This window comes from Schistocerca piceifrons, chromosome 3 (assembly GCF_021461385.2).
Source record: "Schistocerca piceifrons isolate TAMUIC-IGC-003096 chromosome 3, iqSchPice1.1, whole genome shotgun sequence".
NCBI classification, from domain to species: domain Eukaryota; kingdom Metazoa; phylum Arthropoda; class Insecta; order Orthoptera; family Acrididae; genus Schistocerca; species Schistocerca piceifrons.
Genome location: NC_060140.1, coordinates 70218467 through 70762838, shown reverse-complemented (window position 1 = coordinate 70762838; position 544372 = coordinate 70218467). Strand labels below are relative to the sequence as shown.

At 41.2% G+C, this 544372-nt stretch overlaps 4 protein-coding genes, 1 long non-coding RNA gene and 4 other non-coding genes across 12 annotated transcripts; 5 read left to right on the top strand and 4 right to left on the bottom strand.

Annotated features, from left to right (window-relative positions):
- Window positions 1-109772: 109772 nt before the first annotated feature.
- LOC124789463 (probable tyrosyl-DNA phosphodiesterase) lies at window positions 109773-210443 on the top strand. The gene is made up of 11 exons (XM_047256830.1): window positions 109773-110178; window positions 116872-116982; window positions 126587-126721; window positions 138060-138645; window positions 161049-161171; window positions 176130-176225; window positions 190944-191114; window positions 195161-195413; window positions 199857-199972; window positions 208592-208811; window positions 210143-210443. Exons 1-11 carry the CDS (start codon window positions 110136-110138, stop codon window positions 210284-210286), a joined length of 1998 nt encoding a protein of 665 aa, XP_047112786.1. The 5' UTR covers window positions 109773-110135; the 3' UTR covers window positions 210287-210443.
- A 13871-nt stretch (window positions 210444-224314) lies between these two features.
- On the bottom strand, window positions 224315-231683 carry LOC124789554 (glucose-fructose oxidoreductase domain-containing protein 1). Of its 2 annotated transcripts, none has more exons than XR_007016133.1 (2): window positions 230280-231683; window positions 224315-225012 (listed from the first exon to the last, which is right to left on the bottom strand). XR_007016133.1 is itself a non-coding variant. In XM_047256953.1 (2 exons), the coding sequence occupies exons 1-2, from the start codon at window positions 231512-231514 to the stop codon at window positions 224989-224991; spliced, it is 1125 nt and encodes a 374-aa protein (XP_047112909.1). In that variant the 5' UTR covers window positions 231515-231683; the 3' UTR covers window positions 224316-224988. The 2 variants fall into 2 exon arrangements, 1 of the variants encoding a protein (XP_047112909.1); XM_047256953.1 differs by having other exon boundaries at window positions 224316-225012; window positions 230414-231683.
- Window positions 231684-246762: 15079 nt separating this feature from the next.
- On the top strand, window positions 246763-247764 carry LOC124790094. Its single transcript, XR_007016220.1, has 2 exons — window positions 246763-246958; window positions 247225-247764. It is a non-coding gene; the product is annotated as an uncharacterized LOC124790094 (long non-coding RNA).
- A 13189-nt stretch (window positions 247765-260953) lies between these two features.
- On the bottom strand, window positions 260954-431517 carry LOC124788279. The gene is made up of 4 exons (XM_047255507.1): window positions 430812-431517; window positions 272092-272224; window positions 263920-264049; window positions 260954-263567 (listed from the first exon to the last, which is right to left on the bottom strand). Exons 1-4 carry the CDS (start codon window positions 431468-431470, stop codon window positions 263482-263484), a joined length of 1008 nt encoding a protein of 335 aa, XP_047111463.1. The 5' UTR covers window positions 431471-431517; the 3' UTR covers window positions 260954-263481.
- Window positions 401567-401641, top strand: Trnas-cga. Its single transcript has one exon. It is a non-coding gene; the product is annotated as a tRNA-Ser (tRNA).
- Window positions 427329-427399, bottom strand: Trnaa-agc. Its single transcript has one exon. It is a non-coding gene; the product is annotated as a tRNA-Ala (tRNA).
- A 1163-nt stretch (window positions 431518-432680) lies between the features above and the next one.
- Window positions 432681-532091, top strand: LOC124789446 (PRKCA-binding protein). 3 transcript variants are annotated; one of them, XM_047256806.1, is made up of 12 exons: window positions 432681-433088; window positions 433425-433541; window positions 439620-439700; window positions 444144-444242; window positions 450270-450356; window positions 455098-455209; window positions 458772-458900; window positions 479523-479796; window positions 509301-509434; window positions 509545-509738; window positions 521021-521273; window positions 531428-532091. In XM_047256806.1, the coding sequence occupies exons 2-12, from the start codon at window positions 433444-433446 to the stop codon at window positions 531515-531517; spliced, it is 1551 nt and encodes a 516-aa protein (XP_047112762.1). In that variant the 5' UTR covers window positions 432681-433088; window positions 433425-433443; the 3' UTR covers window positions 531518-532091. The 3 variants fall into 3 exon arrangements, with proteins under 3 accessions (XP_047112762.1, XP_047112763.1, XP_047112764.1); XM_047256807.1 differs by lacking the exons at window positions 439620-439700; window positions 444144-444242; window positions 450270-450356 and having other exon boundaries at window positions 432700-433088; XM_047256808.1 differs by lacking the exons at window positions 433425-433541; window positions 439620-439700; window positions 444144-444242; window positions 450270-450356 and having other exon boundaries at window positions 432700-433088.
- On the bottom strand, window positions 440363-440437 carry Trnat-ugu. Its single transcript has one exon. It is a non-coding gene; the product is annotated as a tRNA-Thr (tRNA).
- Window positions 440604-440678, top strand: Trnat-ugu. The gene has a single exon. It is a non-coding gene; the product is annotated as a tRNA-Thr (tRNA).
- Window positions 532092-544372: the final 12281 nt, after the last annotated feature.

Genomic DNA, 544372 nt, shown 5'->3' with positions numbered 1-544372 from the left:
TATTGGAGAGAGTATCTGAGTTGTATTAAGAAAGTAGACTTCTGAAATAAAAAATTGTATAAACTGAGAAAATTTAGTCACATGCTGGAACAATTAACAAGCCTTGTGTGTTATATTGGAGCTGTATGCCTGCCCTCTATGTCTGATTCCGCAATTATATTTTGTGAGTGATTTTGAATTGCTTAAAGACAATGTTTGCACTTTAAACACAGATTTCAGTGAACAGGAGTCAAATTTTTATATATTAAATCTATTTTCTTACAATTACTAAGCCAAAAAGTTGATACTTGTACTACATTTTTTTCATATATTAAACAATATAGTTCTTTACATCTATGGTCCTTGCCTGTGCTACCTGTAAGAATTTGTTGTTCAAATATGGAAGACTTTAATAAAGCCAGGTTTGTGAGTAAACTGCTGTAATGTTTGGAGTGTACTGAAACATTTATTTGCTTTGCTATTCTTATTGTTAATTTTAGTTAAGACTTAATCTACACTGATGGAGAAAACGACAACACCAGGAAGTTGTGCGACATAATCGAAAGTTGGTAGGCATGTTTCTATATCCGAACTGTGATGCCTATTCACACTCCACGCCAGTCCCATAAGAGTGGAGATAGTAGCGCCACTGTGAGGAAGAAAATTAGGTTTACTTTAAATGCATCTGTAAGGTCGTGAGCGTCAGTTACCTATGAGACAGGACTTGGTGAGTTGGAGGTAGTCAAGACTGCTTTTAAGGCTACGAAGGCGCCATTATCAACACCTCGCTGAGTTTGTACGAGGTCGTGTAATAGGGCTACGAGAAGCTGGATGTTCCTTCTGCGATCCTGCAGAAAGACTTGGCAGGACTGTAGTCACTGTAGATGATTGCTGGCAGCGGTCGGCTCGAAAATGTACAGTCGCAAGAATACCGGCCGCCGGATGGCCACGTGGCACTATAGAGACGGAAGACCATCGTGTTCGACGTATGTCTCTGACGCATCGCACTGCGTCTGCAGAAGCAATCTGAGCAGCAGTTGACACCACGGTGACACAACCAACTGTTACATATCGGTTAGTTCAAAGACAGTTCCGAGTCAGACGCCCTGTACTGTGCATTCCACTGACCCCAAACCACCGCCATTTGCGACTTCAGTAGATCCAAGCGAGATGTCGTTGGTGGGCAGGGTGGAGGTCTGTTGTGCTGGCTGACGAAAGCTGGTTCTGTCCCCGAGCCACTGGCGGCCGTTTGTCAGCTAGAAGCAGCCCAGTTGAAGGCCTGCAACCAGTCTGCGTTTTACGTGCACTGCACCTACACCTGGAGTTATAATCTGGGATGCGATTTCGTATGACAGCAGGAGCACTATCGTGGCTATCCTACGCACTCTGACTAAGAATTTTTATATCAATCTGGCGATTCGATCCGTTGTGCTGCCATTCATAAAGGTTGTTTTCCAACAGCATAACGCTCTCCCACATACCGCTGTTGTAACCCAACGCGCTCTACAGAGTGTCGACTTGTTGCCGCTGAGTGCTCGATCAACAGAACCGTCTCCAAATGAGCACATATGGGACATCATCGAAAAACTCCAGCGTCATTAACCGTCCTTGTACTGGCCGACCAAGTGCCAGGGGCATGGAACTCCATCCCAGAAACTGACAACCAGCACCTGTACAACAAAAGGCATGCATGTTTGCTGCCTGTAGTAAACATTTTGACGGTTACACAAGTTGTTAATATGCCGTCACTTCACATTTACGAGGGTCACTCCAAAAGAAATGCTCACTATTTTTATAAAAATACAGTTTTCATTCCGCATGTGTGAAAGTTTTACAATGTGTAGATACATCCTTCCCGCTTGTTTTCAAACTTAGTTCAACCTGTTCCCGTGAGTGGCGCCGTCACAGCATGTCTTCAAGATGGCTGCTACACTTGATGTTCGTCAGAAGCAACGTGCTGTCATAGAATTCCTGTGCTGTGAAAACGAGACAGTGGGAAACATCCACAAGAGGTTCAAAAAGGTTTATGGAGATGCTGCTATCGATCGCAGTACAGTTAGTCGGTGGGCAAGTAGGTTACGTGATGAAAACGGACACGGCAATATTGAGGATTGTCCTCGCAGCGGCAGGCCTCGTACTGCACACATTCCAGACAATGTGCAGAGAGTTAACGAATTGGTGACTGCTAACAGACGGATCACAGTGAACGAATTGTCACGCTACATTGCGATAGGGGAAGGAAGTGTTTGCAGATTACTGAAAGTATTGGCGTTAAAAAAGGTTTGTGCCCAGGATGTTGACAGTGGCTCACAAAGAAACAAGAAAATCGGTATGCAGAGAACTTTTGGAATAGTACGAAAATGGTGGAATTGAATTTCTTGGAAGAACTGTGACAGGTGACGAAACATGGCTCCCTCATATTTCACTAGAGACAGAGACGCAATCAATGGAGTGTCATCATGCAAATTCAACCGAGAAAAAAAAAATTCAAAACCACCGCTTCTGCTGGAAAAGTTATGGCTACGGTGTTTTTCGATTCCGAAAGACTCTTGCTTGTGGACATCATGCCAAGTGGAACCACCATAAATTCTGATGCATTGACGACACAGAAGAAACTTCAAGCTCGACTGAGTTGCGTTACACCACATTGGCAATAGCAGGATGTTTTGCTGTTGCACGACAATTCACGGCCACATGTCAGTCAAAAAGCTATGGAAGCGATCACAAAACTCGGATGGACAACACTGAAACACGCGCCTTACAGTCCTGACCTGGCTCCATGTGATTATCATCTCTTTGGGAAACTGAAAGACTCTCTTCGTGGAACAAGGTTTGAAGATGATGACTCCCATGTGCACGCTGCCAAACAGTGGCTCCAACAGGTTGGTCCAGAATTTTACTGTGCGGGTATACAGGCGCTGGTTCCAAGATGGCGTAAGGCAGTTGAATGAGATGGAAATTGTGTGGAGAAATGAAAATATTATTCCTAAAGGATGTATCTACACACTGTAAAACTTTCAAACATGCAGAATAAAAGATGAATTTAAAAAAAAAATAGTGTTCATTTACTTTGGAGTGACCCTCGTATAATGGTTTACCTCACGCTTACATTAACCTTTGATCTTGCAAGGTTTATCATTTAAATAGGTCACCTAGAAAACTGCATTCCCGAAATTTCATTATTCTACATTAATTATTTTTTGGTGTTGTAATTTTTTTCCGTCAGCTTATGTCATATTATGGAGGGAATTTGTATGTACGTGGGTATGTGGAGGACTTTCATTACTTCATGAAGTTAAACAGCACTGATAAATGAGTATTAAGAGAGAAACATTTTTGAACAAAGAGCCACTTGACATTTGTTGTTAGAATTTTTGTGTGGTTTTTGTGATTAACTTTCTTTCTCTGTGGTACTGCAAATGTTTAGGGCATGCTTTCTAATCAGACGAGATCAATATTAGCTTATTGTACAGTGGAATGTTCTTTTTCTTTGGTTTTTCACTTGTGTAAGAGAGAAGTGATTTTACTGCTTGGAAGTGTACTGAATTTTCTATACCTGTATTCTCCATGCGCGTTATAACGCGCCAAATGCCTTCAGCTCGAAAAAGCGCATCACTTGTTCGTATCGCTACAACTTATTATCGACTTCAGTGTTGTGTGTTAAGACTGTTAAATAAAATCTTAATAATTTACACAATTTTCATAATTTTTATAAGTACATTTATTCATGAAAAGTGAATCTACAGTTTAAATTTTTTGTGATATGTGCAGATCTGGTGGAGTGCTAAACCGGGACTGTTGATATTTGAAACATTTCATGCTTGTGTAATCATTGCCTATTTCTTATAATTAAGCTTAATATGTTATGAACTGATTAACTCATTTTATGTATATCTGCAGATAACTTGGAACAGTTTTTTCTTTTTGATTGTGGTCTTGATTCATTCTTGGGTTTTGAATGTAGTGTCAGTTATTGAGGAGGAATGTTAACGATGCTATTTTACATTGTTTATCTTGTGGTGCTATATTGAATATTTAGTAGCACTGTGGGACATAACCCTTCATTATTAGCTGTTTGATTTGTGATCATTGAACATGTGCTGGTTAGAGTAAAATTCTGAGGAAGGTTAATTATTATCATAGGTCTTTTAACATTCATTTCAAAATGGAGAAAATTGTAGCGAACCAAATAGAAATAAGAAGCAACTGACTGTGAATAAGCTTAGATAGAGGTGAGGAGTGTAGGTTGATGGTGAGTCTGGTTCTAGCTGAGGCTATGTTTTCTATTGCTACTCAGGGTAACGAACACATGCTGGTAATTCAAGTGGGATGTGGGAGTGTCACCTAGAGAGTGTTGAGGTTAGTTATGCTGGTTTTGTGACATAGGAGGTTAGCGATGTTTATGTGAATGGAGGTGCAGCTGATTCTTAGGTGCTATTGCCACTTAAGACCACCAGTAGTTGTGATGTTTTATCAACTTATTGTGCTGTTCCTTGTTTCTCCCATGTTCAAGTTGAACAGCAAAATGTTAGCTCGGTTTCGAAAAATACTTTGATCAGAATTTTATAAATGTGTCAGCAGCTATAGCGGAAAAAAATTGAAGCTAGAGCATTAAAAACTCAGATCCAAATTTGTAACAAAAATTTGAGTCCACTGACGAGGATATTTCAGGTTGGTTTAATGCACTCACAAATTACTTGTAGCATATGGTGGGATGATTTCTGCTATGGAGGACTGAGTTGATGCTATAAACTGACAAATTAAATTGAAAGAGGTTACAGCTGAGCACCTCCCATTACAGGGAGAATTACGTGTTTTAAGAGAGAATAGTGTGTGGGGTAAGGCAAATTTGTCAAGAGAGGCTGGATGCTCTTTCAAGTCAGGAGTTAGTGACTCGAATATGGAATCAGTAGTCAAATTATACTGAAGTGTCAAAAGGTCTCGATCAAGGGGTTGAAGATAAAAGGTTTGTTCAGGAAAAGAAGAGAAGGTGCAAAAGTCTGTTCAGAAGGTTAATGAACTCTCTACTACTGTATCCCAGTTATCTGCTAATGCTGAGCAAAGTTCAAATAGCATAGTGTAATTAAGTGTTGCTAATTTGAAAGAAGTGAGGTAACTGCTAAGATTTAATGGAGGTCAAATGAAAATTAACAGGAAAAGGACAGAGCTGGTTCAGGAATTACGAGAAAGAGTGTCTAAAATTGAAGGAAAATTTGCTGAAGGTATATCTATGAGTCACTACTATTATAGAAGTCATGTGCCTCATGAAGAAGTTGATTTCGGTCATGAAAATAAGCCTCTTCCTGAACGTCATTATGAGAGGAGACATATTCAGTGGAGCAGAAGTCAGTATTATCTTGAAGCTGGAAACTGTGCAATGGTGCCTGGGTTTGATTACAATAATTTCCTGTCAATTTGTAAATTTCAACTGCTTAGAAACTAGTCAAATAGTATTCATCCTCTTGATTGGTTAGAACAGTTTGATTTTTCACTTCCTCCCACTTGGCCTGCTATTAGCAAAATCAAGTTTGTGAGTGGTTACTTGCAAGGTGCATCTACTATGAACATGTGTAAATTAGCTGGTAGCTGTGACTAGTACAAAGAGTTTCGTCGTTTGTCCTTGTGTGGAAACTGGTCGGAAGCAGCTCTAGTTCAAGTAAAAAATGAGATACTATACTGGAAAAAAATTTTAATCAATCACATTTAACAAATCCTGCACATTTCTTTGAAGGTGTGTGGGTGAAAAATGGTTCTTTTAATATTTGTACATACCTGTTGAGTAGATTCAAGTCTTCATAATGAAACTTGATTCTCATTTATGATAGATTATTCTTGCTGGGCATTGTAAAGATGAGCTGGTATGCTTAGAGAATCTACTTCAAAAGTTAGAGTATGACAGTGCAAAAGAGAATAATCATGTATATCCTGATGCCAGTCCACAGAGAAACAGAAATTATTATCGTGGGTGACATGATTTGTGATGGTATATATACATCACTGACAGATGGAAGCAAAGGGAGGATTTCTCAGATTTCAAAGAAAGTAGTAATTTCAGGAAAGGAAGAAGTAACTGGAATAGTAGGAAGTTTGGTCACAGTCACAGTGGTAGAGGTAACGGTGACAATAGTAGATGGGAAAGTAGATACTAAATAATTGGGGTGTGATTAGCTGATCCATGGAACAATGTGCATGGAGAACCCGCTACCAAGGAAATGACAATTGCTTTCAGAAGCTAACGAAGGTGCTGCAGAAAGGGTAGATGAGAGTATTGAGCACTGAATGTGCTGGAGTTTGAACATGTGAAGGCATTGCTATTGAATGAGAAATAAGGAAGTGTAAAGTTGTTGGTGAGTCTAGTACTGAGAAGAGATGTGAATGGAGTTGCTTTGTTGTGTGTGCCAAATACAGGAAATCAGGTGTACTGAGTTTCTATGTCAGGATTAAAAGTTTTTTGATTATGTTAAACTTGGTCATTGATGCAATTTTGTGAGTAGATTTTTTTGCCGATGCACCAAGCAGTGGCGGACTTTGGTTGTGGTGAAGTAAGTTTGAGAAAAAATGAGCTTATTAAAGTTGATATTTGATGAATGTCCAGTTAAAGGAAAGAGTTCGAGCCATTTATATGCGAATATGCGCTATTCTGGGGTATACTGTAGGAAGAAAGCTCTCACTTTTCTAGCCAGGTGGCAGTGTTAACATACCACGATGTTTAGATAGGTGTCATCTTATGGCAAAATGTCGGGATATGTAGATGCTGCGATATTGACTCTAGTGGAGTGCCCCCTCCACCTGGCTATGGGTGCCCATGTACTGTCCAGCCAACAAGTAGAGACTGGGGCTGCAGGGACTGGGATTGCAGTGGTGGGGGTGTTCAGCACTTTGTTTGCATCTCTTTGTGGTTATTTCGGCTGCATCTTGTAGGTTGGACAGTTTGGTCTTGCTGTCGTCATATTACCACTAACACCAGATTCCATGCCGCACTTAATTGATATCCTCCATATCTCTTGACAAGAATGTCATGAATCCATATTTCAGTGGATTCCTTTATGACACTGTCCCAATAGCTAGTTGCTTTGCAAAGCACATTGGTGTTCTGGATAAAGGTGTGGTCTTCCTCGAAGCTATACTCTGCTATCGCTGACTTTTCTGTGCTGTATTTATAACAATTTAATTTCACTGTTCTTACAATTCTGGTTATGATAATGTGACTGCTGATGGTCTTTCAAGATCTCCTCTGAGGTTTCGTTTCCAGATTTGACGTACTCACTTGAGTTATGCCCTTTCGGACCAAAATATGTTATAATAAGCTTTGTGACATATGTTAATTCATTCACAAAGAGAAAATAATCTGTTAAGTGTTAGCTTGATGCAAACCTTGCTAGAAAGCGAAACCACTAGTGTCTTATTGTTCTCCACTGTTATCAATCATTCCTTCAAAGTTAAGGGAACATGCTGCAGTAGATTTATTCGGTCCATTGCCAAGAACCATTTGTAGATGTAGAATTGAAGATAAAGTATGTGTCACTCACGCCATAAAAGAAAGCCGCCAGTAGGTCTGTCATTTATACTTTTCGTAAACATTTTATTACCACAGTTGATCACATTGAGAAAGTCGTTTCAAATAATGAGAACAATTTACATTTTGTAATATCATTTCCCTTCAGACCCATCAGGGCGGGCTATGAAAGAGCTTGGAAGGTTGTGTCGACTTTACTGTACATCATGTCATCGATCTTGGGACTCATAGGTTCAAAAGTTTAAAAAAATCGTAAGTGATCTATCAAATGTTTCTATGTCATTACTGCTAGTTTTTGTGCTGTATAATCACTTTGCACCAGACAAAGTTAGAGAGATCGTCCCACTTCCAGCCTTAACAAAACTGCAGCACTGTTATGTGGTAAAACTGCCTTTGACTAAAATTAGGAAGGCTGCTGATAAGTATCAGAGGTATGATATGTGTAAGAGGGCAGTGAGATTATTCAACATGGGTCAAAATGTTTCTGGTGAAGTCCTACAAGCTACCCAGCGAAAGACATTCAGTAATTCACAAGTTCTTCCTGTAAGATGAGTGGTGCATCAGAATGCTACAGAAGTGGTTACACTTAGGACCTAGAGGTCTTGAGTACCACATCACGTATTCAGTGTTGGGGCATTTCTTAAGTTAAAATGACATAGATAATTTGAGATGTGGTAGTTTAAATATGAATGCTTATGCCATTATGTTTTCACTATATAGTATGATTACAGATCAATTATCGCCTTGGGTGCATTAACTGAGTACATCTATTTTCTGTGTGTGTCGTATTGATTGCTGAATGCAGCAGGGAACCTTCAACGAGTAAACGCTACCAGAAAGCGCTGAAGAAACGTTTTATCAAGAGAACTTAGTGGAAAGTTTGGAATGGTTCTATACAAACAGGAAAACGTATCAAAGGTGTCAATTCATGGTAAGGTACCAACCTTCAATGCAATTTGAGACAAAGGGTAACTAAAATACTATCCTGTACATAATAGAATTAAAGATATCTGTGTATGTATATATATCTATTGGTTTTTCCTTGATGTGAATGTTGTATTCAATTAAATGCATTTTACAAGAGCAATGATCATTTCTTTTGTAAAGGAAATACCAAAGAAGTAATGGTTGGAGGAGTTGTACATACAACAGTGTTCTTCATCCTTTTTCAGATAAGGCACAGGACTTTTTGGCGTGACAGAGGTTATGATGTTATGCAGTGTTTGGCACTTATAAAATTTCACTTCTAGGGGAAGCTGTTCCAATCCAGATGTTTTTGCAGTGGATGTATATGAATATTTACATCTGTTTTTGTTTCGTCTCATTAAGTGAACACTTACTTGATTTAACTGCTCGGAAGTCTGTCTGTAGTATATTGAGTGCAATGTGGAGAGGGTGTAGTATGTAAATTTTTTAACTGGGAATACTGTGAAGGACAGCTTTGTAGGGTGTTGAAGGAAAAGAGAGCTTGTGAAGAAGAGATGAAACTAGTTCCATGGAACGATGATGATCACAAACAAGAATCCTGTGGTTTATCAGATTAAGTGAACTTATTTAAATTCAGAATGTTGTATGAACGGTTTGAACCCATTTTTCTCTTCCCTATAAGTATTATGTAAATATGTCATGGTTGGCCACTTGAAGCGGATAGAAAATTTTGTATCTCTGTGAAATACTCTGTAGGAATAACGTTTATGTTCTTTGAATGGTGATCAAGAGTCAATATTACACGTAAGTAAATCTTTGTCTTTCACAAATGTTATGATCCTCCATTACCCCCGAGTGATCATTTTGTTGTACCCATTACCAGTTGGGTTGGAAGCAGAGCTCTTAATTTGCATCATCGTACACAGAGTCGATTGCGAATCTTTGGTTTGCTCCATGATAACGTCCCATTACACACAGTAAAATGGGTCAGGGAAACGATCGAGGCGTTCAGTTGGGAAATACTAAGGCATTCTCCAGGCTTGGCTCAGCCCGATACTCATCTATTTGCATTACTGGGACACGCTCTCGCTGGACAACGCTTCAATTCGTATGAAAATGTACGAAAATAGCTCGCTCACTGGTTCACTTCGAATTATGAACATTTTTTTTGGTGGCATTAACAGCCGGCCGGAGATGAAGGAGAAATGTACAAATAGCAAATGGAGATTATTTTGAATAAAATATTGTTTATCAGTTTCAAACAACAGTCGTGTAATTGTTGCAACCAAATTCCGGTTTCATACTGCTACACCTGGTATTCTTGCTTGTCACGAATACTGGGATGTTTATTTCCTAATATGTTGCAGTTTCTGAGGGTTAGGCGGGAACCTAACAGAACAGCCTAAATTGTTGCGAGTGAAACGAGCAGAAATGACATATACATTCTTGCTTTTCACAAACGTTTAACTTTTTTCTGCCAATAAGTTGCGATTTCCGAAGATACTCTCACCCAAGTGAGAAACTGGTGTCTGCGACATGCTTGGTTTACTCGAAACTTGGTGGTCGATACGTACACGTCATTATGACGTCACTTGCGAGTAAGCCAAGCGTATCACGAATGCGACCCCAGCAAGTGAATACATTCCTGCCCGATATCTAGGAGTTCGTCCCGCCCCAGGTATAATTGCAATCCTGCAAAACCAAGACACGCTAGACCTTATCACAGAGGTAATCATGGAGTCAGTGACAGTAGCACTCATGGAAAAAGTCTGGGAGGAGACGGTCAGACACCGAAACCCATTCCTAACTCTAGGTGATCAAAAAGTCAGTATAAATTTGAAAACTTATTAAACCACGGAATAATGTAGATAGAGAGGTAAAAATTGACTCGCATGCTTGGCATGACATGGGGTTTTATTAGAACAAAAAAAAAATCACAAAATGTCCGACAGATGGCGCTGGACAGCAAAACGTCAGTGACTGTGCGTGACAATCGTGTATAAAAGGAGCTGTAATGAGAGAGAGAATGCTGTATTTTTTTGGTTCTAATAAAACCCCATGTCATTCCAAGCATGTGTATCAATTTGTACCTCTCTGTCTACATTATTCCGTGATTTATTCAGTTTTCAAATTTATACTGACTTTTTGATCACCCGACATAGTTACAACCAATATTTTCTACGTTCGTCTGTGAAAATAGGCCTCGATAAGCAACCTGAGCTATCAGTAAACGGAATCTCACCGTCAGAACACTATGTGCGTGTTGTATGAGTGTCAGTTTCACCGTCGTTTAAGCCCTCAACAGATCGTTACATGAAAAACTTAAAATAATATTTGGATAAGCTATCTGACTGTATTTAAATGTAAAAAACTACAGTAACAAATGGACCTTTAACAATGAATACCTAAGCTATCTGACTGCGTTTTTGAATAAGAATTCACAAGTCATACAGAATCTGGCTTATGCAACGGAATTGACTGGACTAGAGAACATTATATGTTCTGGTGTGTCAGTGCCTCTGTTTTGGCTCTAAGTTTTGCACTCAATTCTTTAGATGACTGGCTTTTCCCATGTGGTTAGCAGCAATTTGCAGCAGCATGCATCAACAGCGCCTAAAGCTTATTGCTACTAAGAATGAATTTAATAAAAGAAGTTTGCTTGGGTCCTGTTAACTACTAAATAACTTGTGAGAAGGGATTTCATAAATTAAGTCTATTTAAAACTTCAGAATCATCATAACCCATAACCAATAATAGACAATGACAATAATAATGACATAGGTATCAATAAAGGCTGAGTCCCAGATTAACAAGTTATTTCAAATTCAAGGTTACATTAACATTTAATAATCACAGCATATTTATTAATTAGATGTGGAGAATAATTATTATTATTTGGAGGATAAGGAGGCTTCTATAACTGACAAGCAAAACATGGGATTATTCCAAACTCGAACTAACAATCACGAACCTAACCTTGCAATTGCTTTTGCGCTGTGCTTGCGAATTTTACCGTGAATTCCATCTTCAAGTGTAGTTAAGCCATCTAAATCTCTCCTGGCTATATAAATGAAATCAGGCCTTGACTGTGAAAAGATCTGCCATCACCAACGTGAGGGCAGAATGACACGTCATCTGTCTCCGAGCTCTCGAGCGACACTACTACTTCCACTCTCGCAGACAGACCTCGTCTCTCAACAATGCTTAGAATCGCGCTCCCATGTTTCGCCATCAGATTGTTACTATCGATTTCTGAGTGCTTACATAATGCAGAGTTGGCTATATTGTTATCAGTGTAGTAGAGAGTTCTGACACACTCCTTACAACGGTTACTGACGAACTAGAGAGATACGAAAGAACGGACAGTTTTCGCTTGTTACTGGTGGTGGAAAGAGATAGGAGAACACCGAAGCTTTCACCATCACTGTCGCACATGAGGAGCTCGGCGTCCAAGTAAACTCGACAGGAGTCATCGTGTGGGCTACAGCCACCAGATTCCATGAGAGTCAGGCCCACCATAGCTGAATTTGTGTCACGCAGAGAAAGACTGGAAGGTTTGAGCCACAAGGGGAAACTCGCTCGAACTGAAATTACAGTCAGGAAAATCTTGCTCGCAACAGACAAATTCTTAAATGTAGCCATCTCAGAATTCGGTGGACTCAGGAAGACATGATCGTTGTAAGAATTGCTAAACGAAAAAAAAAACCGTTTTCGAACTGAAAGACATTAAATCAAATCCTCTTAGGCAAAAAGGCTCGCACTTCAGATCTGTTGAGAGTCTATTTATCACTTTATGCGTCTCCAAATCATTAAACGTTTCTACTCGCAAGCACGTTGTTCGTGACGCACCGAAATCGACAAATGCAAAGGTAATTTCAGGAGTACCCCAAAGCAGGGTTACGGGGTCGTTATTATTTGCAGTATTCGTCAACGATCTAGTGCGTGACCTTGGAAGCTTCATGAGGTGCTTCACGGAAGACGCTGTTATCTATAGGAAGGCTCCAAGTCAGAAGACCTCCAAAATGCAGGAAGGAGGATCGGTACTATCAGCTGACGTCGAACGTAATTAAAGGTAACTATTGTGCCTAAGTAGGTGAAGGTGTCCGTTAGTGCTCGATTACGTTGTTCGCAATACTTCAGTAGAAACATTGACAGCTGTAAAATACTGTCCGAAGTGGTCTCCAGCAAAATGACCGCAGATAACAGGCTGCTATTCATCACAAGAATCTTGAGGAAATACTGTACAATCCATCCACGAAAAAAGTGGCATAAAAATACTTTGCAAGGCCGATTCTTGAGTTCTGGTCAGTAGCTTGCGACTCGTAATGGGTTAGTTTGACAGAAGAGAGAGAGAAGACCCAACGGAGGGAAGCTTCGGTCGTTTAGTAAGATCGAAAGCGTTTAGGGGGACGCTCTCCAAACTCCAGCAGCAGAAGGTAACAGAGAGTCATTCTGGATCACAGACAGCTTAACTGTTGACATTCCGGGAGCTCACGCCCCGACGAGGAAGCCAGAGAATTTACGTTACTTAACGAGGTTTATCGATGGTCAGTCTTTATTCTAACGCAGTATTCACGAGCGTAACAGAGAAGGGAGCAAAGACATGTACCGCACGCTGTGAGGTGGCTTGCAGAGGTAAATACATAGATGTACGAGGGTCGCTCCAAAAGAAATGCACACTATTTTTGTAAAAATACACTTTTCATCCTGCATGTGTGAAAGATTTACAGTGTGTAGATACATCCTTCCCGCTTGTTTTCAAACTTAGTTCAACCTGTTCCCGTGAGTGGCGCCGTCACAGCATGTCTTCAAGATGGCTGCTACACTTGACGTTCGTTAGTGTCATAGAATTCCTGTGCTGTGAAAAAGAGACAGTGGGAAACATCCACAAGAGGTTGAAAAAGGTGTATGGAGATGCTGCTGTCGATCGCAGTACAGTTAGTCGGTGGGCAAGCAGGTTACGTGATGAAAGCGGGCACGGCAAAATTGAGGATTGTCCTCGCAGCGGCAGGCCTCGTACTACACACACTCCAGACAATGTGCAGAGAGTTAACGAATTGGTGACTGCTGACAGACGCATCACAGTGAACGAATTGTCACGCTACGTTGGGATAGGGGGAAGAAGTGTTTGCAGAATACTGAAAGTGTTGGCGTTAAAAAAGGTTTGTGCCAGGTGGGTTCCCAGGATGTTGACAGTGGCTCACAAAGAAACAAGAAAAACGGTATGCAGCGAACTTTTGGAACAGTACGAGAATGGTGGAGATGAATTTCTTGGAAGAATTGTGACAGGTGATGAAACATGGCTCCATCATTTGTCACCATATATGAAGAGGCAATCAATGGAGTGTCATCATGCAAATTCACCCAAGAAAAAAAAATTCAAAACCACACCTTCTGCTGGAAAAGTTATGGCTACGGTGTTTTTCGATTCTGAAGGACTCTTGTTTGTGGACATCATGCCAAGTGGAACCACCATAAATTTTGATGCATATGTGGCGACATTGAAGAAACTTCAAGCTCGACTGAGTCGTGTTCGACCACATCGGCGAAAGCAGGATTTTTTGCTGTTACACGAAAATGCACGGCCACATGTCAGTCAATAAACCATGGAAGCGATCACAAAACTCGGATGGACAACACTGAAACACCTGCCTTACAGTCCTGACCTGGCTCCATATGACTATCATCTCTTTGGGAAACTGAAAGACTCTCTTCGTGGAACAAGGTTTGAAGATGATGACTCCCTTCTGCACTCTGCCAAACAGTGCCTCCAACAGGTTGGTCCAGAATATTACTGTGCGGGTATACAGGCGCGGGTTCCAAGATGGCGTAAGGCAGTTGAGAGGGATGGAAATTATGTGGCGAAATGAAAATGTTGTTCCTAAAGGATGTATCACACACTGTAAAACTTTCAAACATGTAAAATAAAAGATGGATTTAAAAAAAGTAGTGTGCATTTCTTTTGGAGTGACCCTCGTAGCTTTCAAATAGTCTGCTGGCGAAACAAGAGAACAATGGGCAGGGGATCAGGTACTGCGCACCATATACATACAACAATTCTCTGCTGTACCCAATATTCGCACCCTTCTTCACAAATGATCTGAGGAAAACACTTTAAAAAACTGTAAACTTCTAGGCATCTAACTGATTATTTTCTGGATAAAGTACCAGATAATAGATTTACTTCGCGTACTTACGATTACTGACGTCATATAGAATAATATACTGGTGAAATTCTGCACCTAGGCACGAAGTTTCAGTGCATCGGAAACTCGATACAAGGAGAATCACGTACATCCCAGAACTTCGTGTAATCAGCAACTGCTTGCGAAACTGTAAAACATTCTCACACTAAAGTTACTTTCCTAAGAAGTTTACTGTTCAGAACCGCTCACGATTTTGAAATTTACATTTACATCTATACACACGACCCACAAGCCACCACACGGTGCATGACGGAGGGTACCTAGTACAACTGCTAGTCATTCCCTTTCCTGTTCCACTATCAATTGGAGAGAGGGAGAAAACGACTGTTTACATGGTTCTGTACTTTCCCTGATTTCTCATATCTCTTAGTGGTACTTACGAAAGATGTTCACTACGTGATCAAAACTACTCGTACCTGGACACCTATTAGTGGACGTTAATATGGGGTGTGACCAACGTTCGTCTTTATAGCCGCTTGAACTCTGCTGGGGACACTTTCAAGGAGGTGTCTGAATGTCCGTGGACAAGTAGCAGCCTATTTTTGCTCAAGAGCCGAAAGCAGAGAAGGTAGTGATGTTGGGCGTTTGGATCTGGAGCGATGTCGATATTCTAACTCACCCAAAGGTATTCCATTGGCTTCAGCTCGGGACTCTGAGCAGGCTCATTTCAAGACTGTTGTTGTCCACAAACTACGCCTCACAGAAGCTGCTTTCACACAGGGTGCATTGTCATGCTGATATACATAATCATCGTCTCCTAACAGTTCCTCCACTGCATGCAGACAATGTTGTAAACCGTGTTCACGTCCTTCCGCATTTAGCGCGTTCTTGAGCACAATAAGGAGACCATACCCTAATCATAAAAAACATCTCCACATCGCAACACCGTCTCTTCCGTATTTCACTGTTGCCACTGCACATAATGGCAGGTAATGTCCTCCAAGCACTCGCCAAACTCAAACCCTTGCATCGGATTGCCACAGTGTACAGCGCGATTCATCACTAGAAATCACTTGTTTCCAGTGATCCTCTGTCCAGTGGTTTCTCACTTTCCGCCTCTTCATGGCTCACTAAGCACTGACCACAGAATGTTTGGCTCATGAGGAGTCGCTCCACCAGTGTTCCCCCATTCACTTTAACTCCCTACGCACAGTCATTGTGTAGCTTGACTGTTGGTAGCACTTTGAATCTCAAGAATGACTCCTTCCGCTGATCTCATATGTTCCCCCCCCCCCCCCCAATCAACTTCCACACTGCTCAATGGGTCCTCTCTGTCAGTATATGACGTGTGCCTGCTCATGTTTCAGCTGTGATTGTTCCTTCGCGTTTCTATTTCGCAGTCAAAGAAATGGTTCAAATCGCTCCAAGCACTACTGGACTCAACATCTGAGGTCATCAGTCCCCTAGACTTAGAACTAGTTAAATCTAACTAACCTAAGGACATCACACACATCCATGCCAGAGGCAGGATTCGAACCTGCGACCGTAGCAGCAGTGCAGTTCTGGACTGAAGATTTCGCAGTCACATCACCGACATTCGACTTGGGACTCTTTAAAACAGTTAAAACAACCCTGATGGGTTTGTTGTTCAGGTGACATCCAATGACTATACTGTGTTCATGATAAGAATAAAACTGATGTAAGCATTACAATATGTATTCTCCCGCGTTTGCTTGAATCGCGTTGGATTTCGTTTCGCACGCAGCGGAAATCAAGCTATATCCAGTGCACTCAAGTACGACCATAAGGATACGTTTCATGCTCTCTTACACGCACATAGACCGAGCCATAATGCGTGACAACAGCTTTACCGGTGCATTTAACTTGGACACCACCGGCCAGCAGCTGGTCCAAGTAACCTGCAATAATGTGAGCAGTTCAGACATAAGACAAGAGGAACAGTGAAACAGTATAACTTCGAATGTCATTTAATTTTTAAAGAGAATGAAATGATATTCGGCAAAACTCCAGCACTACCGCACGTTTCTTAGGTGACCAGACGGAAAGCATAAAATACTTGCCTTGTAATTACAAACAAGAGTGATGAAAATTGCTAACTTAAACACAGGGTAATTTTTCTGAACGACCTATGTCTGACGTAAAAGCGTACTACAGAGATTTCACCGTATTGTTGAATGCTGAAGCCATTGAAAGCATTAATTACAGTCAGTCGTCTAGTAATCTCTTAGCTCCTTCCTTATCCGAATGCGAGAAACACATTTCAGTTCTGGAACTGTCATCTGCTGCTTATAACGAGTCGATCAACAACAGAATCCACGAACCCACCCAGGAGCCGCATTTTCTCCTCTTATTTTGTGACGTGCCCACCAGCGTTCGGCATTGAAATGTGGAAAAGCTGCGTGAGTTAGTTCCAGTACGTTTGGCAGCTTAGCACGGTAGTTATTTCTCGCGACAAATCCCTTAACTTGGCTCCAGATCAGTTCTGTTGGGTTAATGTTGTATTGGTACAGTGGCAAATGTAAAAATGCAGCATTTGCATGGTGTTCTCGATACTGTGAAAATGACTGTTTCTCATGTTTTTACTCTGGTTCGTGTAAGACTACATCTGTGGAATAAAATAATGTACAATAGTCCAAATAACGAGTACTTGGTTTTTCATTTTTGTCCTAAAATCATACTTATGTTTTCTTAATTCAAGCAACCTTTATTAACAGTCATTTATATTTGAAATGACAACAGGAATTTCGCGTGCCGGCCATTGTGGCCGAGCGGTTCTAGGTGCTTCAGTCTGGAACCGCGCGACCGCTACGATCGCAGGTTCGAATCCTGCCACGGGCATGGATGTGTGTGGTGTCCTTAGGTTAGTTAGGTTTAAGTAGTTCTAAGTTCTAGGGGACTGATGACCTCAGATGTTAAGTCCTATAGTGCTCAGAGCGATTTGAACCATTTTTTTTTTAATTTCGCGTGCAATGTGTAATTAGAAACAAGAAGGCGTGCATTATTCATAAAAAATGATGATGACTTTTACAATTACGAGATGTAGGTATTTCTAAGAGAAAGAAAAAAGGACGAACTAGGTGAGCCTTGAACCAGCAATCCATCAACTGCACCCAGTTATCAGTCTACCGCACTGCGGATTCTGTTATACATTCAGTGTCTATTTGTATCTGAACTCTATCAAATATGGTCCCTCGGAAAACTTCTAAGCCGATTTTTTTCTGTAAATTTATGAAAAACATCAAGATCAATCTAGCTTTCGGCACTTTTTAATCGTGTTCCCCACGCGTGTTTCACTATGGAACGGGAACCGGCTTCAGCCATTTTCATACTACGTATTAACAGCGCGAAAATGAGAGCACAACAGTACAGAGACTGGCTATACACGATTTTTGAAATAAGAACTACAAAGGTAAAGCGTGATTAAGAAAAATGTTGATGGTTGTTAATGCATTAGACTATCTTAAAGTTTCATTTAACATAACTTTGTAATAAGATATCTAATACATAAGAAGGACCTACTTCCAAGAGCGTAACGATACTAGTGTACGTGTCCTACGGCTTCTGACCAACCATCGGGTTTGTTGACGACACAATACTCCGCGCCTCCTTTCATGTTGGTGGGTCCGCCTCTCGTGACATCTAGCAGTCAGCTCCGCATTCCGTCGGGGAGTCCCGATACTTTGACGGGGTAGTGTGTGTTCTTGAGAGTAGGATAGTGGTGCAGTCTGTCGCTAGTGACAGTTCTCTAAACGTTGTCACTATTACTTCGCTAAAGAATCGTCATATTCCCTCAACCGATTCTCATTTGAGTTCACGGAGTATTGCCGTAATGCTCGCCTGTTGATTGAACCTACCGGTAACAAGTCTAGTTGCACGGCTTTGAATTACTTCGATATCTGCCTTTAACCCGAACTGATGGATAGCCGAAGCAGTTACACAGGACTCAAGAATGGGCGACACAAGTGTTCTGCACGCGGTCTCCGTTACTGATCAGCTGCACACTCCTAAAATTCTCCTTCCCTAAAACCGACCTTACGTGCTCGTTCCATATTATGTCGCTATGCAACGTTAGGACTAGATATTTCCTCGACATTACTGTGTCAAGCAATACACGTCTTAATACTGTATTCGAACATTACAGGAATGCTTTTCCTTCTCATCTGCTCATCTGCATAAACAACAAAAGCGGTTATAAATATAAGACTAAGGAGAAAATAATTTGATGAAGAAGTATTCAGCAAAGAAAATGTATAAGATGGTGAGTGTTCTCTTGCTTCCTATGGTTACAGAATTAGACGAATTGAAACTCAGAGCGATGAAAGGGAACAAACTCTTGTACACGAGATTTCATTGCTAAACAAACATACAACTATCTTTTAGATGAGCAACCAAATTTAACAGTTGTTTACTTCGTGTTCTATATGATTTCATACACGCCATGTACATAACTCTGCTTTCCTTATGTTGTAGCAACGTGGCCGATCAGCGCGACCTGCTTTCGTAATTTGTAAAGCCACGCGGTCTCCTGTAGGAGGCCGACTTCGATTGATGCGCTGAATCAGAGGCTTTACTACACAGAAGCAGATTACGATTCTTTTATTACTTTTAATAACTGAACTTTTTATTGTGTTTGTTAAGCTTACAAATGGTAAAGTAACACTAAGTTTTAGTCAATCATTTTTAAAAATCCTTGACTGCTTTCGTAACTGTGAATAGTTTAGTTGAAAACTGCATATTTAAACTGTCGTAAATTTTCTCTGAAGAGTGTTTTAACCGTTATAAATGTAACTGATTCTTGGTTGCAATTTTTTAACCCGTATTAAGGCTCACTTGATGGTTGTCTTTTTAAATTGTGACAAAATTAACTTTGTGGACACCTCTGGTAAATAAAACTAAATTTCTTCTGTAAGAAGTTTACTTTCTGAAGCCCAGTACCTTACCACTCCCTGCTCCACGTATAGCTACATCTTCTCATAAGGATTCTGTTTGCTGCGTTTATGACATTTATAAGAGTGGTGTCATGCTCGACACAGAACTACCGACGAGACAGCAAACTTGAAGTTCCATCTAAATGATGTTAGAACAGTTACGTTCAATAGAGACTCACAAGAAAAATGGATTCACTCTTTTACCGAGTTGTAGCAATAACAAATGTGGCTTGGTGTGCCAGTGTCAGACTACAGATCCAGATGTCTGCGGTTCGCTCCTCCACTCAGCACCAAGAATTTTTATTTTGTCACCTACCACCTTCTTTCACCTCAGGCAGGGTTTGTAGGTGTGAAAAATTCCGAGTTGCACCGTGGTTCGCAGTCCGCATTAAACTGTAGATCCTCTTGTAAATGGCTGGGTGAGTCAGCTCATAGGTCAGCAGAAGGCAACAGCATACCGCCTCCAACAGGACCATGCCTAGTAAGGCACTGTGCTGTTCAAACCAGCCATCGGGTCGATGACAGCTTTTTTTAGCATAAACAACTACCCCGAAAGCAACAGCGGGAGCAGCGACTCATGCAGCGGAATCACCAGCAGCTGATGTCACTGCTGCCAAATCAATGGGAACAGCTTCAGCTCTTAATACCATAAGTTACTAATGCAGCGTCGTTTCCGTCGCTATTAACGTGGTGCGCGTTTCCTCCACTCACTGTGCAGTCATGATAGTAAGGCGTTTACCAGCGCCTGCTTCGCATACAATGCCAAGTACATCGTATTTCTGAAGCTAAAGGTTCAAAATGGTTCAAATGGCTCTGAGCACTATGGGACTTAACATCTATGGTCATCAGTCCCCTAGAACTTAGAACTACTTAAACCTAACTAACCTAAGGACATCACACAACACCCAGCCATCACGAGGCAGAGAAAATCCCTGACCCCGCCGGGAATCGAACCCGGGAACCCGGGCGTGGGAAGCGAGAACGCTACCGCACGACCACGAGATGCGGGCGAAGCTAAAGGTCAAAGTGATTTCGTGTTGCTATTAAGCCGCCATGTTATCAGACCATGAATATGTCAACGTATCAATAAAACGAGGCTAGGCGAAATAGAGCCCAGTTTAATGCACATTCCTAAAAATGCCCCATAAAGAAAGTTGACCAGTGCTGGGGAGAATGGAAAATCTATGAACATTTTGTCGGTTATTTCATACAGTTTACCACTGTACAAGAAATAGTCGGTCGTCTAAGCATGACGAAACATCTTTATAATTTCAGAGGGTAACTGGTCTGCCAAAAGGAAAAGACCACATCCAGGCTAACTAAAATATCGTTTTGACCTATTCAGGTTTGCGTGATTATTAGCAGCCCGATTTGCTGTAGAAATTAGAATGTGGGAGAAAAGCTGCAACTGGGACAGCAGATATAATCTTAGTGGTGCACAGAAGTAAACTCTCGACATTGAGTACACACAGAGAAATGCCCTGGATTTTTTACGTTTCTACGAGAGCGGTGGTGCCAGCACTACTGACGTGGGCATAGTCTCTAGCATTATGACGCAATGATGACTCACGCCGACCTATCACAAATCGTCACCACAAAAGCAGGCACGGCAGTCAGATGTTCGTGACGGAGTCGATGATGGGTTTCGCCAATCTCTCGAGATTTCACCCACATTTCATGCAGTGAGCAAACCGAGAACGTTTCATACAATGTCTCTATTATTGGGGACTCTTGGAAACAAATTTCGTGAGTGAATAAATGTACTGCAACACTGTCTTTAACAGTCCCAATTGTTTAAACAGATGACAGCAAGTGATTATTAGTCCGCTTTACTGCAGATAATGTTCTGAAGGCTCAAGCATTCAAACTGTAGCCATCGCAAAAGGCTATAAAATCTCACAAAATACTCAAAAGTTAAAGAGGCAATACATCACTGTAAAGAAAAGTACACGGGGTGTAACTAGTCTAAGTGCAGCTATTTCTACTGGCGAGTGACGGCAGTGTACTGAACAATATTTCATCAGTATTTACGTCAGTTGCAGACTAATAATTATAGCTATTTAAGTTGTATGTTTTTAGGTTGGTTAGTACCTCCAAGTACATGTGGCAAGAGCAAGCTGTTGATGCTTATTTTCCCGTGGACGGCATGTGCTCTGTTGAAGTGTGGACACATGAATGCAAAATGGGTAGTCTATACTGATAAGTGTAGTCCGTTTAGTGACACAGCTACAATCATGCAGAAAACATCAGGCCATAAAGTTTGTGACATGTGTGGGAAGACTGTCAGAGTAAGAGAAAAACAACCAACACATTGACATGTGTATACAGGGTGATTCAAAAAGAATACCACAACTTTAGGAATTTAAAACTCTGCAACGACAAAAGGCAGAGCTAAGCACTATCTGTCGGCGAATTAAGGGAGCTATAAAGTTTCATTTAGTTGTACATTTGTTCGCTTGAGGCGCTGTTGACTAGGCGTCAGCGTCAGTTGATGCTAAGATGGCGACCGCTCAACAGAAAGCTTTTTGTGTTATTGAGTACGGCAGAAGTGAATCGACGACAGTTGTTCAGCGTGCATTTCGAACGAAGTATGGTGTTAAACCTCCTGATAGGTGGTGTATTAAACGTTGGTATAAACAGTTTACAGAGAATGGGTGTTTGTGCAAAGGGAAAAGTTCTGGACGGCCGAGAACGAGTGATGAAAATGTAGCACGCATCCAGCAAGCATTTGTTCGCAGCCCAGGAAAATCGACTCGCAAAGCTAGCAGAGAGCTGCAAATTCCACAATCAACTGTATGGAGAGTCCTACGAAAAAGGTTAGTTATGAAACCTTATCGTCTGAAATTGGTTCAAGCACTGTCTGCAGCTGATAAGATTAAAAGAATCGATTTCTGTGATTTTATCCTTGCTCAAATGGAAACAGATGAATCTCTCGTTTCAAAGATTGTGTTTAGTGATGAAGCAACTTTCCACACTAACGGGAAAGTCAACCGTCACAATGTCTGTATATGGGGCACTGAGAATCCGCGGGAAACAACTCAGTATGAACGTGACTCGCCTAAGGTGAACGTTTTCTGTGCCATTTCAGCCAATAACGTTTTTGGTCCCTTTTTCTTCGAAGGTGCTATTGTAACTGGACTACAGTATCTGGAGATGTTAGAGAATTGGCTGTTCCCTCAGCTCGAACAAGAAGCACAACAATTCATATTTCAGCAGGATGGAGCGCCACCACATTGGCACTTATCTGTCTGTAACTACCTGAACGTCAACTACCCGAGGCGATGGATCGGCCGCCAGGCAGCCCGTGACAGAGCACTTCATCACTGGCCTCCAAGAAGCCCTGATCTTACCCCCTGCGATTTTTTCTTATGGGGGTATGTTAAGGATATGGTGTTTTGGCCACCTCTCCCAGCCACCATTGACGATTTGAAACGAGAAATAACAGCAGCTATCCAAACTGTTACGCCTGATATGCTACAGAGAGTGTGGAACGAGTTGGAGTATCGGGTTGATATTGCTCAAGTGTCTGGAGGGGGCCATATTGAACATCTCTGAACTTGTTTTTGAGTGAAAAAAAACCTTTTTAAATACTCTTTGTAACGATGTATAACAGAAGGTTATACTATGTTTCTTTCATTAAATACACATTTTTAAAGTTGTGGTATTCTTTTTGAATCACCCTGTATATTAAGGAACCACACATAAAAATACTCCTACTACTGCAATCCTACCGATTACATCCTGTATAATAAATGGACATCATCCCAACTCAGCATCTCCACAATTTGATAGAAAGTGAATACAGCAGCAGAACATCAGCATCGTCCCTTCAGTTTGTCCAGCTCCGTAGCTGAGTGGTCAGTGCAGCTGCCTGCCATACACAGAATTTGGGCTCGATTCCAGGTACTGCCAGGAATTTTTCCTTGGTGGGAGGACTGGTACGAGAGGCATTCAACCTCACAAGGCGAACTGAGGAGCTCCTCGACCATTAGCAGCGGTTCCAAGGTCAAGAAACACGAGAACGAACAAGAGTGCAAAATGCTGACCAAGTGCACCTCTATATCTCATCCGACGACGCCACTGCCAGAAGATGACATGGCGGTCGGTCGGCCCCTACTGGACCGTCTAGGGCCAGCACTTACCTTACTTTTACTCTCAGTTTCGCTACACACTATTGCTACTTTTCATCACCATCAGTATGGTCAAATTTTGACAAGTATAAACTCATAGGCAGGATGGTCCAGTACGTTCGGCGTGTCCAGGCTATTTTAGTGCACATTAACATCAGCTTTCTAGATGTGGGTCCTTTGTGAGTGAGTAGTTACAAAGGAATGGCCTACTAAACTGAAAGGAAGGATCGAGGAACGACTTCTAATGAACATACATACATTTGGTTTGATTGTTTAGTACTGTTCTTTTTTTGGTAGTCACTCATTCCTCATTGCTGTTCAACCATTCCTCATTTAGTACTGTTCACTGTACTCAGGCATTCTCGTTCAGTTTCCAAATGTTCTCCAACTCCCGTATTGTTAGGGTTCGCTATTCACTGTTTACGACCAGTAATTTATAAGTTTGTTATAATTATGTGATGTATATAAAACTACTTTCTTTGTAATATTTAAATTTCTCCTGTAACGAGCGAGTGACTCAGTAGCAAAGAAAAAACTATTTACCTTCTCATCACTATATTTACCGTAAGACAAGTTTTTTTTTACTGGTAGGTATTGTTCAGTTTTATCCGCTTCATATCATTACTTTTTAAGACAACAGTTAACGGTATTTTATTTCTTGTTTGTTTTTATGTGTGGCACTTTTTAATACAATTGTCCCACTAATAAAAATTAGCGGCTTTAGTACTGTGGATAAATGCTCTTATTCGGAACTTAATAGTTCAACTGTATTGTTGACAGTAGTATGCCTCTATTTGGCTTCAGTTAGTATAGAATAAGAATAATTATGTTTACCAGAGTTCCAGGTCAAAACTAACTGTAACAATTCATCATATTGGGCTGACTGATTAATATCAATAGTTTATAATGCAGTCCAAATGTTATAGTTAACTGCAGCCCTTTATTCTGCTCATTGAAGAGCTCCTTGATTTCATAAATGATAAAATCCTCTTAAAAAACTAAGATGAAAAATATTGTTGATATTGTTCAGCTTGTGGTGTATGATGTTTTTATAATAGCTGCAACTGGTAAAATTAACCCAATTTCTGCATAATTAGGAAAACTACACCAATTTAGAATAATCAAAGGGAGAACAGTATTCAAAATGAGATTTTCGAATCAGATCCAAATTTGAATTGTGATCTTTTTCTTGATCATTCATTATTTTTCATAGAATAGTTGCAAGTACTATAACAATTATTTATACATAATATCCAATGAATATCCAATGAAAATTCCTTTGGATAAGCTAAAATTTTTCCTTGAATAGTAATCAAGCTTTTTATTGTAAGCCAGATGTACTGTTTACACGATAAAGACATATATGTACCTCACCAGTAAATTGAAATGTATAGGAGTAATCATACCCTCACTCATGAAGTGTCAGTGTCATACAGCAGCTTCAAATCACAAGTAGCATCTTAGTAAGAATTGGTTTATTGAATGTCAAAGTAAACATATTGATTAGAAGATTGTTTCAGTAGTAACAAGTAGTCCATGGAATACTATGACAATCAAATATGTTGATATGTATACTGTAGCAGCTATAGTGGAAGATGCTTCACAGTATTTATATGCTTGTAGTGTAATGAAACATAATCCAAGTAATACAGTGAAAAATAGGCCTTGTAATGCTGTGTTTGGTTAGATTCTATAGTGCTTGCATTAGGATTAACTAAATATGAATAATATATTTAGTTAATCCTAATGCAAGAATGATGGCTATATTAAGTAATGGATTATGTAAAGAGCTGAAAGGGTGAATCCCTATTGGTGGTTATACTATTCCTAATTCAATAGTTGATGCTAGTTTTCTTCTGGACAAAACTGAAAGAGTTTATTTTTCCTGCACACTGCTAGAGAGTGGAATGTAGAGAAATTGTCTGAAGCTGGATTGATGAACCTTTTACCAGGCACTTACATATGGATTGCAGAATAGTCTTGTAGATATAGACGTATATGAAAAGAACTATACAAAGAAAAGAGCTTCAGCTGTAATAAATGAGATTATTTCTCATTGTAATCCAATTGAAACAAATACTGTGTGTAATCCTCGATATGTACCTTCTCCCACTACATCTTGACAATATTAAATTATTGTAAATTAAGTAATTATGAATCCAATTATAAATAGGTTACTACTAAATACCAGTAAACAAAATCATTTAATTAGTGCAGATACTAAAACTATTTGTCAAATTTCTCCTATTAATTGTCAATATCTCTAATCTACTAGGTGAAATGGTGATTTAAGTGAGTTGTTTTCATGAATAGAAAATGCATAAGTTTGAATTATTGTAGATGCTGATCCCATAAGCAGTAACAACAACTGTCCAATAACAATTAATGAAATTAAGTTTATTGCTATTGATGATCCTCATTCCCAGTAGTGTCAATAAAAATTCCTTGCAATTATATTTGTGGCTACCCTAACTGCTAATGTTCCTGGATGAACGACATTTCTAATTGTTTCAGTGATATTAATGCAGGGGATGTACCTTGTAGCACCAGATGCACAAAATACATGATTGACGTGAGTCACCCGTAAAAACTACATAAATCTTAATCATAATGGTAAATATTGGAAGTATGGGAATACCCCTATTAAATAGTTAAATAATATTGTAATGAAAATAGAAATAAAAATTAATATTATACCACTAAGTGATTTTGGTTCTAGTATAATATTATATAAAGTTAAGTTCAGTTTATTTCATATAATATTTATTTCAAGTTTGTTTGTGTGGCCATCCTCCACAGCAAGTATATAAATAATTGATTTGTAAATAAAATTGCCTTTTCCTGCTGCTAGTTACTTTATTTATCCCATATGCGTTTTGCCTTCTCCTGTTCTAAAGCATCATCCATGGGATCTACAACGATACAGTTTTGTTAGTTTTAGATTATTAAACAGTTCACTTCGTGATTTCTTTTAAAGTAATTACTTACGATTTGCTAATCTGCATTTCCTCACATCTGGTCCGGAGATCGCACTACCACCTTTACCACTGCAATATAATCACATCTTTGTGTTCTCGCCTCCCACACATTGTTCACCATGCTTGTCACTCTTTTTTGTGGTGGGCAATTGTTCTTTTGTCATTCGATACAACTATTTCGCTGTACACTATTTTTCACAACGTAAATATTGCGACTCCATTAGGTGTTTCATCTTCTTTGGTATGTTTACCTATTTGTTGTCAACCTAACGAAGTATATGTTTGAGACTAACTTCTGTTTATGATGTTTATGAGTGAGAGAGAGAGGAGGATAGAGCCGACGAATATTTTTTTGGGGGAAGGGGGGTGTACTAGCTGTTAGCAAGTGATTGAAAACTTTGGTGACAGCTGGTTTGACTTTTCGTTTCAGTATTCTGTGGAGGGGTTCATGAATGAGTGAGTGTAAAGATGTTGGGTTCTATTATTATTATATTGGACAGTATTATTATATTAATACTTTTGTGAATGTTATTCTATTATTTTATCTCTTACTGTAAACAATGAATTCCTTGGCATGTACTTGGTCATTCAACAGGATTTTCCGCTCTGCTTTGGTTTTCTGTATGTGGTAATTTTCTTGCATTGGTTAGGAGGTGTTTTTTATTGTAGATTCTAATTATTTTCGTTTCATCCTCTGTAGTGGTTGGTTTGTGGACATTTCCTCTTAGGTATTCTGCAAATGTGGAGTGGTTTGTACCATATTTCCAGGCTCTCATGTGTTCTTTGTATCTGACATCAAATGTTCTACCTGTTTGTCCTATGTATGTGCCTTCATAAGTGTTACACTGTATCTGATATATACCTGCTTTCTGGTATATGTCCCTGTTTTTGTAAGTTTTGGGGTGTATTTTTGTATAGAATTGTCTGTTGTATGTGCTATGTTTATTCCCTGTCTTTCGAAAATGGGTGAGTTTGTGTATGTATGTCATTGCATAGCATCTTGTGTTTTCTTTCATCTTTTTCTGATTATCCTGTGTAGTTGTTATGGGACTACGTGTTTGTATTTAGTTCTGTTGTGTTGTTGTCTGTGGTCTGGAGCATTCTGCTTTTATTTTACTTTTAATTTTGTTGTTTAGCTTTGTATTATTATTGTAACCATTATTTTGTGCTATCTGCATTATTATGTCTAGTTCTTTTTGGTAGCTTTCTTTGGTGAGTATTACTGTATTGAGTCTATAGAGCATGTGTCAAAGTGCTGCTTTCTTTTGTGCGTGTGGGTAGTTTGAGGATTGAGGAATGATAATATCTGTTGCTGTGGGTTTACAGTAAGTTTAAAATATATGCTTATTGTTTTTTTTATTGTTATATCCAGAAAGTTAATTTGGTTATTCTGTTCCCTTTCCATTGTGAATTTTATATTTTTATGTATGTTGTTGATGTCAGTAAGTAGTTTTTCCATTTTTGTTTGCGGTTCATCTATTAAGCAAAGGATGTCATCCATATACCTGAACCAATATAATATGTTGTATTTTTTGCTACTATTTTTGTGAAAATGATATGTTCAATGTGGTTTACAAAAATATTTGCTAAGGCTCCCGAAACTGGGGACTCCATTGGTAATCCATCTTCTTATAAATAAAATTCATTATTGAATTCGAAGTAATTTTATTCTGTTATGAACTTTATTAGTGTGCATATTTCCTTTATCTGTTCATCAGGGAGTTGAGTATAAGTTTTCAGGTTCTTATCTATAATTTCTATTGTTTCTGGTACTGGTATGTTGGAATATATGTTTACTATATCAATGTCTTTTTACAAAAAAAATCGTGAAGTGAACTGTTTAATAATCTAAAACTAACAAACCTGTAGCATCATAGACCCCACTGATGATGCCGTTAGAACAGGAGAAGGCGAAATGCATACGGGATAAGTAAAGTAACTAGCCAAAGGAACAGGCAATTTTATTTACAAAACAACTATTAATATTTATTTCATACAATATAATTTATGAAATTGTTAATCAAAGAAAGGATTAAAAATAACCATAAGAACAGAACCCAGTGTATTTTCCTCGATGGCAAGTCTTCATCAGAGACTAGGATATCGCTAAAGATGCCCCCTGGAAGCGTGATAGGACTGTTGTTACTTTCTGTATGCATAAATAATCGGGCAGGCAGGGTGGGTTGCAGCCTGCGGTTGTTTGCTGATGATGTGGTGTACAGGAAGTTGTCGAAGTTGAGTGACTACAGAATACAAAATTACTTAGACAAAATTTCTAGTTGGTGTAATGAATGGCAGCGAGCACTAAATGTAGAGAAATGTAGGTTAATGTGGGTGGGTAGGAAAAACATACCTGAAATATTCGGTTACAGCATTAGTAGTGTCCTGACAGACACAGTCACGTCGTTTAAATGCTGCAAAGCGATATGAAATGGGATGAGAAGGTAAGGAGTGTACTGGCTAACGTGAATGGTCAACTTCCGCTTATTGTGAGAGTGTGGTTCATCTGCAAAGTAGATTGCATTAGGTCATTTGTGCGACCTTTCTTGAGTATACTCGAGTGCTTGGGATCTGCGTGACATTGGATTAAAGCAAGACACTGAAGCAATTCAGGGGCAGCCATTCGAACAGCATGTACATGTTATGGAGATGCTTTGGGAACTCAAATGGAAATCGCTGGAGGAAAGCCAACGTTCTTTTCGGGGAACACCATTGGGAACGTTGGAGAACCAGCATTTGAAGCTGACTGCAGAACGATTTTACTGCTGCCAAGATAAGTTTTGAATAAGGACCATGGAGACAAGGTATGAGAAATTAGGCCCCATGCGGAGGCATACAGACATCGTTTTTCCCTCACTCTGTTTGCATGTGGGACTGGAAAGGAAATGGCTAGTAGTGGTACAAGGTGCCCTCCGCCATAAGACATACAATGGCATGCAGAGTATATATGCAGAAGTAGATGTAGAATGTTTCAATTCAATTTAGTGATGAACTGAAGATGTTAGCTGATAGATCAAATGCTGAATACAGATTTTTTATAATTTTCAGATTCAATTCTTTCTTTCAGTTACTCCTTTTTCTGTTCTTTCAATAAGATTTGGTTTGAATGAGAAAAAGTTTGTCTAACAGAAGAAAATTAACACAATACAAAATATAATAAATAAATAATACTATTTGAGTGGTGATATTTGAGGGATTTAGGTTGTAGATCTCTATCAGGAGCAGGTGGTAATTTACTATTCTTTTGGTTAAGAGACCCTTATTTACTTTCAGACATCTGACTTCAAGGTGTACTAATTTTTTAGTTATTTGAGATTCACACACTAATGTTATATCTTCACTAAATCCTTAAAAAACCTTAATCACTTAATGAATAAAAGTAGTGAAGTTTTGAATTACAATTGGTATGTATAAGTGAGTTGCTCCAAAAATTTTCTTACCATTGACCACAGATTAATTTGTGGCAGTTTATGTGTTACTGTGAAAGATGTAGAGCAGTCAGTAACATCAGTGCCTGACTTTGAAAGAACAGATTAACATATTATTGCAACAAAATGCAATACACACAGTTTCTAACATGGAACTCTTGTAAAAGCGGTATTTTACTGTTCAAAGGTGGTCAAAAAATCAGTAACCACAGCATCTTTAAATTATTATGACCGTGGGTAGATGAAAAGCTTTCTTGTAAGTATCACATTCATGATCTTGTGCAGAAACTTGTTGCTCCAATCTTAACTATGATAATAACATCCACTGTGGCACTGAAACAAGAAGGTTCGCTTACTTTACTTGCTTTCAACCTGCAGAGAAGCTCTTTGCACTCACCAAGAATAGTCCAGAAAATCACAGACTGATATGTGGTGTCAGTTCATATTGTAGAGGCTGTTGTCCAGGTGTCTTGAAATTCTAACTCTGCCATTGCTATAAATACCATATATTCCATCATAAGATTTGTTGTTGACAATATTGACTGATTCAGAAGAAAATGCAGCTTTCATTCAACGGCCACTAGACGGAGAAACGTCATGCATCCAGTCAGTCTTCGCACTGAAGTTCACAACACAATTTTTTTCACGCCCCATTAACATTTTAGTTTCTTTTTCACATACATTCTATAATTAATATTCTGCAAACTATGTATTGTTTTGTTCTATGGCCCAGTAGCTGTAGCTCACATAGTTCCAAAGAACCTGATAAACAAATCAGAATAAACAAACTAGAAAAAGAAGAGAAAAATAAATACCCCTTCTGGGGTTGTTCAGCTACCCGTTGTGAGTCCTTCTATTAAACGTAACTTCCGTGACTTGCACATCTTTGTGATGACATCGTAATGGAATGATCAGGATAGCATAAACGCCCAGCCCCTGAGCGAAGAAAATCTCCAAGCTAGCTTAGAATCGAATCTGGGATCCCTACTCTAGAGGCAGCAGCTCTAACCACTATTCCACATGCTAAGGACTGAAAAAGTGGTAGGTGTATACAGACCAGGGGAAAAGAACGAAAGAGGAAAGCATCCAGTAGAATTTTATGCAGCATACCATTTAATCAGCACAGACGCCTTGTAACCCGTAAATTTTTCATAGTGAGACACAACACATAGTGAAGCCATCTGAGCCGTGTGCGGCTCGCGTTGGCTGCTGGTAGGTTGGCATCGTGTAATAGGGATAGTGGTGTCTCATTTTCTTCTTCTGTTTACTGGCGCCACTACATTTGCTAGCGTTGTCTGTCCGCGAGTGGCAGCAGCAGCGTTTATCGATATCTAGTACCCATACTATCTCCAGAAGGACGCAAAGTGTTTTCCGGGTCGGGTGTGTCGGTAGTTCGGTTGGGACGGACCAGCAGAGAGGTCCGGCAGCGCCAGGACATGCCAGGACGGGTGGCGGCATACAGGCATTGCTGGATCAAGGGGCTGTAGTTGCGAGGGCCACAACCTCGTTATCCACTGGAGCCAGAACGTTGAGTGAACATTAATCCAGTAGTGAAACCTCCCCTATTTTGTGATCCCACCGTTTGTTCGTGCATTGCTGCTCGCAGGGTCGCCGTGAGATGGACAGCAACATGTGGAGCGTGTCGAGTTGGCGGAATCTATTAGCCATCTTCTACTGCCTGTTATTAGTTTTGAATTTTGTGTTATTATTGGTGAAGTGCAACCAGCGGTATTTTACTGCTTAGTGGCTGCTAACGCCCCAGTTACCAGCCCTGCAGGTTAGTGTATTTCTGTGGCAGTATTCTTTTCCTCGTCTTGCCGATGCTGTCCGGCATGACCTGTATTTCGACAGCCTCCTTAATTGCTGTGTGGATTGTGGTTTCTTTTGTCTACCTTCGTTGTAGTGGTTCCTTCTGCCTTTTGATGTTTTAAGCACCGAATTCTGAAGAAGCAGTGCTGTCTGTCACTTCGTCCTCGCTTGAATTATTCAGTTGTTGTACTGCTTATCACACGTTAGGTGGATTTGGTAAGAGCATTGATGGGCGTTTAAACTGTCCCTAGTTTGAGTTGCCATCCTGTTAGGTGAGCATAACTCTTGGCTGGCTGTGTCACGACTTACGCAGCTGTAGGGGCTTTTCTCAGGTCGATCCTTGAATCACTGTCTATGGATGACTCCCTTCTTTATTAGGTCTGATTGTGTCAATCGTTTAAAAATAATATTTTGTTTAAATTATTCCTATTGCTTGTGGCCTTCAGCTGACAAATAATTTGAATTCTTCTTAATAAGGCCTCCAGCCATCAGTGTAGCTTGTGTTAGTCAATTTTTTTCATGATTGTTTAAAAATTCTTTTGGTATTTTTTAATGTGTAATTGTCTTCCTAATTTGAAATTCAGGTCTTCAGCCATTAATTGTTCTGAAGTATTGCTCATGGCCTTCAGCTGACAAATAATTTGAATTCTTTCTTAATAAGGCCTACAGCTGTCAGTGTAGCTTGTGTTACAGCCCCTCGATCCGGCAATGCTTGCGTGCTGCCAACCGTCCCGGCATGTCCTCATACTGCCGGACCTCTCTGCTGGTCCGTCCCAACCGAACTACCGACACACTCAACCCAGAAAACACTTTATGTCCTTCCAAAGATAGTATGGATACCAGATATCGATAAACGCTGCTGCTGCCACTCGCGGGACAGACAACACTAGCAAACGAAGTGGCGCCCGTAAACAGAAGAAGAAAACAAGATGCCATTATCTGTATTACACAATGCCAACCTACCAACGGCACCAACGCGAGCCGCACATGGCTCACCACCTAGCTGGCTTTTGCAGACCCAGGAAACAAAGAGACAGAGTGAAATAAAATCAATTCAGAAAATCTCATTACAGCTTCATGATGCTGGAGAGATGACGAGTTTATTGGTATCAAGCATGGACTTGTCAATTGCGTTATTAAAAGCTCACTAGTACAATCAATCAATCCGAGCATCAAAACTAGTTTTTGAAAGGTGGCTACACTGAATCACAGCGCCAGAGATTGCGCCAAAGATTATTATTCCGCCGCCTCCACTGGTGCAGTAGTAGTTCAGAGGATCTCGAGGGCAGTTGTTGTTCTGTTGGGCGAGAGAGTAGATGCTGTTCGGTTGGTGTAGTGTATAGATGGAAGAAGTTGATATAGTCAGAGTGTATTTGAGGAAGAAGATGGGCTTTGATTTATGATGCCAGTGTAATGGAAAATTTACGTCAATATATAATGAGGTAAAAAGGTATTACAGTTTTCTTTAATGTCAATGCCACTTGCTCACAGGTACAGTCAACAAAGCATCTGGCTCGTGTTCATTTATTAGACTTGTAATTCTGGTTTCTATGTGCAATTATAGTATTTATGGTTTTTCAATTAATTCATTGTAAATGGTGTTTAAAATATTTTGTCCTATTGAGAAAGAACCGAGCCAGATACATGTATGTTGAGTCACACTACCACACACAGAACAATTACACTTGTGCTTTGTTGTTTCGTAGCTTTTATAGTTGCAGGGGACTTAATTAATCAATTGTGTTAATGAAAATTCCTTGTCAATCTTCATTTTTATTTTATGCAGTCAGATTGCATGCTAATACTAGTCAGGGCCAACCGGTTACGAGACTTCATAACCGCTCACACAGCTACTAAAATTATTGCATTTATTCCCTTTTAATTAAGCCCCCATGCGCGTGGTGACCCTGCCAGGATTGTCCCTTGGAATTCTTTTGATAGTAAAAATAGTAGACAGTAATATTGTTGTAGTGATTTATAGTTTAGTGATTGTAGTCTATATTGCACATGTAGATTTTGTAAGTGAACATTTGTAGTTGCCTTGTTATTCTTCTGATGGTATTTTTGTGGAATTTAATTTTTGATGTGTCATATAGGGGTTTGACAATTTTGTACAATTGTGAAGGTTTCAATCGTTCGTTAATCGTGTTTGTCGGGAAGCATTTCATGTGAATGATATTGTTGGTGATAAAGTGTTATGTTGTGTGTAATTTTCGTATAGTGACGAGTTTTGTATATTTTGTAAATGATTACGCGATCAATGAAAAAGGCAAGAATGATGGATAGTCAGAATAACGAAATAATTAACATGGCGAACTCGCCAACACAGGAGAACAGTTTGGTGGATAATGAAGTAGAAAACAATTTAATAAGCCGGGAAAATAGTCCACAACCAGTTCAAAATTTTTCACAATTGAAAAATTTTCAGAATACGAGGTTAACAGTAGAAGATTCTGGAATAGTATTGAACACAGATAGCTTTACAGCTATGATGAAGGAAGTTAGTTTCACGGAAAATGTTAGGGGCGAAAAGAATTTCGTACCAGTTAATATGGAGAAGTTGATGAGTGCAGTATTAAATTTGGAATCACAAATGGGAACGATGGAAACACAGTTAGACTCACAAATAGGGATATGTTTTGAAAACATGAAAGATGAATTAAAGAAATAAATTAGAGAAGAAGTACAACCGATTTTGAATGGTCACAATAATAGATTAACTTAATAGAAATTAGACAAAAGAAACAGGATAGAGAAGGGGAAGAAGATATCGTGTGATAGTACAAAAATTTTCAGAGTTAAATTTGCAACGTGCACACGATAAGGAAGAAATATTTGAAAGAGTCGAGGAATCCGTACCAAATGACAGAATAAATCACCTAACACAACAATATGAACACTTAAGTACTAAATGTGTCAATACTGAAACCCGAGTCGCGACACTTACAGAAGACGTAAATAAACAGAAAGAACAAATAGGTGACTTATCGGAAACAATTGAGGAGATTTCAGATAAATTGACAAGTCTTAGTTTAAATGGGGACAGAGATTCAGATGCTACAGCTCTATTGCCATTTGCAGAAAAAGAAGAGTACCAGAATATATATATAAACATGTTGAAAATCAGGGAAAATTTAATGAACGCGTTAAAAGGGAGTTTGAGGCTTTACGAAAGCAAGTTAAACAAATTGAAAGCGAAATCGTAGGAAGAGACAGTAAAAGAAATTTAGAATCACCGATAGCAGCGGGTTTTGAAGAAAATAATTTATTTCATTTACGAGTTGCTACAAGAGAGCGCCAGGCGCGCGAACTTGACAATAATCGACATTCGGACTGGGACAGATGCGGTAGGTCTTTGTCGCCACGAGGCGAAAACTTTGACTATAAACACTTTTTAACTGTTCGGAAACTTAAGATCTTTCGCAATTCTAATAATAACATACATGCATGTTCATGGTTAGATCAATTTATGTACGCACTTCCGCCAAATTGGCCATTAAGTCACAAACCGGGATTTATGTGTGGATATTTAGAAAACGAACCGTCCACGCGCATGCGCGCACTTATTAGAGATTGTAATAATTTAAGTGATTTTTATCGTGCATTTCTATCGGCATATTGGTCCGAAAACACGCAAGACAGAGTCAAACATAGTCTTATTATGCAGCGTAATTTTAAACAGTGTGAGTTCCGCACGCCGGCAGAATACTTTGAAGACATGATTCAAAAGAATCAATTCCTTTCCAACCCTTATAGCCCGACCAAGGAACATAGAATAAAAAAGGAATGCCAGATTGCCTTAGTGCGCTCTCATTGGTCAGCGCCCCGCTACGTCACCCGGCAGCCAGACGGCAGCAGTCTCCGCTTGTAGAATATGATAGATTACAAAATAATTGTTTTCACGTCTCTTCTCTTCTCATACAACTTAAAGCTTCGCGCTCACAGGGTTGAACACACTTCATGTTAATATTATACACTCCTAGAAATTGAAATAAGAACACCGTGAATTCATTGTCCCAGGAAGGGGAAACTTTATTGACACATTCCTCGGGTCAGATACATCACATGATCACACTGACAGAACCACAGGCACATAGACACAGGCAACAGAGCATGCACAATGTCGGCACTAGTACAGTGTATATCCACCTTTCGCAGCAATGCAGGCTGCTATTCTCCCATGGAGACGATCGTAGAGATGCTGGATGTAGTCCTGTGGAACGGCTTGCCATGCCATTTCCACCTGGCGCCTCAGTTGGACCAGCGTTCGTGCTGGACGTGCAGACCGCGTGAGACGATGCTTCATCCAGTCCCAAACATGCTCAATGGGGGACAAATCCGGAGATCTTGCTGGCCAGGGTAGTTGACTTACACCTTCTAGAGCACGTTGGGTGGCACGGGATACATGCGGACGTGCATTGTCCTGTTGGAACAGCAAGTTCCCTTGCCGGTCTAGGAATGGTAGAACGATGGGTTCGATGACGGTTTGGATGTACCGTGCACTATTCAGTGTCCCCTCGACGATCACCAGTGGTGTACGGCCAGTGTAGGAGATCGCTCCCCACACCATGATGCCGGGTGTTGGCCCTGTGTGCCTCGGTCATATGCAGTCCTGATTGTGGCGCTCACCTGCACGGCGCCAAACACGCATACGACCATCATTGGCACCAAGGCAGAAGCGACTCTCATCGCTGAAGACGACACGTCTCCATTCGTCCCTCCATTCACGCCTGTCGCGACACCACTGGAGGCGGGCTGCACGATGTTGGGGCGTGAGCGGAAGACGGCCTAACGGTGTGCGGGACCGTAGCCCAGCTTCATGGAGACGGTTGCGAATGGTCCTCGCCGATACCCCAGGAGCAACAGTGTCCCTAATTTGCTGGGAAGTGGCGGTACGGTCCCCTACGGCACTGCGTAGGATCCGACGGTCTTGGCGTGCATCCGTGCGTCGCTGCGGTCCGGTCCCAGGTCGACGGGCACGTGCACCTTCCGCCGACCACTGGCGACAACATCGATGTACTGTGGAGACCTCACGCCCCACGTGTTGAGCAATTCGGCGGTACGTCCACCCGGCCTCCCGCATGCCTACTATACGCCCTCGCTCAAAGTCCGTCAACTGCACATACGGTTCACGTCCACGCTGTCGCGGCATGCTACCAGTGTTAAAGACTGCGATGGAGCTCCGTATGCCACGGCAAACTGGCTGACACTGACGGCGGCGGTGCACAAATGCTGCGCAGCTAGCGCCATTCGACGGCCAACACCGCGGTTCCTGGTGTGTCCGCTGTGCCGTGCGTGTGATCATTGCTTGTACAGCCCTCTCGCAGTGTCCGGAGCAAGTATGGTGGGTCTGACACACCGGTGTCAATGTGTTCTTTTTTCCATTTCCAGGAGTGTATACAAGGTTTCCGAAAGAAATGCGTTAAATATTAGTAGCAAAACTAGTGGCCGATGTTCGCATCCGCATTCATGCTCGTGTTTGAGCCATCTCACTACGGTAAATGTTTTACAATTGGGTACTGCCTATTTTACACATATTTTTGTAAATAAAAAGATAGTAATCTTCAAACGTACCTTACAAAGCTGATGCAGAAGCTATGTCGAAGATGCTGAAGGCGACGCTGACCAGAGCCGATTTTTCCTTGCCGAATTCCGTTTCATTGCATCAATTTTGGCACTTTTGTTTAAATGTCTAATCCATACAAAATTTCTTGTTCTGACATATAATTGAACTACACTCCTGGAAATGGAAAAAAGAACACATTGACACCGGTGTGTCAGACCCACCATACTTGCTCCGGACACTGCGAGAGGGCTGTACAAGCAATGATCACACGCACGGCACAGCGGACACACCAGGAACCGCGGTGTTGGCCGTCGAATGGCGCTAGCTGCGCAGCATTTGTGCACCGCCGCCGTCAGTGTCAGCCAGTTTGCCGTGGCATACGGAGCTCCATCGCAGTCTTTAACACTGGTAGCATGCCGCGACAGCGTGGACGTGAACCGTATGTGCAGTTGACGGACTTTGAGCGAGGGCGTATAGTGGGCATGCGGGAGGCCGGGTGGACGTACCGCCGAATTGCTCAACACGTGGGGCGTGAGGTCTCCACAGTACATCGATGTTGTCGCCAGTGGTCGGCGGAAGGTGCACGTGCCCGTCGACCTGGGACCGGACCGCAGCGACGCACGGATGCACGCCAAGACCGTAGGATCCTACGCAGTGCCGTAGGGGACCGCACCGCCACTTCCCAGCAAATTAGGGACACTGTTGCACCTGGGGTATCGGCGAGGACCATTCGCAACCGTCTCCATGAAGCTGGGCTACGGTCCCGCACACCGTTAGGCCGTCTTCCGCTCACGCCCCAACATCGTGCAGCCTGCCTCCAGTGGTGTTGCGACAGGCGTGAATGGAGGGACGAATGGAGACGTGTCGTCTTCAGCGATGAGAGTCGCTTCTGCCTTGGTGCCAATGATGGTCGTATGTGTGTTTGGCGCCGTGCAGGTGAGCGCCACAATCAGGACTGCATACGACCGAGGCACACAGGGCCAACACCCGGCATCATGGTGTGGGGAGCGATCTCCTACACTGGCCGTACACCACTGGTGATCGTCGAGGGGACACTGAATAGTGCACGGTACATCCAAACCGTCATCGAACCCATCGTTCTACCATTCCTAGACCGGCAAGGGAACTTGCTGTTCCAACAGGACAATGCACGTCCGCATGTATCCCGTGCCACCCAACGTGCTCTAGAAGGTGTAAGTCAGCTACCCTGGCCAGCAAGATCTCCGGATCTGTCCCCCATTGAGCATGTTTGGGACTGGATGAAGCGTCGTCTCACGCGGTCTGCACGTCCAGCACGAACGCTGGTCCAACTGAGGCGCCAGGTGGAAATGGCATGGCAAGCCGTTCCACAGGACTACATCCAGCATCTCTACGATCGTCTCCATGGGAGAATAGCAGCCTGCATTGCTGCGAAAGGTGGATATACACTGTACTAGTGCCGACATTGTGCATGCTCTGTTGCCTGTGTCTATGTGCCTGTGGTTCTGTCAGTGTGATCATGTGATGTATCTGACCCCAGGAATGTGTCATTAAAGTTTCCCCTTCCTGGGACAATGAATTCACGGTGTTCTTATTTCAATTTCCAGGAGTGTATTTTGCTATTAAGTTCAGGAAATTTCGCACTTATATGATCTGCAAAGGTTGGCATCACTCTACTACAATGAGAAATATTTGATCCATGAAAAGCAGCAAATATAATTTCTAACTCAAGTATTTTAGCAAACCAGTCAGTAGAGGGAGAAATGAGGCCCCCTTTTGAAATAACAGTAATCCAGTCTTGCTTCAGACTTAATTCTGTATCAACAACACACTGCTCTGCTGTATTTCCCAAAGAACTGTCAACGTTTTTGCACTTGAATGCTATACATCCTGCTAGATATTTTAAAGCATCATCATTCACGTTTTCACTAGTACACACTGAATCACTGAGCTCGAAATCTAAGAGCAAGTTTTCGTCATCTGTAGCGACGTCAAATGATCTCTCAGTTACTCTGATACATAAATCACTCGAGAGAAAACGTGCAAAATCTTCCTCAGTTTCATCAGCTGGTGTCGGGTAGTTTTCAGAAGCAGAATTCTCAGTTCTGTCCTCTGAAGTCGAAGCACCAGAGGACAAAGGTATTTCACTTACACTTCCAATCAGAATCAGTAAACTAATTCTGTTTTTCACCTCGAAAGGTGTGGGATTGTTGTAGAAAACACCAAAGGCCACTGATTCTGGAAAAGAAATTTTCCAGACAATCTTGATTAAGTCTGGCTGTCAATATATAAGTAGCTTCGGAATTTTTCATATCATTGTAAAGTCCAAAAAGTGAATTTATTGATATAATGAATCCCTTCTGAAACGGGAGAAGACTGTTTCTTTTTCCTACTCGCATATTAAGACATTTGAAGAAATCTTTTTAGAGAGTTTTCCTGACTTCTGATATTAAACCCGTAACCACTTCTAAGGGGAGCTTTCTCATCTTGAGGGTATCTCGAATTCAGCACATCGAAAACATCGTTCACGAGCTCAATGAAGCTTCCTTCGCGATCTTTATGCAGAACATGTCTCACAGTTTGGGCAGTGCGACGTGAAAATTTCTGTGCAGCCCTTCGGCCATTCTGACGATCACGTCCACTAACGTTAAGATGAACCTCCGATATGTGGTGATTGATCGAAAGATCGCCTTTCTGATGTCTAAGAAGATCTTCTGTAACCATTTTTGTAATCACAGTACCATCAGGCAAAGTGATTCCGTCATCAAGAAAATGATTTCTTAATTTAAGCAAATGTGGAACATCAAAAATAACCCAGACGCTTCTGCGATGACCAACAGGGTTTGAAAAGAATGTCTTGAATGCAGACACACCAAGTTGCTTCCACACATTCATATTTTTTGGTCGCATGTCACACGTAACAGCTACGATATGGATTCCTGCTGTTTCAACTTCTTTTATGACATTCTGCAACAAATCACTAGACATAGCAACATCAAAGTCATAATACACTGGCTGCTTCCACTTTGAAAACAAGCTGCGAACCATGACGACTTGGACATTGTTGTGTGGTCCGAGTACTACATCGTCGGACGAATCGTAAGTCACACGACCGTCAATGCTCATCTCGTCGAAGCTTAGGACACCAATCGCCTCTAATGATGTGAACATTTCTGACCTACCTTTAATTAACTCCAAAACTGGTTTCAAAATACCTGGTCGGCACTTGAACTGTTTCATCCATGTCTGGAGTGTTGACCTGCAGGGAAAAGGATAATTCTTCCTCCTCAGATAGGTATCTGCTTTAGGAGGCAAAGCTCTCAATGTGAGAGCATTTGCAATGTCCTCTGAGCACCACTTTACTTGCTTCCTCTTCTTTAACAGACAACGAATTTGTCCTGGTGTGAAACACTGAGAAAGCGCACTTCTCACATTCGAGCATACACATATGTGCTTCTTGGTGTGGGATACATTACGTTTTATAGATGTAGCTTGCTTTATAATTTCTTTTATGGAGTTAATTCTTTGTTCCAGTCGAACATTTTTAATCTTCAAACTAACCAATTCTTTCTTCAGTGCTTGAATTTCCTGATCTTTAAGTGAAATTAGCGGATCAGTGAAAACGTCTGTGTTGCTGGATTTGTCCCGCTTACTTTTCTTCGGAGATAAAGTTTTCAACGTAGAGAGCTCTTTTTTTTTTTTTTTTTTTTTACTGTTCTAGTGTCACAGCGACGTTCTCTCTCTGTTAGAGCGCTACCGGTAACATTCGCGGTGCTGGGATCTGGAGCTTCGAATATATTTCCGTGCCAGTTTGGTATTTTTAGAGACGGAAAAGCATTATCCTGTAGCAGTTTCCGTGTAGGTAGACCTAACAATTCATTCTGCAAGTCTCGTTTGTAATCACTTTCACAAAAATGTTCAGAATAAACTCTTGCATTATTATCATTAATTTTGTCCTCTCGTTTACAACGAGAAATCCATTTACGCTGTAGTTCAACGTTTTTTGGAAACAATGATGAATTACGCCTTCAGTCTTACGTCCACTATAACTATATTCAGCAACTGCACAATACGACATATTTGTAGACATAATTCCAAGAACGAAGCTACAAGATTCACGGAACAATTCCTTCCCAACTGAACACTCGGCAGGACAAGAAATACACACAAACTTACGTGTAACACGAACTCACATGCACGACACCGTTGTAAACAAACAGCAGTAGCTGCCAGGTGACGTCACAGCTCGAGATTCATCATGGCGGAGAAAAGAGTGGGAGGCCGCATTTGCACTCCCGTGAGCCCGACTAAATTAATTCGTATTTGTTTAACTGAGCTGCCACAATCGATAAGACACATTGCTTTAGCCGGAAGATGTAAAGACGACATTGAAACTTTTGAGACTTTGCTACAAGAACTTGAGAATGACAACGACGACGGAACTTCTTGTAATTTTTTCAGTAACGGTAATCACAATAGATTTTCAGAGAAAAGGGATAATGAGCGGAACGGACGTTATAGCGGTAATTTTGAAAATGATAGACGAAACAGACAGGACAATAGATACCAGCCTTATGACAGTAACAGACGTTCTGACAGAAAGTGCACAGACAATATTATAATAACAGAAATTCTTACCGGAATGATCAATCATACGGAAACAGTAATCGGTATCATCAAGACAGAAATTATTCATACAATAATAGAAATTCTTACTACAGAAATAACCAGGGTAGTAGACCTAACAATAATTTCAGAAGTGACAGTCGAAATTACACAAGAAGTAGTCATGCAGATAGCCAGGAAAATAGAAATTTTAATAACAGACGCAACCAACAATTTATATCTAACAGACAGGAGGGACCTAATTGGCATCCTCCACGTGACAGAAATTCAGAGAGACAACTGCAAATCGTAGAAATTGACCCGAGAAATGACGCGAATAATCAAAGACGTGACGCAAACAATCGACAATGACTTGTAGCTTCGGCTTCTGGCAGCAGTATAGACAGTTCAGAAAGTAATGACACTACGACTTTACACTACGTACGCTTGGAAGACATGAGAGACATTTTGCTAGACGAAAAGGAAAATAATGTAGACGCATTTTTACATCCTGTTATTGAAGTATGTGTTAGTAATAACAGGTTCAGTGCGTTTTTAGATTATGGGAGCTCATTGAATGTTATTAGTGAATCAGTTTTTCGTATATGTGTAAGATCTATTGCTTGTCCTGTGTTACCTGTTTCTAAAACTACAATTCGAGGAGCTATTTCTGGAAAAAGTGTAGAAGTCACACAACAGACCAACTTAAATTTCATTTGTCAAGGATATGAATTTTCTGCTAATTTTATTATTGTCCCATTACTCAGTACACGAATTATATTAGATATGGAGTTTCCTAACACACATAAGGCAATTTTAAACTTTAAGGAAGGAAGTGTGAACTTGACTGTTGCCGGAATGTCGAGATGTTTGAAATTTTTCGAATATGTAACGAAATCTGAATCAGACACAAATTTTTTAAGGTTTCTTACTTCTGATGTTTTCGCTGAGTGTTATGACGACAATGTGTTCATTCATGACAACGACAATAGATATAGAGACGCGATGGATGATATGATTAAAAGTGAAGAATTAATTAATGTAAAGGTTAACAAAGCTGAAGGGACAGATGACGTTGCAAGAGAAGAATTGCACCAAATTTTGACTTCACATGCTACAGTATTTAGTCATCACACAGGAACTATACAAGGGTTACAATATTTATTTAAAGTAAATGAACACACACCATTTTGGGGAAAAACGTACGCTATTCCTTTGGGTTATAGAGACAAGGTTAAGAGTGAGCTTCAATACATAATAGAGCAAGGTATTATTGAGCCAGCAGTCAGTCCTTATACCAGCACATTACATGTTGTTCTTAAAAAGGATGGGTCAATTCGTTTGGTTCTGGTTCCAGACATATAAATAATATCATCATTCCTGAAACTGACCGTCCACAAAATTTTGATGAACTTCTTCAACATTTCCATGGAATTAAAGTTTTATCCACAGTTGATATGCGCGCAAGCTTTTGGCAAATTGAACTCCACCCTGATTGTAGAAAATACACTGCCTTTTTAGCCTTTGGTAACTGTTATCAATTTCGGAAATTACCGTTTGGACTTACTGTATCTTCAGCAGCATTCATTCGTGGTTTAAATGAAATTTTACCTGTTTATCTTCGTAACAATATTACTTCATATGTTGACGATATTCTTGTTGCTAAACGTTCTTGGAGTGAACATAACAGAATTTTGGAATTCATTATTACGTATTTTTGCAAGAGTTGGCATTACAGTGAACTTGGAAAAATCAGAATTTGGTCGTTCTCAGGTGAAAATTTTTTGGGCATATTATTTCTACAGAAGGTAACCTTCCTGATCCAGAGAAAATAGACGCTATTCGTAATTATGCTGTTCCTACTGCTAAACGTGATGTTCGTAGTTTCTTAGACACTTTGTTAGATTGGACAATTTGGCCACACCTCATTTATGTGAACTTTCTGGAAAGAATTCTAATTGGTGTTGGGATGAGGAATCTCAATTAGAATTTGAACCACTTCATGATGCTTTAGTTGCTGTTCCACTTCTTTCACATCCGGATTTATCTAAAGATTTTTGTTTGGCGACGGACTCATCATACAAAGGCCTAGGTGCACACTTATTTCGAGAGATAGAAGAAAAAGGCGTTGTAGTACAGAAAACTATTGCATTTGGAAGTCATGTTCTCTCTAAATCAGAAAAGAATTATTCGATTACGGAACTTGAAGCTTTGGCTGTTGTTTGGGTTTTGAGAAAATTTCGCATCTTTTTGTATGGCAGACATACTAAGGTTTACACTGATCATCGAGCTCTGGAATTTATTATGTCAACAAAATTAACACATGGAAGATTATCACGATGGGCACTGTATCTACAGGAATTTGATTTTAGTGTTGTTTGCATCCAGGTTTCTTCTAATAATATTGCTGATGCTTTGTCACGTGCACCTATGGGTTTGAATCAAAGTGCTGAGGAGGAATGCAAAGAAAACAATTATTGTTTGATGTATATTCAAGGTGTTGAATTTTATTTCGTCTTTGCTCCAGGCAGCGCCGGCTTTAGGGTGGGGCGACTCGGGCGGTCGCCCAGGGCGCCGGGGCCCAAGGGGCGCCACGTACTAAACGCATGTAAAAAAAAATTACAATTTACAATCACCCATTTCGCGAAACTAAAATATTATTCAGTCTCATTCAACATACGTCGCTAATCTCACGAATGCGCGATGAATTCGGGGTAGCAAAAGAGAAATCATGCTGAATGCAATCTTCGTATTGTCTGCAACCATCCATGTTTGACGCGGGCTAGCACGGGCTCTACCAAAGCGCCGCTCTTATTTGTTTCAAGAACTGCAACAAGGAAGAGCCCATGCAGCCGCACCATCTCTCGTTCACAATAGAAACTAACGGTCGCTCCAAATAAAAGAAAATACAGACTGTGAAATATACATTACATTATGATTTAATTAATACGAATGTATTTATATCGAATATTTGTGACTTAATGACTCATGTACATTAATTAATAGATCATGCAATGCGTGCACTGCATTCATAGAGAATTCTCCCCTAACTTACTGAAATAATACAGCGCCACACAATGTTTGTTAGACTGCATATGTTGGCAGCGCTACGATTTGCACCCGCATGTCAGCAATTGTCAGTAAGAGTCGGAGGCAGCGGTCGTGTTTTCGTGGCTGAATAATTGTGAGTGAAACGAGTGTCGTGACTGTGTCAACATTTTAATTTTCTGGTAGGTGCGAAAAACATTTTTATCTTTCAGTTCAGGTGTTTTTCTAGTTACGACTACTGATAGGTGGATTTCTTTATTTGTTATAGATCGAATATTGTGGTCGCGAAATAGAGCAGTGTCCAAGCAATAATTTGTCAAGTCATTAAATCATGCCAGAAGAGAAGGACATGATTAAAAAAAATCTTTCTGGTTCGGAAAATCGGAAAAGAAAAGCTGAAAAAGAAAAAGTTCTTGAAGAAACTAAAAAGCACATGAATATTTATAAGTACCTTAAAGGAAATTCAAAGGCAAATACTTCAGATATTGAATCAAAAGCCCATGTATCAGCAAATATTTCTTCAGACTGTGAACAATTATACACAAAAAATTTACAATCACCTATTGAAGGTGATCAAATTGACCAGCGCAGTACATCTTTGCATGAATCCTCTGATATTTCTCCAAGTCAAAATCAACACATGACATCTGTGGTCGATCAAAGTATCAACGTTCTTGCAATAAAAGAATACAATGTTTCTGATGTAGGTATGTGGCCAAAAGTACTTAATGCTAGAGATATAGATCGCATTATAATATGTTGACCCTCACAAGTATGTCTAAATAACTTTCCAAAAGATGAAAATGGGCGTCATTTCTCTTCAACTCATTACACAAGAAAACTATCAAACGAAGAAACTATCAGACGACGGTGGCTAGTTTATTCTGTATCAAACGTCAGTGTCTTTTGCTTTTGTTGTCGACTGTTTGATTTAAAGTCAACTACTAATTTGACTACCACTGTGGGTTTCAGAAATTGGAAACATTTAAGTGAAGCTCTGAAACTGCATGAAAATAGTCCTAAGATTGATGCACATTACTTTGTATTTGGCTGAAAATAATATGGCATTCAGAGGGTTATCAGATAAATTATTTACCCCAAATAATGGAAAATTCTTAGGTCTTGTACAGTTATTGGCAAAGTTTGATCCAATCATGGAAGAGCACGTCAGACTGGCATTGAGTGGTGATTTGGCTGACCATTATTGCGGCAAAAATATACAAAATGAATTAATAGAACTCATGGCATCACACGTTATGTCTACAATCGTATCCCGCATAAAGGGTTCAAAGTATTATGCAATCATAGCTGACTGTACTCCAGATATAAGCCACATAGAACAACTTTCGATAACTTTAAGATGCGCCGACATAACAGAGGATGGCGTAAGTGTAAAAGAACATTTCATCTCATTTCTGCAAATAGATGATACAACCGGTGAAGGCCTCACAGAAAGCATTTTAAAAACATTGAGTGATCTTGACCTTAACATTAATGACTGCAGAGGACAGAGCTACGATAACGGCGCGAACATGAAGGGGAAAAATAAAGGCGTCCAGAACAGAATTAAGAAGTTAAATCCACTAGCTTTTTTTGTGCCATGTGGATGCCATAGTTATAATTTGGTATTGTGTGATGCGGCAAAATCATCAGTAAAATCCGTGACACTGTTCGGAATGTTACAAAAAATGTTTAATCTATTTGCTGGATCGGTAAATAGATGGAAAATTTTGACCGACCATTTGAAGATATACACCCAGAAAAATGTAAGTGACACACGCTGGGAAGCTCGAATTGATAGCGTCAAAGCGGTTCGTTATCAATTATGCGAAATGCATGACGCTTTGGTTTCCTTGGCCGATGCTACTGAACAAAGCGATGCTGCGGTGTCACACGAAGCGACAACACTAGGAGGACAATTAAAAGACTTCAGCTTCATTGTTTCTCTCGTGACATGGTATGATGTTCTGTTTCAAATTAACGTTGTGAGTAAAGCAAGTCAGTCACCCACAATCAACGTTGTCGAGTTTATGGGAATCCTTGACAAATGTTGCTCTTATTTGGAAACATATAGACAAACAGGTTTCGAACAAGCTATTGTAACAGCAACTGAACTGGCTTCGGATCTTGATACGCAGCCATTATTCAAACCACAAATGCGATTAAGACGTATTAAACGCAGGCCGGGTGAAGAGGCTGTTGATGATCAAATAAATGACCCAAAAAAAAAGTTTAAAGTAGAGTTATTCAATGCACTGTTGGACACCGTGCACATATCCATGAAAGAAAGATTTGAACAGATGCAAGAATTTTCTGCGACGTGGAGTTTCTTGTTTGACATTTAAAAAAATCAAAATAAAGAAGAACTAATCCAATGCTGTTCTAAATTACAAGAAAAGTTAACTGTCAACATGAAGTCAGATATTGATGGAAATTTGCTGTGCGACGGAATTTTAGGCCTGCAACACTATCTCGAAGACAGCCAGGCAACGCCTATTGAAGCCTTAAACTTCATAAAAAAGCATAATCTTCAAGAGTTATATCCCAACATCTGGATAACGTTACGTATTTTGCTAACAATACCAGTGACTGTCGCAAGCGGCGAACGCAGTTTTTCCAAACTGAAGTTGATAAAAACGTACTTGCAGTCTACAATGTCTCAAACAAGACTAACCAGTTTGGCCTCACTGTCCATTGAAAATGAAGTTGCAGAAAACCTGGACTTTGCTAATCTGATCAGAGACTTTGCCGACAGAAAAGCGAGAAAAGTAAAATTTTAGTCGTTTATAATTGTTTTTCATTAGGCGTAATATGTTTTGTGTTCAGATGACTGACAGAAAATATAGGTTTATGGCTTACAGTTATATTAAATTCAATAAAAATATGGTACCCAATTCAAAATTAGTGTTTTTTCGTTATACATATTACCTCCTATATATAAAAATCAATTGTTGTGTGTTAGTCTCACCAAAACAAAGAAATGGCTTGACCAATTTGAATAATTTTTGTTTTGTTTTGTTCGCTTTAGTACAGGGGTGCTTTAGAAAAGAAAAGAAATATTTGGGATATACGAGCCTGTTTCAACCACATTTTACGCATCTTTTCTTTGTTTGGAACACGCAAAAACAATTTTCTGGAGTTGTTGCAGATGTACAGTGCAGTACTACGCAATATTTTCAGACAATTTCCCAAAACGTGAATGCCCAAACAATATATCACTGCTGTACTGACTTGTTACGGCAGCGACAGCAGCATGCTGGACTGACGTCACATCCTACACAAGACTCACATGGAGCGTCTTAGCGGGCTTTCAGATTATTTGGATTTCATTTCCATCTAAAAAAATAGAATACTCAAATTTACGATGGAAAAAACCATGTTATGATCATAAGATGACGCCATTAACCACTTAAGACGATTTCTAGAAAACAGTCAAATACCATGTTGCAAAGCACTGCCAGGTTCGCTATTTATACAATAAAGGGCGCCAACTGGACGACTCGCCCGGGGCACCTGGATGGCTAAGGCCGGCCCTGGCTCCAGGACATCGCTAAGGAGCAAAACAAGGATCCAATCTGGAAGGACATTAAGGAGAAGTGGAGGAGAAAGGAAAGCGTACCGATTAGACAGTATTATTTAGTTCGCAATTATATTCTTTTTAAATGAAAATCGGTTGACAACTCTGTTTGGTTAGTTTGCATTCCTGATGAGTCGGTTAACAAACTGATTTAGTGTACACATTTCAGCTATGCACACTTTGGTCCCAGAAAATGCTTTCATAAATTACGAGAAAATTGCTACTTCAGTGAAATGGAAAAACGTATTCGATTTGTTCTTGCTAAATGCAAATTATGTCAAAAGCCTAAGCCGCCAACTATTTCTCACAGAGCACCGTAGTTTCCTATCAGTCCAGCGAGATTAAAGGAGATGGCAACAATTTGTTCGGTCCAGTGGTTCGTTCTACTAATGGTTTTGCGTACATTATGGTAGTAGTGGAATTGACATCAAAATATGTGTGTTTTACACCTTTACGCAAAGCAACAGCTCGTTCAGTATCTAATGCTTCCATCAAATATTTTCTTAAAGAAGTGAGTCATGTTGATAAAATTATATCAGATAATGGATCACAGTTTCCCTCTAAAATCTGGTTTCGTACTCTACGGCGTCGTAAGATTAAACCAATTTTCATTTCACTTTTTCACCCTCAATCTAACGCGTCAGAGAGATGGATGAAGGAAATCAATAAATTGTGTCGTCTTTATTGTCATCAGAATCACAGAACTTGGGATCAGTATCTTCATATTTTTCAAAACATTCTGAATGAACTCCATAGTGATTCAACTTCTTTACCGCCTATATTGATATTAAAAAATAAAGCACCGACAAACCGCATTTCTGAAATCGTTCCTTTTCCGCCTACACTGAAACTGCGGTATTCTGAAGTTGTCAACCTGGCTCTACAAAATACTGTAACTGCGGCTACTAGAAGAGAGAAATCAGCTAAACGTCCTGGTCGTTTAAAAACTTAGTCAGTTGGTCAACAGGTGTTAATGAAGTCCCATCGTTTGTCTCACAAAGGTAAAGGCTTGTGTCGCAAATTTTTCCTGCTTTGTAACGGTCCATATAGAGTTCGCAAAATTATTCATGGTAACACTGTTGAAGTAGAAACTCCTAAATCACGGCGCTCTAAGGGAGTACATCACATATCGAACGTTAAAATTTTTGTGGAATGACGTACTTTTGAAAAATTAACAGTTACACGTAAACACGCAGAGAATACAGGGATACCGCGCCGTATTCTAGCGGCAGCACATACACAAAGCGGCAGTCAGTCCGCTCGCCGCCCAAGGTAGCAGTTGACCGCAAACAATTACTTCCTACGTCACGCTTCCCTACAGCTGATCGAGCGCTCAGTGCCAATGCACTGACAGCCGTAGACAAATACACAGTCTAATTTCTCCGATTAAATTCAGTATAAAGCTATAGTAACTTGACTTATGTTATTAACGTTCAGTTTTTCCAGGATACAGTTGTACAAAATATTTAAGAAATTCAAGTAAATTCTCTGCGTGTCCGACATTAAGAAGACTTGCTATCCAGAAAATTTCAGGAAGAATGTAATCTCGAGGAAGAAAGTAATAAACGAAAAGGTAACTATTAATTGAGTTTATTTTTCAGGTAACATATTTCTACTTAGGTCTGTACTTCATACGTAATTTGCTGCTCGTGATTACGTGATTTATACTTTGTGTTAACTTTTATGCTCTATGAATTTACTTGTGAAGCGACATGCTTGCGTACATTTGCTGATTTTGACAATGTTTTATTAATCAACAGGGTTGTTACTTATGTATATTATGCATTGCTTGGCCGCTATGCTTTTTCACTAATGTCATATTTTCTATTATGTGCCTGCTGTGCCTACTTATTTAAATTATATTTGTCACCAGATTAGTTGTGCTGATATGGCTATGTATGAAAGTTATACTTTGTGATTTATCTGCTTGCGCCTTCATGTTTACTTATTGAGATTCCATATGAACATTTATTTGCTTATGCTGATATGATGCTATTGTTGTTCTTATTGTTGTCTTCAGTCCTGAGACTGGTTTGATGCAGCTCTCCATGCTACTCTATCCTGTGCAAGCTTCTTCATCTCCCAGTACTTACTGCAACCTACATCCTTCTGAATCTGCTTAGTGTATTCATCTCTTGGTCTCCCTCTACGATTTTTACCCTCCACACTGCCCTCCAATGCTAAATTTGTGATCCCTTGATGCCTCAAAACATGTCCTACCAACCGATCCCTTCTTCTTGTCAAGTTGTGCCACAAACTCCTCTTCTCCCCAATTCTATTCAATACCTCCTCATTAGTTATGTGGTCTACCCATCTAATCTTCAGCATTCTACTGTAGCACCACATTTCGAAAGCTTCTATTCTCTTCTTGTCCAAACTATTTATCGTCCACGTTTTTCTTCCATACATGGCTACACTCCATACAAATACTTTCAGAAACGACTTCCTGACACTTAAATCTATACTCGACGTTAACAAATTTCTCTTCTTCGGAAACGCTTTCCTTGCCATTTCCAGTCTACATTTTGTATCCTCTCTACTTCGACCATCATCAGTTATTTTGCTCCCCAAATAGCAAAACTCCTTTACTACTTTAAGTGTCTCATTTCCTAATCTAATTCCCTCAGCATCACCCGACTTAATTCGACTACATTCCGTTATCCTTGTTTTGCTTTTGTTGATGTTCGTCTTATATCCTCCTTTCAAGACACTGTCCATTCCGTTCAACTGCTCTTCCAAGTCCTTGGCTGTTTCTGACAGAATTACAATGTCGTCGGCGAACCTCAACGTTTTTATTTCTTCTCCATGGACGTTAATACCTACTCCGAATTTTTCTTTTGTTTCCTTTACTACTTGCTCAATATACAGATTGAATAACATCGGGGAGAGGTTACAACCCTGTCTCACTCCCTTCTCAGCCGCTGCTTCCCTTTCATGCCCCTCGACTTTTATAACTGCCATCTGGTTTCTGTACAAATTGTAAATAGCCTTTCGCTCCCTGTATTTTACCCCTGCCTCCTTTAGAATTTGAAAGAGTGTGTTCCAGTCAACAATGTCAAAAGCTTTCTCTAAGTCTACAAATGCTAGAAACGTAGGTTTGTCTTTCCTTAAGCTATTTTCTAAGATAAGTCGTAGGGTCAGTATTGCCTCACGTATTCCAATATTTCTGCGGAATCCAAACTGATCTTCGCCGAGGTCGGCTTCTACCAGTTTTTCCATTCGTGTGTAAAGAATTCGCGTTAGTATTTTGCAGCTGTGACTTATTAAACCGGTAGTTCGGTAATTTTCACATCTGTCAACACCTGCTTTCTTTGGGATTGGAATTATTATATTCTTCTTGAAGTCTGAGGGTATTTTGCCTGTCTCATACATCTTGCTCACCAGATGGTACAGTTTCGTCAGGACTGGCTCTCCCAAGGCCGTCAGTAGTTCTAATGGAATGTTGTCTACTCCCGGGGCCTTGTTTCGACTCAGGTCTTTCAGTGCTCTGTCAAACTCTTCACGCAGTATCGTATCTCCTATTTCATCTTCATCTACATCCTCTTCCATTTCCATAATATTGTCCTCAAGTACATTGCCCTTGTATAGACCCTCTATATACTCCTTCCACCTTTCTGCTTTCCCTTCTTTGCTTAGAACTGGGTTTCCATCAAAGTTCTTGATATTCATGCAAGTGGCTCTCCTTTTTCCAAAAATCTCTTTAATTTTCCTGTAGGCAGTATCTATCTTACCCCTAGTGTGATAAGCCTCTAGATCCTTACATTTGTCCTGTAGCCATCCCTGCTTAGCCATTTTGCACTTCCTGTCGATCTCATTTTTGAGACGTTTGTATTCCTTTTTGCCTGCTTCATTTACTACGTTTTTATGTTTTCTCCTTTCATCAATTAAATTTAATATTTCTTCTGTTACCCAAGGATTTCTACTAGCCCTCGTCTTTTTACCTGCTTGATCCTCTGCTCCCTTCACTACTTCATCCCTCAGAGCTACCCATTCTTCTTCTACTGCATTTCCTTCCCCCATTCCTGTCAATTGTTCTGTTATGCTCTCCCTGAAACTCTGTACAACCTCTGGTTTAGTCAGTTTATCCAGGTCCCATCTCCTTAAATTCCCACCTTTTTGCAGTTTCTTCAGTTTTAATCTACAGTTCATAACCAATAGATTGTGGTCAGAGTCCACATCTGCCCCTGGAAATGTCTTACAATTTAAAATCTGGTACCTAAATCTCTGTCTTACCATTATATACCTGCTAGTATCTCCAGGATTCTTCCATGTATACGACCTTCTTTTATAATTCTTGAACCAAGTGTTAGTTAGCTATGATTAAGTTATGCTCTGTGCAAAATTCTACCGGACAGCTTCCTCTTTCATTTCTCTCCCCCAATCCATATTCACCCTCTATGTTTCCTTCTCTCCCTTTTCCTACTCTTCAATTCCAGTCACCCATGACTATGACTATGACTATGACATGACATATGATGCTAATGACCTATTTATTATGTAAGATATATACTTGCTGCTTTGCGAGTGGATTGCATACTTACACATTTCTGTTTTGTTGTCATAACTACTCTTTAATTTAGTATATAGAAATACCTATATACTGTGTACGAACATAGAGTTTAGGTTACATTATGGTATTAATTATAGATTGTTCGCTTGGCAGAGCCTCGTTGTAGGGATTGTGCTGCATCCACTTGTTGACATTCTGTTCTCTACTCGTATAATTACTCGCTATTGCATGTTTTGCTTACGCTCTGTGCTTTACATTTTAAGACAAGAAACTTCATTGAAGTCACATGAACTGGAGGTTTTATGGAAGCTGTATAAATTCATTATAATAGAAAGGAAGCTGACGACATAAAATACCAACATTAGCTTAGACCATTGACAGTTATTACACTGCATTCTTCTTGAGCAATTGAAATAGTAAGTGACACTTGACACAAAGAAATACTCCACATGTTTGCTTCTGTTTTGCCATGATTCTTGAAGTGGTGTACACACTGTGAAATATTACGATTTATTCATTCAAATTCTTATGTGATCATTAACACTAGGTACTCGAACTACTTAGTGAAAGTTATTCAAACTGAAGGCTGTTAGAGGTCATGTATGCATTTCTTTTATTTTAGGATGGACAAGGTAACCAAAATGTATTTTATAATTCATAATGAGTAGAAGATTTGGCTCAGGTTGATTACACAGAGGTTGTGTGTGGTCATTGTGTCTTCGGATTGTATGGGATGATGAACTGAAGTTTGCACTAGGATTTTATCTGTACTTGTTCGAGGAGACTGACTAGAGGAAAGAGCTGTTGTGGAAGTGAAATGATATTAGTGATAAGGTTTATATGCATCGACGTATTGAAGCGGTATTATTGAAGTACTGAGATTATCTGATGATGATGATTATTGGAATTTTGGTGGATAAGAGGTAAAATAAGTGAGGAGCATATTTTTGTTTGTTTGTTTATATGGAACAAGAAGGATGAAGATGGCAGACTAGAACACTCCAGTGGAAGGAAGATTGTCTACAAACACACATTATTAAATCAGTGAGCAGTATATACGTTTTTGGGGGAGGGGGGGGTGAAGGAAGTATTTGCGTATCTTGGCAAACTGACAGGTGTTCAGCAACTGTACATTTTGATGTGGCTCGGCAAACATTGGTCTGACATGATGACTATGACGAGACTAACTATTATTGACTATTATACACTGCTACCACTACTAATTGATACACATGTTGAACATCAAATTTTGAGAGAGTTGCATTTACACAGTTAACATTATTCAATTACACAGTAGTACTTAGTATGTGGATGAAAGATGAGTGAGTGTGTTTTGTGTGTTTTACTTTCCTAATCCCAAATGATTGGTACTGACCTACCTCCTAAATATTATTTTACTTATTTGTTGTGGTTTGCACTGACACCCATAAATATTATAGATTTACTGATATTTGTGTATTTGTAATGGTTAATATGATAATTATCTGATATCATTTGTGTGTTTATTATAATTTGTATGTTTAGTGTAAGAGCATTGATAATAATTTTGTAAAAGCAATTGTGTGTGCATTCAAACTTTTGTTCATGCTTACACCCATTATTATTGGTGGGTGCCATCTGGAAATGTTTAATTTCTGCTGATGAAATATGATGAACTGTTTAATTATTGCTGGTGAATATTATGGACTGTTACCTGCACTTGTTCAACATTACTGGGTGCCACTGTTGGAACTGCTACTATTGATGTGATGTCACTCATTACTGTCTGCACCTGTTCAACATTGCTAGGTGCCACTGTTGGAACTGCTACTATTGATGTGATGTCACTTATTCCTGCCTACACCTGCTCGCCATTGCTGGGTGCCACTGTCGGAACTGCTACTATTGATGTGATGACACTCATTCCTGCCTGCACCTGTTCGCCATTACTGGGTGCCACTGTTGGAACTGCTGCTACTGAGATGATGTAACTGTTGCTGTCTGCACCTGTTCAACATTGATAGGTGCCACTGTTGGAACTGCTGCTACTGAAATGATGTCACTTGTTGGTGTCTGCACCTGCTCTCCATTGCTAGGTGTCACTGTTGGAACTGCTACTATTGATGTGATGTCACTCATTCCTGCCTGCACCTGTTCAACATTGCTGGGTGCCACTGTTGGATCTGCTCAACCACTGTTGAGATGTCACATGTTGCTATCTGCACCTGCTCGCCATTGCTGGGTGCCACTCTTGGAACTGCTACTATTGATGTGATGACACTCATTCCTGCCTGCACCTGCTCGCCATTATTGGGTGCCACCGTTGGAACTGCTGCTACTGAAATTATGTCACTTGTTGCTGTCTGCACCTGTTCAACATTGCTGGGTGCCACTGCTGGAACTGCTCAACCATTGATGTGATGACACTCATTCCTGCCTGCACCTGCTCGCCATTACTGGTGCCACTGTTGGAGCTACTGCTACTGAAATGATCTCACTTGTTGCTGTCTGCACCTGCTCAACATTGCTGGGTGCCACTATTGGAACTGCTCAACCACTGATGAGATGTCACTTGTTTCTGTCTGCACCTGCTCTTCATTGTTGGGTACCACTGTTAGAGCTGTTCAAATACTGCTGATGAAATGTTATGGGACTGCTATTTGCATCTGTTGACCATTTCTGGGTGCTACTGCGGAACTGTCAACTACTCTGAGGAGTGCTACTTGTTTATTGAACAACTGAAAAGATTTTACGTGAATATTTGTGTAAACTAATTTATTGTGTATTTACTGTTTATGAAGTGTTACGAGACTCTTATCTGCACCTATTCGTCATTGCTGGTGCCATTGATTGAACTGTTTAACTACTCTGAGAAATGATACTTGCGTAAACTATTATGTAAAATCACATGTATGCAAGCATTTCTATTTCGAACTGTATTTTTATATATTAGGTTATTGAAGGGTCAGTGCAAAACCAAAATTTATTTAGTTATTTGATATTTACTTATTGATATCATCTTTTATTTTTGTCTGTGTTTTTTGACGAATTTGGTGGTATTTTCACCACCAATGCTGGCAAAAATACCACCAAATTCTAGCCCGGGGAGGAGGGGCATATGAAAGGTGGCTACACTGAGTCACAGCGCCAGAGATGCCGCCAAAGATTATTATTCCGCCGCCTCCACTGGTGCAGTAGTAGTTCAGAGGATCTCGAGGGCAGTTGTTGTTCTGTTGGGCGAGAGAGTAGATGCTGTTCGGTTGGTGTAATGTATAGATGGAAGACGTTGCAATAGTCAGAGTGTATTTGAGGAAGAAGATGGGCTTTGATTTATGATTCCAGTGTAATGGAAAATTTTCGTCAATATATAATGAGGTAAAAAGGTATTACAGTTTTCTTTAATGTCAATGCCACTTGCTCGCAGGTACAGTCAACAAAGCATCTGGCTCGTGTTCATTTATTAGACTTGTAATTCTGGTTTCTACGTGCAATTTTAGTACTTTTGGTTTTTCAATTAGTTCATTGTAAATTGTGTTTAAAATATTTTGTCGTATTGAGAAAGAACCGAGCCAGATACATGTACGTTGAGTCACACTACCACACACGGAACAATTACACTTGTGCTCTGTTGTTTCGTAGCTTTTATAGTTGCAGGGGACTTAACTAATCAATTGTGTTAATGGAAATTCCTTGTCATTCTTTATTTTTATTTTATGCAGTCAGATTGATTGCTAATACTAGTCAGGGTCAACCGGTTACGAGACTTCGTAACCGCTCACACAGCTACTAAAATTATTGCATTTACTCCCTTTTAATTAAGCTCCCATGCATTTCCTCCAGCGAGGAAATACCACTGATCTCACGCCTGCGTGTTGGACTATCGGTTGAAGGGAGCTAAACGCTGTTTCAGTTCACCACTGAGTTAATATTAAAGTCAAGATGTTGAATTTTCTCAAAGTTGGAACCTTTACTTTCAGACCGAACAGATGCAGAAAATGTTCACGGCATTCAAAGAATTCGCGCCCATACAGGCCAGGTAACCTAAACATCAAAGGCCGAGCCGCTCCGCCGGTCTGGGTCCACAGGCACCATTAGTGATTCCCTCCGCAGTTACGCTGGCTTCGGGCACCTCTTCACCTCTCGCAGAGGAGTACTTTGGAGTAGCGGCCAAAATAATAATGGCTCGAGACCAACTCTCCGGGCGTCAGTCATATGCGGTCGCCTGAAGCCATAGCACGTATCTCTCCTTGAGTAGCCTCAACGTGGAAGTTACAATCATCTTTATACACGATTGAGTCTCTATCACCTTGGAAGCAGCCATGTGTATACAGCAGCTAGCAGTTGGGTAACATGAAGATAGTCAGTCGGGAGAATGCAGCAGGTACAGTAGCTGCTCGTGTTCGGTACCAAGAGACCATCTGCCATAATGCAGTAGACTTCAATGTGCTACCCTATGTCAATTCCCGTGGCTTGCATTTCTCATTCTCGAGTTTCAGCTCTCAACAGTGTTTCTCGTTCTCTCTCTCTCTCTCCCCCCCCCCCCCCTCTCTCTCTCTCTCTCTGTCTGTATGTCTGTCTGGATATTGGTTTTCCATGTCATTGCTTAATTGAACTTTTGATGTATTTGTCATGTGCAGTACCTGGCCTACAGCAGAAAGGAATCTCGGCAAATCGTTCTTAAATGCTAGGAGTCAGTTATAATTGTGCAACACGATCACCTCTATTTGAGTTTCCTTAGGTTACAATATACTTCCACATTTAACTTGGCATACTGCACCTTTCCCCTGTCCTTATTTTATTAATTATATCATCGACTAGACAACCATCTCCTGCAAGTAGTTCGTGAGAGAAGCCTACGCGTTCATGGACAGCAGATCAGCATGGCTTTCTTATGTCAGTCGTCAATGATGTGACGACATCCGCAATCACCGTAACATTTCGTCACTATCAAGTGATAAAAGTCCAGTCGTTACAACTTCGTGAGAGAATCGTCTACATCTATACTCTGCAAACCACAGTGAAGTGCACGGTAGAGCGTATGTCTCACTTTACCTGTCATAAACAATGGAAAATCCAGGATGGAATATAATAAGACTGCAGTCGTGTGTGTGTGTGTGTGTGTGAGTTGCGTTTGCGTGAGTTTGTGTGTGTGTGTGTGTGTGTGTGTGTGTGTGTGTGTCTTTTGTTCACGAAGGACTTAATGGCCGAAAGCTATAATTGTGAGAGTCTTTTTGTTGTGCCTATCTGCGACTTTACCTGTTACTAGGGCTTTTCCTCGTTCCATTCAAGTATAGAGCGTGGAAAAAATGATTGCTTAAATTCCCTTGTGCGTGCTGTAAGTAATCTTGTGCTCATGATTCCTATGGCAGCTAGATGTAGGGAGTTATAGTATATTCCTAAAGTCATCGTTGAAAGCTGGTTCTTGAAACTTCGTTATTAGACTTCCTCATGGTAGTTTCCGTCTGTTATGAAGAGTCTGCCAGTTCAGATCTTTCAACATCTCAGTGCCCTTACGTTCAATACTCCCGGCTAGTCCTATTTGGTACAGGTCGTACATACTAGAGCAAAATTCTAGGATGGGTCGAACGAGTGATCTGTAAGTAATCTCCTTTGTAGATTAATTGCATTTCTCTAGCAATCTACCAATAATGTCTGCTGCAATAATGTAAATGTCAAAGCTTCCTGTAGACAGAGGATGGTTTTAGACAAGTTACAAGCTAACAGTTATAAAACAGAAATTTCTGTACCAATTTTTAAAACATACATCATTCCCAGGCTCAGACGTGCACTGTAGAAATAATTTATTGGTTATTAACTGCAGATAAAAACTGAAGAAGTTGGAGACGGTTAGGAAAGAAAATAAATGGATCTAGTTTTACTGAAAGAACCAGATGCTGTTGACAGATTGGAAGAGACCATTTGGAAACTGTTGGCTGAATCAGAGGAAAGGAGGGCAACACAAGATGATTAGGTAGCTTTGTGAGATAAAGTAGTGACGGCAACTGAGGATCAAACAAGCAAAAAGGAAACATCCAGTACACACCATTGCATAACACTCAAAATAATGAATTCAACTGATAAAATTAGAAAACATAAAAATGCAACAAATGAAGTAGTAAAAAAGGGAATGCAGAGCCCAAAAACAATGAGATTTTTCGAAAGTGCAAAATGGCAAAGCACGAAAGGCTAGATGAGAAAATTTAAGAAGCATTTGGAGAAAAGAGAAACAAATGCGTTAGATCGAGAACTAAGATGAAAATTGAGTGCTAAGTAAAGAAGATACATGGAAGGAATAGCAGATAGACCACACAAGTGAAACGTCTAGAATTGTTTATTATAGAAAGGGAAGAGGAAGTATATGAAGATGAGATGAGGGCTGTGAGAAGAATTTGACAGAGCACTGAAAGACCTAAGTCGAAACAAGTCCCCGAAAGTATATTCTCGAAGCTATTGAGGGACTTGGAAAAACCAATCACGACACAACCATTACGCCTCCTATAAAAGATATATGTGACAAGCGACATACCCCTCGGACTTCAATGCAGTAATTCCAGTTACACAGAATGCATTTGCAGACAAATGTGAATATTACAGAACCATCAGTTCAATACGTCATTGTTGCAAAACACTGACATGAATTATTTACAGAAGAATTGAAAAAGTGGAAGAGAGCACACCTGACAGCAGTATTTGCCTTAGAAGATAGACAGAAAACGTAAGCCTAAACGTGTAACATTGGAATATGTAGAGAAAGCTATCGCTAATATTACCTATAATACACTTTTGAAAATCTGAAAGTGGCGAGGGCAAAATACAGGGATTGAAAGTTTCTCTGCATCATGATAGCTCTTCAAAAAATAGCCAGTCTTAATGTCTTTATGAAAATGTAAAATGAAAGTTATGTTACAAAATCAATAGTCAACGGCACCTCAGATGACTAATTATGCTTGATGTTTTCAGCAGAAAAGTATGTAGAATTACACCCTCAATTTTCTAACAAAGGGGCAAGGGATTTACTCACAGTCGTGATCCATCATTATGTAGAGGAGATATCCTTGCAGTAACAAAGTCTGAATAATTAGTAAAAGATGTAGGAAGGTACATAAAGAAATAATTGAAAATGGACAAGTGAAATTCCACCTACTGCGTTTATGCATCATAACATTTAAAACACAGCAACTTCCCCAATATGTACAGTGTAAGACATAATACCCACCCATTGGCAGGCTGCAGCAGAGGCTAAGTCAGAGTCATTCACTTACGGCAGCCAATAAAAGCGGCCACTTGCATTATGTGGCAACACTATAGGATGCGGAAGTGTGTAGAGGAAGTGTTGTCCTCTTCTCGAGCTTGTGGTCTGGTGGTAAATGTCGTACAACGTAGACGTAAATCTCGAGATGGAGTCCATTCGTTCCTCTACTTTTTAAACTGAATTTCGGCTGACTGCTAAAGTTATTAGTCCATTAGAACCCCAAAGATAATTCGCTTGCCTTTCTAGCCCACCAGCTACAGGAAAATCGTCCGGAGAGCCATCCACAAAACAGCTCATGGGTGCGTGAAGATCAGAACAGTTCACGCTCGAGAGTTCCCTTGCTATACAGCGGCCACTGGCTACCAGCAACCCGCCGTCTCACGTCCGACGCTGTCCACCCAAGTGATCGCGGTGGGCTCTATGGGTGTATTTAGTAGTAGTAGTAGTAGAAGTAGTAGCTTTATTCATCCGATAATCTCTTTTTACAAGGATATAGGACATGTCAAAGTATTTACAGGTTTAGACCAATTTAAAATAAGGTAAGTTGTATATACATATATTTACAAACTTCTAGTTAGAGACAATCATTAGATTTACTACCGCTATACAATACTTTTTTTACGAGTAACATATTAAATAATGTAATGCCACACTGTTCACTCATATCTCACTATCAGTCACTGCGCACACCATACACTCTGTGTTTCATAACACTTCACTCACTACACAGACACAGACACACAGACACACACACACACACACACACACACACACACACTGGTGATCTCTGGGCCATTTTCTGCACTGCAACTTCCCATTTGCTATCCTGAAATACTGAGTCAGCATCCCTCCATAATAAATGATATGTTGAGCTCAGAAAGAGGAAGAGGTGTTAGTATTGTCCTATGCATAGTGTGGGCATAAGTATTTCTACAAAGGAAAAAGAAGGGGAAAAAACATAATGTGACGGTGTTTCGTGGAATGTTTTGTTTGTTTATTTGTATAATATTTTTCTTATCAAACCCCTACTCTGTTTTATCTAAGTAATCCTTCAATGTGTAAATTGTATTGCACAATAGGTACTTTTTAGCTTCCTTTTTAAATAAGTGTATTTGTGCAGTTTCTTTAATCTCTTTTAGTAATTTATTGTGCAGTTTATTCCTTGTTAGAAAATGCTGTTTTGAGTTTTATGTTTATTTTTTTGGTAAATGTAAGTTGAGTCTAGCTCTTGTTGCATAGTCATGGAGAGAGCTGTTTGTGCAGTAATTACCAATGTTATTTTTGATGGAGCAGTTAAAATCCCCAGTGTTTTGAACAGATCTTTACAATGAGCTCCACTAATATTTTTGGTTATTATTCTTATGGCTCTTTTCTGGAGTTTGACAATTGTGTTCATGTTTTGTGTGTTTGTTCCCCAAGAAATAATGCTGTAGCTAAGAACTGAGTGTACATATGAATAATATGTAACTAAATGACACTGCATGCTACACTCTGATGATAGGATTCTAAATGTGTAACATGCTGATGACATTCTGTTTACAAGTACCTTTGTGTGTCCCACCACTTCAGCTGAGAATCAATATTCATTCCAAGAAATTTGACATGTATTACACAGTCTATAGAGGTGCCATCTACATTCAATTTAACATTGTCATTTTTCCTCTTCAAACTGAAATTGATGGCATTAGTTTTCTTTATGTTCATTTTCACTTTACTGCTTATTGACCAATCATAAACTTCCTTGAGAGTTCCATTTGCTTTCTCTGCAAGGAGTTGTCTTGTTTTCTCAGTGATTATAATATTGCTGTCATCAGTGAAGAGAATTTCGCGAGATGTATGTGGGAGGGAGTAATAGGCCTGTGTTGTCGAAGTCTTCCCAGAAACTACTCTCCCGAAAATTCAGTAGTAAAGTTCTCCATGACACACAACGCGTCTCTTGTAGCGTCTGCCTCTGGACATTGTTGAGGATCTCCGCAACGCTCTCGAACCGACTGAACTGTCCCGTGACGAAACGCGCCGCTCTTCGTTGGATCTTCTCTACCTCTTCTATCAGTCCTAACTCGTAAGGGGTCCCAGATTGATGAACAGTACTCAAAAATCGGTCAGACAAGCACTTTGTAAGCCTCTTCTTTCGTGGATGAGTCACATTTCCTTAAGTTTCTTCCAATGAATCTCAGTGTGGCACCTGCTTTTCCTATTACTTGTTTTATGGGCCATACCATTTCTGGTCAATCTGACTAGTTACTTCTAAATATTATGCGGTAGATACGGTTAACTCTTGATCGTATGCCCTCACATACAGCAGCAATAAGAGAGTTCCAAAAGTGTTTAGCTCACCAGAGCTCACTTCTATACAATCAGCTACAGAATACACCTTCCAACAGACTCAAATCTCGAAATCCACCCTGGCCAACGCAAGATTTGCCTCTTGTATATGTTGTTTCTCTATAATGGAAAGAGGTCTCGTAGAAATTTCCTCCGACTAATTCTCATCTTATAACTGACCCTAAGAAATGTGTGAATCGATTTGGTCTTCCCAGGAAACTATGAACAATCCTGAATCGATTCCATACAGGGCATGAAAGATGTGCTGTTCGTATGAGTGGGGGTTCAAAGATGCCCCAGTGTGTGACTGTGGTGATCCTGTACAAACTATGAAGCACCTGATTGAAGCGTGTATACCAAGAAAATTTCCTGGTGGACCCAGCGAGCTGCATTTGGTGACACAAAGAGCTGTAGAGTAGCTGAGAGAGCTAGGATATCCAGCTGTAACATTTTCTCTTAATTGTTTGCTTGTTTACATTACACATATTTTTGAGTATATTTAGCCTTTTATATATGAAGTCTTCAAATAAGACTGTAGAATGGCCATGTAAGCCATGTCAATAAAAAAAATACGTCACTTTCCTGCTCCTTACTGAAAAACATCAAGAAAATTGCCCTCCGGCCGAAAGCTCACTTCAAACCCAGTTTAATGATGCTGTTAATCCAAAACCAGTTTCTTCTGCAGGTGTGGAATTGGTAAACTAATTTCTCTTTGTTGTTTACTGGTATGCTCCAAAAATAGATGGAGCAACGCTATTAAAATATTCCCTGTACCAATATAAATAAAACTTACTGGAATACCCTTATGACAAAAGTCTATTTTAATGAAACTACAGTATTTATAACACGTGAGTGCCTACATCGGCTCAAAATAACTAAGATATTACTCACTTTGGGCTTTGAAATACTCTGTATTTATTTGCTGTGCTGATGCATACTCAAATAGTTCGGAAATGTGTCAGTTCATAAATAAAACTGCATATTCACAAAAATCAAACATTAGGTGGGCAAAAGTGAAAAGAGGCATTATCAATTTTGCAGTGGCATTCGTTTTTCCCTCTTACCCTATGAGATACTGCAGTAGTAAAATGACTTTTGATGGAGAAGTTTTGTGAAGATCTCTTTATTGATATTCGATATGGCCGCTTGCAGCTCTGTAAAAGAGCGGCTAATAATGTGGTCTTCAGCGAGACTGGAACGTGAGCCAAAGCAGCTTTTACTTCACAGGAGACCACATATCCTTAGAGTTAGCGGGCAGCTGCTGTATGTGTCTCTCGCTTACTGTCCCAGTTGAAATGACAAGAAAATCAGGTGAATTTAGCAAGATAATTCTGTACCTTCCACGAAGTATCCTGTCGCTCACAGAATTGCCAAGCTTATTCTACGTTGCTGCCAAGATTCAGTTATGCCACTGACAGTAAGGATAACAGCCATTGCGTTCCTTGAGTGGACTCAGAAGAGACTACAGCTATCGTTCGAAAGACCAAAAGTGTATGTCACTGTGTTTGATTCCCATTTCCGTAACTAGATCTAGGGACTGGAGCGTAGTTATTAATATATACTCAGATGAATTGACTGCAAATTAAATATAATAAATCAATAATTGAAATAAATATCATTGTTTTCTATCTCAATTGTACTTACAACTGTAAAGCTCATTCACATTTTGGAGTGATCAGTGGTTTTATTATTCTTATGAGTAGGCAACACATCTTTTGATTATTATAGATTTTGAAAAAAAATTGCTTAAGAAAGGTGTCACTGGCATTATTAACAAAATAGAGGATCACAAATGAAAAAATGACATACCACGGATTGTAAACCGTGAGCGTCTACAGAGATATTTTGTAAGTTCCGTGAGCTACATTAATTTCCAAATCAAGAAAATGTACTGTGCACAGAAACCATACGCCATGACCGAAGAAGTGGCTCAAAAAGGAGTGGAAAAAATCAAAACAACTAATAGGAAGAGATATGTCGTTGTCACCAGATCGTGGAACAAAGTCACAACGCTAACAATAACGTGAAGAATAAGTCATCCATAACCAAACCACTCATTCAGTCCATAAATACTGAAAGAACGACGAAAACCATCTACTTGTAATAATTACAGTGTTACCACTTCTGACGCTTTGTCAGCAAAAGTGAATATCGTGTATGTTGAGCTATTCAACTTGCTGTACACTTAAGACAGAGAAAACCAACCGGAGCATCGTGCTGGTGTTCTATGCAGCGTCTTACAGTCGGTGCAGGGTGTTATTAATTTAATCCCTGATGGTTTCATACGAGACGCATCTAGGCTATCACAGTATTCATATGAGAATTATCGAAGGATAATGCGATGGCTGTTGCAATAGGGAATTCCCTGTCACGATCTCTGTGGAAACAGGATCGTTTCAAGGAGTGATCACCCCACACTGTACAAACACGTGCTTCCTCACTTCCATATCCTGAGAGGAATATGCCCTAACCCTTATCTATCCAAATCTCTATTAACTCATGCACACTCCTCCACCCATAATGGACCAACAAGGGAAGATGCATTTCATACATTCCGTAAACAAAAAATGTCGAACTTTAGAATAAGAACAACTCAAGCCAGTAGAGCTGGAGGATCGGAATCTCGCACTGAAACGCCAGTCTGCCCCGCAGATTCTGGAGATGGAGAAGGGGTTTGCGGCGGGGCGGAGTCGGTCGGTTGTTCTTTCGTCTCCTTACTCTCTCTCAGTCACTTTCATCGAACAGTTCACCTTCCTCTATATTTCTCCCTTCCGACGCCCCATCACTCTGCAGTAGTAGATACGTGCTAGGCAGTGTAAAGCAGCGTTGCTGAAACCACTACCTAATACCTACCACACAGAGGCCGCGTAACTCAAGTTGCAAATCAGTTCCTGTAAGTTCATTTTCATAAATTTTGGGTGATTGTAGATTGCAGTTTAATTGCAGTAAGCTTTAGAAAATTCTATTAACGTATTTTTATTCATAAGGAAGCACATGACATGGCTGTCAAGTCCGTATTTAATAAGACAAATGCTCTATCATTCCAAGTTCACCGTCTATACAACATATTTCACACGAAAAAGAGCAGCCAGAACTTCTGCATGTCCGACGCGATTAATTTTCCGATCTAACAGTCACTGACCCACCACTATTAGCAAGTTGAACATTCGGTCGTTTCAGTGATCTTCTATGTTAGAAGTGCTCGCCAAAGTATTCCATCAAGAACACAGAATGTGCCACGCGGAATGGTCTCTACGACCAAAAGATCACACGCTTATAAAACTTAAACTAAGTTATTAAGAAACATCAAACTTTCCTCAAAATGTTCGTAACTTAAGCCGCCTTAGTAACGACACGTTTTAAACGCAATGAACTCACTAATTATTCATTTCACATATTATTTTCACGGAGACGAGTAACATGGTGTTACTTGGAAGCAGGTTAGCGAGCGACTATCTCGATGCTCCTCTCCTCTCAGCCTATCTACCTTCACGCGGGAACCGCTTAATGCTGATTGGCTATTGATCTGAATGCCCAATCAGAATGATCCTTCCAGATCATTCTTGCTGCAAAACTTGCCTTAGCCAACCACTATCAGACAGTCATTTACGTCATTACATTTTCAATTTCTAATATGTTGTTTAATAAAATAGAACGAAATATTCTTTAAATTAACACAGAAACTTTTTCCGCTTCATACTTTTATTCTGGCTGCTCTCTTACAAAAGCAAGCACACATCGACATACGCCATCACCATCGCGGTTGCAACACAATTTTCCCACAGTTCAGTTTTATAATGTTTTACACAAAATGACATTAAGTTTTAACGTATGTCCCGCATACACTCTCTCATTCATTCCCATGTATTCACACCAAAAATAATAAGCCAATAATATTTTTGAATGATTTTTTATACTACATAACGTAGAGCAATTAAAGTTTTGAAAAGAAAATTCCAATAAAGTGATTTTATATGACTTCAGATGATAATAAAAGACATTTGGTTACTATTCCTGAGTTTTGAAACATAAGTGTCGATTTTAGAATATTTAAGTAATTTTTTCAATCTCCATAACTATAATACACTACTGGCCATTAAAATTGCTACACCAAGAAGAAACGCAGATGATAAACGGGTATTCATTGGACAAATATATTATACTAGAACTGACATGAGATTACGTTTTCAGGCAATCTGAGTGCGTAGATCCTGAGAAATCAGTACCCAAGACAACTACCGGGCCATAATAACGGCCTTGATACGCCTGGGCATTGAGTCAAACAGAGCTTGGATGGCGTGTACAGGTACCGCTGCCCATGCAGCTTCAACACGATACCACAGTTCATCAAGAGTAGTGACTGGCATATTGTGACGAGCCAGTTGCTCGGCCACCATTGGTAAGACGTTTTCAATTGGTGAGAGATCTGGAGAATGTGCTGGCCAGGCCAGCAGTCGAACATTTTCTGTATCCAGAAAGGCCCGTACAGGACCTGCAACATGCGGTCGTGCATTATCCTGCTGAAAGATAGGGTTTCGCAGTGATCGAATGAAGCGTAGAGACACTGGTCGTAACTCATCTCAAATGTAACGTCCACTGTTCAAAGTACCGTCAATGCGAACGATAGGTGACCGAGACGTGTAACAATGGCACCACATACCATCACGCCGGGTGATACGCCAATATGGCGATGACGAATACGCGCTTCCAATGTGCGTTCACCGCGATGGCGCCAAACACGGATACGACCATCATGATGCTGTAAACAGAACCTGGATTGATCCGAAAAAATGACGTTTTGCCATTCGTGCACCCAGGTTCGTCGTTGATTACACCATCGCAGGCACTCCTGTCAGTGATGCACCGTCAAGGGTAACCGCAGCCATGGTCTCCGAGCTGATAGTCCATGCTGCTGCAAACGTCGTCGAACTGTTGGTGTAGATGGTTGTTGTCTTGTAAATGTCCCCATCTGTTGACTCAGGGATCGAGACGTGGCTGCACGATCCGTTACAGCCATGCGGATAAGATGCCTGTCATCTCGACTGCTAGTGATACGAGGCCGTTGGGATCCTGCACGGCGTTCGGTATTACTCTCCTGAACCCACCGATTCTATATTCTGCCAACAGTCATCGGATCTCGACCAACGCGAGCAACAATGTCGCGATACGATAAACCGCAATCGCCATAGGCTACAATCCGACCTTTATCAAAGTCGGAAACGTGATGGTACGCATTTCTCCTCCTTACACGAGGTATCACAACAACGTTTCACCAGGCAACGGCGGTCAACTGCTGTTTGTGTATGAGAAATCTGTTGGAAATTTCCTCATGTCAGCACGTTGTAGGTGTCGCCACCGGCGCCAACCTTGTGTGAGTGCTCTGAGAAGCTAATCATTTGCATATCACAGCATCTTATTCCTGTCGGTTAAATTTCGCGTATATAGCACGTCATCTTCGTAGTGTAGCAATTTTAATGGTCAGTAGTGTAGATAAAAATCTGAAATTTTGACAGGATCCCTTCCTTATTAAGGAAAGATTGTGTACCAAGTTTGAACAAAATTGGATGATAATTATTATGGTTTATTCAGATTCGTAGGGGGTATGAATTTACGTACCAACTGAATATTACTTGAGACCGTTCTCACGGTTGGTAGCGTCAGCTGCGCTATGAGTCGGAGCGAAAAAAAACATAGCCATCCTAAAACCACCGTGCTACACGGCTGCGTGGCTTACTGCATCGAATGTTAATTCGTAATAACTTACTACGTTACAGGTTGCCAGAAAATCGACTAATCAAATTAAACAACAAACATACGCAAAGAAAATAGTAAAAACTCGAACAAAGCATTCCATGCTGCAGTATGTTAAATTCGCAAGATGAGTTGAAGTTAGCCTTAGATCATCTGTGCCAACGCACCTACACCCAACTCAACTAGTGAAAAATGATAACAATTCTATGAAGATCTAACAATAGTTAATTTTTCAGGAACGTGATTTTTCACCTCAATACTTGTGGATTTTAATACCAAGATAGCAGTGAAATTTTGGACTTTCAACGCGATACCAGAGAGGGAAGAACATTTATACTGCATGAACAAATTGTACAAGAACAGTGAGAAAAGGAAGTGGACCTTCAAAAGCGCAGAGGGCAGAGTTAAGAATGAAATAGATTACATCCTCACACCGAACAACCGAACGTGCTCAAGATATGTCAGTCGTAAATCACTTCAACACAGGTGCCGACCACAGTCTAACAACAACAAATGATCTGAGGGAGAAAAGAAGTCAGTTCAGCGAATCCACAGACAAGAACCTACCAACAGAAAAATTAAGAGGAATATATCTGAACGAACTCTGGGCAGAAACTACCAACAGTATTCAGACAACAAAAAGAAACTAACTGTACTACAAAAACAGAAAAATCTGACATTCATCCTCGATGCAGAGCAACTTATACAAGAAAGATGAAACACAGAAAAGCGCCCAAATACAGAAATCTCATCAATAGTGTATATAAAGTTGTCAGAAGAGATCAATGGACCCAAAACACCATCAAAATCAATGTGAACCTGAGAATCCTTTGTTCCAATCAATCAGAAGGGCATTATCATTCACAACATTCAGAATGGCTGGCAGACGTTGTTACTAAAAGAGACAAAATTATATAAACTGTCGAGGACTGTCATTGGAAGCTCTACAATCTATCGGTGACAAGCCAAAGCCTGCATGATAAATCACAAATATTTGGTATGAATGTGATAGCGGAAAAACTGGAAGCTGTGGTATCATGTATCAATACCACCCCACAGGCGACGCAAAACTGGCAACGGAATGGCAAGTTTCGGTCTGACGCCGATTCGTTCGCACGGGATCTGCTGGCCCCAATGGTGCGCACCCACTGATCCACGCCTTCGTGCCACGGGTGCTGCCCTCTGCCGCCGTGACGTAGGACGGCCGGAGGTAGCCTCTCAGCCCAGTTGCACGTACGGCCTCTTCGCTACGGCACCATCGTTCGTGCTTATTACAGGGAGCCTCATCCTTGTTGATACTGTTACAGCTGGACCCTGTTTCTTGCTGCATTATTGTAGTAAGTCATATTTGTAATATGCTTGGAAAAATACAAGTTACATAAATCTTCTATTTGATGTGTTAGCTAATCATTTCTGCTCCTGCCCATCTATCCTACGATGACAGTTGGCGCACCACTCCGTAGCCCAGTTCTCCTTACCTTCCCACACAATAGAACCTATCGATAAAAATGAAAGCAGCTTAGGAACAGCTCAAGAACTGTAAGGCGTCAGGAGAAGAACAGATCACGATTGGAAGAGAGACGTAGAAGCACTCCTCATTCTACTGAATAAATGCTTCAAGGAAGAGTAAATACGCTGACAGAGAAATGTATAGAGTATAGTGTTCCATGTCACATGGCCATCATAGACTACCAGAAGGCGTTCGATGTGATCTGAACCTGAGTAATATTGATGGCGATGAAAAGAGCCTCCATTGACTACAGATATACAAAATTAATGTGCTACATTTACGAGAATGCCACTCTATATGTGAAAATAATCGAAGGCTGGACCGCTGGAAAGGTTCCCGGGCAAGAAACGTCAAATAATGAAACACAATCTCACCTAAGTTATTCATCGTTGCTCTGAAGAACTTGTTAAAATTTATATCCCGGGGCCATGAAGATATCAACACGGAAAATGTCACGATCATCTTTTCTATGCAGATGATGTCATCCTGTTTAGCAGTGACGCAAATGAATTGTGAACGCTGATCTGAGAACTCAAGGATGCTTCCCAAGCTGTAGGTCTGAAAACAACCAAAATCACGAGCCCTATCAATATTACGATCTCAATCGAAAACCACTCTCTGGAAGTAATGAATGAATACACTTATCTGAAGCATAAAATTCAACTTGGATAAGATAACCAGACAGCAAATATCATCCGACGAATGGACCTTGTCTTGATGGCACTGGGGCAACTTGGTTATATTCTCCGCAAATCAACTATTCCTACAAATTTAAAAAGGTAGGTTTATGAAAGATGCATCCCGCCAGTAACAACATATGGACCGAAACTATGACACCCAAAACAAGCAGCGCAAATCGATGCCGGGTCTCACAAACAGCAATAGGGAGAGTAATGCTTGGAGTAAGTCTGTGAGAAGGATCAAGAGCGAAGAGATAAGGAGAAGAAAGGAGTCTACGACGTTGTCGAGTGGTTACGGAGACTGAAATGGAATTAGGCAGGACATGTGGCCAGGAACGAATTCAAATCGACCAAAACATTTATGCAGACACGTCATAGGGAGTGAAAGAAAAGTTTGCAAAACTTCAGCAATTACTACGGCAATATTATTTTATTTATTAGGTCAAAGGCACTTGTTTCCACTGTTGTATGAATGGTGGAGGTGGAAGACTGGAAATATCTGCTGTATGTATCACAGAAGGTTGGCATTTAGATATTAGGAGTCCTTCTTCAACTATCCTCCAATTTTAAGCATCTTGCTTGTGGTCTGTTAGAGTAGAAGCAGAGCACCGTTAGAAAACCGGACAATGGGAAGCTGATGAGTAGTACAAATCTGCATCGAGTGTCATAATTTCAGACATCCACTGTGGATGTTTGGGTGGTAGGTGTGAGTGGGCATTTACGATGGTACAGTAGACTGTACCACCTGTTTATCGCCTTCACAACGAGGTAGCAGTCTGCTTCGAAAAGAAATCAAGTCATGCCAGAAAGATGCAAGCATAGGGTATTTTGCTTCGGTTATCCGGTATATAATAGGTCTGTGATGTGGGCAGGATCCTGGTGTGTTGATGCTATTCATACACTGTTGAGTGATTCTTTCATAGCCACAAAATACGTCTAGGTTATAATCTGGTTAACAATGACATTGTTAAAATAAAGCAGTGGTATTTTGACATCATGAATCAGCACCATACAGATAGTCTCTTCAAATTCTAGAACCTCCTGCCCATTTGCGCCGTTGCATTCTTCTTCTTCTTCATCTTCTTCAGCTACTATATGGCCACTCCTGGACATCCCTTCCGAAGATTTCCATGACCATCTTTTCTGGCTTTCATATTTCTCCTGATTATCGTCAGATGACATCCGACACTCTTCTTTGACTCCCTGTGACATCACTGCATCAGTGTTGTGGTCTGTTTGAATTTGTTCCTGTCCAGGTGCCCTTCCCAACGCCGCTTTGACCTTGCTATCTTCATGTCGTTATTGATCCCCCTTCTTCTCCTTATCTCTTCGTTCTTGACCCTTACCGTCAGACTCACACCAAGCAGTGCTCTCTCTATTACCCTTTGATAGATCCATCGAATGTTGCACTGTGTCATAGTTTCGAGCTCATATGTTGTTACTGGCTGAATGCATGTTTCGCGAACCTTCTTTTTTAAATTTGTAGGGGTAGTTGGTTTACTGAGAATGTAACCAAGTTCCCAAGTGTCATCGAGATCAGCCCAATTCGACAGATATCTGCTCTCTTGATATCTAACTTAGATTTTGATGCCCCAGATAAAGGTATTATTACTTCCAGCAGGTGGTTTTCGGTGCTGACCATAATATTGACAGGGCTCATGGCTTTGGTCTTTTGAAGGTTAATTTTCAGAGCTATAGCTTGGTAAGTGCCTTTGAGGTCTCAGATCACTCTGCACTGTTCGTTTGTGTCACTGCTAAACAGGATGGCATCATCTGCGAAGAAAAAGATGATTGAGACGTTTTCCGTGTTGATACCTTCCCGTCCCCAGGTATATGCTTTAGCGCGTCCTTCAGAGCAAAGATGAATAACTTAGGGGAGATTGTGTCTCATATTTTGACATCTGTTGGCCAGGAAGCTCTCCAGTGATCCAGTCTTCGTTTATTTTCGCATGTAGAGTGGTATTGTCGTAAATGTAGCAGATTAATTTTGTGTATGTGTAGTTAGTGGGGGCTCTTTTCATCGACCTCAGTACTGCTCAGGTTTGTCAATCTATGAAGGTCATGTGACGTGGAACGCTATACTCCATACATTTCTCTGTCAGCGCAGGTGTACCGGTATGAAATGAGCGTTTTTTTGTGAAAATGAAACACTAATTTTGAATTGAGCAGTAAAAACTTTTTATTCAAAGTACTGACCATTGCTTTCTATACATTTTGACCACCTTTCTGGCAATTTGTGGACACCACGCCAATGGAAATGTTCGTCTTTTGAAGCAAACCAATCAGACACCCAATTTTCGACTTCTTCGTAGGAATCGAAGTGTTCCTCAGCCAATGCGTGTCCCATGATTTTTCCCGTTTAGGATTCTCGAAATAAATCCATTTTTCATCGCCAGTAACAATTCGATGCAAAATTGATTTTCTTTCATGTCTTTGAAGCATAATTTGACAAATGGTTTTTCGGTTTTCCATCTGTCTTTCATTCAATTCATGTGGCACCCATTTTCCACACTTTTGGATATTTCCCATAGCTTTCAGACGGTCAGAAATTGTTTGTTGTGCAACATTTAGCATTGCTGCCACTCACTTCTGACTCAAAGTATCATCTTCATTCAATATTGCTTGCAATTCGGCGTCTTCGAACTTTTCTGGTTGTCTTCCACGTTCTTCATTTCTTACATCAAAATCATTATTTCTGAACCGTTGAAACCATCTTTTGCATGTTGCTTCTGATAGAGCATGATCACCATATGCCTCGACAAGCATTCGATGCGACTCTGCAGCACTTTTTTTCAAATGAAAACAAAAAATTAATGCTTTCCGCAAATCATCACTTTCTGGTACAAAATTCGACATTTTTAACACGATGTAAAAATATGATGTTGTTTGTTCCATGACTTGATGTATACTAAATATCTTTGACTGATGTCATACCAACCAAACAAAAAAAAATTAAGGATCGTTCACAACAGATGTTCCCTATCGACACATTTGTATCTTATCGCTCATTTCATACGGGTACACCTGATATTTCTCTTTCTCTGTACGTTTATTTAACAGAACTGGGAATGCTTCTTCGTCTGTCATCCAATTTTAAACATCTCGCTCGTGATCTGATCTTCTCCTGTTGCCTTATAGTTGTTTGCAGTTGTTGAATTGTTTCAGAGCTGCTTCCATTTCATTTTTACCGGTAGGTTCTGTTGTGTACGACTCCATACACAACGGTAAGGACAGGTGGGCTACAAGTGGTGCGGCAACTGTCATGGTGGGAAAGATGGGCAGGAGCAGAAATGATTAGCTGACACAACAAACAGAAAATTTACTTAATTTGTATTTCTCCAAGCATACGAAGACTCATTACAAAAAATGCAGCAAGAAACAGGGTCCAGCTGTAACAGTGTCAACAAGGATGGCGCTCTCTGTAGTAATCACGAACGTTGGTGCCATAGCGAAGGGCCGTACGAGCAAGTGGGCTGAGCGGCTGCCACCGGCCGTCCTACATCACGGCGGCGTGGTACAGAGCCGCTGAAGGCGTGGATGAGTGGATGCGCACCATTGGGTCCACCAGATCCCGTGCGACCGAATAAGCGTCAGACGGACATTTGCGACGCCTGTGGGGTGGTACTGACACGTAATACAGCAACTACCAGTTGTCCCGATGTCGCATTCATAAGAAATCACCGTGATTCATCGTGCAGGCTTTGCCTTGTCAACGACTGACTGGAGAGTTTCCAATAAGAGTCCTCGACAGTTCATATAAATTTGTCGCTTTCAGTGACAACTGCTGTCAGCATCCCGGCTGTTGTGGATAATAACCTGCCCTTTTGATTGACTATAACAAAGGACGCTCATGTTCTCACTGATTTTGATGGTATCCTCAATCAGTCTTGTGTTTTGGATTCACTGATCTCTTTCAATTGCTTTCTATACGATACTACTGTGGTCTCAGTCAGTGTTTCACTAATTTTTCTGTAAGTTGTTCTGCTTCCAGGCTGAAATTCGTTTTTTTTTTTCCTGCTTTGGAGTGCGCAGAATTTCTTCACTGCTAGTAATTTCTCGAATCGACTGATGATATCGCTCCTGGCTATAACTAGCCTATGGTCATATCAATTGAAAACATAAAGCCTGTATATGAGTCCGCGATCATTTTATTTTTAGCACTTTTATTTTCACAAGTCCGTCTTGATCACATAGATTTCTTTACACTTTATGGCCGGTTTCGGCTTATCGCCATCTTCAGATCGTTAAAATATTTTGCATGTTAACTTGACGATGATTTATATCAGAATATTTTGATATAATTCTGATATAAATCATCGTCAAGTTAACATGTTTAACTTGACGATGATTTATATCAGAATATTTTAACTATCTGAAGATGGCGATAAGCCGAAACCGGTCATAAAGTGTAAAGAAATCTATATGATCAAGACGGACTTGTGAAAATAAAAGTGCTAGCCTATGGTCGCCGCCAGCATTGAAGCGATTTATGATTCACACATCTGGGCACATACGGTTGTTCGGCGTAATGATATAATCTATTTCATTCTTAACCACGCCATCAAGGCGTCTCCAGGTCCATTCCCTTTTCGGATTGTTCTTATAAACTTTTTTCATGCAATATTTGTTACGAAAACTCGTCAATTTTTGTCCACTCTGGTTTCGTGTTGAAAGTCCACGTTTTCCAATGAAGCGATGATCTTCTGTGGACTTCCCTCCTGTGCGAGTATTAAAATAACGAAGTACGCTTATTGGGGAAAATAGGGTGGCTTATGAACGTTTTGCTGTTGTTAGATTTCCTCTAGTTCTTCATCCGTTTAGGTGTCCGCCCCCGGTAACTGAGTGTCAATCCTAAAGGCCCAGGTTCGATTGCCGGCTGGGTCGGAGATTTTCTCCGCTCAGGGACTGGATGTTGTGTTGTCCTAATCATCATCATTTCATCTCCATCGACGCGCAAGTGGCCGAAGTGGCGTAAAATCGAAAGACTTGCACCCGGCGAACGGTCTACCCGACGGGAGGCTCTAGTCGCATGACATTTACATCCGTTTAGGCGGGAATAGGTATGTGTGGATGAATGATTTGAAGGTCAATCTTAACGTCCTGTTCCTGCTCCAATAAGGATGGTGAAAAGAAACAATAAACTGCCATAGCTATCGCATTACCCTTCGATAATTCTCATATGAATACTGCGGTAGCCTAAAAGGCGTTGTTCGAATGAAACCATCAGGCACTAAATTAATAACACTGTGCGTCGACTGTGGACCATCCTCAGCTTAGTACTCTCTGTCTCACGCGTACTGCAGGTCAAAAAAGCTCTTCGACATACACACTTTTCGCTTTCATTAACAAAACTGTAAATTTGTGGTAAGGTCTTATGGGACCAAAGTGCTGAGGTCATCGGTCCCTAAGCCTACACACTACTTAATCTAACTTAAACTAAGTTAAACTATGGACAACACACACACCCATGCCCGAGGGAGGACTCGAACCTCCGACGGAGGGAGCCGCACGAACCGTGACAAGGCGCCTAAGACCGCGAGGCTCCCTCGCGCGGCTTTCAGTAACAAACTACTAGAAGTGGTAATGTTGTAATCATTCCGAGCAGATGATTTTTGTCGTTCTTTCGGTATTTATGGAATCAGTGACAGTTTTGGCTGACGATTACCTATTCTCCACACTACTGTAGGCCTAAGCGTTCTGTTCCATTTTCTGCTGGCAACAACTTCTCCTTTCATATTAGCTGGTTTGATTGTCTCCAATTCCTTTTGCGCCCACGTCTTTGGTCATGGAGTATGGTTTTCATGCACAGTAAATTTTCTTGATTCAGAACGTCATGTTGCTTATTAAGCTTATGAAGTCTCTCTGTGGATGTTCACATTTTGGAATCAGTGCTATGTTGTTACATTTTCATTTGTGATTCTCTGTTTTGGGTATAGTGTCAATAACAGCTTTCTTAAGGAAAGTATTTTAAAAGTCTACAATGATCAAAAGACATGTTGCCTGCTCATAATGTTTGCGTTATTACTGCTGGAACGCTCCAACTCGTGGATCTCGTCTGGTGAATCATCTTTTCAGTTTTCACTACGCTTAAGACAGATAAACAAAGATAATTGTTATAGTTATAGATTTATTGTATTAATTTTCTTGTTGGTGCATCTGATTACTAAATATCCTCCAGTCTCCGAACCTAGTTACTGAAATAAGAATAAACTCTAGTGCCATATACTTTTGATATACCCACACTCGTCTTGCACGTTTCATTTTGTCTGTCCTGCCACAACTGGGGCAATAAGTGAGAGACAAATATTGCTGTTCTTCGCTAGCTCTGAGAGAACGTGAAGCCTGCTTTGAGACACGGTTCCAGTCTTGTCGAAAGCCAGAGCTTAAGTCGTTCTTTTACAGAGCTAGAAGCAACCCCATTGAAAATCGATAAGGAAATCTTAAATGTCGTTTTGCTGCTTCCAGTATCTCATGTTGTAAAGCCGAAAAACTTATGATACTGCACAACTGGTGACGCCCCTTTCCACTTCCGCTGACATAATGTTTGGTTTCTCTGAATATGTGATTTTATTTATGAACTGCCACATTTCAATACCAGCTGGACATGCCACAGGACAGCAGATAAACACAGACCGTTTCGAAGTCCAAAGTGAGTAATATCTTGGTACTTCTTGCCGATGTAGTCACATTCTTGTTACAGATAATGTATGTTTTATTTAATTAGACCTCCAACTTGAGGTTATCTTGCTAAGTTGTGTTTCATTTGTATTAATACAGTGTATATTTCAACAGCGTTTTTTATTTATTTATTTAACACAGCAGTGAACAAAAAACGGAAATTATTCATAAACAATATATTCTCTCTGGTTATCTAAAACAGCCTGACAATGCGGAAGTAGTTTACCAATTCTACAACTATAGAAATTACTGGTTCCGAGCTAAAATCGTCGTCAAATCAGGTTTGAAGTACGTTTTTGTCCGGAAGGCGATTTTCTTGACAGTTGTTCGGTAAGGAGCAGAAGAAAGAAATATTTGAGGTCACAATATCAGAAGAAAAAGTGTATAAGGGATAACATTTCAAACAAACTCCTGGACAGTGTTGTTTGTGAAATCAACAGTACTTTCTCGAGTAATAGCAACACTCGATGCGGTTTTAACTGTCGTTTTTCTTACACTGCGGCCGAAAGGTGTTTCAGTTGCTGGCAACAAGTACCAGCTGCGATGGACACATCCCTGCGGGGAGTTCATCGTGCAGAACTTCATTTTTGAGCCACCAGACGGAAAATGCTAACATAAGGCATCATAACTCGCCAACACTAGCAATACTGCATAGGGAAGCCAACGAGGCAACTCATGACGTTCAAGCAAAATTGCAGTGATAGTGGCTTCCTTGATTTTCGTTTCTGTGAATTAGAGTAAACAGTATTCCTACACCCTACTTCTGAATCTTGACTATTGAATGAAAAATGACGCACACAGTTAAATGGAAGAAATTCACCACCTATCTCAGTTATCGAGTATTCCTGAAGGTGGAAAATCATTCATTCCAGAGCAATCTTTCTTAAGCGAGGAAATGCTCTTCCGTTTTGGAAAAATCGAATTATCTTTGAGGTCCCGTTAGAGTGATAACATTAGCAGGCAGTTTTCAAAAATAGAGGAATTGGTGGATTCGAAGTCGCGACGTTCATCACTAGACCGCAAGCTGATACAGCACTACAACTGCTCGAGAGAACAGCACTTCCTCCAGACACTTCCGTATTCTATAGTCTTGCCACTTCTTACGTATTGCAGGACTTAGAACTCTGAGGGGCAGCCAGTTTTATTGTTCGCCTGAAGTGAACGACTCGGGAGCAGTCCCTGTGGCCCAGGATGGAGGCCACATTTTATGTCTAAGATGGCTCAAATGGCTCTAAGCACTATGGAACTTAACGTCTGAGGTCATCAGTCCCCTAGACTTAGAACTACTTATACCTAACTAACCTAAGGACATCACACACATACACGCCCGAGGCAGGATTCGAACATAGCAGCAGCGCGGTTCCGGACTGAAGCACCTAGAACCGCTCGGCCACAACGGCCGGCTTTATGTCTAACACTGTTGATTTGTATGGTATGCGCTGCTCCATACGTCCATTCAGTTCTGCCATATAGTGATTGTCTTAAGTATTACCATTAACTAAACAATGTCGTAGCAGTGCCAGTTCAAATGGTTCAAATGGCTCTGAGCACTATGGGACTTAACATCTATGGTCATCAGTCCCCTAGAACTTAGAACTACTTAAACCTAACTAACCTAAGGACAGCACACACAACACCCAGCCATCACGAGGCAGAGAAAATCCCTGACCCCGCCGGGAATTGAACCCGGGAAGCAGTGCCAGTTGCGCCAAGTATGCAGGAGAACACGAGGCTTCACAATGCTCTCGCGGCAGAGAGCTCAGGTGTCTTCATTCGAAGCGGAACCATGCCGCTACCGATCTCAGTTGCCCAATTTATCCGCAGCATGTGGCTGCCAACTGCAGCGAAACCTGCAGCAATTCTTATGCCTATAAATCCCAATTACTTCGGACGTCTTTTGCAGGGGTTGCTGCCGATGTTCCCGGAACATAACTGCTCTCTACTTGTTCTACTTGTGACTGGCCTAAAGTATACAAGAAAACAGTCGGTAGGAATACGGCAGTAAAACAGCTGTAGCGGGGATCTAAGGATGCAATTTTATCGGCTACAGCTCCCAGACGGTACTAAAATGAAACATTCAGTCGAAGTCCGAACAAGCACAGTTATTCAGAGTTGTTATATGAATTTCAAGGTCCAAAGAGTTCCACATAAAACAATTCATATCCGTCCACTTCACTAGCCACGCGTCATCCTGACTGAGAAGCTGGTATTAGAAGCTTTAGTGCATTAATTGCGCAGACGTTTCTTTCTTTGAAAAATCAAACAGATATACATTCAATACAGATTCTTACACAGAACGGTGTCAAATATTTCTACAAATATGACAATGGTCTTCAAAATCGTCCAGTGGAAAGGCCTGATAAGCAGTCTCAAATAAGGAAAGTCTTTGTGTAGAGCTTAACAGTAACCACAAATCAGTAGCTTGTATCTGTGAAAATTGGTTTAAGCCTTCTAATCGAATACAGTTCAAACGAGCAAACTATATGCAACAATTACAAACAACAGAGCTGATGGAAAAGGAGGGGGATCCACTTTGATTGAAGATGCAATTCAATTTAAAAAATATTACAACATTCTTAGGACAACAGACTGCCAAGCAGTGGCTGCTGTAATTTACTCTCCTAAAGGTGCAGTTACCATCGTCATCACTTACAAGCCTCCCAGCAGTGGATCAAACTACTGTCCAGTTTTAAGTGCCATTTCTTATATGTGCTGGCTTCAATGGGCTCCGAAACAGATGGCAAATATGGAAGAGATTTGACGGAAACTACAGAAAATTTCAATTTAATAATTCTAAATGATGGCTCTCTTATCGTGTGAAACCTAACCCATACAGAAGACAATTTGCCATATATCTCACTTAGAGCACTACTTATTTCCGCTTTGTGACGGTTTGAACAAGCAAATGTGACTCACGTGACTCAGACCATCTCCCCGTGAGATCACAACAAATTCAGCTATCAATCCAGTTAAAATGATCTATACAAGCAGCAGGGAGAAATCAAGGAAGCTGACAGACTGAAAAACATAACTAGTAACCAAGAGATGTTTAAATCTTTCCAACACTTTTGTTGTGGCGTAAAATAATGTACTTGGATAGGATGCCTTCTCTAGTAACGCAAGAAGCCATGAAAAAGAAAGGCATTGAGCAATGCCCTAGTATAGGTCACTGAACCGTCTAGCTCCAATGCAGTAAAACGACGTCGCAAGGACAAATGTGTCATCATTGTGGTGACCATGCACTATGAAGTAAGAAAACTTTTTTGGAGGTCAAGGACGCTCATTCAGGGAGCCGACAAACCGGAAGAAGCTAACCAGCGCCTCTGAAGAGTGAAGTTAGGCAATATTACTGATACGCCCGCTAAACCCGCTGGGCAGAACAGGTAATTAGGATTGTGGAAAGGGCCAAATAAGGTTGGGGGCAGTCACCTTCTAATTGTAATTTATTGTAATATAATAACACATTTACAACCAAAGCGGCACATAGCCGAACCTTTACCAAATGCAACTCTTTCGCCGCTGAAGGCCTCCAAACAAGTAATCTTAAAAGCAAGATAAAAATCCAATTCAAATAGCAATAAAATAATCAAAAAATATCTATCACAGCTAGGTGGAATGCCTCAAGGCAAAGCAGATAGAACAATCATATGCAAGGTACAATACCAATGGCTGAAAGCCACAATTAAGTTTCAAAATTTTAAAATATACTACCATAATCTTTTAAAGGCAGAAGGACCCAGTGTTTAAGCTTGAAAGATAATTTTAAGAATAAGGTTATAAGACTGAAAGCCCATAATTAATTTAGCAAATTTTTTAAGGAAAAAAAGAAAAAATAACCATAAGCCTTAAATTTTTAGTAGCTGAATCACATTGGGTTATGATACACCGTAAGGATTAGTGTAGTTTCTTCTTGTATCCATGTCTCTGTGATGTGGTTAAACCCACATTTCTATTGTGTATTAGGTATCGGTTGCAAAAATGCTAGAAGCACCATAAATGAGAGTCAGGAATCGGTTAAAGTCTTCACAAGGCAGTTTGACCAGATAAAGGAGTAAAATGAAGCGTTACAAAGAGAGGCCGCGAATGAGCACGAACAAGCGGAGGTGGTCGAAGCAAAAACTTTGTTTAGTGCACCTATCCCTCCTGTGGACCATATTGCAGCTACTCTAGTGACTCCTTTTTCTGGTAGGTCAAGTGAGGATGTGTCAGTGTTTATTGATGACAACTGGTCAGATGAGACATACTTGGACATGACGAAGGTACGGTTGGTATCATGTATCGTCTGGGGCTGAATAAACCTTAGGCATTTGAGACACTTTGTAAGGGGCTTTATCAAATATTACCACAGGCAGAAAAGTGCAAGGTTCTCTAGAGAATAGCTTAGTGGGGTGTCGCAGAAACTAAGCGAGTTGGTAAAGACATTCGTGGACAGAATTAACAAAATCACTGCTCACACCTACAAGTTTATGCAGAACATAGAAGCAGATACAATTATTCCGCAAGAAGAAGAGGACTGTAGATGTATTTTTCGGGGGTTGCCAGCAAACGTGTCAAGGAGAGTATGAATGAAAAACCCAAAAGATTTATCCCCACTATTATGGTTGGCTTACAACTGTAAGAGCTCGACTTTATGACGCAAGGACAAGATAAGCATACAGTTTTATCCTCAGAAGGGAAATGATGTAGGTATGGATGTGTACGCCACATTAGGAATTGAATCTAAGTGTTATGAATGTGGGGTGTAGAGCATCAGGTGTAAGACTGCTAGAACAAGGGGCAAAGTAGGCAGCATCGCAATAAACATTCGTTTAACAGCAGTGGTAATTCCTCAACTGCTGGACGGTATTCCTGATAAAACACAGTCGTACAAAATTGTGCAGAGACAGACTCGTGCTTGGTGGGCATAGTGAACGGAACAGAAAATAGGTTTCTGGTGAACACTAGAGCTCATGTATCAGCATTTAGTCTGTACCTGAGTGGGAAGAGTCTCCTCGACACAAGTTACATGGATTAGGAGACAATGATTTGGTGTCACTGGGGTCAACATCGCTCAGTTTCAGCGATGGAGCAAGGAATTTCTGGGAATGCGTAGAAGTACTGCCAGTGTTGGTGAAGGGTGCTGCGTGGTCCTGAGACTAGATTTCCTGAGTAAGAATCACACAGAAATTGATCTTTCACAGTATACTCGTATGATCGAAATCAGTGGTACATTATTCCAGCTGGGAACGACCAGTGTTAAGTGTTACATCATAGCATGGTTCACCAATCATGAAGGTGATACCAGATAAACTGCAGACAATGTGCATTAAATCTCAGTCCACATGATAAGGAACTGAGAGGGACACGAAAGATAGTCTGGGTAAGTGTGGGTATCATGCTTCCAAGTGACATGTTGTGTGACGTAGAACCACTGAAACGCAATGACGAGATGGATACATCATATTGTTTCATGCACTGAAGTGTGGAGCATGTGAAGGAAATAGATGTGGATTGTACAGTTCCAGTAAGTGCAGACAACTTTGGCTATGATGAGATGAGTCTGCCAAAGGGTTTATTCATTGCTAACTTGGACCTTCTGGAGGAGAATTAACTGGATAGATCGAGAGTGGACCTTTGCCTCTAGCAGATCACCAATGCATCTGTATCACACAAGACAGTAAAGAATTTTAGGGGTAGAGACAATTCGGCTATGGAAGCTTTGTTAAAATGATTCACTGATATGTTCAATCCTGTTGAATCATTACCTGCAGCACCGATAACTCAGCAAAGGATACCAATGGATAATAACATGTTTGTGCACAAGAAGCCACAGACAATCTCTAGGGACCTACAGTGTATAATGGAATAATTTATCGCTCAACCGTTGGCTTAGTGCATTATCGAAGTAAGTGATAGTCCACTGGGACCTCCTGATGTAATTGTCCCAAAACAAACATCATATGGAACGAAGCAGCATAGATTTTGTTCTGACTACAGTCATCTAACTGCAAGAACTATTGCAGACAGATGCTCGTATCCTATACCAAATGTAATGAAGACAATTTAGGTCACTGTGAATATTTCTCCACAGTGAATCTGAAGAGTGGTTATCACCAGTTGAAAATGGTTCCAGAATACCAGCTGAAGACCGTGTTTACTGCCCGTTGTCAGATGCCTTTTTGGTACTAAGAATGCATCAAGGCTATCGCATGGAGTACTCAGTGTATTAAAACCGAGACAGTGTATAGTCTATCTTTGTGACATAATCATATTTTCTAAGAACCTGGAAGGGCATGTGCAATCAGTGGAGGAAGTTTTAAGAGGCTACATTCAGCACTGTCAACGCTCAGTAGTGAGAAGTGTCGCTTTGCAGTAACAGAAGTAATTAGTCAGGAAGGTGTGAAAACTGATCCACATTTGATTTCTGCAGTGTGTGATTTCTTACCAATACAAATAAAAAAGCATGTTACATCATTTACAGGATTCTGTAATTATTATACAAAATTCGGTAAAGGGTTTGCCAATGTTGCATTTGTTGGAAAAAGGTGTGTCATTGACTCACTATAGACAGTATTTGGAAAGTTAAAGGAAGCATTGACAGTGAGTCCACTACTGACATTCCTAACAACGAGAGGGAACTTATTCTGTCGTATGACACTGCCAGTCAGGTGATTGGATGCATACTCAGTCAGGATATAGATGGCAACACCTGGTGGCGTATGCACAGAGACAGTTGAATAAAGCAGAACAGTTCAGCAGCAGAGAAGGAAATGTTGGCTGTTACAAATTTCCGTTGTTACTTGTATGGGATAAAGTTTAAATTTGTGAAACACCATGCAGCATTGAAATGCGTGCTGAGAAAGATCCATCAAGTAGTTTAACGCCTTGGGCTTTGAAACTTAGTGAATTTGGCTACAGAGTCATAGACAAACCAGGAAAGAAACACAGTAATGATAGCTTGAGTAGGAAGATTGGGCTCGTACAAGTGCTGGGAAGGAACCTTGCTAGGTGGCAAGAAGCACAGGATGCTGATGTTGACTGCCAAGTATTTAGGGTATAGCTGCTGTTTATGATATACGAGGGCCTGGTGCGTAGGGAGACAAAGTACAGATGACATGTGATAGTACCTGTGACTTTTAAGGATGAAGTGTAATACAAGTGCATGACCGTATATGAGTGAGTCACAGGAGGTTAAGGACAACTGATCGTGTAGCTGAGAAATTTCCGTGGAATAAAAGTAGATAAGGATGTTAAGCAGTATATCAGAAATTGTGCACTACGAGCACAGTGATTTCCCGAAATCGCTCAAGGCAAACGCTGGAATGGTCCCTTTGAAAGGGCGCGGCTGATTTTGTTTCCCCATCCTTGACACAATCCGAGTTTGTGCTCTGTATCTAATGAGATTGATGTCGACGGAACGTTAAACCCAATCTTCCTTCCCTCCATTGTTGTGACTACATGATTCACAATGCTCAAGAACGTGAATGGAAGTGTCGAGTGTCACCGTCCTTCGGATATAAAACCCAGTAGCTCGAGTACGAAATGAGATATCCTTTGGCTCTCAGTTTTAAATAAAATTTCTATATCTTATCTATACTTCATTCACTGTAATGTATGAGCTAAAATAACCATACGCAATATTCACACAATGTGGTTTTATCTCTGCGAACTCTTTAAATTTCGTCCAATGTTTTACTTCATTTGATGCAGCACAGTAAGTATTATGGATAACGAAAGGAAATTCATTGCTTTGTCAAGTGAAGATATCAGACTGTACGATGCGCAAAAATCAAATTTTTTTTCACCCAGTCGTTTTCGAAAAATCGGATAATAAGTACACTGGTGTCCAAAATTAACGCAACAAACTGCTATTTCCCCGTCTAGTGTCTAATTCGCGATATAATCATACAACTGTCAACAGATGTCCGTACGATCGTGTTCTGCATGGAAGACGGCATTCCGGTCAACGAACAATCACGCCAACCATGACGTCATGGCACTTATCAAACGGGGTAGTGTTTGCCAGGTAGACCCACATCCACAATCGCTGTGTATACGGTCACAGGCGGTGCAGTATGGCACAGAGAATACCAGACTCTCTGCGGTGGAGGGCCATAGGAAGAATGGAAGCAGGGCAGTCGTAAACTCTTGTGGCCCGATGGCTTAATGTGAATCGTTCTGTGGCGACAGTTTGTAGAGACCGAAACTGTATTCCGAAGACGAGGGTAGGACCAACCATGTGTCACAGCAGACACAGAGGGCCGTTATTTGGCTGTATGGAGACGATGGTACCGCGTTAGCACTGCACAGCAACTGGCATCTGACCTCACAGCATCCATTGGACGTGTTGTATCGAGGCAAACGGCGTGCCGAAGGCTTCGGCAGAGTGGCCTTTATTATCGGAAACCTGCTGTATGTTTAGCTCTGACGCGTCTTCACAGAAGGGAACGTCTAGAGTGGAGTCATCAACATGCCACTTGGACTATCGAACAGTGGGCCAATGTTCTTCTCATAGATGAGTACCGATTTGGTCTGGAAAGTGACTCTCGGTGGATTCGCATTTGGAGTGAACGAGGAACACGATTTTGGGACCCAAACATTGTAGAATGAGACCGACTTCGAGGAGGATCCCTAACGGTGTGGACAGGGATTATACTGACCATCTCTTTATGGAATAGTACAGATGAATCGGCAAGTTTTAAATGCTGTCAGATATCATCTTGGGACCTCAAGTGCGCTTGTTGTGGGGTGCAATGGGCTCAGACAACGTACTGATGGACAATGAACGTCGAACTCATAGAGCATGGGTGGTTGATGTTTTATTGGAAACGGCAGATATTGCACGCATGGCGTGGCCTGCTCACTCTCCCGATTTGAAGCCCATAGAGGATATCTGGGATGCCCTAGCGAAACGGGCTGCATCACGTAAGTATTCATCAACCACCCCTCTAGGCTTCCGAGCAGCTCTGCAGGAAGAATGGACATTGTTGCCTCAACACGAGATTTATGACGTTATTCAAAGCATGACCCATCGTTGTCAGGCCTGTGTTGCTGCCAGAGGTGGTCACACCCCATTCTGGGCGCATTAACGAGTTGTTGGAATCTGTGTGCAATTCCCTCAACTCGGAAAAAATGAACATTTTGTCTACCGTTATGAATGTTGCAGTTGTTTGCATTCTGTGTTCTTTACATTGTTTCTACTTCACTATCATCTTTTTATATTGTTTCGAGCAAAAAAAATGCAACTTTGCAAAATTTCCGCTTGTTGCTTTAATTTTGGACACCAATGTATTTCATATTGGCCGGAATGCCATCTCAGCACAAGCACTAACATTTGGCGAGCAGTACAGCCACAACAAAATCTGCCTCAGCACAGAATGCAAAGAACCATCTGAGGCAGCAAAAGGGTTAATTTACTTTCGATTGGAGAACTACAGAGTGGCGCACATAAAACCTGGCTCTGCGCTGAAAGGAATATGAATGAAGAAAATCAACGTACATCATCGCTTTCTTACATTTTTACTGTACAGTTTCATTATTAACTATGTAATTAACAGTTTAAGTAACAGATTTACTTTCATTAGTTTAATAAGCATATTTTAGAAAGGAATTTAAAGTCTGTGTTCATAATGTTCTCCGCCAAAATCCAAGCAAAGTTGTGCACGTCGGAGCATGTTAAGGAAAACACTTTTCAATACTCTTTGAGGAATTTTCGAAATTTCTTCACACATGTTGTTTTTTAATTTGTGAAGTGTTCTGGGATTGTTACGGTAGACCCTAGCCTTTGGAAATCTCCAGAGGTAAAAGTCACGTGGTGACAAGTCGGGAGAGCGGGGTGGCCATAAGCCATTACTAACGGTAAAATCAGTATGTATACGAGCTGAAGCCGGCCGCTGTGGGGGAGCGGTTGTAGGCGCTTCAGTCCGGAACCGCGCTGCTGCTACGGTCGCAGGTTCGAAACCTGCCTCAGGCATGGATGTGTGTGTTGTCCTTAGGTTAGTTAGGTTTAAGTAGTTCTAAGTCTAGGGGACTGATGACCTCAGATGTTAAGTCCCATAGTGCTTAGAGCCATTTGAACAATACGAGCTAAGGACAAATCCGACGTATGAGAAGTTGCCCCATCTTGCTGGAAATATGCACAACATTTTTCGTTTGGAGTTAACAAAGCCAAAATTCATTGTTGAGTTGCAAGTAAACATGTGTGTTGACAGTTTCGTTGAAGAACAATGGCCCAATAATTCTGTTACCAGATACAGCACACCATACACCAATTTTTAAATTGTGTAACGGCAGTATGCCATGAGGATTCTCTGTAGCCCAGTGTCTTGTGTTTTGTGAGTTAACGTAACCCGACAGATGAAACCAAGCTTCATCCGTGGAAAAAAGGAGGAACGGATCAAGATGTCCCCCAGCGACATTTTCCAGCAACTAATTACAGTAATGTGTACGCTTACCCTTGTCCGCTTCTTTTATTTGCTGAACAACACTCACACGGTAAGGTTATATTTTTAAGCCATGAAGGATGCATTGACATGACCTGCGAGATATTCCACATTGCTGTGATAATCGTCGCGGTTACTTGTAGGGACTTCTTTCAGTGTGTGCCGTCACGTTTGCCACAACTTCAGGGGTACGTACAGTCGGTGTCCTATTTCTCTTTGAATTAACAACACTGCCCGTCGCACGTCACTTTCTCACTAGATCCTGAATCGTTGATTTTGCGGAAATATTACTTTCAGGAAACTTTTCATGAAAAGTGTCACGAACAACTTTATTGGATTCAGACCATACACATTCTTCAACAATGAACACACGTTCTTCAATGGTGTACGGCATGACAATGAAGTACACTGCTGGCCACCGTAAATGCAACACCCTGAAGGAAGCATCCGAATCAAGTGAAATTTACACCATGGGTTTGCAGCGATGAGATATGCAACCGATTAGAATTTCAGCGCAGACGCACATCACGCGCGCCTGTGGCGCCACCTCACAGCGCCATTTAAGGCTTGGCGACTTCGACGAGTGTACGTTCGGCACTTGTGTTTACCTTGTGGTTGTTTCACAAGACGATCAGTTATGCCTCGTAGACAACAGCGAACATCTTTTGATCAAGTATCCGAGTTCGACAGAGGAAGGATAGTGGCTTACCGAGATTGTGGATTATCATACAGAGAAATCGCTAGTCGTGTTGGACGAAAAACAACTGTAATGCAGATATGTGACCGTTGGATGCAGGAGGGTACGACGGACCGAAGTGGTCGATCGCATTCACCTCGGTGCACCACTGCACGTGCTGATAGGCAAATTGTGCGCATGGCAGTGACGGATCGCTCAGTGACATCCCGAACCATAGCACAGCACATTGCGTCTGTAACGCATCATGCAGTGTCTGCGCGTACCATTCGACGCCGTTTACAGCAGAGTGGTCTGTCCGCAAGACGTCCATTGCTTCGTCTACCATTGACGCAGAACCACAGACGTCTCCGTCGCCAATGGTGTGATGACAGACGGATGTGGACGGCAGAATGGAATGACGTTGTCTTTACTGACGAGGCACACTTCTGTCTGCAGCACCACGATGGTCGGATTCGAGTGTGGAGACACCGTGGAGAGAGGATGCTGGACAGCTGCATTATGCACCGCCACACTGGTCTTGCACCGGGTATTATGGTATGGGGCGGTATTGGATATTACTCTCGCACGCCTCTAGTACGCATTGCCGGTACTTTAAATAGCCGGCGCTACATATCCGAGGTGCTGGAGCCAGTTGTCCTTCCTTACCTTCAGGGCTCGGCCACAGCCATATTTCAACAGGATAATGCGCGACCACACGTGGCACGCATTGTCCACAGCTTCTTCGTCAATAACCAGATTGAATTGCTTCCCTGGCCGGCTCGCTCTCCGGATCTTTCGCCGATAGAAAACATGTGGTCCATGGTTGCTCAACGAGTTACCCAGATTACATCCCCAGCTGCCACACCAGATGATCTTTGGCAACGTGTGGAAGCTGCTTGGGCTGCTGTACCCCAGCAACACATCCAACGTCTCTTTGACTCAATGCCGAGACGTGTGGCAGCGGTGATCTCCAACAATGGCGGCTACTCTGGCTACTGATTCTGGCAGGAACCACATGTCACAGACGTCTGTAAACGTAATCATTTGATACTTGGTCAACATGTTATCTACAAAATAAATCTTGTTGTGCTACCTCTTGTCTTTCTTGGTGTTGCATTTACGGTGGCCAGCAGTGTACATGGTTTATAACGACTACTTTTCGTATGAACTACTCACTCGCTACTGCTGCTGGAAGGTGGCAAAGAAACTGTCAAGCTAGTAATGCTACTCACGCGCGTTCGCAGTCCGGTTCGGGCCGGTTTTATGTGCGCCACTATGTAGATCAAAATGCGGAACCTGCGCCGTCAGACCTCGACACTGAGAACTGCTGCAGAGCCACCTGAGCTGACGCATTGGGGACTTAGAAGCATTTCTTGCTAATATGGACTTAGCCACTGGCGAGGGTTGTTGGCTCCGCCACTGACCAGTTCTACAGACACTTCAGCCACCACCTACAATATTATGGTGAGATAATGCCGAAACCGCGAGACGAGGTGTAAGGAAATTAGCACCTTTATTTGTAATCCGATTGCTTCAAGCTTCACTCTGAAAAGCTGCATTTTTACACTAATGAACAAGTTGCTTTCAACTTTGCCCACAGGTGTGAGACGTTTCAAGTGTACTGCTATATACTTCCACTGACCTTATGGAAATCACTAAGTATTCCATGATTATAAGTAATTTTCTTGTATGATTATTTTCTCCCTGATCCCTTGTGTTAGGTACGCAAGAATTTAATGTTTCCACAGGTTGCCACTTGTTTAATGATCGCTTTTATTGTAATAAACGGAAGTCATCATAACATCTGTTTCTTTTGATAGTTTTCTCAGTCACAATTGTGGAGGATTCATCCGCATATGTTTATTAACATCTGCCGTAATACGTCTGCATTTTCAACCCTGCCCCCAGCACATTTTTCCTGATGCCTACTAGGACTCATCTCACTAATCAGGACCGTCCCCACCCACAACATCCCCGAAATCACAGCCTCATTTTCAGATGTTCTCAAATGTTCTCAGTCTGTTGACGCCCAACTATGAGGAGGGACCTATCCCGTTATTCGTCTAGCAGTCTGCAAGCATCTGTGGATCTGCAAGTCTCACCCTGTCAGCAGCCTATTTCTTTGGAATTGGAATTATTATATTTTTCTTGACGTCGGAGGCTATTGCACCTGCCTCATACATCTTGCACACCAGACGGAAGAGTTTTGTCGTGGCTGTCTTTCCCAAGCCAGTCAGCAGTTCCAACAAAATGTCGTCTACAACCTGGTCCTTTTTTCGAGTTAGGTCTTTCAGTGCTCTGCCAAATTCTTCTCGCAGTGTCGTATCTCCCATCTCATCTTCATCTACATCCTCGCTCATTTCTATAACATCGCTTTTATTTCACCTCCCTTCTATAAATGCTATATATATACTCTTTCCATCTTTCATCTTTTCCTTCTTTACTTAGAACTGGTTTTCCATCTGAACTCTTGATATTCAAGCAACTGCTTCTATTTCTCTAAAGGCCCCTTTTAACTTTCCTGTAAGCGGTATCTACCGTTCCCAGAGTGAAATTTGCTTCTAAAACCTCACATTTGCCATCTAGCCATTCCTTCTTAGCCATTTTGCCATTCCTGTCACTCTCATTCTTTAGACATTTGTGTTCCCTTTCACCTGCTTCATTTACTGCATTTTTACATTTTCTCCTTTCATCAGTTAAATTCAATATATTTTGTGTTATTCAAGGATTTCTACTACGCTTTGTCTTTTTACCTATTTAATCCTCTGCTACCTTCACTACTTCATTTCTCAGAGCTACCCCTCAGGAAAAATTGCAGCTGTTGTTTCCCTTTGCTTTCAGCCGTTCGCTGTACCGTCACAGCAAGGCCAGCAGTCATCCAGACTGTTGCCTCAACGACTATTGAAAAGGCTGCTGCCCCTTTTCAGGTACCACTCGTTTGTCTGGCCCTGACAGATAGCCGTCCACTGTGGTTACACCTGCAGTACGGCCATCTGTATCGCTGAGGCACGCAGGTCCCCCCACTAATGGTAAGGTCGACGCTTCATGGAGGGTGGGTGGGAACGTTACACTCAAATACAAATGGTTTAGAAACCAATAAGAAAAATCACACTGGATGTCCTTTCTTCTGTCCACAAAAGCTATCAGGTGGTGCTTCCACTATCCTAGCTGTAACATTCCCTCTTACGCAGGCAATATCCTTCGAAATCCATAAAGCAGTAATACTTATCAACTCATAAAGCAATCTGAAATCAATCAAGTGGAACAAAAGTGCTAGTACATATATCCTAGACCTGGAAGATGTCTCTTGTCAAGCAAAGAAAACTGATCAGTTATAGAATTCATGAGGATCAAATCTCATTCCGGAATTAAATACAATGAAACAGCAAATCGACTATGAAGTATGAGATTAGAACATGGAGATAAAACATCAGTACACAGGCTACCTACTGAAAAATAAAACAACAAATCTCTTTCGTGGCGGGGAAGAATGTAACGAAAGTCAAAAACAGGAGTAAAAGCTATGCAAGTTTACTGTCGTTCATACCGAGACAGCCTTGGTTTGCAAAGTCCCGAAAATGAAGGAAAATAATAGCGGCCATTCAAGCGCGCCGGCGTCCAGTGTCAAAGGGAGGGGGAGGGAGAGGAGGGGTGCCTGCGAACCTCTCCTAGCTCTCAGGAAAGTAAAAGATATAGTGTAGTCAAATTTTTTCCTTTCAAGAAAATGGTGTAAAAGTCAAAATCGCGTAGAAGTGGCTCAACACTACTTTTTACATACCATTTTTTCCATGTACTGGGTGATCAAAAAGTCGGTATAAATTTGAAAACTGAATAAATCACGGAGTAATGTAGATAGAGAGTTACAAATTGACACACGTGCTTGGAATGACATGGGGTTTTATTAGAACCAAAAAAATACAAAACTTCAAAAATTTTCTGACAGATGGCGCTTCATCTGATCAGAATAGCAATAATTAGCATAACAAAGTAAGACAAAGCAAAGATGATGTTCTTTACGGGAAATACTCAATATGTCCACCATCATTCCTCAACAATAGCTGTAGTCGAGGAATAATGTTATGAACAACACTGTAAAGCATGACCGGAGTTATGGTGAGGCATTGGCGTCGGATGTTGTCTTTCAGCATCCCTAGAGATGTCGGTCGATCATCGCACGGACTGAGGTCTGGGAACCAGGAAGGCCAAGCATGACGAAAGTGGCGGCTGAGCACACGATAATCACCAAACGACGCGCGCGAGAGATCTTTCACGCGTCTAGCAATATGGGGTGGAGCGCCATCCTGCATTAACATCGTACGTTCTAGCAGGTGCTTATCAGCCAGGCTGGGGATACTGCGATTCTGTAACATATCGGCGTACCTCTCACCCGTCATGGTAGCAGTTACCTGCTGTCCAGCGCCATCTGTCGGACATTTTGTGAACTTTTTTTTTCTAATAAAACCCCATGTCATTCCAAGCATGTGTGTCAATTTTTACCTCTCTATCTACATTATTCCGTGGTTTATTAAGTTTTCAAATTTATACTGACTATTTGATCACCCGGTATACTTCATTGTTTTGCTTGGGTTCTAGCGCTCTCAACATTCGATGTACAGCGAGAAAGACCGCGGAGGTGCAGCATCCTTCATGAGTCATCTGCCCTCCACATCCCCACCAAAGCCCAGGCGATAAAACAATAAACAATGTATATGTCCACTGTTAACATGTCAAAAGAGATTTTTTTCAAAATGAGACTACAGTTTCATAGAGCTGGTCTGGACTTAGTTTAGTGCATTCAGTCAGTGTAAATTACTTTTAAGTAAGTGTAAGTAAATCTGTGAAGAGAGTAAATATCAAAAGTGTTCCTTATTTTTCATCTTTTGTCGCTCCAGCTCAGAATATAAGAGTTTTTTAGGTGAGAATAAACCTTTATAAATAATGTGTATCACTGTTTCTAATAAAAAGGACACCAAATTCTTAAGCTTGCTTACAATGGCAGATTAAGATCCTCTAAGGCGATTACTCTTAAATATTCAGAAAATAAGTTTCCTTGCATTTATTTCAAATATGGATATCAGGTAGTTCTATGGACAAAAAGGTGTTTGCACTACACAGAAAAGTAACCTCCACGATTCATCAAAAGTTCCAGGTCCTATATCTTCGAAAGCGTATCTCAAAATAACTTTGTTTATTCTCAACACAAGCTTCTAACTCCGTTTTATCTGCCGAGCAGAATAGTTACAACTGCCAGTCATCAGAAGAGCCATTGCCACAACGTTCTTCCACCATTAATACTGAAACTGCGGATATCTTTAGTCTTGACACTAATGTGTAGCCATTCAGCGTAAGACGAAGTCAAGTATCAGTTACTAACAAACATACGCCCTCTATATTGGTTTCACGATTACAAAAAGGACATTGATGAGAAAAAAACTATAAAAAGCTTTTTCAAAAAGTTGGCTGGAAGTCACGGCAAGTATATTCATCCAAGTTGAAGGGAGGGCTTTGTAAGTTTTGTAGTCTTTTCAAAGCAGTTTCAAAAACAGGAATATTTTATGTGATAAAGACTCGCCAAGATTACAAATACTTCCATGAAGATACTCAAAGCAATGAAGAGTGTAGTTGTAACCTCGATTCTAAAAGGAAGGCCAACTTTTTTTGTGACTCCTTCGAAATTGGAAAGAAAAATGTGATAAGCAGTAGACAATGCGATTACAGAGCTTGAAAATCCCAATACAATAAAAACTTAAGTCATTTCTTACTACTTTAATATTTTGTGGCACTCATGACATCCATTAGACGAAAGGATTTGAGTGAAAGAAATTTTCAATATTTACTTTTCCTTAGAGCTAAGTGTGGGCGACAACGGATGTCGTTACAGAACCATAGTGAAAATGCAAAATGTACATCACACAAAGTTGGAAACAATTTAATAACGACATGTGATTTCGTGTAACAACACGAGATCTTTGATGTGGTAAACAAATCTCCAGCATTCTCATTAGTGGCTGATAAAATGGCTGATTTAGTAAGAAGTAATAGCTGTCAGTTGAAGTATGATTTGTTGACAAGAAATTTAACTTTACAGTAAACGAAGAATTTTTAGGATTTGAAGACCTAATTGTTTTCTTGATGTTTTTTAAAATTTATCGAAAATTTTGACCTTGATATGAATAAGTCGATTGGACCCTCAGCGCATTGTTGATCCTGTCAGGTTACCAGTATCTCACCGAGTTGATGATGTGGAAGGATCGTGGAATATACAGCCAGGTAAGTGGTTGTATGTTTTCAAACAGCCAAGTTTTTCGTCGAATTTGCACACAGTATGAGGGAGGTACAGTCAGGTAGGATCTTTATAGGTCACCTAAATTTCTTCTTCGTCGGCTAAGAGAAGTGTATTTGTATCTAGTCTTCAGTTCTTTGTGTTTCTTCTTTTACTATATTTGTGTTCATACTCTTCTGTTCCTCATGTCACTTCTTTCTCTTGATATAAATATTGTATTTTGGACAAGGATATCGGTAATTGTGGACAGACATGGAACTTGAGTCGTTGTGTGTGACTCAGATTCTGCAAAAGTCAGTGCCAAGAGACTGACTGCTACAGATTATGATGTTTATCAGCCTCTTTCTGGCAGAGAACAGTCGAAGGAAGAGCATATTGTTGACAGTTCCGTACAGCTATTAACAGTTGCGCTGGAGGGTTAACTGACTGTATTATGTGTGCAATTGGTTTATCTCATCTCCATCGTGTAGTACAACATTGGAGAGAAGTCATTAGTGGCCGTTTAAACACCCATCTTGCCCTGACCCAGCAGGGATGCTGCAGCTGCCACTTGTTACCTGCTCCACCATTGTCTGCCGCCTGAGGACTTCTGGTAGCCATATGAATAGGCCAGCTGTTTGCCCATGTGTGACATGGTCGAGGGCGTCCCATGCTTCCTGTCCGTTCCATCTGCACATCATGTTGTTGCTTCCAGTATGTCTCGCAAAGTTTTTTGTGCATCCTGTGCCCACCGTTATTCACATTTAGTTTCCGATTTACACAAGTACTATACAACACATAAAACAAAATCATTGACATCACTCTGTTATGAAATATAAAATTTTAAGATGCATTTACTAGTGAGGTCATTTATCTTTACACATTTATTACTGTTCTGTTTGTAGATGCTACTTATTTATTATTATTATTTTGATCAAAATTATACGTACAAAGTTAATGTTAATTAATTATTAAATATCTGTCGGCACCTGTATACTTATGAAAAATACATGTTCATTAGTTGTCCATACAAAAACAGCATTATAATCCTCACCAAATCCCTATGTCAATAGTTGCAAATACTACTTGTTAAATTATTTGTTAAGCTACTGTTAAACTACTGGGCAGTAGGATGTTTATACTAGTCTAACTACAACCTTATTCCAAGTACTACTGTCATTGGGTATCACAAGATTGTCCAATCTCATGACTCTTTGTTTCATCGTGGATGTCATTGTGAATATCTGTGAACAATAAAGTGCACGTCTGCACACACAAACATACACAAATTAATGATTAGGTGGGCCTCTTCTTCATTTCATGCTTCGGCTTACTTCCTGTGAACATAGCAACTACATAGCATTACTGATTCTGTCTTTAATCATACTTCACGTACCTTTTCTCGTGGTTTCACTCAATAATACCTTCTCTGTCACTGTCCCCTTTCTCCGGAGCTGCTGCTATTACCTTTATCTGGTGTTCTCTTCTTCTCATGTTAATAAAGTTACATTTTACTTTTACTAGTGGTACCTGGAAAAGTAAAGATTTTAGTACATTATACAAAATCACTGCTCATCAACATGACTACCATGCCCTTATGTATTACCCACTAAGTCGTGCTTTGAATGTACAGCATTCTTATTTTCCTTTATTAAATTTTAATATTATTTACTTCCATTTCACGTCTCTATAACCCTCAAACAATATTTCGGTGCGCTCATACGGTATTCTGCAGAACTGGCCGCCATGTACACAATTATTTTGTCTCTCTAACAAGCATAAATACAAAATTTCAATATACAAATAACAGCACGCTCTCGCCTAGCCACGTGGAGCAGGCCACTTATTGAACTCTCGCTTCTCTGAATGAAGACCAATCATACTTGGACGACAAACCTGCATGTCACCGCAAACCACTATTAGCAAGTCAATCATTTGAGATCCCATTGCTAAACATGTAAAATAGACACTCATTTCATGAAGTAGTTCAAAAATTTCTTTTTCAAAATGCTGACGGTCTCTGCTAATACGTTCCACCTAAGTTGGGTAACAAACTTACCTATTCACACATCTTTACAACATTTTGCAGTACCACACGTTTCTCATTTTTGTTTTATTTCTTCATGGACAGGTAGCACATCTTAAACTGTAAACACCTTCTAAAATTGTACGCTCAGCTTGCTGTACACATAGTCTACACAAAGAAACATACCGTAATTTTCTCACCCTCGACATCCTGCCCTTTTATGTACTGTAGTACCTCTTTTAATAGCACAGAAAATATTGATAAATCTACATATCCCTTCAGTATAATAACTTAATTGCCAACTATATACATTATACTTTACTTTCCCCATACAAGCTCACTTTAATTCTTCCGATTTATTCCATAAATGGCTTTAGATGGCTCACATGATGGAGTCTCAAAGATTTTCCTGATTTCACAGAGTCAATTTCAACCACATTTGGGTGCGTTAGTGTTCTTATACGTAAAGGGCTGCTGTATCTCTTGAAGAACTTTTCACATAGCTTCATTTGTTTATTGGACAACTTATAAGACTTCACTAAGACTTTTTGTCCAACTACAAATTCCCTTACGTGCACCTTTTGGTCTGCACACACCTTGCGTTTCTCTGCAGTGATCCGAATATTGCACAAAGGCTCCTCCACTATGACTTTGTTGTCGGCGCGTCCTTTGTGGAAAATCGATCAGTCCTCGAATTTTATCTGGAAGGTCCCTATTCTTCAGAACCATCATAAGTGGCATCAGTGTAGTACTGTGAGGGAGCACGTATATCACATCCTGAAAATCTTTAAGAAATACATCCCAGCTAGCATGATTCTTTCCACAGTATAGTCTACATAAATTACCCAAATCTTTCATCGTTTTCTCCACGGGGTTCGAACTAATCTACTAATAAATATGGGCTTTACTTTATACTTTCTTAGTGTTCTTGTCCATACCTCAGATTTATATTGAGGTCCATTATCTGAGATAATACGATCTACAGTTCCCACTTGGTTTATAAAGTCTCTGAACAAGGCTCTACTCTCAGTTGCACCAGTCGCCCTTTTTAGCAGTGTCAACGTCACAAATTTGGATGTCAGCTCCAGTACTACCAGAATATATTGATGGCCCCTCGATGTGTTGGGTAATGGTCCCATTAAATCCGTCGCTGCCATATGCCTTAGTTTCGCAGGAATAATTGGGTGTAAAGGAACCTAGGTCCCTACAATTGTAGACTTCGCCTTTTGGCAGTTTTTACAGATGGCTAGTACTTTCCTTATGCGTTTCTCCATGTTGTTAAAATAGCAGACACTCCTCATTCTCATAAAACATTTTCGTGGACCGAAATGTGCGTAACTTAGGTGTATATACCATATAAGCTTATTTATTAACTCATTTGGTATGCACACCACCCACAACGAATCATTAACGTTTGCCCTATAAAACAGAATCCCTTTTCTCCAGAGGTTGTGCTGTCTTATGCAGGCATGCGTCCAATCCTTCCATTTTTCTTTTATTTTGACTGAATCTGGGTCCTTGTCCTGCTCATTCTGGATATTCCACATCGTTACAGTAACGAAGTTTTCAAATGCCGCGCCTTTGAGGTAGAACAACGAAAAGTGCTCTTGATCTAATGCTGCAGCCGTCTCTTCTGTTATGCCAACAGGTGAGCGGGACAAGGTGTCAGCAATGACGTTTGTTGGACCAGCACATAGATCGTTGAAAACTGGTATTCCTAAAGCACAGCTACCTATCTCGCTAGTTTTCCATGTGGAAGTTTGGCGGTTAGGAGAAATTCTAGGGCCCTATGGTCCGTGTAGACTTTTGTTTTTCTATCGAACAGAAAGTATCTGAACTTTTTAAATCCCCATACTATTTCAAGGGCTTCGAGTTCGGTAACAGAGTCATTCCTTTCACTTTTAGATAGTGCCCTGCTACCAAAGGCGATTGTTCTGTGTACTAATTTGGCGTCTTGTTCAAACTCCTGAAACAGCATAACTCCCAGACCGGTCTTCGCGCTGTCAGTGGCCATACAAAAATCCTGTGAGTAAGTCAGGATGTGATAAAATATGCCGCCTTCAAATTATTGAATTCTCGGTCTGCACAGTCATCCCACACCCAGGGTGTTCCTTTTCCTCTCAATTGGCAGAGTCGGGGACATGCTAAAGTTTCCACATAGATAAACGTTTTATAAAAATTTATGATTTCTAGAAACCCTCTCAGTCGTTTTCTGGTTGTATGAGTGGTAAACTTAGCAACTGCTGCCATCCTCTCTGGGTCGCGGCTAAGCCCTTCTCCTGTTATCACATGTCCCAGAAAGTCAACACTACTGCTCCCAAAACAAGATTTATCATTGTTTGCGGTCACCCAATACCTTTTCAAACTGCTTAACAATTCCTCTGAGAGTTTATTGTCTCTACCACGTATTTTCTTCTATCAATATGTCGTCTACGTAGCACGTGAGCTTCTCTTTTCACTCAATATTTTGCTAAAATCCCTGATAAGTGCAGCTGAAGATATATTCAATCCAAAATGGAGCCTTCTGAATTGAAAACACCTTCCGAAGGCAATAAAGGCCGTGTATTTTCTGCATTCAGAATCGAGCTCCAACAGGTCGATCGCAAATCAAGTGAGGAAAACACCGAAACCCTGTGAAATCTTTGAAGGAGCTCCTCAAGCCTTCCAGGACTATCCGTCTCTGGCACAATGATGATTTGGCGTGAGTCTAACACCACCCGAATACCGCCGACCTTTTTGTCTACTATGCGAAATGGACTTTTATACTGAGATCTCGCGGCCTCAATTACACCTTCGTCCTCCATTCCTCGTAGTTCACCTAGAACCCTTTCCCAATATGACCATGGGATGGCATAAGGAGGCACCCGAAATGGTCTATATTTCTTTACTTCAAATTTATATTGATACTCTTTAATGCAACCGGTTTTAGGTAAGAAGATCTCTGTGTTATTTTTGAGAGCAAGCTCCAACCCTTTCCTGTCCTTATCTATGTTTTCTAGATTCTCGAGTTTCGAATGAATCTTACTGTTAATTTCATTAATCTGCTCACATTCTTACTTGAACTCTGCTCTATTCTCATTTTTTCTACACTCTTCCCTCTGAACTGCATTTGGTCCATGAATTGTAGTTTTAAACAGCTCGCCGGAATTTGAGCTTTTATTGCCTTCTCATCAAGTCTGATTTTTATTTTATTCTCTTTTCCAAACGTTAACTTCCCTCTTCCTTGATCAGTGACAGCTTTCCGCGCTGAAAGAAAATCTACACCGATTATTATATCAGCTGTTAGTTTCAGTATTATGAACAGATTTGCAGTCATCTGGTGTCCTTGGCATTCAAAATCTAGACGTGTTTGTTGCGATATTTCCATACCCTTCCCAACTAATTCACCTCGTATCTTTGTTTTTTGCACTGTGAGCACCGGTGGATTAACTGAATCCTTGCATTTAGCGGACAGCCTATCTGAAATAGCTGAAAGTTCGATTCCACTATCTATTACAGCAGTACCCATAATTCCTCCAATTTGTACTTTTACCACCGGATAGATTTCCTGTTTGGGTAATGTTTCCTTTTCATCAAGTAATGTCTCCAACATGTCCTCATCTTCTATAATATTTACACTATTATTTCCGAGACGGTTTACGGGCGCATTTTCTCTAGTGCCCATCGTCTGGCCTAGTCATTGTTCATTTTCCACGTTGTTTTGGCGTACTCTCCTATGGTTAGGTGGTCTTATTTCAATTGATGGTTCCCAATTCCTGTTGTTATTCATTCCACCCCATCCTTGGTTAGACCGTTGACGAGTTCCTCTAATGTCGCCCAACGATGCGCCATTATTTTGTGGCTCCCATCTGCGTTCATTTTGTTGCCTATATTCTCCGCCATAGTTCCTCCACTGTACATTGTTCCCACTACGATATCATTGTTCCATGTTTTGGTGAGACGGCCGATTTACATTGTTTTTCCAATTATGGCCTCTATTATTAACTCCGTTGTTCTCCCTTCTTTCACTTTGCATGTCTTTCTGATTACGTTTTTCTCACGCCTGCTGCTCGTTGAAAGCGAAATCCAACTCTGTTAGGATACCCTTGAATCCTTCCACATCACTTCCACATTGGCCGACGAGCATTTACTGGTAGGAAATTGGCAAATTCATGTAACACAATCTTATGATCCTCAACCGATGTGCATGGGTCGTCCAAATACTGATTTTTCTTGGTCAAATTTTCGAAATACTTCACCGGACTACGGAACCCTGAACTCTCCAAATCTCTGCTCATTATTTCCTGTTTGAACCTGTCCTGTGTCTCCTTCTACATGGATACTCTGCAAATCACATTTAAGTGCCTGGCCTTGGACCAGATTCTGTTTAAAAATGCGTCACGAAACTCTTCACATGACGCTCACGTTTTTGCGGTGTTCCGCATGCATTCGCCGATGTTCCCTCGATATGTGAACAGACGAAGTCCAGTTTGTACATCAGAGGCCAGTGATGAGGTAATGATAAATCAAACTGTGCAATAAAAGTTTTCGGGTGTAAAACATTACCCTCGTCTTAGTAACGCTGGAATTTTCGCACAGAGATAAAATGTTTAAAATCGAAAATTTCATTAGAATTTCTTCCCGCTCGGCCTACCACATTTTCACTTGCCGCTAACGTTTCCTGTCTACCGTTACCTTAGGAGTCCTCTCTTCTACTCCCGGTCACGTTTTCATCACTGGAAAACTGTCCCATGGTGCACATTGTCGGGTAACAGTTATGCGTATGACATATCTCATTGCTGTTCTCCGTATTCGCAATTTGCGACTCAGTCGTGCCCTGTATAGACGTGGGGCCATATCTCTAGCGACATTTCGTTGCTCTGTCTGTAGCTGACGAGCAACTCTTGCATTCGAGCACATTCTAGTATCGTCTGGGCTTGGACATGATAATGAAGAGTTTGAACTGGCTCTTTCGGTTTCTGTTGTTTCCAAATCGCCTACTAATTCTTTTCTGAGAGGTGATTTTTGCCTTGGTTGCGACCTGACTTCCTGAGATAACTGCTTAATTTTGCTTTCTATGTTCTGTTTAAATTGGGAGAGCTCCGTGGCCAATGCTTTATTTGGTGCAATTTCTGTCTTTTGCAACTGCGTTTATTTCTACTTGTTTCACGCGCATCTGCAACTTCGTTAGTGCACCCCTACCTATCTTTGTCGTGTTTTCTGTCTTCTCTAACGTTTCAAGAGCAATCCGCTTTGCGCCCCTCGCTAGTAATGGCGCCTCGTTCGCGGTTCTTCTGACCTTCGCAATCTTTCGTTCTAGTTTCGTTCGGAGCGTCACTACCTCATTTTTCACTTCCCTCGTTTCATGATTTATCGACTGATTTCGGCACTAACGTTTTGAATTTTACTTCCCATTTCAGAGCGTACTGCATCATTCCCATTTTTTATTTGATCTCCCAATTCAGCGCGTACTTCATCATTCCCCCGTTTTATCTGGCTTCCCAATTCAGAGCTGACCTTTTGAACTTTATTTCCCATTTCTGAGCTGACCTTCTGCATTTCAGCACTAACGTTTTGAATTTTCCTTCACCTGTATTATCTAAATCTTCTCTCCTATTGTGACTTTCTCCCCCTCTACTCTTAGGTGATCTTCTCCCCGTTTTCCTTTCCATTTCTTGGTATTCAAGAAAGTCATCACCACACGCTCCTGATATGCTGCCTCGTGACGATGCCACAGACGGCGATCTACCACAATTCTTAGTTGTTCTGCGTGCACTTGGACTCCCTACATTATAGCCCCATATCTTTACGACTGCCTCAGTGTTTCTGTCTCTGTTCCTCATCTTCGCAATCCGATTGGCCACCACGGGATTGACTATCATCCTCACAAAATTCCCTTGGATCGGTATTCTCCTCACCAGTGCCTTGTGCTGCTGACATAGCTAACTCTTTCTCATCCCATAGGCTTTCTTGACTATCCCGTGTATTTGCCATTTCTATATTGTTACAACTAGTGCTCTGTTGTGCTACTAAGCGCGCTTTCGCCCTAGTTAGCATGGACTGATTCCGATTAACAGTTCTCTCTTATAGGTACACAATCTAGGCTACCCACATTCATTATGTAACGGGCATGAAACATAAAATATCTACAACAAACAAGCTAAACTAATGGCAACATCGTGAACGAGCAGTGTCGTTACAATACAAACAAAATGACATACGAAATAACCTAAATGTCAATGAATTGCAGTCAGCCGGCTGAAGCGTAAAGCCTCTGAAAAGACATACATTCAAATACTCAAGTATTATTTTTAATGTTATCACGTGGCTTTACCACTGCAAACTATACGCACAAGGTAGTGATCACTATCAATAACACCTAAACATTATAAATGGGGAAAAATTTTTTTTTTTTGAAAATTTCCAAGGTGTCAAACCACTTTATGACTATAATCAGAAGACTCTAAGTAGGATCCTGGCAGGGTAACCCATATCCAAGATGCTACACCAGGCGGGTGCAAAATGCATGTCCTCAATGGAAAAATATTGAACGCTAAAATGATGATTTGACCTTGTCCGACTACCCCCTGAAGGAGATCTTAGGATTTCTTGAGGCTCTTTAACATATAAATTACAACCTTAACTTAATTAATCTTTAAGGCAACTACTAAATGATAAGTGTTGTTTCTTATTACACTTTTATTGTAAATTAAAAAAGCACCCTTTCTTACAAATGTCTATATTTCCTAACTAAAATTTCTGATCAATTGCCCAACTCTGCCCCTTTTTATGGCCACGCAATCTAACACAAATAAAACGCGAGGTGACTGACATCATCTACATACCAAACACTAGAAGACACTACTTTCAAAGATGATCTACAGTGGTGTGGAACCTCGGTAGAAATAAACTAGCGTGATCACAGTTGTTTAGCTTTATAGCCCTAATAAGCCGAAGCAATTATCACTATATGTACTGCATCCGGTTCGTCGGAGTGATGGTTCTCGTACATGTCTTGCGACGATGGAAGAACTCCAGTCACAAAATAAAACTCTTTCAAACACTAGGACGGCAGAAGGTGGTCCTCTGACTAATATATTCTAATACTGTCTTCTCCTCTCTATGTTTTACAGACGCGAAACGCAAACTCCCAGCCACAAGGACGGAGTTCAAATAACGTCTCAACGTAAGTACAATCAGAAGAAGTGCTCTCAATCACTGAACGCTGCGTACTAAACGACGACTTCCAACATGGAGGCGAAGTCCAGAATCGTATATGTTCGCAACAGTACAGTGCCTAACCGACGTACAGGGCTATTACAAATGATTGAAGCGATTTCATAAATTCACTGTAGCTGCATTCATTGACATATGGTCACGACACACTGCAGACACGTAGAAAAACTCATAAAGTGTTGTTCGGCTGAAACCGCACTTCAGGTTTCTGCCGCCAGAGCGCTCGAGAGCGCAGTGAGACAAAATGGCTTGAAATGCACTCACATCAGTCAGTCATAACAGTGCAACGACACTTCAGGACGAAGTTCAACAAAGGTCCACCAACTGCTAACTCCATTCGGCGATGGTATGCGCAGTTTAAAGCTTCTGGATGCCTCTGTAAGGGGAAATCAACGGGTCGGCCTGCAGTGAGCGAAGAAACGGTTGAACGCGTGCGGGCAAGTTTCACGCGTAACCCGCGGAAGTCGACGAATAAAGCAAGCAGGGAGCTAAACGTACCACAGCCGACGGTTTGGAAAATCTTACGGAAAAGGCTAAAGCAGAAGCCTTGCCGTTTACAATTGCTACAAGCCCTGACACCCGATGACAAAGTCAAACGCTTTGAATTTTCGGCGCGGTTGCAACAGCTCGTAGAAGAGGATGTGTTCAGTGCGAAACTTGTTTTCAGTGATGAAGCAACATTTTTTCTTAATGGTGAAGTGAACAGACACAATGTGCGAATCTGGGCGGTAGAGAATCCTCACGCATTCGTGCAGCAAATTCGCAATTCACCAAAAGTTAACGTGTTTTGTGCAATCTCACGGTTTAAGGTTTACGGCCCCTTTTTCTTCTGCGAAAAAAACGTTACAGGACACGTGTATCTGGACATGCTGGAAAATTGGCTCATGCCACAACTGGAGACCGACAGCGCCGACTTCATCTTTCAACAGGATGGTGCTCCACTGCACTTCCATCATGATGTTCGGCATTTCTTAAACAGGAGATTAGAAAACCGATGGATCGGTCGTGGTGGATATCATGATCAGCAATTCATGTCATGGCCTCCACGCTCTCCCGACTTAACCCCATGCGATTTATTTCTGTGGGGTTATGTGATAGATTCAGTGTTTAAACCTCCTCTACCAAGAAACGTGCCAGAACTGCGAGCTCGCATCAACGATGCTTTCGAACTCATTGATGGGGACATGCTGCGCCGAGTGTGGGAGGAACTTGATTATCGGCTTGATGTCTGCCGAATCACTAAAGGGGCACATATCAAACATTTGTGAATGCCTAAAAAAACTTTTTGAGTTTTTGTTTGTGTGTGCAAAGCATTGTGAAAATATCTCAAATAATAAAGTTATTGTAGAGCTGTGAAATCGCTTCAATCATTTGTAATAACCCTGTACTATAAACTCCCCTGAGAGCCAAGACAGCAAGTTCGCCTGTACCAACAAAGCTGATACTGAGCGACCGTCACACACGGGCGCTCAAAAATGGAAGACCTCTTCTCTACACTGCTGGCCTCCTAGCACAGATCGGCTCCCCCTCCCTTGTAACTCAGAAAACGAATCATCTTCTCGAAACCACGGAATATTCTCCCTCTCTACAGAATCTTCCAAAAGATAACCAACCATATTTTAGTCTTTTGTCGTCCAGCGCAGAAAGTTTCCTAGGAAATACCTATACTCATACAATGGTATGCTTCTGAGTAAAAATCCGCGGCAATAACCAGCCTGAGGGATTTACGACGTGACGCTTCCTTGTTCCTCTTAGTTGCGTCCAAGATTTTCGTAGTTTCCGAAGTATAATCCTTCAGGCCTAGCTACAATACCGTCTGGCCGCCGCTGTATTGTGTTTACATGGCCAGGCTGTCCGTCTTGGTACTTCCTGTGTCAAGCAGGACCAGCACACCTGTGCGGGCTTTTTTTTTCACCCAGGGCTTGAGTTCTGCTTGCCATTTCATCTCCACTGGCGTTCCAACCTCTACTAGTATAGGCAATCATTCATTATGCCATTTTTATAATAAAGAGTCCCCGTCACCTTTCATGCAAAAGCATTAACAATTATTTACAAGGTGTATGTGACAATGTCAGCCTTCTTTAAATATTCATATATGTGACGTACAACCTATCAAATGATACCTAATTGTGGTTGTAGATCACGACAAAGTATGTAGATGAATGCTTGTAAGGTGCGAAATTATAGCCACCTTACAATGGAATTAACGTTAGGAATCGAACTGGGTCTTGAACTGAACCACATTCCCAAGAATTTGGCTAATGATTTAACTTGGAATGAATAGTTCCTTGAGTGAATATCATCAAAATATAAATATCGTCTTGAAAATATAATAACTGAAGACTTCAAAAAAGAAATATCAAGGCCATTAGCACATAACCAATCCTCCACTCCTGCTATTGCCTCCATCAGCTTACCGATTGCAGAATCCTCTATATAACCAGGTGAATATAAGCATATATTGTCAGTGTACTGCAGTATGTGAACATTTCAAGCAATAATTTCTTCAGGATCACTAGAATAATTATGTATAATAAGGGCCTTAGGATGGCTTCTTGAGATTAAGCCTTGGGATAGAACCAGAGGACCTATAAATTGTTTCTGATATTTGATGTAAATCGTTCTCTTTGTGAGAAAATTACTAATGCTATACACCCAACTGATCAGAAGACCAATTTGCTTCAACTTTCCTAATAGGATGGAGACCTGGAAATTATCATGAGCTAATGTCACATCTGAAAACAGTGATGTTAAGAACTTCTTTTCTTGGAGAGCTGAGAGAATGTCGTTGCACGAAATTGTTATGTTTTCCAATGTACCTCTATCTCTAATAAACCCAGATTGTGATTGATACAGTAGTTCAATAGTTTCCAGCCATATCTCAAGAAGATTTTTGGTAAGTCTTTTAAGAGTTTTCTTTGTGCAAGAGGACAATGCAACTAGTTCTATATCCATGGTTTCAGTGTAGGCATGATAATTTGTGTAGTCCATTCCTCCATAAGTTCCCCTCTTCCCCATATTTCATTGAATATCCAAAAAAACCAGTTCCAAAGCTTCTGGTGGAATAATTTTTATCATATCACAGTGGACATAAGAATTCCTGGAGAGGTATACAATCTGTTTCCTTTGAAATAGCCATGATGATTTCAGAGCACATTTGACACAAATTCCTCTGACTGCACAGGATCCACCATTGAAGAAGAGACAGCATTAGGATGTTTTAGGGATGGGATTGTCCTCCAGACCTCTGAAATGTTAAGAGACCTTATTCAGTATATTACAGTAGTTTACCCAAGCCTTCTTTTTCTTTTCTTCAGGAATCTCTTAATATTCGCATATATTCTTCTGTATTCTACAAGTCGCTGCAATGTCTATTCACTATGGTATTTAGATAAGACTAACTTCGTTTAGTCACAGCTGTGGAACATTCAGAGTCCCATCAGAAAGCACATTGTTTTGCAGAGTAAATATGTTTTCCGCTGAGCTACTGAGATGCTACCTGCTAGATCTATGGCTGACAGAAGTGCGGCATAAGCTTCCCTTTCGCCTATGTCGGATTTCGCTTCCTGAGGACTCCTGCGTAGTTTTTTTTTATATTTTTCCCAGAAAGGGTCATTTGTTTTCCATGGGCTGTTTGAATAGTATCTCCTTCTTATACTTATTTCTAATGGGGAAATAGTCTGTTCCCATAGAATACCTTAAGATCTAAATTGTGTAGAAATCAGATGACACAAGACTTAGGGGAAGGTAACACTATAGGAGAGCTTTCCTTCAGAATGACCAAATCAAGATCTTCTATTGCATTAAAGAAACATCTGGGTCATTGTCAGCATTCCCCAGGCACTGTGATGAGAGTCGGAATCCCCATAGATAAGGAAGAGAGGATGGAGTTGAGTAAACGATTGATGCCAGGAACTGCTACTAGCTACAGACGGTGGTGATTTATAAATGGACATAATACAGAAGTTGCTATTTGTTGTTTCTATTTCTGCAGCTGCCACTTGAAATACCAGGTTGCTAAAGTTTAAGTGGATTTAGTTTATCTGATGATGTCCTTAATTAATAGTACCACTCTTCCTTTACCATTTGGTCTTTTGACCTTTCTAAATTGAATTCTTTGAAACGAATTTGCGTTTCATGGAGAGCCACAGTGACAATACAGTTATTCACCTCCTTTTCCAGGATTTCTCTGTTCGAGTTATCTGACCTTGCATTCCATTGTGATATATTAAGGACCATCTTGAAATGAGAAAATGCTGCTGTCTGGTTCTGGTCCATATTCTATTTCCTGTATAAAATTGAGAAAACCATACTGCAGATGCCTGCATGCTCTACACTGTCGTTATTAGAAGAAGTTAATTGAGTTATCAAATTTAATGTTATAGACACTAGCCTTTCTATCAGTGCTATGTTCTTGTCCTCCCCTTCAGGAACTTGGCCACATGTGTCTGATTATTGGAGATGGTAAGGGCTATGAAGGTTTTGGTCTATTAGGATGAACAATTGTCATGAATCTGTTACGAGAGGTTTGTGGGCGAGGATATTTCTTCTCCCTGTCCAGTTTGCTCTTACTGAGATTTCCTGCAACTGTAGCATATGGTCTGGGATTTACATATTCCTCAGCTTACTTGAAAGAATTATTGAGGATAGCTGAAGTCTTTTTAACCTCCTGCTGTTTCAGTTACATTGGACAGTAGTGTAGCTTGTACACAGAGTTGCCTCATTGTTACCTCCACATGTATTACAATGGACTTCTGATCGACACCGAAAGTTTAAGTGACCAAATCGTAGACTACAGAAACATTGTTTGATGAGTAGAAGGAACGAGGCGTAGAATGAAAGGCTTAACTGCACATCGCATACTGTATATTGAAAAATGATTGGTTAGGAACTGTGATGCAAACGTGAGAATGCATGTTTGTCGAGGGACACTGCTTAGTGTGCCCAAGTGAATCATATGATTGAACATCCTACGAATATGTGTAACAGGTATCATAGATTGAATTGCATCATTTAGCTCCTGCTTTAAGAGACTAATATCTACATTTCCTATAACTCCCTGGTGATGGATTCTGTGGCCTAGTATATATGCAACAACCTCTTTGTGGCCCACTCGGTTGTCTTCCATAAATTTATTGTCAGCTTCCCTTATAAGCATATCAATTCGAATTATATTCTTCCTAACGACCTAGAGACGTGTGAGTGAATCTTTATAAACCGAGTGTGAGATGAACAACAATTCCCCAGAGCCAGGCGATGGTACTTATTTCTTTGACAAAAACGTAAAAAGAGTGAACTCCATCAGTCTGATACCTTTTGATCATAGACAATATTTACAATTGGACGAGTGAGAATGCATGCCTCTGTGCGAACTGTGCTTCTGGTAAACGCTTTTCTCTAGCTCAGTTAATACCTGACGACTGCACTAACGTCTCCGTGCGGGAAAGGGGGCATAGATCTATAAATAAACGATAAATGCCACTCATATCTGCCTTTGAACGACGTCTAGTTTGTTACCTCTCTAGTTTCTTGTTGTCATGTTGAGCGGTGATCGCTAGTTTACTCTCTGTTAGATCTTCGTTCCATTCTAACGTACGCTTTGCTCCAGATCTTGTCGACTGATCTTCCATACTCAAGCACGCAAGAGATTCTTCACCCTGCAACTCGCGAATGTGCAACTGTACATCGGGAGAGGCACCACCTCGCTCCTCCCTCCCCCCGCCCCAAAAGACCCAGTGTTCATGTCTAGAGTACCACTAACTAATGAGGTTATGTATACGTTGTCTTTTGACACAATAATCACACTCACACCAGTTGTAAGTGCCTCAATATTCTGTATTTAATACTAAATATCTTCGGAAATTAACTCCAGCGAAATTCCTTATTTAGTTGCTAACCAAAGATGCGTTGCTGTCCAAAGCTGTAAAGTTTGTCAACACTGTTTGACGCGTGTTGAATGATAGGCGCCAGGTTTTAATGGTTTGGGACGTAGGGTTACGTAGATCAAATGGAACAGCATACAATGTAATAGATGTGTTTCTCTCAAGTAAAGCATCAAACAATACGGATCTTTGTGCACTCATCCGGTTGGAGCTGTAAGATGTGTCGTGGGAAGTAAGAGAAACGACTTCAAAAAATTATGTTTACAATAAACATTGCTCAGATGGTCGTCAGAACATTTTGTGGTTCCAGCAAGTAATCACGTTATTGGACATGTCTTCATCAAGTCCTGCACAAAAACGTCCTTACGACAGTGGTAAGACGAAATATTTGTGTATACTTTTTGGTATGAAGGGCAGCTGCTGCCAGATGATGTACTGAATTGTCATATAGCAGTTCAGTTCGTGATGACCTATTGCTATAACATTGTGTCTGCGCATACGCACCTTGCAAAATGCGACCACTAGCTCTGCATAGAATTTAAGAACCGATCAGGTTTCTGACAGTTGTCGTTCAGCTTAATGTTGCTGATTATTTTTAACAGCCTGATATTTACTGATAGTAAATTCTGTTAGATATCATGTACAATTATGTATTTATTTGTTTCTTAAGTAACCACATGTCAAAGAAATAGTTGTATCGTGCAGCAGTCTATAGAACATGTAACCCTCTCAATAGCTGCATTCACAAAAGTTCTGTTAACTGAATACATTGCTTCTTATATAAATGAAACTGCAAAGGCCTTTCAGTTTAAGTAAGTGTTTTCTCTTGGCTGGAGAATATAAAACTGCATATTTGTTTTTTGGGCACTCATCGAGTTTAGTGGGACAAAATTTCGAAAATATTTTTTCTCACTTTTTGATTAGTTAGACTGTTGATCTCGAAGATGATGTTTATTTTCATCCCCAAGAAAAACTTTTTAATATATCGAGAGAAAAATTTTTTTTATGAAAATTTTTTTTTCTCATTTTTTGACCGGACCACGAATATGTTATTTGCAAACATCATTCAAGCTAAATCGTAGCACATTAAAGCACTCGGATAAAATCGCCTCATTCAGTTTGCACTAAAGTCAAATAACAGTGAAGTTAAGTGTTTGTTCGGTGTTTGTTCTGTACGTTTGTTCTACTAACTCGTAATGACTAGAATTTTCCCTGATTTGACCGAATTTGTTATGGTAAATTTGTTCGATATTTGCCGTGATAGTAATTCAGCTATTGAATGGGCTTTCGGTCATGGTTTGCTGAAAAATGTCATATTCGTGATCAGCATGGTCAAATTGACGATAATCAGTAAAAAAATCAAAGATTTTATGGGTGTCCCCCTAAACTCGATAAGTACCATTTTTTTATCCTAGTAATACTTTCAAAACATTTCTCAGGAACTGCAGCGTGTCCTAGCAATATGTAGTCTATCACCACAGCTTCAGTTAATACTGACTGTAGTAGCAGAGTTAACAGGCACCAATTGTGAGCTTTGAATGACAAATATTAGCATGAGGAAAGGTTACCTAACAGAGGAAGTTGGACAATTTCTCCACAAACCATCAGCTATTCCCATGCCTTTTGCGTACGCTTAGGATTAACACCGTCCTGTGTTTTGTGACTATTAATGAAATGTCAGTATTTTGTTTATTCCACTATAGTCATATACTCGATGGTAAGCTCCCCCTTGCTTTCTCAATATCCTTGTCTGTAGAGTGGTATTTCATGATTATCAAAATTTAAAGTGTTTATTAAAAACGGGCTATCCACCATTCAACTTGTTATCATGCTTTATCATTTGGTGTGTCAATTGAAGAACAAATTCAGAAAAAATGAGTCTAGGTGCATTGTTACACAGTGACTAATACTAGGCCTACTATGATTATAATAGCTTCACACTAGGGCCTATATACAGGTGACGTTGGGTTGCAGGTAGTCACAACAAAGACAGCTATAAATTTGAGCTTTTGGCTGAAAGGCCTTCTTCTAAACTAGAAATACACACACGATTACTGTATGGGTACGTAGGTGTGTGTGAGCTGTGACTTTTGTGTGCGTGCGTGCGCACGCTTGTGCCTGTGCGTGAGTGTATATGTTTTCTACTTTAGAAGAAGGCGTTTTAGCCGAAAGCTGGAATGTATAAGCCTAGCTGTCTTTTTGTTGTGCCTGTCAGCATCTCAAAGTGTTCTCTATATGATGAGTTGCAGTGTATCCTCTTCATAATACTGCCATTATTCAACCCTGGATTTTCCATTCTATGATTATAATAGTTAACAATACAAGTAACAGCAATATTGAGCTATTATTTACTACTACTTTGTGTAACTAGAGGTCTTTTTTCAATGGTTTAATCTGGGTAGAAAATTTATCCATGGTTATGCACTAAATTATGTTTTATTGATGTATGATGTGTAAAGCTCTGTAAGGGTATATCCCTATTTCATTTCATAAGTGTTAGGCTAAGTCTTTTTACTTTGATGCTACAGAAGTTTTCACCATAACTAGGAGTTTTTTCACAAATTTAAACTTGCCTTTAAGTTTTGTGTGGATATGAACACAATCCTCGTGTGTTAATCCTAGTTGCATTTAACCATAGGTAAAATGGGCCAATGATGCAACTAATTTGTAAATGAAATTACATGTTCCTCAACATAACTAAATATTGGGAATCCAATGCATGGTATGCACAAATAAGTAACTTAAAAAAAATGCTCATCAATAGGAACTCAGTAAAAGCGTATGAAGAAAAGTACTGGAACTTAAGAAGAAATTTAAAAAAATAACAGAATAACAGAAGTAACTCGACGAATAGAGAAAAGACTTTGAAAAAATAAAAAAAAAACAGTTGTACATGCTGGAAAAAAAATAGCAAGGATCGAAAAGAGAAAGAAATGTGTGGTGGAATGATAACTGCTAACAGGCATTGAAGGTTCATGTAACTGCTGGAGGAAAATGCTATACATACAAGAAAGAAGAAAACCGGGACACAAAAAGCGAAGCATATATGCAGAAGCAGAAGTACATAAAGAAATTATTGAACAACATCATGCAAAATTAGTGCTTCAAACATTATAGAAATTTTAATCAAGGAATCTTCCAAAGGAAAGATGGAACTATTGCAGTGCCATACAATGAAGACTGTGAAATCCTTGCCAGATACGTTAAGAAAGCTCTTATTTATGAAAAACTAATTAATCCAGTCAGAAAATAAGCAAAGAGATCTAATCGGACTGTCTCTTCCCCCAAACTGTAGTGAGGTCAAACGCAATATCCACGTAGTAGAAACAAGAAAACTATTTGAGAAGACCATAACAGCAGATCTACAGACTGCATAAGAACAGATTCACTACAGTGGTGAATACATGTCATGGCAACTCGTTACTCCCAGTAACATAAATAGATAATAATTCACGTGACGCCTCCCTAAAAGACAGTCACCACTGCTACCAATCTGACTATGTAGGAGTTGACCAGATGTGATTTGCATTCGGAGAAATATTATCGACGGCAGTCGAAAGTATATACTGAAGAAATTAATAAGTCGTAGTACTGATTCCCCCTGGTGCACACAACAGTCAGAACACTGTTGTAGAAGCAATGAAAAAAGCATGCTAAATTTAAAAGAATGCTTAATCCTCAATATTGGCAAAGTTTTACAGACGCTCGAAATTTAGAAATCTGGCAGAGAAGCCAAAGTTTCTGCTCGTATGTTAAGTACACTAGCAACAAGATGCGTGATAGCGATGGTGATGTCACTGATGACATTGACGCTGGAGCAGGTTTACTAAACGTGGTTTTCTGAAATTCCTTCAACAAACAAGTTCCAGAATTCAAATCGAGAACAACTGCCAGCACGAGTAACGTAGAAGTAGATATCCTCGGTGTAGCAAAGCAGCTGAAATCACTTAATAAAGCCAGACCTCTGTTCCAAATAGTATTCCAGTTAGGTTCCTTTTAGAGTGTGCTGAAACAGTAGTTGCATACTTAGCAATCCTAAACAACCACTCGTTCAATGAAAGATCTGTACCTAAAGACTGGAATTCACGAAAGGAAATGGAGGTAATCCATTGTGTTACAGACCTATATGTCTAACATCGATTTGCATTGGGATTCTAGAATGTGTAATGTGTTCAAACATTATGAAGTACTTCAAAGAAAATGATTGATTGACAAATAATCAACATGGGTTAAAATATTGTTATTGTCAAATGCGAAAAGCTCTTTACTCCCACAAAGTAATGAGTGCCATCGACAGGTCGTATCAGATTGATCGCATATTTATAGATTTTCAGAAGGCTTTTGATACCATTCCTTACAAGTGACTTCTAATCAAATTGTGTGCCACAGAGTACCATCTCAGTTGTGCGATTGGATTCTTGATTTCCAGTCCGAAAGGTCACAGTTTGTAGTAATTGATGGAAAATTGTCGAGTAAAACAGAAGTAATATCTGCCATTCTCCAAGGAAATGTTATTTGCCGTTGGCTGTTCGTTATTATTTAGGAGACAATCTGAGCAGCTGTTTTAGTTTTCTTGCAGTTGATTCTATCATTTACCTACTAGTAATTCATTGGGTGGTCATAACTAATTGCAAGCTATTTTAGACAAGATATCTGTCTGGTGCAGAAAGTCTATGAGTACTAAAAGGAATCTGCTACATTTCAATTACACGATAAATCCCACAGATCTGAAGGCAGTGAATTCAACTAAATAACTAATGATTTCAGTAACGAAAAACTTAATTTAGAACAATCACATAGACAATGTGGTGGGGAAACCAAACCAGAGTCAGTGATTTATTGGCAGAATGCTTAGAAAATGCAACACGGATACTAAAGAGATGATCTACACCACGCTTTTTCATCGTCTTCTGAAGTATTGCTGCATGACGTGAGATCCATATCAAATATGATTGATGGAGGACATGGAAAAATTTCAAAAGAAGGGCAGCCCATTTTGTAATATTGCAAAATAGGGATGAGAGAGCAACAGATATGATATGTGAATTGAGGTGGCAGACATTAAAACAAAGGCACTTTTCATTGTGGCAGGATCTTATCATGAATTTTCAATCACCAATACTCTCCTCCAAATGCAAAAATATTTTGTTGGAGTCCAGCTACATAGGGAGGAATAATCATTGTCATAAAACAGAGGTACTAGAGCTCACACAGGAAGAATTAAGTGTTCATTTTTCCCATGCACTGTTAGAAAGTGGAATGATTGGGAAATAGCTTGAAGGTGGTTCAATAAACCCTCTGCCAGGCATATAAATTTACGAACACAATTTTAAAACACACAGTTCAGTTTTTTTATCACCCCGGAGAAACAGTGAATGATTCCAGATAGATTAAATAAAAAGCCATACAAAATTAAGATACCTCCCAAAAAGTTGTAGTTATGTTTGGGACCCTCCAAGAGGGGGAATGAACAGGTAATCAGATGAACACCATGATGGACACAGTTTGTTCATGGAAAACAGGTACCTTAAGTAAAGAAGAAAAACAGAGCAAACTGTCATAATGATAGAAGCATTTCATGCTCTTCACATGGCGAACTAATGAAATAGGCTACTAAATAATAAAATAAAAAAGTATGAGAATTGGACTGTTGTATGGTACAGCTCAGCGTAGACTAGATATCAGGCCATAACAGTTTAAAATACAAAGACAATGGAATAAAATTATATAGATAAGTTCACTGTCTGTCAAGTAGCCACTTATTGTTTGCAGCAAGCAAGTTAGATTCAGAATTTCTTGCTACAAAAAAATATATAGAGTCCCTGATTAAGTATCAAGCTCATTTTATCCATTAATGATTGCATAAATATTAAATAAATTGATTATGTCGTGTCATTAAAGAATGTTTTCATTTGCACAATTTTTGTAGGAAATTTTCTACCATAACTACTGCCAAACAACAAATGATGACAATTTTTATACAGTTTCTGCTCTGTATCCTTCAAAAATCAATTTGGAAACCACCATAAATTGTTATTTGGCTTCTCTCACATGCTCAGCGACACAGCAACATTTCAGTTTTTTTCTGGGAATGTCCTACACATTTTTCAGTTAGGTTCCATTCACAGGAACAGTTATAAATATTCTAGTGTAACAATATTTAATATGCGCACATTGATGCACACCAGTCTATACAAAACTTGCTTGTGTTTTTTGGTTTTGAACTTGATAACAGCTTCTAATTTTTGGATAGCTCTATCTTCATGCGTTTCAACTAAAACTTACTTATACTTTATATTGGCTTTGTCCTGTGATATAATGGTGATGTGTTGAGCGACATCACGTGCACAAAGAGGAAGAGGACAGAACCCTGGCAACATCTTTTTGCATTTGTATGATTTTATGGAATGTAGGCTGTAGTAACAGACTAATCTGTAATGTACAGGTTAGCTTGTAAGGTTTGAAGTTGGTGAAGCAAACGAATGAGTACTGATGAGGACATATCACACAGCTTGGTTCATGAATGTCAGCGAAACATTAGGTAAGGTATTACCGTTGCTTTCCTGGACACTACCTGTGGATTTCTGTGAAGTTAAGAGAGCTTCTGATTTCTGTGAAGTTAAGAGAGCTTCTGACATAGTATGTTATCAGTATGAATACTTGAAACATAAATAAGGCATTGCATTCACTGGAAAGCAACAAAATAGACCTTCCTTATGAACCCGTTCTGACATTTTTTTTAGATTTAGGTAAATGTATTTGTGAATTTCTTCGGATAAAACGAAAAAGTTATGTAATTCAGAGCCTGATGCAAGCCTTTACACTTATTGTTGTGATAGCTAACATTAGTTTAAAAGAAACTTTGTTCATGGCATCAGTACCTAAAAATCTCTTTTCTGAAAACTTTCAGTCCACTTCTTTCCATTAAAATACAATTGCTGAGTCACACAATAAATTATTTACTTTACAAAAGGAATTTATGTTGTAATAGATTTCAATTGTGCTTGTGTGATTGTCAGCTGCAGCACACAGCAGTTTAATCTATTGAGTTTTTTGTGTGTTCATAGGGAGTGCCAGTTCAAGCCCAGTGCCACAAAAGAAGTCACGGACATGTACTTTTGGTGAAAGTTGCTACAGAAGAAATCCAAATCATTTCTCAGAGTATGAGCATCCTCACTGTAAGTATTTGTTTACTGTGTTGCTGCATCATGTAACTGTAATTCATTGTCATTTACTGGAATGCAGTAATTTCCTGGATTTCGGGAGGTACTGTTGAGTTTTAGAGAAATTTATGAAAGTCTGTGGTGAATCAGTACTTGTGAGAATACTCGTAACCACATGAAAAATTGCAGTAAGTTTGGTAAAGTTATTTGGAAATATGGAATGTAACTGAATGTAAATAGCAATATGAATTTGCAGAAATTAAAGATGCATGCTAAGACTGATTGATCCATCTGGGAATTTGATGAGAGACTGCACACAAATCGCAGGTTTCTTATTGGCACTGAAATTATATAAGTGTCCTGAGTATAATCAGATAAATTCATTGTTGTGTGTTTCTTAGATAATTGTTGAGATTGTCTAAAGTTAGTATTGTGTGTTGCCTCATAAAAATGGATAAAATAGAATTTCATCTTCTCATAGCTCTTTTTGTCTGGAAGTAATAGAAAAAAAATGGAAGAAGAGCTGAGAATATATTGTGGGGACTCTGCTTTGTTACACGACATGCTTCCCAAGTGTGAATTTCAGTGTGGTCATTCAACAATGAGAGATGCTGAGCATGCAGAATGCCCAGTTGAGTTCACAAAAGAAGAAAAGGTGAACAAAGTTCGCAATAATATGATGCAAGACCACTAATAAAAATCTGACAAATGGGTGGTGCAAAACCTTACAGTTGATAAAAACAGAATTGTATGATGGTTTCTCAGGAATATGGGAATGTAATAAAGTACAATCCAGATGACTGTTTGCTGAATTATACTATGGTTGATGAAACATAAATTGTATACTTTCTACCTGAAACTAGACATTTCAAGCAGTGACTTTTCTCTGATGACATGTTCCGAAGAAAACAGAGACCATTTCGTCAGCAGGAAAGTCATGGCAGCTGTCCTGTGAGATTCCCAAGGTGTTATTGATTTACTTATTTGTTCATTCATCCAGGGATTTTCTGATAATGACATTGTCATCATAAAACAATAAAAATAAAAAGTTCAAATATACCGACACCTAGAATTATGAAGATTTTTTACGAGGATAGGACAGGCGGTCAGCTGTGGCCTTGCTGAAGGAATCATCCCAGCGTTTGCCTGAAATAATTTAGGAAAACCACAGAAAACCTAAAGGCTGGACAGAGAACAGTATGTCCTCCTTAGTATGAGGTCAGTGTCTTAGCAATTGCAGCACACTGCCTCAGTGGTTGGTCCCTATTGCACAATATTCTGTTGCTCAGACACAATATGCACAAGAAAATTTATCTTGTTAAAAATAGTTTTGGAATATCTCTTTGCACCTGTCCAGGTTATCCCAGCACTGTGAAATTTATAAATTAACTAACAGGGGTAAAATGATCACAGTTCATATTATGCTGCATTACTGGATCGATTTCACAAGAAGTTCTAACAGAAATGACACCTGCTTGGTGAAAAAAAGGTTCTCCTTCATGAGGCCAGTGCATACCCCCACGTATATCATTGACATGGAAAAATTTGTGAAATTATACTACGAACAGCAGACTCACCCATCCTATTCTCCAGATTTGAATCAACGACTTCTTTCTCTTCACAAACATGAAAAATTGGCTCTGTGGGAAGACATTCACATCTGATGAAGATATCATGGCAGGAACAAAATCAGTATTTTGCTGTGCCTAGGAAATCATTTTTTTTAAAACAATTTAAACAAGTTGGGCAAGTGTATTGCACTGAAAGGAATATATGTTGGTAACTAAACGTTTTTTTTAATTATTTTATTTTATTTAAAAGTCACAGACTTCTTAATCCTTCCTCAAGTGTCCCGTAGATATAGCTTATAAGATATCTATGAAGATGTTCTGTAAAAAAGTAAAAGTAATGATATCAAGCACTTTATCTCAGTAGTAGAATGATTTTAGGAAGAAAGGTTATTATGCTGACATCATGTTTGTGATAAACAACTCATAGAAGAAAAGAAGACAGTATGATTATGTGAATCTTCAGGTTTTGGCAGCACAAAGACTGTTCCATTAAGTTTCAGTTGTGCAGCCACAAGAATTTTCCTTCTTCTTCTAATACTTCGACCATATAACGTTTAGCCGTCTTCAGAGTGAGCTGCAAGACTGCTGCTCCAGTGCTCGCTGCACCCCTTTATACTCGTATACTGTGCAACTGCGCATGCGGCCACAGATGCAAATGCGCCAGAGACATTGATCGGCGGCAGAGATGTGCACAATGCGCGAGTATATCTATGACTCCACAGTTGATCCATGTTGGCATGTCGATATATCATTGTGAGCTGCACTGTGATGGCATCTTGTGAGTTTATTACAGCAAGTGCCGGTTTCCATGATTTATCAAGTTTGAAACCACTATCTCTATTAATTAAATTTGATGTCGAGCAAATTTCAATTGCCTCCTTGACTATTGAGTCCCAAAAAGATGATGTAGTTGCCAAAATTTGGACGTTGTCATACAACATACTGTGACCAGTGTCAATACAGTGTTCTGCCACTGCCGACTTGTTAGGTTGTAAAAGTCATGTGCACCTCTGGTGTTCTGTACATCTTTCTTGGACAATGTGAGTTGTTTGTCCAATGTAAGAAAGGCCACATTCACAGGGAATTTTGTAAACTCCAGATTTTTGGAACAGCAAATCATCTTTGACGGAGTCCACGAGTGCAGCTGTCTTGGGTGTAGAACGAAAAATCGCTTTTACTTTGTGTCTGCTGAGAATCCGTCCTATTTTGATGAGAGGCTACCCACAATGGCAGGAAGGCCATCGATTTAAAGGTTTCTTTGTCTTCTCCTGCTTTCTTTGTGGTCTCTTTCAGTTTAATTTTCAGTGCTTTCTGTATTTGCTGTGGGGAGTTGTCTTCAAACACTCTTTGTAAGTGGGGAAGTTCTTCTTGCAGACACAAACAACTCGTACTGTCCGAGAAAGATGTACAGAACACCAGAGGTACACACGACTTTTACAACCTAACAAGTCGGCAGTGGCAGAACACTGTATTGACACTGGTCACAGTATGTTGTATGACAACGTCAAAATTTTGGCAACCACACCATCTTTGTGGGACTCGATAGTCAAGGAGGCAATCGAAATTCGCTTGACGTCGAATTTATTTAATAGAGATAGTGGTTTCAACCTTGATAACTCATAGAATCTGGCACTTGCTGTAATAAACTCACAAAGACGCCGTCACAGTGCAGCTCACAAGGATATATCGACATTCCAACACAAATCGACTATGCATTGTGCACGTCTCTGGTGCATTTGCATCTGTGGCTGCACGCGCAGTTGCGCGGTACACGAGTATAAAGGGACGCAGCGAGCACTGGAACGGCAGTCTTGCGGCTCACTCTAAAGATGGCTGAACGTTATGCGGCCGAAATATTAGAAGAAGAACGAGAATTCTTGTGGCTGCACACCCAAAACTTATTGGAACAGTATTATTATGGTACCAGTATAACATTTATAAGCTATGTGGAGGTGTTTCCTCAAATAGGCAGACAATGTCTCTGTAGCATAACATAAGAGACGGTATAAGCCAGGCATGTCACACTTCTATTGAATAATAAGAGCCACCATACTGGCCAGAGAGAGACCAATCAGACCCAACAAACTGTCACGTCAACCCTCAGCCAATGGTGTCATGTGGAAGCAGTTTATAGTGTTGGAAGCAGCACACAGCCATCCCATGCTCCTGGCAAGTTAGCAGACATGGTACGGCTACTACTCAGTCAGGTGCTCCTCAGTTGGCATCTTGAGACTGAATGCACCTCGTTCCAGTAGATCTGCCAAGGAAAAATCCCTGGCAGTACCAGGAATCGAATCCAGGTCCTCCACGCGGCGGTCAGCCAGGAAGGCAGACACTTGTCTTGAAAGATGTATATACAAATACAACAATAAATAATAAAACTGACACAGAAATATCTGTCAAAAACAAAGTAAACCAGAGGGTTAGAAGAGAGTGTAGTCTGTTACCTGCTCTTCTTTAATATTCATATTGATGACCCTTTGAGAAAATGGGAATTTTTGTTTCACTTTGGGTTGAAATACTATTTAAACACGTGCAAACATTTGTTTATTTTCTGATGACCAGTTAATTATGTAGGATGATGAAGATGAACTGCAAACTGCTGTCCACAAACTGAGCTTACTATGCCAATAATATAATATGAAAATCTGACTGATAAGGCAGAAGTAATAACGTTTAAGGAATTCAAACATAAAAGATGAAAAATTATTTATGACAAGATAATAGAACAAATAATAACTTTTATCTACATTGGCAATCAAATAAGTCATGTAGAAGGTCAAAATTTAGTCTAAAAACTTGTAAGCTTCCTTTATATTTGAGGATTTTAAAAAATAAGATGAGTAAAGAAACTAAAATTGGATTTATTCTCTACTGTAGTGAGACACCAAATGATTTAGAAATAAGATTTTAACATCTGGAATGAGATACCTAAGACATACTAAAGTGTGTACAAAATTAGATAAAAGAAAAAAATTAAGAAGTTAGAAAAGAGTTAAAAGTTTAATCAATAATAGATGCATACAGAGATAAATGGAAGGACCAAGTGAAAAAAGTGTCAAAGTGGCAATTACTGCTGCAAGCCATGAAATGCGCACTGAGTCAAAAAGAAGTCATGGAAGACCCAAGAAGAATAAAGAAATAAATAAAACTGACCCTTGAAGGTGGAACAGACATCAGTCCTAATCCCTGAAAGTGAAAATGAAGATGATTAATTTTTGTATAAAACACTATCATGAACCATTAGTTTTCTGCCATTGTATTTAGTAACAACAGAAACTTACATAACCCATCATATCATTAAAGCAGGCTGTACTCGAACCAAGCGAGGTGGCACAGTGGTTAATACAGTGGATTTACATTCAAGAGGACAACTGTTCAACTCCATGCTTGACCATGCTTCTTTAGATTTTCAATAATTTTCCTAAATCGCACCAGGCAAATGCCAGTATGGTTCCTTTGAAAGTACATGGCCAGTTTGCTTCCCCATCCTTGAAACGCTCCAAGATTGTACTCTATCTCTAGTGACCTCGATGTCGATGAGGCATTAAATCCTAATCTTCCTTCTTTCCTTGCTTTCTTTCTTTCTTTCTTTCTTATACTCTGCAGATGTTTGTGTGTATCAGCTACAGTCAGAAACGGGGCAGTTTCCCACTATGGCACATAGATTGGCAATACATCTGTTTCTCAAAGTTATTAGAAGCAAAGTTTCAGTTAGTGACAGAGAGAAAAAGCAACATTTTTGTACCATTTGATATTAATTTCAACACATTCGTGACCACACTGGACTGTGGTAAGTTGCCTCAAATAGCCTCCACCTCAGTTTTCATATATTTTTTTCTACTGGAGATTGTAGTAACATGCTGATCTGTAACATACAGTCTAGGTTTATTGAGAGGCAATAGTTTGGTTGTGAGTTGGCAAAGCCAAGAAATGCCATGAGGAAGAGTTCAACTACAGTTACCAAATAATTCAGGTCATGATTATAGGTGTATGAATTTGCCACAGATTTTTTTTCCAGGTATGATTTTAGCTTTTGGATTAGAGTCAGTGCTGTTAAGAATGCATTGTGCATTCGACCATTACATTCTTGTCAGGGTTTGGCTGGATGGCTTCAACTCATTGCTACAAAGTACACTTCTCTTGTATTGGATGCTTACTGCCAGCAGTTGTCACACACCCTCACATTCTCACAACACCTCCCAGCGAGTGCTGCCAACAGTGCATATAAATAATGGGTTAGTCTCTTCTCTAGACTCTTAGTGCAGTATTCACTTTTTCTATGTTGACAATAGAGCAATACTCTCACTTAGCCAGTTTCCAATTTTTTTTTAGTCATCAGTCTTCTGACTGGTTTGATTCAGCCCACCAGGAATTCCTCTCCTGTGTCAACCTCTTCATCTTAGAATAACACTTGCAACCTACGTCCCCAATTATTTGCTGGATGTCTTATCATCCTTTCCCTTCTCCTTGCCAGTGTTTTCCACATATTCATTTCCTCTCTGATTCTGCGTGGAACCACTTTATTCCTTACCTTATCAGTCCACCTAATTTTTAACATTTGTTTGTCGCACCACATCTCAAATGCTTTGATTCTCTTCTGTTCTGGTTTTCTAAGTCCATGTTTCACTACCATGCAAAGCTGTGCACTGGATGTACATTCTCAGAAATTTCTTCCTCAAATTAGGGCCTGTGTTTGATACTCTTGGCAAGGAACGCCCTTTTTTCCAGTGCTAGTCTGCTTGTGATGCCCTCCTCACTCTGTCTGTCATTGGTTATTTTGCTGACTAGGTAGTGGAATTCCTTAACTTCATCTAATTCATGACCATTAATCCTGATATTAAGTTTCTCACTGTTCTCATTTCTACTACTTCTCATTACTTTAGTATTTCTTCAATTTACTCCCAGTCACTTTGAATGATGCTCTTCTGATCGGGCACAGTTGGACAGACTTTTAAAAGGTATTAAGGACTAAAACTTTTTAGGAACACATGCCTTTAGAAACAGACAATGGTCTGAACACGTCTGTAGCCCTTAGCTCCTAGGCTGCTGCCTCTGTATTGACCACATTAGCCGCCGTATTATCACATGTTGCTATTACTCCTTGAACCAATAACAAATGATGACTCAGAATGCGTTTTCACTCTGCAGGAGTGTGCACAGATCTGAAACTTCCTGGCTGATTAAAACTGCATGCCAGACCAAGACTCGGAGCCTTTGCCCTTCATGAGCAAGTGCCCTATTGAATTCAAGTCTCAATCTGGCACCAAGTTTTACTCTGCCAGGAAGTTTCTTATCAGCTCACACTCTGCTGCAGAGTGAAAACTCATTTTGGAAACACACCCCAGGCTGTGGCTAAGCCATGTCTCCCCTTCCTTCCAGGAGTGCTAGTCTTGCTAGGTTCACAGGAAAGCTTCTGTGAAATTTGAAAGATGGGAGGTGAGGTACAGGGGAAGTAAAGCTGTGAGGACAGTCATGATTGTGTAGCTCAGTCAGAAGAGCACTTTCCTGCAAAAGGCAAAGATCCTGAGTTTGACTCTTGGTCCAGCACACAGTTTTAATGTGACAGGAAGTTTCAGATGGCGACTCAGTTCCTCATTTGTCTCTGGAATTTTCTCAAAGGAAGGCTTATGGCACTACATATAGATCAAATCACAGTTAATTGCAAATTCTGTCTGTACATCGCCATGAATTTTAGGAGGCTCACTGTTTCAGATTTGCATCACTGCTAGAGCAATGTTTTATCAGATTTTAATTAACCTCCATTAACCTATGGCAATATGCACTGAATTATGTACTGAGACCTCATTTACCCATTCTGACATATACCGTAATTGTGCCCACAATGTTCTGGTGCAGTACACCGCTAAGACAATTTCTCCCTGCCACTGTTACACAGCTATGGCCCACAGTCAGGTAACAGGATAGGAGAACAAAGGTTCTTCAACAATCCAACAATTTAGTGACAGTCACACAAATGAGTTAAAAAAGGTTTACTTGTCAAATAATGAAGTGTTCAACACTGCATGTAGTATAACACAAAAAAGGCACTCAGTGACTAAATGCAAATAATCATAGGTTAACTTCACAGTACATAGCAAATGCAATTTACAACTACTGTCTGTTCACTTCTAAGAGTTCACTAAATGACATCCCCTGTCTAAGTCAGCCCTTGACGATGATCGATAACCAAATGGGCAAGAGCTGCTCTTCTGTCTTCAGAGTAGGCTTCTGTCCGTTGTCGTCCCGTCATTGGGGATTGTACTAGGCTGGCGATTGGCCAAGGCGAAGTCGATATCTTCATCCTCAGTACCACTCGTGGCGCTGGTGGAACTCGCACAAGTGGCGAGTCTGTATAGCACTGGCACCAGCTTACATCTTTGTGCCTGTGGTGCTTTCACCTGGGCTGTGTCTTTTTCGGACAACATAGCAGATATCATCTTGCTTGGTACTACGACTCGTGGAAATTCAAGGGAAGGTATCAGCTGATTCAGCTGCAATTGATACATGTTGGAGGCTATACTGTGACACAAAATGTGGTTACACAGCATACCATTAACATCAGTGGAGGAAGAGTTTTTGTAAATAAGGGACAGTAAGCTGTGGATGCATAGTTTGTAGATTGTAAACATGGTTATCTATAAATATTTTAGTAATGATACAGATACCTGCATTTTAGTTTACTCGAACCCTCAAATAATGTTAGTTCTGACATGCCGTAAGTTACATTAAACTGTGATGCATTTATTCTTTCTGTTCGAACATTGATATTCATTTTTCAGGACAGTCTATCTATAATATACATTATATTTCATGATTTGTGATACAGCATATTACCTCTTGTATTTGCTGCTTATATATAAACTCAGTCTTGAATCTACAGACTTCCTCCCAAAATGTTTTGTCTTTTGTGACAATATTATATTGAAATAGTTCTAATATGTGATAAGTCAGAAAATTATGACCAGCCCTCCACCATTACTATGAGCTTGCCCAATTCATGTGGAGAGCACTAAACTTTCAACAAAGTGTTACAGCTGATGGGAATATGTGTAAATTGTTTAGCCAGCTCCATATGCAGTGTGTGGAAAGAGCTATTCATTCAAATGGCTATGGCAAATGCCATCTAGGAGGAGATATCACTGAAAAAGTAAGAGTCTTCAGATACTCGTGTGTTCCCATCATTAATACAGTTGAAATTGGCTGAATATTGCAGAGATCACTAAAAGATGATGAGGTTACTCATTCAAGAATGTTGATATTGGTGGTTTGCTCATGCTCTAAAACAAAACAAAAAATCGTAATCTGTGGAGTAATGGACAATAGAGTAAAATCAGATTCTGCAGCAAACCATACTCTTGTGAGTATGGAATTATCATTTACAGTTCCAGTGTACAAGAGGAAATTGTAACTGGACCTTGACATGATGCAAGCTAGCTATCTGGTAAACTGAATTGTACTTCACATTATTTTATACTGATGCTCGTGCAAACGTACACCGTCTTCCTCAATGTCTGTCCGGCACAAGTATCAGTGAATACACAGAGAACAATTAAGGCAGAATTATGTTCGTGGAAAGCTTTGGTCTTTGTAGAGGGCATAAGGAGAATTGTGAAGTATGTCAACATTGTTGCCAACCACCCCCATCATTTTATGGCTGATAGCTTCCTCTTCAAACATAGTGTCTTCTAACAGCAATTGTTCGAGGTACAAGGCCACAAAACTGGTACAGCTTGAGGAGCATGATGACGAATTCCATTTGAAATCCTGCCCCTAGATTCATGAGATATTAATTTTATTGGTCACTGCAGTAGGAGAACAACACCTTCTAATCTGCATTAATTGTGTGACCTATGCATTGACATCTCTTGTTATCTATGTTTGTATTCTAAAGACTTAGAGAATGCGTGGCCTGATAAACTGCAAGAGGCTTGCATTCTGAAGAAGTACTAATATGCTGTTAGATGGCTGGTCAAAATCTTCTGGCTGTAAATATATATTGATTGCTTTGCTGCTGATACCTTACTATCTCATGGTAATCTCAACAGTGGATAAGCTACTAGAGCAACAAGAAGATGCAGAACCTAAACTGCCTCCAGATTATAAGCCAAAGACTACACCATCCATTGTTTTGGCACAGTTGATGATACTACAGGACCTTAATGCCAAAAATGGAATAAAAGGTAAGTCTATAGTTTTTCCTCTCTGTCCATATGCCATAAAATTCGTAGTAGAAGGAGCTTCTAATTGCACCAGCATTTTTGTGTATTCTAACATATTCTGTTAAACTGCAGTATTCATTAATAAGTCAGTCAGTTTCAGAACCATCCAAAAATTACAGATTTTAAACAATAAATAACTGCAGGAGATAGGGCTCAAACCAGTGACCTCAACATCACCAGTTGTTAGCTGGTGACGTGTGGATTGCCAGTTCGAGTCCTTCCCCCTACAGTTATTTATCGTTAAAGATCTGTAAGTTGTGGAAGTTTGCAGTACTTATTTATGGAATTTTTAAAATTTGCTTGTACAGTCGATATATACCTAAAACGAACACTCGCTACAGAGACAGGCAGTTTAGCTCCACATGCACTTTCTTTATACTCAATGAATGTGCTTCCAGTGTGAAGCATTGGTTCTCACTGACTGCAGTGCTCTTGTAATTAGTATTTTACTATGAATTCTATGTCCCATTGTTTGGTGGAGACACCAGGTATGCAAATCGAGCATTTTTTTCAAGAAATGCTGACCAAGGTTTGACTAAATGATTAAATGTACTTGACCCTATTGCTAAATACTACAGGTGAGATGTCATGATGTGTCTTTCCAAATCTAAGTTTTCATAGGTGGAGTGGATTGCAGCAATTAAAATCTTCTGCGATAACACAGATGCTCCTCCCTCCTTATACTTGGACGGTCCCAATGTGTTCGAATTGTCAGTGCTATCAGCTTTCATTTCATCTATAACGAAGAAACATCAGTCAAATGCAAGAAAGAATAAGCTATGCTCAAATATGTTCTTCTAGTGAGTTTTCTCCCACACAGCAAGTGCACTAGCACTGGCTCCTAGGTGGAGTGATGGAGCGTAACACATGTCATTGGCAGGCATTAAGGCTCAGCTCAGGTGCCCCCAGAAACTCTGAAAGTACTAAGCCATTCTGCTCCCTCGTTCCGTAAGTCAGCAAGTAAATAGGTTGGCTGTAAATCAACCCCAAGTGCAAATTTGTGTTATTGATGACTTTTATGTGCTCAGAAACTTGGATGTACTGCAACCCAAAAAAAGCGTGTTGAGGGATAAACAACTTGCTCCCTCAGAACTGATGCCTATGCCACCTCTGCATTGAGTTGCTGTTGGTCATGTTCAACATTGTTGTTGTCTGCATTGGAAGCTGAGTGGCAGATCTAATATTGTCACACTAATCCAATTAGTATATTTTTGGGGATCAGATCTGAAGACTGTGGTCCTGTAATTTTACAGATTCTGCTTGATTATCTAATGACCCCATAAATAATGGTTTACTCTTCCTTAAGTAAACCTCCACAAAAAGTATCATAATTTTTTTCTATCTGTCATCTTATTTGTGTAAGAAAATAATCAGTACTGGAAAACTTCTACGTTAATCAGAATTCAAAACTTGTTGTTGTTGTTGTTTTTGTTGCTGCTGCTGCTGCTGCTGCTGCTGCTGCTGTTGTGGTCTTCAGTCCTGAGACTGGTTTGATGCAGCTCTCCATGCTACTCTATCCTGTGCAAGCTGCTTCATCTTCCAGTACGTACTGCAGCCTACATCCTTCTAAATCTGCTTAGTGTATTCATCTCTTGGTCTCCCTCTACGATTTTTACCCTCCACGCTTCCCTCCAATACTAAATTGGTGATCCCTTGATGCCTCAGAGCATGTCCTACCAACCAATCCCTTCTTCTAGTCCAGTTGTGGCACAAACTACTCTTCTCCACAATTCTATTCAATACCTCCTCATTAGTTATGTGATCTACCCATCTAATCTTCAGCATTCTTCTGTAGCACCACATTTCGAAAGCTTCTATTCTCTTCTTGTCCAGACTATTTATTGTCCATGTTTCACTTCCATGCATGGCTACACTCCATACAAATACTTTCAGAAATGACTTCCTGACACTTAAATGTATACTCGATGTTAACAAATTTCTCTTCTTCAGAAACGCTTTCCTTGCCATTGCCAGTCTACATTTGATATCCTCTCTACTTCGACCATCATCAGTTATTTTGCTCCCCAAACAGCAAAACTCCTTTACTACTTTAAGTGTCTCATTTCCTAATCTAATTCCCTCAGCATCACCCGACTTAATTCGACTACATTCCGTTATCCTGGTTTTGCTTTTGTTGATGTTCATCTTATATCCTCCTTTCAAGACACTGTCCATTTCGTTCAACTGCTCTTCAAAGTCCTTTGCTGTCTCTGACAGAATTACAATGCCATCAGCAAACCTTAAAGTTTTTATTTCTTCTCCATGGATTTTAATACCTACTCCGAATTTTTCTTTTGTTTTGTTTACTGCTTGCTCAGTATGCAGATTGAATAACATTGGGGATAGATTACAACCCTGTCTCACTCCCTTCCCAACCACTGCTTCCCTTTCATGTCCCTGGACTCTTATAACTGCCATCTGGTTTCTGGACAAATTATATATAGCCTTTCGCTCCCTGTATTTTATCCCTGCCACCTTCAGAATTTGAAGGTGGGAGTGAAAGGCTATTTACAATTTGTACGGAAACCAGATGGCAGTTATAATAGTCGAGGGACATGAAAGAGAAGCAGTGGTTGGGAAGAGAGTGAGACAGGGTTTGTAGCCTCTCCCCGATGTTATTCAAAACTTAACATTGTAATAAATGATAGTATCAAAAGTTTATAATCATCATCATCATCATCATCATCATCATCATCATCATCATCATCATCATCATCTCTAACCCATTATACAGTTGCTGATAATCAACAATATGAGTCAATAACATATGTAATTCAGTGTCGTTTTCACTTATCTCATGGAGTGTCTTCAGTTCTAGTTGCTTAGTATCTGTTCCATGCCCATTTCATTTTCACAGTGACTTACAAATTCTGCCATTCTATGAATTAGGCTTCTGTATGTGGTACCTTAATTTTAAATGTATTTAGCAAAATTGAAAAATAAGTTTTCTCCCAAGCAGTCCTCAGTTATCACTGCAATATGTTAATTTGCAATTCAGAGATTTCATGTTCCATCTTAAGCATCAAACATAAAGTTCTGCTCTAAAAATTGCCACTTGCTTAGGTGAAAACTTTTAGTGCATTTGCCCCTTATGTTTCATTTGCCATACAGTGTGCTTTCAGGTATGCAGCGAGTTATTAACTTCATTTTTGTGCACAGTATTCCAATGACCTACCGAACAGTGGCAGCTTGTGCAAAATTATACCATTGTGCTGCAATGGTGTGGTACTTTGGCCTTTTGACTTAAAATAGAAGTGATACTATCTAAATTGAATTTATTAATTGTGTATGTGTAGACTCAATTGCTTAAGTATATTTAATAAAACAACGGAAAATCCATGACGAAATGTACAGTATTATGAGAAGGAAAGTTGCTACTCATCCTATAGCGGAGATGCTGAGTTGCAGATAGACACAACAAAAAGATTTTCACACCTAAAGCTTTCGGCCAATGGCCTTTGTCAACAATAGACACATACTCACACACACTGGTGCAAACGCAACACACACACACACACACACACACACACACACACAACTGCAGTCTCGGGCAACTGTAACCACACTGGTTTCAGTTGTGTGAGACTGCAGTCGTGTGTGTGCTTGCGTATGTGTGTGTATTGTTGACAAAGGCCATTGGCCGAAAGCTTTAAGTGTAAAAATCTTTTTGTTGTGCCTATCTGTGACTCGGTATCTCCACTATATGTTAAGTATATTTAAATTTCATAATTATTAGTTTATCATTTTGAGGAATAAAATAAAATGGAAAAAAATGTTGGTATTGGCAGAAATTGAAAAAGTCTACAGATTACAAGTCTGTGCTTTAGACAACTCACCCACGGTAGTGTCATGAGAATAACAGTTTAAAATGTCTCATACTCTACACTTGCACAATATGCTACACACAGTTTCAAAGAAAAATACTGACCTTTTGAATTCAGTAATTTGTGGCAAATGATGAGTTCACATTAAATATTTTTTCAGAACATGATCTGCCATTTCTAAAACCACTTTGATATTCATGTAAATACTCTCTTGTGTTTGTACTCTTGGCAACTATGTTAATATGCAACTGGTTGCAAGGAAATTCCTTTGTTGTTGTTAACGTCTTGTTTATTGCTTTTCTTATGTAATGGGTGTATCAGGGCTGCCTTCCACACTCATGGAAATTTTCATGTTTTCCAGGTTTTCTCAAAGATTAATTTTAGCTCTTTTTTAATTTTTAGTAGAGACCATTTCAAAAGTTCTGTTGAAGTTGAATCTTCTCCATTGTCTTTATAAAGCTTTAATAACATCTTCCATTTCTTTCATAGCTGGGGGTTAATGTTTCAGGTTTTCATGAGTGTTTGGGTTAGGACTTCAGTGTAAGGAAAAGATAGATTACTACTTACTGTAAAGATGACACATTAAGTTGCAGACAGGCACAGTTAAGAGACACTTACACATTAGCTTTCATACCTGGCCTTTGTCATAAAAAGAAACAAACACCATTCACTCACACAAGCAAGCACACCTCATGCACACATGACCACCATTTGTGGCAGCTTGGATCAGAATTCTGTCAGAGTTGGCAGTCATTTATGTATGAGATGTGCTTGCTGGTGTGAGTAAATGATGTATGTTTCTCTTTTTTTCTGATGAAGGCTGTGGCTGAAAGCTAATGGCCGAAAGCTAATGTGTAAGTGTCTCTTAATTGTTTGTGTCTGCAACTTAACATGTCACCTTTACAGTAAGTAGCAATCTATCTTTTCATTGTATTGTTATTGTTCCAACCTGGAGCTTCCATTGTTTGAGTATTAGAACTTATAGATTATGTTCTGGACAATTAAGAAGACAGTCAAAATGTTTTACAGGTATTTCGAAATTTCAGTTTTATGTGTGCCAAATCGATGAGCCTCATCCAAACCCCTCTGTTGTTAGATTTACATTTGAAGTGCATCTGCCTAACTCTTTAAATCTCACTTTCTCCTCAAACGATCTACTGGGCCTCTTTAGCAGATCATCTGCAGAAATCACTTTCATACTAAATTTTAGCCACCACTTAGCATACAGCCTTTTGACTTGTAAGAGTAGTGATCATAACTAACTCTAATATATTAGTTTTACCTATATAAACTCAACTGTTGTTTTTATATTTTGTATCAGTGGGAATCGAACCCAGATCTGCAAATTACCAGTCTGTACTGTTGACCACTCACCCACAGTGCTGTCACAACAATGATGCCTAAAAGCATTCTCATATGCTACTCTTCCACAGTTCACTACACACAATTTCAAAGAAAAATACTAGGTGGAAGGGATGACTTCACAAAGCATGCACAGTAGAAAACACAGTTGTGTCACTTCTCTAAGTTGACTGCAGTGTAGCTGACCATAATTTCAGCTCTCAACAATGATTTCTAGTTATCGCAGAGAGAATGCTACAAAATATATTTGGATCTGTTTTATTTACATACCTGCATGCATTAAAAGAGAAATGGCATCATTTTATTGTAATTTCTGGCTCGCATTCGAAGAGAAATGGCATAATTTCTTGCAATTTCCGGCTCGCATTCAAAGTGAAATGGCAGTGTGCTGTAGCACATTAGCACGTGATAACTGGCTGTCACTGTGACCTAGTCATCATCTTCTAGTACTGTGACCTGCGTTGTTTTACATACTCACTGCCTGCACTCCAGGCAGTCTGGTCTTCAGAGTATCATGAAAGAATAATGGGATCAACAGTGGACATGTCTGAGAAAGGTGAGGAGCATCTCACGCAAAGTGGTCACAAATCGTATTCTGAACAAGAACACCATGGTGAGTCACTCTCCACTTGTGATATTTTTGTTGGGAGGAGTAAAAGATGTAAGCTGAATAAAATACATGCTAATGTGACCACAAAAACATAAAGAAAGAATATTGTAAAAATATTTCCTGGGTCTAAACGAGTTGCCAGAGGGGCCATAAGTAAAACAAAAGCTTTATGGACAATACTTAGCCGGGAAATGATTGACAAAATAGTAAGATACACGAACATATAGATTCAGTCTAAGAAAAAAAGTGTACAGTATTCCAGAGGGAGGGATGCTAAAGAAACTACAAGGTGTGAATTAACAGCATTGTTGGCATTGCTGTATCTTGTTGTGACTAATCATTCTTTAATTAAACTAAAATCAAACTGTGATTTAGCTCATACATGTTTACCTCAGTAACATAAAGACAGCTATTCTTTACATGTGTACAAAGTATACCACATGCTCCCATAATCCTCCTGGCCTCAACCTTCGTTAGTCTTTGTCCTTACTGTCTAGCCCCCTCATTGTTCCCATTTCAGCACTACACAGTATCTCTCCTTTCCGCTACCCCCCCCCCCCCCCCCCCCACCGCCCATCCTCCATCTAACCTCCCGACTGCACCTAGTTGCCCTACCCCCTCTCCACCTCGCCCCTCTGTGCTTTCGCAAGCAACACTTTAACGTCCCCCACCCCCACCCTCACCCCCACCCCTACCCCTACCCTGCTCGTGCGCTATATAGTGAGTAGCAGCCATCCTTTTAATAATATTGTTACACACCCACTCATGTTATATAAAATGATGTGCCTTCTTGAGGGTTAATAAATGGGAATTCTTGCAATGTGTTACTGTTTAGCTTGCAGTTGTGTTTACCTATGATTAACGCAGGTAATATTAAGGTAAAGCTTATCAAAGTCAGTGCTGCAAGCACTGGAAATACTAAAACTTCTATAGAACAGCGAATTTAGAACATGTGCTGTTGTTTACAAGATCACAATATTCTCAAGTTACTGAAAGACTCAATATATCATATCAAACTTGACAACCAATACAGTTTAGTTTTTTTATTTGAATGATGTGTAATGCCGATATTCTGAAACTTTAGGCGAATAAAGCATTGTATCAGGATAGGTGATTAGTTTAAAAAGAAATATCTCCCAAGAACCTTAGTTACTGTGAGGAAATGTCATCTATTCCAAGGGTCTTGTTTAAACCTTTAGCTATTCAGTGCCCTGTTAAATTCTTTTCACAGTATCTCCTGTGCCATGTCATCTTAAACTTACTCCTCCCTTTCTCTAAATTCTCTTCAAGTTCATTTCCCTCGTATAGCACCTCTCATATTCCTTTCACCTTCAACTTTTCCTTCTTTGCTTTGTGCTGGCTTGCTAAGTGAAGTCTTAATTTCATACAGTTGCTTCTCTCTTCTCCAAAGGTCTCTTTAATTTTCCTACAAGCAGCATACATCTTTTCCCTAATCATGAATGCCTCTTGCTTGCTGTATCTGTTGCATTTTTACAGTTCCTCCATTCATCAGTTCCACCATTCATCAATTGAATTGTCTCGTTTGTTATCCAAGGCTTTCTGCGGACTTTGTCTTTTTGCTCATCTGATTCTCTGCTGCATTCATTACTTCATTCCTTAGAGCTACACATTTGTCTTCTATTGTATTTCGTTCTCATTTTGTTGCCTAATGCTTCCTTTGAAACGCTCGACAACCTGTGGCTCTTTAAATTTATCCAAGTCCCATCTCCTCAATTTTTATAGTTTAGTAAGTTTTAATCTGCTGTTTACAACCAATAAATTATATTCAGAGTCCACAGCTGCACCTGGAAATGTTTTGCTGTTTAAATCTGGTTTCAAAATCTCTGTCTTACCAATACATAATCAATCTGAAACCTTTCAGTGTCTCAAAGGTCTCTTCCATATATACAGCCTTCTTCCATAATTATTGAACTAAGTATTTGCAATGAAAAAATTGTGCTCTGTGCAAAATTCTACAAGGTTGCTTCCCCTTTCAGTCTTTTTCTCCCAATTCGTGTATTCATATTGCTTTTGTGACAACCACAAATACCTCTCTTGTGCCATTCTCTTGATTTCAGAGTACAACTTGTACCAAATGTCCTCATTTATTTGCTGGATATATTCCAATCTCTGTCTTACTCTTCAGTTTTTATCCTCTGCAGCTGCCTTGAGTAACATGGAGGTTATTTCCTGATGTCTTAATATATGTCATTCTTGTTAATGTTTTCCCAGTGTTCCTCTCATCTCCAATTCTGGGGACAATCTCCTCACTCCTTATCCTAATTGTACCAGTCCAACTATTTTTTGATATCTTTCTATACCACTGCATTTCAAACTCTTCTATTCCCTGCTTTTCTGATTTTCACACAGCCTATTATTCACTTCCTTACAATGCTGTGTTCCAAACATACGTTCTCAGAAATTGAGTATGCTGTCTGAAACCTAGGAATACTCTCTTTGCCTAGCTAGTCCGCTCTTTATGTTCTCCTTGCTTCATCTGTCTTGTGTTACTTTGTATTTAAGGTGGGAGAATTCCTTCACTTCGTCTACTTCATGACCTCCAATTTTCATATTAATTTTATTGCTAGTCTCATTTCCACTACCCATCTTCACTTTTGTCATTCTTCGATTCACTCTGTCTGTAATGTGTGCTCATTAGGGTATTTTTCATTCATTAGATCTTGCAATGCTCCCTCACTTTCACTGAGGATGGCAGTGTCATCAGCAAATCTTATTACAAATATCTTTTCACTCTGATTTTCAATTCAACTCCTGAACCTTTTCTTCCCACCCCCAGCCCCCAATCTTGGCGCCATCAATGTGTAGATTGAACAGTATGGCTAAAGGCGGCATGCTTGTCTCACACCCGTTATAATCTGGTCACTTCATTGTTTGTCATTGATGCTTATTTTTCCCACTTAGTTCTTGTATGTTTTGTGTATTAACTCTCTCATCATACATTGTTTCAATCTCTTAATCACCTGCAGAGCTAGTCAACATATAAACATGTACCATTATGGTTGGTGTTTGCTTACTCTTCACCTAGGCTGTGATAATACATTCACTATGTTGTTTGTAGTAACAGCCTTTGCCACAGTGGATACATCAGCTCCCATCAGATCACCGAAGTTAAGCACTGTTGGGCGTGGCGGCACTTGGATGGGTGACCATCCAGGCTGCCGTGCACTGTTGCCATTTTTCGTGGTGCACTCAGCCTCGTGATGCCAATTGAGGGACTACTTGACCAAATAGTAGCGGCTCCATTCAAAGAAAACCATCATGACCGGGAGAGCGGTGTGTTGACCACACTCCCCCCATATCCGCGTCCTTGGCTGAGGATGACATGACTGTCGGATGGTCCTGATGGGCCACTTGTGGACTGAAGACGGAGTGCTTTATGTTGTTTGTAATAGCTTACCCGAATTTCACTTTTCTTATTCATCATTTGATCTACTCCAGCATTACACCTATATGATTTTATCCTTTCAACCATGTACTTACCTGACCAGACATCCTGTTCTTCCTGCTACAAGTAACTAATTCCCGTTATGTTTAAGTTCAACCTGCCCATTTCCTTTTTAAATTCTCTAATCAGGAAGTCCTTTCTGAAGGTATTTGTATGGAATGTAGCCATGTATGGGAGTGAAACATGGGCGATAAATAGTTTAGACAAGAAGAGAAAAGAAGCTTTCCAAATGTGGTGCTAGAGAAGAATGCTGAAGATTAGCTGGATAGATCGCGTAACTAATGAGGAGGGAGGTACTTAATAGAGTTAGGAAGCAGAGGAATTTGTGGCTTAACTTGACTAGAAGAAGTGTTTGGTTGGTTCTGAGCCATCTAGGGATCACCAATTTAGTACTGGAGGGAAGAATGGAGGGTAAAAATCATAGCGAGAGACCAAGATATGAATACACTAAGCAAGTTCAGAAGGATGTAGGTTGCTGTAGTTATTTGGAGATGATGAAGCTTGCACAGGATAGGGTAGCATGGAGAGCTGCATCAAACCAGTCTCTGGACTGAAGGCCACAACAGCAACAACAATCTACTACCGGTTTAAGGGAATTAAATTCCACAGTTTTGTTTTTTATGAGGACATCCTTCTGACAAGTTGCACCTGGAGATCCGAATGGGGGACAGAATGTTTTATCCAAGAGGATGTCATACAGTAGAGCTGCGTGCCCTCAGAAAAAAATTATGGCTGTGGTTTCTTCATGCTTGCAGCCATTTGCAATACTAGTGTAGCAAACCCTTATTGGCCAAATGTTACAAGGCCTGTTCAGTGAAACATCCAGACTGTTGCCCAGCCAACAACTGAAAAGGCTGCTGCCCATCTTCGGGAACCACAAGATTGTCTGGTCTCCATAGATGCCCTCCATTGCACCAAGGGTACGGCAATCAGTACTGTTTAGGTACCCAAGTGACCCTGCTGCATCAAGGTCCAGGGCCCAGAGGAGGATGAGGAGGGGGAGAGGGGGTTACCCAAGATACCAGACTGCAGATGTCAATTGCATGCAGTTCCCTTCCCAATGTTTGCCCAAAAACTATTTGAAATGGATCTACATTCATTCACAGCAGCTGTTCCTGTCAGATTTGAAACCAACTATCACTGATAAGCACGACACCCATCTCTGGTCTCTTGTCATTTAGAATCTCCTAACAATTTCAGTTCTTAAGACATGTTACATTTGTGCAAGTGGTGCGCCATTCCTTATAGACATGTTGCACAGTTAGCTTGATACACCAACTATTCAGATAACTTCATTTACAGCGTGGCCATGGGAACATCCAAACACGGTAGCTCTCATCTCCCATTCTGCCACGCCTGCATGTCAACCCATCTTACTGCGCTGATTCCATAAAATGAATGCAATATAAACATCACTTCATTGCCATGTTTTATGATAGTGGTAGAAGGTCAGAGTATCTTTTGGCATCAGTTTGATATCATCTGCACTGCTCCAAAGTGACAAGTGTACACCCTTAAGTGATTAGTACTATATCTGGAGAGCTTTCTTGTATTCTATTCATTCCACATCAAAGTGAGGCAGTCATACTAAGGATCCATCGAATATGTGTAAAATAAAAATAAAGTAGTACATTTGAGGAAAGTTGGTTAAAAAGCTCTGAAAGGTCTGCTCATATTTCTGTACTTTTTCCTATCCGTAATTCTAAAAAGTCACTAATTTTTCCGTCTTCCATTGGTTTTGGTCCATAAATACCAAAATTTAATCTTCCTAATGAAGAGTAATAGTTTGAAACTCCCTCGTTTTCATTATATGCAGTATGTGTTGTCACTTAATTTTTTTGTCTACTAGGCTGATTTTCCCTTAAGAAAATTCTCCGTACATCATATGTGGACAATGAAATAAATAGAAGGGAAACATACTACATACATTCTGTAAAATTTTTGCTTATTGAATCTGATGATTATTTGCTTTTGTTTCATATTTGAATTTTTTATCTTCATATTGATGTTACTTACATCAGTTTTTCTACTTTTCAGGAAAAGGGAATGTGCCTAAAAATAAACCTGCAGTGCAGGAAGCTGCTAGTTCCAGCACATTTATGAGGGATGTCTACAAGCAATCTCAAGCTCCTAAGAAACAAGCTCATACAACAGTAAATAGCCCAAGTACATCTGTTGGATCTAGAAGTTCCAGTTCAGATTCCAGAGAATCTAAGAGGAATGTCCAACAGAAGACATCCACAGAAAAGTTGAAAGAACGTTTTTCGGAAGCATCCTCTTCAAGTAATTATTCAAATAACGAAGCAACACATGATAAAGGTGCTGAGAGACTGAGTAAGGAATCCCGCTTGGAGATGAAAAGGAAGATCAGGGAACAGTGGGACAACATCTCGTCAGTGGTACCTGTCAGTGACAATGTACTGGAGAAGCTAGCAGCTGGTGCGCCGTACAATTTTTTCCTTACAACAGTGCTCGATTCTAGGCCAACTCATTCAGAGATGACATCGATTACATTTGCTGATTTACTACATCCTTCGCTTGGTGAATTGAAAGCATCATTGCAAGTGAATTTTATGGTTGAACTGGAATGGCTGTTGGAGCAGTACGACTCCCATGGCTACAAGTTAGTTTCACACATGTTTATACGCATTAATCAAATTCTACATATATGGTAGTAAGACCTCATCAAAACATGTATTTGCAAATAAGGATAATTCATCTGAAATACTCATACATGTGGTGGAGAAGCAGTAGTCAGGAAAGAAAAGTTTAAGATTCAGGACTGCAGGCTATAAATGAGAAATAGAGAAAAATTGTTGTAATGACAAGGAGGGAAGGGCAGGTTGCAGAAGTTAAGTTGATGTTAGATTTGTGGAAGTTCCTTTACGTGAAGTTCTGAGTTATCAATGTTTAGTAAAAGCACCCAAATTACTCAGTGACACAGGCAGAATGTTGATAGTTGTTTTATTGAAGAGAATACCTTGTGACAAGTTACTGTGTTTTACCTGTACATTTAATCCCCACTGGCAGCCTTGTATACATCATGTCAACATGTGAAGCTTAGCAGCAGTTGCATGCCAGCTAATGTATGATGTGCATTGCTTACCAGTGGCTCACCCTTTAAATTCAGTAGGGCTTATCAGTGAAGTGCTTGTCAGTGTGTAGAGACAATTCAGGACCTTTAATGTAATAGCCACACTCAGTTTCCAGGAGAAAGATGAATTTAATCAAAGTGTGCTAAGAATATCACTGTTAAGAAAACAGAGAAAGTTAGATAACTAATTTACATCAGGTGGAGCCTGATGATGAGACCTGCAGTTGATTCTGTGAATACAAATGGAAAGAAGGTATCAAAATTCCATGTGAATCCTGCATGCAAATTGACAGATGAAAGATATGAGTTCAGGATGTGAAGGAGGGACAGAAAGAGTGTTATACTTTCAAATGCAGGAGACATTGGTAGAGAGTAAGATGCACCCAGAAATAGATATTTTTCAAGTTTAGTTGCATGGAATGGTCTCATGTGACAAGTAGGTGCAGCAGAAAAAGATATAGCATTGAATTCTTTAAAGTGCAGAAGCATGCTTGCTACATCAAACTAGGTGTAATATCTTGTGGTGAGCTTATCATGGGTGTGAGAGAAGGGAACGCTGTACAGCTGTCAATCTGAAGTCCCGTTAGGGCAAGGTTATCTAAAGCGAGCAACTGTGCTAAGCTCTTCACAGACCAACACACAACAGCCTGAAGCCAAATTATAGACTCATCATTTAAAGCTGGTTGTTGAAACTTTGTGAGTATTCTCTGCCGGGTTAGTTTGTGTCTATCAAGTGTCTGCCAGTTCAGTTTCTTCAGCATATCTGTGACACTCTCCAATGGATCAAACAAATCTGTGACCATCCGTGATGCTCTCCCCCTCTGTATGCATTCAATACCCCCAGTTATTCCTATCTGATGTGGATCCCACACACATCAGCGGTATTGTAAAAGGAGTTGGGCGAGTGGTTTCTAAGCAGTCTCCTTCTCCTTCACATTTCCGTAGTATTCTACCAATATATGGAAGTTTGCCACCTGCTTTACTTAGGACTGAACTTATGTGATTGTTCCATTTCACATTCCTTCAAAGTGTTATACCCAGATATTTGTATGAGTTGATTGATTCTGCGGTGACTCATTGCTACTGTAGTCATAGGATACTACAATTTTTTTTCATTTTGTGAAGCATACAAATTTGTATTGCTGAACGGTTGAAGCAAATTACAATCTTTGCAACACTTTGAAACCTTGTCGAGATTGGCTGAATATTTGTGCAACTTTTTGAGACACATTATAGATAACTGCATCATCTGTTAGAAGTCTGATGTTACTATTAACATTGTCTGCAAGGTCATTAATACACAGCATGGAGAGCAGGGGTCCCACCACACTTCTCTGGGGCACACCCAAGGTTACTTCTACATCTGTCAATGACTCTTCATCCAAGATAACATGCTCCATCCTCCCTACCAAGAAATCATCATTCCAGCCTCAAATTTCACTCAATACCCCATACAATCAAACTGTTGATATTAAGCATAAGTGTGGTACTGAGTCACATGTTTTCAGAAATGGAGAAATACTGCGTCTACCTGACTATCTTGATCTGTGGCTCTGAGAATGTCATTTGAGGAAAGTGCAACTTGGATTTCACACAGTCGATGTTTTCAGAATCGGCACTGCTTGGCGTGGAAAAGGTCATTCAGTTCACGATACCTCATTACGTTTGAGATCAGAATATGTTAGATTGTACAACAATTGCATGTCAAGGATATTTGAGAGTAGTTTTGTGGGTGACTTTTGTTTCCCCTCTTGTAGACTGGTTGACCTGTGCATTCTTCCAACTACGGGGTATATTTTTTGTTTGCGGGATCTGTGGTAGATTGGGATTTAAAGAGGGCCTAACCCAGCTGTAACTTTGGTGTAGAATCTGAGCTTTATTCAGTTTTAACAATTTCAGCTGTTCCTAAACACCACTGACGTTAATATCCATATCACTCATCTTTGCAGAGGTGTGAAAATTAAATTAGGGCAATACCACTGGATTTTCATTTGTAAAGAAACATTTGAAAACTGAATAAGGTGTTTCCTCTTTGTATTTACTACCCTCAATTTCGGTCTCTGCTTCATCCATAAGTGGCAGGACACTATCTTTTTTACTACTAACAACCTTTATATATGACCAGAATTTTAGTTTTGTGAGAGATCCTGTGATAAAATTCCATTACAATAGTCTTTGAAGGACTCGTGCATTTCCTTCTTGACAGCCAAATGCATTTCATTCATGATGCCTGTATGTATATAAACCCTGTGCTTTGTTTTACACCTGTTATCCAGTAGAAATTTCTGTACAGTGACTGTATGCCATCGAGTCTCCTCACTATCAATAACTGTTCTACTAAATACGTATCTACCAAGTACAGTATCAACTATTCCTCTAAACCTGAGTCTCATTTCTTATGCTCCTCTCCAGAGCTAATGTTTTGTGTTCCTTATTGAGATACAATACTACTAAATCACCTATGGCACTGTTGTGATCTAGCATGACAGGTACCATCTGAGCACCTTAGCCATTACACAGTTTATGCTGACGTTATCAGAATTACTGCCCAGCAGGAATTCGAATTATTTCATTTCCACATTGCTATCTGGAAAGGGTACCAAATTCCTAATACCTTCAGTTAGCACCAAATATGCTGAAAAGTGCACATAAGCCTCTCCTTACTTATTGTCTGCCTTAAGTGTTTGAGGTCCACGGTCAGCCCAGAGAAATGGTATTTATCCAGCTTGCGCTAAAAGTCACTGACTGCTTCAATAACATTTTTAAATTACACAAACTGTGGTTCCGCATGGTGCCCGTTTCAATATAACCGAGGTAGTTGACATATTGCGGGATATCTTGATTTAATTGCCCCAGATGCCTTTTAAATATGGTCAAAATGCATGTGACCACAAAATGCAAACAATTGAATGTAGAAATAATACTTATTTTGTTTCCTCGTCAATTGTAAATATGTGTCCACCAAACCGACCCACCAGCTGGAAGAGATCAGCAGTATAAACTGCATGTTTTGTAGCTTGCCTAACTTCGCCTTAATTGCTGTACACATGATACTGGTTCCACACTGCAAAAATGTGCTCGCACTGACAGCTTCAGAGGGTTGCAGGTCACAAAATATTTAGCACCAAGAATGTGCTTATAGGTTACACAAGAAAGTCTCTAAACTGTCAAATGGATGTTATATCACATTACATTAATGCAATCCGTATCTGGAAAACAAGCATTAAAGAGGTGGCCTATGCTGTAAACCTTTGTTGGTACTGGCAAAGCTACAACAAGAAATGATAGTGCTCTACAGCACAGCTGAATTGCCATAGGACATCACTCACTGCTATGTTCTCTGGAGCAGTGGAGGACCAATGATGTATAGGACAGCATTAATTAATGATGCAATGGCGTGTCAACTTATAACTCTAAGCCCTCTCCATTAGCATGGAGGGTGAGTATCAGCCTTGTCATGGTTTTGCCTGTTGACTCAAATACTGGCATTATGCTGTGTGCCGATTGAAATCAGTGCCTATGAAACAAGGTAAACAGTTACCATGTGCTTGGCTTTGTTGCAGGTGAAATACATTCCATCACAGTGTTGGTATCACTTATGGCTTTAAAGGTGGTAAGTCTGGCCAAAATTACTGTAATTCATTGCATACTGTGTACTTCAATGAATGCCTGTTACCAGCTTAGTCGAGGGGCACCACCTTAAGTGTTTTGCCACACTAATAGTGTGTGACCATTAGTGATCTACATTCCTAATGTCATTTTGTCATTGGCGACTACCATTCTAGGGAAGCTAATCTGCTGACGACTACTTTTCTAAATACTGTCATCTAATGTTACCTGGTATGAGTGATTCCAAATAGACCAATCATGAGCCCAGCATTTAAAAATTCATTGTCAGGTGAGGCCTTGTAAATCAGCTACCCAGACCATATGGGATTAGACTGCTTTTTGTGCCATTAACTGAGCTGGAATTGAGTGGCTGCAACATAAGTTTGGTGTGTAAACCGGATAGTCTACAAATATCAGTGAATGACAAGGTTTTGGTGGCTTTAATTTTGCATTAACTTGTACAAAACACTACTGGGAGACAACAACAATGCCCTCTGCCAATAGGGTCTTCAATGCCTGTTTCTTGACAATACACAAAAGAACTTTCCAACTCTTCCTCAGCTTGTCGAAACTTGCAGACTGGGGGAGATGGATCTTATGCTGCCACCAGTTGCTACTTCCAGGAGTATAATGGACTCTGCTAACAGTTGCTGCAGTTGACACTTTTCCTGCAGTTTTTCCTGTTCTTTTAGTTAAAATTTCTGCTGCACAGTTACTTCCTCTTAATATTAGTTTTGACACCATGTTATTTGCTGCTGGTGTTGTTGATTCTGCTGTTTGTGTTCCAGAAATTTAAGTAACACTTCCTCCATAATGAAATAGTTAGAACGCGTATGTGATTGAGTATTCATTGCCAGTGTAGTATCCCACAGGATATCTCGGTTATCAGTTCATTATGCGAAGCACTGAAGAAAGCAGTATTGGCTGTATTTAGTCAGAAGTACTTTGGTGAAACGTGCTGCGCTGTCATTGTCACTGTCACATTGTAGACTGCACGAGGAAAGTCCCTGTTGCCATCTTGTTGTGCTCTGTTTCCTTTGGTACACTATCCTGAGGAACTTTCCTAATTAATTCCTGTGTTCCTTTCCTCTTTTGCCAGATGAATGAACCTCTGCTCCCAAAAGTTTGTGACTTTGGACTAGCTGTGTATACCTGTATGTGCAAATGTTGGTAAGTAGAATTTTCTCTCTCAGCCTTATTGTAGTTTTATTTTGTTGTGCATCTCCCTATATTTATTTATTCAGGCATGTATAACAACAGAAGTATTAGTTGGCCTTTTCAGATTCACTTGCTAGATAGTAGTCACACGAAATCCAAGAGAATAATCCCACAAGAAAAATAAAGTTTTATTTATTATTCTTTCCTCAGTAGCAAAATCTCACATATACAAAACCATATCAGTAACAAATGTAATAACAAAAAGTCTTACATTCTAGTCAGTTGAACTGGCATTTCATAGAGTCTACCAACAGCAACAGCACTTGCTGCTGATCATATAGTTGTGACAATCTAGGCAATTGCAACATCCAGCAAACCTTGTAACCCTTCCATGGGCTGGTGGTGGTAGCCTTTATGCACAGGAATGATGAGAATGATACTTGATATAATGGTGTTGACCATCAAAACAATTAGCAAAAATGAAGTTTAACTATTCCACATTTGGTACAAATCTTCTTTAAATCCATTCTTAATAAAACAGAGAACATAAGAAAGAAAAAAATTACTTTGTGCTTTCTAATTTAACTGCTTCAGTTTTAGTGCTGCAAAATATGTAACTTTTATTACTACAAAATATTTTGCATTAGACTTGTACAGTCCTCAAAACCCTCAGACTGCAAGACTTTATAACTGGCATAACATCCAGCAGTTTCACCATTGTATTCCAACATTGACAGCAACATATACGGCTAGACCTGGGAGCCCCATCCATCCACTACGAGATGATTGTAGTGATGGGGAATCTTTGGTTGAGTATAAATTATAGAAGGAGTAAAGGTAGCAACTCACCCAGTAGGTGAAGCTGAGTGTCACTGATAAACATAGAAACAAGACTGCGAATGTTGCTAACTTGCCGATGAATGTTTGTTCAGAGCTTACAGTCCACATTCACATACACTTGTGTGGTTAATTGCATTGTACCAGCCCAGTGAAGCTGCAGTCAGTGTAGTCGACTGGTATCTGTGTGTGAGTGTGTGAGTGTGTGAGAGAGAGAGAGAGAGAGAGAGAGAGAGAGAGAGAGAGAGAGAGATTTCTGTTTGTTGATAAGGATTATTATCTGCAGTGCATTGTGTGCCACAAAGTGTTCAGTTGAGCTAAGAATTGTGACATATGACTTCATTATATATCTTTACGTGGTTAGTTATGAAAAGCACATTCATATTATAGAAGGTCTAGAACTATGCTACAACAATTTGCCCACTGTAGCATACTTCACAGGTAACTAACGCTAAAGGGATCAAAAGTGATGTAGCAGTTCAGATAAGCTACAAAATTGCTCACAGTACAGCAGTAAGTAGCTAACTTTTTCCATTAGCGTCTCCTTAAAATTGTGTATGGTATCAGTTCAGAATGGTAATATCCAAAGCAGCCAGAGAGGGTTGAAGATCATTGTCTGTGAAAGCAAATAATGTATTGTTATATTTGGGATGTGGTAGTAGATTTGGAGAGACAGCTCTGGGAGAAAGGCCTAAGGCTTTCAGGTTTTTCCTCTTATTTGACGAAACAGCTCAGTTGTTTCCAACTGTGTACTGATTTTCAGTATTTGTGTGTGATTTGGAGCTGCAAGTAATTGAGGAACTACTGGATGTAGTACTGCTCAATTACACATCACTAGAGGTTTTTTGAAGCTGTTTGTGAATGAGTGGAAAGCATGATTGTCCAAGTGGGAAACACTATTCTGTAGCCATAGACAGTGCACAACATATGGTTTGGCATCAGCAGAACTTTCTCTCGTTTAGAAAATAAAGCTCCAACATAAATTCTGGAAGGACATTATCATTGTTCATTGCTTCATTTCTGTGTACAGAAACAATAGAAAACTGTCATGAAATATTTAAATTTTATGCTATGCAGCTTTTAGATTCCCGACTGTTAAAGGATTTCTGAAAGTCATAAAGCAGAATATTATTGGGAAATAATGTACCCCAGTGCTGTGCAACAGCTCAGTCAAGAAGAAATTCTTTGTCTTCCTTTAGCACCCATGCAAAACATTGCTCTCTCTTTTCTTGAAATGAATTGGGAATGATGCAGTGTGTGAGTGCGCCAAATCGGGTTTACCATTGCTAGTAGACATAATAGTGCATCTGATCATTTCGAATAAGTTACTGCATGACATTCCTTTTTGATCTGAGAAAGAAATTAGTTAGTGTTCCTTTTTCAGTTTCAACCATGTATGTATTATGATCAGCCAAGTTGTAAGTGATAGACTTGCGGAATACAACTTTCCTTTAGGACAGATATTTCAACAATCTAAATGTGTCACATTGGCATCATTCATTACATAAAGATACACGTCTCAAGCTACACAAAATTGCAGAATAAATTATTTATTTTTGTGTCTATATACTGTTGGGAGCAGCTTTTCTCAGCAATGGAAAGAATAAAAATCTAGGAAAGATTTGTTCTTAAAGACACAACAATGAACAGATTACTCCACATGAATACTGAAAATGCATTGACAACTTAAGTTCAGACATGCAGTATCTATATAATATACTTTTGACAGAATTATTTGTGTATATTTCCTATACTTCTCATTCCTTCAACATAGAATCACATTCAAAAAACTTTGTCTGTAATTGTCTGAGAAATATCAGTTGCAGTCACCAACCTCTTAGGTGCTTCTGTGCTGTGCCAATGCATTTGCTTGATCACTGTGAATGACAATGCTGTCCTGAGCAGGGAACATGCCACAACTGCCTTAGAAATTTGCAGCTTGGAACAGCCTGGACTCAGGGGGCTCCAGGAGATAGCTAGAGAATTGCTAGCTGTATCCTCTGAATTGCAGCAATAGTTCAGGGGTGCTGAAGTAACAGAGCTGGTAACTGAAATAAAACTGCCAGAGTAAATCCTGACACTACCCTAGCTTTTGGAACTAATACCTCCTTCCTCAGAAAGGAGTGAGAGAGGGTTGGTTGAAGAAGGTTAATACTGAAGGGCTGGTCACTTAGTATGAGACGGGTGGGTCTCTCTGAGTGTCCCACCCTTTCTTTCGAACCTTTCTCAACCTGACCCTCTCCTCTCTGAGGAAAGAACTATTAGTTTGAAAACTGGGATAGGTGAATATAAAAATAAATGTGACATTACCAGCAGTTCTGATATTTCAGTTTGTGAAAGTAATTATTGGCCAGCAATTCTGTTTTTGTAATTTTTTCAAGTGAATTACTTTCCATACAAGGCAGAAAACATTACTCTTAATCAAAACAGCTTTCAGCTAGGTGAATGCTCACCACATCATCAGCTTCCTTTATTGGGGAGGTAATGCATGCAGTGAGAAATTCACCACTGCTTGGTAATGTATCGGTTTACACGGGCAGAGGACAGTTTCTTAAACCCTAATCTTTCTTCCAGCCTTTTCATTACACTGGATGAGAATCTGCATGACAGTCCTGAATTGGACACTGATTACATTGCAGTAAGGCTCTGAGTCATAACCAGTCAACTGAATAAACAAGAGCACAAGGCTTTACCCCCCCATGAACCATGGACCTTCCCGTTGGTGGGGAGGCTTGTGTGCCTCAGCGATACAGATGGCCGTACCGTAGGTGCAACCACAATGGAGGGGTATCTGTTGAGAGGCCAGACAAACGTGTGGTTCCTGAAGAGGGGCAGCACCCTTTTCAGTAGTTGCAGGGGCAACAGTCTGGATGATTGACTGATCTGGCCTTGTAACACTAACCAAAACGGCCTTGCTTTGCTGGTACTGCGAACGGCTGAAAGCAAGGGGAAACTACAGCCATAATTTTTCCCGTGGGCATGCAGCTTTACTGTATGGTTAAATGATGATGGCGTCCCATTGGGTAAAATATTCCGGAGGTAAAATAGTCCCACATTCGGATCTCCGGGTGGGGACTACTCAAGAGGACGCCGTTATCAGGAGAAAGAAAACTGGCATTCTACGGATCGGAGCATGGAATGTCAGATCCCTTAATCAGGCTGGTTGGTTAGAAAATTTAAAAACGGAAATGGATAGGTTAAAGTTAGATATAGTGGGAATTAGTGAAGTTCGGTGGCAGGAGGAACAAGACTTTTGGTCAGGTGAATACAGGGTTATAAATACAAAATCAAATAGGGGTAATACAGGAGTAGGTTTAATAATGAATAAAAAAAATAGGAGTGTGGGTATGCTACTACAAACAGCATAGTGAATGCATTATTGTGGCCAAGATAGACACGAAGCCCACACCTATCACAGTAGTACAAGTTTATATGCCAACTAGCTCTGCAGATGATGAAGAAATTGATGAAATGTATGATGAGATAAAATAAATTATTCAGGTAGTGAAGGGAGAAGAAAATTTAATAGTCATGGGTGACTGGAATTCGAGAGTAGGAAAAGGGAGAGAAGGAAACATAGTAGGTGAATATGGATTGGGGGAAAGAAATGAAAGAGGAAGCCGCCTTGTAGAATTTTGCACAGTGCATAGCTTAATCATAGCTAACACTTGGTTCAAGAATCATAAAAGAAGGTTGTACACATGGAAGAATCCTGGAAATACTAGAACGTATCAGATAGATTATATAATGGTAAAAAAGAGATTTAGGAACCAGGTATTAAATTGTAAGACATTTCCAGGGGCAGATGTGGACTCTGACCACAATCTATTGGTTATGAACTGTAGATTAAAACTGAAGAAACTGCAGAAAGGTGGGAATTTAAGGAGATGGGACCTGGACAAACTGATTAAACCAGAGGTTGTACAAAGTTTCAGGGAGAGCATAAGGGAACAATTGACAGGAATGGGGGAAAGAAATACAGTAGAAGAAGAATGGGTAGCTTTGAGGGATGAAATAGTGAAAGCAGCAGAGGATCAAATAGGTAAAAAGACAAGGGCTAGTAGAAACCCTTGGGTAACAGAAGAGATATTGAAATTAATTGATGAAAGGAGAAAATATAAAAATGCAGTAAATGAAGCAGCCAAAAAGGAATACAAACGTCTCAAAAATGAGATAGACAGGAAGTGCAAAATGGCTAAGCAGGGATGGCTAGAGGACAAATGTAAGGATGTAGAGGCTTGTCTCACTAGGAGTAAGATAGATACTGCCTACAGGAAAATTAAAGAGACCTTTGGAGAAAAGAGAACCACTTGTATGAATATCAAGAGCTCAGATGGAAACCCAGTTCTAAGCAAAGAAGGGAAAGCAGAAAGGTGGAAGGAGTATATAGAGGGTCTTTACAAGGGCAACGTACTTGAGGGCAATATTCTGGAAAAGGAAGAGAGTGTAGACGAAGACAAAATGGGATACAATACTGCGTGAAGAGTTTGACACAGCACTGAAAGACCTGAGTCGAAACAAGGCCCCGGGTTAGACAACATTCCATTAGAACTACTGACAGCCTTGGGAGAGCCAGTCCTGACAAAACTCTACCATCTGGTGAGCAAGATTTATGAGACAGGCGAAATACCCTCATGCTTCAAGAAGAATATAATAATTCCAATCCCAAAAAAAGCAGGTGTTGACAGATGTCAAAATTACCGAACTAACAGTTTAATAAGTCACAGCTGCAAAATACTAGCGCGAATTCTTTACAGACTAATGGAAAAACTGATAGAAGCCGACCTCAGGGAAGATCAGTTTGGATTCCGTAGAAATATTGGAACACGTGAGGCAATACTGACCTTACGACTTATCTTAGAAGAAAGATTAAGGAAAGGCAAACCTACATTTCTAGCATTTGTAGACTTAGAGAAAGCTTTTGACAATGTTGACTGGAATACTCTCTTTCAAAGTCTGAAGGTGGCAGGGGTAAAATACAGGGGGCGAAAGGCTATTTACAATTTGTACAGAAAGCAGATGGCAGTTATAAGAGTCGAGGGGTATGAAAGGGAAGCAGTGGTTGGGAGGGGAGTGAGACAGGGTTGTAGCCTGTCCCCGATGTTATTCAATCTGTATATTGAGCAAGCAGTAAAGGAAACAAAAGAATTCGGAGTTGGTATTAAAATTGATGGAGAAGAAATAAAAACTTTGAGGTTTGGCGATGACATTGTAATTCTGTCAGAGACAGCAGAGGACCTGGTAGAGCAGTTGACTGGAATGGACAGTGTCTTGAAAGGAGGATATAAGATGAACATCAACAAAAGCAAAACCAGGATAATGGAATGTAGTCGAATTAAGTCAGGTGATGCTGAGGGAATTAGATTAGGAAATGAGACACTTAAAGTAGTAAAGGAGTTTTGCTATTAGGGGAGCAAAATAACTGATGATGGTCGAAGTAGAGAGGATATAAAATGTAGATTGGCAGTGGCAAGGAAAGCGTTTCTGAAGAAGAGAAATTTTTAACATCGAGTATAGGTTTAAGTGTCAGGAAGTCGTTTCTGAAAGTATTTGTACGGAGTGTAGCCATGTATGGAAGTGAAACATGGACGATAAATAGTTTGGACAAGAAGAGAATAGAAGCTTTTGAAATGTGGTGCTACAAAAGAATGCTGAAGATTAGATGGGTAGATCACATAACTGATGAGGAGGTATTGAATAGAATTGGGGAGTAGAGGAGTTTATGGCACAACTTGACAAGAAAAAGGGACTGGTTGGTAGGACATGTTCTGAGGCACCAAGGGATCACAAATTTAGCATTGGAGGGCAGTGTGGAGGGTAAAAATCGTAGAGGGAGACCAAGTGATGAATACACTATGCAGATTCAGAAGGATGTAGGTTTCAGTAAGTACTGGGAGATGAAGAAGCTTGCACAGGATAGAGTAGTGTGGAGAGCTGCATCAAACCAGTCTCAGGACTGAAGACCGCAACAACAACAACAACAAGGCTTTAATATTATAATTTTATGTTGTAGTTCATTCTTTTCCATGTGTAATGTCAGTTTGACACCTGTAGTGTTACATACAGTTGTTGAACAAAAAAAATGTCAACACATTTATATAGATCCTCATTTTCAGAGACTGTGTTCTTACTTATAAGAACTGATCTCATCTACTGTTTTCTCCCTTGTATTACAGAATTTCTGAAATTGTTTTCACTTTTGTTATAATATATTAATTGTCTGACTTGGTAGATTTCCAGCATACTCAAATTGGTTCATGAGAACAGCTTTATACTGTAGTAACCAAGTAATACACGAAACCGATCCAGTAATTCATGAAACAGATCCAAGTAACACAAATATGACTTCATTCATAAACCTCTGATCAGTAGCAGAGATAAGCTTCTCGTAATTACACAGGATAACTGATGTGAGCTCTACAAACTAGAAGAACATAGAGACAGTCATTCAGTGCTGCTCCACATGTGTATTGGTGTGAGTTGCTGGTAGATAGCATGGCATAGACCATGCCATTTGCACACTTCCTATAGGTGGCCTCTAGTGGCCAGCCTGCACTAATACAGTTGGCGGTTCATTTGAGTACACACACATGATGACGCTATACTCAGCGGTGCTCTCTCTCTCTCTCTCTCTCTCTCTCTCTCTCTCTCTCTCTCTCTCTCTCTCTCTCTCTCTCTCTCTCTCTCTCACACACACACACACACACACACACACACACACTCACTAGTAGCAGGATACAGCTCCCTCATGCGAAATGGGCACCCGCACAATGGATCACAGGGAGTCACAGGCACGCCCAAGGTCAGTGGGCCCACGTGGCACCTGACAACAGCACTGGGATGCAATCGCCATCTCTGTGTCGTTATGAGCTGACAGGTCCCAAATGCGGAGGAGACGGGGTTGGACCCACCGGGGATGATGGCTGAGGCGATGATGGCTGAGGCGCTGATGACGAGGGGGCCGGTGGAGGTGGCCCAGCTAGAACAGCAGACTGCGGCAACAGACCTGAGGCCGAAGATGGACTGGTGTCCAGTGTTGGGAAGCTGGGACCCCAAGGCGCTGCACGTGAGGCTGCAGTCCATGGGACAGGAGCACCTCCACACACAGTTTGGACAGACATCACGAAGATGCCATCCCAGCCAGTGAACAACACTGGCCAGTATCCACTTAGGCTGGCAACCAAACTCTGCCCCCACTGGCAATCCCAGCAAGAAGCAGCTAGACGAATCCGACCACGCAGGTACGGCGCAGGCCACAGGATGGGGAGCAGCCCATGTGGCAGCCAGCTGTGAAGCAACTGGGCTGGGCTCCCTTCCCCCATACGCATGAAGTGAGAGGTGGTCAGAAAATGCAGAAGGGCACAGTATGGCGAAGGATTCACAACAAACTTTTTCATTTGGGACTTGAATGTAAGCACTAGTCTCACCATTTGATTGAGGGTGAAATGGCAGAACCGTAATATGACGAATGTCGTCATGGTAATAAAATAATTGAAAGGTGTGAGAAATGAACTGGGGCCCATTATTAGAAACTAATAAAGTACAAGTCAACCCCTCAACAGAAAAAAACACCAAAAGCGTACGAATTGTGACATCTGGTGACATCAATGCGCATCAGAGAATGTAAGGCAACTGGGAGAATGCATCCACAACAAGAGCCAGTATGAATTCAAGAAGGGACCTACAAAGTCTACATGAATGCATTTCTGTGGTTGCCTTGGAGAGTGCCAGGAGGACAAGAGACCCCTGGGAGATACTTGTTGTTGGGCACAATGCTCACAAGCCACAAGAAAACGGAAGATTTTGCCATCAATCCCTAGCCAAAATGTCTCCTAATTAACAGTTCAGTGCACGAAACTCCCCAGTGGCCCTGGTGGAGAAGGTGTAGAACCTCGCGCCTAACATGGCAGGACGGACTGTTCTGGGAGAGAGGTCTTTTGTGGACAACAGCAAAACATCATCAAAAATCAGAGGGGTGATGCTGTAAGTAAAAAAAATAGCTATGCAGGGGGCCAAAGCTCAACCCTGTGGTTTACCTGGCCAGCCCTGTTGAGCAAACCAAACTACCTGGCGGAGGACTGGATCGGCGGCAACAGTAATCGCTGTGGGTAAGCCCATAATTGGGAAAACCTCGATCATAGCCTGCATTTCAATACCGAGATGGAAGCAAAGCAATTATTCATAATCAAAATTGAGATCAGGACCCATAGGAAAGCAGGACAAGGTGTCTGCATTGGCCTGTTTGGATGTAGTTCAAAAATTGATTTCGTAATTGTAGCTAGACAAGAACAGTGCCCAGCATTGTAGGCAGTGTACTGCATTGTCAGGCAAGAAAGTGTGAGGGTTAAGTAAGGAAACCAGAGGTTTATGGTCAGTAGTAATTGAAACTGGAAGCCATACAAAAAAAAAGACCATGCAATTTCTGGAAGCATAGACTATGGCAAGAACCTTTTTTTCCACCTGAGAATAATGCTACTGGACCAGACTGAGAGATTTAGAGCAAAATCAACAGATCGTTCAGAGTCGTCAGCATGTTGGTGCGCTAGCATCGCTGAGGCCGTACTGTGAGGCATCAGTTGCCAAAACTGTGTGCTGGTCGGGAGAGGACATGGCTAAACAAGGAGCCAAGGGTAGCTTTGATTTCAACATTTGAAAAGCACATCCACAATCTGGGCTCCAGCAGAAAACGTATATTTTGCGTAATAAGGTGTCCAACGGGCGGGCCGATGTGACCGCCCTTGGCTATCTTTCCTGTGAAGGCTTGAAGCTCCTTCGTGGACAAGGGGCAAGGTATTGACGCAACAGTGGAGGTGTGGTCTAGCAGTGGGCGAGCCCTATCCCAAAAGACCTCAAACCCCAAATAAATAATAGAAGGTTGAAAAAAACTGAGATTTTGTGAGGTCACACGTAATCCTGCAGACTGTGAGGCAGAAAACAAAGTGTGCAAATTTTTCAAGTGATTGGCCATGGAGGAGCCCATGATGACAATATCATCCAGATAATTAATGCAACGTGGGACAGTCATAGTCAGTCGCTCTAAAAATTGTTGGAAAATAGCAGGGGCACTAGGCACACTGAAAGGAACACAAATATTGATAGAGACCAAAAGGAGTTTTCAAAACCAGAACCCGCCAAGACTCTTCATCCACAAGAACCTGGAGATATGCTTCAAATAAATCATTTTTGGAAAAAGGCTGATCACCCAACATTTTCACCTGCAGTTCCTGCTGGGGAGTCAGGGATTATTTATCCAGGATCAACTGCACATTGACCGTAGTACTGAAGTCACCACAGAGGCGAAGTTTTCATGAAGGCTTCCTAACTACAACCAGCAGAGACAACCGTTCACTAGCCATAACAGGTTGCACCACACCTAGAAACTGAAGTCTGTCCAGTTCTGCTTTCACTTGATCATTCAGGGTGACAGGAATGGGATGCACATAACAAAAACGAGGCCGAGCGATGGATTTCAAAGAAATACGAGCAGAAAAATTAGTAGCGCCCCTAATACCTTCTGACAATTCCTTACACAGTGTTTCCAATTGAGAATATGGTACCTGATTGAACACAAGGTGAACTGTGTCAGTGATAGAAAACTCAAATGTGTGAAACGAGTGTACCCCAATGCAAGAGGCAGATGCTGTAAATTGTCTAATGTTCTATTTGTTATAATTGACCAGCTTCCATGTGACTGATGTCAATGGCAGCAAGCCTAAACTCACATAGGTGTGAGCATTCAGTAATGTCACTGCAGCACCTGTGTTGACCTGTAGCCAGAGCATTTCACGAATAACGCTTAACTTGATAAACAACTTGGGAGAAGTGACAAGCTGTGGAGTTACACAGTTTACGTCAATGTCCATATCCTGAGAAACCTTCAGTAAACAACACACGGAGGAGATGTGACCTTTCTTCTGGCAAACGTTAGAAGTAGCTCAGTGCTTAGAGTACACGAAATGTTCATGCTGGACAAAACAGGAAGGACAAGACGGAAACAGAGAATGCTGATGCTGGCACTGTGGCTGTTATCTGCTTGGGCTCGCTTAGGTCTGCTCAGCACTGGACCTTCATGTTTACTGCTGCCCTGCCACTACCTTGTGCAAGCCACAGTGGACACATCTTGTGACACTACTGCCACATGACCCCACACTTCAAGCTGTTTGCAAAGCTTCTGCCAAGAGGGAATGGGGGGGGGGGGGGGGGGGGGTTGAGGTCTCATAGAGTAAAGCCTTCTGGTGCACTTCCTTGTCCAGAGCTAAACAGATAATTGTGTTGTGCATCATAGAGCCTGCTGAAGAGTCACTATGGGCGTCAGTAACAAATTGACACTTACAGCTGATGCCGTGAAGTTCAGCTGCCCAGGCCCTGTACGACTTGCTTAGTTTCTTGCACCATCGGTAGAATTCATCTCACACCTGTATGACATGCGTTCATTTGCGATGGATAATAAAATGCTCATGTGATCAAAAGTAAGGGCTGCCAGTTCTTGTAAAGGGGTAAGCTGACAGTAATTGAAACACCTTAGGTGCAATCCACGAAAGGAGGAAAGCTTTGCACAAATTCAAGTGCGTCACACTGAAAACCAAAACACACTGAGTCTTTTTTCATAATCTCCCTGATCCTCAGCTGAATCATCATCAGAGGAAAAGTAGGTGGATGAATTGGTGGAACAGTACCCTTTCTGTTAATGGAAGCCAACACAGTGTTCACAGCTGAAGTAAGCTGTTTAATCAGAGCTGGTGTCACGAAGTCAGTAATGAATAAACCTGATAAAAGCACACTTAAAAGATTGCACATACAGAAACTGTTCCACACTCATTGTCAGTTGTGTATAACCAAGCAATATATGAAACCGATCTAAGTAACACAAATATGGCTTTATTCATAAACCTCTGAACAATAATGGAAATAAGCATCTTGTGACACCACAGAACAACTGATGTGAGTGATACAAACTAGAAGAACATAGAGTAAGTCAGTCAGTGCTGCTCCATGCGTATTTAGGTGTAAGTCACCTGTAGACGCTGTGGCAGAGACTATACTATGTACACACTTCCTACAGGTGGCCTCTAGTGGCCGGCCCACACTGATGATACAGTTGGCAGTTGATTTGAGTGCACATACAAGGCGACACTACACTCAGTGTACACATACTCATAATCAATATAATAGAAGGAAACATTCCACGTGGGAAAAATTATATATAAAAACAAAGATGAGGTGACTTACCGAACGAAAGCGCTGGCAGGTCGATAGACACACAAACAAACACAAACATACACACAAAATTCAAGCTTTTGCAACAAACTGTTGCCTCATCAGGAAAGAGGGAAGGAGAGGGGAAGACGAAAGGAAGTGGGTTTTAAGGGAGAGGGTAAGGAGTCATTCCAATCCCGGGAGCGGAAAGACTTACCTTTTTTCCCCCTAAGGTAAGTCTTTCCGCTCCCGGGATTGGAATGACTCCTTACCCTCTCCCTTAAAACCCACTTCCTTTCGTCTTCCCCTCTCCTTCCCTCTTTCCTGATGAGGCAACAGTTTGTTGCGAAAGCTTGAATTTTGTGTGTATGTTTGTGTTTGTTTGTGTGTCTATCGACCTGCCAGCGCTTTCGTTCGGTAAGTCACCTCATCTTTGTTTTTATACATACTCATAATCACACGCACTGGTAGCAGTATACACATATACCTACTAGAGACAGCAGATGCCTCTACATCTAATGTTATGACAATGTACTTAGTCTGATAAACACGGTACTGGGAAAAAAGCTAACCTCTCTAATAGAAATAGGATGATCTTAGAAAGGGATCTTATCTCTAATAAAGAAACCACTGCCACAAAAGTGAATATGAGCATTATTTCCATCCAGACAAAGTATCCATGAAAACATTGTGATGGGAGCTGCATAAAGCAAACATTTATGGTTGTGTAACTACTCCTATAAATCAGGTGACTGTAGAGAACAGACTTAAGCTTTGGAAGGGGTGCAAAATCTGATCTGCTGACCAGTGGAAACATGGTGCAGCCCAATAGTCTATCTTTGTTTCCTATTGCTGGATGTGTTTATGTGCAAAGAGTACAATCCAAAATATGTTTTTTCTGCCATAATTTTTGTGCAGTTTCTGTAATGGTTTAGGCAGTTGTGTTTTGGATTTCAGTGGGTCCTGTGGTCACTCTGAAAGTGACCGGTATGGTCAAAGAAACAAGTTTAGGTTACCATTTTCGCGGAATTTATTCAGGCTGGGAACTGCTCCTTTGCACATGGCTTAGAAATGTCCAAGACTAGTTTGATAAGCATGGAATATAACGTTTAACTTGGCCTTCAAATATAACGTTTAACTTGGCCTTCACAATGGTCAGATTTCAGTGTTTTAGTTTCCATATTAAAAACAGTAAAGTGCCTTTTACACTCCACTCTCAAAGAATTGAAACTGTTTTTTGGGATGTAGGGTGTGAAATTCCATAGATTCAAAATATCTATGCTTCAGTCCCCATGATTATTTAGGATATCAGACGTTGTAAAAGGAAAAAATTTGTGAAAAATCCTAGGAATCACCAAAACATGCAGCATATTATAGAGAAGAAGATGTTGTTGTTGTTGTTGTTGTTGTTGTTGTTGTTGTCTTCAGTCCTGAGACTGGTTTGATGCAGCTCTCCAGGCTACTCTATCCTGTGCAAGCTTCTTCATCTCCCAGTACTTACTGCAACCTACATCCTTCTAAATCTGCTTAGTGTATTCATCTCTTGGTCTCCCTCTACGATTTTTACCCTCCACGCTTCCCTCCAATGCTAAATTTGTGATCCCTTGATGCCTCAGAACATGTCCTACCATCCGGTCCCTTCTTCTTGTCAAGTTGTGCCACAAACTCCTCTTCTCCCCAATTCTATTCAATACCTCCTCATTAGTTATGTGATCTACCCATCTAATCTTCAGCATCCTTCTGTAGCACCACATTTCGAAAGCTTCTATTCTCTTCTTGTCCAAACTATTTATCGTCCATGTTTCACTTCCATATATGGCTACACTCCATACAAATACTTTCAGAAATGACTTCCTGACACTTAAATCTATACTCAATGTTAACAAATTTCTCTTCTTCAGAGTGGCGCAGTGGTTAGCACACTGGACTCGCATTCGGGAGGACGACGGTTCAATCCCGTCTCCGGCCATCCTGATTTAGGTTTTCCATGATTTCCCTAAATCGTTTCAGGCAAATGCCGGGGTGGTTCCTTTGAAAGAGCACGGCCGATTTCCTTCCCAACCCTAACCCGAGCTTGCGCTCCGCCTCTAATGGCCTCGTTGTCGACGGGACGTTAAACACTAACCACCACCACCACCACCACCACCACCACCACCACCACCATCTTCTTCAGAAACGCTTTCCTTGCCATTGCCGGTCTACATTTTATATTCTCTCTACTTCGACCATCATCAGTTATTTTGCTCCCCATATAGCAAAACTCCTTTACTACTTTAAGTGTCTCATTTTCTAATCTAATTCCCTCAGCATCACCCGACTTAATTCGACTACATTCCAGGAGAAGATGTATGCAAATGTAAAATAGTTGTTACCTGAACAAAGAGAGAAATGTATCAGGAAGGCACTCGGTGATGTTAAACAATAGGAAATGACGACGACAAGTTGCCAGTTAATGCTATACTTCACAGTATTGACAATGAAGGTGGATGAATAATGCCCCTCATGAGCATAAATATAAATGTGTATCGACAATAAGTTCCAAAAGCTAGGCTAATTTTTTCTACTTTTATGTTTTTGTTTCAGCTGTAGTTAGAATTTAGTCTCCTGTAACTAAATGCTGGCCAGCCATACTATCTTTTTGTAATTTTCTAAATGTGTACATGGGTTTTGCTAAATATTATAAAGAAGTCACCTCAAGACCTGTATTAAATGTGGAAAATTATCAGCAGAAGGATAAAGAAATTAATGAATGTACCATTTGGATGTTCAGTCACCTATGCTGCATCGTCCCATGATAGTAGCAAAAAGTGTGAAATATAGAAGCAGGTTACATGTAGGTTAACATACATGTTTGTACCTCCATTTCATGAAGAGGTTCCGTGAAGCATTAGAAAAGTAAATACATAACCCAGTAAATCAGATTAGTCATCTTGGCTTGTAGTCGTATGCATAAACAAGTCACAGGGGAGGAACCCATACAGTGAAATGCAACTCGATCTCTCAATAGACAATGCAACCTTTGTGTGTCACCACAGTTATCCACAGAAATCCCCAAAATAACCATCTGATAAAAATTCTGGAAGAGACATACTTTACTGTAACAACTAGGGACTTCTATGTTCATTATTCTAAGTGTAACTTTAGTTCATTATTTTTTTCATACATCAAACTGCAGGTATTACCCTCTGGATAACAACAACTTATTGGCTGATGCTATTCATATATATAAATTTGTAGCTATGTGTACAAATGATGGTCTGACCCAACAGAACCCAGCATACTCTCAAACTTTGTTTAGGTCCACAAACACCCTTAGTTCCCAGCCCTTGTCTGCTTCATTCATGCATAACAAACACCATGAAATACAATTGATTTGTACATATTTGTACAATGCAGAGGAAATGCTTACAAATAAAAATCCTCTCGACTTGAAAGCTATGTAAATCGAGTTGAAGTGCTTGAGCTGTCACCTTAATCATCAGGTGTTTAAATCACTGCCTGCTGGGGCTGCAAAGTGTCCTTGTACGTGCAGAGCAACAGAATCCAGAATGCTTATGGTTTAAATATTAAGTACTTGCAGATTTGTAGGTTGAAATTATTGTAATCTAGCAGCTCAGCACAAGAGAACACAAGACTACAGTTAGAAACGTTCTTTCTCATCTGTCATCTCAGAGCATCTGTAGTGTCTGTTGAAGTCCCTTTGCAGCCCTGGCCAGAGTCCAAGAAATCTTAGCACCATGTGATACACGAGACAAATCGTGTCAAATTGCCTCGTAAATGCTCTTCCAAAATGTTTTTGGTGGACCTGGATAATTCCTGTCCACTGTTCCACATACCCAATTAGCTAAGTCAGGCTTGCCATCTGACACCGACTTGCAAAATGGGGTTAAAGCATTCAGTTCCTCTGTACCACTAATCAGTCAGTGCCCTGTAGCAACCTGACTACTCTCAAAAGATTCCCAGATGCAACCATGACCAATTTTCTTCTACCATATCCTCTGTACACAATACAGAATCACAGTCTAAAGTTAAAGGGCATAAAGACATACACAAGAACTTCACTGATCAAATTTCCATTGAAGCAAAACACAGTTTATTCCCTTGTAATTACTGTTGCTGAGTACACTTATATCATTAAATGACACCCTCATACCCTATCAGTGACCTGTTCCTAAATAGTTTGTGTACACTATCTAAACAAAAATATGCATCTCAAAAACAGGCAGTTGACTAAGACATTTCTCATGTCTGCACCTGGGACTGCACTTCCAAATGCTCTCTTAACTTTCCACACTGAGAGAACAACTTTACTGATCCATGACGACTGACTTCCGAAATATACGCTGCCATGCCACCTCCACCTTTGGGGCTCCAAATTCACCTACTATACCCCACCAGAACAGCTGACTGACTTCTCAATTTTGTGATTTCCTCTGCATAACACACTATTTTTACATGCAGACATTTCAGCCAATCAACCTTCACAACAGAAAGTAGGCACAGTGGTTGGCTATTTCCTTTTAACACTCTCAGTACTTCACTAATGTGCTGCTGCCTGGCAACTCTCTCAGGTGTTTGTTTCCCAGAGGGCACTAGGAAATGTCAGCCATTCTGTGGGAACCACCAAGCTGTGTGATGCCTTCACCTTTTAGCCAGATTTGCAGCATATTACCAAGATTGTTTTCCCTTTGCTACAGGTGTTTAACTGAAAAACCCTTACACATCCTCCATACAGTCCTGATCTCTCCCCACACAATTCCTATATTTTTGTAATCTTGAAGAAAGACATTTGTGGCCATCAAATTATTTTGGTCAAAGAGATACACACCTGGGTACAGTTGTGATCCATAGCCAACCACAAACATTTTTTCAGGAAACCATTGGTCATCTTGTCTCGCAGTGGGATAAAAGTAGTAGAGTTATGGTGATTACTTTTGAAATGATAAACTATTTACTTACTTTGTATTCCATCTGTGTTGTTTTCACTTGACTGCCCCCTATAGAATTGAAGACTATGCAAAAAATTGTTCTACAGGCGAATGGATTTTTATTTTATTCTTGTATTGATCTTATAGCACGGATTTTGTCAGTTGGACTTAAAATTACCATTAATAGTTTAATTTTTCTGACAGGAAAAAACCGTTACTCATTCTTTATGAAGATGATGGTGATGATTTCAAAAAGTGCAAGAACATCCCAGATAATGTGAAGGGTTATCGAGTAAAGCCAGGACATGCATTTGGACATCATCACACGTATGTATTTGCCACTGCATTTGTTTGTGCTAATAATTTGGAACTTTGTTTTTTTCTGGTTTAGCTATCTTCTCTTAATTTTTCAATGAAATTATGTATTTGTCTGTGTTTCTGTACAAATATTCAGAAGTTGGTATGAAACTGCATGAAATCATTTTAGAAAACAATTCTTTGTTAAAAATTTAGCCACATATCTCAGTGAAATATACAAGTACTAAATACATTCTAGGTTGAGGTTTTAGTGCAGTAATAAACATTTAGTCATTATATACTAACTAAGTTGGTTTGTCAGCCAATACTTTGAACACCTCACACTCAAGTACTGCATGGTCCTAATTCCTGTTTGGCCATCCACATTTACTATTCTTTGCAGTTTCCCTCCACATTTAGTATTCTTTGGCATTTCCCTAAATTACTGCAGGTGATTGCTGAGATGGTTCCTTAATTTAGCCATGACCACTTACTTCAATCTTTTCCCAACTAAGTTAGTGTTCGGATTTTCTATCATCTGTCGAGATCAGGTCCACAGCTGTATCAGTTATATAAATGATGTAATGCAGCTGCCATTTTTTCTTCATTTGTTGCACGACTTCACAGTTTCGGTCTTAAGCAATTATCAGTTATCCTATTAAATAGAAGCTTCATACCCTCTGGGGGGCTCTCTGCTCTTTGACGGGTTCGTGCTTGGCTACCATGGGGCCCCAGCCTTTGCAACATCTTTTCCCTTCCGTGCTGCATGACAGTCCACTTGCTAGTCTTTGCCCTCCCTTGGGGAACACGTCTGGGATGTTTTTGGAAATGTGTTATGCATTTTCAGTAGGCAATATCGGAACAGTCTCTCCACTGTTGTTTGTTCCTTTTTCCTTTCTTCATTCCCCTTCTTCTATGCTTCCTCCATCTCGACATGTGGGTTCCTCTGTTTCTTATTCCTCCTTGTACACTCCTGAAGGCCACCCCATGCGTCTGATGTGTAACAGGTGACTGGGTAACGCATAATTTCCAGCCCTGGGTCAACAGGTAGGATTCACACGTCCCCCCTTGTACAAGCCAGGCACGAGGAGGGGTGATTGCTTGAGCTGCTGCCTTTCCAAATTGCCGATTGGTCCCTCTGTCAGATATTCGGGAAGTTTGACATTTGGTGTGAATAATCACCTAACAGGGGTGCACCTCCAGTTAGAAGGAGCGGGCCATCAGAGATGCTGGCAATTGTGGGGGATTTTCTCGCAGTTGGCCAATCGTCTTTTTCTCAGTTTATGTCTGCTAAATGTAAACGAAATGAGGCTGACGATTCAAGGACCCTCCCAGCTGCACCAAGGTTCCTCAGGATTTCACATACAGAAGACGATCAGTCCTTTTCTATGGTAAATCCATATATTATTCAGAAAGGTGTTGATGCAAGTGTTGGCCCTGTGAAATCCTGCTCTCATTTACACAATGGGACTTTGCTTTTGGAGACTACTTCTGATTCTCAGGCACAACTACTTCCACCTTCGCTCCTCCATGGCTGTACTGTTCGTGTTGAGGCCCACTGACTTCTGAATTCTTCCCATGGTGGTGTTTACACTAGGCTGCTCGATGGTCTGACCGAGGCAGAAATCCAAACATACCTCTCTGATCAGGGTGTCACTGCCATCCATCACCCACACTCCCACACTCTTTTTCTCACTTTTGATAGTGGTGCTTCCATCCACAATCAAAGCAGGCTATGAAGTTATCACAGTGCAACTGTACATTCTGAGTCTGATGCACTGCTACCAGTGTCATCATCACAATCACACTTTTATGTCCTGTTGACACTCAGCCAAATATGTAACACATGGTAGGGATGCTCAGAAGGGAAACTGTCCACCTTCTCGACTGCAATGGTGACCATGCCACCTCCTCCTGAGATTTTCCCATGTATCTCAATGAGCCCAGGGGATCCGGGTAAAGGAAAAAGAGCCTTACCTGGTCGCTCGCTAGTTGGAAACCCTGTGTTCTACCATCCAGCACTTACAGTACTGTTCTAGTTGCAGCTCGCTCCACAAATGACATGGTCACGCAGACATGCGACCTCAAATTCAGCATGGCAGTTGTAAAATCACCCAGTGTCACGGTAGCATCCCCGTCTCCTCCTTCAGCTGTGCAACAAGCCACCAAACTTTCACCTCATGGGGCAAAGTCACCTGCTACACAACCAGCAGGCTGTATTGGACAGAAGGAATACTCCCATGAAGACTTCTTACATCCCTCCAGCCACCGAACATCTGAGTCTTCCTCTTGCAACCAGAAAGGCTACAAGAAATCAAACAAAGGCAAACAGTCTTCTCCTTCTCTGACTTGGAGACTCTCTTTGACAGTGTCGCCATGTGATACCCTCGCCATGTCACCGGTGCGCACTGCCAGTCATTTTTCTGCCGTGTACTCTGGAGACCAACTGAAGGAAAATGCCGATGCCTCTAGACCTCATGGAACAGGAACCTCCTGCCTCCGTGCTGTGATGGATCTGGGAGATATGTTCTTTTCTACCAGATTTGTCGATACCAAATCTAATGAGGGAGGTTGTAAATTTTTCCTATATTTTTGTCAGAATATTTTTTGTGAATTGTAATTTGCCTTATTTTATGCTAATTTGCTTATATGTTCGAGAGTGACAGCATATTGATTAACATTAGTAGATGTGACGAATAATATCAAAGAGACTGGTTACAAGTGGAAGCTTGTGTGTTGTGTGAAATGTCTTTGGGCTGGAGTTGTTTTTGACCGTAGTCAGTCGGCAGTGAACACTCCGTGTGTGACGGTGGAACAATGTACAGGTCCCCGTTATAACAATTTGCAAGTGACCAGCAAAAATAAGTTATTCTACTACTTGTTTATATAAACATCAAGAAGGAAGCACATTTGGAAAAATGGTATTTGAAGCACCAAAAATGAGGCAAACGCATTGAACCAGGACATTTCCGCAGCCGACGAAACAGCATTATGGAATCATACTTTCACTAGACGACTGAAGCCAACACAAAGAAGTCAAATATCATCTTATAAACATCCACGGAAAAGTGAGTACTGTCACGAAATATGCTAAATTCAAGTATATAAAAATAGTGAGCATACTTCAGTGCCCTGTAGCAACAAGTCTTCAAAGGCTGGCACTCGGCAGCTGCTGAGGTTACACCCCCTTCATTTTTTCCCCTCTCCCCTTTCCTTATCATGACTCTCCTCCAATGGAATGTTCACGGGCTTTGATCTAACAAAGAGGACTTACAGCTGCTCTTGGAATCACAGTGTCTGCTTGTGTTCCCTGCCTCCAGGAAACGAAATTGCATCCTCATCCTCACAACTCCTTTGCCCCCCCCCCTCCAGGATGGCATTCCATCTGGTGGGAGAGTCATGCTGCTAATCAGGGATGACATTCATAGTCGACCCATCTCCCTGACTTCTTGGCTTCAAGCTGTTGCAATCCACATTTTCCTTCCGCACTTGACCTTTTCCCTTTATACCATTTACATCTCTCTGTCATTCAGTAGCATCAGGACAGACTTTCTCCAGTTTATTGGGCAACTCCCTCACCTGTTTCTGATGCTCGCTGACTTTAATGCCTACCGTCCTCTTTGGGGTTCTCCGAGAACCTGTTAAAAGATGTGCCCTCTTGGCAGACCTTCTCAATCAACTTAACCTTATCCACCGTTAACACGGGAGCACTCACGTTCCTTTCAGACTTCATGCATTCCTGTTCCCCTTTGGACATCTCCTTGTACACAGCCCATCTTGCCCATCGTCTCGAGTGGTCTGTTCTCTCTGACACATACTCGAGCTACTATGTCCCGTGTGCTATCCGTTTGCTGACTCCTACACCATCTACATGCACACCCAAGTGGCAGCTTTCTAAGGCCGACTGGAGGCTTTACTCCTCCCTGGCAGCCTTCGAAGGACATCATTTCCCCAGTTGCGATGACCACGTAGGATAACTTACAAACACTATCCTTACCGGCTCAGAATGTTCCATTCCTTGCACTACTTCTTTGCCACGCCTTGTCCTGGTCCCTTGGTGCCATAACACAATTTATGTGGGGTGATGTGCTCTCCGTGTTTTTAACCATCATCCTACGATGGTAAATTGCGTTTGTTATAAACAGTTGCATGCACAGTGTTGTCGCATTCTTCAGGTTAGCAAAAAGCTAGCTATTTTTCCTTTATTGGTTCTTTTAATAGCTTCGCTCTCTCTTCTGCCATGTGGGCCAACCTCTGACAGCTCTCTGGGACCAAGGTCCATTCCCCAATTTCCATCCTGACAATAGCAGATAATGTCATAGTGGATCCTGTTACTATCTCCCAACACCTTGGGCTGCTATTATGCAGAGATTTCGAGCTCTTCCCACTATCACCTTGCCTTCCTCCACTGAAAACGAGCAGAGGAGGCTCGGGCGATACCCTTCTCTTCTCAGAATCGTGAGTGCTTCAATGCTGCCTTTATTATGAGGGAGCTAGATCATGCTTTCAGTTCATCCCAATCCTTTGCCCCAGGGCCAGATCCTGTCCACATTCAGATGTTGCAGCACATTTCTCTTGCGGACAAGCGCTTTCTGCTTAACACGTACAGCCGCGTCTGGGCAGAGGGTATGTTTCCCAGATGCTGGCATGAAGCCACCGTCATACTCATACCTGAGTCCGGTAAGGACAAATACCTTCCTTCTAGCTATCAACCCAACTCTCTCACCAGCTGTGTTTGCAAGGTGATGGAACATGTGATTCATGCCCGGCTGGTATGGTGACCAGAGTCTCGCAATTTACTAACCACTGCACAGTGTGGATTTCGAGCATGCCATTCTGCAGTTCACCATCTCGTCCCTTTGTTGATCCATGTAACGGATGGCTTTCTGCGGAAATAGCAGATTGTGGCTGTAGTCAGGAGACGAGGTACTGGCAGAAGTAAAGCTGTGAGGACGGGGCGTGAGTCGTGCTTTGGTAGCTCAGTTGGTAGAGCACTTGCCTGCGAAAGGCAAAGGTCCCGAGTTCGAGTCTTGGTCTGGCACATAGTTTTAATCCGCCAGGAAGTTTCAGATTGTGGCTGTGTTTTTAGATTTGTAGAAACCCTACACCTGCTGGATGACTAGTATGCTCCGTACTCTCTATATGTTGGGCTTCCATGGCCACATGTCCCGTTTCCTTAAGAATTTTTAAAAGACCGAGTTTTCAAGGTAAGTGTAGGTTCTGCTTGTCAGACACCTTTATCCACGAAAACAGTGTGCCTCAGGATTCCGTCTTGAGCATCATCCTCTTTGCTATCGCCATTAACCCTATAATGGCCCGTCTCCTGCCGGGCATCTCGGGCTCCCATTTCATTGACGAATTTGTGATCTATTGCGGTTCTCCATGAGTTTGTCTACTTGAATGGTGTCTTCAGTGATGTCTCGATCATCGTTACTCATGGAGCATCGACAATGACTTTTGCTTTTCTACTGACAGACCAATTTGTATGAATTACTAGCAGTGCATTTGGTTTCTTCCACAATCACATCTTGGGCCTGTTGCTCATCTGTTCATTGAAACTACGAAATTCCTGGGGCTCATGCTCAGTTGGAAACTTTCTTGGTCCTCCCACGTCTTGCCTAGCAGCCTGCCATATGCGGTCTGTCAGTGTCTTGTGTGTCCTCAGTGGTACTTTCTGGGGAGCAGATCAAACTGCCCTCCCCCGTTTGTACCGGTCCCTTGTCTGTCTAGAACTAAAGGTGTTTCATTTATGCATCTGCATGTCCATCCCTCTTACGCCGTTTGGTCACTGGTGCCTTTTACACTAGCCCGGTTGAGAGTCTGTATGCAGAAGCTGCCGAACTAGTGCTGTCCTACCGTCGTAACTTTCTTCTCAACACACATGTATACCGTTTGTCTGTCATGCCTGGTCACCCATCTTACGCCTCCTTCTTTGATGACTCCTTTGACCACCAGTATGGGGTGCGTCCCTCTTCTCTGTTATTTCCTGAAGTTCGCTTTCGGCTTTTGCTCTGGCAGCTTAACTTCACACTACCTGCCATTTTTCCGATGCGCTCCTTGGCTTCACACAGCAGCCCGTGTTCACCTTGGCCTTCATTTGCTTCCTAAGGACACTAATCCAGCCTTGCTCTGTCACTGTAAGTTTCATGACCTTCGCATGGAACTTCACAATAGTAGCTTTGTGTACACTGATGGTTCTTGGACTGACCGTGGTGTTGGGTGTGCTTTCTTCATTGGCACCGACATTTTTTGGTATCGGCTTCTGGAACACTGCTCAGTATTTACAGCAGAGCTCTTTGCCTCCTATAAAGCCACACAATACATCCGCGACACAGGCTTCTTAATTGCGTCATCTGCTCCGACTCTCTCAGTGCCCTTCAGAGCCTGTGTGCACTGTACACCATCCATCCATTAGTGTAACAGGTCCAGGAAAGATGTCACTTGCTCACTCTTGATGGAGCCGTTGTGCTGTTTATGTGAGTCACTGGTCACATCGGTCTGACAGGAAACAAGGCCACAGACGCTACAGCCTAGCCTGCAGTCCCTGTAGCGGCGCTCGCTAGTTGTTCCGTTCCCTTCGATGATCTCTGTGTTGCGGTCTGTCAGCAGGTCGTGTCACTTTGGCATCACCACTGGTCTCCCCTTCTTGGGAACAAGCTCCTGGAATTAAACCTCTCCCAGTGGCTTGGACGACCTCCTCTCGGCTCTCTCGCCAAGAGGAGACCATTTTAGCTAGGCTGCGTATTGGGCAGTGTCTTTCTAGCCATCACCATGTGTTAAGTGGTGCTCCCCCACCACTTCGCGCTCTTTGCTCTCAACCTTTGCTGGCTCGCAGTTGCATGATGGAATGTCCTTTCTTTAATCACATTCTCATTTATGTTCGCCATCTGAGTTATCAGCCATTTTAGTGAACAACACACAGGCTGTCGACAGCTTTTCATTTTTTATCCAATGTGGTGAAGGACATTTAATTTTTAGTTCAGGACCTCCGTCTCTCTACAGCTTATTTTATGGACCTTTCCCCAAGTTCCTGTTTTTAGCTGTCACTCCTGCTGTCGATTGGGCTTAAGATGCAGTTATTTTTAACTCCTTTTTTGTCTTCATGTTCTATGGTTCTAACATGGGCGTGTCTGACCCTAGTTGTTTTTGCATCCTAAAACAAAAACAGAACAAGAAGCACCATAAATTCAGTGAATAAGTTACAAGTTAGACATAACAGTATTGTATTAAACCTAGCACACCTTAAATTTAACTTATTAATGTATTTAACTTTTAACTAAATAATGGAAAATCCAATGTGGAATAATGACAATATTATGTAAAGGAGAACTTGCTACTCACCGTATAATGGAGATGTTAAGTTGCAGACAGGCACAGCAAAAAGACCGCTAAGCAAGTGAGCTTTCGGCCAAAAGACCTTCTTTTAATGTAGACACCACATACCCATTCACATAAACACAACTCTCTTACACATGACTTCTGTGTGTGGTGGGGTGGGGGGTGGGGGGGTTGTTGTGCCTGTCCGTGACTCAAGATCCACTATATGGTGAGTAGCAATCTGTCCTTTTTGTAAAATTGTCATAATTTTTAACTGATTGCTGATACAGCAATGTATAGTGCTTCCATTTAGTAGGATAAATGATAACGATTGAAGACCAGAATTGTGCTATCATACAATGAATAAAGAAAACACTGACAACTGTAGGCAGCATTAAATCAGATTTCATATCATTAATCCAGATGCGCTCATGATTACTTTGTGATACATATTGATAACCATGTAAAAGTCTGATAGGGGCAGTTGCTTTATCCACTTAAAAATTCTATTTTTTTTTTTTAATTACTATAATTGTCATAGGTCAAATGCACATATTTTAAGATATTCTGAGAATTTTATCTTGGGCCATAATGCACAGACTAGGGGAATAACTCAAAAGTTATAACTAAATTAAACAATGGAAAATCTGGGCTGGAAGAACAACATGAATTAAGATAGTGCTACTCACTTTTCCCCCCAGGGTCTCGCCTCTTTTTGGCGAGTGCGTGCTTGGGTACTGCGGGGCCCCAGTTTTTGCAGCACTACTTCGTGTTTCTGTGCTGCAAACCTACACTTCAACTATCTGTTACGTCTGACTTTCCATTGGATTGTCATTTTGGCACAGACCCTGCCAGGACGTGGTTCACAATTTTGGTCTTGATTTCCAGTCACACTTTCGGCACTATCTTTGCCTTCCATTAACAAGTATACGGTCCCCATTCTTGCGTTTGACCTGCCATCTTTTCCAGATTTTACAGAAGTGCTGTCGTACAGGGAGATCACCCCCCACCCATGTGGTGTACGCTGTCCCTGTGTGCCCTTCCACCCTAGCACCCTTCTTTCCTGTTGCCTTAATATGGCCAAAATCCAGCACGGTAGCCATTGCATCATGGGGGGGATCATCAAGTACCTGCACAGTCATGGCCTCCTGACCATGCAGCGATTGCACTATTGGTGCCTGTGCTGCACACTTTCCACGTGTGCCATGGAGTATGTGCCTGTCGTGGCTGGGGCACAGGGGCTCCCAGCAACGGATTACTGGCAAGGCAGCTGTTGCTGTGGCTGGGTGGCACCCATGTGGAGAGACCCCATTCGGAGTGGATGGTACCATGGTGGATAGTTCGCACACAAACAACTTAAACTTACTCCCGCTGGTGGTCACACAGCCCCAGCAATCTCTCCAAATGGAAAGGCCTCGTATGATACAACAAAGTAAAATCCCAATGCATTCCTTTCCCTAGCCACACCATGAAAGGAATGCAGGACTAGATGACAAGGTGAAAAATCCACCCCTGTTGCTCCCCAACACCATAGATGGAACCCTTCATTGGAGTACTTCATTGCCTGCAAATGGCTCCATGCCCGTATCCACTACCTCAAAATGATGGAAGCAAAAATCCTGGGAATGATGCTTCTCAGGGTAGTTTTTGCAAAGGCCGCACCACTGCTGATAATCTGGTTCACCTGGAGTCCGCCATCCAGACAGCCCTTGCATGTCATCAGTACCTATCTTTTTTTAACCTACTGAAGGTGCATGACACAACATTGCATCACCACATCCTTACTACATTACATGAGTGGTGTCTCTTTGTCAAGAACTTCTTGTTGCACTGTACGTTGTGGGTTCAAGTGAGTGCTTCACTCGGTATCCTCCATACGCAAGAGAATGGGGTCCCACAGGGCTCCGTACTGAGCGTCCCCCTCTTTCTGGTGACCATTAAAGGTCTTTTGGCAGCTGTGGGGTTTCTGATATTGCCCTCCTTATATGCCAATGATTTTTGCTTGTATTATTGCTCTTCTAGTACAGCTGTTGCTGAGTGTCATCTACGGGGTGGCATACAAAAGGCACAGCCATGGACTCTCACACGTGGCTTTTGGTTAACAGCCACCAAGGCTTGTGTGATGCACTTCTGTTGCCATTGTACTGCCCACCCGCACCTAGGACTTTACCTAGAGAATCAATTACTTCTTGTAGTTGAGACACACTGCTTTTTGGGACTGGTCTTAGATTGCCGCCTGACATGGCTTCCTCACTTTCACCAACTTATCCGAAAATGCTGGCAACACCTCAGTACTCCTCACTGCCTCGGTAACACTAGCCGGGTGCAGATTGCTCTACCTTTTTGCGGGCTCTACAAGCCCTGATTCTGTCTCATCTTAATTATAGGAGTCTTGCATATGGTCCAGCATCACCCACGGCATTGCGGGTACTACAGCCCATTCATCATTGTGGGGTCTGACTTGCAACAGAATCCTTCCGAACTAGCCCTGCGAACAACCTACTGCTCGAAGCTGAGTCCCTTCATTACCTATCAGGCACCAATAATAGCTGCTAAATTACACTGTACATGTTCGTACCTCCCCTGAACACACCAACTATCATGTCCTTGTCCCTGGAAGGGAGTCTGCCTCCCACAACAGTGACTGGGTTCACAATTGTTCCACTCCTCCAGTGTCTCTGTTCAGAACTGCAACTTCCTCCACTGTCGCCTCTGGTCAGGGAGACATTCCATGTGCCCCCATGGCTTATGCCCCAACATCGGATTTGTCTTAGTCTTCTTTAGTGCAAAAGTTTCCGTTGACTCCACCATTCTTCGTTGCCTTTTCTTGGCTGTCCTTGAGACATGTATAGGTTCAGAAGTGTTATTCACCAGTGGCTCAACAGTCAATGATAAACAGGCTTTGCTTACAGATATGCATGGTGAATGGTCCACTCTCTGCCAAACAGCTACAGTGTCTTCACTGCTAGCTCTTAGCCATGTTCTTGCACTGGCAAGAGTATTCTAATCTGTAGTGACTTCAGACTATAGACCAGTGCCATTCTCCTCAAACACTGGTTACGGCTATCCAGGATCTTGTCTCTGACCTCCATCAAACTGGACGGCCAGTAGTTTTCGTTTGAACCCTCAGTCATGTTGGGATTTCAGGAAATGAATGAGCTGGTTCTGAAAATGAGGTTCCCAGAACCGTACCTTCAGTCGTTTTTATGCCATTGATTGCTTGAATTTGGAACGTGGAATGATCCATCCTGATCTCCCCAAACAAACTGAGGACACTTAAGGAGACCATGAACATGTGGCAGTCTTCCTTGCGTGCTTTTCGCAGGGAGCCCACCATCCTCTGTCGACTCCACATTGGCCGTACTTGGCTGACCGATAGTAACATTCTCTGACTTGAGGATCCCCCTCACTGCTAATTTGAAGCCTGCCTGATGGTGGCCCACTTACTCGTAGACTGTTCTAATACGGCTGCTTTGAGGCGGCATCTTGATCTTCTTGACATGCTACCTCTGGTGCTAGCAGACAATGCCAAAGTGGCTGACGTGGTGTCACTTTTGCCCGCGAAGGTGGTTTGTGTTAATCCTTGTAAGGTAAGGCTTTTTGGCCCCGACCACCTGAGGTGTTGGTGGGGCACCCCACTCCTGCCACTCAACCACCCCAGGGGTCTTTTGGTGGCCCAGCCTGGTCTCTACCCTTCCCGCCATTTTATTCTTTTTGTTATTTTTTTTCATTTCTCTATTTTAATGTCTTGTCTTGACTGATATTTTAATGGCTTGTCTGTGCTGTCTTTTTTCTGGATTTTTATCTCTGTGTGTGAGGTTTTTTTTTTTAATTTTATTTTTATTTATTTTTCTTTTTATAATTGCATTAGGTCACCTTTTGCCTCCTCCTTTGACGACCTCTCCTGGTTTTCCACTTAATGAATGAAGAGACTGATGACCTTACAGTTTAGTCCCTTTCACTCCAAACCAACCAACCAACCAGCCAGCCTGCTACACACTTCATGGGGACGCCTTGAGCAGTGACCAGGCACATTTGAAAGTGTACTGTTAGATAAGCTATCAGACAAAATTGTTTGATAGATGTACATGTTCATGCATAAATAAAGCTCACCGCACATGGCCATTGTCATCTCACGGCACTGAGACCCACTTGAGGTGGGCAATGATATTAGCTGGGGTGAGTAGTAGGGGTACAGGTAAGGCATTGGCTGGGTAGGAGAAATATAGCAGGGTAAGAATGGGGGAAAATGCTGCAGTTCTGTCCTGGGAGGGTGCAGTGATTTGCCACAAACAGGATGGTGGGGGAAGGACTGTGTTGGGGAGGAGGAGGGAGGGAAGTAAAAAAAGGGAAAAAGACTATGCAGATGCACAGGGGGGGGGGGGGGGGGCAGGGGGGGGAAGACATGTGAGACAGGAGTGGTAATATAGAAGGAGATAGAGGCAGATGGAGTATGGGTACAGGGACTTGTTGCGGTTAAGGCCCGGGAATTTACAGGAATGAAAGATTTGTTGCAAGGAGGATACCCACCTTTACAGTTCAGAAAAATTGGAATTGATGGGAAGAATCCAGATGGCACAGGCTGTGAAGCAATAATTGAAGTTAAGCACACCGTGATGGGTTGCATACTCAGAAACTTGGTGGTTCAGCTGTCTGTTGACCACAGTTTGGTGGTGACCATTCATGTCTTAGTGTTCATGGCCATGTAAGATGTTGCACAATGGTTGCGGCTAACTTGGTAGACCACATGGCTGCTTTCATAGGTGACCTTGCCTTTCATGGGATAGGAGATGCCTTTGGCAGTACTGGAATAGGTGGTGGTAGGAGGATTTGTGCATCAGGGTGTATTGCAGGAATATGAGCCATGGTACAAGAGGTGGGGATCAGGGGTGGAAGAGGGATTGGCAGCATAATACCACTGTGGGAGGGGTGGGGAGGATATTTCTCATTTTTAGGCATGACAGGACAGAATCAAAACCTTGTCTGTCATTCAGTTTCTGTGTGTTACGTTTCATTCACCAATAATTTTGTTTCAGCCAGTATTATCAGTTTTGTACAAAAATGTACAGTTTCATGACCACACAGTGATCCGCCCATTATCATTGTAGCATAATTTGCTACATATAATACAAAAAGTATTTCAAACTGATACACACAATTAGTCTAGTAATTGCTGTTTTTTGATATAATAATATTCCTGAGCTTCACATGATAAATTAGAAAAAGTAACATTTAATCACACGTGTGTGGGTGTTAAAAGTATTCGTAATATGTTGCTGTCGGACAGTTCATTAATCTTTAACATATCAATTACATCTCAAAGTGTAGTTCTAAATGTAGAAAAAGTCACTGTATGTAATAGATTGTGTAATAAACCAGGGTACCAACCAGAGGCAGGTGTATGAAGAAGCTGTTGTTCATATTATAGTCTTTGTTAATAATTGTTTACCCTAATTTGCCAGCATTTTAAAGCAGAAACAACAAGGAAACTTTTTCTCCTCCTCCCCCCCCCCCCCAATAAAAGGAAAACTCAGAACTCTCTCTCTCTCTCTCTCTCTCTCTCTCTCTCTCTCTCTCTCTCTCTCTCTCTCTCGTGTGTGTGTGTGTGTGTGTGTGTGTGTGTGTGTGTGTGTCATTGTCTTCATCACAAGACTTTTGCATCATACAACACTGTGGAAAATTCATTGTAGGAACACAGAAAAATATGCATTGAAATACTCACTTTCCCCGCAGTTTTTTAAATGAATTTGTTAATATAAAAACTACACAATGGAAACTCCAGGTATGAATATCAACAATGTGGGAAAAGACAGATTGCTATTTACCATAAAGAAGACACATCAAGTTGCAGACAGGCACAATTAAGATACTCACACTTAGCTTTGGCCATAGCCTTCATCAGTAATACACACACACACACACACACACACACAAAGCAAGCAAGTAATCACACCTCATGCACACGTGACTGCCAACTAGAGAGAGATGAACGCTATCTGGTGAAGTGTGCAGGGACTAGACTGCCAATAGCCGCAGCGTCAGGAAGTTGTGGGTCAGGGAGATGGGGAAAACAGAAGGAAAAAAAAGGAGAGGAGTGAGGAAAGATGGGCAGATGTGTTGGCAGAGGGCTGCAAATAAACAGGATGAGAATGGGGAGGCGATTATAGGACAGAGGAGGTGGAAACTGTTGGGTGGAGGGTGCGGGGATAGTATTTTACTGTAGGTTGAGGCCTGGACAATTATGGCAGCAGAGAATTTGATGTAAGGATAATAAGGATAACTTCCATCAGCACAGTTCAGAAAAGCTGATGGTGGAGGGAAGGATCCATATGGCTTGGGTAGAGAAGCAGCCATTGAAATAAAGTGTGTTATGTTCAGCTGCATGTTGTGCCATAGTGTGCTCTTGACCACATTTTGTCAGTGACCTTTCATGCTGGTGGACAGCTGGTTGGTAGTCATGCCAATATAAAAAGCTATGCAATTATTGCAGCAGAGCTGGTAAATGACATGGGTGCTTTCACTGGTGGCCTGGCCCCTGATGGGGTAGGATAAACCTGTGACAGACCTTGAATAGGAAGTGCATGGTGGGTAGATTGGACAGGTTTTGCACCTGGGTCTTCCATAGGGGTATGATCCTTGTGGCAAGGTGTTGGTATTGGGAGTGGCATAGGGATGGACTAGGATGTTGTGGAGGTTGGGTGGACAACAGAACACCACTTCTGGAGAAGTGGGAAGTATCTCGGGTAGGCTGCCCCTTATTTCAGGGCACAATGATAGGTAATCAAAGACCTGGCGAAGGATGTGATTCAGTTGTTCCAGTCCGGGGTGGTACTGGGTGATGAAGAGGACACTCTGGCTCTTGGGAGTCGTGGGAGGACTGGGGGTGTGAGGGGAAATGGCACAGGAGATCTGTTTGCGGACTAGATCTGGGGGATAGTGCCAGTCGATGAAGGCCTTGGTGAGACTGTCAGTATGCTGAGCAAGATAGTTTTTGTCACTGCAGATATGCCGTCCCTAGGTAGCCAGGCTATATGGGAGGGAGTTTTTGGTGTGAAAGGAATTACAGCTGTCAAAATGCAGGTACTGTTGGTGGTTGATGGGTTTAATGTGGGCAGAGGTGCAGATGGAGCCATGAGAGAGGAGGTGGTCAACATCTAGGTCGGTGGTTGGTTGAGGAGGACCATGGCTGTTACGAATTGCAGTGACTACCTGGCAGAAGGCCTCTGCCAGAGTGATCCGTCCTAGAAGTCCAACACAAACTCCAATTCATGCTTAAAGCCCTAGGCCCTTCCCAGAACATATCCGCTGAATCCATTTCTCTCCTCAGCCCTATAATACCCCACACACTCACCTTCTACATGCTCCACAAATCCAACGATCCTGGACATCCAATTGTGGCTGGTTATTGTGTCCCCATTGAAAGAATTTTGACCTTCATTGACCAACACCTCCAACCAGTTGCTTGTAATCTACCTTCCCACACCAGAGACACCAACCTCTTGATTCACCGACTGGTTTGTTCATTTATTACAAATTCATGTGTATGTGCATGTGTGTAGTGTGTGTAATACCATTGCTTGGAGACTGTCTACGTAATTTCTTCCTGCTTATTGCAGAATCTTTAATTGTCGTAAAAATAAGCACTGAGATTTGGTATGTATTGTTTTGCAGGAAAATGTCCATCTTCTGTTATGATGATGACAGTGTGAGAGTTGTTATCAGTACAGCTAACCTCATTGCATCTGACTTCGAGAACAGAACTCAAGGGTAATGCACACATGTATTTTTACTTTACACAGAACTAAAGGGTAATGAACACGTGTATTTTTACTTTACTTATTGACTAACATTATCTAGAAGAAAATGCAACAATTCACTAATAATCAATTAAAAGGTAGAAAATGCATGGAAATAAAACAAGATTAGTCATCAACCTTAATCTTGTTTTGAACTTAACAATATGTTTTATTTGCATTCTATTCATATGAAGATCAAAATAGTGCTGAAACATGACATTATATTGCAGTATGTTGTAGAGACACATTGTAGATAACTGATCAGTTCACACAACAGTCGTATATCGCAGCACAAGGTGTTCAGCAGTCTGTTCTCTCTTCCCTAGTTCATATGGTGTCTGGTGGCATCATCATTGGTAGTGACATTACTTTGTAGCTATTTTTCAATGTGGTTAAAAATTCTTTGAAGGTGTGGGATATTTGATGAAGATTATAGAGGATAAATAATAAGCATATTTCATGCTTTCAGTTTTGGATTTTTTCTGTAAAAAAATACAGGAAAGAAAATACAAGGGTTGGAACTTAAATAGTGGCAACTATTTATTCACTACCGATAGAAGAGAGTTACATGTTTGCACCTGTTACTGCCCTTCAAAGTAGTCACCAGCGTTGTGTAGAACCCGTTGCCAGCGATGTGGAAGGTGTAGTATACCGTTAGCAGAGCCTGTTCTGTTGATGGTGCGAATGGAGCCGTCTACTGCGTGTCAAATCTCTGGAACAGTTCTGAAGCGAATGCCAGGAAGTGGTTCCTTCATCTTCGGAATCAAATCAAAATCACAAGGACTTAAGTCCAGGGAGTATGGTGGATGATACGGTACTTCCCAGTCCCATCGAACGAAAAGAGTAGCCACAGTTTGTGCTGTATTCGCCCGTGCATTGTCGTTCAAAATGATGGGTGGGTTGCTCAGAAATTGTCACTGCTTCTTTCGCAAAACTGGTCGCAGGTGGTGATCCAGAAACGAACAGTAATACTGTGCATTGACAGTCTGCCATGGTGGACCATAATGTGTTAGGATAACACCATCACAGTCGTACATGAGAATCACCATACTGGGACTCTGACGCACTTTCAACTTTCGCGGCAACCCATAATGATGCCATTCATTGGATTGGCGTTTCAGCTTTGCCTCATATGAAATGGCTCATGTCTCATCCAGTGTTATGATATGGCGTAAGAAAGCCTCTCCTTCACGCTCATAGCACTTCAAGTGCGTCTGAGCAGTGTTGTAACTCATTCACTTCTGCATTTTCGTCAAGTTGTGCAGAACACATCGTGATGCAATTTTTTGCATGCCCGGGCGTTCCTTCAGGATGCGAAGCACAATCGTATGCACTAATCTGGTTTCATGGGCGAGCCCACAACTCCTATGGCATTGGTCACTGTCCACTACCGCGGCAACAGCATGCATTACTCCTTCAGAGACGCTAGGATGACCTGCATGATGTATGTCCGCCACATTTTGCTGACCTTCATTGAAGGCTTTTACCCAACATGCCACTATTGTGTACGACAATGCCAATTCCCAGTATGCCTCTTGAAGACCTTGATGACACTGTTGTGCTGTACGACCTCTGGCACATACATTCTTGATCCAACTCCGTTGTTCCTGTTTTGAAAACATAGTGACATCATTACGTTAGACCGCTCGCTCGCAAGTGACTGTGTCTCCCTCGATTGTTCGCACGCCAGTGACGTGCAACGGGCGAGTCCATTTGCTCAGAGGTAAGGTAGGTATGTCAACAACACGTGCTCTAACATTCTGACAGCTTAAAGTGTGAGTTTGGGTGTGGGTTATACTGATTTATTTCACAATACCGCCTTCCACTTCTTTACGAGGTGACTTATTTGGAATTTTGCAGCCCCTCTTCTTTACGGGATAGTCGGCTGCTGGAAAATCTCTTGACTACTTCTCCATCGAATAGCGCTAGGCACAGTAACTTTTAAGCGTCTTTCTACTTATAAAATGAGTAGGCATACAAACTTTCCTTTTTGTCAGTTAATGATAAATTTAACTTTCATGCACAATATAATTCACACTTTCAACATATGTATGTAACTTTCTGTAAGTACCTCATACGATCAAACATTAGAAACAAAATATGTGACAGTTAAAAGAAAGTTGGCTTGACTACCATGACTTTCTTAAAATGAATCAGAAATACGTCTTGCCTCTACGAAGGCTGAGTCAAGAGCCTATAAGAGTACTTTAGGTAGGATTTTACCATACCATACTCATATCTAGAATATTGTGTGTTCGAGATGGTAGAAGGCTGAGTGGTTCTAGAATTTACACAGAAATTCTCGAATCACGACATATCACCCCTCCACAGATTGACCACGCGATATTTTATACATAATCATTATGCAAGTAATATAACTCGTAATAACATTTCATATCTTAACATTATACATTTTTCTTTACATATGTTTATATACGTATCCCTCCTTTCCATAACAATTCTCTGTCCTCTCTGGAACAATCTTTTGCATATTATCTCTCTATTCTTTTCTTATTTTACTTTATTATTAAGACATGAGCATTTACTCGTAGTTTTAGTCAGCTTTACTAATATTTAGGAATTGGGAGGACTCTTTTTCTTTTCTTTATTTCCTATTTCAACCACAACTTCAGGTGTTTGACACATGAGTAATTTATTTTCTATTCTTATCTTTTTGTACTACCTTTTTCCTAGGATATACTATTTTCGTTAGTTGTAGCTTGGAGGAACTGTGGTCGAAATGAAAGTGTTCTTTTGAAACTCATTTACTTCCACGGAACATAATAATGCTGTAGTCATTCATAGAATTTACACTTTCCAGAATAATTCCTATAAATTTTGTGACTTTTGTCACTATACTGTCCCCTTCTCCAAGGATCAGAATCTATTCCCCTGCTTGTGGGTCGACCTTATGAGAGTACTTCCTCTTTCCATTCTGGTAGGTACACCCCTTACAAAACATCTCTAATTTTTAGGCCACAGATCGTCCTATCTCCACGTAGGTACATCTGCCCTTTATACTTGGTGAATGCCGGGTACGTCCCCCTTATCCTTTCTGAGTAGGCCTTATGGTTCATTACCCTAATATACATTTCGATTTATACCATAATTAAGTTTCTTCTGGCAAAGCTATAAATCTATTTTAAACTTTGCATTCATTTGTTAATATATCATTCACTCCCTACAGTCCTCCTCTGCTTATCAACTTCTGTACTTTATTTTATACAACACACACACTACTTACGTCCCACTATCCTTCAGTTCATCAGAGTTTTTGTTGCACTGGTGTTGCTGATGCCTTTAAGCACTTCTCCTTATGTATATTCGATGTAGAACAGTCATAACTCCCCATATATGTGCGTGCAGAACAGTCATAACTCCCCATATATGTGTGTGCATAATTCCCTGTACACATGCCTTTTCCCCTACAACACCTAGAGGTTTTCACATTGTGACAGGCTTTGTCTTATTTAATGTTTGCGTAGAAGTGTATATTTGTGTATATGTGTATATTTGTGTATATGTGGATGCGTGTTCGTGTAGTCTGATTCTTCGGCCTTCTTATCTAAAGATAAGATGTAGGTTGTTAGTAACCATGGAAATAATGAAGGTCTTCAGTGACAGAAGTTTATGGATATGGAAAGAGGGAAAAGATAGACAGGTCCTCAAGATGAGAAGTATGAAAGGAAGAAATAGATGTGGTTGCTAGGTTTGAAGAAGAGAAAGAAGATAGCCCCAAAGATAGGAAACCCTTCCCACCCCCCTTCCCCAGGATCCCTACCTCTCAGGTACTTGAGTGAGACAACAGAGGAGGTTTGGTGTTAAATCGTATCCTACAGAATGGACTTGTCCCACCTTCACCCTTTGATGTACCTGAAGGAAATCCTAGCAACCCTATGGAAATGGCAAATGTAGAAGAATTAGGCACACTTGTTTGTAAGGATTGTTTGAAAGGTGTGATGTATATTTTGTGTTAGTCATGATTTACCCCTTTCAAAATTTATACAAACCCTCTCATCTATATCACATCTCACTAAAGGTATAAAATACCCAATACAAAATAGAAAATCTATACAGTACGGTATAACAGTTGTTCGGCTAGTCACATCTTATTATATTTTCCACAATTATATTGCTCTATTTAGTTTATTTTGTCTAGATATCACTGTTTTTTGTGATTCTCTTAAGTCGGTCTCTATGGTCATATCCTGTTTAATACAACATTAGGTGAAGATACCCTTTTTCTACTTTATCTGGATAAGCTTAATCTCCTTCCACAGGTTGTCCATACCCTATGTGGTATCATTAAGTTTGGAAGAAGGGACAAGTAATATGTTCCCAGATGTTATTCTCTCAGTAACTTTTCAATCTATAATTTCTCCAAATTGTTCCTCCATACTAAATGCATTTATATCAGAGTTGACTATTTTCTCTTTGAAATTCCATTCTACATTATCTACTCGTGTACTGACACCTGTAATTTGTGATTGAATGATCATCATTAACTAATTCTGCTTATCTACACTCTCTTTCAAAGTATACAATCCATGCCTTACATCATTATACTTAATATTTTACACATTTTCGAAAGGTCCTAACTTTTCAATAAGTTCTGATTCTACATTGTTACATTTGTTCGCAATGTCCAGTTCTAACCTTTTTGATAAATCTTGCAAATTGTCATTCTGTTTCTGACTAAGGTTAGCAAACATGATTTATATGAGTGGTTAAAGAATTTGTCAACTCGTTCTCTAAATCTATTTTTAAATTCTCTACTTTAATACTTATAGTGTCAAATTCAGCTTTCAAAGCACCCATGCCTTTGCATAGATTACTAAATTCTTTACTTTGACAGTCTACTTCGGCACTTAACAAACCTAAATTTGATGTTTGAATATTGAGAGTTTCCCTCTGAGCATTTAAAGCCTCACTCTGGGTATTTAATTGCGAATCTAATGAGTTTAACTTAAGACTCTGAGTATTTAATTGAGAATTTACCAAACCTAGTTCTTTACTAGAGTTGCACTCTGAGCTTTGATTAAATTTATCAACTCAGCCCAGTCAGGCCCTTCTGTGCTAATTTTCAAGGCCATAGTCTCTCCAACCTGTTGTATATTTTCCATACTCTTGTATGCTTTAGCTTTCGTAAGCATTTAAAACTAACTTTAAATATGATAACTATACAAATAAAGTTCACTCAAAAGTATCTTGCACCACTTCATACTAAAGTAATGAAGTTTTGTTTCTCGCTCACCCAGCGTAAAAGTCTTATAGCATAGGTGAGCAGATGTGGAGGCAGGTCAGCACTTACTGGTGCTGGCGGCGTCAGATGTATGTTGGTTTCCGTGTCTGCGTCCCCGCGATGTGTGAGAGAGCTGTATACTTCCTGCACTCGATCTTCATGGTTGAGGTGTTCTATGCATATTTCTTCTTAGACAAATACGTCAAAATCTTCTTTGATGTTTTATTGTTGTGAATTTTTCATGTCTTCGCCATTTACATTCAAATTTTGCTCCATTAGATACTTGAACATATTCCAATGTCTCAGAGTAAATCCCTTGTTGTATTATGTTTGGTTGCTATGGCAACAGACAACAGCTTCTTTTCTTGTTTTTGACTGAAAATTCCTGTTTCCCCCTCCCCCACAAAGGTCAACATGTTCTAAAGTTCTGATGACTTAAAATGTGAAAGTAGACATACAAACTTTCCTTTTCGTCAGTTAATGATGTATTTGACTTTCATGCACAACATAATTCACACTTTCAACATACATATGCAACTTTCTGTAAGTATCTTGTACCATCAAACATTAGAAACAAAATGAGTTACAGTTAAAAGAAAGTTGGCTTGACTACCATGACTTTCTTAAAATGAATCAGAAAATACATCTTGCCTCTACCACGGCTGAGTTGAGAGTCTGTAAGAGTACTTTTCCAACTGTTCTTGTTTCACATAGCAATAGTCTATAACACAATAAGCACAGAGTGGCATAAAAACTCCCTGGTTCAGGAATGTCTCATAACAGATAAGTGTAACCCCAAATGTTTGCGTGGTAGAGTAATTATGGTGCACGCATATGTTGAGACACTGTTTGCACAGCAATCACCGACATAGTGTAACTGAGGCAGAATAAGGGGAACCAGCCGCAATTCAACGAGGCATATGGAAAACCACCTTAAAAACCATCCACAAGCTGGCCGACGCTAATTCGCCGGGTGGATTCCTGCCGGGGACCAGCATGCCTTCCCATTTGGGAAGCAGCACGTTGGACCACACGGCTAGCCGGGTTAGCAGAAATATTGTGAGTCTGACCTGTTATTTATGGATGTCACCCCATCCTCGTCAGTCATTGCTGACCCGCTGGTATGACCTCCACTTGGCTTTCATATGTTTAACCTGGACTCTTATCACACGATGATCCAGTGGATTTGCAACTGACATTACCATCACGTACTGCAAATACAACTTGTTTCCTCTTATTCTGCGTTCTGTCATGCTCTTCAAGAAACGCACTTCCGTGATGACCACTCTCCAATGTTTTGTGGTTATTGGGCATTCTTTCAGAACCATACTGACCACTTAATAGCACCTGGAGGGGCCTGCACTTTGATTTGCACTAGTGTCTGGATCTCCTTCATACTAACCTGGAGTGCAAACGACCCCAGCAGTCACCATATGCAAGTCTACTTCCATCCAGGTAGGCGACTTTCTTGTGTTGACCTGGCTACATTAATACGGCAACTCCCTCCCTGTACTTCCTCCTCGGGGACTTCAATGCACACCGCTTTGCCAGGTAGGGGTCTTCTAATTGACCAACTTATTACAGACTTAGATTCACATCTCCTCAGTGACAGTTCCCTTACCCATCTCAGCAACACTCATGGTACCTTTTCTGCTATCGATCTCTCAATCTCCTCCCCTGCTCTTGTGGCTTTCCCACATTGATTACCTAGGCAAACAGGCCTCCAAGTTGGACAGCTGTCTGGTCTTAATATACGTCTACTGTGCACTTAAATACCTCTCGCCCGGACTACATCGATTTTGTCGTGCAAGACATCTCCGCCAGTCTTCTTCATGGTACTGGCACTGCTATCTCCCTATCCACAGGTTCACCTCATTGTCGACCAGTACTGTGGTGGACCAAGGACATAGCAGTCGCTATCCAGGACTACTGGCGGGTGTTGCAGCGATTTAAACGACACCCTTCACAGAAAACCTTAAAAATGATAAGTGTCTCTGTGCTTATTAAGCAGAGTAAAAAAGGAATGATGGGAGTGGTATGTTTCCTCCTTGGGAGCATGTGCCTCTTCATCGACGGTTTGGTCCAAACTCTGTAGCCTTCTGCGCCGGCAGCGACAGTCAGCTATCCTACAGGGTGCTCTGTACTGATCCGTCGGTCCTTGCAGAAGACCTTGCAACACACTTTGCAACAGTGCCCTCTTCCTATTCTGCTACCTTCCTCCAGCAGAAATGACAAGTTGAGGAAACCCCCTGTGTTTCAACCCCCACCAAGCTGAATCGTATAATGAACCCTTTACTGAATGGGAATTCTTCCAGGCTCTTACCTCTTCACATGACATGGCCCCAGACCTGAATTCCATCCACAACCAGATGATCCAACACTTGGACGTTACTCAGAGGCAACATCTACTCAAGGTTTTCAACACATTTGACTCATAGGTGCCTTCGCCTTGCAAGGGCGAGACAGCCAAGCTATCCCTGTCCTTAAGTCCAGGAAGAATCTGTCGTCTTTCGGCAGCTACCGCCTGATTAGCCTGACCAATGTACTTTGTAAACTGCTTGAGACAATGGTTAGCATCCAATTGTGCTGGATACTCGAGCCTTGGGACTTTTTGTCCCCATATCAGTGTGGCTTCTGGGAAGCACGATCTACAACTGACCATTTACTCGGATTGCAAACAGCAGTCTAGCAGGCTTTCAATAACTGCCAGCACCTTGTCACGGCCTTCTTTGACCTACTTAAGGCATATGATACGGCTTGGCACCATTACATTTGAGTCACCCTCCATGACTGAGGCTTTCGCGGCCTCCTTTCAATTGTTATCCATGAGTTTTTATCCGTCTGGTTCTTCCAGGTTCGAGCTGGTACTTCAGTCAGCATTGCTCAGATTCAAGAGAACAGTATCCCACAGAGTTCTGTGTTAAATATCACATTCTTCCTCATCACCATCAATTGGCTTGTAACATCCGACGGGTCTCTGTATGGGCCCTCTCCCATGGCTTCCACTTTTCTCCCTTGAAAATGCGGGTTATGCATTTTTGCTGTCGACCCACAGTACACCCCGATCCAGAACTTTATTTAGGCGGCCAGCGCCTAGATGTTGTAGCACAGTCGTGTTTCTTGGGCCTTATTTTTGATAAAAAGCTGACGTGGTTGCCCCATATTCGTCACCTGAAAACTACCTGCATACAGAAGCTTAATGCTCTCTTCCTCGTGGCCCACACAGCTTGGAGTGCAGACCTTACTACTTATCTCCATCTTTACCATGCTTTGGTTTTGTTGAGACTAGATTATGGTTGTCGGGTTTATGGCTCAGCAGCTCCTTCCATTTTGCAACTACTTGACTGTGTTCACCATAGTGGGGTGCATCTGGCTATTGGTGCCTTTCACACTAGTGCCGTTACAGTCTCTTACAGATGCTGGGATTCCCCCTCTACTTACGACAGAACCAATTCCTGATTTCTTACACAATCGCCATTTGACGATTCCTGGACCATCTCGTGTACCTCATCCTCTTTGCAAACAAGGGTTGTCTACCTCCTGATACCAGCAGTCAGTTGGGATTGCTGGCTGGAATGTGTCTCACTTCCCTCTGTCAGGATCTCCATCTCCATTCACTGTAAAGAGCCCTGTGTATTTCCTCCCTCCCACCCCTCCACCCACCCACCCACCCACCCACCCCCTTCCTAGGATGTTGCCTCGACCACAGATTAGGACCGACCTATTCCAGGGTGCTAAGGTCTCTGTCGCCCCTGTGATATTCTGGCATCTTGTACGTTCTGCCCTTGAAGAGTTCCAGGTGCTGCCATCTTCTACATTGATGGTTCAAAAACAATAGATAAGGTGGGATACACTTTTAGGTCTCCTACTGGCATGGAGCCAGGGTAGGGTGGTTGTGGTTGGGGCCTCTCTTTGTGTTTTCTAGATCTGGGACCCATGACCATTTTCCCTTGAAGATCTCAAAGGTATTCTTCAAGTTTTGGAAACAGGCAAAAATCAGATGAGGCCAAGTCAGCACTGTATAGAGGATGATCAATGAAAGTGAACCCAAGGCACTGGATTGTTGCAGATGTCGCACCATTCATGTGTGATCTGGCATTTTCACACAGAAGGAGAGGGTGCTCCATGTGTGGATGAACTATTCGAATTCATGCTTTCAGTTTTCTGAGGTTCTGTTTCTCAAGCACCAACATAGTTGCGTTAAACACCACCGTGTTAACACGCTACAATTCGAAGCCCTCTAGTGACAGAGGGTTCCAATTTGCATCAGAGAAGCTGGGTAATGGTCGAGTAATATGCATGACATGTAATAAGTCGACCAATGTTGAACAAAATTTAAAAAAATTGTAAGCAGACTTTCCATCTCTCCCTCGTACATTTCCTGAAGATTCTTCCAATGAATCTCAGCCTTGTATATGCCTTTCCTGTAATTAGCTTATGTTGTTTTTCCGCTTTAAATTGCTCTGTCCAAGTACTCCTAGATATACTATGGAAGTAACTACTTCCATTGATTGATCTGCAGTTATGTAATTGTACAATAATAGGTCTGCCTATGTATACGCATTGTTTCATTTACTTACGTTTGGGGTAAATTGGCTTTCCCTGCACCAAGCGTTCACCCTTTGCAGATCTCCCTGTATTTCTTTACAATTTTCTAGCATTGCAACTTCTCATCATCCATGAAAAGCCTCATGGAACTTCCGATGTTGTCTACTGTGCCGTTTGTCTATATTGTGAAAAGTAATGGACCTATAAATCCCTTGGGGTATGCCCAAATTCATTTTTATGTCTGAAAACTTCTCTGCATTGAGAATAACATACTGTGTTCTGTTTTCTAGAAACTCTTCAATCCAATCACAAAGTTGGTCTGATATTCCATATGCTCCCATTTTGTTCATCAGGGGGCAGTGCAGAATTATCGAATACCTTGTGGAAATTGAGGAACGCAGAATCTACCTGGGCACTGGTATCTGCAGCCTTTTGGATCTCATGATCAAACCGAATGAGCTGTGTTTCATGTGGTTGTTGTTTTTGGAATCCATTTTTATTCATACAAAGGAGATCTTCAGTCTCCAGAAATGTCATAATACACAAGCATAAAACGTGTTCCAAAATTCTGCAACAGACTGATGTCAGAGATATAGTCCTATAGTTCCATGCATCTGTTTGAAGACCGATCTTGAAAACGGGAATGACCTGTGCTTCCTTCCAGCGGTCAAGAACACTTCAGCCTTTCATACAGGAACATTTCTCCCCTCCATAGACCTGTGGTACACTGTTGCTAAAAGAAGAGCAAGTTCTTTCACATATTCTATGTAGAATCATATTAGTATCCCATCAAGTCTAGAGGTCTTCCCTCAGTTGACCGATTTCAGTTACTTTTCTATTTCATGGTCACTTATTTTGATATCAGCCATTTTGTTGTTCATTTGAAAACTTAAAGGCGGTACTACCGTGCAATCTTCCTCTTGAAACAGTTTTAAAAGATATTAAGTACTTCAGCCGTTTCTGTATTGTCCTCTGTTTCGGTGCTATTGTGGTCACAGTGTATCTGGACAGATGGCTCCGATCCATCTTTGTCTAGAGGAAGATGCTTTGGTAGAAAACATTTCTCCTCATGAGAGTTTTTCTATGCAATTTGCGTTTGGTTAATCTGAATCTATTAGCATTCTGAAATAATCCACATATTTGAATCATTTGTTGATGACTACTGCTGTGACTCATTATGTTGCCATCATAGAACACAAAATAATTCATATTTATTCCTGAAAAGTTATTTCTGAAAGCTGATTTAGCACCTGTATGATTTCATTTGTAGAAGTACAGATACTGGGCAAAATAATATGAACATCTGTATAACATAGCTCAAAAGAAACATGGTGTATACTCCCACCCTCTAGTGTTGAAGTGTGCCATCTAATGGTCAAGAATGTGTACACTACAGTCTATTACTAGCTTAGATAGTGGTCAGAGGTGAAATTCATTATGGTCTTAAAGCTTTGTTGTTGCTAATCTGTAAAGAGTTCAGAAAATGGATCACTGCTGGTGCCCATCTTGGTGAAGCCATACTAACAAAAACAACCACCCTCAGTGTCAGTAGAAGTATTATACTAATTGTACTGAGAGCCTAAATCAAATAGTGAAAGACATCATTGACCATACACAACAATGACTTCAAAACAGATAAGACCTTGAAGCAAATTGTGGCCAGAAGGCTCAATACGTCAGCACCCCACATAACATCTGAGATGTTTGCGCATCTACAGGGAGCTCTATCATCAAAAATTATCCATTATGAACAGAGTGCAGAAAACATTTATACTATAAATGGCTATTTCAAAATCATTGGCCACACTATGCAATACATTTGAACAATATTAGTGTCGTGAACATACAAATTGGATGTAACAACACTGGGAGAATGTCATCTGCTCAAATAAATGGTAATCCACATTATTCCTGATCATTGTTTGGAAATGTTGACTTGCTACATCCTACTGGGAAACATGGCAGTGGTTCAGCGATGATAGACCTTGGTTTTTGCCCACTTGTTCTGCATGGGGGTAATTATGTTGGGATTCTGGGTACTATCTTCACCCATTGCTGCAAACTGTATCACCTGGTGAATAACCCATGTACCAAGACAGTAGCACATCCAGTCATACTTTCGGAATTGTTCAAGCTTATTATTATAAAGATACACCACCTCATGTGGCCCCCTCTGTTCCTTGATTGGAATATAATTGAATCTTTCTGGGCTATTTTGGAGCTTAAGCTGCACAGCGAGATCCCATTTTCCGAGAACGCTTTCAGAGTTAGTGACCCTTTGGTTGCATTGGGTATGTATCCCCCTGACTGTGGTACGTGACCTGTATTTGTCCATTCCACACAAGGACGTATTCCTCTGACAGCATTGCATGACCTGTATTAAGAATACAAGCTGTTATTCATGGGAAAGGAGAGTCAACAGTCTACTAATAAATACTGTCTCTCTTCACAGATGTTCACATTACTTTGTTCAACATCTCTACTTCCATAATGTTGCTGCTCGTCAATGTATACTGATTCTTCTAACACTCTCAGCAATAAGGAAATCCTCAATGAGTTAACATTCATCATATTTCATTACATAAAAATATTTACTTGCCCTCTTGAATACAAGGTCACAAATGTTGCTTGATACACAAGTTCTGTTTGTAATAATGCATTCTTGTGGTCAAAACAATACAGGGATGTGACTGTTCAGGTGTGAGGTAATTTGTATCAACAGGAGCAAAATAGTGAAAATGTAGTACCCAGTTCTTAAAATTATTGATTTAATTTTCCCATCTGCTATGTGGGACAATATCGTACATTCACCACTTTGTTGCTTACAATGTTGCTGCTTTGTAATCACTCCTAAAGATGAATTCTAAATTATGATATCCTGCTGTCATTTTGTCTGAGAGATCTGAGTTCTTTGTTCAAACTAAGTTATACTATCTCGGATGGATTTATCTTATTCTTAAGGAACTATTTGTTGTGGTGTATTAACGTCTGTGTGTGTGTGTTCTCTCTCTCTGTCTCTCTGTGACTAGAACTATAAAACTGATCAATTCAGGGACAGTTTATTCCACTCAATGACCATAACACATTAGACCCTTCATGGAAAAGCCAATATAGAAATGAGCAGTGGAAGAAATGAAGGCATATATGCTCAGGCTCAGAGTGGTTTTACTTGGGAAGTGACCACCCCTAATTGAACATAATTGGTAGTTGAACAAATCTGTGGCACCAGTGTATTTTCTTGTATATCAGTGCAAGTACACATCTGAAGTAGGCTGATTAACACGAGTTGATCACTTTTGATGAGAAACGTCCACTGTATATGAATGCAATTAAAGGTTGAAAAACTGTTGTGTACTAATACACCATGGCAAATAGCTCCATAGTGGGCAGGAAGTGTCACTTTATTTATCACATAACTCGCCCTTTTTATGTGCCAAAATTTCATCTTTGTCACCTATTGCAGTTGTTCATACTGTCTGTATATCAATAGTATTAACATCAAACACTGTAATTCAACTTCTGTTTTCATAAATGACTTTTGTGACAATCTTCTATCACTACACAGTAACTTACATGGCTAGATAATTGTAGTATAATTGTTGGATACGCAATACAGCAATGATTTGATGATAACTATTCATGAACAGCTTAGTTGTAATTTTTTTTTTTCCAGTCATGTTGTTGTTGTTGTTTTTGTTGTTGTCTTCTGTCCAAAGACTGGTTTAGTGCAGCTCTCCACACTAGTCTGTCCTGTGTAAACTTATTCTCTGCATAAGTACTGCAACATAAATTATTTGAATGTGGTTATTGTATTCAAGCCTTGGCCTCTCTCTCTGGTTTTTACCCCCTACACTTCTCTCCATTAGTAAATTGGTGCTTCCTTGGATCCCCCCTTTTTTCCCAGTAGAGTAGTGCCATAAATTTCTTTTGTCCCCAGTTCAATTCAGTACATCATTATTAGTTATTTGACCTACCCATCAAATTTTCAGCAGTGTTCTGTAGATCACATTTGAAAATTTGTTCTTTTGTTGCCCGAACTGTTTATTGTACATTTTTCACTTCATTGCAAGGTTACGCTACAGACAGATGCATTCAGAAAAGAATTTTATAATATTTAAATTTGTATTTGATGTGAACTAAAGTATATTTTTCAGAAACACTTTTCTTTCTATTGGCAGTTTGCATTTTATATCCTCTCTGTTGTTACTGCCGCCATCTGTTATTTCTACCATCATCAGTTATTTTACTGCCCAAATAACAAAACTCATCTACAACTTGTACTGTCTAATTTCTGATCAAATTCCCTCCAATTCACCTTAAAATTCGACTACATTCCATTACTGTTGCTTTAATTTTGTTGCTGTTCATTTTATAATCGCTTTACAAGATACCACCCATTTTGTTCAGCTGCTCTTCCAAGCTGTTTTCCATCACTGACAGAATTAGTGCGTTATTGGCAAACCACAAAAGTTTTTATTTCTTATCCCAGAACTTCAATTTAGTTTTCATGGTTTCCTTGACTGCTTACTTGATGTGGGGTTTAAATAACATTGGGGATAGGTTACAACTTGTCTCATTCCCTTCTCAGCTACTGCTTCTCTTTCATGTCCTTTGACTCATGCAACTGCTGTCTGTTTTCTGAAGATGATGTTAACTAATGTTTCATTCCTTGTGTTTATTGCAGCTACCACCAGAATTTCAAAGAGCACATTAAAGAGCAGTATTACAAACCGATTATTGTATTGTAAAAGAAGGTATTAGGTAATTACAAAATAATATGTTAGAATTATTACGTTTGTTGTTGCATAAATAGCTCTTGCACAGCAGAAAGAAGTCATAAGAATTCAGCAGAACTCAACATATGCAGAAGAATTTTAAGTAACACAATTTGATTTTCAGTTTATGGGTAAGCCCAAGATGTCCAAGGATCCCACTGAATGCAGACACTAAAGCAGGTGACTCAATAACAGAATTCCGTGCTGACTTGATGCGATATCTATCCGCGTACCAGATGCCAGTTCTGCAGGAATGGATTACAAGAATACGTTGTGCTGATTTCTCCAAAGTCAGGTAGGTTCATTTCTTTCAGAGCATTACAAATAATTTCATTGACAGGCTTTTTAAATCACATCTAATCAGAAAAAGGAAGGCTTTTGTACAGAAAATGAGCTAGTGATGCTGGTGTGTGCTTCATGTAGGTTTGCAAAGCCTCCTTCAGTGAAGAGTAAAAAAAAAAAAATTGTTGTGGTAGGTCTTACCTGTAACTTTGCGCAGCCTGAGCAAATTTTTTCCCTTTGCCATTAGTAAATTGTGGCACTGAGTTTCAAATTTGAAAGGATAAAGAACAAGCAAAAGAAATAGGACTTGGAATCAAATAGAAAGAATTGCACAATCACAGTCACATACAATAAATAATAGCAGTAGGTTGTACTAAATGTAAGTCATCACTTTGACGTGAGAGGAATTTATATTAATGGAGTGATAAATTAAATTGAGAGTAAGATTGATGGTAATAAAACAGAAGGACCAAGAGAATTGATAGTGCATAAAAAGAAATTAAACAGAGAAATAAAATACCAAAAATAAGCTAAAATTAAAAACAGTTGAAGTAAGTTTTGTGGAATAAGCATATCTGAGTGGTTCAGTAGTTGCAACTAAAAGAAGATAGAACAGGTCAAGAATGACATTAGAAGAAGGGACTGAACTTGTGGTGTGCAGAATCTAAGGTAGGCTGTTCCAGCTCATGGCCTCCGTGCTGATCTGTGGAGCGCTTCCTGCTCTGTAGAGCATTGTCACTCACTGTGAACAATCAAAAGGGCTGGCAGCATATTACATGGCAAGGCTTTTGATATGCCTGCCCCACTTTACATAATCACCAACACACATCCTTGGCAGCCATGACATAGCACCATGCTACCTTACGAAACAGGAAGTTAAGGAAATAAATAAGAAATGACTGTTCTAAAAGAAATTGCATATGTTCATTGGGCATTGAAACTAGATTTTTTCATAACAAGAGCAGAAATATCGGGTGTCAAAGTGTTCACAGGAAATGCAGGGGGTGGCCTTCATTGTTGCGTCCTGAAGAAAAGTTTATTCCTTAGTTTTTATTCTTTTCATTGCTGAGAAAAGCCACTCACAAGAGTACATAGATCTAAACATGCACATGATCTGTGCGATGTTTTTGTGAAGCTTAGGAATTGATTTTTGTTGTAATGAATGATACCACCATGACAGATTCAGCATATTGTAGTATCTGTCTTTCAGCAAAGTTGAATTTCGCAGCTCAGTAACTTTCAACTGGAGTGACGATGGCAAATCATTCGGTCAGACCGAGAAAGGATTGCTTGAACAATTTCATTTGTTTCAAAAATGGCGGGCTCTCAGAATCTTGTCTCAAAAGGCGTGATGAGCTGCTTTATCTTGGCTTAATAATAGCCGAAACTGGTACCTTCCAATAGTTTTAAAGAAGCCCGACGATTGAAGAATGTTAAAATGCCATCACTCATCTGCCTCTCAGACAAGCATAACTTTTCCATGAATGCTCTGATTTCGTTGTGCATGTCAACTGTTAGCTACTGGTGGCCCTGCAATAACAGATTTACATTATTCAGGCACATAATTATGTCAGCTAAGAATGGTTGGTCTGATGTCCATTTTAAATTTTTGAGACAATGCATTTCTTCCCCTTTCATATCAAGAAAGAGATACTTCTTCAAGAATGGCAAAGAAAATGTCAAGAATTTTTCCCCGACTTAGCCAACAAAAGGTGTTGATCATTCAGGAATCCTTTGAACTGGATGTGATTTACACTACAACAGCACAGAAAATTCTTGCACTTGATCACAACTTTCATTACATCCCTGCTTTAACTGTTTCAGCCAATAGTGTTGTCTTGAAATATGAAACAATTAACAGTCAAAACGTCTTTTCCAAAATCATTCTCGTGTTTATTTTTTAAACAAGAAGCGAAGCCGTGATGTTGCTGATCCTGATCATTTGAGCCTACAGAATGGAGCTTATCCCAAGGTAAATTCATATTGTCCACTGATTCACAAGCAGCTTCAAAAATATTGAGTCCTGTTACGGTGTAATCGAGCAGTACCACATCAAAGAATTCCTCAGTTACCTGCAGCTTTGTATCAACACCACATACAGATATTGAAAGTGGAGCACAGTAAGAAATATCTGTCCTTTCATCAAGCACTAACAAAAATGCAAAGGAGCTCTCAGCTTTTTCCCTGGGCTGTATGTATAAATTTGCTATGATGTCCCAGATTCAACATGACACTGTTTGCTTCGAAAGACGAACCCCTTCAGTTGCCTGCAGCTCCCTTGGAAACAAGCATTGTACAACTGCTACTGTGCATGATCCTACAAGAGGTCCCACAGAAAACAGTTTGCCACTTATCTCTATAATGTGAGCAACCTTGTAGCTTGCTCAAACTGCTGCTTCAGTTCCGTTTCGTTCACTGTCATTCACTTTAACAGTATAAATGCATTACAGTACACGAACTATGCTGCATATTTCTATAACTATTGCCTTAAGAATTCTTTTTGAAACTTATGTTTCCTGTTATGCTGTTCTTAAACTCAGCTACTAGCTCTCCACGTGCTTCACCTTCTATCTGATCATAATGCCCTGCAGGAAGACTTGTGTAACAATGCTGTGTATTGTACTTCTTACAATTAGTGAAATTGAATACTTTGTGATGTACAAGGCATTGCGGATGTCCCTCTCGATAAATAGAAATATATCCTCCAATTGAAGCACAGGACTTCCACGATTGACCATAGCTACCATTGAACATGGATTGTTTCGGCAGCTGCAGGAAAATATAGGCAAGGCACAATGAGCTTTATGTCCCCAACTACAAGGACTCTGAGCCTCTGCAGTGAGCACTCCAGAGCACTCCTCCTCCCTGGAGCACTGTTGGAACAACCTGATCTGTAAGAATGAACATCACAATTACATAACTTTGACAGATCATATTCATGATAGAAATCTTGTTTTGCCTACTAATTGCTTCAGTTCTTAAGGGTAATTAGTAGTACTTATAACTTATTAGATCCAGAAATTAAAAGAGTATCAGGGGGCTTGTTTTAAAGATATTTGCTTACTGTTCCACAGAACAATGCCCCAGCTACAATGCGGCCCTACTGTGAATGCTTTTCTTGATTATAGAATGAGCCGGCCGCGGTGGTCTAGCGCTTCAGGCGCTCAGTCCGGAACCGCCGGACTGCTACGGTCGCAGGTTCGAATCCTGCCACGGGCATGGATGTGTGTGATGTCCTTAGGTTAGTTAGGTTTAAGTATTTCTGAGTTCTAGGGGACTGATGACCACATATGTTAAGTCCCATAGTGCTCAGAGCCATTTTTGATTATAGAATGAATTAGTTGACATTCATAAGCAGCTGGAAATCACCCTGAGTACTGTCTAAAGATTGGCAGCATGTGTGTTGGTAGAGTTCCCTAGAGTCATCCTCTTCTGTGGTCCTGTTTTGCTTAGGAAGTAAAAGATATGTGTTACTCGTTCTGAGTGTGAATGGTGTGTCAATGGTAGGGCTAGGCATCCCCTTCAGTGCAGATAGGGACGAGGGTATTACATCCATCCTACTAAACAACAAGCTTAAGGTGCTGACTTACACTGAATATGTTACTGAGCCAGGGTCAGGTGTGTACTGCTATCCAGGTAGCTGACTGTGTGTGGAAGCACACAGGGCCTATTTTCCCTGGAAGATCCAGAGAAATGCCCCATACAAGTGAGAGTGTTAAAATCCTAGTGATTAACTCGCAAAGCATTTGCAACAAAATCTCAGATTTTGAAGCACTCCTGAAAAGCAAAGAAGACTAGATAGCCAGTTAACATAGACAGAAGTGAGATTTTTTGGGAAAAATTTAAGCATATGTCGAAAGGACTGGCTAACAGTAAATGGAGTTTGTCGCAGTAGATAAGATACTGATGTAATAACAGAACTGCATGTGGAATAAAGTCTTTCCACTGAGAATCGTTCCCCTCCTCCCCCCTATTAGGACTCGCTGTCTTACATTTAGATCAATGTCAAAGTATCAACAGAAAAATAATCCTGTTTCTTATGAACATTTTGTTTTACAGAGTTTGTCTTGTGGGTTCCGTGCCAGGGACACATCGTGGAGCAGATGTAGACAGATGGGGTCACCGTCGAATGGCAGCCCACCTTAAGCGCTTTGCTGAGGTTCCAAGTACATCGTGGCCTCTATTCTTCCAGTGTTCCTCTATTGGCAGCCTAGGTGCAACTCCAGATTCTTGGATGTGTGGAGAATTTCGAGCTAGTCTTGCTCAGTCCGTCAACAAGCAGCCCCTCTCACAGCAGCCACCAGTGAAAGTGGTATGTTGTTAAGTTATAGATATTGTTTCCTGCTACCTTTCCCATAAAAATGTATGCTCCTTTATGTGCTACTTTAATTTACCTGCATGTCCATTTATTTCTGTAATTACAGTAATAATATTTATCTATATGCCATTGCTTTTGTGGAAGCTGTTGTCGATTCAAAGACCTCATCAGAAGAGCTATTTTATGAAAATTGTTCCCTTTTTTAATGAATATAAAATACTTTGTTTTTCCAGTAATTAAATGTGAACATCTCTGAAAGACAAAACGTAGACAACAGGTAAATGCAGAATGGCATACTATCTTCCAAGATGAAATTATACATGTATATCATTGTCACATATACAATGGTAGGATTGCATTATGACTAAATTCAGTAATGTCCATACCACATGGAGAAAGTTCTGTACATTTAGCTATTGGCTAGCTGTTGTTTGCTGAAGACATCATGTGTAGTAAAGTGTGGGACAAGTTGTGATGGTGAAATGGTTGCTTCAGATGCAAATGTTCGTTATAATAATTGGGAATTGTTACAGCGTATAAGCATAGCTTTTCCCCGTACACACCACCAAATCAGTAGTGCTTTCTTTATTCTACTGTGAAGCCCTCCATGGTAATTAAAAGGAATGTCACATTAAGTTCTAACTGAGTATTCCTGTAGCATGGCCATCCTTGCAGGTTATCACATCAGACACGGGCAAGTCACCTGATTGGCCAGCACAGGTAGCACTCAAAGAACCTTACAAAGAAATTGCTACTGTAGTTATCAATCAAACACATGCGAAGCTCCCTGTAGACAAACAATTTAGCAGTCAATGTCACTTGCTTGGTAGCCACCATGCTAGTCAAGTAAGCTCACAGCACTAAAATTTCGGTTGAAGACAATTAGTCATAGGTCTATGCTTTATGAAATCTGTGTAGTATGGAATAGAATATGATATTAGTAACAGTGTTGCTTCAGGCTGCTCGTTTTTTTATTTTGCTTTAATGTAGTTATAAACTGCTGTTTCAAGACAAAGTAAGACTTCTGTCAGAAGCAGTTTACTGCTGCTGCATCTCACTTTTCTTGTTGAATACAATGCTGTTAGTATATGCTAGTGTGGTAGTATATGTATGATCAGTATATGTAAGTCATTCAGTATTAATACCTGGTCTTAATACTGGAACATCCTATAGTGATTTCTTTAAAAAGCTTGGTATTTTGACAACTGTTCCGTGGTATATATCCTTATTAATGTCTTTCATATTTACCATGAAATATAATGCACAGAATTATTTATAATACTGGGACCAAACAAAATTTCTACAGAAAGTTAAAGGGTGTAACATAATTACAGAAATGGATCAATTACATTGGTGAACATCTTGTTCTCCTCTCATCCTCACAACAGTTAGTTCCCTCTCAATCCAGAGTCTGTGTGACCTACCTATTTCCTTTTGAATGTTCTTCGAGCTCTCCCTCTCTCCTACGTGAGAAAGGAACTATTAGTTCCAAAAGCTACAGTTGTGTATGTAATTTTATACATTTCTACCGGAATCACTGACAAAAAAGCCTGTTGATGTAAACCTAAAGCACATGCCTAAGAACTGAAAGTCTCAGGATAAAATGCTGGTCAGAATTGGAAATTTTTCAGCGTGCTTCTACCTTAACCTTCACTTCTCAGTTATGTGAAAATGTGCCAAGAATGATGCATGTTTCAGATTCCATGCTAAACTGTACGTCCCTTTCCCTGGTAGGGTTAGTGGGGTAGATTAGGGGCACCCAGGCCACCGAAGTGGCATCTAATTGAAAGTCTTCACCAGGCAGCTGAACATACCTCATCGGGGATTCGCAGCTGCCATGCCATGCAACTGTATACACCAGTACTGACATTTTTCTTGAAGTACTAGCCAGTAAATCTGTGTCATAATTTTATAAGCATGTATTCAGCAACTTTCAAGCATATTAAATGTATTGTAGTGCAGTGGATTTTAAGATACAAATAAATAACTTTATCCAGAATGAGATTTTCACTCTGCAGCGGAGTGTGCGCTGATATGAAACTTCCTGCCAGATTAAAACTGTGTGCCGGACCGAGACTCGAACTCGGGGACCTTTGCCTTTCGCAGGCAAGTACTCTACCAGCTGAGCTACCCAAGCACGACTCACGCCCCATCCTCACAGCCTTACTTCTGCCAGTAGCTCGTCTCCTACCTTCCAAACTTTACAGAATCTCTCCTCCGAACACAGGCACACAGTTTTAATCTGCCAGGAAATTTCAAATAACTTTATGCTGGCTAAATTGTTTTACCCAGCTTGAGACTATCTGCAGAGAGGATCTTTAAAGTAATAATTTATCAAATTAGCAACATAATAATATAATATTTCATAACTTCATCATTCTGTTGTTTTCTAGTTAATGAAATTGACTTCGTACCACAGTTTAGAGACTCCTTGCTGTGGAATACATGGAATATGATAGAAGGTTCATTAGACACTGGAATCTCATTCAAAACGAGGTGACATTTTAATTTCCATCTGGTATCCTTTCTGTAGGGTGTTGTTTTTTTTTCTTTTCTTTTTCTTTTCCCAAGTCATCACTTCGGATAAACTCCCTTGAACAACTGAGTTTGTGACACCTCTCTAGGGACTATATCAATGAGAGATTGAAACTCTAACCCTCTTCTACATTTATGTAATAAGGTTCAGTGTCAGTTGGTTAGGTCTCACCTCAATTGTATGTGACAGTTTCTGCTAAATGTTTTACAGATAATTGTAAGTGACATTCGTATATGTTTTGCATTTATACTGCATTCAGTTACTGGAAAGATTGATTCTATAACGTCTCTGGCGGAATATGAAAAGCAGTATGTTAACTCAAATATCTCATTTAGTTTCCTTTATATCTACACTCCTGGAAATGGAAAAAAGAACACATTGACACCGGTGTGTCAGACCCACCATACTTGCTCCGGACACTGCGAGAGGGCTGTACAAGCAATGATCACACGCACGGCACAGCGGACACACCAGGAACCGCGGTGTTGGCCGTTGAATGGCGCTAGCTGCGCAGCATTTGTGCACCGCCGCCGTCAGTGTCAGCCAGTTTGCCGTGGCATACGGAGCTCCATCGCAGTCTTTAACACTGGTAGCATGCCGCGACAGCGTGGACGTGAACCGTATGTGCAGTTGACGGACTTTGAGCGAGGGCGTATAGTGGGCATGCGGGAGGCTGGGTGGACGTACCGCCGAATTGCTCAACACGTGGGGCGTGAGGTCTCCACAGTACATCGATGTTGTCGCCTGTGGTCGGCGGAAGGTGCACGTGCCCGTCGACCTGGGACCGGACCGCAGCGACGCACGGATGCACGCCAAGACCGTAGGATCCTACGCAGTGCCGCAGGGGACCGCACCGCCACTTCCCAGCAAATTAGGGACATTGTTGCTCCTGGGGTATCGGCGAGGACCATTCGCAACCGTCTCCATGAAGCTGGGCTACGGCCCGCACACCGTTAGGCCGTCTTCCGCTCACGCCCCAACATCGTGCAGCCCGCCTCCAGTGGTGTCGCGACAGGCGTGAATGGAGGGACGAATGGAGACGTGTCGTCTTCAGCGATGAGAGTCGCTTCTGCCTTGGTGCCAATGATGGTCGTATGCGTGTTTGGCACCGTGCAGGTGAGCGCCACAATCAGGACTGCATACGACCGAGGCACACAGGGCCAACACCCGGCATCATGGTGTGGGGAACGATCTCCTACACTGGCCGTACACCACTGGTGATCGTCGAGGGGACACTGAATAGTGCACGGTACATCCAAACCGTCATCGAACCCATTGTTCTACCATTCCTAGACCGGCAAGGAAACTTGCTGTTCCAACAGGACAATGCACGTCCGCATGTATCCCGTGCCACCCAACGTGCTCTAGAAGGTGTAAGTCAACTACCCTGGCCAGCAAGATCTCCGGATCTGTCCCCCATGGAGCATGTTTGGGACTGGATGAAGCGTCGTCTCACGCGGTCTGCACGTCCAGCACGAACGCTGATCCAACTGAGGCGCCAGGTGGAAATGGCATGGCAAGCCGTTCCACAGGACTACATCCAGCATCTCTACGATTGTCTCCATGGGAGAATAGCAGCCTGCATTGCTGCGAAAGGTGGATATACACTGTACTAGTGCCGACATCGTGCATGCTCTGTTGCCTGTGTCTATGTGCCTGTGGTTCTGTCAGTGTGATCATGTGATGTATCTGACCCCAGGAATGTGTTAATAAAGTTTCCCCTTCCTGGGACAATGAATTCACGGTGTTCTTATTTCAATTTCCAGGAGTGTAGTTTTATTTATTACCCCCTGACTAATTTGTAGAATGTTTCTATAGGTGGCTAGTACAGTAAATAGTGCCATTTGTCTTCTTAAATTGTGTGTCATTGCCAATATAATAGCGATAAAATTTTCTTGCAGATCTATCCTTGTTTTCGTAATGTGGCCCAAAGTATACATGGCCTTTTGGGTGGTGACTGTCTACCATATTCGATAAGAACTCATGGGAAGCAGGCTTGGTTTACAGGATACCTACAGTAAGTTTACTTTATTATGATTAAATTTTTCTTGTTCATTTAAAACTTTATTTACTGAATAGCTCTTGTCAGAGGCACAAATGCAAAATATATACTTTTTATTGTGGTGCAGGAAACTTGAGGAAAAGTAGCTACATTATTTACTGATGTACATTGCCAGTTGCAGGACTGAGCACTGTTACTTATTCAGAATGAATGATTTCATCAGATCGAATTGTTCTAGCATTAGTAAATTTTAAACTGGAACTGCAATGTGAGATTGATAAGGACCAGATTAAATGTGTATGAATTATTCTAAATTACTTGATTGTTTGAGTTTTTACATTGTATTGGAAATGTGTGTAGACAATTACTTAATTCCTTAGTTTTAAATCATTGACAGAAGTCATTGAAATCCTTACACTTAACAAAAGTTGCTATTTTTTAATATCTTCAACTATATTTACCTGTGTGTGCACAATCCCGTTACAACTTACCAAGTTCACATACGAATAAAGAGGTGTGTAGTGCAATCCAAATGCTGCATATGCGTTATCTTTGCACTACAGTGCATATGCAGTTCCTATTGGGACTGAATATTTGATAGTAGGGAAGGGGCATTTAAGGGTGGTACCAATGGGTTAAGGAACATGGTTAAATTGCCCCGAAGCCACTACAATGTGTAGATAATTTGTGAACTGAAAGTGTGTTTAGTGCTCACATCGAGAGTACATGAAGTGTACCCTCTAGCAGCATTGTGCACCTACATTAACTAGTATAGCATCCTGATAATGGACTAGACAGCTCTGTGGGAACATTCACTGGGCATCCACTGTGTAAAGGCTTGCAACTGCAAAATATCCAGTTTGATAGCTTCACCCATCCCCCTAACATTGGTATAACAACTCATCATCATCCATTACTTCCACCTCAATTGGAGACAGATATTTGTTTCTACCATTGAGAATTCCATGTGTTTTGCACATTTATTTACAAACATCATCTGACTACCGAATGTTCCTTTGTTGAGACCGTTTGTGCCAGATAGATCAAATTCAAAATTGAAACTTCCTGGCAGATTAAAACTGTGTGCCGGACCGAAACTCGAACTCCGGACCTTTGCCTTTCGTGGCCAAGTGCTCTACCAATTGAGCTACCCAAGCACGACACACGCCCCGTCCTCACAGCTTTACTTCTGCCAGTACCTCGTCTCCTACCTTCCAAACTTAACAGCTCTCTTGCGAACCTTGCAGAACTAGCACTCCTGAAAGAAAGGATGTTGCGGAGACATGGCTTAGCCACAGCCTGGGGGATGTTTCCAGAATAGTTTGGAAGGTAGGAGACAAGGTACTGGCAGAAGTAAAGCTGTGAGGATGGGGTGTGAGTTGTGCTTGGGTAGCTCAGTTGGTAGAGCACTTGCCTGCGAAAGGCAAAGGTCCTGAGTTCGAGTCTTGGTACAGCACACAGTTTTAATCTGCCAGGAAGTTTCATATCAGCGCACACTCCACTGCAGAGTGAAAATTTCATTCTGGAAATTCAAAATTGTAGAATCTGATATTTTACCATTTACGTCATTTTTGTATTATCTTTCATGAGTGTGTCAAGACCTTATATGTATCATGATTTATTGTTTCTTGTGGCATATCAGGCCCATAAATGAAAAGAGAATCGGCAAGTGTAGTTTAAAATTATTTGTGTACTGTTCTGTAAAATATTGAATAAGCCGCAGGTGCAGCTTCAGTGTGTGTTCGTTTCTCGGGCAGTGGATAAGTTATACCTGGGTCAGAATCACAAAGTCATTTACCGCGAAGTATATATCTGAGTGTGGAAAGGAGCGATGTTGGTTCACCGGTGCATGCACGCGCAGTATGGCTGTAACGGCAACAGCTGTTCAGTTCCTTACTGGAATATCCTTGTGGCTTAACAAATGCACTCCTGTCTGTAAAATGATACAATGTTCCTGTTATTTGTATATCTCAACAGGAATCACACTTTCTTCTACAATAATCAGAATTAATCATGTTCATTTGCCATATTCAATCCAAGAGGGGTGCTAAAACGGATCGGAATCTTTCATATAAGTACAATAACTAACATTAAAATAATATGAACTGCTTGAATACTTCAAATGGCTCTAAGCACTATGGGACTTAACATCTGAAGTCACCAGTCCCCTAGACTTAGAACTAGTTAAACCTAACTAACCTAAGGACATCACACACATCCATGCCCAAGGCAGGATTCGATCCTGCGACCGTAGCAGCAGCGCGGTTCCAGACTGAAGCGCCTAGAACCGTCCAGCCACAGCAGCTGGCACTTTGAATACTTACCAATGACTGTAGTGTGAATGTAGAGTGTAATACTTGTGCAGAGGATTATATCTTAGTAAGCGGTACACAGAATTCAGTCCAAAATACGAGACATGACCACAAAATATAGACGAATTATCGCAAAAGGTAAATGCCACTTAGTTCAGAATCACATTCTTCGTCGACACTTGTCTTCATCTGTGCTCTGGTCCGTGGAAGAGTCACTGATATTGCCCAAGGAAATAATTATATTTTCAGTGTTACTTTCTACACTAAATTCAGTTTTCATTATTTGTGCCACTGCTTCCTCTTTACAGTCTTTGAATTTTTGCCACAGTGAGGCAAACTGTTATTTGTTGTCACATAGTGTTTAATCTGTGCACAAACCATTTTGAAGGCATTGAAGTGGCAGTGGTATGGGGGAAACCTAAGAACCCTGTGGCCATATTCTTTAGCTGCCTCATCCACTACATACTATTGAATCTGTGGACTTTTTACCATGAGCTCCACCTTACATAAGTTGTCCTGAATTTTCACATTGTAGCATTTCAGCTATGCAACAACGCTTTTTTTTTTAAAGTTGGAGCTCTACCTTTAATAACTATGGGATATATGGCATTATCCATTACAATGACAGACAGCTGATTTAAGTTTTCCAATAGCTGCCCCTTGAACCACTTCAGAAAACTATTGTGGTACATCTCCTCATGGTAGTCATTTATTTTCTTTGATTTGCAAACAAGGAGACAGTTTGGTATGAAACCAGACGCAGTTCCAGCTTGCAAGACATTAATTCTTGTGCCCCAGTGCACAGGAACAGCAGAGCTTCCACATATGCTATGATGTGTCGTGTCTTTCGTAACAGAATGACCCCGGCATTTATCCAGGGTGTGTCAAGCCAAGCAGTGTCTTCAAACACTGAATAACTGTGTCTTCTGAAGAGTAATGCAGTCTTTTTTTTTTTTTTTTTTAAAAAAAAAAAACAGTTGGATGTACTTTTCTCTTGTGATATTCATATATGTGGCGGTGAACAGCATCTTGTTGAAAAGAGGAAAAGTTTGTTGCTAGTGGTTCTTTCCTCTTTTGACCAGATTTATTTTTTTCTTTTAATTATTTATTTACAACATGATGCACTACAATATTTGCAATACTACATGTACGTATTGTGTGTGTGTGTGTGTGTGTGTGTTGTAACATTTGTATTGTATGGTGGCGGTGGTGGGTCACAAATAGCAGCAAGGGGGCCATCAAGGTTAATGTCCCCATCCAACGGATGGGTCACCATCAGCAGTTGTCGCAAGCCCTCACTTCGTGAGACACTGCGCAAATGTCCTACTTTAAATACCAGATCTCTCTGCAAAGTCTGGTGATCAAGAACTTTACACCACCACCTCTTCTCCACTAGCTGAACAATACTGGCACTGATCCCCACCCACCCACCCGCCCACCCACCACCACCACCACCACCACCACCACCACCACCATCAGCCGTACACCAGGGTTGACCACCATTGCAGAAACGTGCATTAGTGACCTTGGCTGTGGAGGAAGTTTTTTTCTTTTTTACTGGGTGTCCACAGTTTGGATGAACCAGGTTCTCCCCCTCTTGCACAGGCTCTTTACAATCTTTGACTACTATTTTTATGTATCTTCAGAGCACTTGCAGTTTTTTCAGCTAACTTTGTTAGAGGCAATAGAGTTGCACTATTGTCTCTCTTCTTCTCAAAATATTCGCCAGCCGGAGTGGCCGAGCGGTTCTAGGTGCTACAGTCTGGAACTGCGCGACCGCTACGGTCGCAGGTTCGAATCCTGCCTGAGGCATGGATGTTTGTGATGTCCTTAGATTAGTTAGGTTTAAGTAGTTCTAAGTTCTAGGGGACTGATGACCTCAAAAGTTAAGGCCCATAGTGCTCAGAACCATTTGAACCTTTTTTTTTTTTTTTTTTTCTCAGAGTATTCCCTAATTGTCTGTTGCTATGGTAGCAGCCCTGTAAACAGCAAGATGTCAGTCACTTTGTGATTCTTATCTGGGTATACTATCTGCTCCTCTGGATCCTGTTTTCTCTACTTGTTGATGGTAGATCTACGCACCCACTACAAGGGAGACAGAGAGCAAGGAGGATCCAGGGTGGTACACCGATCCTCCTAACCGACTAGCTCCACCAGAAAGTAAAACTGAACCATTGAGATTCATTTCACCTGTTGGGAAATGTGTCATGCACCATGTCAAGGGAAGTCAAACACAAAAGGGTAGGGATCTATTAACCATCAGCAGTTCAAATATGCGGTGAATAATGGTACCCCTTAGGGAAATGGCAGCAAAAATTGGGAGTGAACACTTTTTGCACTCAGTATATATGCTTGTGGGCCTCATTCATAATGTTGAAGAGGCTCTTGTGGCAGCTATTGAGGATACAGTGTTTGACCAACTGCAGATCATGCAGCCTGTTAGGACAGACAATGCCTGTTTTCTGGGCTCTGACTCATACTTGGATCATTCCAGCAATCGGCAGAGAAGGTTAAAAAGACCAGCTCTGCCCACAGTTTCAATGAAGCTCATAATCTGAACATTGTCCTAAAAAGAAAGGGTAAGTGATGTCCCCCGTGGTTGCGGTCTAATTAGTCTCTTGCAAATCTGACTCCATTTGATGAAAATAAAAGTCATCTGAGAGACCAATGCTCTGTCCAATTAGATTTCTTAATCTGCTGTGCATTTTGTTGTGAACTAACTGGGAAATGCTATAAACTGAATCAATCAATTAATCACTTGGTGTTCACTTGAGCTAATTCCCTTTTACACTTTGCATGAGTAGGAGAGCACGTCTGCCATCTGGCCAGCTTGCCAGGGTGGTCCTGTTGGTAGCTCCCCTGCTGTTTCATGGTTGACCTTCACTGTCTCTCCATGAGCCACCATTTCCCCTTTTACACAGCCAAGCATTGTCCACATCGTCTTTCCCTGTCCCATTCACACAGCCTGCAAGCAAGGCAGACTCTCGAGAATTATTTGACTATTGAAAACCTAACAATCTGCTGTACATGAACAGCATTGTCACCACCACACTTCACCATAAGCTTGTACTCACCTTTATTGTCCATAAGGCTGGAAATATCAATTCTCAAACTCAGAGTTTTTGTACCCACAGATGTAAAACTACATGTTCTATTCACATTAATGTGACCACCACCTATGTTCAACATCAACATGCAATAACCAGCCACAGACGGCAGGTGGCAGCACTAACAATGTGAATATGGAGCGATTTGTCAGATGTCCAAAAGGGCCAAGGATGGAAGCATTTCCTAAATGGCTAAGTTTGTAAACTGTTCAGTTGCCGTCGTTGAAGTATACCATCCATGGTAAAATGGTGCTATGCAAAACTAGTGCTGAGGCAACTTTGATGTATCGTGCGCCATAGATGACAAGTGTGAATGACGGCTATGGAGACATATTCAGCAAATATATGTGCAACTGTTGGGCAACATACTGCCCAGATGAACTAAGAGGCTACCATAAGTGTCTCCTCAGTGACTATTCAATTAATATTGCTGCGTATGGACCTCCTCAGCATCACGTGGTTCCTGCACCCATGTCGACTGCTGTTTATTGGCAACAGAGGCAACTGCTGTTTATTGGCAACAGAGGCTGGAATTTGCATTCCAGTACTGCAACTGGACATTCTCTGAGTGATGACAGGTGGCCTTTTCAGATGACAGATGGCTGTTGACATGAACAGTGTGCGAAACGTCTGAAACCGAACACCCTGTAACAATTCTCGGAAGAGTCCATGCCAGAGGAGGGAGTGTTATAGTCTGGGGAATGTTTTTGTTGCATTCTGTGGATGATCTGTTCATTCTGAAATAGACGTTGGGCCAACAAAAGTATGCATCTGTCCTATATGCAGTTTGTTTTTCCTTGGGATGACAGCATCTTCTAAAAAGACAGTGCAACGTGTCACTCAGCTTGGAGAGTATCTGCGTGATTTGAAGAGCACCAGTATAAGTTTACCATACATGCCGGGCCACATAACCTCCCGGATTTAAACCAGTTGAGAGTCTGTGGTATCACCTTGATCAGGCTGTATGTGCAATGGATTGTCAACCAAGAAACCTAGCACAGCTGGCCACAGCAATGGAGTTCGCATGGTTCCACATCCCTGTTGGTACCTTCCAGAACCTCATTGACACTCTTCCTGCATATCTTGTAGCTGTCCACACCACAAAATATTCAGGCCTTTGACAGGTGGTCATATTAATGTTACTGGACAGTGTATTATACAACACACTAACAACAAAGTACCCCAGCAGTCAGTATCTTTCAGAAGTAGCAGTACTAATAGCGATTGGCTTTAATTAATGAACTGTCAGTGAATTACTGGTTTGTTGGAGTATCTGTAGTTGTGAATGCTAAATCCTAGTTCTCCTCCAGAAGCTGATTCCCTCAGTAGATCTCACTGGGAACTTAACAGTCATTTAGCAGGTATTCACAGCTTGTAGGTCTTGCAGTCAGTTTCTCAGTGTCGTTAGTGACAGCAGGTGGTGTCATGTTACCAGTTCACGTATCTCTGCTCACATATGGCTACAGCAGAAATGGCTGAGCATTTCTGTTCTGCATACTTTCACATGCTGCTTTTAATGTGTAATGTTGGTTTACTTTGGCTGATGGTTATAGTCTCATCACTTTTCTGTGCACTTTCGCAACCAGTTTAGGGCGTTCTGTCGCACAGAATAAACACACCACACTGAGAAACAGTGCAAAATATGGAAAAGAATCACTGTTGTTACATCGCTAGTCAGAAAAGTGTCGTCTGCAACTGACTGGCAAATGGCACCTGATGTAGCAAAGTGATGTGACAGTGGTGGACAGAATAGAAGATGCTACCAAACTCCTGCTTTGATTGGTAGTTGCTGTGGTAGCTGTCCTGTAAGCAAGTAACTGTCAATCACTTTGTTATTCTGATCCCGATATAGATGCCTTCTGTGAAAACTACCTTGAACAGGCTGGTCAGAATTTCACTCATGGTGAAAACATATAAAATATAATGACAACAAATAGACCTGACCTCTTTGAGGATGTCTTCACTGGGTTTGGTGTCAGTGATCTTGAGGCAGTTGTAGCAAGAATGATAACCTGAGTACAAAAGGCAACTAATATAAGTAGAAACAGTTGAGTGTTAAGAAACTAGATGAATGGACAGTGGGGGCCACATCTCAACAATAGACTATAAACATTTGGCTCTGGACATGACAAAAACTATTTGTCAAGTTTAAAAGCATATTTGACCATGCACCGGGTAGATATGTACCCATTAGAAATGTTTCTGATGGAAGGGACCCTCCATGGTTTGTAGTCACTGTAAAGGAACTCCTAAAGAAACATAGTGTATGGCATAATAGGTGGAAAAAACAAGAAGCATTGGGCTATACATAGATTAAAAAACTAAAAACCCTCCTCAATTGCGAAAAAAGCACCTAGTGTTTACTGGTAACCCAGGTTTTGGCGTAGATAACTACACCTTCAGAACAACAATAAAACCCACAAGTGCCTAAGAAGACATTTGTCAATGATTAAAAGAACACCATAGCTATACATTTATAAATGAAAAAGAAAAGGAAAGCACAAACAGTACATATGTACAAAGTCAAAACAGCTACTTAACTTAATGGTCTACGCTCCACCTCACACCGGCCTATGTTCAATGGGCCATGACCCGCCATAAGTTTATGGGTCATGGCCCATCGAACATAGGCCGGTGTGAGGTGGAGCGTACACCATTAAGTTAAGTAGCAGTTTTGACTTTGTACATATGTCATGCAGATTGACTAATAACTAAGTTGTATGCATCAGGAATTTAATGACTTCTGCTAAATACAAAAGTGTTTAACATTTGTGGGCTCTCGAAGACTTACTAGTAATAAGTAACGAAAGAACGACCTTATAAATTGTATGCGTGATATTAATTAATATCATATTGTTTACTAAAGTGGTTGTTTACTAAAAATGAAAGAGAGGCATTTTCAGTTCCATTACCATATGAATTACTTATTTCATAGTTTTCGTAACAGCTGCAAATGTGAACTTGTGTAAGCAAAAAGTGTATTTTCATATACTGAATGTAGTTTTGCTATGCAGACACCACAGAACTGCAGATGTGGAGGCTCTGCATGTAGATCTGACCAGCAGCTATCTGGCACCTTCGCACAATATTCTATGTACTATTTTACCTGTGGAATAAACACAGTTGGTAACAGGTGTCGTGGTGTTTTGTACAATGTCTTTTTTACTAACATGTCTACTAACAGGAATACTGAAATTTGTTTTCAATCTGTACAGTGAATGGAAGAGTGACAGCCGCTACCGTTCAGAGGCTATGCCACATATCAAGACATATGGCCGAGCATCACCAGACTGGACCAGCCTAGCCTGGTTTCATTTGAGCAGTGCCAACTTGTCAAAAGCAGCTTGGGGCATGGCTAGCAAAGGAAAGACATCTGGTTCTGGGCACTACATTATGTCCTATGAACTGGGTGTACTGTTTCTGCCACAATTACTGGTTAGTGCTGAATCACCTCTTTTGTTTCTTACAACCCTCCCCCCCTCCCCCCAACACACACACACACACACACACACACACACACACACACACACACACGCACGATACACAACAGCTCCCCAGTGTTTACCTTGGGAGTACATATTCTAAGGTAAAATAAAAATTATTCCTAGCTTCCAAACTAGTAATTCATTATTTAGCCAGAACTTTGTTTTCCCTCACTTTCACAGCATCTTGGTTCCTCTCGTCCAAGGGTCTGAGTAACCTGCCCCTTCTTTACAAATCTTCCACATCTTGTCCCTCTTGCCTGCAGGAGGGAGGAACTAATAAGTTTCAAATGCTGGGAATAGATATTTCTTACTTTTAATATGTCCGTTAGCAATGCTGTATTTTTGCTCATGACGCTGAGTACTGGTGATCCACTTGTGTCTTAGTGTAGCTCCATACAGCTCATATTTTTGAGGAAAGTTTTGAGAACAACTACAGATTAGCAAGTATGTGAAAGAGGGCTGGATTCATATCACAAAAGTTTGCCCTCTGCATACAGTTTCCACCCCCATCTGTATTGCTCATTTTTTGCTTCGGCATCTGTACATGTGAGTAATACATGTTACTGTTTACTGCAGTCCAAAGAGAGAAGAAATTACACATGGAAGTTTGTCAGTATGTTAAACTAAGGAAATGAGGGGTCATCATCAGGTAAGTGGTGGATAACAGATGAGAAAATAAAGGCTACAAACGGCTGTTAACTTGTGCCTGCTTTAAGGCCTAACAGATAAGTGACAGCAGGGAGGTAAAATAATTCCATTATATTCTGCTGTCCCTTTTTATCCCACTGTGTGTGTGTGCGTGTGGGCGCGCGCGCGCATGCTTGAGTGTGCCAGTAAACAATTGACCATGGAATTCAAAGATCTACATCACGATTACAATCCAGCACAATTTTTGCCAGCTAGCTTTTTACATAGTTCCAAAAGCATGAACTGTTCCAAAATTTGATGACATGAATATTATTTCCTTTGTATACACTAACCATCTACTAACATCTAGATTACTATGCTGTGTTATTTAAGTAAGTGCAACTACTTTAAATTTAATGTGGGAAGCACTTTCATTTTTTATTTCCATTTTCTGTTTTTCAACGTGACATATCATATATCTTGTGCATAAAAGAAAAATAATACAAAAGGAATTTGAAAGATAGTTTCACAATTGAAAGGATCAGACCAGTTCTGCATCCCACTAATAAATATGAGTAGTGTATCTTCAGATGTACTGTCACTATCCTTTTTTTCTTATTGTATCTTTCTAACATTCTGATATTTACTTTACAGATTGGGAAGTCAGAGTTTCGTGTTGGTAATACACTGGGGAATAGTTCAGCACCTTCATTTCCTCTACCATTCGATGTTCCACCTACACCATATGGTGAAAGAGATAAACCATGGGTTACTGAATATATGACTGTTAAATTTTAGTATGTAATATTTTGTGTAAAGCACCAATGTATTGTCACATTTTGTATTAGTGCCTTTATGTGAAGCACAGTTGCAAAGAACATTAAAACATTAATTTAATAAAAGAAATGTCCAATACGTAATTTTCAAGAACACTAATAAAGATCTTGGGTTAATATGTTAGGCATGTTTTACATTAATATTCTTATTGTAGATTAAGGGGTAACTTTTACAAAATTTAATTTTTTGCATTATGGTGTTCTGTGATCCTAAAAAACTTCTAACAGCTTCAGAATTTAAGAGTGCTACACATGAATGGGAGTAGTGTGATTCCTGTCTTGAGGTCAGATGGCACTTGTACAAAATAACTGCATATAGTAACGAGTGAGTGTCATCCTTTTTCTAGCCATAACAATTAGTGTATTTCATAGAATTGTACATAATCTTAACTCGACAACATCAAGCTGTTCATTGTCTTTGCAGTCATCTTTGCTCTGGCTTGGAACCACCAGTGTACATCTCACCAACATCATAGTAAACTAACTGAATAACATGGATTTTATCTCCTGCTTAACCCATAGGTATATTATTGCATTTTATGCACTACTGGTGTTCTGTACAGTTTCAGTATATTACAGTCCCCCTTAAAGACCACTAAACAGTTGTAATTTGAGGACAGGAAGGCTGAACAATGTATTGCTGCCTTACTTTGTGCCACTGTGCAAATGCAACTAGGAAATCAATTCATTTTAGATAGCTGTTTGAATTTTTATTTTGTGTTGATTTGGTGCATCCAAATTAAATGGCAGAAGTTATCCACAGTAACATTTCAGAATTTAAATTCATGTAACAGAGATTTGAGATGCACGCTGACTCAAAGAGGCCACAAGATAAGTGATTGAACAGGCTGCTGATGATGGCGAAGATGATGATGAACATAAGTTTGTTGTCATATCTGCATGCCAAGAAGAACCTAACCAACCACAGGATAAGGATACTGCGAAAGGTACCCTTATAACTTAAAAAAGCAAATGCCAGAACATTTACATGGAGTGCGAAACTTGAGTAACCAGTGTATTCAGTACCCGTTAGGTTGCTGAAGAACACCATATGTAGCTCATTATTGTATAGCTCTTATGTCCTGTACAAGAAAATTTAAGGTAACCGAAGATAACTTTTTTCATCACTGCTTCATTTTAATAAGACTGAGATGTTTAAATATCAAGTTTTCATATATTTGCTAATAATTTATTTTCAGTATTTCAAATAAATACAAAAACATCTTCAAATGAAAATGGTTCAAGTAAAATTGAAATCATATTTAAAGTATACAAGAAGGAATCAAGAAATATTCATTGGTTGATATAATACAGTGCAAGAAAATAAGTGACGACAGTTCATTTAGTTTAAATTAAAACAAAAATGCAAGCAAGATAGGAATATTCAGTTAGATTTGACAGAAAGTATTATATTTCATATTTGTGGAGATCTTTCTCAGCATCACTTAATTTTTGCAATACAAAATCTTTAATAAGACAAGTGTCTCCTGTAGCGAGAGCATCTGTTTTTCACAGATAGTTTTCCAGTAACAGTAGTGGCTGAATTTGCAAATACACTGGGCATGGAGATAAGCTCACACTGCATTTAAGGCATTGTGCTAAGCAGCACCACATTGTTCACACATGGTAGTTCCACTTTTGTAATCAGCAGCTCAAATAAGACAAAAATGTTCAGAAAAAGATGTGTTCATCAAATTTTGTTTTTAAGTGGTTGAAATATACTGAAGTAACATAGCAAGTACAAAAATGAAAGTACTGAGATACAAATGGATACAGAATTTTGGGTTCACTATTATTTAGCCTAAAACAAAACCAAACCAAACCAGAGTCACCTGTTGAGAAATGTATCTTTCAAATTACTTTTCCTGTATTTTAAGAATCTGTCTAGTTAATCATGTCCTGAAAACAAGCAGCATAAAACTCTTTGGACTGGCATGATAATCAGTCAGGTTTCTCTTTATACAGCTGTGTCACTGGAAAAATGTTTGTCCAAGAAGCAATGATTAAAAAGACCGAACAGATGGCAATCGCTTTGTGAAAGGACAATATTGTATTGATGATGTTTGAACATTTTTCGTATTTAAAAATTTAAAGCACCTCATTTGTCTAGTTAACAGCAGGACAGCATGCAATGTGATGAGCAATAGAAACACTCATTTGGTGTCATGTTATTTTCACTTCCAGTGGATGGAGCTATGAAGTTTTTTTTAAGATCTTATAGTAGGGGTTACGGTTTTCTTGTTAGAATGTAGTACAAGACCACAAATGTGACGCCATCTGTTGACTAAGAACTTTTTCCCCTTCAGAGGTGACTCTGGTTTGGTTTTGTTTTGGGCTAAATAATAGTGAACCAAAAATTCATCAACAGTGACAGTTTGGATTACAATACAATTTACCCTCATTTTGGCAGTAACTGGCATGCTATAATACCACAAACATTCTGTGTATTTTATGTTGTCCCTTCAATATAAAGAGACTGTGATCATGTTATATTTCCGACTTTTAGAAGTGTGTCATTGCGTGTAAACAACTAAATGACCTGCTGTAGCGTCTACCAATAAATCCCGAACTCCCATGTATAAAACAGCTACAAGTGTCTGAGTACTTCACAAATGAGTTAATATGTTAAATATTTGCCTTTAAGCATGTAAGCAAGAAAAAGCTTAGCAAAGGATTGAAATTATGTTTACGGTTTGTTGGAAGTCTCTTAAGTACTCTCATAATAAAACATTGGATGACTCTGAACTGGGTAATTTGTGCACCATATTAAGCAAAAACTAGTTTTTCATGCATCTCCTGAACTGTGTGTCAAACAATGATATAATTTTGCAGATACACTAAGCAATATATGTAGATACTGTCTGCAATGTATGTTGGGAATAGAGGTAGTATTAAAGAAGCAATGAATTAAAAATCAAGCCTGCAGCTGAAGTCTGAATGCACGGACAACAAAAATGAAATAAGCAATGAACTTTTTTCCCTTTCACTATTTTGTGAGGTTGTTTTATAAAGGTTTGAACTTCATTGGAAGTCTTTAAGTGTTCTCATTCTCAAAGACTGGATGAATGGAGTCCCTGTATTTGCACAGCATCCTCTTACACTGCCTCAAAACAGAGGCAATTTCTATCTATAATGTTTGTCTTATTGTATTAAACTTTTAACATAACATTATACCTCTTAAAGAATAAATTATGATAGCATTTTAAATTCAGCCAGTAATCACGATAAATATTGAAAATCAATTTTTGTACCTCCTATGCTGCAATTGATACCAGGTTCCACAATAACATTTTAATAATATAGACAGTTACCCTTTAGTTACTCTAAGTCAATTAATGGCATGTGTCATGCACCAGAGAACTTGTACAGCCAGTTATATACAGATTAATGTGGCTCGCTGTACTCACTGCATAAGGGTAACAATTCTCTGTGAACATTCGCCACTACATCCACATACATATTCTGGAAGCCACTGTGAAGTGCATAGCTGTGGGTACTTTCAATTGTATCACATGGTTCTTCTCATTCCATTCATGTAAAGTAACACATTGTGCAGAACTGAACAAGCAAAGTGTGGTTTAACTCTTCTTCAACTCCAGTTACTCGCACATTCATTCCAGGACTGCCTACTTGTCACAACACTCACTCTTCAATGTCCAGGAAGCAACTGTGTGAGGCCTACCGCAATCCTTTGCCTTTGTTGTGAATGATCCCACACAAGTGTGCCCATACCAGAGGGCAAGGGGGGGGGGGGGGGGAGGGTGGTCTGCTCCTCCACTCCCCCACCCCCACCCCCTTCGCACTCCAGCTCTTCAGGAAAGTAAAAAATATAGTGCAGTCATGTTTTTCTCTCTGAAGAAAATTGTTTTGAAGTCAGTAGTATGCACTTTTCTAACAGGGTCAGAAATGGGCCTTTTTTGACTAAATATGGGTCACCCTCCATACAGACTATTGCATGGGACCCCTTGATTCCATGCATGATGAACATTTTTGCAGACTGAATGCAGCACTGAGGATGTCATTCAGCATTCTTGCTTGTTGATTAGTGCCGTTAGCTAAGCAGTAACAGAATAAAATGTCTGCTTTTCCATGGATGGAATAATATGGCTCTGTTTCGCTGTTTACATTGTTCACATGCAACTGAATCACTATTCTTATTCTGCACAACCTCAAAACAATATCTTCAGGACAGTTGACATAAGAGACAATTGTAAGTGCTGTATCTGCATCCCACTCAAGAGGACTAGTTCGTATTCTACCAATACAAAATGAGTCACGAATGTCAACAGAAAGGGACCAGCCCACACCACTGAATACTGACATTTCCCCGACACAAGTGTAGTTGCCTATATCACAAACCAGTATTTACTTTTGAAGTTTACAGGATATTTTTTCATAGTTTTGATCTATCACTTGCAAAAATATCATACCCACACACCATATATTATCTGTTATTTCATTCTTTCTGAGCACAGCCAAAGTCTGATGTGACATAGAATTATGTTGAGGATTTTTATCACAGTGCATGGGAGCTTCACCACATACTGTAGTCGTGTTACTTAATTTACCTTAGATAATTCATTTCTGATGATCCCTTTATCATGTTGTGATTTTCCCAAATATTTGGGTAGCATGCATTTAACAGGTGTCACAAAATTTTGGAACATGTATAAAAATATCTAAGAAAAGGCAATGTTTGAAAAACAAAATCCAAATAGGAAAATGAAGTATGACATATGTCTGCTTGTGTCTGTATGTGTGGATGGATATGTGCGTGTGTGCGAGTGTATACCTGTCCTTTTTTCCCCCAAAGGTAAGTCTTTCCGCTCCCGGGATTGGAATGACTCCTTACCCTCTCCCTTAAAACCCACTTCCTTTCGTCTTCCCCTCTCCTTCCCTCTTTCCTGATGAGGCAACAGTTTGAATTTTGTGTGTATGTTTGTGTTTGTTTGTGTGTCTATCGACCTGCCAGCGCTTTCGTTCGGTAAGTCACCTCATCTTTGTGTGTGTGTGTATATATATATATATATATATATATATATATATATATATATATATATATATATATATATATATATGGGGACAAACTGAATACATATTGTTAACCTTCGTTGTCACTGGTATGCAGCTGCGATGAAGTTATTAAAAGATTTTATGATACTTTCAGCTGACATTTTCTTACTTTGATGTATGATTGTACAGTTTCAACCTTACGCCATTTACATCTAAAACAGAAGCATTATACATTGAATGCATTAGTATCACTTATAAATGAAAAATACGAACAATTCATATCCCATGATATACTAGGACAATTGTAAATTACTGTATGGAAGATTTGTTAATAGTGCATATGCTATAGGGATCTTTGTCCCCCTGTTGTAATTATGACCAAATGTAATTGTCATAAAATAAATTAGAACTATTTTTTGGTTATTATGGGAGCACATTACTTTTGAACAGTTGTTACATAGATCTTTGTATATAAAAAGGCAATTTATTCAGCATATACAGATGGTTGACAATGGCTGTTATTCTTTATTTGGGCGTAAACTATTAACATGTATTTAATTAAGATAAAACTCTGGTGTATAATTTACATTTTAGCATAAAAATTTTTTAAAGCAATGCACTTACAGCTGTATAATGAAAGAGTAATGAAAAATGTGAAAATCGAAAAAACTTTTATGACCTACTGTACAGTTGCATGATCTTTTGCATTAAGGTCACTTCTGTTAACGAGTATAGTGATGACTGTGCATTCTGTGGTTCTATAATACTTTGTCATAGAACTGAACAAAAGTTGTTTAGCAATTTCTTCCATCACATCCATGACCTTTCCATAAATTATGTGATATTTGCAGTAATTTATTAATATTATGTATTTTGTGATTGGCATCTTTTAAGTGCGCAGCAAAGGCAAAAGTGTTGTCATTGTCATGTGTTCTGTAAATCGGATGCTAATCTTCCTTTGTTGAATTGTGAATTTCTTATGTTGTGTCACTGAATAGGATTAAAAGTCGTTTACATACCTATACCAATAAAAGATTTCTTCAGGTCAGTCTGTTAAAAAACTTGTCTTCTAAAGCGTTAATGAAAATTATCAGCTAATGTACATGCTGGGCAAGAAACCATTCCTACCCCATTTTCTTAGAGATAAATTGTTTAGGAATGAGTAGCAGTTTTATGCAATGATTAATGATAGGAGTTCAGGAAGGAAGGTTAGCACCCGATTTAAAGAACACATGACAAGAAGTCACAAAGCTATTCCACCTTTCCGGCATACTTTACGATGCCAACCACAAAATACCTAATATTAATAAATCACTACAAATATTACATAATTTACAGATAGGTAAAGTCATGGATTTGGTGAAAGAAAGAGAGATTTATGTCAATCTAAAAGATCAGTTGAACAGAATGTTAAATGAACAAAAAGACCTTAGAAATAAAAAATCCTAGACAACTTTTCAACCGAATAGTAAGTAATGAAAGTTTCATTCAATTTCATCTTTTTCATTACACAGGTATGAGGTGACAAAAGTCAAGGGATAGTGACATGCACATATACAGATGATGGTAGTATCACATACACAATGTTTAAAAGGATAGAGCATTGGTGGAGCTGTCACTTGTATTCAGGTGATTCATGTGACTAAGGCCACACAATGGGAATTAACAAAATTTGATCTCGGGATAGTAGTTGGAAGTACATGTGTGCGACATTCCATTTTGGAAATCATTAGGGAGTTCAATATTCTGTCCTCCACAGTGTCAAGAGTGTTCAGAGAATACTGAATTTCAGGTATTGCCTCTTACAACGGACAACTCAGTGGCTGATGACCTTCACTTAACGACCAAGACATGGTCGTCAACAGCTAACAGCACAATATCGCCTGCACCAATTCTCCTCGGCTCATGACCGCATCAGTTGGACCCTAGGAGACTGGAAAACCAACTGCTGGTCAGATGAGTCCCAATTTCAGTTGGTAAGAGCTGATGTGGCACAGATCCCATGGACCCAAGTTGTCAACAAGGCACTGTGCAAGCTGGTGTGAGCTGTGTTTACATGGAACTGACTGAGTCCTCTGGTCCAACTGAACCAATCATTGACTGGAAATTGATATGTTCAACTACCTGCAGACCATTCGCAGCCATTGGCAAGTATTTCTCTGGTCCCAAGATCGTAACCCAGTTAACCTTCTGTGGGAACATACCAATCATAGCATTCTTTGTATTAATTCTGTCACACATACTTTAACAGACGTGGGAAGCACTGCAGATAGAATAGCTCCTGATACCTGTTGAGGTTTATCAGCAGTCAGATTTGAGTCACTCATACTGCTACATGTGCTGAATGTGCAAGTTTCCTGAAGACAGTCATAATATATGATTCAACAGTACATATCCTAAAATACGGATAACAGTAGTTGATGTAAGCTACTCATTTCTTAACAGGTTTACAGAAATGCCAAGTTGTTTCCTAAAGCAGCTGGAACTTGTTGTGCACACTACTTGCGAAGTGGAAACACTGTATTGAATAGCATAATTTCTAAGCACAAAAAAAATGAAAAGATGTTGGAAGCATGAGTCTAAACAAAGAGTAATGAATGAAATGTATATGAATTGTCATTTCTAGCAAAAATAATTCAATTATATCATAAAAAATTAATTGGATAGAGCATCTGGGTGAATGATTATGTCTAATAAGATACATGAAGAAATCACAATTATTTTGTTTTGTAGATGAACAAAGCCCCTTTCTTTCTGATAAACATCACCACTTTCTGTAAAGAGTCGGATGCTATGGAATATTCTATGTAAATGAAGTTCAATAATGGGTGCAATGTGAGTCATGGACATGGTAAATACACTGTCTGTGGAAAGAAGTGTGTAATAGCAGTAACTCTTTCTGTAGAAGACTAGGTAAGAAATATATAAATTTTAAAAAATATATCTAAGATTAAACAGATGAACTCTGTGTCAGTAGTCTCCTTTTGGGATGAGATGGGTGTGGGGGCGAAGTAAAAGTGTTGTATTAATTCTCCAGGATATTTTGAATATAGTGACAGCAAAATTTGATAAGTTTTTTGTGTTATGTTACTCCTAATACCCAAATACAAAGAGCACATACTGCACAAACATTGCTGTCCGTTAGCAGAAATTGACAAACATTTCAGAATGATATAAATAAGATGCAAGCAATGTTGATTAAATCACTTTTCTTGTTATGCGGGAAGGGAAGGGGCATTGGGGGACTGCAAGGGATATGTTCATCTCTCACATTTTGGTCCACTTTTCCTGTGAAAGGATATTCACTTCTTGTGCCCTCATCAATGACTGCTGGTCCTTGTGGAATTGACTAATCATACACATTTATAAGGAACAGCCAAACTACACCATTATGACCTCTTCAACATTTCAAATGTTTCTGATGTGGTATCAACACCAAGGTTACTTCAAATTAGAAATTTTCTTATTAATTCCATAATGAAAAATATAAATGCCGAATGCTACACAAACCACCTGGTTCAAAACCTGTGACAAAAGAAAAATAATCTTCTAGCAAGAGAATGGAACTGCACGAGAGAGAGACTTTTTTGCCAAAATGCAAACTTCACTTTTCCCTCATACCTCACTATACTTTTTATAGCTACTTTCATAAATAAACTGTTAGCTCCATCCTCTGAAAGGAAATAAGGGTAGGCTAGGTAGATTTATACAGGAGGGGAGGTGCAGTCAGATGCCATGTTGATGGAGGAGCCACCTATTCTGAGGACGAGGGGAGACTAAGACCTTTGTCTGTTTGTGAATGAAATGGTCACTGGAATCTATTAGGAGACTGCAAGACTGGATGGAAACCATTTTGTATTTTAAATTCTATAGTTTCAATTGCCTTTGATGCCACCCTGTTGATTGCTAATTCTTGCACCTTTAGAGGCAGTTGACATTCCATTACCAAGAGGTATTCAGAAATAAACATAACCACATCAGTTCCATATTTGCAATTCCTGATACTACATATCACTGCAAAATCTAATTACCAACTTATTTATATTACGAAAAAATGAATGTCCATTATAATATCATTGGACTGATAAAAAAAAAATCTACTCACCAAGCAGTGGCAGGGGGAAAACACAAAAAAGTTTGAAAGCCAGTGGCTGCCGCTCCTGGCAAAAGGGTTGAAGAGAAAGGAAGAGAGATGAAGGCAAAGGTCTGGTGAGGTTTAGTAAATGGGTACATTTACAGAAAAGCTGCCCAGAATCTCGTCTGGGGAGACATGGCACAAATTCCACAATATTTCCTCAGACCAACTGTCCGACATCTTCAGGTGGTTCAACCTTGCTGATCGCTAAGCACGACTGACCGTATCCGCATGTCGATGCCTTATTTCTAGAATGCGCAGGTGTGGAAATCATGCATGCGCAATGATTTGCAGATAGATGGTGCCACATTCAAACTTCTTATTTCATGACCAATATTTTGAACAAGTGGACAGTGTCATAATGGGAAGCCCTGTGTCTCCTGTTGAGGCCAATTATTTTACAGTGGACTTTGAGGAAAAAGCAAGTTCTCACTCTCAATCCCTCGTTTCCTGCAGTATGTGGCTGATACGTTTGTGGTGTGACCACATGAACTTGATACCCTACCTACGTTTCTTTGGCATCTGAATTCACTCCATCCAAATATAAACTTCACAAACAATGATGTTTTGGTACAAAGAAAAGCAGATGCAACCTTGGGACACAGTGTCTACTGCAAGCCATTGCATACAGACGTGCGGGCCACAAACTGCCATTATTCTGCACAATGTAAGTTAGTTTATAGAGCACAAGTGGAATCTGATCCTGAAAGCCTGCCAAGTGAAATACAACATTTGAAGACAGTGTTCCAACAGAATGGTTATTCTGAGAGACAGATATGTAATACATTCAGGCCCCAGTGAGTTCAATCTATTGAGCAGAATGAAGATACCTATCACATTGGCCTTTTTGCCGTATTTTGGTACCATATCGTCAAGAATCGGAAGAGTCCTCAGAAGATATGGCATTAAGTGTGTCTTTCAACCACATGCAAAACAGAGAAACCTGTTGGGATCGGCTAAGGATGATCTTGGCCTGAGGAAATGTGGTGTGTACAAGATTCATTGTCAATGTGGGGCAGCATGTATAGGCCAGGCATATCGCACAATATAAGGATGATGTGATGAACACCAGTGTCATACACGCCTTCGTCAACAGGAGAAGTCGGCAATTGTGGAACACTGTCTCAATACAGGCCATCACATGATTTATGAAAAGATAGAAGTTTTATCCCTGGCATCATCTTTCTGGGATTGTATCATCAAGGAAGCAATAAATATCAGTACAGCCAATAATCTCATCAACAGGGATGTGGGATTTCAACTGAGCATAGCTTGGAACCCTGCATTGGCTGCTATTAAATCATGACCGGAAATTAAGATTTTTCGATAACAAATCCATCATAACGTTGGTCTAGTACAGTTTTTAGAGAGTAACTTCTGGTCGCACCGTTAGTAAACACACAGTACAGTACAGCGCAGCGCAGGAGAGCCACTCTATGATTTTTGGCAGAGGGCGTTTGAATACGATGCAAATCATTGCGCATGTGTGATTTCTGCGCCTGCGCAATCTTCATGTGCGTTCTAGAAATGGGGTGTCGCGCATGTGGATACTGTCAGTCGTACCCACCTAAAGATGTCGGACAGTTGCTCTGAGGAAATACTGTGGAAAGACTGATGGTTGGGGACTACACCGGATGAGATTTGAAAACCTGAGAGGACAGGTTAGGATCATATTGTAGGGACCTACACAATCCTAACCTGTCCTCTGTAGAACTCCAGGCTCTTCATTCCCTAAAAACTGATGACTCCATCATCATCCTCCTACTAGACAAGGGATCTATCACTGTGGAACTTGGCCGATGGGAGTACATAAGCAAGGGTCTACATCAGCTTTCTGACACTTTTACATACTGCATCTGCCATTAAGATCCCATCTCTGTGATACAAACTAACCTGTAATCTGTCCTTAAAGCTCGGGCCCCTAACCAGGATTAACACCTCAGTCCACAGAACTTCCTATCCCACCAAAGCCACACACTCCCACCTCTTACCTTCTTCCTACAGCCCACAAACACAATCACTCTGGTTGTCCCATAGTTCCTGGCTTCAAAGCACTCACTGAAAGTATATTTGCCTTAGTTGATCAACACCAGCAACCTACAGTACCAAGACTACCCTCGTATATTAAAGAAACCCATCATTTCCTAGATCATCTTAAATCCTTGCCCAGCCCACTCTCACCACACAGCTTGATTGTCACCATTATACCACCTCTCTCTATACCAATTTTATTCACGTACATCATCTGTCTGCTGCTGAACATTACCTCAACCACCATCCATCTGATTCCAAACTATGATGTCCTCCTTGCTCACCTTAATCAACATCTATATTTACATTATTACTCTGCAATTCACAATTAACTGCCTGGCAGAGGGTTCATCAAACCACTTTCAAGTTACTTCTCTGCCACTCCACTCTCGATCAGTGCACGGGAAAAATGAACACTGAAATCTTTTCATATGAGCTCCGATTTCCCCCATTTTATGATGATGATCATTTCTTCCTCTGTAGGTTGGTGCCAACAAAATATTTTCGCATTATGAGGACAAAGTTGATGATTGAAATTTCATGAGAAGGTCCAGCTGTAATGAAAAAGTCTTTGGTTTAATGTATGCCACTCCAATTTGTGTGGCATGTAACTTTATATTTACGAACAAATGTCTTACCTTTGAGGCGTAGACATACAAACAAACTGGGGGGACAGTCACGGGAACCAGAATGGCTCTTTCCTTTACCAGCCTTTTCATGGGTTACTTAGAGGGGGGACCCATCAGCCTTCAACCCCAGGTTTGATTTTGATACATTGCTGACATCTTTACCATATGGACTTGGGCAAGGCTCGCCTGTTAAAAAAATTTTGGAATCTCTACATATATTCTCCCAATTAAATTTCACATGGTCCTATTCTGAATCTCACCACTTTCATGCTGACATTCTCACCAAGGGTCAGCTATACCTTCAGTTAACATGAAACCCACTAACAAGCAACAGTACTCTCCATGTCAAACATTCCTTCCCATCAGCCTTAGTATTCAAGGCAAGTGTATTTTTTTCAGATGCAGACTCTTTGCAGTACCACCACCATTCTCATCTCAGCCTTCACTGGATGTAATAACCACACTATCCTAGTTCAAAAGCAGATTTCCCGGCAGCAGCCAATCCTGGTACTGCTTATCCCTCTAAAAAGAACTAGGGAATACACCTCTAGTCACTCACTCATTACTATCCTAATCTGTAATGTATTAACCAGCCACTTCAACAAGGTTATGACTTCCTAAAATCATGCCCTGAAATGCAGTCCATTCTGTCCACCACACCCACAATAACTTTTTGTCATTCCCCCAATCTCCAAAATAGCCTGGCCAGATCCTATGCTCCTTCTGCAGCCATTTTCCTACTTATGGCCCCTACCCCGTGACCATCTGCCCTGTAAGATTTATCCTATGCTCCTTCCTGCCACCACCTATACCAGCCAAGTAAATGGCAAAACATATACAATGAAAGAGGCAGGCACATGTGAAACGACATACTGTATACTGCCTATTACGTAAACAATATTTGTCTTTTTACAATGATATGACTGCCACCAAGTTGTGAGTTAGGACAAATGGACATAGACAGAAGGTGTATACTGACTACACACACATCCTATTGCAGAGTATGCTCTGCAACATGACAGTCATGACCCCAGTGCCTACTTCACTGTACATGTCATACTGGATTCACCCCTCTGACAACATTTTCTCTGGCTTTACAACATATTCTTGGTTCTCGCCATACACCCAGCCTTAATACACGTTAATTTCTTTGGTCTCCGAATTTCTTATCAGTAACTATTCCTTTCTTTGCTATCTTTTACTTTCCGACCTGTTTATCTTTGCCGACTCCCTCACCTCACATGTCTGCAATGTATAATGCACTTAGCCTCCTCCTCTTATTAACTCTTGCATAATGTTTTGTCAGCAAGCTCTGTCTTTTTTTATTACCCTATTTTCCACATTTACACTTTCAAGATTTCAAATCTTGTGCAATACAGTCCCAACAACCAGTCTTTCCCTTTCATCCTGTCAGGTAAGTCCTCTCTGACCTGGGATTCTGGGCAACTTTGTAATTGTTCTATTCCTAAACCTCACCAGTCCTTTTTCTTCATCCAGATGCCAGACAGAGGAGGCCATGGCTCTGAAAGCTTGCTTGATGAATAGATTATTTATCTATCGAGTTTATAATATATTTTCCAGTACTGATTATTTTTGTTGATATAAAGTCCAATATGCTTGCAAGAGAATGACTCACTACCTGTAACATACGTGAAGCAACCAATTCAAGACTGGATGCCCTCACTAGGTTTGGCATCCACTTATTCAATATAAACAATTGTTGTAACTGATTTTTCTGTTTGATGTGTATGACTACAATAGTCTACGAATTATTATATGCGCCTCAGCTTACTGAACATTTACAGCTTTGGTGAGAAGTTTGTATTACCTTTTAAATAAAATACATTAAAGATTTCGTTTACTTTCCCACATCCATGTGAACTATTTCATTTGAGGTATATGGAAGGTACATTAGCATACCTTTTTTCAATGTAAAAATTAACTGTATGTAATTGTTTTCACAAGATCCCCATTCTTGACGATCTCCTCACTACGAGTCCATGGAACAAAAAGTACACACAAGATAATAATATGTTGCAGAGTGGAACACAAGGTTTCAATCAAGAATACAGAAATTATGTTTGCATACTTTTTATACTGCAAAAAAATGAATCTCATTTTATATCATCATCATGGCTTGGACATCCATTACCATTTTCTGCTATTTGATACCATTTTCTGCTATTTGAGAGAGAGAGCGCGCCTTACTGAGTGTGACTAATACACACTACAAATTGACAATGAGACAACACCAAGATTAATCACTAATATATTCAAGTTTTTGAACTATGTGTCAGCACATAGAGCTTTTTCCCTAAACACAGCATATTCTGACTGACCAAAACAGTCGCAAGTTATGTACAATTTTGCTCAACTTGCATTTTGTGACTTTTTATTGTATGTTGTAGGTATAACACTTCTGGTACAGCTAAGCACATATAAGGGCAATCAAAGAATCATGGAAACAATGCATTTTTACAAGGCACTGTTCAAATATCCAACTTCTTAAATTATTATAGTATGTGCAGAGGCCAAGGGAAAACATTGCTCTTCTCTGCTATCAAATTTTAAATATTTGTCAGTGCTCAGGTGTTCAATACACAAAGAAAAGTATTTTCTTGCATTTATTTTCGCTATGTTTATTAACAAAGGTATTTTTCACAACCCTGTCCAAATGTTAATCATTATAGACAACATCCTTACACAAATGCCAGTCATTCTCATCACAGGCAGAAAATCATATAAATTTCTTTCAACTTCAACTATGTTTAGAAGCACAGAATACAATACAGGGTGAGCAAAAAAAGTGAAATCAAATTCAGTAATAACTCAGCAAAATGTTCTTTTTTGTACTTCTCAAGAAATGTTTGGCACTGTAACCTGTAACATATAAAAAAACAAATATTTGTTTCATCAGATACAAGGAGTTATAGCTTATGAGATTTTTAACTGAATCTGAAATACTTGTAATAACTGCAAAATTAATTTGTACTATACAAATGTTTAGTAAATGTATAAGGAGATAAGGACATCTCAAAGTTACTGTATGTTGAAATACAGATGTAGGTCGAAACAAGGCATCTGCAATAATTTCAATGAAATATCTAGAAAGCATGAGAAAGACATTTCTTTTCAGTAGTAGGCTACCCTAATAAGTATCATTCAGAAACTTTAAATTTTACTGGGTTAAGATATCATACTTGTGCAATGTGTGTGGTTCCTCTATTTTATACAGTCACAACTACTTCGGAGAACTATACTGAATACAAGTATAGTATTGCATAAAAGCTAAACAACACTGTACAAAGTCTAGATGACAGGTATTTTCAAACAGAAAGGTGACTTAACAAAACAGTTTACACAGTTTTTAATCAGTTTTCTAAAGTTAAATCAACTACAGGCTTAAAACAGTTTAATGTTAGTCACAGTCAAATAAAAGTTTGTTAACTGAAACATCCACAAAAAATAAAATTATGGTCACACTATACAAACAAAAACTACATTTGGCAATTGTGCATCTCTTCTCAGTTGCTGTTAATAAAAACATTATGTCACTGTTGACAGTGCCTTGGGTTGACTTAATCTTTGTAAGTCTGGGATGCCTAGGTCATAGCTAACATACACCACAAAATCTTCAAGAAATAAAGTGTATATGATGTGAGTATTCTGAGCCCTTGTGATTAAACTACGCAAAGGTGCAATGGCAGCCTAGATGTCTTTATCATTAATTTCTGTATGTTGCTTAATAGTGCTTTATGTGAGTACTGAAAAATTTCAGCTATACATTAAATATTTACATGTTTGTTACATCTGCAGGTCACTTTTAAAATGATAGTTGGTCCATACAAAGAACAAAATGCAAATGTCACAGTCTGAGTTAAGTTGCCAGTACCGTGTAGGGAAAATGGCACTTCCTTGCCTCATGTCTCCCTTCAGCAGTAATGCACAGGGTGAAGCTAATAACATGCCCTGTGGTGTCACTCTCCAACAGGGTTAATGCAAACACATAAATAAATAAATAAATAAATAAAAGTAGTATGTTTTCTTATGCTTCTAGCAAAGGGCCGCAAACTGTTTACTTAATTACAGAAAAATAAGAGAAAATTATGACAATAAAAACCAATTTTCCTCCTCTTTCCATAAAGATCAGGTCATTAAATGTGAGCAATAAATGCCGCAAATACATTAAGAACAAAACAGCTGGATGCATACAGAAGTAAAATGGAAAGATATTTCAAAGGCAACTGAGGAAAATGTTTCAAGTTCCCAAAACCCCACATGAGCTAATTTGCTCTGTTTGCCACTGTTACACTTTGCAGTTTTATTCTATGCTACACTGTGTACCACTGAAACATACACGTAATTTTCATTTTTCTTTCATTAACTAAGTCTTCAACTGCAACTAAGATTTTATTGGTCATGGTGATTCATCATCATAATTTTATTTTTAGATGTTTTGGGACTGGGATCAGTCATCATCTACATCCTAACACAAAACTACCACTGGACATCAGTCACTCATACAGGCTGCCCACCTTACATGATTTATTAGTGGGCTGTAATGCTACCCATAGGGAGCACCATCAATGGTGATAATGCAAATCACAGCTGTCTGACAGGTTGCAGCACACAATGGTTTTGAGCACATTTTGTTATCTTCACTGAGAGCATATTGTGAAAATGACTTGACTCCATGCATTATCCAATTGCAAGTGCTATCTCAGCTAATGATGTTTCCCATCCCACATCACATCAAGTCTGCTTTTCCTGAGCACTGATGTCTATCAGACATTCACTGGAATATGATTCAACAATAATTTTGGTTTCAGCAACACAGCTTTGGGCCCCCATTATTCAAGAATCCACAGAGATGCCCACCTGAACCCTGATAGTGGCTACAGGTTTGGGTAATGTATGTAATTCAGACTTTTCCACAATCTGCCATTAGTGAAAATAACAGGATATGCCTGAGGCCGCAACATGTCAAAACCCACCAAACAACACAGGTTCACCATCAAGGGCACTACATATGGGTAGTGCAGTCTTGTTACCACAAATCTGATGCATGCACAAAATACACACAGTTCAGCAACGTATAACATGAGGTGGGAAGCCTGGCCCCCATGTATGAGCACTCTTGCATGATGACACTACCAACAGCTATTACTCTCTGTAAAAAACATTATTAGTACTGGATGAACTTGTGATGTTAATGAACTGTTGAAGAAAGGCCATCACAAAACAATTATTAAACACCATGAACAATAAAAATAGTTCCTATGCTCAAACTGTGTATGTCAACTCTATGACCACTAATGTTTACTCATATAACACAGTAAATTATGATATGCATCAATGCATGTTTTCCTTCCAATTAATCATAGTTCCCCATAACTCTGATCCTGTCATGTAACTACGATTCAAGTTGTCAGTATCAAATTACATTGTTGTGTAGACCTGTGCATTTGTTGTCTGAATTTGGAAGTGAGTGAGTTGCTGAACTCCATGAAATTACTATATCATCACAGTTGGAAATTGTTATCTGCTGTTGAACTTTCTTGGGGAATTAACATGATTTTAATTTTGTTGCAAACCTTTGTGTGACCATAAATGGGTAAGGAAATTTACATAATACTGTGTACAATCTCATTCTGATTATTTAGTAATTATCTCTGACAGATATTTGTAATACATTTGCATTACACAATATTTTATAAGAAATCTAAATTTGAGATGAAAATATGGCCCAAAATTTGCATCTACGGACTGTTAATGTTAAATCATTTTACACTGCTGGTACAGTATTTACATACCTGATATTACAATAGCTCTTTTTAACACAAACTGTAGGTTATACTGATACTGCAGTAAATAATGAACATCAAAAGAGAATATGTGGGAGTCCATATCACCCTTATGCCACGGATACAATGGACCTTATGTTTATGAGAAGTAATCGACAGGGGCAAAAAAAAAGTAGTTGAAACTGTGGATTTGGCCTAAAGAAAGGGATCTTCTTTATGTACAATGAATCTGATGTAATTTGCATAATCCATCCAACCCCCTCCAGTTAAGGGGTCCAACAAAAGAAAATTCTATTCTGTTAAAGAATGCAAAGGTGTGCAGGGCCAATGGACAACAAAATACCATCATAAATCTTCGTCTTTAAGATGGGCATGCTGCAGCAGAGAATGTCAAATCAAACAATCTTTAAAGAAGAGCATGCAACGAACAATGTGAGTCAACCATTGGACAATCAAAACTAAGCTCCATGTGATATCCTTACCCAATGATGATGAGGTCCCATACTCCGAGGAGCACAGGTGACGGTGCGGGAGACCCACACCGCCGTACTCGGCAAGGTCCTAGTGGAGGTGGTTTGCCATTGCCTTCCTCCGACCATAATGGGGATGAATGATGACAATGCAGACAACACAACACCCAGTCATCTCAAGGCAGGAAAAATTCCTGACCCCGTCAGGAATTGAACCCGGGGCCCCGTAAATGGGAAGCGAGAACGCTACCATAACATCTACTCTATGGAACACACAAGTAATGTGTAATGTCACTAATTACTCACATATCACTTGTACATAAACTGTACATAAGTTAAAGATCTGGTTCCATCTGTCCTTCCTACATACAGTACCAAAGATTTGCACAATACACATTGCAATGAATTGCAATTTAAGTTTTTACTGCTTAACTTTCTCTTGTAAAATTAAGATACAGTGTCACAACCATGAAATATAGCTGCTGCATCTCATCATAAAAATATGAGCAATAGCAAAAAATTTTCAGTATAATGAAACTCTGCAACAGCCATGTACCTGAGATTTTATTTTATTTTGAGGGCTAACAGTCTCACCATTCCACTATGCCATCTTCAGGCCCCATATGCATTACTCCAAATAAACAATAATGTCATATAGTGACATAAAACCCTGGATGTCATGAATTCGATCATTTTACTACTGCTTCAGTCGAAGGTTTGATAGGAAGTCTTCAAATGAAGCACTACTGAAATGATTGAATTCATAGCGTCCAGGGCTTTGTAGCACTATATGGTGTTATTGTTATTTGGAATGATGCATATGGGGCCTGAAGGTGGCACAGTGGAATGCCGAAAATGGTAGCCTTCAAAACAAAATAGAATAACATCTCAGTTACATGGCTGTTGAAGAGTTTCATTGAAATTGGCAATTACTTAACCAGCCAATGTCCCCTACCCATGGTGGATCAACAGAGACTAGCAATAAAAGTCACATTATCCAAAAGTAATGACTGAATGGTTACCATACAATAAAATGTCCAAGGTATTGCGAATGTCAAATGTCAGTTGAAGGTACTGCAGCTGATGAATTACAAGCTACTTAATTCATGTAATTCAAGGCAACAATATGACTGCTCTGCAAAATGAAAGTTAGTCTCCATTAACCGAATGCAATTTCAACATCATAAACACTTTTATTTGTCTTTCACTCTCATCTGTATCAGTTATCACATTTCATTAATTATCTCTGTCTCTGGTTCTAATAATCACTCACACTGTTAAGACTTTTTAAAACGATCTGCTGCTAATCCTTGCATTTGGTTAGTTGATTCTCTCACTTGCACCTTATTCTACCCAGGTATCAACAGTGCCATAATGTTTCTCAGTTGCATTAAATCAATACTACATTCTATTGGTTCCAGGTAGTTCAGTAATAAATGTATTAACAAGATTAACTGATATGAGATCTTTAATACTGTATGGTGGTTATTATTAAAAATGTGAGAAGAGGGGACACTCCCAGCTATGTTACATTACTGATCTTCTTCTTTCACAGGAAATGGTTTACTCTAGACCCAAAGACTGGCGACCATTAAAAAAGAGGAAAAAAATACTGTAAAGTCAACCCTGGTTTAGTTTATTTCTATATTCAGCATGCAGATAGTTAGTGTAGCTGCACAAAACTTCTCTAAAACACAATATAAAAATAATTTACAAAATCACAATTAAGTACTGAGGTGCAGTGTCTGTGAGAAGTTCATCACAACCTTGTAATTAATGATAAAGCATCATCTACAGCAACACTAACCTATCACAATACTCCATCAAGTGTACACATCTCATCTAATACTGACTGAACAAAGGATAGCACAACCTGTTAGCTAAGCAGACATTAGTACTGAAGTTATTTTACAGCAGGTTATCTGTATGTCACATGGATATGGCACTACGCCGCACAGCAGCACTCAATAGTGGGTTTGGATCTGGTTCCTCTGTAATAACATTCACCTTTACCCATTCACGGTTTGCGCTAGATTTCCGTAGCGCATCTATGACCGCTTGCACATACAAACCATCTTCAAATGTTGCTGCCAGTGCAACGGGTTCCTTCACCCATCCACTCTTGTCTTCAACAGGCAGAAATGCTTCTCTAAGAGCACTAATCATCTTAAATAATCCTTTCATGTATGGGCGTGGAATCACACTTATTGCAGCAGCATTAATAGATCCTCCACGCTGCAAATCTTCCACGTCCAAATATATGACTTCTTCCTTAGCTGCACCAGATTTGTACCCATACAAGTCTCCACCACGCACCATTAAATGTCCTTCACGCCCACAAACTAAAACTTCCTGGCTAAACGTTCCTGGAAGATGATTGTTAAGTGTTGCAGTGACAAGTGTGCCACCACTCATCTCCATCTGAAAGGCACAGAAGTCTGGACTTGAAATCTGCCTTATGCCACGTACATAATGTGTGTTCTTCGTGAAAGTTCGAACAAGGCCATGGACACGTGAAGCCCTCTGACCAGTCAGATGTGACACAAGGTCAATTACGTGGCTACCCACAAGAGTTAATATACCTCCACCCATTGTATCATCACATAACCAATCATAACCATCGTGAAGAAGGCTTCCCATCTGCACACGTACGTCGCAGACGGTTATTTCATTCTCACTGCCTAAGTACCCATCAGCAATAGCTCTCTTCATCTGGGAAAATGCGGGAAGAAATCTTAAGCTGTGGTTAACAATGGAAATAAGCGACGGATAATACTGTGCTGCTCGTACCATCTTCAATGCTTCGCTTTGACATAGCCCGGTTGGTTTGTCACATAGCACATGTTTCCCAATGCCCAGAGCTTTAACAGCAATCTGTGCATGAAGGTTTGGTGAACACATAATAAATATAAGATCAACGTCCTTTCGCAGCAGCACATCATCGATTTTGTTAGTGTAAAACGGTATCTCAAGTTCCTTAGATACTTCTTCAGCAGCAGTGAGTGTTCGACCCCATATTGCTTCTATCTTGAAGCCCTTTTCTCTCAAAAATGGAACAATAACTCGCACAACGTTACCCGTTCCAAATACTCCAATACCGGGCAACATCTTCCAAGGCAAGTACACTTCATCAGCCTTCCTCTCACGTTGCGCGAAATATTGACGGACTCATGTTTTACTGTATTTATGGCAGGATTCTTCTTGCACTCACAATCGTAACTTCCCGAACTAAACAATTAACACTTTGACAGCTCGTGTACAAGTCAATAAACAAACATCTCAGAGATTCTAGGTAACGTAGCTCGCGTAAAAAAAAAAAAAAAAGTACGAGCAACTGTTCAGCAATGAAACATCTTCGACCGTCGAAGTAAAACATTAAAAAATATTTCTTCATGTATTAATTTGATAGTGATTTATTAATCTGATAATAATCAGAAAGTATTTTACCAGATTTTACAATTTATGTAAACCGCAAAGTCCAACTTCAACAAATGACGTAACATTCTTATAGCTAACCTCGTATTTCCCCAAAATTTTCGAAATGAGTATCTACGAAGCTTCACCAACTATCAACGAGAGAAAATTAGGAATAAACCGAAACAGCGAATGTTTTCTATCAACTGAGAAAAAATACGTCTAAGAAATGAACTGATTAATTGAAGAAATGTTAACATTTAACGCCCCCATCAACATTGTGGTCATTACACGCCCTAGCTTGGGTCGGATACAACGGAACAGAGCAGATATTTGATTATGCCCTTTCCAAAGGAATCTCCATGACTTCCTTTGAAGTTATTTGATTCTTTTATTCATGTATTTAACTCACTGTCTGTTACGCCAGGGTATATTCACGCCGTCTGTCACGTCACATTACGTCAATTCGCTTAGCCTATCTGGGTAGAAAGCATTGACTGTCTTGTCTCACAGTGGGATCTGTTAACAGTTGTGGCAAATATTTTTGCAATTAAAAACAGTTAACTTAGCTGTTTTCCATGTGTCTTGTTTTCATTTGAATGATTCTTATAGCCCTATGGCAGCTCCTTAAACAAACCTAGGTTAACCTACAGTTCACAAAACTTAGTTCATTATGACATCATAAGCAATGATCGAATAACATAGGAACATGTGTCGATTTCCATTAGCATCTGATGTGAGGTGCTTAGGAGATGCCATTCTGAATACTTTAGTTGATAGTTTTCGTATCGTAATTTGTATACTATGAAACTATGCCATTCACTGCAATGGCACAGTGAAGATTTATGAAAACGAGTCGTTCTTCATACAATTTGTTATAATTATCGTCATGTGAATTATCAGCGGTTAAAGATTTCATGAGATCGAAGTTATTAAGAACATTTTTTCAATTGCGAAAGTTCATTGTAATGTAGTGGTTATGAGTGTGAAGTTATGAAGTGTAAAGTAGCGGGGGTCAGTCCTGCCATTACCAATTTTTTTTCACCTTCACATTTCTAAAAGATATTGGGACTTCCTTATTAATATCACATAAGTATGTTGTGTAATATTCTATGATATGTACATCTCTTGGGAGTGAACCGTCAATAATTTACAAACTAGGCATGAAATGCGGAAATGCAAGTAAGTATTCAAAATATGCCGCTCATCTGGTGACACAAACTACGCCCAAAATAAAAATAACGGGAACGACTGACACATCTGAAAAAGAATTAAGAGACAACTTAGTCTCAACTATCTATATTGTATAAAGGAAGACTAAGGCTCTAGTTCTTATAGAACACTTCATTTCCAGGCAACAATGCTTTCATTTAAGTATATCTTTAATACCGACGTGTTTTCGAGAGATCCTCAGTGTGCTGGTCGATAGAAACAGCAATGGCTACCCACTGTTTCCAATTACAGACCAATTCCCGAAAACAGCCCTCGTAGTTTATAAAAATAAACTTATGCTGTTGATTCATGTTAATGAACACCATTATATATACGAAAAACCTAAATCAGGATAGTTCTACAGAATAATTCCAACCTCCTGACACATTTCAGCCTAATGAAAAGGGTCTCGACACCCTACTCCTTTAAGGAAATGTCGCAAAATTGGTCTTTATATCCAATGCTGAAATCCTTAACACCCTCTTTCATTATGTTCTGATACTCAGTCATGACGGCATGGGAACAAAGAAAAGCGAAACGAAATAAGTGATACAAAAGCACAGTGCAAAATGTATGCCATGTGTGAGAGAGGTTCAATTCAAAAGTTCACGAAAGTAGATAGCCACTCCTGAAGTCTTTGATACTATATGTGACATCAAATTGCCATCATGTGTGCATGAGGTGGGGCAAATGAGATGTACAGGCGCTGTGGCATGTATCATGGCATATGATCCCGCAGGTCTTATGACTCACAGCATCTGTCTCCAGCATAGAGCGAGTTATTACTTCAAACCTGTATAATAATTCGTAACTCTGCATTTAAACACATGCAGACTCTCGATAACACATGAAAAACTTCAGTGAATACCTTTTCATTGGCATATTTGTTTCCCATGGGCCTTGGACAAAGTTGAGGATTCATGAAATATGTCGAGCAAAGCAGCTAGCGACAATTCATATGGGACAATAGGTGTTTAAATACAGTTGTGAAAACTATTAAAATATAAAACTTAATCAAAAGTCCAATATTCCAGTGTGCCTGTTTTTATTTTTAAGTCGATTAGAGTCCCACGCAACCTGTGTCGCAACTTTGAAGCTGTATCTTCTGCTGTATATAAAAGCTATCTCATATAGTATAGGGAGTTATTACAAAATTCTGCAGAGTAACAGTTAGCACTGCTAGGCAAAGCTCCCAGTCCTCCTCAACTGATAGAAACCATAATAGATTATGAATGTCCAGTCTGTGTTAAAACATAAAGGGTCATCACTTTACTGAATAAAATATGTTTGTGTGGGCTTATGTCAAGCAACAAACTATGTCGTTCATAAATGATATCCAGGAAAGTATTTCATCTCAAAGCCAACATACTTAAGTGTGTCTGTCACCGACATAATAGTAGTTGCAGCAACTGTCAATGCAAGCTACGAGTCTTCATTGTGTTGCTGGGGCATGCGTGATGGCTGCCATATGGGTACCCAGGTGTTTACGAAATGTGTGTTCCTTGGTGTTTACAAGGCCTTTGTACTGATTATATGTATTAAATATACACTCACTCCGTCTTCAGGCCACGAGTGGCATACTGGGACCATCCAACCGCTGTGTCATCCTCGGTGGAGGTTGGGGATAGGAGGGGCGTGGAGTCAGCACACTGCTCTCCCAGTCGTTACGATGGTATTCTTGACCGAAGCCTCTACTATTCGGTCGAGTAGCTCCTCAATTGGCATCACGAGGCAACAGCGCATGCCGGCCTGGATGGTCACCCATCCCAGCGCCGACCACGCCCGCCAGCACTTAACTTCGGTGATCTCACGGGAACCGGTGTATCCACTGCGGCAAGGCTGTAGTCTTTTTATTTATAGTTATAGTTATGGCGGAAAACATAATGTGACAATGTGTTGTTTTCAGATGTTGGTCTCATAAAAATAAATAGGCTAGAGCACATACTTCTTTCATAGTGTGATTTCTGCAGAGTGTTCGGAAATTCCCATTACAAATTTGTAGGACTTGTGGAGGGGAATGAGTTCATAATATTCTGAATCGGAACCGAAGTCCAGAAACATCATCCAAAGATTGTAAAGTGCTTCAAAGTTATAAGTGATGGCACTTGTAAATGTCTGTGATTTTGTGATAATGCAACAAACTTTCAAAGATGCTGGAGATGGCTAAATGTATCAATTTGAGGTAAGGTTCCCTGGTTCAGAAACTAACGCATCAAAAACTACAAGTGAAAACCATTCTGATCCCTCTGATAGTGGAATATATGTACCGGTACTATTGTTGCTAAGAATGTAGGGTATGCAACTTTCAAAGGTGGTAGTATGGACCAAAACAACAAAACGTGTCTCGTAACTTGCCCTCTAAAGTACATACCTGAGGAGCTATAAGCACCTGTTTATCTTCTCTTGTGTGAAACACATCGCCGCTATTGAATGAGCGCTTATAGCTCTTAATGTATGCACTTTAGAGCCCATGTTTACTAGACATTTATTCTTGTTCAGTCCATGCTTCCACTTCTGAGAGTTGCATAACCCTTTCTTAGCAACAACAGTACTGGTACATATATTCCACTGTTAGAGATATCAGAATGATTTTCGAGTGTGAATTTCGACTTGTCTGTTTCTGAACCAGAGACTCTTACCTCAGATTGATATCATCCTTGAAAGTATGTAACATCATTACAGAATCACCCTGTATATACGTACATCTGCAGGTGTTGTCGCCTTTTAACTCTGACGCTCTGTAGCATCATTGGATGATGTTTCTGGATATGAGTTCCTATTCAAAATATTATGTACTCACTACCCTCTACCTAGATGTTTGTAATGGGAATATCTAAACTCCCCGTAGCAACCGGACTAAAAAGTGACTATGTGCTCTAGTGTATTTATTTTAATGACTCTGATATTTGAAAACAATACACTGTCACGGTATATGTTTCGCCATAACTATAAATAAAATGAGTTGGATATTTAATACAAATATTCATTACAGCGGCCTTGTAAACACCATGAAAAAAAATTACGTAAAAATCTATATTTATTTAGCAACAGTGTTATGTTACTGTTATGTCTAAGTTCTTTCCATTGAAAGTGTGTATAGTTTTTCCTCATGTATTGCGTTATTTTTAACATAGTTGTCAATATTTTTCTTTAAATTACATTCAAAAGGAAGTAAAAATGTCTGTCATGTAAAACATTACTATTGTGTTGAGCACTTTTGCCATTTTTTCGTTATCACCAGAATTACTCGTTTCTGTGTTATGAATGCAGTTTTGATGCTCATCACAATGATAAAAACTTAGGTCGGGGTTAATAACAATGTGTGTAAGCAATGCAGTCTGCCCTGGCACACAAAACATAATCTACTTACTGGTGTTGCCGGTAATGGACTGCAGCAAATCAACTGTCAGTCACTGCTGAGATGCTGCACAGCCAAGCAGCATCACTGGGTGCTGATCAGGAAGGAGCAGTAAGCCATGCCTCCCACAGTTATGTGGCACTGCTGCTAAATCACATTCTTCCAGTATCGAAGCACAAGCCAAGTGTGGCCGGTTCTATTCTGTTGTGTCAGCGAGCTGTGCCTGCATTTCCATCTTGAGTACAGTCATGCGTCAAAGTTCCTCTTCCGCCTCCACAGGATAGTGTTGTCGCCCAGGCGAGCCTAATTCAGTCTTGCATGTACAGAGTGTTGAGTGCCCTCAACGGCATGTATTCATCGTGACTACAGAAAACATTCAGAGTAAATTATCTGCAGAATTGTATTTTAATGCAGTTCAGTGTCCATACTGCCTCTTGTGAATTTGATCAGTAAGTCTTTTATTTGCATAATTAATTCCAAGTGTGTTCACACAACCATAGCAGAAGAGAGTTAAAGGAAAGTACAGTTTTGGCTTCAATAAAGTGTTACCTTATTTGACTGTTATTTAATTCACTGTTTGTTTTGTTCACTTGTATGTGTGTTTGAAGCAGAACACAACAGCACTGCTCTTAGAAACTGAACTGCCTAACATACCACTACAAAAATTCTTCCAAGCAGTTTATTGTCTTCATCCTGCTTTATTTGACAGACAACATATATAGAATATACGCCAATACTGCGAACAAAATACTGCGCAAATTTTAAAATGAGTGGAAAATACGTGTCAGGTGAGAAATGTCAAGCCTGTACCCATCATGTGCACAGTGACTTAATGAAAAGTTGACTATACATTATGTCGTGACTGTTGATCTCTATGATGTCTCAAGCAAATAAATCAGACTGAAACCTTTCTTTCTCCCACTAACGAACATTTATATTAGCATCCACCTTGTTTTATTTCAAGTATTGATATGAAAAGTGAACTACAGCAACACTGTGTTGTTTCTGGATGTTGGACATGTCACAATACACTAATGCACATACTCGTTCACAATCTGGCATCTGTAGGCTGTCCTCATCGAGTTTGGGAATGTTATTTGCATCAATAAAGCAATTGAAGATTTAATGAGTTCCACCTTTAATTCATCTGGTAGAATTGCTACTGATCACAGAAACCGAAAAGGCGATGCATGGCTTCTGCCATCTTTGATAGAGCGAAGGAGTTAACCTCCTAATATGCTTGGATTCTGCATGTTGAGTGAAGTGAAATTAATGTACTCCCACCCACAGTGCTGCCAATGCATGGTCATGATAAGTAGCCTCTTTATGTTGACTGTGTACCTCTTCGATGGATGGTAGCTCAGAACCTCACTTTCACAGTTCAGTATTGGGATAAGCAAAGTGACATGACGTGACGTGACTTGATATGACGGACAGTGTGAATGCACTGTGATGTGACAGTGCCGTGACGTAACACCAATTAACTGACCTTTAAACATATATCCTATAGAGTTCTGTGTTTCCTATTATTATGTATATCTTTAATGTAGAAGACAGACTCGGAATTGGATTTCCAAATAATGTGTTTGCTTTGTAAATGTTACGCCATTGGTCGTTAGGGACTGCAGTATTTGTATGTGTGTTACTGAGCCGGCCTGGGTGTCCGAGAGGTTCTAGGCGCTACAGTCTGAAACAGCGCGACCGCTACAGTTGCAGGTTAGAATCCTGCCTTGGGCATGGTTAGGTAGGTTTACGTAGTTCTAAGTTCTAGGGGACTGATGACCTCAAAAGTTAAGTCCCATAGTGCTCAGATACATTTTTTTGTGTTATTGACACTGAAGGGACACTAAGTGCCAGTTGATAATCGCTGTCATGTCACATCATGCAAAAACATTCCACAATACATTTCAAATGGCGGCGTTCATACATGCTGTCAACGGGCCACCATGTCACTTCACATTTTTCTGGAGAAGAAAGTTTTATGGGGTGTTGTCGTCTAGTAACATCTGAGGTTAATCTATTTTCATCGCATTTACTCATGTTATGGTAGTGGATTTTGTGCCTATGTGTCTTTCGAACTTTTATTTTATTATTTTGCTTTGTTTTCATGGCAAATTCCAAATTTTCCATTGAGCGTTCTTCCATAAGGAATGCTAGATATCTGAAAGCGAAAAATTATTTACGTTTTACAATAACAGAACTAATGCACAAAGAATTTTCATTCAGGAACATTATAGTAAAAATGTCAGTTCTGATGTAAGACAAAAATTCAGTTTTATGGCATTATTAGTTATTTATTTATTTGTTTTTATGTGATAACCAGTTATTAATCATCTATTTTTGTTTACATGTCATAAGAGTTATAGATTAAATATTCTGATATAGTTATCTATAACTAAACCGAAGTTATACATTAATGTGATGTACAAATACATATACACATATAACCATTCTGGTCAAATGCAACTAAATATTGATGTCTGAGTCTCTGAGATATACCCCAAATATGTGATAAATCTGCATATCTTTCATATCTAATAACATTCTACTGGATGTCAGCAAGGGAATCTTCAGCTAGCTCAGCTTTAGATATAATTTCGTTTCCTGTCGTCGGTATTTGGAGCATGCTAAAATGACATGATTAAAGGCAGCTCCTTCCTCACTGTCTTGGCTGCACATTAGGGAATCCACGACATTAAGGTTATAAGGTGACTGAGATAATATCCATGTCCTAATCATACTCTTACTAAGGATCTCTAGTTCCATTTGTTCGTTCTGATTCTGTTAAACCAAGTTTTTTTTCAGTTGTTCGGTTTGAATGTCAGTATAGAATCTTCCATGTTTCTGTGGGTAAGTGTACATCTGTTGTTCCATTCTTCCTCTGAGTGGTGGTGTATTTTCTGTATAAAATCACTAAAAGGTAGTCTAGGTCCCTGAAATAACCTTCAGTTGTACTTTCTTTACCACACCTGTCAGCTATTTCATTTCCTAAAATGCCTGTATGTTCTTTGATACACAAGAAGTTTACATCAGTATCGTCTTTTCTTGCAGTATGAAGCAGACTCATTATATTCTGTACATAATCCATATGTACATGGGCGCGTTCTGATATGAATTTTCTATTATCTGGAGAGTACTATTTGAGTCTGTTAAAATTAAAACACAAGGAAATTTTTTCCTTATTCCATTGGTGGCCACTTCACATATTGTTAATATGTCTCTCTGACTGCAGTATTTGTATGTATGTAACTAACACTACAGGGAGTCCAAAGTCCGGTTTACACTTGCTGTCGTATCATGACAAAACATTTCACTGTGTAATTGGATACTTCATTAGGAACTGCAAATGTCCCAATAGGGTTTATTAGTGGGGCTTGTAATGTATAGCCTGTTGCTTCTGATGTCTCAAGGGATATTTGTGACGACTGGAAAGCTATTTGGCCATCTATTTTGTATGAGAGATGATTTTGTCTGTTCATTTTCGGCATTATTTTCCAACGTGGGCGAATGAAATATCTTGTTACATAGGGAAGCTGACTCTTACAGGTAGTTGTATTGTGGTATGCTGCTATCTTGTAGGACCAATAGCAATAAACGTCGAAGTTGCTGGTAGGTTATTAGTTATGTAAGAAATAAATACATAATGTGCAAGGTAAATGGCCTCCATTTCTTCCCTTATAAATGTTGATTGATGTGTTTGTATGTATATTTTTTAATAAATGAAAAGCACTAGTTTTCTTTTGTTCTACAGTATTACTTTTATTGTGTTAACCGGTTTCTGGCTTACAAGCCCATCTTCAGATATTTACTGACTACTGTCACCAAAGAAGTTACAATGTTTCTAAACAACGTTGGAAGAGAAGTTACACATCTAGATTGAAGCAGTAATGGACAGTAAATAACATCTTTGACAGTATGGAGATAGAACAAAAGTAAAAAGTTGAACAGTAAATAAATAAAAACGGAGTAAATAGGGAACAAAAACTTTAACACAAAACAGGAACAGCACGTCTACGTAACAGTTTAAAACTTGGAGAGTGATACACCAACCAATTGAAAGAAGAAACAATTATCAATATAGCTACACATTATATAAGGAACTTAAGCAATATCAGTAAGATAAGCAGAAATGAATAAATGCAGGAAAATGGAGGAGTGTGAGGGAACATAAATAAATGCAATCTTTGAAAGTGTGGTAGTACTGAATTTTAAAAATTAACAGATTTCAACAATCCACAAATTCTAAAGGAGCAAAAAGGAAAAACATAAACTTTATACTCAAACATATAAATGAACCAAGTAAAGTAAAATCAATATGCGATGAGACAAGTGCAAGAGATATTAAACATGCAAAGTAATAAAAGTACCACTTAAAAGGAAGCTTTAACAATTGAAAATACAGTCTATGTGGATTACATAGGCAATTTCAATAAAATAAAAGAATTCAATGAATGCAGGAAAATGGGGTAGTATGTAGGAACAGACAGAGTGGGAAGTAATGAAAAATAAAGAGGATTGTGTGAAGTTTAGGAGAGGGAAAGTGTTAAGCTGTGTCTGGTCATTTAAGATTAGATCTGGACTGTGAGCTAGATGTTTCTTAATTTCCAGGGCTTCCAGCAGGTTGAGTTTATGGCCTTTGTTTGCTAAGTAAAGCACATGGGACTCTGGCTGGTAGCTGTGACCCTCTCTCAGTATATACTCAGCAAGTGTGGACTTGGAATTGTGCAACCTGCAGTGCAGTCTGTTCTGACTTTGTATAGATATGTGGCATAAGGGCCATGGCCAGTCGAGTAATGTATCAATCCACTTCATGGATCTTCCTTTTTTTGGATCAACTGTCTTCTGACTGGTTTCATGGGGCCCACCACAAATTCCTATCCTATGCCAACCTCTCCATCTCACAGTAACATTTGCAACCTGTGTCCTCAATTATTTGCTGGATGTATTCCAGTCTCCATCTTCCTCTACAGTTTATGCCCTCTAGAGCTCCCTCTAGTACTATGGAAGTCATTGCCTGATATCTTAATAGGTGTCCTATCATTCTTTTCCTTCTCCTTGTCAGTCCTTTCCACATATTCCTCCGATTCTACACAGAACCTCCTCATTCCTTACCTTATCAGTCCACCTAATTTTCTACATTCGCCTGAGCACCACATCTCAAATGCTTCAATTCTCTTCTGTTCTGGTTTTCACACAGTCCGTGTTTCACTACCACACAATGCTGTACTCCAGATGTACAGTCTCACAAATTTCTTCCTCAAATTAAGGCCAATGTTTGATACTAGTAGACTTCTCTTGGCCAGGAATGGCTTTTTTGCCAGTGCTAGCCTACTTTTGATGTCCTTCTTGCTCTGTCCATCATTGGTTACTAAGCAGCAAAGGTAGCAGAATTCATCTACTTTGTGACCATCAGTCCTGATGTTTAGTTTCTCGCTGTTCTATTTCTGCTACTTCTCGTCTTTCTTTGATTTACTCTCAATCCATACCCTGTACTCATTAGATTGTTCATTCCATTCAGCATATCATGCAGTTCTTCTTCACTTTCACTCAGAATAGCAATGTCATCAGCGAATAGTATCATTTATATACTTTCACCTTGAATTTTAATTCCACTCCTGAACCCTTCTTTTATTTCTATCATTACTGCTTCAACGTACAGCTTGACCAGTAAGAGCAAAATACTACATCCCTGTCTCACACCCCTTTTGATCCGAGTGCTTCATTCTTTGTCATCCACTTTTATTATTCCCTGTTGGCTCTTGTACATATTGTATATTACCTGTCTCTCCCTATAGCTTACCCTATTTTTCTCAGAATTTCGAACATCTTGCACCATTTTACATTGTTGAACACTTTTTCCACATACACAAATCCTATGAACGTACCTAGATTTTTCTTTGATTCCATTATCAACTGCAACATCAGAATTACCTCTCTGGTGCATTTACCTTTTCTAAAGCCAAATTGATCGTCATGTAGCATATCCTCAGTTTACTTTTCCATTCTTTTGTATATATTGATCTTGTCAGCAACGTAGATGTATGAGTTGTTAAGCTGATTGTGCGATAATTCTCGCACTTGTCAGCACTTGCAGTTTTCCGAATTATGTGGATGATATTTTTCTGAAAGTCAGATGGTACTGGACTCATACATTCTACACACCAACGTGAGTAGTCGTTTTGTTGTCCCTTCCCCCAATGATTTCAGCAATTCTGATGGAATGTTATCTATTCTTTCTGCCTTATTTTATCTTAAATCCTCCAAACCACTCTTATATTCTGATTCTAATACTGGATCCTATACCTCTTCTAAATGGAGACTTGTTTCTTCTTCTAACACATCAGACAAATTTTTCCCCATTTAATGTACTCTTTCCACCTATCCACTGTCTCCTATGCATTAAACAGTGGAACTCCCATTGCGCTCTTAATATTACCACCCTTGCTTTTAATGTCACCAAAATTCGTTTTGACTTACCTGTATGCTGAGTCAGTCCTTCTGACAATGATGTATTTTTCGATTTCTTCACATTTTTCATGCAGCCATTTTGCCTTAGCTTCCCTGCACTTCTATTTGTTTCATTCCTCAATTATGTGTATCTCTGTATTCCTGAACTTCCCTGAACATTTTTGTTCTTCCTTCTTTCACCGATCAACTGAAGTATTTCTTCTGTTACCCATGGTTTCTTTGCAGTTACCTTCTTTGTACCTATGTTTTTCTTTCCAACTTTTGTGATTGCCCTTTTTAGAGATGCCCATTCCTCTTCAACTGTCCTGCCTACTGAGCTATTCCTTATTGCCACATCTATAGCCTTAGAGCCTTAGAGAACTTCAAGTGTATCTCATCATTCCTTAGTACTTCTGTATCCCACTTCTTTACGCATTGTTTTTCCTGACTAATGTCTTGAACTTTAGTCTACATTTCATCACTACTACATTGAGATCTGAGTCTATATCTGCTCCTAGGTACACCTCAAAATCCAATATCTAACTTCGGAAATGCTCTCCGACCATTACGTAATCCAACTGAAATCTTGTCATATCGCCTGGTCGTTTCTTAGTGTACATCCTCTTCTTGAGGTTCTTGAACTGAGTATTCGCTATTACTAATAGAAATGTATTACAGAACTCAATTCGTCTTTCTCCTCTTTCATTTCTTGTTCCAAGCATATCTTCTCCTGTAACCTTTTTTTCTACTCCTTCCCCTACAACTGCATTCCAGCCCTTTATGACTATTAGATTTTTATCTCCCTTTATGCACTGTGTCACTCTTTCAATATTCTCGTATACTTTCTCTATCTCTTCACCTTCAGCTTGTGATGTTAGTATGAATTCCTGGACTATTGTTGTCGGTGTTGGTCTGATGTTGATTCTGACAAGAAGAACCCTATCTCTGAACTGTTCTATTCATAACAAGTCCTACTGCCATTGTACCATTTTCTGCTTCTGTTGACATTACTCTATACTTATCTGACCAGAAATCCTTGTCTTCTTTCGATTTCACTTCACTGACCCCTACAATATCAATTTTGAACCTTTGCATTTTCCTTTTCATGTTTTCCAGCTTCCCTACCATATTCAAGCTTCTGACATTCCATTCCCCAACTCGTAGAAGTCTATCCTTTCGTTGATTATTCAATCTTTTTCTCGTTGTCACCGCCTCCTTTGCAGTCCCCTCCCGGAGATCCGAATAGGGGACTATTCTGGAATCTTTTGCCAGTGGAGAGATCATCATGACACTTTTTCAATTACAGGTCACATGTCCTGTGAAGATGCGTTATGCGTCTTTAATGCAGTGATTTCCATTGCCTTCTGCATCCGCATGCCATTGATATTGATGATTCTTCCGCCTTTAGGGGCAGTTTCGCACCCCAAGGACAAGAGAGTGCCCTGCGCCTCTGTCCACTTCTCCACCCTCTCCAACAAGGCCCATGGCAGAATAAGGGTGGCTTTTTATGCCAGGAGTCTTCGTTCGCCAACGCTGATTATTAATGAAAGTTTAAAGGCCTGTCCACACACAACGATATGTCTGCGCAAATGTCTGCGCTCATCACATCTGTGCAGACAGATCGTTGCGTGTGGACAGAAGATTTGCACCAACCTGAAGTGTGTGCAAACCTGGAAGTTGGAGTTGGAGGTTTGAGTGAAACCCTTCAAATCTGTGGGATCAAACCACATCTGCGCAGACAAGTTGGAGCGTATGGACAGAAGATCGTCGCAAATCTGGCGCGAAACAGCTGTTAGCTCAATATAGTGTTTGTATTTGAGCGCACAGGGCATTAAAATGGCTGATACTTGTCAGTGTTCTCGAGAGTTTGTAAGTGAATTCATTGAAATAAATAGAAACCACCCATGTTTGTGGAAAATTAAAAGTAAAGAATATAGTGACCGAGACCAAAAGACAACAGCATACCATGTTCTAATTGAAAAATTGCGGGCAGTTGACGCCTCGGCAAACAGAGAAACAGTAATAAAAAAAAATTCGTTGTGAACTGTTTCCCGAAAAGAGTTATCCAAAGTTCAGAAATCTAGAAGATCTGGTGTAGGAGTAAATCAAGTATACCAGCCAATGTTATAGTATTTTGATCTGCTTGGCTTTCTTAGTGATCAAGAAACGCCAAGACCAAGCAGGAGTACAATTGATGATGAAATTGGAGTGTCGATGTGCGAGGAAATGGAACATGAGGTAATGTAAAACAATATATTTCACATACGTTTATCAAAGGTTTATTCAAAATAATATATTTTTGTGCAAACATAATAGAAAATTAACTGCTGTTATAAAAAGAAACATGAATATACTTGTCCATGTTTTAGGTTCGCCCTGCAACTCTCGCAGTAAATTTACGTGAGAAAACTGCTTTCGCTTTAGCAGCCACTGTCTACACCACTTTGACCGCTTTCTCTGTTTCCTGTGGTTGGTTTGAATGTTTCTTGCAACACAAGTTGTGAACACAGACCACAACAGAACTTCCTACATTTCTATATTTCAAAATAACTTAATTAAATTTTTGACGTTTACGGGGAGCGTAGTCGCTTGCCACTGATATTTCTTTTGTATACCACCAGATGGCGGGCGAGTAGTAGATTGGGGTTTGTGTCGTGTGAACACACCACATTTGCAGCGATCTTTTGCATGTACAGACATCTGCGCTGATGTCTGCGCAGACAGATCGTGTGGACTGGGCTTAAGTGGTGGTAGGTTTCGAACCTGGAACTGAAGACATTTTCATTAATAATCAAAAACGTTACCCCTAGACCATCGGTGCAGCAATGGGTGGATCGATGCGTTAAGAAATCTTATTTTTAATCTCTCCCTGATGTTAGGGACAAATTCGTATGTTCATCTGCCTGTCCTTGAAGTCTCCCATTCATTTTGCCACAGTTTACAATATGCGATGTTTTATAGCCTTTTTTTAATTGGCCAAGCACCCTTTTTCTGAATACAGTGGAGATATTTCTAGAATTACTAACAAAGCATAATTTGGGGTAGTGCAGTACGGACACGTTAATCTTAGTAGGACCCCTCGTTGAACTTTTTGTGCATATTTTCGCTATCAAATGAATGTCGATTATTTTAAACGTTATCACACATTATGAAGTTTGTTTTGGCCGTTAATAACTTTTACCTTGTTAGTTTGTGAATAACGATACTTTATTCCGACTTTTTGTATCACAGGTGGTACCTCAGAATTTCATTTGTACTCTTTGGTACTGGGCTTCAGCGAAATGACGTGACGTCCAGCGTGAATCCAACCTTACGTAACATGACGGTTCGTTAACGTCTTGTGTGAGTTGGCCTTAACTCAAATAAGTGTTTATCCACTATATGCAGGCATAATTTAGTTTTCAGTACATTTGCTAAACACTAGCAGTTGGATGTTATTTCATCGTTAGTTCTACTCTGAACATGATCTATTACTATCCCACACCTTTCCCATTGTTTTAAATAAAATGTGCTGTGGGGTCGTTCAGATCGTAACCATTAGGCCGCCTCAGTCATGCCAAGAAATAGATTATCTCATAAAAAATTCGAAAACTTGGCGCTTCCGATGTGCAACGAGGTCGACGGAGATATAAGTCGCGATTATTTGATAAAACCTTCTTTCCGTGTTGTGTAAATTCTCATTGTTACCCGAACACCTCAAATAACTGCAACAAAATTCAGCACTCAGAAGAAATTCTTTTCTTGGAGGTGTGTCCCTTATATGTTTGGCGTGATAAAAATAATCCCGTTTCAGAAACCAGCTGACTATAGTAAACTGTTCGTTGCATTTTGTAAATTTGTATATAATCATTTCAATTTTACATCTTTCTCGATTAGTTTGAGGTTTTCATCTTTGGCGATAAACTAACAGTATTCTATGGTCGAAGGTTAAACTTTGATATATTTTGGTAATACAAATTTGCGTGGCAAATTTGATTTTGTGTACGTATATTACTATTTTATCATGTTTCGGATGATTCATGTTCCTGGAGAGGTGTCACGAGAAGAAAAAAAGAAAGCTAAAGAAGCAGTAATAGAAAACGTCGCCGCTTTCTTTATTTGGGTTGTTTTTATAAGAGGGCGTAAGCTATAAAATTTAATTCTTTTCCCGGAATCGGTTCTTCTTGTCGAAATGCATGTAGGGCGTTTATGAGAGTGTATAGTTCTTGATGGCGTCTTGTACTTGTTTTAAATATATATTGATAAAATTTTGTGGGATAGTGCAAACTGATCTGTACCACTTACATTATATCTACATGTACTCAGCGATTTCTTTCTTGGTACACCAAAAATTTAATTCGTCACTTGACGTAGCTACTACAACTTGTAATTTATTTATTTATTGCAGTTCGGTATGTCTTGAGGCGGTACTGACTGCTGATCGGAAGTGAAACGCAATGAAGTAAAATACCAAACAAAAGATGGCATTGAAAAGTTCCTGTATTTGTCTGTAGCAGTCAACTAATAAAATGTGAAACGGCGTATTTAACACAAAACTTGTATTCATATGTTTTATTTGTAATTCTTAGTCTTTTCGAAGTTGAGTGGGTAGTCATATTTCTGTAAGATTAACTTTTATTTCACTTTCATAGGTTGCATTAAATCATACTATTCAAAATATCAGTTTCATCGAAGTTAATGAAGAAATTGCCAGCAGTGCAATAGACATACTCAGGTTGTGACTATCTGTAAGACGTTTTATTAAATAAGGGATACGGAACTTTTATGTTCGGGAAACTAATTGCAGTCAAGTGTATCAGATGACCCAAACCTCAGCATAATTTCCTTATCATGTTTAGAAGAAAAATAGAGTTTTCATAAGTGTTTTGTGTAAAATAGCAGTAAACTGAAGCTGTCATCATAGTAATTAAAGGAATATTAACTTGGATGTGTGAAGTGGTTTCTCTCCTTGTACTTTTCCCTTAATAGTGAACACTGAATGCACAAAGCTACAGTTTTATAATTGTGGCAGCTTGAGAACAGTCCCCTCCCCCTCATTTGAAATCAACAACTCATTTTGCGTGATACAGATTTTAATGTTTGTGACAACATTAACAAAACTTTTGTCTCAGGATTTTAGGGCCAATTGTACTGATCAATGCAGCAAGCTGACTTCGTCCTATAACAGTGATTATAAGACATATGAATACAAATAGAAATAGAACACAACTCACAATATGTATTTTATATCTATATTAATTTTTGAGACAATAGGTTGTGACAGACTGATCCATAGCATAACCCATTGTCAAGGTTTGTCTGAGACTTGGTGAAGTCATTCAGAAGCTTCAGTTACTCCCAGTTTTATGGGTCTCCAAGAGGGAGAACTTGCACTACAGAAATCCTATTTGCATTTTTCAAACTTTTCTGCAGCGTATTGGTGTTGTTTGACTGTAAGGGTGTGAGACATGGACAAGAAGCATACATTCTAATAGAAACTGGATTTGATGAATCTCACTAGCTGAATGTGTTTGTTTTGTTAAGCTCCACATTCATGTCTTTAACATACATCTTAGAATACTGCAGGTCTATATATGGCATGAAACTCACATACACAAATATGTCAAACAGATTTAGTGGTTAAAAAACTGTTTTGACAGAAGTTTGACGCAAGTCACTACCTTGGTGTAATAAGATAAATTGCATTGAGAACATTAAACCACAAGCTCCCTGCCGCCGTTGGATAAGCAGCTGCAGCAGCAAGTCGTATACTCCTAGCTCACTCATTTGTTACGTAGTTTAATTCTTAATTTCTTTGCGTGTTTTTGGTACTTGCATTGTTTAATTCATAAATTTCGAGCGTATTATAGTATTTGAGAGTTGTAGCATCGCGTTTTAGTACCTGAATAGTGTAAATTCGCGTAGTCGTTTGTCTACTGTTTTGTTTTGAACGGCCAGTGTCGGTTGGTCGCAGTCAGTGTGCTCCCTGCCGCCGTTGGATAAGCAGCTGAGCAGCAAGTCGTATACTCCTAGCTCACTCATTTGTTACATAGTTTAACTCTTAATTTCTTTGCGTGTTTTTGGTTCTTGCATTGTTTAATTTATAAATTTCGGGCGTATTATAGTATTTGAGAGTGTAGCATCGTGTTTTAGTACCTGAATAGTGTAATTTCGCTTAGTCTCCTTCCGCCGCCGAGCAGTGTCAGCAGTGCGCAAGTAGCAGCATTACTGCATTTACTAGGCAATCTTGTATTTTAATAACCGTTTAAATTTTGTCGATTTGTTTGCGCTCTCTGTAGATTAGGTCAGACGTTCTTAGCAAAACAGTTTTTAGCATGGATAGGGACTGCAACTGCTGTGTTCGGATGCAGACTGAGTTGGCATCCCTTCGCTCCCAGCTTCAGGCAGTGTTGGCTTCGGTCACACAGCTTGAGGCTGTTGCCAATGGGCATCACTGTGGGGGTCGGGATGGGGGTTTGTCGGGGACGGCCAGCTCGTCCCACGCATCCCCTGATCGGACTACGACTGTGGTTGCCCGGGATACTGCCCGCATTGAGGCTGATCCCTCACCTGTGGTAGAGTGGGAGGTCGTTTCAAGGTGTGGCAGGGGGCGAAAGACATTCCGGAGGGCTGAACGGAAAGCCTCTCCAGTTTGTCTGACGAACTGGTTTCAGGCTCTGTCTCAGGCTGATACTGATCTTCGGCCTGACATGGCTGCTTGTCCTGTTCCAGAGGTTGCCCCTCAGTCTGCAAGATCCGGGCAGTCGTAGAGGGTGGGCTTACTGGTAGTTGGGAGCTCCAACGTCAGGCGCGTAATGGGGCCCCTTAGGGAAATGGCAGCAAGAGAGGGGAAGAAAACCAATGTGCACTCCGTGTGCATACCGGGGGGAGTCATTCCAGATGTGGAAAGGGTCCTTCCGGATGCCATGAAGGGTACAGGGTGCACCCATCTGCAGGTGGTCGCTCATGTCGGCACCAATGATGTGTGTCGCTATGGATCGGAGGAAATCCTCTCTGGCTTCCGGCGGCTATCTGATTTGGTGAAGACTGCCAGTCTCACTAGCGGGATGAAAGCAGAGCTCACCATCTGCAGCATCGTCGACAGGACTGACTGCGGACCTTTGGTACAGAGCCGAGTGGAGGGTCTGAATCAGAGGCTGAGACGGTTCTGCGACCGTGTGGGCTGCAGATTCCTCGACTTGCGCCATAGGGTGGTGGGGTTTCGGGTTCCGCTGGATAGGTCAGGAGTCCACTACACGCAACAAGCGGCTACACGGGTAGCAGGGGTTGTGTGGCGTGGGCTGGGCGGTTTTTTAGGTTAGATGGCCTTGGGCAAGTACAGAAAGGGCAACAGCCTCAACGGGTGCGGGGCAAAGTCAGGACATGCAGGGACCAAGCAGCAATCGGTATTGTAATTGTCAACTGTCGAAGCTGCGTTGGTAAAGTACCGGAACTTCAAGCGCTGATAGAAAGCACCGAAGCTGAAATCGTTATAGGTACAGAAAGCTGGCTTAAGCCAGAGATAAATTCTGCCGAAATTTTTACAAAGGTACACACGGTGTTTAGAAAGGATAGATTGCATGCAACCGGTGGTGGAGTGTTCATCGCTGTTAGTAGTAGTTTATCCTGTAGTGAAGTAGAAGTGGATAGTTCCTGTGAATTATTATGGGTGGAGGTTACACTAAACAACCGAACTAGGTTAATAATTGGCTCCTTTTACCGACCTCCCGACTCAGCAGCATTAGTGGCAGAACAACTGAGAGAAAATTTGGAATACATTTCACATAAATTTTCTCAGCATGTTATAGTCTTAGGTGGAGATTTCAATTTACCAGATATAGACTGGGACACTCAGATGTTTAGGACGGGTGGTAGGGACAGAGCATCGAGTGACATTATACTGAGTGCACTATCCGAAAATTTCCTCGAGCAATTAAACAGAGAACCGACTCGTGGAGATAACATCTTGGACCTACTGATAACAAACAGACCCGAACTTTTCGAATCTGTATGTACAGAACAGGGAATCAGTGATCATAAGGCCGTTGCAGCATCCCTGAATATGGAAGTTAATAGGAATATAAAAAAAGGGAGGAAGGTTTATCTGTTTAGCAAGAGTAATAGAAGGCAGATTTCAGACTACCTAACAGATCAAAACGAAAATTTCTGTTCCGACACTGACAATGTTGAGTGTTTATGGAAAAAGTTCAAGGCAATCGTAAAATGCGTTTTAGACAGGTACGTGCCGAGTAAAACTGTGAGGGACGGGAAAAACCCACCGTGGTACAACAACAAAGTTAGGAAACTACTGCGAAAGCAAAGAGAGCTCCACTCCAAGTTTAAACGCAGCCAAAACCTCTCAGACAAACTGAAGCTAAACGATGTCAAAGTTAGCGTAAGGAGGGCTATGCGTGAAGCGTTCATTGAATTCGAAAGTAAAATTCTATGTACCGACTTGACAGAAAATCCTAGGAAGTTCTGGTCTTACGTTAAATCAGTAAGTGGCTCGAAACAGCATATCCAGACACTACGGGATGATGATGGCATTGAAACAGAGGATGACACGCGTAAAGCTGAAATACTAAACACCTTTTTCCAAAGCTGTTTCACAGAGGAAGACTGCACTGCAGTTCCTTCTCTAAATCCTCGCACAAACGAAAAAATGGCTGACATCGAAATAAGTGTCCAAGGAATAGAAAAGCAACTGGAATCACTCAATAGAGGAAAGTCCACTGGACCTGACGGGATACCAATTCGATTCTACACAGAGTACGCGAAAGAACTTGCCCCCCTTCTAACAGCCGTGTACCGCAAGTCTCTAGAGGAACGGAGGGTTCCAAATGATTGGAAAAGAGCACAGATAGTCCCAGTCTTCAAGAAGGGTCGTCGAGCAGATGCGCAAAACTATAGACCTATATCTCTTACGTCGATCTCTTGTAGAATTTTAGAACATGTTTTTTGCTCGCGTATCATGTCATTTCTGGAAACCCAGAATCTACTATGTAGGAATCAACATGGATTCCGGAAACAGCGATCGTGTGAGACCCAACTCGCCTTATTTGTTCATGAGACCCAGAAAATATTAGATACAGGCTCCCAGGTAGATGCTATTTTTCTTGACTTCCGGAAGGCGTTCGATACAGTTCCGCACTGTCGCCTGATAAACAAAGTAAGAGCCTACGGAATATCAGACCAGCTGTGTGGCTGGATTGAAGAGTTTTTAGCAAACAGAACACAGCATGTTGTTATCAATGGAGAGACGTCTACAGACGTTAAAGTAACCTCTGGCGTGCCACAGGGGAGTGTTATGGGACCATTGCTTTTCACAATATATATAAATGACTTAGTAGATAGTGTCGGAAGTTCCATGCGGCTTTTCGCGGATGATGCTGTAGTATACAGAGAAGTTGCTGCATTAGAAAATTGTAGCGAAATACAGGAAGATCTGCAGCGGATAGGCACTTGGTGCAGGGAGTGGCAACTGACCCTTAACATAGACAAATGTAATGTATTGCGAATACATAGAAAGAAGGATCCTTTATTGTATGATTATATGATAGCGGAACAAACACTGGTAGCAGTTACTTCTGTAAAATATCTGGGAGTATGCGTACGGAACGATTTGAAGTGGAATGATCATATAAAACTAATTGTTGGTAAGGCGGGTACCAGGTTGAGATTCATTGGGAGAGTGCTTAGAAAATGTAGTCCATCAACAAAGGAGGTGGCTTACAAAACACTCGTTCGACCTATACTTGAGTATTGCTCATCAGTGTGGGATCCGTACCAGGTCGGGTTGACGGAGGAGATAGAGAAGATCCAAAGAAGAGCGGCGCGTTTCGTCACTGGGTTATTTGGTAACCGTGATAGCGTTACGGAGATGTTTAATAAACTCAAGTGGCAGACTCTGCAAGAGAGGCGCTCTGCATCGCGGTGTAGCTTGCTCGCCAGGTTTCGAGAGGGTGCGTTTCTGGATGAGGTATCGAATATATTGCTTCCCCCTACTTATACTTCCCGAGGAGATCACGAATGCAAAATTAGAGAGATTAGAGCGCGCACGGAGGCTTTCAGACAGTCGTTCTTCCCGCGAACCATACGCGACTGGAACAGGAAAGGGAGGTAATGACAGTGGCACGTAAAGTGCCCTCCGCCACACACTGTTGGGTGGCTTGCGGAGTATCAATGTAGATGTAGATGTAGATGTAGATGAAGCCAGAAGACTGGCTCTATTAAAGAGAAGAGCCTTGTTCTTGGAATATTTTGTGCACATATATTGTAGAACTACTTATTGTTTACTGCAACAGGAAGGCAGGGTACGACTACATTTGATACAGCATTGTATATCTGGCATAATCCATATCACTTCAGGCATGGGGATTACCTTCATAGTCTAGGATGTTACTGAATTTAGCATATGTAAAAATTCAGGAGTAGGCCTAAGTAAGAAACACGTATTTTTTTCTTCTAAAAAAAAAATAAAATATTTTTTTTAACTTTCAAGGGTAATGTATGTCTTCACTGAAGTTGTTTCTTACAAATTTCTTTTTACAATGTTTATTTCTATTGTCTTTGTTGCAGTTATTACTTATCACTTTCGTTGTTGCAGTTATTTCTTTTCACTTTCATTGTTGTAGATATTTCTTACACTTTGTTGTAATTTCTTGTCAGTTTCTTTATTGTGGTTGTTCATTGTAGGTTCCTGTATTGTAGTTGTTCAGTGCTAATTTGTTTACTGAAGAGGCTTCTAAGAAATGTGAGACCATCCAATGAGTTCTGTGTTTTTGTGAGGAATTTTCCAATTGACACAGTTGGGTTTTATGAAAAGGACGAAAAGTCTTCTGACTTGGGCCACAGGAGAGTGAAGTGTGCTAACTATTTGCATAGCCATGAAAGCATGATATATAAGGCAAACAAAAACACAGACTTTGTTCAGTTTGGGAAGGATGAGAAGGGGTTGATATGTAACAATGTACTGAGATGACCTGTTGGTATTTCTTTCCTGACTTGGAATGTTTTAAAAGTATGATGTGCAATGTGTTTCGGGATCTAAAATAATGCCAGTCATGTTAATACTATAAGTAAATTTATCATCATCTGTGGAGTCATACAGTGTGAAACAGCAGAGAATCTGGCATTTATGCACGCTATATAGGTGACATGCTTGTGGTGAAGAGCTAATGCTTTGTTAAGTGCTGCTTGGGAGATAAATCATTCCTTTTCTTTGCTCCTATGACAAACTCGTAGTCATTTGTCCCAGTTTGTTTTCAGTTGTGTGTGAAAGATAATCCATTGCCTGGTGATGCACAAATTCTGTGTATGTTATCTGCCTTGTACCACAATTGATCAGCTCTGTACTCATTTGGTAGATCAAGCAGTTATCCTCAAGATTTTTTTAGACAGAAAGAAGCTCCTCCACCTTTGATGTGTACTCTCTCAACTGATTTTCTGTTTCCTTGTGGAATACTCTGTTTAGTGTGTTGTGTCGTATCATTTTCAGAATTGTAATGATAGACATTTTATCACAAAAGGTCTGCCCTACTTTTAGAGTTCATTCTTTTTTATGATATAGAGAGATTGCTTAAAAGCAACTGGACAACAGACCAGACAAGTTATTCATCCACAGGCTCCCCCAGCACACACTCAAAAGAAGCAGGGTCAATCCATATGAAGTGGTCCAGTGATGGTTGCAGGACCAATTTTAATATTTTTATGTGATTGCCCTATATTTGACAAGTTCAAAACAGTATTTTTTAAAAAAAATTATCTTGCACCTTTAGTGGATGGCAGCCATTTTTATTCGTAGGCGTGCGACGATTTTTCAGTCTGGAGACATTAGCAAAAGTTTGAATATCTCTGCACTGGTTTAAGTTACAACATTGCAATTGACATGATTGTTTTTAGAAAAGTGCCCTCTACAACATTGTCTATTACACAAAATACCCTACATTCAAAAATAATCAGTCAAAATGACCTCCAAAAATCCACTATTTAGGCCCAAAAATAACAGAGTGATTTATGAGATTCTATTTCTTTTCCTATAGTTAGATATCATACACCACTAGCCTCATATAGACCAAGAACATTTATAAATGTTTCCACAATTTTTTATGGATTTTTGAAATTTGAAAATTTTCATTTTTTGTAAAGTTTGTGGTTAGTTATTTCAGGTGGGACTGAATATAAAAATATGATTTTTGCACAGTTTTTACACCTATACGATAGCAACGTACTGTAAAAATTTCAACATTGATATCTGACTGAACAAAGATATGAATTTTTGAAAATGAGGAAATAATTCACATTACTCTACAACTGATCTTATGGCTGTTGCCTGTTTAAATGGTTTATTGTTTCATTGTAATAAAATTTAATTGTGACATATATTTAGTTAACACTATCATCCAATATTCATTTAGTTTATTTATTTTTAATAATGCAATATTAAACAATAGGAGCTTTCGCATTTGTTCTATGGTAATAAAAATGCCCATTTACGTTTAGGTTTATTGTAAATAAAGAAGTACATTATTGCTGGGTTGGGCATTGTTTTAGTCAGTCTGTTCGGAAACCTCTGTTAGAGTGGATGTACATACTTCATCGAGAGTGTAGAATGTGTTACGTGCTTTGTTCTGTGTGTAATTTGTAATTAATTTTGAGAGATTAACTGGAATGCAATGACATGGATGAACAGTGTTCTGTTGGATAGATAGCAAGTGAAGTGTATCACAAAACAGTTTACAGTTCAGTTTCAAAAAACTTGAAAATTGTCAATGACTTTGATGAAGTTAGACAAACTTTGTTTAAATTCCGAGTAAGTTCTTCTGTAACATCAGTGTGTGAGTATCATGAAATATATTCTGAAGTACAACAACATTTTTGGAAGAAAGCGCTGTGATCCACTTGAAGTTCATAAAAAGCTTGTTACTAAAGGTTTGAGGGCAATAAAACCTCGACATTTGTTCTTGTTATGTGAGAGTGAAACAGCTACCCAAGTGAAACGTAATGTGATTCCTGGAAATTCCCTGTGACCAAATTGTTACTCAAAAATATTTGTTCTGAATCCAGAACTGGAATCATGTAACCTTGTTAATGACATTTATATCCCTAATGAGGAAGCTGTCAGCATATTGGATTTTGCTTGTTCTAAGTTAGATGTATCTCCTGCTTCGAAAATAATAAAATTAAGTAACAGAAAAAGAAAAGCAGGTATTGAAAATAAGACACAACAAATTTCAGAGAAAATTAGAAGAGACTTGGAATCATGCTTTAATAATACAGATACCAACATTATTTCTAAAGAAGAAGGAAACTTAGGACTACCACCAGCGTCATCTGACACTGAATATTTGAGCTTAATTCCTTGGCATTGCAGAAAACTTAGTTTGATGTTATGTAACATCAGAAACCGAAATTTATGAGTATCATTGTGTCAGTAAAATTACATTTGTCTTTAACGTTGAATGACATAGTGGCATGTGTGTATGATGGACAGTGGTGGCTGTTGAGATTGAAAGAATAAGTTTGGAAAACAATGATGTTTTTGTGCATTTTTACCACCCTGCTGGCCCAAGAACGTCATTCAAGAAATCTACTAGTAACAAAGTTTGCCAATGAAAAATGTTTTAAGGAAACTTTCAGTGCTTGAACTTACCAGTGCAACTGGGAGGTCTTATTCTATATCACAGAAGCTGTCTGAAGAAGTAAGTGTCGCATCTTGAAGGATGTTAATTGAAAATATTTATTTTAAGTATGTCAAAATAATATAAATGTTAATTTCAGTGATGTTTCCACTTTTTGTGTATAATTCAGTACCTTACTTCAATAATAATTGATTATATCCCACCAATGTCACAAGTGAATAGGCAACAGCCATAAGGCCAGTTGTAGAGTAATGTGAATTATCTCCTCATTTTCAAAAATTCATATCTCTGTTCACAGTCAGATATCAATGTTGAAATTTTTACATTACATTGCTATCATATAGGTGTACAAACTGTGTGAAAATCATATTTTTATATTCAGTCCCACCTGACATAACTTACCCCAAACTTTACAAAAAGGAAAATTTTCAAATTTCAAGAATTCATAAAAAATTAAGGAAACATTTATAAGTGTTCTTGCTCTATATGAGGCTAGTAGTGTTATGATATCTAACTGTAGGAAAAAACACTCGTAAATCACTCCTTGTTTGTAATTTTTGGGCCTAAAAAAAAGGATTTTTTAAAATTTTGATACCAAACTTTGGAGTTATTTTTGAATTTAGGGTGTTTTGTGTAATAGACAATGTTGTAGAGGACGTTTTCTAAAAACAATCATGTCAATTGCAATGTAGTAACATAACCCAGTGCAGAGATATTCATATTTTTGCTAACATCTCTAAACGGAAACATCGTCCCGCACTTACAAACAAAAATGGCCACCATTTAGTAAAGGTGAAAGGTAAAATTTTTTTAAAAACTGTTTTGAACTTCAATTATAGGGTAATCACATATAAAAAATTAAAATATTTAAAAATGGTCAAGCACCCAACTTCATTTTTATTGGACCACTTCATTTGGATTGACCCAGCATATGCAACTGAGCTTATAGCATCAGCAAAGTATGACAATAACGGAAGTTCCTGGTTAGAGCAATATGTAAATTAAGGGACAGGCAACTACTCACCTTTAGTAGATTTATGTGTGGATCACAGAAACATCCTATGGAGAGATTTTCCTAATACAGGAAACCTAAAAATTAACCCTGACTGTACTCTCATCCCACAAAAATAAACCCAGCATTTTCAGCAATGTGCTACATTATTCAATAGACAAGTTTTGAGTCTTTTATGTCCTGTGGCCCCGTAAAAGATCTTCAAATCATAATTTATATTTAGTCTAGACTTGTGTTGCGAAGTTTTTGTTAATGTTGCATCTAAATGCTGTGCTACATATAGTTCAGTAAAAACCGATTTTGTTTGGAATCAGTGTCAATAGATTCAGTACTCCAGCTTGTAGTGGTGAAAGTACTGGGATGTAACAAGGTAAGTTATATCTTTCCTTTCTCATTGCAGTCTCTTAGCAATATTTTTTGAGTTTATTTTTGTTATAATAACTACACTGCAAAAACCTCTGTTACTTTCACCACATTTTAAAGTATGCAAAACAGATTGAACTATATAGATAATAGAACTGTATACATAATGCTGTACACTGTGTGAAGAGATGCTTCTGCAATATCAGAGCAACACAGGTTTTCACTGTAGACTACCTCTACCTAAGACTGTCTAGTCCCTCCAGTCCAAAAAGCAAGTGTTAAATGTCCCTTGCCATCTTATTTTAGAAATCATTTGTAATATTAATAACCGAAATGGCAACTGGTTGTTTTCTTATTCATCACATTGTCAGTGGTACAATATTGCAAACTGAGCAATGGATGAAATATCTAAAATAATTATTTCTCCGGTATGCTCCCAACATTTATTCACAGTCATCAACAATTTGGCTCATTAAAATTTACAGATTATGTTGCACTTCAGAAGCAGAATAGACCTTGTGGATCCGTTATGGAACTTTCCCAGCAAAAATAAAAAAGAAAAAATATTAATTCATGTAAAATGTGATTTCTTGTTTCTGTGTAGCTGTAGATAGGTACTCTCCACCTCTCCTCTATTCAGTGAGCAGGGAGCTATCCTCATATAAATGTATATTCTAGCTTGTAAATACAGTAAGGAAATTTCTGGCAGAACATAAATAATTTAGGAGTTAAGGAGACCACTCACTAAATAGCAGAAGCATCGACATTGACAGGCACATCGCATGAAAATTTTGCTAGCTTTTGGAAGAAAACCTTTGACGAGCATCTATGTACACCTCTATGTTTTGATGGTTGCACACGCAGTTCTGTGATTGCAGTTTGACAAGAGAAAAGGAGCGGGGGTTGCATTTGGTGGGATGGGTGGATTGGTAGGGAGGAGATGTTGCAAATGGATAGCTGCGTCTCGGAGGGAAGCAGCATAGCACAAGTGCAGGAGAGAAATATGGAGAAGGAAGGGTGGCACCTGCAGAGACTAGGTCGATATGCTTGACCAGATCCTCCCCAGTCCAAAGTACCACCTTCCTGGACACTGGCCTCCATTTCTCGGATCACTCTATCCACTAACTGCCAAAAGCACCTGGATTGACAGGTGTCACCCCCTTAAAAAAATTGTTCCCATACAGCCTGACCGCCTGTGGACATTATATCTGCAAAGATGAGAATTCCCTTGCCCAGTATGCTGAAGGTCTCACAAAGTCACTCAAAAACCGGCAATGGCCCCGCCACCTCAAACCTAGTCCACAAACAGATTGTGCATGCCGGACCCTCACACAGCCTTAATCCTCCCACCACAGCCAAAAACCAGCTGGATAAGAGCAGTGCACCCCTCACCCCCAATCGTCGCGAACTGGAGCCACTGGACTGTATCCTTCCCAGAGCTCTGATTGTCTATCATCGTGCACAGAAATGAGCAACATCCTATCCAAGTCCTTCCCACTCCTCTGAAAGTAATATTCTGTTGTCCCCATACTTAATACCCCATAATTACCTAACCACTCGCAACCCCTTGCCACAGGACCCAGAACCCTGTGGAAGACCCAGGAGCAAGACCTGCCCAACTCACCCACACAGCACATCCTATTCTAGTCCTGTCATAAGCTTATGGTATCCCATTAAAGGCAGGCCCATCTGGAAAAGCAGCCATGTCATATACCAGCTCTGCTACTGCTATTGCACAGCATTTTATGTGGGCACGGCCACCAACCAGCTGTCCACAATCATGAATGGCCAAGAACAGAGTTGACCACCCAAGGCACAACATGCAGCTGAGCATAATAAGCTCGAGTTCAGTGTCTGTTTCACAACCTGTGCCATCCGGATTCTTCTCTCTAGCAGCAGCTTCCAAACATAAATACAACACAACCTATGTACCCGTAACTCTCCTGGATTCAGTCTCCACTAACCCACTGTCCTCGCACTCACTGAGTTTCCTCCCTTCCTCTGGGCTGTCACTTCCTGAGTCCACACCTGCATGTCATCTTCATTGTGCACTGCACCTCATTGGCTCTAGTGCCTACGTGTTACATCTCCAGCCCATGCACCTGCCAAGGATTTCTTCTAAAAGCTAGCACAGTTTTCATTCTGTTTTGCATCTGCCAGCAACTGAACGCTTCTGCTGTTTGGTTAGTGGTCTCCTTTATTTCCAGATTTACGTTCTAGCTTGGATTTTTTAATCGTCTTATTCATCTAGAGTTTCTATTACTACAGCTTCTCTGTTAGTAATTTGGAGAAGTGAACCACTGATTGAACTTCTGCAAAAAATTTAGTAGCTATTTTATTTTACTAACAGTTTTGCTGACACTAACCATCCTCTTCAGTAGTTATGAATATGCAAGTGTGTAAGATACCATTTGTTTCTACATTACTCAGGTTACCTGAAACATTATTACTTTGCATTTACACAGGAAGGTGGCATTATGTCATATGATATGAAAATGATCTTGTTTGATGGTTTTATGAGCGAAACAGCCTATCTCACACTTTTATTATTAGTATCAGCCAAATTATTACATCTTCAGGTTTAAGGGCTGTTGCCAATGGTAGCAACAGCCTTCATGTATTTTAATTGTAAATATGAAAAAGGTCTAACAATCTAATTTGGCTGAAACTGGTAACAATCCTTAAATAATAATATGCTCTTTACCATTCTGCTTGTATTTTAAAAAAGTGGTAGTGCAGTCTGACAAAAAATTTGGATATATTTTTGTACATTAAGTGTTCTTTGTTTAATTAGGCATTTTAGAACTTCTCTGATCCCAGGCAATATTTACATACCATAACTATTATCAATATAACATGCTAGCATTGCAGGAATGTAAATGCACTGCCCTACAGTGAAAATGGTTAGAGAATTATGTTTAATTGTTTAATGAAATGCTATAAATACATAATGTCACATTGTTACCTCATATAATTCTAGTGCACATTATTTGTGGAAACTAAAAATTACTAACTAAAATGAGGCAACTCTCTCTCTCTCTCTCTCTCTCTCTCTCTCTCTCTCTCTCTCTCTGCTAAAAGAAATTGAACAAATGTATCATTTCATGTGGCTTTTAATCACAAAAATTTACAGTTGTATTTAAATCACATAAGTAAATTGTACTTTTCTTGTCATTGAGCTGTCATATAAAAGGAAATCTACAAATCTGTTGACCACTGTGTCAAATATATTTGTAATTGATAAAAAAATATTCCAATTACATGCAACATAAATGGTACGTCTCTTCTTCACAAGAGAAACTTACGTTAAAGAAATGGATTCTGAACTTTATCTGAATGTCAGTTACTTCAAATTATTAATTAATAATTGTTTATTTCTTATTGTTTGTCATATAATCATAGTTCGATGCTACATGTATCTATGTGTGAACTGAACAAATGCTTATACGACCACTTTAAAACCTCACCAATGGGACATACAATTTCAAAAAATATACTAGCAAACTAAAATATACAAATGAAGTGGATCCATTTTTTGCTTTTTGTTATTCACTATAATCTATTTGCTATTGGCAGGGAATAACTGCAATAAAAATAATGAAAATGAAGATTTTTGTTGCCGCTTGTTTCTAAGTTCTTCCATTCCATAGAAATTTGTAAGTTGACTACAGTAGTTTCTAATACTTAGTTACATTATCACCAATTACAGTAGCCTATATTGTTCAGAAGCAATATACTGCTTTGTACCATAAACACTAATTTAAGTTTATTATATCAGTACTAATTACCTATTGATATACAGGATCTTATTCTATTCCATGTGCTGCCAATACACACACTGCATCACATGCTAAATAACTAAATGAAAAACAAATAAGCAGTGCAGCAATTCTTAAATAACTGCTTTAAAGGTGAACAAAGGGGAATGTGTCAATAGATGGGATAGTTACCACAGCTGTATGAATGCACATGTATTAGCTCCCCTGCATGTATCTTAGGCATACCAACCAATCCAGTGTTTTATTGCTATACTTGTTGTGTTGGCATTAACCCTCATATTAACTGGAAAATGTTTTTTCATAATTACAATATAGCTTTTTCCTACTATTGCAATAAGAATATACTGAGTACAACTAATTAGCTTTATTGGTAAGAAATTCTAATTAGTTGTTAACGTAACATGCAAAAGCAATTTATATTAGCTGTTTTTCTATGGTATAGTAATTCTTGAATAATTGTTCATCACTGAAACCCATCATTGTTTTTGGTTCATTTGTTAACTAATGTGAACCTCATAATGACCAGATTGCTTATTTCCAATTATAAAACAAAATGAGTGGATGAAATAATGTACTAGATCACTGCAAAATGATGGAAAAAAGAGATGCTGGTTTTTAACTTTCTATAAGTAATGCATGCACTGTGGTATGGACTCCACCATAAAAGTGTTTAAATTTGTCAAATGCGGCACAATTTTGAATAAATATACTTAATATCTTAATAGTAAGAGATTAGAATTAAATCAAGAGGCACTAGTCCATACACATTGTTTAGTATATAAAATATGTAATATACAACAATAAATGCCTTTAAAATGATAACAGAGAAAGCACATATAATAGTAGTTACGGCAGCACCTCTAATATTAAACTTCTATGAAAGAAATTTTCATTACAAGTGTTTTAAGTAAATGTATAATTATTTAACGAAACAGTTGTTCACATAAAAGGCATAGATACTAATGATAATTTGGTAATACTTTCAACTATTGTGCACAGATGTCACAGAGTCTTACAAAATCATGTCAACTGTAAACGGATACATGGCTAGTCTCCATTGGTGTAAATAGATCAAGAAATTTGGAGACAGAATGATGAAATATGGAAGACAGAAAACTTGAAATCTTTGGCTTGTAGAATTTTTCTTATATGTATTTAACGAGGAAGACAGAGACTGTTTTCAGTTGCTGCATAAGTTATACTAACAAACAAAAAACTTCATATAGCATCTCTTTTGCGCTATGTAACTTTCATAGAGAAAGCTGAAACGGACTTTTCATGTCTTGTGCATAATCCATTGGTACTTTCCCATTATACAGCATTATATTGAGAAGAATAAATAATGAAAGAGCATGTGAAGAAGAATGACATCATCACTCCACACTTTCAGAATCTCTCCATTTATGATACAAAAGTGACAACGGTTTGTACAAACTGTTGAAGACTTCAGAATTCTTTTGGAGACGCTAAAACTATGGTTATACACATGACTAGGATAGTATGTAAAGTCTATAATATAAAAATAATTCTCTTTTATGTAATAAATATATCTTTGTGCTAGCTTAGTAATGTACAAATATATGTAAATTTAAATGAAATAATTGTGCCTGCTGTACAAAAGGACTAGAAACAATTTGTGGTATAAATCAGAAGCAGAATAATCACTTTCTAATATTCATAACAGCCTAAGTGTCGCTGATGGCAATTTGATGGGACTTTGGTTTGGCTTTTGGGTAATGGTGATTAGTATAGCTATTGTCATCAAACTAATTAAAATTACTGCTGAAATTTCATAATAACAATGTGAATTCCTGAGGTTAAAAGCTACTTTTGTACTGTCATACAATTTTCTTGCACGTCTTCTGCTGTATCTAACCATATTCGGAGCTGACTGTAAGACTCATTTCTCCATCGTCTATGTGGGTATCGTGGTACCACTGCCGTGTGTCCAGGAGAACTGAAAATGCATCAAGCAAATTAGAACAATAATAATGTATTTAAGATCCATATATCTTCAATAACAAGGTTTCTATTATTTTCTGTTGCATTAGTTTTAGAGATTTACTTTCCGAAATTATGTATTATACAATAATGTTGTCCTGGTGAGAAGAATAAGATCAAACAGTGATAGCAGTCGCAGTGTTTTGAAGTATGAAAAGAGTTGCACCAATATTTCATACTTACTAAGGAACATACCACACATTTGTTACGCCCTTTCAGAGAAGATTTGCTTATTCTGTGTTATTGTTTGGCGACTATCCTTTTCAAGTTTTGTTTAATACTAAATGAAGTGTGTAATTTTTACGTACCTATATCCCCTGGTTCAACACGGAAGCTAACTGGTGAACAAACATCATCACACTCTGGTGGCGGTAACAATTTCCATGTCTTGTGCCCTTTAATTTGGGCCTGCCACATCAGGCGGCTTACGTAGTCAATCTGTGAAAAGAAATAAATGTAAAGTTTAGTTCTTATTGATGAATGTGATAACTGCTTTTGTCACTGTTAAAATTGGCCTTTTGTCACTATTAAAATTGGCCATGTCAGAGTAATTGGATTTATTGGTTCATCTGCCTCCAATATGTAGAAAAAGTAAGATACGTTTTTGTTTTGATAGGATTTTTATACCACCAAAAATTCTACTTGCTTCTTAATGGTTTACCAAAGACAAGGTAGTAACTACATTTCACCTTCTGTGAAAGTAAAAAATTAAGACTGTTACTTCTGTCAACACACAAAGGGTTTATTTGAAGATGCACAGATTAGATTAGACATACTTTTTGTTTTGGAATAAAAATCAGTCATCAGTTGCATAATAATGCAACATGTCATAAAACACCAATACATAAACATATTTACAAAAATAAAGGTAGGTATGCTAAGATCCCTTCCACAGATTACATAATAGTGCAAAACAATTTGAATTTTACAGGAGACACTTGATAGTCACAACCAATAAGTGTTGAGTGTAGCACTGGTCAACAGTCTGGAGACTACTCAAAGGAGTCACTGCCGATTAAAAATAGCTCACCAGTGCATGAACGAAGGTGTCTGAGGGCTCGAGGAATGGCCACCAATTCAGTAGGGTTCATAGTTTATTGCATCTTGCATGTATATACGCAAAGCCAGTTTCTCTGTCGACCTTAGAGCCATCAGTGTACCCCACATCTGAGCCTGAAAATGTATGAAGGATGTCCAGGAACAAGCGGTGAAAATCTATTGCATCTATTGAGTGTTTTGGTCCAAAGGAGAGGCTGAGGCAGATCGAGGATGGGATACACACCATGGGAGCACATGCAGTTTCTCCCTGACAAGAGTCAACACTGGGGAAAGATGAAGTTTTAGAGCAGAGACTCTATATCTGAATTGTGATTGTGACTCCAGAGCTTGGCCTTTGTTGTCTGAGGTAGATCTCCCTACCAGGAAAAGGGATACAGTACTTTGGATGCTCAGGAGAGCAGCGAATGTGTACTACATAGTTGAACAGCAGTTGGTGTCTGATCTGTAGGGGAAGGATACCAGCTTTCACATGTAGGCTGCTCACAGGGCTGGACTGAATAGCACTTGTCACAAATTTGATCCCACAGTGGTGTATTGAGTCCTGCATACACAGTACAAAATACGATGCTGAGCCATACCCAGGCTTCCATAATCAAGACACAACAGGATCAGAGCTTTATAGAGCCATAAAAGTGCGGAGCAGTTTGCACCCCAGTTGGTGTTACTGAGACAGTGAAGAGTATTAAGGCGTGACCAACATAATTGCTACAAGACGAGGAAGCCATATCAACAAGACATCAAAGACCAATCCCCCCCCCCCCCCCCAAAAAAAAAGGGGGGGGGGGGAAACCACCACACTGAACATTTGGTCTGATCGGAGGTGGACAATGCGATGGCAGCAGAAGTGCATGACTTGTCTTGGTGATGAGAAACTGGTTACTATGGGTGGGAGCCCAGGACTGCACCTTTTGTGTGGAGCCCTGCAGTTGGCATTTGGCAACACCCACAGCTGAGTAGTAGTAGTAGTAGTAGTAGTAGTAGTAATAGATGTAAAAATCTCAGCGTACAGGGAAGATTTCAATAGATCCCACTGCTGAACTAGATCATTGACAGCCACTAGGAAAAGGGCACACTCAATACAGAGACTTGTGGGACACCATTCTCTTGTAGATGGGGGTTAATGTGGAAAGCACCAACCTGAACCCAGGAAAGACAGTGAGACAAGGAATCCTGTCCAAAAATTTGGAGTGGGCCCTCGGAGATCTCACTAATGTAGTGTAGTGTGGACAAGGTGACACACTGTGACGTCATCAACCCTATGCGAATCAAAGCAGACAGCAATAATCTGTTCACACAGGGCAAAAGCTGACTAAATAGTGAACGCCAACCACACCAAATTGACAGCAGTAGAATGGTCTTGGCAAAACGGCCCCGAGATGAAGCCAAAAGACCCCAAAGCTCAAGGTACCAACACAGCTGCTGCCTCACCATATGACTGACCAATCTGGTGAGAACGTTAGTGAGGCTAAGTGGGTGACAGCTGTCTATCCCAAGGGTGTGTGTATACCAGTACTCTGACAATAATTCTTTCTCACCACTGCGACAGGAACTCATCCTCGCTCCAGAGACGGAATGGCAAGGAAGTAACATTCACAATCCACTGGCAAGTACACTCATGTTCAGAAAAAAACATGAACACCTTGAACGACTAGAGACAGGATGTTCATGTTCACAGGACATGTACATCAGCATGTTCTGTGTAAACGGCCAGCAGGTTCCGAGGTCAACATTGATATTTCACTGAGGAATTCACATTCACTGAGTGGAGCATTGTAAGGTGCCAGATTACGTTTAGTAAATGGTTAAGGAAGTTGCTCTACCTGCTGTTTGAAGAAACAAAATGCAGACCGATAATTCTCAGACACAGATGCTCAAGCATAATGAAAATAAGACTGGTCGGCAACAGCAGACTGGTTGGCAACAGTGTCTGGGTCAGTGTAGACATCAGCGTTCACAGATATAACAGGTACTCTCATGGGGTACCGGTGTTCATATTGGTGTCAAATCTTCACCCAGCCTGCGAAGGAGGGCTACGTTTGGTCCAATGGTAGCAACGTACTGCTCCCAGCATTCTCGTTTCTGTCTTTTATGAGATGGTGGATCTGGGCAGGGAACCATTTAAAGGCATTGAGGTTGAGGTGCTCCATTGACAGATGTCACTTAGGGTATTTGGGAGCCCACCTGTGATCTCTAATGGCCATGGAAATTTCTGATGTCCGCCAATGTAGTCTGTTCTGACAGAGGGATACCAAGGAAGAGGGGATTGCTGAGTCAGCTGCAGTTGCGCTCTGGACAACTGCATCGATACCTCCATGTGCCGGGGTGCAAAGGGTGACAGCAATGGTGAATGAGTGGGCAATGAGGTGTGTGATGCCAAGGGAACCACTGGAAAATGATCACTGTCGCAAACGTCATTATGGAGTCTCCAATGGACAGTGGGAGAAGACCTGGGCTGCTAATGGGAAGGTCCATGGCCAAATAAGACCCAATGTCATCTTTAAGTGTGTGGATACTCCACTATTCAAGAGGCAAAGATCAAGCTCTGTGAGCAAGTTTACTGCAGCCAGTGGTCTTAGTTTCACCTAATATTAGGAAGGGTGGGAGGAGCTTAGAAAACGGTGCAGACAATTTACTCTGGGACATGTCATTGTTAGGAGAGAGGTACACGTTACAGATGGTAAATTTCGGAGATGACTTCACATGACTTGCCACAGCCTCCAAATTCGTGTTGAGTGACACGTGTTTGCTGTAGACAGAGCACAAAACGTATGTGCAAACACCACCTGATGCTCTTTCATAGTCAGTGCACTTCTTAAAATATCCGCAGAGGGTAGGGGTCTGCAGTGCTGGAAAAGAAGTTCCCTGCAGGGCGGTGCAACAAATTCAGATCAGCCAAGTGGCAGAAAAAACTGCCACAATTGCAGTGGAGGATCACACTACCAGTATCCTGTGGGGGTGTGAAGGGACCAAGGAGGCAGGTCACACTTCAGTGCCGCCTGCTGCCACTGCTTGTGAAGATACAGTATCAATACCCAATCATTCCAAAGCAGGGTGTGTGGGGTGAGAAATGTTCTGGGGTGATATGGGCCACTAGGAATGCTGCCTTGGATACAGAGGTGGAACATGTGGGGTCTGGCGGCACAAGACCCATCAGAATCTCTCCCTTCTTAGAAGACTACTTATTGTCCTTAGAGGATTGAGATTTCTGCAAGGGTTTGTCTGCCCCAGGTTCTGGGACAGAGGAGGAACACGCAGTCCTACAACCTGCATCCCTGTTTCTTAAGCCACCAGCTGGCACCTGGTTCCACGTTAGCAGAGACCTGGGAAGGGAGCATCCCAAACGACCTCTTCCTGGTAAAGGGTGATGGAGGAGAGAGTTGCTTCTCTGGCTGGGGTTGGGGACATCGGGACTGATGTCCTTGGTGGATGGTGTGTCTATGCTCCAAAAGGGGGTGTGGAGGAAGCCTTAGATGGAAGACCCCAAACCATCAGGGGAGTGGGTGAAGTCAGGTGCCCGCGAGGGTTAGGCTTAGACGACACGGAGGGCGATGACACAGTCACAAGGTCGTTGTCACAGTAGCTTGTATCATTGTCGTACATGTAGGATGTAGGCGATCTTATTTCTTCTTGATCTCTAGATATGTGAGGTGTCATAGATCTCGTATTCCTGGATTTTCTTTTTGCATCTGAAAATGCTGCAGTCTGGTGAACTCGAGTAATGTTGCTCCCCACCATTGACACAGATGGGGGGCACAAGGAACATCCATGTGCAAACTGACAGTCACAATCTCTACAGACTGTGCTGGCAATGCAACGTGAATTCATGTGTCCAGAGTGTATGCATTTTTAGCACCACTCGGTAGAAGGAATATATAGCTTGATATCACTATGACACACAATCACGTTAATCTTCTCAAGCAACGAGTCACCTTCAAAGGCCAAGATGAAAGTTCTAGAATGCACTCTGTTGTCTTGTCATCCCCACTGAACGCAATGAACAAAATGCACACGTTGTCGCTACAAATTAGCACACAACTCATCAGTCTGTAAAAGATCTCTGTCAAAAATGACACCCCTCTACCATATTAAGACTTTGATAGCTTCGTAGTGACAGGAATATCACCCAGCTTGCTGCAGGCAAGCAGTAACAGTGAAGGAGTGGTCAGGGAGGCCGTTTTAACACTGGAACTGCTGATATTTGGACATGCCTAGAACCGCAGCTTGGTGACTAATGATCCGCGTATCTTTCCCTTTTGGTATCTTGTGTTGGTAAGTTATTGTTACTACTAATGAATGTATTCTTTGAAGTGCTGTAAATTTTATCATGAAATGAACAAAAATAAAGTAGCTTTTCATCATTTACTATTGTAAAAAACTTACACACATTTGTTGAGTGCTTTTTACTGGCTACCATCCCATAATGAGCACAAATAACAGTTTTTTTATGTACATTTGATGTAGATAGTTTTCTCATGCATATGACACTTCACAAATGATTTGCTTCCTTCACAGTTAGACTTTACAAATCAATGTATTCACTTTTCTTGTCTACCTGGAATGTCTTCAGGTGTGACAGAGGTCTAGTCTTCCTTGTTGCTGCGTGGCTCAGCAAGCTCCTCCCCCAGCTGCAGTATGAAGTCTCTGCGTTTCAACTTTTTCTCATTTAGAGCTATTGTACAATACCCAGCTAAATACAGCAAGTTTTAAAATGTGTGAACGGGCCAATGTCTCGATGGTGCTTTGACAGAGTACTTGCGAGCCATTTGGTTGATCATGTCCACCCCATATTTAGAGCTGTTATAAAATTTAACTGTATCTGGCTTCTTTTTCAAACCACCTTCAGTTTTAAGATAAGGATACGTAGTGCTGAAAATCAGCACATTCTTGTTGCTCTTTCCCTAGTAAACTGCCAGTGTGGTATCATTCTTCTTCAACAAGACTGTGCTGTATAGCACCTCCTTTGCTTTCTTGATGCAGACTGGAATTTCCCTGTGAGATTAATTTATGGTACCCACTAAACTTGTAGGATTTGCTTTCGAGGTTTAAGAGAGAGCCAAGGAGATGAAAAAATTGCCACATGTGACATTTCTTCTTTTGTTGAGGTAAGGTTGCATCAATTTTTTTCACAACAAAATTGACAATACACTCATCACTTGGCCTAGTGTCATCCTTTTCTAGATACCAGAAAGCATTCACAATATATTTGGAGTCTTTATCTACTTATGTCTAACACTTTTGCCAATCTTTTGAGGTCATGAACTGTGTGGATCTGCAATTTCACTTTCAAGGAATAAGCTGTTCGTCGATTGTTTGGACCTGGTATGTAGCTACCTTGTGTGTTCACAATGGACTACTACCACATTTCTGATAACGATGCAAACTTGTCTTCTTTCAGTTGATCTGATCTTGTGGATCTAATGTCGAATCTGAGATAATGCGTTATCTCTCTGAATGTCATGAGCCATTGTTGACTACACAAAATTATTTCCCCGCTTCACCACAATGTGTGTAGTTCTAAACTCTTCACTCCTATAGCACCACAGACATACAGTATAGTTATAAAAGCTTCCAGTTCTTCAACATTAATAGTCCAATCATCTGAACCCAATACTTGAAGTGCTTCAATCTCAGTTCATTTTACAATGTGTTTCAAAATTTTGTCTTATCATTCATGTTTCGTTTTGCATGCAGAGATGGTCCTGCATGCCTTTGGAAACATTCTGTTGCCGATATCTGCCAGCTGAACAGTCACCTATAACTTTCACTTTCTAGGTTGCTCCATATGGTGCTACAATATCTCTACCTGAAGGAAATTGAAACAGTCGACAACCTTGATCATTTCATAGTCCACAATGCCTGTGGCCGTGAGTTGACCTAATCTTTTTGGCAGCTGTTCCTGTAATAGTAGAAATTAATATTACAACACTTATTGGTATTCAATATATTGTCGAATACTAGAACAAGAAACACACCTTCATAAATATAATGTACGACTTAATATAAACCCGTCTTGCAATTGAAATATGTTTCAATACAGCACATACAAAAACTAATTATTATAGAAATAAACACATAAACATGCACATCCTTTCCTCATCAATATTCAGTTGCACATCTTGAGGAATATCATCATCTTCTGATGAAAAATCTGGAACTACAGGTGGTGGTAATTCTCCCTCAGATGAAGACTCCAGATTCATGATCCAAAATCTCATTTAGCACATTTATAATGTCCTCTTATGTTCATAGACGTTTGGCCATAATAAATTTACACAGAATGCACTACTAAAACCACATTTCATGAAACAAAGCACAAGCTGCGCAATACCTGCTTTCCCTCTCCTCCCCAGCTGGGAAACTGCAATGTCATTAGGTAGTGAGATAAAAGGGAGTTTGCAATTGTTGACCGAACACCATCTAATAATAGGCATGAAGCTACATGAAAAACTTGATTATTATAGCAGCTGCAGAAGAGGGGTTGGAACTGACACATCCGCAGTTCTAGGTGAATCTTCATATTTCTCTTTTAAGGTTTCCCCATAAAATATAAAATGAAGTATTATCACTCACTAACTACCTTATTCTATCAAAAGTCACAGAAATTCAGTGATCTATGCAATAATGTAAAAGAGTGACAAACGAAAGAACTGAGAAGGGGGTTGCAAGTGGCCCAGTAGCAGTTCTAGTGTTAAGCTGAACAGAGCCACTTTTCATTTTTGAAATTGCAGCCACTTCCCCAAGACCTATCCTCCAGATATTCAATGAGGAACAAAGGCTTTGCAGTCAAAAAGTAATCTCTGTCTGTCCTAGAACAAACTAGGTATTGGGGGAGTATTTCTCACCTTGTCTCTGAGCCCTATTTTGGGGCCAAACCTCTCCACAACGTAACATATCTTAATTTCAGAAGAAACTGCTGGGGCTGTGTGGCCACCAGCTGAGGAAAATTTAATTTGCTTCATGCTAATCTTCTGCCATGGTACCACCCACTCAAAATGGGGGCTCTCTCCATGGGCACCACCTACATTCCTTAGCTTGCACGGGAAGTTTCCAGTTCAGGCACCAACTGTGTGATCCCTGCATGGTCATCGGCCTACAACCAGCCAGGTACGTGGTGAGACAGCATACCACCAAGTTCCTTGACATTCCACCCACACAACGTGCTCCACTTTGATGACTACTTCACAGCCTATGCCATCTAGATTCTTCCCACGAACGTCGTGTTTTTGAATTGCACATGTGGGAACTCTTCCTACAACATACTCTTCATTCCCATAACCTCAACTAAACATTTGATTTTATCACTTATATGCCCTTTTCAATCAGTTGCCATTAATGAATACACAAAAAATTGGAAAGCATCAACAGCTAGGAACATTGTCAAAAATACTGCATATCTTTTAGTAAAAAAAGAAAATTCTTACATGCATGACAGCTCCCTGTTGGTATCCGATGAAGATGTAGTCAGTGCGAGAGTGTTCAGCATCCTCTGGCAGGAAGTCTGGCTTATCATAGTACTGATGCAGTACGTCCAAAACTTCTGGATGGCAGTTACTCCTGAAATAAAATTTATCACATTTTTATTTCTCCACATTAATTTGATAGCAATTTGGGAATACATGAATATTTAATCCCAGGAGGTGTTATGCATGCAGAGCACTATCTGCTCTACTTTTATTTTTATAGGGGCAGGTTATTTGCCAGAAAATTAAATTCTATCTTCAGTCCACTACTTCAAGTTACTATCTTCAGTCCACTACTTCAAGTTACTATCTTCAGTCCACTACTTCAAGTTACTATCTTCAGTCCACTACTTCAAGTTACTATCTTCAGTTGCTGTTAATCTATAGTACATTTTGAACAATTATATGTGTTATGTAAAATGAGAGATAATTAATATTGTTTTCTACTGTACAGTACTTATATTGATTATAAGAAGCCCCCAAGCATTTTGATTATTTACAAAACAAGTGGATAAAAATATGCACTTAATTTAATATTGAGTTTCTGAAGATTTTTAATTTCTTATCTCTGTGGGCAACTTGTCAAGAACATTATTTTGCATCCAAAATAGGGTTGCAAAGCAGTGCACATGAATATTATTTGTAGTTTGTTGTGTATACCACATTTAATTCGAGATTAACTTTTCTTATTTTAGTCAGAATTAAATATCCTGGCATATTTATGAAAATACTTTTTCGAAGGACCCTCGGAAATACTTTAAATTGATATGTAACATTCTCTGTGATTTTTTAAAAAATAGAACATCAAATCAAAGCTACCTTACATACTAATCTACAGATACTTTTTGCTACTGTGAAATGCAAGGAGTGACAATATCTGAAGAATAAGCTAAACATCTACAGTCAAAACGTGCATTTGTTGTCTTATCTGCTGTCACAGTGCTTTTGAATAATGATACTGCACATGACTGCTTACAAATGTTCAGATCCACCAGCCAAGCAATGAGACTATGATTTTGTTTAGTGGTGAGCTATGTAATTTTGCCAATATTTTTGTCCTTTTTTTGGCCATAGGGTTAAATTTACCAAGTGAAGTGATGCAGTGGTTAAGTCCAGGAAGCCTATTCTATAGGAGCTGGGTTTAAAATCACAGACCTCCCATCCAGATAGATTTCTCATTGTTAGGTATGGTAACATGAGGTGAACATCACCAGTGTTCATTAGGAAGACAATGAGGTATTACCTTTACCACCACCTTTTTCTGTTCATGTGAACACAACATGGGAAGTTCTGGAAGATACGGTGAGGAAGTAATCTGTTTCTTCCCTTATTTCAGAATTTTAACAGTTAGTCTTTGTGTAAAGCACAGTTTATTTACTTATAATGTAACCTACTGGAGATAGATGAGGTTTTTTTTTAATTTTTTTTTTTTAGAAAATGCTTTCTAATTGAGCACCCAAACCAATAACAAATTGCTTTTCAGTCAACCCCCGTCCTCGTGGTAACGATACCAAACAGACAACCTACACCCAAGAATTGGCCAGACAATGGTTATGTGGGGACGAATCATATTTCCTTATAGGTCTTCCACAGAAATTCAGCATGGTGCCAGTCTCTGCTACAGTGAGTCATGTAATCATGCCACTTTACAACATTCCAGAAGGAGGCTTTTATTTTAATTTTTTTTAAAGATTTCTTGAAGCCTTCAAGCTACCATTCTTTTTATTTCCTGTACGATTGTACAATTTTGGCCTTAGGCATTTTTCAAGTATTTTATGGATGATTTTTTAATAGCAGATTATGTCATATACATCGCTGCTAATATGACATCATGTTAAGCTCATAAAATAATTCAAGGTGTTCATGCTATTTTAGGAGCACATTACTTTCCACTTTATTTGTTTGACACTGTAATTGATTCCAATGATTGAGCAGCAATGGCGCAGTTATCCAATATTGGCTCTGTCTATGTGCACTGCAATACCTTTGGCTAATTATCAGCTGTCACTGTTTGTGCCAAACATTCATCATTTGCAGATCTTTGATTTTATGATTATTTGATTTCCTACTGAACAAATACATCATCCATTACCAGCTGCAGTCAGTTTTCATTTGTACATTATGTGATCAAAAGTACCCGGACACCCCCAAAAACATATGTTTTTCATATTACGTGCATTGTGCTGCCACCTACTGCCAGGTACTCCATATCAGCGACAGCAGTAGTCATTAGACATCATGAGAGGAGAATGGGGCACTCCGCGAAATCCACAGACTTCCAACGTGGTCAGGTGATTGGGTGTCACTTGTAACATACGTCTATATGTGAGATTTTCACACTCCTACACTTCCATAGGTCCTCTGTTTCTGATGTGATAGTGAAGTGGAAACATGAAGGGACATATACAGCACAAAAGAGTACAGAGCGACCTCATCTGTTAACTGACAAAGACCGCCGACAGTTGAAGAGGGTTGCAATGTGTAATATGCAGACATCTCTCCAGACCATTACACAGGAATTCCAAACTGCATCAGGAACCACTGCAGGTGCTATGACAGTTAGGCAGGAGGTGAGAAAACTTTGATTTCATGGTTGAGCGGCTGCTCATAAGCCACGCACCATGCTGGTAAATGCCAAATGACACCATGATTGGTGCAAGGAGCATAAACGTTGGATGATTGCACAGTGGAAAAACGTTGTGTGGAGTGACGAATCATGGTACACAATGTGCCGATCCGCACCTGATTGAACAAATGCCTGTGAGAGTGGAAGCTGTCATCAAGGCTAAGGGTGGGCCAACACCATATTGAATTCCAGCATTACCAATGGAGGGCACCACAAACTCTCGAGTCATTTTCAGCCAGGAATCCAAATACTTTTGCTCACATACTGTATTTATCAAAAATAATAATGATACTACCACAATTGTCTAACCAAAGTTTGTGCCTTGTCTCTTAAGGCTAGAAAATCCATAAAACACTAAACAAAATTATGTTTTTTTTTTTTTAAATTCAGTATTTTTGTGCGACTCACCATCAGGCAACTCTTGGGGTCTCTTGCTTCAGGTAGACCTGTCATCAATTATTAATAATTTTTGCACTTGCTATAGGGCTGCTCAGAATAGTTACAAACTTCCCATCCAACTCTTTTTTTCAATGCTGAATTTGTAAGTTATCCTGTACTGGAGGCTACAGCATTAACATACAAACTATATTTTTCAGTGTACTAACACATATTGAATTACTAATGCCCTGTTCATTACTGACAGTATGTACTTTACATGTGACTGTGCAATCTAAATATTCTCAATATCTTATAATCTCAACAAAGCAATAATTATAACCAAGTTTTTATTGCTCTAATTATAGCTATGATGTAATTTATGCCATTAGGAGCCACTTTATGATCTTTTCATGTCTGCTTTGTGTTACGCTGAAACTCAGTTGAGAAGATGCTGAATATGGCCCTTAATGGTTGAAACGAGTAATCACTTAAGCTTCATCACAACTGTGGCTGTAATAAATAATCGGTTTTAACCTTATAAGCAATTGCTGTATCTATCTGTACACACACAGCCTTCCCATGTAAAACAATAATTCATAGTCATTATTATTTTCTGTGATTTAGCTCATGACTTGCAAATGATCCATTCATCTACATCTACATGGATACTCTGCAAATCACATTTTAGTGCCTGGCAGAGGGTTCATCAAACCACCTTCACAATTCTTTATTATTCCAGTCTCATATAGCACACAGAAAGAACGAGCTCCTGTATCGTTTTGTACAAGCTCTGATTTCCCTTATTTTATCATGGTGATCATTTCTCCCTATGTAGGCCGGTGTCAACAAAATAATTTTGGATTTGGAGGAGAAAGTTGGTGATTGGAATCTCGTGAGAAGATTCCGCCACAATGAAAAACACCTTCGTTTTTATGATGTCCACTCCAAATCCTATATCATTTCAGTGGCATTCTCTCCCCTATTTTGCGACAATACAAAATGCGCTGCCCTTCTTTGAACTTTTTCGATGTACTCTATCAATCCTATCTGGTAAGGATCCCACACCGCCCAGCAGTATTCTAAAAGAGGACGGACAAGTATAGTGTAGGCAGTCTGCTTTCACTTTAAAATCGGCTTATTTCCTCTGGCTGACTAAAATGGATAGCTTTTTTCCTAAGTGGTTAGTAGTAATTTTAGTAAAAAATGTACAAACTGGCCACATGGCAAATGCTGTGGCGATGCAGTAAAGCTAAAGGTTTTTGTAATATGCATATAAGTGCAAAAAGAGGAGATACATTATAGAATAGAAGACCCAACACTCGTATGATATTGTGTACAACACAGGCAAGCTGAATACCAATGTGAATGTGTTGTTAAGCAGAATTAGGTCCAGGAATGCAGAGTAGCACAAGAGGAAGTACAGAGTGTCATGTACAAATAGTTATAGGAGAAGAAGAACAAAATATGAAGGACAAAGAAATTATTGCAAAGGAAAAGAGACAGATTATGAAGCAGGTGTATGACCATCAGTTAGGTGTACACTAAGAGATCCACAGAATGTTTGACTGCATGCAGAAGTATAATACATGGAAAGGTATGAAAAAAACTTTGAAGAATATATCAGAAATGTGATGTGTCAGGGGAACAATCTTATGAAAAGTAAAACCAAGATGTCATTTGCAATTATAGATACAGCAAATGAAGTATTTCAGAAGTGTAATATATGGATATAGTTGGTCCATTAGATATCCCAGTAGTGACGCCATCAACAGACGAGTTCAATATAAACAAGTTCAATCAGATAATAAGAACACTATATATGTCTAATGTTTTTGTCTCCTATCTCGTCTTTGTCTTATGTACTGTGTATTCCCTATGTTGACACATGTGTTTTGAGTTGTGGAATTATTTAGGTTACAATTTGTGGCAACAGTACAAATATCTTACCCTGCCGACTCACAGTCACGGACAAATACACGGATATGTCCTGACATTTGAAGATGATTTAATTAAGTTTATGGTAGTGATACCAAACATATGTTAAGATGCCGAGACAGAGGCACAAAATTTTGTGGAAGAGGTTGTACGGAGATGTTGGATTCCTTCAGTATCACTAACCAACCAAGGATTGAACTGTTTGAGTGAAGTATGTAAACTATTACAATTAAAGAAGATACAGGAGACAGTTTTTCATCCACAGACAAACTGAGCACTAGAAAGCACTCACAGGACATTGGTAGAGTATCTGTCACACTTTACAAATGAGGATCATAGCAACTGGGATTATTGGGTAGCATACAATACTTTTGTGTTCAGTGCTGCACCATATAGTAGTACTGGATACAATCCAATTGAACATATGTTCAGGAGAACGGTGACCATACCAAGAGTTTTACAGAAAGACGGTTACAACAGTTGGATAAAACTATGATGAATGCAACTACAAACTCAGAATGTGGATGCAAGAACCTCCCAAATAGTGCACGAGAAAATTAAAGGGACAAGGGAACTAAGTAAGGTATTACAATAGGGTAAAGAATCTGAGACCATGGAAGCTATGTGAGAAAGCTGTTCAGACTGTCAAAGGAGTAAATTTCCACAGTTCGAATAACGTTCTCTGGATTAAATCATACAGAAAATTTAGTTGCCACTAATAAGCAGCAGCTAAAAAATGGGACAAACAAGTCAGAACAATTCATGCCATACTTCTTGAACACAACAGATACAGGGCTAAAAAGAAGAGCTGTAATCATTATGAACAATAAATTGATGATACAGTTAAATACTTTGTTTAACAAATTAAGTACACAGTGTTATTAGCTAGTAATTGGCATAGCATGTGCTTAAAATCAGATATTAGCACCACAAATTGTGAATCTTGTTCAAATTGACAAATACATAAGGTTAACTGAGGACAGTTTAAGAAATACTTACATAAGGGGGCAATGAAATAAAAACAAGACACAAAAAAAGTAAAATGTGTTTATTATTTCAAAGGTAATTGCCGTAACTGTTAACATATTTATCTCACTGTGACACTAGATGGTCAATGCCTTTATGCAAAAATGTTTGCAATTTCCTACAGAACCATGATTGTGCCAAGGTGTGTGAATCAAATCACGCCAATGAATGTCTTTATCCAGGGCTCCAAAAAACATGGAAATCTCATTGGGAGAGATCAGGACTGTATGGAGAATGTGTAAGGGTTTCCCAATGAAACTACTTCAGGACAGTCGAAACAACAGGCATGCTAGCTCTGTGGCACGCACAGCGGTATGTGAACATGCTGTAAAAAGTGAAGCGCACCATTACGCCAAGACACCAGAGATGTTGACAAACGGCATCATTCTGTTGCACGCTAATGCACACTCACATGCTGTCAACGCTGTTTCAACAACACTGCAGAAGTTTCGCTGGGTTCAAATGGCTCTGGGCACTATGGGACTTAACATCTGAGGTCATCAGTCCCCTAGAACTTAGAAATACTTGAACCTCACTAACCTAAGGACATCACACACATCCATGCCCAAGGCAGGATTCGAACCTGCGACCGTAGCGGTCGCACGGTTCCAGACTGAAGGAGAGATTCGTGGCTGTCAATTTGCTTCGGACGAAGAGGTGTATGCCTGGCTATGATCATGGTTTTGTAGACAGCCTCACACATTTTTCCATGAAGGCAGTGACTGTCTTATCTGAAGTGTGGTACATATGTTGACAGTTAAGACAACTACTTTTGAAATAATGAACTGGCCAGTTTTCACCTCCGTCTCGTTTTCATAAAACCTTTGCTGTGTTGCATTGTTTAAGTCTAGGACTTTCGAAATGGGCTAACTGCTCCTGTTATTCGTCTAGAGGTAAAACATGCGATTTCTTCGATCAGAAACACAAACGACCACAAATTGTGGCTCAAAACACACAGTTTCATGGGTACTTTTATGTAATGTGTGTCTGAGTAGGGCAAAATGTATCAGCAAAATGTCGTAGCGTAAAAACTGAAATTCGGCACAATTCACTCTGAGCTCTCTCGCAATGGTGGTATAGTCTGCACGAGACATCTACACTCGCACTGTGCAACTATCTGATATCTTGCCCCAATCTATGGCATTGGCGCCGAGTTGACTCTGTACTGTTTACATGACACGTGTTAATCGCAAAAGGTATCTTGAGAATGAAAAACTTTCACGTGGAAATACAACTTTAAGGTAAAGCTACTGTAAGACACCTCTTCCAGTAAGCTCATATATACAGTACCTGGTTGAATTTCAACATACTTGCTAGTCTGATAACAATCTTCAACTTTCCTAAGCTGTGAATGGAATAACAAGATTTCAGATGTTAAGGAACAGCACACCAATTGCGTAAAAAAAACAATTTTTAATGCAGTTAGCTAGGAAGTTGCACGAGGTGCGCCCATTGTACAGTAAAGTAGCAGCACTTCGTGCTTTTCTCCGACCTCTCTCTCGATGGCAGGAACGTGGAATGATGTAGGGTACGTCTTCTTGGTAAATGCTCCGCATACAATCTTGCAGCAGCTCTTCCGTTGCAAACAGCTTTGCTGTATGCATGCAACATATCGGTCACTTCCGCAGCTGTATAATGGTGCATGTCGTGCTGCTGTCAACAGCGTTACTGCACTGGCAGTCCACACAAGATCTGCAGTAGGATGCACACGAAGGCTGTGTGGAGGAATGTAGCGCTTGTGCAGGGATGTTGTTAGACACAGGTCGTCCATCCGCAGTACACAGATGGCTAAATAGTTAATTCTTGCCGTACTCAGGTAACAGAACGAAACTGAACAAATCATCACAACGGTTCGATCTCAGACTTCGATGCTCTTCGGCGCCCAACTCATGCGTTTCCGGATATGAAACCCTCCATGAAAATCGATCAGTTGGCCTTCCCGCACAATATACTAAGCGCTGACGTTTTTTGGGACACCATGTATATGTAAAATTAATATATTCAATTTAGTTACGATCACTACCATTGTTAGCCAAAAGACTATACGCCATCTCACTGTAGCACACTGGTATATCTTTCAACAGCCGCCATTGCGTACAGACCTTCGAAAGAGTGGAGTATCGTGCGGTAATTCGATTTCTGCACTTGAAAGGGAAGAACGCTACAACAATTCAGGCTGAGTTGATGGAAGCGTTCGGCATCAAAGCGCCGTCATATGACGGAGGAGTTAGGTGGCGATAATGCTTGAAGTATGAGCAAACAAAGCTGAATGACTAAGAACCATGATGCAGATCATATTTCTGTGAAGAAGCGAGGATCTCGATACATGTGACGCCCTTGTGCTCGAAAACGACGTATCAAAATTGGGCCGATAGTGTAAAATGTGAAAATAAATCATGGATCAGTTTTCAACTGCATGACATTTCGAACATGAGAAAAGTCTCTGCCCACGGTGTTCCGCGACAGCTCGCACCCATTCAAACACTCGCCAAATCGAGGCAGTAGCGGAAATGTTGCAATTGTGTCAGACCAGTCGGGAGAACTGGGTGCATCACTAAAACCACAAGGTTTAACCAGCATCTAGCTAGGTAATGTTTTTTGGGACTGTCAAGCTGCGGTGCACGACGTCACAGGAGATGATGATGATGATGATGATGATGATGATGATGATAATTTCGTGTGGCTCAATGTTCTGGTGCAAGTCGTACAATTGGACACCACTTCGGCGACTTGTGTGTTAGTAACCCATTCCAGTTATCCAACTGGGGGACCGGGACCAACAGTTTAACGTGTAATCTGAACCACGTGTTGTTTCTGGCGACTGCTCACAGCATTGAGAGGTGAAAAGATAGGTTAAAACGAAGGCTGAATAATCCTTGGTCCAAGCGCGATCCCGCGACTTCTCAGTTCCCAGGCACGCGCTTTATCACTAAACCCACAGGCCCGACATGCAGTGTCAAGACCAAGCTGTCCTGGTTAGTGTTCCTAGCTCATTCTGCACAGGACTCCAGCACAAATGCAGCCTCTTTGGGCTATAAAAATATTTGCCCCCTCCCCCACCCCATCTCCTCTCCGACGTCATTCTGACATGCTACCCCTAAACAAGTTAAGTATGTCTACATGTGGCGTCCCATGGTATACTATTGCTCAATATAGATATCTATACATCAACGTAAACTCTAGTGGATGGAAGTAAATGACTATAAGTGGTTTTCGCCCACCTGTGCATAGGACATTGATGGTCTCCTATCCCCGCTAGTTCCAAAGAATATTTGTTTTAAAGCCAGTATAACAGGACATGTTTCATACGAGGCAGTTCAGAGAGTAACTGTACTGTGACCATAATGGGCTCGGATTTTTTGTGGGTTGGCAACACTGTGTCGTAGAGGCGGTGGTGGAGGGGCCCTGACAAGAGCGAGCATCGGTGGAACACCTTAGTAGGTGAACTCCTGTTATAGAGTTCAGCAGCGTGAAATATGTCGGTAAGAAATCTCGCAAAGTGCGAGTCACGTGCCGTTATCCGCTTCCTACTAGGAGGAGGAATAACAGCTACTGAAATTTTATCGCGAATCTAACCGGTTTACTATGAATGGTTATGGACAGAGCGAGTGGGGCTAAGTAGTGTAGGGAGATCAGTGAAGGCAGAACAAATGTTCATGTCGAAAAGAGACATGGAAGACCTTCCATTTTCACAGAGGAGTTGCTGCAAAAATACGAGGAAACTGTTCGTGAAGGCTGCCGATTGCAAGTGAATGAAATTCTTGTGATGTTTCATCAACTCTCCAGAACTTTCATACACGGGACTCTCAGAAATTATGGGATACCGGAAACTCTGAGAAAGATAGGTCCCGGAACAGCTAGCAGAGCATATACAAGAAAAATCGGGCCAGTAGCGCGAACGCCAGCGATTTAAATTGTAAGGTGAAAATTTTCTGAGCTCTGCTATCTACATCTACATCTACATCCATACTCCGCAAGCCACCTGACGGTGTGTGGCGGAGGGTACCTTGAGTACCTCTATCGGTTCTCTCTGTGTGGGCTCTAATCTCTCTGATTTTATCTTCATGGTCTCTTCGCGAGATATACGTAGGAGGGAGCAATATACTGCTTGACACTTCGGTGAAGGTATGTTCTCGAAACTTTGACAAAAGCCTGTACCGAGCTACTGAGCGTCTCTTCTGCAGAGCCTTCCACTGGAGTTTATCTATCATCTCCGTAACGCTTTCGCGATTACTAAATGATCCTGTAACGAAGCGCGCTGCTCTCCGTTGGATCTTCTCTATATCTTCTATCAACCCTATCTGGTACGGATCCCACACTGCTGAGCAGTATTCAAGCAGTGGGCGAACAAGCGTACTGTAACCTACTTCCTTTGTTTTCGGATTGCATTTCCTTAGGATTCTTCCAATGAATCTCAGTTTGGCATCTGCTTTACCGACGATCAACATTATTTGGTCATTCCATTTTAAATCACTCCTAATGCGTACTCCCAGATAATTTATGGTATTAACTGCTTCCAGTTGCTGACCTGCTATATTGTAGCTAAATGATAAAGGATCTATCTTTCTGTGTATTCGCAGCACATTACACTTGTCTACATTGAGATTCAATTGCCATTCCCTGCACCATGCGTCAATTCGCTGCAGATCCTCCTGCATTTCAGTACAATTTTCAATTGTTACAACCTCTCGATACACCACAGCATCATCTGCAAAAAGCCTCAGTGAACTTCCGATGTCATCCACCAGGTCATTTATGTATATTGTGAATAGCAACGGTCCTATGACACTCCCCTGCGGCACACCTGAAATCACTCTTACTTCGGAAGACTTCTCTCCATTGAGAATGACATGCTGCGTCCTGTTATCTAGGAACTCCTCAATCCAATCACACAATTTGTCTGATAGTCCATATGCTCTTACTTTGTTCATTAAACGACTGTGGGGAACTGTATCGAACGCCTTGCGGAAGTCAAGAAACACGGCATCTACCTGTGAACCCGTGTCTATGGCCCTCTGAGTCTCGTGCACGAATAGCGCGAGCTGGGTTTCACACGACCGTCTTTTTCGAAACCCATGCTGATTCCTACAGAGTAGATTTCTAGTCTCCAGAAAAGTCATTATACTCGAACACAATACGTGTTCCAAAATTCTACAACTGATCGACGTTGGAGATATAGGTCTATAGTTCTGCACATCTGTTCGACGTCCCTTCTTGAAAACGGGGATGACCTGTGCCCTTTTCCAATACTTTGGAACGCTACGCTCTTCTAGAGACCTACGGTACACCGCTGCAAGAAGGGGGGCAAGTTCTTTCGCGTACTCTGTGTAAAATTGAACTGGTATCCCATCAGGTCCAGAGGCCTTTCCTCTTTTGAGCGATTTTGTTTCTCTATCCCTCTGTCTTCTATTTCGATATCTACCATTTTGTCATCTGTGCGACAATCTAGAGAAGGAACTACAGTGCAATCTTCCTCTGTGAAACAACTTTGGAAAAATACATTTAGTATTTCGGCCTTTAGTCTGTCATCCTCTGTTTCAGTACCATTTTGGTCACAGAGTGTCTGGACATTTTTTTTGATCCACCTACCGCTTTGACATAAGACCAAAATTTCTTAGGATTTTCTGCCAAGTCAGTACATAGAACTTTACTTTCGAATTCATTGAACGCCTCTCGCATAGCCCTCCTCACACTACATTTCGCTTCGCGTAATTTTTGTTTGTCTGCAAGGCTTTGGCTGTTTATGTTTGCTGTGAAGTTCCCTTTGCTTCCGCAGCAGTTTTCTAACTCGGTTGTTGTACCACGGTGGCTCTTTTCCATCTCTTACGATCTTGCTTGGCACATACTCATCTAACGCATTATGTACGACGGTTTTGAACTTTGTCCACTGATCCTCAACACTATCTGTACTTGAGACAAAACTTTTGTGTTGAGCCAACAGGTACTCTGAAATCTGCTTTTTGTCACTTTTTCTAAACAGAAAAATCTTCCTACCCTTTTTAACTTTCCTATTTACGGCTGAAATCATCAATGCCGTAACCGCTTTATGATCGCTGATTCCCTGTTCTGCGTTAACTTTTTCAAATAGTTCGGGTCTGTTTGTCACCAGAAGGTCTAATATGTTATCGCCACGAGTCGGTTCTCTGTTTAACTGCTCAAGGTAGTTTTCAGATAAAGCACTTAAAAAAATTTCACTGGATTCTTTGTCCCCGCCACCCGTTATGAACGTCTGAGTCTCCCAGTCTATATCCGGCAAATTAAAATCTCCACCCACAACTATAACATGGTGGGGAAATCTACTCGAAATATTTTCCAAATTATCCTTCAGGTGCTCAGCCACAACAGCTGCTGAGCCAGGGGGCCTATAGAGACATCCAATTACCATGTCTGAGCCTGCTTTAACCGTGACCTTCACCCAAATCATTTCACATTTCGGATCTCCGTTAATTTCCTTCGATACTATTGCACTTCTTATCGCTATAAAAACGCCTCCCCCTTCACTGTCCAGCCTGTCTCTGCGGTACACATTCCAATCTGAGTTTAGGATTTCATTACTGTTTACGTCTGGTTTCAGCCAACTTTCTGTCCCTAGTACTATATGGGCGTTGTGACCGTTTATTAATGAGAGCAGTTCTGGGACCTTTCTGTAGACGCTCCTGCAGTTTACTATTAGCACATTAATATTGTTATTCCCTGTTGCATTTTGCCTACTCCTACCTTGCCGCGTCTCAGGAGGCGTCTTGTCGGGCCTAGGGAGGGGATTCTCTAACCTAAAAAACCCCCATGTGCACTCCACACGTACTCCGCTACCCTTGTAGCCGCTTCCGGCGTGTAGTGCATGCCTGACCTATTCAGGGGGACCCTACATTTCTCCACCCGATAGCGGAGGTCGAGAAATTTGCACCCCAGATCTCCGCAGAATCGTCTGAGCCTCTGGTTTAAGCCCTCCACTCGGCTCCAAACCAGAGGACCGCGATCAGTTCTGGGAACGATACTACAAATAGTTAGCTCTGATTTCACCCCGCGAGCGAGGCTTTCCGCCTTCACCAATTCCGCCAACCGCCTGTACGAACTGAGGATGACCTCTGAACCCAGACGGCAGGAGTCATTGGTGCCGACATGAGCAACAATTTGTAGTCGGGTGCACCCAGTGCTCTCTATCGCCGCCGTTAGGGCCTCCTCCACATCTCGGATGAGACCCCCCGGCAAGCAGACAGAGTGAACACTGGCCCTCTTCCCCGACCTTCCCGCTATTTCCCTAAGTGGCGCCATCACCCGCCTAACGTTGGAGCTCCCAATAACTAATAAACCCCTCCCCCCGTGTGCCTGCTCGGACCTTGCTGAAGGAGCAGCCACATGTCCACTCACAGGCAGAGCGGGCGATGCCACACGGCCAGCCTCCACATTGACCCTCCGCCTCGTGCGCCGCGAACGCCACTGAACCCGCCACTCCCCTTGGGGAGAGGGTGGCCCAACCGCGCCCAGTACCCGCGAAGATGTCTCGACAGCAGGGACAGTGGGTGAAGCATGTAACACCTGGGGTGTACCTTGCGACGCACCAGACTCCCCACTGCCGCTACACTCCGAGGCAGCAGCCTGAAGACGGCTGACCGCAGCCATCAACACGCTCAGCCGTTCGCGAACAGTGGCCAGCTCCTCCTGCGTCCGTACACAGCAGTCACGCATCCTATCCATCCTAAGGAATCAATTTACTGAAGAGAGTTAATCAACCTTTAACTAGACTACTAATTCACTAAAGGCGGCTGTTTATTCACTAAACTGTGGTTGCTAGCCACTTCTTGTAGAAAACAACGAAAATAGCACTACCTGTCTCTGGACTGTATTGAAAACAAACACTAGCACTACTGGCACTATGGTTGACTAAAGGGACTCTCTCTGACTGTATTCAAAACAAACACGAAATCTATGGAACACTATTAATAGCACGCGACAATTAAAGCTTCCTAAAAGCAAATACACACGGAAGAAGAAGTGACAAGTAAGAAAAATACAGTTAATACTTAAATTAAGGTAGCTCGCTGCACAGCAGACGTGAAGCAGACGGCAGTTACGACGACACTGACTCTACACTGACTGGAGATGAAACGTAGGTGGCTCATTATACGACTGAGACGGAAAAACAGTCGCCACAGGGCACCAGACCAATTTCCCAGCTGCCAAGAAATTCAAAACCACAATTTAGGGTTTATTTATTTATCGTGTCATATATATATATATATATATATATATATATATATATATATATATATATATATATATATACTCCTGGAAATTGAAATAAGAACACCGTGAATTCGTTGTCCCAGGAAGGGGAAACTTTATTGACACATTCCTGGGGTCAGATACATCACATGATCACACTGACAGAACCACAGGCACATAGACATAGGCAACAGAGCATGCACAATGTCGGCACTAGTACAGAGTATATCCACCTTTCGCAGCAATGCAGGCTGCTATTTCCCATGGAGACGATCGTAGAGATGCTGGATGTAGTCCTGTGGAACGGCTTGCCATGCCACTTCCACCTGGCGCCTCAGTTGGACCAGCGTTCGTGCTGGACGTGCAGACCGCGTGAGACGACGCTTCATCCAGTCCCAAACATGCTCAATGGGGGACAGATCCGGAGATCTTGCTGGCCAGGGTAGTTGACTTACACCTTCTAGAGCACGTTGGGTGGCACGGGATACATGCGGACGTGCATTGTCCTGTTGGAACAGCAAGTTCCCTTGCCGGTCTAGGAATGGTAGAACGATGGGTTCGATGACGGTTTGGATGTACCGTGCACTATTCAGTGTCCCCTCGACGATCACCAGTGGTGTACGGCCAGTGTAGGAGATCGCTCCCCACACCATGATGCCGGGTGTTGGCCCTGTGTGCCTCGGTCGTATGCAGTCCTGATTGTGGCGCTCACCTGCACGGCGCCAAACACGCATACGACCATCATTGGCACCAAGGCAGAAGCGACTCTCATCGCTGAAGACGACACGTCTCCATTCGTCCCTCCATTCACGCCTGTCGCGACACCACTGGAGGCAGGCTGCACGATGTTGGGGCGTGAGCGGAAGACGGCCTAACGGTGTGCGGGACCGTAGCCCAGCTTCATGGAGACGGTTGCGAATGGTCCTCGCCGATAACCCAGGAGCAACAGTGTCCCTAATTTGCTGGGAAGTGGCGGTGCGGTCCCCTACGGCACTGCGTAGGATCCTACTGCCTTGGCGTGCATCCGTGCGTCGCTGCGGTCCGGTCCCAGGTCGACGGGCACGTGCACCTTCCGCCGACCACTGGCGACAACATCGATGTACTGTGGAGACCTCACGCCCCACGTGTTGAGCAATTCGGCGGTACGTCCACCCGGCCTCCCGCATGCCCACTATACGCACTCGCTCAAAGTCCGTCAACTGCACATACGGTTCACGTCCACGCTGTCGCGGCATGCTACCAGTGTTAAAGACTGCGATGGAGCTCCGTATGCCACGGCAAACTGGCTGACACTGACGGCGGAGGTGCACAAATGCTGCGCAGCTAGCGCCATTCGACGGCCAACACCGCGGTTCCTGGTGTGTCCGCTGCGCCGTGCGTGTGATCATTGCTTGTACAGCCCTCTCGCAGTGTCCGGAGCAAGTATGGTGGGTCTGGCACACCGGTGTCAATGTGTTCTTTTTTCCATTTCCAGGAGTATATATATATATATATATATATATATATATATATATATATATATATATATATAAAGAAGACAAAAAATTGGACACTTCAAGTGCATTTGGTTTAGCTCCCATAAGATCTTGCATGGTGCAGGTGGTTGGTGATGAGGAACACTGATGGAAATGGTTGTTAGTTTGCTCAGCGCCACACTGGCAAAGAACTGAGTCCAAAGACAAACCCCAAATCCGCAGATTGATCTTGCATCTCGTTGTGTTTGATCGTAATCTACTGAGAGACCTCCATCCGAATGTCCATGAGGAAGCTCTTCCCTTGGAGCCATCCATTCTCCCAAATACCGACATTTCTCCCGCCGTCGCGAGATCTTTGCCGCATTGGATTCTCGACGAGAGCCTCAGTAGTTGTCAAGAAACTCTTTGTTGATTTCAGCCAAGGATGTGCGGGCTGCCGACCATATAGTGGATAGGCTTAATTAGTTGTGGCCTTTTTTCATATCACGCAGCTACCTCACGTCTGATTTCAGGAGGAGCTATGCCAGCGAGGCCATAGAATTTGTCCACAGGAGTAGGTCTTAAGCAACCCGTGATAATCCGGCAAGACTCATTTACAGCCACATCCACGTTCCTCGCATGACTGGACTTGTACCATACCGAACATGCATATCCAGCAGTGGAATAACATAGAGCAAGCGCGCTTGGGCGCACAGTGCATCGATTAGCACCCCATGATGTACCTGTCAATTTTTGCACTATGTTATTTCTGGCTGCCACTTTCTGTTTGGTGTTTAGGCAATGCTTTTTATATGTTAGCGCGCGATCCAGAGTTACTCCACGACGTTTGGGAGTAGGATTATGTTCGAGTACGAAGCCTCCCCAGGATATATTTAAGGATCTATTTCCCTGTTTATACTTCAGGTGGAAAGCGCAGGTCTTGAGTCTTGGCAGGATTAGGATCAAGATAATAGTATCTTATCTCCTCCTTTCTCTCTTGAAGAACTGAATTCAGCCCTGAATAAATGTAAATTGGGAAAAGCAGCAGGATTGGGTGACATTGGAGCGGAACAAATCAACACTTTTGGTCCTGCTACAATGCTTTGATTACTGGAGTTTATGAACAACTGTATTCGAGAATGCAAGATCCCTAAAGTACGGCGAAAAGCAAGAGTAATTGCCATACCGAAACCAGGGAAGGATAGGAAAGATCCCAAAAATTATAGATCTATCTCCTTACTCTGTCACCTCTACAAAATACTGGAGAGGCTCATTCTTCTGAGAATGATTAGAAAGGTGGAGTCTCTTCTAACAGCACAGCAAGCAGGTTTCAGAGAAGGGAAAAGTTGCACGTCTCAAATATTAAACTTAACACAACATATCGAAGATGGGTATGAGAAATGGCTCATTACAGGTGCTGTCTTTATCGGTCTACCCGCGGCTTACGATACGATCAACCATCGGCTCCTTCTGAATAAAGTTTATGACACAACTATAGACTTCACACTCATGTGCGATATTAGAAACCTTCTCCAGAAACGCAGACTTTTTGTGGAATTTCGGGGTAAGAAAAGTAGATGGAGAACTCAGAAAAATGGGCTACCACAAGGCAGCATGCTTCCGTCGCTATTATTCAACATCTATACCAACGATCAACCTATCCCTGAAGGAACTCTAAGCTTTACTTATGCTGATGACTGCGCTATCACTACTCAGGCTGACTATTTTGAGACTGTAGAAGATACGCAATCAAATCTTTGGGAGAATTCACTGATTACTATCATGGGTATTTCGAATTTAAAAAATCATGGCCTCAGTGTTTTGAGACCAAAAAGGCATCATTTTGGTCGAATTTCTGCCTCAGAGGGTGACCATCAACGCACAACGATATTCTGAGACCCTAAAAAGCTCAAACGGAGCATTCACAAGGAAATGAGGAGAATGCTGGCGAGAGGAGCTTGCATGTTACACGACGTCCTCACACAGCCACGAAGGCGCTCTTGGAGACTCATTTGGTTGTGATGTCTTGGTTCTCCCCCCCCCCCCCCCGCCCCCCTCCATTACCCTTTAGATTATCATCTTTTCACGTCCGTGAATGCACACGTGAGTGTAACTAAATTTTCAACCGACGCTCTGGTGCAGAATGAGGTTCTATAGCGGGGGAAGGAGCTAGCAGGAGAGCCCTTCGAGGATGTCTGAAGAAACCTTGTGCAACGGCTCCCAGATGCATTAAACGGGAAGGTGATTATGTGGAAAAACAGGCAACTAGTGTATCCTGTAATTTTTTCCAAGTACATTTTTTCTAAATAATATAAAGATCTAGCACACTTTCTGAACATGCCTCATATTGTGATAAGTGTATAATAAATGGTTTGCTGACGGATCTAGCATTTTTTACTTGACGAGAAGAATGTCTAGAGTGTTTTAAAATTTTGCTGTTACGGTGGAGTTTCGATGTTGTTCTGATGGGCGACCCTTCAGATGTGTCTGACAAGTGCTCAGCCAGTCATGTCTTCCGTGATTGATATTTTAGTCTCGTCGCTTCTAAGAAATAAAGACCCTTTATATTGTTTGAGCCCATATGGTAGGTGAATGTGTAATGCGGTACCAAATCATAATTTCAAATATTTTAGTGAAGTTAGTCTCTTAGCAATTCTACGTGGTACATCGACGCTTAAAGTCCGGAAGCGGCAATAATTATCATTGTCCCTTAATTTATGACATACTGTGCGACAGGAATTTATATTTTAGTCTGCGGCAGACTAAACTAGACTCCATTTTAGAGTACTCCCTAAACAGCAGCTTTACGCTGCGCACTGCCAAACAATGACAATAGGCACGCGTGTCAACGTCAGCAGGCGCTCTTAACAGAACATCTGTCGTTTAGAGTAATGTGTGTGTGCCATGCTGCGCCACACCCAGTTCCGGCCCCACATTAGTCACATGAGCTGTGGCACGAACGCAAACAACAGTGCAGAGTAGCCAAATTAAAGTGATTCCCGGTAAGGGAATTCTGAAGCCCATTTCATTTTTTTTTAAAAAATAGATCATTCTAGCTTATTACGAAGGCAACACAATTGTATGAATATCTGCTCTACATCTGCATCCTATAGTCCGCAAGCCACCATACGCTGGAAGGGTGCTTTGGCGCCACTATGTTTTCTCCCCCTCTATGGCCCATTCGCGAATGTTTCGCGAGAAGAAAGACTGCCTGTGAACTTTCACTTGAACTCTAACTTCCCTGATTTTATCCCCCTGCCAATTTCGTGATTCGCCTATCGAAGTAATACAGTGACTCCAGAAAGTATCCGTCCAAACATAGCACCTCGAATATAAGAAGCACAATCATTAAAATACAGCTAAGAAACGAACAATAACCATTTTATTAGTCGGACAATATCGACACTTAAAAATAAAACGCTATTTAAGTTCATATATTGCTTAATTTGTGAACACGTTATTTGAAATCATGTCCCAACTGAAGCCAAACAAGTATTAATCTAGTAAAGAAGATCCCAGGTGTGGTGCCGCACTGACACACACACACACACACACACACACACACACACACACACACACACACACACACACACACATCTCTCTCCCTTTCCTTACGCAGTTGTATTTCAACCACTGTAGTGGATAGTTTCAGCTCTGTTTTCAAAGCCGTTGAATGATATGAAAGTAGTATGTGTCGAAAACGTCGCGAAAGTGCAAAACATCAGACAGAAATCTACATCAGGTTCTTTCGAAAAGGAAAATCTTTTCAAGAAATCTGAGAAACCATTGGCAGACATACCAGTACAGTGAAGACTGTTACAATATACAGATTTCATAAAAAAAAAAGAGGTGCGAAGACCAATCACGAAGCGGTCGTCTTGAGGTTCTAATCGAGATGTAAAAACGACAGCTACTTAGAGAAGTCGAGAAAAATGCAAAACTAAGCGCTCCATGACTTGCTACTGCCGTTGATAAGCATACAGAAAAGTAGCCGGCCGGTGTGGCCGAGCGGTTCTAGGCGCTACGGTCTGGAACCGCGCGACCGCTACGGTCGCAGGTTCGAATCCTGCCTCGGGCATGGATGTGTGTGCTGTCCTTAGGTTAGTTAGGTTTAAGTAGTTCCAAGTTCTAGGGGACTGATTACTTCAGAGGTTACGTCCCATAGTGCTCAGAGCCATTTGTTTCCAGTGATTTGTCGCCAGCACTTTTATCTAACAGTAGTCTACCGCTTCGCCTATTTACTCGTATGCGAACCTACACTGTGCAACAGAATTACACGAACACTTTTCGAATCCCCGTAACTGTCTCCAATTCCGCCGCACAAGTTTGAAATTTGGCTTAAAGATGCCAACAACCTCCCTCTGTATTGGTGCCAAGTCGTGGCGCCCTGTGACGTCACCCTCGAGCTCGGCAACGCTTCAGACAGCAAGGTTTCGACACACGCGAAAAAAGGCCACAGCTCAGAAGTTCATGAGACGTGTAAGGTGGGTTAATGACGTCACAGTGACTCGAAATTTCATCACAATTCTGCCCAACGCCACTGTGGACGTGTCACACGATGGGATGGTCGTCACCGTCCCTCTTACCCCCATTTCACCCCTTATTTTGGTGCCTCTGCGATGGAGGCCAGAACCGCGACTCTCAGTGTTGAAATCACGTGGTTTTCTCATGGGCGGCCGATGAAAACATTTGTGACACACCGCCGTCCGGAATGTAAACGAAAAGGCCTCAGGGGATGGTACGAAGAATGCCAATGAAACCACCCCTTTCCTCGGGACACTGATTCCCCCAAATTTCGTGCTCGAACGCGACAGCTGTGGGATGAGCAACAGGGCGCCGGTCTTGACAACCTTTGGCACTGTGCACACCTCCTGGGAGATTCAACCCTACTCGACGAACATCACGGGGCTGCAGTCTCATTGAATGTGATCTGACCCCTTTGGAGCACGGAGCGGCCGCAACATTTGCCCTCGTATACACGTTGAAACCACTTGAGACGGTTCAAAACCGTCCGACAAAATCCCAACGTGATCCGAAGCAGAAGTGTGTCCTTACGCTTTTTTAGTGCTCCTGTGACACTGACACACGCTTCAATAAAGCGTGACAGAGTCCCTGTAAGACACTCCCCTTCCCCCTTCCCTTCCAACCAGTTCAGCAAAAGCCTCGACAGCACCCGCCTACCTTCATTGAGAATTTTTAAAATGAACCTGCCCAGAGAGACAATCCGAAAAGTAGTCAGAGGCGTCTGCAGGTAGGCAACCACTTGACACACCTCCGGGACCAGCTGCGTGTCTCCAGGCACCTAGGAGTATTTCGCACGAAACTTCGCTCGCGGAACTATCGGAAACCTGCCTTGCATCATTGTAATGTGTAACAGGTGTTCAGTTTCACGATTCTCTGTGAAACGCAAGGCGAAAAAGGTAAGGAATCTCATTAACAAATACCGAACAATGGTCATAGCCATACTTCATATCTAAGAATGTCAGCTTCAACTTCAGAGACATCTGCACTTTACAGACAAATTAAAAAAAAAAAGTTTTGCATTATCCCCGTTCCCAGAATTCCTGAATATAGACGTTCACTGTGGATACTGTCTCTCAGACACAGTCCCTTTGACTGTTCAGAGATGTCACTAGCCGGCCGCGGTGACCGAGCGATTCTAGGCGCTTGAGTTCGGAACCGCGCTACTGCTACGGTCGCAGGTTCGAATCCTGCCTCGGGCATGGATGTGTGTGAAGTCCTTAGGTTAGTTACGTTTAAGTAGTTCTAAGTTCTAGGGGACTGATGACCTCAGATGTCAAGTCCCATCGTGCTCAGAGCCATTTGAACCATTTTAGGTGTGACTAAGCCCAAAGATGTAAACAACCACGCATGAGCAGCGCCTATTAGACGGAGGGGGTCCGACAGCCAATCAGCTCCAGTCATTCCACGAGGAAGGTACACGGCTCGTGTTGTTTGTAGTCCAACCATGCCTAGGTGGTCAATACCGCTGTTAGATCGCGTCCGCATTGTTACTTTGTGCCAGGAAGGGCTCTCAACAAGGGAAGTGTCCAGGCGTCTCTGAGTAAACCAAAGCGATGTGGAGATACAGAGAGACAGGAACTGTCGATGACATGCTCCGCTCAGTGCCCCAAGGGCTACTACTGCAGTGGATGACCGCTGCCTACGGGTTATGGCTCGGAGGAACCATGACAGCAACGCCACCAAGTTGAATAATGCTTTTCGTGCACCCACAGGACGCCGTGTTACGACTCAAACTGTGCGCAATAGGCTGCATGATGCGCAACTTCACTCCCGACGTCCATGGCGAGGTCCATCTTTGCAACGACGACACGATGCAGCGCGGTACAGATAGGCCCAACAACATGCTGAATGGACCTCTAAGGATTGTCATCACATTCTCTTCACCGATGAAGTGTCGCATATGCCTTCAACCAGACAATCGTCGGAGACGTGTTTGGCGGCAACCCGGTCACGCTGAACGCCAGCGAGTGCAGCACAGTGGAAGGTTCCCTGCTGTTTTGGGGTGGCATTATGTGGTCCCGACGTGCACCGCTGGTGGTCATGGAAGACGCCGTAACAGCTGTACGATACGTGAACGCCATCCTCCGACCGATAGTGCAATAATATCGGCAGCATACTGGCGAGTCATTCGTCTTCATGGACGACAATTCGCGCCCCCATCGCGCACGTCTTGTGCATGACTTCCTTCAGGATAACGACATCGCTCGACTAGAGTGGCCAGCATGTTCTCCAGACGTTAACCCTATCGAACACGCCTGGGAAGTATTGAAAATGGCTGTTTATGGATGACGTGACCCACCAACCACTCCAAGGTATCTACGCCGAATCGCCGCTGAGGAGTGGACAATCTGGACCAACAGTGCCTTGATGAACTTGTGGATAGTATGCCACGACGAATACAGGCATGCATCAATTCAAGAGGTTCAAAATGGTTCAAATGGCTCTGAGCACTATGCGACTTAACTTCTGAGGTCATCAGTCGCCTAGAACCCAGAACTAATTAAACCTAATTAACCTGACATCACACACATCCATGCCCGAGGCAGGATTCGAACCTGCGACCGTAGCGGAATTCAAGAGGACGTGCTACTGCGTATTAGAGGTACCGATGTATACAGCAATCTGGACCACCACCTGTGAAGGTCTCGCTGTATGGTGGTGAAACGTGTAATGTGTTGTTTTCATGAACAATAAAAAGGGCGGAAATGATGTTTATGTTGATGTTGCACAGGTTCCAGAACTCTCGGAACCGAGGTGATGCAAAACTTTTTTGATGTGTGCATACACAAATATGCCTATCTTCTTTGATTGTTATTAGAATTTCAAACCTTCCGATTAGACAACTACGATGGACGTTAGACCTGAAAAACTCGTGTCAGATCTGAAAAACGCGCGTTGTCTCACAGACGTAATGACTTTTGTTACTGGGCATTTGTAAAATGGCTTATTTGTCACTCCGCTGTCGTCTTACCGTCCATTGATTTAACAATATTCTAAGCTCAGCTTTGTACCACGGAAATGTGTTTTTTAAAATAAATATTAACACATTTATTGAGGAGGATAGTCACTTTTTCACTGCCTGATGCCGTGATAATTGCGTACTGCAGTCCATTTTAATTGACGGGCGATTTAGATTACTTCTAGTTTTATCAGTAGCAAGAATTCTTTAAATTGCGACGGAAAGCAGCTCCTCAGCATCTTCAGAGCCACCAACCGGAGAAACACATAACTACACTGGTAATCAAAACAGCAACTACTTCCTTATTTGTTTCTGTCACGGGAACTACAAAAAATATTTTTATACTTATTTATCTTTTAGCTTCCTTATTATTTTTCGAAACCGACGTCTTTTAATCTCCTTTCCTTTCTGGGTTTCATGCAGGTAGCAATGACTAAATGACCGACTTCCGTACTAATTCAAGGCAAACTCAAAAGATATGGGCCCATAATTTATAACCGTATGTAAACAGATTGTGACAGAGTGTGTGTTACAGCTGACAATATGGGACGGACGTTCAATATTTCGATAAGATACTTAAAAAAACTGAAACCAAATGCCAGTTTCCAGAGACCAGCCATACTGCATAAACGGCGTCTCACGGTAAACGAATCGATAATCTACTGCAGGAGAACAGACGTGAGATTTACCTGCAACGCGCCGAGGATGAGCGGGGGATTCTGTTCATGCAATCGTGCCGTATTTAGATTCGGAAGAACTGCTTCATCTACGACAGAAACGCCTGCTGTTCGACAGTAACACACATCGTATCACCACGGGCCTAAAGTTCAAGCCAACATTGACTGACAGAAGCCAGAAAGCGCTCTAAATAAATAATGATTATATCTTAGGATCGAGAAACTAGCACTTTCTTTAGTACTTTCAACGGACAGGATCTGTAAAACATCACTTTCACTGGTGTTACTTTCATCTTAGGCGACCAAACCAAGGTTCAAATAACGCTGTTAGAACATGTTAGATCTTACAAAAGAGACATGTTTTTCCATTGGGTATTGTAGTGTACCAAAATTTACAGTCCACTACGTTCTTGCAGGCTGTGCGACGTAATGTGAGTTTGTTATTTCTAAGTAACGCCTTTATTAGGATCGAAGTAGTAAATGAAACTACATAATTGTGTAATTTCGTCGGTTGATTGTTACCAAACGAGAGCAGGGGGGGGACCAACGTAGCGTCGTATATGCCTTCTTCCTTTTCGACTCGACAGCTCTGATCAGCGCCGGTCGCTGTCAGCTTACAGGAGAAGATATTTCTGGAGTCCTCTGTCCTCTGCGTCACCGGTATTTAGCTTTTGTACAATGCTGAAGAAAACCGAAATGTACTAGTCTAAACGCCTGAAAGGTTGAGACACTGCGAACCAGTCTGTGTTCATCAGCAGAACCGTAAAAGTCTATATTTATCTCTCTTAGCTAGCAACTGTATGGAAAGTTACAGGTTTTATTAAGACAGAAAGTTACTATACATTGCTTGAGATTACTTGTGAAGAGTATAACGAAACTGATTCACAAGTTTTTTACTATATACTACGAGTGAAATAAGTGTGTGAAGAATTACATATTTATTAGTAACAAAAGACTGGGAGACTATTAAGGAACATCTCTGGATAACCAATTTTACGTAGAATTACATCATAGACATACACTACGGGACTTATAAGACCAATGACATAATTTTAAATCGGTAACAACAGTTTTAATCAAAGCTAGAAAATAGTCCAAGACTGACTTTTGTACCTTTTTTTTCTTGAAGAAACAGGCAAAGTCTTTTATCAATAATAAAATTTGCATCAGCAAAAATTCAGGAATTACACGTCGGCTGCAGTATGTAATCTATGGAATATCTCTGAAGCATCCAGGACAGAAGTTTTATACGTTTCAAGAAGTTTTCTCCTCCCATTAGCTTAAACGGAGCAGAGCCTAAGAAGAATATGTGACAATGCGCGAAGAGAATAGATCCAATATAGCTACGAAGAAACGTTACGGAAAAAATATCTCTCAATAGTTACCACCATTAACCGACATACTGAAAGCGAAGACGAGGGTTTGCATTTATCCCCATTGCATCCTCCAGCTAATTGCTACTACACTGCGGCGGGACCCGACGGCAAACCAGAACTTAACAGCACAACACTACAGTCTTATTAACCACAACGATACTACATCGCAGATACAGCGGATATGAAGGAAGAAACGCGCATGAAGGAATTTTTTAGGTTCCTCTGTATCGTAATTATGCCCCTCACATATTTCGAAATACTTGAGCAAGACGCTGGGGTCGCATTTATGGAAAAGTCTACATCACTATCTGACACAATTCAGATTGCGCACACTCAAGGGGCTTATTTCAAACTCCGAAGAAGAAAGGATTTTTCTGTCACCAGTCTTTGAACTGTTTTGGTCCCGTCATAGAACTTTTCTAATCTTCCGCTCATCTGTTCATACCAAAATACGACACAATCTCTATCTTGCACATTCGAGTTTTTGTCTGCCCTGGTATTTGTCACTTGTACTGTGTCAAGGTATTTCTGGATGCCACAGCAGATGTCTCACAAACCTGTCCCTTCTTCTGACAAAAGTTTTCCACAGACTCCTTTCCTGAGCTATTCTTTTCCTACTTCATTTCGTGCTTATCCATTCTTCGATAGCATCAAATTTCAAATGATTCCAGTCTCTCTTCATTCAGATACCCGATTGTCAACTTTTCACTTCCAAATAACGTTGTGCACGTCTTCTGACGAACGCTTTCTTCGCCCGTGACAATCTACTCTCACACTCACAAAAAAACAGAACACACTGAACGACTAGAAATAAGACATTCATATTCACAGAACATGTACATTAGTACGCTCTGCAGAAATGATTAGCATTTAAGCCATGTAGGCCCACGGGTTCAACACGGACATCGCGGTGCTACACAACCTACCTGTCAAATGTGCCTGCAGCTCGCGTTGTCGCTGTAAGTCGAAGGAATGGACCAGTGTGACTTGAGAAGACGCGCAGGACGCCCCGCAGACATATGAGCGAACCGTAGCGTCAAATCAGCGAGTTTGAAGGAGGGCGCGTTATTAGCATTAGAGAATGTGATGCACCCATCTGGGAAATTTCTACTCGTGTGGGATGTTTCAGCAGTGGAAACGGTGTGTGTAGAATGGTTGACGGAAGGCCGTGGAACACAACGAGATGGATCAGGTCGCACCACCCTGACCACCCCAGAGAAGATAGACACCTCAACCGAATGGCATCGCATGACAGATCTGCACTTCTCCGCCTATCTTGAACGAATGTGCAGAAACATGCTACACGCCAGTGGTGTATAGGAATGGCATCGGATAGTGTTTCGGAAGAATCCAGGTTCTGTTTCTTTGAAACTGATGGCTGCATTTTTGGTTCGCTGCAGACAGGGGGGGAGTGGCATCACAATGACTGCATTCGCACGAGACATACAGCGCCAACTCCAGGCCTTATGGTGTGGGACGCTATTGGATACAACCACAAACCACAACTGGTGCGTGTCCAGGGCACTGTGACCAGTGTGATCTAGGTGAACGTCGTCATGTGACCCACACCTGTACCCTTTTCGCACAACACCCCGGACGCCATTTTTCAGCAAGACAATTCACGACCACATGTTGCTGCACAAACACGTGCCTTGTTTTTGTCACAGTTTGTTAGCCTTATGCCCTGGCCCACAAAAATCACCAGACTTGTCGCCAAACCAAAATGTGCGGGATATGGTGAAACGACGGGTTCAGCGCTGTCATCCAGTGTCAACCACCATAGATGAACTTCGGAACCAGTTGAATGCAGCATGGATAGCTATCCCACAGGATATACACATCGATACCACCAAGCATGGACGAAGTTATCAGGGTCCATGGTGGGCTCTGTGCCTACTACGCAACAGAGAGAGTGTTGAAAAGAGGCGACTGAAAGGCCAATCATTTCTGCAGAACATACTAATGTGCATGTCCTGTAAATATGAACGTCCTATCTCTAGTTGTTCAAGGTTTTTTTTCTGAACAGAGGTGAACTATTATCTTCCCTGCTTCGGGCGTTGTTTGTAATTTTAAATATCTTCAACATTTCTTCAACAGTTCGTCGGTCAATAGCATGAACGTGTAGTAACCGGAATGGCGATCACCAAGTCACTACCCCTTTACAGAATATAGGTGTTACCACACAATCCTTCAATATGACCGATTGTGGTCAATACTATGTGTATACGACAGCAGTGATACCATCACCTAGTCATACACAACTTTTTATTAACTTAATGGCAGTCGTATCCATATAAGTATCACGAGACGGTAACGTCACCTTGGCACAATCTACTGGGTACGAAGTTTTGGTTCATACTAGCCGGATCAGTTTGATCTTGCTCAGTGACGTTTAAAGGTGTCCTTGGAGCGTTGGTCGCCAAATCACATCATAATTTAACCATTTTCCCGCCATCCTCCCATAATTTAGACTAGTTCTTTAAGTACATATTGACCTATGTCGGTCAATTATTTTAAGTGTGTTGACTGGAGCGATGTTCGCCAAGTCACACTTTAGCTTTAAGCATATTCCCGCTGTCATTCCCTAAGTTCAATGGCACTGGGCATCAGGCCCGAATTATGATGGCAGTGGTCCACATACAGTTTTTTTACAGTATGTGTGTGGATCACTTCGATGAAGGCAAATTGAGTACCCCATTGCCGCCACATTATCCCTTACTATAGTGTTTTCTGCAACTCAAAATTTCGCCAAGAAGCTCAATCAGGCACGTGCATTAGTTTTTGACTTGATTCTAGACCATTTCAGGTCAAATATACTAATCTCGAATAATGACCTATTTTATACGGCCCGTATTGCCGGATGTTACAGATTTGATGTAGACTTGTTCATAAGTTCGACCATTTGTGCGCTAAGTCAGTAGGATGTTCATGCGTTGTAACCACAGCTAAGCTAGTCGTAATAATGACGCTGTTGGCTTTATATTATCCTTTCCACTCCTAAGTTCTTTTTAGACGATTAAACTTCGTCCGTAAGCAGAAAAATTTTCCTAGATAGGCCATACCTTGTAAGCACATGATGTCTTCCTCATATCATGGCCAATGAATACTTCATAAATGTTAAGACAGTCGATCTAAGTACATTCTGCACACGTTAACATATACGCCCTTTTCCTCAGCTATACCTTTTATTTCACTTTACTAGTAAATTCAAGGTCAGGAGTTAAGTTCACGTTGTCCCAACAAGTAACTATCATACAGTTTATGCGCAGGCGCAAGGTATTGTGTCCGTCTAGGCGGCCTCATGACGCTACGGTCAGTTCCAGTACGGCACTCGTGGCTGCCGCATCGCGGTCGCGAAGTGGGGCCGAGGCAGTTCCAGATAAGTTTTATAGTCTGACGATTATGTATGGGTTTGTAGTTTTATCTTGACGATGTCCACCATGGACAAAACGGTAGTTACTGTTATTCTGAAGAAGGTTGGGTTATCCCGACTGAAACCTAGGTAAATTCTAGGTAAACGCTGCAACTGAGGCTGTTAATTTTTAAAATTAAAATTCTGAATTAGGTTTTCCGTGATTTCCATAAATCGCTTAGGGTAAATGCCAGGATGGTCCCTTCGACATGGTATGACCAGCCTCCTCCCCCACACTCCTCCGGCTCGTTCTCCATTCCTCGTAACTTCGTCAGCGACGGCACGTTAAACGTTAACGTATTTTCTTTCTTCTTACATAGTGAAATAATCTGACAAATGACAGAAGTCTCATACTCTGGAGGTGTAACGGATATAAGCCGATTTGCACGCAAATACACTTATACTGGGTTTCTAAGTACAGCGCTGTCTTTTACATACGAAGCCTACACTGATGGACCAAAACATTTATGACCACTTGATTAACATCGTGTTGTGTATCACCTATAGAATGGAAAACAGCAGCGATTCTGCGCTGCACGAATTCGCCAAATTCTTGGTACGATTATGGACATATGTGGTATCACATACGCACAGGCAACGCAATTCGCGTAAATTACGAGCCGGCGGTGTGTGGGAACGGAACGGGCGCCTTGCGGCGTCACGGATGTGTTCCATTGGCTTCAGATCAGACGAATTCAGTGGCCTGAAATGTTCACTACAATACTCTTGTAACTACTGCGGCTGTATTCTGACCATGTGACATGGATTGTTACCCTGCTGGAAGATGCCATCGCCATCGGGGAAGACATCAAGAATGAAGGGAGGAACGACCATCGACCTGGCTTAGCAAGAAACGTGATTCGTACGGCCGCGCGACACGTTTCACTGATCCACGGTCCAATCTCGATGATCCCGTGCCGACTGGCTGCCGATGTCATTGGGTCAACACTGTGCGCTGAACGGTGTGCTCCAAAACACTTGTGCCTGCGCCGGCTCTGTACTCTGTCGACAGATCTGCCACAGATTCCCGCTGCCTTTCCTGCTTTACAGAGCGGCTAGGACTCCGGTCTCCTGTGATGAGTCGCGGACGCTCGAGTAGCTGATCGTAAGGGGGTCGCACCAACTTTCGCGAGATTTTCACATTCTACTGTTTACAATGCAGGTGGAATTTACAAAATGACTGAATCTTTTCCATCGAATCCAATCCACGCTTCTGTATTTTATATTATTCTTTGATGCGTCATTTATGTATGTTTAATACACTATGTGATCAAAAGTATATGGACACACCCCAAAACATACGTTTTATATAAGGTGCATTGTGCTGCTACCTACTGCCAGGTACTCCATATCAGCAACGTCAGTAGTCATTAGACATCTCAGAGAGCACAAGGGGGCGCTCCGCGGAACTCGAGGACTCCGAACGTGGTCACGTGATTGGGAGTCACTTGTATCATACGTCTGTACGCGAGATTATCACACTCCTAAACATCCCTAGGTCCACTGTTTCCGACGTGACAGTGAAATGAAAACGTGAAGGGACACGTACAGCACAAAAGCGTACAGACCGACCTAGTCTGTCGACTGACAGAGACCGCCGACAGTTGAAGAGGGTCTAATGCGTAATAGGCAGACATCTATCCAGACCATCACGCAGGATATCCAAATTGCACCAGGATCCACTGCAAGTACTATGATAGTTAGGCGGGAGGTGAGAAAACTTGGGATTTCATGGCGGCTGCTCATAAGCGAGACATAAGCCACACATCATGCCAAACGATGCCTCGCTTGCTTAAGGAGGGTAAACATTGGACGACTGAACAGGGGAAAAACTTTGTGTGGAATGACGAATCACAGGACACAATGTGGCGATCCGATGGCAGGGTGTGGGTATGGCGAATGCCCGGTGAACGTCATCTGCCAGCTTATGTACTGCCAACAGTAAAATTCGGAGGCGGGCGGTGGTGTTATGGTGTGGTGGGGTCTTTCATGGAGGAGGCTTGCACCCCTTCTTGTTTTGCGTGGCAATATCACAGCACAGGCCTATATTGATGTTTTAAGCACCTTCTTGCTTCCCACTGTTGAAGAGCAATACGAGGATGGCGATAGCATCTTTCAACACGATCGAGCACCTGCTCATAATGCACGGCCTGTGGCGGAGTGGTTACACGACAGTAACATCCCTGTAATGGACTGGCCTGCACAGAGTCCTGACCTGAATCCTACAGAAAACCTTTGGGATGTTTTGGAAAGCTGACTCCGTGCCACCGACTCACCGACCGATATCGATACATCTCCTCAGTGCAGCACTCCGTGAAAAATGAGCTGCCATTCACCTGATTGAACGTGTGCCTGCGAGAGTGGAAGCTGTCATTAAGGCTAAGGGTGAGCCAACACCATATTGAATTCCAGCATTACCGATGGAGGGCGCCACGAACTTTTAAGTCATTTTCAGCCAGGTGTCCGGATACTTTTGACCATATAGTGTATCAGTGTTAGAGATAAGGTTTTGTTTCTGGCATTGGACATTTATCTACTGTCGTAATGACGTGCTATGTTTGCGAAAGTCTGACGAGAGTACACTAGAATACGGTAACGTTTCATCACCCAACGGCAGTTTCTCCATCGGTTGGATGAAATACATTACCTGATCAAAAGTATCCGGATGTCATTATCTAATGCGGAATTGACCACTAGATGTCACGAGAGTTGACCCGCCCGTATAAAAGGAGGAGAGTATCATGTTGTCAATAGAGAAGCACCGACATTTGGATGGCTCGGTCAGGAGAGCTCATTGATTTCGGGCGTGGACTAGTTAGTCGTCGTCACCTGCGTAAAATATCCGTCAGGGACATTTCAACTCTTCTAAGGCTGCCCAGGTCGACTCTTGGTTATGTGACTGTGACGTGGAAATGCGAAGGAACAACCATAGCTACACCAAGATCAGGTGAACCTCAAGTTCTGAAGGACAGAGATTGTCGAGGACTCCAAAATGTGGTTGTAAAACATCGCACGAAATTCAGTCCTGTTAGCACAATGACTGAGCGTAGGGAGTTACAAGGAGTGAGGTACAATGTTGGAGTACCTCCTCAAAAGCCATACGTCTATGCAGTCAATGCAGAGCGACGCTTGATGTGGTGTAAAGAGCGATGCCATTGCACAATGGATGACTGCAAACGAGTGTTCTGGAGTGATGAAAAAAGCACTACCCTGTGTCAATCCGAGGAAAGCATTCAGGTTTGGCGTATGCCTGGCAACGTTTCCTGCCATCCATTTATAAAGTGTTCCCTTTCTTGAAGTCCAAGAAATTTTACTTTGGCTCAAAATATTCCTGCGTCTTCTGAAACTGATCTTAGGACCCAGGTCTATTTTTCTAATCTTGGAAAACAGTTATTATAATTTATTACTGTGGCAAGTGATTACTACAACTGGACGGACGGCAAACGCAATAAACAGAAAAGTAAAGGTGACCTTGAGTGCTGTTGGTACGCTAAAGGAACTTGCAAAATTAAGTTTTAAAATTGTTGGATGTGAGGTCCGCCAGTTATGCAAAACACTGTTTTTCTCAGTACCCAAACATGTTTCGGCACCACTGTGCCATCATCAATGGATTTTCTTTTTTATTTATTCTGCAATGTGCACGTTTTTGTAAAATATTTATAAAATTATGTGCATTTTAGTACAAAAGAAACGATCTGTTGTTTGAACTAAAAATGCACATAATTTTATAATCATTTAACAAAAATGTTCACATTGCAGAATAAATAAAAAAGAAAACCCACTGATTATGGCACAGTGGTGCCGAATCATGTTTGGGTACTGAGAAAAACAGTGTTTGGCATAACTGGCGGACCTCACATCCAACAATTTTAACTGCAAACACGACCAATACAAGGAGCTGCAAATCAAAATGTTGGATATTAAGTCTTAAATTTTAATGAAATTGGACCGTAAAAAGGATTCAGAATTTGAGGGTGACTCATTGACGAATAGGGGAATGCATGTTACAAAATATTGTGTGAGATAGGAATGCAAATAAATTAATTGGGGAAGAGATTAGAAAGGGAAATGTAACAATGGTAATTATGATGAAAAAAAAGGTGGACGTGCGCTGGACAGTACACAGGGAGACGGGTGGTAGATGATCAAAGAAACTTTTCTAGATGCTAAGATATAAGGAAAGACTGAAGACAAATTTATGGAAGGTAGGGAGATGACATTAGAAGATACACACGAGCACCACTGATTCCAATCGCTAAAAATTGCAATGCATGGAAAAATCTAGAGGAGGCTCTTATCCAGCAGTTGATGTCAAATGAGTGCTGATATGTTATATATTAATTTTGATAATCTAGCTTATTTTTAACGTATCAATTTAGGTTGGCCACTATAATTTCGTCGAATCCATTTTGTCTTTATCCCTCCCTCAGAATTTTTCATTTTACTCGACGAGGATAATTACCCCAACGTTAGGAACTACTGCTCTTATCACACAGTTTGTAACTGTAACACAGAGGTGAACGGACTTGCTAGTACCCTGTTCCGCCAGTTCCTTACTGTGACTGCGCAAGGGGGAAAAAATCATATCGTTTGTTTCACAAACACACTGCCGGAAAAAAAAATTGTACACCCTTTTAGGAGGTTTGCAATACTCTCAAGATTGATTGTTTCAACAGAGCATATGGAGTATATGAGTTATTACATTGACAGATCAATAGCACAAGTGGTTCTGAGGTACCACCTACGGACCCGTGATGAAACGTTCATATTAATATTTGGTGTAGCCTCTATAGGCAGTAGTGCAGTCGCTAAGTCTGGCATCCAGTCGATCGTACAGATAGCGAATCCTGTCCTGGGATACGTTACGCCACGCCTGCTCGACCTGTTTCGTAGTTCTGCAAGAGTTGTTGCTGCACGAGTAACACGAGTCACTTCTCGTCCCGTCACATCCCACACTTGCTCGATTGTAGACGAGTCCGTAGATCGTGCTGGCCAGAGAAGTTGCTGCACGTTTTGCAGAGCACGTCGAGTTTCACGGGCAGTGTGTGGGCGAGCATTATACGGCAGGAACGACGCATCACCTCCATGTTGTACGAACGGCTAAAGAACGGGTCTAACAACATTCTGCACGCGCGGAGCGCTGGTTAGCGTCCCCTACAGAGACACCAAAGGAAAAACAGGGTTGTAGCTTGTCCCACCACTACCATAAGCCCCGGGGTGCAGCCAGTGTGTCTTGGGCGAATGCACTCTAAGAGACAGCGCTCACCAGGCCTATGTTCTACGCGTGCAGGCACGAACTGCTTTCATCGCTGAAGACCAAGGCGCGCCATTCCATCTTCCAAGTGATCCTCTGACGGCACCGGTCGAGCCGTGCTCGCTCGACCTGTTCGCAACGCTTCTTGTTGGACACGCCTGGCTCCCTAAGCTGTTTTACAGGGTTATTACAAATGATTGAAGCGATTTCACAGCTCTACAATAACTTTATTATTTGAGATATTTTCACAATGCTTTGCACACACATACAAAAACTCAAAAAGTTTTTTTAGGCATTCACAAATGTTCGATATGTGCCCCTTTAGTGATTCGGCAGACATCAAGCCGATAATCAAGTTCCTCCCACACTCGGCGCAGCATGTCCCCATCAATGAGTTCGAAAGCATCGTTGATGCGAGCTCGCAGTTCTGGCACGTTTCTTGGTAGAGGAGGTTTAAACACTGAATCTTTCACATAACCCCACAGAAAGAAATCGCATGGGGTTAAGTCGGGAGAGCGTGGAGGCCATGACGTGAATTGCTGATCATGATCTCCACCACGACCGATCCATCGGTTTTCCAGTCTCCTGTTTAACAAATGCCGAACATCATGATGGAAGTGGGGTGGAGCACCATCCTGTTGAAAGATGAAGTCGGCGCTGTCGGTCTCCAGTTGTGGCATGAGCCAATTTTTCAGCATGTTCAGATACACGTGTCCTGTAACGTTTTTTTCGCAGAAGAAAAAGGGGCCGTAAACTTTAAACCGTGAGATTGCACAAAACACGTTAACTTTTGGTGAATTGCGAATTTGCTGCACGAATCATATCATTTCTGGAAACCCAGAATCTATTATGTAGGAATCAACATGGATTCCGGAAACAGCGATCGTGTGAGACCCAACTCGCTTTATTTGTTCATGAGACCCAGAAAATATTAGATACAGGCTCCCAGGTAGATGCTATTTTTCTTGACTTCCGGAAGGCGTTCGATACAGTTCCGCACTGTCGCCTGATAAACAAAGTAAGAGCCTACGGAATATCAGACCAGCTGTGTGGCTGGATTGAAGAGTTTTTAGCAAACAGAACACAGCATGTTGTTATCAATGGAGAGACGTCTACAGACGTTAAAGTAACCTCTGGCGTGCCGCAGGGGAGTGTTATGGGACCATTGCTTTTCACAATATATATAAATGACTTAGTAGATAGTGTCGGAAGTTCCATGCGGCTTTTCGCGGATGATGCTGTAGTATACAGAGAAGTTGCAGCATTAGAAAATTGTAGCGAAATGCAGGAAGATCTGCAGCGGATAGGCACTTGGTGCAGGGAGTGGCAACTGACCCTTAACATAGACAAATGTAATGTATTGCGAATACATAGGAAGAAGGATCCTTTATTGTATGGTTATATGATAGCGGAACAAACACTGGTAGCAGTTACTTCTGTAAAATATCTGGGAGTATGCGTGCGGAACGATTTGAAGTGGAATGATCATACAAAATTAATTGTTGGTAAGGCGGGTACCAGGTTGAGATTCATTGGGAGAGTGCTTAGAAAATGTAGTCCATCAACAAAGGAGGTGGCTTAAAGGCACTCGTTCGACCTATACTTGAGTATTGCCCATCAATGTGGGATCCGTACCAGATCGGTCTGACGGAGGAGATAGAGAAGATCCAAAGAGGAGCGGCGCGTTTCGTCACAGGGTTATTTGGTAACCATGATAGCGTTACGGAGATGTTTAATAAACTCAAGTGGCAGACTCTGCAAGAGAGGCGCTCTGCATCGCGGTGTAGCTTGCTCGCCAGGTTTCGAAAGGGTGCGTTTCTGGATGAGGTATCGAATATATTGCTTCCCCCTACTTATACCTCCCGAGGAGATCACGAATGTAAAATTAGAGAGATTAGAGCGCGCACGGAGGCTTTCAGACAGTCGTTTTTCCCGCGAACCATACGCGACTGGAACAGGAAAGGGAGGTAATGACAGTGGCACGTAAAGTGCCCTCCGCCACACACCGTTGGGTGTCTTGCGGAGTATCAATGTAGATGTAGAAGTAGAATGCGTGAGGATGCTCTACCGCCCAGATTCGCACATTGTGTCTGTTCACATCACCATTAAGAAAAAATGTTGCTTCATGATGAGAACAAGTTTCGCATTGAACGCATCCTCTTCCATGAGCTGTTGGAACCGCGCCGAAAATTCAAAGCGTTTGACTTTGTCATCGGGTGTCAGGGCTTGTAGCAATTGTAAACGGTAAGGCTTCTGCTTTAGCCTTTTCCGTAAGATTTTCCAAACCGTCGGCTGTGGTACGTTTAGCTCCCTGCTTGCTTTATTCGTCGACTTCCGCGGGCTACGCGTGAAACTTGCCCGCACGCGTTCAACCGTTTCTTCGCTCACTGCAGGCCGACCCGTTGATTTCCCCTTACAGAGGCATCCAGAAGCTTTAAACTGCGCATACCATCGCCGAATGGAGTTAGCAGTTGGTGGATCTTTGTTGAACTTCGTCCTGAAGTGTCTTTGCACTGTTATAACTGACTGATGTGAGTGCATTTCAAGCACGACATACGCTTTCTCGGCTCCTGCCGCCATTTTGTCTCACTGCGCTCTCGAGCGCTCTGGCGGCAGAAACCTGAAGTGCGGCTTCAGCCGAACAAAACTTTATGAGTTTTTGTACGTATCTGTAGTGTGTCGTGACCATATGTCAATGAATGGAGCTACAGTGAATTTATGAAATCGCTTCAATCATTTGTAATAGCCCTGTACTTGTGCAGTGGTAGCTGTACCATCTGCCACTGCTGTCCTTGCAATACGACGATCCTGGCGGGCGTCTGTGCTACGTGGTCGTCCAGTACCTCATCTACGGGTGTGAGAATGTTCACGTCTTCACTGATACCAGCATCGTTGTACAACTGACGCGGCGCATCCAACTTGAGTGGCAATTCTCCGAAAGGACTACCCCGCCACTCGGAAGGCCACAATTTAAGGCCTTTCAAGCTCGCTCATTTGGCTGTAGGAAGCACGAGTGCGTCTCAGTGGCATGGTTGCCTGCTTGCTTCACACGTTTGCACCACACTGAGCCTTCCGCCTGTAAGCATTCCCTATTAAGGAGGGAAACCACATTAGGAGGTTAAAAAAATCCGTTTTTATTGCATAAATCGTTAGCTTAACTATCTAAGAGTACGCTGTCAAAATTTCAAAGCGAAATTCGCGTTCGTTTAGATTTTATGAGCACAGAACCGAGTGATCATCGGGTAGAAGCTCGAGCACAGACAGGGAGGAGCACTACCTCAGGTAGACTTGAGAGATGTTTAGGTGGCCCCACACAAAATGCGAATGAAAATTTTAGTTCCACTATTTGGCGATTAGCTGCTAAACACTTGCACTCCGGACTAAAAGTCGTTGAATTAGCAGCGGGCTTATCCAATGAAGGAAATTCGTCCCTTCTGATGGTAATGAACGAGGCGGAATAGTAGGAGGCACGCAAAGCTTCAATTATGCCGAATAAATGGAACCAGCGCGTCAGCCGGCACAATCGACGTAGCTCAATGGAATCGAAGGAAGGTCGGAAAGCTCGGAAAGCACTACTGCAAGCGCAAAACGAAGCCCATAAGGAGGAGGGAGAAGAAGAACTACTATATGGTGCTGGAATCGCTGATTAATCGGTAAGCATTTTTACATTATTGTTAACTTCCTTGAATTTCTACTTTCCGAGAATTTATTTTTAAAACGCGTTTATCTCGAAATGACTTTTTTTCACTTTTGTGTGCAGTCTAACTCAAAAAGTATAGAACTGATCATTATGAAAATTGATAGTAGGATTCTTTATAAAATTACGAATTACATGAACAAACTTTTGAGATATCATGATTTTAAGGGTATTTTCTTTGCATAATTATAGAAAAAAATCGTGAAAATCGAAGTAAATTGTTCCAACGCAGGCAAAATTTTTACTTTTCATTTTGTCACCTGCACTGAGGTTCATATTCTTAGAAAATAAGTTATTAATGTAAAATCAAAACGTTGACTTCAGATGAAAATCAGAATGGCTGCATTGTACGCAATTCGAGAACTATACTCAACTTCAGCGGACATCACAGCGTAACTTTGATTTTTTTGGCTGAAATTATTCAAAAAAAAATCACGAAAACTGTTCGAAATATGAATGAAATGTCAAAATTTGATTAAATTCCAATTACTTACTCCCACCCAAAAAAAAAATCCCCAAAAAGTTGTGTCAGTATGGTTCAAATGGCTCTGAGCACTATGAGACTTAACTGCTGAGGTCATCAGTGCCCTACAACTTAGAACTACTTAAACCTAGATAACCTAAGGACATCGCACACATCCATGCCCGAGGCAGGATTCGAACCTGCGACCGTAGCGGTGGCGCGGTTCCAGACTGTCGTGCCTAGAACCGCTCGCTCACACCTGCCGGCATTTGTGTCAGACAGCCTCCTAATGGGTACCCCCCCCCCCCCCCCCCAAAGGGCAGAGACAGACTGCGCTCTGGTAGCTATGGCACTACGCTATCCGTTGACGAACGCTGAAACCATTATGAGTGCATCAACTGTCCCCCCGAGTGACATACGCTGTTATCGGATCAAAATCTACGTCTTTCCAAGTGTATTAAATTTTTTCCGGTAGTGTATTTATATTATTTAAATTTTATACTTTTCTTGTATTATTACTGACCGAAGATCGTGAAGTACATGCTTACAGGTTCACAGAAGTACACAAAATTTTGTGTACCTTCGCCGTAACACGTTAACGCTCTTATAAGAAGAATGATGAAACCTACTGGTGCGAAGTATATACTAAAGGTGGCAAAAATAGCTGATAGAAATAAACGGATACTGAGAAGTAGCAGTTACTATAATAACCGCTCATCAGTTACTAGCAGTTATTTTATTAACTGCCAATAGCAAGTGGCGCCATTTCTTTATCGAAGCATATATGTGCTTTCGCGTCATCTGATGATCTGACCACGGATAAAGGAACATAGCAGAAGGCAGTCATCTAAGAGGGATTCTATTGCTTATGGAAGTAGCTGCCAGAATGCGCGCCGTCTGTTCATTTAACTACGTAGCGTGACCGTACGGAATTCGTGCTGCTATGACAGTAACTGCCAGTAGATGTGGAGACGTGTATGTTATTTTTCCGTTGCAGTTCCTTTTCGCTCGCAATTCTTTTTCTCTGGGATTTACGGGCCACCACTAGAGGTATCCTGGTAGTTGATAACTGTGTTCCGGACTGTTGTAGGTCGTAGCAGACGGCGATAGTTCCAGAGGGGACAGATATTTGACTGAAACAAGTATTTTCGTACTTCTACGGAAATAACCATCGGCTGTCAGGGATTTCCACCAAGTTTACGAATAACTGGATTGTTATTTTGTCCTTAACATGATGTACATACCGCCCCACATGCAGCTGCCGTTAACCTGTATGCAGTATTTGGCAGTCTGGTACCGTGCGCCAGAATCAACTTGCACGACTGCTAAACCAAATAAAAAAAGTGAAATATGTCTACTGTCGTTTCGCAGATTTAAGTATAGGATCACAATAAACAAACTTTTCAAAATGGGCTATGACGTCACACGAGGCATGGTCTCTCAGAAGGCGCAAAAAGTTTCGATCTGCTTGTGGATTAAGCGACAAAATCTTAAAGTCCCACCCACAAGAAATACATTGCAGGGAAATTATTCTAAGATCGAGTTTGCGCGTAAGCGAGCTGAGATAAATCTAACAGATCGCGTTTCGCGAGCGCTCAGAGTTAACTGTATCCTGTGTGGGCAAATCGGCAGTAAAAATAACAGGCCGTTACAAATAACTCTTAAAAGTGACTGGTATAAAAAGTAATCATAACTGATACTCTGAAAGAACCGTTTGGCCCACCTCTAGTACGTGCTGTATAATGTACTGAACACTGACAACTAAACAATATCGTTCCCCGCAGACCCACGTGCAGCTGCTGTTGCAGCAACCGCATTGTAGCACGAGTCCAAAATTAACGTACCAAAAGAGAAGTTTATATTGTGAATTCGAATCCCTCTATCCCAACTCCACGAAGTTCTACAAGGGCCCGCACCCCTTCTTTCGCCGCCATCAAATCAATGGAAGGTAGCATACGGCCTGTGAATCCCTGACTGTAGAGTCCCCACACGATACTGTGCCCAATCCGCAGTTTTCCTTACAAGCGCTGGGAGAGTTCATTTGTTTCTTCGGAAGGGTAAAGACAGTGTTTGTCCCCTTTCGGCCGCTCGGCGATGACAGATTCGAGGCGCACACCTTGCAATTGATCTCCAACGATTTTAAAGAAACTGTTGGCTAAAAAAATCAATTTCGCGGTACTTATAGCTTTGTGTGTCAGCTTCATGCTGTTGTGCCCATCATTTCGTTACTGTGATACATGCATGCGAGTAACACACTGCGCGAAATTAGAAAAAGTTTCCAATAAGAAATAGGGATCGCTTTGGTTTTGCGTTTAGTGCATATTACATAATATTTTGCTGGATATCAAATTTAGCTAACGTATTGGATTTTAAGACTTGGGTGGAGGTCTCTATCTGTCACCAATCTCCTAACCAAAGCAGTGGTGACATCTTTTGAGTGGTCACCATGCAAGTGCGAGCGAGGATGGGCTCCGCGTAACATTTCAAAAAATGTAACTGTAGGATTCAGTTTAGATTGGCACTCCTGCAGCGCTCGGGAATTCCCCTGTAGTGCCTGTGCGTAACCCCCGCCACTACCGCTCTCTCCAAGCATACCCTGCCGATTGCGCATCTAGCGGCCTCATTATTCTGCACACACAAACACTTCCCTATCGTGTTAGACCTGCAATGTACACTACTCGCCATTAAAATTGCTACACCAAGAGGAAATGCAGATTATAAACGGGTATTCATTGGACAAATATATTATACTAGAACTGACATGTGATTACATTTTCACGCAATTTGGGTGCATAGATCCTGAGAAATCAGTACCCAGAACAAACACCTCTGGCTGTAATAACGGCCTTGATACGCCTGGGCATTGAGTCAAACAGAGCTTGGATGGCGTGTACAGGTACAGCCGCCCACGCAGCTTCAACACGATACCATAGTTCATCAAGAGCAGTGACTGGCGTATTGTGACGAGCCAGTAGCTCGGCCATCATTGACCAGACGTTTTCAGTTGGTGAGAGATCCGGAGAATGTGCTGGCCAGGGCAGCAGTCGAACATTTTCTGTATCCAGAAAGGCCCGTACAGGACCTGCAGCATGCCATCGTGCATTATCCTGCTGTAGGATTTCGCAGGGATCGAATGGAGGGTAGAGCCACGGGTCGTAACACATCTGAAATGTAACGTCCACTGTTCAAAGTGCCGTCAATGCGAACAAGAGGTGACCGAGACGTGTAACAGATGGCACCCCATACCATCACGCCGGGTGATACGCCAGTATGGCGATGACGAATACACGCTTCCACTGTGCGTTCACCGCGATGCCACCAAACACGGATGCGACCATCATGATCCTGTAAACAGAACCTGGATTCATCCGAAAAAATGACGTTTTGCCATTCGTGCACCCAGGTTCGTTGCTGAGTACACCATCGCAGGCGCTCCTGTCTGTGATGCGGCGTCAAGGGTAACCGCAGCCACGGTCTCCGAGCTGATAGTCCATGCTGCTGCAAACGTCGTCGAACTGTTCGTGCAGATGGTTGTTGTCTTGCTGACGTCCCCATCTGTTGACTCAGGGATCGAGACGTGGCTGCATGATCCGTTACAGCCATGCGGATAAGACGCCTGTCATCTCGACTGCTAGTGATACGAGGCCGTTGGGATCCAGTACGTCGTTCCGTATTACCGTCCTGAACCCACCGATTCCATATTCTGCTAACAGTCATTGGATCTCGACCAACGCGAGCAGCAATGTCGCGATACGATAAACCGCAATCGCGATAGGCTACAATGCGACCTTTATCAAAGTCGGAAACGTGATGGTACGCATTTTTCCTCCATATATGAGGCATCACAGCAACGATTCACCAGGCACCGCTGGTCAACTGCTGTTTGTGTATGAGAAATCAGTTGGAAACTTTCCTCATGTGAGCACGTTGTAGGTGTCGCCACTGGCGCCATCCTTGTGTGAACGCTCTGAAAAGCTAATCATTTGCATATCACAGCGTCTTCTTCCTGTCGGTTAAATTTCGCGTCTGTAGCACGTCATCTTCGTGGTGTAGCAATTTTAATGGCCAGTAGTGTAAGAGCATTTAGAGAGATTTTAAATTCGGCGAATAATTACATGAAATACTGAAAATCGAATTATTGTTTCCCCTGGAAGCTGTTAGATAGGCAACCACCAACGGGGAGCAGGCGACCTGTTCACTCTTTACAGATAGTGATAGAGCTCTAGCTTTGGTAACGACCTCAGAAAGGCAGCCACGCCACCGTACTGGCAGCTGGCGGCAGTTTGCGACAAACGGCTGCCGCCTCGCACTGGGAAGCGTGGCCGACAGCAGCGCGCTGTATAGATAACGGCGGACTTTTTACGCGGTGCGATACGGCGCCAGGCACGAGGAACGCCGCCGCAGACCGCAACAGATGGTGGCGGCGAGGGCGGCGGCGGGGGCAGTGGGGGCGGTCCCGCCCGTCTCTTGCACCAGACAGCGGCGTCTGGCGAGGACGCGGTTGCGTGCACCCGGGACACCTGGCACCTGGCCGCCGCACACACGCGCTATTTACACGCGTGTCGCCTGTCCCACTGTGGGACTAAGGTCGACACTGGGCGTCTCCTACACCGAGCGGACGTGACATTCGCGGATATACGCAGGCCATGTTCTACTTTTTCTCAACAGGAGGAGGGCGGAATCGACTCACCAGGTCGTGTCCTATGGGATGTCCTCTCATTGAAGCTGTAGCAAGGACATCATTTTGTCACGATCTTCAGTCGGAAGATTGGTCTCATGCACCTTTCCACGGCAGTCTATCCTGAGCGAGCCTCTTCATCTGTGTATATTACAATCCACATCCATTTGAACCTGTTAATGTATTTAATCCTTGGTCTCTGTATCTCCCTCTACAATTTTTACACCCCCCACTCCATCCCAACCCCCTCCCCCAGCCTGGCAAAGGGTTCTCGAACCACATTCACAATAATTCTCCATTATTGGAGTCTCGAACAGCGCACATAAAAAACGAACACCTATATCCTTCCGTCCGAGCTCTGATTTTCCTTATTTTATCATGATGATCGTTTCTCCCTATGTACAGTGGTGAAAATATTCATTGCATCAGCTCTCACAATTAACAATTTTTTTTACAATTATTGAATAACTGAGCTAATTTTGCTTGATTTCTATCAGAAATGAATAGACACAATTTTTGTCAATTTGTTTTTATTTTTGTTTCTATAAAAATGTTTGTTTTCATAATTTAACACTTTCTTGGAAAATGAGTGTACGTGGATATGTCAGCTATTCTGTTTGCTGTTCTTAAGTAAGATTACTAATGTTGAAAGAAACACTCCATATTAATGTTGTAACACAACACTGATGGATATTAGTGTTTGTATTGCCTCATATGAACACACTGTTGCATTCAATACTCTGTTACTCCACCACGCGCCTTAATTCTTTCAATGCCTTCACGATGCCAAGCGGAGATTAACTTTTCAATGTACTCCTCACTCAGTTCATGAAACCACACACGCACAAGTCTCCCACAGCTCCCGTTTATTCCGTGGCTTCTTTTTGGTGATAGCATTTCCCATAAGCTTCCAACAGTTCTCAACAGCATTGAGATCAGGGCTGTTTCCAGTCCTCTCTAATACTCGAACCCCATTTTGTCGAAGGAAAGAATTTAACTGAAATGTAGAAGTACGCGATAATTAACCAACAAAGTAATCTGCTTCGTGTTTGGTACAAATATTAGTCATAGGACTCACTTTCAAAGCTGTATGGCAAGGAGTCATTCTGAAAAATGCAATTGGAAACGTCTCCAAACTGGTCTCTAATGGTTGGCATAACCTTCCTTTCAAGGATGCTTATGTAGGCATCTGCGCTGCCAGTGCCATTGATAAAGTCCAGACAACCTACTCCGTGACTGCAAATGCACACCCAGACCATCTGTCCCTGTGGGTGTTTGTATGTGTTATGCATGGTGGCAAAAATTGTTCACCTTTCCTTTCCGTCTGAGCCATGCAGATTAAATTTGGATTCGTCTGAAAAGATTACTTTGTTCCACTTATCTGGTGTCCATGTCGCATGTGCCTTTGCTCATTGTAATAGCTGTTGTCGCATTATCTTCGTCAATAAAGGCTTCCTTCTAGGACGACGGGCAGAGTGTCCAGCCGCCAGTAGTCTATTTCTTACAATTCTACTAGTAACTGAGATATCGTACATTTCTTCCCATTTAGTTCAGTTGACAGACGACGAACGTTGAGCGAAAGCCTTTTCAATACCCTGTCCTGTTTGGCAACAGACGCCTTTTTCCGACCTCTTCCTTTCTCACGATCAACATTTCCTTTTTCCCTGTATTTTTTCAGTAATCTCGAAATCGTAGACTGATTAAATCCTGCCTTAGAGGCTATATCTCTGGTGCTGAGACCATCAGACGAATAAGCAAGTATAGCAGCTTTCTTTTCTGGCGTTAATTCAACTGACCTGTCCATCTTCTCACTGCAAAGTCTCAACTCAAAATGGCAGTATAAACACTGGTTTCATTGTAAAACCAAACAACAACAAAGATTTGTGTATTGTAGGAAAACATGTGTGAGGAAGTCAGATTATTAAGGCAAGAATATGTCAACAAAGTTTAGCAACAATGAGATTGGTATAACCTGAAGCAAACTGCTGCAAAAGACAAATAGATAAAGTAATTCATGGTGATGCAATAAATATTTCGACCACTGTAGGTCGGCGTCAGCAAACTGTCCGCGTTCGGACGAGAAAGACGGTGACTGAAATTTCGTGAGAAGATTATGCCGCAACGAAAAACTCCTTTGTTTTAATATTGTCCACCCCAGATACTGTATCATGGCATATTTCGCGATAATATAAAACTTATATAACATAATATGAGCTTTCTCGATGTACTCCGTTAATACTAACTGGAAAGGATTCCAGACTGCGCAGCAGTACTGCAAAAGAGAACGGACAAGCGCAGTGTAAGCAGTCTCTTTAATAGATCTGATACGTTTTCCTTGTATTCTGCCAATAAAACGCAGTCTTTGTTTGCCTTCCCCACAATATTTTCTGTGTGTTCTTTCCAAATTTACATTGTTCGTAATTGTAATTCTCTGGTATTTCGTTGACTAATTTACAGCCTTTACATTTGGCTGATTTATCGTGTAACCGAAGTTTAACGGATTCCTTTTAGCACTCATATGGATGACCTCACACTTGTCATTATTTAGGGTCAGTTGCCAATTTTCGCACCTTACAGATATCTTTTCTAAATCTGTTTTGCAAATTGTTTTGGTCTTCTTATGACTTTACTAGACGATAAACGACAGCATCATCTGCAAACAACCTACGACGGCTGCTCAGATTGTCTCCTAAATCGTCTATATAGATAAGGAACAGCAAAGGGCCAAAACACTACCTCCGGGAACACCAGAAGTCACATTTGTTTTACTCGATAACTTATTGTCAGTTACTACCAACTGTGACTTCTCTGATAAGAAATCAGAAATACAGTCACATAACTGAGACGACGTTCCGTAAGCACGAAATTTCACTAGAAGCCGCTTGTGTAGCACAGTATCAAAAGCCTTTTGGAAATCTAAAAAATAAGGAATGAATTTGAAACACCTTGTCAATAGCATTCAGGATTTCGTGTGTGGAAAGAGCTAGACCTTTTCTCAATCCGTTGATTGTGTGTCAATAGACCGCTCTCTTCGAGGTAATTCATAATGTTCGAATACCTAACTGGTATAAAGTTTGGACTGGAACAGTTGCTTTTATTAAGTGACTTAAATTGCTATCTACTACTAAGCTACTCATCTTGGCAGCTGTTCTTGATTAGAATTCTGGAATATTTACTTCTTCTTCTTCTTTTGTGAAGGCATTTCGGAATGCTTTGTTTAGTAACTCTGCTTTGGCAGCACTGTCTTCGATAGTATCTCCATTGCTGTTGCGCAGAGAAGGCATTGATTGCGTTTTGCCGCTAGCATACTTTGCATACGACCAAAATCTCTCCATTACCAAACTGACAAATCGTTAATGCGAAAGGATCTCCCCTATCAACCAACCGCTTCTTTTAGTCAAATTATGGTATACATATCTTTCCTGCCCAGCTCGATTCAGTACCACTTTATTACTTCCTCGGCCTACCCACCTAATCTTCAGCAAGCATCTGTAGCACGACATGTCAAAGGCTTCTAGTCTCCTCATGTCTGAACTGTTCATCGCCCACGTGTTTCGTTTCTGTAGAATTCTGCTACACTCCAGAGAAATATCTTCGACAAAGACTTCATAACATCTAAATTTATTTCAGGTGCTAAATTTCTCTTTTTCAGAAACGTTCTTCTTACTATTTCCAGTGAGCAATTTACATCCTCTCTACTTCGTCCCACATCAGTTACTTTGCTGTCGAAATAGCAAAACTCACCTGCTACTTTTAACGTCACGTTTGCTGAGTAATTCCTCCAGCAACGCCTGATTTAATTCGACTACATTCCATTACCCTTTGTTTACTCTTATTCGTGTTCATCTTTTAACTCTTTTCAAGACACTATCCATTCAAAATCCTTTGATATCTCAGAGAATTACAATGTTATCAGCAGACATCAAAATTTTTATTTGTTCCCCCTATACTTTAATTCCCTATCAAACTTCCTTATTTATTTCCTTTGCTGCTCGATCAGTTATAAAAATCAATAACATTGGGGATAGGCTACGACACTACTGACTCCTATCTCTTCCTACAGTAGAAGTCAACTTTGAGACCCCTAATCTTCTAGCCGAGTCTGTCTCAGAAGAAGCAAGCTATTACTATGGTCAACAGACATCACAAACAGAGACGAGCACAGCCATTAGACGAGCTCAGCGAACGAGAACGAATCCGGATAGCTCTCAGATGGAAGTCCCATCGACAGCGCGGTCATTACAGACTGAGCACGAGTTCAGATTACGAAAGTATGGGGAAGGAAACTGGCCGTAAGCTTTACAAAAGAATCATAGGGCATTTACCTGGAGTGATTTGTTTAAATCACCGGAAACGTATATCTGTACGGGACTGCCAGATTATGATTTGAGCAGTCGTCCTCCCGAATGGGAGTCCAATGTGCTAACCAGTGCTTCATCTCGCTCGCTGATATATCTGGACTCGATAGCGTGGTACATATGGTAAGGAAAGTACATATAAAATAGATCCATTCGAACGACAGTCAAGTGTACGTCTCCATCTCATGCTGCAGAAAAGAAGCAATGGAGAAACGCAGACCAATATACTATTTTAATTGTTCTCTGAAGATCAGCGACCCTAACATTATCGGAAGTAATCATTTATAAAGAATTATTATTTGTACCTTATTTTTATACGGCAGTTGCTGCTACTAAAACGTATAAGTGGTTGTGTTTGTAATAGGCCCTTTTCACATTTACCAGAAGGTTATAATTTAAGTGCTACTCACTGAGGTCTATTGTGCGCTGTAGTTATATAAGGCAGCGAAACTTCGTTGACACGCTAAAGCGGAACCGATTTATGCTTGAAAAATTAATTCCAATCTGTGCTTCCAGGGGCAAATCCTGCGCTGTACAGCATCTCGTCGACATCTGCAGTACTCATACTGAACTAATAGTGTAAGCGGCGGTTAATAACAAAAACATTATGCCTCCATCACACGTTTGGCCTTTCCTGCCCACTTCCCGTTTCTAATCCATTACGGCCAGAATGAAATTTTCTTTCTGCAGCTGAGTATGCGTTGATATGAAACTTTCCTGCAGATTAAAACTGTGTGCCGCACCGAGACTCGAACTCGGGACCCTTGTCTTTCGCCGGCAAGTGCTTTACCAACTCAGCTACCCAAGCACGACTCAGGACACGCCCTCACAGTTCCAATTCCGCCAGAACCCCGTCTTCTACCTTCGAGCCTTCAGAAATACTCTCCTGCGAACCTTGTAGAACTAGCACTTCTGGAAGAAAGGATATTTAATCTGCCAGCAAGTTTCATGTCAGCGCCGCCATGTCTTCACAATATCCTTTCTTCCAGGAGTGCTAGTGCTGCAAGGTTCGTAGGATAGCTTCTGTGAGGTTTGAAAGGTAGAAGACGGGGTACTGGCGGAATTGGAGCTGTGAGAGTGGGTAGTGAGTCGTGATTGGGTACCTCAGATGGTGGAGCACTTGCCCCCGAAGGGCAAAGGTCCTGAGTTCGAGTCTCAGTCCGGCAAACAGTTTTAATCTGCCAGGAAGTTTCATTCATGCACGTTTTCTTGCATTCAGAGTGTCAGATTTGCACCTGGTGGCCAAAATTGGACCTAACTTTTTTCCAGCGTAAGTCAGTTCCGCTCTAACGCGTTAGTATATTTACCGTATATTTACCAAGTTTCCCTGCCATACGATAATTATAGCCCACACTAAACTTCTGTGAGTAGCTGTACTTTAATTATAACCATCCGGTACAACAGTTGTGTAGTAGTAGTACATCTATAGCAGTAGCTGATAAACTTAACCATGAAATTACTTAAAATATTGAAATAACTAAAACTGAACCGAGCCTTTCGTCCAGATCTCTGAGCTTCCGCGGCGTTGATGTGACGGCCTAAACTCACGTACTCTTTGCCATCTGAGGCGCGCACGAGACACTCAAGGATAGAAGTGATCTCGAACAGTTCGCTCTGTCCTTTGGAGGAGAGAATGAAATGTGTACGCCACGACGGATGGGCCCTCCCTCGACCGGCGACAACAGCTAAAGTTGGTAATATAACATTTTGCAACACTGGCTGAAATAACTGTATCCCTAACTTCATTTTTGGAAGTAAAGCCATTTTCAAAAGTCTGCTCAAAGTCTGGCTAGACAATGAAAGCATAAACATCTCACGTCGTCTCATTAATACCCCCAGCTATTTCTACGCCGTAATTACACTCCTGGAAATTGAAATAAGAACACCGTGAATTCATTGTCCCAGGAAGGGGAAACTTTATTGACACATTCCTGGGGTCAGATACATCACATGATCACACTGACAGAACCACAGGCACATAAACACAGGCAACAGAGCATGCACAATGTCGGCACTAGTACAGTGTATATCCACCTTTCGCAGCAATGCAGGCTGCTATTCTCCCATGGAGACGATCGTAGAGATGCTGGATGTAGTCCTGTGGAACGGCTTGCCATGCCATTTCCACCTGGCGCCTCAGTTGGACCAGCGTTCGTGCTGGACGTGCAGACCGCGTGAGACGACGCTTCATCCAGTCCCAAACATGCTCAATGGGGGACAGATCCGGAGATCTTGCTGGCCAGGGTAGTTGACTTACACCTTCTAGAGCACGTTGGGTGGCACGGGATACATGCGGACGTGCATTGTCCTGTTGGAACAGCAAGTTCCCTTGCCGGTCTAGGAATGGTAGAACGATGGGTTCGATGACGGTTTGGATGTACCGTGCACTATTCAGTGTCCCCTCGACGATCACCAGTGGTGTACGGCCAGTGTAGGCGATCGCTCCCCACACCATGATGCCGGGTGTTGGCCCTGTGTGCCTCGGTCGTATGCAGTCCTGATTGTGGCGCTCACCTGCACGGCGCCAAACACGCATACGACCATCATTGGCACCAAGGCAGAAGCGACTCTCATCGCTGAAGACGACACGTCTCCATTCGTCCCTCCATTCACGCCTGTCGCGACACCACTGGAGGCGGGCTGCACGATGTTGGGGCGTGAGCGGAAGACGGCCTAACGGTGTGCGGGACCATAGCCCAGCTTCATGGAGACGGTTGTGAATGGTCCTCGCCGATACCCCAGGAGCAACAGTGTCCCTAATTTGCTGGGAAGTGGCGGTGCGGTCCCCTACGGCACTGCGTAGGATCCTACGGTCTTGGCGTGCATCCGTGCGTCGCTGCGGTCCGGTCCCAGGTCGACGGGCACGTGCACCTTCCGCCGACCACTGGCGACAACATCAATGTACTGTGGAGACCTGACGCCCCACGTGTTGAGCAATTCGGCGGTACGTCCACCCGGCCTCCCGCATGCCCACTATACGCCCTCGCTCAAAGTCCGTCAACTGCACATACGGTTCACGTCCACGCTGTCGCGGCATGCTACCAGTGTTAAAGACTGCGATGGAGCTCCGTATGCCACGGCAAACTGGCTGACACTGACGGCGGCGGTGCACAAATGCTGCGCAGCTAGCGCCATTCGACGGCCAACACCGCGGTTCCTGGTGTGTCCGCTGTGCCGTGCGTGTGATCATTGCTTGTACAGCCCTCTCGCAGTGTCCGGAGCAAGTATGGTGGGTCTGACACACCGGTGTCAATGTGTTCTTTTTTCCATTTCCAGGAGTGTATTTCTTGTTTCCTTACTTCTCAGTGCGAACTGAGCTGCGTCTCTGTGTGACATCCACAGAATTTGGTGGCACAGAGACCAAGGCAATGGATTCCCATCCGGGAGGACGTCGGTTCAAATGCCAGGACGGCTCCTTTCCAGCTGACACGGTCCATTTCCTTCCCCTTTATTGTCCAATCCAAGTTTCAGCTCTGTCTGTAACGATCACGACGTATTTAAGATTAAACGCTAATCTTCCTGTCATTCCTTCTGCATGACACCTGCTGAGTCGCAACAAAGGATGTTTCTCTAAGCGTTACGCGTCCGTAGTCTGGGCGATAAGGCACGCAGTGCGCAAGCATCCGCCAGCAAACGGCGTTGAGACATCACCGCCACGTGTGTCGAAACCGACACAGAGAGGCCAGTCAGTACGGACAGAGCAGTGAAGGGGTAGGGGAAAATGCAGATGCTGTCGCCACAGCCTCCAAAGAGCGAAATACGTAAATCCAGTTTAACGGGTATCTGTGCGCGGACTACTCAGGAGCATGACAGCATCAGAAAAAACATTACGCGTTCTGCGGGTCGGAGAATGGAATGTTAGATCCCCTAATCGGACAGGTGGATTCGAAAATGTAAAAGTGGCAATGGTTAGGTTGATGTTAGATGTAGTAGAGATTAGTGAAGTTCGGTGGTTCGAGGAACAGTACTTCTGGTCAGTTGATACAAGGTCATAGATACAAAATCAAATAGGGATAGCTCAGAATCGGATCTAATAATGAGCAAGAAAGTAGGAATTCGGGCAAGCTACCATGAACTGCGTAGCGAACTAATTATCAGTGCCAAGCTAGACACGAAGCCAACACTCATCACAATAGTACATGTTTATATGCCAACTATCTCCGCAGATGATGAGGTGAAAGAAATAATACGCATATTTAAGGGACAGTAAAATTTAGTTTTGATAGGGGACTGGAATTCGACAGTAAGAAAAAGGGAGAGAAGGAGAAATAGCAGATAAAAAATAAGGACTAGGTGAATGGTGTAGCTGCCTGGTGTAGGTCGCAGTAGTTATTCGCAGATGAAGACGCTTGTGCGCGACAGAGTAGCACGGAGAGCTGCATCAAACATATCTCCATGCTGACCACCACACAACAATTTAATCAAAAGCTGTTCACAGTTCAAAAACCACAACTCGGGGGACGTCTCAATACCAATAGAGACACGCAATAGAAGGCGCACTACAGAAATAAATAATGAATATAACTTTGCAATAGTAAGTGGGAATCACATTGTAATCCGGTCACCCACGAGTTTATGATGTACGAACAGCAATTCAAAGTTATAATAGTACTGATCTAGGAGTCAGTCGCGTTGAGGCTTCCACATGTAACGGACGCAACGGAGTCTAAGGGCGACCTACTTCGGAATCGAATGCAATATTTGAAATGTTCAACTTTAGACCGTTCGGTCTACAGTGAGTCGGCAAGTTAAGTGTCAGTGGAAGAACATCTGTAATAACATATCCGCTACCAATCAAAATCACTGACGCACGTCAATTCAAAATAAGAGATCACGGAGCTATGGACAGACGCCGCACGGGAAGTAGCATAAACAGTGCAACGTACCATTTTCAGAAAAAAGCTTTGAAAGTTCCGTGTAATACGTAATAATTTAGACAGCTTTATTGTTTCACCTGTCAGCCTGTGAGAAACAAATAAATTGTCGTAGTTGAGGGATAATGGCTTAAGGAATAATAGAGGCAGCATGTAACCTTGATAGGTATCACCAACATTAAATATGGTATCCAGTAAAGGACCGGTGTTGTACTGCGTCAAGTGTGTGACGGAACTGTATAAATGCCTTTCTACACTGAAGAACCAAAGAAACTGCTACAGGCATTCGTATTCAAATACAGAGATATGTAAGCAGGCAGAATACGGCGCCGCCGTCGGCAACGTATATATAATACAAAAAGTGTCTGGCGCAGTCGTTAAATCGTTTACTGCTGCTACAATGGCAACTTATTAAGATTTAAATGAGTTTCAACGTGGTGTTACAGTCGACGCACGAGCGATGGGACACAGCATCACCGAGGTAGCGTTGAAGTGTACCGTGAATATTAGTAATCCGGCAAAACATCAAAATCTCGCGGCCGGAGAAAGATCCAGGAAGAATGGAACCAACGACGACTGAAGAGAATCGTTCACGTGACCGTAGTGCAGTCCTTCCACAAACTGCTGCAGATTTCAATGCTGGGCCATCAACAAGTGTCAGCGTGCGAACCATTCAACGAAACATCATCGATATGGCGCTTCGGAGCTGACGGCTGGACGTGCACGGTTATGGAGATAACCTCATGAATCCATAGACCCTGCATGTCAGCAGGGGACTTTTTAAGATGGTGGAGGCTCTGTAATTGTGTGTGTGTGTGTGGGGGGGGGGGGGGGGGGTTGCAGTTTGAGTGAGATACGGGGCCCTGATACGTCTAGATACGACAACAGGTAACAGATATGTAAGCATCCTGTCTGACCACCTCCATCCATTCATGTCCATTGTGTAGTCCGACAGACATTAGCAACTCCACCAGGACAAATGCGACACCCCACACGTCCAGAATTGCTAAGAGTGGTTCCAGGCACACACTTCCGAGTTTAAACACTTTCGCAGGCCACTAGACTCCCTAGAGATGAACATTGTTGAGCATATCTGGGATGCCTTGCAACGTGCTGTTCAAAAGAGATCTTCACAGCCGCTCGTACTCTTGCGGATTTATGGATAGCCCAGCAGGATTCATGGTGTCAGTTTCCTCCAGCACTCCTTCAGACATTGGTCGAGTCTTCTTCTGCGTGCTCGCGGGGGCCCTACGCAGGTGTACCAGTTTCGTCGGCTCTTCAGTGCTGTTTACCTGAAGGTGAATGGCTGTTAGTTTGGGTCGTCGGTTAGTGTGGGGCACATGGTATTTCTCTTTAAGCTGAGTGATGTAGCTGTTGAGTCTGTGTAACAAGTAAATTTTTCTTGTGTCTGAGTGTGGAAGCTGGTGGACGGCGTAATCTTCAGCGTCGACTCTTACATTTACAGATGAGAAGTAATAATATCATATTAGTATTAATACTGAAGCAGTCTATTCACATTTTCTCGCATTAGTGAAATTCCGTTCTCTCAAGCTGGTTTCTGCTTCCGCCGTGGTTAAATGTGCAACGTCAGCCGGGTAGTATGGGCGACATAAGTAATTCTTTCTTTATGGCACGACGCCAACTCTGGGGAGTGGTCGACATTGCAAAAGAAGCAAGTGTTTCGGAAGCTGAAATCACCGAATGGGCAGTTGACGATCGTTTTAAATGTTTCTATAACTACGCTGCAAAGGGGACACGTCAGATGAGGTTGTCCAACCAACATTTCAAGAAAATTATGGAGAACTGCTTGTACCACACATGAGAGATTTATATTCTAGGTTAATGCCTCTAGCTAAGATTGAGTTTCGAAAGTTATGATCCGGCAGAAAAATTAAAATTGCTTCACAGATTTAACAGAGAAAAGCAGTTGACGGGAATGCCTTCTACAAAAGCTTATGAAGAGGCAGCCAGAGTAGCCTTACATAAAATCTCTGTCGACAAGTTTAATGCGTCGTTTTACGTTCAGTCGAACGCAAATCGAATGATCATTAACGAACTGCTTTTTTATCATCTTGTACTTTTGACATATATACAGATTAATTTGTCTGTCAACCACAAAAATCTATATTTTATTGTATGGCCCATATTACCTGATACTTGTTAACATGTCGAAATGTCAGTTTTAGAAATTCTATGACTCTGTGTCATTTCGATTATAGGTCTTGCTTCAACATTTTAATACAAAACAAATGTTCAAGTAGAGCTTTTCTCTAGTTATATGTATCTCATTTGGAAACAATAGCAAAAGATTTACAAAAATTTGAGCTTAAGTGGCCTTTACTAACTGGCGTTTCCCTACCATGGCATTCATATACCACGTGTGTAGAGAGAGAGAGAGAGAGAGAGAGAGAGAGAGAGAGAGAGAGAGAGAGAGAGAGAGAGAGAGAAAGAGAGAGAGAGGGGGGGGGGGAGAAGGTGGCTCTGTTCCATGTGTTTCGTTGGGTCAGAAATCTGATAATGTTCTAGTATCCTGCTACATATGCAGAGCAGTAATAATAGGCACAGCATTCCTGTGAACAGTTTCGGCTGTTCTTTGAGTAAGTCACCTGCTCTGATCACACTATTTGACTCTCACATCATTAAGGACTAATTATAATGATTGATAGACTGTTTTAATAGTCTCTCTTAACTCCAATCATATGACGCGAACGACTGTGGTTCAAAATGGCTCTGAGCACTATGGGACTTAACATCTGAGGTCATCAGTCCCCTCGAACTTAGAACTACTTAAACCTAACTAACCTAAGGACATCACACACATCCATGCCTGAGGCAGGATCCGGTGTGTGTGTGTGTGTGTGTGTGTGTGTGTGTGTGTGTGTGTGTGTGTCCATAAGATAATTTAGGTTAAGTAGTGAGTAAGCTTAGGGACTGATAACCTCACACACATTTGAACATTTTTGTGTATCTGTCGTGTTTATGAAACGTACGGTAAAACGGTACGAACTTACACGCCAACCCAATAGCATAATATTGCCCCCACCGGCGTGGTTCTGTTACGCGGCGCTCGGTCGTGCAACCGTTCGCCTGGATGACGACATCGACATCGCGTAACTAGGAAGGCGAATTCGTGATGAACTAATCTTCAAAGTCGAAGAAAACTATCAGCATAGCGTTGACATTTGACCTCACCTGATGAGCTTTTTGGCCCTGGAGAACCTCCCGACACATTGCACAATCAGTATGGTGCGATTCGTCTTGGTTCCGTCCACTATATTGGAATCTGGCAGTTTTTAATCTATGACGCACCGTCTATTAGTGGTGTTTTGTTCTGACGGACAACGAATGTTCGGTAAAAAGATTCCGAGCTTTTCCGCTCCAATATTTTAATCATATGTTCACCTGAAGATGTGGATTTTAGTGCTACGAAACCGGTAGTGATCCAGTAATAATGGACCAAATGCGTCTGAAGCGGTTATTAATACCCAAGTTGAATACTGTTGTGTACATAGTTCCGCGTAGTCAGAGCGTACACAACTTTCCCACTAGAACGCGCCCCACTAAGCACAACAGCGCAGGCGCAACGCTCGTCCGTCTCCGCACTACGAGATGGCGCTGTCTTAGAGACGGGCCAAATTCTGCTTCCGCCGATCCGCGTATTAATATGTAACGCAGCCAATGAGATTGCTGCTAACGTAGAACCTTTTCTCCTCGCGGATCACACTCGCGCAGTGATACATGAACAAGTGAGGTATTATAACGAGTGTACAGACCTCCAATTAGTCAGTCTGCATTTGTCTGCATTAGTCTGTACCAGTCTGCAGTCAAGTTTCAGTCTGCGCCTAATAAGATTACCATATTCCTGTACATAGCCATGAAGATAAATGTATAGACACTTTGTCAAGTATCAGAGATATGTGAGAATAAGATTAATGTACCAAGACGAAAGGAACTTCAGATTGTCAATTGTAAACAGCATCCAGAATCAAGTTAAGTAATTTTTTATGCTTGTTATTATTTTAATAAAATTGTGTGAAAATTGATCAAGTTCTGTTTAAAGTTGGTCACTGTCAATCTGCTACTCTAAGCGTGAAAGTGGCATTTCTATCGTCTGACCTAATGGCAGAAGATAAACACGCCACGATAAGACCACGAGACATATTGCTGACACTCGCCTACTTCGTTAGAGCGACAAGTCAAATAATCTGATGGTGTGCGTACCGAAAGTCTTACAGTACGCACACCACAAATACTCGTAGCTGTGGTTGCCCCACCTACAGGGTTGTCTTACGAGTACGACGTTTCGTTTCCGTGCTCGTGGTGCAATATGATGCGGTACGGCAGTTTCAGCGAAATTCTGTACGAGGCAACAGGAGGCGAGTCCGTCTCGTTTAGACGGTGTGGAGAATCGCCCGGAAGCTGGCGGCGGCGTGCAGAATGGGGGCAGGTGTCGCCTCCGGTCGTTTCGTACTGTACGTGCACAAACAGCTCGCCCCCAGCTGGCGTGGCAGGCGCAGCGGAAGGGTAACGGACGGCTGCATGGCACAGCACTGCCCCGCACCCCTTGCTATGCCCTGCTGTTGTGTGGACGGGCCGACATCTGCGCGGGCCAAAGGCTGCGCGGCCGAGCGTGAGAGGAACGAACGAGCTAGCGAGCGGCCACATGGGCAGGCGCGGCTTCTGTATCCGTTACACCGGCAACGGGAAGCTACCCTCCGGACCGGCCGGAAGACAAGACCTCGCCTCGCCTGCAAAAAACCAAAGCCTCAAAGCACGGCAAGGCACAGCCCGGCCACGTGTGAACGCACGTGCTCGCTCCCAGAACTGGGGCACCGCCGCGCCGCGCCGCCGATCCCTGCTCTTCTTTCTGCAACGACGCTCGGTTCAAGACTGCACCTTGATGACGCAGTTACCTGCAGTGCCTTCCTTAAGTTTTGGGACAAATAGAACAGTTTTTGTATGTAGTTTGAAAACAACACATAAGCATTTTAACGTGTTATGTTTGTTATTGCAACAGACAGAATGATATCCACAGAGCAATAAACTGAACATTTTACTTCATTTAATGACTCAGAAAATACAAATAGTTTCATATTTATGTGAAATAACATAGATCTGTCATGACAAAAGTTTTGGGGCGAAGTATAGAAATAACCCAAAAACTAGGAAATGATGAAAAGTTAGTACTCTGTACTTCAATCGTAGCATTTGTGTCAGCCGTTTTCGTATACTTAGATCAAGCTTCTGTATGAACGACATGCTTAGATTTTCCGAATCTTCTTGCAGTCGTCTCCTGACTTCTTGTTTGGAATATACGGGGACTTTTCGAATATTTCTTTCTAACGCATCCCCTACATTCTCTATGGGGTTCATGTCCGGACTATATCAACTGACAACTTTTGGACAGTCGTATAGGAGCCACAACCGTACAATACAGGGTGGTCCATTGATCGTGACCGGGCCAAATCTCTCACGAAATAAGCGTCAAACGAAAAAACTACAAAGAACGAAACCTGTCTAGCTTGAAGGAGGAAAGCACATGGCGCTATGGTTGGCCCGCTAGATGGCACTGCCATAGGTCAAACTGTTATCAACTGCGTTTTTAAATAGGAAGCCCATTTTTTATTACATATTCCTGTAGTACGTAAAGAAATATGAATGTTTTAGTTGGACCACTCTTTTCTCTTTGTAATAAATCAAAATTTTCAAATGTGTGTGAAATCTTATGGGACGTAACTGCTAAGGTCATCAGTCCCTAAGCTTACACACTACTTAACCTAAATTATCCTAAGGACAAACACACACACCCATGCCCGAAGGAGGACTAGAACTTCCGCCGGGACCAGCCGCACAGTCCATGACTTCAGCACCTTAGACCGCTCGGCTAATCCCGCGCTGTAATAGACACGAACATACGGCTCACAGTTTTAGACGAGCAGTTGGTAACAGGTAGATTTTTAAATAAAATTACAGAACGTAGGTACGTTTGAACATTTTATTTCGGTTGTTCCAATGTGATACATGTACATTTGTGAACAAATCAAACGCATTCTGTTACAGCGTGGTTACCTCTAAATACCACATTAATGCAATAAATGCTCAAAATGATGTCCGTCAATCTCAATGTATTTGGCAATACCTGTAACAACATTCCCCTCAACAGCGAGTAGTTCGCCTTCCGTAATGTTCGCACATGCATTGACAATGGGCTGACGCATGTTGTCAGGCGTTGTCGGTGGATCACGGTAGCAAATATCCTTCAACTTTCCACACAGAAAGCAATCCGGGGATGTCAGATCCGGTGAACGTGCGGGCCACGGTATGGTGCTTCGACGACCAATCCACCTGTCATGAAATATGCCATTCAATACCGATTCAACCGCACGCGAGCTATGTGCCGGACATCCATCACGTTAGAAGTACATCACGATTCTGTCTGCACTGAACATCTTGTAGTAACATCGGTAGAACATTACGTAGGAAATCAGCATACATTGCACCGTTTAGATTGCTGTCGATAAAATGGGGGCCAATTATCCTTCCTCCCATAATGCCGCACCATACATTAAACCGCCAAGGTCGCTGATGTTCCACTCGTAGCAGCCATCGTGCATTTTCCGTTGCCCAATAGTGCATATTATGCCGGTTTACGTTACCGTTGTTGGTGAATGACGCTTCATGGCTAAATAGAACGCGTGCAAAACAATCTGTCATCGTCCCGTAATTTCTCTTGTGCCCAGTGGCAGAACTGTGCACGACGTTCAAAGTCGTCGCCATGCTATTCCTGGTGCATCGAAAATTGGTACGGGTGCAGCATTCTCAACACCGATGTTTTTGAGATTCCCGATTCTCGCGCAATTTGTCTGCTACTGATGTGCGGATTAGCCGCGACAGCAGCTAAAACACCTACTTGGGCATCATCATTTGTTGCAGGTCGTAGTTGACGTTTCACATGTGGCTGAACACTTCCCGTTTCCTTAAATAACGTAACTATCCAGCGAACGGTCCGGACACTTGGATGATGTCGTCCAGGATACCGAGCAGCATACATAGCACACGCCCCTTGGGCATTTTGATCACAATAGCCGTACAGCAACGCGATATTATCCTTTTCCGCAATTGGTAAACGGTTCATTTTAACACGGGTAAAGTATCACGAAGCAAATACCGTCCGCACTGGCGCAATGTTACGTGATACCACGTACTTACACGTTTGTGACTATTACAGCGCCATCTATCATAAAGCGAAAAAGTGGTCCAACTGAAACATATTTCTTTACGTACTACACGAATATGTAATAAAAATAGGGGTTCCTATTTTAAAAAACGCAGTTGATATCCGTTTAACCTATGGCAGCGCCATCTAGCTGGCCAACCATAGCGCCATCTGGTTTCCCCCTTCAAGCTAGACAAGTTTTGTTCTTTGTAGTTTTTTCGTTTGATGCGTATTTCGTGAGATATTTGGCCCGGTCACCACTATCAATGGACCACCCTGTATATGCGGTATGTTTGGGTCGCTGTCCTGATAAAATTTGAAACCGTCTCCAATCCCCGTATTTTCTGCGCCCTTCAAATTGTTCCTTAGACTCTGCAGGTATACATTTTTATCCATTTTTTCGTCAATGAAGAGCAGTTCAACCACTCCCTGCGCCGACATCCAACCCCAAACCATAATGACACGGCCCCTGCCATGTTTCACTGTAGCTTGCATATTTTTTTCTTCCAGCTGATGTTAAATTTTGATTCATTCGAAAAAATTGGTTGATTCCACCACCCCATGTTCTTGTTTGTGGGTTCCCTTGCAAATAGCAGCCTCTTCTTCCTCTTGGCAGGACTGACATAAGGCTTCCTTCTTTCAGTTCGCCCATGGTAATTTTCTCTGTACAGTACTCGTGTGGTTGTGCTAGAACTAGCCTTCTTCCCAAACTCTTCCTCAGCCTCACACTAGCTATCACACCCAACAGACAAGAATTAACTGATGAAATTTTTCAGAAAATCATGAAGTGGTTGTCTGCAAATGGGCTCTCATTGAACTTTGAAAAAACACAGTATATACAGTTCCACAAAGTAAATGGAATGACACCATTAATAAATATAGACTTCGATCAGAAATCAGTAGATAAGGTAGAATATTAAAAATTTCTAGGTGTATGCATTGATGAGGGGTTGAACTGGAAAAAACACACTGAAGATCTGCTGAAACGTTTGAGTTCAGCTACTTATGCTATTAGGGCATTGCAAATTTTGGCGATATACATCTGAGTAAATTAGCTCACCACGCCTATTTTCATTCTCTGCTTTTGCATGGCATCATATTCTGGGGTAACTCATCATTGAGTAATCTGAATAATTGCTGGAGCTCATCCAAGATCATCCTGCAGACACTTATTTAAAGAGTTAGGAATCTTCGCCCTATATATATATATATATATATATATATATATATATATATATATATATATATATATATATATATCTCAAACTTTCAGGAAGCATTCCTCACACACGAAGAAAAGATGTTATGTGGACATGTATCCGGAAACGCTTAATTTCCATGTTAGAGCTCATTTTAGTTTCGTCCACCTACGCTCAATGGAGCACGTTATCATGATTTCGTACGGGATACTCCACCTGTGCTGCTACAACATGTGCCTTTACAAGTACGACACAACATGTGGTTCATGCACGATGGAGCTCCTGCACATTTCAGTCGAAGTGTTCGTACGCTTCTCAACAACAGATTCGGTGATCGATGGATTGATAGAGGCGGACCAATTCCATGGCCTCCACGCTCTCCTGACCTCAACCCTCTTGACTTTCATTTGTTGGGGCATTTGAAAGCTCTTGTCTACGCAACCCCGATACCAAATGTAGACACTCTTCGTGCTCGTATTGTGGACGGCTGTGATACAATACGTCATTCTCCAGGGCTGCATCAGAGATTCCATGCGACGGAGGGTGGATGCATGTATACTCGCTAACGGAGGAAATTTTGAACATTTCCCGTAACAAAGTGTTTGAAGTCACGCTGGTACGTTCTGTTGCTGTGTGTTTCCATTCCATGATTAATGTGATTTGAAGAGAAGTAATAAAATGAGCTCTAACATGGAAAGTAAGCGTTTCCGGACACATGTCCACATAACATATTTTCTTTCTTTGTATGTGAGGAATGTTTCCTGAAAGTTTGGCCGTACCTTTTTTGTAACACCCTGTATATATATATTCACTTATGAAATTTGTTGTTAACGATCCGAACGAATTCAAAAGTAATAGTGTACATGGCTACAACACATGGAGAAAGGATGATCTTCACTACTCAAGGTTAAATCTAACTTTGGCTCAGAAGGGGGTAAATTATGCTGCCACAAAAGTCTTTGGTCACTTACCTAATAGCATCAAAAGTCTGACAGATAGCCATATAGCATTTAAAAGAAAATTAAAAGAATTTCTGAATGATAAGTCCTTCTACTCATGAACTTTTGGATGTAGTAAGTGGGTAATTCCCCACCCCCGACCCAAAATAAATAAATAAATAAGTAAATAAATATATGTTAAGTGTCTTGTAATACTTTGTGTCATGTAATATTTTGTATAGACACCTTTTATTAACCTGACACGTTCCACATCATTACGAAGTGTCGTAGTAATGATCTATGGAACAAGTACTAATCTAATCCAACCTAAATGGTGATGCGTGGATCTTTCTTGTCCTTTTGTACTATTGCCCTCTCCTCTCTCTTCATAAATATCCTTGGACGGCCTGTCTGTGGCAGATTTTCTATCCTGTCTTCATATCTATATCGACGGACAGTGTTCCTTACAGTAATTTTCTTCATATTCAATAACGTTGCTATTTCTCGGCGTGTTCTTTCCTTTTCGTGGTGGATATTACTAACTGTTAAGAAGTGATGTTTTTACCTCTGCGCACCATTCTATACAATCACTAGTGTTTCCTTTGAGCTCTCGACAGATAATGACTGACATCGCAGTAAGTAACGAATAATAGATATATGCACACTGAAACTGTTGCCAACATTTGTCCCAAAACTTTTGAAGTGCCGAGTTTCGTATCTTGCAGTAAGAAATGGGTCTTGTTCTGTTGTAAACAAGCAAACATACGTGACTGCACTTTTCATCGCCCATAATTACATGTTCAACCTGCAGACGTACATTTTTATTTCCGTATTAACCATCATATATTCTTTCATACCCAGACATATTGTGCACAATGTTTTGTCCCAAAACTTATGAGAGGCACTGCATAGCGCAGGGAACAAGATGACAGATAAACTGACAAGGGGCGGCCACGACGTTGGGATCATGTATTTCCTTCAAACTTTGAACAAATTCAGAGGCCATTAAAACAACGTAACATGCAACTTACTCTGGCAATTCCGAGAAAATCGCAAGAGAAGTTTTACACTGAAGCGCCAAGGAAACTGGTATTGGCATGCGTATTCAAATACAGAGATATGTAAACAGGTAGAACACGGCGCTGCGGTCGGCAAAGCCTATATAAGACAACAAGTGTCTGGCACAGTTGTTAGATCCGTTACTGCTGCTGCAATTGCACGTTATCAAGATTTAAGTGAGTTTGAACGTGGTGTTACAGTCGGAGCACGATCTAGCGATGAAGTGGCAATTTTCCCCGTACGGCCATTTCATTAGTGTACTGTGAATATCAGGAATCCGGTAAAACATCAAATCTCCGGTGTTGACGGGGCCAGGCGAGGCGTAAAGCGTTGTGTAGTGCAGCCATCAAGAGTACATGAGTGGGCCTTCTGCTACGAAAGCTCATATCGATGAGGTTTCGTTGAATGGTTCGCTGCGGCTGGAAAAAGATCCTGCAAGAATGCGACCAACGACGACTGAAAAGAATCGTTCAACGTGGCAGAAGTGCAACCCTTTCGCAAATTCCTGCAGTTTCAACGCTGGCCCATTAACAAGTGTCCGCGAGCGAACCATTCAACGAAACCTCATCGATATGAGCTTTAGTAGCAGAAGGCCCACTCATGTACTCTTGATGGCTGCACTACACAACGCTTTACGCCTTGCCTGGCCCCGTCAACACCGACATTGGATTGTAACATGATGCCTCGTTGCACGAATCTCGTTTCAAATACTATCGAGCGGTTGGACGTGAACGAGTATGGAGACAACCTCATGAATCCATGGTCCGTTTATGTCAGCAGGGGACCGTTCAAGCTAGTGGAGGCTCTGTAATGGTGTGGGGCTAGTCCAGTTGAAGTGATTTGGGACGCCTGATATGGCTAGAAACGACTGACAGTTGACAGTACGTAAGCATTCCGTCTGATAACTTGCATCCATCACATCCATTGGACATTCCGACGGACTTGGACAATTCCAGCAGGACAATGCAACACCCCACACGTACAGGACTGCTACAGAGTGGTTTCAAAAACATTCTTCTGGGTTTAAACACTTCCACTGGCTATCAGACTCCCCAGGCATTAACATTATTGAGCATATCTGGGATGCCTTGGAACGTAGTGTTCAGAAGAAATCTCCACCCCTCGTAGTCTTACGGATTTATGCTCCGCAGGATTCATGGTGTCAGTTCCCTCCAGCACTACTTCAGACACCAGTCGAGTCCATGCCACGTCGTGCTGTGGCACTTCTGCTTGCTCGTGAGGCCCTACACGAAATTAGGCTGGTGTACCAGTTTCTTTGGCTTTTCAGGTGTATATTAAGTGACAATGTCCCAGACCACAAGAGTAATGTAGAATTACTCGCCGGATATGCTCTCGGCACCAAACGTTGCAGTTTGGTATTTGTCATACGAACAGGGCAAACGTAAATTGAAACTTCTTGCAAAACTTCATGCAAATGGTTTTTTCATTATATTACGTCTCAAATGTCATAAATTAAATAATGTGACCAGCGACGAAAAAAATATATTAATAAGTATGTTTGAGCGAGAGTCGAACCGTCGCCTAATACATGTTCGCCTTATGAAGTTCGAACACTACTCACTTTCCAAGGTGCTACTCCTGGCAGGCGTAAAAATGAATGTGCGCAACGGAAAATAATAAACGCTAAAATGATGATTTGGCCCTGTCTGACTACCCCCTGAAGCAGATCCTAGGATCTCTTAATGCTCTTTTTAACATAAATTACAATATAAATATAAATGAATGATGAAGGCAACTAATACTACTGAATGATAAACGTTGTTGTTCAATATATATTTCTTATAGACTGAAATCAACCCTTTAAGTACAATTGTCTATATTTCCTAACTAAAATTATTAATCAATTGCTCAACTCTGCCCCTTATTATGACTGCGCAGAATAATATCACTAACGCCAAATGACTGACATAATCTACGTACCAAACACTAGAAGACACTACTTTCAAAGATGATCTACGGCGGTGTGGAACCTCAGTGGAAATTAACGTGATCACAGCTGTTTAGCTTTTATAGCCCTAATAAGCCGAAGCAGTCTGCAGTATCATCGTATGTAGTGCGTCTGGTGCGTCGAAGTGATGGTTCTCGTACTCGTCTGCGACGATGGAAGAACTCCAGCCACAAACTCTTGCAAACACTAGGACGGCAGAAGGCGGTCCTCTGACTAATATACTCTAATACTGTCTTCTCCTCCCTGTGTTCTACGGACGAGAAACGCCAACTCCCAGCCACAAGGACGGATTTCAGATAACGTCTCAAAGTATAGGCAGAGAAAGTGCTCTCAATTACTGACCGCTGCGAACTCAACGACGACTTCCAACCCGGAGGTGAAGTCCAGAATCGGATAGGTTTGCAACAGTACAGTGCCTAACTGTTCTAACTATAAACTCTCCCGATAGCAAAGACAGTAAGTACGTCTGTACCAACAAAGCTGACACCGAGCGACCGTCACTCACAGGCGCTCACAATGGAAGACCTCGTCTCTCCACCACTGGCTTCCCAGCAAGGCTCAGCTCCCCACCCTCGTAATTCCGAAAACGAATCAAATTCCCGAAACCACGGAATATTCTCCCTCTCTACAGATTCCTCCGGACGCCGACCAACCATACTTTAGGCTTTTGTCGTCCAGCGCGGAAAGTTTGCGAGGAAAAACCTATACTCGTACAACGGTACGCTTCTGAGTAAAAATCCTTGGAAATAACCAGCCTGCGTGGTTTCCGAGGTGCTGCTTCTTCATCCCTCTCACCTGCGTCCAAGATTTGCAGAGTTCCCGGTTATTCCTCCGGTCCTGCTACAATAGCGGCCGGCCGTCACCCTATTGTGCTCCAGAGCTCAGGTGCCACAACGTCCGTCTTGCTACTTCCTGTTTTTAAGCAGGACCAACACCTGTGCGGGCCGCCCCCAAGTTTGAGTTCTGACTGCCGTTTAATCTCCACAGGCGTTCCAACCTCTACTAGTATAGGCAGTCATTCATTACGCCGTTCTGATAATAAAGACAATCCGTCACCTTTCATGCAGTATGTGCTAATAATTATTTACAAGGCGTACATGAGAATGTCAGTCTCCTTTAAATTTTCATATATACGATGTATAACCTATCAAATGATACCTAATTGTGCTTGTAGTTCACGGCAAAGTAAGTGGATGAGTGCTTGTAAGGTGCGAAATTATAGCCGCCTTGCAACTTGACCGCCATGAACTTTGACATCCAGTACCTTTGCACAGATATATGGCCACAAAGTAGACGCGTAAAACTTCTCTTGCGATTCTCTCAAAATTGTCAGAGTAGTGAAACTTGCTACTTGCACATTGTATTGTTAAAATGGCCTGCTAAAGGTGTACGAATTTTGAAGTAAACAGTGATCCCAACGTCGTGGCATCCCCACGTGAGACCACATGAACTACCAACCGTGACATTCCGTGCCTCAACTGGTGAAAACGGAACCTTAACAGAATCACTTTGTTGTTCGCCCCTCTATCCGACTATTCGAAACTTTCTCAGGAATTGGTATGTGTATCAAGTCGACGTTCATGCCACATACTAGGCATACGGTCCCTTGGCGGCGTACAATAAATGCTTCAAATGGCTCTAAGCACTATGGGACTTAACATCTGAGGTCATCAGTCCCCTAGAGCTAACTAACCTAAGGACATCACACACATCCATGCCCGAGGCAGGATTCGAACCTGCGACCGTAGCAGCAGCGCGGTTCCGGACTGAAGCGCCTAGAACCGCTCGGCCACAGCGGCCGTCCGCAGCTCGTGGTCGTGCGGTAGCGTTCTCGCTTCCCACGTCCGGGTTCCCGGGTTCGATTCCCGGCGGGGTCAGGGATTTTCTCTGCCTCGTGATGACTGGGTGTTGTGTGATGTCCTTAGGTTAGTTAGGTTTAAGTAGTTATAAGTTCTGCGGGACTGATGACCATAGATGTTCAGTCCCATAGTGCTCAGAGCCATTTGAACCACAGCGGCCGGCGCGGCGTACAATAACTGAAGCCTCTAAGTTAATGAAATCAAAAGATATTGCCGTTTGTCACATATTTCGATACTCACAAACTCACCCATTAAAACCTGTTGACACATAATCATGAAATTTGGCAGGAATGAAGGTTTCACAGTACAGCTAAAGGAATAAATCCGAAAATTGTTAATATGTAATTATGTCACACAAGAAAAAGTCTTTTGTTACCAGACTTCAAACTTAAAATATTCTCCAAAGTCTTTGAATTCCTGGGACCGATATCTAGCCAGTATCGACGTCGATACCAGGTAAAAACCGGAGAGATTATCGATTCTAGGGACCGATGAACGGTTTATGTACATAATTAAGTTTGTACGGAACCCTCAGTGCGCCAGTCCCACTACAGTTGGCCAAAAATTTGTAGCCAATGAAAACCTAGTAACGCCATTTTGTTAAATTTAACAGGAGACGCGAAAACGGTTTCTTAAGAAAATGTGTAAAGTGATACAGAAAATGCTGATACATGTGCAACTATATATTTGAAACATATCTACTGACAAATTGGAGAAATCCATGCGAGAATATTTTTCAGTTTCGGTGCTTGCATATATTGTTTTCTGTGTTACATACCGGATGCACGCGTCACCTTTATGGAATTCGTCACCTGTCTCGTCTGCCCACTTCTATATTTCTGTAGATGATAAAGATCTCGAGTGTCTATGCGTAGTCGTAACAAATGTCGAACTGAACTTAAACAATATTATGTAAGTCTGCAAGCTTTCGTGGCGGTTGTCACTGAAGTTAAAATCTTCTGGGTTATTAGGCTGCGTCATGTTTCTTCTAAAATGATCGACGTTGCGACCCCTCTGCTGGGGTCTTCCTCAGGATCTTCTGGTGTCCACTACTGCTATTGTTTCACTTGACGTGGGTGTGCATCCCTGACGGCGCGAGGAACATGAAGCAAGGCTCAGCACATACTGACAAGGGAATATTCTCAACCCCTGATGGACAACACCAGTAACATCTCGGCAATACGTCGTCAACTACCTACTGCATCAGCAGTCTTGCTGGCTACACAGCTCTGCTGCCGTATATTCCAGCCACATCGCAGCAATATTTAGTGCAACACTCTTGCGGCCACACATGCCTTGAAATATCTGCGGTGGAGTCACCGGGCAGCGCTTTTGGCGACTAGCACACGTGAATCAGACACACTGCTGCCAAAATAACCGCACAATACAACACTGATCGTCGTGACGATGAATTCTCTGAAAACACGGGCCACACGATCACGTGTATCAACTATTCTAGTTGATGCCGGGTGATTCACCCGTACCTCCCGTGAGCTGACTACGAAAATGACTCGTCTCGTGCAACGAACATTATGAAGTGTCTTAACAGAATCGATAACTTGGAAAATAATTTGCCTGCTGCCAACTGAACAGCTTTATTCCCACTTTTTATGAATTTGTGGCGGAGCGAGCTTGGGGAGGGGGACAGAACTTCAGGCTGCGAGAGCGTAGTAGCGGCAGTTGGTATGGGAAGGGCAGCATGAATGGAACGCTGGCTGTAAAGGAAGGTGCGGTTAGTTTGCTTGAAGTTTTTTGGGGGATTGGATGTTCGGATAATATTGTACTTGTTTTCAGAGGCTGCGACACGATATCAGTAAATGGTTGTGATGGAATTAATTAGTGATTTGCAATTAGCCGAGGTCATATTTCAGTCATTCACTTACATTTCCTCTCGAAGGTGTACAATAAGAATAGAGGCCGTATATACGTTATGTCCGCTATGTTCTTGTATTTTTAACACCGATACAGGTAGAAATGCTGAGTGTGTTTGTTAAAAAATACTACACTCTGCCTACAGAGGTGAAAAATCACTAAAATGGCACATGGTGATTCATGGAAAAAATATGTTTATTTACGTACTTGGTATTGCACGCATTTTACCCGTACAGGTCATAACAAACCAAAACTAAATACCTTCTCATTTCGCCATCAGAATTAGGCCCAGTACTTGAAAATTAAAAATGGAGATTTATCTGGTAGGAAGCAGCGGAAGTTGGTATAAAGGAAGGTCCGCTAGATGGTGCGCACAGTGGTGAATGCCAACAGTGCGCTACGATTGCAGTTCGGAGACAGTTATTGTGACAATGCCGTGTAGAAAGCCGCTGTCGGGCTAGGAGCAAGAAAGTATTAAGGCGTACAGAGAGGTGACCTCTCTGATCGCCGGATGGCTAAGAAGTTAGGGCGTTCTAGTTTTGTTATAATTTTCCCAGATTGCGTTCACAATATGGCGAAAATGGCAAATATGGCCGGACACGAAAATTGTCGGATTCAGATTCGCGTTTGATTCTGTGTAAATCAAAAGCCAACGGCTTCTATTCCTCTCAAATTTTGACTTATTTGCAGTTATAAGACACATCCAGGTGCGTTAGGCAAATCCCAGCTCAAGACGCGAATCTGGCATAAGTCACTTTTAAACAAGGCACACAAGGAGGCTCGATTGAAGTTTGCAGAACACCATATATCGTGGACCGTAGACTGGAACTAAATAATTTTCAATGATGATAAGAAGTTTAATTTGGATGGGCCGGATGGTTTTCTGTATTACGGGCATGATCTCCATACAGAAGAACACTTTCGGGTGAGTAGAAACCTCGACGGTGGCAGCGTTATGAAGTGGGCAGCATTATGTGCTACAGGAACATCCAACGCAGCATGGCTGCACTCTAGAATGAAGTCCGTTGGATATACGGGAATGCTGGAAATCGGATTGGTTCGTATGTATGAGGAATTCGACGATGACAATTTCCTATTCCAATATAACAACGCTGCCATTCACATGTCTGCCAAGACAAAGTCGTTTCAGGTTAAAGGAATTCCACTTCTCACCTAGCCATCGAGAAGTCCAGATTTAAATCCGACGGGCAATCTATGTGGGTTTCTAGCAAGACAGTTTGAGACTGCGGCCGATCTGAAAACTGCAATTCGAATTGAGTGGACATCAATCTCGGGGGAGGAGATCACTGCTCTTATACAGTAAATGCCTAAGAGGGTTTTCGTAGTTACTAAGAACAATGAAGGTTCGACTAAATAATAGGTCGTAGTTGTGATCAATTTACTGTACACGTTACGATACTTTGACAACAATTCGTAAGTGCCTTTATATCAATTGCTACCCCTAAGGTAGTCTTGTTTCTTGTATTTCTTAAGTACCAGTGCTAATGGTAAACTGAGAATGTGTGTTTTTTTTGCCTTGTTGTGGATTGTATTGGAAAAACGTTCGTAAACAAACATGTTTTTCCACAAATAAACACGTGGCTCTATACTAATTTCCACTACTGTACTGAATAACACCATTTATTTCATCGATACGTTGGTTATTTACTTGTAAATATGAGATCACCATTAGAATGTGCACCAGTCCTACGCATTGCAGTGGAAAAATGGCTCTGAGCGCTATGCGACTTAACTTCTGAGTTCATCAGTCGCCTAGAACTTAGAACTAATTAAACCTAACTAACCTAAGGACATCACACACATCCATGCCCGAGGTAGGATTCGAACCTGCGACGTAGCGGTCACGCGGTTCCAGACTGAAGCGCCTAGAACCGCTCGGCCACACCGGCCGGCATTGCAGTGGAAACACGAGTAAAAATTATTGAATATGGTACTCTGACGTTGGGAATTACTCTACCGTATTCTCCACACACAGGAGCAGCATCTCCATTACTCGTAAAATATTGAGTGTCGTACATGATATTTTGTAAGTTTTGAAAGTCTACAGCGAAGAATTTGCTGATAGTGCAATAATCAGGAAGAATGCATGAAGAACAGAACTCGTCACTAAGTATTATTTTGGGAAAAAACCAGTTAGTTCCATTTGAAAGAACTAATCTAAAGGCTGCATTTTGGTGTGAAGAAAAACAGATCAGAAGAGAATCGAAGCATTTGAGATGTGGTGTTACAGAAGAATGTTGAAAATTAGATGGAGTGGTAATGTTATGAATGAGGATGTTCTCCTCAGAATCGGCGATGAAAGGAATATACGGAAAACACTGACAAGATGAAGGGACAAGATGATAGGACATCTGTTAACACATCGGCGAATAACTTCCATAGTATTTGAGGGTGCTCTAGAGGGTAAAAACTGTGGAGGATGTAAACTGTAATAGACCCAGAAAAAATTGAGAATGTAGGTTGCAAATGCTACTTTGAGATGAAAAGGTTGGCACAGGAGAGGAATTCGTCATAAGTCAGAAACTTCATGACTCAAAAGATTACAAATTTGTTATTTCATGAGGCCATGGCGACTATTCATCGAAGTGATAATAGGTCGTAGCCTTAGCGTTAAACAAGATATCTGAAGTGAAACAGATGACTCGCCGTATACGGAGGATTCCAGGAAGCAACGCTACCTCGAGGCTAAGGGAAAACGGCTGAATGAAATTCCCTCTCTCACTATTCTATCGTGTCAAATCCGAGATCACGACTGTAATGGCGTGAAAGTTCCGATTCCAGAAAAAGCACTCCGTGATCTGCACTAGCGAAACTGCAACACTGATACGTCACGTTGCATTCTAGCTGTACAGAACGCTGAAACAGAGTCTTTGATGGCCCGATCAGCATTTTCTGAATGCAGTCAGTAGTACATTGGGTAGCACAATGGACTCATTTCGGAAAGAGGGGTTCAAATGCTGTCCAGCTCTCCCGATTTAAGTTTTCCGTGGTTTCCTTAATTTACGACGAATGCCGAGCTAGTTCCTGTAATAGGACCACGGCCTATTTCTTTCATTTTTTTTTTGTCCAGTTCGAGCTTCTCTAATGTTGCCGACGGCACGTTAAAAACAAATTTATTTCCTTCGTCCCAGAAGTACACAAGATACTTGATTTTTCAAAGAAGTTTCGGGCTTGCAACCGGTAGCCGTTTACTACACTACTCGATTTTTCGACTGGATATCTGCCAGCCATTCTCAGGTCATTCATTAATCGGTGACTGAAAATATTAACATTCACAATATCTGGTTGTATTAAATCTGGTAACAGCGCGCAGTGATTCTGAAACTGGAGGGGAACAACTATCAACAGCGTCGAATACTAGAAACTCGCTCAAAGTTTAGAAGATTACAAGTATTAATTAAACGTTAAAATAGGTCGGAGCCAAAGAATTTATAAAACTTATGGTGCTTGGAATCCACAGTGACCAAGTATCTTTTTTAGACTTCGTCTTTCTGCCACTGACTAATGTTTCGTGTTTCAATACACGATAGCATCTTCGGCACTTAGGGCATTACGAAGTGTTTGAAACAGTATCTCAGCGTAATTGCAAATATCCTGCCATTTTATAAACGCTGAGATGTTCGAGGCTGTTGTCAAGAAAACCTGGGTGGCATCACAATTTCACATTTAAATAAAATTAATATCATTTCATAAGACTTGACATTATCAAGTTTGTGGAGTATGCGATCTTTATTTTCCACGTAAAATTTATTAGTGTTTATGGCATATTCATAAGATGGTAGCCAGTTTCAATTACTTAAGCAATCACGTCCAGACCATTAAAATTTCTCACTGCAATGAAATTTTAATGATGTCAAGATGATTTACTGAATGATCCTTAGCGGTTATCTATAGATCTATATAATCTACAGCACCTGCCGCTTTTTTCTGTCTATACGTGACGGCTAATTTCAGAACCTACTGTGGGGCTATTGATAAGGTTTTCACTAATAGAAACACTGACCGACGAGGAAGGTTTGTGTACATAGGGTTGTCACAGTCCGAAAAGCTTGGAAGGGTGTTCCAGGGTGGTTGTACTGAGAAAACACAGTTTAGAAAAAAAATTCGATACGTTGCGCCGTTTCCCAGTTAATTAGCACTGAAGTTAGCAACGTGAGCGTTGCACGCGCAAATTCAAGTGGTCCGCCAGATACAATTAAGTTCGGCCCTTACTATCGTCCCATGTCCAACTTATGTATCGCTCTCTTTTTCGGTTTTAGGAAACCAAACGAAGAGTATGTCTGGCGGGCAGCTTGAATTTCCGCGCGGTCAACGGCATGACTGGCTAAATTCAATGCTAACTAACTCTGAAACGGCACAACGTGTCGAAGTTTTTCTAAATTCTTATTTCTTCGCATTATCTAATCTACAACATCCTGACAAGCTTTTCATACTGTTTCTGACACCGTATATTATTGGTTACCTCTTCCCCTGGAAAGTAAAGACGTTAAACCTACTACAAGCATCTGCTCCAAATGAATGACTCGATGCGACAGACACGTTTATTTTGGCATATACAGCTGTTTTGTATTATACGGTGACGGTGCACTGAAGATTTATCACAAACACGTCACCACCATCATTAAATGCCAGTTAATGATGCATTAACGATATAAGCCTTCAAGGGACAAAGTGGTACCCAAAGCAAAAGACCGAAATCATACTACTGCGGCGCAGCATAATGGATATAGTCGTGGATTATAGTGCCGAAGGAAGTAGGTTTGCACCCCGCTGTTCTGGACTTCTTTATGAATGAAGTATAAGTATGATCAGTAATATACGAGGTTATTTTATTTCCGTGAGATTACAAAACGAAGAATGAAATAAATATTTGTCTATTTCCGAATGTGTGGCGATTTCCCGATATGTGATTAGGGAGGAACCGAGGAGGACAGCTTCAGATTGTTGTGAATGAAATGACATGTGTATAGTCTCCTATCACAAATATTTCGCTGTTTGAGAAGAGAGGGGAGAGCGGGATTTTCGCATGCGGTGCTTCTTACGTCACTTCCGTTTGGAGCAGTTGTTTGTTGTAGGTATAACGTCTTGTCAGGAAAGTGATCCGGCCGAAGAAGCTGAGGCTGGTCGCTAGTTATTTGATATATGTGCGACAAGACAAATACTCTATCGAAAATTCAGATCAAACAGGTGCGTGTTATCACTACCATGGCTATTTTACGATTTGATGTGGTGGTGGAAAACACAAAGAAACATTTTTGATACGAATTTTATTTAAAGATCAAATTATGAAGTTACTCAGGATGTTTGACGACGATCTGGAAAATCTCGATATTTATGTAATGACCGTTTTTTATTTACTCCCGCTAAGGCGTGTTTTATGTATCTGACAATGTCCTACGTGCCGCTGTTGCAACAATTTATTCGAAAATTAAAATTGCAGCCAACATCTGAAAGACAACATCCTATAAAGAATTTCCGTTCGAGTTTAGAAAGGTTTTATATACACAAAATGGACGCGTGAAAGTGGTGTAGTTCAAAAATGACTCTGACCACTATGGGACTAAACATCTGTGGTCATCAGTCCCCAAGAACTTAGAACTAATTAAACCTAACTAACCTAAGGACATCACACACATCCATGCCCGAGGCAGGATTCGAACCTGCGACCGTAGCAGTGGTGTAGTTCAAGCTACTTGAATACTGTACGAAGGACTAATACAAAGGCACGATGCTGTACATGAACACCATCACAGGAAGTGAATTCTCTTTTGTTTCGCACAGGCGTCTTCGGCTAGCAACAACGCAATTTCCGTTAGCTTCCAAGATAGGGTTCATTGCATCAGATCGGAAGTTCGAGACGGCCATTCTACGCACAGATTTGTTGTTGAGATGTTAAACCGAGAGCCAAACCCTATAATGTCGAGCATTATTGCTTTGGTGGGATGAAATTGACACCTATAGAGCCGACATTAAGGGGGAACGACAGGGTGAGGGTCGAAAAGACTCTAAATTTATTGCGGGATTCCATTGTCTATACACTGCAGAATTATTCCCCAAACTACTGTGAGCGAACTCCAAAAAAGTAACGATTCTGTGAGCGTTTGAAGCCGAGCGTGCCGGTTCCGCGCTCACGCTCCCTGTTCATACCGATTTGAGTAAATCTGATTTGGTGGAGCGTTGTTACGGCGGCTTTATTCAAAATGTGAAGTTTCAATAGTCGCGTTTGGAGAGATGCTCCAAAAATAACATACAGCCGAAGCGAAAATGTCAACTCTGCAGTCAAATGTGGTGGTATGCCTGTTCAATGCAACCATACTAAACTAAAATCTGTCCGAACAGGTCTCTGAAGATCCCAACGGTACTTTGTCATATTATAAATATTTGTCACACTTCAAACTCGTATTTTTTCTTCAAAACCATGTTTTTCGGCATGGTTGTCGTCGCCCACGCTGCAATTTTCATCCGATTTTAATGAGGTTTTCTCTCCCTTGAAGCAAATTGAATTCAGTTCATCATAGCCAATTTTTTGATGTTGATATTCAGTATCAGTATTTTTTCGGCCAAAAAAGTGAGGCACAAATATGCCATTTTTCAAATATCTTTAATTTCGCCATAAAGATTTTTTTTTAAAATTCCTACGATGAACTAAAATAACATCTGTAAGGATCAGGGTGATACGTTAATTTCATGTCCCAAATAAGCACAACCGGAGTTACAGAGCTGCCTCGGGAAAATCCCAACTACAAAGTGAAGATACTAATATTATTCAGTACAAAAATACCAATAAAATGTCAGTATATGCTTTATTCATTGCAACAAATCCCTTTTGTCTACTACACTCCAGTACTGAAAAAAATCGTGAATCTGAGCAATATTTTCGTCCGTCACCCTGTCGTTGAACCCCTTAAGGACATGTACAGGGTGCGCTAGAAATGTTGCGACAAACCTCTGCGGCAGGTAGGGGACATCATAAGGATAGCAACCCATGATCACAACATTTCTGCGACGTCCTGTACATGGAAAGAGGACGTGATCTACATAGGATACACACGCGAAGACTGTGGTTGTGCGTATCTGTAAAAATGTTTCGTACCATTTGCAGACGATGGCTGATCCCGAAGGCACCACTTTCTCACCGACGCCTGACGGATGATAAAGGGTTCCGGCTTATCGCCAATCAAAACACGTCTGTCTGCTGTCACTTTGCCAGCTCCAGCGGGACTCATCCGTGAAGGGGGCTGTCCTCCATTCAGATGCAGTCAGGCGCACGTGTTGGCGTGGTCGCTGCATGTTCGCCCAGCCGGTAGCTTCGCGCACACGCATCCTTCCGGTGACTGCAGCAAGGGGGATGCAGTTATAGATGGGGTCACGGAGCTATTCCTTCTAGCGTGAAACAGACATCTGCCACCGACGCGCGTCTTGGTCCAAGCCTCAAAGCTCTGACTGCTCAATCTACACAAACATCCTAATTCCGCTAAACCTCCTTACGGCGTTAGACGGAAGGTATTTTTTGGTATCACTATCAGTTACCCCTTCCTTATTCTCTAAGGCGTGTGGGAAGAAACGCTGTCCGTATAGACTCTGTACCAGTTATTTCTTTGGTTTCTTCGGCGTTCGGGAGACGCTAGATTTACCTCAGTGACACTTCACCATGACGTCACTATGTCGTTTACATACCCCAGTTTTGAAAGTTGGGGCGTCTATCGACTTTCGTGGTCGAATCGAGATCGACTGAGTGCGGTGAGCTTTCCGTGGATCCGTCATACATCTTGTACATACGGAGTGATATTACCACGGTCAGCCTACAGCCCCACGGCTTCCCATGGGACTTAGTACGATCATCGTACTGATACAAGCCACCAAGTAGTGAAAATTTTTGTAATATCAGTTTACTGATCTTAAATAATGTGACTGGTAGCTGTTTTCGATACCTAATTATTTCCAAGCATGACAGTAATATGTGGATAAAAGGCTATGTTCTTTTCAGAGATGGTCTGCAAATATCTAATCACTGTGCGTGCCTCTCTATTTATTCATTTGGGGACGAATTGGAGTTACATATATAAAATTATATGTGCTTTGCACAACAGAATAATGAATGTAGTGCTATTATAACACTTGTCAAATCACACAAAGATTGTAAATACAGATTGTAAGATCACAGTTCACTGCGAGAAAAATGAACTTCCTTTGCACCTGAAAGTAAATGAAATTGCGAGCCAGTACCATACTACATCTCGTCTGCTTACGCGTGTAAGTCTCGTAAAATAACTAGCTTGTGAATTTCTTTTATCTTTATAGACGACAGAGATTAAGTTACCTTTTAATTCTTTTTCAAATTTATCGATGTCTCATATGCTTTTCATTTTGAGTGGTACTTACTTCTTTTACCAGATGATCAACGTAATTGGAACATATACTGGCATTTGTGCATTTCATGCTTAATTTTTAAATCATTGTTAATGACAACTCACTTCTGAGAGACAGTGCTCTTCTGTGTACGCAACGCTGAATATTACAGAAGACACTTTAATCAGTAATATTCCAGAATCTTTCAGAGAATCGAAGGAGAAAAAATATTAGACGGTTGTACTTGCTTCATAACCCGACATGCTATTCACTACGTCACTGTTGACATTTATAACATTGAACTCGGTTTCGTCTTTAGACACCCTGAACACTCCAACTGCCGACATGTTTTTACCGTATATTTAATTAAAACAACTCGTAGCAACAACGGCGCGTTTTCGACAGATCCTCAACATATGAAGCAGCGTATATTCATAGGACAAACGATGTAGTTTAAGCCATATCAAAGATGGCGTCTTCCACTCTTCTGAACCGGATACGACCACGAAAATCTACGGACATCCGAAACGGTAGGCATGGGCATGTACATCTTCATCGTGACATCACTGAGAAGTTTCAGCGAGGTGGCTGTAGCGTGTCCATCGGTGTTAATTTCGCGAGACGTAGGTGGGAAGAAGTAACAAGCTGTCTGACTTCTTGCAACGTGAATGAATACCGGCCATGGTATGCCGTTGCCTTCCTCCGATCTTTGAACTGACTTACCCAGTCAATTATTTGGGGACCTACAGTTTAACGTGGATTCCGGACCACAGCGCATCTCGGCATTTCTCACACTAACAGACAATATCACAAATGAAAGAAGTGGTAATTGACTTAAAACTCGTAGGTCTGACCGGAGAACGAACCACAGACATTTGCATCAGTACCATGGCACATTGCCATCTTTCTGCTCTCTTGACACGTGCTCTCGGAAATTGAGCAGTACATTTCTCTGTGGTGCACTACGCCCCTCTTTTAGAGCCTGCCATTGGAGTTTCTCGCCCATCTCTGAAACGCAGTCGCGGCGAGTAAACAATCCCGTGGCTTAACGCGCCGCTCTTCGTTGTATCCCCGCCATTAATTTATCCTGGTACGAGCCCTAGACTGAAGAATCTCGCCAAACAAGTGTTTCGTAAGACACTTCTTCAGTGGATGAATGATAGATTCTTAATATTATTACAGTGAAACTCAGCCAGGCATCTATTTTTCCTACAATTAGTTTTATTTGGTCATTCCACTTTGCGCCGCTTGCGTTACATGGTTGTTACTGATTACTATGATACACCACAAACAGTGTAATCAAACAGTGCTTGATCTCTTCACCTCTCTATGCACAACAGGCTACATTTATTTAACATGAGGTTCAATTGCAGCATTGTTCGGCCCTCTGCCGGTCTTCTTGCATTTCGCTAGTCTTCCGGTGCTGCAATTTCTTCCTATAGAAAAGGAGAATCGCCAGCAGCCTCAAGGAGCTTCCGAACTTAACCGGTCGATCACTTACACATAGCGTGAACAGTAAATACTTACAACACTCTCAGGATGTACTCCCGAATCTACCTTACATCCAGTTTTGGTCACGAGGTGCAAATTGGTCTTTTGAATGCAAGACAGACACATAGATATGCAATGGATTAGGAACAGGACACGGACAGAAAAGTCAAACAAGTGAGAAAGACATGAAACTTAAAACTATGTGCCGGAACTGGACTCGATCTCGGGACCTATGACTTTCGCGGGCAGGAGCTCCACCAACTGAGCTACCCAAGCACGACTCACGCCCCGTCCTCACAGCTTTACTTCCGCCAGTGCCTCGTCTCCTACTTTCCAAACTTCACAGAAGCTCTCCTGCGAACCTTGCAGAACTAGCACTCCTCATTCTGGAAACATCCCCCAGGCTGTGGTTAAGACATGTCTCCGCAATATCCTTTCTTCCAGGAGTGCTAGTTCTGCAGGTTCGCAGGAGAGCTTCTGTGAAGTTTGGAAAGTAGGACACGAGGTGCTGGCGGAAGTAAAGCTGTGATGACGGGGCGTGAGTCGTGCTTGGGTAGCTCAGATGGTGGAGCACCTGCCCGCGAAAGGCAAAGGTCCCGAGTTCGAGTCTCGGTCCCGCATACAGTTTTAATCTACCAGGAAGTTTCATAACAGCGCAGACTCCGCTGCAGAGTGAAAATCTCATTCAAGTGAGAAAGACATAATTTTGATTTTATAATTAACCGCCGCTTACACAATTTGTTCAATATGAACACCGGAGACGTCGACGAGATGCTGCATCCGTAAAAAGACGCGATCAAAAGTTGCTCGCAGCAGTTCCGGTGGAATCTGAGCAACGTGTTAAGTATACTGGCCATCGGATCAGGCGGAGACCTAAAGTGTCCTTCGTAAACGCGGTCTTTTAGATATCCCCAGAGCCAAAGGTCCCATGGATTCAGATCAGGTGATCTTGTAGGCAATGCATCTGGAAAACTCTGGACATAGCATGCTCGTGGAACGTTGCATGAAGTAGATCTTGTACTGGGCGAGTGACATGCGGTGTTGCTCCTTCTAGCATGTAAACAGTGGTTCTACACACCGTTGCACTCTTTCAAAGCAGGAATCACATGCTGTACAAGGAGGTCTCGATAACGTGCAGACGTCGTGGTATAACCGACAAGCCCTCTGGGTGTATTCTGTTGAAAAAAGAACTGACACAGAAAAAGGCGCTTGTGAAAGCAGACACCACCGTCACATATGGCGAATGCAGCGACTCTTCGTGCACAACACGTGGTTTAACAATACCCCCACATTTGGCAGTTACGAGTATGCACCCTATAGCGCAAAATGTGCCTCGTCACTCAACAGGACATTTTTCGGCCACATGTCTTGAACTCCGAACCGTGCCAGAAACTGCAGAGCAAATTCAGAGTGTTGGTGCGGATCATGAGGTTTCTGTTGTGTCTAGGCAAGACAGCCTAGACACAATGAGAGGAAGCCGAAAGGCACGCGCTTAAACTCACGCAGGCTGGCGTGAGGTCTGAAACAGGATACGTAATGAATGCTATAAAGAAAAGTACGTAGCTGCTGGAATACTTAACTTTTATCCACATTTGTAGAACATCGCTCTTGATGATACATTAATAGAATCTCAATATCAATTGAGTACGGCGCCTTGCTAGGTCGTAGCAAATGTAGCTGAAGGCTATGCTAACTATCGTCTCGGCAAATGAGAGCGTATTTGTCAGTGAACCGTTCCTTGCAAAGTCGGCTGTACAACTGGGGCGAGTGCTAGGAAGTCTCTCTAGACCTGCCGTGTGGTGGCGCTCGGTCTGCGATCACTGACAGTGGCGACACGCGGGTCCGACGTATACTAATGGACCGCGGCCGATTTAAAGGCTATCACCTAGCACGTGTGGTGCCTGGCGGTGACACCACATTTTCAGTTGCTGCACCGTATGGATCTTGTACGAGAACGAGAATAAAATAGTAGACAAACCTTTCCGAACTGTTGACAGTGGGATGGACAATTCTCGCCGGCTGGAGTGGCCGAGCGGTTCTAGGCGCTACAGTCTGGAACCGCGCGACCGCTACGGTCGCAGGTTCGAATCCTGCCTCGGGCATGGATGTGTGCGATGTGCTTAGGTTAGTTAGGTTTAAGTAGTTCTAAGTTCTAGGGGACTGATGACCTCAGAAGTTAAGTCCCATCGTGCTCAGAGCCATTTGGACAATTCTCGTGACACTGTACGAGCGCTGGCCCTACCCGATGCACGAGCTGCATGGTCAATTAAAGCAACAGCAACCTCGTCAATAACTTCCACAGGGTTAGGACCTCGTCTTCCTATGGGCACCACGCAAATCTCACCCGTGTTTTCTAATTTCATTATCACCTTCTTTAAACCATTTAATGACACTGGGCTTCTCCTTAGACTTTTCAATCGGCTATGATCTCTGAATGCTGCACTGTAATTGCTGCCGTTCACATAAAATAATTTCGCCAACATCATACTGTCTCTTCTCAATAGCCATACTGTCCACTCACGTTAAGGCTTATCAAGTGACTGTGTGTGTGTGTGTGTGTGTGTGTGTGTGTGTGTGTGTGTGTGTGTGTGTCAGTCACACCGTCATGCTAACAGTGTATAGCGCCAGATTTGCACCTGGTGGTTGTAGTTGGAACTAATTGTTTTTGCAGCGTTAATCGGTTCCGCACTAACGCATTAGTATAGCTACCAAGATTCGTGCCATACGATAAGTACAGCCCACACTGTACCTCCGTGAGTAACTGTAATTACAACCAACCAGCAGTGTTGTGGAATGACGTGGCCTGCACGGCACGGTAGAGTACGAGGCTGTTTGGTGTGTCGTAAAGTGTTTGCATGGTCATATATCTTGACTATAATGACTCCGTTCACTTGTGTGTGCTTGGCTCACAGTACGTGAGGGTTAGAGGAGTGGCGAACTCACGGAGGACATTAAGGACGGCCGAATGCCTGTCAGATTCTAGTACCCGGACACAGTCTGTGCAACGGGGGTTGGGAGGTGAATGCTGGCTGTAGCAACTTTTCACGCCTGGGGCGGAGATTTGTAGGAAGAGGGAACATTCAGTGGCAGCGTGGCGCGGGCAAGGTCGACCAGACGCTGCAGCCCAGAGTCTGGATCGTTATCTTGTCTCGAGAGCCCTTAGGAGCCCCACCGACACACACACACACACACACACACACACACACACAGCGTGACCTCTCCGCAGCCTCTGCGCCACTGATCTCCCGGCAGACTGCGTATCGTCGGCTATAGCCTTCTCTGAGCCTTAGAAGGTCCGCCAGCTGCTCTGTCTTCATACAGGGGCCTCGCACGGATCAGCAGTTATGAGTGCACGCCGGAAGACTGCTGTAGCACCCTATTCTCGGATGACTCTCAGCTTCGCCAGGACAGCTATTGTCGCCATCTGTTCACACGGTGTAAACCTGGGATCAATGGCCGTTTAAATAAAACTGAAGCACAGTACTGGAAGAAAGGTACAAATCCGGGCATTTATTTTCAAGCAAAAGGAAGAAGCGAATCTTTTGCTTCAGACTGTATTAATGGCCTTCCTTTTTCCTCCTATCTTAATTCTAACACGAAAGCTTCTAGCGATCTCCGACCTGATAGGGATCCCAAACGTTCGAGCGGTACACAAGAATAGGTCGTATTAGTGTTCTATAAACGGTCTCCTTTACAGATGAACCACATCTTCCCAAAATTCTACCAATGAACCGAAGACGACTATCCGCCTTCCCCACAACTGCCATTACATGCTTGTCCCACTTCATATCGCTCTGCAATGTTACGCCCAAATATTTAATCGACGTGACTGTGTCAAGCGTTACACTACTAATGGAGTATTCAAACATTACAGGATTCTTTTTCCTATTCATCTGCATTAATTTACATTTATCTATATTTAGAGTTAGCTGCCATTCTTTACACCAATCACAAATCCTGTCCAAGTCATCTGGTATCCTCCTACAGTCACTCAATGACGACACCTTCCCGTACACCACAGCATCATCAGCAAACAGCCGCAAATTGCTATCCACCCTATCCAAAAGATCATTCATGTAGATAGAAAACAACAGCGGACCTAGCACACCTCCGATGAACACTCACCATCGAGGACAACGTAATGGGTTCTATTACTTAAGAAGTCTTCGAGCCACTCACATATATGGGAACTAAACCCATATGCTCGTACCTTAGTTAGGAGTCTGCAGTGGGGCACCGAGTCAAACGCTTTCCGGAAGTCAAGTAATATGGCATCCGTCTGATACCATTCATCCATGGTTCGCAAGATATCATGTGTAAAAGGGGCGAGTTTCGTTTCGCAGGAGTGATGCTTTCAAAAGCCATGCTGATGCATGGCTTTCTTTGTTCTAAGTTAGCACAAGTGACTTGTCAACTGAAGACGTTCTTATACGATTCAGATGAAAGATAAGTATGCGCAGACAGAACGACAGTGTTTGTAACCAGTGTTTTATAAACTTATCCCGATTTATAGAAATCACAGCTTTCGGAGGCAAAAAGAAACGAACAGGGAGCAACTCGTCGTTTACAACAAGTTCGTATGACGGGCCACCAACGTCGAAGAAAGCAAATTGCTTGCCAGAAACAGATGAGAGAAAGTGCTCGGTGCCACGGAATAAAAAGGCTGGTGCTGCTGGAGCAACTGAAATTGCAAATGGAAACAGAACCTGTGATAAAGAACTTCCTACATGCAAAGCTGAACAACGAAAATCATGCTCAAGAAGTGGAAAACGAAAATAGTCTTTAGAGCGTGTTACTAATAGCTTGTTATAGACGATAAGCAGTTTTCTATGTTTTCATAGGTAAAATAATTCAAAATGGTGCATTTTGTATTGAGTTGCAATTTGTTGTCTTTTTCATGTACTCTCCTAAAAATTTCCCCTTCAATTCCAGGCTCCACTCTCGCCATTAACATGGCAATCCCATGCTCGACCTTCAAAATCCTCATCCTGCAGATGTTACGCAGCATTATGTAGTACAATGCAACAGACAGTAATTGTTGCAGCATTTGATAAGGATACTCTACACACCGTCTATAAAACAGGAAACCGCCTATTCAACTGACCAAAAAACCGCTTCATCACGACGATCCCTTTTTAAAAAAAGGATGTCTGAATGATTCAAGACTCTCCTCTGTTGGTTTGCGGTAGGGTAGAGGGTCATCAACCAGGTCCCTAGGCCATAGATATCATCACCATCATCATCATCCAAAAGAGAAGTGTTTTTGTGGTGTCACCGCCAGACACCACACGTGCTAGGTGATAGCCTTTAAATCGGCCGCGGTCCATTAGTATACGTCGGACCCGCGTGTCGCCACTGTCAGTGATTGCAGACCGAGCGCCACCACACGGCAGGTCTAGAGAGACGTCCTGGCACTCGCCCCAGTTGTACAGCCGACGTTCATAGCAATGGTTCACTGACAATTACGCTCTCATTTGGCGAGACAATAGTTAGCATAGCCTTCAGCTACGTCATTTGCTACGACCAAGCAAGGCGCCATTACCAGTGTATATTGAAATGGAAATTATGTACAGTCAAGAGAGATGTACACCTATTGTGGATTAAAGTTAAGTATTACAGCAACTGCGTCCGTTTTCTACTTTCTCATTTCCTTGTAATGTTCCAGACCTCACGCCAGCCTGCGTGAGCTAAACGCGTGCCTTTTGGCTACCTTACAGTGGCTTGGCTGTCTGGCAAAGTCACTACAGTTTTTATGGTCAGTTAGCACTCCCCCGAAACTTCAATTTCTCCTTATACAATTATGTACTGACTGGGGCCAGATAGCCACAGAGCGCTAGTCCTTACATTGCACGTATCCTACACGTTTACACTAGCGTTAACCCTATCCATTCACATATTCGTCGCCATATTGCACAGGTTTCGGAATTCGCACCTACGTACAGTCAATTACACGTAAGGCACTTGGTTGGCAACGTACATTTCTCTAGCCACTCGTTTTTTGCAACAATCAAGTGGTGACGACCAAAATTTGATCTGCAACTCAGGTTTTTCCATTACCTTCTTAGAAACTCTAGTCACTCTCGTTTGATTTTTTTTTTTTTTTTTATTTTATTTTTTTTTGGTAGGGTTTAAGGGCGCTCAACTGCTGAGGTCATTAGCGCCCAGTCACTGGTGTTAGAGCACAAGGAACCTGCTAAAACTCAAGGGGATGGGGGGACATCAAAAGGACCTGACAAAGATGCAGATTAAATAAGTAAAAAGGTTAAATGTCTTTGGTCAAGCCAGTTAAAGTTATAAAACGCAGAAGACGAGCAGCTGCTCGAGCGTCATCAGCTAAAACATCCGGTAAGGTAGATGGCAGGGACAGGACAACACGAAATTGACTAAAACGGGGACACGACAATAAAACATGGCGCACCGTTAATGTCTGACCACAAGGGCACTGCGGGGCTGGGTCACCAGAGAGCAGGTAGCGGTGGCTAAACCGGCAATGCCCAATCCGCAACCTGGTCAGAAGGACCTCCTCGCGCCGAGATGGTCGGGAGGAAGTTGTCCAAGCAGTTGGGAGCGGTTTTACTGCCTGGAGCTTGTTTCCTTGGAGGGATGACCAAGCATCCCACCACAAGGACACAAGCCTCTTACATACATCCCCACAAACGTCAGATGACGGGACACAATGGGAGGCTGGCCGAGGCTGGAGGACTGCAGCCTTGGCTGCAGCATCCGCAGCCTCATTCCCAGGCACTCCTACATGTCCGGGGACCCACAGAAAGCTGACAGAACCGCCATTATCAGCGAAAGAATGGAGGGACTGCTGTATTCGTTGAATCAAGGGATGGACCGGATAGGGAGCCCCAAGGCTCTGAAGAGCACTGAGTGAGTCAGTGCAGAGTACATACGATGAATGGCGGTGGCGGCGGGCATACTGAATGGCCTGATGGAGAGCAACAAGCTCGGCCGTAAAGCTGGAACATTGGTCAAGGAGCCGGTATTTAAAGGTGGCAGTCCCAACGACAAAGGCACAGCCGACACCATCGCCAGTTTTGGAGCCATCGGTGTAAATAAAGGTGTGACCAGCAAGTCGAGCACGAAGTTCGACAAACCGTGAGCAATACACTGCAGCCGGAGTACCCTCCTTCGGGAGTGAGCTGAGGTCGAGATAAATACGAACCGGAGCCTGGAGCCAAGGTGGTGTCGGGCTCTCACCCTCTCTGAAGGTGGGAGGGAGGGCAAAATCCAATTGTCGAAGCAGGCGACGGAAGCGGACTCCGGGGGGCAGTAGGGCAGACACATACAACCCGTACTGACGGTCGAGAGAATCGGCGAAGAAGGACTTGTAAGAGGGGTGTTCGGGCATAGACAACAGCCGGCAGGCATACCGACACAGCAGTATGTCGCGCCGGTAGGTCAATGGTAACTCGGCAGCTTCAGCGTAAAGACTCTCGACAGGACTAGTGTAGAAGGCTCCGGTCGCAAGACGTATCCCCCGATGGTGGATGGAGTTGAGCCGGCGTAAGAGGGATGGCCGAGCGGACGAGTAGACGAAGCTCCCATAATCCAGCTTCGATCGGACTATGGACCGATACAAGCGAAGCAGGACAGTGCGATCCGCTCCCCAAGATGAACCGCTAAGAACTCTGAGGACATTAAGGGAACGTGTACAACGGGCCGCCAAATAAGAGACATGTGGAGACCAACACAGTTTCCGGTCCAACGTGAGCCCTAGAAACTTAGTTGTGTCCACGAATGGGAGAACAACGGGACCGAGATGTAAGGATGGCGGAAGGAACGCTTTATATCGCCAAAAGTTGATACAAACCGTCTTCTCTTCAGAGAACCGGAAGCCATTTGCCACGCTCCATGAGTAGAGGCTGTCTAGACAACGCTGGAGGCAGCACTCCAGGAGGCATGTTCTCTGGGCACTGCAGTAGATCGCGAAGTCATCGACAAAGAGAGAGCCTGAGACATTAGGTGGAATGCAATCCATAATTGGATTGATCGCGATGGCAAAAAGGGCTACGCTCAAGACGGAGCCCTGAGGCACTCCGTTCTCCTGGAGGAAGACGTCGGACAATACGGAACCCACACGTACCCTAAACTTTCGATCCGTTAAAAAGGAATCAATAAAAAGGGGCAGACGACCGCGTAGGCCCCACTCGTGCATAGTGCGGAGGATACCTCCTCTCCAACAGGTATCATAAGCCTTCTCCAAGTCGAAGAACACGGCTACCGTTTGGCGCCTTCGCAAAAAGTTGTTCATGATGAATGTCGACAAGGTCACAAGGTGGTCAACAGCGGAGCGGCGGCGACGAAAGCCGCATTGGACAGTAGTAAGTAGTCGTCGAGATTCAAGAATCCAAACTAACCGAGCATTAACCATGCGCTCCATCACCTTACAGACACAGCTTGTAAGAGAAATGGGGCGGTAACTAGAAGGAAGGTGTCTATCCTTCCCGGGTTTGGGTATAGGAACAACAACGGCGTCACGCCAACGCATGGGGACCTGACCTTCGGTCCAGACGCGATTGTAGGTACGAAGAAGGAAGCTTTTGCCCGCCGGAGAAAGGTGTGCCAGCATCTGAACGTGAATGGCATCTGGCCCCGGAGCAGAGGACCGGGACAGTGCAAGCGCACGTTCGAGTTCCCGCATAGTAAAGGGGGCATTGTAAGTTTCCAGATTCAGCGAGTGGAAGGAAGGTCGCCGAGCCTCGTCTGATTCTCTCTCGTTTGATGCACGCCAATTTCTTGTGCTATGCCGGACTGGAATCCTAGATCAACAGCATACCGAAGGAAAATCTTCAGCCTCTATTCTGACAATAGTGCTCCACCTCTTTCTTTCCCCGTGTCCGGCAGAAAATTATTCGCAAACCATTTAACATCTACTTTGTTGAAACGATAGAGAATTTTCTAACGCTCTTCAAGTGGACATCGACTTGGTCTGTAGCATCTTTCACGGTGTACACATTCTGCCAATTGAGCTGTATCTACAATCTGCAAACTTGAGTCTGCTACTAATCAGCTTTCACATTTTATAAGTCTTTGCTTTCAAGATTAAGTCTGAACTTCTCTTTATTCATACAGTTTATCTAATACTGCAACCAGAGGCCAAGGCGAAGGAACTTCTTTTTTCTTCGTTTTGTCCTCACAAACTAAAGTTCTTGCTTCACATTTTACTTATAAATTGCGAAGCGAAATTCGAAGGACAGGCGTTCGCTTCACTTTATTCGTACAGCTCAAAAGATGTCTACTATGGAGCACTGCTAAATGCAGAGGAGAAAGCGAATAGGTGGAAAGAGTACATTGAAGGTCTCTATGAGGGGGAAAATTTGTCTGATGATAGAAGAAAAAACCAGAAGAGATTTACAAGATATGGGGGATCCAATACCAGAATCAGAATTTAAGAGAGCTTTGGAGGACTTAGGTCAAATAAGGCAGAAGGGATAGATAATATTCCATCATTCATAAGTGTATTTTTGATCCGTCGTTGCAACTACAAAAATGTATGATTTTTCGCCAGACGCATTTCGCTTTATTGAGGTAAAGCATCATCAGTGGTCTGTAAATAAGTTTATTTACATTTTGACTTGCTTTTTAGATCGAAAAACAGTTCGTTAAGAATAGATTGGTTTGTACTTACGGTGATGTTTCGGCTGCTTACTCGCTTACATCGGGGAATGCCGTCTGCTAGCACATCGTTTTTTTCCTGTGTTAGACACGTAATTTTCGTCTACTTTTTAGATGTTCTGCAGCACTATGCATTTCTTACAACGCACTTTTATGCACACCATTGTATTCTGTTTGTTTTCGTACTTCAAGTATGTATTGATGTTTGTCTTTTGTAGTGTTGCCAACGTAACCTTTCCACTACTTTGTCTTTGACCTAGAAATATTCTTTTTTAAATTAGATTATTGAATGTGTGTAATTCTATATAAGTATGTTTCTGTGTATTTATATACTGTGTAATTGTAGAGAAGGAATAGAGATAGTTTTTTTTTTTAAGGAAAAACCATGATGAGTGGACGTAAGTATATAGCAATGTGCTGGAGTGTGGGTTGGAGGAGGAGGAGGAGGAGGAGGAGGGACAGACGTGAAATGAAACTGCAAGTGGGGGGGGGGGGGGGTAGGAGGGGGAGAAGGATGGAAAAGGCTCTTTTCTTTTTCACGTGATTTCATCGCTTATTATATATAGTGTCTGGTTTCCAATATTTATCTTGTCATTGAGCAACTGTTTATTTTGTGTTAATGCTTTTTGTATATGGAATTTTTTTTGTTAGGAAAGGAAGGAGGTGTCTGTCTTTATTGATTACTATGATCATGTCGTTTTCAATATTGCTTGGTCTATGGTGTTCTCCTTTTAGATGATCCTCAAATGCTGAATGACTTTTACCGTATTTGAATGGTCTGATGTGTTCTTTATATCTTGTGTCAAATGTCCTACTCGTCATTCCAATGTATATCTTCTCACAATCTCTGCAACTGAGCTGATAGATACCACATTGTTGGTATCTGCCTAGTTTTGATTTTAGTTATGGGATGTGCTTTTCTATGGAATTACTTGTTTTGTAAGCAACGTTTAATGTTTAATGCCTAGTTTTTGAATATGTTTTCTATTTTATGAGTGAATTTGTTGCGGTAGGTCATTGTATACCATTTTTTGTTGTTGTTGTGCAAGTTGTACGCGTTAGTGTGGGTTGGTTAGTTTTCTTCCTTATTTGTTCCTTTATTTTTTTGTTTAGTTTGTCTACCATTTTACTTTGTGTCCATTTTTAGTGCCATTGTTTTATAATGGCTAACTCTTTTTGGCAATTAGAAGTGTTTAGGGGGATTCTGTTCTGCCTGTTTAACATGTATCTGGTTGCTGCTTGTTTGTGGTTCTGTGGGTTGCTTGAAGTTTCATTTAAGATAATGTCTCTTGTGGGTTTTCTGTATATGTCGAATGAGTGTTTTATTGTCTTTTTTGTGGTTATGCCTAAAAAGTTTAGTGTGTTTTCTTGTTCCCCTCCTATTGTGAACTTTATCTTTTTGTGTACAGTATTTATGTATTTGTTTAGTTGCTGCATTCTGTTTTTAGGTTCATCTACCATGCATATTATGTCATCCATATATCCATACCAGTAGATGACAATGTAGCTTTTCTTTGTTATTATGTCTTCAAATGTTAGTTTTTCTATGTGAGCGAAGCAGTCAAAGAACCGAGGTCTCTGAGCCAGAATAATTAATCTTTGCACGGAGATAACCCTGTACTTTTCTAGCCGTCGTATACTCTCCTCTGTCACAGTATCACAATAGTGTTCCACGCACAAACTTTTTGTTGAAGTTGTCAAATTCCTTAACTTCCGTTTTCATTTATATCCCTTTCTTGGAGAATCAAAACACATGCTTCCACCTGGAAATTCTGCCGATGTTACTGCATTAATATTGAATACAGTCGATTCGGAAATACTACAAGGTTTTCTTGTCATTTTTAGGACTTGCGCAAAATTTCTTCATTAAGTAAAAAGCTTCAGAATTCGATGTGACAATTTTAGATTGTTTTCGAATTTCTTTTCGCCCTTATGCACACCGACCTGAGTATCACTACACGGAAGCCACTGCTCCTGTATTTCGCTCACTACCACACACGCGCCAATTCTCCGTTCCAAGGAAGACTGAAAGCACCCATGAACACAAGACATACGACGGAAACGCTGAACATTCATCTGGAGCTGACTTACTGCGCAGTTAACAGTGTACATAGGGGCAACAAAGCTATATGGGCTAATCACATGGAGTAGCGCCAGCGGACTTCAAGGAGCGGGTGTGACCTTGAGGTGTCTCATTTCGTGACTGCCACTCTAGCGAACGCACTACGTCCATCGCCGACATGGTTTCTGTGCCAACAGTGCACTTGGTTCACTACGTGGCCGTCTACGTCCCACGTACTTCGTTCAATGGAGTCCTTGCTGTTACTTCGCTATGGGATTGTTACAAACTCCGGAAGAGCCCCTTAAGTGCGGGATCGCAAGTTCAGTGTTCAGTAAGGCTCATCTGAAAGTGTTGTGTTAATTACGACAGGAAAAATATTAACTGCAAATGATTCACCATGTGAATCAGAAGGGCGACAGAAAACGAGCGTCCCAGATGTGCACAGACTAACCTTCTGTGGGATGTATGTATGACGCTTCACATCGCTGGCACTCAAGAAAAGTTCAAAACAAACCATTAACTTGCACCGTGAACACCGAATGAAAAAGGCGCCCCACAGTAATTACAAAGGTTCGCACCATCAAGATCGAAGGCGAACAACACCTTGGGAGTTACAAGCCGTGCAGGACATTCATCCAGATATCCACTCTTAAAAAATGCATATACACTGAAGCGCTAAAGAAATGGGTAAGGGCATGCGTATTCAAATACAGACATCTGTAAACAGCTAGAATACGGCGCTGCGCTCGGCAACGCCTGCATAAGACGTCTAGTGTCTGGCGCATTTCTTAGATCGGTTACTGCTGCTGCAATGGCAGGTTATCAAGATTTAAGTGAGTTTGAACATGGTGTTACAGTCGGCGCACGAGGGATGGGTCACACCATCTCCGATGAAGTGGGGATTTCCCAATACGACCATGTCACAAGTGTACCGTGAATATCAGGAATCTGGTAAAACACGTTCTGCGATATCGCAGGGCCGGAAAAAGATCCAGGAAGAATGGAATCAACGACGACTGAAGAGAATAGTTCAACTTGACGGAAGTGCAACCTTGGCGCAAATTGCTGCAGATTTCAGTGCTGGGTCATCAACAAGTGTCAGCGCGCGAAGCATTCAACGAAACATCATCCATATGGGCGTTTGGAGTCGAAAGCCCACACGTGTACGCTTGATGATTGCACTACACGAACCTTATACCTCGCCAGAGCGTGTCAACACCGACATTGGACTGTTGATAACTGGAAACATGTTGAAACTTCCTGGCAGATTAAAACTGTGTGCCGGACCGAGACTCGAACTCGGGACCTTTGCCTTCCGCGGGCAAGTGCTCTACCAACTGAGCTACCCGAGAACGACTCACGCCCCGTCCTCACAGCTTTACTTCTGCCAGTACCTCGTCTCCTTCAGGTCCCGAGTTCGAGTCTCGGTCCAGCACACAGTTTTCATCTGCCAGGAAGTTCCATATCAGCGCACACTCTGCTGCAGAGTGAAAATTTCATTCTGGAAACATGTTGCCTGGTCGGACGAGTCTCGTTTCAAATTGTATCGATTGGATGGACGTGTACGGGTATGGAGACAACCTCAGACTCCACGGACCCTGCATGTCAGCAGGGGACTGTTCAAGGTGGTGGAGGCTCTGTAATGGTGCGCAGCGTGTGCAGTTGGGAGTGGTATGGGACCCCTGATACGTCTAGATACAGCTCTGATCACCTGCATCCATTCATGTGCATTCCGGACTAGGGTAACTCCAGCGGGACAATGCGATACCCCACACGTCCAGAATTGCTATAGAGTGGCTCCAGGAACACTCTTCTGGGTTTAAACACTTCCGCTGGCTACCAAACTCCCCAGACATGAACAATATTGAGCACACCTGGGATGCCCTACAACGTGCTGTTAAGATCCCCACCCCGTCGCACTCTTAAGGATTAATGGACAGCCCTGCAGGATTCATGGTGTCAGTTCCCTCCAGCACTACTTCAGATATTATTCGAGTCCACGTCACGTCGTGTTGCGACACTTCTGCGTGTTCCCGGGGGCTCTACACGATGTTAGGCAGATGTACCAGTTTCTTTGGCTCTTCAGTGTATTGGTGTAAAGGCCTCATGAGAAATGGTGGAATGTGATATGCAAATGAATGTGAAACAGTTTGTCGTGGATCTTGTCGTGAAACTAGCAATCCTTTAAGGCGTAGATGCAGATAATGCAATAATATGTTTCATAGGCACGGCTTTCGAATTTTGCCGATTAGTGCCGAATGAGGGCCGAAGCGAGACGCGAAGGTGGAGGTGGAGGAAGTAAGCAAAACAGATATAAATAAAAAAGAATTCTGTGGCTGGTTAACATTATTACGGGAATTGTTAGTCATTGTGCCCAGAGACAGCTATCATGAGTTCATCAAAGTTGTAGCCTCGTGTAAACAAACGTATGCTCTGAAATTCGTCGTCGGCAGCATTGCTCAAGCATTTGGAAGTTCTCTCAGGCGTGCAGGATCACCTTCTTAAAGATGTGCTTAGTGCTGCCACTACCAACACCAGCCGTGTTTCCTAACCTGATACACAAATTAGGATTCAAATCCTGTGTCACCGTAGTAGGGACACAACACCTTTAGTATCGCAGACAATAAGATACCTTTAGTTGCACGTAATTATTTCACTTTGATATCTAAGCTCATTAAGATGTACAGCATCGTCGTATTATAAGCAAGGATAAAAAATCTAACTGAGTCCAGTTACAGCTTGCCTAATTGCAGAACGGTACTCTATAATAGCTTCTATTCATAACTAGAAAATCTTCTCAGTAAGGGAAGAAGTAGAGATCGATACTATTCGAAAATTTTCATGAGGGTTTGCTCGGGCAGTAACAGAAATATGTCGTAATCAATCGGAGGTGTAAACGCCATGGACCCAAAATCTCTGTTAAAATCATGTTAAATGACAAGACTAGAAATACAGACCGTAGTATCAACTCGCGGTATATGGTTTTTGAAAATAGTTACTACACAGAACTTAACAGCTTTTTTGGAACAATTTCGTAAGCTATTTACTAACTAGTCAGCATCTGAATTAAAATTTTGAATTACGGCAGTTGACGTTATCAATTATTCTGCTCTGGCGGTAAAATGAGAATGTGCTTATATCTACTAACCGAGACACTGCATTCTGACCTTCCGCTGTCGAAGCAACAGGTACACCTCCATCGTGAATACACGCTACAGCTAATTTGGGTAGTGCGTGCGTGAGTCAGTAATGCTACGTACTGTACCTGAGACTGCATCATAATGCTGTCGCTAAAAGCGAATGTACCCTGGGAAACATGTGCGGGGACATGGTATTCCCATTATTTCCTTAGAATAAGATGAAAACTGGTAACTTTCTTCACAGATAAAAGACACTGTGCTTCACGGTAAACGTAATTTATCTTTTCAACGTAATTTGCCCTTAACTCTACACCTCCTCAGTACCTTAGTCGTTTTATAACTGGAAACCAAAATATACAGTGATATTGTCCTTACTTATAGGTATTTTCCACAATTCGCAAAGTCAGATTAATTATACAGAATCTTATGACGATAAAATAAAACAAATTCGATTTCCCGTAAGTGCAATTTCGATATCGGTATGTCAACTTCTGCTGCTGCGCCATTGCATTTCTTGTGTGGACTTAAAAAAAATCATCGTCGCCATCATGTTGTTTCCTCCAGTCTTTAAAACTTTTGGTATTTCCTTACTGTCTACCAACTGAATTTTCCCCACACTTCTCCAAAGCCAGCTTTCTTTACTGGAAAAATTCCTGAGCCTTATGTAACTGTACTCCTAAAACGCATTTTGCAGATCTCTATCTTACATTAATTCCTATTGATTTTGTTGAGAGCAATAATAATACTACAACAGCCGTAGCTCACATTTCTCGAACATCACTTTATCCGTTTCTCCATCCTGTACTCCTAAGCACTATTTACTGTATTAGGTACAGTTTTCTTTGTCCTTTACCCTTTTGTTTCTCTGAATATTTTTATCACCATTTTTCATTTTATTCAATAAAATGCCTTTCTCAAGATCTATGGAACACACTGATCTCCCTACCGTCTTCTCTCGTTCTTCCCATCAATACTCCCGCACATCTAATGGCATCTCTTGTTCCCTTGAACTAAACCACTGTTGTTTTCTCTTTTTTTCTTCCTCTAAGTATTAGACATGCAATAACTTCGCCAGCACCGAGCGAGGTGGCGCAGTGGTTAGCACACTGGACTCGCATTCGGGAGGACGACGGTTCAATCCCGTCTCCGGCCATCCTGATTTAGGTTTTCCGTGATTTCCCTAAATCGTTTCAGGCGAATGCCGAGATGGTTCCTTTGAAAGGGCACGGCCGATTTCCTTCCGAATCCTTCCCTAACCAGAGCTTGCGCTCCGTCTCTAATGACCTCGTTGTCGACGGGACGTTAAACACTAACCACCACCACCACCACCACCACTTCGCCAGCACGAGGTATACGACTAATAACTCTGTAAGCCTCTGGCTTCCTGAATTTGTCATTTTTCATATGGGTTCCAAGACTATCTTATGAAAACTTTATGGCTCCTTTCCTGTAACGAATATTTTATCTCTTTATTACATATTCTCCTTAAAACCTACTGCACTTAACACAGTTTAGTATTAGAGCTTGCTACGTTTCTTAACTCGCTATCGCTAGATCTGTGCCGTGCTACATAATGAATCCAAAACGCTTTCATAATTTGTGATTGAGAAGTTACCATCTCATGTATGTGGTATAACTGTCTTGCTGCTTTTATCAGTTTCCCGTATTACAAGTTTCTCGCTATGTTGTACATTTCTTCCATTTTACTTTGCGAGTCCAGTTCCTGCTTTAGTTAACGGTTCACTGCTATCTAATTTTCGTGCATTCCGTCTGATTCCCTTCTCAGTTCACAATTTAGACTATTTCTTTCGCATATGGATCGACATACATCGATTTCATCATTTAATTAATTTTTACAGATTTTCTTGTCTGATGCATCTCTTCACTGCTTTATACTGCTCTGTTTCCCCAAATATCTCATCCACATATCTCCGCATTCCGTCTTTCATTTCATGTGAGAACAAGACGGAGTCATGTTAATGGTTAAAAACGCCAAGATATAAATAAATGAAAACTGCAGCTAGAAATAGATGTAGGGTTTCTCCCATCTGATCATGAAGGAAGAAACAATAATATGAGATCCAATATTTTTTCCGTGTGCTGTACGCGCTATGATTATTTTTTTCCCCTGCAATATGGCCTAACGAGTTAACACAATTCAACATTTATAGATTGGCGTCAGAACCCCCAACAAGTGCGTTCATAATAGAGGAAGATGTCTTAAGCGCTTTCAGACAGGCATGTAGTTCGCTGTACGTTACTCAGTGTTATCTCCACGCCGCGCCAGTAAACTTCGACTGCTTATCTCCTGTTTGCCGGCTAGACGCTCAGAACAATGGCTGCGCGAAAGCTGGGGGTTCCGCTTTAGATACCACAGTCGCCCAACCACAAAAAGCGTAGGAGGAAGAAACGCTAGTTTGGAAAGCACTACGTAGCGTTGTCGGTTCTTTGCAGACTGAATTTTCACTCTTGCTGATTTGAAACTTTCTGGTAGACAAAAAACTGCGAGCTGGTGGAAGGAGAGCTGTAACGGTGGGTCATGCGCCGTGTATGGGTAGCTCAATCGGTAGCAGAAGGCAGAAGTCCCAGGTTCGGATTCGGGTACAGGTCCGGCACACAGTTTTAATCTACCAGGGAGTTAGTTCTTTGTTGGCAGCAGAAACTTAAATTCGTTTGAAATACTTCGAAATGGTGACCTTGAGCTAAAATTTCTTTTACGCAGTGTTCCAATCCTTATAATAATGCCAGTATTAACTCGTCTAATTTCGCAGTTTCATGCTTGTGTATGATGCAACGAATTGGCACAGCAGTACATTTTCAAGGACCGTTGTTAGATTTTCCTTCTTGGGCATATCCATACATATTTCATAAACGTGTTTGTGGGGGGGGGGGGGGAGGGGGGGTATATCTCCTCCTAAACCACTGGAGCGGTTTCAACCAAACTTGCTAAACATATCCTTTACTGTCAGGCACCAACCGCTGTGAGGGTAAGGATCATCTACCTTACATAGTTCAGGAGATATGACGTCATGAGCAAGGAAATGAGTGAAAAACTGCCTCATCTTGCATTAAGTTTTAATGCATTTATCCTTTACTGCTTTCTACTGCGAAACGTAAACGGCTGTAGGTGAAAACGGTAGCCGCCTAAGCAGTGGAAAAGCAGCATAAGAGTTCAATATCCCTCGAAGAACAACTAAAAACAAAGGAAAGAGTCTACGTTGACAGAAGAAAAAGTGTCAAGGATTTTCTTGGTGGACTTACTCAGTTCTACGGAGGAAGCCAGTTTGAGGTCTCGTACAACAGACAGGAGGAAAAATTTTTAGTGCCCAGACGTGGCAGATGAAGCTTCCCTGAATGTAGCACACTGTGCACAGAATTAATCCGCCTTACAATCAGAATGGATGAAAATGCCAAACTTAACTTTCAACGTTGAAGATTTAAATTTAACTTTCTTTGTAACTATCTTTTCATGAATGTGTAAATTTTTTTGATTCTTTAAACTTCTATTTCTGTAATTTTTCGCTGATTTTCACTGATTTTAACACAGTTGTCAGAGTTGTCCAGTTTGTCAGGTAACTTTGCCGATGGCGCTTTTCATTTCTTTTATATATCAATATATAACTAATTTGTCATCGGTCCAAGTATTACGAAACTAGAAACTAAGACCTGTTTTAGTAAGGTTTGCATTGTTAGTAACAAAAGGGGCAGAAGAAGAAGAAATATGGCAAAGTTATCCCATTTTAAGGTATATTTCAATTTTTTCGTAAAAAGTTTGGTCCGTCATAACCTCAATTTCACCGTTCAAGTGCCAAACTGCGCACTAGACAGCTCTCACGACACAGGCAGTTTTCGCGCTGACGTGTAAACGAGAGCCAACACTCTTGACACGCACGAGGTAGTACGCAAACAAAGCGCCAGGGGCACTGCGAGTAGACACTCAATTGCCGCGAACAGTGGATTGAGACGAGAAACTCGATGTGAAAGGGGCTTTTCCAACTCCACACTCGGCGCAGACAATTGATCACTGACTCACTCACCCACTCGCAAGGTGATTGGGGGCTTATTTACACACACGCATGCGACGCGCAGCCACCACGAATAGTTGATTTTGACCAGAGAATCTTTCGCGTAAAACGGGCTTAAAACTGTGTCTCACTTGGAAACTTTAGTTCAGCTCTTAAGAGGTAATGGCGCGAAGCTTCCCTTTAAACGGGTCGTAAAAGCGAGGAAGACGAGCAGACAGCCTTCAGACTCCCACGAGGGATTCGCCGACACCTGTCTTGTGCAGCTGCGTTACGCGCAGAGAATACAAGACGCCGTGCGTGCGTTGTGGGAGTCGCTTGCCGGTACCTGACACCAGTAGGGGTGGCTGAGTCACATGTGCTGGCGGAAGCAGGGATTGATTTCCTGTCCCGTGCCAAGCCGAGCCCGTGTCCGGCTAGGCCAGGCAAGCACGGCGGAAGTACGCTCGGACGCTCACAAACGCTGCGCGACACGTACATACACACACACTGTATCTGTTCCTCCCATCACGGTTCACTGTCCCCCTCAATGCTGGAACCACGGTGCGGAAACGTTCTAAGTTCCCAACCAAATCGCTAGACGCGTAACCGATTGCACTTTGTTTACATGCTGCATCGATCACGTTACCAGGGTACTTATGTTCATTTGGAAGCTCGTAAAAATCGATAAGTTGGCCCGTTAAAATAAATCATGAAATACCATTAGAAAAAGCAAATGAGTTACCACATTTAAAATGCGTACTCAACAGCAAGATTGACACGTATGCACGAATTCCTTTCCCTTCCGCATACTCCAAGCAGGTTTGTACAAGTATCAGCTTGTCTTTTGAGTACATGGAACGCGAATGACGACAGTTTGCCGTACTGGCCGCCATTGCCGTTTTGATGCCGTCGATACAGTTCCCCACAGTCGTTTAATGAACAAAGTAAGAGCATATGGACTATCAGACCAATTGTGTGATTGGATTGAAGAGTTCCTAGATAACAGAACGCAGCATGTCATTCCCTATGGAGAGGAGTCTTCCGAAGTAAGAGTGATCTCAGGTGTGCCGCAGGGAAGTGTCGTAGGACCGTTGCTATTGACAATATACATAAATGACTTTGTGGATAACATGGGAAGTTCACCGAGGCTTTTTGCGGATGATGCTGTGGCATATCGAGAGGTTGTAACAATGAAAAATTGTACTGAAATGCAGGAGGATCTGCAACGAATTGACGCATGGTGCAGGGAATGGCAATTGAATCTCAATGTAGACAAGTATAGTGTGCTGCGATTACATAGAAAGAAAGATTCCTTATCATTTAGCTACAATATACCAGGTCAGCAACTGGAAGCAGTTAATTCCATAAATTATCGGGGAGTAGGCATTAGGAGTGATTTAAAATTGAACGATCATAGCCGGCCGGTGTGGTCATGCGGTTCTAGGCGCTACAGTCTGGAATCACGCGGCCGCAACGGTCGCAGGTTCGAATCCTGCCTCGGGCATGGATGTGTGTGATCCCCTTAGGTTAGTTAGGTTTAAGTAGTTCTAAGTTCTAGGGGACTGATGACCTAATATGTTGAGTCCCATAGTGCTCAGAGCCATTTGAACCATTTTTTTGAACGATCATATAAAGTTGATCGTTGGTAAAGCAGATGCCAGACATTCATTGGAAGAATCCTAAGGAAATGCAGTCCGAAAACAAAGGAAGTAGGTTACAGTACAATTGTCCGCCCACTACTTGAATACTGCTCACCAGTGTGGGTCCGTACCAGATAGGGTTGATAGGAGAGAGAGAGAGAGAGAGAGAGAGAGAGAGAGAGAGAGAGAGAGAGAGAGAAGATACAACCGGGAGCAGCGCGCTTCGTTACAGAATCATTTAGCAATCGCGAAAGCGTTACGGGCATGATAGATAAACTCCAGTGGAAGACTCTGCAAGAGAGACGCTCAGAAGCTCGGTACGGGCATTTGTTGATGTTTCGAGAACATACCTTCATCGAGGAGTCAAGCATTATATTGCTCCCTCCTACGTATATCTCGCGAAGAGACCAGGAGGATAAAATCAGAGAGATTAGAGCCCACACGGAGGCATACCGACAATCTTTCTTTCCACGAACAATACGACACTGGAGTAGAGGGGAGAACCGATAGAGGTACTCCAAGTACCCTCCGACACGCACCGTCAGGTGGCTTGTGGAGTATGGATGTGGATGCATAATAAGCCATAAACTATGAGAATTGGCTGATATACTGAGAAGGGCAACAGGCAGATTCCATATTTCTAGATTTACGGAGCATTTGACACGGTGCCCCACTGCGTTACGAGCATATGGAGTAAGCTGATAGATTTTTGAGTGGCTCCAAGACTTCTTAAGTAACAGAACCCAGTCCAAGACGGCATGCGTTCACCAGAGACAAGGATATCGTCAGGAGTGCCCCAGCGAAGTGTGACAGGACCGTTGTAATTCCCTATATACATATATGATTTAGCAGACAGGGTGTGTAATATTATTTGATTTCAGCTAATTTGCATGTCATATATATGTCGTTAAAGAAAAAGACAGCCAACGAGCTGTAGTTCGTAAAGATGCTAAGCATCACAGCGCGAGAGTAAAGAGATGAAATATATATTTTTTTAATGTGCGCCTATACCAAAAACGCGCGTCCAGCGATTAAATACTCAAAATAAACACTATGACCCGCTGGGCGCAGACATTTAAAATCATTGCCGCAGCGCTTGATAGCAAGAAGCTGCGAAACAGAAGAAAGAGCAACCTATCTTTTGTTAAGAAATATTGTAGCGACTTCATTATCCCTAGTACTTTTAGTCGCCGACATATTAAGATGTACTGCATAGCATTGCTACAAGTTGTATTTTTATTTTGTGTAAAAACTACGTGAAACGACGAACAAAGATTTCGGTAACTCGGGTGTGGAACGGACGACAAAGCAGCGATTATTGGACTGCGCCATGTACAAAAGAAATATCAGATGTAGGTCATGCATTAATTGTGTATTTATCAATGTGTAGAAGTTTAAAGCCAATTTATTCAAAATATACTAATATTTTACGATGCAGCAATTTTCTTCTTACTCTTTTCTTTCACTAACCAAAAATGATGGTTAAATTGTATATGAGCTCTGTTATCGCTGTGTCTCGATTGTATTTGGGAGACCGCTGATGTGTTCAACTTGCGATCTGTTAATCTTTCTCTTACGAAATTCCACTAATTTGCTTTCATTTCCATTTTTATATTGAAATCGGTCCCTTAGGTATTTTCATCAACACAATCGAGAACCGACGCATCGGTGATCAATTAATAATCTCTCTCTCTTTTCAAGTCGTACTAAAAAAAAAAAAAAGGGCCACACAGGATAGCCGTAAGTACGCAATCTAGCGTTAGGTTGCATTTTGTCAGTAAATATTACCAACCAACAGCCAACAGTTACAGCATCACTATTATTAATAAGCAAGTTCCTAACGCCAGAGGTGGGCAGCAATCTGCGGTTGTGTGCTGATGATGCTGTGGTGTACGGTAACGTGTCGAAGTTGAGTGACTGTAGGAAGACACAAGAGTTGGACAAAATTTCCAGTTGGTGTGATGAATGGCAGTTAGCCCTAAATGTGGAAAAATGTAAGTTAATGCGAATGAGGAGGAAGATCAAATCTGTAATGTTCGGATACAGTATTACTAGTGTCCTGCTTGACACAGTCAAGTCGTTTAAATACCTGGGCGTAACGCTGCAAAGCGATATGAAATGGAACGAGCATGTGGGAACTGTGGTAGGAAAGGCGAATTGTCGACTTTGGTTTATTGGGATAATTTTAGGAAAGAGTGGATCACCTGTGAAGGAGACCGCATGTAGGTCAGATTGAAGCAATTCAGAGGCGGGCTGCTAGATTTGTTACCGGTAGATTCGAACAACACGTAAGTGTTACGGAGATGCTTCGGGAACTCAGACAGGAATCGCTGGACAGAAGGCGACATTCTTTTCGAGAAACACCATTGAGAAAATTTAGAGAACCGGGATTTCAAGCTTACTGCCGAATGATTCTGCTGCCAACATACATTGCGCGTAAGAGAAGATACGAAAAGTTAGGGCTCATACGGAGGCATACAGAGAGTCGTTTTTCCCTCGCTCTATTTGCGAGGCGTATACGTGGGGAAATGGCAAGTAGAAGTAGTACAGGATACCCTCCGCCACGCACCGTACTGTCGCTTGCGGAGTATCGATGTAGATGAAAAGTAATGCCTCCGAATTTTTGATGTGAAAACTCTTTACAGCTTTTTAAATAAAGTAACTTTATTAACATTCTACATTTTCTATTCGTTCATGTGCAGACATTGCAGACCTCTGGCTCTAGAGTGCTTCGTACTGTAGCGTGTAACATGGTGGTGTGTAACGTAACTATGGCGGTGCGTGAGAAACATCTACATCCATACTCCGCAAGCCACCTGACGGCGTGTGGCGGAGGGTACCTTAAGTACCTCTATCGGTTCTCCCTTCTATTCCAGTCTCGTATTGTTCATGGAAAGAAGGATTGTCGGTATGCCTCTGTGTGGGCTCTAATCTCTCTGATTTTATCCTCATGGTCTCTTCGCGATATATACGTAGGAGGGCGCAATATACTGCTTGACTCTTCGGTGAAGGTATGTTCTCGAAACTTCAACGAAAGCCCGTACCGAGCTACTGAGCGTCTCTCCTGCAGTCTTCCACTGGAGTTAATCCATCATCTCCGTAACGCTTTTGCGATTACTAAATGATCCTGTAACGAAGCGCACTGCTCTCCGTTGGATCTTCTCTATCTCTTCTATCAACCCTATCTGGTACGGATCCCACACTGGTGAGCAATATTCAAGCAGTGGGCGAACAAGCGTACTGTAACCTACTTCCTTTGTTTTCGGATTGTATTTTCTTAGGATTCTTCCAATGAATCTCTGGCATCTGTTTTACCGACGATTAATTTTATATGGTCATTCCATTTTAAATCACTCCTAATGCCTACTCCCACATAATTTATGGAATTAACTGCTTCCATATGCTGACCTGCTATATTGTAGCTAAAGGATCTTCCTTTCTATGTATTCGCAGCACATTACACTTGTCTACATTGAGATTCAATTGTCATTCCCTGCACCATGCGTCAATTCGTTGCAGATCCTCCTGCATTTCAGTACAACTTTCCATTGTTACAACCTCTCGATATACTACAGCATCATCCACAAAAAGCCTCAGTGAACTTCCGATGTTATCCACAAGGTCATTTATGTATATTGTGAATAACAACGGTCCTACGACACTCACCTGCGGCACACCTGAAATCACTCTTACTTCGGAAGACTTCTCTCCATTGAGAATGACATGCTGCGTCCTGTTATCTAGGAACTCTTCAATCCAATCACACAATTGGCCTGATAGTCCATATGCTCTTACTTTGTTCATTAAACGACTGTGGGGAACTGTATCGAACGCCTTGCGGAAGTCAAGAAACACGGCATCTACCTGGGAACGCGTGTCTATGGCCCTCTGAGTCTCATGAACGAATAGCGCGAGCTGCGTTTCACACGATCGTCTTTTTCGAAACCCATGCTTATTCCTACAGAGTAGATTTCTAGTCCCCAGAAAAGTCATTATACTCGAACATAATACTTGTTCCAAAATTCTACAACTGATTGACGTTAGAGACATAGCTCTATAGTTCTGCACATCTGTTCGACGTCCGTTCTTGAAAACGGATCTGGCCTGTGCCCTTTACCAATCCTTTGGAACGCTACGCTCTATAGAGACCTAGAGCGTACTGTAAAGAGTTTCGAATTCAAGGAGTTCAACCAATAATGGAGCAGCAACCTCACCTTCAGCGCGACAATGGCACACGACATAGAACCGCTGCGACATCTGCAACAATCGGTCGCCTTCGGTTCACTGTCAGCGATCTTCCTCCATACAGTCTCGACTTGGTGCCATTATTTTCATCTGATTCCACAACTTAAAGAACACCTTCGAGGGCTTCAATATGAGTGATGAAGCGGTTGAAGCAAAAGTGATGTGTGGCCCTGTCCACGAAGTGAAACATTCTATAGTGACGTTTTCAACAAACTGGTCTGTAGCTGGAGGTGTTTGTCGCTATGGCGACTGTGCTGAGAAATAAATATGTAGACTTGAAGAATAAAGAGGCAAAACGTTAAAGTTTGTTTCATTTAAAAATCTTTAAGTGTTTCCACATAAAAAATTCTGAGGCATTACTTTTCAGCACGCCCTCGTAAGCGTCATACACACTATGTGATCAGAAGTATCCGGACAAGCTCAAAGACGTACGTTTTTCATATTAGGTGCACTGTGCTGCCACCTACTGCCAGGCACTGCGTATCAGCGACCTCATTAGTCATTACACACACATAGAGTGTGTGTGTGTGTGTGTGTGTGTGTGTGTGTATGCGTGTGAGAGAGAGAGAGAGAGAGAGAGAGAGAGAGAGAGAGATAACACTGGGCGTTCAGCGGAACTCGCGGACTTCGAACGCGGTCAGGGTGTCGTATCATACGTCAGTACACGAGATTTCCACACTCCTAAACATCCCTACGTCCACTGTTGCCGATATGATAGGGAAGTGAAAACGTGAAGGGGCACAGCAAAAAAAGTGTACCGGCCGACCTCGTCTGTTGACAGAGACCGCCGACGGTTGAAGAGGGTCGTAATGTGTAGTAGGCAGACATCTATCCAGACCATCACACAGGAATTCCAAACTACATCAGGATCCACTACAAGTACTATGACAGACCGGAGGTGGGAAAACAGATTTCATGGTCGAGCGGCTGCTCATAAGCCACACATTGCACCGGTAAATGCCAAACGAGCCTCGCTCGGTGTTAAGAGCGTAAACATGGTTTTTTTTTTTTTTTTTTTTTTTGTGGTTTTAGGGCGCACAACTTCAATGGTCATTAGCGCCCTGACTACTCTAAGAATGCAGCGCGAGGCACAAGTTGACCACAACAACTAAAAGGGAAAACACGATAAAAGACAGACTGACAGGCATAGGATTAAAAAACAGCATCATCAAATGTCCTTAGCGAGGTGTGTTAAATTGATAAAACGAAGAACACTAGCAGCTGCTCGTGGGTCATCCGCTAAAATGGCATCGAAAGTATTTGGCAGGTTAAGATCGAGGCGCAGTGTGTTAAGATCTGGACAGGACATTAAAATGTGTCTAACCGTCAGCAAGTGCCCACATGGGCAGAACGGCGCCGGCGCAGCCGTCAGCAGATGGCGATGGCTGAACCGGCAGTGACCAATTCTTAACCGGGCTAAAACGACTTCCTCCCGCCGAGAAGGGCGTGAGGAGGACGTCCAAGCCACGGGAAGAGGTTTTAAGGCCCGAAGCTTGTTGTCGGTAAGTGCAGCCCAATCGGCATGCCACAGAGATAAGATGCGCCGACAAATCACCCTGCTAAAATCGGACGAAGGGACGCAACAAGAAGCTGTTCGAGGCTGGAGGACCGCAGCCTTGGCCGCGGCATCTGCAGCTTCGTTCCCAGGGATACCGACATGGCCCGGAACCCACATAAAGCTAACTGGAGAACCGACGTCCACCAGCTGCTGAAGAGAGCGTTGGATCCGGTGTACGAAAGGGTGAACCGGGTACGGATCACTGAGGCTCTGGATGGCGCTCAGGGAATCTGAGCAGATGACATAAGCAGAATGTCGGTGGCGGCAGATGTAAAGAACAGCCTGGTAGAGGGCAAAGAGCTCAGCTGTGAAGACCGAACAATGGCCATGGAGCCGGTATTTGAAACTTTGTGCCTCGACAATAAAGGAACACCCGACCCCGTCATTGGTCTTAGAGCCATCTGTATAAATGAAAGTCATGTCGATGAACTTCGAACGAAGTTCCAAAAAACGGGAGTGGTAGACCGAACCGGGGGTGACCTCTTTTGGGAGCGAGCTGAGGTCAAGGTGAACGCGGACCTGAGCCTGGAGCCAAGGTGGCGTGCGGCTCTCGCCCACTCGAAAGGTTGCAGGGAGGGAAAAAGTAAGGTGGTGAAGGAGGCGACGAAAGCGAACGCCAGGGGGTAGCAGGGCAGAGACATACAACCCGTATTGACGGTCAAGAGAGTCGTCAAAAAAGGAACGATAAGACGGATGGTCGGGCATGGACAGGCATACCGACAAAGCAGTATATCGCGCCGGTAGGTGAGTGGCAATTCGCCAGCGTCAGCATGAAGACTCTCTACGGGACTGGTATAAAATGCTCCGATCGCAAGTCGTAAACCCCGATGTTGTATGGAGTTGAGGCGGCGTAAGATGGATGGCCGTGCAGAGGAGTATACGAAGCTCCCATAATCCAGCTTGGAGCAGACGATCGACCGATATAGACGAAGTAGGACGGTTCGATCCGCTCCCCACGACAGACCACTGAGAACACGGAGGACATTTAAAGAACGGGTACAACGGGCGGCCAAATATGACACATGTGGAGACCAGCTAAGTTTCCTGTCAAATGTAAGGCCTAAAAATTTGGTTGTCTCCACGATTGGGAGAGCAACGGGACCGAGTCTTAAGGACGGTGGGAGAAACTCTTTGTATCGCCAGAAGTTAATACAGACCGTCTTCTCGGCAGAAAAACGGAAGCCATTGGCGACACTCCAGGAGTAAAGACGGTCAAGAGAACGCTGAAGACAGCGCTCCAGGACACGTGTACACTGCGCGCTGCAATAGATGGTAAAATCGTCCACGAAAAGGGAGCCTGATACATCAGCTGGGAGGCAATCCATTATTGGATTGATCGCGATGGCGAAGAGAGCGACGCTCAAAACTGAGCCCTGTGGCACCCCATTCTCCTGGCGAAAGGTGTCGGACAGGACAGAACCCACACGTACCCTGAACTGTCGATCCATTAAAAAGGAACGAATAAAAAGAGGGAGGCGACCGCGAAGGCCCCATGTATGCATGGTGCGGAGGATGCCCGCCTTCCAACAGGTGTCGTAAGCCTTCTCCAAATCAAAGAACACAGCCGCGGTCGGGCGCTTCCGCAAGAAGTTATTCATAATGAAGGTCGACAAGGTAACCAGATGGTCAACAGCAGAGCGGCGCCTACGAAATCCACATTGTACATTGGTAAGTAGGCGTCGAGACTCGAGCAGCCAAACCAATCGAGAGTTAACCATTCGCTCCATCACTTTACAGACACAGCTGGTAAGCGAGATAGGTCGATAACTGGAAGGCAAGTGCTTGTCCTTCCCCGGCTTAGGAATCGGGACAACAATAGACTCGCGCCAGCATGCGGGAACATGTCCTTCCCCGGCTTAGGAATCGGGACAACAATAGACTCGCGCCAGCATGCGGGAACATGTCCCTCAATCCAGATGCGATTGTATGTACGAAGAAGAAAACCTTTACCCGCAGGAGAAAGGTTCTTCAGCATCTGAATATGAATAGAATCTGGCCCTGGAGCAGAGGACCGTGATCGGCCAAGTGCGTTTTCGAGTTCCCGCATGGTGAATGGGGCATTATAACTTTCACAATTCGAGGAGCGGAAGTTAGGTGGCCTAGCCTCCTCTGCCTGTTTGCGGGGGAGGAAGGCAGGGTGGTAATGAGCGGAGCTCGAAACCTCTGCGAAAAAGCGGCCGAAGGCATTGGAGACAGCCTCAGGGGCCACAAGGACGTCATTCGCGACCTTCAAGCCAGAAACTGGTGGGTGGACCTTAGTGCCAGATAGCCGGCGCAGGCTACCCCAGACAACAGAAGAAGGAGTAAAACTGTTGAAGGTGCTTGTGAAAGCAGCCCAGCTGGCTTTCTTGCTTTCTTTGATAATACGACGACACTGAGCACGTAATCGTTTATAATTGATACAATTCGCCACTGTAGGGTGGCGTTTAAAAGTGCGTAAAGCACGTCGACGAGCACGTAAAGCGTCTCTACATGCTGCGGTCCACCAGGGGACCGGTACGCGACGTGGAGAAGAAGGAGGGTGAGGGATGGAATATTCAGCAGCAGCGAGAATGACTTCCGTGAGGTGTGCGACCTGACGATCGCAGCTTGTAAAGGTTTGATCCTGAAAGGTCGCCCTGGAAGAGAAGAGCCCCCAGTCTGCCTTGGAGATGGTCCAATTAGAGAAGCACGGAGAGGGGGTATGCTGCAGGAGATGGATAACACACGGGAAGTGGTCGCTCGAATATGTATCAGAAAGTGCATACCACTCAAACCGGCGTGCAAGTTGGGGAGTACATATAGAGAGGTCTAAATGGGAATAGGTGTGAGATGTGTCCGAAAGAAAAGTAGGGGCGCCAGTATTGAGGTAGACAAGATCGAGCTGGTTGAAAAGGTCTGCTAACAAGGAGCCCCTCGGGCAGGATGCTGGAGAGCCCCAAAGGGGATGGTGGGCATTGAAGTCTCCAGTTAACAAAAATGGTGCAGGTAGCTGAGCAATAAGTTGCATCACGTCTGCCCTGGTAACGGCAGATGACGATGGAGTGTAAACGGTACAAAAGGAAAACGTAAAAGTGGGGAGAGTAATGCGGATGGCAACTGCCTGCAGGCCGGTGTGCAACGTGATGGGATCGTAGTAAATATCATCCCGGACCAGCAACATAACCCCTCCATGAGCTGGGATACCTACCACAGGGGGTAGGTCAAAACGCACAGAGGTGTAGTGTGCCAAGGCAATTTGATCGCATGGGCGTAGCTTCGTTTCCTGGAGGGCTACGACAAGCGGACGGTGCAAGCGGAGCAGCAACTTCAAGTCCTCTCGGTTGGAGCGAATGCTGCGAATATTCCAGTGAATAAGTGCCATCGTAAGAAAAGAAAGATGAGAGAAGTGGTCACCTCGAAGGCCGCTTAGGGCCTGGCTTCGAGCGAGCACTGCCGCCGCTATCAGTAGGCGGACAGTCATCGTCCATTGGGTCTATAGGGTCATCGGCCATCTCGGGAGGATGGCCGGGAGGGGGAGCTTCCTCCGCCAGTGAACGGCCAGATGTACGGCGACCAGCGGTGCGGCCAGGCGAAACGGATGACGGCCTGGGGCGGCAGCCGCTGGGTGGCGCAAGAGAAGAAATGCGCCGTGGCGGGGAAGGAGAACTGTGCTTCCTATGCGCCTTTTTGGAAGGACGTGTAGTGGAAGTACCGGTCGAAGGCTGGGAGGTCGAGGTACGGAGGAAGTCTGCGCGGGATGGTTCCTTCTTGAAGGCCCGTGCATCTGACTTCGGTGTCTTCGTCTTAGCAAAAGCTGAGGAAGGTGCTCGTGTCTGTGGGGTGATGGGAGGAAGAGGAGACGTCGACCGCGCGATCTTAGCACTGGCCGAACGGACGACCGTGGTGCTGAAGGTCAGATCGCATGTCTGGGTTGCTACCTCCCGGGTAGTCCGAGGAGAGGCGAGGACAGTACTGTATTTCCCCGCTGGGAGCAGCGTGGGCTTCCTACTAGCCAATAGCTTGCGAGCAGCCGAGGTGGACACTTTCTCTTTGACCCGAATTTCCTGGATACAGCGTTCTTCCTTATAGACAGGACAGTCGCGGGAGGATGCGGCATGGTCACCCTGACAGTTCACACAACGAGGAGACGGAGGTGGACAGTCACCCTCATGGGCATCCCTGCCACAGGTGACACATTTAGCCGCATTGGAACAAGACTGTCGAGTGTGATTGAAACGCTGACACTGGTAGCAGCGCGTAGGTGTCGGGATATAGGGGCGAACAGAAATAACCTCGTAGCCCGCCTTGATGCGCGATGGCAGCTTAACACTATCGAAGGTCAAGAAAAATGTCCGGGTCGGTACAAGGTCATTGTTGACCTTTTTCATGACCCTATGTACAGCCGTCACGCCCTGCTCAGCGAGGAATGATTGAAGCTCCTTGTCAGTCAATCCGTCGAGGGAGCCAGTATAGACCACACCACGAGACGAATTCAAAGTTCGGTGGGCCTCCACCCGGACAGGGAACGTGTACAGGAGGGTGGCCCGAAGCAGTTTTTGTGCCTGAAAGGCATTCTCAGTTTCTAGTAATAAGGTGCCGTTACGCAACCTGGTACAGGATTTGACAGATCCGGCTATGGCATCTACGCCCTTCTGAATAACGAAAGGGTTGACAGAGGAAAAATCCTTTCCGTCCTCAGTTCGAGAAACTACGAGGAACTGTGGGGCAGGCGGTAGTACTTTTGTCACTGTTGGCTGGTCACGTTTCCGTTTTTGGGTCGAAGTCGAAAGAGATGGAGTAGAATCCATTGCGGAGGAATCCCCCATGATTGCCAGCGTCTCCGATGGCGCGCTCCTTCCTTGTGGGGACCCTCTCAGAGGGCACTCCCGCCTTAGGTGAATGTTTACACCTCAGGTCACACCTCCCGAGAAACAGACGGAGGGACCAATCGGCATGGTCAGAAGGTATCAGCTCAGGCAATCACCCCTCCCCGGGCCTGGCCTTTACCAGGGGGTACGCGCGTGCCTTACATGTCTACCCAGGGCGGGGACTTACGCGTTACCCCGTCACCGGCTACGCGTGCGAACGCGTGGGTCGGCCTTCAGGCACGCACAGGGAGGAAGGAAGAAGAGGAAAAAGAAGAGAGAGAGGGAGAAAGAGGACAGACTGTCTCAAACGCCGAGGCGGAGACCAGAGAAGGCAAGGAGAAGAAGGCAATGAGAAAGCAAGGGGAAGAAGGCAAGGAGAAAAAGGCAATGAGAAGGCAAGGAGAAAAAGGCAATGAGAAGGCAAGGAGAAGGCAAGGGAAAGAGTAAGGAAGACAGTGAGGTGGAGAAGAGCAAAGAAAGGAACCAACAAAAGGAAGGAAGAAACGAGAAGTGAAAAAACCAAAAGGACCACGATGATAGGTCGTGGAACCGTCCGTCTCCGGACGCAGGCGCTAACTACCCCCGTGAGGGGGATGGACTCCTTTTAGTCGCCTCTTACGACAGGCAGGAATACCGCGGGCCTATTCTAATCCCCGGACCCGCAGGGGGGGTAAACATGGGATGATTGAACAGTGGTAAAACGTTGTGTCGAGTGACGAATCACGGTACACAATGTGGCGATCCGATGGCAGGGTGTGGGTATGGCGAATATCCGGTGAATGTTATCTGCCAACGAGTGTAGTGCCAATTCGGAGGCAGTGATGTTATGGTGTGGTCGTGTTTTTCATGGAGGGGGCTTGCATCCCTTGTTGTTTTGCGTGGCACTATCGCAGCACAGGCCTAAATTGATGTTTTAAGCACCTTCTAGCTTCCCACTGTTGAAGAGCAATTCGGGGATGGTGACTGCATCTTTCAACACGATCGAGCACCTCTTCATAATGTACGGCCTGTGGGGGAGTGGTTACACGACAATAACATCCCTGTAATGTACTGGCCTGCACAGAGTCCTGACCTGAATCCTATAGAACGCCTTTGAGATTTTTTGGAACGCTGTCTTCGTGCCACGCCTCACCGACCGACATAGATACCTCTGTGCAGCACTCTGAAGAATGGGTGTCATTTCCCAAGAAACTTTCCAGCACCTGATTGAACGTACGCCTGCGAAAGTGAAATCTGTCATCAAGGCTAAGGTTGGGCCAACACCAAATTGAATTCCAGCATTACCGATAGAGGGCGCCACGAAGTTGTAAGTCATTTTCAACCAGGTGTCGGATACTTTTCATCGCATAGTGCATGTTGTAAAGACTAGTTACTGGAAACAAAAGCTTAGTCTCTCAGTAAGTCTCTCTGTGAATTCAAGTTGTTTCTCATAGTTGGTATAATTGTTTAAGAATCAACAGAGAAACATATTCGAACCTTGCATTACTCTTAACATCTTTGATTAAAACGTAGGATACGCTCATGAGATAAGCTGTAACACCATACGGAAGGCAGCATTATAGCTATTTCGTGTGAGGGGAAGGGGCTATAAAGACAAATATGCATCTATAGAAATATGTAATACCTGAGTATTTGCTTATTCTTTTCCTATTTCAGGTCAATAAATGGCTTCGAATTTTTTTTCGCCTCCTGGAGTTCGTTCTAGGATGGCCTGTCTTTTTGGTAACGTCGTGTTTCTCTGTGATAAGGTAACTGCTTTGTTTCACGATAAAAATAATATATGGGACATCATCATTTGCTGGCTTTCGAATTAATGTTAATGACGTCTTATTTCACTTGTCCAGCAACTTGCGACTGAATTTAACTTCATGTCACCGGCTTATTGCCGCAACAGAACTGAAGTTTACTTGTACAAGTTTGCACATTTTCGGTGGACACGTTCTAGCATGTAGACGTTCTTATGCTTACACAGACTTGCATAAGTGAAAACTGGTCAAGTAACTTGAGCAGTCCGAATTGCTTGTACTGAAAGGTTGTTCATTCATACGTGACAAGTTTGCTGTTAGATGTGTGGCCAGACGCCTTTAGCACAACAACCGAGCTGTTTTAAGAAAAGCTACTGAGATGTATTCTCGAAACGAAGTGACAAGATAGAATGAAAATTTTATACGAGATACGACTGAAAACAAAGGAAATGTAGCCGAGCGGTCTAAGGCGCTGCAGTCATGGACTGTGTGGCTGATCCCGGCGGAGGTTCGAGTCCTCCCTCGGGCATGGGTGCGTGTGTTTGTCCTTAGGATAATTTAGGTTGAATAGTGTGTAAGGTTAGGGACTGATGACCTTAGCAGTTAAGTCCCATAAGATTTCACACATATTTGAACACAAAGGAAATGTGAAGAAACCAAAGCAATGTTGTTTGTAAAGTTTTGAGAATGTAAATACTTCAGGATTAAGGGAGATCGCTAAGCAGAAGCGTCGATTCGTCGACGGGCCACACAAAGGAAGTAAACTTGCTAGCTTTAGCACTTATCTTACACAAGGAAAAGTCCGAAAGCTACCAAGTTTTCCTTCTTTGTGCGTGCCTATCAACAGCTCAATGTTTCTGCTTTTCTCCGAAACCAAAACAGTCTTATGTTGGGTAGACATTGCACCATTTTCTCAGTTCACGTCGTAAGGTCTACGGTATAGTCAACAAATAATTGAAAGGTACAGGGGTAAAACACAGGGAGCGAAAGATTATTTGCAATTGTACAGACAGCAGTTGTAACAGTCAAAGGAGATGAAAGAGAAGCCATACTTTAGTAGGGAGTGACAGCATTCTAGCCTATCCCCAATAATAGCCTAGCTGTACACTGAGCAACCAGTAAAGAAAACCAAATAATGCGAATTAAAGTTGGGGGAGACGAAATAAAAACTCTGAAATTTGCTGGTAACACAGTTACTCTGTCACACATAGCAAAGGACGTGGGAGAATAGTTAATCAGAATGGGCAGTCTCTTGAAAGGAGAATGTAAGATGAATACCAACAAAATAAAACAACGGTAATGAAAGGTAGGCGAATTACAGCAGAAGACGATTAGGAAATAAGGCATTAAAAGTAATAGATGGGTTTTGTTATTTGACAGGAAAATGAATGATGACAGAAGTAGATAAGATACAAAAAGCCGGTTGGCAATAGCAAGACAAACATTTCGGAAGAAGAGAAACCTGTTAACGTTGAATATAAATGTAAACGATAATAAGTCTTTTCTGAAGGTGTATGTCTGGAGTGTAGTCTTGTACGGAAGTGGAATCTCGCCGATAAGTAGTTCAGACAAGAAGGGAATAGAAACTTTCGAAATGTGGTACTACTTAACAATGCTTCAGATTAGGTGGTTAGACCGCGTAACTAATGATGTACTAAACATAATTGGGGAGAAAGGGAATGTGTGGCACAAAATGACTAGAAGAAGGGATCGGCTGATAGGGCTGTTGATATTTTTAAAATATCGGGAACCCGATATATCGAATTTTAAAAAATGTCACTATCGGCCCTCGCTACATCGTGAAGAAGTATCGACATGTCGACGGGAGAAATATCGACGTACTGGTCCATAAAAATATAGGCTTCGCATTGTAAATATACCGCCGATTTTAGATCTGTATATTTAGTTACTGATTTATTATTAAACATTCTGCACATAAACACATTAGCAGCCTGCCTATCCCCCTTAGAGCAAGAATGTAAAAGAAAGGTATTCACGTTCACGCTTGGCGATAACCACTTTGCTAACAATGGTAACTGCATGTAAGCGGCACAATAAAAGGTGCCCGATGGGTCCGCCATTCTGTTTCGTCGCACATAGAATTTGTCCAGAATACTTCGGGTCGACTTGCCTTTTTTTTCATTTCTGCCAACGGCAGCGGCCTAGCAGATATAGCGTCAAAATCGCGTGGTGGAGCTAAACGTTGCAGTTTCTGTTCGTAACGCCAAATGCCGATTACGTCAGCATTTCTCATCACACGCTTCCGACCACCACAAAGACGAGTCTTGTCATGTAGTTGATGGTCAACTTTTTCAGCAACTGTTTTTGAAGAATGCCGACGTGAAAAAACAGCACACTAGTTGCGTTAAAATATAGTGTTTAACGCAACTGGTGAGCTGTTTCTTCACATCGGAAAATTTGTTATTCCGTTCACACGGCCACCCCTCCCCCCCCAGTGCAACCAGGCTACTAGCGATACTTTTGTGCTACATATACTTGCTCAACACAGTCAGAGAGAAGGATTCGATGTGATGAAAGCTCAAAAAGTACTAAGACTCCTTCACACAGTGAAAATACAATTATGTTCTAATTCAGTTTCAAAAGAACAACTTCAAATGTATACCAAAAATTGCGAAAAAGATATAGAATAAAATTAAAATGTCAGCACTCGATATTGGCATTTTGGTATCTATGTAATGTGGAACAAATATCGCCAATATATTTTTCCGAAAAGATGTCAGCCCTAGCTGACACGACACGTTCTGTGACCTCAAGGAATCGTCAATTTGGCACTGGACAGAAGAGTGGGGGCGTCAACAGGAGATGAACACAGTACGCAGGTTCAAATGGATGTATGTTGTAGCAGTTACAGGGAGATTAAAAGACTCGCACAGGACAGAGTAACGTGGGGAGCTGCACCAAACCAGTCTTCGCGCCAAAAACTATTACGACAACGATGTTGTACACAGAACTCCACTCCACGCAAAGAAGCGGACAGAAAGACACGCACCGGCTGTTCGGCGACTCTACTGGCTTAGTGCGCTTGGCTGACCCGCTTTGGAGCAAAGCTGCCGACAGCGAGCGGCATTCAGCTCTCGGATAAGCGACGATCTATTCATGGGCACTCAGCGTGAACGGCGCACACATCCCATCGCATTCTGATCTGGTGTACAACACTTGCATTCACTGAACGTCGCTTTGGCTCGCTCCAAATCATATCAAATTATCGTCAGACCATAAAACTTACCTGCAACTGCCTCGGCCCCACTTCGCGACAGTACAGCCACTCGTGGCTGCAGCATCGCGGTCGCGAAGTGGGGCCGAGGCAGTTCCAGGTAAGTTTTATGGTCTGACGATAATTTATGGATTTGTAGTTTTAGAAATAAAAAAATGTGTGTGAAATCTTATGGGACTTAACTGCTTAGGTCATCAGTTCCTAAGCTTACACAGTACTCAATCTAAAGTATCCTAAAGACAAACACACCCACCCATGCCCGAGGGAGGACTCGAACCTCCGCCGGAACCAGTCGCACAGTCCACAGCTGCAGCGCCCTAGACCGCTCGGTTAATCCTGCGCGGCGTAGTTTTAGAAGAAAATGGTATAACAGGTGCAGGATTCGTTATGAATAGGAAGGTAGGGCAGAGGGTGTGTTACTGTGAACAGTTCAGTGACCGGGGTGTTCTAATCACAATCGACAGCAGACCAACATCGACAACGATAGTTCAGGTATACATGCCGACGTCGCAAGCTGAAGATGAACAGATAGAGAAAGTGTATGAGGATGTTGAAAGGGTAATGCAGTATGTAAAGGGGGACGAAAATCTAATAGTCATGGGCGACTGGAATGCAGTTGTAGGGGAAGGAGTAGAAGAAAAGGTTACGGGAGAATATGGGCTTGGGACAAGGTATGAAAGAGGAGAAAGACTAATAGAGTTCTGTAACAAGTTTCAGCTAGTAATAGCGAATACCCTGTTCAAGAATCACAAGAGGAGGAGGTACACTTGGAAAAGGCCGGGAGATACGGGAAGATTTCAATTAGATTACATCATGGTCAGACAGAGATTCCGAAATCAGATACTGGATTGTAAGGCGTACCCAGGAGCAGATATAGACTCAGATCACAATATAGTATTGATGAAGAGTAGGCTGAAGTACAAGACATTAGCGAGGAGGAATCAATACGCAAAGAAGTGGGATACGGAAGTACTAAGGAATGACGAGATACGTTTGAAGTTCTCTTGCGCTATAGATACAGCAATAAGGAATAGCGCAGTAGGCAGTACAGTTGAAGAGGAATGGACGCCATCACAGAAGTTGGGAAGGAAAACATAGGTACAAAGAAGGTAGCTGCGAAGAAACCGTGGGTAACAGAAGAAATACTTCAGTTGATTGATGAAAGGAGTAAGTACAAACATGTTACGGGAAAATCAGGAATACAGAAATACAAGTCGCTGAGGAATGAAATAAATAGGAAGTGCACGGAAGCTAAGACGAAATGGCTGCAGGAAAAATGTGAAGACATCAAAAAAGATATGATTGTCGGAATGACAGACTCAGCATACAGGAAAGTCAAAACAACCTTTGGTGACATTAAAAGCAACGGTGGTAACATTAAGAGTGCAACGGGAATTCCACTGTTAAATCCAGAGGAGAGAGCAGATAGGTGGAAAGAATACATTGAAAGCCTCTATGAGGGTGAAGATTTGCCTGATGTGATAGAAGAAGAAACAGGAATCGATTTAGAAGAGATAGGGGACCCAGTATTGGAATCGGAATTTAAAAGAGCTTTGGAGGACTTATGGTCAAATAAGGCAGAAGGGATAGATAACATTCCATAGAATTTCTAAAATCATTGGGGGAAGTGGCAACAAAACGACTATTCACGTTGGTGTGTAGAATATATGAGTCTGGCGGTATACCATCTGACTTTCGGAAAAGCATCATCCACACAATTCCGAAGACGGCAAGAGCTGACAAGTGCGAGAATTATCGCACAGTCAGCTTAACAGTTCATGCATCGAAGCTGCTTACAAGAATAATATACAGAAGAATGGAAAAGAAAATTGAGAATGCGCTAGGTGACGATCAGTTTGGCTTTAGGAAAAGTAAACGGATGAGAGAGGCAATTCTGACGTTACGGCTAATAATGGAAGCAAGGGTAAAGAAAAATGAAGACACTTTCATTAGATTTGTCGACCTGGAAAAAGCGTTCGACAATATAAAATGGTGCAAGCTGTTCGAGATTCTGAAAAAAGTAGGGGTAAGCTATAGGGAGAGACGGGTCATATACAATATGTACAACAACCAAGAGGGAATAATAATAAGAGTGGACGATCAAGAACGAAGTGCTCGTATTAAGAAGGGTGTAAGACAAGGCTGTAGCCTTTCGCCCCTACTCTTCAATCTGTACATCGAGGAAGCAATGATGGAAATAAAAGAAAGATTCAGGAGTGGAATTAAAATACAAGGTGAAAGGATATCAATGATACGATTCGCTGATGAGATTGCTATCCTGAGTGAAAGTGAAGAAGAATTAAATGATCTGCTGAACGGAATGAACAGTCTAATGAGTACACAGTATGGTTTGAGAGTAAATCGGAGAAAGACGAAGGTAATGAGAAGTAGTAGAAATGAGAACAGCGAGAAACTTAACATCAGGATTGATGTTCACCAAGTCAATGAAGTTAAGGAATTCTGCTACCTAGGCAGTAAAATAACCAATGACGGACGGAGCAAGGAGGACATCAAAAGCAGACTCGCTATGGCAAAAAAGGCATTTCTGGCCAAGAGAAGTCTACTAATATCAAATACCGGCCTTAATTTGAGGAAGAAATTTCTGAGGATGTACGTCTGGAGTACAGCATTGAATGGTAGTGAAACCTGGACTGTGGGAAAACCGGAACAGAAGAGAATCGAAGCATTTGAGATGTGGTGCTATAGACGAATGTTGAAAATCAGGTGGACTGATAAGGTAAGGAATGAGGAGGTTCTACGCAGAATCGGAGAGGAAAGAAATATGTGGAAAACACTGATAAGGAGAAGGGACAGGATGATAGGACATCTGCTAAGACATGAGGGAATGACTTCCATGGTACTAGAGGGAGCTGTACAGGGCAAAAACTGTAGAGGAAGACAGAGATTGGAGTACGTCAAGCAAATAATTGAGGACGTACGTTGCAAGTGCTACTCTGAGATGAAGAGGTTAGCACAGGAAAGGAATTCGTGGCGGGCCGCATCAAACCAGTCAGTAGACTGATGACAAAAAAAAAAAAAAAAAAGACTCAAATGCTGCCGGATTGTCAGTCGCGGATCGCGTCTCTAGGCCAACATTTAATCCGCTTCTAGTATCGTCTGATGACTTTCTAAGACAACGGCACCAGTTATGATACCATTTGGGTGACTGGAGGCTGATTTTTTTTAAGATTGTCAAATATCTCTTTTGTCAGTATGCTCAGTCTACGCAGAGGCGTCAGTTTTTGCAATGTTATTTTTCCTTGGTACCGTACCTGATGCACAGTTCTCACGCCGTTCTGGGTAAAATAGAGATCCGGCGTACATTTTCAGCGAGCTGGTACACTGAAGAAAAAAGGAAAGTCAGGTACTTATGTTAAGAACTCCCTTTTTATAAAACAAAACAAGTAATTCGCCATGCTATTTGGAATGTCGGAACACCAATTAAAATAAGACATCAAGAGTTATGAGACACACTAACGATCCAAGAACGTCACCAATGTTAACTGGGTGAAATTTTCTGCTGTGGAATGCTTCACACTTCTTTACTGAAACAAAAATGCGATCGTCGGAACAACGGCGATGGAACAAAGAGTGCAAAGCGCTGGTATGGCACATCTGCACAAACATGATACGACACGTTACACAAGAGATTTAGCCGCAATTATGTGCTTACTAGAAACGTGACGGGAAATTAGTTTTTACACACATTTGTCAAAACATGCGTCTCTTCCTCCCTCTCTATCATTTTTGAACCACTGCTTAACAACGCCTGCATGCTTCTGTAACTGTTTCCTTTAACCAATGATGCTCTTGCTCTAACTGTACTAGTGTATGTCTCTCATAACTGCACTGTCGACGAGACATTGGTGATACATCTAATTTCCACATATTAAGCAATCTCCAAAGTGCTGCAAGTTCGCTTCTTCATGTTTCGCGATCTGGTCAATCCAATCAACGTCTTTGGAAAAGTTCCTCAAGAAACGTTTCTTAGTTAGACACAGTAACTTCTGAGGACTCACAAAGATGTCCATAGGGGGTATGCCTTGATTTGGAAAACAAATTATAAGGAAGGGGGTGGGGGTCAGGAGAGGGTATGTGGGCTCTATCAGGATGGGGAAATATCTAGAGGGTATATGGGTTCTATCTAGATAGGCAAATGTCTAAATCCGGGACGACGCAATCCCCCTCCCCCTCAATTAATTCTGAGCACGTGCGCGAATTCGCGCTTTTGGCTTTATCTATGAGTTCTTTCGAAAAACTTAAAAAGTAAACAATAGAATATCAATCCCTGATTACTATTTCGAGTGATACCATAATGAATATTTGTTTACAGTAAAGAGTACACGTTATTTGTTTCCTCACATTATTTCCCCCATTTTTCTGGACGTACATCACTTGTGAAACCCAAACGCATTTCCGTCTCATTTTTGCTTCAGATAACATTAGCATTTTTTCACCAATTACAATGTTGAATATCGGCACTGACCTTCAACCTATCGGGCATCTGTTGACAGGAAACAAATGATCAGAATTCTGTTTCTGGGTCAGACGGCTTGATGTCTACCGATTGCAACCCTCCCTGGCATGAACTATCTTAGGGGGCCACAGGCAGATTCCACATTCCTACATCATCGTAGAGCGTTTGACACAGTGTCACATGGCAGGCTGTTAAAAGAGACCAAGCTTACGGAATAGGTCCCACATATGAGAGTGGTTCCAAGACATTCTAAGGAAAATACGTTACCCTGGACGCCGAGTGTTCATCAGAACCAAGGGTATCGTCAGGAGTGCCCCAGGGAGGTGTGACAGTATCGCTCTTTTCTCATTATACGAGGTCTCTTCAAAAAATTCCGAAACATTCGTAATATCGCGCTATAGGTGTGTTGGAGCGAAATGCATGTGGCATCCCAGCAAACATATGTGTGTAATGTGTAACTGGCGGAAGTTTCACTGTTGTATGTCAGTTAATTATTGTTCAGTGTCGTATTGAGTAGAACGTTGAGTCACACAGTTTGTAAATTCCGATGATGATGAGTTGGGTTGAGAGGGCGCTCGATATCACGGACAACAGCGCCCTGACGAAAAGTCAACATGAAATCTCATTGGTGGTAATCATGTCATGAAATCCTGACACAGCATCTTGGAATGCATCGTGTTGCCGCCAAGTTCGTCCCACGGCTCATGAGTCAAGACCGGAAAGATCTTCGCCTGTGAAATCACTCTGCTGCCTCATCCTCCGTAGTCTCCAGACCTGGCCCCTGCGGACTTTTATTTCCAAAGTTGAAAACTCCGATGAAAGCACGAAGATTTGTAGTGACAGACGAGATAGAAGAAAATTCGCAGACTGCGCTTCGCACGATCCAGCAAGAGGCGTACCAAGACTGCTTCCGGAAGTGGAAACTGTGTTGGGAGCCGTGTCTCAATTGTGGAGGAGAGTATTTGGAAGGAAACCAAGCTCAAGAACTAGAACTTACGCCTAGAATTTTTTTTGATAAAGCTACGGAACTTTTTGAACAGACCTCGTACATAAAAGAAGTGATAGGAATGTTCGATGACGACGTTTTAGTGTACCGCAATGTATCGTTGAATGACTGTGTGTGAATACAGAATGACCCGGACAGAATTTCTATTTGGTGTGATGGATGGCACCTTGCTCCAAATGTGGGAAAGTGTAAGTTAATAGAGATGAATAAGGAAAAAAATCCCGTAATGTTCGAATATAGTATTAGAGTGGGGCGCTGCTTGACATAATCGAGTCGATTAAAATGTAAACGTAAAATTGTAGAGCGACATGAAACGGAACAAGCACGTAATGTCAGTTGTAGGGAAGTCGAATAGTCAACTTCGGTTTATTGGGAGAATTCTGGGACAGTGTAGCTCAGCTATAAAGGAGACCGCGAGGGTTTGCAATTCCCACAAGTTTGGATTAGAGGAAGACATCGAAGCAGTTCGGAGGTGTGCTGCAGTTTTTGTCACTGGTAGGTTCAATCGACCCTCGAGTATTGCGGAAACGCTCCGTGACCTCCAATGGGAACCTCTGGAGGGATGTAGACGTCCTTCTCAAGAAACACTGCAGAGAAAGCTTGAAGGACCGACGTCTGTGCCATACTGCAAAACGAGTCTACTGTCACCAACATTCATCTCGCGTAAGGTCCACTATAACAACGCATTCAGTATCTTAATTTTCTATGAAATTTTCGATTTTTTGTTAAAAATAAGAGAACTGATATTCATTCTTTTCTTGTATTCTCCTTCTTCGAGCCTCGCTTCTACAAGATTGTACCATTCCTGTAACTTGTACTTCATATTAAATAATAATGGAATTTCAATCTTTTTTCTTTATTTTGGTACCACAGTACGAATCTTTGTGTTCCTATATGCTAATGAAGTTCATCTATTAAATTCTTGGTCTATAAGTCAGCTAGATGTAGTCTGTTCGGTGAGGCACGATTGTGCACCATAAGCGCGCTATTGTATTTTCATTTCAATTTTTGTAAGTCAACCCTTCAGTTTGTATTATTAACGAAGCCAGATTATTATTATTATTATTATTATTATTATTATTATTATGCAAAACTAACTTTTGCATTAATGATTAACAATAACACGATTTTGCGTCACCAAGCTCGCTGTATACAACGTCTGCTAGAGCGAAAGGTATCATTTGCATGTGGAGGAAAATGAACTTACTCGAGTAAAAATTTTATGCGATAAGAAAGGACATAAAGAATAAATACAATCACGCTAGTTTTATCGGCAGTCTGATGTGTCCTTTCTTCGCTAAAATTCTACTGTTCTGGACGAATTAAAAATATCTAACCATACTGAAGAAAGCTGACATTACACTGAAAAGACAATATAAGAGAAACCAGAGCGCGTACGGACGCTCATGTACAGTAGTCTTTTCCCCTTGCAGCATTTGCGAGTGGGACTGGAAGGAGAATGACTAGCAGAGGTACAAGCTACACTTCAACATACACCGCTGTAGAATGTAAGTAGATGTAGAATACAACATCATAACTGAATATGTTAATAGGTGCAACGACAATCCTATATACTATTTCTCGTCACACAAAACACGTGTTCTGCAGAAAAACTAGTTGCCGGGTGCCCCCCCACAAACTTTCGCAGACAAGAACATTTACTTGGCCTGAATTAGCCATGAAAAAACGAAAATCGCCAGACGTAATCGCTCGAGCCTGTTTCGCACTTATATATACTTACGGCACGCAATGGCACCCGTTTGACCTCTGCGGCTGACATCGACTGAACGCCAGTTAAGTATAAAGTGAGTTGTTTCACCGCTTCCAGTAGTTAAGGAATTGAAACTTGCAAAATAGGGTATGTCTGAATGCGGATATTTTAGGTCTTTGCTGAATGGGGCTCCATCATACTCATTTCATTCTGAGTGATCCTCGCAGCAATGCATTTCCACACGGGTTCTTCAAGGGCGGCTTAAAGAACTGGTTGAAAATGAATCTGTTCTTACAACGAAATGCGCTGAACAGCTCGCTCTTACTGCACCAACGCTGACAAACGGAAGGAATCTCACCATATGAGGCGCTGAGAACCATAAGGGACTAAAGAACACCGCCATAAGGCCACAAATGACGGAATATTAAACTAGTGAGACAGCTTTTCGTGAATGTTCACGAATATACAGGGTGGTTCGTTGATCGTGACCTAGCAAAATATCTCACGAAATAAGCGTCAAACGAAAAAACTACAAAGAATGAAACTTGTCTAGCATGAAGGGGGAAACCAGATGGCGCTTTGGTTGGCCAGCTAGATGGCGCTGCCATTGGTCAAACGGATATCAACTGCGTTTTTTAAAAATAGGAACCCCCATTTTTTATTACACATTCGTGTAGTACGTAAAGAAATATGAATGTTTTAGTAGGATCACTTTTTTCGCTTTGTGATAGATGGCGATGTAATAGTCACAAACATATGGCTCACAATTTTAGTAGAACAGTTGGTAACAGGTGGGTTTTTAAATTAAAATACAGAACGTAGGTCCGTTTGAACATTTTATTTCGTTTGTTCCATTGTGATACATGCACCTTTGTGAACATATTTCTGAGAATGCATGCTGTTAAAGCGTGATCACCTCTAAATACCACATTCATGTAATAAATGCTCAAAAAGATGTCCGTCAACCTCAATGCATTTGGCAATACGTGTAAAGACTTTCCTCTCAACAGCGAGTAGTTCGCCTTCCGTAATGTTCACACATGCATTGACAATGCGGTGACACATGTTGTCAGGCGTTGTCGGTGGATCACGATAGCAAATATCCAACTTTCCCCACAGAATGAAATCCGGGGACGTCAGATCCGGTGAACGTGCGGGCCATGGTATGGTGCTCCGACGACCAATCCACCTGTCATGAAATATGCTATTGAATACCGCTTCAAACGCACGCGAGCTATGTGCCGGACATCCACCATGTTGGAAGTACATCGCTATTTCGTCATGCAGTGAAACATCTTGTAGTAACATCGGTAGAACATTACGTAGGAAATCAGCATACATTGCAACACTTAGATTGCCATCGATAAAATGTGGGCCCATTATCCTTCCTCCCATAATGCCGCACCTTACATTAACCCGTCAAGTTCGCTGATGTTCCTCTTGTCGCAGCCATCGTGGATTTTCCGTTGCCCAATAATGCATATTATGCCGGTTTACGTTACCGCTGTTGGTGAATGATGCTTCGTCGCTAAACAGAAAGCGTGGAAAAAAATCTGTCATCGTCCCGTAATTTCTCTTGTGCCCAGTGGCAGAACTATACACGACGTTCAAAGTCGTCGCCATGCAATTCATGGTGCAAAGAAATATGGTACGGGTGCAATCGATGTTGATGTAGCATTCTCAACACCGACGTTTTTGAGATTCCCGATTCTCGCGCAGTTTGTCTGCTACTCATGTGCGGATTAGCCGCGACAGCGGCTAAAACACCTACTTGGGCATCATCATTTGTTGCAGGTCGTGGTTGGCGTTTCACATGTGGCTGAACACTTCCTGTTTCCTTAAATAACGTAACTATCCGGCGAACGGTCCGGACACTTGGATAATGTCGTGCAGGATACCGAGCAGCATACATAGCACACGCCCGTTGGGCACATCTAGCGGGCCAACCATAGCGCCATCTGGTTTCCCCCGTCAAGTTTCGTTCTTTGACGTTTATTTCGTGAGATATTTGGCCCGGTCACGATCAATGGACCACCCTGTATTGTGGGCCTACTCTACACATAAACCTGACTCACCATAAAGTCAACAGATGTCAAAGGCATGAATAAATACTAGTCTCGAAATCGACGATGATGTGCTTTAGGCCTTTATGGTTCTCAGCGTCTCATATATAGTCTTCAGTCAGATCTGTTTTAAGTATATATCGAGAATATTTTTCGTAAATCTAGTTGCCCGGGCCAGATTCGAATAGTGTCCGCTTTTTTCTCAATTACAAGCCTAATATTTCACCACTGCGGTGTTTCCCGTCAAGTTCTGCGAGTAATATAATTCAATCCAATTTTTTGCTTTTGTTTCCTGCCTCCACATTGAAGCTACGTGTCTATCGCCACTCCACTAATCAACAGATGTTTTGATGTACTCTAAAAATGATTCAAGTGGCTCTGTGCACTATGAGACTTAACATCTGAGGTCATCAGTCCCCTATACTTAGAACTGCTTAAACCTAACTAACCTAAGGACATCACACACATCCATGCCCGAGGCAGGATTCGAACCTGCGACCGCAGCAGCAGCGCGGTTCCGGACTGAAGCGCCCAGAACAGCTCGTCCATAGCGGCCAGCGATGTACTCTAAAACAAAGCTTAAGTGCATTAGTAATATCAAAGCCTTTCCATTAATTTCAAATTTAAGTTCTAGTGATAGTTTTTATTTATATTTCATTGCTAGTCCTACTGTTGAAGGCGGCTGAATGATGGGTTGCACGCGTAGTCAGCGTTAGGTTTCAAATAGTATTATACTGTTTTTGGCAAAATTTTTCAATCGCAACGTCTCTTTCCAGACCTTTACACTTCTAATCGTAATATACGTTTCTCTTTTCAGTCAACGTCAGCCGACTTTTCTGCACTCCCTTACAGGGGTATCTTGTGAAGAAAAAAGTGTACTGTAGCCACGCAGTGTGAGTTTTCTCACAAAAAATCTCCCTAATAGAGAACAGCTGAACTGTTTCAGCAACAAGAGGGGTAAAGTTCGAAGGACTGGTAGCTCGCTTTAATTCCACGCATCAATAAAAATATGACTTTGCTCACGAATTCTTGTTGAACCAAATCCGACGATTTAAGATCCACGTTTGGAAAAAAAATGCAGCATTACGACTTAATTTCCCTATTGGAAGAAGAGTACTAAGCAGCGATCTTGTGCCCTAGATTATAGGCGTCTTCATTTCTCGTGGTGGAGGCACACATTCACTGCACCGCAATGGAAGTCTTTGGATAAAAATATTTTCTAAATACATATGGCTACACACAAGGTCCGCCATTACGTAAAATCTGAAGGACGGCTAAATTACACACCAAAAGAAGGATGACCAAAATTCCGAATGAAAGGTGCTTGCTGCTGGACTAAAATGTCAACCACGTAGCTTAGGAAATACTCATCGAATTAGAGGCGTGCGAGCAATACGAGTTAGCGGTCGACGGTCAGTTTGTTACAGTGTCTTTTCCTGACTTCTCATGTCCATGTGAAGACACAGCATAGACGCCACGTGTGCCGATTGGAATCTCTCAGGTTGCTTGGAAATCGGAAAGCACACGCGGAATTATAACATTTCAGCTGATAAAGACATAGCTGAGCAACATCTATTTCACAAAACGTATGGTGGCAGCGGTGACCAACCGGCATACACTACCAACTGTCGCGTTTTAACGTACACACGAAATAGACCAGGTTAGATCGTTCGTTACTTCTATGTTGTGGCCTCATATTAATCTAGGGGAATATTGGTTCAAATGGCTCTGAGCACTATGGGACTTAACTGCTGAGGTCATCAGTCCCCTAGAACTTAGAACTACTTAAACCTATCCAACTTAAGGACGTCATAGACATCCATGCCCGAGGCAGGATTCGAACCTGCGACCGTAGGGGTCGCGCGGTTCCAGACTGTAGCGAGGGGAATATTGCCTGCATGTAAAAAGCCACTCGCACAGCAACTTCGGTAACTGATAAACAGCAGGTGTCCATACAATCTGCTGAATAAGATAGTCTAAATAGAATCTGCTGAATAACGTAGTCTAAATAGAAGTTTTATTATGTTTTTAACAAACGGTTTGACCAAGTGGTCTAGACTACGTTGTCCACACATTTTCACTATGCAGATCGCTATAGTGTCTCCACGATAACGTAATAGCGTCTTTTAGTTAAGTTGGCGAGTCAGATTACAGGTCTTATTAAGGCCGGACTATATGATCACGAGGACAGCATCGCAAACAATAAGCATATTCAAACCAGTCTTTCTTCGAGCACTGCGTTACTTGAGAGGAAGACTTTCTCTGCGCGACGGCAATGATAATACTATCGATGACAGTACTGCTAAAACAGAAGTACTAAACACAGCCTACCAAAATTCCTTCACCAAAGAAGACGAAGTGAATATTTCAGAATTCGAATAATGAACAGCTGCTACCACGAGTAACCTAAAAGTAGTATCGAAATAAATAACTAAACAAAAGGAAGTCTTCTGCTCCACACTGTATACCAATTAGGCTCCTTTCAGAGTATGTTGATGCAGTAGCTCCATACTTAACAATCATATACAATCGCTCGCTCGATGAAAGATCCGTACCAAAAGACTGGAAAGTTGCACAGATCACACCAGTATTCAAGAAAGGTAGTAGGAGTAATCCACTAAATTACAGGCCCATATCATTAACGTCAATATGCACATCGTTCTTGTGAAACAAGACTAGGTCTTTACTGACACGAAGTGCTGAGTGCTACTCACAAGGGATTTCAAATTGATTCCATTTTTCTAGATTTCCAGAAGGCTTTGGACAGTGTACCTCACAAGCGGGTCGTAGTCATATTGATTGCTTGTGGAATTTTGTCTCAGTTATGTGACTGGATTCGTGTTTTGCTGTCAGAGATGTCACAGTTTGTAGTAATTAACGGGAAGTTACCGAGTAAAACAGAAGTGATTTCTGGTTCCCCAAGGTAGTATTACAGGCCCTCTGCTGTTCCGTATCTATATACGATTTAGGAGAAAATGTAAGCAGCTGTCTTAGGTTGCAGATGATGCTGTCGTTTATCGTATAGTAAAGTCATAATAATTTCAAAAGAAATTGCAAAACGATTTAGAAAAGATATCCGAATGTTGCGAAAATTGGCAACTGACCGTAAATAATAAATAACAAAAAGTGTGAGGTCATTCACATGAGTGCTAAAACGGATCTGTTAAACCTGGGTTACACGATAACTTAATAAAATCTAAAGGCCGTAAATTCAACTAAATACCTAGTAATTGCAATTAGAACAATTTAATTTGGAAACAAGTGTTGTGGAGAACACAAACAAAAGACTGACATTTATTTGTAGAATACTTAGAAAATGTAAAAGATCTAATAAAGAGACTGCCTAGCACAACGCTTATACGTCCTCTTCTGGAGTACTGCTGCGTGGTGTGGGATCATTACCAGACAGGGTTAATAGAGTACATCGAGAAAGTACAAAGAAGAGCAGCACGTTTGGTATTATGGCGAAATACGGCGAGAGTGTCACGGACATGATACAGGATTTGGAGTGGACACCATTAAAACAAAGGCGTTTTCCGTTGCGGTGGAATTTGCTCACGAAATTTCAGTCAGCATCTTTCTATTCCGAATGCGAAAATATTTTGTTGACGTCGACCTACATAGGGAGAACAACGATCATTACAATAAAAGAGGGGAGTCAGAACTCGCACGGAAAGATATAGGTGTTCGTTTTTCCGCGCGCTGGTAGAGAGTGGAATAATAGAGGTGGTTTGGTGAACCCTCTGCCAGGCTCTTAAGTAAGATTTTCAGAGTAGATAATGAAGACGCCCGTCTAATTACCTTGACCTTCAAAAGGTCAAAGTCACTAAAATAGAGTTTCAAAGTTTCGTTTCTTCGAGTAGTTGGCAAAAATGAACCCCCAAACAGCTGCTCCAAATTATAGTAAATTCTGGTTGAAGTCACTTTTAAGCTTTAATGCACGATACTGCTTTTACGTACTGCTGGGACAAGCTATACACGTGGTAGCGTCAGCCGTGTAACGCCAGGAATGCAGAGCCTGCGGCTGCCGTAATTAATCTCCGCGCTCCACGTTCCTCTGAAGAGCGCACATGCCCGGCCAGAGAGGGACCGGCGTTAAGTGGAGGCAGCAGTGGGCGGCGCCTCGGGCGGGCTGCAATCAAGCCACTGACTCAGCACTCACTGTGGCCTGGCCCGGACGCCCTCACGGCACGGTGCTGGGGCCCCAGCTGCTGGCACTGCCGCTGGCAGCGCCACACTACACCACACACACACACACACACACACACACACACACACACAGGAAAAAGGCGAGGGAGAGTGCGAACTGCTCCAGGAAGCACACTTACAACGCAAACCTGTATATAGGTCTATTGGTCTTCAGTTCAAAATGGTTCAAATGGCTCTGAGCACTATGGGACTTAACATCTGAGGTCATCAGTCCCCTAGAACTTAGAACTACTTAAATCTAACTAATCTAAGGACATCACACACATCCATGCCCGAGACAGGATTCGAACCTGCGACCGTAGCGGTCGTGCGGTTCCAGACTGAAGCGCCTAGAACCGCTCAGCCACAACGGCCGGCGGACTTCAGTCGAAAGCCAGTATGATGCAGCTGTCTACGATAGTTCATCCTATGGCAGTCTCATGATCTCTGCATAACTACTGCACCTTATATCCACTTCAACCTGCTAACTGTCGTAGACACACTACAATTCCCACCCCTCCCCCTCCCTCCCACCAATCCCCTTCCACACACACACATTTCTCTATCCATCAAATTAACAGTCACTAGGGGTCTGCATGGATGAGGATATCTATAGTAGTCATTGATCTGGTGAATGAAAGTCCACGTCCCACATGATACACTAACGGACAAAATCGGAACACCGAAAAATAATTAATAAGAAATAGACACAGGAGTTCGACAAGGGGATATACGGTCCCCAGCGCTCTTCAATTGTGCTCTTGAAAAAATTGTTAGAGAATGGAGAAAAGCAGGTGCACCAGCACACAGACTGGGACCAAGACGTAAGGGCATAGAATTAGACTGTTTAGCATTTGCTGATGACTTGGCACTGATCGCACAAGACATTACCGATGCACAGAAACAGCTAGAATTATTACAAGAGCAGGCAGCAAAAATAGGATTACAAATTTCATTTGAAAAAACAAAAGTTATGAGTGGCATCAAAGATCTGATCTGATCTCAAAATTTGTAATAACTACATCTCTCGAGTGAAATAATTTAAACATTTAGGTGAATGGATTCCAGAAAATTGTAATGAAAAGAAATCTGACAGATCAAGAGTCCAGAAAATGGAGACGGCGTTAAAGGTATCAAAAAACATTTACAACAAAAAGAGTCACGTGGAACTGCAAAATACGACACTACACAACAGTAATTAAACCCGAAGCTCTCTAAGCATGTGAGACACTAAAGCTTCAACACAGAACACTAAGAGGAATTAGAAGTAAAAGAACATAACATAATGAGGAAAATCCTAGGACCAAGAACTAAAGATAGTGTGCATTATCCAAAACCCAATTGAGAAATATATAAAAATATCTCCAAAATAACAGACAATGCGTATGAGAAGAATCCAATTCATGGGGCCTTTAGAAAGAATGGACTCAAACAGGTTAACGCACAAAATCCATACATTTTGAAAGAACAAAACTACAAGACCGAACTGGTATAAACAGACAAAAAAAGACCTGAGAGAATTAGGGTCTCCAAATCTACATGATAGAAATGAAATAAGAAAAATCACAAACACACGGGGTTTTGAGGAAGAAGAGAGAAAAACTAACCGACATACGTGGTCTACGCAACGAAAGCTAGCCCATTCGTTGTTTATGAAGGAATACTGGGCGAAAAGGAAGGCCAACAAATGTTGATTACGCGTGGTCCTAAGTGATCCATCCGCGAAGAAGAAGAATTAATAAGGGTAATGAAATTTCGGGAATACATTGTCTAGGTAACACCAAGTGATTAACAGAATGAGATTTTCACTCTGCAGCGGAGTGTGCGCTGATATGAACCTTTCGTGGCAGATTAAAACTGTGTGCCGGACCGAGACTTGAACTCGGGACCTTTGCCTTGCGCGGGCATGTACTCTACTCAAGCACGACTCACGCCCCATCCTCACAGCTTTACTTCCGCCAGTAGGAAAGTAGGAGACGAGGTACTGGCGCAAGAAAACCTATGAGGACGGGGCGTGAGTCGTGCTTGGGTAGCTCAGTTGGTAGAGCATTTGCCCGCGAAAGGCAAAGGTCCCGAGTTCGAGTCTCGGTCCGGCACACAGTTTTAATCTGCCAGTAAGTTTCAACCAACATTGTAAGATCACAGGATAATGTACGCGCGAGATAAGTCATGGCAAATATGAAATGCTGGTACATTAATAACCGGTCTTAGCAATCAGAATGTTGAACGCAAGCATGCAAACGTGCGTGTACTGTGTTGTGCAGGTGCCGGATGTCATTTTGTGGAAGTGTGTTCCGTATCTGTTGCACTTGGTCGGTTAATACAGGGACTTAATGCTGGTTTTGAATGACGCTGGAGTTGCCGTCAGATGACGTAAGGTAGGTCCTCGGTTGGAGACAGATCTGGTGATCGAACAGGTGAAAGCAACGTGTCACTATGTAGAGCATCTTGAGTTACAATAGCGGTGTGTCGGCGAGTGTTATCCTGTTGAAAAATCCTAGAACGCTGTTCATGGATGGCAGCAGAACAGGCCGAGTCACCAGATTAACATACAAATTTGCAGTCAGGGCGAGGGGAGAACAACGAGACTATTTCTCTTGTCCTACGAAATCGCACCCCAGACCTCGACTCCGGATGTAGATCCTCTGTTTCTAGCAAGCAGACTCGTTGTTTGCAGGCCCTCAGTTCGCCTCCTTTGAACAAACATACGGCCATCACGGTCACAGAGGCAGAACCAGCTTTAACGAGAAAACACTGCCAACCTCCACCCTACCCTGGTACGAGCTCTTGCTTGACACCACTGAAGTCGCAGATAACGGTGGTTTGTGGGCTGTGGAACGCACGCAACAGAGTTCTCCTTTAAGTAACCGATTCGTCACAGTTCGTTGTATCATTGTGGTCGCTGCTCAGGTTGTTGCTGCAGATGTAATACGATGCGCCAGAGCCACATGCCGAACAAGATGGTGTTCCCTCTCATTAGTGTCACGTGACCGGCCAGAGCCCGATCATCTAGCGAGCGTACATTTTCTTGACCACCGCTGCTGGCAGTCATGTACAGTAGCTATGTTCCTGCCAAGTCGCCCTGTAATGTCGCAGACCAAACATCTAACTTCTCGTAGCCTTATTACACGTCCTCGTGTACACTCAGTGAGGTGTTGATAATGGCGTCTTTGTCGCCTAAAGGGAATTCTCGACTAACATCAACTCACCACGTCCCGGCTCAAGGGTAACTAACGTTCACGACCGTTACAGTGTGTATTTAAAGCAAACCTGATTTGCATCACCACAACGGCGCTACTCTTATGCGACTAGGGCGAAACTTGAGTAGACATCTTTCAGGTGTAGAGACACGTCTACGAACTTTCGTTTATGTCTCCCAAGCTGTTCTTGGTGTTGTGTTTTTTTTCCGTCAGTGATATCAGCACTTATAATTACTTTAAAGAGTGGTTTCTATTTGAATTCCGTACTACAATATTGGCCATTAAAATTGCTACACCACGAAGATGACGTGCTACAGACGCGAAATTTAACCGACAGGAAGAAGATTCTGTGATATGCAAATGATTAGCTTTTCAGAGCATTCACCCAAAGTTGGCTCTGGTGGCGACACCTACAACGTGCTGTTATGAGGAAAGTTTACAATCGATTTCCCATACACAAACAGCAGTTGACCGGCGTTGCCTGGTGAAACGTTGTTGTGATGCCTCGTGTAAGGAGGAGAAATGCGTACCATCACGTTTCCGACTTTGATAAAGGTCGGATTGTAGCCAATCGCGATTGCGGTTTATCGTATTGCGAAATTGCTGCTCGCGTTGGTCGAGATCCAATGACTGTTAGCAGAATATGGAATCGGTGGGTTCAGGAGGGTAATACGGAACGCCGTGCTGGATCCCAACGGCCTCGTATCACTAGCAGTCGAGATGACAGGCATCTTATCCTCATGGCTCTAACGGATCCTGCAGCCACTTCTCGATCCCTGAGTCAACAGATGAGGAAGTTTGCAAGACAACAACCATCTGCACGAACTGTTCGACGTTTGCAGCAGCATGGACTATCAACTCGGAGACGGTGGCTGCGGTTACCCTCGACGCTGCATCACAGACCTGCGATGGTGTACTCAACGACGAACCTGGGTGCACGAATGGCAAAAAGTCATTTTTTGGGATGAATCCAGGTTCTGTTTACAGCATTATGATGATCGCATCCGTGTTTGGCGACATCGCGGTGAACGCACATTGGAAGCGCGTATTCGTCATCGCCATATTGGCGTATCACCCGGCGTGATGGTATGGGGTGCCACTGGTTACACGTCTCGGTCACCTCTTGTTCGCATTGCCGGCACTTTGAACAGTGGACGTTACATTCCAGATGTGTTACGACGTGTGGCCTTACCCCTCATGCGATACCTGCGAAACCCTACATTTCAATACGATAATGCGCGACCGCATGTTGCAGGTCCTATACGGGCCATTCTGGATACAGAAAATGTTCGACTCTTGCCCTGGCCAGCACATTCTCCTGATCTCTCACCAATTGAAAACGTCTGGTCAATGGTGGCCGAGCAACTGGCTCGTTGCAATACGCCGGTCACTATTGTTGATGAACTGTGGTATCGTGTTGAAACTGCTTGGGCAGCTGCACCTGTACACGCCATCCAAGCTCAGTTTGACTCAATGCCCAGGCGTATCAAGGCCGTTATTACGGCCAGAGGTGGTTGTTCTGGGTACTGATTTCTCAGAATCTATGCACCCAAATTGCGTGAAAATGTAATCACATGTCAGTTCTAGTGTAATATATTTTTCCAATGAATGCCCGTTTATCATTTGCATTCCTTCTTGGTGTAGCAATTTTAATGGCTAGTAGTGTATATTATTGACGTAGCTGACTTCAGTTCGGGAAAACCCTCGGTGCAGTCGTCCACAGTGACAGGGAATTTTAATGATACAACTGTACAGACAGAGCTCGTGACGACCTCCTAGGTGCCTGCAGGCCGGCAATCCATTTGATATTCTCAGATTCCGAGTTGCCTATTATCGAGCGCAAAAGCAGCATTGTAGTGGGGAAAGATCAGCAACGTAGCCTGCCTGCAGGCGCCTTTGACTAGCGTCAAGAAATTTCGTCGAATGGTGTTGAAAGGTCCCTAGTGGTCCCAAACTGTACACGAGAACTAATGGTCGCGCTGCGCTGCAAACGGGTGGGATCTCGTTCGATAGTGACGCAGGCTCACAGTGTCTTCATCTGAAGGTTGAAACGCCTGAAAGTGGCACCGGTGACAAAGGTTGTTAACAACATCTTGCTGTTGCTCGCCGCACTCGACTGCGAAATGTCAATCAACGCCCCAGGGAAAGGAGCGGTTTTACTGACGCCATTTATGCCCCTCCCTGGGGCCTTTTCGTGCCGATTCTGAGCAACGGTGTGTCTTGGATGTTTTCCTCTGCCACTCACAAGGAAACCACCCAATTTCAACGCTGGTTCTGACATTCATCGCAGAAGTGCCTGATATCCTTTAAGTATTTGTTTAAAGGGTTGGTAAAAATTTCTAGAATTATTTTTGGTGAAATTTTCTATTTCAATAAGCTGACAATTTTCAAAGTTCCTTTTGATTTTCCGGATTATTTTTCATGTTTCTTCTCTTTGTTGTCTGAATTGTTCAAGGTCTTCCTCTTTTTTCGAACATCTCCATTTTTTCCATTTTTAAGCTCTTTGTATTAGTGCTTCTTCACACTCCTCATTCCACCATGTCTTCTTTTAATTCTTGGCTAATCCTAAAGTTTTCTCTGCTGCTTGAGTTATTTTCATCTGGAGTTCACGACAATCACCTTCTTTACTTGTCTCAATTTCTTCTCTAAATTTTTCTATATTTTGTTTTGTAATATTGGCTGTACTGGTGTTGTGTATGATCACTTTCTTGGTCGCCTAGAAAAAAATGTAAGGATCTGGAATTCGGAGCTAAAAAAATAATCACAAAATTGAACCAATAACTCTGGGAAGGAAAACCAATCGAATTAAGGTAAACTTCTTGGCTTTTGCGGATGATTTCGCAATACTTTCAGAAAACCTGACAGAAGCAGTTATTCAAATAAACATTCTGGAAAAATTTGCAAACAGAACTGGTCTCAAAATTTCAGCTGAAAAACAAAATTCATGACAAATATAAAAAATGCACCAAACTGCATAGAAACACAAATAGGCAAAATAGAGCGAGTAAATAAATTTAAATATCTTGGAGAAACTATACAACAGAATTGACTAGAAAAATCTGCAATAGATGTAAGAGTTAACAGAATGGAAAGAGCATATGGTTCGACCAAAAATATTTACAACAAGAAATGTATATCTAGAAAAACAAAACTAAAACACTACACCACAGTGGTACGACCAGAATGTTTATATGGATCTGAATGCCTAACGATGAACTGTAAGATGGACAAACTAGAGGTACTGGAAAGAAGGATTATTAGAAAAATAATGGGTGCAATGAAAACTGCAGATGGTTGGAATATAAGAAGTAGTGAGGAGATCTACAAAAATATAGAGAAAATATCTGAAGTAATGACCAAACGAAGATTAACCTTTTTTGGACATCACTACCGAATGGATGGAAATAGACTAACAAAACAAATACTACTATATTTCTGGAAGAAGACATCGACAATAGCATGGATTACAGAAGTAAGGAAAGATCTTGAAAGAAACAACATCAAAGAATCAGAAATAGGACAAAGAAACCGTTTTAAAAACAAAATACTAAATTTCGAAGGCTTTCAAAGCAGAAGAAATAAAAAAATCGGGAACAACATGGACAGAAGAAAGGAAGAGACTTCATGGGGAGAAAATGAGGGAATACTGGAAAAATAGGGAACAACAACAAAGGAGGAAGAAGAGGAACTGAAGTAGTTAACGTGATCCTAGTTAGACAATACGATTGCAAAAAAAAGGAGGGGGTGTGGTGATCTTCCGGACGCGTGCTTCGTCCACGGCGACAGTGGGCAGAATTATGGTGAAATTTAAGCCAAACGTGACATTAACCTACCTTACACACCAGGTGAACTTCTGAGCTGTGGTGTCAGTTGTTTTCATAGCATAGATGATAGCGCACGACATTGCTCAGCCTTTGGCTCGGGTTCGACCCTTACTACCGTCCCAGGTCCATTTTTCGTATCGCTGGTATTCGGTTTTAGGAAACCTATCTAAGAACAAATTTGGCGACATCACTTGAATTTGCGCGTGTCACGGCCTGGCTGGCTAACTTCAATACTAATTAACTCTAAATGGCGCAAACGTATAGAATTTTTTTCGTATCAATTATTTCCCAGCACAACCTACCCTGCAATACAAACAACCTTTTCAGACTGCTGCTGGCCACCCTCCATATAGAGCGTGCCCCGGGAGAAAGGTCAGTACTCAGAGACATGACAGGAACGACCATTCGAAGCAAAAAGTCCAGTAAACATGGGTTTTACAATGCGTACCTTAACAGGTAAGAGCGCTTGTTCACCCTCGCTACTGTGGAGCATCTCTTCTATTGCGCACGTTGCGGCGGCAAGGTAACGTTCGTCCATTACCTGCACCTACCTCTGAACTCATTGCAGCACATCGCCTATGGGAAAGCCGAGCGTACTGCATCTCGCACCGCTGCATACAACGTAACTATTCTAAGAATCGGGAAAAGGTCTTAATTTTGAATAAAATGTGGAAATACTGGAAAAACTTGGGCATATTCTGAACCTTGATAAAGTACACGCTCACTGCCAAGCCCGTGCTAATCTTAACACAAGTCACGCACAAACTCACGTTAGCAAGTTTACGCTAACTTATTTCCCGAAATCTGAACAGCAACTAAGCACGGACTGTTCTTAAATGTAAATGCTCGTCATACTATTAAGTTTATCGGTGTCTAATGCACTCAAGTCTTTAGTCACAGATCTGCTCAGTATGCCACGCGGAATTACTGCTTTTTCTCATGCACAAAATTACTTAAAAATCTGTACTTTCTAAAAAAAAAAAACACACCGGAATAAATATGCCTTCACTTTAAAACACCTCTGAAACATGCAGCACAACTAAAAAAAACCGGCAAATTATAACTTCCTTCGGAGCTCACACCACACACGACCGTACCATTGAAATGCTCAGACTCCTTTAGACTGCTGTAAGTATTCTATATCTCCAAGAGAAAAGACATGCGAAGAATACTTCGTTCTGACTGGTCAGTTTTCTTTAAGGCCAATAGAAATACGTTATCCTCCCACGTTAGTCCGCGCTTTTCATGACTATCCAATCAACAAATAACACACTTTCGAACTATACTTTTTCCCGAAATAAATATTTAACATTCTGATATTTTGTTTATACTTTAAATTATTAACAATTTTCCTGTGCACTCGAATTAGCTTTCCTTTTACCATAAACTTACTTGACATATTATGATACAAAATTCCCCGTCGTCAGTATTCACACTATCTTAAAAGTTCCTCACACTAGTTCATCAGTAGAACAATGATCTACATACTTACTTTAAACCACATTCACGCATCATTCATACTACTAAGAGCATATACAAAATTGCACGTACATAAATAAACAAAAAAGCCTTCAAGAAATAAACAGAACAATTCACATAAACATTCTCTTGACCTGTTTCTTGATTGTGTCTGTGCACTACTGGACACTGGTGGTCAAAATTCTTAACTACATTATAGTTCTCTCCGTTTAGTCCTGTCCGCTACTGTCCTCTAACAGATGAAAATTAGAAACTACGTACTCGACTGAACCCGCTTTAGACCATCTGTCACTGTGCACGCGAGTCATTCTCCCTCGCCGTGCTCGTAGGTCTAAGATGTGCATTTTATGGCCCACGTTTACTGGGCATTTTTTTTTCTTTTTTCGGTCCACACGAGCTCCTCCCAAAATATGGGAAGCAAAGAGCTTGCAGCAGAAGAGGAGTGTTTCTCAGCATCGAAGATGAACAACTTCTCACAGCTCTTAAGGTATTCATTTTAGTGCCCATGTTTACTGGGAAATTTTTTCTGGTTTTGGTTCATACTACCGCCTCACAAAATATGGAAAACAGAGAGCTTGCAGTAGAAGAGATTTGCTTCATACTATAGGAGATGAACAAGTGCTCATAGCTCTTAAGATATGCATTTTAGAGCCCATGTTTTTTATACAGTTTTGCTTCGAATGATTGTATCTGCAATATCCCTGAATTTTGACGACATCTCCTGGGACACCCTGTGTATGACGCTCCCTTAACACTTCCTTGCGGTACGACGTAAGGTATTTTAACAGGTTAAGATTTGTTTAAAGGACATCATTACGCGGCAGTGCGGAATTGTATAGAACGATATCAACTAGAAAAGGAGTATGACATAACCGTTGGCGCCGGTTCGTTATTCAATGTAAAATTTTCTGAAACACGGATGATCACAAATAAAGTAACCTTTTAGGAAACCGCTTACCACAGGCGGTGGACAATTAAGGTTTTGATGTAACATTAGAACCGCCCGACTGGCTGAATACAATGTGCGAAGTGGACACTGTTCGGACTCTACTGATACTGCCTCGTTCCATGTTCATGCGATGCCCACACACTAGTTGCAACCCACGCCCTGACGCGCACTTTATGAGTGCGCGCGTTGGATCGATCAACAGCTTCCTCTCTTGTGTATTCCTATTTATAGCCACCGAGAAGTGCCATGCGAGGTCTTTCGACTTCGCATTCGAATTTTTAAACTAACATTGCGAAGTATCTTTTCCCTTCCGACAGGGGACGGTTGTCGGATGAGTAATCGTGCGGTCCATGTTTCTACTACGAGAGAATTTTTACGAGCTGTAAAACACACTGGAGTCTGACCGGTTGGCGTACTAGGTGGAACAAGGATCCCTAGAATTTTTTTAAAAAAAATTGTGTTGTTTAACTAATACACTTACTGCCCCATTAAGTGTACGAAGGATGGCGCTATTGATATGTGACATTTTTTCACCCACTAGCCCCCCCCCCCCCCACCGCCGATTCTTTAAAAAAGTCTATGCATAAAACAGCTAATTTTTCAGGTAATTCAATGTTTCTGACATTGTATCTCCTGAACTGTTTGTCGCATAACGATTTGATATATAAGTTTGCAGGTACATTCAGTGGTATAGGTGTTAATGTTTTCAATATTTACTGTCAACAGAATTTGTAGCAAAGAGGTGATGAGTTAGAAGGCGATGCCGATTGCTGAAGTTATGCTGCATAAACAGCAAAAATTTTGTAAGTAATTTTTTTGCTTTCATTATTTTGTGCGAGGAAAAATTTCGCTCATGCTCAAATACTTGATGAATATATTATGGGTATTTTATACGCCATGAATTACGCTGCCTAGACACACACACACACACACACACACACACACACACACACACACACACAGCTTCTAACTGCAATACTTGTCGAAAGTGAAGTGATTTAAAACATTGGTGGACCAGACTAGAAGAATCTAAATTCACTACTGGGCCATTAAAATTGTAACACCAAGAAGAAACGCAGATGATGAACGGGTATTCATTGGACAAATATATTATACTAGAACTGATATGTGATTACATTTCCACGCAACTTCGGTGCATAGATCCAGAGAAATCAGAAGAACCACCTATGGCCGTAATAACGGCCTTGATACTCCTGGCCATTGAGTCAAACAGAGCTTGGATGGCGTGTACAGGTACAGTTGCTCATGAAGCTTCAACACGATGCCACAGTTCATCAAGAGTAGTGACTGGCGTATTGTGACGAGCCAGTTGCTCGGCCACCATTGACCAGACGTTTTCAATTGATGAGAGATCTGGAGAATGTGCTGGCCAGGGCAGCAGTCGAACATTTGCTGTATCCAGAAAGGCCTGTACAGGACCTGCAATATGTGGTCGTGCATTATCCTGCCGAAATGTAGGGTTTCGCAGGGATCGAATGAAGGGTTTCAGCCACGGGTCGTAACACATCTGAAATGTAACGACCACTGTTCAAAGTGCCGTCAATGCTAACAAGAGGTGACCGAGACGTGTAACCAATGGCACCCCATACCATCACGCCGGGTGATACGCCAGTATGGCGATGACGAATACACGCTTCCAATGTGTGTTCACCGCGATGTCGCCAAACACGGATGCGACTATCATGATGCTGTAAACAGAACGTGGATTCATCCGAAAAAATTACGTTTTGCCATTCGTGCATCCAGGTTCGTCGTTGAGTACACCATCGCAGGGGCTCCTGTCTGTGATGCAGCGTCAAGGGTAATCGCAGCCGTGGTCTCCGAGCTGATAGTCCATGCTGCTGAAAACATTGTCGAACTGTTCGTGCAGGTGGTTGTTGTCTTGCAAACGTCCCCATCTTTTGACTCAGGGATCGAGACGTGCCTGCACGATCCGTCACAGCCATGCGGATAAGATGCCTGTCATCTCAACTGCTAGTGATACGAGGACGTTGGGATCCAGCACGGCGTTCCGTATTACACTCCTGAACCCACCGATTCCATATTCTGCTAAGATTCGTTGGATCTCGACCAACGCGAGCAGCAATGTCGCGATACGATAAACAGCAATCGCGATAGGCTACAATCCGACCTTTATTAAAGTCGGAAACGTGATGGTACGCATTTCTCCTCCTTACACGAGGCATCACAACAACGTTTCACCAGGCAACGCCGGCCAAGTGCTGTTTGTGTATGAGAAATCGGTTTGGAAACTTTCCTCATGTCAGCACGTTGTAGGTGTCGCCACTGGCGCCAACCTCGTGTGAACGCTCTGAAAAGCTAATCATTTGCATATCACAGCATCTCCTTCCTGTCGGTTAAATTTCGCGTGTGTAGCACGTCATCTTCTTGGTGTAGCAATTTTAATGGCCAGTAGTGTTGTTGTGCATGGAGGACGATTTCGATCATTTAAGAACTGATCTCAGAAGAAACGGCTATACAGAGAGGTGAAGACCTGGAGCTTCTAGTGAAAAAGAACCAACTAAAGGGAAATTTTTCCTCCTATTTGCAAAAACAGTCACAGATTGTATCAGCAGAGTACTAAGACGACACGGTATCGGCACAGTGTTTGAACCAAAAACAAAGATGCGCGAGTATTTACACATTGCCAACGACCTACATAAGTTGGTTGCCACAGCAGAAGTATATAAAATCCGTTGCACATGCAGCCAAGTGCACACTGGAACCAAAAAAGAAAGATTAACACAGGACTTAAGGGAAAGAGGAGGAATTGTCTGGGAAACACGTATAAATCGGCAGCAGCAGATAATGCAATGGGACAAGGTAGCCACCAATTTAGTTTCTCCGACACTATGGTTTCATCAGGATCCAGTCATTACTATGTTAGGATGTAGAGAAGAGCAACAGAAATTAAAAATCACAAAAACAACTTTAACGCAAATGGTGGAGGACTGAAATTCGAGAAAGCGCGGGCCTTTGCGCCACATAAAACAAACAGTGCCAACTCTTCCCCGACACAAGCACCTTAACACATATCGGCGTGACTCCACGATCACAGGCAGCATTCTAATGTTGTCGATGTCTTCAGCAATGGAAGACTAAACGTTAGGCAGATAAATATACCTTGGACCACTGCCTAATGCACATAAACAAATCGCCAATATACGATTAGTACAAAAAATTCTTTCTTTGTCTGTGTAAATAATTTAAACTATTTCTTCGTAGCCGAAAAGGGAAAATCCTGCTAGTGTCATCACATTGCTGGCAATATAGAGCACACCAGTAACACATGAAGAACCTCGTTGCTCTGCAGGGTGATCTGTATGCCTTTGTGGTCACAAATTAAGGAACATACATCACTATTACAACCTCTCTCCGGGCACATGTACACTGGTGACCGCTTCCACCAATCGTGGCAACGTCATTTAATAGCCAGTCATCGACATCTATGGCGACAAACGCGAAAAATACTGTTTTTGTTTTTGTAAATACACTACTGACCATTGAAATCGCTACACCACTAAGATGACGTGCTACAGACGCGAAATTTAGCCGACAGGAAGAAGATGCTGTGATATGCAAATGATTAGCTTTTCAGAGCATTCACACAAGGTTGGCGTCGGTGGCGACACCTACAACGTGCTGACATGAGGAAAGTTTCCAACCGACTTCTCATACACAAATAGCACTTGACCGGCGTTGCCTGGTGAAACGTTGTTGTGATGCGTCGTGTAAGGAGGAGAAATGCGTACCATCAAGTTTCCGACTTTGATAAAGGCCGGATTGTAGCCTAACGCGATTGCGGTTTATCGTATCGCGACATTGCTGCTCGCGTTGGTCGAGATCCAATGACTGTTAGGAGAATATGGAATCGGTGGCTTCGGGAGGGTGGATCCCAACGGCCTCTTATCACTAGTAGTCGAGATGACAGGCATCTTATCCGAATGGCTGTAACGGATCGTGCAGCCACATCTCGATCCCTGAGACAAGAGACGGGGACGTTTGAAAGACAACAACCATCTGCACGAACAGTTCGACGACGTTTGCAGGAGCATGGACTATCAGCTCGGAGACCATGGCTGCGGTTACCCTTGACGCTGCATCACAGACAGGAGCGCCTGCGATGGTGTACTCAACGACGAACCTGGGTGCACGAATGGCAAAACGTCATTTTTTTTCGGATGAATCCAGGTTCTGTTTACAGCATCATGGTGGTCGCATCCGTGTTAGGCGACATCGCGGTGAACGCACATTGGAAGCGTGTATTCATCATCGCCATCACCCGGCGTGATGGTATGGGGTGCCATTGGTTACACGTCTCGGTCACGTCTTGTTCGCAATGACGGCACTTTGAACAGTGGACGTTACATTTCAGATGTGTTACGACCCGTGGCTCTACCCTTCGTTCGATCCCTGCGAAACCCTACATTTCGGCAGGATAATGCACGACCACATATTGCAGGTCCTGTACAGGCCTTTCTGGATACAGCAAATGTTCGACTGCTGCCCTGGCCAGCACATTCTCCAGATCTCTCACCAACTGAAAACGTCTGGTCAATGGTGGCCGAGCAACTGGCTCGTCACAATACGCCAGTAACTACTCTTGATGAACTGTGGTATCGTGTTGAAGCTGCATGGCCAGCTGTACCTGTACACGCCATCCAAGCTCTGTTTGCCTCAATGCCAAGGCGTATCAAGGCCGTTATTATGGCCAGAGGTGGTTGTTCTGGGAATCGGTTTCTCAGGATCTATGCACCCAAATTGCGTGAAAATTTAATCACATGTCAGTTCTAGTATATTTGTCCAATGAATACTCGTTTATCATCTACATTTCTTCTTGGTGTAGCAATTTTAATGGCCAGTAGTGCACTTAAAAAGCGTCCTTCGTTAAATCTTCGAACAGGGCAAATCCCGGTAGTGTTCCTCCGTACCCGGCTGCCCGCCCTACAAGTCCCGAATGCAGACACAGCGGCTACCCCCTCATCTAATACTTGACATAGTGGCCAGCTAGTTCAGTACCCACACGGGAAAGTCCTGTGCAGAGGGTTTGAACGAGCCACTGCAACATTACGAAAATTGCTTAAAAGTAAGGGGCGATTAAGAGCAAACGCGAAGCAGGTTTATAGAAAACTAAAATCGTCAATGGCAACTTTTTCCACGAAAATGTTTTTGAAACTTTCTTGCCAGTTTAAAACTGTGTGCTGGAGAGAAACCCGAACTCGGGACCTTTTCCTTTCGCGGGCAAGTGCTACACAAACTGAGCTACCCAAGTATGACTCAAGACTCGTCCTCACATCTTTATTTCCCCCATTACCTCATCATCTACCTTCCACACCTCACAGAAGTTATTCTACGTACTTCTATGTCTCAAGCACGTGTTGGCAGAGTGTAAGCTACATTTCAATGCGGCCTGCAGTAGTCAATTCGTCCTGCATCAGGCGACTTGCAGGAAGGAACCAAGATCAACTGTCCTGAAAATGTTACATACACACTGTTATGCCTTTTCGCCTAAAAAGTGCAAATGGTCCAAACATTGCAGCCAAACAATAGTCTCCTGTGGTACGCATTCGCGTTTACCGTGCTATCCTACATACAAACAGTATAGATACTGGTAAGGACTACCTGAAAAAGTGCCTGTCTCCAGATGAAGCAATGTTTCACATTTCTGGAAATAAGAATCGCCACAGCATTGGAATTTGACACAGGTGAACACGTTCGTGATAGTTGAAAGATTTTTTTAAAACATTTTGTGGTAAAATCTTCTAGAAAGTTATGGAATCAGCTCGTAACTGCTAATGCTCATTTATTGAGGTATCAAGGTAAATCAGTTTCGCGATAATAAATCTAATCTTCAGATCGGCTTAGCTGGATTACATTAATCCAGAAACCAATACGATCTCCCAACGTTCTATAATGGATTAAAGTAATCCAGCCAAATAAACCTAAAGATGGGATTCGTTATCGGGAAACCGGGTTATCTTGAGCTCACAATCAATGAGGATTTGCAGCTTCAAGCGGATTCTACAACATTTTAGAAGATTTTACCACAAAATACCTTTTAACTGTGCATAGCTTAAACTAAGGTTGCCCACATGAAAAACGTTTACATCCGTGATAGCCCGGAGCTTAACGTTTGGTGTGGCCGAATGCGATATAGGATGACAGGTCCATTTCTCTCGCAGAGAAAACGATAAAGGGAAACTGTTTATTTAGACATACACACACAGCTGCTGCCACCGCAGCTCCAGCTGTCCATCAGTGGTGGTGCACCTCCATATTGGATTTTGACCGTGTGGGATGTGCTGAATGACATTTCCTGACAGCAGGATGGGTCGTGGTGGCTCCCGCACTCTCCCTATTTCACGTCCTTTTTTTTTTTTGTAGGGTTACGTCGAAGATCACGTTTACACAAAAGCCAACGACACTGTTAGTCTTCGTGCACGAGTCAGTGATCTAATCAGTACTATTGGACTCATCATCGCCCAACCTTACGGGGGTAAAACGGGGGACGAAATTTTTTTTGAAAATATGTTGCTATTAAGGCAATTTTTAAGCTAGAAAACGAAAACCGGTTTTTGGTTTCTGGATCAAAAATGAAATTTAGTGCTTTAGCAACTGTGGAATTTCAACAGCTAAGTGGTAAAATAGTGGTGGGAAGTTTCTTAAAAAATAAATCATTTTTGAAGTACAGGTATTTATAGTGCATTTTTAAAGCTACACGTATGAAAACTGTAATCTTCTTGGTTATGGGAAGAAAGTTTCTATGGAAATATTACCACAAGAATTTAAAAGGCAGACCCACTCAGCTACCAGGATCGCCTTTTTTTTTTTTTTGCCAGAAGCACTTCCCGAAAAGACCATGCTTCTGTTGCCTTAATAAGTGGAAAAATTTAAAATGTGTAGCAACTTCTGCACAACATAAAAATTCGATTAAAGAAAAACAAAAGAGTCTGTGCAAATCATACAATGAGGTGACAAAAGTCATGGGATAGCGATACGCAAGTACTATATACAGATATATAAAAGGGCAGAGCATTGATGGATCTGTCATTTGTACTGAGATGACCCATCTGAAAAGGTTTCCGACGTGATTATGGGCGCACGACGGGAATTACAGACTTTGAACGCGGAATAGTAGTTGCAGCTAGACGCGTGGGACGTCCCATTAAGGAAGTTGTTAGGGAATTCAATATACCGAGATCCACAGTGTTAAGAGTATGCCGAGAATACCAAATTTCAGGCATTACCTCTCACCACGGACAACGCACCGGCCTACAGCCTTACTTAACGAAAGAGAGCAGTGGCGTTTGCATAAGGTTGTCAGTGCTAACTGACAAGCAAAACTGCATAAAATAACCGCAGAAACCGATGTGCGACGTACGACGAACGTATCCGTTACGACAACGCGGCGAAATTCGGCGTTAATGAGCTATGGCAGCAGACGACCGACGCGAGTGCCTTTGCTAACAGCCCGACATGGGCTCCAGCACCTCTCTTAGGCTCGTGGTCATATGGGTTGGACCCTAAACGACTGGAAACAGTGGCCTGGTCATATGTGTCCTTATTTCAATCGGTAAGAGCTGATGGCACGGTCCGAGAGCGGCGCAGATCTCGCGAAGCAAAGGACTCAAGTTGTCAACAAGAAACTCAAGCTGGTGGAAATTACAGAGGAATCAGTTTGCTGAACATAACATACAAAATCCTGTCAATGACCATTCTGGAAAAACTTAAACCTTACGCAGAAAACATTATTCAAGATTACCAGGCGGGATTTCGAACAAACCGTTCCACAACTGATAATTTGTTTACTATACGACAAATTTTTGAGAAATACTGCGGATTTAACAAAAACATCCACTGTCTCTTCATTGACTTCCAGCGAGCCAACGACAGCATCCACAGAAGTAGCCTCTACAACACATTACGAGAATTTGGTATACCCAGTAAAATCATTAGGATGATACAACTGTGCATGGATGGCTCGCAGGCAGCAGTGACGTTCAGAGGATCCATATCCCTCACCTTTCCAATGAAAACAGGCTTACGACAGGGAGACGCTCTTTCATGTGTCCTCTTCAACCTTGCATTAGAGAAAGTGGTTCGGGAGAGTAATTTACAGGTATTCAATGGTCTCCGATTCGAACACAGTGAAGTAAAACTCCTGGTTTATGCAGATGATATAGTGTTGCTGAGTGAGACTGAAGAAGAGCTGAAAGACATGTACAGATCTCTCAGGCACAGTGCCAGCAAAATCGGGCTTTTGATTAACCAAGAGAAAATCGAATATATGGAAATAGGTCGAGTCATAAACCCAAAACCTTACTTTGAAATTGACCAACATTCTAAGTTCTGAAAAGTTCTCCAGTTTAAATACCTTGGTTCATGTTTCAACAGTAAAAATCATAACAATGGATGTAAATGAAAGAATAGCCTCAGTTTCAAGATGTCTGTACTCACTAATTAGCCCACTCAAAAGTAAAGCTTTGTCAATCACCACAAAGATGAAGATATACAACACTATTATCTGCCCCACAGTACTGTACGGTGCAGAAAGCTGGACGCTTACAAAGAATGAAAGAGAAAAACAGAATGTTTTCGAAAGAAAAATCTGAGGACCTGTGTTGGAAAGTGGCATAGGAGAAATAGAAAGAACAATGAAATTTATCAGTTAATGAAGCAACCCACTATCATCCAGAAATTAAAAAGTAGGAGCCTGCAATGGGCTGGACATGTGGCCAGAATGAAAAACAACAGATTCACCAAGAAAGCATTTGAAGGAACTCTCCAGGCAAGACCATTGGACCGACCTCGTACAAGATGGAAGGATGACATAGAGAAGGACATCGCAGCATTAGGAATTTCCGCAGGGTGGAGAGAGGCTGCGAGAGATAGAAGGTGGTGGAAGCAGATCGTTGATGCAGCGCGTGGTCTACAGAGCCTGTGATTGCTGAGAAGGTAAGATTTGAAATGATAGTGGGATTTTATGGACACCTTGCATATGTTTTGCTATGACTGTAGTTTTAAGATACGCCACTTTCTTTAGTGTGCTTCCCGAGGACACCGCGTGACGTAATCAACAGTCCGACCGTACTCTGAAGAACAAGCGAAACGATGCACTTGTTGCAAAGTTGTGGCGTGGTGTCCCCCCGCGGCGCGCGTGCAGTGGCTGCGGCCGGTGGCCGGACGAGGCGTGGACCACGTGGGCCGCGGCACGCGGAGGCAGGGAGGCGGGGGCGGCTGGCGGCCGGAAGCCGGCGCCGGATTGGAGACGGCGGCGGATGCGGTCCCCCGCTGCCCTTTATGCGACGCCCGGATATCGCGTACACTCGTGCGCGCCGCAAGCGGGCCCCCGGTCACCGCCGCCGCGCCTGACAAGTAGCAGCGTAGTTCGTTCCACCGACACTGCCGTCGCCTCACTTGCAAAGTAAAGCCGAGCGGCGGCAACTCTCCGTTACCCAACGGAAGGATTTTCGCGCCAGGACCACTAAACTGTTACCTAATTTAAGCGATATTTGTAGAGGCGCTGTGAAATTGTCTACTTGACATTTTTAAAAATCTTTAATTGGAAAAAAAATAACTGCTACTCGCCCCTGCATGTCCAATGGTTCGCAAGTAGATAATCCCCCCACCCTCTGTGGGAGCGAGGGAGGGCAATGTGACGTTATTTCAGTTGGTTTGTTTAAAAGAGGGTGGGGGGGGGGGTTGGTTTTGGGGTTTGATGGGGGCTAAACATCGAGGTCATCAGTCCCCAGTTAAAAACAGACATACTCGTAAAAGGCCTATACAGTAAAAGCGTAACCTCTGCACCCAGAGGGAGGGAACACCAAGGGGTACAGAGCTAAAATGAACACCGCAATAACATAAAATAGAGGACACTTAAAAGGAATAGAGCACATAGTTGACTAGAGTAAAACAGACTACAGTGGTTGATGGATCAGGTAAAAGGTCAACCACTCAACTACAAACGAAGAACCTCCAGCTGGAAAGCGTTGATAGAGGTACCAACACAACTTGTTACCATAAAAGACACTATTTTGGTATCAACGTCACAATTAAAAGTCGCTGGAGTGGGTGTAGCCTGAGAAATCATGCGAGAGCGCCCACACTAGAGTGAGTGATAAAACCCAGCTGCACGGATAAAACGTAAAACTGAGTCAGCTATAGAGGCATGGTCACCTAGAATTAAAGAAAGTGCAGCTGGTAAATTAAAGGACTGGCGCAAGGGGGTTAAAAAGGGGCAGTCCATCAGAAGATAGACCACTGTCAGCCCTGCATCACAGCGACACTTGGCCGGGTTCTCACGGCGAAGGAAATAGCTGTGGGGCAGCCGCGTATGTCCAATTCGGAGACGGCAGAGAACAACTGAGTCCCTACGCGTGCTCCTCAAGGATGAGTGCCATACGGCCGTGGACGACTTTACCATGCAGAGCTTATTTGGCGTGTTCAAGACAGATCATTCAGAGCTCCAGACATCGCGGACCTTGCGATGGAGGGCTGACTGGAGGTCTTTTCCCACGAGACCAAGCTCCAGGGGTGGCCTGTTTGGCCAACCGATCGACACGTTCGTTTCCTGGAATGCCGATGTGGCCCGAGGTCCACACAAACGTCGCTGAACGACCACACTCAGCGAGAGCAGAAACAGCATCTTGAATATCGCGCACCAAAGGGTCCCGAGAAAAACACTAGTCGAGTGCTTGCAATCTACTCAGGGAGTCGCTGCATATGGCAAATGACTCCCCAGGGCAGGAGGAAAGGTGAGCGAGTGCACGATAAAGAGCAACCAGCTCCACAGTGAAAACACTGCTCCCACAAGGCAGGGAATGCTGTTCAACGTAGTCGCCGTGGATGAAAGCAAACCCAGTGCGACCATCGACCACAGAATCATCGGTGCAGACTACATCTGCATCGCGAAACGAGGCAAGAGGAGCCAGGAATTGCTGACGAAGACTGGCAGGTGGAACGGAGGACTTGGAGTCGCAGGACAAATCCAAGCAAAGCCGCAAGCGAGGGAGGGACCAAGGAGGGGTAGAAAAAGAGGGCCGGAAGGATCGAGGAAGGGGAAAGGACTCAAGCGACGAGAGAAGGGAACGAACGCGGACCGAGATCGGGAGAACCGACCTAGGCTGCCGTCGTGGGGAGGGGAGTGCAGAAGATGGAAAAAGAAGCCTGCGGTTTGGGTGGTCGGGCGAGGCACGGATGCGGGCGATGTACGACGCAAGCAACTGTTGTCGGCGGAATCGTAGGGGCGGGATTCCAGCTTCTACAAGAAGGCTAGTCACCGGACTAGTGCGGAAGGCACCTGTCGCGAGGGGGAGGGGGAAGGGACCAAACTGCGAGGTCATCGGTCCCTTGTTCCGAAGGAAACAATGCCACAAGGGTGAGAATGAGACAATGACACTTACAATACAAAACAGAATGAAAGGAAAAACCACAACAACGACTGAAGGGCAAACAACACTTAAATGGACAAAAGGTGTGATGATGATGAGTTGGGTTGAGGCGGCGCTCGACATCACGGTCATCAGCGCCCTGACAAAAAGTCAACATGAAATCTCATGGGTGGGGACGAAGGCTATCCCCACAGGCAGAGCAGTTTATAACGTACTGAAGTCTGCCGCCCTTCTCCACCAGTTTAGGGATGAGCCCTGATAGTTCACAAAATTTCACCACTCTGTTAACACTGGTATCGGTATCTGCGAGGACGGTGGGCAGATCTCCAGCGAAATCTCCCTGTAACCCAACGTAGCCAGGTACCCAGCAAAAGATCACCTCGTTGCCACGGCGTTGGAGTCGCTGGCATGGATGAGCTGAATCAGCGTGTCTACCGGATACATTTGGTGACGCACTTACAGTGCACTAAGTCGGAACGGACAAGAAAACTCGTACGGTGATGTCTGTGAACCCTCTCCAGTGTCATTAGAATGCCATATAACTCCACATCATAATTTGTAAATTGTCCTGGAAGACGCACTTTAAAAACCCTATCAGGGAAAACCACAGAACAACCGAGAGCATTCCCCTGCTGGGATCCATCTGTATAAATAACGATAAAACTATGGTACATACTCAAAATAGACGAAAACACATTTGTGAAAACCATATCTGGAGTACAATTTTTCGGGTACTGTGTCAAGCTTAAGATCACCTTGGGCCTCTGAAGACACCAAAGCGGCAGTGGGTTCCATCCCTGTGTGTGTTTTCATGCTCGAGAGATCCAGATCCTTGAGGCAGGCCATAGCATGTATACCAAATGGCTGGGTCGCCTGGGGCCGATTCCTGAATAGTCGTTCGAAGGCGGGTTGAATCACTGAACTAAATGCCAACGACTGGGGTGACACGGAGATTTTCAGTGCCTGTCTAGCCAAAAGGAAACGTCGCCGAATCCAGAGTGGTGGTTCACCAGCCTCTACACACAGACTCTAAACTAGGCTGTTCCGAAAAGGCTCCAGTCGATTTAAATGGACAAAAGGGGTCAAGAAAACCACAAAGACGCAAGAAACAGGTAGAAGAGGTTAAAACAAGAAAGCAGGTTACCATGGATGGCTGACCAGGAGGATAAAAAGGAAAAGCCAGTCACTCTGCAACACATAAAAACCTCCACCCTGAAAGCACTAGGGTGGAGGACACACAGGGACAAAGGACATGTGCTAAAACTTGGAGCAAATGATAAAACTCACCCTCACGAATAAAATGTAAAACTAAAGCTGCTGTTGAGGCATTGTCGCCCAATACCGAAGGTAGTGCTGGGAAAATTATTAAGTCCGCCGCAGAGCGGCTAAAAGTGGACAGTCCAGCAAGAGATGGACGACCGTCATTCGTGAGCCACAGCGACACCGAGGTGGGTCCTCGCGACGGAGGAGGTAACCATGCGTCAGCCACGTAACATCAATGCGGAGCCGACAGAGAACCACAGAGTCCCTGCGAGAGGCGCGCAATAGTCTTCCACACATTCGTAGTTCCCTTAATGGCACGCAGCTTCTTGAGCGTACTGAGGTTATGCCATTCCGTCTCCAAAAGCCGCGTAATACTGAACGCAGGTCTCTATAAGCGGTTTCCACGTAGCCTGTTTGGCCAGCCCGTCGGCAAGTTCGTTGCCTGCGATTCCGACGTGACCTGGGGTCCCGACAAACACCACTGAACGACTGGACCGTTCCAGGGCATGGATGGAGTCCTGGATGGTCAAAGGCTGACGAGGGTAGCACTGACCGACAGCTTGTATGCTTCTCAAGGAGTCAGTACACAGCAGACATGACCCGCCTGGGCGTGAGCGGATGTGCTCTGAAGAGCACGAGATATGGCCGCCAGCTCTGCAATGAAGAAACTGCAGCCATCTGGTGAGGAGTGCTGTTCTATATGTCCTCCATGAACATAGGCAATGCCAACGTGACCATCAGCCATCGGTGTAAACCATTTCATGGCCCCGGTATATGTCGAGAATTGAGAGGAAGTGACAGCGGAGAGTCGCAGTCTTAACTGAGTCGATAACAATTTTGTCGCGCCTCTAAAATAGTCGTCACCACCGTGTCGTTATTCTCTGGCAATGTTAATGTGAAAAATGCCAATTTGCACTGTGGTTCGAGATCCACATCACCAACAATACATGTTAGACAAGGGCAAGGAAGTGTCCAACTTAGGTTATCTGGAGCCTTCAAGGCCTGCAAAGTTATGGTTCAAGATGAGGAGACTAGATAAGGAACACACTGGTGTACCTATACAGACGACACGTCGCCTTAAAAGTTGTCGTTAATGGACATAAGCTGAATGACTTCTCCCTGACGTAAGGGGGCGGTTGATTGTTTTTAATTTTGTTTTGTTTTAGGGCGCAAAAGCAACTATGGTCACACGCGCCCATGTCGAAACCGTAGAACATGATGACTAAAAAGGAGTTGAAATCGACTACACGTTAAGACCAATCGGCGGAAAGAAAGACTGCTGAAAACAGGAACTTTGAGAATGGTCCATAAAATACACCATAGAGACAACGCAGGTCTTGAGCTGAAAATTAAATGTCCTTCGACATACTGCCACGACGGATAGAAAGCAAAACGCGGTCGACAGCCCGCGCGTCTTTCGCTAAAACGGCTGATAACTTAGACGGCAAACAGGTGAGAACGTAAAAGGATAAAGAAAGGGCATTCCGTGAGGAAATGGCAACCATAAAAGGTTCAGGACAATGAGCACAAAGGGGTGGAGGATCACCACTTAACAAATGGCGATGGCGATGGCTAAAAAGACAATGCCCAGTATACAACCTAGATGAATGATCTCCTCACGGCGAGAGGTCCGAGAGAAGGTCGGCCAAACAGCTGGGAGAGGTTTAATTCCCCTGAGTTGTCCCCATGAAGGGAGGGCCAGTGCTGGTGCCAAACTGACACCACCTGCTGACAGACGGCAACACAATCATCGGAGGGAATGGAAGAACTAGTGGGCCATAGTACGAGGACTGCAGCCTTGACAGCAGTGCCAGCGGCCTTGTTTCCCGTCAGACCGCCGTGAACAGGGGACCCACACAAACATCACATTGGCTCCACCAAGAGTGAGCAAGTGACAGCTTTCCTGGACCCGTTGCACTAAAGGATGGACGTTGTACAGCACACGAAGGCTCTGAAGGGCACGGAGAGACTCGGAGCAAACGACACAATTGAAAATGAAAAGCCTGTGTCGCCAGAGGAGCTGTTGAGAACGAAACATCGATCGCTGCCGCGGCATGGTATATTTCATAAGTGAACACGGTCCTTATCCTGAACCCGCGTGAATTTGAGACTGACTCCTACATGCACATGCAGGAAGGAGGTTTCCCAGAACACACTGTCTTCGTTTGCGTTCAGTACGCGAACAACAGGCATATACTACCCTTACACTATACAGAAACATACATACATATATACACAGCAATAAGAGATGAAGAAGAATGGGCGCAACTAAATGCATTAACCGACAGCATTTCAGAAACAATACAAAGAGTAGACGTGGATACGACATAACAGACACGCCTATAAGAAACGTAACAACAATCTCCACAGAGTGGACAGAGACACCCACAGTGACAGCGAAAACAGTGCCACAAGGCAACAGAGGAACAAGAGGAAGAAGACGATGAGATGTAACAGTAAATAAGACATCTAGAATTATGAATCAGACATAGCGTGCCTAAATGCACTGACAAACTGTACAAATGTCAAATAATAGTTAACGTTAGCGAATCCTACAGTAAGGTGCTAGCAATCCACCCAAGAAAGCACTAATGTTATACACGGATGAGTACGTAATATTAGCACACAGGGTTACCAGTACTATTTCTCCACTACTAACCATAGACTATTTTTTTTGTGACTGGCGGTCAACAGCTATGCTATAATCTTTTTGCATCCTTCTTCAAACAACAAAATTTTATTCGTATTTCAAGCTCAAATTACTGTTTCAAATGTTGCATATAAGAAAATTCAAAAACTACAAAAAGATGACAAACGTACGGCCCGTTTTAAAAGAGCAGGTAACATATCTTTAAATTTGCAATAAAGAAATAAAATAAATAAATAATCCCCTGTAACTGACAAGCAGTGGTTGTCAGGACCATGACGTTCTGTGCTCTGCATCAGACGTTGTGGTATCTGCAACTGGCCACTTTCTTGACACTATGAAGACTCTAGACTAAGAATTTTGTGGTCGCCGCTCATCCAACAACAACGCGCTGACACTTTTTTTTTTTCAATCTCTATTCGAACACGAAACTTCTGTACCCAACAGCGGCTGCTGTAGGGCAGATTTTCATCTTGTACAGACTGCTGTTACAGGAGGAGAAGAGTTCTCACTGTGTAACACTCGCTCTGACAGGTGATCACCCCATCTTCCATGTTAAGTCACATCCCGATCAAATTACAGAAATTATACAGGGTGAGTCAGGAAGATGCGCAAACATTTTAATATGTCATTCTACAAGTAAAACTAAAGAAAAAAGTTCATATAAATATAGGTCCGCAAATGCTTGGTTACGGCCAATAAAAGATTTCGCCTGAAGCAACTTCCCTAATATGAAGTCATCGCAAAACTGTACGAGGTTAAAGTAATCCACGATTTCCATTTATTTTGTTGTTATTGATCTTGTGAATCTAATAAAACATGTCCCAGACGTGTATCTGCAGTAGTTTTCCAGAACATCCAGAGAGCAAAAAGTAATTTCGTAAACTTTTTAATCTAGTAACTACTTAGCCCAATTTGCTTTTAATTCCAGACAACTGCACGAAGTTTTCAACAGAAGTTGTAAATAATTTAATTTTGATAACTGATGGTAATAACGTTAACTGAAACTGTATGAATGTGTCAGATATTGTGCTTCTATTAATACCATCGCACACGTGACTTCATGTTAAACCGGAAAAAACAAAGCTCAGTGTTACGGAAGTTGTACAGAGTACATACAATTTCATAATACATTCACAATAAATGTACAAAAATGTCTCCACCGAGTTCAGTGCATTTAGCTGCACGTGTATGAACAGATTTTGCTGCTCCTTTCAGTTTCACAGGATTGCTCTTAATTTCGTCTGTTGCATTGATAATGGGAGCAAGTAATGCCTCACGCTGTATGTCTTTCATCATTCCCCATACACAAAAATTCATTGGTGTTAATTCGGGCGATTTGGGTAGCCAGAGAGGTGTAGCACCACGACCAATCCATTTCTGGGGAAAAAGTTCATTTAAATGTGTAGTAACGGCGTTGCTGAAATGTGAAGGCGCGCTGTCATGTTGAAAATGCATCTGCAATCGTCGTAGCAAGTAGAACATCTTCGAGCAAGAGGGGCATTTCTTTTCTTCTTGAAGGAATTGTTAAATACGTCTCGCCATTTAGACGTCCTGGGAAATAAAGTGTATGTTGATTGTACCACACCACACATTTATGCTCAATCGCTGCTGGGAACTGCGTTGCACTGTTTCATGTGGGTTTGGTCTGGAGCAAACGTGCTCGTTATGTAAATGGTTTATACCATCTCGACTAAACTGTGCCTCATCAGTAAATAAAACGTGTTTGTGTACCTTCCGATTAGTATTTAACAAGTTGCTCAACTCCAAGCGAAGGGCAGGATCTCCCGGATGTAATGACAAACTTTTTGTTTATGGTAAGGATACAGAATATTGTACTTCAGAGTACGGCATGCCTTAGATTGTGAAATGCCTAATCGTTGAGAGATAAGTCGTGTACTGGTACCCGGCCTACGTTTAACAGCATCCATAATTTCCTTATCATCGCCTTCACGTATCGAGCGCTCCTACTGATCATGAATGTTAGGTGTAAAACCTGTCTCCCGTAACATTCGAAATACTCCACTAATGGTTCGTGCATTCTGAATCCTCCGAGTTGGATAACGTAAGCGATATTCGTTAACAGCAGCCGTTGCATTACCATCACATTTGCCATAAACAAGTACCATGTCTGTGCATTCCTCTGTCGTAAATTAAAGCATCCATGTTTCACAAATAATCTAACTGCAACAGTTACTGTGTGGTTTCACTTAAATACACTGTTGTGATGTTCTTTCACTGAACAATACAGAAACAGCTCAGTAACGATTGCCAACAGTGACAAACGTTTCTACATTCTTAATGCAAAGTGAACAAATTTACTTTGCTTCTCTGGATGTTCTGTGAAACTACTGCAGATACACGTCTGGGCCATGTTTTATTAGATTCGCCAGACCAGCAACTACAAACTAAATGGAAATCGTGCTTTACTTTAACCTCGTACATTTTTGCGACGACTTCATATTAGCGGAGTTGCTAAATTTCATGCAAAATCTTTTATTAGCCGTGACTCCGTAACAACACATTTGCGGACCTATGTTTATGAACTTTTTCCTTTAGTTTTACTTGTAGAGCAACGTATTAAAATATTTGCATATCTTCTTGAATCACCCTGTATATTGAAGTAATTAATTGTAAAAATGAACGCTCCCATAAACGCATGAATTGAATAGGCAACGCACGAAATACATGATTAAGTTGCGTTGCGGTATACTACACATGATTTGTACAAGGATACGTAACCTGTTGACTTTTTATAATCAGCCCTACGTGACAATGTACGTACCGTATTTCGTACTATATCCCATTGGTAAGGTAATTACTGACGGCCCGTAATCCATGCAGGCAAGAGCTGGACAAGAAATGACCCTTCCTTCGTCTGCAAGGATGTGTAAGACCGTCATGCAAAAACGAAATTGAAGTAGGTGTACTAGCCAAGATACAAAGGAATGACCGACACACAGCTGCGTAGTGGGCAGTGATTTACATAAATGGGGAAAGTTGAAAATTTGTGCCGGACCGGGATTCGAATCCGGGACTCCCGCTTGCTAGGCAGATGCTCTGACCACTAAGCCATCCCGACACTGTAGGCATCGCAACTGCACGGACTACCCTAGCACGCCTCCCGTCAACCGAATTTCTTAACTTACCCACACACTACTGACGTAGTGTCCCTGCCCATTATTCTCATCCCGCAGGAGTTCGAGCATGGTGTGCATGTGCACCGAACGGACCTCTGGCTGGCAGCTAAATGTCGGTCATTCCTTTTTGTGTTGATTTATGATGGCTGCAGGATCAAGAATGGTGTCTTCTTTCGGACATGGCCGAAAGAACATACACCACATACAGGGCGATAATTATTGAACTATATGAAAAAAAACGTAAATTAGCTACAAACTACGGTGTGCACATACTTTACTCATCATGTAAACATTACTACAGATAATCGGATTTATGTTATAACATGTTCGATATGCCTGCTATCATTGCGCCGCAGACGAATAGCAAATAAGAGTGGGAAGCATCTGGGATTGGATATACATATACTGCGAAGAAAGTTCCTAATCTAACAGTCGTCGATAAAAATACTGCAAAGAAGTGACCTTAAAAACTGACTAGGTTACATCGACATTAAGAAAGAGGTGCAGGATAGGTCGACAAATATAAAAATTAAGAGGAGATTTTAATTCGCATCGGATCGAGAACAAGCGCGCGGCTGATTGTGAACGACACTCAGATAAACCTTCAGCTTAGCCTATATACTCGTACTAAACTACTTAGACAACATCGTAAATGAAAACTAAATAGTATGAACAAAAAAAAAGTACATATTCAAAGCCACTGACGATGCCTGTCAAAGAATAATGGTGGAACGCATATGGCACGAAAACAATGTTTCATTCAGCCTTCATTAGACAGTCCTAATGTAAAAATTGTCGATATACTGTGACACTCATAGATGTTAAATATTCGAGAAGTAACAGTGCGCAATTCAGACCACCGACGAACAAACACAAGATTGATCTGTGCCATACCTAGACATAGGGGATGGAAAATGGCAGCACAACTTGAATAAAAGAAGGGTGGATGGACTGGCGCAAAGACTTGCATGAAACCATTCTTCAGACTAAAGACAGCGACAACTGCTACTACTATTTACACCTACTCTCAGTTTCAAAGATAACAGTTTATCTACGGATGAGTTTAGGAAAAACATTGCCGATTTTTTCATGGTCGCCTCTAATATGGACCGTGATTTATTCAGTAATACGAAGTGGCTCTTAGGCTTGGGACAAGTACTGATTTGAAAGGCTCGACTGATACGTTACATACCGCTTCGCCAACTTTCAAGTAAACTGTAATCTTTCAGCAGAATACAGACTTCACGCTACGCTACACTGTCTTGTCACCACCACCCTCCTATCAAAACCCAATGTAGAAACGAAAGAAGTATCAGTGTTCCGTTTGCTTAAACACAAGTTGACGCGTCACATTAAGTAGCGCCTACGTTATGGGACGAAGTCGACAACCAGTATCAGCAGTTCCAGTCTGCTGAAAAACGCGAGCCATGGGCATATTCGTTTACTGTTTGTGCGTTACTATTTTCCAGTTTTTGTCTAAAATATGCAAGTTTTGTTTGTTTGGAGGCATTAATAACAAGAAAGTCCTCGGATTGTGTTTCGCTAACGTTTTCACGCTCCTGCTGATATCAATCGTTGGTCGTTTCAAATGGTTCGTTATCAATAACATTTAAGGATGTACCAAGTTAGTAACAATATCCCCCCCCCCCCCCAAAAATCTCATGCATCTACACATCAATATTTTCTGTCTGCGTGAAACGTATTTGAAAGTTGGCTGACATCTTGCGGATAACCAACTTGTAAATTGCTGGTTGAAGTCATGTTTGCTGACGTTAAATTCTAATTTCAACACATAGTGATATATTTAAATAGCAATGATTCCGGATTATAGGAGAATGAGCACTCCTAGGCACAGTTCTAACAAGCAAGAAACCTTTGGCGATTTCTAGAGCACCGTTTTCAGCTAAGAATCTCCAAGGATACGCACATAGTTGAACAATTGTTAGACGAGCAGCTATAATTACAATTATTATTTTAACTTCAGTTTCGGTGACTGCGAATGCCAGTCCGATGTGTAAAAAAACGCGCAGATGCATTCAATGACTGCCACTAAAAGCTATTGGAGCGTGCGGTTAATTTGTATGGCCTCAATAGATAATGGATATCAAAATTTATTTTTATCCCTTAAAATTCAAGTGTTTGCCAGTATCCACACCACGCCCTTTTATTTACCTTGAATTGTATGAAACATTAAGCAATAATTGTGAGGTCCAGTCTTTGTATTGGGCTGTGTCGATAATGCTTTCGCAGAGATGCCGGATTCGCATAAACGCTCAGCTTTGGAAATTATCCTGTAGATAACCGCTGAGAAAACTGCTAAAGAAAAAGAAAGACATTTTACGTAGATTGTGGAATTCATGCTCAAAACAATCCAAAGTGCAACGAATGCACGTACGCAAGCAGTAGTATGTTGCACACATAGATGACATTTCGATTACTAGAATATTCGAAAAATTTCAGTGACCGAAGCAAATTTCACGACTGGCAGCGTAAACAAATTGGCTAATCTGTTCTGTTTCAAACAATACTACGCGGCGGAGTGGATGTCTGACCTCAACAATAGCACGCGTCGTGAATTCAAGCAGCCGGTACTTTCCACAAATGAACTGTCGACGTGAAAGCATTCTTGAAATGAGTAAAAATTACCGGAAACAACTTCAAAGTTCTCACCCGCACATTATAAACTGCCATCAAACCATCACTGCCTATAAACGTTTTAGCGAGGAAAAATTTTCCAGTATTGTTCTCAAAAATGGAAAATATGAATTGCACTACACTAGGCATGAAACGCTATGTGTGTTAGGGAATGAAACCACTTCGAAGCTGCAGGGAAAGCATTGAAATGGTTTTTGAAAGCAGTTGAGAAACACCGGCCACTCCGTAACTTACACTGGCGCACAGTCTCTCTAATGGAGAAATGGCACAACACAATTTTATTTCATCATATACTTAACAACTTTACTGTTGAATTATTCTATGACAGGAGATACTTAGAGGACGCGTAATTATTTAGATCAATGCCGGTCCTGCAATAATGCATGGTCCTGCAATAATGCATCGAAAACATTAGAGACCTTTGGATACGTTAATACCCACTATACGTCAAACGACTGATTCATAATTTAGATCACAACATAGCTTATCTCACTACAAATATTAAATTAGAACATCTTTTCACGTATAAAGGTAATAAATGATCGCGTACCGACGTTCAATGATTCTGTTCACTTGACGCATCATACAATGCTGCTTTTGGTGTAGAGTTTAACTAAAAAAATAATATGAACATTATGAAGCCTGCAAGCGCACCTTTAACAACTTAAACATTAGTTATTGGTGGAAATGTTTACTTACCAACCAACATACCACGGCTTCTCGCCTACTTCTAGTTTGACTCTTGACTCAGGCATAGAAAATACTTCTTCTAATGTTTTGAATTCAGTCTTGAAAGTTAAAATCTGGCACTCATCCTCTACACTTTCGTAAGCACCATCAATTCTTTGATATAAGTCTCTTAAAAAATGATAATCAAACGTACGCATTGCAGGCCATTTTGAGGCAGCACCTTTCATTAACATTGGTCTGGAACTGTACGCATAGTTCTTAAATTTTTCTCTAGTAATATTGTGAAATACAAGCACTTCCTTCACATCCTTACACATTTCACAGTCTGTTATAGGTCTAGTAGCTTCCCAAACAAAATAATTGTTGGGTAAAATACATCGTATACCGATGGCACTCTGCACGATGTATTCTACAAATGGTATTTTCAGTACAATACTAACACACGCAACAGCAACAAGTGTTACAAAAATAAACAAACTGTGAGGTCTAAGTAGTGCAGAGCCACCATCACTTTTCGTCCTAGTTTTCCTATACGTCAAGTTTCTTAATTCGTCTATGTGTATTCCACAGTCGATCAAGTTCTGGTTCAACGCAACAAACTTTTCATACACTATTCGCTCCGCATCCGAGTCTCCTTCGTGGTCCTCATCGCTGTTGTTTACAGCCATGTTACACGCTTCATAGTGACGTTTGACCACGCTCGGCGCCGAGTAGTTTTGAGTTTGACGTTTCACATCCTACTGATAATGTAATCGATAGCTATCGACTGTATCGATAACGAATGGCAGTAGCGATAATCATCGAAAGTATCGATATTTGGCATTTCGTACTCGATTTACAGAGAACAGCTTTTAATAACTTTATTGTATTAAAATAATAATTTCTCCATATAAAAGTTATCACTTTCATGTAAGTTCGATAGTTGAAGTTATAGTGTCCCACCATATTTTTAAATCGATATATTTCAAAGACGCTCCTCCTCTAACTTGTCGGGTTGTTTTTTTCCTTACACTGCCATCTGTTGGTCAATAACTAGACTAAGCAAATATCTGACCATCTGTAGACTTGTACTCATGTTTCGTACGGTCTTCTTGTTTCCTCTAAACGAATTTTTTCCGTACTCATGCGTAGAAAATAGACAGTAACAAATCAGTCAACGTTAGAGCTACATAAAAAGTATAACAATGGCTATTAGTTAGAGGGTTTGAAAATAACGTAGTATACTGTAACAAGATTTAAAGCCTTGTGTTGTATGGAAAGAATAATTGGAACATGACATTAATATGGGTGCGATGTATAACTAGCAGTTAAGTACCAGAGCCAGAATGTTCGAAGGACTGTGTTTCATACCTTTTTACAGTCGTCTCTCTTCATATTCCGCTCACGCGCGGACTAGTGCCAAAAATACTGGTATTGTGTATGTCCATTTGCGTGTTAATCTCTTTCATATTATCCGTAGACATAATTTACGATGGAAGCTGCAGAATTGCTTTTCATCGTACCCGAGATAATGATTCTCTAAATATCCTTCAAATAGCGAGACAGAAATTGACATTCTACAGCTGTGGAAATATAGCTACTGTAGGGACAGTGTCTATTTTCGTTTGATTCACAAACAGGAACTTAAAGCTGACGAGTAAACATAGTGAATAGCTCTAGTTCCCAAATCAACACAGCGGTGTTTCCCAATGTCTTTAATACGGCTGCCCAAAAACTCCTGGTAAACGAAATGTTTTAAAATTAGTTACAGAATTCTCGTTTACTTTGCATGTTAACATCATAATTATAAACCCGTCTACGCGTTATTGGTAACATTAATGATGTCATATTCTTTCGTAAGGTATGTTTTCTATGTTGAAGTGCGTGCAATAACCGCGCAGGAAACGAGTTAATCCGGAAGCCAGAGACTGATAAGTGATAAGTATGCCACCACCTGTCACCAGTTGCCGCTTGACGACTTCAGTTCGTGGTCGTATGAATAGTTTGTGTTTTACTGTGTGTTCTGATTTTTGTTAAGTTAATCGTCACTGGATCCTTTCATTTCGTGAACTCGTTATCAAGTTAAGGCACTTCTGATACATTCGTCAAAATGCTCGTGTTATGTAAACCCTCTGGTATCGTTTTGACGTCTAACATGCGGTAGAGAGAGGTAAAAAAAAAAAAAAAAAAAGCAACGTAAACAGGCAAACAAACAACAAGGTGACAGTAATAAACATAAGTACCAATGTATTTAGCACAGACGATGCTCGAGTACGAAGACGACTACTTTTTAGAAGAAGACAAGATGTAAGTGTCTTTCCTATTCTTTCAGTTAGCTAAGTACACTTGACAGGCGGAACACATGTCCACATTAATAAGCCACTTTTAAAAAGGGATAAAAAGCGGGTGTTTTTTTTCAAAAACTGCCACGAATTCCACTTGTATAAAAACCGATGTATCCAGAATAAAATAAAAAGTTTTCAGACACATCGTGCTGTCATTAGTATTTTTAATTACCAAAGTCAGGAGGATGCTATTGATTCTTGAAATTAAAAAAGGAGAGACCTAAGTAAAACATAATTGCAGTTCAGCTGACATTTATTTGGTTTTTATGTTTTGTTAATGATTTTTGTATCATATTAGATAAGGAAGGCGTCCACAAATGGCTGAGTACTCACCTATTTTGAGAGGGCTCTATCGTGGTGTCTTCAGTGATTCCGACGAGGAAGACAGTTATTTTGGTACCATGGAAGATCGCATGTATGTTAACATTTTGTTTTTGAATTTTGTTTTATTTATAGTAGAACCTTTTCGTTTTGTCTTTTGCTTTCTTTGGTGATGGGTGATTAATTTCTTGTCTCCAAAAATGTGTCTCCCTCGTGCTTACAGAAATGGAAAAAAAAGACAAAATAGGGATCACTTTGAGAATCTGTCAGGAGTTAAGGAAGGTCATTTTAAATCTCTCTGGTTAAAAAGGCAGTAAACCAGTTACAAGTCTCAAATTGCATAGTTATTGGTATTAGCAAATGTTTTATTTTCATCATTTTTTAAAAATAAATAAACCTTGTAATGAAACTAGAATGTTAGTTGATAAACACACATTTCATTAGTTTTATTGGTAGTAATAGGAATAAATTATTTGTGAAAATATTTGTTGGCCATTTTCGTAGATTTTTTTTGTCAGGAATTATTATTTGATACAGTGCCTCATTACTGATTTTCTTGAACGTGTCAGTTTCATCCAAACAGTGTGTTGTTGCTATTTTCAGTCCTAATAGTGTTTTCAAAGCTATTCTGTCATGTGCAAGAGTCTTCATCTATGCATAACTGCTCCAACTACTGTTCTTGCAACTGTTTACTGTAGCCAAACCTTGCTCTGTTCCAGGAATTATTTCCAGTCACCCTTGCCCCAGTTACCAAATTAACTATTCCTTGATACCTCAGGATGAGTCAACCTTTTCCTTCATTCAGTCAAGCTGTGCCACAAATTTCGTTTCTCTTCTTTTAACAGTCTGCTACAAAATATTCAGACAAAGTGATGAAAAATGAAATTTGCCTTTGGCTTCTAACTGGCTTTCGAAATGTTATACAGAATATGGTACTGTTCATTGCCTTTGCAGAAAGCTACTTAGCTTAGACTTCCTCTGTTGTTATAAGGGCGATTATCGGTGATCATTTCTCACCGCTGTTTATGCCAAATAGCTTCATGACACATAAAGAAACATAAGAGTAGTCTAACAAAAGAAGTATGGTACACTTGACTTTGGTTTCATCTTCATTGTTTTATAAGATCTCATAAAAATACTCCAATCTTGTAAAAGTTTTTGCATATGGACATATTGCATACTGTCTTCAAGGTAAACTGAAAATAGGCTGGATGGGATTGCCTCGTTGGGCTCATCCAACGGACTGTAAATAAGTGTCACCAATCAAGATACTACATGTTATTATAAAACTTATAATTAAAAATTAAGCTTTTACACGAATCTAGGTACAAACATATGCTCTACAAAAAATGGAAATATGGTTTACATAATGTGGCTTTCTGTATGAAATTTTACCAAATATGTCATTTGTAAACAAAATAACAGAAAACATTGATTTGGTTTTTAATTATAAAATAAAGTTTGGTGCTAATATTACATTGACTCTTGGTCTAGTAATTAACAATATGTAACAACTGTATCAAAAATAAATAATTTATTAGTGTGTTTTCAGGAATTGCAAAAGTAGGCTTACATAAAATAAAGATAATTTCAATTCTGATAGGAAGTCTATTTAAGCATAATGACTATTATAAACCCATGTTAAAGTGAAACCAAGATGGGAATGTTAGCAGTAGTTTACAACGTGTGTGTTCTATGTGCAGCCTCTGTATTGGAATGTGCATCATTTCTGGCATTGATCACTTCATTACGTTGTTTCCTGGTCTGCTACTTTACAACCTCATTAATTCAGTCCTGTTCAGTAGTTATCTGATTTACCCATCCATTCTTCATCACATTTCTGTAGTACCAACCATATTTCAAAAGCTTTTCTTCTCTTATTGTCTGAACTATTTATCACCCATTTTTCACTTCCATACAAGGCTGCACTACATACACAAACTTTCAGAAAATACATTCTGATATGCTTAATTTTATATTTGATGCTAACAAATTTTTCATTGGCTGAAAGCTTTTTAACTATCGCCAGTCTGTACTTTATGTCCCTTTACTTATGCCTTTGTCATTTATTATTTATTTTCTAACGGTGGAAAAGCCATGGTGGAATAATGACAATATTATGAAAAGAATAGATTACTACTCATCATATAGTGGAGATGCTGAGCTGCAGATGAGCACAACAAAAAGACTACTAAGCATGTAAGCTTTTGGCCAGAAGGCCTTCTGAAATAGACTATACACACACACACACACACACACACACACACACACACACACACACACACACACACACACACACACACACACACACACACACACACATATTCACGCAATTGCAGCTCACACACACGACCACTGTTTGTGGCTTCCGAGTCAAGACTGTGAGCAACTGCGCAAGATGGGAGAAGCAATCGGGATGGTGGAGGTAAGGAGGAGGCTGGAGCGGGGAGGAGAATAAAAGTGGGTACGGGTAGGGGACAGTAATGTGCTGTGTGCGGGAGCATACAGGGATGAGGTAGAGAGAGGGTAGGGCAGCTAGGTAAAGTTAGGAGGTTAGACAGAGAGCGGAGGAGGAGGGGGTGGGGCGGATGGAGAGAAGTAGAAAAACCGTGGGTGCACTTGTGGAATAGAAGGCTGTGGAGTGGGAACAGGGAAGGGGATAGGTGAATGAAGGACAATGACTGATGAAGGTTGAGGTCAGGAGGGTTGTGGGAAGTTAGGATATATTGCAGTTCAGAAAAGCTGGTGTTGGTAGGAAGGATCCAGGTGGAATAGGCTGTTAAACAGTAATCATTTTAATTATGCCAGGTAGCGTGATCAGCAACTGAGTGGTCCAGCTGTTTCTTGGCCACTTTTGGGAGGGGTGGGGAGGATGTGAGTGAGACATTCCTCATCAGAGGACAACAAGAGGCCATCGAAACCATGGCAGAGAATGTGTACCCTGCTATGCCTCCCCCTTCCTGCCTAGCCTCCTCCTTATCCCCACCATCCAGATTGCTTCTCCTATGATGCACAGTTGCTCGCATTCTGGCCTTGGCAGCCACAGATAGTGGTCATGTATATGTGAGCTGCATTTGCATGAATTTGTGTGTGCATGCTGCCTGTTTCAGAAGAAGGACCTTCTGGCTGAAAGTTTATATGTTTAGCAGTCATTTTGTTGTGCCTGTCTGTGACTCAACATTATTTATTTTCTTTTGGTCTAATCTAATTCTCTCAGTATTACCAATTTAGTTTGACTGCATTCTATTAAGCCTCTACCCCCTTCATTTTTGTTGAACTTCTTTTCAAGATGCTACCCATTCTGTTCAACTTGGCTTTCAAGTCCTTCGGCAACTCGCGACCTGCCATCCTGTACAGGATGCTGAGCCCTAACACTGACGTACCACTCACAGTCAGCTGAATGAGTAGTGATGGATCCTGCAGTTCATAGTATCCACAGGCAAGAACAGTACTTGAGGTACCTTTGATATCTCTGGTGCATGACTATTGGGAGCTCCCAAGCACTCCAATTCGCAACAGCTTCCAATCATTTGATGGTAGTCATGGCAATTTCCAGCTGCTTTTGAATGTTAACTAATGCATCCCATGTTTGAGAGCAGCACTCGCAGTGGGACTCCAGTGTGGTTGGTGCAATGTTTTACAGACCAATAAACAAATAGCTTTCTCTTTAAATTTGTTAAGCTAAGATATTCCTTATTTTCTTTAAGAACTGAAACAATTAGTACACAAAATATTTCTGTTAAGACAACATAAAAACCTGGATTGAAAGTTACTAGTTTCAAGAAACATTTTCGAGGTTATAGACACCATCCAACTTAGTGTACGATAAATGCAGATAATATACGATCCTATTGAAAGGAAAAACTGGTTGTAACACAATATGTTAGTTACTTAGTAAATCAGAAATGCCAGTTTACTATAAAATAGATTATGCCCACTACAATTGCAAGTTCTGAAAATTCTCAGAAATGTGCATCTATTCATGCTGTTGCATACGAAAGTTCTTGGTGAACTATTTTTTTTACAGTGACCATAAATCACACACACTGATTTTCAAAGAAATAAGTTACCGACAATGAATGTGACTTACTCCAGTCCTATCACTAACATCTCATCGCATCAAAGGCAGGGCCACCTGTGAAAGCAGCCTTGTAATCTGCAAATGTAGCTGCAAACACTGTGCCACTTTCTATGTTGGCATGATAACTAATAAGCTGTCTATCTGCATGAATGGCCAATGCCTTACTCTGGCCAAGAGTCTGCTTGACCCAGTTCTGGAATATGCAACTAACATAATTTGCCTCACTGTAATGACTGCTTCATAGCTTGTGCCATCTCATTTCTTCCCACCAACTCCATCTTTTCTGAATTGTGCAGGTGGCAACCTCTCGCTACACCGTATCCTTCATTCCCATAACACCACAGCCTCAGACTTTACACCCACACACCCTTTCTATTCCGCCATAAAACTGCCTCCTAGCAGCTATATCCTGTCCCCATAATATCACTGCACGCTCCCACCGGCAGCACTAGTGTCCAACTAGGTTGCTGCTCTTGTCAGACGCAGTGACAGTTGAGCCTTAGTGCCGACTGACAGTAGTAGTGTGTGTACAAGTTGCTATTGTTCTTGTTGTTGTGTGAGTGTATGATTTCTGTTTCTGAAGAATGACCTTGTTCAAAAGCTGAAAATATTTACAGTGTTCTTTTTCATCGTGCCTATTTGTGATCCAACACCTTGTCTGTGTGGTGAGTAGCAGTCTAGCCTTTCCATATTATTAAACAATGCAAAATCCAGGATGGATTTTGTTGTGCCTATTGCAACTCAATATCTTCACTGTAATGTTGTCATCTTTCCATATTATTGGTATTTCATCAACCTGCTGGAAATGATTTTCAGTGGTATTAACCAGATAGATGGATTTCACAGCACTAGTGCTTTAATGCTTCAGGCAAATAAAAAATATTTTCTATATCAGTTCAGCAGTTCAGCCTCATAAGAACCCTGAAGCTCAGTGTCAGAGTGATTTGTTGTTATGCATCGTATCTACCACTCTGTGACATTTTTTTGTGTGTGTTCAGAACATAAAATGTAAATTTCCCTTTTTTGCCATGTAAAAGATTCATCTGTTTTCACACAGTATCCTGACACAGATAAAAACTTTTTGGTTTTGATGGAGTGATGGATTATCTCTAAGCAGACAAGTTGTATGTTATGTGTTATGTTTCTGGGTCTCAACCAAAGTATTTTTTTAAACACGTGTCATAAATTCAGTGTCTTGAGAATTAAGACTTTGCTAAACACGCACTTACAGTGTACCGTGGCTTTTACATTGCGTGCTGCTGTTGGTAATGGTTTGCGTGATGAATGATGGGAAGTGAACACAGTGAATCATGAGTGAGATGTGGGTAGCTAATCATAGGGCTCATTCATATTTTCTGTGATTCAAAAAAGAAGTTAGCTGGTATTTTGTTTCATTTGCAGCAATTTAAGCTGTGCTGTTAGGTCCCAACCAAATTCCAACCTCAGAAATTGTGACCTACCCAGAAAAAAGTGACATATTTGTGACAGCCAAAATTATAAGATTGAGAGATTCTTACTGGCATACTATCACCTAATTGGCCAAGAACAATGATAACAAACTGCCAGCACCAGCACAATGTGGAAGATCCGTGGTATATTGTAAGTGCACTTTAGACAGGACTATATAACAAAACAAGGGATTCAACAGGTAAAGGGAGAAACAACACATTTACAACATAATATTTATCCACTATTCAGTGTGCCATTATAGCTGTCTATTCACCCATCATTAAGTAGGCAGCTTTGTAGGTAGGGGGATTCTTGCACATTTCTCAGCTCTAAATATTTACATGAAATTACTTGGATTGAAGTTATTTGTGAAACAGGTAGGAAAGAACAACAGTTTTGACATGAGATTCTTGCTGCACATGTTTGACTCAAACTTCCTATACTTGGTGCATTACATCCACTGACAATGATAATAATGGTGTTAATACTTTTGTGACAACAGCATATGAATATGTTCAGATTTTCAAGATTTCTCCTTAAAGGTACATCTTTGAATAGTGTGTATAATTTTTCCAGCTAATTTTAGAACTATACATAATGGACTATTATTTGTTTTTCTTGCATCCCTTCAACTGCATGTAGTCCAGAATTACAGGTAGCAACATGCAGGGAAGAAAAACAACGTACTGGTCTACATGTGAGTGTAGATGTGGTTGATGAACTGTGAGTATTCATAACAGAAAAACAAGGAATTCCACATCCTGTAAAAATGTTTGTACCTCTCAATTACATTATATTAGGTGGTGCTTTTGTTCCATATATGCAATATGAGGCTTCCTGTAAAATGCTAACTATGTCTGTAGCATTCTTGGGTGTGTATTTTTGTTTCCATTACCATGTATATAGTGCAGTTGTCATTTAATGTAACAAAAAATTGAAAAAATAAACTGTTTTGCAGACTGTAGTTCGAAGCATCTTTTATTATCCCTTCCTACTTATTTTTGTTACCCAAGAACAGTCAAGAGTGTCAAACTGAATGTTGTTATATTACTGTGAATATTGCGTAGAAGAGATGTAGTATAATTTGATCCATATAGCATTAATACATCATATATTCTATTATAGCAGTCAATTAGATGTGAAGCACTGTGGTTGGTTTATTGGTATTTGCAATAACAGTATGTTCAGAAGCACAACTGTAAAACTAATGAATGAGGTTGCAGTGCTTTTATGACTGTGTATATGAAGACAGTAACTTGTTCTCGAAAGAACAGTTACTGTTGATGACCGTGCAGCTTTTCCCTGGAATAAATGATGACTAACTGACAACCTCAGCTGCCGACAAGTGTTGTTGATGTACCTCGATGTGGACAGCCGAAAATGTGTGCCCCCACCGGGACTCGAACCCGGGATCTCCTGCTTACATGGCAGACGCTCTATCCATCTGAGCCACCGAGGACACAGATGAATACTCATGCACGCTTTGGCGATTCCCGTAAGAGTAATGAGTGGGTGGGCAAATGTCTATAAGGTACAATACATATGTAGAATTGTGGACAGTTGGGAATGTGAGTCTCACGAGAAGCGTGCAAGGGATAAGTCCCTGCAGTCGCGCTATTCATCTTTGTCCTCGGTGGCTCAGATGGATAGAGCGTCTGCCATGTAAGCAGGAGATCCCGGGTTCGAGTCCCGGTGGGGGCACACATTTTCGGCTGTCCACATCGAGGTATATCAACAACACCTGTTGGCAGCTGAGGTTGTCAGTTAGTCATCTTTTATGACTGTATTTTGTTACTTATGCTCATCTCCAATAACAGCTTTGCTTCATTCACTAAATGCATCAAACATCCAAAAAGTACTTTCATTCTCTTGGGTGTGCTATCACCGACAACAACCATAACACAATACTTGTAATCTTAAGAATCTCAGAATTTTGTAGGCTTCATTTGAGCTTAGTCTGTAATTTCATTAATTTTACTGCCATTTTAACCCCCTTGTAGAGGCTAACTGCCATAATACAATCTCCTATTACAAAACATAAAAGAACTTTCTGAATTTGGATCAGTGTACAAGTATTTGGCAGATGGATGGCCATGAGGTTAAGTGATAGATTCGCTATAGAATACTCACAGTACAGGAACGAATATTTGGGGGAAAAAATAGTGAATTAGATTTAAATTTGACAATTCTGTACTTTATTACATGTCAAAACATTTGCTAATTGTTTCACCACGCCCTCTTGTTCATTTTGACACAAATGCTTGAGGGTAAATTGATTTGTTTGCTTTATAATTTGTCACTCAAAATATTTCACAGTTGTATTCAAAAATTACATGTAGGCACATCACTAAGTTTGCACTGCATACATGAGTGGGTCAGTATTTTTGCTGTCATTTTTAAAAACGATGGGTTGCTGAGCAACATCTTATATCCATCTATACATTAGAAAATAAAAAGTAAAAGGTAAATATTTCACGCATTCCCTTTTATTTTAAAGATTAATACGGAGATCCTGACTGGGACCTGTTGCTTTTTGTAGGAGGTGCAGTTACTAACTGATCCACCCAGGCATGCTTCATGGTCCTGTTCTGTAGGGGGGGGGGGGGGGGGGGGGGAGGGGGGCTAATGAGGTTTCCTTTGGTCTGCAACACATGATTTCTCTTGAAACATGTAATTATGAGATGCCAGCAAATAGTTTAGACATTTTTTAAAATTGTCAGCTACCTGTCTGTTGAACCCTGTTTATGTGCATATTGCTGCATTGTGGTTTTTCCGATCTTTCTCTCTGCATCTTTTTGGGGGAATGCCAGAATAGATCCCTAAGGAGATTCATGGTTAATTCCTGCTGCATTCATTGTGTAAGCAAACATTCATGTCATTATCAATGTTTTTGTTTGTCAATAGGAAATTAAAAACTATTATAAAAGAAGAGAAAGTACAAGGGTGGTTTGAAAAGTTCTCGGAATCACTACGCGAAGTCAGTGCTAGCGCAACAAGTTGTTCACCTGATATTCATTGAATTATTGCCTGTAAACATGTGCCATGTCAGTGCTCTTGGAAGAGAGCCGTGGCTGTGACATGGCTCTGTTGTTGTTCCCACGTAGTGATTTGCAAAGATGGAAAAAACTGAGATTTGAGCAGTGATACTTTGTAAAGAAAGGTTTGAAAGCAAATGATATTCATGCCGATTTCCAAAATACACTGGTGGGCAAATGAAAAAGTTATCTGCAAGATGGGTGCTGCGACTCTTCACACTGGATCAAAAACACATGAGAATGGTCATATCAGAATGATGTTTGGCCCGTTTTAGGAGAAACGAACAAGATTTTTTGCGCCGGTTTGTGACCACCAATGAAACTTGGGTGCACTACTATACCCCAGAGGCAAAACAACAGTCAAAGCAGTGGAAACATGCTGATTCTTCGCCACCAAAGAAACAAAGACAATTCCTTAGGTGGGAAAGGTCATGGCTTCAGTGTTCCGGGATGCTAAGGGAATTCTATTTGAAGATTATCTCCCCACTGGGCAAATAATTACTGGAGAATACTATGCTAACCTCCTGGACAAATTACTACAAAAGACGCACAAAAAAAGGCCAGGTTTAGCAAGGAAGAAAGTCGCTCCATCAAGACAATGTGTGCCCGCTAACATGTGCTGTCGCCATGGCAAAATTACATGAACTAAGGTATGAGTTGTTGCCACACCCGCCTTATTCACCTTATATGGCTCCATCAGACTTCCGTCTCTTTCCAAAACTGAATATTTTTCTTGGTGGATGAAGATTCACTTCAAACAAAGAATTGATGGCCGCAGTTGACAACTATTTTGCAGGCCTGGAGGAAACTCATTTTTGAGATGGGATCAAGGCACTGGAACATCGTTGGACCAAGTGCATTAGTCTACAAGGAGGCTACATTGAAAAATAAAAATAGTTTCAGTAATGTAAGTACTGTTTTTCTATTCCGTTCCGAGATTTTTTTCAAACCACCGTCATAGTTGTTACATGTACACAAGCAATAAAAATTTTCATCGCATCTGGATAGTAGAGCACATTAAAGTGCCTGCTTCTGGGTCATGGGAAGGCATGCTGGCCACGGATCAAATCCGCCTTAGGGATTAATGATGGAGCCTGGTTTGCAAGCCAACCTGGATGTAGTTTTTAGGTGGCTTTCCACATCCATCAAGGTAAATAAATACTGGGATGGTTCCAAGTCCTATCTCAAATACATATTCCATAAACAAATTGAAAAATGTTATTAAATTAGGTCATGTGACGAACACTAGACGCAGACACAAGGGGTGCATGGATTCATCCCCAGGGTGAACTGGCAGTACCTAGGGGAATGGCAATCTTATTTAATAATACCTATACACAGCTATGGTCAGTTCTCCACATAATAGTGACAGAATATCAGTTCAGCTGGATAAAGGGCACCAGAATGGCTAGATGGATAAAAAATTTCATTTAAAAAGTAGCATAGTTTTGATATAGTGCTAGTTTGCCATTGTTATCAGTTGTATTTGTGGTTGTAAAATAAACTTTGCAGTATTGCAGAATCTGCATTATTTTAGTTTAATTAATGTCAGTAATATTCCATGTTATGAGCTCTGGTATTTATTGTGAATTAATCATATCATCAGAATTTTTGTCTTTGAGAGAAGGTATGAAAAGGTCAGATGCTGCTGTATTTGTTTCTGAGGTAAATAAAATAACAGTTTCAGTATGTATACATTATTTGTGTGTTATTATAGTGAGAGGGGATTTGCTTTTTATAGGTATCTAGGAATTCTTAATGATTAGGTTTGATAAAATTTTCAATCTTGCAAGCTTTAGTAACTGCTCTGAATGAATGTAATGATCGTAACCATGTGAACAACTTAATGGAGCATCACAGTTGTACATATCTGTTATTAGTTGAAGCATATTAACTCACTTGATTGTAAATTCAAATATGTCTCTGTAACAATCTTATATGAAATCCTGTAATTGTTGAGAATGGTCTCTTAGTTTAAAGGCATGAACTGTTTTTAGAGCTATCTTTTCATAATTAAATTATTTTAAATTTCGGAGTTCCCTTAGCTCTTGAATCAGTTTTGTGAACAAATGAAGAGGTTTTACTGCTAAAAGTTCTTCCTTCATTAGCATGTTAAATATTTGTTGGGTAGACCAACTCCATCTGAGAACAAACGCAAAGAAGTGGAAGGTCATATCCAAGAATGCAGGGAGACTGATTCAAAAAGTGAAGGAGAAAAGTTGTGTGACAGGTAAGAAAATGTATTAACTGGAACATGTAAAAATCACATCTGATTACAATGAAAGTATGTAACATGAAGTTCATGATACGAGGGTTATTCCGGGAGTAAGGTCCGAATTGCTGCAGCTAATCAGATGTGTCACGAACACTGAAATGCACATGTGCACCGACTCCAGGCATGCTTTGCTCACCAAGCAATGCTATTTGCTTTAATATTCTTGCAGTGTACTGTTCGTAGTGTCAGCTCAAAATGTTTAAAACAGTTGTTCAGCTTGCTGACTGTGAAATACAGTCAGTGGTTGAGTTTCTGACAGCGATAAATGTTGCAGCAGCGGAAGTTCATTGCCATATAAGTGAGATATATGGCTGCATCACAATGAATGACAGGAAAATGTGTAAGTGGGTGATAGTAATTGGGAGGTAAAAGTCCTTAATGAACCTCTATCAGGCCAACCACCAGTGATCTCAGATTTGGTCAAAGCCATGAATGAAAAGATTTGTGCAGACTGGCGATTCACAATTTCAGCATTGGAGTTTCTGAATGCGAGTAGAACAACTTCACACAAATTGTCTCTGAAAAGTTGGAACTTCGTAAATTGTGCACACATTGGTTTCTGAGGCTGTGTACTGAGAAAAACAAAATGGAAATAACAGCTTGTACTCTTAATTTTTTGAATCAGTATCTCTAGGAAGGTAATCACTTTTTAGAGAACATTGTCACATGGGACAAGAAATAAATTTCTTACATGACCCCCAGAGTCTAAATGTCAGTCAACCGAATGTTGTCAGATATCATCACCAGTCAAAGTCAAGGCCAAAGCAGTCAATTTCAACATGCAAGGTTATGGCATCTGTGTTCCGAGATATACATGGAGACTTATTAGTCAAGTTTATGCAGCCAGGGACACCAATAAATGCAGCTGCTTACTGTGTTAACCTGACAAAACTTTGATGTGCAATACAGAATAAGCTGCGTGGTCTACTGTCATATGGAGTTTTGTTGCAGCGTGACCCCATTCTGCCATTCACACCCAAAGTCTGATCTGATCTGTTGGGAACAGATTGTCCACCCACCTACAGTTCAGACTTGGCCCTGAGTGATTTTAACTTGTTCCGCTACCTAAAGGAATTTCTCGGTGACAAGTGCTTCGCAACAGATGATGAGGTGAAAGAAGCAGTTAAAGACTGTTTATCCTCAAAGGCAGCAGATGTCTATGACCAATTGATTAAAAACTTGTAGAACATTATAACAAATGTGCAGACAAGTATCAAAACAATGTAGAAAAATACAAAGGAATAAAATAAAAACAGTTTCTTGAAACAATATGTGATGGTTTATGTTTTATAAAAAATCAGGCCTTACTTTCTGAATAACTCTCGTAGTAAAATGTATTAATACTACTTGAGTATTATCAATGGAAGCACATTTAACTCTAAGTTTTGCGTATTTTAGTTGCTGAAACTGCATTTTCAAGTCCATTATTTGATTTGCTAACATGCTATCAATTTCACAAACAACATAGCTCCTCAGACATTAACAGATAAATTCAAATTATGGGAACACCATGTTGTGAATATCATAATAGCATAGTCGCATATCTTCGGTAAGGTGGTGTAAATTATTGTCCACTTTGAGTTAGTGTACTCAGTATGATTTCCTTGTTATTCCAAGCATTCGTACTATAATTTGTTATTTTATAAACAATGTAGGAAAAGACAGATTGCTACTTACCGTAAAGAAGACATGTCAAGTTGCACAGAGGCACAATTAAAAGACACTTACATATGGCTTTCAGCCACAGACTTTATCACTGAAAGGAACACGCATGCACACACGCGCGCGCGCCCACACACACACACACACACACACACACACACACACAAACTGCCAACTCCAGCATCTCAGAATGCATTGGCCTTACCTGTTCATTACATTCAGTTGCTTCATTTGCTAAATGAGTTTTAGTGGAAGAAAATCCAAATGTTTAAATGTGAAGCAATTATTTCTATAATTTGTTTTTAGTATGTTAATGAGAATTGCTTATTTTCAGTTGTTACTATTGTCTTTCACTCTTATTCTATGTCATATGTTATGGTATAATCTAGATTATTTTTTCTGGGTATGTTAGTTTAGCTTATGCAATTTTGCAATAATGAAATTTTCGGCCTAAGATGACAAACAAAAATCATGAAAGGCAAACTCACGTCTAATGTTGACTGGTATAATGTGTATAAACAACTGTAACAGTACAGAGCTATTAGTAGCTTACGAGGTGCTGTACTACTCTTCTTGTGTATAACCGTAGGCTTCCACGGCCATTGTCACTATCAACAAAATTATTCTGGGCTGTTGACCACATTGTCAATATATAAAATAGACTGACGTTTCAGCCACTGTTGCAGGTGACCTTCCTCAGGACTATGTGCTGAGCTGCCTGCTGAATGAGAGAGACTTAAGATATTGTATATTAGCAGAGGAAGCTGTTTTCATAATTTGGCAGGGTACTTGAGGATAGGAGGAGGGATGTTAGGCATTCTTTATTGGTCTTTATATTATTTCATGTCATCAGTGGATAAAGATGTACTTGATTGGTGTTTACATTATTTCTTGCCGTTGGTGAAAACAGGTGAATTAGAAGCTGGTGGTGGCTGTGACATAGTGCTGTTTACTTGTTGCCAGGTGCGGGCTGTGGAGTGCTTGCGCTCTGTGTGCATACGATCACCACAGTTCCCTTGTGCTCCTGTGTGATTTGCTTCGTGCGTGCTGTCCTCCTGTAGGGTTATCACTGCTGGAAGCCAGGATGCTGAAAGTGTATACCCGCCCTCTCTATTCATGTTCGTGGGTCACTTGGCTATTTGTATCACGTCTCTGATCTTCCTCCTCAATATAAATGGCTGCTTTCCCAATATCCGGGCTGCTTGGAATATTACCTGTTTATCACTCTCATCCTGGTGTTCCACCACCTCTGATCTGTTCCGCCGCTTCTGATCTGGCGCGTTGTCCCAGATGGATATATCTTTCATGCTCTGCAATTCGTTTGCTGATTGGCTACCCTGTGTCGCCTACATACAGAGGCCCACATTTGCAACTGATTTCGTAGACTTCTACGATGTTTAGCTTGTCAACCACATCTTTCTTTGAGCCTGGAACATCTTTTATTTTGTTATTGTTCCAAAATATTGGCGTGATATCGGCTTAGTGGAAAATTTTGCCCATACATTCAGTGACGCCTAGTACACATGGTAGTAGGGCAACGTTCTGTGCATCCTTCTGCTCTTCCCTATTGCCTTCATGCTTTGTTATCATAGTTTCATCTATCATATTCTTGCCATAACCATTGGCTCCAAAAATGGATTTGAGGTTTCGTAGTTGTGCCTTCAGGTGTTCATCATTGCTGATCCTGTGGACCCTCCTGTTAAAAGTGTGAAGGGCGAATGTCTTCTGCATAGGATGATGATGGGAGGAGGTGTGGAGGTACCTGCCCATGCTGGTGGCTCTTCTGTATACTCTGGGCCAAGTTTACCATCAGGCCTTTGGTAAACTTTAACGTGTAGGAAAATCAGCACCCCATTCTTTCCAATCTCCATAGTAAATTGTATTTTACTATGCTCTTGATTGAGATGTTGATGGAAATTCTGTAGTTCTTTCTTTCCATGTGACCAGGTGATGAAGGCATCATTAGCATATTGGAGCTAGGAATTGGGGCATAATGGTGCAGATGGGACAGCTGTTTCCTCAAAAGTGTGCTTGAAGGTGTCTGCTGCAATAGGCGAGAGAGGGGAACCCATAGTCAACAGCCCAGAAGAATTTTATTGACAGTATTCTTCTTCTAGTTTATAGACACACACACTTATAACAACATTTACGCCCAAATGCACACAAGCTTGCCAGCCAGTTTGAAAGACACTAACCCAATCCACTGTAGCCACAGAGTTGCCTTGTTTTTGTTTATTTTAATTTATCTGAAGTATTTGCTGGAATGTGTATGTCACAGTGGTTATAAAATTGAGAAATTTCATGAACCTGAACATAACAGATGTTGGTGGGTCACTAATAATTTATTTAGGTCTTAAAACTTGTAGTTTGAGAACAGTATAATATGTTTCCAAATTTGATTCTCTCTTTGTTTTAAAAGGTTCATGTCTCTATGTTGCCATCCTAATTTTGATTTTTTTGAGGTTTCATAAATCAGTTACAGTGAAAGACATGATAATTCAAACAATGGAAAATCCAGGATGTAGTTAAGTGTTACAAAATAATAACAAAGGAAAACAGCACTGGGCTATGGTATGGAAGAAAAGTCATTATGCAAAATTGAGCAATGGAAAATCCAATGTAAAGAAACAGATCTCCTGTGCCTTACGTCTCCAGTCACCCACCACCTCCGGCCACACAGGAGCATTCCCTCTGTGGCTCAGTACCACCTAGGACTGGAGCAGCTGAATCACAGTCTCTGGCAGGCTTTTGACTACTTCTCTTTGTGCCATGAAATGAGGAATGTCATACCCACTATCCTTCCCACCACTCCCACATAGGTATTCCGCTGCCCACTGAACCTTCACATGTGTTGCATTCTATGTGGGCATGACAACCAACAAGCTGTCTGTCTGCATGGATGGCTATTGACAAACTGTGACCAACAAACAGCAGGACTACCCAGTTGCTGAGTACAGTGACCAACATGACGTTCTTCATTTCAATGACTGCTTCACAGCCTGTGTCATCTGGATCCTTCCCGTCAACACCAGCTTTCCTGAATTACACAGGTGGGAACACTCCCTCCAATATATCGTACATTCCTGCTATCCTCCTGGCCTGAAGCTCTGTCAGTCACGGTCCTTACCCCTTAAGCCCCTTCCCTGTTTCCATTCCAGCACTACACAGCCCTCCATTCCATGAGTGCACTTGTAGTGTTTTTACTTTTCTCCTTGTCCACTATCCCCCCACCACCACCCCCACCCCTGCCCTCCATCTGACTTCCCAACTGCACCTAGCTGCCGTACCCTCTCTCCACCTCATCCTTGTATGCACTTTACTGTTCCCTGCTATCCCTCTTTCTCCCCACCCCAGCTTCCTCCTTACCCCCACCATCCGGTTGCTTCTCCCATGATATGCTGCTGCTTGCAGTTTGGCCTCAGCAGCCACGTAGTGTGTGTGTGTGTGTGGGGGTGTGCGTGTGCGCTTATTTCCTTCGTAGTCCACAGTCATTTCAAGCTTTTGCTATGTTTCTAATGAAACATTGTTAATAATGTGTTATGCTTAATATTCATTCCTTCACTGATATAAATAGAGACTTTGTTTTATCTGTAACCTTGTTTCAGTACACTCTTGTTCAGCAGTCCCCAAGTCTCACTTTCCCAAACTGAGAACTTTGCCCACCAACGCAACCTTAGAACATGCTCATACGTGATAACCTTAGACTCATATTCCCACTTTGGAGTAATGTTATTCGCTAAACGTTAGGTGTTTCCATCAGCCTGACGTAGCTGCCAAGCTCTGTTCTGTTGATCTGCTGCGCTTGTAACACTACCAAATCCCCAACCCAATAGAACCCAAATGGCCTCATAACACAGCCTTAGCCTTACAGTTGCTGCAGTCCTCTTCAGAGGTCCCAGTTTTGGGTTCAAGTGAAATTTAATCTTGCTGGACTTTTTTGCTATCATTCTGAAAGTACAGAATATGTCAAAAGCTGACATTTATCCTGCCTCAGAATTTTTTGAAATTTTTAATTTGGCTCCAGGAGTCAATAGCAGCTTCATGTGTGGGTGTTGGGAATGGGGGTCGAGGATGGGGGAGACTTGTTCTGAAGGAGGACTACCACTTCTCAGACTTCTTTTATTGTGTGAGAAATTACGTGTTCTTATGTATATGTGATATTCTATTTTCCATCAATGTAACCATAATTTTAGTTAAAGAGCTCTTTGAAATGTGACTGTGTGTGTGTGTGTGTGTGTGTGTGTGTGTGTTCCTATTATTGCATTTTAGAATTTACATCAATTTTTGATTGTTTCTATATTGCTTTGTCTTTGCCTAAAGTAAATGCATTGAAGAAGAAGAGGCAGAGGAGGAAACCAACAGTGAAAGAAGCTCTCTAGTACATCTGAATTTAACACAAAATACATTGTAAGTTTACCTGTCTTTGATAATTAGTGCGCTTATAAAATGAAACTGTCATCAGAATATTTTAAAAATCCACACGGTAGTTCATTATAGTCATCCCTTGTGTAGGTATCAGCTTACTCGCTTCTTGAAGTCACAAGTCCAAATGTCCAGTTATGTCCTTTGTAACTGCAATTTGTGTCTAGTTCAGTATACACATGAAAAGTTAGAAAAACAGAAATCAAATAAACAACTAAAAGTACCACTATTATTCCTATTTTCAGTATCATACTGTGTCCAAGTATGCACTCTCAGTATGAAATAATTTCTGTGGAGCCCTTTATTTCCAGAAAAGCACTGGATGGGAATTTAAGGAGTGGGAGTTACACTTGGATAATGAAGAAAAATATAACTCATATTAAGGATTAATGCAGAACTAGAGATTTAATTGTTGATAGGTGAAACTACAGGGTTTGTGTTCCTTTTATGTCAAGTTTTACTGGATGTCTCAGGAGGAATGGTCATTATTCAGGGATATGACGGAAACAATCATTCGAAACAAAAATGTCAGGTAAACATGGGCTCTAAAATGAATCCCTGAAGAGTTAAGGGTATACGGAACATCCTATGCTTACAATGTTAAATTGAGCTAAAAGTTAGGAACATTTTCTCATTTGTTATTTGGACGATACTCTTGATTTTTTCACAGAATGCAGAGATATGTTCTGCTTTTATGCTGAGTTATTAATTTTGAAAAAATAATGTATAGTTTTTCAGATATTTTATTTTTTGTAAATGTTAAAAAAAGTTATACATTTTAGCAAGTATTTTAAAATTTACATCCAGTGGTACAAAATAATTCCACATATCTTTTAATTCAGATATATTAGAAGGTCTTAAGGAACAACTACAGAAAATTTCATCTTTCTACTATAAATAGGCCCTGAGAAAATGGACCTTATACACAAAAAAACTAAAGTTACGGGAAATTAGCTTCAAAGTTTTTACTTCAGTGCAAGCCTGCTCCAAAGCTTTTATCATCAGAATCGTCCAACAGCTTCCTCTTGATGGCTCTGCTATGCTGTCTAGCCATCTTTGAATATACTTTTATGGCATTATCTGAAGACGTGAGCTGTTCCTTGTCCCAACAAAGCATAGCTGTGGCAGTTTGTAGTCCTATACAGAGCCCCAACTTCTGCAGAACTTTGCACTTCGTTATATTGCCCTGATTGAATGATGAAACAGCATCATAAACGCCAAAGTGAAGTGTGTTTATACCCACAAACACAGTTTTAGGTAGTCCATTCCATATCACATGGTTCACACACTCATTTGGATTTTGAGTCCGGCCATGAAGACATTTCTTTAGTAGACTAATATCTGCGAGGTCTCGGAATATTGGTTTTATTTCATCCATTATGGCAGGTGGCAGGTGATGAGAGTTATTGTATTGTTTCTTACCTTGCCTCTGTTGTACTTGCACCAACTATCGTCTCCTTTTGGACATAGCCCATGTTGGGGATTCTCATTGTTTGAAGCTGTATGAAAAAACAGAGCCCAGACTGCTCTTCTCATTAATTCTGCGTCTGCTGTATTCTGTCTTATTGCTAGACCAAAGCACTTCTGAATGTGATCTATTGTAGCATCTGTCAGTCTATTTTTCCCATCTAAAGTTTTTCCATCGCTCAATTTCTTGCCTTTCATGCTAGCCTTGAGCGGTCGAAGTCTTGATCCCATCCTTTTCTGAACATGGCCAACACACTCCAGTTTGGAAATTTTCACATCGTTACCATATGGTCTCAGTTCCTCAATTTCTTTGAAAGCCCTTGAGTCACCATCTCCAAGATAATTTATGTATCTAACGTTGTACCATTTTACTGAGCGTTGATAAATACTTCTTACACCAGCAACTTCCATATCACCACTTGACCCATAGTAATTTGCCATGCATTCCTCTTCATGTTTAGTTTTCATTTTCTCCCTGCATCTGCAATGCTTGGAAAGTATTGCCACATCAACTACCTTACCAGTGTCCACACTTGTAGCTGTTACTACACCATTCAGAGATGTGTGGCCTCTCTTCTGCCAGCTTCCATCAAAAGCTATGGACAAGTCTCTGCTATTATTATTTTCGACAACTGCTTCCTCAACAGCATCTTTCATGTTTTCCTGTGCCACATCTTCTACAGCAGAGCCTATTGCAATTATGTGTTTGTTAAATTTTGAAGGTGGAGGAGGGAGGTTCATCACACCACACAACATAGCACCTGCAGCCCTGCCCTTTCCTATACACCGTAATCCATAAACCAGTCTAATGTTTATATCATATAGTTTACCTGTATCTGCAGTAACATGTGAGAAATTGAAGAAAGTAGCACTGTCTTTGCAATAACTGCACATCAACTCTAATTCACAAGCAAGTCCTATATGTAAGTTTGTTTTCAATGAAACACCATATTTTCCACATTGTTTGCAGCACACATTGTTCTCCAAAACATCTGATAATAAAGAGACGTTAATTACCTCATATTTTGTAGTCCCAGCATTTAGTTTCTTGTATTCTTCTTCAATTCCAGCTAGTTTTCTTCTTGAAGCACTTTCCGGTGTAGTGGCAGCAGCATCACTCAATGTATCACTACCAGTGTTGAGGTTAGTCGCTACTGGGACATCAGATACCGATGAAGATGAATCAGACGAATTTTTACTACACTTTACTTTCTTGCACCAATGTACACACTTTCTAAATACCTTCAGACTAGGTCTTGGCATGTTGAAGGAAAGAAAACTCAATGACTTCTCCACATACGACTTTCACAACAATGACATGGATGTACTCACAAAGGAAACAATACAAATGGTGCAGAATCTATTGTCAACTGTCTAGCAGTGTAGCCAACAGAAAAGCTAACTCTCTTGTCCTCAATTATATCTCTGGCAAGGCTGTCTATATCAGGTATATTTCGCATCTCATATACAGGTGCGGAACATCGTGTGTCGAAATTATTTTAAAATATTATTTAAAATAGTTCTATTCACGTCATCCAAATATTTTATACATGGTATTAAATGGGAGAGTCTAAATTTTTCGAAAATGCATTTACCCAAAAATCGATTTTTTCATCGAAAAACTCATTCCGTATACCCTTAAGATACTTGATCAGTAGAAGAGATGTGTTTCACAGTAATGAAGATGAACAGGTGCTCATAGCTCTTAGGACATATGCTTTAGAGCCCATTTGTACAGGACATCTGTTTTTCTTGTTTTGGTCAATGCTACTACCTCAGCAAAGAGTTTACAGTAGAAGAGATTTGTTTCACCATGTCAGAGGTCAAGAGGAGCTCATAGCTCTTAAGATATGCATTTTAGAGCCCATGTTTACTGGACTTTTTTGCTTTGAATGACCGTTTCTGTCATCTTTCTGAATATTGACGACTCATCCTGGGACAACCTGTAGATTTAAAAAACAAAAAAATGTACATAACTTTAATTTTTTCAATGAATGGTTTATGAGCCGTATTCCACTTGTGTTTGTAACAAAGAACATAAGCATTTTGTCAGTAGTATTGCTTCGACAGCTTTATTGCTAATGTAGTCTATGATCGCTATGGCAGCAGTATGTATTTTCCACTGCTTATTACCACAAATACCTTAAACCTTTTATTACTGATTTTTCACAGAGAGTTTCATTGTTGATTTAGTAGACAACTGTTTACTGGAGCAGGATATGAATTTTTCTCCAGTGCAATATTTTTGTCCAGTTAATAATAATAATAATAATAATAATAATAATAATAATTGTGACAGACATTTTAAAAAGCCATTTTCAGATAACTTGTTTAACACAACTTCATTGTGGCCTTCATAGATTTGTCTTATTTTTATGAACTTTAAATTAATGATTGCAATAGTAAATGTCTGATAGTAATACAGAAACTACAGAACTGAGTACAAAGTATAGTCACTTTAAAATAAGTGCACATTTTTATGTACGCAAAAAAGTATTGGGTGAAGATGGGGAGCAATTGGAGTCTCACAACACAACTTACACCGACAAGGTTAGCAAGTGAGTCAGTCTATACGGCATACCTCTGTCAGTGCTAGACAAACATATCAACAGTAGGATGATGATAGCGTAGTGTGAAGAACTGAAGAAAACTGGTTTTCAGACCAAAAACTACAAAAAACAACTCTTGAGTTGCTGTGTGGTACATGCTTGTTCTTAATCAAAAAACGCAAATTATTTGTATCATTTTTGCCTAATATTGTATGGTGTGTATCATACTTCCTCTTGCAATAATTGAGGGGATGCAGAAGAGCCAGAAGAAGAAGACTGCAGTTATGTTCAACAAGAAGAGGAACTTGAAGTTCAAAGTGATACCTACCTTATGTACAAAGTAGATGCAAGTGTAATGGACTTTATTAAAATTTTCCCTTTATGTTAACTTGAAGCTTATGACCTTTAGAGAACATGTGAGAATGTAGCATGCATGGTTAGCTGGTTATAGGAAGTCCTCATAATATTGTGTTAAATGTAACTTTGCTGTTATTAATTGTATCATGTGAAGCAATGTGCTTCATCATTGTGCTAGCAGTGTCTTATAATATTGTTTTATGCTGACATGTAGTAACAGTGTAGAACATAATATATTTGGAAGTATTTAGAAATATCTGATCCACAAATAGTGAGTGATTTATCATCCTATTTTTTCTTATTTGTGCTGCTTATTAACTTCCAGTGTACTTAAATTTTGTGGAATGTTTTAGGGGCATGACAGTGACATCTGGGAGTGTCACTATTACAAAGGACAATTCAAATTTGATTGGAATCAGCATTGGAGGAGGAGCACCATTGTGTCCTTGTCTTTATATTGTGCAGGTACTATAGTTTTAATTGATTTGTTCATTTGTTGTGGAGCAATATGTATGTGAAATTAGTCTGTAGTGTGTCAAGGCAGAATAGGACAAAAAGTTAAAGTGCAAAATCACAAGGTAGATGAGTGTGGCTGCCTGACAATTCATTTCACTTGACAAATAGAAATTCATTAACAAAGTTGTGAGCAAAGATAACAACTCACTGTATAGAGGGAGGTATGGAATAGGAATCACACACTAAATAAGGTGTTGGTTCCTGTCATCCTTGGGCTTTTCATCCCTGTGAAAGCACAGCCGCTCATATACCCCCCCCCCCCCCCCCCCCTCAACACACACACACACACACACACACACACACACACACACACACACACACACACACACACACACACACACACACACACACAAAATCTCCTCTATCGTCTCTTAAGGGGTTAAATACATTCTTAATGTAGCTATACAGCCTGAAAGTCTTTCAAACAAAGGATGTTTCTTGAATACTTGAGCTCAGTACTTTTTATGTTATTTTATGTTTATTCATATAATAGAGGGAAACATTCCACGAGGGAAAAATATATCTAAAAACAAGGATGATGAGACTTACCAAACAAAAGCGCTGGCAGGTCGATAGACACACAAACAAACACAAACATACACACAAAATTCAAGCTTTCGCAACAAACGGTTGCTTCATCAGGAAAGAGGGAAGGAGAGGGAAAGACGAAAGGATGTGGGTTTTAAGGGAGAAGGTAAGGAGCCATTCCAATCCTGGGTGCAGAAAGACTTACCTTAGGGGGAAAAAAGGACAGGTATACACTCGCGCGCGCGCGCACACACACACACACACACACACACACACACACACACACACACACACACACACAGACATATCCATCCGCACATACACAGACACAAGCAAAATGTCTGCTTGTGTCTGTGTATGTGCGGATGGATATGTGTGTGTGTGTGTGTGTGTGTGTGTGTGTGTGTGTGTGTGTGTGTGTGTGTATACCTGTCCTTTTTTCCCCCTAAGGTAAGTCTTTCCGCACCCAGGATTGGAATGGCTCCTTACCCTCTCCCTTAAAACCCACATCCTTTCGTCTTTCCCTCTCCTTCCCTCTTTCCTGATGAAGCAACCATTTGTTGCGAAAGCTTGAATTTTGTGTGTATGTTTGTGTTTGTTTGTTTGTGTGTCTATCGACCTGCCAGCGCTTTTGTTTGGTAAGTCTCATCATCCTTGTTTTTATGTTTATTCATTATGATACGGCAGTAGGTGCTGTTTTGCTTTGTGATGGAGCCGTGACTGTTTTGAGTATATGTTATGTTAGTATATGTTGTTATTGTTTGGACAGGACACACAATTATTTAGAAAGCTTTTGTTCTTAACAGTGGTCCAAATCATAGAAGAAACAGGAGAGACAAACAACCTGCTTCAGTGATATAAGCAGAACATACCAATTTGAAAAATTGACAGAGTGCTATTCAGTGAAAAAGAAAATGTTGAGTCTGTTCATCCATATGAATTTGATATGGGAACCAAACTGGTAAAACTGATGAAAATAGATTATGTGGCTTTGCTTGCCATGTGCACATACCTTAATCTGCAGTGAAAATAAGACAAAGCCTAGAGAGAACACTGGTTTGGTGGTGCAGAATAATTTAAAAGTCAATGTTGATGCAAGTTTTGTGGAAGAACCTCCACAAATTTTTCCCTTCTGCTTTTGTACTAATAATCTGTTTAAGTCTGTATAAAAGAACTGCTCTTATCCATTCTCATTAGTCTGTGAAGAAGTGAAACACAGTTGGCATTTGCTAACAAGGCAGGGCATGTTTTAGTAATGGTATAATAAAGTATGTTCATTGTGTTAAAGTTGATGATATTACGACTTAAAAATTATTTGTTTCTAACAAGCAATAAAACACACCTATCAATTGCTCAGTTGAGACAAACCAAAGCTCTGCATCCTACAGTTGTAATATATTATTATGTGCCACTTGTGTTCTTATCAGTGTAAAATCTAAAGAGTGAAAGTGTCATTTCACCAAAATTTTATTGATTTGCATTTTTCCTGCTCTAAGGAGCTCATGGGGATATTCCTATTTTTCTTATTTGCCATAGTATTTTCCATGATTTTTACCCATTGTTTCTTAAAATATACTGGTGTCCAAAATTAAAGCAACAAACTACTTTTACCCCATCCTGTGTCTAATTCACAATATAATCATACAGACTGTCAACAGATGTCATTACAATCGTGTTCTGAATGGAAGATGGCATTCTGATCAGTGGACAACCACGCCAGCAATGACATCAGGGCATGATCAAGTGTGGTATTGTTTGCAGGGTAGTCCCATATCCACAGTCACTGTGTATACAGTCATAGATGGTGCAGGACATTGCTGTGGAGGGCCATAGGAAGAATGGAAGCAGGAGAGTTGCAGAAAAAGTGGATTGTTATTTCGCTGTAAGGGCATGATGGTACTGCATTTATACTGCACCTTAACTGTCATCTGACCTTGCAGCATCCCCTGGCCATGTTGTATTGAGGCAAACGGTGTGCAGAAAGCTTCAGCGGAGTGGCCTTTATTGTTGGATACCTGCTGTCTGTTTACCTCATGGCATGTCTTCACAGAAAGGAACATCCAGGGTGGAGCTATCAACATGCCACCTGGACAGTCAAATGGTGGGCCATTGTTCTTTTCGCAGATGAGTCCTGATTTGGTCTGGAGAGCGATTCTTGACGGATTCACATCTGGTGGGCATGTGGAACATGATTTCGGGACCCTAACATTGTGGAAAGAAACCGATACCGAGGAGGATCCCTAATGATGTGGGCAGGGATTATGCTGACCACTCAAACACCTCTTTATGAAATTTTACAGGCAAATCAGCAAGATTTAACTGCTGTTAGGTAATGCAAGTAGATCTTGGGATCTCACATACAGTTGCTGTGGGCCCAGACTTCGTATTGATGGATGATAATGCCTGACCTCATAGAGCATGGGTGGTTAATGTCGTTTTGGAAATGGTAGATATTGCAGGCATGGCATGGCCTGCTTGCTTTCCCAATTTGAATCCCATAGAGGATGTGTGAGGTGCACTAGGGAGACAGGTTGCATCATCTCAGCATCCACCCACCACTCTCCAGGACTTGTGAGCAGCTCTGCGGGAAGACTAGGCGTTATTGCCTCAACATGAGATTGATGACATCATTCACAGCATGTCCCATCGTTGTCAAACCTGTATTGATGCCAGAGGTGCTCACATCCCATACTGACCACATTAATCAGTTGTCAGAACATGTGTGCAAATCCATTAAGTTTGAAAAAAATGAAGAACATTTTTGTCTACCATTATGCATGTTGCAGTTGATTACATTCTGTATTGTTTACATTGTTTCTACTTTACGAGTACTATCACCTTTTTATACTGTTTTGTGGCAAAATAAACACAACCTTGCAAAATTTCCATTTGTTATTTTAGTTTTGGACACCAGTGTATGTTATTGTTTATGCCCATTTTTTACTTTATTACCATAAAGTAAATTCCTTCGTTTATACACCAGGTATTTGACAACACCCCAGCAGCAAAGGATGGCACATTACAAAGCGGGGATGAGCTTGTTGGTGTAAATGGCCAGTCAGTGAAAGGGAAGACTAAAGTAGAAGTTGCCAAAATGATACAGGCATGCAAGGTAAGATATATTAGTGGTCATTTCCTAACTTTCCTGTACTTGATCCGGCTATTCTCTGTGCTGCCAGTATCCTGATGTTCTGTGGGCAAGTTGTAAATTAGATTTACTTTGCAGGAACAGCCAGAAATGTTTATCCTGCTGTAATTTATATTTGTTCTGAAACTTAACTGTGTCTTTGAAATACTTACCACTGATAACTAAGTACGTTGTTAAGTTATTGAATTGATCAAAGTGGAGCAAACTGACTCATTATTCTTGTTTCTAGACCTGACTGTAGAGGTTAAAGGTGTTTCAATACACAGTTCTCAAAAAGAATAAGCAGCTTTGACAGTGAGATATTTCTGTAGTATTTGTTTGTTTGTTGCCGAGGTCTCTCTTTAAAATTTCTAGCTGAGAATATTAGAAGTGTCACATAGTTTTATACATTTTGATATTTATGTCTTGGACACTTTTTTGCCTGATGTGTCATTTTATATTCGACTGTTATATGTTCAATGAATACAAAGTATATTTACAATAATTATGTAAGATCCCTTGCTAAAGATATATGGATACAAGGGGAATTATACAGCCAACCAGTTGCATGCCAAAAATTAATTCAAACTTTTACCTAGTTTTTGATAAAAATAAACCTGTCGTCCTCAGAAGAAGTAATAACGCATGTTACATATTTTGTGGAAAGAGAAATGGAGCTTAGCAAACAGTAAAATGATCCATATAAATGCTGTGGCATACCCTTGAGACTTAGTCAACAGTAAAATAATCCATGTAAATCCTAAGGCAGATGTGCATCATATACACAAACAGACAACTTGAGTCATTACTTCTTCTGAGCAAGACAGGTTTATATCTGTTGAAACCAAGGCAAAGGTTTGAATAAACTGTTGGCTTGCAACTGGTTGGCTGTATAATTCCCATTGTATCCACAATTCTGTAGTTGACAACTACTGCCATGTTCGAAATCTTAAAGAGAAGGTAGTAGTGATTTATATACAAAAACGAGCAAACCTGGCAGTGCTTCACAGTGGCTAAATATTTATTGGAATTGGGTATACATCCTAATTACCTCCTCCATCTCTCTGTCTCCTCCTCCCTCTCTCTGTGTCCATCTCATCCTCATTCCCACTCGCTCCGCCCATCACCTCCTGCCCCTCTCCCTGTGCATCACCTCCTCCCCCTCTCTTTCTCGATTTCTTCCTCCCCCTCTCACTTTACCTTCTCCGTCCTCCTCTCTGTGCCTGTTTCCTGTGCCATCTCCCCCTCCTCATCCATCTCCTCCTGTCCCTTCTCTCTGACCTGGAGCCTTGTTTATTGTTATTGCAAACAAAACCTTGGTTGGGAACTGAAATTGCTTAAAACGTGGAAGTAAATCGGTTGGGACCATTGGTATATAGAGTGTGAGAGAGGCCTCTCTAGTTGCTGGATCTGTGACGATAGTAGCTTCAATGACAGTATTTCACATTGTTTACTCTGTGGACATGTACTGTTACAAAGGTTTGGATGATTTAGGTTCTGTAGTAGTGTTGTAATCATAAGATGATAAGCCATATATACAACTTTCATGTTTTCTATTAAAACTGACTGTGAGAAACAAAACAAAACAGCACATTCTTGTGCACACAATACTTGTTTAAAATTAAATGTAAGGACAAATTTCATATATGGGAGAAACCATTTGTCTAATGCTGTAAATGTCCCACTATTGCAATTATAACTGACTGTGAAAAGGAAAACTATGCGGCAAATTTTCACAGCACAGCATTTTCTTTTCCACAGTTGGTTTTAACAGAATACCTGCGCATTGTTGTTTAATATTACATATGGACAATGTCTGAATTTTTATTAGAGTATCGTGTAAAAATTTGAAGTAAATCAATCAAGAACTTTCCAAGATTTTTGATAATAACGTTTCCCCTGTACATGTTATATACATATTTGTGTATGTGGCCTTTTGCCACCTGAGTGTTTATTAGAGAGCATTGTGTAAAAGTCTGAAGTAATACTTATCAAGAACTCTTCGAGAATTTTTGTAACAATGTTAAATGATATTCTGTTTTTATATAGTAGTATAGATATACATATATTATTAAAAATGTGGCCCATGTCCTTCCAAATGTTCATCAGAGTATCATCTAAGAATGTGAAGTAAATCAGTCAATAACTTTTCAAGATTTTTGGTAACAATATTGAACATCAGACTATCTTGGTGTAGTAGTATGCATCTTGAATATATATTTTTATACCATATATATTAAAAAATATGTAGTGTTTGTCTGTCCAAAGGTTTATTAGCATATCATATAAATATTTGAAGTAAATTGGTTTTGAACGTGTAGAGAGTTTTGCCAGCAATCTGTATAATTGAATACAATATATAACATATATATTTTAAAAATATACAGCCTATGTCCATCTGAATGTTTATTAAAGTGTATTGTAAAAATTTGAAGCAAATCACTCATGTCCTTTCTGAGATGTTTGGTAACAACATTAAACAATGACTTGTCTTTATATAATTGTAGAGATATCCAGTGATATCTTAAATTTATGGTCATTAGTGCTTAATCATGTGTATACATTTTTCTATTAGACAGCCTTTTAGATTGTTTCCCGAAAGCACGCTTTGTTTTATTTCTTTTAATATAGTGGCCAGTTTATTGAAATGTTGCCAGCCTGCTTCAATAGGAGCACACATTGCCACAGTGAGTTCCCATTGTTTTATGTAATAATTCTCCATACTTCAGAGTGCACGTTCATCATGTATGTCCTTACTGAGGAAGGTGAGAATTAATGTATCACACCAGCATAATAATCTTTAGTGGTTTTAATTTTAAAAAAGAGTGTTTGCCAAAAAGCAGAAGCATTGAGTTGTCAGTAGGCACACAAAAAAAGGAAGAAAACTCACTAGCTTTCAGAATTTATCCGTTGATGAGCTAAATTAAAACAAAATAAAGCGCGCGCGCACACACACACACACACACACACACACACACACACACACACACACACACACACCTGCGCTCCTACATACTGCCAGCTAGATTGACAGTGCCAATGCTCTTTTTGTGACAGGTGGACTGATTGCGATGGGGGGTAGTGTTGGGTGGTGTGTGTGGAGGGAGAGGGAGGTGGGAGGCCGAGAGCTCACAGGGAGTCAGTCGGTTTGCTGGCTAGGAATGCAGGTGTGTGACAGTTACCTGGTCTCGTATAACGGGTGTAGGTGAAACCAAGGTAATTGTTGGATGTTTTTACTGGCCACCTGATTTTGTTGTGACAATTCTAGATTCATTCAAAGAAAGTTTACAGTCAGTATCATGCAATACTAGTTGGAGGTGGTTTTAACCTACTGAGTATGGGTGGTATGGGTAGACAGTTTTGTGATGTAGTTTTGAACATGTTATCTGAAAACTGTCTTGAGCACCTAGTTCAGCAGCCCACATGTGATGCAAATATCTTAGACCTTTTAGCTATAAAAAGGGCAGACCATATCGACAGCATCAGTATAGAGACAGGGATTAGTGATCATGGTATCGTCATAGTGACTATTGTTATGAAAGTTAATACATCCATATCTGCATCTACATGGATACTCTGCAATTCACATTTAAGTGCCTGGCAGAGAATTCATCGAACCACCTTCACAATAACACTCTGTTATTCCACTCTTGATCAGCCTGGAAAAACCAGCACCTATATCTTTCCGTGCGAGCTCTGATTTCCGCTATTTTATTATGATGACCATTTATCCCTATGTGTGTCTGTGTCAACAAAATATTTTTGCATTTGGAAGAGAATGGTGGGGTTTGAATTTTGTGAGACGATCCTGCCGCAATGAGACACGCCTTTGTTTAAACAATGATGGCCACCCCAAATCCTGTATCACACCTGTGACACTCTTTCACCTATTTGTCGATAATACAAAATGTTCTGCTCTTCTTTGAACTTTCTTGATGCATGCTGTTAATCCTATCTGGTAAGAATCGCACATCACACAACAGTGCTACAAAAGGGGACGGACAAGTGTATTGTAGGCAGTCTCTTCAGTAGATCTGTTGTATCTTCTATGTGTTTTATCAATAAATTAGTCTTTGGTTCACCTTCCCCACAAAATTTTCTGAGTGTTCTTTCCAATGTAAGTTGTTTGTAGTTTGTCTTTGTAATTCTTAGGTATTTAGTAGAATTTAAGGCCTTGAAATTTGATTGATTTATCATGTAACCAAAGTTTAACGGATTCCTTTCACAACTCATGCAGATGACCTCACACTTTTTGTTATTTGGGGTCAACAGCTAAACTTTGCACCATACATATATCTTTTCTAAATTATTTTGCAATGTGTTTTGATCTTCTGATGACTGTATTACATGATAAATGACAACATATGCAAACGACTTATGACAACTGCTCACATTGTCTCCTAAAGAGTTCGTATAGATAAGGAACAGTAGAGGGCCTATAACACTGCCTTGAGGAATGCTGCAAAATCACTTCTGTTTTACTCGATGGCTTTCCGTCAGTTACTACGAACTGTGACCTCTACGACAGGAAATCATGAATCCAGTCGGATAACTGAGATGATATCCATAAGCATGCAATTTGAATACAAGGCACTTGTGAAGTACAGTGTCAAATGCCTTCTGGAAATCTAGAAATATTGAATCAATTTCTAATCCCTTGTAATTAGCATCAACACTTTGTGTGGATCAGTCAAGAAGATTAGAAGTGTGTTTCTGCTAGAAAGAGCAGATAAGTAGTTGTGAGCATCTCACTTAGACAATGAGTTGCAATCATTTAGTTCCAGTATGATGGAATAGATGAATTATGGACAAAGCTTTTACAGATTTTAAATTGTGCTCTGGACAAGTATATGCCTAGTAAGTGGATTACGGACAGAAAAGGCCCATTGTGATTTAGCAATGATATACAGAAAATGCTGGGGAAGCAAAGGCTGTTGCAGTCTTGGCTCAAAAGAGAATGCAAAGATGACAACAGGCAAAGGTTAGTAGAGATTCAAGAATTTGTGAAAATATCTGTGCTTGTAGCATAGACAAGTACCACTGTCGTACCTTCGAAAATGATCTGGCTGAGAACCCAAGAAAATTTTGGTCTATGTAAAATCGCTAAGCAAGTTTAAGGGTTCCATCCAGTCTCTTGTTGACCAGTCTGGTGTGGCAGTTGAAACTAGCCAAACAAAATCCGAAGTTTTAAATCCCACATTTAAGAAATCATTCACACAGGAGACTTGTACAAACACACTGTCGTTTGACCATGGTATAGACTCCTGTACAGAGGACATGGTGATAAGCATCCGTGACATGAGAAACAACTGAAACACTTGAAAACATGTAAGTTACCAGGTCCAGATGGAATCCTAGTTTGTCTATTGCATTGACACCTTACGTAGCTTGCATTTATCACAAATCTCTTACCCAGTGCAGAGTCCCAAGCAACTGGAAGAAAGTTCAGGTGACTCCTGTATATAAGAAGGCTAAAAGAACAGACCCTCCAAATTACATTCCAATATCCTCAACATTGGTTTACTGCAGAATTATTGAATATATTGTGAGAAAAGAGAACGTATGAATATTAAGAGCTCAGATGGAAACCCAGTTCTAAGCAAAGAAGGGAAAGCAGAAAGGTGGAAGGAGTATATAGAGGGTCTATACAAGGGCGATGTACTTGAGGACAATATTATGGAAATGGAAGAGGATGTAGATGAAGATTAAATGGGAGATATGATACTGCGTGAAGAGTTTGACAGAGCACTGAAAGACACGAGTCGAAATAATGCCCCAGGAGTAGACAACATTCCATTAGAACTACTGACGGCCTTGGGAGAGCCAATGCTGAAAAAACTCTACCATCTGGTGAGCAAGATGTATCAGACAGGAAAAATACCCTCAGACTTCAAGAAGAATATAATAATTCCAATCCCAAAGAAAGCAGGTGTTGACAGATGTGAAAATTACCGAACTATCAGTTTAATAAGTCACGGCTGCAAAATACTAACTCGAATTCTTTACAGACGAATGGAAAAACTAGTAGAAGCCGACCTAGGGGAAGATCAGTTTGGATTCCGTAAAGATGTTGGAACACGTGAGGCAATTCTGACCCTACGACTTATCTTAGAAGCTAGATTAAGGAAAGGCAAACCTACATTTCTAGCATTTGTAGACTTAGAGAAAGCTTTTGACAATGTTGACGGGAATACTCTCTTTCAAATTCTGAAGGTGGCAGGGGTAAAATATAGGGAGCGAAAGGCTATTTACAATTTGTATAGAAACCAAATGGCAGTTATAAGAGATGAGGGGCATGGAAGTGAAACAGTGGTTGGGAAGGGAGTGAGACAGGGTTGTAGCCTCTCCCCAATGTTATTCAATCTGTATATTGAGCAAGCAGTGAAGGAAGCAAAAGAAAAATTTGGAGTAGGTATTAAAATCCATGGAGTAGAAATAAAAACTTTTGAGGTTCACCGATGACATTGTAATTCTGTCAGAGACAGCAAAGGACTTGGAAGAGCACTTGAATGGAATGGATAGTGTCTTGAAAGGAGGATATAAGATGAACATCAACAAAAGCAAAACGAGGATAACGGAATGTAGTCGAATTAAGTCGGGTGATGCTGATGGTATTAGATTAGGAAATGGTACACTTAAAGTAGTAAAGTAGTTTTGCTATTTAGGGAGCAAAATAACTGATGATGGTTGAAGTAGAGTGGATATAAAATGTAGACTGGCAATGGGAAGGAAAGCGTTTCTGAAGAAGAGAAATTTGTTAACATCGAGTATAGATATAAGTGTCAGGAAGTCGTTTCTGAAAGTATTTGTATGGAGTGTAGCCATGTATGGAAGTGAAACATGGACGATAAATAGTTTAGACAAGAAGAGAATAGAAGCTTTCGAAATGTGGTGCTACAGAAGAATGCTAAAGATTAGATGGGTAGATCACATAACTAACGAGGAGGTGTTGGAGAGGATTGGGGAGAAGAGAAGTTTGTGGCACAACTTGACTAGAAGAAGGGATTGGTTGGTAGGACATGTTCTGAGGCATCAAGGGATCACCAATTTAGTATTGGAGGGCAGCGTGGAGGGTAAAAATCGTAGAGGGAGGCCAAGAGATGAATATACCAAGCAGATTCAGAAGGATGTAGGTTGCAGTAGGTACTGGGAGATGAAGAAGCTTGCACAGGATAGAGTAGCATGGAGAGCTGCATCAAACGAGTCTCAGGGCTGAAGACCCAACAACAACATTGTGAGTTCAAATGTAATATATTTTCTAGAGACCAGGAAGCTTATCTCCACAAATGAGCATGGTTTTAGAAAGCATCAATCATGTGAAACACAAATTGTCCTTTTCTCACATGATGTACTGTGAACTATGGATGAAGGCCTATAGGCAGATTCCATATTTCTAGATTTATGAAAAGCATTTTACATGATACCCCACTGCAAACTGGTAATGAAGGCGTGAGAAAACAGAATAGGTTCCTGGATGTGAGTGGCTTGAAAACTTCTTAGGTAATAGATCCCAGTATGTTGTCCTCGAAGGCAAGTGTTCATCGGATACGGTGGTATTGTGAGGTATGCCCCAGGGAAGTGTCCTCCTCCTGTGCCCGAATAGGCCTCGGAAGGTCCAGTGGTACTGACCAATCACCGTGTCATCCTCAGCCAGTAGGCATCACTGGATGTCAATATTGAGGGGCATGTGGTCAGCACTCTGCTCTCCGAGCCAATGTTAGGTTTCATGACCAGAGGTGCTTCTTGTCAGTAAAGTAGCTCCTCAATTAGCCTCACAAAGGCTGAGTGCACCCTGATGCCAACAGCACCTGGCAGACCCAGACGGTGATCCATTCAAGTACTAGCCAAACCCAACTGCTTAACTTCTGACGGGAACCAGTGTTACCACTGTGGCAAGGCCATTGGGTCCAGGGAAGTGTGATGGACCACTATTATTTTCAATACACATAAATGATCTGTTGGGCAGGGTGGGCAGCAATCTGCAGTGTTGACTGATGAAGCTGTAGTGTATGAAAAGGTGTCAAAGATGAGTGAGTGTAGTATGTTACAACATGACATAGGAAAAATTTCTTGTTGGGGTGATGAGTGGCAGCTGGCTCCAAAAATAGAAAAGTTAATGCAGGTGAATAGCAAAGACAAACCCATAATATTCTGATACAGCATTAGCAGTGTGCTCCTTGACACAGTCCTGCAGTCATGTCATTTAAATATCTGAACATAATGTTGAAAAGTGACATGAGCTGGAATAAGCATGTGAGGATTGTGGTAAGGAAGGTGAATGGCCAGATTCAGTTTATTGGGAGAATGTAGGGAAGTGTGGCTCATCTATAAAGGAGAGCATATATAAGACACTAGTGTGACCTATTTGTGGGTACTACTGGCGTGCTTGGGATCCACACCAGTTTGGATTAAATGAAGAGATTGAAACATTTCAGATGTGGGCTGCTAGTTTCATTACCAGTAGGTTCAAAAAGACCTAAGTGGTACAGTGATGCTTCAGGAGCTCAAATGGGAATTCCTGGAGGGAAGGCAACATACTTTTCGTGAGGTACTATTGAGAAAATTTAAAGAGCAAGCATTTGAAGCTGAATGCAGAACAGTCCTCCTCCTGCCAACATATATTTTGCATAAGGACCACAAACATAAGATAGAAGAAATGAGAGCTCATATGAAGGCATATAAACAGTCTTTTTACCTCATTCTGTCTGCGAGTGGAAGAGGAAAGGAAACGACTAGTAGTAGTACAAGGTACCCTCCACCACATACCATATGATGGCTTTCAGAGTGCATATGTATATGTAGATGTAAGTGGAGGGAGTGTTGGCAGATATATGGGCTGGTATGATTGTAGTGGCTGGTGGGAAACTGCGTGTTCTGAAGGTGATGTGGGGATGTGAATTTAATTTTTTTGGTATTTGTTTGGCCTCGATTATAACAAGCATTTTTTATATTTTACTAATAACTGGGCAAGAAAACCAAACTATCGTTTAGCCATAGCAGCAAGCAAAAATTTTGTTTTTAAGTAAACATTTTTTTAAAAATGAGTACTTTTTATTCATAAAATTTCCATTGTTTTGAAATATTGGGTTGTAATAGAAAATGAGAAAAAGACCTGTACTGTTTTAATAACAATGTCAACAGAAATGAGCGAGAAACACATGGCATAAGTATTGGAACAGCATTATGAAGGCGGTAGTGTACATGTTACCATGTGGTGTGGCCTAGTGTCGTCATCCGACATCAACGAGATGATGCCATCCCTAGTCTGGAAGTATTTTACAAAGTGTAGTATCGGCGAAGTACAATGCTCCATTTTCTTTAAAAGATTAAAAATAGGAAGAACCACAGCAAACTTGCAACATGATATGAGGAGAAAACTTAAAACTTAACAATTCATTGAAACAATTCATTTGTAGTTTATGATAAAAGTAGGAAGTAGCTGATCTGTTGCCAGTGTTTACATAATATGCCTGCTTGCAGTCCTTGGAAATGGACAAATTAACATGAAAAAGAGAGTTATTCAACCTCAGTTCTCTCCCATAAGTGTTGACTATTCGTAAAGCTGAAGTAGTGGTATGTTCCTTGTTTACGGCATGGTTTTAGAGCAGACTTTCAGAAAATTAGAATCAGTAGGACAGTACTGGTGATTTTTTGTATAATATTCAACCACTTACCACTTGTCGAGAAAATCAGCGAATGGTGGATGGACTAAGTTTTCTTTTGTTTGCCCATTTAATTTAGTATTTTGATTCTGTGTATCTTGAAACTGAGAATCAAAATTCTTTAATCTTTCTTTGATTTCTACATTTATCACAGGAAATAATAAGAATAACAAACTGAAAATTGGTTATTTCTGAAACCTGTTATTTTGAATGGTTTTAACAGTCAGGTTAAACTGGCATCGTAAAAAACTGAAATAACCAAATATCGTTTGTTACAGCAATAACAACCATTGCCAGTGATAGGATGGAGGAAGGGGAGACAGTTGGATGAAGTTAGGACAGTGAGTTATCTGAGGTTAAGGCCAGCACAATTGCAGGAGCAGAGGATGTGTTGTAAGGATAACTCCCATCTGTGTAGTTCAGAGAAGCTGTTGGTGGAGGGAAGGACACTGATGGCTCGGGTTGTGAAGCAGCCAGTGAAACTGAGCATGTTATGCTCAGCTGCATGTTGTGTATAAGTGGTCAGCTTTGTTCCTGACAACAGTTTGGCAGTGACCATTCATCCTGGTGGACAGCTAGTTGGTAATAAAAGGCTGTGCAGTGTTTGCAGCAGAGTTGGTATATGACATGACTGCTTTCACAGGTAGTCTCTGATGTGTTAGGATAAACAAGACTAGAACAGGAGGTGCTGAGTGGGTAGATTGGGCATGTAATGGTTTTAACTCGCCCATTCCTGTGTCATTTCCCGTTTCCTAACATCATCCCTATCCCAGTTGACCACTGCTTCATCTTTCTTTACAAGTTCAGGAAAGTATCCCTTTCCTCGGCTAAAACCCAGTCCTACATCCTGTACCTACCAGGCTCTATTCCTCACAGACCTCAATGGCCAGACATCCCAGAACCACCTATATTCCCTCTTAAAGACACTGTTACAGTGTGACACTCACTTCATACACAACTTCTCTGAAATAGAAACCCTTGCAGTCCAACAGCTGGAAGAGCATTCCAGACACAATCTGTCAGTGCCTTGGGGCACAACTTTCTGCCGACACCCGTCCTTCCTCATATTGAACCCCATGTCAACCCCTCATAGCACCCAGGCCTGCCTAGCTGACCTCTTCAATTTACCTCCAAAACTCCCGCCAAACACCCCACAAAACCCTGAGCCCAAGCAAACCCTAAACACTGTTGTTAAGCTCTCCACGAATATCATCAGTCACACACAAGTTTCAGTCCTATCCAAAGGCCTAACTTTCAACCCCACCCCAAAAATTTAACCATGCTGGAATTGTCCAAGACCTACTCTCCTTCTCCCAATCCCTACTGTGGAAACACTTCTTTGCCACCAGTCCCTCGAACCAAAACCAAAAACCCAACCTGATCCCACCATTGAACCTTGCGTCTCCCATTTCATACTGACCTCCAACTGTGACCCCCCCCCCCCCCTTTCCAATTTGGCCTCATCATTCTCCCCCAGGTTCCTACCTAAGAACACTAACATTTTGGCAGAAGAAAAGGCCCGTCATACGCAACCTGAAAACAGATCCAGACCTAATTGTCCTCCCTTCAGACAAAGGCGTCACTACTATTGTGATGGGTTACAATAATCACATGATGGAAGGCCTCAGCCAATTACCAGACTCCTCCACCTACAAGCTCTGCCAGGGTGATGCCATTTAGATGTCCAACATACCTCCAGTGTTGTTGTTGTTGCTGTTGTTGTTGTTGTTATGGTCTTCAGTCTTGAGACTGGTTTGATGCAGCTCACCATGCTACTCTATCCTGTGCAAGCTTCTTCATCTCCCAGTACCTATTGCAACCTACATCCTTCTGAATCTGCTTAGTGTATTCATCTCTTGGTCTCCCTCTACGATTTTTACCCTCCACGCTGCCCTCCAATGCTAAATTTGTGATCCCTTGATGCCTCAAAACATGTCCTACCAACCGATCCCTTCTTCTGGTCAAGTTGTGCCACAAACTTCTCTTCTCCCCAATTCTATTCATTAGTTATGTGATCTACCCACCTTATCTTCAGCATTCTTCTGTAGCACCACATTTCGAAAGCTTCTATTCTCTTCTTGTCCAAACTAGTTATCGTCCATGTTTCACTTCCATACATGGCTACACTCCATACAAATACTTTCAGAAACGACTTCCTGACACTTATATCTATACTCGATGTTAACAAATTTCTCTTCTTCAGAAACGCTTTCCTTGCCATTGCCAGTCTACATTTTATATCCTCTCTACTTTGACCATCATCAGTTATTTTGCTCCCTAAATAGCAAAACTCCTTTACTACTTTAAGTGTCTCATTTCCTAATATAATTCCCTCAGCATCACCTGATTTAATTTGACTACATTCCGTTATCCTCGTTTTGCTTTTGTTGATGTTCATCTTATATCCTCCTTTCAAGACACTGTCCATTCCGTTCAACTGCTCTTCCAAGTCCTTTGCTGTCTCTGACAGAATTACAATGTCATCGGCGAATCTCAAAGTTTTTACTTCTTCCTCATGAATTTTAATACCTACTCCGAATTTTTCTTTTGTTTCCTTTACTGCTTGCTCAGTATACAGATTGAATAACATCGGGGAGAGGCTACAACCCTGTCTCACTCCTTTCCCAACCACTGCTTCCCTTTCATGCCCCTCGACTCTTATAACTGCCATCTGGTTTCTGTACAAATTGTAAATAGCCTTTCGCTCCCTGTATTTTACCCCTGCCACCTTCAGAATTTGAAAGAGAGTATTCCAGTTATCATTGTCAAAAGCTTTCTCTAAGTCTACAAATGCTAGAAATGTAGGTTTGCCTTTTCTTAATCTTTCTTCTAAGATAAGTCGTAAGGTTAGTATTGCCTCACATGTTCCAACATCTTTACGGAATCCAAACTGATCTTCCCCGAGGTCCGCTTCTACCAGTTTTTCCATTCGTCTGTAAAGAATTCGCGTTAGTATTTTGCAGCTGTGACTTATTAAACTGATAGTTTGGTAATTTTCGCATCTGTCAACACCTGCTTTCTTTGGGATTGGAATTATTATATTCTTCTTGAAGTCTGAGGGTATTTTTCCTGTCTGATACATCTTGCTCACCAGATGGTAGAGATTTGTCATGAATGGCTCTCCCAAGGCCATCAGTAGTTCTAATGGAATGTTGTCTACTCCCGGGGCCTTGTTTCGTCTCAGGTCTTTCAGTGCTCTGTCAAACTCTTCACGCAGTATCTTATCTCCCATTTCGTCTTCATCTACATCTTCTTCCATTTCCATAATATTGTCCTCAAGTACATCACCCTTGTATAAACCCTCTATATACTCCTTCCACCTTTCTGCTTACCCTTCTTTGCTTAGAACTGGGTTGCCATCTGAGCTCTTGATATTCGTACAAGTGGTTCTCTTCTCTCCAAAGGTCTCTTTAATTTTCCGGTAGGCAGTATCTATCTTACCCCTAGTGAGACAAGCCTCTACATCCTTACATTTGTCCTCTAGCCATCCCTGCTTAGCCATTTTGCACTTCCTGTCGATATCATTTTTGAGACGTTTGTATTCCTTTTTGCCTGCCTCATTTACTGCATTTTTATATTTTCTCCTTTCATCAATTAAATTCAATATTTCTTCTGTTACCCAAGAATTTCTATTAGCCCTCGTCTTTTTACCTACTTGATCGTCTGCTGCCTTCACTACTTCATCCCTCAGAGCTGCCCATTCTTCTTCTACTGTATTTCTTTCCCCCATTCCTGTCAATTGTTCCCTTATGCTCTTCCTGAAACTCTCTACAACCTCTGGTTCTTTCAGTTTATCCAGGTCCCATCTCCTTAAATTCCCACCTTTTTGCAGTTTCTTCATTTTCAATCTGCAGTTCATAACCAATAGATTGTGGTCAGAATCCACATCTGCCCCTGGAAATGTCTTACAATTTAAAACCTGGTTCCTAAATCTCTGTCTTACCATTATATAATCTATGTGATACCTTATAGTATCTCCAAGATTCTTCCAGGTATACAACCTTCTTTTATGATTCTTGAACCAAGTGTTAGCTATGATTAAGTTATGCTCTGTGCAAAATTCTACAAGGCGGCTTCCTCTTTCATTTCTTCCCCCCAATCCATATTCACCTACTATGTTTCCTTCTCTCCCTTTTCCTATTGACGAATTCCAGTCACCCATGACTATTAAATTTTCGTCTCCCTTCACTACCTGAATAATTTCTTTTATCTCATCATACATTTCATCTATTTCTTCATCATCTGCAGAGCTAGTTGGCATATAAACTTGTACTACTGTAGTAGGCATGGGCTTTGTGTCTATCTTGGCCACAATAATGCATTCACTATGCTGTTTGTAGTAGCTAACCCGCATTCCTATTTTTTTATTCATTATTAAACCTACTCCTGCATTACCCCTATTTGATTTTGTATTTATAACCCTGTAATCACCTGACCAAACATCTTGTTCCTCCTGCCACCGAACTTCACTAATTCCCACTATATCTAACTTTAACCTATCCATTTCCCTTTTTAAATTTTCTGACCTACCTGCCCGATTAAGGGATCTGACATTCCACGCTCCGATCCGTAGAACACCAGTTTTCTTTCTCCTGATAACGACGTCCTCTTGAGTAGTCCCCATCCGGAGATCCGAATGGGGGACTATTTTACCTCTGGAATATTTTACCCAAGAGGACGCCATCATCATTTAACCATACAGTAAAGCTGCATGCCCTCTGGGAAAATTACGGCTGTAGTTTCCCCTTGCTTTCAGCCGTTCGCAGTACCAGAACAGCAAGGCCATTTTGGTTATTGTTACAAGGCCAGATCAGTCAATCACCCAGACTGTTGCCCCTGCAACTACTGAAAAGGCTGCTGCCCCTCTTCAGGAACCACATGTTTGTCTGGCCTCTCAACAGATACCCCTCCGTTGTGGCTGCACCTACGGTATGGCCATCTGTATCGCTGAGGCACGGAAGCCTCCCCACCAACGGCAAGGTCCATGGTTCATGGGGGGATACCTCCAATACCTGAGTTGAATACCTCCAATACCTACTCAAATCCATAGACCCTTCCCAGGACCTCTCACCTGAGTGCATCTCCCTCCGCACCCCAACAGAAACCCATAAACCCACCTTCTATATGTTCCCCAAAATCTTCTAACCCGACAGTCCTGGAGGCCTCTTTGTTGCTGGCTATTGTGCTCCCATTGAAAGAATTTATGTTGTTTTTGACCAACACCTCCAATGAGTTGCCCAAAACCTGGCCTCCCACGTACTAACCACTTCCTTCACTGACTTTCCGCCATCCCCACCCCTCTACCTCCTGGATCTCTACTCATCACTGTTGATATCATCTCCATATGCACTAGCATCCCTCATATCCAGGGTCTTGCCACTATCAAAGACTACCTCTCCCAATGTCCTTCAAACTCCAAATCCACCACTTCATTCATTATAAACCTTGCCCATTATATCCAGACCCAAAACTGCTTTCCCTTCGAAGAGAAGATTTACAAACAAATCTATGGCACACACATGAGCACCTGCATGGCACCCTCCTATGCCAGCCTGTTTATGGGCCATCTGTAGGAAACCTCCTGCCCCTCAGTCTGGTTTGGTTTCATTGATGATATCTTCATGAGCCAGATTCAGGGCCGAGACATCCTATCCATATTCTATCACCACCTCAAAACCTTTTCATCCGTCTGCTTTACATGGTCCTCCTCTACCCAATGCACCACTTCCTGAATGTTGACCCCCCCTCACTGATGGCTCCATCCACACCTCTGTCCACATTAGACCCACTTATCACCAACAGTACCTGCATTTCAGTGGCTGCCATCCCTTCTGCACCAAAGGATCCTACCTGTACAGCCTAGCCGCCTGTGGATGACATATCTGCAGTGATGAGAACTGCCTTGTGCGGTATGCAGAAGGCCTCAAAGGCCTTCACAGACGGGAAATACCCCCCCCCCCCCCCCCCAAAAAAAAAAAAAAGAAACCACTTAGTTCACAAACAGATTTCACGTGCCATATCCTCATCTTCTCCCAATCTTCCCACCACCCCTCCAAAAATCAGCCACAAAAGAGCACTCACTCACCCTGTATCAGCCTGACTGCAACAACTGAACCATATCCTTTGTCAGGGGTTTGATTATCCTTCATTCTGCTGTGAAATAAGAGACATCCTACCCAAGATTCATCTTGTCATTTTAGTAGTGTTCTGTTACTCACACAACCTACACAACATCCTAGTCCATCACTATGCACTCCGACTCCCAACCCCTTGCCACAGGAATCATCTCTCTGTGGCGAACCGAAGTGCAAGACTTGCCCGATCCATCCACCTAGCACCTCTTACTCCAGTCCTGTCACTGACTTATCCTACCCCATCAGAGGCTGGGTTACCTTTGAAAGCAGCCATGTCATATACCAACTCTGCTGCAAACAATGTACAGCATTTTTTGTTGGTATGACTACCAACCAGCAGACCATCAGGATGAATGTTTTGATTTATCCTTGTGAATACATTGTGAAATTTTATCACTTTGTTTTATACATTTTATTTTTACATTTTATACCAAATCCATGTAAGCCATGCACTAAATAAATAAATAAATATATAAATGGTCACCACCAAACTTGTCAAGAACCAAGTTGATGACCCGGTGGCACAACATGCAGCTGAGGACAACGTGGTCAATTTCATGGCTGCTTCACAACCTGAGCCATTTGGATCCTTTCCTCCACCACTAGATTCTCTGAACTACACAGATGGGAGTTATTCTTACAACATATCCTCTGCTCCCATAATTGTCTTGGCCTCAATTCAGGTAACCCGCTGTCACCACATCCTACACCCAACAGTTTCCCCTTTGTCCATCCTGTCACCCCCTCTCAGTTCACATCCCCATGTAGCCTTCAGTGTGTACCTTCTCCCAGCCACAGGTACAACTGTACCAGCTCTTATACCTGCCCCCCAAAACCCCACTACCCTCTCCCACCACCTGCATTCCTAGCCAGCAAACTGGCCATCTCCCTCCAAGCCAATAGCTATCCACTCCTGCCTCCCACATCCCTCTCCCTCCACCCACACCAATCGACACTACCCACACCACAACAAGGGTGTTGGCATTGCCAGTGTAGCTTGCACCATGTAGGTGCATAGGCATGTGTGGGTGTTTATGTACTTATTTCACTCTAGATCATCAAAGGATAAAATCTGAAAGCTAGCAAGTTTTCTTCCTTTTGTGTATGCATATTGTCAACTCAATGCTTCTGCTTTTTGGTTAGTAGTCTCCTTTAATCCTAAAGTATTTACACTCTATAAGAACATTCCATAACAAAAGAATATTTGGCAGACTGTGAATGGTGGCTTAGAAGCATTTTACCTCAGTACTTTTTTTTAGTGTCAATATTCCTTTTAGCTATCCTACATTTGTCCTTCCTCATGATTTAATTGAACATGATAGATCTGAGAATACAAGTTCATAGCAGATAATCCTCTAAATGCTCTGTCAGTAAACCTGGATGTCTTGTTGATCAGAGTAAGATCTTTGCTTAGTATTTTGCACATAAAAATCAGTGGTCCCTCCAAGTCAGTTATTTATCTATATTAGACCTCAAAACTATAATATTGTTTGTTTCTTCAATAAATCCATCTCCATAAGCTTCAAACCATTGTGAAGTACATGCAAGAGGGCACTTCCTATTTTACAGTGTGTTATGGTTTCTTCTCATTCCATTCACATACTGAACATTAAAAGAATGTCTGCTTGGATGCCTCTGTGACTGGGACAATTAGTCTTTGCAGTCCCTATAGGAGTGATATGTGTGAGGCAATGGGATATTCCTAGTTTTCTCATTTATATAAAGTATCTGCCAGTTCAGGTTTTTTCAGAATTTCCATGACATACTTCCATGGGTAAAAAAAACGTTCACTATATGTGCTGTAGTTCTTTGTCTTTGTTCAATATCCCTTCTTATAACTGTTTGATATGGGTCCCACAGTATTGAGCAATATTCTAGTATTGGTCACACAAGTATATCTCAATTGTAGACCAACAACTTTTCACCAGTATTTTATCAGTGAAGCAATGACTAATGACTGCTACCTGCTTTACCAACAACTGAACCTATGTGATCATTCAGTTGTATATTCCTACTAAGTCACTATAAGAAGATACTTGACAGTTGCTGGGCTGAACGCAGCAACTTTGTGCACCTGCTACAACCAATCATGTTACATCATTTTGTAAATGTCTCTGTGACAACATCTTGACGTTGCCAGAGTTCTGTAGATGGTCTGTGTTTTTGCCTGCACTGTTCGCACTTCATAGTTTAAAGCTGGCAACGGGAATGAGAGATCAACTTAAGCCAACTCGACATTAGGTAACTTGATTAGTTGACTAGCTCCTGTTGTGGCTCATTGATATTGTAGTCATAGTATATTACATTTTTCAAACAGTAGAAAGTCCAGGATGGAATAACAACAATATTGAAAGGATGGCTAGCTACTCAAAACATAAAGGAGGGATTGACGTGCAGATGGGCACAGTGAAAAAGAAGACTAGGAAAAACACACACACACACACACACACACACACACACACACACACACACACACAAACAACTCATGTCACGTGGGCACCACTGTCATATCTGCGTACTAAGGCCTGACTGAGTGTGTAGCTACTACTTACATTGTCTGCCATGTCATTAATATACAATATGAACAACAAGGGTCCCAGTAATTGTCCATTAGACATTCCTGAAGTTACTTCTGCATCTGTCAATGCCTCCTCATCCTAAATATCATTCTCTCCTGGGGTACACTGAAGTTACTTTTACATCTGTCAGTGATTCTCTATGCAAGATAAAATGTTGCATCCGCATTACCAAGAAGTCCTCATTCCAGTCACTGAAAGTATCAATTTGCAACACTGTCTCAAAACCTGACATTGAACCCTGCTTTGAAGAGTTCCAACCACAATCCCAACTTGATCCAACACCACTATCTCAAAATTACGCCTTACAAGCTTTGTGATAATTCGTAACATTCAGTGTTGCCCTACCACCCTTCCTGAGGTCCCTACAATATGACCCTAACCTCTCCTCTGCAGAATTCCAGGAACTTTGTATCCTAAAAACTGATGACTTCATCATTATCCTCCTGACAGACAAGGGATCTACCTGCCACCAAGATCCTAACCCTGTGGTACAAACAGACCTACATTCCCTTCTTAAAACCTCAGGGCCCACACAAGGAATAACATCACAATCCATAGAATTTCTTAACCCACCCAATCTGTGCACTCCCACCTTTTTGCCTCTTCCTAAGACCCACAAACCCAACCACCCTGGTCAGCCTGTAACTGATTTCTTCAAAGTACCCACTGAATATATCTCTGTCTTGGTGGTTAGAGACTCCTACACCAACCATTTCCTAGATCATCTGAAATCTGTATCTCTCCCTATACCACTACACACTTTGCTTGTCAGCATTGATGCCACCTCGCTCTATACCAATATTCCCCATGCATATGGTCTGTCTGCTGCCGAACATTACCCCAACTGGCACCCACTTGATTCCAAACCCATGCAACATTCCTCCTCAACTTCGTCAACTTTATATTTACCATTAACTACTATACCTCTGAGGGACTGACTTGCAAACAAACCAGGGGGGTGGCCGTGGAAACCACGATGGCCCTTTCATATGCTAACCTTTTCAGAGATTGTTTGAAGGGGACTTTCTTGGGATCCATAGGCCTTCAGCTCCTGGTTCGGTTTAGATGCATTGATGACATCTTTGCCTTATGGACTCATGGTGAGGTTGACTCATTAAAGTTTTTTGGAAACTCTAAATACATTCTCCCCATTAAATTCTACTTGGACCTCTTCCATATTTGATGCCACATTTTTTTTATGTTGGCCTCATGTTCACCTTGCGCAGCTACACATTTCTGTTCACATTAAGCCTACAAACAAATAAAAGTTCCATCCTTTTCTTGTCAAACATTTCCTTCCATACAGCCTTTGCATTGAAGGCAAACATATTTGTTTAGATGCTGACTCCTTACAGTAATACATGACCTGGGTCTTCACTGTTTGTAACTATACCATCAGCCTAGTTCAAAAGCAGATTTCCCGGTTCATTACATCCAATCCTGTTGATGCTAATCCCTCCAAAAACAACTTAGGGCTATACCTCTTGTCACTTAGTACTATCCTGGTTTTGAAAGTATTAATAAGCTACTTTTATAGGGCTATGACGTTCTTAAATCATGTCCTGAAATGAGTGAAATGATGTCCATTGTATCTGATATTTTACCCACCCCACCTAGAATAGCTTTTCATCCCCCCCCTCCCCCTACCAGTCTTTTGTCAGACCCTAAGTCCCTTATGCATCCATTTCCTTACTCTGTGACTCCTAGCCCTGTGTCTGTCCCCACTGTAAGACTTGCATCAAACCACCACCTACACTAGCCCTGTAACTGGAAAAACATAAACTAACAAAGGCAGAGCCACCTGTGAAAGAACAGGTGTTGTGTGCCAGCTGTTATGCAAACATAGTTCAATTGTACAGTGACATAACTACAACCAAGTTATCAGTTAGGATGAACGGGTGTAGACAGAGGTTGTTACTGGCAACACACAATATTCTATGGCAGAGCACACTCTACAACATGACAGTTGTGACCTCGGTGTCTGTTTCATTGCATGTGCCATCTGGATTTTCCCTCCAGACACTGGTTTCTCAGAACTACACAAGAAGGAAGTGGCTTTACATGTGCTGGATCTCACCACTCACTTTGCCTACATTAAATCTATTCCTTTTCTTTGCTGCTTTTAATTTTTCTCTGTCTTTTTTAAAAATTTTCTGACCTGTTTATTTTCTTCTTCATGTCATTGACAGTGTTCATATGGTACCTGTTCAAGTGATTACTCTTTTGCTATAGGACGAGGTAACAATAAATTACAACAAGCTTCATGCAGATCCACAACAAGGGCGGACTTTGGACATAATTCTGAAGAAAGTGAAGCATCGTTTGGTAGAGAACATGAGTACTGCCACAGCTGATGCTCTGGGTTTATCAAGAGCTATTCTCTGCAATGACACTTTGGTTCGCAAACTTCAAGAGCTGGAACAGACGGAGAACATGTACCGTGGGCTTGTGGATAATTCAAAAAGAGTACTACGTGCCTTTTTTGACCTCTTGCAGGTGTACAAAGGTAAGTTTGTTCTTTGAGAATCTGAATATTCTTTGCCTCTTATATGCTTAAAAACTAAATTGGTGCTCATTTACTACTGGCATCAGTAGCTCTTCATTTTAAGATCAATCTTCTTTTGTCATGGTGTGTGAGTGGAAGGCATCAAAAGTACATTTTTTTAATGTTCAGTAAAAAAAACTGACAAATATTTTTAAGGATTGTTGATATCAGAAGTGAGCATACAAAAGGCAGGGCTTGAGACTCACCACTTCATTCACAGCCATAATGAGCACCAGTTTATATTATTCCATGCAGGATGTGTGAAGGCAATTCTCTCTGTTTACAATATGTAATTTTGTGAATACATACAAAATAGTTTCTGGTAATTTGAAAGTTCTTTTGTCTTGCAGAAATTATCCTTCCATTGGTAATTTTATGAATCACTTTCATTTCTAATAGGAAGCACTGGTAACATTATAATTAAAAAATAGTAGGTAACATGTTTTTATTTAGTGTAAAGTTAGTTCATTTTGACATTGCTTTGCCAGTAATGGGAGAAGAGAAGTTTGTTGTTCCCAGTTGTGGAAGTCATGACTGTATAGAATCTCCCAAACAGGATCTTCAGATTGTGGCTCATGTCAGCACCAATGATGCCTGCCTCATTGTTTCTGAGTCCATCGTGTCACATGGGCAGCTGGCAGAAGTAGTGAGGACTGCTGGCATCACTTGTGGGGCACAAGCAGTGTTTACGATTTACAGCACTGTACCCAGAATTTTTCTTTTTTTTTAAGGCTATGTGGTATTTTGAAGTCCGCTGACAAATGACAACTAATCAGTATGCAGGACGTGAAATCAGGTTGTGCAAAAAGTGAAGACACTTTGAATATCAAAATGTTAAGGCTAAATTGCGGAAGCATTCATAGCAAAGTCCTTGGATCCACCATCCACTAAGAAACCTGTAGTGCTTAAATTATACTCAGAACTGAGAACTGGATGAAAGCTGAAGTAAAATGCTCCAATAATCATTGAGGCAAAATAATGTATATTGAAAAGACTAGTTAGATACTGCAGTTGACAAAAAAAATTGTGTCCATTGAGGTCTAAAAATGTTGTGTCCATTGAGGTCTAAATTGAGTCTGACTGCAAAACTGTTTGGACACACATAACCAGTGTAGGTGAAGCTCAGGTTCAAGTTCGAATGTTTTTATCAGCTATTCGATTCTACTGTAACAGTTGTAGAACCATTCAAAGGAAGTCTCAACTCAGCAGTGCAGGAGTGCACAGCGTTTTTTTAGGCTAAGTGATATTTTGAAGTTCAGTGATGAATGCCTCCTGTTCAACATGCAGGGAGTGGAATCAACTGTGTAAAAAGTAAAGACACTTTGAATGTCAAAATTTTAACAGTAAATTTGTACCCCACTCGTACAATTATAGTTGGTGATAACTTCAATCCACACCTGATATGTTGGCAAAAATACATGTTTAAAGCCGGTGGTAGGCATAAAATGCTGTCCAAAATCGTACTGAATGCTTTCTCAGAAAAACATTTTGAACAATTAGTTCAGGAGCCCATTCAAAGTGTAAATGGCTGTGGGAACATACTTGACCTCTTAGCAACAAATAATTCTGAGCAAATAGTGTACCATGACAGATATAGGGATTAGTGACCACAAGGTTTGTATAGCTAGACTGAATCCTTAACATCCAAACCCACCAAATAGAAACGAAAAATACATCTATTTAAAAAAGCACATAAAAATTCACTTGAGGCCATCCTAAGAGACAGTCTCCACTCCTTCCAATCTGACTTTGTAAGAGTAGACCACATGTGGTTTAAACTGAAAGAAATAGTATTGATGGAAAATTAAAGATACATACCAAATAAATTAAAAAGAGATGGTACTGTACCCCATGCTGCACAAAATGGGTCTGAACACTGTTGCAGAAGCAGCGAAAAATTCATGCCAAATTTAAAAGAATGCAAAATCCCCAAGAATGGCAGAGTTTTACGGAAGTTGAAAATACAGCATGAATGTCAATGTGAGATGCTTTTAATAGTTTCCACAATGAAACTCTTTCTTTCAATCTGGCAGAAAACCCAAAGAGATTCTGGTTGTATGTGAACTACACCAACTGCAATATGCAATCAATACCTTGACTGCGCAGTGACAATGGTGGTGTTATTGATGACAATGCCACTAAATCAGAGTTACTAAAAATGGTTTTCTGAAATTGCTTCATGAAAGAAAAGACAGTAAATATTCCAGAATTTGAATCAAGAACACCTGCCAATGTGAGTAACATATAATTAGGTATCCTTATTGCAGCAAAGCAGATTAAAACACTTAAGAAAGGGAAGGTCTCTGATCCAGATTATATAGAAGTCAGGTTCCTTTCAGAGTATGCTGATACAATAGCTCCTTACTTAGGAATCATAAACAACCACTTGCTTGATGAAAGATCTGTACACAAAACTGGATGGTTGCACAAGTCACACCAATACCCAAGAAAGGAAATAGGAGTAATCCACTGATGTCATCATTGCAACAGTGGTTACTCAGGAAGGCTAGGAGAGTACTTATGCCGGAAAAAGCAGATAAGCAGTTGTTAGCATCCTGTTCAGACTGTGTGGACATCATTTAGCTTCAGGTCTGATGGACACAGAGGAATTATGGGAATAGCTTAAACTGATTGTAAATCAAGCTCTGTAGAAGTATGCAGACTAAGTGGTTTAAGGACAGAAAAGGTCCATTATGGTTTAGTTAGGAAATTTTGCAAAGCAGAGATTGTTGCATTTTCAGTCAAAAAAGAATGTGTAAATGTTGACAATTAAAAGTTAATAGAAGTTTGTGTGTGTATAAAAGGATCAATACATGAAATGTACATCTTCCTGCACGATACCTCAGCGAAAGATCTTGCCAAGAAACCGAGAAAATTCTAGTTCAACTTCAAATCACTAAGGGTTCTATCTAGCTTGGTGTGGCAGTAAGAGACAGCAAAACGAAAGTTAAGTTTTAAATTTACCATTTAAAAAAAAAAAAATCGTTCATTCAGGAGGATCGTACAGACATACCATTGTTTGACCATCGCAGTGACTCTATATGGAAGACAGAAATAGGCATTCCTGGTGCTGAGAAGTACCTGAAAGAGCTGAAAAGAAATAAATCATCAGATCTCAATTTAGTTTTACTGAGAGTACAATACTTAATGGCATTGAGCCCACACTTAGCTTGCATTTACTCTCTCACTCAGCACAACACCCCGAGTGACTGGAAAAAAGTGCAGGTGACTCCTCTGTTTGCAAAGGGTAAAAGAATGGACCCACAAAATTACAGACCAGTGTACATTTGTTTTCTGCAGAATTGTTGAACATGTTTTAAGTCTGAATATAATAAAAGCTTCTGTTCATGAATCAGCACTGATTTTCAAAGCATCACCAGTGCAAAACTCGGCTTTCCCTATTCTCACATGATATCCTGCAAACCATAGCAGATTTCATATTCCTTGATTTCTGCAAACAGTTTGACACAGTGTCCCGCTATGGACTGTTAACAAAGTCTAAGCATACATCATAGGTTCCCAGATATATGAGTGACTTGAAAACTTCTTAATTAGTGGAACCTAGTAAATTGCCCTGGGCGGTAAGTGTTCATCAGAGACAAGGGTATTGTCAGGAGTCCCCAGAAAGTGTGATAAGACCCCTGTTGTTTTCTATATACATAAATTATCTGATAGATAGGGTGAGCAGCAGTCTACAGAGTTTTCTTTACACTGTAGTGTAAAGTGTCAGTGTTGAGTGGCTGTAGGAGGGCACATGCTGACAGAATTTCTATTTGATGTGATGGGTGGCAGCTTGCTCTAAAAGTAGAAAAATGTAAGGTAATGCAGATGAGGAGAAAAAATAATCCTCTGACATTGAAATACAGTATTAGTGGTGTGCTGTTTGACACAGTCACATTGATTAAATATCTAGGCATAACATTGCAAAGCTGTATGATACAGAACAATCATAAAGAAGGTGAATCATCTACTTCACTTTATTGGGAGAATTCTAGGATAGTGTAGCTCGGTTGCCAATGAGACAAAATAGAGGAGAGGTGTGTGATCCTTTCTTGAGCACTGCTTGAGTGTGTGGGTGCCCCAGCAGGTTGGATTAGAGGAAGACATCAAAGCGATTCAGAGGTGTGCTGCTAGATTTATTTCTGGTAGATTCAATCCGATCAACACGTATTAAGTAAAAGCTTCATGAAATCAAATGGGAATCCCTGGAGGGAAGACGGTGTTCTTTTCACGAGACACTATTGAAAAAAAATTTAGTGAACAGGCATATGCAGCTGAATGTAGAAGATTCTACTGCCATGAATCTATATTGCGCATAAGGACTGCGAAGACAGTATAGAGAAATTAAGGTTGTACAGGTGCATATAGACATTCAGTTTTATCTTGCTCCATTTGCAGTTGAAACAGGGAAGCTAGTGACTAGTAGTGGTACAAGATACACTCTGCCTTGCACTGTATGGTGGCTTGTGGAGTATGTCTGTAGATCTAGCTGTAAATGCAGATGTTAAACTTTAGATGGGCTCCTTAATATGTAGATTGACACTTGCCATTGATCCAACAACCATCACTCCACTGTAAATGTAACGTAGTTATAACAACAAAATTCTTTGTATCCTTTCTATATGAACTGGGTCATAACCAGCTTTTTCTTCTAGGTGTGTTTATTTTTTGCTCTATAATTCTGTAATACAGGAATTACTGCCTTTACATGTCAAACAATTTTTAAATATGATTTTATGCTTGCATCCTGATGTATGCTGATACCAACAGTAGTGCACTTTTCATTAAGTACAACTGTAACATATTGTTCTATTTGTGAAAATTGCTGCACCATGAAGGACTCATAAAAAATAAATTTAATTTCGTTCACTGTGAACTGTAGTTGAAGAACAAAGTGATTAAAAATTTATCAAATAGAAAATTGTCTTGAGAAAACTACACAATAATGTGACAGAGTTGCTGGCCCTTTGCCATACGGATCCCTCTCGTATTGTAGGTCTGAGCGACCTACTCTTACTTTTTTTACCTTCCCTTATGTATCACTGTTACTTCCCTGATAAAGTAACTACTAGTTCTGTATGCCAGGATCATGTACGTACTTTTATGTGTGTATGTTGGTAGTGCTGATATTTCTCCTCGAGGTGAGTAATGGCCAGCAGTTTTGTCTCAGAAAACTCTGCTTGAGTATTTAGAACAAGAAAATGATGATACAACACCAAACAAGAATTTGATGCAACTGGACTCGGCTTCGGGAGGACGATGGTTCAATCCCGCATCCGGCCATCCTGATTTAGGTTTTCCATGATTTCCCCAAATCGCTTGAGGCAAATGCTGGGATGGTTGATTTGAAGGGGCACAGCCAACTTCCTTCCCTAATCCTACGAGACTGATGACCTCGCAGTTTGGTCTCTTCCACCAAATCAGCCAACCAACCAACCAACCAAACTAACATAGATTTGCCATAAGAGCTTCTAAAAAATTGTCAAGAGTCAAAAGTAAAGCACTATTAACAGCTGAACCAGCAGTAGATGGAAATCGTTGAGGGATGAAAATATCGTATATGTTCCAGGGGAACGGGCAACTCAGTGAGGATATTATACACTGCCAGAAAAAAAAGCTTATGAAGTTAAGAAGGTATGCGATGTTACTTCAGAGTTTACAAAATCGAGTCAAATTTACAACAAATTTGGGCAGTATGAGCCCACATATCAGTGTGATGTTGCACCCCGTCGGGTCAAGATTCACGCACTTAATGGGTTGGTAAAAGTGTCGTAAAGCCATTGTATCTTCTCCTCAGTGTAGACATCCCCCAACTGTTGTAACTGGTTCTGATATCCTGGATGTTGATGCTGTAATGGAGTTGACATCCGAGCTGGTCCTAGACATGTTCAATCTTGGACAGATCTGGGGATCTTACTGCCCACGGGAGTACCTCAACATCATGCATACAGTTCATGGAGACACAAACCACGTGTGGACAAGCATTTTCCTATTGAAAAATGGCAACACATTACTGTCGCATGATGGATTATGCATGGGGATGCAGGATGTTTGTGAAGTACCATTTTGCCGTAAGATTTCCCTCAATCACTACCAGCCATGACCTGAAGTCATACCTGATGGCTCCTGACACCATGACAGCAAGTGTAACACTGCTGTGCATCTCCAAAACAGTGGAAGAATGACAGCTCTCCCCAGGTTGCCATCCATACTCTCCAACAGGGGTCATCTGTGGTAGTCCAAAAGCATGATTCATTGCTGAACACAAAGTGATGCCATTCATCAGCAGTGAATGCTTCCTGGTCACGGTACCTCTCCAAATGCAGCTGTTCATATTGTGGTGTTTACAGCAACCTACGCATGGGACAGTAGTTCCTTAGTCTGGCTGTTGCTAGTCTCTGACCAGTGGGGCGGGATGATGTGGAGTCTTGCAGGTAGTCCATTACTTACTCTCAGATGGCAGGCACAGGTGTGAAGGGGTAAAGACGCGCTTGGTGCACAATAGCGCATCTGTCTCTTAACGGTAGTCGAGCATGGTCAACCTAAACCTGGATGATGAGTTATGCCCTAACGCAGGATAGAAGGAAGATGGGATTTGAGGTCAGTTTGCAATTTCTTTGGTGATGAAGAGCAAATGTAAATAGACGAATTCCCAGTAAAGGCTGGTTGATGGCTTGGATCAGCACCAAACACTGTCACAGGGTACCGACGAGAGGTGCAGATTTTGCGGCTTGACAGGATGCTTGCAGCATGAGACTCGTGGAATTTTGGGGGTCTCATTAACACTATTTATTAGTGATCAGACTAACTACTACACCTAGGGATAGTTCTAAACATTAGAAGAACTGAAGGAGGCAGTTGGTTAGTGTCTGAATCCACGGGGGTGAGTGCTAACAGAAGTAGCAAACACTAGCAGAATGTTAGGTACAAACTTGAGAGCAGCACTCCTAGTGAGAAAAACAGATGTCTCAGAGCTTACTGAGGCTGGCCACAAGTGACACGGATTGGTTCCCCAACGATCTGAATGATAACCTCTCTGAATTAAAAAATTCTGGTTTTTAAGGTATCATGGTGGTGCACTATTTCTCCCTTCCTGTAGTTGACCCACCAATCCAACAGCACTTAACAAGCTTCAGCCAATCTGACAAGTCACTCTGCACCTCCAGAGTGTCTCTGGACAACCACACTTAGATTCCTCCCCGTATCCTAATGTAGCAACAGCATTCAGCTGAACACTAAAAACACTGCCACTTCTGTTATGGCCAGCAACATTAGCGTTTTGTATCACTTGGTCCCCCACTCAGTGCTTTTGTGAGTGGGGACTGCTGTAGTAGCACTATAACCTGCGTAACCCCACTGATGTTGCAGTTTGCAGGAGCATGCATCATGCTCACTGTCTCTGCTAAGACATGTCTTTTCATGGGTATCTTCTACTGTGATGTCTTACAACAGTTTCTAGGCAGTGGATGGAGTTACCAGTTAATTCTCTGAAGCAAAAATTTTGCCCAGAGCATCTGCAATTTACAGGGCTCCAGCTTTGGTAACCTAAACGCTACCACTTTTGCCTGATCTCTGCATTGTCTCTCAGATTTCCTATCTGGGAGTGCCCTTGATGACTCCCAGTAGCCTTAAGCATAACAATGTACAAGTCATTATGTTATCAATATGACATCTCCTCCCCATGGGAAAAATTTGTTAACAATCATTTGGCAACAAATTTGTAATCTGTCTTCTGTTGTAGTTGAAACATCTTAGCTCTAGAAAGGACATTCTTGGTTATTGGCGCTCTTTACATTTTGCACTTTGTAAAGTTCGTATTTCATTTCACTTTTGCACACATGTAAACATCAACATAAAACATTGTTTCATTTTTCACAGCACTCATATATATATGTAGATACACATGCATAGAAGCATCACTGTTAAACATTGGTTCATTTTTTGTGAAGATTTGCGTGACATACTACATAAATTTTAATCATTGGCTCATTAGCTCTTTCGTTTTTTACATTACAGATACAAAACATCAACACCAATAAAATATTGTTCTCTCTTTTTTTATGTTACATATACACATCCATATTTATTTGTATAGTTTCTTCACATTACTTATACATAAACATATCAGTACATCACCATTATAATAATAAATATGAACAAGAACAAACAATCTTACAAAATTCTTGCTTACATTTTACTTACATGATTCGCAACAGTAATTTCTTACATACTAAGGGAGTTTTGTAGTGTCTTGCACTACCTTTGATCTCCATGTAGAGGTGGCATGGGAAATGCAGCTCTTTAGTTATTGCATTCAGATGTAATGGAGCCTCTGTCACACTCTTCATTATTTTTTCTGTTTCCTTCCCTAATCCAATGAGACTGATGACCTTGCTGTCTGGTCTCCTCCCCCAAAACAACCCAACCTGTATCTAGGTTACATCTTCTGCACCTGCTTACGCATTTGTCGTACAATAAGACTGGATCACTTGTTTTTTATAATATCTGGCACGTTGGTGCATCTGTCTCAGTTTCTCTTTTAATTCGAGTACATAATCATCATAATTATAAGTACACCTCTGGGGGTCCCTCTGCGATATACCAAGAATGTTACACACTACTGAAAAATAGTTCATGTGTTGTATAATCCATGGTTCCATGAGGTGTGGTATTATACATGAATACCTTAAATGGAAACCACATGTCCCAATTTGATTTAGCCCTATTGATATAGTGTCTCAGAGATTCTTTTTTAGTTTGCTGTGATCTTTCCAGTGCTCTGTTTCAATGAGGATGGCAACAGAAGGTCTGTACCCTACCAATCCTTAACAATCTGTACACTTTCTTTAGCATGTCACTCAAAAATTGATATCATTGTCACTGAGTGTTACTGAGGGTATCCCAGATCTCAGAATTATCCTTTCCACAAGGACTGAGCTACTGTTTCTGTGTCCTGCTTTTGTATTGGTTCTGCTACAGTGAACTTTGTTAGACCATCCTGGCATGTTAGTATGTAGTTAATATTTTTGTCTGCTACTGTATGTGGATGATGATAAGTTCTCACACTCCCTTGATGTCCACCTATGGGTGCATCATGGAATTCCTGCAAAATTTCCACCTTTTTTCAGCATTTATCTTCTGCTGTTCATCTTCCTTGACTACCGGCACTTCCTCACTTTCATTTGCCTCTGTTTCGGTATCAGCTGACCATACTTCCCTTATTCTTGACAGTGGATCTGTTATACAGTTGTTCTTACCTTTTTCTTAATACAGTTTCGGAATCGTACTCCTCTAATTTCAATCTGAACTTCACTAAGCGTGAGGAAAGATTGCTAATATTTACGACCCTCTGCAATGGTTTATGATCTGTACAGATGGTAGACTTATAACCAAAAACATGTGATCTGAACCGTCTGACCACCCAAACTATGGCAAATAACTCTCACTCAATTGTGCTACAAGTTTGCTCTGCGTTGTTCAAAGATCTGGACACATATGGAACTGGAAGTTCTTTTCCGACTTCCATTTGGCTAAGAACTGAGTCAGTAGGTCCTGGCTCACACCAGTAGTGATTATAAACTTTTTTGAAAAATCTGGATACTGTAATTTAGGGGGATTGAGTAACTTCTGTTTTAGCTCTTTGAGTGCCTCTTCTTGCTTGGTGCCCCATTCATACTTAACACTTTTTTTACAACTCATGTGGTGGTTTTGCCACTTTACTAAAATCACTTATGAAGTGTATATAGTACCTGACTAACCCAAGAAAATGTTTTAATGCGTTTGTTGTGCTGTGTTGGGGATATTGTGCCACTGCTTTGTTTGTTTGGGTCTGGTTTTTACCCATCTATGGTTAAGACATGTCTCAGATACACGACCTCTTCCTGTAAAAATTCTCATTTATCCATCTGCAACTTCAAATTATGTTGCCTTAGCCTCTCAAAAGTTTCGCCCAATCAGGCATTGTGTTCTTACCATGATGGGCTGAAAATTATTATGTTGTCCAAATAAATAAACATTTTTTCACCCTGTAAACCCATTAGAACCAAATTCATCAATTTTTGAAATGTGGAGGTGCAGAACAGATTAATTGTAAATACTCTCCGTCTTATTGCTTAGTCATTCCTTTTTCCCATTCTACTGCAATTATAAAACATGAACCTTTCAATCCATGTTGGAGTTAGCTCTTTCAATATCTAAAAATCAAGAGGACCAAAATTTTTGTTTTCTGCTCTTTTTCCAATTGTAAATTCCAGGTGTCATGGACCCTTGAATATTTCATCCTTTATTCTAATTCTCTGTACTACCTCTTTATTATGTAATGGCCTCATTACTTATAGTAACCTTATAGGAACTCTGGGCAAAATAACAGTGTTCCTATTGACACTCAGAAAACATAATAATGCTAGTGAAATATAGAATTCAAATTTACCAGAATAATTCCTACAAACTGTGTGACTTCTTCCATGACACTGTCCTTTCCCCCCGGGTCAGCATCTATACCTTACATGTGGGTTGACCCTATTAGTGCCCTTCCTCCTCCTGTTTCGGTAGGTACACCCCTTTAAATTCCTACACTCCTATGGTACAGGTCAATCCCCTTATTGGTGCCCCTGTCTGCACAGTATAGGTCTGCCTAACTGCCCTTTATATCCAATTAATGCTGGGTGCACCCTCCTTAGGCCTCTAGGTTCATTATCCGGTATACATCTTTATGTACACTATAATTAAATATCCTCTGGTAAAATTATAAAATCTGTTTCACACTTCACTCTCGCTTTTTAATGCTTTGTTTAGTAACCCAGAGTCCTCCTCTACTTTTCAACTTTTATACTCTTGGTATGTACTCTACCTCTATACACTATTCATACAAAATGTGTTTACTTGCGTTATAAGAGTCCCACTATCCTATCAGTCGTCAAAATATTTGTCAGACTGACCTTCCTTAACAATTATCACAAACCCTTCCTCTCTGGCTTACGTTCTCTTTAATTACTCACACTTCCTACTTAGGTATACTCAATGTAAAATAAGCATAATTCTTCTATGCTTATGCACACAGGCAATATGGAATGATCCTTGTTCTTATATAGATATATACATGTGTGTGCAATATAGAACCATCACTGTAAATGACAATGTGTGCATCCTTTCCTGACGTACTTTTTTTTTATGCGTGAGTGTGTTTGTGTAGCCTGATTCTTTAGCCTACTTATATAAAATAAGTTGAAGGTTATTGGAAACCACAGAAAATGAGAAGGACTTCTGCGATAGAAGTATATTAACATGTAAAGAGGGAATGATAGATAGGTACTCAAATGAGAAGTAAGAAAGGAAAAAGTAGAAATGGTTACTAAGATCGAAGAAAAGAAAGAAGACAGCCCCAAAGACATGAAACCCTTCCCACCCTCTGTCCCCAGGTTCACTACTTTGCTGGTACTTGAGAGAAAAGCCGGAGGAGGTATGGTGTTAAACGTCTCCTACAGAACGGACATTCTCACCTTCGCCTTTGAAGTCCCTGAAGAAAATCTTAGCAACCCCTATGGAATGGCAAATGGTGAAGAATCAGTCACACTTGTATGTGAGGGTCATTTAAAAGGTGTGGTGTGTGTTCTGTGTAAGCCATGATTTATTTGTTAGTGTAAATCATGCTTTAATATATAATACCCACCCCTTCCATAACCAATACAAACCCTCCCATCTATATCACATTTCATGTTGTTGTTGTTGTTGTTGTTGTTGTGGTCTTCAGTCCTGAGACTGGTTTGATGCGGCTCTCCATGCTACTCTATCCTGTGCAAGCTTCTTCATCTCCCAGTACCTACTGCAACCTACATCCTTCTGAATCTGCTTGGTGTATTCATCTCTTGGCCTCCCTCTACGATTTTTACCCTCCATGCTGCCCTCCAATACTAAATTGGTGATCCCTTGATGCCTCAGAACATGTTCTACCAACCGATCCCTTCATCTAGTCAAGCTGTGCCACAAACTTCTCCCCAATCCTCTTCAACACCTCCTCATTAGTTATGTGATCTACCCATCTAATCTTTAGCATTCTTCTGTACCACCACATTTCGAAAGCTTCTATTCTCTTCTTGTCTAAACTATTCATTGTCCATGTTTCACTTCCATACGTGGCTACACTTCATACAAATACTTTCAGAAACGACTTCCTGACACTTAGATGTATACTCAGTGTTAACAAATTTCTCTTCTTCAGAAACGCTTTCCTTGCCATTGCCAGTCTACATGTTATATCCTCTCTACTTCGACCATCATCAGTTATTTTGCTCCCGAAATAGCAAAACTCCTTTACTACTTAAAGTGTCTCATTTCCTAATCTAATACCCTCAGCATCACCCGACTTAATTCGACTACATTCCATTATCCTCGTTTTGCGTTTGTTGATGTTCATCTTATATCCTCCTTTCAAGACACTATCCATTCCATTCAACTGCTCTTCCAAGTCCTTTGCTGTCTCTGACAGAATTACAATGTCATCGGCGAACCTCAAAGTTTTTATTTCTTCTCCATGGATTTTAATACCTACTCCAAATTTTTCTTTTGTTTCCTTCACTGCTTGCTCAATATACAGTTTGAATAACATCGGGGAGAGGCTACAACCCTGTCTCACTCCCTTCCCAACCACTGCTTCCCTTTCCTGCCCCTCAACTCTTATAACTGCCATTTGGTTTCTATACAAATTGTAAATAGCCTTTCGCTCCCTATATTTTACCCCTGACACCTTCTGAATTTGAAAGAGAGTATTCCAGTCAACATTGTCAAAAGCTTTATCTAAGTCTACAAATGCTAGAAACGTAGGTTTGCCTTTCCTTAATCTAGCTTCTAAGATAAGTCGTAGGGTCAGTATTGCCTCACGTGTTCCAATATTTCTACGGAATCCAAACTGATCTTCCTCTAGGTCGGCTTTTACTAGTTTTTCCATTCGTCTGTAAAGAATTCACGTTAGTATTTTGCAGCCGTGACTTATTAAACTGATAGTTCGGTAATTTTCACATCTGTCAACACCTGTTTTCTTTGGGATTGGAATTATTACATTCTTCTTGAAGTCTGAGGGTATTTCGCCTGTCTCTTACATCTTGCTCACCAGATGGTAGAGTTTTGTCAGGACTGGCTCTCCCAAGGCCGTCAGTAGCTCCAATGGAATGATGTCTACTCCGGGGGCCTTGTTTCGACTCAGGTCTTTCAGTGCTCTTTCAAACTCTTCACGCAGTATCATATCTCCCATTTCATCTTCATCTACATCCTCTTCCATTTCCATAATATTGTCCTCAAGTACATTGCCCTTGTATAGACCCTCTATATACTCTTTCCACCTTTCTTCTTTCCCTTCTTTGCTTAGAACTGGGTTTCCATCTGAGCTCTTAATATTCATACAAGTGGTTCTCTTTTCTCCAAAGGTCTCTTTAATTTTCCTGTAGACAGTATCTATCTTACCCCTAGTGAGATAAGCCTCTACATCCTTACATTTATCCTCTAGCCGTCCCTGCTTAGCCATTTTGCACTTCCTGTCGATCTCATTTTTGAGACGTTTGTATTCCTTTTTGCCTGACTCATTTACTGCATTTTTATATTTTCTCCTTTCATCAATTAATTTCAATATTTCTTCTGTTACCCAAGGGTTTCTACTAGCCCTAGTCTTTTTACCTACTTGATCCTCTGCTGCCTTCACTACTTCGTCCCTCAAAGCTACCCATTCATCTTCTACTGTATTCCTTTCCCCCATTCCTGCCATTTGCTCCCTTATGCTCTCCCTGAAACTCTGTACAACCTCTGGTTTAGTCAGTTTATCCAGATCCCATCTCCTTAAATTCCCACCTTTTTGCAGTTTCTTCAGTTTTAATCTACAGTTCATAACCAATAGATTGTGGTCAGAGTTCACATCTGCCCCTGGAAATGTCTTACAATTTAAAACCTGGTTCCTAAATCTCTGTCTTACCATTATATAATCTATCTGAAATCTGTCAGTATCTCCAGGCTTCTTCCATGTATACAACCTTCTTTCATGACTCTTGAACCAAGTGTTAGCTATGATTAAGTTGTGCTCTGTGCAAAATTTTACCTGGTGGCTTCCCCTTTCATTTCTTACCCCCAATCCATATTCACCTACTACGTTTCCTTCTCTCCTTTTTCATACTACCGAATTCCAGTCACCCATGACTATTAAATTTTCGCCTCCCTTCACTATCTGAATAAAAGGTATAAAATATTCTATACTAAATAGAAAATCATCACTATGATAACATAGTTGTTTAGTCATTATGCTTACACTATGTTTTTATACATACATAAAAGATTATGTTAAGTTCATGTCATCCAGATATCATTCTGTTTGAATAGTACCATCATGTTATGTTTTCCACTAATACTATATACTATTCGTTGCATTTCATGTTCAGAGATCACTGTTTATCCATGATTCTCTTAAGTCTATTATGTTTTAGTCATATTTATTTTCCTAGGTACTAACATTATAGGATAGATTAAGAATTCAAGACTAGATTACAGAATGGTTTATGATTTGAAGGGAATTCAGTGCAGGAAATATAGTACAGAAGAAACACCGAAAACAACTCGGGATTCAGTGGTCGTCACTCTGCCCATTAACACAAAATGTTAATGTCCTTGGGGGAAACAGATATGACTCCACCCGGATCCCATGGATCTGACATTAACCTCACTCGATTACTTATGGACCGATACTATCATTAAATTTTGTGTTAAAGCCTCCCCACAACAAAACAATTATCACTTTACTGGGAAACACAACATTAAGTAAAGTTATTCTATTTTCTACTCTGCCATGGACAATTTAAATTCTTCACACAAGTCGTCTATAACATTTTCATTATCATTAAGTTTGGAAATAGCAACAGTCGAAATGTGTCCGGAGATTATCCTTGTGGCAACTTTTCGATCAATTATTTCTTCTACCTGTTTCTCCAGATTACTTATATTTATTGAGTCTGAAGTGACTAGTTTTTTCTTAAAGTCATATTCCACATTATCTGCTCGCGTGTTAACACCTGCAATTTGTGATTGGACTATAGGAATTAGTTTTTCCTGCTTCTCAACACTTTTCTTTAATACTTGTTTTACAGCATCAAATGTAACATTGCATACACTTTGAAATGATCCTAATTTGTCACCAAGTTCAGATTCTACATTATATTACTTATCTTCAGTATCACTTTCTAAATTTTTAGCTGTCCTGAAATTGGTTGCTCTGTGTCTGACTCAAGTAAGTGAACAGTTGGTTTACTTGACTACTTAACAAACCAGATAACTCCTCTCTCAAATCTGTTTTAAAATTCTCTACTTTAGTAGTTAAAGCATCAAATTCAGTCTTCAAATTTCCCATGCCTTCACATAACTGACTAAATTCTTTACTTTGTTCATCTGCTCTAGCACTTAACAATCCTAAAGTCTCATTCTGAACATCCAATTTATTTGAGTGTTCACTGAATCTAATTTAAGACTTTGAGAATTTGGAGTTGTATTTAGTTCCTTTCTTAAAGAAGTATTGTGAGCAGTGAATTCTTTACTTTGTGCATCTAATCTTTCACTTAAAGTTACAATTTGAGCATTTGACTCTGTTCTTTGGTTACCTAATTTAAGACTTAGTGCTTTAATTAAATTTGCTAAATCAGTCCAGTCTGGCATTTCTTTTGTTACTGTCATGGCCATGGCTGGTTCTGGTGTTTCGCTAGTTTTTTGAGTATTATCCATATTTGTCTTACTTTCAGATTGTGTTATCATTAAAAAAATTCCCCTCTGAATATAATAATTATACTAACAGTCTGTTATTGAACAGTGTCCCTAACTTCACACTCAATTAATTGTCTTTCGCTCACCCAGTGTAGAGTTTTAGGCTGTGTCGGTGAGCAGGTGTGGAATCAGTGCCGGTGAACAGCACGGGCGCCGGCAGTGTCAAAGGTTGGTTTCAGCATCGGTGTTGGTGAACGGATTTGTAGTCAGCACTGGTGAGCAGCAGCTCACGTCATTGGTGTTGGTTGCTGGTTACGGGGCCCACGCCACCGCAATGTGTGTGAGGGCTGCTTACTCTCCACACTGGATCTTCATTGTCGAATAGACCTCGTTGTAACTCTTCTTAGTCTAAACTGTTGAGATTTTCCTTGCGTCTTTTCTTGTATGGTATTTATTAATTGTTCACCCCTTTCTACCATTTATGAAGAATACAACTCTGTTGAACAAGTTCCATATCTTGTTACTCTTTCTTCGAGTTTTGATCACGTCGGTCACCATGTTCTAACGGTTTCGACAATAGAACGTGTAAAGTCGGATTGCCGTCCTTATTAAATAAGTAGGCAATTCATGACGTATTTATACACCATAAAATTCCCTTTTAGACATAAATATCTCTGCTTCTTCTATTTCACTCGTACTTTGAGCTTTAGAAACACAATTAACATTTACAAATGAGTTTGATTTAGAACCACTCGGAAATTCAAAAACAGGTCTTGTTTCTAGCAAGTCTAGCACCAAGATTAAGTAAGCGTCTCTAGACAAATCATGTTATAATTGCTTATAAAAATTACAGTTATTCGACCGCCAAGGAATAATATGAGTTACTCCTTGCATCCTCCATACAACTCTATGGTGCGAGCGGCAAACACTTGTCGGTGTTGCTTGTCTTTCACAACTCTTGTCTTCCCACGATAAACATCCATCCTGCACACACAGACATGTGTTGTGCAGTAAATAGGCTCTCTCTCTCTCTCTCTCTCTCTCTCTCTCTCTCTCTCACTTATCTTTAAAACATCGCGTATTTGAGGTGGCAGAAGGTCAAGTGGTTCCAGAATTTACATGGAAATTCTCGAATCACTACAAAAGGTATTTAATTTTGCAAGCTTTTGGCGCCAGTGGCTCCTTCTTCTGGCAGCAGGGTTGAAGGGGAAGGAAGAAGGCTGATGTAAAGAGACTGGTGAGGTTTAGGAAATGGGGCACAGTTCGGAGAATCCCAGGTCAGGGGAGACTTACCGGACAGGATGAGAAGGGAAGACTGGTTGTTGAGGACTGCACTGAATGAGATTGGCAAATCTGATTGCTATTGTTGATACAAGTAATCAGTATACATGATTTATCACCAGTGGCTAGTGAACTGAAGACACCATGAAAACCGGGGACATATTCGGCTGGGCACAAGGGTATCCTCTGCAAAAAGAATGGTTACACATGGTGTTCTGTATGGCCAAACAGTGAAAGACTTATAACAGTGCTAATCCATAGCATCAAATCTTTAATGTGTGCAGTCGAATGTTTTCTGTTGACATCACATTTTGTTGTGCAGTTGCCAGATTTATGACCCATCTGCTTGTTTATGACCTTTGACCCATGACATACACACATGCGCGTGCACCCACCCACCCACCCACCCACACACACACACACACACACACACACACACACACACACACACACACGCTGGAGATTTATAACACAACAAACCAAATTCATAATGGTAAGCCATTCGCACCCTTCTGCTCATTCCTGATCCCCTAATGTTGTTCTATGACATCTTTTGGTGTTTGTGAACGACAGTCATCTCTCATGAAATGTTTACTGTAGGGAGGCAGTGACAAACATAGTTCAGTACATCTTTGCAGCCATATGTCAGCAAAAGTCAGTTTCTTCCAGTTTTAAAATTTCTGAACAAAATGGGTCATTTTTAGAAGGTAACTGTAATTATGGAAAATGTTCTTCATGCAATTCTATACAAAAAACATCTTATGTATAATTTAAATGAGAAAATAGTTTTAGAGGCATAAGAGTTGGAATAACATCCTGTTATGCATAATATTTGCAACTTTTGTTGCTTAGTGAGTATGTAAATGAAAACAGTAATTATGTGCAGTTTACTCCCAATTATAAAGGGTAACATGGGGGAGAAGATGCATAAATAATAAAAAAACACAAATAATAGAGATATTTTCAAATATGTATTCTTCGTTTATCCAAGTTCTGTGCATAGGCACTGTAGGCTTGATTATTTGTTAAAATACCCTCTGATGTTGAGGAGTTGACATTTTTTCAAACAGCATTTCGAATTTTTCTTGTAGAAGTAATCTCATTGAAATGCTCTCTGGCCCGTATACTCCGGACGAGTATCAACACATTGCAATACTGTATATAATCTAGAAGAGTGACAACATGTTGCAGTGTGGTTCTTTATTCATCCCCACTTTCACATTTACTGTCATCATCTTTGTTTTGTTGTGAAGCAGTGGTCACAATTTTGGCATCACTCATTTACTGGAAGCCGGGTTCAGATGTGTTGATCTTTAGCCACTCATTCAGGTTTTCTTCATCAACATCTTCAAAACCATTTAAAACAGATTCATTATTTGTGCAGTTATTTCTTCATTAATGAAATGCTGAAAATAACTTTCTTCATCTGGAAGAATTTTCCTCCATGATTGAACTAGTCTGTGTGGCCTGATTTCCTGCCAGGCATCAGAAATCCTGTGTATGGCCTGTAGAATTGTCAGTTACTTTCAGAATGCCACCAAATCATCCTCATCAATTAGCATTCTCAGGAGACCAATCCGGTAGTGCCATTTTACTGTTGCAATTATGCCTTTGTCCACTGGCTGTATAATGACAGTCACATTAGGGGATAGAATCTTAGTTACAATGAGATCATCATCAGACACAAGAAACCTCTGAATGAGGTGTGAAGGGTCATTATCCAGCAATAGAACAGCTTTCTATGGGAATCCTTTCTCTTCTGGAAATTGCCAAATTTGTGGTACAAAATGTCTCTGGAACCAGTTTTTGAAAATTTCACTCTCGACCCATGCTACTTTTTGGTTGAAATAATACCTTTTTCCAGTCACTAGTAGTATCACTTTGTGGTTCCAAGAAGCATTAGCAATTCACAGAATTGTAATGCGTGTCTTTGACAACATATATGCATGAGCATGAACTTCACTCTTTAAAGCAAGGGTTTTGGTTGGTAGTTTTTCCCATTGTAAACCTCTTTCATCTGTGTTATAAATTTGATCTGGTATGAAATTCTCTTCTTCCACAAATTTCTATAGCTTTTCCCAAAAGGAATCAGCTGCCGCAACATTTGAATTAAACCACTCTCCTAGCTCAGTAAGTTCGCGAATCCTGTGATGATGTTTGAATCTGATTAACTATCAAGATGAGGTGTTAAATTCTCTACCTAACCCTAGAACTTCATGATAAAATTTAGCTATTTCAACACACATTACACCTGAAGCAGTGTAATAGTTTTTGACTAAACCATTGCAAAACAGCAGTATCTAATTCATCAATGTAGATCTCTTCCTGCTTTTTCATGCAGACGGGCCAGAACTAGAATTGCATTTCCTGACAAAATCCCATATTTTCCTCTTTTTCTTTTTAATGTCCCAAACAGTCTGCATTTTAATACTATCAGCACACAGAATAGGCTGGCTGATAACAATGGAAACAGTACTCTGTTGTCATGCGGCAGTTGCTTAAACATTGGAAATGGCACTTATTGCTCACATGATGAGATGTTTATTTGTGTTTTCAAGAGAAAAATATTGTAAATTTTTTTTTTGGATTTGCAAATAACCCACAAATTGGGTAATCCACATACGAATAACCAGGAGTACACTGTATATGAAAATATTTTATATATTTTCAACTTGAATCTCTTGTTGAAATCAGGGTCAAGCGCCCAACAGTGAAAACGGGAAGTTGCTGTTCCTGTTCACTCAGCATTCTCCCCTCACTGTCACTACTGTTTCCTCCACCCCATGTCCAGTTTAGTTGAGTTTTATGTTGCAAACTTACTAAAGGTATGCGGGAGAGCTCAGCTTGTTGTGCTATGCAGTTTTTCTTCTTACTCTCTTTTCTTTTCTGTTGACAGAGAGAAGAATAATAATATTAAAAGGTGTACAACTTTGCTTCTGCTGTTTTTTCCCCAACATTTGAGGCTTTAATGAAACAAATTGGTTACACATGTATCATTCAAAGTATTTTCCATCACTGGCCACTACTTTCTCCCATCTCACAGGCAGTGTACGAATCCCGCATCGAAAAAATTGTTCATCCTTTGAAGCGATCCATGAATCAATCCAATTTGTGACTTCTTCATAAGATCGGAAGTGTTGGTCAGCCAGGCCATGCACCATTGATCTAAACAGGTGACAGAGGGAGCAATGTCTGGAGAATACAGTGCTTGGGGTAGGACTTCCCATTTTAACGTTTCCAAATACGTTTTGACCTCTTTTTGCAACGTGGGGTCGAGCGTTGTTGTGCTGCAAAATCACTTTATCATGCCTCTCGCTGTATTGCGTACGTTTGTCTTTTAATGCTCTGCTCAAACGCATTAATTGTGTTCAATAATGAGCATCTGTGATTGCTTCCCTTGGTTTTAACACCTCATAGTGCATGACGCTGAGCTGGTCCCACCAAATGCAGAGCATGATATTGGAGCTGTGAATATTCGGCTTGGCCGTTGATGTGGAAGCATGCCTGGGATATCCCCATGATTTTTTGTGTTTAGGGTTATCGTAATGAACCCATTTTTTGTCCCCGTTCACAATGCGATGCAGAAATCTCTTTCTTTTTTTGCCTGTGAAGCAACTGTTCACAAACACACAAATGCCGTTCAACGTCTCTTAGTTTCAGCTCACATGGGACCCAAGTTCATCCTTTCTGAATCATGCCCATAGCCTTGAGGCTTTTGAAACTGCTTACTGTGTCACTCCCACTAATCGTGTCAATTCTTCTTGAGTTTGATGCGAGTCTTCATTCAGCAATGTCTCCAGTTCTGCGTTTATGAAAACATTCTTTCTTCCACCACTATGCCAGTCTATGACGTTAAAAACACCGTTCTTGAAGTGTTGAAATCACTCACATGTTCTTTCACTAATAGCATCCTTACCATACGTACCTGAGAGCATTCAATGAGACTCAGCCACTGTTTTCTTCATACTGAAACAAAACAGTAACACCTCCTGCAAATGATGAGAATTAGGCTCGTAAACTGACATTTTCAATCATGAACAATTTTATGATGCAGACACAAATCTACTAATGTTTGAATGAGGTTATGTTGACCAAGGTCAGGCTAACTGCCTGACGTCTGTGATCTTTTTCTTTCGACCGCTACTTACCGTTGTCGCCACCTATTTGCAAACGGCGGTAGCAAAGTTGTATACCTTGAACCTGTTCTATTTCTGTTGAATCTATTTCGGAAGGAGAGACATCAGAAATGATTACAGTGGTTGGGGACTGTGATATGTTTCAGCAAGGGTTAGAAGGATGAGGCTCATACTCTTCTCCAAAACATTTGAATGATTGATTTAAATATATTAAGCAATGTAATGTTAAGAAACAAATTAACCAGAAAACTGTGCAAATATATGACAGAAGTTTAAGATGGTCTTTGTTTTATCCATTCAGTTTCAAAAACAGTATTTCATATGAACTGAAAAATGTGACTTACAAACTGAAAGAAAAAGAAAACCACTCCAAAAATGCTGTGGAGTGTTTGAAGTTCATTCTTTAACCCTGAAACACAGAGCTGGAGAAAGCAGAGAAATGCTATGATAGTTTCAGTAGAAAGAATGCCAAACACATCAACATTGTTTTGTGTTTAGAAGTTACAGAAGCCTATTATCATCAAGACTACTGTGCTAAATTAGTGTTGAGCCCCTCCATTGTGCGAAAAAGAGGCCGTCCTTATGATACCAATTTGATGCTGTTCCCTAAGAAGTATGCAATTCTGCAGATTCTGTAGTTGATTGTCAATTTTCAATGCATGATTTATTGCAGGAAGTCAATAAATGTCTTCACGAATGAGATACAACGACCATAAAAACTCTAAAAAACGTATTGGCTGAACACAATGATGATCAAACTCATCCCCCTTTCAAATTCACATGAAATGACCACTACCTCCAGACAAGACATTGCTACTGATTTCATGTGGCTGCACTCAAGGTTGCGGGAGAAACTGCAAGTGTGTGAAGGCTGACTTACTCTGTGCAACATTGTGTAAAAACTGTCGAGGACAAAAGCGGTACTTACATGATTCGCAGTAATTTGACAGAAGCTGTAAATATTTATATACAACAACTTATTTCTTCAACAGATATTGTGGTATTTTAGCTGTATAGGTGCTGTATGTATGGTAATTGTATATGTGTTATAAAGACAGTAGTTGTTGGTTAATTATAGGAAATCTTCTTTAGCCAAGATCACTTGGTATTTTCATTTTATTTCACAATGACCATTTTCAACAGGATTGCTGTCATCATCAAATCTACCGTGTACCAAAAGTAAAGCCGAGACAGAGAATTTATCACTGTGTGCAAACCTGCATCTCAGGGATAAGATGTATGTAAGCAGTAGTTTACATACCTTTGAAATATCTTATTAACATGTATACACGGCATCAGTACAGTGAGAGCACTTTCCGTTCATAGGAAATGACACCACAATTGTTTATCGAATACATAAGAAAGAACCTATAAATATCCATTGTACCAGCTATGTGCCGAGGAGTGGAGATAAACAAACAGGAAGTGCAGTCATAGCCCTAGCAAATTGCGGGACTAACTGTGCAGGCACGCAGCCTATGGCAGATCGACCCCTTACATAAACGTCGGCCGCTATGGCCGAGCGATTCTAGGTGCTTCAGTCTGGAACCGCGCAACTGCTACGGTCGCAGATACGAATCCTGCCTTGGGCATGGATATATATGATGTCCTTAGGTTAGTTACGTTTAAGTAGTTCTAAGTTCTAGGGGACTGATGACCTCAGATGTTAAGTCCCATAGTGCTCACAGCCATTTGTGCCTTACATAAATTACCAACAAGTGGGGTATGTGTGCACCTAACATCTTACATCTTTAGCAAAACAGTGTGCTCATTGTATCTGTGGCTTGTATACTTGTCAATACGAAATTCCAAAGTTATGTAAATTAATGCAAATGTACATCTTATCAAATTATCCTTGTAATTACTTTATTTTTGGCACAGTGTAGATCTGATGATGACAGCAAGATTCTGTCAAAACCAGTCATTGTGAAATAAAATAAAAATACCAATGGGTCTTGGGTGCAGAAAATTTTCATATTCACTAGTGACACAGGTGCAACCTATATGTTAATTAATTCACCAATAATTCTTAATTCTCATGACAAGTGACTTGTCATACAAATATCAAGGTTCATGATACTGAACTAAAAGTAACTGAATTGTTCCGAATGACTAAAAGTTTTAAAAGGAATTTCACTCTTTCTTTTTTTAAATTCAGATTTTGATACTAACATTTATGTGCTACATTTATATTTCTGTACGTATAAAATCCAAGTAGTTATGGAAAAACAGAAGAGAGATTTCATTTAATTATAATTGAAGTTGAAAGTTGTGCCAAACTCACAAGCTAATGGATTTTTAATCTCCCAGATAGAAGTCTCGAAAACTGGTTATTTTGCTTCACCCTCTTTGAGCAGAATTTAACTAAAAAATTATTTTGTCATAACAGATGTCTTTGAAAAGTGCACCATTTTTTGTAAAAATTGAAAACAGGTAAAAGAAAGTTAATTAAGGGCTGAGGGAGGGTAATGCTCACCTGCTAGGGGAGGGAACGTTTCTGTTTCTTGTTGCTATATCTCCTTTGAGTGCTTTCCCAAAGTTTCAAAACCTTACAGATTATTTCCCCCATTTTTCCTGGGGTAATAAATGAGTAGCTTTAGTTAGGTCGGTTCCTGTATTTCCAACATTGAATCCATTTTGACAAAATTTTTTGTGTGTTACCTACAAAAAATGCTGTAACACTACCATTGATTTGGAAAAGGTTCATTTTAGTGGATCTTAAATATTTTGGAAGACTGTGCCTCAGTAAAGCAAAGTTACATATTTTTAGGTACATGTGCAGAAGAAATGGGTTAGGATTTGTGAAAGGACATATTGATCATAAAGTCTGTAATTTTTCATACCTGTGCTGTATTGCAATTTTTATCATTCCCTAAGCCTTGCACACAGTTTCTTTTGTTTTAATGTGTGCTGATATTTTGTACTTTATTAACACACTCCAGTCAGGCCACAGTGAAGTCTGCAGTCCCCCAGATGTCATAAACTTTTTCAACTTCAGTATGTGGCTCCTGCTTGTATGATGAAGGAGAAAAGCAGATTGCCGGTTGTTTCAGAAAGACTGTCATTGATTTCAAAACCATTATCATCAATTTTGGAACCAGATTCTTCAAGCATCCTCAGAATTTCTTCATCAATCAAACTGTCTCCTATTTTCTGATTAAATTTTGTGACCATGACAACTATGGAAGCACACTGCAACAACAAATGTGCAGGAACTGATAGTGCCTGTAACATGTTTTTCAAGTCATGTAGCACTTTTTGGAAGTGGGAACATCCATTTAGTAGCTCTCCAAAGCGCTAAAATATTGAACAGCTGACTTCAAGCCGTCACTGCTCGGAAATAATCCATCATGAAGTAACAGTCAGGAAAGCTGCACTTGGAGATTGAGTGCTGACTGTTAGGGAAACTACAACATACCTGTGATTTTTATCAACAGCGACTGGAATACGTGCTATCAAATTGCCCAGGTTGTGGTCCAGTAAGTTCAAATGTTTTTAAAATGATTACTTGTGCTGTCCCTAAAAGACAAGGGTAGTATGCAGTCTGATAATACGTAGAAAAATTAAGTTGAGAGGTACTAATAGCTGTCATATGAAAAGGTAGTGTCCAAGAGTGAGAATATATCCAGTTGTGGTTTTATGCAACTTATTTACCTCATCTAACAAAATTTCCCACTTAATTCACATTTTTACATGTATTACGAACAGACCAGTTAGACGAATAGTTGGCTTTTTAAACTGTTATCCAGTGTTAGTTAAAAAAAAAGTGCCCTTTGTATAAAATGGCAGCTAATTTACTTTATGTATTTCCATTCAGTTTGGTTTACATATTAAAATAAAGTAAACACCAAGAACAGTTATTTTTAAACCAAAATGAATGGAAATACATAATATGAATACACTGCCATTTTTATATGCATAGAATCTTTTTCTTACTAAGCACCCGATAAAGTTTCAACAACCTAATTGGGAAAATTCCACATTCATTTAATAAATTTATGGCTGTACTCAGAGAATCAAGTAGGTAAAAAGAGTAGGTAAAAAGAGTAGGTAAAAAGATGAGTGCTAATAGAAATCCTTGGGTAACAGAAGAGATATTGAATTTAATTGATGAAAGGAGAAAATATAAAAATGCAGTAAATGCAGCAGGCGAAAAGAAATACAAACATCTCAAAAATGAGATCGACGGGAAGTGCAAAATGGCTAAGCATGGATGGCTAGTGGACAAATGTAAGGATGTAGAGGCGCATATCACTAGGGGTAAGATAGATACTGCCTACAGGAAAATTAAAGAGACCTTTGGAGAAAAGAGATCCACTTGTATCAATATCAAGAGCTCAGATGGAAACCCAGTTCTAAGCAAAAAAGGGAAAGCAGAAAGGTGGAAGGAGTATATAGTGGGTCTGTACAAGGGAGATGTTCTTGAGGACAATATTATAGAAATGGAAGAGAATGTAGTTGAAGATGAAATAGAAGATATGACACTGCGTGAAGAGTTTGACAGAGCACTGAAAGACCTAAGTGGAAACAGGGCCCCGGGAGTAGACAATATTCCATTAGAACTACTGACAGCCTTGGGAGAGCCAGGCCTAACAAAACTCTACCATCTAGTGAGCAAGATGTATGATACAGGTGAAATACCCTCAGACTTCAAGAAGAATATAATAATTCCAATCCCAAAGAAAGCAGGTGTTGACAGCTGTGAAAATTACTGAACTATCACTTTAATACATCAGAACTGAAAAATATTAACACGAATTCTTTACAGACAAATGGAAAAACTGGTTGGAGCCGACCTTGGGAAAGATCAGTGTGGATTCCGTAGAAATATTGGACATGTGAGGCAATACTGACCTTACAACTTATCTTAGAAAAAAGATTAAGGAAAGGCAAACCTATGTTTCTAGAATTTGTAGACTTAGAGAAAGCTTTTGACAATGTTGACTGGAATACTCTCTTTGAAATTCTCAAGGTGGCAGGGGTAAAAATACAGGGAGCGAAAGGCTATTTACAATTTGTACAGAAACCAGATGGCAGTTATAAGAGTTGAGGGGCAGGAAAGGGAAGCAGTGGTTGGGAAGGGAGTGAGACAGGATTGTAGCCTCTCCCCAATGTTATTCAATCTGTATATTGAGCAAGCAGTAAAGGAAACAAAAGAAAAATTCGGAGTTGGAATTAAAATCCATGGAGAAGAAATAAAAACTTTGTGGTTCGCCGATGACATTGTAATTCTGTCAGAGACAGCAAAGGATCTGGAAGAGCAGCTGAACGGAATGGACCATGTCTTGAAAGGAGTATATAAGATGAACATCAACAAAAGCAAAACAAGAATAATGGAATGTAGTCAAATTAAATCAGGTGATGCTGCAGGAATTAGATTAGGAAATGAGACGCTTAAAGTAGTAAATGAGTTTTGTTATTTGGGGAGTAAAATAGCTGATGATGGTCGAAGTAGAGAGGATATAAAATGTAGACTGGCAATGGCAAGGAAAGCGTTTCTGAAGAAGAGAAATGTGTTAACATCTAATATGGATTTAAGTGTCAGGAAGTCGTTTCTGAAGGTGTTTGTATGGAGTGTAGCCATGTGTGGAAGTGAAACGGTGACAATAAATAGTTTAGACAAGAAGAGAATAGAAGCCTTCAAAATGTGGTGTTACAGAAGAATGCTGAAGATTAGATGGGTAGACCACATAACTAATGAGGAGGTATTGAATAAAATTGGAGAGAAGAGAAATTTGTGGCACAACTTGACTAGAAGAAGGGATCGGTTGGTAGGGCATATTCTGAGGCATCAAGGGATCACCAATTTAGTATTGGAGGGTAAAAATCGTAGAGGGAGACCAAGAGATGAATACACTAAACATATTCAGAAGCATGTAGGTTTCAGTAGGTACTGGGAGATGAAGCTTGCACAGGATAGAGTAGCATGGAGAGCTGTATCAAACCAGTCTCTGGACTGAAGACTATAACGACAACAACATGGCTGTAGTACCCACAATGAAGAAGATATAAGTTTTGTGTTTTCTCTTGATAACAGACGCTTAATCTGTAAACCAAACCAAGTTCATTGTGAGCTGAACACAGAAAGAATGCCAGTAACAGTAATTGGAAAGTCAATGTCCACAGCAAGGTCAGTATCCAAACAGCAGCCGGGCAAGATTTGTGATAGCTCATGCATCACACTGTTCAAGGCTGACTTACGACCACTGGCCTAGCTCTGTGTGGCTGGCAGCTAGGCCCACGTGACCAGTCATTCAGCCTCTGATGGTGCATGTCGATTGTTCTCTAGTGTTTCCAAGCTGTTATCAATCTGCTATCTGCTGGTAGAGATATTAAACTGGTAATGCCTGACACATTTATTCAAGTTGTTTATTTGTCCTCTTGATCAAATGTACTTGGTTATGCATTAAATGTATTCTTCCATTTTTTATTTTTGTATTTTTTTATTACACTTCCTATCTATATAGGGTTATTGGCTAGACTGGCTGGAGCTGACTCTGTGATGCTAGACTAACAGCGAAAATATCTTCTCTACATCCAACAGTTATTGATGAAACTGGATAGAGCTACTTTTTTATCTCTGCCAAATGTACTAGAACACTTTTAGGTAAAGACACTCTTCTATAGGTCATGGCTTTTCATAATGAAGCAGTGGTTAGCACAGTGGACTCACATTCAGGAGGATGACAGTTCAAACCCGTATCCGGCTATCCTGATTTAGCTTTTCCATGGTTTCCCTAAATTGCTTCAGGCAAATGTCAGGATGCTTCCTTCAAAAGGGCACAGCTGTTTTCCTTCCCTATGTGTCCCAGATCCGAACTTGCGCTTTGTTTCTAATAACCTCGTTGTTGGCTGGACGTTAAACACTGACCTCCTCCTCCTGCTCTCATAATGAAGCAAAGAAACCATATGCCTTATTGTAGATTACATGTCTTATATTTTGATAGGTTTTTAGTATTTTCATATATTTCTGTGGTGGTATAGAGATGACCGATAACCTTAGGACATTTATTTCTCTAAATTCAACCTGTAAGATGCACTTTATACAAAACAACTATCCCTGTGATTACAGTGATTGTCATCTGACCAGGCACATCTTGTAACATTTTTAACAATATAAGGAAAAGATAGGTTGCTACTTACTGTAAAGATGATGCAGATGGCAGTCATCTGTGCGTGATTGCCCTTGTGAATAAATGTGTGTGTGTTTACTTTTCAGACGAAGGCTGTGGCTGAAGCTAATCTGAGAGTATCATTTGGTTGTGCTTGTGTGCAACTTGATGTGTTGTCTTTATGTTAAGTAGCAATATTAACACACGGCTATATATTCGGAGAGTCACACTCTTTCAATATGGCTACCCATGTTTAAATCGTCAGTCAGATGTACTTGAGTATGTAAAGTAGCAATCATAAAATAAAGACACTTCTACAAACAGACTCTATCTTACTTAAATATTGCTTTCTTGTTTTTCTCTGTTCAGTCCTATAAAACTACCACCTTTTCACCAGAGTGCCTCGCCTTCTTCAGCGGTGTCCCCAACTGTGTATGTTGTCATGCCAGCTACTTTCTTGTACAATGACTTGTCTAGTGAACACTTAAGTGCCCAGTGCCATGTGAAAGCACTGTGTTAGAAATTGTACCCTTCCACTCCCAAGATACCAACTTGTGGTTATGCTGAAGTGCATACTTACATTAGTCGTATATGAAAATTTTTTATGCATGCCTTGTTTATACTGATTTCATAAAAGGTCTGTGAAACCATTAAGGAGTCCATGACAGATGTCTGTCAAATCTGTCCTGGTGAAGTACTACCTCAGCTTTTTCACTTAGGTTTTCTTACTATTTCCTCTGTGTGAAATACTTCTAAAACCTTTATAGCCCCATTTAGTGGATGACTTTCACATGTTTGTGCTTGGCTACTATTTATTTCCCATACTTGCATAGCCTAAAGTAGTCTGTGTGTTCATTATATATCATAGTGTGTTCCCCTATCTGTCTGATACATCTTGCTTCATATGATATATGTTATGTTTTGTAAGATCCTGCTTATTCCAGTGCCAAGCCAAGTTAGAGCCATTGTTGCTGTCAGAAGCAGCAGCTCTACATTCTAAATATCACATCCAGTATACCCCCAAACCACCCATAAATATAATCACATATGTTTCCTGCTATTCTTCATACGAACAATAAGGAAAACTTCATTTGCCATCTAACCTGGAGTTGCAGTTTTAATGACCAGCTGCGTAGATTACTCATAAAATTTGTTCTCTCATAGTGGTCACAGACATACATTTTGCTGAATGATAATATGTTTTTTCCAGCATTTGGTGATACTTTTGCTGCGATTGGTGTTCGCGAACCTCAGCCCAGAGCCAGTGAGGCATTTCGACAGTTTGGTGATTACCATAGACAGATGGAAAAATATGGAATCCAAATGCTGAAGTCTGTTAAACCTGTGAGTTGCAGTTTTGCAGACATATTTTTTACAGTGTAACTAACTGTGTGCTACAGCAAATTATTGTTTTAACCACTGTAATGAATATTATTTTATTTTAATGTCAACAGATATTGACAGACTTGGGTACCTACCTGTACAAGGCAATTCCTGATACAAAACTGACAATTCGAAAGTATGCCGATACAAAATTTGAATACCTCTCATACTGTTTGAAAGTTAAGGAAATGGATGATGAAGAGTATAGTTACAGTGCTTTACAAGAACCCCTGTATCGCGTGGAAACTGGAAATTACGAATACAGGTATAATAGATTAAGTCTTTTTCTTTCTTTCTTTCTTTTTTTTTTCTTCTTAAGGGTATTTGAATCATTGTTTCCACTGAAGCAAAATTAGTAGTAGCAATAGCTAATGAAGAGACTGAAAGTTTCTAACATTGGTTCTGCTGGATGGGGATAGCCATTATTATTACATTTTATTATTATTATTATTATTATTATTATTATTATTATTATTATTACTATAAGTGAGAGAAATTACTATTGAAAGTTCAAGTCTTACTAAAAGTGAGCTCATTTCATATGACTTTGCAAGTTTCTTTTATATTAAATGGGCAATAAAAATTCAGGATTCCATAGGCTCTCAGAGAGTCCACTTGCACAGACAAGAACTGAATGTGGCAATATGAACATCCTGGATAGAAATATTGCACTTCCTGATCCTTTTTTTGACTGATATATTATGCACTTGCATTTTCTTCTGTTTTGCTCTTGTACTATGAGTTCTCTCGAGATGTTATGAGGTACCTGCACGTGTGTGAGCATTGTGGTATTGTGTTGGCATGAAATCTTGGATGTTAAAGACTTTCAACAACAAGAAATTGTTCATGTCTATTTAGTTATATCATCTTTGGCAGGAGTCATAAATGTGCTGCTAGGTAACACACAGAAATTAGAAGTGCTGTGCTTGTGTGATCAATGAATATTTTGATATTATAAACAAATCAGTAGGTAAGATGTAAGATATATAGAGAACATCAGAGGGAAATGCACAGTTAATAGTCTTTTTTCAACAGGGAAACATAATATAGGTTACTATAACAATGAAAACAGTAAATTATTGACAAAATTATTTAATTGGATGGATAAAAAAATCTACTCACCAAGCGGCTACAGAACATGGACATAAAAGGGTGTAGTAATTTGCAAGCTTTTGGAGCCAGTGGCACCTTCTTCAGGTAGAAGGGCTGAAGGGGAAGGAAGAAGGGCAAAGAAAAAGGACTGGGGAGAGATCTAGGAAAAGGGGTAGATTTCAGGGAAAATCATCCAGAACCACAGGTCAGGGGAAAATTACCATACGGAATGAAAAGGAAAGATGGATTGTTGGGGGCTGCATTGGATGACATTTGAGAACCTGACAGCTTAAAGGTGGAAGACAGGATAATATGCAAGGCAGAGATTACTACTAAAACACCATGCACAAGTTAATAAGAGTGGAAAGCATTGTATGTAACAGAGGTGGGAGGGGCATGGTGAAAAATAGATGGGAAAGACAATGAAAGATGGAGAAAACTAAAATGGAGTGAAGCAGAGAGTAGTAACAGTGAAGAAATTCTGAGACAGAAGAAATTAACATAAATTAAGGCCAGGTGGATTGCGAGAACCAAGGACATGTTGTAGTGCTAGTTCCTACCTGTGGAATTCCGAGAAACTGGTATCTGGGGGAAGAATTCGGATGATGCATGTGGTGAAACAGCTGTTGAGGTCACAAATGTCATGTTATAGAGCATGCTGTGCAACAGGATATTGCTGGTTGCCAGTATACACCCTCTGCATATGCCCATTCATCCTAATTGATAATTTGCTGGTAGTCTTGCTGATGTAGAAGGCTGAACAGTCTTTACCTAATAGCTGATATGTGATGTGTCATTTCACAGGTGGCTCTCCCTTTGATAGTATATGCTTTGCCAGTTACAGGGCTATTATGGGATGTGGTAGGAGGGTGCATGGGGCAATCTCGCAGTGAGGATGGTCACAAGGGTAGGAGCCACAGGGCAGGGAGATGGGTGCAGAAGGAGCATAGGGTCTGTGGAGGTTGGGAGGGCGACAGAAAGCTGTTCTAGAAGTGATGGGCAAAATTTCAGACAGAATGGATCTCATTTCAGGGTATGATTTTATGAACCAAAGCAGGTTAGCCCCCTCCAAGTGACCCATGAAAAAGGTGGCATGGGAAGGGACCATCCTGGTTCCTGTCAGAGTAGCAGATTAACACATTGCAGACCAGGATAATACTGAGTCACCAGTGGTGTGCTCCGAAGCTGTTTTGTGGAGGAATCAGCAGTACCAGGATTGGATGTGATGGCACATGAAATCTGCTTTTTAACTAGGCTAGTGTGGTAATTATGTACAGTGAAGGCTGAGGTGAGGATGGTGGTGTATTGCTGTAAAAAGTCTGCATCAGAACAAATATGTTTTCCTTGGTCGCCAAGGTTGTGTGGGAGGGAATGTTTGACATGGAAAGGATGGAAAATGTTAAATTGTAAGTACTGTTGTTTGTTGGTAGGTTTAATGTGGACATGTGTGTAGCTCACCTTCGGTGAGGACGAGTGCAACATCAAGGAAAGTGGCATGGGATTCAGAATAGGACCAGTGAAATATTGGGAGAAGGTATTGAGAGATTCCAGGAATTTTAGCAGATCAGTCTCACCATGAGTCCATATGGTAAAGATGTCATCAATGTATCTAAACCAAACCAAAGCAGGTTAGCCCCCTCCAAGTGACCCATGAAAAAGGTGGCATGGGAAGGGCCCATCCTGGTTCCCATTGCCATACCTCTGATCTGTTTGTATATCTGCTCCTCAAAGGTGAAGTAGTTGTTGGTAAGTATAAAGTTGATATAAGGTAAGTAGGAAGGATTTCATAGGTTTGGAATCAGGTGGGTGCTGACTGAGGAAATGTTCAGCAGCAGACAGACCATGTACATTGGGGATGTTGGTATAGGCTGGGGTAGCAGTGATGGTGACAAGCAAGGTGTGTGGTGGGAGTGGGACGGGCATAGATTTCAGATGATCTAGGAAATGGTTGGTATCTTTAATGTAGGTGGGGAGTCTTTTTACCATGATTTGCAAGTGTTGACCAACTAAGGCAGATATATGTTCAGTGGATGCTTTGAAGCCAGCAACTATAAGATGGACATGATGATTGGGGTTGTGGATCTTAGGAAGAAGGTAAAAGGTGGGGGTGCATGGTTTGGGTGGGGTGAGAAGTTCTATGTATTGAGGTGTTAGTCCTTGTGAGGGGCCTGAGGTTTTAAGGAGGGACTGCAGGTCAGTTTGAATTACAGGGATGGGATCTTGATGGCAGACACTGTATGTAGAGGTGTCAGACAGCTGGTGTAGACCTTCACTAACATAATCCTTTTTGCCAATTACTACAGTGCTAGATCCTTTGTCTGCTGAGAGGATAATGATGGAGTCATCAGCTTTTAGGGAACATAGAGCCTGGAGTTCTGCAGAGGACAGGTTAGTGTCTTGTTGTAGGGACCTGAGGAAGGGTTGTGAAGCAATGCTGGTTGTGAGGAATTCTTGGAAGGCTTGTAAGGGATGATTTTGAGGTAGTGATGGTGTATCAAGTTGGGATTGTGGTCTGAACTTTTCAAGGCAGAGGTCAGTGTCAGGTTTGCTGTTGAAAAGGTTTTGGGTTGAGTTGCAAAGTTATATGTCCAATGGATATTACTTATGAATGAAAGTAGGTCCTTCACCAATTCAGCGTGATGAAATGCAGGTTAAAGCTGAAAGGGAGGCTGTTAGATAATTCAGGAGGGGAGAGTGCTTTAGATGAGAGGTTAAGGACACTGTATTGTTGTGGCTGGTTCTTGGGATTATGGGTTATTCTTGGTCTGGGAGGCAGTGGTGAAGGCCATGGGATGTTTAGGAGGTTGGCCAAGCGCAGTCTGTAGGAGAGGAGTTGTGGTTGATGATGTGGTTGTATAGGGAGTTACAGAAGGACAGGAAGGGAAACACCACTGTTCAGATGGTTTAGGAGAAGGTGGGATGGCTTTTTGAGGTGAAGTTAGGCATGTTGTTGCAGTTTGAAGTTGGCTTGGGAGATGATACCATCCAAGGAAACATGAGGGGCAGATAAGTGCAGGATTTTATAGAAGGAGACAAGTCTGGTAGAGGGAAATTTGCTGATGAGGCATATAGGTCAAAGATTAGCCAGGTAAGAGCAAGAGTTTGCTGTATATGAAACTGTAAAAAGAGCCTGCTGTAGGGTAGGATTGCAAACAGATACATGGACTTTCAGTGGTAGGCCTTTTGGAGTAACTCCAAGGGACAAGCAGGTTTCAAGAAACAGAATGTGGGACCTAAGTTTTGATAGTGCAAAGGCATGTTTTCGAAAAGAACAGATGTAATATGAGATGGTATTCATCATGGCAACAGAGGGCTAGTTGGAGAGTTAGAAATCATGAGAGTGGCAACAAAACAAAAAAAAGGCAGAGGGTGGAAAAGATAGACAAATGGAAGAAAAGCAAGGAAAAAAGTCAGAAAAATCTGTTCAGAAATCGTTAATAAGAAGTAATGAAGAAGAATATGATAAAAAAAATGATAAAAAGGAAAATATCAATCGGGAAAGACGTAATAACAGACAAAATTTTAGAAACTGGGTAAGTCATAGGAGAAAATGTAGACTACTTATCGTGGCAATTAAAGTGATGTAAGGGACAGCAATAAAAGTCAGTCAGAGCAGTTTGCCAAAAAACAAATGCACAAAATTGTGAAAGAAGTGGATAGTGGAAAAGAAAGTGGCTTTCAAATTTGTGAATAAATTGGCGAAAGCCATGCAGCATAATGAACCATAAATTGTTGTATGCAAATTTGTAAATAACAATGGAATTGTCGTATGCAAATAAAAGTGGACCTGACTATAAGCACAGAACTCAGTATTTGAAAAAATTTAGGGACCGATTAAGGTTGGTAATACACATAAATGAACGAATGGATTAGCACATAAGGTAGAAAACGGATAACAGTTTGAAGAAGACAGATGACAACAAAGATTGACAAGAGGCTCTTCTACAGTCCCAGTACAGCAATCTCTTGCTCTTACCCAGCTAATCTGTGACCTATGTGCCTCATCAGCAAATTTACACTTTACAAGACTTGTCTCCTCCTACAAAATCCTGCTGTTATCTAAATTCCCTAAAAGCTCCTCCCATCAGACAAAGGATCTACCACTATAATACTTGACCAGAAGGAGTATGTTAGTGAAGGTCTACACCAGCTGTCTGACACCTCTACATACAGCGTCTGCCATCAGGATCCCATAACTGTTATTCAAACTGACCTGCAGTCTCTCCTTAAAACCTCAGGCCCCTCACAGGGAGTAACACCTAAATTTGTAGAACTTCTCACACCAACCAAACCACACACCCCCACCTTTTACCTTCTTCCTAAAATCCACAAACCCAATCATCCTGGCTGTCCTATAGTTGCTGGCTTCAAAGCACCCACCGAATGTATCTGTGCCTTAGTCAGTCAACACCTGCAACTCATTTTCCAAAGACTCCCCTCCTATATCAAAGATACCAACCATTTCCTAGATTGTCTGAAATCTGTGCCCATTCCACTCCCACAGCAATAAAAGTCCTTGCTTGTCACCATTGATGGCACCTCCCTCTGTACCACCAACCCCCACATGCATGGTCTGTCTGCTGCTGAACATTTCCTCAGTCAGCACCCACATGATTCCAAACCTATGACATCCTTCCTACTTACCTTAATCAACTTTACACGTACCAACTACTACTTCACCTTTGAGGGGCAGACATACAAACAGATCAGGGGTACGGTCATAGGAACCAGGATGGCTCCTTCCTATGCCAACCTATTCACGGGTCACTTAGATACACTGATGACATCTTTACCATTTTTTTTTGGTCATCAGTCTACTGACTGGTTTGATGCGGCCCGCCACAAATTCCCTTCCTGTGCTAACCTCTTCATCTCAGAATAGCAATTGCAACCTACGTCCTCAATTATTTGCTTGACGGATTCCAATCTCTGTCTTCCTCTACAGTTTTTGCCCTCTACAGCTCCCTCTAGTACCATGGAAGTCATTCCCTCATGTCTAAGCAGATGTCCTATCATTCTGTCCCTTCTCCTTATCAGTGTTTTCCACATATTCCTTTCCTCTCCGATTCTGCGTAGAACCTCCTCATTCCTTACCTTATCAGTCCACCTAATTTTCAACATTCGTCTATAGCACCACATCTCAAATGCTTCGATTCTCTTCTGTTCCGGTTTTCCCACAGTCCATGTTTCACTACCATACAATTCTGTACTCCAGACATACATCCTCAGAAATTTCTTCCTCAAATTAAGGCCGGTATTTGATATTAGTAGACTTCTCTTGGCCAGAAATGCCTTTTTTGCCATAGCGAGTCTGCTTCTGATGTCCTCCTTGCTCCGTCCGTCATTGGTTATTTTACTGCCTAGGTAGCAGAATTCCTTAACTTCATTGACTTCGTGACCATCAATCCTGATGTTAAGTTTCTCGCTGTTCTCATTTCTACTACTTCTCATTACCTTCGTCTTTCTCCGATTTACTCTCAAACCATACTGTGTACTCATTAGACTGTTCATTCCGTTCAGCAGATCATTTAATTCTTCTTCACTTTCACTCAGGATAGCAATGTCATCAGCGAATCGTATCATTGATATCCTTTCACCTTGTATTTTAATTCCACTCCTGAACCTTTCTTTTATTTCCATTATTGCTTCCTCGATGTACAGATTGAAGAGTAGGGGTGAAAGGCTATAGCCTTGTCTTACACCCTTCTTGATACGAGCACTTCGTTCCTGATCGTCCACTCTTATTATTCCCTCTTGGTTGTTGTACATATTGTATATGACCCGTCTCTCCCTATAGCTTACCCCTACTTTCTTCAGAATCTCGAACAGCTTGCACCATTTTACATTGTCGAACACTTTTTCCAGGTCGACAAATCCTATGAAAGTGTCTTGATTTTTCTTTAGCCTTGCTTCCATTATTAGCCGTAATGTCAAAATTGCCTCTCTAGTCCCTTTACTTTTCCTAAAGCCAAACTAATCATCACCTAGTGCATTCTCAATTTTCTTTTCCATTCTTCTGTATATTATTCTTGTAAGCAGCTTCGGTGCATGAGCTGTTAAGCTGATTGTGCGATAATTCTCGCACTTGTCAGCTCTTGCCGTCTTCGTAATTGTGTGGATGATGCTTTTCCGAAAGTCGGATGGTATGTCGCCAGATTCATATATTCTACAAACCAACGTGAATAGTCGTTTTGTTGCCACTTCCCCCAATGATTTTAGAAATTCTGATGGAATGTTATCTATCCCTTCTGCCTTATTTGACCATAAGTCCTCCAAAGCTCTTTTAAATTCCGATTCCAATACTGGATCCCCTATCTCTTCTAAATCGACTCCTGTTTCTTCTTCTATCACATCAGACAAATCTTCACCCTCATAGAGGCTTTCAATGTATTCCTTCCACCTATCTGCTCTCTCCTCTGCATTTAACAGTGTAATTCCCGTTGCACTCTTAATGTTACCACCGTTGCTTTTAATGTCACCAAAGGTTGTTTTGACTTTCCTGTATGCTGAGTCTGTCCTTCTGACAATCATATCTTTTTCGATGTCTTCACATTTTTCCTGCAGCCATTTCTTCTTAGCTTCCCTGCACTTCCTATTTATTTCATTCCTCAGCGACTTGTACTTCTGTAGTCCTGATTTTCCCGTAACATGTTTGTACTTCCTCCTTTCATCAATCAACTGAAGTATTTCTTCTGTTACCCATGGTTTCTTCGCAGCTACCTTCTTTGTACCTATGTTTTCCTTCCCAACTTCTGTGATGGCCCTTTTTAGAGATGTCCATTCCTCTTCAACTGTACTGCCTACTGCGCTATTCCTTATTGCTGTATCTATAGTGTTAGAGAACTTCAAACGTATCTCATCATTCCTTAGTACTTCCCTATCCCACTTCTTTGCATATTGATTCTTCCTGACTAATGTCTTGAACTTCAGCCTACTCTTCATCACTACTATATTGTGATCTGAGTCTATATCTGCTCCTGGGTACACCTTACAATCCAGTATCTGATTTTGGAATCTCTGTCTGACCATGATGTAATCTAATTGAAATCTTCCCGTATCTCCCGGCCTTTTCCAAGTATACCACCTCCTCATGTGATTCTGGAACAGGGTATTCGCTATTACTAGCTGAAACTTGTTACAGAACTCAATTAGTCTTTCTCCTCTTTCATTCCTTGTCCCAAGCCCATATTCTCCTGTAACCTTTTCTTCCACTCCTTCCCCTACAACTGCATTCCAGTTGCCCATGACTATTAGATTTTCGTCCCCCTTTACATGCTGCATTACCCTTTCAATATCCTCATACACTTTCTCTATCTGTTCATCTTCAGCTTGCGACGTCGGCATGTATACCTGAACTATCGTTGTCGGTGTTGGTCTGCTGTCGATTCTGATTAGAACAACCTAGTCACTGAACTGTTCACAGTAACACGCCCTCTGCCCTCCCTTCCTATTCATAACGAATCCTACGCCTGTTATACCATTTTCTGCTGCTGTTGATATTACCCGATACTCATCTGACCAGAAATCCTTGTCTTCCTTCCACTTCACTTCACTGACCCCTACTATATCTAGATTGAGCCTTTGCGTTTCCCTTTTCAGATTTTCTAGTTTCCCTACCACGTTCAAGCTTCTGACATTTCACGCCCCGACTCGTAGAACGTTATCCTTTCGTTGATTATTCAATCTTTTTCTCATGGTAACCTCCCCCTTGGCAGTCCCCTCCCGGGGATCCGAATGGGGGACTATTCTGGAATCTTTTGCCAATGGAGAGATCATCATGACACTTCTTCAATTACAGGCCACATGTCCTGTGTGTCTTTAATGCAGTGGTTTCCATTGCCTTCTGCATCCTCATGTCGTTGATGATTGCTGATTCTTCCGCCTTTAGGGGCAATTTCCCACCTCTAGGACAAGAGAGTGCCCTGAACCTCTATCTGCTCCTCTGCCCTCTTTGACAAGGCCGTTGGCAGAATGAGGCTGACTTCTTATGCCGGAAGTCTTCGGCTGCCAATGCTGATTAGTTATCAAAATTTAGGCAGTGGCGCGGGATCGAACCCGGGACCGAAGACGTTTTGATTATGAATCAAAGACGCTAACCCCAGACCACCATGTGGACTCATGGTGTGGCTGACCTGCTAAAATTCCTGGAATCTCTCAATACCTTCTCCCAATTAAATTTCACTGGTCTTACTCCAAATCCCAAGCCACTTTCTTTTCCTTACTGAAAGCCAGCTGCACACTTCTGTCCATATTAAACCTATCAACAAACAGCTGTACCTACATTTTGACATTTGCCATCCTTCCCATGACAAATGTTCCCTGCCATTCAGCCTTGGCAACCTCTGTCACATACAATGCACTTAGCTTTTCGCTCTTATTAACTCGTGTACGATGTTTTAGTAGTATCTCTGTCTTGCTTATTACCCTGTCCTCCACCTTTAAACTCTCAGGTTTTCAAATCTCATCCAATGCAGACCCCAACAATGAGCCTTTCTTTCTCAATCCTTACGGTAATTTTCTCCTGACCCACAGTTCTGGGTGACTTTCTTGAAATCTACCCCTTTTCCTAGATCTCTCCAGTCCTTTTCCTTCTCCCTTCGTCTTTCCTCTTCAACCCTTCCACCTGAAGAATGTGCCACTGGTTCCAAAAGCTCGCAAATCACAACACTCTACTATATGTATGTTTTGCAGCTGCTTGGTGATAATATAGGTTATATGATGATAGATGACAATATGGACAATATGCATTGAATGAGGCAGGCAATGTCCCTAGCAGGGAATTGTGCATTCCAAGGTTATATTGATGAGCTTGAGAATGAAATAACTTGGTTTTTGTAGGCTCACATATTTGAATATTTTCTAGTGATTGTGGTGCTTATCTCTGTTCTTCAACATGTCAGTGAGGTTCTGAACAACTCCATTTGTCCTGGCTATTGATAACTGCTTCAGTTGTATTTAATCCATTAGTGTTGGACCAATATCAGTTTTTTGGTACTAAAAGCCATATCTTCAGGTGAACATATGACTAAAACATAAGACAGGAAAAGCTCAGAACCTTTTTACCCAACATTTGTTGAAAATGTGGCTTTCAGTGCCATGAAACCAGTAGTGATCCAAAAATAAAGGACTAAAGACAGTTAAAGTGATTATTTATACCCAAGATGACTACTGATAGCTATGATTGCCATACCTACAAGATTGTCTGCAGTCTCTCTCTCTCTCTCTCTCTCTCTCTCTCTCTCTCTCTCTCTGTGTGTGTGTGTGTGTGTGTGTGTGTGTGGGGGGGGGGGGGGGGGGGGTTGCTCAGATGATAATTCTCCTTGAGTTTGTTCCTATCTGTGTTTTATTACCTCGTCTACTAACTTCTTATCACTGGGTAGTAACTCATATGGGCATTTAAGATTTGATTTTTCCTGTTTCTTTGTTATTTTCATGCAGTTTTAGCAATCCCTATTATTATTATTAATAATAAGTAACTTTTTAAAACTGATTATAATTAAAAAATATTTTGTGTATAACTATTATGATTTTTGAGAAAATATTTTAATTGGTGGCTGATGTATTCCCCCCGTCACTGATTTTGTTTGTTTCCAGTTGTTTTCAGCCTGTGAAATTAACAAAAAGAAAAAAAAAGTATGCTTTTACAACACTCAACTCATGTGTCCTTGATTTTGACATGTGGGGGCACAGAAAACTCAAGCTTTTGTTCTTTGTGTGATGAATGTTTAACAGAGGAGTAAATGTGTGCTGAATGAAATGTTGAGCTGCCCTGAGAACAATACAGTGGCTGTGGATAACTTGTGCATTTGATAGCACATTAATGTAATGTGTGGTGAAACTATGACCACCAAATAATAATGATTAAAAAACGTGTGGTTTCGTCTGTGGTATAAGCCTTTTTATTTTATGCTATGGTTGCACCTTGCATGTCAGTTTTGTGAGAGAACCTTTTCATCAATGAAAAATCTGATTTGATCACTGCATGTAAAGGCACTAACCACTACGTCACAGAAGCAGGTGTAATGATGAAATAATTGTGTTTTGAACGATTCCATTACTGCTCTCTCTTCTGTTTCTGTGACGCATCAGTCTGGTGCAAATAATTACAAGGAACCTTTCATCATTATGAATTGATGCTTTTATAAATAACTGAATGACAGTTCTGTCTAGGATTTTGAATAGAGTGGTTGCTAATAACTTATGTCCAGATATGGAAGAAGTGTTTTACTATGTAAACTATTCTTAATTACTTTTTGATGCCAAGGATATTTTCAACGTTGTCTTGTTTTATAGTTAAAAAGAACTTTTCTGTATGTAATTTGTTGTATTTCTTTTTCTCTTGGATGAAAACAATTCAGAGAGAAATGTTTGTTCCATTGGAACACATTGTTGCTAATATATGTTAAGTATTACTTAGAAGATAGAAACAGGATTAATGATTATATTTTCCTGCAGGCTTATTTTGAGATGTCGGCAAGACGCACGGGCAAGATTTGCCAGACTGCGTGCAGATGTGTTGGTGAAGTTGGAGTTGCTAGATAACAAGCATGTCCAGGATGTAGTGTGGCAGCTTCAGCGATTGGTTGCTGGCCTTGCTAATTTCCATGGGGAGACATACAAACTCCTCCAAGGACGATCACTTTTTCCTGTAGAAGTTGATCTCAGCCGGTCTGCTTTCCAGTACAAGAGTGCTGGTGTACCAACACAGGTGACTTTCTTATGCAACTCACATTTGTAATGGGAGAAAAATGTTTATGGGTTGTATTAACACAGATGCAGTGATGTTAGATGCTGCTTATAATTAATCTAAAGTGGAAATAAAAAATGGATTAGGACACTATGATATTTGTAAATGTTCTCAGTGGCTGGTGAGCCACCATTCAGTGTCAAGTGGCAACTTGTCATGGTGTGCCAAGAGGACAATATATGGGTCTATGTATTGCACTATTGCTTACCAGTTCTTGTAAGGAGTAGGATGTATGTGTTGCGGGTTGACATTTTGTTGGGGCTACCGTAATGGTGAATTTGACAGGAAGCTCATTGAGGCTCTCTGTAGGCTATATGAAATGGAAAAGATAATTTCTGTGCAGGAGAAAAGGTTTGTGCCCTACAGGTTGCATTATATATCATAAAATGTCAATTAGACAACGTGAAGAGAGATAGAGGTAATGGGAACTGGGAAAAGGTAAAAAGCAAGAGATGCAGAAAGTGAACAGTTATGTGGACACATATGAGATGACATTGATAGTAAGCTTGGTATGTTATCTAAAGTAGGAAGGCAGATCCCCATCTAGATGTAGCCAAAAGTAAGTTGCAGGATTGTAACTATGACTTCATCAGTAACAGAAGGAACAGAAGAGAAGAGATTCGTGCTGCAAAACAGCAGTCTAGGTGGTATGTGAGCCAGATGGTGCAGAGAAAATTAGAAACTGGTTGTCAGGTCACAAATAATGCAAGGCCAACACAAATAGTGCAAGGCAAAGTTTCAGTCTTAGCCAGCTGACAAAGAACATAGGGCTGGGCATATTACTACAAAGGCTGACCACAGGAGATGGAAAACTGCAACTTTTATCTTAACATGAAGATTCTGGTATTACATGAGAACATTATGACAGGATTTATCTTACTTTATATTAAGTGTGACTTTGTATGCATTGTTATTTTCAAATACCAGGGCTTTGGCAGTGCCACCATTGTGTAAAAAGAGCAGCATAGGAAAAAAAGTGGAATAGATGTGCTCAAAACACTGTTTACCTGCTCATCTTGTATGGCTTTGGGATTGTTTTGGCTTCCATAAGAACTGAAATTCTGGGCATTAGTGACAGTGAGGTGTGTTTCTTTGAAGACCAGACCTGAAAATTATATAGCAAAAAAAAAAAAAAAAAAAAAAAAAAATCTCAGCAAGTTACTCTAATTTGTCATGTGCCTGTCTAGTATTGAGCCTCTCCTCTATTTCGTGAGTACTGATCTACCCCCATATAGATATTTACAGGGTGACAATTATAGAACTATATAAAATAAAATCAACGGAACTTCTGAACGGTTTGCATTAGGATGTTCAAACTGCATGGTTGGCCTCTGGGCATGATGGGAATTAGTATGTGCATTCGTGTGGTTTGGTTTAGCGATGAAGCCCACTTCCATTTGGATGGGTTCGTCAGTAACCAAAATTAGTGGTTTTTGGAGACTGAGAATCTGCATTTCGTGATCTAGAAGTCTCTTCACCCTCAATGGGGGACTGTGGAGTGCAGTGTCCAGTCGCAGAATAATCGGTGTGATATTCCTTGGTGGCATGGTGACCACTGAACGGTACATGAAGATTTTGGAAGATGATTTCATCCCCATTATCCAAAGTGACCTTGATTTTGACAAGATGTGGTTCATGCAAGATGGAGCTTGACCCAGGAGAGTGTTTGATGCCCTGGAGGAGTGCTTTGGGAACTGCGTGCTGCCTCTGTGGTTTCCAGAGGTCACTGGCATGGGCCACGATTGTCTACCCTATTCTCTGGATTTGAACACATGTGACTCCTTTTCGTGGGGCGTATTAAAGGCAAGGTGTACAGCAATAACACTAAAACCATTGCTGAGTGGGAAACAGCCATCCAGGTGGTCATCGACAGCATCGATGTTCTGACAGTTCAACGGATCATGTACAATTTTGCTCTTTGCGTGTGCCACATCAACGCCAATGATGGGAGGCATATCGAATATCTCATAACCTAAAACTAAATATCTGTAGTGACGTTTACATGTTGAATAAAGTGTGTGCACACCGTAGTTGGTAACTAATTTAGGGTTTTTTTTTTTTCTTTTTTTTTTTTTTTTTTTTTTTTTTTTGCCTTCATATAGTTCAATAACTGTCACCCTGTATATTCAATCCTGAATTTTCCATTGAGTATGGATAGTTATAATGTGCTCCAACCTTTGATTCAGATGCTACTATTATATGTGTATTTACTTAGACTTACAGAAAGTAACTGTACGCTAAACTTTGCAATTCCAGTGATTTATCAGATTTATTTTCTTGAGCTTCATAAGATATATAACATAACCAAAAGGTATAATAAATACTATACTTCCAATTGTACGATGGTAGTTTGAATTGTCACCTATTCATTTTACTGCTGTTACTACCCTCTGTGATCCTACATGATTTCTATGGTTGGTTGTACTGCAAGGGAGCTGGTGACTCTTCATGAGAGTGTCTTGATTTCTATCTTTGTTACTTATCACTACTTCATCTTCCAATCACACAAGGGCTTCCCTTGGTAGGTCAAGGGTGTAATACACACAGGAAGCAGCTACTACAGAGAAGACTACTTGTGGAGTGCACATGCGAGTTTTTTATGCTAGGCGATAGTTTGCAGTCCTCTTGGTGAAAGCTCGTCATTCGATGCACAGAAAGTGAAGTTAGATCACGTACAAAGTAAAGATACTTTGACTGTGAAAATTTTAACAGTAAATTGCCAAAGCATTTGTAATGAAGATCCTGAATTACTGCCGTACTGAAAAGTTGTTCACACTCAAATTATTCTCAGAACTGAGAGCTGTATGAAAGCTGAAGTAGAAACCTCTCAAATGTGTGGAATATATGTGGAAAAGATGGATGAGACCCAATAGGAGGGGGAGTCTTGATTGCAGTTGACAAAAATATTGTCCATTGAGGTCGAAATTGAGTCAAACTATGAAGTTACCTGGACTCGAGTAACCAGCATAGGTGAATTCATGCTAATTATCAATTCTTCTGTAACAGATGTAGAAGCATTTAAAGAAGTCTCTGCTCAGTAGTGCGGAAATCTGTCATGCAGTATTAATTGGAGGTGACTTGAACATACTGAGTATAAAGTGGGAAGTATATGGATTTGTTGCAGGTTGTACAGACAGAAAGTCTTATGAAGTAGTTCTGAAAACATTTTTTAAAAACTTCTTCAGCAGCTAGTTCGATAATCCACATGCAAAGGAAATATTTTAGATCTTGTGACCTTGTAGCTGCCAACAGGCCTGACCTTATTGACAGTATCGGTGTAGAGACTGGGATTAGTGATCAAGATATCATCAAAGCAGCCCAACAAATGTAAAAAAAAAAAAAAAAAAAAAAAAAAATGGAAAAGCTCTGGACCTGGACAACATCAGCCCAGAGTTACTTAAAGCAGATCCCTCTATAACAGCAGAAATTTTACGTCCACTCCTGACAGCCATATGGATGAATGAAAAGTACCGAATGATTGGATCAGAGGCTTGCTCATGAAACTCCCAAAGAAAGGAGACCTGTCGGTTTGTAGTAACTGGAGATGCATTACCTTGCTGTCAATCCCAAGCAAGATCATCTCATTAATAATCCTAAATAGGATAAAAGCATATGTAGACATGAAAATAGAAGAGAACAAGCAGGTTTTGGGGAAGATCGCTCTTGCATTGGCGAGATAAACAACTTGAGAGTAATAGCTGAACGTTCAAATGAATATTGGTCACTACTTCACATGCTGTTTGTAGACTTTGAAAAGGCCTTCAGCAGTATAATTAGAAGAAAAATATTGAGCTCACTGCAAACTTCTGAAATTCCCAAGAAAATAATGGCTCTTGTGAAATCCATGTATGAAAACTACACGTGCCAAGTTCAACATCAAGGTCTGGTTTCAGATCCAGTAGCAGTGAAAACAGGAGTTAAGCAAGACTGCATGCTCTCACTGATACTATTTAACATAGTATTGAATCTTGTAATGCCACAAGCAGTAGATAAAGTGAGAGAAATAAAATGGAGCAATGGAACACATTTAGAAGGCCTAGATTTTGCAGATGACCTTTGCCTTCTATCTCACAGCCTCAATGACATGAAATAGAAACTAGATGATCTGCAATCTGCAGTAAACAAAGTCGGTTTGAAAATTAATGCCCAAAAAACAAAATTCATGTGGGAATATGATAACAACACTGCAGAGCTTAAGCTTGGGAGCTAGGTAACCAAAAGGGTGGATAAATTTTGCTACCTTGGAAGCATGATTACACCATATGATGGTGCAACAGAGGACATTAACAGCCACATCAACAAAGCCAAAGGCACTTTTATGACTCTCTGCTCTATTTGAAGATTGAAGGAATTAACATTGAGGACCAAATTGTGGATATTTGAAAGTAAAGTAAAATCTATGCTTCTATATGATGTGAAACTTGGAAAGTGACAAAGCAGCTAATCCATAAGCTGCAGACATTCAACAACAGATGTCTGAGGAACATCCTGGGGATACAGTGGCCAGATGTCATCTCTAACGAAACACTCTGGGAAAGAGCCAACCAGAAGCAAGTTGAGCTGCAAATAAGAAGCAGGAAGTGGATATTGTTTGGACATACACAGAGACCAAATGAACATATTGCGAAGGGAGCCCTTTATTGGATCCCACAAGGATGACGGAGACGAGGAAGGTCCAAAATGACATGGAGATGATCAGTTGAAGCAGAAGGCCAAGAGCAAGGAATGGGATGGGGAGAAGTGAAAATACTAATAAAAGACAGAACAAGATGGGGATCCTGTGTTGCATGCTCCACATAAGGAGTTGAAGGAATTAATAAAATAATAATAATGTCACCATAGTGATGTTGGTTACTGAAATTAATAAATTAATCAAGAAGGCTATGAGAGTGTGGTAATTTCTCTGGAAAACCTGGAATCCTCAGGAAATTACATTTTACCTGGAAAAATCAGGGAATTTCATAAAATCTCGGGGAATTCTACTTTTTAAACCAACATTGCAATTTAATTTTATTGAGTTTTATAAATCGCAAATTTTAAGATAGTCAGTATTTCAAAATATGTTCATTATATGAATATTATTCCATATAAGTTATCTATGTTCAAAAATTGTGGTTAAGCTATTGCTGATGGCTAGTGCACCTCAGCTAGGGGAAAGAAAGAAGTGTTATTATTGTGGTATGTCCCTCCTCCCTCCCTATGGTTAATTTATCTGCAGCTTCTTGACATCCTCTTCCTCCTCACACCTGGAATTCTGGGGGAATTTTTCTTTGAAGTTTGAGTAGTCACCCTGTATGAGAATTTTTATGCTGGAAAGAACAGATATACTGTTTTTAGAGTCCTACTTAGACAACCAATTGACATCATTTAGTCCCAGTATGATGGATTTAGAGGAATTATGAGATAAGTTGAAACTGATTGTAAGTCACACTCTTTAGGAGTGGTTTAAAAACAGAAAAAACACGCATTGATTTAATAATAAAATTCGGAAAATACTGAGGAAGCAGAGATCGTTACACTCTCAGGCAAAGAAAACAGTGGAAAGGTATATAGGCAAAAGTTAGTAGAAGTTCATGGGTCTGTAAAAAGATCAGTGTGCGAAGCTTACGATAAGTTCCACCATCATAAATCAGCAAAAGCACTTGCCGAGAACCTGAGAAAATTCTGGTCCTACATAAAGTCAGTAAGTGGTTTGTTGCTGTCCAGTCACTCATTAACTAGTCTTCTGTGGCAGTGGGAGACAGCAGAAGAAAAACTGAAGTTTTAAATTTCACATTTAAGAAATCATTCATGTAGGAGGATCATACAGACATACTGTCATTTGATCGTTTCACAGATTCCTGTGTCGATGACGTAGAAATAGGCATCCCTGGTGTAGAGAAGCAACTGAAAAACTTGGAAAAGAAAGAAGTCACCAGGTCCCAATGAAATCCCATGTCAGTTTTACAGATGTACTCTATGGCACTGGCCCCTTACTTATCTTGCATAATCCATAAATCTCTTTCTCAGCACAAAGTATCCAAGTGACTGGAGAAAAGTGCAGGTGACTCCTACAGATGGACCTGCAGAATTAGAAACCAATCCTAAATATCAGTTTGCTGTAGAATTCTTGAACATATTCTAACAGTGTTATGAAAAGGAAAGTTGCTACTCACCATATAGTGTAGATGCTGAGTTGCAGATAGGCACAAGAAAGCTTTTTGTTGTGCCTATCTGTGACTCAGCATCTCCACTGTATGGTTAGTAGCAACTTTCCTTTTCACAATATTGTTACATTCCATCCTGGATTTTCCTTTGTTTGAACATATTCTAAATCTGAATACAATAAATTTCCTTGAGACAGAAAAGCTACTGTCCACAAATCAACATGAGTGTAGAAAGCATGACTCATGCGAAACTTGTCGTGCCCTTTTCTCACATGACATTCTATGACCCATGGATGAAGGGCAGCAGCCAGATTCTACATCCCTAGACTTCTGGAAAAGTGTTTGACACTGTGTCCCATTGTAGACTGTATGAAGGTTCGAGTATAATGAATAGGTTCCCAGATATGTAAGTAGTCAAAGACTTCTTAAATGATGGAACCCAGTACGTTGTCCTTGACAGCAAGTGTTCATCAGAGACAAGGATATTGTCAGGAGTGTCCCAGAGAAGTGTGATAGGACCACTCTTGTTATGTACATACATAAATGATCTGATGGATAGGGTGAGCATCAATCTGCAACTGTTTGCAGATATTGCTATAGAGTGCAGGAAGTTGTCATCATTGGGTGACTGGAGGAGGACACAAGATTACTAAGACAAAATTTGTATTTTGTGTGCTGAATTGCAGCTTGCTCTGAATGTAGAAAAATGCATAAGGGACAGTCAAATGAAAACTGAACACCCTCAATATTACACAGCCTACATGACAGCTGGCCCACTGTTTCTACGTTTCGATGCTGTCACCACTGTGATAGGGTAAAGGCATAGTGCCACATCACAGGTGCATGCAGTTGTTGGGTCAAGACCGTGGTCGTTGACACAATGACCTAGTGTATTCATCCAGCTGTTGACATGAAGGCATGCAAAGACGAGCTAAGAGATACGGTGTCTGAGGATGCTGGAGTATGCAAAAGTTCATTGCCGCATATCCTCTGTATACATTGCGTTCTGCAAGTCCCTGACATATGTGCATGAGTGGCAGAGGAGATTCTGGGAAGGGTGCATGTCACTGCAAGACAATTTGCACTAATGACAAGCCCATTGAGTCATTACCCCTGGTATGATGGAGTGGATTGGTGGTCTTATTCAGGGAGACTGATGAATCCTAGAGGATGAAATTCATGTTTAGATCAGTATTACCAATGGCTCTGGTCATGCATTACTGCAAAATTTGTCACTGTGGGCGCCGCATCACCTGATGGAGGGACAAATGATGGACAGAATGGTGTCAAGTCTGAGTCATCTGCTGCAATGCCATGAGGACAGGCATGTATTTCTACCCTCTGTCATGACAGGGGACAAAACACAGTGCCACCCTTTCAAGTCCAAGGGCACTCTGTAAAGCCAACATTGGGAACATCTCACATCTCCCCCAGAAAAGAAATCCCCAGCTATTCAGACAAGTTCCAATAAGGTCAGGGTGATCTTCTTCTTTGACTGCAGGGGGCCGTCTGCTTGTTGACTTTCTTAAGCTTGGAACAATCAATGCGCAGTGCTATGATACTTTGCAGAAACTGTGACACATAATAAAATAAAAATAAAATAAAATAAAATAAAAATGCCCAGGAATGCCAATATATGTTTCTCTTAAGGACCATGAAAACAAGATGTGAGAAATTACAAATGTAGATAGTCTTTTTTCCCTTGCTTGGGAGTGAAGCAGGAAAGGAAATGACCAGTAGTGGTACAAGATCCCATCTGCCATAATCATACAGTGATCCGGAAGAGGTACATAGATGTAGATGATGTCCTGAATCCCATGAACTAAGTCAGTCGGGTAGATGCAGCATTTCTTTATTTCTAAAAAATGTTTGACCCTGACCCCACACTTTACTACTAAAAGTAAGATTGTATGAGGTATCAGGTGAAATATGTAACTGGCTTTAGGATTTCCTGGTTGCGGGGATGGAGAGTCAGAAATATGACGTGTGCCCCAGGGAAGTGTGTTGGAATGTTGCTGTTCATGTTGTATATTACAGACCTTGCAAACAACATTAATTCTAGCCTGACACTTTTTGCAGCTGAAGCAGTTATCTATAACTAAGTGCTGTCTGAAATACATTGCACAAATATTTAGGTAGCTCTTAATAAGAGTGCAAAGTTCACCAACAGCATAACATCATCTGCAGCATCTCTAATGGGATCGTGAACATATCAGTTGGATGCTAGGCGACTGGAAAATTGTGGACTGGCCAGAGGAGTCCCAGTTTGAGTTGGAAAGAGCTGATGGTAGGGTTCGAGTGTGGCACAGATCTTGTGAAGCCATGGACCCAGATTGTCAACAAGGCACTGTGCAAGCTGGTGGTGGCTATATAATGGTGTGGGTTGTGTTTACACGGGACAGACTGGGCCCTCTGGTTCAATTGAACTGATCATTGACTGGAAATAGGTATAGAATGAAATTTTCAGTCTACAGCGCAGTGTGTGCTGATATGAAACTTCCTGGCAGATTAAAACTGTGTGCTGGACCGAGACTCGAACTCGGGAGCTTTGCCTTTTGCGGGCAAGCGCTCTACCGACTGAGCTACCCAAGCACAACTCACGCCCCGTCCTCACAGCTTTAATTCTGCCAGTACCTCGTCTCCTACCTTCCAAACTTCACAGAAGGTAGGAGATGAGGTACTGGCGGAATTAAAGCTGTGAGGACGGGGCGTGAGTTGTGCTTGGGTAGTTCAGTCGGTAGAGCGCTTGCCCGCGAAAGGCAAAGGTCCCGAGTTCGAGTCTCGGTCCGGCACACAGTTTTAATCTGCCAGGAAGTTGGAAATAGGTATGTTTGGCTACTTGGAGACCATTTGCAGCCATTCATGGGCTTCATGTACCCAAACAAAGATGGATTTTTTATGGATGACAATTCACCATCTCCCTGGGCCACAATTATTCCCAATTGATTTTAAGAAAATTCTGGACAGCTCAAGTGAATTATTTGACTACCCAGATCCCTCATCATGAATCACATCGAACATTTATGCTGGGCCAAAGGAGGTGCGACATGATATTGGGAGGTATCTCATGACTTTTGTCACCTCCGTGCAAAACTGTGGATTTCACAAAATGGAAAAAAAATGTAGCCTGTGACTACAGTATTTAAAAAGAGATATTGAATGTGTAGAAAGAAAAGGAGTGCAAATGGTGGTAGAGATGTTCAGCCAACAGGAGAGTGTCACGGATATGTTGGTGTACCTAAATTCAGATGCTTGAAGATAAAATACCAACTATCCTTTGTAAGCATGCTTTAAGAGTTACAAGAAACAGCATCAAGGGAGGAATCTAGGAATATACAACAACTCCCTACATATAGTTCTTGTAGGGTCTACAAAGTATGATTAATCACAAGGTGCTTAGAGGTATTCAGGCAATCATTCTTCCTATGATCCACACATTAATGGAACAGGATTAATCCCTAATAAATGGTGCAATGGGAAGTACTCTCTGCCATGTACTTCACAGTGGCCCGCAGAGTATAAATATAGATCTACATAAAAATGTGGTGTCTTAGACTTACCATTGCAGTAATTGTGATATGTACTTAATAATTAAGAATACTACTTCAAATGTATTTAAAACAGATGTGTTGACATTATTTAATGTTGCATAATGTAAAAGAATTAAGTTTTTGATTTCATAATACATTGTGCATATTTGGAAATTATGTTCCTTTCAGATATGCCTTTTATTTGAAATAATGATTTACCATTGATATCAGCAAAACTGAGAATAAGTTTCTTAACATTACAAAATTGAATAAGAATTATTTGATAGCAGACAGAAAATTTTTTAGCTGTTCAATCAAATAATTGGATTGATATTTGTGATTCTGTTTCTGAAGTACTTTCCGGTAGTACTTGTATGTACTCATATTTTGTTACCACTGACCATTTGATGAAATAAATGTGTTGTGGCTTTATACACAGGAAGGAACAGAGGAAGAAGACGACGATGACCTGTTGCATGCTGATGAAGCCAAAGAGAATGACTCCACACTTATACCAGAGTTAAATTAATTTTTAAGAATAACGTGCAATTTTGAAGTGTATACAAGCTTAAATTCTATGAGTCAAAGGTTGCATTGTTTACATTGTATGAGGTTAAGAATCTTAAACACCAGTAGCAAATGTTGCTTGCTGGGTAAAGAATCATAATTGATTTAAATATTTTTTTGCCTAGTCACCTGTTTACCAAAGAAAACTGAAATACCACTATGATGCAGTGTACAATTTTTTATTTGGATTCTTTTACCATTTATAGTCTTTTACCATTTATAATCATTGTTGAATTTGAAAGTGGACCACATATTGTTTAATCTCATTATTTTTTAATGTGTGACTAATAGCATTAGAGAAGCAAATAAAGTTGATTTACATTTTGCTGCACTATTGTGTGTGTGTGTGTGTGTGTGTGTGTGTGTGTGTGTGTGTGTGTGTGCGCGCGCGCGCGCACGCGCTTTCTACTTTGTTCTACTTTGATTCCTTAATGTTGTTCTATTGGATATGTCTAATACACATGAAGTAGGAATTTGATTTTGCACTTGTGGTGGTTTCAAATTTTTGTTCCTGTGAATAAATTTCTGTTCTCTTATATTTTCAGTCTTCATTACTTTATGTATAAATTATGAATTAAATTTAATGTAATTGTACAGGGTGGTGCTGAGCAACTTATCTATTTAGAAATACAATTAATGCAGATATGTATTTAATTCTTTGAACATCATCAAGTGCAATACTTAAATTACCCATTTTTCAAGGTGATATCAAGCAGATGGCATCCATTATTCTCAGTACACAGTGTTAATTGAACTTGGAAATTTCGTTCAACTCTTTCCAGCATATCATCGGGTATGTTGGAATGAACATGATGAATGTTGTTCTTCAGGTGAGCCAGGGTCCTAGGATAATCTTTGTAAACAAATGATGTTAGATAACCTCATGAAAAGTAGCCACAAGGGCTAAACCAGGTGACCATGCTGGCCAGTGTGCACGTTGCCCCTCAAAGAGAGGGGTGTCCAGGGGAACGTTGCTGCGAAATAGCGATTGACACACGTGCTGTGTGTGCTGTGGCTCCGACCTGCTGAAACCATACATCTCCCACATGTATATCAATGAAATTGGCTGGAAAAACTGAATTATGTGGACATGATGCTCAGGAGTAATCAGAACTGCCTGTTCATTTTCTTTTAAAAACCATATAACAGTTATTCCAACTTGTGATAGGGCACATGAAACATGGGGGTCACTGATGAAGTTTTCTGGGGCAGGAAAAGGGGAGGGGGGGGTTATTTAAGTGCTTCACATGCCTTTTCTCAAGCTACAAAATTGCATGGGTTAAGTTCATGGACCACAGCCAATTTGTAAGGATGAAATTTTATTTCTTTGTGAAGGATTCGCTTTACAGGAAGAGCAGACACCCAAAAGCAGCTGCATGGGGGGGCAGAGTACTGAAGGGATCGAAAAACATAAATCTTACCACGTCAGTGCTTTGGGGTGACCTCCCTGTTTGTGGAAGCTCACGTTGTTTTTTTTTTTCCCCCCCATGCACCACCAGTTTCCAGAAGTTGTTTACCCATGCAACTGACTGCCAGCCAGGACCATGCCCATGGGGTGCAATATTGAAGTAGTTACAGAATGCATACTGTGTGGCGATTATTGAGCAGCCATTAGAAAAGTATGCCTCAAAAGCGAACATGCACTTCACCTTCGTCCATTCCATGATGCTAATGAAACCAAATGGAACTACAGTGTTATGCCCTTACCTCTCAGATGTGTCTAGTCCCATCCTCCTCAGAGCAACTATTACTTCAGGGTGCCAAATTCAAATAAGCAAGTAGCCCTTCCCCCACCTTGTATGTAAACATCTCTCAAATCATTTCAATTGACTTAGTTTAACATACTGGTAAATGATTTTGGCCACTCCTTTTATTCAGTTCATAGTGTAGCAGCAGAAATAATCTTGTTGCTAATTTATAATCTTTCTGTGCAGATTATATCACAAAAACATGATGAAGACATTATTTTTTTAGGAAACCATTCAGAGTTGTGTGTATTTCAAAGACTTTTGAAATAATTGATCTTAGTTAGGTTTAGTGAACCAAATCCTAGGTAAACATAATAAATTTTAGATTACTTGTTTTTGGGTTTGCGGGTGAGTAGTCATTTCCCTTTATAGGATAATTCAGAAACTTCCTTAGTTGCCTGTGTCCGATATCAAGCACATATTTTGTTGGTCACTCTTGGAATCCAGCTAAACTGTAAACAGTAAATACAGTGTGATGCCCCAGCAACTGTTTCTTGGCACAATAAAACAGATAAAGGGAATTCAAACCCAACAGAAAGATTGTAGTAGAATATAAAAAAGTTTGAGTAAAAAAACTGAAATGAGACAGAAACCCTTAAAAGGCTCTCTAAAGACCTTTCTTTATGAGCAAAGAGCATTGAGACATTTTCTAACATGATTTAAGTAAACTGAATATTGGATCCCATACTTTTCTTAAACCAAAGTCTGTCTGTGTTGATTAAATTACTGCCCCCCCTCCCCTCCCCCAATTTAATCTCAATGTCCTCCTTTAATACATGGTCACTGAATTTCCTTGCTGCTCCACATTTCATTTTATTTTTGTGAGCTGTTTAACAAAGGTATAAAGAATACAAGCGTTACACCAGACCCAAACAGCCAATTAAATCAGCTTTTGTTGAACACTGCCTGACAGTGAAATATGAAGATACAGCATTGTGATGCAGGCGACAGATTTCTGTGACAATGTGTTAAAGGATTCAATTGAAATTTAAGTGGTATGTAACTTAACCAACAAGGACAGAAGTTTTAGCTTAGTAAAAGCATGGGCTCTGGCACTCAGTTTACACAAATCTTGTCGGAAAACATCCAAATGCTCTCTCTTTGCTCATGGATAAAGATCAGTTAAAGGACTTTCTGTAGGTGGTCTATATTTTATAGTAGTTTCCCCTTTTAATCTAGTGTTGTGATTATGTAAGTCACAATGTTTTCTAACACTACTATCTATTCCAATTACATTAAAAAAAAATATACATTAGTGTGTCAAGAGTGGTAGTGGTAGCGCTTTCAGTGCTCTAAACTAAAGTTCACTTAACTGTCTATCTGTGATAATCCTCATGGCTCGTTTTTGGATTCTGAAGGTTTGCAGAACTGCTGCAGAATTTCCCATGAACATGAGGACATATTTCAAATGCATTAAAATATGCACAGTAGGCACTCGTTAGTGAGTGCTCATTTGTGTGTGCCTTTAAAGTCCCTTAAAAGATAATGGCCTGTACTCAGCTTGACAGTAATCCGTTCAATTTGTTTGTCCCATTTTTGGTCATTTAGCATCGAAATGGGAAGAAGTTTTGTTATCTTTGTATTCACAGTGGGTTGTTGGTGATAACAGGATAATCCGAGGTGTCATTTTGACAGTTACAGAAGTATAATGTTACTGTTATCCTATTTTTTATTACAAGCTGATATAATTACTGATATTTTACTTTTTTGTGGCAAAGAAACAAGGGGAGCTATATGCTTTTGGCCTCCTCCTAATCTACAGCTGAAAGCTATAATTGTGAGTGTCTTTTTGTTGTGCGTATCTGCGACTCAGCAACTCTGCTGTATGGTAAGTAGCAACTTTCACTCTCATATTGTTACATTCCATCCTGGATTTTCCATTGTTTGATTTTTTACTTAGTTGATTTGTAACAGAGTTTACTCTGTTAATACTCGGCAGAAATCAAACCTGCATTTGGATCGTACTTCCTTAACTCTTGTGCAAAAAGGTGTGCAGTATACTGCTGCATCCATTTGCAATGAGGTACCACTCGAATTCAAAAATCTTAGCAGTAATCCACGCACTTTCAAATTCAAACTGAAGAGTTTCCTCATGGATCATTCCTATTCTGTCGAGGTGTTCTTTTAAAAATTAAGCTGGTTCTTATTGTACAGTTGATTGCATTTACTTAAACTTATGGACTGACTTTTCTCGGGTTCATGAACACTTATTTTTATCTGTTATTACTTTTATGTTGTAATTACATGTAGTGACACGTTCCATAACCTTGGAGATTTGTTCCTACGGAACTTTACGTGTAAATAAAATAAAATACATGTTAGGTATCATCATTTTTTGCTGCTTCTTACTGATAATGTTATGTCATCAGCAAGCAGAGTTATTTTGTGTGAATCAGCAAGCACATTGAGGTTTTCTTTCTTCTTTTTCATGACCATTATCCCATATCTTGACATGTTCAGCTTGTTAGTCTTGGTCTGGCAATGTGGTCAGATGCCCCTCCTGTCGCCACCCCAGCCCTCCTCCCCCAGGGATCGAAATTGTGCACCCCTTCTGTTTGCATCTAGTGCTAACCATGTGAAAGTGTAAGATCATTTTCAAAATGTTTGTGAATCATGCAAGAGGTGGGACATGGGTACTATCTTGGATGGACGTGGGAAACCACTTAGAAATCGCATCCAGGCAGGCCGGCAGAGCCTTACTTATTAATCCAACAGGTGGATTGAATCTGGGGCTGGTGCACCTCCGTGAATCCCAGAAATGATGTGGGTGATTATTAAGGTTATAAGGCTGGGCTCCTATTTAAGATGAACCAAGTCAAGAGTGACTTGGCAGAATTGGAGAGCTATGAAGGCTATTACATTTCAGAGTGAGATTTGGATACCCATGTCAGGTTAAACCTCCCGACTCCAGACCTAGTAATATCATAATCAATACTGTGATATGGCAAAGTTAACTTGGTACATGGTGGTTTTGTCAACAATTAAAAGCCTACTTGGACAAATTGTGCCACTGACACACTGATCAAAGACACAGTAACATTTGTTTCATCTGAAACACCAGAAAGGACACTGGTTACACGATGCACTGTTTCTGACAACAGCATGCATCAATATGTGGACAGATCTCTTGGTTCCAGCTCGTTGGTTGAAGACAACAGCTAGTAATCTGGTCATTGGTTTGGACTACCAGTTGTTCCTAGTGCTTGTAGCAACAAAGCCTACAAGCAAATGGAGAACACATCAAGGTCCATGACAGATTAACCTGTGGCAAACAATGAGAGATACAATCCACTCTTTTCCTCGCAGATGGAAAATCCTAACAAAACTGTATACACACTATTGATACACCCAAAACAGGTGTGCAGCATCAAGCTGAGCAGGCTGGTTGGTACTATAATTCTTCAAGAAGTCATGAGATTTGTAACAAATGTAATATGCGAAAAGGAGAGACAATTACTTGTTCAACACCATAGGCTGTTGATCACATTTTGTTTAAATGCAATACCTCTGCAATTTACTCAGACAAGTCTTCACTTATAGGAATGAAGTTTTTGATCCTGAACAGACATACAAAGATTTGAACCAAACCCTACCTTCACCTACATGCTATGTCCGTGCAAGATAAGCTCACAAGACAAAAATTTGTCACCCCAGTGGGCATGCACAGACGAAGTGTTAAGCCTCTACATAAGACCCACAGACTGAATCGTGCTCAACCATGTATACACTGCCTCTACATGAACATAAGGCAGTAGTGATCAGTGAGACATTTATGTCTCTAGTGGACATTGTACATAAACATAGGTAACTGTAAGGACATGAGGAAGTGATAAGAGGAAATTGTGTTTGGCTATACCCAGGACCATATGGTTTGTGAAGTTGCTGGATGTGCTGGTATTTCACAGTGGACCGTTTGTGCCTACAGGCAGGGGTGTAATACATGTGGCCATGGAACACACTGCCGGAATTGTGGTCAGAAAAAGGTCCTGACGCCGGGGGAACGATACACTTTTCATTGTTTTTGAATCAAAATTGCTTCCAAACATGACAGCAGTTGTTGCAGACAGTGAATGAAGGTACATCTAACCAGTTAGTGGAAGAACATTATGATGGGAACTACATGCAATAAACATTTGGAGTCATTCACCTCTCAAGAGACTATTGCTCTTATGGACATATAAAAACAGCAACAGTAAAATTTGTAGGACAGGAAGAATATGTGGCTGGTTTTCTGTACATTGCCTCTCCGTGTTAATCACAATTGGCGTGTAAAATCACCTGACTTGAACCTTACAGGAATTCTGTGGAACATGTAGGAACAGTGGGTAAAATGCTGACATCAGCATCCCCACAATTGGGTAGAAATATGTGCTGAAATCCTCAGCTGGTCACCTAACCTGCACAACTTTGTGGACTCACTTCCTAGCTGAATAAAGGTTGTTATCAAGTCCAGGGACACAATTGCACAGTATTAAATGATTCTTGTAATGATTTCTCTACGGATGATTAATTTTTTTTCTGGTGAGCTTAGATCTAGAAGCCTTAAATTCCTGTAGATCATTACCGTGCATCAGAAATGAGTTAACTGTGAAGACCATAGAGGAACTGGATATTGATGTAGGTTGAAGTTATAGCGGTAATTAGTAAAGTTCGGTGGCAGGAGCAGCAGGACTTTGGTCAGGTGAATGCAGAGTTGTAAGTACAAAATCAAATGGGGGCAATGCAGGAGTAGATTTAATAATGAATAAGGAAATTGGAATGTGGGTAAGCTGTAATAATATGAACAGGATAGGGAACACACTATTGTAACCAAGGTAGAGATGAAGCCAACACCCACCACAGTAGTACAAGTGAAGAAATGTATGATGAGATAAAAGGATCTGTTCAGATAGTTAAGAGAGATGAAAATTTAATAACAGGAAAAGGAAGACAAGGAAAAATAGTAGGTGAATAAGGAATAGGGGAAAGGAATGAAAGAGGACGCTGTCTGGTAGAATTTGTATGGAACATAATTTAATTGTCACTAACACTTGGTTTAATAATCATGGAAGAAAGTTGTATATGTGGAAGAGACCTGGAGGCACCAGAATGTTTCAGATTGTTTATATAATGGTAAGACAGAGATTTCAGAACCTGATTTCTAACTGTAAAACTTTTCCAGGGGCTTATGCAGACTCTGTATATTAAAACTGAAGAAATTGCAGAAAGGTAGGATATTAAGGTGATTGGAGCTGGATAAGTTGAAAGAACCAAAGGTTGTTCAGAGTTTCAGGGGGAGCAGTTAACTAGAACATGTGAAAGGAATACAGTAGAAGACAAATGGGTAGCTTTTAGAGATGAAATAGTGAAGGCAGCATAGAATCAAATAGGCAAAAAGACAAGGTCTAGTAAAAGTGAAGCAGGCAAAAGGGAATATAAACGCTTAAAAAATGAGGTTGACAGGAAGTGCATGCTAAGCAGGAATGGCTAGATGAAAAATGTAGGGATTTAGAAGCATATTTCACAAGGGCGAAGATAGATACTACCTGCAGGAAAATTAAAGGCCTTTGGAGGAAAGAGAGGTAGTTGTATGAATATCAAGAGCACAGCCCTAAGCAAAGAAGGGAAAGGTGCAAGGGCTATGTAGAGTCTATACAAGGGAAATGAGCTTGAAGGCAGTATTACAGAAATGGAGGAGGATGTAGATGAAGATGAGAAGGGAGATATGATACCGTGAGAAGAATTTGACAGAACATTGAAAGACACATGTCTACATCTACATCTATGTGATCTCTCTGCTATTCACAATAAAGTGTCTGGCAGAGGGTTCAATGAACCACCTTCAAGCTGTCTCTCTATCGTTCCACTCTCGAATGGCACATGGGAAGAAGGAGCACTTAAATTTTTCTATGCTGCGAGACCTGATTTCTCCTATTTCTCCTATTTTATCGTGATGACCATTTCGCCCTATGTAGGTGGGTGCCAACAGAATTAATTCGTAATCTGAGGAGAAAACTGGTGATCGAAACTCATGAGAAGATCCTGTCACAATGAAAAACACCTTTGTTTTAATGATTGCCACTCCAATACGTCGAAACTGGGCCCCTGATAGCCTTTGGAGAGCCAACCATGTCAAAACTCTTCTGTCTTATGAGCAAGCTGTATAGAGAGGAGAAATACCCTCAGACTTAAAGAAGGATATAATAATCCCAATTCCTAAGAAAGCAGTTGCTGGCAGGTGTGAATATTACCAAACTACCAGTTTAATAAGTCATGGTTGCAATGTACTAACACGAATTCTTTACAGAAGAATGGAAAACCTGGTAGGAACTGATCCAGGCAAAGATCAGTTTGGATTCTGGAGAAATGTAGGGATATGCGAGGCAATACTGACCCTATGACTTCTCCCAGAAGGTAGGTTAAGGAAAGGAAAACCTATGTTTATAGCATTTGTAGGTTCAGAGAATGCTTTTGACGATGTTGACTGGAATACTCTCTTTGAAATTCTGAAGATATAAAGGGTCAAATATAGGGAGCAAAAGGCTGTTTACAACTTGTACATAAAGAGATGGCAGAGTTGAGGGGTATGAGAAGGGAGTGAGAGAGGGTAGTACCACCCCTGATCTGATTCAATATGTACATTCAGCAAGCAGTAAAGGAAACCAAAGAAAAATTTGGAATAGGAATTAAAGCTCAGGGAGAAGAAATAAGTGCATTGAGGTTTGCAGAAGACTTGGAAGAGCAGTTGAGTGGAATAGACAGTGTCTGCAAAGGAAAATATAAGATGAAAATCAACACAAGCAAAACAATAATAATATCCGGTGATATTGAGGGTACTCACTGCGAAATGAGACTCTGATGAAAGTCGACGATGAGTTATGCTATTTGGGTAGCAAAATAACTGATGAAGGCTAAAGTAGAGAGGATGTAAAATGTAGACTGGTAATGGCAATGAAACTGTTTCTGAAGACGAGAAATTTCTTAACATTGAATGTAGATTTAAGGATTACTAAGTCTTTGCTGAATGTAGCCATGTATGGAAGTGAAACATTGATGACAAACAGTTTAGGCAAGAAGAGAACAGAAGCCCTTGAATTGGGGTGCTACAGAAGAATGCCAAAGATTACATAGGTAGATCATGTAACTAATGAGGAGATACTGAACAGAACTGGGAAGATAAGACATTTGTAGCACAACCTGACTAGGAGATCATTTAATAGGATGCATTCTGAAACACCAAGGGATTACCAATTTAGTAATGGAGGGAAGTGTGGAGGGTAAAAATTGGGAGCAGATTAAGAGGGATATAAGTTGCAGTAGTTATTCACAGATGAAGAGGCTTGCACAGGATAAAGTAGCAGGGAGAGCTGCATCAAACTGGCACTTCAACTGAAGACCACAACAATGTATTTTGTTAGATTGGCTGGCCAAATTATAATTCTGAATTGACTGAATATTTATTACACTGGTCTACTTGTGCTCATTTAAGATTTTTTAAGCTTTTGTATATCAATGAAGCTTTGAATTTACTCAGAGCTTGATTTGTAAAAAAAAAAAAAAAAATGAGTTTCTGGTCCTATGACTTTTCGTGTTTTTTAGACGTGGCTCTGGTGTACACTTCTAGGATTAAATATCTGAGGAAATTAATTTTGCTCTCATAGCATCTTTCTAAAATGGCTATTTAACCATGGTGGGTGTTTCTCATCCGTTGCAACCACGCCCATTATGCATCACCTCTAACAAATGAAACTACTTCTGTGACCTCACCATGGATTCTCGTGCTGTTAATTAATACCACTTTAATATTTTTTGTGATCTACAAGAACAGAAGTTCTACTCTGTGATTAATATGACTGACATTCTCTTTTGTCCGTTTACAGCATAATGCTGGAAAAATTGCCGGCCTCTATTGTTTGCAATATGCAATTTTTGTGGCACGTCTGAAGGTACGTTTACGTGGTGTATTGAACCGGCCTGGAGTTATCTTTCATTTCCACTGCGGGGAAGTATAATTGGCAGGCGCAATACGACTCGGGGCCAGCTGTTGAAACATACCGAAGCTTTAACTGCGAGATACTTAGTTAACAGAAGACACAAAATCGTTGCCACAAAATGAAGAAACATAGTTGAGAACGTAAAATTATTTTCAAACGAAACTTAAGAAACACACAAGAAGATGTACATCTAGATATGGAGTTCAGCAGATATTAGATTTGGAGAGCTGTAATTACAGAATTACGACGCTACATACCAAATCGGCGTCCATAAAACACCAATACTGCAGTGTTATGAGGAAAAAAGTAACTATATTAACGAGCCGATTAGGACGTACTGGTAACAAAATTTTGCTCGAGATAAGCGATATGCTACCTCCACATCTAAATTCGGAGGTCAGTAATTCGCTAAATATTCGCCGTCGCAGTTCCCCTCTTGCAGAATCCAGAGAACACTTCTTTAGTTCAGTAACAAAATATGCAGCCCCATTAACGTTCCAGTTACGGTGTACCGGCAACTGAATATGGCAGGACACACATGTTGGCCGCTTTCGGTCGCTGCTTTCGGAGGTCAATAACTAAATAAATATCTGCCGTTGCAATGTGTCACTTGCTGCATACACAGGACATTCCTTAATTAGAGAAGACGGGTAAGTTCTTCCTAATGTTCGACAAACACTGATATTACAATGTTCTCTATAACAAGTTATTTCTGGACGTTTTGCTGAAGTGTATTTGCGAACGTTGAACCTACCTGTGGCGACGGAGTATGATCCACATATCTAGGAATTGGCGTAACTGAGCCAAGACAAGAATTTTGTTCATCCCATTGTCGCTGAAGAAGAGATTGCAGAGGTTTGGGAATCTAGAAGGAATACTGGATGTTAAGAGGTAATTATGGAAGCGCTAGTAGTGTGTATGTCCGTCGAAATAGCGATAGCAACGGAATGTAATGGACGAAATGTTGTCAGTATATCGTACAGTTCAGAGATGAACAAAGAGAGGGATTATTTGCAGGTTCTATGCTGCTAGCGGAGAGAAAAAATAAGTTCATAATTACAGTGTTACCACACGAAGCTAGGATTCATTTTGAAATCACTACAATGACACTGTCTGTAAATTTAGAGTTAAGAACAGAGATAACCAAGAGGTAGATTTCGTTGCATATTCAATTACAACAAATAGTAATACAGCGAAATAAAAGTAGTCGGATGTTTTGATAGTTACCAAAATTAAGAAATGACAATAGTTAAGGTTAATGTAAGAACAGTGGAAGGAACAAATACAAAAATAGCTACAGCCTTATTACAGTTGCAAAATGGTGTCTAAAGATTAAACAACATCACACTAGTTTGGTAGCAAAACAAACACAAACGGTTACGTTTACAGTTTTGCTCGCCTTGCTTTATTTAATATTATTCAGTTCTTTCAGACTGCAGTCTTGGTAATTCTTTTGCCATGCTTGGTACACTCATTCTGAAGGCCGATATACGACATGCTGTTGTTGAAAATATTTAGCTGTTAGCATGTCACATCATGTATTATTGTTCAACCAGTTTTTGCTAATTTCTTGTTCTTCCAGCTAAAGATCTCCGTCTTTATTTGGTACGAGACAAATTTTGTGCCGACTTCGGCCGATCTGCCCCAACACAGATAATTCAGTTACCGAACAGTTGGAAGAAAACCTGAGTACCATGACAACTATTGTTGATGGTGACTTCAATCTACCTTCGATATGTTGGCGGAAATAGATACCGAAAGCCGAAGGTAGATATGAAACATCGTCAGAAATAATACAAAATGCTCTCTCCGAAAATTATATTGAGCAGCTACTTAAGGAGCCCATGCGAAGTGTCAGTGGTTGCGAAAACGTACTTCACCTCTTCGCAACAAATAGTTTTGGGCAGATAGGGAGCATGACGACGGGTATAGTGATTAGTGACCACTAGGTCGACGTAGCAAAACACTCTATCAGAACATCCAAATCCACCAAAAGTAAAAGCAAAATATATTTGTCTACTCCTTCCCAATTACCCATGTAAGAGTGGACCAGATGTGGCTTAAATTCAAAGAAATAGTATCTGACGCAACTGAGAGATTTATATTGAATAAATTAATAAAATATGGCGCTGATCCCCCATATTACATAAAACGGGCCTGAACTCTGTTACTGGAGCAACAAAAAAAGCATGCCAAATTTGAAAGGGCACAAACTCTCCAAGACTGGAGAAGTATTACTGAAGCTCAACATTTCACACAGAATTCAATGCGTGATGCCTTTAATCCGAAATTCCTTCACTGAAGAAGATGGAGTAAATATTGCGGAACTGGAGTTATGGACAACTGCAAAGACGAGTAGATATCTTCGGTGTGGCGACTTAATAAAGGCATGTCTTCCGGTCCAGATGGCATAACAATAAGATTTATTCCAGAATGTGTTGATGCAATAATCCCATACTTAGCTGTCATACACAACCACCAGCTTGACGAAAGATCCGTACCAAGAGACTGGAAAGTTGCACAGGTCACAATGATACTCAATGTCACCCTTGTGAAACACAATTACCTCTTTATTCGCTCAAAGTAATGAGTGCTGTCGATAGGGGATCTCAAATTGATTCCATATATCTAGATTTACAGAATGCTTTTGACACTGTTTGTCACAGGAGACTTCTAATCAAATTGTGTGGCTGTGGAGTATTGCCTCAGCTGTGAGGATTGATTGGTGATTCCCTGTGAGAAAGGTTGCAGTTCGCAGTAATCAATGGAAAAGCATAGAGTAAAACAGGAGTGTTATCCAGCATTCCCCAAGGATGTTTTATAGGCCTACTGCTCCTCCTGATCTGTTAGGAGACAATATGAGCAGAACTCCTAGATTGTTTGCAAGCATAGTAAAGTCATCATAAGAAGAAAAACAATTGCAGAACGACTTAGGCATCATTCCTGTAGGGTGCGAGAAGTGGCGATTTTCTCTCAATAAGGTAGAGTGTGAGGTCATCCACATGAATACAAGAAGAAATCCGTTAAATTTAGATTACTCGATAAATCACACAAATTTGAAGGCTATCAATTCAGCTAAAAATCTAGGAATTGCAA

Bases quoted from the DNA above. Each gene is read 5' to 3' on its own strand.
- LOC124789463 (XM_047256830.1), top strand. From the start codon at position 110,136: ATGTCTTCATCAAGTCCTGCACAAAAACGTCCTTACGACAGTG. The intron at 161,172-176,129 runs GTATGTATTTGC...ATTGTTTTGCAG, and splicing joins GCATTTGGACATCATCACAC to GAAAATGTCCATCTTCTGTT. The intron at 176,226-190,943 runs GTAATGCACACA...TTTGATTTTCAG, and splicing joins TTCGAGAACAGAACTCAAGG to TTTATGGGTAAGCCCAAGAT.
- LOC124789554 (XM_047256953.1), bottom strand. From the start codon at position 231,514: ATGTTGCCCGGTATTGGAGTATTTGGAACGGGTAACGTTGTGCGAGTT. The intron at 225,013-230,413 runs GTGAATGTTATT...TATATGTTACAG, and splicing joins CAAACCGTGAATGGGTAAAG to GTTACAGTGCCAAACATTTC.
- LOC124788279 (XM_047255507.1), bottom strand. From the start codon at position 431,470: ATGGCTGTAAACAACAGCGATGAGGACCACGAAGGAGACTCGGATGCG. The intron at 264,050-272,091 runs GTAAGAATTTTC...TTCTTTTCACAG, and splicing joins AACAGGGAGCTGTCATGCAT to ATTGACTACGTAAGCCGCCT. The intron at 263,568-263,919 runs GTACGTAAAAAT...ATGCATTTTCAG, and splicing joins TGTTGAACCAGGGGATATAG to TTCTCCTGGACACACGGCAG.
- LOC124789446 (XM_047256806.1), top strand. From the start codon at position 433,444: ATGGCTGAGTACTCACCTATTTTGAGAGGGCTCTATCGTGGTGTCTTC. The intron at 455,210-458,771 runs GTACTATAGTTT...TTTATACACCAG, and splicing joins CTTGTCTTTATATTGTGCAG to GTATTTGACAACACCCCAGC. The intron at 509,739-521,020 runs GTATAATAGATT...ATTTTCCTGCAG, and splicing joins ACTGGAAATTACGAATACAG to GCTTATTTTGAGATGTCGGC.